At 46.5% G+C, this 537,785-nt stretch overlaps 9 protein-coding genes, 3 non-coding genes and 1 pseudogene across 46 annotated transcripts; 4 read left to right on the top strand and 9 right to left on the bottom strand.

Annotated features, from left to right (window-relative positions):
- Positions 1-24,178: 24,178 nt before the first annotated feature.
- Positions 24,179-24,424, top strand: LOC131744454 (heat shock factor-binding protein 1 pseudogene; annotated as a pseudogene).
- Positions 24,425-29,123: 4,699 nt separating this feature from the next.
- TRNAL-CAG (transfer RNA leucine (anticodon CAG)) lies at positions 29,124-29,206 on the top strand. Its single transcript has one exon. It is a non-coding gene; the product is annotated as a tRNA-Leu (tRNA).
- A 234-nt stretch (positions 29,207-29,440) lies between these two features.
- On the bottom strand, positions 29,441-29,523 carry TRNAL-CAG (transfer RNA leucine (anticodon CAG)). Its single transcript has one exon. It is a non-coding gene; the product is annotated as a tRNA-Leu (tRNA).
- Positions 29,524-45,078: 15,555 nt separating this feature from the next.
- Positions 45,079-66,755, top strand: PLLP (plasmolipin). Its single transcript, XM_059043910.2, has 4 exons — positions 45,079-45,404; positions 62,333-62,506; positions 64,539-64,661; positions 65,792-66,755. The coding sequence occupies exons 1-4, from the start codon at positions 45,270-45,272 to the stop codon at positions 65,906-65,908; spliced, it is 549 nt and encodes a 182-aa protein (XP_058899893.1). The 5' UTR covers positions 45,079-45,269; the 3' UTR covers positions 65,909-66,755.
- Positions 66,756-68,481: 1,726 nt separating this feature from the next.
- ARL2BP (ADP ribosylation factor like GTPase 2 binding protein) lies at positions 68,482-75,303 on the bottom strand. 2 transcript variants are annotated; one of them, XM_059043911.2, is made up of 6 exons: positions 74,871-75,303; positions 74,068-74,129; positions 72,240-72,346; positions 71,147-71,232; positions 70,833-70,929; positions 68,482-70,176 (listed from the first exon to the last, which is right to left on the bottom strand). In XM_059043911.2, exons 1-6 carry the CDS (start codon positions 74,906-74,908, stop codon positions 70,075-70,077), a joined length of 492 nt encoding a protein of 163 aa, XP_058899894.1. In that variant the 5' UTR covers positions 74,909-75,303; the 3' UTR covers positions 68,482-70,074. The 2 variants fall into 2 exon arrangements, with proteins under 2 accessions (XP_058899894.1, XP_058899895.1); XM_059043912.2 differs by having other exon boundaries at positions 74,443-75,252.
- A 2,187-nt stretch (positions 75,304-77,490) lies between these two features.
- RSPRY1 (ring finger and SPRY domain containing 1) lies at positions 77,491-122,552 on the bottom strand. The gene is made up of 15 exons (XM_059043906.2): positions 122,389-122,552; positions 107,522-108,026; positions 102,941-102,993; positions 102,138-102,250; positions 100,983-101,109; positions 100,123-100,181; positions 98,149-98,215; positions 97,079-97,210; positions 96,046-96,161; positions 94,956-95,099; positions 91,746-91,857; positions 87,207-87,309; positions 86,699-86,851; positions 83,060-83,164; positions 77,491-78,964 (listed from the first exon to the last, which is right to left on the bottom strand). The coding sequence occupies exons 2-15, from the start codon at positions 107,869-107,871 to the stop codon at positions 78,868-78,870; spliced, it is 1,731 nt and encodes a 576-aa protein (XP_058899889.1). The 5' UTR covers positions 107,872-108,026; positions 122,389-122,552; the 3' UTR covers positions 77,491-78,867.
- A 219-nt stretch (positions 122,553-122,771) lies between these two features.
- Positions 122,772-168,702, top strand: PSME3IP1 (proteasome activator subunit 3 interacting protein 1). 7 transcript variants are annotated; one of them, XM_067019250.1, is made up of 8 exons: positions 122,794-122,812; positions 122,917-122,993; positions 134,827-134,964; positions 135,464-135,562; positions 135,980-136,102; positions 140,968-141,100; positions 147,968-148,032; positions 168,322-168,702. In XM_067019250.1, exons 3-8 carry the CDS (start codon positions 134,838-134,840, stop codon positions 168,537-168,539), a joined length of 765 nt encoding a protein of 254 aa, XP_066875351.1. In that variant the 5' UTR covers positions 122,794-122,812; positions 122,917-122,993; positions 134,827-134,837; the 3' UTR covers positions 168,540-168,702. The 7 variants fall into 7 exon arrangements, with proteins under 7 accessions (XP_066875356.1, XP_066875354.1, XP_066875352.1 ...); XM_067019253.1 differs by having other exon boundaries at positions 122,774-122,961; XM_067019251.1 differs by having other exon boundaries at positions 122,774-122,989.
- TRNAG-CCC (transfer RNA glycine (anticodon CCC)) lies at positions 140,694-140,766 on the bottom strand. The gene has a single exon. It is a non-coding gene; the product is annotated as a tRNA-Gly (tRNA).
- Positions 168,703-169,768: 1,066 nt separating the features above from the next.
- CPNE2 (copine 2) lies at positions 169,769-227,156 on the bottom strand. Of its 6 annotated transcripts, none has more exons than XR_010837770.1 (17): positions 226,918-227,146; positions 205,009-205,223; positions 202,703-202,882; positions 200,829-200,903; positions 198,875-198,946; positions 197,695-197,778; positions 197,317-197,406; positions 196,227-196,325; positions 195,609-195,695; positions 194,082-194,141; positions 192,126-192,259; positions 189,929-189,983; positions 185,381-185,432; positions 183,808-183,941; positions 176,528-176,764; positions 176,344-176,410; positions 174,775-175,211 (listed from the first exon to the last, which is right to left on the bottom strand). XR_010837770.1 is itself a non-coding variant. In XM_067019247.1 (17 exons), the coding sequence occupies exons 2-16, from the start codon at positions 205,186-205,188 to the stop codon at positions 176,358-176,360; spliced, it is 1,608 nt and encodes a 535-aa protein (XP_066875348.1). In that variant the 5' UTR covers positions 205,189-205,223; positions 226,918-227,156; the 3' UTR covers positions 174,775-175,211; positions 176,344-176,357. The 6 variants fall into 6 exon arrangements, 5 of the variants coding, with proteins under 5 accessions (XP_066875349.1, XP_066875348.1, XP_058899900.1 ...); XM_067019247.1 differs by having other exon boundaries at positions 176,344-176,426; positions 226,918-227,156; XM_067019248.1 differs by lacking the exons at positions 174,775-175,211; positions 176,344-176,410 and adding an exon at positions 169,769-170,650.
- Positions 227,157-234,294: 7,138 nt separating this feature from the next.
- On the bottom strand, positions 234,295-351,191 carry NLRC5 (NLR family CARD domain containing 5). The gene is made up of 57 exons (XM_059044007.2): positions 350,879-351,191; positions 350,587-350,795; positions 349,111-349,309; positions 348,264-348,462; positions 345,643-348,122; positions 341,630-341,790; positions 341,333-341,389; positions 338,562-338,623; positions 326,542-326,777; positions 295,195-295,306; positions 292,201-292,508; positions 291,327-291,386; positions 287,037-287,105; positions 284,176-285,850; positions 282,936-283,019; positions 282,705-282,788; positions 281,248-281,331; positions 281,036-281,125; positions 280,348-280,407; positions 278,823-278,888; positions 278,242-278,325; positions 276,264-276,347; positions 274,997-275,086; positions 272,716-272,784; positions 271,859-271,927; positions 271,048-271,131; positions 270,415-270,498; positions 268,801-268,890; positions 266,628-266,672; positions 265,587-265,676; positions 264,613-264,696; positions 262,250-262,333; positions 259,050-259,139; positions 258,799-258,861; positions 256,568-256,654; positions 254,674-254,757; positions 253,788-253,877; positions 253,343-253,408; positions 251,588-251,671; positions 251,417-251,500; positions 248,986-249,072; positions 248,393-248,470; positions 247,517-247,600; positions 247,109-247,192; positions 245,266-245,349; positions 244,512-244,595; positions 241,966-242,049; positions 240,674-240,757; positions 240,193-240,276; positions 239,821-239,904; positions 239,609-239,686; positions 238,814-238,897; positions 238,648-238,719; positions 238,279-238,362; positions 237,010-237,093; positions 236,549-236,632; positions 234,295-235,383 (listed from the first exon to the last, which is right to left on the bottom strand). Exons 10-57 carry the CDS (start codon positions 295,209-295,211, stop codon positions 235,272-235,274), a joined length of 5,637 nt encoding a protein of 1,878 aa, XP_058899990.1. The 5' UTR covers positions 295,212-295,306; positions 326,542-326,777; positions 338,562-338,623; positions 341,333-341,389; positions 341,630-341,790; positions 345,643-348,122; positions 348,264-348,462; positions 349,111-349,309; positions 350,587-350,795; positions 350,879-351,191; the 3' UTR covers positions 234,295-235,271.
- A 1,299-nt stretch (positions 351,192-352,490) lies between these two features.
- Positions 352,491-364,325, bottom strand: HERPUD1 (homocysteine inducible ER protein with ubiquitin like domain 1). 3 transcript variants are annotated; one of them, XM_059043920.2, is made up of 8 exons: positions 363,664-364,325; positions 360,519-360,596; positions 360,358-360,432; positions 358,895-359,025; positions 356,613-356,735; positions 355,717-356,067; positions 354,279-354,384; positions 352,491-353,254 (listed from the first exon to the last, which is right to left on the bottom strand). In XM_059043920.2, the coding sequence occupies exons 1-8, from the start codon at positions 363,796-363,798 to the stop codon at positions 353,090-353,092; spliced, it is 1,164 nt and encodes a 387-aa protein (XP_058899903.1). In that variant the 5' UTR covers positions 363,799-364,325; the 3' UTR covers positions 352,491-353,089. The 3 variants fall into 3 exon arrangements, with proteins under 3 accessions (XP_058899903.1, XP_058899904.1, XP_066875347.1); XM_059043921.2 differs by lacking the exon at positions 354,279-354,384 and having other exon boundaries at positions 363,664-364,243; XM_067019246.1 differs by lacking the exon at positions 356,613-356,735 and having other exon boundaries at positions 363,664-363,894.
- Positions 364,326-367,859: 3,534 nt separating this feature from the next.
- Positions 367,860-417,937, bottom strand: SLC12A3 (solute carrier family 12 member 3). 8 transcript variants are annotated; one of them, XR_010837769.1, is made up of 27 exons: positions 417,262-417,937; positions 416,679-416,825; positions 415,106-415,181; positions 414,290-414,385; positions 413,837-413,976; positions 413,338-413,448; positions 412,191-412,302; positions 411,221-411,351; positions 406,570-406,654; positions 405,473-405,627; positions 405,082-405,189; positions 404,491-404,614; positions 402,746-402,847; positions 401,386-401,541; positions 400,614-400,713; positions 399,289-399,400; positions 398,804-398,944; positions 397,658-397,764; positions 396,113-396,195; positions 394,913-394,990; positions 394,122-394,223; positions 393,098-393,209; positions 390,640-390,726; positions 387,713-387,848; positions 386,151-386,218; positions 368,687-368,811; positions 367,860-368,043 (listed from the first exon to the last, which is right to left on the bottom strand). XR_010837769.1 is itself a non-coding variant. In XM_067019242.1 (26 exons), exons 1-26 carry the CDS (start codon positions 417,541-417,543, stop codon positions 377,288-377,290), a joined length of 2,976 nt encoding a protein of 991 aa, XP_066875343.1. In that variant the 5' UTR covers positions 417,544-417,937; the 3' UTR covers positions 377,163-377,287. The 8 variants fall into 8 exon arrangements, 7 of the variants coding, with proteins under 7 accessions (XP_066875343.1, XP_066875344.1, XP_058899843.1 ...); XM_067019242.1 differs by lacking the exons at positions 367,860-368,043; positions 368,687-368,811 and adding an exon at positions 377,163-377,312; XM_059043860.2 differs by lacking the exons at positions 367,860-368,043; positions 368,687-368,811 and adding an exon at positions 380,097-380,994.
- A 15,811-nt stretch (positions 417,938-433,748) lies between these two features.
- NUP93 (nucleoporin 93) lies at positions 433,749-536,138 on the bottom strand. Of its 14 annotated transcripts, XM_067019823.1 has the most exons (24): positions 536,024-536,056; positions 531,079-531,127; positions 529,943-530,030; positions 519,833-520,025; positions 510,297-510,414; positions 473,429-473,491; positions 467,418-467,546; positions 456,189-456,263; positions 453,430-453,519; positions 451,783-451,922; positions 447,601-447,733; positions 446,027-446,184; positions 444,791-444,956; positions 444,431-444,524; positions 443,428-443,619; positions 442,581-442,707; positions 442,396-442,468; positions 442,061-442,105; positions 440,393-440,509; positions 439,517-439,635; positions 438,640-438,757; positions 438,115-438,198; positions 436,536-436,664; positions 433,749-434,025 (listed from the first exon to the last, which is right to left on the bottom strand). In XM_067019823.1, exons 4-24 carry the CDS (start codon positions 520,009-520,011, stop codon positions 433,915-433,917), a joined length of 2,460 nt encoding a protein of 819 aa, XP_066875924.1. In that variant the 5' UTR covers positions 520,012-520,025; positions 529,943-530,030; positions 531,079-531,127; positions 536,024-536,056; the 3' UTR covers positions 433,749-433,914. The 14 variants fall into 14 exon arrangements, with proteins under 14 accessions (XP_066875924.1, XP_066875923.1, XP_066875920.1 ...); XM_067019822.1 differs by lacking the exon at positions 529,943-530,030 and having other exon boundaries at positions 536,024-536,128; XM_067019819.1 differs by lacking the exon at positions 529,943-530,030 and having other exon boundaries at positions 436,405-436,664; positions 536,024-536,106.
- Positions 536,139-537,785: the final 1,647 nt, after the last annotated feature.

Below are 537,785 nucleotides of genomic sequence, written 5' to 3'. Positions count from 1 at the left end.
TAACTTTTTGAGTACCTGCCAGACTATTTCCAAGGAGGATCTACCATTTTATGTTCCCATCAACAATGTATGAGGGTTCCCAGTTTTCTTTTTTCTTTTTTTTTTTGCGGTACGCAGGCCTCTCACTGTTGCAGCCTCTCCCGTTGCGGAGCACAGGCTCCGGACGCACAGGCTCAGCGGCCATGGCTCATGGGCCCAGCCGCTCCGCGGCACGTGGGATCTTCCCGGACCGGGGCACGAACCCGCGTCCCCTGCATCGGCAGGCGGACTCCCAACCACTGCGCCACCAGGGAAGCCCGAGGGTTCCCATTTTTCAATTTTCTTGCTAACTTTTGTTATTTTCTGCCTTTTTGATTATAGCCATCCTGGTGGGTATGAAGTGGGATGTCATTGTGGTTTTGATTCACATTTTCCTAATGACTAATGATGTTGAGCATCTTATATGCATATTGACCATTTGTATATCTTCTTCAGAAAAATGTCTATTCATATCCTTTGCCCATTTTTAAATTGGGTTGCTTATGTTTTTGTTGTAGCAGTTTTTTATGTATCCTGATATTAGATCCTTATTTTCTCCCATTCTTTGGCCTGTCTTTTTTTTTTAAATTAATTAATTTTTATTTTTGGCGGTTTCGGGTCTTTGTTGCCGCGTTCAGGCTTTCTCTAGTTGTGGCGCGTGGGGGCTACTCTTTGTTTATGTACGCAGGCTTCTCACTGCGATGGCTTCTCTTGTTGCGGAGAATGGGTTCTAGGTGCACAGTAGTTGTGGCACGCAGGCTCAATAGTTGTGGCCCGCTGGCTCTAGAGCTCAGGCTCAGTAGTTGTGGTGCATGGTCTTAGTTGCTCCGCGGCATGTGGGGTTTTCCCAGACCAGGGCTTGAACCCGTGTCCCCTGCATTGGCAGGCGGATTCTTAACCACTGTATCACCAGGGAAGTCCCTGGCTTGTCTTTTTACTTTATTGATAGTGTTCTTTGGAGCACAAAAGTTTTAAATTTTGATGACATCAATTTATTTTTTCTTTGGTTACTTGTGCCCTAGGTGTCATATATAAGAAACCATTGCCTAAGCCAAGGGCATGAAGATTTATCCTTATGTTTTCTTCTAAGAGTTTTATAGTTTTAGCTCTTACATTTCCATTTTTGATTCAATTGGGGGTAATTTTTGTATCTTATGTGAGGTAGGGGTCCAACTTCATTCTTTTGCATGTTGCTATCCAGTCCCAGTATCATTTGCTGAAAAGACCCTTCTTTCTCCATTGAATTGTCTTGGCACCCTTGTTGAAAATCAATTGCCCCTAAATGTATGATGCCATTTCTGGACTCTCAGTTCTAATCCACTGATCTGTTTGTCCATCCTTGTGCCAGTACTACACTGTTTTGATTACCATACTTTATAATAATACACTCAGGTTCTTTTTTTTTTCAAGTGAAATCTTTCAAACATACAGAAAATTAAAATAAATCTGAGAACCCACAACCTAGATTTAACAGCAGTTGATATTTTGCTGTGTTTTGGTTCAGCTTTTTTTTTTCCATTAAGAGGTAAAATAGTTTAGATACAACCAAAGCTATCTTACTCCTACCCTCACCCATTTCCCTTCCCTCTGTCTCCATGGGTAACCACGAAACCATCACTCTGAAGCTGCTGGGGGTCCTTCCTTGGATACCATTATCCTATTATAGCCTTATAATATATTATAGCATTGTTTTGTAGGTCTTAATATTTTATGTAAGTAGCATCGTACTGAATGTAACCTTTTACAATTTGCTTATTTCATTCAAGTTTATGTTCATAAGATTTTTTTTCCATGTTGATCCATGTGGATCTAGTACATTAATTTTCACTGTTGTGAAAATGAACTAGTTCTATTTTGAACTAATCTGTTGTTTATTTATCCATTCCCCTGGCAGCGGACATTTAGGTTGTTTCCAGATGTTGACTATTACTGAGAGTTCTGTAATGAATGGACATCCTTGCCTGTGTTTTCCTGTTCTCTTCATCTTTTTGCTCACTTTTTTGCTCTAAGCTGGGTTCTCCCCTGAGGATTCTGCTTCCCCTGTAGATTCTGGTACCCTTGTAGCTTTCTTAGCAGTCTCTGTTCTCTCCCTGAGGACCGTCATACCACAAGACTGGGATAGGATAGGCATCCTCTTTGCCATTCATAGCTACTTCCAAGCCAGCCATTCTTCCTCTCTTCTCCCTAAAACCCCCAGATTCTTTGACATGCATGTCACCAGACTCTCCATCCATTACCTACCCCTTGTTGCAGCCATGTACACCCCCAATCACTCCCTCTCCTTCACTGATAATTTTAGCTCCCAGCCCATAGTCAGTCCCTCTAGCATGATTCTGTCATAGTCACGGTGATTTCAATAACCAGCCTCTCAGTTCTATGACCATCTGTCCTCCAATAAGCTTATCCTCCACCTACCTCAGCCCCTAACTTCCAAGGTCACATCTTGACCATATCACTACCAGTTACTGCAGTTGCACAATCTCAGTTTCACACATCCCACCCTCTAACTACCATCATCTCTCAGCCCAGCTCATCATTTTGAGTATCCAATTTCAACTATCCTTCCACCGTACCCAAACTGATCCTATCTCTTTTCCCCACTCAGGTCCTTGCTTCTCTCCTAATTCAACTCAACTTCCCTGGTCTTTCATTACAAGCACAATTTACCTATACCCTCAACTCTCTTGCCCAAATAACTTCAACTCCCATTCTTGCTACCTCCTGACAAATCCAAGACCAGGTGGAAACCCAACTCTTCACCCACTGCGCCTGCACCAATGCAGCTGAACACGGCTGGAGAGAAGTAACCAGTCATGCTAACTGAAAAGTCAAGATCACTAATCTCTTGAGGTCCTTCCATACTGCCCCAAAGTCCTGTTACATTTTCCTGGCTTGTTTGCTTTCCCATTCTCCTACACTATTTCATTCTTTCTTCTCTCCACTCAAACCTTTGACCCCTTTTCCTTGATCCTCACTCTCAACTGATGACCCTGATTCCTATTTCCCTGCGAAAAGAGAGGTTACCAGAAGAGCACACCTGCCTGCAACTACTGCATCTACCCATGGACATGCATCTTCCTTGCTCCTGACTAGTCCCCTCTCCTACTCAAGGACATTACTCCTCAGTTCTCCCATTCTTACCTGCATCATCAAGTTCCCCCTCTCAACTGTATCATTCTCATCTTTGTGCAACATACCCTTATTTTTCCCATCTTAAGAAAACAGTGCCTTGACCACACATCCACCTCCAGATACTGCACTTTTATAGTAAAACTCAAAAGAATAGTCTATACCTGCTGTCTCCAATTCCCCTCGTCCTAGGCTCTCCATTCCCATTCTGATTCCAAAGATTCCTTTGGAATTCCCTGTGATGGCAGATTCATGAGAGGAAGATCCACTTCAGAGAGGGGAGGGGGAGATGAAGCTCTGGAGCACACTGTATTTTGAAGGTATTGACAGAGACATAAGAAAATATTTTTGGTTTATGTGGGATGGAGAAATTGTTAAATATGTGAAGGATATAAAATGCCTTTTGTGGTTAAAAAAAACTGTTGGAATTAGGTAAACTAACACGTATTAGATGATGGAACACTAGATGCTGTAACAAACAAACCCCAAATTACATAATGGCTCAGACATGATAAAAGTTGACTTCCCACCACACAGAGTCCAAAATGGGTATTCCTGATTAATGGGGCAGCTCTTCCCTTAGTGATGATTCAGGGACCGAGGCTCCTTCCATCTGTGTCTCTACTATTGTTAACTGGTTACTGTGCTCATCTGCAGGAAGCCAAGGAAGGGAAAATAGAACAGGGCATGAAGCATGGGAGGATTTTATGCTCCAGGCCTGGATGTTGGGGGGCATCAGCTCTGCTAACATTCCATTGACCTGAATTCAGACACATGGCCTCACTTAACCACAGGGAAGGCTGAGAAACTGTCTAGCTGACTGCCCAAGAAGAAAAGGAAACAGGCTTGATGAAGTGTCAGCTAGTCTTTGCAAATAATGGAAGTCTCCAAGGGCTTCCAGTGAGCAGGCAAGAAAAAGATGATTTATCTTCCAGCACCTTATCCTGAATGAATAGCTTGCTCTGGCCTGGATTCAGAGAGGAAGTCCCATTGTAAAACCACATATGCTTTTTTCTAGGAAGAAATCCCTTAGAAAAGCAAACAATTCTAACATTCCATTTATCTCTTCTGCCATTTGATATGTTTTGTGGGTTTCCAGTTTGGGTTTTCAGTGTTCCATAAAAACGAGAGGTACCTTAAAGCCTGTAGGGTGTGACTAGCATGGCTATACCCTAAGACTGGGACTCTGGCATGGCTCCACTTCCAAACTGGCAGCAAGAGTTTGGCTACTAAGCCTCATGCTCCTGGGGCTCAGGATCCAATTCTGTGAAACAGGGATTAGTAACCCTTGCCACCGCCGTGTTGTTAGGGAGTCAAAGATCTGCTCGTTCTCTGCTCCAAATGATCCTCACACAGCCCTTTGGAGTTGAAAGGGCATGAATGGCCATTGCTCATTTCACAGATGGGGAAAGTCTGAGCTGGAGAGGTGACATGACTGGCCCAGGAAAACCCCAACTCACATTCCCTAGACAAGAGGTGGTGGCTTGTGATTTGTTTTCCCTGATGCCTGGTGATCTATTCAAAGAGGGGGGACTACAGAGAAGTAGAGGGGGAACTAAGGGCATCTGGAATCCCCAGAAGCCTTCAGGTAGGAGGATGACCTAAATGAGTATTGATTTCCTGGTCAATAGCTGCCTGTTTGAGGAAAGGATCCTCCAGGAGGAACCATGAAGGAAAGAGACCCTCCTTTTGCATTCTTTTATTCTGAGCTCCAGGTAGTTACTGCCCCAGGTATGCTGTATTTACTGCATGGGTCTGTCCCCCTTATCTGAAAAGGGAGAATGATTTTAAAAAATAAGTGACAAAATGTTAACCATGAATCAGGGTGATGGGAATACAGGAATTCTTCATACTATTTTTGCAAGATTGCTGTAAGTTTGAAATTACTTCAAAACAAAAAGTAAAAAATAAATCAGAAGATTGTAAGTACCTAGAAGCCCCCTCATGACCTCTTCCAATCACTACCTCCTCAAGGGAAGCCACAATTCTGACTCCTAATATCTAGACCAGTTTTTCTATTTGAATCATGTAGAAATCATTCTTTTGTGTCTGACCTCTTTCATTCAAAATTGTGTTTATGGGCTTCCCTTGTGGTGCAGTGGTTGAGAGTCTGCCTGCCGATGCAGGGGACACGGGTTCGTGCCCCGGTCCGCGAGGACCCCACATGCCGCGGAGCGGCTGGGCCCGTGAGCCGTGGCCGCTGAGCCTGCGCGTCCGGAGCCTGTGCTTCGCAACGGGAGAGGCCACAACGGTGGGAGGCCCGCGTACCGCAAAACAAAACAAAACAAACAAACAAAAAACAAAACTTAGGGGATACAGCTAAGACAGTGCATAGAGGGAAATTTACAGCTGTAAATGCCTATATTTAAAAAGGAGAACAATCTCAAATAACCTAAACTTCCATCATGAGAAACTAATTTTAAAAAAGATCAGACTAAATCCAAAGCCGGCTGCAGGGATGAAATAGTACAGATTAAAGTGGAAATAAATAGAAAAACAACAGAGAAAATCAATGAAACCAAATGTTGTTTCTTTGAAAATATTAACAAAACTGACAAACCTTTAGTTAGACTGACGAAGGAGAAAAGAAGACACAAATTAACAAAATCAGGAATGAAACAGGAGATATTACTACCTAGAAAATATTATGAGCAACTGTATGACAACAAATTAGATAAACTACATGAAATGGACAAATTCCTAGAAAGACAAAAACTACCAAAACTGACTAAGAAAGAAATAGAAAGTCTGAACAGATATATAACAAGACAAAAGATTGGATTAGTAATCAAAATTTTCCCACAAAGAAGAGGCCAAGCCCAGATAGCTTCATTAGTGAATTCTGACAAAAGTTTAAGGAAGAATTAACACAAATCCTTCTCAAACTCTTCCAAAAATAGGAGGGAATACTTCCCAACTTATCCTATTGAGATAGGCTGGGACTTGGGCCCCGGCACCTGGGACCCTTCACTGGAGTGCTTGCACCTGGATAAATATCTACTCGAGAATACAAAGAAACTATAAGGGACTAAAAATAACTGCATGCATGAGCGGGTAGGGCAAATTATGAATAAGATACAAAGAGGCCAAAACCAGCTGCCATATCTGAGGTGCCAAGAGCAAAAGCAGGGTACTCTGTGTGATCCCTGCACACAGCACCACCAAGGGGGTGGACAGCCCACCTAAGCCATCCCTCCAGCCCAACCCACCAATCCACCCCTTACACTCCCCCCATTTAAGGAATCAGCCTGCTCTCCTCAGAGAGCAAGCAAGGGCACCTGTTTCTTGTTTTCACTCCCTCCTGCTGCAGCCAGAGCCCAATAAAGCCTTGCCTGAATTTCTCATCTGGCCTCTAATCAATTTCTATTGATTGAAGAGTCCAAGTACCAGGGTCAGTAACACTGGGAGGCCAATATTACTCTGATACCAAAACCAGAAAAAGAGATCACAAAAAAGAAAACTAAGGAAAACAAAAACAAACAAAATTAGGAAAACCAACATCCCTTATGAATCTAAATGCAAAAATTCTATTAAATAAAAAACGAGCAAACCAAAATCCAGCAAAATATAAAAAGGATTCACTATGATCAAGTGGAATTTATCTCCGGAATACATGGTTAGTTTAACATACAAAAAATAATCAATGCAATACCCCATATTCATAGAATAAAGGACAAAAACCACATGATCATCTCAATAGACCCAGAAAAAGAATTTGACAAAATCCCATCCATTTAATGATAAAAAATACTCAACTAACTAAAAGTGGAAAGGAACTTCCTCAATCTGATAAAGGGCATCTATGAAAAACCCACAGCCATACTTAATGGTGAAAAACCAAATGCTTTCCCCCTGAGATCTGGAGCAAGACAAGGATTTCTGCTCTAGTCACTTTAAGTCAATATTTTATTGGAGCAACAAAGAGAAATAAGAGGCATCGAAAGGGAAGAAGTAAACTATCCCTATTTGCACATGTCATGATCCTATGTATAGAAAATTCTCAGGGGATTACAAAAACAAAAACAAATAAACAGAACCACAAAACCCTAGTAGAAAGAACAGTAGTACAGTTGATCGCAGAGTAGAAGATCAATATACAAAAACCACCTGTATTTCTGTACACTATGAACAATCCAAAAATGAACAGTTCCATTCACAACAGTATCAACAGAATAAAATACTTGGGAATAAATTTAACAAATGTGGGGCAAGATTTGAAAAGTGAAAATTATGTCTTTGCCAAGAGTAATAGAAATCTAAATAGAGAGACATTCCGTGTCTATGGATTGGAAGACTCATTATCTACAGGAAATTCTCTTCTATTTGATCAACAGATCCAACTCGATCCTTATCAAAATCCAAGCAAGTGGTGGGGGATGAACTGGGAGACTGGGATTGACATATATACACTAATATGTATAAAATAGATAACTAATGAGAACCTGCTGTATAGCACAGGGAACTCTACTTCACTTTGCTGTACAGTAGAAGCTAACACAACGTTGTAAAACAACTATACCCCAATTTAAAAAAAAATCCAAGCAAGTCTTTTTCTTTTCCACAGAGATTGACTAGTTGTGTCTAAAATTTATATTAAAAGGCAAAGGGCCTAGAATAACAAAAACAATCTTGAAAAAGAATAACAAAGTTAGAGGACGTAACTTCCCAATTTCAAAACTTACTATAAACTACAGTAATAAAGAGAATGTGGGACTGAATAAGGATAGACGTATAGATCAACAACACAGAAATAAACCCTTACATTTACGGTTAATTGATTTGCAACCAAGGAGCCAAGAGACAACAAGATACCTACACACAAAAGAATGAAGTTGGACCCCCTACATCACACCATTCACAAAATTTAACTCAAAATGGATCAGAGACCTAAATGTAGAGTTAAACTATACAATTCTTAGGACGAAAGCTTTGTGACCTTGGGTTAGGCAAAGCTTTTGTCGCCGGCAAAGCCCACTGGGGTCCAGGGAAAAATAAGATTGAATCTAGGTGATAAGGTCTAATTTCTTCTGTGCTTAGTCTATTTTCCCTTGCCTGTAGGGGACCAGGTACAGAAGCCTTGCACCTAATACCACGGATTAGAGTTTCCATCGCAGAACCACTAAGCCCAGCACCCCAACTAGGCAGGGCGGACGCTGCACCCGGCACTGCAATCTGGAGGGTAAGCAACATGCCTGCGCCAGACCTGCAAGAACCTGGCCCCCTCTCCACTTGACAAGAGCCCTGTAGAGCGGCCCCGCCCACGGTCTTGCTGGAGGCGGGTACTCTTAGAGCCAGAGCTTGTACCTGTCCATTCTTTGATTTGACCAAAGAATAAAACTTCCCTTTGCTTTAAAACCAAACTTGGTCTCGTTCTATTGGTGCAAGCAACATGAGGCAGGAGGACTCTTGTTGAGGCTCGACTCGAAAGGGTCGGCAGCAGTTTCTTAGATACAACAGCAAAAGCGTGATCCACAAAATTTTAAATTAATAAATTCAATTTCATCAAAATGTAAAACTGTATGAATCACCATGAAGAAAATCTCATCACTACAAGAAAATATTTGCAAATTACCTATCTGCTTAAAGATGTGTACCCAAAATACAAAGAACCTTTTATAGAACACGACTAAGAACACGACAAGTAATCCAATATAAAAATAGGCAAAGGAACTGAATAGACATTTCACCAAAGAAGCTATATGAATATCCAATAAGCATATGATAAGATGTTCAACACTGTTAGTCATTAGAGAAATGTAAACCACAATAAGATACCATTTCATACCACAAGAATGACTAGAATAAAAAAAAAAGATAATAACACGTGTTAGCAAGGATGAAACTAGAGCCCTCAATAAATCAGTGGAAATGTAAAATGGTACATTTAGTTTAGAGAACAGTTTGGCAGTTTCTTAAGAAGTATAAATTTTATATATGACCCAGCAATTCACTCCTAGGAACACATTTCCCCAAGAGAAAGGAAAACATATGTCCGCACAAAGACTTAAATATGAGTATTCAGACCAGCATTATTCATTATAGCCCCAAAGTGGAAACAACCCAAATCTTCATTGATGGATGAATGAACAAAATGTATTATACATATACAACAGAATACTACTCAGCCATAAAAAGGAATGAAGTACTGATACATGTTAAAACATGGATGAATCTCAGAAACACTGTGCTAAGTGAGAGCAGCCAGACATAAAGGGCCACGTATTGGATGATTCCCTTTAGGTGAAATGTCCAGAAAAGGCTTATCTATAGAGAAAGAGTAATTAGATTTAGTAGTTGACTGGGGCTAGGGATGGGGAAAGGGGAGTGACTGTAAATAAGCGTGAGGTATCTTTTGGAGTAATGGAATGTTCTAAAATTTAATTGTGGTGATGGTTGCACAAATTTGTACTTTTACTAAAAATTATTGAATTGTACACTGAAAAGTAAAATGTACGAAAACAAAAACAACAAAAAGAATATATAATTTATTTATTCATCCTACTGTTAATAAACATTTGGGTAACTTCAGTTTGGAGCTATTATAAATACTGCCACTATGGACATTCTTGTATATGTCATTTGGTGGATATAAGTAAACATTTCTCTTAGGTCATATCTAAGAGTAGAATTTCTGGATCATAAGGTATGCATATATTCTGCTTTAGTAAATACTGCCACAGAATTTTCCCAGGTCTTATACCAATTTACATCTCCATCAGCAGTGATGAAATTTCTGGCTACGTTACATCCTTGCTGACACTTGGCACTATCTCTAATTTTTTTTTAGCCATTCTGATGAGTATGTAGTAGTAACTCATAATGGTTTTAATTTGCAGCCCCTGATGATTCATGAAATTGAACACCAGTTCAAGTTTGCTTTGTTTTGTTTCTTTGGCCATTTGGAAATTCTCTTTGTGAAATGCTGGTTCAAGTATTTTTGCCCCTTTTTCCCCCTAAGTATTCTGTTGTTTTCTTATTGATTTTTGTGGGAGTTCCTTATATATTCTGGATAAGAGAGGTTTTTTAATACCACTCTCTGACTTGACCTTTCACTTTCTCAACAGTGTCTTTTGACAAACACAAATTTTTGCTTTAATGTAGTCTAATTTAACAATTTTTTTTCTTTCTTTCTTTTTTTTTTTTGTGGTACGCGGGCCTCTCACTGTTGTGGTCTCTCCCGCTGCGGAGCACAGGCTTCGGATGCGCAGGCTCAGCGGCCATGGCTCACGGGCCCAGCCGCTCCGCGGCATGTGGGATCTTCCCGGACCGGGGCACGAACCCATGTCTCCTGCATCGGCAGGCGGACTCTCAACCACTGCGCCACCAGGGAAGCCCTACAGTTTTTTTTCTTATGGTTAACATTTTTTGATATCCCCGGGTGAGATCTCCTACATCTAGGTAATGAAGATATTTTCTTGCTTTCTTCTAAAGTATTTATTGTTTTACCTCTCATATTTAGATCAACAATCAACCTGAAATTGATTTTATATACGTAGCTTGAGATACGGGGTCAATATTCCTTTTTTTTTCCCATTTGGATAATTGATTGATACGACATGTTTGGGTTTTTTGCTTGTTTGTTTGTTTTGTTTTTTAAGCACAGCAGCTTTATAGTAAGTCTTGAATCTGATGGGCTAGTTGTTCAACTTTGCTTTCCTTCCTCAAGATTACTTTGGCCATTCTTAGCCTTCTGCCTCTCCAAAGAAATTTTAGAATCTGCATGTAATAAAAACTATCCTGGGAACAAACAATCCTAAAATTTGTATGGGACTACAAAAGACCTCAAATAGCCAAAACAATCTTGAGAAAGAAGAGCAAAGCTGAAGGCATTATGATCCTTGATTTCAAACCACATTACAGGGACTTCCCTGGTGGTCCAGTGCTTGAGACTCCATGCTCCCACTGCAGGGGGCACGGTTCAATCCCTGGTCAGGGAACTAAGGCCCCACATGCTGCATGGCCAAAAAAAAAACAAAAACAAAAAAAACACATTACGAAGAATGAAGTCTTGCCTTGAGGGCCTCATGCTAATTGAAATAAGTCAGACAGAGAAAGACAAATACTGTTAAATGTCACTTACATGTGGAATTAAAAATAAAAACAAGTTTATGAATACAGGGAACTTGGCAATACAGGTTGCCAGAAGTGGCAGGTAGGGGTGGGCAAAATGAGTAAAGGGGGTCAAAAGGTACAAACTTCCAGTTATAAAATCAAAAGTCATGGGGATCCAACGTACAGCATGACTATAGTTAATAACACTGTATTGCATATTTGAAAGCTGCTAAGAGAGTCAATCAATCTTAAAAGTTCTCATCACACACACCAAAAAATTGTAACTATGCATGGTGACAGAAGATGTTAACTAGATTTATTGTGGTGATCATTTCACAATATATACAAATATTGAATCATTACGTTCTACACCTGAAATATAATGCTGTATGTCAATTATACCTCAATAAATTTTTTTAATTTAAAAAAATTAGTTTATTATTAAACGTTTAGAGAAGACAATGTCTCAAATGATTATGGAAAAACATTATTACAATAACATTAAAAAAGAAAAAACAAAAAAATAATAATTTGCAAGTAAATTGTAGACATCATGACACTCTATTCTTTTTTTTTTAATACTCAGTAAGTCATGCATGCGATGATTGTATAACAAACCTGTAGCACTATTGTTTCCAAGGCTACCTTGAAGCTGCAAAAAGCCTAGCTTTCAAACAGGAAGAGGAGGTATCTTCCTTTCTGTGTCCTTGTGAAGACTCTTCCCACATTAGATTTATATAGATGTTTCTCACAAGCTACATGAAAGAAATTTTAGGCACAGCGTTCTTTCAGTGAAAGGAAGCTATACTCATTGGGTCATGCATGCAGTGAATTGTATAACAGACCTGTAGCACTAGTGTTTTTAAAGCTGCTTTGAAGGTGGGAAAAGCCTAGCTTTCAAACAGGGACAGGATGTATCTTCCTTTCCATCTGCATGTAAAGGTTTCTTCCTGCATTAGATACATAGATGTATGTTACACGCTATATGAAAGAAATGTTGGGTAGAGTATTCTTTCAGTGAGAGGAAGTTATACTCAGTGATGACACTATATTCTTAAATATTTCAAACATGTGTATTTCTTTCAAGAATAAAGACATTCTACATATATGGAAGAAAAACTAGGATTTTTTTCTACTGGAATTGCCTTAAGTCTATAGATCAATTTGAAGAAATGAGAAGTAGACTCTTTATAATCCTGAGTCTTTCAATCTATGGTCATGGTATACTCCTCCATTCATTTACCTTTTCTGTAAATTTTTTTCAAAAATAGTTTGCGGTTCTCAATGTAGAGGTCTTGTACAACTTTTATTAGATTTCTTTCTAGGTTTCAAATTATTTATGGTACTGTATAACATTTAAATTTTCCCGTTAAAAATTTTGAATCATCTCATCTTTAAATTTAAGTATCTATTTGTATGTTGCTTGTTTATCGAAATATAATTAACCTTTGAATTAACCTTGGATGCAGAAACCATGCTAAATTTCCTTATCAATTCCGAGAGCTAGTGTGTAGATTCCTTTGGAAAGTTCTCTGTACTCAATCATGTCATGAGTAATGATAGCTTTTTTTTTTCCTTTCTAATTCTTATGCCTTTTATTTCTTGACTTATTGCACTGGCTACCACTCTAGTACAATGTTAAAGAGAAGTAGTGAGAGTGATCTAAATCACTTGTCCAGTATACTATCCTAATTGTAATAAAAAGGGGAACTGGGGCTATATGTACATATATGCTTAAAATCTTTGGATCTGTCTGGAAAGATATACTAAAAACCGGGAACCTATCACTAAGGCAGCAAGTGTTGGGACCAGGGGTTAAATCTAGAGCCAATGGTAGCCACCCCAGACCTGCCCCAGGCATGTTCTGGAATGGAGGAATAACCTGTCTCATCAGATTTTAAAGCCCACAGAGCAGAATCACAGTCAAATTCTCACACCAGGAAGGGAGGCCCAAATGGGATGCAGGAATGGGAGCTTTCACCAGAGAAAAGACTCTTCCCTCTAACTATGTTTTCGGGGCATTTCATGGTCCTGCTTTCCTACTGCTTTCTCTTGGGACTTTTCATCAGCATCACAGAAACTCTCAAATCACCAATCAACACTGAAGTTATTGTTGAAGAAACAGGCAAGAGTAGTTACCTCTGGGAAAAGTAACTGGGGGTCAGGGGACAGGGAGAGAGGTTTGTTCTTTACTGTTATACCATGTGCGTGTGTTATGAACTGAATGTTTGTGTCCCCCCAAAATTCATATGCTAAAATCTAATCCTCAGTGTGATGCTGGAGGCAGGGCCTCAGGGAGATACTTAGGTCCTGAGGGTGGAGCCCTCAGGAATAGAATGAGCATCCTTATAAGAGGCCTGACAGCTACTTCACTCCCTTTTTCCACATGGGAGGATACAGTGAGAAGTCAGCAGTCTACAGCCCGGAAGAGGGTCCTCACCAGAATGGACCAGGCTGGCGCCGTGATCTTGCACTTTCCGCCTCTAAAACTGTAAGAAATCAACTTCTGTTGTTGGTAAGCCACCCGGTTCACATTATTTTGTAACAGCAGCCCAGCTGACTAAGATAACATGTCACGCTGATTCAAAAACAAATTTAGTATTTATTTACCTTATAATAAATAACTCAATTAGATGTTAAATCACTCAGTTGAAAAGCCGCATTTGGGGAAAACACCCCTCTTGGAGAGTGTGGGGCTCTCAGCCCCTCTCCCCAAACCCCACTGTGCTTTTGACATGGAGAAGAGAGGGGCACAGAAGCCAAGACCTCCTTGGCTTCTGCGAGACAGCAGTGAGCAGGGACCACAGCAGTGAGGGATGTGAGGACAGGGTGCCACGGCTGACCTAGGGCGACTGAGCAGCCACAGAAAAAGACACAGAGACCCAGAGAGACGCTGAACCACAAAGATGACAGAGTGCCTGGCATAGGAAACAGGAGTTCCTCTTCCTGAGTGGGGAGGACCCCCAAGGCATCCTTAGAGACACTCCCATCTCCTCAAGTCCTGTTTCCTGTGTGTCCCTATGACATACCCCACCCGAGAAGTCATGAGCATGTCCTGTTCCTCCAAGACACTGGCTCAGGTGGGGCTCTTCCACTGACCCTTGAGTCGTCTTGGGAAGGCGGCTGCCTCTTCTGGCACCATACCCCCCGCCGGCTGCTCAAGGTGGGCTGGTGACTCCGGAGGCCTCCTGCCTGCCCCAGGCCAGAGGAGGGGGCTGAACTGCTCGAGGCAGCCCCAGTGCTTCTCTGCCCTCCCCCACCCTTCCCCAACCCAGTTGTTCCTGGACATTCCATGTCCCTGCCTGGGAGGCCCAGGCAAATTCTTTCTGTGTTTACGAATGGCCGTAAATCTGTGACCTCCCTCTGCAGCTGACCAGTCCCGTAAGAGTTTTCTGGAGCCCTTAGGCAAGAGGGCCCCTGAGTGGGGTGGGGGGGTGTCTCTCTGCTCCATCTGGAGCAGCGCCCCTTCCTATACTCCCACCTTCCCAGAGGATCCCCTCCTCTCTCATGTCCTAAGCCCTGTGGTTGGATCCCAATCGACAGCTGGGACTTTCCAAAAGCTCCACTGGGCCTATTCCCAGAATCTCCCCCTCTCCAGGCCACCCATCAGGGATCTTGAATACTGGGTGAGGTGAGGAGAAGGTCTCCTGGGGCCCCAAGATCAGAGGAAAGAGCACTGGACCGCCACACTGGAATTCCCCCTGAGCCCAATTACAGAACTGTTAATAGAAGCTGAGAATATGTGCCTCGCTCTCTTTTATGTGGATTAATTTATTTAATCCTCACAAAAACGCTTTGAGGTGGGTGGTACTACTGTTTTCCCCATTTTACAGAGAAGGAAACAGGCACCAGGAGTTTAGAATGCTTGCCAAGGTCCACAGCTGTAAGTGATAGAGCCGGGATTCAAACCTAAGTAGTTTGAGTCCAGAATCTCAGCCTTCAACTCCTACATTCTACTGCCTCTCACAGTACCTGGGCACGATCCCACCTCTGAGCTTTTGGTCATGCTGTTCCCTCCTTCTGGAATGCTTCCTCCCCTCTCCACCTGGCAAAACGTACCCTTCCGTGCCCACACAAGTGCTTTCCCTGATAATGTTCCCTCTCCTTCTCTCTCCCCCACTAGACAGAATTGCCCTGCATCCTCCTCTGGGCCCCACCAGGCTGCCATTTCCTTCCACCATGGGGTGGACATGCCACAAGGTCTTTGCCCAGTCATGACGTCACTCCCCACTGAGCCATGAACATTTCCAGGGAGGGCGTGGGCCTTGTGCATCTTGATGTCGCCAGCTTCACACATAACAGTCCTTTCCAAGAGTTGTTCAATGTTCCAGATAGGGCTGGCCTCTGCCTCCGACTTTCTGTGGGATTTTGGATAAATCACTGCCTTTCTCTGGTCTCTCTCAGGAGTGAGATTTTTCTCTGTTCCTCAGCTGCTGAGAGCCCCATCTCTTCCTGCCAGAGAAATCACCTGGGGACCTTTTCTCCACCCTCTACGGGAGAGAGACCGGGAGCTGCTAGTTGGGTCAGCCCGAGGTTCTGGGATCTCAGGCTGGACTTGTCCCAGAGGAAAGTCTGAGTCACCTTCCTGACTACAGATGGTGCCTGGCTGCTTTCTCTTGGGTGATGAAGGGCCAGGAAATGTCCAGACCCCTCCATCCAAACCCCCACTCCTCTTGTCCAGGCCCAGGGAGAAGAGTCATCCAGTTACAGCAGCCCACTGATAATAATAACTGTTACAAGGTATCCTAAAACACCGCCCCCCATTCATTCTCAGTGCTGTGCATTCCCAAGCCTGGGAGGCAGAGCACTGGGATGGTTAGGAGAGCAGGCTGGGGTCGGGCCAGAACTCCAGCTCCAGGGCTTTCACACCTTCTGAGCCTCAGTTCCCCCATCTGTAAAATGGGTCAAGTGCCTTTCCTCAGTGGGTCATTGCTGTGAGGAAAATGTGTGTGAGCCGCACAGTGCCTGACACGTAGCTACGGCTCAACGTCTGGCTTAGATCACTGTATGCATCAGAAGATCTGTGAGCAACCTGGGGTCAAACTGTAGGTGTTCCATTCACCTCCCTGCCCCCGGCACCCTGTACATGATAAATATCCAAAAGACCGAAGGAAATGTTCCCTTTTCTGCTCTGCCCTGGTGGCTGTGTGTCTCTGGGCAATCTGCTTTTCCTCTCTGGGCCCAGCCTCTTTGGGGGTTGATGTAAAGCTGTCTAGGCTTACATTTGACTATCAACACCCAAAGGAGTGGTAGGTCACATTAGGGACTGTGCGGTCGGCAGAGCCAGCCTGGTACGATTTCTGTCTCCAATGCTAACTAGCTGTATGACACAGGGTACTTCCTTGACCTCCCTAAGCCTTGGTTTCCTTATGTGTAAAATGCATAAAATGTGTCCAGTTTCTCCCTTCCCCTCTGTGTTGTTTTGAAACTTCAGTGCATGAAGACTGCTTGGCACAGACCCGGAACAGTGTAAATGCTCAATTAATTAAAGATTATTTGAGTGAAAGGAGGAAGTGGTGGGGACCGGGGAAGGATGGTTATAAATCACGAGTTGTGGGAACCTAGAAAGGCAGCAACAAATTCCAGCTGGTGAGGCGTAGAGAGGAGCTCCTTGGAGAAGATGAACCCGGAAGCCCAGAGAGGGAAGGTGACCTACCCAATGCTACAAGCTGTTGTGGCAGTACTGGAAGGAGGCTCAGTAGATTTGGTCCCAGTTTGGACTGGGAGGCAGTGATCTGTGACAGGGGCAGGCACTGTCTTGCAGATGACCCCCGGGGAAGGCGGGTGCTGTTTTCTAGTGTGTACTTGGGAAGCTGTGATTTCCTCTCTTCCTTCTGAGAACCAAGGGCTCTTAAACAAATCTTGGTCTAAGCTCTATTTCACTCAGTGAATTTGTTTAAAATAACATCTCTGAGTGGAAACAGTTCATCCCTGATGATTTCACTCTCCAACTTGAGGAACGCTCCCCAGACTGTGAGGCAAGACGGGGTTCTAGAGCTCTCTGGGCCTCAGTTTCCCCTTCTGTAAAATGACCAGATTCTATAGGCATTCGTGTACTCTTGCAAACAACCACCAAGATATATTGTTAAATGGTGGGGTCGGGGGAGGAACGGAGCAGAGTGTATAGGAAACTACAGCATCAGGAGGAAGGAGATGAAATACGTCTAGTCTACATATCTGCTTGTGCGTGCAAAGATGTCCTGGAGGGCTGCATGAGGAACTGGGAACAGGGGTCGCCTCTGGGGAAGGAAACTCTGGGGTCAGGGATGAGAGGAAAGTGTTTCACTGATTATTCTTTTGTACCTTTTGAAAGTCAAATTACGTAAATGTAATGCCTGTTAAAAAATTTTTAAAATATGTAATGTGAAAAAAAATTTAAGTTTTGGAAACCAGCATTTAGGGATTTAAAAAAATTATATGACAGTGACTGCAGTTTTTATTTCCTTTTCATGCACTGAGGTTCAAAGAAGAAAATCCCCAGTGGCAGGCTCTCTGGCCAGAGACTTCCTGATACCAGCGAGAGGAGGAAGCAGGAGCACAAAGAGGAAAAGGATATGGTTCCAAAATGCAAACCTTACTTTGCAAGGTACAAAATGAAAAGTGAAATCCTTCCCTTTCCCTCCCCAGACATAACCTCTGATAATAGCTTTTTGTGATTCATTGTGCGGAGGAGGGGGACCTAAAAAAATAGAAATAAAAGGAGGGAAAAGAAAACAGACGTTGTGAAAGGCAAGTTTCCATTTAATTTAACCCTTAAGTCTGTTTCTGCAGGTGATTTTGTCCTGGTTCTCCGGGCACCGGGCTGGGCCCGATTCTTCTTGGCCAAGAACACAAGTTGGGAGGCTTTCGAGAAGCAGCATTCCTGTCTTCTCCAAGTTAGGCAGTGACATCCCTAGCTGGCTCCTGGGGAGAGGGAGGCCACCCAGAGCCTGCCTGGTCTGAGGATCTGACCCTGGCAAATAACCTCACACCCAGCCGTGTCCACCATGGTCATCTGTCAGCAGAACCACAAGCATCACCCCAGCCAGACTGAGAAAGATGGTAAAGGTTTCCAGAGCACAGATGCCTTTTCCTAACATCTCCACCATAAAAATCATACATGCTCTTGGTAAGAAATTCCAGGAGCACAGAGAATGGAAACTCTTTTCTCATTTCCTCTCCCCAGAGGGAGCTGAGTTACCTTGGCATCTGCCCAGAGTGGTCTGTAGGTCAGCCCTGGGAGGCAGTGAGGGTAATGATGCCCATTCTACAGATGAGGAAACTGAGGCTTGGAAAGAAGCAGAGACTATTGAGGACACAGCTGAAACATGGCAAAGTTGGGATTTGAACTTGGCTCTCCTGCCCTCAAGTCTTCAAATGTCCACAAGTTTCCAATGGTGTAAGCTCTAAATGGTTCCATCCCGAGTTTATAGTGCTTCTTTGCCCCCATCCCTTGTCACACGTACACACAAAACACATTCACACACAGCACACACACATGACTAACTCAGCCACACAAAAATGCCCCACATACATATACACACACTGGCCCGGTGGGGTGCCCACACTCCCTCAGACACACAGCCATCTCTAAACCAGCATACACACTCACACATTTAATCACACATGTGCACACATCAGACACACACACGTCCTCACTCCCAGAGACACACGCTTCTACACACCCACAGACACAGACACTGGGACCTGCCCTGTCTCCACCCAACTCCCCTCATACCCTCTGTCAGAGCCTGCCCCTCAGAGAGGCCGCAGTCCCCCTCTCAGCTGAGCTGTCCACAGAAGTTCTGCCCTCTCTGCCCAAGTGAATTCCAGCTGCTGTCTTCTAGACCACATTTTGTGCCAGCAGATGCCACCTGTCCCCACCCACAGCTGGGCCCCCCACCTCCCCACCCTTCCCCTCCTGGCCAAGATTCTAAGGCAGCAGAATTCTAAGGCTCCTGTTCTCCCCTTGCAGCCCCGGTGCCTTGTGGAATTTTGGTGAAGAACCTCGCGGTTCACCACTCCCACCTCCTGAGGTTTACATGCACAGATATCTCGAAGGGGACCTTGGCTGGGAGATAAAAACCCCAACCCTACGTGGAAGCCCAGCCCTAACCCTCACTCCAACCGCGGTGACCTTCGTCTTCATCAGTTGCCCCATTTGTAGAATGTTTCCAAATCCCTTGCCTCAGTTTCCCCCAATAGTCCTCATGCAATAAGGAAGAACCTTTGTATTCGAAGTTAATCACCAAAGGAATGTTGCCTATAAGCTTAAAGTATACATAATGGCCCACCTCTGGGAACCCTGTCTCCCAGAAAATGAGTGGTCAGCTCAAGTACCTTTGTTTAGCTTGCAGGAACCATCCTGACCAGGCCCACCTGTGAATGGCTGCAGGGAGGGAGAAATTAACACCACCCCTCCAGAGTCTGGCTGGAACCAGGACTTTACCCCTTCCCCTTTTGGTTTAAAAGAAGCCTGAGTTCTAACTTGAGGAAGATGGTTCTTTGGGACACTAGTCCACCAACTTCTCCATCTGCTGGCTTTCCAAATAAAGTCATTATCCCTTCCCCCAACAGCTCATCTCTTAATTTATTGGCCTGTCCTGTGGTGAGCAGTATGATGAGCTCAGACTCAGTAACACTCAAGAGGATGGAAACCTATACATTCAGTCTGACTCGAAGCTCTCCCATAAATGTGGCTTCTTAATGCACCAGAGACATGGGATGAACCTCAGGAAAACGCCCTCCTGCTCCCACACCTACTTGGGGTCCTCTGGGCTGGGGCAGAGTGGGCACTCAACCAGGAGGCTGAGTAGGAAGGTGGAAGAGAGGAAGGTTCCTCTCTTCCATAGCCTGACATTAACTAGGAGAGACTTGCTTCCCCGGAAATGTAATCTTGAAGATTAGAGCACAAGGACTGAGGTCCTTATTTGGGGTGCTGTAAATATCTGGGGGGGGTGGTTAAACTCTGAATTTAGGATTCATTCATTCATTTGCTCAATTAACAAATATTTCCAGGGTGCCTACCTACAAGATGCCAGGTGCTGGGGATCAGTGGTGAATGAATCAGTGGCCTGAGAATCACACACACACACACACACACACACACACACACACACACACACACACACACTCATGTGTGGTATGCTGAGGGCTGAGGGCTCTGGTGCAGACAGGGGAGCTGACCCAGGCTGGAGGCCAGCTTCCCCAGGAAGGGATTGTCCAATGGACAGCTAAGGCCTGTAAAGACGCTGAGGCCCTTCAGCAACACAAACTTTTTGTGACCACCTGACCTAGAAAAATATTGCATCAGACTCTGTCTCATTTTTGTGGGGAGTTTGATAAACCAAGATACTTGCTCTATATGTCTGTGGAAACCTTTGGAGAACAAACGAGACGTCAGTAATGCTCTTTTTTTTTCAGAATGAAAAGTAATTTTCATGGCTTTTTTTCTTTTGTATTGCAAAAGGTGAATTGGGGGGACATGGTTCCCCCAGGATGTCTCTGGCTGGGGGACAGAGCACTCTGATTTCGTACTACTCAGTGATGCCCTACTGGGACTCAGTGAGTCCACCTGTTACCTTCCCAGGCCCCTGCTGGCATGTCCTCTGTTGAGGTCCAAGGACATGAGTATGTTTTCTAGGAGCTGGATGCCAGCAGACACAGAAAGGGACTGCAGGAAACAGGCCTAGAGAAAACAGAAAGCATTAGGCATAATCTAAAGATCAGAGGGAAACTGGGAGTTATTTGAGGCTGAGAGAATTTCCAAAGGAAATGTTTAAACTCTGAGTGGCTCCGTGCTGGTGGGAAAGGCCTGCAGATTCTGGCTCCTGTCTCTCCCCAGAATTAGGGCCCTTCTCTCCCTCCTTGGAAGCCCCACTTTGATGGGTGAAATCGACGGCCCATCTTTTATTTTTTTAAATCTTTCGGTCACGCTGCGCGGCATGTGGGATCTTAGTTCCCTGACCAGAGATTGAACCCGCACCCCCTGCATTGGCAGTGGGGAGTCCTAACCACTGGACCACCAGGAAATTCCCTTGACAGCCCATCTTAACCCTCAAGGCTCCCTTATCCCACCTTCGTTTCTCCTCAGACCCCTCTCCTTTTAGTCCCACGCTCAGACCTTTGCTCATGCTGTGCCCTGACCTGGAATGCCTTCCCCTTCCTCTCAACCCTTGCAAAGCAGACCTAATCTTTTGTGCCCACCTTCTTCAGGAAGCCTTCTCCTCCTTGGCATCTTTAGAGTGCTTTTCTGGTGGGGATGCATCAGTATTTGGGTAGGCTCTGATCTCTTGCTTCCTGATATTTTACAGGTGGGTCATCAAGGCCAGAACGGTCCAACAGAAGCATAACACAAGCCACATACACAAGTGAAATATTCTACTAGCAACATTGAAAAACTAAATAGAAACAGATGACATCCATTTTAATAATATGTTTTAACACAACATAGCCAAAGTATTATCACTTTAACATATCAATATTAAAAATTAATAAGAAAATAGAGTTGACCCTTGAACGACATGGAGGTTAGGGGTGCTGACCTTCCCCACGGTCAAAAATTCATGTATAACTTAGTCTGCCCTCTGCACCTGAGGTTCCTCCATATCCGTGGTTCCTCCCTACCTGTGGTGCAGCATCCATGGATGGATTCAGCCAACTGCAGACTGTGTAGTACTGTAGTATTTACTGCTGAAAAAATCCACACGTAAGGGACCCACACCGTTCGAACCCTTATTGTTTAAGGGTCAATCGTAGTTTACATCTTTATTTTCATACTTTCTTTGAAATCTAGTTTGTATGCGACACGTGATCTGTCTCAATTCAGTGTAGCCACATTTCAAATGCTCACTAGTCAGCTCCTGACTACCGTGTAAGCCAGCACAGATCTAGGCCATATTAGTCTTTGGGTTACAGGTGACAGAAGTTCACATTAAACTGGCTTAAGTGCAAAAGGGCATTGGCTCATAAAACTGAAAAGACCAGGGGCGAATGGTTTCAGGCACAACTAAATCCAAGTGTTCGAATAATATCGATGTCAAGAGTTCTGACTTTCTGTATTTTCCAGTTCTTCTCAAGCAGGCTTTGGATGGCATAGCCGTGACAGCCACCACCAGCCTCAGACTTTACCGGCTCAGTCACCTGAGCCCCACACCCACTTTCTCTTCTCCAAGAGTCCCCTCTCACCAGACTCCCATTGGACCAACTGGAATCATGTGTTCATTTCTGAACCAATCACTGTGTAGCTAGGTGAATGGAACTGACTGATTGGTCAGACCTGAGTCACAAGCCCATTTCCCCACAACATGGTAGGAGAATAGATCCGCTTCACGTGACCTGCCTGCACAGAGAGTGGGGGAGGGGTTGTTTCCAATGGAAAATCAGGGGGCTGGTACCAGAAGCCCGGGGTGGGGAGCGGGAGAGGGAGGGGTGAGTGGTGGGAGAGGGAGGGGTGAGTGGTGGGAGTGGGAGGTGGCCAGAGCAGGGGTGGGATTGAATCCGAAGGGGCTCCCAAAGAGTAGTGGAGTATCATGTCAAAGAGGAAAGCCATAATGTGGTCCTGCCGAAATGTTTAATATCTTTTTTTTTTCTTTTTTTTTTTGCAGTACGTGGGCCTCTCACTGTTGTGGCCTCTCCCGTTGCGGAGCACAGGCTCCGGACGCGCAGGTTCAGCGGCCATGGCTCACGGGCCCAGCCGCTCCGTGGCACGTGGGATCCTCCTGGACCGGGGCACGAACCCGTGTTCCCTGCATCTGCAGGCGAACTCTCAACCACTGCGCCACCAGGGAAGCCCTGTTTAATATTTTTAATGACTTGCATCGCACCTGCCCATGACGACGGACGACAGCCTTTGTGCTGGATTCAGCCAGGAGGTTGGTGGACTGCAGGAATCGGGAGTGGGGAGGGACCGGGGTGGCGGTGGGAACTCAGGGCAGCCCTGTTTAGCAATTGGTACAGCAGTACTTTACTCCGTCGACAGGGCTGTGGTGACAGGAAGGGAAACAGGGTAATAACGAGTCCCTAGACCTCAGACACCACGTCCCCCTTTACCCCTGCACTGGGTACACAAAGCCCACCCTGAGAGAAAGCCCTGGGCTGGTGGAGCTCGAAGCAGAACACCAAAACGTTTTAGCCAAAAGATGCAGAGCAGGTGGGGCCTGCGAGAGGTCTGGAGGTCCCTGGGCCCCAGATGGGCCAAAGGAACTGATGTGTCAATGCAGAGAGCTGGGCATGTGAGTCTGAGCTGAAGCCTCACGGGAAGGCAAGAGGTCATAAATGGCCTCACCTGAGGAGACTTCCTGAGCTCCACCTGAGATGGACAGAAAACTGACTTGAAGAGCCCAGGGAATTGACCCGCCCATCCGTCCATCCATCCATTTGTCCGTTCATCCCCTCATGCAGTACTTATGTATCAAGTTCCTGCTACGTGACAGGTACTGTACTATCTGCTGGGAATACCTGGTGAACAAGATGGCCACGGTTCCTGACTTCACAAGAGCACAGAGGCTAGTGGGAGAGAAACGTGATCATCAATTGCCAGTGAATAAGCACAGTAGCTTTGCATCTGTCAGAAGGAGGCCAGATTGAAAGTGAGTGGGAGGTGGGGTGAGGGACCATTTTCACCCGGGGGCTGACCTGGGGATGATGAAAGGAGCCAGCCCTGCATGAGCTGGGGGAAGATGGCTCTGCATGGAGGAAACAGAAAGCGCAAAGACCCCGAAGAGGAATGTGTTTTGTGGACTGAAGGAACAGAAAGATGCAGGCAGGGAGCTGGAAGTGGGAGATGAGGCTGGAGAGGGGAGCAAGGCTGGCTCAAAGGGGGGCAATCAGGATACTACGGTTGTTGGGATGGCCCTATAGACACTACTTCTGCAAAGTCAGTTTGACAGGTGGGAACTTGCTCCACAATAGTCAGCAGGTGCAAGAAATGGTACATTGGGGACAAACAGCAATGTAGGTGATGGTCTGAGACAGCACCGCCAAGCTGGGAACTGGGGAGATGCCCGAGACTGACCCCAAGGCCGTGCAGGATCTCACCTCGGTGGTGCAGACACCCCTGCAACAGATGCAAGATAAATTTCAGACCATGTCCGACCAGATCATTGGAAGAATTAATGACATGAGCAGTCACATTGATGACCTGGAGAAAAATATCACAGACCTCATGACACAGGCTGGGGTGGAAGAGCTGGATGGTGAAAACAGGATCCCTGCCACACAGAAGAGTTGAAGGTTGCTCATCTGCACTGGAATCTGGAACAACCTTTTTACAAGCCAAGAGAAGACGATGATTTTTTGCAACTACTATGTGTAGACAGGTTTTATATTATAAAGTGTGCATTCTTCTTACCATATACTATAGAGTTAAATTATAGAGTGATTTCTCTCCCATGCCCCCATGTTTCCTGAACACGGTAATTTCATATCTTGGACCTTGGTCAGTTGTGCTATTAAACACTAATACTTTAGCAGTTCCTGGGGTGGGGGGGGGAAGAAATGGTACATTGCTTTATTTTTCTAGGCTAACATTTAAAGCATTTATTCCATTCCAGGAACTCTAAATGTTGAGCATGTATTCACTCTTCAATCTATACAACCATTTGAGGCAGATACTATTCCTAAATTCATTTTACAGATTGGGAAACTGAGGAACAGAGGGACAGAGAGGCTAAATAACTCCTGATGGTCACAGACCTAGCAGAAGCAAGATTTAAACCAGGTGGTTCCAGAATCCACACGCTGAGATGCTCAGCCATGCTGCCTCAAGTCAAAATTGGCTTTATACCTCTTGCTTATCAGAGTGGCATGCTACAGAGTCTCCCCCATTCCTGGGGTTCTCTTTCTAGGGTGATCAAAGGCCTTGGGGGCACAATAAGCAGTCTACAGAACTTGGAAGTGAGCTTCTGGCCTTTCGTCCTTTCTGGTCACCACTGTCCACATGATCCATTCAAAATCGGGGAACTGGGTTGCCCAACTCTCCACACCAAGGGGGGGACCTGGGGTCTTTGGCTCTGGCTCCAGAGGGACCAAGCAGTTCCTATCCCACCCCATCAGAGACCTACACCTGCTTCATCCACTTCACCCCTGAGGTCCCCCCTCAATGGACCAAGATGCCCAAACCAGGCCTTGGCAGGGATTCATTACTGGCGCCTGATGGCTTCTGTCCCTGAACCTTAGCCAAGGAGATCAGAGCCTGAGGCACAAAAACTTGGCCTTGCCACTTGGACTGGCTTGCTGGGAAAAGCCTACCCTTTCTTTTAAGTCTCCTCCAATAATGAAAACAGAACTAAAATTAACGTCTCCAAATCCAGCCTGCCACCTTAGTTGGCAAGCCCTCATGGCTTTTGCTTTTAAAAAGAAACAATGTAAATAAAGTACCTATCACAGTTCTAGGCTCAGAATAGTTCTCAAGAAAGAGTATTAAAAAAAAAGAGTATTAAGCCAGAAAAATCAGGTTCCACTTATCTGTGTGACTCTGGGTAAGTTACTTTGGCCTCTCTGAGCCTCATTTTCCTCATCTGTAAATGGAGGTAATGCTATTCGGTGTTGTGGTGATTTATAAACATTAAGTGAAATAATGGATGTAAAGGAGACATTCACTAAAACTCAGCTTCCTGCCACTCTTTTCCCAAGCAGAGGTGGGTATGTGTGCCAGGGTCACAGGGATGCTAGGATTCCCCCTTTCAGGCCCCTGGGCTGGCTGAACACCAGGTCCCCATGGGGACTGCCTCCATCTGTCCCTATTAGGGCTGAGCAGGGCCGTGCCGGGACTTCCCCAGTTGCTGGTAGACTTTCCAGGCTGAGCTCAGGGGACTTTCCTCTCCCAACCTGGACAAATGCCCAGAGTGGAAAATGAGTGAGGTCTGTCCCTCGAGGATCCATTTTTGGTGTCTAGGCTGCTATCTGATAAGGGGGAAAAGGAACAAACAGGAATAGTGGCCCTTTCCCATTTTGGGTCTTGGGGGTCTGAAGCTGGAATGGGATCCTGAAATGGCTTCCTCCATGCCACAAATCTGGCACCTGAAAGGTGTCAGGGGAGGACAGCTGACCATCCACCCAAACGCAGGAGGTAGGGCTGAGTGGGGCCTCAGCACCTCCATCCAATGAGCACTTTCTCCCAGCCAGGCCAGGAGGGGAGCAGGCAGAGAGAGGGTCTGGCTTGGGCTCCAGCTCTGGGCTTGCCACTGTTGTCTTACCTCTAAAACGATGCACCCATAGAAAGGTTGGTGGTATAAGGCATGAGGGGAGGGTTCCAGAGGTGGAGAGCACAGGGCTTCTGCCCCAAAGAGGATGTTGGCAAATCACTCAGCCTGTGTGAGCCTGAGCTCCCTGGAGTAGGAGGAGGGAGCAGCTCCCTACTCCTGCCCAAGGGAGCTGTTAGCAGCTCCTGCCCACAGCACTGATCTCAAAGGGAAGTTGTAAGCTTCGTTATACCTCCAAAACACATCTTGAATCTTGAACTTGACCACCTTTTGCTTCTCCACTTCCCTGGTCCAACCACCATCATCTGTCATCCTCCTTTCCATGGCCTTCTCCCTGGACTCTTGATTTTTCTCTTGCCTCTCATGTCCTTTCTCCTACAGCAGCCAAAGGGATCATTTTGAAAGGCCAACTGAATCATGTCACTTGCCTGCTTTTAAACACTCCAGTGACTCCAACACACACAGAAGAAAAGCCAAACCCCTCTTCCTGGCATCCCAGCCATCTGTGATATGGACTTCAGCCTCCTGCCACCCATACCCTTGCCCCATTGGCCTTGCTGCCCCTCCAACAGACCACAGCCCCTCCCTGCCTCAGGACCTTTGCACTGGCTATGCCTCCCACCTAGAACACTACTGCTCCTGGCTTTGACTGTGCTTGTCTCTCCCTTTGGAACTCATTGTCACCTCCTCTGAGAGTGGCCCTCCCTGACCACCCTTCTTATGAGAGCCGCTAGTCACTCTTTTTTTTTTCTTTTCATACTTCTTTATTGGAGTATAATTGCTTTACAATGTTGTGTTAGTTTCTGCTGTACAACAAAGTGAATCAGCTATAAGATATATCCCCATAACCCCATCTCCCTTCCCTATCCCACCCCTCTAGGTCATCACAAAGCACCGAGCTGTAGCTATCTGTTTTACATTTGGTAGTGTATATATGTCAGTGCTACTCTCTCACTTCGTCCCAGCTTCCCCTTCCCCCACTGTGTCCTCAAGTCCGTTCTCTGCGTCTGTATCTTTATTCTTGCCCTACCACTAGGTCCATCAGTACCATTTTTTATTGTGGGAGCCCCTAGTCGCTTTTTTTTTTTTTTTTGGTGGGGAGGCTGCGTTGGGTCTTCGTTGCTGCACAGGCTTTCTCTAGTTGTGGTGAGCCAGGAGCTACTCTTCGTTGGGGTGTGCGGGCTTCTCATTTCAGTGGCGCCTCTAATTGGGGACCACAGGCTCTAGGCACGCAGGCTTCAGCAGTTGCAGCACGTGGGCCCTAGAGCGCTTGGGCTTCAATAGTAGCATCATGGGAGCTCAGTCGTTGTGGCTCACGGGCTCCACCACGGATCTTCCTCAACCAGTGATCGAACCCACGTTCCCTGAATTGGCAGGCAGATTTTAACCACTGCGCCACCAGGGAAGTCCCCCTAGTCACCCTTGATCACTATTAAAAGAGACTTTTTTTAAGGTAAAATCGTGATTCTCACATAATTATAAAATGAACACAAGTCAAAGATTTCATCTAACTCAGTAATTTGTGGGGAAACCAGTAAGATGTTACAACCGACTCAAAGGACACACATATATTGGCAATCACAAATGATAAAATGGATTTATAATACAGATGTAAAAATGGTCAATATCCACAGGGCAATAATTAATTGCATTCCACTCCAACAAAATCCACTTGCATTTCCGTGAATAAGAATCATTTGTATGTAGAAGTAATGAAAGGTGCAGGCCCTTGAGAATCAGCCAGCCAGGACTGGCGCCCCAGAAAGGACACCCAGTTATCTTTCTTGGTCTATTTCAAAGTCTCTTGCAAGTTTCCTGACTTCCTCTTTCTTGCACTTAGCAGCACCTTTAACCTTTTCTTTCTTTTTTTCTTTTTTTTCCATTTTACCTCTCACATATTTCTTATCTTTCTCCCTTCGCCCCAGGCTTGAATGTGTCTTAAGGCCGGAAACTCTGTTTTGTATACAAGCCTCCCCGAAATCCCGTGGAGAAAGGTACCCTCGAGACCTGAGGTCTTCTGGTTCCTGGGCAGAGCCAGTGCGTGGGTAAGTGTGGGGTTAGGGAGGAGACGTGAATCACGAAATGACGCAATGCGGGAAGGAGGAGGCGAGGGACGGAGTAATCCACGGACATTCCCTGCACGCCTACTGTGTGCCAAGCAAGGTTTGCGAACTAGGAACACAGGAAAAAGGGTGGATCCGGCTGTGCCGCTGCAGGACTCGGTGTAACCCGGAGTCTGAGTAAATGAGTTAAACACACATACAAATGTGAAGTTGCAGTTTTGACGCCCATCCGGGCTTCACGTGGTTCGGGCGCCAGCAGGGATCTATAAGCCTGTGCGAGTGTGCGGACTTGACTGTTTCTCGTGGAATAGGCAAGAGGGCATGTATGCAGAAATGCAAGGGTACTTACAGATGTGCAAGAATCAAAGCTGATGTGAATAGTAAATGCATGAATGCAGAATGAATGCCTGTCGGCGGCACGAACGCACACGAGTCTAAGTAATAGTCCTCGGTCTCTATGCCGTTCTGAGTGTCCAGCACACCGCGCGCGCCCTCTGCTGCTGCCCAGGCGCCTAGTTCTTCACCTTCTCATTCCGTCTCGCTCCTCCCCTTCGAGCCAACGCCAGTATCTAGCTCCTCCCAACGTAGAGAGGAAAACAAAACAGTTGCCGCGGTTCACTACGCATGCGCACATAAGAGCCATTTTGGAGGGCATTGCTGGCAGTGAAGTATGTGGGTAGTCAGGATGGCCGAGCGGTCTAAGGCGCTGCGTTCAGGTCGCAGTCTCCCCTGGAGGCGTGGGTTCGAATCCCACTTCTGACAAACCTTCGGTTAATTTTTCTTTTGCCTTTCACGTAAGGTGGCGCATCAAATATGTAATACTATTAATCTTTCTACGAAACAAGTATTTCCTTCTTAAAAAGTGTTTTTTTTTCTTAATGATATGTATTCGACTTTTGGAATGTAAAAGAGAAAGATCCGATCTGAAACCGCAAAGACTCTCCTTAGACCTTGGAGGGAGAAAAAAAAAAACAAAGACAAAAGAAACGAGAAGGTTGTCAGAAGTGGGATTCGAACCCACGCCTCCAGGGGAGACTGCGACCTGAACGCAGCGCCTTAGACCGCTCGGCCATCCTGACTCTCGAGTTAATGTTTGTGGCATCTTTTTTAGTGCACTGTACGGTGCGACGCGGCTTGGGAATTATCCAGATAACTTTGAGATCCCTGGTAGCTTCAGATCCAACCACACAGCCCCTCGTCATCCGCAATCAATAACCACCCGCGTTGCCAAGATTTACCGTTATCCTTAAACTGGTTCAGTCTTTTTACTACTTATATGTTTTAAATGGAAACTCTAGCCTGAACAGAAAATGAAAATTAGTTTCTCTTGCCATCAATAGAAAATAACTATAAAAATAAATACAATGGAAATGAAACTATATTATTAAATTCTAGTCACTTGCCAACGCTCGGAACCTGAAGTTTTGACATTAGTTTTAATGACAAATACAATCGAAAGGGTTGAGACTATTGTTGAGACCCTGGGGGAAGTGAGGAGGGGGTCTACATGATTCTTTTTGGAAGGGGGTGTGCTCGGTTATGGACTTTGCCATGGGCTCCTCCATGGATGGGAAGACACGTGCAATGGAATCCCATTCCACAAGTATTTAGCTGAAGCCTCATCGAGAGAAAGTTGGCTTTGATACCTTTTTGTAAACTGGCCAAGGGCAAAGCTGGAAGATGTTAAACGTCGAGAAGAGATAATTTATGTCTATAAAAGCCTCATGTGTACAGGGGATTTAGATTGTGTCTGTTGATCCTTGCCCCGAGAACTGGGGCTTGAGGTGGGCATGCAATGTGTGGGAGGTTACCACGGAGGAAGGTTTCCATAGAAGAAAGAGCTTGCTGGAAAGAAAACAGGGTGCCCATAGAGATAGTGATATCCCCATCATTGGAGGCATTCAAGACGAGTCTGGACATTCACTGGCAGAAAAACTGGTAAAGGGATTTGACAGCTCCTGTCTCTTATTGCTGCTGTAACAAATTACTACTGACTTACAGACTTAAAACCACACCATTTATTATCTTAGAGTTCTGGAGGTCAACACTGTGTTCCTCCTGGAGTCTCTAGGGGATATCAATTTCCTTTCCTTTTCCAGCTTCTAAAGACCACCACATTCCTTGGCTCATATCCCCACATCACTCCACCTTCTGCTTCTGTCTTCATGATGCCTTCTCTGACTCTGACCCTCCTGTCTAACCTCGTATTCTCACCTAACACAAGTTTGTGTGCCCAAAGCACAGTGAGGCCAAACATACCTGAACATCAGAGTTTGGAGCAGAGAAAGATTTATTGCCAGGGCCATGCAAGGAGAACGGGTGGCTTGTGCTCAAAAGGCCAGAATTCCCCCATGGGTTTCAGGGAAGGTTTTATACGGAGATTTGGTGGGGGAGGGCTGCAGGGTGTGTAACCTTCCTCTAGTTGGTGGTGAGGTAACAGGGTGGTGTTCTAAGAATCTCAATCATCAGCCTTCCAGTTCCAACCAGTCTGGGGTCCCAGTGCTTGTTCTGAGCCTGAAGTTACCATCCTGTACCTGGGCAGGGGCCTTAGTTCCTATAGAAGAACTCAGAGATGTATGTCAGGTCTTCCTTACATACCCCCAGGAGGAACCAGGAGCAGGCCCCATGGCTGCACTATGGTTTCTTTCTGTATTCCCTCACTCTAATTACTAATTGAATCTGCCCTTTGGAACTCAGAGAAGGTCTTGGAGGTGGAAACCTTTTTCACACAAACAAGAGATGGGGAGTACAGAAAGACCTTTGTACTTGGGAAGGCCCCACAAGGTCCTGTACAATTTCAATTCCTCCTTTTCTTTGATACTCCTCAGTCTTCAGGGGAACAGGTGTTGAACAGAGAGGTCAATCATAAACTTGATAGAGGAACTTGGTTTTAGGGGAACTTGGTTTCATTATAAAGATGCTTGTATTTACACTGGGTCCATCCTGATAATCCAGAGTAATTTCCCCTGTCTCAAAATATTTAATTTAGCCATATCTGCAAAGTCCCTTTAATCATGTAAGGTAATATATTCACAGGCTCCAGAAATTGGAGGTAATTAACTTTGGTGAGGCAGCCTATGTGTGTGTGTTTGAGGGGGGAAGAGACAGGGTGAGAGGGAGACTTGTATATTTAAATTTTTGTATCATGTGCATATATTCTCTAGTCAAAAATAAATATGGGGCTTCCCTAGTGGTGCAGTGGTTGAGAGACCGCCTGCCGATGCAGGGGACATGGGTTCGTGCCCCAGTCCAGGAAGATCCCACATGCCGCGGAGCGGCTGGGCCCGTGAGCCATGGCTGCTGAGCCTGCATGTCCAGAGCCTGTGCTTCGCAACGGAAGAGGCCACAACAGTGAGCGGCCCGCATAACGCAAAAATAATAATAATAATAATAAATAAATAAATAAATATGATTTCACCAGGTGATCAAGGTCAACATCAATAGTGATAAGTCAGATTGATAGTTTGTCAGATTGATTTGATGTGCCCTTAAATGGCACTTGGCCCCTGTAGACTTCCTCCCCAAAACACAATTACTCTGAGTCTAATCATGAGAAACATCAGACAAATCCCAGTTTAAGAGCATTCTACAGTAGTGCTTCTCAAAACTAGCAAGGTCATGAAACACAAGGAAAGTTTAAGAAACTGTCATAGCTAAGCCTAAGAAAAGACATCACTAGTAAATATAATCTGGTATCCTGGATAGGATCCTGGAACAGTAAACGGATATTAGGGAAAAACTGAAAAAATTTGAATGAGGTATGGACTTTAATAATAATGTATCAGTGTTGGCTCATTAATTCTGATAAATATACCATACTATAACTGAGCAGGACTCTAAGGGGCCTTCCCAGGACAGACCCCTCCCCCATATCCTCTGCTTTAGCTCCTCTCTGAAGTACATAGATAATAGTATCTGGTACACATTTCCTGAGTTGTTTTGCTGATACTAAAACCACCACCAAATGGAAGAAATTAACTACTTGATGATCATGAGCATGTAGCCCCCAGACCTACTGGCACCTAAGGATTGATAATGTTAACCCCTGTGACACCACCCTGTTACCTCACCATCAACCAATCAGAGAATTGTGCACAAGCTGATTGCATAACCTGGGACACCCCATCCTCATTTTGCCTTTAAAACTGCCTCACTGAAACCCATTGGGGAAGTTCAGGCTTTCTGAGCATTAGTTGCTCTGGACTCCTTGCTTGGCGCCCTGCAATAAACGCTGCACTTTCCTTCACCACAGCCCAGGGTCAGTAGATTGGCTTTACTGCACACAGGTGAGCAGACACAAGTTTGGTTCAGTAACACTACTAATGCAAGATATTAATAACAGAGGAAACTGCGTGTGGGGTATAAGTGAACTCTCTGTACTCTTTGCAGTAATTCTGTAAATCTGAAACTATTCTGAAAAGTTTAAAACTCTTAAAAATAATACAATTTCATAGATTATATATTAACAAAACATATAAACTGTAAAATATATAGCTACACTGTTTATACATTTATATTGTATATAAAATTATTTATTTAAAAAATATATATAACAAAATGTGTCTATTAAAGTCTCAGAGGCCATAAAAAATCTGGATCTGTGATTATCTCTGGATGGTGGCATTTATTGTGATTTTTTTCTCATCAGTTACCTGCATTTGATATTTGTATAATGAACATAGATTACTTGGGTAATTCTTTTTTAATTAAAAAACTGTCAGGAAAAATTGGAGAAGGCTTTGGAAAAGGTAAAAATATTCCTGGATGTTCTTTCAAAGGAATATTATGTGTTGTCTACAGCTGTGCTGTCTAATACAGAAGCCACTAATCACATGTAGCTACCGAGCACTTGAGATGTTTTGCAATCTTGGTATGAAAAAAAGAATGCAAAATATCTCAATAATAATGTTTATATTGATTACATGGTAAATGATAATATTTTGAATACATTGGGTTAAATATATTATTTTAACTTGTTTAAAATTCAGTTCATAAGTATGCAAGCAAATCTTGTCTGGTAAAATGGAATTGATTCCATCCTTGGTAGAGGCCAGTTTTGCATTTGTTAGCAAATTCCTTTCAGTATTCCTGATTGTGAGAGATATGTACAAACATATATATGCATATATGTGTGTGTACTACACAGTTCACTGGTATTAACTACACATATTGTTGTACAAACATCACCACCATCCATCTCCAGTACTCTTTTCATCTTGCAAAATTGAGACTCTATACCCATTAAACAATAACTCTCCATTCCCTCCTCTCCCAACCCCTGGCAACCACCATTCTACTTTCTGTCTTTTTTTTTTTTTTTGGCCACACCACGCAGCTTGCAGGATCTTAGTTAGTTCCCCAACCAAGGATTGAACCTGTGCAGCCCGGCAGTGAAATCATGGAGTGCTAACCACTGGACCTCCAGGGAATTCCCTATCTTTATTCATTTGATTACTCTAGGTACCTCATATAAGTGGAATCATATAATACTTGTCCTTTTGTGACTGACCTATTTCATTTAGGACGTCTTCAAGGTTTATCCATGTTGTAGCATGTGTCAGAATTTCCTTCCTTTTTAAGGCTGAATAATATTCCATTGTACATATATACTACATTTTGCTATCCATTCACCCATCAGTAAACACTTGGGTTGCTTCCATGTTTTAACTATTGTGAATAATGCTGCTACGAGCATGGCTGTATAAATATCTCTTCAAGATCCTGCTTTCAATTCTCTTCCATATAGTATACCCAAAAGTGGAATCTCTGGATCATATGGCAATTCTATTTTTATTTCTTTGAGGAACTGCCATACTGTTTCCACTGCACAATTTTTTTTTGCATTTTACTTTAAAAATGTATCCTTTAACAAATCGTTCTCAATATCCAGGAGGAGAATAGAAGGATGGCCCATCTACAAATGGGTACTTAGCTACAGCATCTATAGAACATCGTATATAATTAGGATATGCCAATTTCCTGTTGGGCAAAGGAGGAGAAAAAGGAAAATCGGGGGCTTCCCTGGTGGCGCAGTGGTTGAGAGTCCGCCTGCCGATGCAGGGGACGCGGGTTCGTGCCCCGATCTGGGAGGATCCCACGTGCCGCGGAGCGGCTGGGCCCGTGAGCCGTGGCCGCTGAGCCTGCGCGTCCGGAGCCTGTGCTCCGCAACGGGAGAGGCCACAACAGTGAGAGGCCCGCGTACCAAAAAAAAAAAAAAAAAAAAAAAAAAAGGAAAATCGGGGCAGTGGTGGGGGTGATGGAGATGGTGAAGCTTGGTGTCCTGGAGAAGAGGTTTCAGGAAGGGTCCTGGAATTGTGGGCATGGGTGGGAAGGGCCAAGGGAGGATGGAAGATGGAGGCAGCTCCCAGAAGCAGGGCCCTGGGCCAGAGTGGGGAGAGGGACAGTGTTGATGCCCCTATGGCTATAGCTGGATCTTGCACCGTTGGAAAGGAGGCTGAAGAAATTGACAGTGTTCCTTCTTCTTGTGGTTGCTTCTCATATGTCACCTCCTCCAGGAAGCCTTCCCTGATGCTTCTTTCCTTTGACTAGGTATTTTGGCTTCCTCTGTGCTCCCAGGATGACCCCTCAAAGCACTGGTATTGGAATGGCCTCACTAGGTGTCTTCCAGCCTCTGAGGCTGAGCTCTTCAAAAAGGCAGAGATTGCAAGTCTCATTTGCCCATGAATTCCCAGGGCCTAGGACACAAAAATGTGGAGAAGGAGCTAACTGAGTACAGGTTGAATAATGAATGAATGATACAACAGGATGGGGAGGGCCAGGGGGCAGGAAGTCCTGGAAATGCCACTCCAGACCTCCTCATGCATCTGGCACCTGGACAGGATGGAGTCAGTCCACCCAAGCCCTGGCCTGACCATGTCTCTCACGAAAATGAGTTGTGGATCCCTGAACAAATAGTTAATCTTGATGTCCTCTCTCTGGAGCTCTGACCTCCCATCCCAAACAAGCTCTGTCCCAATCCTCATGGGCTGAAGGGGCCAGGCAGGGAAAATGACCAAACCGTATGTCCAACCTATGCCTCATTCTGGGCAAATCAGTAACTGGCCCAGAGGTTGGCAAGCTCATGCCAGCATCTCACCCACTCTGTCCATACCTCGGCTGCATCTCTCAACACAGAGACTTGCTCACAAAAGCCATCAGCCCACACCACTCTGCATGCCCACCCTTCGCTCTTGTACATCCACCTAGAACACCTCCTTCTCAAATGGCTCTTTTCAAGGCTCTGTTCAAATGGCACCTCCACCCTGAAGGCCTCACGTCTTCTCCTACCCCAGGAGGTTCAGGCCTGGCGGCATTGCATAGACTGGCGTTCGCCTAGAAGTAATAGAGACCCCTCTCCCAAAAGCTGTTGCTCTGTGATCTTCATGCACACCCAATTGCAGCCTGCTCCTTGGATGCACCCCCAGGGGGATGCGCAGTGAGCGACAAGAGGAGCCACCTGGTCCCTGGTCACATTGCTCACGTACATCTTGAGCTAACTCTTGTCCGTCTCTGAGATGGACAGACGTTCCAGCGGTGCCAGGAGGGCATTGGACAAGATCACTCTTCCCCAAACTTCAGGCATTTATTACCCTATTTTCCCCTATCTACATATCACTGTGCACCTAAATAATTTTTTAATTAGTTATTATTATTATTATTTTGGCTGTGCAACATGTGGGATCTTAGTTCCCTGACCGGAGATCGCATCTGGGCCCTCAGCAGTCCTAACCACTGGCCCACCAAGGAATTCCCTGTACACTTAAAAATTTTTTTTCTTTAATTGTGATAAGATACATATAACAAAATTTACCATTTGTAAGTGTACGGTTCTATGGCATTCACTGTTATGCAACCATCACCACATTCCATCTCCAGAATTTTTTCGTCTTCTCCAACTGAAACTCTGTCCCATCTAACCATAACTCCCCACTCCTCTCTTCCTGAAGTCCCTGGCAATCAACATTCCATTTTCTCTTTCTATGGGTTTGACTACATTTTTTTTTTTTTAATTTATTTGGCTTGGTAGGGTCTTAGTTGCAGCGCACAGGCTTCTCTCTAGCTGTGGCACACGGGTTAGTTCCCCGACCAGGGATCGAACCCACTTCCCCTGCATTGGGAGGTGGATTCTTAAGCACTGGACCACCAAGGAAGTCCCTGTTCTGTTTTTTGTTTGTTTGTTCGTTTTTGTTTTTTGTTTTTTGGTGGTACGCGGGCCTCTCACTGTTGTGGCCTCTCCCGCTGCGGAGCACAGGCTCTGGACGCGCAGGCTCAGCGGCCACGGCTCACGGGCCCAGCCGCTCCGGGGCATGTGGGATCTTCCCGGACCGGGGCAGGAACCTATGTCCCCTGCATCGGCAGGCAGATTCTCAACCACTGCGCCACCAGGGAAGCCCCCTGTTTTGTTTTTTGATAGCAGCCATCCTAATAAATGTGGGGTGATATCTCACTGTGGTTTTGATTTGCATTTCCTTAATGATTAGTGGTGTTGAGCATCTTTTCGTATGCTTGCTGGCCATTTGTATATCTTCTCTGGAGAAATGTCTATTCATGTCCTTTGGCCATTTTTAAAATCAGTTTTGTTTTTATTGTTATTGAGTTGTAGGGGTTCTTTATATGTTCTGGAAGTTAGCCTCTTTTTAGATTTAGATATATGATTGGTAAATATTTTCTCCCTTAAGTTGCCTTTTCACTCTATTTAACTGTGTCCTTTGATGTAGAAAGTTTTTGTTCTGATGTTTTGTTTCTTGTGTTTTTGATGTCAAATCCTAGAAATCATTGCCAAACCCAACATCATGAAACTTTTTTTTTTTTTTTTTTTTTTTTTTTTTTGCGGTACGTGGGCCTCTCACTGTCGTGGCCTCTCCCGTTGCGGAGCACAGGCTCCGGACGCGCAGGCTCAGCGGTCATGGCTCACGGGCTCAGCTGCTCCACGGCATGTGGGATCTTCCCGGACCGGTGCACGAACCCGTGTCCCCTGCATCTGCAGGTGGATTCTCAACCACTGCGCCACCAAGGAAGCCCTGAAACTTTTTTTTTTGGCTACTTTGGGTCTTCGTTGCTGCGGGTGGGCTTTATCTAGTTGCATCAAGCGGGGGCTACTATTCGTTGTGGTGCACGGGCTTCTCATCGCGGTGGCTTCTCTTGTTGCAGAGCACGGGCTCTAGGGCGCAGGCTTCAGTAGTTGTGGTGCACGGGCTTATTGTTCCTCAGCATGTGGGATCTTCCCAGACCAGGGCTCGAACTTGTGTCCGCTGCATTGGCAGGCAGATTCTTAACCACTGCGCCACCAGGGAAGCCCATGAAGCTTTTCCCCCTATGTTTCCTTCTATGAGTTTTATAGTTCTAGGTCTTATGTTTAAGTCTTTGATCCATTTTGAGTTAATTTTCATATATAGTATAAAGCAAGGGTCCAATTTCATTTCCTGTATGTGGATATCCAGTTTTCCCAACACCATTTGTTAAAAGACTGTCCTTTCCCCAGTGAATGGTCTTGACACCTTTGTCAAAAATCATTTGACTGTGTAAGGGGTTTTACACACTTTTTGAAAATTAAATATTTTCTTTAAGTGGACTCATTTTAACTGTAATAAATGTGTTTCTTAAAGAAACTTAGGAAGACTTCCCTGGCAGTCCAGTCATTAAGACCTTGCACTTCCACTGCAGGGGACATGGGTTCGATCCCTGGTCGGGGAATTAAGATCCCACAAGCTGCGCAGGGCGGCCAAAAAAAAAAAAAAGGAGATTAACAAAATTAGATGTTAAAAACATATTAGCACCAAAAAAGTCTTTCTCCTTGGCATAATCAGATTGAAAGTGAAGTTAAAAACCAAGTACTCCTAATGAAGCATTTGAAGTATTTGATGACTACCCCTGGGCCATCAAAAATCATCTCACATCCCACACAAAGGTCTTTTCCAGGGGGATGCACTGCCCTCAGATCTTAAAGGGGATTCTTGTCAATGATTCCTATTCCGCAAGCCTTTCCCACCTCTGTTTGGTACATTCTGGGCTGTGGTGGAGATGGCAATAGATTGAAAGCTGCTCTGGCCTCCACCTCCTGCTGGGGCTGGATGACAGAAGAGAGGGTAAGAAGGGGCAGAAGCAGATGGGGAGGCTGGAAATGGGAGGAGGATACTCAGGCAGGACTGCCTCTCTCAGGATCACTGCTGGGGATGAGAAGATGTAGATGCTAGTTCTGCTGTTGCCTCTAATTCAGTAGGTGACCCTGGGTAAGTCACTGCCCTTTACACATGAGTAAAACCAGTTGGTGAACAGCCTCTTTGGAAAAATGGTGCAGCCACTTTCGAAAACAGTTTTGCAACGTCCTATAAAGTTAATGATACACATACCACATGATCCAGAAATTCTACTCCTAGGTACATACCCAAGAGAAATAACATATGTTCACACAAAAAACCTGCATGTGAATGTTCATAGCAGTTTTATTCATAGCTGTCCAAACTGGAAAGAACCCAAATGTTCATCAACCAGTGAAAGGACAAAGAAATTGTGGTATATCAATACAATGGGATACATTCCTTAATAAAAGGAAACAATCTACCTGTATGCTCATCAACATGGATGTGTCAATGAAAAATTAATTAATAGTCAATCTAAGAAAGAAATAGAAACTTTCATCCAAGTCAATCTGAGGATATAACCAGGCAGATAGCCTTTCCAAAAGCTCTGAGGACTGACTGTTCCACCTGTTAGAGGTCAAAGCAGAGTTATATACATTTTTGAGACAAAGGGTTATGCATCACATGACAGTTTACAGTATTGACAGTTTACACAATCCAGATCTGCAGGTACAAAGCAAGTAGTGGGTCATTGTGACCCCTTACAAGATTAAGAAGGAATGTTATTTCCTATACAGGTCTGGTTAATGCAGACACACAATACACACTAAAAGGGAGGGAGGAGAAACATACGAAAAAACATTTTATGTTTAAATCTTGTCTTGTCTTGCCATGAAATATGAATTTTATTTCATCAGATGAATTTCAAAAGCTTTATGTTACATAAAAGAGCTTTTCACTGAAGACTACTGTATAAGTTTCCTCTTGCTGCTGTGACAGATTATCACAAATTCAGTGGTCTAAAACAACACATTTATTCTATTGTAGATCTGGAGTCTAAAATGAGCCTTAAGGGGCTAAATCAAAGTGTCAGCAAGGCTGGTTGCTTCCGGAGGCTCTAGGGAGAATTTGTTCCTGGCCTCTTCCACTTCTAAAAGCTACCGACATTCCTCGGCTCCTGACTGCATCCTGTCAATCTCTATTTCTGTGCTCACATTACTGTCATCAAATCTCCCTCTGCCTCCCTCTTATAAGGACACCTGTAGTTACATTTAGGGCCCACTCAGATAATCCGGGATAATCTCCTCATCTCGAAGTCTTTAATCACATCTGCAAAATCCCTATTTCCATAACAGGTAACGTTCACAGGTTCTAGGGATTAGGATGGAACATCTTGGCCTGCCACAACTATATCATGTAAGATTCTATATGACATTCTGGAAAAGGGAAAACAACAATGACAGAAAACAGGTCAGCGGTTGCCTGGGGCCAGGGTGGAGGTCACAAAGGAACTTTTTTGGGGTGATCAAAATGTTCTATATTTTAATTTCGGTTGTGGTTACATGACTGTCACATTTATCAAAATGCCACAGAGTGGGAGAAAGAAAGTAGGAGAAAACAATAGCAACATACAAAAGTGACAATGGGGAGAGGGGATCCAAAATATAAAAGGAGCTCCAAAAATTAAAAAAAAAAAAAAAAACCCACAAACTGGGCTGCAACATTGGAGGGAGTACAGTACTCCACAAGACCGCTGTCACTTCTGATGCAACTGCAGGGTTCGGAGGGTTCCCAAAACCACCCTCAGGTTCAATAATTCATTAGCTAGAAGGCCTCACAGAATGTGCTGCAAGCTGTTATACTCACAGTTACAGTATATTACAGATGAAGAACACAGATTAAAATCAGACATGCGGTGAGGGAAATGTTCTGGAATTAGACGATGGTGATGATTCATTACAGTGAATACACTAAAACCACTGAATTGTATACTTTTTTAAAGGGTGACTTTTAAGTTCCAAAAGTGGAATGTCCGTTGTCCTCTCCCCCAGGGAGTCACGGACTCCATGCATTACTTACCCAGCGCTGATGTGTGACAGTACACATGGAGTACTGCCAACCAGGTAAACTCACCAGCTGCCTTGGTGGCCAGAGCCCTTCTTGGGATTTCATCACCTGGCCGCGATTGATCTCAGTGTCCAACTCCTCCAGGTGGAGCTACCTGAGCTGATGGCCAGTGCCTCCACCCTAAACAAAGACGTTTCCATCATGCATGATGGTGCAAAGGTTTAGAGATTACCTCTCAGAAACCGAGGAAAAATGGCCAGACCACCCCTTGGGCAAATTTAATTCTTCACTACACAAAGGCAAATGATTCAAACCTTTCATATTTCCTTTTCTGTGAGGAGATTCACAGAAAAGGAAATATGAAAGGCCAATATTCAGCCACACTAGCTAAGTATTAGGAAATACAAATGGAAACAATGAGACTTTTTTTTTACTTAAGCTCACTACATATAACCATAGGGGCAGGCAAATAGTTAAGCTCACTTACTCTTTTTTTAAAAAATATTTATTTTTTTATTATTTTTGGTTGACTTGGGTCTTAGTTGTTGTGCACAGGCTTAGTTACCTAACGGCATGTGGGAATCTTAGTTCCCAGACTAGGGTTCAAACCCACATCCCCTGCATTGGAAGGCATCCGGATTCCTAACCACTGGACCACGAGGGAAGTCCCATAAACTCACTTACTCTTAATGGGGATGTCAACAAATATAGTCTTTTGGAGCAATCTGGAAGTATCTATTAAAAAAGAAAAGCATGCAAATACCCTCAATCCAGTGGTTCTGCTATGAAGACTGGATTCATGTGTGTGCAGAGACGCATAAATAAGAAGACTTATATAATATTGAAACCGCATAACTCAGATGGGATTCGAACCCAGCCAAAACTCAGATTAGGACTTGAACCCATGGGCTGGGACTTGAACCTACTGTCTTTTGAGATCACACACCTGGTTTCAGGACTTAACGAAACTCAGGTTCTTTATGTCTCAGCGCAGAAGGAATTCAGGGAAAGGTAAAGTGATAGGTAAGAAGTGTATTTAGTTAGAGAGATACACATTCCATAGACAGAATGCGGTCTGTCTCAAAAGGCAAGAGCAGCTCCAAAATATGGAGTGGTTAGTTTTCACGGGCTGAGTAATTTCATAGGCCAGCAAGTGGGAGGATTATTCCAACTATTTTGGAGAAGGGGCGGGGATTTCCAGGATTTGGGCCACCTCCCACTTATTGTCCTTTTATGGTTAGCCTCGGAATTGTTCTGGCTCCTGTGGGTGTGTCATTTAGCATATGCTAATAATTATAATGAGTGTATAATGAGGGTCAGGGTCTACTGGAAGTCAAATCTTCTGCCATCTTGGGACTAATCAGTTCTAACCAGTTTTTGTCATATCCTCAATGGCTATGTCTTTCTTTTAAAGGTTGTGCCCTGACCCCTTCCCTCCTGTTTCAGTATTACTTGTAATGAGGAACTGTTGGAAACCACTTACCTTTTTACCAATAAGGGAAGGGATAATGTAAAGGCCATACTATGAAATATTATACAACATATAAAAAGAATTAGGTCATTCTTTAGGTGCTGTCATGGAGAAATTTCCAAGATATGTTAAGTGAAAAAATCAAGTTTCAATGTATATAGTATAATCCCATTTTTTTGTAAAAATGTTTAAACATTACAAACAAAGCAAGTCTCTATATTTCCATATATTGTATGGTAGTGAAAAAAAAAGAAGAAAGAAAAGATCTGATGGGATACTCCAAACTCTTCTCAGTGATTAGCTAGAGGTGAGGGTGCAGGTTTGGAGATGTGTGTGTGATGTGCAATGAAATAAACTAATGAGTTAACTGGACAATTAAAAATAAAGAAGCCAAAACTAACCAACCCCACAGCACCAAGCATAGGGCCAGCTGGAAAAGTGTTCAATCAATATTTGCTGATTATAATCAGCAACCTCCCAAAGCTGGCTTCTGGAAATTGTTGGATGATCTCCAGAGGAATCTTTCTGTGAATTTTTTAAAATTGGAAATCAAACAATGTAACTGCCCTCTAATGGTCTATTTTTTAATAATAAAATCCAAGAACTCTCTGGCAGTCCAGTGGTTAGGACTGTATGCGTCCATTGCCGGGGGCAAGGGTTCAATCTCTGGTAGGGCAACTAAGATCCTGCATGCCATAAGATGTGGCCACAACACTTTCTTACCAAGGGTATGAGACCCAGGTGACCTGGCCCCTGGCTTCCTCCTGAACTTCATCTCTCCCCAGTCCCTTCAGTTTATAACTTTATGTCCCTCCTCAAAGACTCCAAAGTCTTTCCTGCCTCAGGGCCTTTGCACGTATGGTAGTTTTCTCAGCCTGGAATGCTCTTTTCCTGTCTGATTCTTAGGCATCCTTCAAGTCTCTGCTTAAATGTTTATACTTTCCCTGACCCAGCTATCTAAATAACACCCACAAATCTCAATTATTCTTTTCCATGGCATCTTGCTTTTTCTTGTAGTAATATCATTACTATCTGTAATTATCTATTTATCTGTGCGAGTGCACACTAAACATCTGCTCAGTGCCAGAACCCCACAGCCTTGCCAGTATGCTCCATCCCCACCCCAATGGACAGCAGGCCCAATACACAGTAGGGGCTTGGCCAGAGTAGGGAGCCTTCGTAGAATTAAGGAGAGGTGAGACAGGACAGGTGCTACAGGTGATCTGTGTGGAGATGGCCTGCACAGACCCGAGGAGGGGGGGACTAGCTCTGGGAACGGACAGACCCTCTCCTCCTCATCCCCAGCTGGCTCTGTCCACACCCCCATCCCAAGAACCCAGGATGACAGTGGGAGCTCTGGGTGGGCATCAGGTTCCAGCCTGGGGACAGGTTCCTTCCTACTTTTTCTGACTGGGGGTGAGTGAAGTTGATTTGGAAGAAAAGGTCGAAGGAAAAAACAATACAGTGACTGAGTCTTGCTCGCTGCCATTTGAAAGGAATGAAAGTGGGATTAACCAAAAACACAAAATCCAAACCAAAACCAAAACGCCCTACTGTTTTAGAATCTGCCTCCGAAACAATCATCGTACTGTTTTCCGTGTCACTGTAAAATTAAGGGTTTACCCAACAGCTTTGTTCTGCACTTGGGCTCACACAGTCTGCAGAGAGGCTGGGCTCTGGGTAATGATTTTGCAGCTACCAAGAAGCACTCCTCATTCCCTGAGTATCTGCTGTATGTGTGGGGTGAAGAAGAGGGTCTCAGGTGCATTGGGGGTGGGGAGTGGGCGTTGAACCTCCAGTTGAGTAAATATCAAAGGTCACCTTCTCTAAGAGGTCATCTTTGACCACTCTGTGTAAAAGTTGCCTCCTGGTCATCTCTGTCACACTCCTCTGTTTTATTTATTTATGTTTTGGCCACACCATGTGGCATCTTATTTCCGTGACCAAGGATCGAACCCGCCCCCAGCAGTGAAAGCGCTGAGTCCTAACCACTGGACCGCCAGGGAATTCCCTGTTTTATTTTAGTTACAGGATTTGTCACAACCTGAACTTATTTTTTCTCTCCAGTTTATTGCTTGTTACCCCAGTAGTAAGTGGGATCCAAGAAGGCCTTGGGTGGTTTTTTGCTTGCTATATTCACATGGCCTGGGATAGGGTCTGACATATAGTAAGGTCTCAGCAATCATTGGTTGATGAATAAATGAATCAATTATCTGTGCAGGTCGATATGGTCTGCATATCATATGGGATGTGAGTGTGTGTGTGTGTGTGTGTGTGTGTGTGTGTGTGTGTGCGCGTTTCAGGGTGCAAGTGGAGCAACGAAACCGTAAGTCCAACATCATCTCCCACCTTCTGACACCTTCACCCCACCCCCCACCCCTGGCGTGGCAGGAGCTTTCCGTGCAGTATTTCATTTATTTTGCACAGCGGCTCTGTGGAGTGAGGTCCATTTATATCCCTGTATTGCAGACGAGGAAACTGAGGCTCAGAGATCTTCTAAGTTATAGCTCAATCAGTTCAGAAGAGAAAACCACATCAACTGAATCACAAAAGGGCCTCCCCCTTCCACGCACACGCACAATTTATCCAGACCCTCCCCTCCAGGATGCTCGGTCACCCGGGACTCCTTGGGAGTCTCTGCACAGGGATGCCGGTCCCGCTTTACGGGGAGACTTCAGAGAGGGGCAAGGGCTCGCCCAAGGGCACACAGCGCCAGAGAGGCATTCGGCAGGGAGCCGGTAGTTGCCCGCTCTGCTAGCGGCCGCCGGTTTATCCCGAGGCTCGGAAGCTAAGGGTGAAGAGGGAGCGAAGGAGCGGTCAAAGCTGCCGCGAATGCGAGGGATATTGTCAGCAGGCGGCTTTCCCGGGGAGAGAAACGGGCGGCTATCTAGGCTGGTTCTGGTGGGGCCAATCTCATTGACCACGGCCTCAGTTTTCGCGTCAAAGAGATGGCGACTTGGTGTGGCTCCGGGATGGACCGGCGGGCGGTGTGCGAAGGGTTAAAGGGGAGGGTTTCGTGGCGAGGGCGGGGCTCGGATTCCGGCCGCACCTGGCGGCTCCCGACTCCTCGCCCAGACGCCGCGCGTAACCTTGGGAGCCGTATCGCGAGCGCGAGTCTCCTCGGAGGAGCCGCGCGGAAGCCGGCACCCGCCGCGGGGAGGGGCGGCGACGGCGCCGGGAGCAACCTGTGGAGGCGAGTGGAGCCGCCATGGCTGAATTCCCGTCTAAAGTGAGCACGCGGACCAGCAGCCCGGCGCAGGGAGGCGGCGCCGCCGTTTCGGCGCTGCGCCCAGACCTGGGCTTCGTGCGCTCCAGCCTCGGGGCGCTCATGCTGCTGCAGTTGGTGAGCGCGCGCTTGGGGCCTGGGGTCCGGGGTCCGGGGCCGGTGGGTGGCGTGGTGTCCCCCGGAGCCAGGAGGGGTCGGGGGCTCTAGAGCTGCCCTTTTCCCTTGCTTCTCGCACACCCCCAATCCAGGTTCACATGCGCCCCGATGCGCCGTGCCGTCCTCGGGGGCGCCTCTAGGACGGACGCCCCCGAGATCACCCTGGAACCCTCTCACCCCGAGACGTCCTAGTTGACGTCTCTTCGAGCACACACAAGGTGCACCAATGTCAGAGTGGCCACCTCAACGCCCCAACACTCCCTCCCAAGTGCTCACCGAGAGGTCACCCACAGAAGCTCTCACAAAAGCCACAATCACCGCGCGCCACTCTCTCTCTCTGTTTCCCCGTCTCCGGCTCCCTCTGCCAGGACTAAGTCCTCAGCCCAACAGCACCCAGCCTGAGGCAAAGTTCACTCTCATCTGACTCTCTGCCAAGCTCCCAGCGGCTCCCCGTGGCTGCACCCCACAACACTCGTCTAACTGAGTGGGCACATCCGGTCCAGCACAGACCCTTCGGCAGGGCCCTATGGGCTCCCGCGAGGGAGCCCGGCCCTTCTGGCTTCCACTGGGTAACCTGCCGGTTTCCGGCCGGTTTGACGGGCTCCTTGGGGCCGAGATACCGCGCCCAACGCTGGGGGAGGGATTTGTGGGAAGCCAGAGGCAGGACACCTCTATATCCAATACCCTTTGTAGACCCCAGCCGAGGCCGATCGATGGGAACACCCCTGTCCCCACACACCAATTTCAGCCTTGAGGATGTTAGCTTTCTCCCCATGGGGGAGAAAGCTGGGGGGCTGCCCTGTAGGAGGGGCTTGGTGCGTTTTCAGAGGACTAGGGGGGAATTGGAAGTGGGCCAAGATCCATTTTGCATTAGGGCATCTCCTGCTGTCCCACTGCTGGGTCCTAGCAAGGCTGCCAGGTTTAGGACTGAAGGCAGGGTCCGAGACCAAACCTCCCTCCTTAACCGCAGGTGAGCACTCTTCCTCCTGGGCCAGTGCCGTCTCTTTCAGAATTCCTCAAAGTGGGGCCCCTCCCCCCCACCTCAGCCTCAGACTGTCTCGGAGGTTTAAAATGTAGATCTTGGTCCCCACCCCCGGGAAAAATGTGGAATTGGAATCTCAGTCACTACAGCCCAGAAATCTACATTTTTAACTTCTCCCTGAGCAGTGTGGCAGATTCTTTGTGAAGGGGAGGGGCGGGGCGGGGCGGGGCGGGGCGGGGCGAGGGAGAGGTCCCGACTGGGGACTAATTTAAATCTGCTGGTAGGAAAAGCCCGTCCGGAGCACTGCTGAGCGCTAGGCTCCCGGGTGGTTGTGAAGGGTACAGCAGCCAAGCAGGAAGGGAGTCCCAGTCCCAGGGGTGAGAAAGGGCAGAGGAGAGGAATGATCAATTCTGAGTCCAGGGAGGCTCATGGAGGACAGGTGGCTTTTGAGCAGGGACTTCACTGAAATCTGAGGTAGAGGTAGGGAAAGGGCGTTCAAAGGGCCGGCCACTGTGCGGGGCAAGCCTTGGGGCTGGGGAAGTGGAAGGGAAGTGGGGAGAGTAGCCAGCAGGTTGGTTTAGCCAGTGTAGGGGAGGAAGAAATTTTCCTCTGCTCATCTAGTTCTGGCTGGTCTAAGAGTTAAACTGACGTGAGACAGATTAACAGGAGAAAATCAAAGTTTAAGCACACGTACACATGGGAAAGACCCAGAAAAACTGAGAAACTCGCAAAATGGCCAAATCCCTCCCCTTAAATACCATCTTCAGCTAAAGACACAAGAGGATGTTGAGGATGGGGAGCCAGTTATGGGAGGCGAGCAGGAAAAGCACAGTAAACAATAGTGATTCAGATTTAAGTTGTTACTTTTTCCAATGATAAGTTTCTAGAGATTTGGTCAACCTCTTGGTACTGTGAGGGAGACACCTTTACAGATGGAGATTTCCCTTACACATGTAAATGTTTCTTACAAAAGGGTAAGAAACCTTGGTTTTCCGTTTTTCCCATATCTGCTGCTGTTTCTTAGATCAGCAGCTTAAAATTATTATGCCAAGAGATGAATTTTGGGGTGGCAAGTTTTGCTCCCCTACACTGGAGCTGAAGCACTTGTTTCTGGGTGGCCAGAAGCGGAAGGCTTGAATACCTTGCGAGAAGTGACCATGTTCTGTTCGCAGCCTTAGCGGGTTTGGAACAGCGGAGGGATCCCTGCTGGGCAGAGCAGGATGAGGCTGCCTGGTGGGTCCCCACGGTTAGCTCCCGGTAGATGGGACCTGAGCATCAGCCCCTTTTGCATTTGAACAATGAAACTTGGAATAAGGGGAACTAGAGGAAGGCCCTGCTGTGCCTGCAAGGACTAGGGTAGTAGCTTCCTGTGGCAGAGGCTTGTGTCTCTGAATTGGGGGTCCCCGTGGGCTGAGCATCTGGGTCCCATCGTGCAAATGTAGACACTGAGGTGTCCATGGAATGCAGGACTGGCCTGGAGAGCTGTGGTGGAGCTTGGCACTTAGACTCCCAGGGACTGAGTATGAGTGGGATGGCCTTCTGCCCTCCCTGCAGTGCTTTTGGGGCCCGGGGGAAGTGGAGGGGGGGCAAGGGTCTCCCATCAGAGTTCTGAAGACCTGCACCTTTTAGTGCCTTCACCAATTGGCTTGTGGGAGAAGCTGCTTCCTGAACTGTTTCTCTGGCAACGCACAGTTCCACTGGGTCTGAGACAAGGAGGGTTCCACTCAACAGGCACCACGTCTTCTGGGAAGCCATCATAGCTCCCATCACTCAGGTGCAAACTAAGCTCCAGGCCTTCTGCCAAGAGCTTCATATTCTCTTATTCTCCTCCACTTTACAGGTGAGGAAACTGAGGCTCAAGGGTCAGTTCTTTGCCCAAGAGCTCACAGAGTGATAGAGCTGGGATCTAAGCCCTGTATGGCCTGACTTTTCTGATCCGTGCTCTATTATCACACTCATCTGGGCTCCTACTGGGCACTGGGTGTGGGGCTGTTGTGGGAGTGACGGAGACCCCAGGCCCAGGGCATGCTGTCCAGAAGCTCTTTGTGAGCTCAAAGGATGAGCTACCTGTGGAGGGATCAGGGAATGCTGCCTGGAGGAGGCAGTACATGGGAAGGTGAAAGCTAACTCTCCATCAGACCCTTTTGTTTCCCAGGACCTGGTGAAGAGTTCCAGATGTGGGAGGAGGGCGGTGGGAAGGGGAGGTAGAAAGGCCCCAGCTTCTTGAGAAGGAGATGTGTTCTTTATTTTAGTATTAAATGTGTCCTGAAGAACCAACCTCAATGTTCGCTGATTTATCACTCCCCCCACCCCATCTAGCTCCAGAAAGAACATGAGATGGAATATGATATCAAGTCACATATGATGGAAGAGTTAACGTAATATATTTTTAAAAGTTGGTGGTGTATGTGTGGGTTGGGTAAGGATTGACTTAAAGAGAGCTAAAAGGAGATCTGGAATCTGTCGCAAGTTTAAGGCTGTCGATTCTTTGTTGAGTTTCCTAGCAGCCTAGGCAAAAAGGGAAACCTGAATTTATGCAGATAGCATCTAAAAATGGAAGCAGGCAAGTTTGATCTAGAGACAGCTCTTGGTCATTAAAAACCTGGAAGCTTTTTTTTTTTTTTTTTTAATACAGCAGGTTCTTATTAGTTATCTATTTTATACATATTAGTGTATATATGTCAATCCCAATCTCCCAATTCATCACATGTGGGAGGTAGGGTGCTTTGGATGGGAAGAAGAGGAAATTCAGGAAGGGGAACTCATCAGGGGCCAGGGCCACTAGGGAAGGCTTCCTGATGGAAGTGGGCCCTGAAGAGTTTAGTTATGTAGAAGGGGTAGTAAGGAGGTGCAGAGCAGATGAACCTTGGAATACCTCATATAAAGGCCCAGCAGTCAGAAGGCATCCTTGAGGCTCAGGACATAGAAACCATATGAATGGCCTGCGTCGGTAGGGCGGTTGTGTTTGGCACCTTTTATCCTTCCTACTTGCCCTGTCTCCTGGGATTGGGGGTGGTCACATGATTCCCAGTTGGCAGGTGAATAAACAGATCAGAAGCCTCACCTGCCACTTGATCACAGTGATCCATGGGTGGTGGTGAGAGTATTGGTGGAAGCAGAGAGCCTTGGGTTCAAATCCTGACTCTGTCATCTTGGGCAAGTTCCCTAATATCCCTGAGCCTCAGTTTCCTTGTCTGTGAAATGGTGATGGTGGGATTGTGAGGAATGTGGAAGCTGATGCCTGCAAAGGGCTTAGCGCTGTATATGTTAGAACAAAGGGCAGTTAGGATTCACAGGGTCATAGAATCCTAGGGCTCTTACACTTGCTCCCAAAGGCCCCTCGGTGTGTCCTTAACATGAGCTTGCATTCTTCCAGGGACAGGGAGCTCAGTCCCTCTAAAGGCTACCTGCTCCATCCTTGTGCACCTGGGAGTGTGAGAAAGTTCTTCCTTGTGGTAATCCCGACTCTCTCTCCAGCCCCACAGGCATGGCAGCCCCTTTCCAGTTTGGGGGCAGGGCAGAGGCTGAAAGTCAACTCTTCAGGTTGGCTAGACAAGGTTGTTGGGATCTGCAAGGTGTGAGTAGAGGTTGGCCATATTGGGATCACAGTGCTGGGGACTCACAGGGTTTTCCATAGCACTGAGTTTCGTGGGTTCAGCCTCCTTAGGGCAGCGTTGCCCGCCCTGCATGCTCCCCCACCTTCCTTCCTACGCCACTGTACCCAGCAAAACAATGCCTGTATTGTTAGCCCCGCCTACCCGCCCCACTTCGTGGCTAGGAGAGTATGGAGTGTTTGGAATCAATTTATAATTATGTAACAATATATGGACACATTATCCTTAAAAAGCAAAAACCTATTACAGGTAAGGCTAAAGTTATTCTTGGATCCCCTACCCCTCTCCCCAAGGGAACTGCTGTGTTGGGGTGTTTCTAGTTCTTTTTCCTGTGCATTTTAAAAAACATTGATGGTTTTATTCTGTATCCTTTGTTGGGTTGCTTTTCTCACACCCAGGGCACCTGCATCTCTTCATGTTATGCAGAGCTGTCTGCCTCCTTCCTGTTTCGGGCTATCCCAGGATGTCACGGTAGGGCCCTAGCTCATTTAGCCATTTCTCTATTGATGGGCCTGTTTTTATTCTTTGAAAAAACTGTACAGACATACGGCAAAAATGTTCCAGCAGTCCAAAGCATTATCAATGAAAATGTAATCGCTCATCCCAGTCGGGTCACTCCTCCCACCCCCATCCCCCGCCCTTGCCCGAGGCATCATGGGTGTGGCATTCCAGGGTGAGTCAGTGCGGTATTTCTACACAGAACCCCTATCAAAACACAGGTAGGCGCACTCCGCCTGTGCCCTGCCATGCTTTTCCCCCCTTGGCAATACACCTAGGGATGTTCTATATCATTGCACATAGAGCTACACGTATCTTTCTCTTTTTAATCTTTTATTTCCTTAATTTCTTTAATAGGTAATGTATGTACAACAGTCTAGAATAAGATCGAGTGGGAAAGAACACAGTGAAAAATCTCTGTCCTATCTGGTTAGAGTTGACCTCCCTCACGCCCATTCTTCTCCGTTTCCTGTAGCATTTTAGGCTTTCTTTAAGGAGATCTGCAAATGTGGCTATAGATCCCCACCTCTCCCCACCTTACTGCAGGGCTATAGTCTATCCACATCCTTCTGCACTTTTCCTTTTTCACTTAGAAGTGTGTCATGGAGGTCTTTTCGTCTCAGTACCTGAAGCGTGATCACTTCTCCTGCGGCTTCTGTAGCAGCCCATCGCGCAGCTGTGGTGTGAGCTGTGTGGCCCGTCCCTCTGTTGACAGACACTTGGGTTTCCACTCTTGCTGTTCCACATTCTGTCACGGTGAATGATCTCGCCCAAGCCACTGAGCGCATCTGTATGGTACATTTCCGAAGGGGGACCGCTGGCTCAGGTAATGTGTGTTAGTGATTTTGTTAGAGATTGTCAGATGCCCTCCATAGGGGTCACATTTGTGCCCCTCGGTGAGCCTTCTCATAGAGTGCCTGTTCCTCACAGCTCCCATCTATGGCAGGTCGGGAGCATTGTTTTGCATTTCTCTTATGAGTGAGGTTAAAGAACCTCACTTTTAAAAATATGTTTAAGAGCCATTTGCATTTCCTTGTGTGTTTGCTTCTTTCCACATTCTGTTGTTGGTCTTTGTCCTATCAGTTGCTAGGACTGCTAGGTGATTTGCAAATATTTTTTTCCTGGTTTGTTTTTTGAAGTTGCTCAGGGTATTTTGTTTGTTTGTTTTTTTATGGTGTTTTTTTGTTTTTTGTTTGCTTGTTTGTTTTGTTTTGTTTTTGGTCAGAAAGACTTATTTTTATGTTGCTGAATTTCTTGTTTTCTTTCCTTTTCCTTTTTTCTTTCTGGCTTCTGGAAACTGTGTCAGTTAGGAATTTCCCACCTAGAGGTAATAAAGAAATTCTCCCATGTAGGGCTTGGAAAGTGTTACGTCATCCACAGTCAATCACAGTCCTGGAAGATTGCTGCAGGAGACGGCCTCATTTGGGTGCTAAAGTGTCTTTAGTGCCTTCCCAACACTTTTTTTTTTTTTTAAACATCTTTATTGGAGTATAATTGCTTTACAATGGTGTGTTAGTTTCTGCTTTACAACGAAGTGAATCAGCTATACATATACTTATGTTCCCATATCTCTTCCCTCTTGTGTCTCCCTCCCTCCCACCCTCCCTATCCCACCCCTCTAGGTGGTCACAAACCACCCAGCTGATCTCCCTGTGCTATGCGGCTGCTTCCCACTAGCTATCCACCCTACATTTGGTAGTGAATATATGTCCATGCCACTCTCTCACTTCGTCACAGCTTACCCTTCCCAGTCCCCATATCCTCAAGTCCATGCTCTAGTAGGTCTGTGTTTTATTCCCGTCCTACCTCTAGTCTCTTCATGACATTTTTTTCCCCTTAGATTCCATATATATGTGTTAGCATACGGTATTTGTTTTTCTCCTTCTGACTTACTTCACTCTGTATGACAGACTCCAGGTCCATCCACCTCACTGCAAATAACTCAGTTTCATTTCTTTTTATGGCTGAGTAATATTCCATTGTATATCTGTGCCACATCTCCTTTATCCATCCATCTGTCTTCCCAACACTTTTTAAATTTAAATCTGGAGCTCTGGATCCTGGGAAGACAACTGTATCTATCTGGGATGTATTAATATTGTTAATTTTTGTTGTATTTAATTTTATAGTTAGCTTCTATTGTGGTAGATAATGCAGGTTTTCTACTTTTTAGTGATTTAAAAGTTTCTTTTAAAAATTCTTATTTGTGTGATAAATCCACATTCATCAAGGAGGACTAGTTAAATAAATTATGATACATTTATGCAGTGGCATATGATACAGTTAGTAAAAAGATAACTTCTTACCCCTCAACGAAAACAATAAGGCAGCTCTGTATGTATGTAATGATGGACAATCTCCAGGCTGTATGGTTAAGTGGAAAATGCAAGGTGAAAACCTGTGTGTGTAGAATACTGTCATTTGTCTGGGAGAAATACACACAGGCTATATAAATATACACACTCGCCTATCTGAAGTGTATGTGTGTGCATGCCTAGGTAGTCTTTGGCAAGACACTTGAGAAATCACTCTTGGTTGCCCCCAGAGAAGAAATTGAGTATCAGGGGAAGAGGGAGACCTGCTAAAAACACCATTTTGTTACCTATCATGTCATATATATTATGCATTTTAAAAATAAAATAACTTATCAAAAAAATCTTTCAAATAATTGAAAATAGTGGGTAAAAAAAAAATAGGACAGGTCATTTATGGGTAGAGCAAAAGCTATGAAGATGGCACTTGAAGGCTCCCTCAGGACCAAAGAGGGGAAGGAACTTTCCCAGGATCACAGAGCAGCAAGCAATGGCTTTGAGTTCAGTGTTACTGGCTGGGTGACCTTTTCTTAACCATCTGTAAGTGAAAAGAGGTAAAGGCTGCGGAGCTGTCCACGTGTGGTGAATGCTCTCAGTTTCTGTTGGTGTATCAGGGCCAGATGTTGGTTACTCCTTATCAGCTGGTGAGTTGTTTGTGGTGGAATTCAGTGAGGATTATGGCCGGCTTCCTGCTCTTAGATGGTCTGAGACAGCTGCAGGGGGTCCTGCCCTGGTCCCCATGGCGATTTGGAACCTGAATGTTGGGGGAGAGGCTGCTTTCCTTAGCAATCCAGTGAGCCCAGCCCTGGCTGGATATAAACTGGTCCTTTGCTGTTGGGCTGAGTTGGCCCCTCCTGTTTGCCCAAGGGGTGGGAGGACAGGGTGGTACCACAGGATCTCATGGAGAGGTGAGAGCAGGAAGTCCAGGGCTGAAGGTCAGGCAGGGCCCAGCTGCTAGGGAACAGACCTGGGGCTGTTCTGGGATGTTTGAGCTTCATTCAGTTAGGAGCGGAGAGGTCAGATACCAGATGATCTGCCAGCCTGTTTGAGATTTAGCCAGATGGGGTCACTTGTCTGTCCTCGAAGTTTAGATGGGGTGGGGCTTGCTCAGTGTCACCCCAAACATTAGTGACAGAGTCAGGACTAGAGCCAGTGTCTGAGGAAGGAAGTCCAGGGAATAAGGAAGACCCTCACTTTAGGCTGCCCCTCCCCCCAGCCATGTTCCCCAGCAGGTAGAGAGGCCAGGCCTCATGGGGCTCATGAAGTTCATACGCTCCCAGCAGCCAGCTCTCTCTGGAGGGCCGATGGCAGGACGGGGACCCACCTGGGGTGCTGAGAACATAAGATGCTGTCATCCCTCTCCACCCAGGGTTCAAGGACTGCCCCTGCCCCTTCTCTGCTCCCGCCTCCAGGGCAGAGATGCTCCCTCCTAACAAATTAGTCTCCAGGGAGTGTCCCTACCTCCTGGAATTTGGAGTTCTGTCCTCTTCTGGGCGTCTCTATCTACTGGGTCACAGAACTGTCCCCACCCTTACCGTGCATGACCTTGGGCCACGTCCATCTCTTCCGAGAGCTTTGGTTTCCTCATCTGTGAAATGGGCCAAGTGCTTTACTTGAGAGAGTTGGGCTTCCTGGGAGTGAAGCACTCGGGGGTGGGGGGGGCTGAATTTGGACTTGACCTGGGCTTTCAAGGGGACTAAGGCCTTCCTGGGAAAGCTCTGTGTCGCTGTAAGGGTCTTAGTGCTGGGGAGGCATAGGTTGACTTTCTGGGGAGGACCAGGAGACCCCCAAGGGAGGAAAGGGAGGAAGGTAAGCAGGTCTTAATTTCTGGAACCTCACCCAGGGGGTGCATTGCTGCCGGCTCTGGGAGCCAGGGAAGGAAGGCCTTGCGGATGCCTCTCTGTAGAGGGGACCTCCTTCGTCTCTGGCCCCAGAGTGCAGAATGAGAACCAGCAAGGGGGTAGGCAGGAGGCAGCCTGAGCTTCATGTTGGGAAGATTTTTCTAGAACCCTGAGAGAGACCCCAAAGGAAGAGTGGTGGCAGCGGGCTCCTTGACATGCAGGCTGCACACAGGGGCCACAGGTCCTCATGAGGGGCTCTGGGGGCGGCGGGGCCATGGGGGCAGAAGTCTCTTTCATCTCTTGTTCTGAGACTCTGGGGACTCAGGAATAACAAGCAGTGTGATAAAGGCTGCATTTGGAAAGCCCTGGAGGTGACCCAGGCCCTGAGCCAGTGCTCCCATCCTCCTCCTCCTCCCTGACGGCCCAGGCTGGGAGCTGGGTGCTCGTGGGTGGGGACCCTGGTTGCCTGGCTCCCCGCTGCACTTCCGGGGCCTATAACAGCGCCTGGCAGAGAGCGGGCCCTCGGGAGAGTTTGTTCAATGACTCGATTTGGTAACTCACGTGCCTGCTTTTCTAACAGAAGGGAGGCTTGGCTGAGTTAAATACCACCCCAGACCGGGTCACTTGGCTCGGGCTGGGTTCTGAATCTGCCCTCGCACCTCCTGTAGAGCTGGGGTGTGATGGCCTAGGATTCTCGAAGGCTTACAGTGTACAGAGCAGGAATTCCAAGGAGCCTTTCCCTAGAGCCCGGCCCCTCTGCACAGGGAGGAAGGAGGTGGTGTGTGGAGTTGTTGTGGCCACCCAGGCACCCGGAGCCTCTGTCCCCTGCGCCTTTGTCTCCTGGGACACAATGAGTGGCATTTTGTCCCCATAAAGTCCCTTTCACTGTAGGGAGAAGGGCCAGGGTGGGGGTGGAGTATGGGCCTGGTCAGGCCAAGTTCTGAGTGTCCTCAGCTGCTCAGATGTGTCCCTGTGAGGGGGAACCCCGGGAAGGGTTCACGCGGTCCCCTGGGCCTCAGTTTTCTGGATGGTGCAGTGGGGAGAAGGGAGTCCTGGGGGCTGTTGGATGGGCCCTGCCCTCAGATTGTTTCTAAAACATTTGGTTTCGTTGCTGATGTTTAAAAAGCTGAAGATTTCACGTAGAAATTCGGATTTCGAACGTCTCCTGAAAAATCAGAAGTTCTTGGGACTGCCCTGGTGGTCCGGTGGTTAAGACTCTTGAGCTTCCAGTGCAGGGGGCACGTGTTCAGTCCCTGGTTGGGGAACTAAGATCCGGCATGCTGCATGGCGCGGCAGGAAAAAATTAAAAAATCAGAAGTTCTGGCTGAACTTCTGGCCTGTGTTCCCCCAGACACCAGCAGGCTGCTCTCAGCTCCACAGACCTCCCCCGGCCCACCTTAGTCACTTCTGTGACCTGCGTGCCTTGGCGGCGGCTGAGTTTGAAACCCTAATGTCAGCCTCCAGGCACTGAGGTTTTGTCTCCCGCGTGGACGCTGCGGTCTGGGGTTTACTCCCGCTAAGCTGTCTAACAGCCCTCCTAGCCACTCACAACTTCTACAACTTTTCACTTTTTCCTTTACAGTATTTTACTTGCATGACACACCTATGATGTGACCAGGAGAGGTGTACTTGTCCAACCCTCTCATGTGTCAGATGAAGAAACAAACCAGAAAGGTTAGGTGCCTCTTCTAAGACCACACGGCAAATCTACAAGGGTCTAACTCAGCCCAGGAGGTGGAGAGGATTAAAAGGAGAGTTGGCGTGGCCATCTTTGGGCGGGAGAGGAGTTAGCCAGGTGCTCATGGGATTGGTGGAGTCCCTCCAGTAAGTACGAGGGAGGGAAGGCTGTGGTCCCCCCTGGAGGAGCCCTGTGTTGAGGAGTGTCAGGCCTCAGACTTAGGGGATCCTTGGAGAACACTGAGCAGACCTCCCTGCTCCCATTGTACAGGGGGGAAGACTGAGGTCTAAAGGGGGTGAAGGGTTCTGCCCAGGGACCCTTAGCTTGTGAGGAGTGGAGGGAGTGTAGCTGCAGGAGGTGTCCTCGGGTGGGGCTGGACTGCGTTCTGCTCCCTACCACCTGCGCACCTCCCTTTCTTTGGATAAGCCCAGCTGCCTTATCTGAAAGGTGGGCAGGGGCCCCACTGGCTGAGGGCCCTTATCTGCCAGGAACTGTGCCTGGTGCTTATTAGATGCATTATCTCTCCAAGGCCTCACACCCCTAGGAACTGCACACACTATTACTACTGCAGGAAACCAGCCACAGAGAATGGATTGGGAAACCCATGTTCTAACCTCTCAGGGTGATAACATTAGAGCACGGAGAGTGTTGAGCCTATGTTGGGCATTGGCCTAAGTACCTTACATATATTACTTCATTTACATCTACCCTGTGAGGTAGGCACTTTTTTTTTTTTTTTGCGGTACGTGGGCCTCTCACTGTTGTGGCCTCTCCCGTTGCGGAGCACAGGCTCCGGACGCACAGGCTCGGCGGCCATGGCTCACGGGCCCAGCCGCTCCGCGGCATGTGGGATCTTCCCAGACCGGGGCACGAACCTGCGTCCCTTGCATCGGCAGGCGGACTCTCAACCACTGCACCACCAGGGAAGCCCAAGGTAGGCACATTTTGAATATAAGGACACTGAGGCACAGAGGGGTTCAGCAACTTGCCCGAGGTCACACAGCTAGTAAGTTGGCAGGGCCAGCGCTTGAACCCAGGGAGTTAATAGACCATCTTTCCATTAGAGTTAACGCCAACATCCCCCAGTTAAATCAGATCATAACAGCCATTCGTAGACTCAAAGAGTACCTAAGAAAGATGTTTTCGTTTCCTACAGCTGCCATAACAAAATGCCACAAACTAGGTCACTTAAAAAACATAACAAAATGCCACAGACTAGGTCGCTTAAAAAACAACAGAGGGACTTCCCTGGCAGTCCAGTGGTTAAGACTCCATGCTTCCACTGCAGTGGGGCATGGGTTTGATCCCTAGTCAGGGAACTAAGATCCCACATGCCACGTGGTATGGCCAAAAATAAAAAAATAAAACAAAAATTTATTGTCTCACAGTATTAGAAGTCCAAAATCAAGGTGCTGGCAAGGTTGGTTCCTCTGGAGGCTCTGAAGGAGAGTCTGTTCCTGCCTCTCTCCTAGCTTCTGGTGGTTGCCAGCAATCCTTTGTGTTCCTTGGCTTGGAGACACATCACTCTAATCTCTGCCTCCATCTTCACATGGTGTTCTCCCTCTGTGTGTCTCTTTGTCCAGTTTCCCTCTTATAAGAACTCCAGTCACTGAATTGGGGCCCACCCTAACTGAGGAATGCCTCTTGGTCAGGCATTTGTGACTAATCCCTCTCCTCTCTGGCCCTGCAGGTGCTTTTAACAAAAATATCTCTGTTATCCAGTCGTTGAGAATTTTTTGTTTGGAGGTGCAAAGGTCCTGGGGCATGTGTGAATGTGACCTTTTTGACAGCCATCATTTAAAGAGAAAATCCCTAATCAGAAATCTTTAGGTTTTCAGCAAGACAGGGTTTGTTTGTTTGTTTGTTTGTTTCCTTCAACATTTCCAGACCCTTCTCTTTGTTAGTCTGCAGTGCATGCCTGAGGAGGTGTTGCTGGGGCCTCAGAGAGTTTGGAAGGACCAAGGGGATGAGGTTTGGTTCTGTGTATGTATGTGTATGTATGTGTGTCTGTCTTTAAGAGTAAGACACACAGATATATGTGTAGACCCCCATGGAGAAACATGGGGACGGATGAACACGTAGGCAAGAGACAAGGACCCCCAGAGGTAAAGGCACAGAGTTCTGCTTTTCGTCACACGGCTCCCTCCCTTCACCTCTCGCATGCTCACATGTCCCAGTGAGATCTTTCTTGGCCTTCATATCCTTCTCAGCTGTATTTTTCCCCACAGCACATATCCTGTGTTTCCCTCATGTATTGGGTTTTTATCTGCTACCTGCCCCACTGACCCCTGCCAGGAGCGCAGGGCTTTTCATATCTTGGCTCACACACACACACACACAGTGGTAGGTGCTCAACAGATATTTGTTGAATGAGTGAACCCAGAGGGATGGAGGCACATGGCAAGGCCTGTGGTCAGAGAGGGTGTCAGAATTGCAAGAGGGCCTGGGTGAAGCCCTGCGTGCAGGTGGCAGAGTTGGGGCCTCCTGCCTTGCTCTCCACCCTTGTCATCCTACTGCTCTCCCCCTGCACAGTGGGGTTTACTGTTCTGTACTGGACTATAAGACAAGTCCTCTGGCCTCTTCCAGCTAGACTGTGAGTCCACAGCAGGAGGGAGGGGTCCAGCAGCTCCTGCAGCTTCTGGAGATGAGGCCTGGGCCCAGCTCCCCATGCAGGGCCACCCAGGCCAGCAGAGGGTCAACACATGTAGGGGTGCCCTGTCCTGGGCTGGGGCACTTCCTGCAGATTCTTGGGGCTGGGGGTGAGGGGACGGGAAAAACCAGTCTGTCTGGTTGAGATGGGGGAGGGCAGAAACCAAGGCAGCTCTCTGGGCACAGGGCCAGGGCAGCAAGGCCAGAAGCAACACCAGAAATTCCCACTGCTTATCCAGCAGCTTTGTCTCCCAGAGGCTGGGCTTGCTGATCCGGAAATCAGGGCGGGGCAGGAGGGTCCGGAGGGCGAGGCAGAGACGACAGAGCCTGGATGCCTGTGGGGCCTCACCCATCAGAGCCAGCAAAGTGTCCTCATTTTTTATACATCACTAAGTAACTCTCAGTAGCCCAGGTTCCAGAGAACTGACAGATCTGGGTTCAAATCCTGCCCTGCCCTTTACCCACGGGTGACCGTAGATGACTCATTTTCCTCTGAGCTCCTGTTTGGAAAATGGGGATAATACATAATACTGACTAATGAGAGGGTTATGGGGAAGTCAATGAAATAAAAGGGAAGGTGCTAACCTGAGGCCTGGCACACAGCTGGAGGGCATTATGTGGTTATTGTGACCAAGCCCATGATTTAATATATCAACAATTGATAAGTGTACATTAGTGTAAACCCAGATCGATCCTTTATTGATTTTTCAGTTCACCGCATTTTCTAACTTCCTTTCAGATAGTTGGAACCAGGTAACACGATGGCATGGAGGCCTGTAAGGACCCTGCTTTAAGTGAGGAGATAATTGTCTGCCCCTGACATGCTCAGGCCTCCCCTGGGAGGGTCCTGCGTCCTGCTGGTCCTGCTGCTTCGGGAGTGTCTGTTCTCCTTTGTAACAGTGACCTTCCCCAGCCCTGAGGGCTCTTGGCCCCGCTGATGTGTCTGTTTCAGGCAGGGTGTCCTAAGGATGGGTGGTTAAAGGTTGGGGGCTGTGCTGAGACACCCGCACTCTGGGTCCTCGTGGGTAAGGGCTCTGCCCCCAGCGCTGTGACTGCCCTCAAGGCCCTGCTACCTGTCCCACCTTCCTCGCCTGCAAACTGGGCCCCATGGGCCACCCAGCCTGTTGGTGGTGGCTAGAGGAGAGCACTAGAGGCTAGAGGTAGGGCAGGGGAGGCTGGCAGGGTGCAGTGTGGGGTGGGCGTCCCTGGGGTCTCACCCCCCCACCCCGGAACGGGAGGAGGAGCAGGTGCAAAAATCTGGAGAGAAAGGGGAGCGGGTGCTTTCCCGAGTCTCCCACTCCTACCCCTGGGTGGAGGGAGGCAGGGCTGGGAGCACATTCACCGATTCACCCCTGCGTCCTCTTGTGAAACACAGCACCTGTGGGGGACGGGATTTTGACCTCTGTTTCCTGGATGAGGAAACTGAGGCCAGTTACCTCCTGAGCATGTGTTTATTGAGCAGGTCTATGCACCAGGCACTGCTGGGCACTGGAGACACAGCGATGACCAAAGGAGGATTCCTCGGGGGCCTGCATTCTAGCAGGTGGACTAGAGTTGCCCTGGTGAGCCGCACAGAGCAGGAAGGCACTTGCCTGGCATCCCATAGCCCAGGCAGGATGAAAGCCCAACTCCTGACTCCCAAGCCCAGGGCTCCACGTCTCACTTCCAGGTGGTGGGGAGAAAGGAAAGTCGTCACAGGGGCTGCGGGACTCCCGGCCTCAGCTAGGCTCATTCCTGCCCTGACCCCACAGGTGTAGGGGGATCGATACAGAAACTTCCCTTTTGGTCCTTGGCAGGGGTGCTTTGGCGGGGTGTCTGGCAGGCACCCATTCTGGCTGCTCTGGGGTGAGGGACAGCTCTCCCGTGTCTGTCTAGGAGCTTGCGGTGGGGGGACTTTCTGTCCCCCAAACCAGCAGCAGAGGTGGGTTTTGCTCCTGAGCCACTTCCCTGTGATCTGACGGTTGGCTCATCCTCGAGACGGTGGCAAGGTCACTGGGAGCCTTGGTGTCACACACTGTCCACGGGAAGAAGAGTGACAGCTTTCTCTGTGTCTTTATCAGCAAAGCAGCCTTTCTCCACAGCCCCCCAGTAGATCCTCCCTCCCTCAGTGGCCGGTTCCGAGGCCTGCTGCCGGCCAGGGATTCTGGAGAATGAATGCCCTTGTGGTGAAGGAGGATGTCCTGGCCTATGGGGTCTCAGCCAGCAGGGAAGGGGCCAGGAGAGGCTCTGGGGAGGCTAGGATGGCCACAAGTGAGGTACCACCTTGCCAAGTTCCCCACGAGGCCACTGAGGGGGGTTCAGTCAACCTACCCGTGTAGAATTCCCTGCAGCACAGCATCCCCAGCTGGAATTGTTCATTTATGTATACAAACCCCCGTGGGTCCTAAACCTATGAGGTAGGTATGCTCTTTATACTCATGTGATAGGCGATGTGTCCAGAGCACAGAGTGGTTGTGAGCTTACCCAGTGTCACACAGCTGGTAAGGGGAGTGTGTTTTAAGTCAGGTAGTCGGCTCTGGAGGCCATGCTGTTGGCCACTACACACACCACAGGGATGTTGGGGCCCACCCTGCCACATAGGAATGGCGTGATAGGTCCTTTTGCTTTTCTGAGGCCCAATTTCACCTGTAAGGCGGGGATGGTAACACCTGTATTGAGGGGCAATTAGGAGAGTCGGAGAAGCTGGGGGTGGAAGGGGCTTGGTAGGGCACCAGGCAGAGGTCACCGTACCTCTGGGACTCTGTGATTGTGTGTCCCTCCCTCAGGGATGTGCTGGTGACTTCATCTTTCTTTCAGATGCTTTTACTAAGCCCCTGACCAAGCTTGGTCCCTGTACTGGGTGCTGAGATGCACCTATGAATGGGACAGTCATTGTCTTGCCTGTGGGGAACTGGGCAAGCCTGGGACACCACCCCTCCGGGGCTGCAGGGGTCTCACCCTGGAGGCAGCAGGGTGGAAGGCACTGTTGCCGTGGCTTCCAGTCTGGGGAGGGAAACAGAATTACAGTCTTGGGTGGTGGGTTCCTGGGGGGCCATGTGAGCACAGGAGAGAGTTCTGGAACCCAGACTGGAGGAGCAGGGAAGGTGCCCTGGAGCACGTAACATTTCAGCTGAGATCTGCAAGGAGTACGTTACCAGGCAAGGGCTTGGTATGTATTGGTATGCAGTAGGAGCCAAATACATTTTTCTTGGGCAAATGAGAAATGTGTCCTGCAGAGGGCGCCCCACGGCAAAGGCCTGGAAGCCTCTGGTCTGTGGCCTCCATCCTGAGTGCTGGGGGCTCTGGGAGACGCTGGCCCTGTCTCACTCCCTCCAGGTGCTGGGGCTGCTGGTGTGGGCCCTGATTGCCGACACCCCGTACCACCTGTACCCGGCCTATGGCTGGGTGATGTTTGTCGCTGTCTTCCTCTGGCTGGTGACAATCGTCTTCTTCATCCTCTACCTGTTTCAGCTGCACATGAAGCTATACATGGTGCCTTGGCCGCTGGTGGTGAGTTTGGGTAGGAACCCTGGGGGTGGGTGCAGGCTGACCCTTCTGCCTCTGGGTGTAGCTGTGACAATGCAGCCTTCCCTAAATGAGAAGTGGCAGGTGGGGGTTGGCTGAAGTCCTCGCTGGCCTGTAGCTCTCTGGGTGGGGGAGGGAGGATTGGTGGTTCAGGTATCCAGTTTTTCTGAGCACTGAGAGCCATGAATCCAGGAGGACTTAGGCTTGACTTTCTCCCACGAAGAGAGAAGTGAGGGGCTGTTGAATGGAGAGACCGGAGGCTATTTGGGATCTTGAAAGTATTTTTCCTTTTGGGGGGTAGTTGAGATTTGAATCTGTGGATTCTGACTGGCAGCCCTGGGCCTGGAGGTTGGGCTGAGCTGGCAGGAATCAGGGAGGCTGGGGCCGGTGTGTGCAGGATGGGCTGGGCTCAACGTGCCATCTCACCCCCCGCACCCCGCTGGCTGCAGGGTGAGGCCCCTGCAGCCTGGCAGATGGTGTCCCGGGTTGCCCGGGTCAATCTCCTTAGGACACAGAGCTGTGAGTGTCCATAGGAAGTACCCTGGCCAGACACAGAGAAAGCTGCTAGGGCTTTTTTCTCTGACCCGGAAAACCCCTGCAGCTGGGGTCTGAGGCTTTCAGTGAGCAGAGAGGCAAGAGAGGCACATGATTGTAAGACAAGCAAAGCTGGGACTAGGCAGCATTGTTTGCAATTCAATGACTTTTGAAGCTGAGGAAACGTGAGTCATCCTCAAGACAGACCGGGTTTGTTAGATCTTGACATCACTGGCAGGAGCCAGGTGGTGTTTGCGGTGGGCACTGGGCTTGGAGGGAAGATCCTGGCATGAGGAGGGGGCGGCCTGACTTCCTGGCTAGGGTCCAGCCCCTGCCTCGTGTCCTAGGAGCCTTGAAGAAAGACATCCCCGGAGATGGAGGGGCCTTGGTGTCTCTTAGCACAGAGCTGGGGCCCAGCCACAGCTGCTGATGGAAGGAGGCTCCTTTCCCAGGCCATGATGGCAAGGCAGTGTCTCACCCTCCTAGAGGAGGCTGAATTATGATTGCCAAGTTGGGCTTTTCTGGGATAGGGGCTACAAGCCCCCTTCCGGGCGCAGGTAAGAGGCGTGAGTGAAATAGGTCAGGAGGGGTTCTGGAGAACCTGCACCCATCCGTCCATAGGAAGCCGCCTCTACTCAGCTCTAACTGTTGTTAGTGGGAATGCAGGTGCCAAATCTTGATATTTTAAGATTGAAAGTTTTCCATGAAATCTTAAAGTTTTCGTATGAAATCAAATTTTAGATGTTCGTAGCATTTTTCAAAAATCTATGGGATGAGCCAAACATGCCTGAGGGCCACCAGTTTGCGATCTCTGCAAAGAGTGTCGACTGGCTCCGGGGGCCAAGCACTGGGGGAATGGGACCTGGGCCTGGTTGTCAGCCCAGGACCCTTCCTTGCCAGCCTGGCTTAGGGGTCCTCACCCTGGCATTTGACATGTGGCCTAGAGCCTAGGCTGTGGCTGAAAGGCAGACATAGGTTCTTCCCACTGAGGGCAGAGAGGGACGTGAGGCACTACGGCCCATGCCCCCGCCCCATGGGCTAGCCTCAGAGCCAAGTCCTCAGGGGCAACAGGGAGGGCCGGGCCTGGCTGGGAGCCAACACGAGCAGGCCCCGGGTTCTTCAGCTGGTGCACTCCGAGACAGGCTTGGTTTGGTCTCTTGCCATCAGGAATGGGTTTTGCCTTGTGGAACTGTTGCTGTCCTGACCAGGTCACTTTAGCGGCCCCTCCACACACACCCCATCTCTCAGCCTTCAGTATGTTTATGTTCCCTGCTCATATGGCCTCCAGGCTGACCCTGTGTAGACTGCTGTCTGTCTCTTGAGGCCTTTTTAGTGGGAAAGACCCACGTGTCTCCATCCCCATCCTTTAGCCCCAGCCCCTGTTTTGGCTACTAAATGGATGTGCTCATAGGGACCAGGAGGTTCCACAGTTACCAGAAGTGTCTCATGTCTTAAGACTGTTCTCTCCCCCACCTACCCCCAGTTAATGATATTTAATGTGGGTGCCACCGTTCTCTACATCACGGCCTTCATCACCTGCTCTGCTTCGGTTGAACTGACGTCCCTGAAGGGCACCAGGCAGTACAACCAGCGTGCAGCTGCCTCTGTGAGTATGGTTCCCTGGGGCACCCTCGGCAGTTACAGGGGAGATGGGCCAAAGCAAGGTCTGGGCCCCTGGACTCTCACTGCTCCCTGGTCCCAGGCCAGGCACCTGCCACATGCTGAATTATCCTCCTCTCAGTGGGCTCACAGTTTTCCATAATTAACAGCAAAACCCTGAGGAACCAGAATGCTTGGGAAATACTTGGGTGGCACAAATGAAATCTTGGGTTAACTTTACTGTAAATCAGTCATGCTACAATGATTTAGGATCATATGTCCCCTTGGAGAATGTTAAAAGAGCTCTATCCTCCCCCCTCGAGAAAGGCACACACAAAAACCTTTCGGTTTAAACCATTTGGGAGATCCTCAGGCTCTCCCACGCAGCTCAAACTCGGGCTCCACGTCGAGTATAGCCAGTGAAGTATCAGAATCCCCTCCATACCCGGCACGCCTCACCCACAAGCCCCTGCAGGCACTTCCTCAGTGTCCTTCCACTCCCTCAGCGGGGAGGGGGACAGGGACTGCCAGTCCTTTTGACAAACCAGGAAACTGAGGCTAAGAGAGGTGAAGGGACACGCCTAAACTGAGTCCTGGGTAGGGTGGGAGTTAGACCAGGACTTGGGTTTCCTCATTCTTTCTGGTGAGGATGGTTTTGAAATCTGTGAACTCAGTCACCAGGATAGAGACATGGAAATTCTGAAAGTGGCCTTAGGTGCTAGTGTAGGGATACCTATGAATTGATTCCAGAAAACTCCTAGGGTAGCTGAACATTGCCTTTTAAAAACTAAATCCCTGAAATGTGTCTATGAAGTAGCTCCTACCCCTTGGTGACTCTTAGCACATTGTCCAGTTATCCAGTCTAAGACACACCTTGCTTGTGTGGTTAATGGTTCCCCACTAGAATATAAAGTTGGCACCCCAGAACCTGGTACCCATCAGCCCCCACAGTGGTTAAATGGGTGTATGGTTAAGTAGGAGGTGGTGTGGCTCCAGAGCAGCTCATTCTGGTTAATCTTGAGGGGCCCTGGGTTTCACTGTCTGCGTCTACCTTCCTGGTGCTTGTATCAATGTCATAGCCCCCAGCCCCGTGTGCCGTGCTGCAGACAGACTCACCTTTGCTGTCTTCTCTTTCAGTTCTTTTCGTGTTTAGTGATGATTGCCTATGGAGTGAGCGCTTTCTTCAGCTTCCAGGCCTGGCGAGGAGTAGGCAGCAATGCAGCCACCAGTCAGATGGCTGGCGGCTATGCCTAAAACCACGGGGCCATGGGCCACCCTGGGCCTGAAGGCTGTAGCCTGGTCCCTGTGCAGGTGGCCCCGCAAGCCCGAAGCCTGAGCCCTGCATGGAGTGAGCCCGGAAGGGACTACACTTGCTCTTCTCTGCTCATCAGACTCCTTGGGCTCACCCCACACTCCCAAGGAATCAGGATCCTTCCTCTGGCAGGCGCGTGGGCTGGAGAGAGGCCAACATTCAAGATCTCTCTACCCTCCATATTCAGCAGAAGGTGATGGGGGATACAGGACTCTCTCTGCTTTGTCTTTAGGACTTCAGTGTCCAAGGCTGGGACCCAGCCTTCTCATTGGCACTAAATACATTAACAATGACTCCAGACTTGCAGCCCACCATAGAATACGCCTAACAAGCAGCAATTATTTATCTGTTTTTGTTCTGGGAAGCTGAGCAAATTCATGAAACTGTTCTGATTCCTTAAAACATAATCCTGGCCTGACTCTCCCCCAAGCCAGCATGTCACTTGTAGGGAAACATGTCGAAAGAGGGTTATGATGCTGACAGCATGGTCTTCCTTTCCTACATTTCAGACATACCAGTTGTTTTAAACAAATCAGTTTTAAGTGACTTCTCAATGACAAAAAGCTTATCCAGGTTTCCCTCACTTTCCCAAGCCTTGTTTGTAGTTTTCCCTTTGGGAAAAGCTAACATCAATGCCAACTGCCTCCTTGACGCTCGCTGTTAAATCAGGCACCTGGGACATGGAGGGAGGGAGGGAAGGAAAGCAAGCCCTTGCTAGTGAGTTGTCCTGTGCTTGGTGGCAACCTTGTTGTTTTTGTTTTTTTACAAAAATAAAGATGAAAGAACTTATTTGGAAAAGGTGTTGGGGAATCACGGTTATAGATGCTTATAAACTCCAGGAAGCTGCAGCATAAGTCAGTACAGTCAGCCCTCCATATCCGTGGGTTTCACATCTGAGGATTCAACCAATCAGTTGATATGCAGGGTCAGCTGTATTCAAAATACTTGCCATTTTACATAAGGGACTTGAGCATCTGTGGGTTTTGGTATCCCCAGCTGTCCTGGAACCAGTGCCCCATGGATACCAAGGGACAACCGTACAAAGGTTTCAAATGCCTATTTAAAGGCAGTTCCAGTCCTGGAGTCACTCAGCACCACCAGCCACTTCTTTGACCTGAGGTAGGATGACCAACTTCCTGCCTGCTTTGCTGGGACAGTCCTGTTTATGCCGCTTGTCATGGCATAAATTTAACAGCACCCCTTTTAATTCTGAAAAGGGTCTCAGTTTAACAGTAAATCATTTAGTCATCTTGATGAACTTAAGACTGACATAATGTCACCTACCTTGACAGTTTGTGAACAGTGAATCATTTAGTCATCTTGATGAACTTAAGACTGGCATAATGTCGCCTACCTTGACAGTTTGTGAAGTTCAGAGATCAGATAATCCAAGTGCTTGATGCGCAGATCTGCTACAGACAATAGAGAGAGTGGGGAGCAGCAAAGAGGGGGAGTCCTTCTGAACTTATTTTCCCACCACAGTGCAACATGCTCTGAATAATAAGCCACAGGCATTTCTGAGCACCCCTTGGTCCTGTCTTACAAAACTGGGAACAATTAAAATGTAACTAGATTCAAACAGTTGCGGATGAGCTACTCCATTGCGAAGGGTGGTGGGGGAGGACTAAGTCATACCCATGTCCTAGTTGGGTCCCAGGCCTAGTTTGTGCCTGTTGTCCTGGTGTGACAATTAACAGCATCCCTTTTTACTCTCCAGTGTCTCAGAGTTCGAATAACAAATTATAGTCATTCTAGAACTAAGCCATAAGAGGGTAGTTTTAAGGAAGACCAACCAATTTTCTTTTGAGGCTTAAGAGAAACCAAAATCCTTGGCAAGTCTTACCAGGTTTCTGACACCCTAAAACACAGCCTATTTTGGTGGAGATGTTAACACACTTTGTCAAACAACTACCTGTTGGTTCAGGCCAATGCATCCCCCTGTCCTTAGCCCCTCTCCTGCAGTTTGGGTGAACAGTGCTTCCCATGGCTGAGGAGGCCTAAGCAATAGGAGGAGGCAAATGTCTTCTGAGGCTGGGCCTGCAACGTGGGGCCTTCTCATCCCGACCATCCCTGAGCCCCTCTGAAGGTGGCACACGATGACCTGAACAGATGGAGAGAGTTCTAGTTTGTTTTTGAAAAAAGCAGAAAGCTGTTTTCTAATGTGAAGCTACAATGGACTTACCTGCTTTTTTTCTGAGTGGAAAAGGATGAAAAAGAACCATTTGCCTTTTTTGTTCACTTTTCATAATTTCATCTTTGGATTTGTCCACCTGCCTTTTCTCAGCCAGACTGAACAGAGGGATTCTTCATCAAGTGCTTCCAACATGCCTGGCCTGCAATGGGCAGTCCCGTTTATAAAAAGAGCAAGAAGGGTAGACCAGGCCAGGAGAGGAAGTGTTTTAAAAAGCCTTCGTCTTGAAAGACCAAAGTACTGATAACCTGATGGCAGCAGCAATAGTAAAGAAGGGATGGCTCATTTAGAATGATGGTTTTTGTTTTTTCAAAACACCTGAAATTTTACTCATGGTACAAAAGTATTTAATAAGCGCCACGTCGGTAAAGAAAAACGCACAGCCTACAGCTAGCTCATCCTTTAAAACCAGAACAGCCAAGTGAAAAATCAGTAGAGATTCGTATTTTTACTTTAAAAATAAAAACAACAACAACAACAAAACAACTAAGGTACACATTGGGAATTGAACTACTATAGTTTTTCTTTCTAGAGAGGTGACATCCATGTTTTCTGGTCAGTAATGTTCTATCAAACATTGTACTAAACCAGTATACTAAATCCAAGCATACAGATGACCAGTAAAGCTGTTTGCTATCTCCTACTGAGCTAGACCAGTGGAACACTATCTTGGTAGGATTATTTTGACAGCAAGAAGGAAGTGCAGAGCCCCTACCCGAACAGAAAACCTAAGGAGCTGTTTTACATAGAAAGGGTTTTAAGCAAACCTGCACAAACACTAACATGCTCTAAGAAAAGGAAACCTTTTAGACTACTTCCAGCATACATTCATTGGTGCCCAGTAAAATAGGAACAAACACCAACATAGAAAGCATTTTTGCTTTCATAGCACTAACAGCTAAAAAGCACACAGCAATATAATACTTTGATCTTGAAGTGGGTAATCATGGAATTTCCAAGATTATATCCACTAGGTTAGCCTGAGTAATCATCTATAAAAATATGTTTTCAAAAACACATAAATGAGAGTTATAGAAACAATGGGACTGGGACTTCCCTGGTGGCACAGTGGTTGAGCATCCGCCTGCTGATGCAGGGGACGCGGGTTTGTGCCCCAGTCTGGGAGGATCCCACATGCCGCAGAGCGGCTGCCGCTGAGCCTGCACATCCGAAGCCTGTGCTCCACAACGGGAGAGGCCACAGCAGTAAGAGGCCCGCGTACCGCAAAAAAAAGAAAAAAAAAAAAAAAAAAAAAGAAACAATGGGACTACATCAGGACCAGGAGAAGACAACGAAGTGATACAAGGACTGTACATGTTAAGACTAGGAACTGATTTTCACAAATACCTTTTTAGGTAAAGGACAACTCTCTTAAGTCGATTCCTACAGCCAAGACTGTGATAGTAGGAGTTTCAGAAATCTTGAGATGGGCTCCTAGCTTGAGTTAAACCCTAGATAAATACTCCCAGTCAAAAAGCCCACTGAGGCTGCAGGACTGAAACTCTGACCCATATAAAAAGCTGTGAGTGCACAAAATGCCTGGTGGGACATGCAAGTCCTGCCAGGCCAAGAGAGTTAGTGATGGTGGGTTCTTCCAACATGGACACACCAACACGTATGCTGGGGAAGTGCCCCCCAGGTGGAATGCTGGACTTGGGCTGGGTGCAGGGGCCAGACTCAGAAGCTCCTGAAAGAAGTGTCCACTGAGGGAGGAGTACTAGGGTTACTGAAGACAAGAACATGTCCCAGGAAGGTCAGGTCATTTTCTTCTGACCCATCAATACTTAACATTAATGAAGAGTTGCAGAACAGAGTCAGTCATTCCAAGATGTATTCTTCTGACATCATTAGCCAAAGCCTCTCTCAGTCTATTGGGCTGGTGATGTCTAGAAAGATCCCATTACCTGGAGGTGGGACCTAGGGCCGCAGATTGTTCTGGTTAGCTGTCATAGAAGATGATTTGCACAATGAAGTCACCACTAAACCGCTGCTTAAGTCCAGTCCCCGGCCTTCTTTTTCCTACATGAGAAGAGAGCAACTTGAAGAGGGAAGAGACAGAAAAAAGTCCTTTCTAGCTCATAACTAGCTCATAAGGGAAGGAGGTGTTCAGGGTGGGCCACCATGGAGCACACAGGAAGAGGGAGTATGTGATTTTGCATTTTTATTCAGAGCTGGTCACTCTTTAAAAATGCACCTCTTGGGGACTTCTCTGGCAGTCCAGTGGTTAAGACTCCACGCTTCCACTACACGGGGTGCAGGTTCAAACCCTGGTTGGGGAACTAAGATCCCACATGCACCCACGAGGTGCAGCCAAAAAAAAACAAAAAAAAGACCTCTCTTCACCGAAAAACATTTCTTTTTCCTATTAAGAACCTGCATTCCAAGAAAAGCAAGGCAATTAGACCTGCTTTTTGGCTTTGTCCTTTTGATTATTTAGGAACCCTATAAGGTGCCTGGGACCTGTTTCACCAAAACCATGAGAATGTAATTCCTTGTAAGGGTCCCAGGCCCCGGCCAGCAGAGGACAGCAGCTCGCTCTGCTGACATGTCACTCACTGCTGGGCTGATACTGGCCAGTCTTACGGAGAGGAGCACAGGGGGTGGTTTGTGCTCGACAGGTCTACTTGGAACTTTCTAAGCAGTTCACTGTGACTAAACAGACAAGAGGAACTTACTGCTCTATAGTCCAGAAACATTTCTTTAAAAGCCAGAAAATCCGTAAACGTGAGCAGCATGTCGAAAATGTCACCGGCCACTTCATCTTTATGGTGCCTGCAAAAGAAAAGGGTGGCTCCTTCATGAATGAATGATGATACAGACTGTCTCTTCGAGATTTCCCTCAAAGGTCTGGAGGGCCTCCCACCCAGGACCTAACCAAGTGCTCTAAAGCTTGATATTCAAGCACTGAGGAAAACAAGGGGGAGGGTCTTCTTTCAGAGTTGAGGAGGAGGGTAAAAAGATGAAAAAAGCAGAGTCAAGCTCAACTCACTGTAAAGTTGTAGTGAAAGCCGCCATGTTAAATCCAGGAATCCGCTCCAACAGCTGTTCTTCTATATACTTTTCTACCAAAGAAATCTGTAACAGTGGAAAGGATCTTGGTCAGACTGTGCTTTAAGAAAACAAAGCTTCTCTTCAGAAAGCCTGTCCTCCAGCCCTTTGAAAACATTTCCTAAGAGCCTATTCTGTGTGCCTGGCTCCCTGCCGAGTGCTGGGGGCACCAAAGAGAACCCAAACCCAGCTCCTGTCCTCAGTGAGCACACCCCCTGTGCCCTGGCCCACCCATGGGAGAGGCATTTGCAGGTAATTACGATGTAACAAGAGGAATGCTCAAGGTGGGTAGGGACAGGGAGCAGAAGGGCTCCCGCTCCCCACAGCAGTAAGTGAGGAGTGAAATAATTGGGGGCTTTTCTGCCTGGGTAGACGGAATCTGTGTGGAAAGAACACAAAAAAGCATATAGTTGGAGGTAATCGCAGGTTCCTTAAAAGCTGAGGCTTGGCTTAAGAAACCTTCATCGACTCTGCCACACTTCTGTGTTAAGGGAAGAAAGTCCTGGAAGCTCAAACCTCTTCTCGGACAGATGAGATCATAACAGGAGGCTGTACAAGGCCTTGGCATAGTGCAAAGACCCGAGGGGTCAGGAGTCGAGGTTCCTGGGTTCTAGTCTTGGTTTTGCCACCAACTAGTTAGTGATCTTGGTCTTGGTTTTCACTTTTATCTAACAGTCATGCATACCTGACTGGATTGTGTAGTAGGAAAAAACAGTGTGTGAAAGCCAAAAGGTCAAAAGTATGTAAGTGCAAGGTATGGTGAATCCACATACTGTAACTGAAAGCAGGATTATGATAAAGCCAAACATGTTTTAAAACAGAAGACGAAGTCATTAAATATTTGGAAAACAGCCCCAAGAACTGTGCAGAGGAAAACAACAGGAGATGAAGACTAAATCAAATTCTAATTAGGCTTCCCGGCAGGGTGCTGATGGCAGATTTTAAAAGTTGAGCAGATTTCAACATCATTTGATCCTAAATTCATAATTTAAAGAAATCCTAATCTCCAGTAAGAGAAACAGGAATCCACTTACATATTCATTAAAAATAGGTGTGTAGGTGAGCTTATTCTCTTCTGTGTCTTCAAACTCCTGGTAGTACTTGTCCATGAAATTCCTCTGTAATAACTGGAACTCATCATCTGAACCGCAATAGGAAAAATGTACTCTTTTTAATGGAGACTAAAAACCATTCTGATTTCTAAACAGGCAGGAAGAAATGTCAGCAGAACTGCTTTATGGATGGCCAGTCTCTTGGAGGGGAAAGCTGAAGGTGTTAAGCGTACAGTTTCACAGCATGAAGAGCCTTCATGCTGCTGTGCAACCACCACTATCCTCTAGTCCATTTTAACCAGGGTGGCTTGGGAACTCCACAAAGGGTTCTCTTAATATAATTTCAGCAGCAGTGGTGTAAACAGTGAAGTGATTAAATGGATGGGCTCTGATAGAGGCTAGACTACCTGGGTTCAAATCCCACCTCAGCCACTTACAACTGTGTGACCTTCGGCCTGTTACTTAATTTCTCTTAGCCCCAGTTTCTTCATCAGAAATATGAGGATGATCAGAGTACCTATCCTGTAAGATTTGCTAGGTGGCATTTAGATGAGAATTCATGTATAGAGATTGATTCATAGCAAACATTAAGGTTTATGGTATTTAGGGTATTTTAACAACCAAATAGAATATAACTTCTAAAAATAAAAGAAAAGCTTCATAAATGACCTAGACTTTGGAATAAATACCCTGGGCCTTCCCACAGCACACAGGTTACTCACAGAGGCCAAAACAAAGTATTCCTCAGCATTCCCCAGAAATCCTTAGATCCACATGGGATCTTAAGAGTGAAACATTTGCATTTAGGAGTTAAAGGTATGAACCTTTACAGGACCCGAAGGTATAAAAACTTGGTCAGTGATTTTTCACTAAACATATAGCTAGTAACACCAAACATCAGTGTTCTTTTCCTAATTCTCAGAAAACTTAAAGTCAACAGACAAGATTTTCTCAAATTTTTCTCTCCCACATATTTGTCTTAAATGGTTGGTGCCTATTACTGCTTATTACTTAGCAGGACTTATGGATGCCAAAATGAATCCACAAATTCGAACTCAGAACCCAGATGAAGTATCACATCTTGTTCCTCATGGACATGTGTGCTATGGCTATGGTATTTTTAAATTAATTAATTAAATAATTTTTGGCTGCGTTGGGTCTTCGCTGCTGTGTGCAGGCTTTCTCTGGTTGTGGCGAGCTGGGGCCTACTCTTCCTTGCGGTGTGCGGGCTTCTCATCACGGTGGCTTCTCTTGTTGCGGAGCACGGGCTCTAGGGCACAGGCTTCAGTAGTTGTGGCTCGCGGGTTCAGCAGTTGTGACACACGGGCTTAGTTGCTCTGTGGCATGTGGGATCTTCCTGGACCAGGGCTTGAACCCGTGTTCCATGCACTGGTAGACAAACTCTTAACCACTGCGCCACCAGGGAAGTCCCAGTGGCCATGGTATTACACTGTGCTTTATGTCACAAAATATTAAAACTCAAGACTAAAAATTGATTTTACTCTCTGAAATAAACTAGGCTAATATTTTCTGAAGTTTTGCCAAGAGCCCCATAAATTCAAGGTGCCCCATTACCTGAATAAGTCCCTTCAGGGGACTGAATCTATGGTTACTAGTTACTTAAAGGAGTAGGGGCTGTAGCCTGTAAAGCAAAGCACAGTAAGGCTTACTTTGTATTACAGTACGTTACATTAAACATTACATGCAGCTTCATGTTTTCTCTCTTTTTAAAAATTAACTCTCCAAATGGATTTCAACGCCCTTAAAAGCAAGGGCCTAAAACCTAAAAAGCACAGGCAAGGAAGCTTACCCATGATAATGTCTTCTAAATATCCAACCACAGCATCAAATTCTGCATCAGAGGCGGAAGAGCTGAAAAATACGCCTGGATTAGGAGCTGTTTCAGATAATTCTTTTTTTTTTTTCCAAAATGTATCATGGACATTTTCAAATGAACTTCCCATCAACTAGCTTCAACAATTAATGATTACTGTCTAATTCAGCAATGCCACACAAAAGAAAACACATTTGACACATCTGTGACATCAAAGTTGAATGCAATGGCTCCACTTTCAGAAAACATGATACGACCCAAGGACTTACAAAAGGGACAAATAAAAGGAGCAAAGGCTCAGAGCGGACATCTTAAGGCTCCTCGCATTTATTTCCTTGGGGTTCTACTCACCGCATCTTCGCTATCACCCCACACCAATCTGCTTATGGGCGGGCGTAAACTTGGTGCGGTTAAGACACTGGCCGGGGGAGGGGGGCAATTAGAGTCCCTGGGGGTAGTGGTGGTGGAGGGTCTTCTGACCCGTGGTCGGGCCTCTGCAGCTCAAACTCGCCAGGTTTTGCTGACGACCAAGGGCTGGAGGCGGGGGGCATCGTGACCGAGGCGTGTATCATTGCATGACACCGCACTGCACTCCTGTCCTCCAGGCCTGAACCCCGCGGTCGCCGCGGCGGCAGAATCGACCGCAGGAACTGGGGCGGAGTCTTGTTGGTCTCCCACCCACACCGGAGACACTGGTTTCGCAGGGCGGAGGCCGAGGCCGAGGCCAAGCGCCGGCAGCCCCGGCCTTCAGCCTCCCGGGCTCGGGCGGCGTCACTCACAAGGACAGCGCGAAGCTCTCTTCCTCTAGGGCGTCCATCGCCGCCGCCGCCGCATCCACCGCGCGCGGGGCAGCGGGCCCGCCGGGCTTCTACCCCGCCTGAGGCCCGGGCGCAGCCTCCGCTCTGCTCCGCAGAGCCCCAACTGGCATCGGGAAGGCCTCGCAGCCGAGGCCTCGGCCGGTTCACGGCCCAACCGAGTAGCGCCTGCGCACGACGCCCCGGCCTCAGGCTTCCTGGCTGCTGCCACGCGCCGGCCGGGCCTCCAAGCCCTGCCAGGCCTCACTAAACTCGCCGCTGCCACCTCCGTGTCCCGGGGTCCGTTACCGCGCCCCCGCTCCCGTCACCATGGCCTCCGCGACCCTTCCACCGCCTCGGGGTTCCCAGCAGCCAATCACAGGCGTGCGTTGCCAAACGCCAGGGGCGGGGCAAAGATAGGGAGAGGAAGTGAGGGAAAGGGATGGAGGGTCGCGAAAGGAAGTTGGACCTCCTTGAGCAGGTCAGGGGCTCTCTGACATATACTCACTCTGTGGGGCGATTAAATCTGACGTCGTCCCCATTTTGAAGAGGAAGGAATCCAAGCCCAGAGGGAGCCTCGATTTCCTCACTTGCAACTTGTAATGAATTACAAGATTTAAGATGAAGCTTAAGTCGTTTAAAGCGGGTTTTAAGAGCACTGTAAATAGAAAATCTCTTGAGAGCCAGTCCCTTAGCTTTTGAGCCAGATAATGAAGACCTTTGATTTGCGAGACAGTTACTCCCTCTCGTGGAAGGATCGCCCCACCGCAAGAAGTGGGGGTCTTGTAATTTACATCATAAATATAATATTCACATCAAAAAGATTATTCGGCACTAACTTGTTTCTTGGGTAATTAGGCAAGATAAATCAAGTTATGTATGGTCCCAATCTCCGAGTTGTCAAATAATATTCCTGGAAATCAGAACATGATGTTTTTCTGCTGAAAACAGAATGGCGGACTTTTTGTAGAAAGATAGAAAATTCACTTGTTTATACGAAATATTTTCCATTAATAATAATTTCTTCATTTTGGGTTGGCGTTAAGAATTGTTTTATGTGACTAGACAGCAAGAAAATGGACAGTCTTGGAGACTGCTGATCTTAGTTTTCTTGGTTACATAATCAAGATGGTTGAAATTCATGCAAAAGTCATTTTCTGCTAATGAAATTGTTTTGGTTTCTGTGACTGAATCATCATTCCCTGGCATTCTGCAAATGGCACCATGACTTTATCCTGCTCTCTCAATATCATTCAAAAAACACAGCAATTCTTAAAATCTTTTTGGCTGGAACCCCGGGGGCATTTCCCCAATGACTCATTGTTGAAATTACTACAAATTACCTATTTTTCCATCTACTTTTTTCTCTTTCCACTGAATTTACAGACCACTTGTACCTCTCTGCTGGACTACTTCAGTCTCCCTACTGGTCATATTATTTCAATTTTTTGCTTGTTCTCTATACTGTGGCGCCCTGCCCCCCTTCCAACCCCACTCCAATTCCATTCTCCAAATAGAAGCCAGAGCTATCTTTTAAACTTATTTATCAAGGCATATTTCCATGCTTAAACTCCTTTGCTTTCTATCGCACTTAGGATAAAATACAAAACCTGAACATGGCCTTCACGAGCAGTTCCCTGACCTCTCCAACCTTGGAGCATGCTTTTCTACCCACTCAGTTCCTACCTTACTAATTCAGGGGACTTCCATCTGATCCTGGGGCCTACTGAGCTCCTTTCCTCCTTTGCCTATAATATGTTCACCTAGCTACCCAGTCCTAGAAGTCTGTCCTCAGTCTCTCTGCCATCCCTAGGTCCTACTTCCTCCTTTAAGTTTTTTTTTTAAAATGGATTTATGATTTATTTATTTATTTTTAATTTATTTATTTTTGGCTGCGTTGGGTCTTCATTGCTGCACGCAGGCTTTCTCTAGTTGCAGCGAGTGGGGGCTACTCTTCGTTGTGGTGTGCGGGCTTCTCATTGCGGTGACCTCTCTTGTGGAGCACTGGCTCTAGGAGCGCAGGCTTCAGTAGTTGTGGCACACGGGCTTAGTTGCTCCGTGGTATGTGGACTTTTCCTGGACCAGGGCTCGAACCGTGTCCCCTGCACTGGCAAGCAGATTCTTAACCACTGTGACACCAGGGAAGTCCCCCCTCTAAGTTTTTACTAATATTACTCCTTTAGTGAGTTTTCTCCCTTTCCCCTCATCTAAATTAGGTTCCCCTTGTTCTTTCTCAAAGGCACCCTATTTTCTTTCAGGGCACCAAAAATTTATTACAATAAGGAAAAATATAGTTTTCTCCCCACTACCAGACGTCGGCTCCACAAACAAATCTGTTTTGTATACCATATAGGTGCAGTGCCCAGAACATATTAGGTGTCCAATAAAGGTTTGCGGGATGAATAAGTGATTAACCTTGTTTCTTAATTCTAATACTTGATTCTGTCCTACCCCGGAAAGTATAAACCTGAGAGTATAATATCTTGGAACCTTAGCAGCAGGCACCAATGAAAGTTGTGAAATCTTAGTCAAAAAAGGCAACAAATGTTTTATTTCTTCAATGAAAATTACTGTATTCACCACAAGCTAAAGAAGAGAACATATATATATATAATTTTTATCTTTATTTTATTTTTTTTTTAATTTACGGAAGACTAAAGACATGGAAAAAATCCAGCACCCCAACAAGTACGGCCAGGAAGGAAATCAGCTCTGTAATAGGACAATTTAGTGAACTACAAACAAGAAAGGGTGGGAAAGGAAGAAAAAAATGTGCATTGAATTTAAGACACTGTAAAACTCAGAAGACATATTTACTATTCAAGTATAAACTCAGTAAGGACTTGGCATAAATTGAAAGGCAGCTGCTGAGGTACACCATTATAAAATAAGTTCTATGAATTTACAATTCTACCTTCCAATTTTCTGGGAGAAAAAACCAAACTCTTGAAGGTCTTTACCAGAGACCCTGAGAGGGAATAACACTTTGGATGAAGACATAGTCAACAATCCATGATTGAATTTACTATTCAAAAACATGTATTTATTTTAAACAATAGGAATATGTGCTCTCAGACTGTCCTCTAAGAGTTTTTGAGACTACTGGTTCAAGAGTTGCAAAGTATATTACTTCCAAAAACAATACTGATTAAAAAAAATTTTCTTAAACAAAAAACAGAGAGACCTCATTTGATGGTAGCTTAAAAATACCCTAGATACCAAATTTTCTCCAGTCTAACACTGCGATTAATTTAAGAATTCCTCCTGCATTGTTAAAACATTTTTTCCTCACAAAATGTGGGTACTGAAATTGGATAGAAACACCATGAATGTGAAAATACCACCAATTTTCTGCAGTTAAAAAAAACTAGAATGCTCTTTGGAATCACTGAAATATCAAAAATTTGGGTTTTTTCCTACAGTCTGTGCACCTTCTTTCAGGCCCTCCATGTTGCTTGTAGTATTGACCTGTGTGATTCTAGTTTCATAGCTTCAAGTCTTGCAGTATCCATGCTTAACACACCTGTGGCTCTCTGACCAATAGGAAGTTATGCTTAACCCAGAAACGCTGTCATTTACTCCTCCACAATGACTTTTGCCCAAAATAAAAACTTTAGAATATGAGACAAAACATCCTGTGTTAAACAATCAAATGAACCCAACCTGGAGAAATCCGGTGTGGTTTCAGCACTCAGGAGGGCATCGTCTCCTATTGTTTCTCATGGAAGTACCGCAGGCCTAGCTGTTAGCTAGCATTCAGCCTTCCTTGGCCTTAAAAGGAATTTCTCAGGGCTGGCAAGTTGGGTTAGATTCTAGGAGAATTTTGTCTTTGACAAACTATCGTTTTTTAGCATAAAATCTGGCCATGGCTATAAGTTTCAATGTGCGTACAACTGATTAGAGAATTTTTTTTACTTTGTTTTTCTTTTCAACATTGGCTGGAATTGAGTAGAAGTAAGTCCATGATGCCTCTTCACGTGTGTCATGAAATATGAGAAATCTGTCTGACTCTAGACACTATTTCTTTACGACACAATGGACAGGTCTCCAGTTGCAAGGCACAATCCATGCACAGGTCACTGAGGAGAAAGACATAAATGCCAGTTAGGTCAGTGCTTCAAAAGGTCTGCTGACTCCACCTAAAATGTTAACAAGCATGTTAACTGAAAGGGTAATAATCGCACATGGCTAAAACAAAAAGTAAATATATAAACAGCAAGTCTCTCTTCCATTTCTGATTCTCAATCTTCCTCTTCTGAGGAATAAGTTAAAAGTTCATGTGCATTCTTCCAGAAAGTCTATATGTACATAGCCTATACATACAGATGTGTGTATGTAGGTAGAGATACAATGCTATTTTTTCCCAGACAGCTAGCCATCTATCCCAATATCATTTGCCGAATAGTCCTTCTCTCACCACAGATTTGACATGACGCCTTTATCATATGTTAAATTTTTCTTTGTAATCAGTTCTGTTTCTGTTCCATTGTTGTGTCATTCTTTTCATATACTGGGACAAAACTATTAACCTTTCTTTAAGTATAGTTGATTTACATTATTGTGTTAGTTTCAGGCGTATAACATAGTGATTAAAATTTTAAATAAATTATACTCCAATTAAAGCTAGGGACTTCCCTGGTGGTCCAGTAGTTAAGAATCTGCCTTCCAGTGCAAGGGACGCAGGTTTGATCCCTGGTCAGGGAACTAAGATCCCACATGCCGCCCACATCCCATATCTCAACTAAGCCCTAGTGCCACAACTACTGAGCCCGCACCCCACAACTAGAGAGCCCCTGTGCACTGCAACCACTGAGCCCTCTTACTCTGGAGCCCACATGCCACAACTAGAGAGAAGTCTGCACGCCACAACGAAAGATCCCTCGTGCCTCAATTAAGACCAGACGCAGCCAAAAATAAATAAATAAATACATTAATAAAAAAAGATATTGGCTATAGTCCCGGTGCTGGACAATATATCCTCGTAGCTTATTTATTTTATACATAGTAGTTCGTACCTCTTAATCCCCTGCCCCTATCTAGCCCCCCGCCCTCTCCCCACTGGTAACTGCTAGTTTGTTCTCTATATCTGTAAGTCTGTTTCTGTTTTGTTATATTCACTTGTTTGTTTTATTTTAGATTCCACATATAAGTGATAACATATAGTATTTGTCTTTCTTTGTCTGACTTACTTCACTAAGCATAATACCTTCCAGGTCCATCCACGCTGTTGCAAATTTAACATTTATTTTAATATATTTTAAGATGTGGTAGGTAGGGTTGGTCCTCTCCATAACTCTTCTTTTTCAGAATTTTCTTGCCTTAGTATCATAAACTTTTAAGTTAGCATTTCTATTTCCAGAAAAAAAAAACAAAAAAACCCCAAAACCAATGTTGTCCTTTTTAATATGGACCAAATTAAACTTAGAGTTTAGGGAAAACTGTCACCTTTACGACACTGAGAGGTCTTCCTATCCAAGACCAGATAAAGTTACTCAAGTCTTCTTTACATTCCTTGGTAGTTTAAAAGTTTTCTTCAGATAGGCACCGTATATTTCTTGGAATGTATTCTTTTTTTTTTTTTTTTGCGGTACGCGGGCCTCTCACTGCTGTGGCCTCGCCCGTTGTGGAGCACAGGCTCCGGACGCACAGGCTCAGCGGCCATGGCTCACGGGCCCAGCCGCTCCGCGGCATGTGGGATCTTCCCGGACCGGGGCATGAACCCGTGTCCCCTGCATCGGCAGGCGGACTCTCAACCACTGCGCCACCAGGGAAGCCCCTTGGAATGTATTCTTAAGCTTTTTTTGGGGCTATTGTAAAAGGGACCTTCAAATATTTGTTCTAATAAGTTGTTATTTATATATAGAAAGCTATTGTTTTAAGTTATTTTTTGTAACCAGCTAGCTTATTCAATTGTCACAATGACTCTAATAGGCTTTTAGTCAATTCTCCTGATATCTACCTATGTAATCTATTATCTCCAAATGATGATTTTGCTCCTTTTTCCAGTTTTAATCCCTTTTCTCTTTCTTCTCTGTTTTAGCTTATACCATGCAAGTCACAGTGCTGACAGCAGGCATCCTTGTCTTGTCCCCAGCATCTCTTGCAATGCTTCCAGTGTGACACCATTAAAAAGATGCTAGTGTTCCGCTGAGATATATACATCTTTTATATTGCTAAGGAAGTATCCATCCATTCTTATTTTATACTATTTTATTCCCTACATCCATTTCTGTTTTGCAGTATTCCATTCATTTGGGATGGATACTGAATTTTAACAAATACCTTTTCAGCATTTTTTGAGAAAGCGTTAATTCTCTGCTCCACTGTCCCTTGGCCCATTTGGGAAATTATATGAATTGATTTCCTATATTGTACTAACCTTGCATTCCTGAAATAAGCCCCCCTTGGTTGTGTTCCTGGGTCCTATTTGGTAATAACTTATTTAGGATTTTTAGGTTTATATTCATAAGTTTTCTTTCCTTTCTTTTTTTTAAAGATTTTTTTTTTATGTGGACCATTTTTAAAGTCTTTATTGGATCTGTTACAATATTGCTTCTGTCTTATGTTTTGGTTTTTTGGCCGTGAGGCATGTGGGATCTTAGCTTCCGGACCAGGGATCTAACCCACACCCCCTACATTGGAAGGCGAAGTCTTAACCACTGGACCACAAGGGAAGTCCCACATAAGTTTTCTTTTTTTGTGTGTTTTGTCAGATTTTCATATGATTATGATGCAGGCTTTGTAAAAAGAATATTGTAGTTTTCCTATTATCTCTGTGGTCTGGAGAAGTTTAAATAGAATCTATCTATTCCCTGAAAGTTTAAAAGAATTCACCTGTGAAACCATCTGGGCTTAGTGCTTTTAGCAGCAGAGGCAAAGGTAGCTTTGATAATCATCTCAATTTCTTCTATGGTAACAGGAATGCTTAGATTTTCAGTCTCTTCTAGGGGTTGGCTCATGTCATTCCGTTTAGCCAGATTTCTCTTCTTAACCTCTACCCTTCTAAAATTGTTGTTGTTGCTGAAAGTGGAGCTAAATTTCCTTATAATTCTTTTATTTCCTCTTCCAACTCTGTTTTGGATATATCTAGTAAGGAGGCTGTGGTCATACTTAAGATACGTGGTTCTAAGTTTTTAGATTTCAGCCCTCTTTCATGAGCCCTTATTGTGCACAAAACCACCAAGAAGGGCCAGAAAGCTCAGAGATGAATAAGCCCAGATCCTGAGGCGTTCTGGGCTAGAGAGTTGATACAGAGGAATAATCACAGCTTGAGTCACTGTGCCTTTCTTTCAGAAGAGAGACTGGTATAGCTAGTGGTAAAATGAGATAAACACACTGCATGTATGTCCCTTACCAGACGATTAGATAACAACCCATTTCATAAGATGGCAAATGTACAGAGGCAGAGTCAGGAGCTCAGGCTGAGTCAGACCTGGGGGAGACAAACTGGGGTCCATCACTCCAGGCTCTGGACCCGTAAGCGACCTGCTAGCTAAAGCTATGTCAAGAATAAGAGCAAGGCAGGGTATGGGATGTGATGAATTACAGGGAGCTGGCCTGGAACATCAGCATACGTATTGCTCATATACAATCAGCACACATGCCTGCGCTAGGCCAAGGCCAGCACATTGCCCAGCTCCTCTTCTCCTTTCTAACCTTAGTTGGGATGGCCTTTTTAGGGACTGTCTTACTTGCTGCTCTTGCTGATGTTTTAGACATTCTATTCTATAGGATCCAGGCTGCCCTTATCTCATACAACCCAAATGTGGTTAGATGGCAGGGAGGTGCTGCCGTCTCAATGCTTAGGAGGGTGAATAATAAGTAAATGAGAAGGCTCTAAAACTAAAAGGGATTTCCCAAGAGGCTCATAATTAGCATTAAACCTTTTACATTTTGTGAATAAAAACTGTGTTTAAACTATAGTGTTGAGTAAATTAAGTAAAACAAAAACAGCCCTTCCATATCAAGCAGATTCTTCTATTTCAGGTACTTTCTGGAAGACAGCCATGTACTACTTGGCAAACTCTAATTCCTCATTCAGCCCACTTTGGATATTATAAACCTTGATGAACAGCTATGGAACTGGTAACACTGTAAAAAGCAATTCAGGAACAGGATGAAACTTTGTCTAATGTAATGTACAAAAAAAGAAATGACCAAACAAATCCTCTTACCTGTGTCCACATGGCTTCAATTGTGTGTCTGCTACCTCATCGCAACATAGGGAGCAGCAGTTTTCCCGGATACTAACTTGCTTCAACAGAGCAAGACGCCTGTGCCTGAGTAGAAAACACAGTTTGAAACTCATTTTGTCAACAAATAAATGGGGCCTGTTAGCAGTGATGCATACGAAGTGCCTTGAAAATGCTCTGTACATGTGAGTCTACCATGTATTCCCTAAGCTTTGTTCAGTAAAGTTTTCACACAAGACGTCTCATTTCAATCTTTCAATGATTTTCTAAAATAGAGAATGAAGGAGGCATGGTCATTCCTATTGTACAAAGAAAAGGGCAGGAAATGATTTGCATAAGGTCACAGACAAGGAAATGATTTGTATAGGTCAGACACAGTAAACAGATTCAGGAATCAAATTTAAGTCTTTTGGTTCTAAGTCCAGTGCTCTTTTTATTTTACCAGCAAATTAAAAAAATTTTTGTTTATCTATCTGTCTATCTATCTATCATCTATCTATCTATCTTATCTCGGCTGTGCCAGGTCTTAGTTTCGGCATTCAGACTTCTTGGTTACAGCATGCATGCAGGATCTAGTTCCCTGACCAGGGATCGAACCTGGGCACCCTGCATTGGGAGTGCGAAGTCTTACCCACTGGGCCACCAGGGAAGTCCCTACAAGCAAATTTTAACGTTTTAAGTCACACATCTCTAAGAGTTTGAGGAAATGCATAGAGCATTTCCCAAGAAAAATGCACACACACAATTTTCAAGGTGTTTATGATAGCTCATCATAGTCACCCTGGAAGTCCAGACACCTCGGGTTAGAACCCTCACATTATACTTCCACTCAGCTTGGAATGGAAAAGCAGACATGCAAAACTGCTCTGCTGAAGGTACAGCCTGATGGATGGCCAAGAGAAACAGGAAACATTTGTTCAATTCACATAAGGCCTTATTATGTGCCAGGCACTGTTCCAAGCTTTGCAGATTCAGCAGTGAAGAGAGGACTAAAAAAATATCCCTGCCTTCAGAGAGTTTACACTCCAGTGGGGGGAAAACTGACAATAAATCAGATTAAAAAGTAAGATATGCAGAATTTTAAATGCTAATGAGTAGTGTGAAGAAAAATAAAGCAGGGAGAAGAATAAGGAGTGTGTATGTGAGAGGCAGGGAGTTATAATTTTAAATACGGCAGCTAGGGAAGGTCTCACTAAGATGACATTTAAGTGAAGACATGAAGGGAGTGAGAGTGAGCCTGGCGGGCATCTTGGAGAGAAACTGTGACTTATGATAAAAAATATATTTTGTTTACATCTGCATTCCTGGCACAGATTCCTAAAACCCTCGATGATTCATAAGTTAAGAGAGCTAGAAAGGCCTTCTGTTCTGTTAATGAGGAGGCTTTAAAAAAGCCCTCTAGGTACCTAAGGATGGGGCTGGGAACCAACCAGGTGATTAGAAGGTTGGAACTTTTCAGTTCCCTCCTCTCTCCTCTGTCCCACCTCCTGGGATGGGAAGTGGGCTGGAGACTGAGTTTGATCATCAAAGGCCATGATTTAATGAATCAGCCCTGTGTAATGAAGCCTCCCTACCAACCCAAAAGGACAAGGTTCAAAGAGTTTCAGGGCTGGTGAACAAGTGAGAGGCAGGGAGATTGGCATGCACAGATAGCCTGTTCCTGAGTTATATACTATTATAATAAACCGGTAACCTAGTAAGAAGTAAACTGCTTTCCTGAGTTCTGTGGTGGTAGCTCTAGCAAATTAATCAAACCCAAGGAGGAGGTCATGGGAGCCTCCAATTTACAGGCAGTTGGTCATAACCTGGACTTGTGACTGGCATCTAAAGTGGAAGAAAAGGGCAGTCTTTGCAGGATTGAGCCCTTCACCAGTGGGATCTGATGCTATCTCCAGGTAGACAGTGTCAGAATCGAGTTAACTGCTCAGTGGTACTGGAAAACACACATCAGAACATTCCAGTAGCAGGAAGCATTGTTGACAGCAGAACATTCTAGTGCAAAGGCCCTGGGGCTACAACAGTAGACCTGGTATGTTTCAGGAGCAGCAAGGAGGCTAGGATGGCTGAAAGAGCAGGAGCATATGGGAGGTCAGAGAAGTAATGGAGGAGAGGAGGGGACAAATCATATAGAGTCTGCTAGGATTTAAGCTTTTACCTTAAGTGAAAGAGGAAGCCACTAGAGTCTTTTCAGCACAGAAGCACATGATCTGATTTACGTTGTAACAAAATCATTCTGGAGGCTGTGCTGAATAGACCAAAGGGGGTTAAGGCAGGAACAGGGAGACTACAGTTTAAGGGCAGGGCAAGAACAATCCAGGTGGAAAATGATGGAGGCTTCAACCATGGTGGTAGCAGGGAGAGGGACAAGAAGTAGTTGGATTTGGGATATATTCTGAAGGCACAGCCCACAGGATTTGCTGAGGCATCTGTCGTGGAAATGGCAGAAAGTCATACCCTGCCTTGACAAGGATACTCTAGGATTACAGCCAGGGAAACTGGAATGACAATGGAGCTATTAACAGAGATGAGGGAAAACCCTAAGAGAAGCAGGTGGTCGTGAGTGGATGACTTCTGTAGCTGAGAGGTGGGTACATGCTGCTTTATTGCACTATTCTTTTTTTCTTTTGTGTGTATCTGAAGTTTTCCATAATAAAAAGTTTAAGAAGAAAAAAAAAGAATGAATAGAAGAAGAGATAGAAACAGAGAGGATTTACAATATAGAACAATTTATAAAATGCCAGATAGAAACAGGACCATGATCTCCTACCCTGAAGTCAGAAAAGAATACTATTCCTATGAGTAAAAAAGGACCCCTTGGCATTAAGGAGGCCACTCAGTCTCCAACAACTCCTGTCTTGGTGTCACTGTCACAAAAAACAAAGTCTAGTGTATTATAGGACTGCCCTAGCTTGTAACTCTGTTGTTCTTATTCAAGGCAGGCTGTACTTTGGGCACCAAAGTGATGTGGTACCAAGTGAAGCTGCCCATAAAAGAAGACTTTCAGACAGTTGGCCCCAATTGTCATCTGACTTTTGGAAAGCTTAATTCTGCAGGGGTGGTTAACTAAATGCTGAAGCAGTTTTAACCAAGGCCAGCCTCCAGGGGAACTCTTAGATGGGTCGATTGTACCTTTCAGGGCGTATGTGAGAAGGCAGACTTGTTTATGGGCCACATCCAAGAAGACAGGCTACATTAAAAAAAATGATGGGGTATGACAGATGAGAAAGGTGTTACTTCACACTTTCACTAAGAGGAATCTGAAGTTCAGAATCCCTGTCAGGCACCGAGACAAGGTGAAGGGAAGTTCTAAGAATGAACCTCTGAGCTGGGATACAAGTGGCCCTCTGTTCCTGGGATATTATGGAGGCTCTGCTGCTGCAGGCAGGGCTGTCATCACTGTGTGAAATTTTCCAGTTCATCTGAAAACTGCTGACTGAGCCCCTCTCAAGCCTTGGGACACTGAGTCCAAGGTGAAGTACAGTGCAGAAGGGCTCGTTACAAACCTGAGCCAGAACAGGAGCTAGGATTACAACATTACGTTATAGATACTTTTAAGACCACAAAGGCCCAACACTGGCTATGCCATGGCCAGTGTGGGCTCCTTGACTGCAGATTCCTTACCTAGGCAAAATGATTTTCTCTTCAGCTGTTAGGAAGGCGTAGTCATTAAAAGTGCTAAATTTCATAGATGGTGGATATTTGAATGGTTTTGCTCCAAAATTGAACTCACATTGTTGATATGACATGAAACTAGCTGCAGCAAAAAATCCAGATCTACAAATAAAAATGAACAGAGGTCAAGAGAAGTCATAAAAACAAAATAAAGCTCATACACAAAGCGGTGTTCAGAAAAGTGGAAATAAGTCATACCCAAGCAGAAAGAAGGGTGACATTCTGTTTATTAACCTAGACAGGACTGTGAACCAGAGAACATCCTGCTCTTACCTTCCTATATAAAACTCTGGGAGGGTTTTACGTAAGATCAAATGGGTCTCCAATTACTTGAAATACAGTGATTTCTCATCACAACTGACTACATAAATGGACAAAGTTTTTTTGTTTATTTTTTTCTGGAGAAAAGTACATTCCATGCATCTGCTCAAATTTTTGACTGAGAGAAGGTACTTACACAGTAGATGAAAAGACTTGCTTCTCAGGAGGCAGCTGGTTGCCATTTAAAAAGAAAATCATTTGCTTTTCATTCAAGTCTAACAGAAATCCTACTGTGTCTCCTAGAGGATAAAATGAAACACTGTTAGGATATGGAGATTCTGCTGTCTCAGGGTTTTAATGTCACTGTAGTAAGTCTGTTTTTATAGCCCTGTACTCAACATATTCCTCGTTTTTGCTTCTTCTGCAACTGATCTGACCCGCTTACATCAATATTTGGATGTACCATTAAGAGGAAAATGCTGCCAATTAATCTATGAAAAGTCATCAATTGTAAGATGCATCCCAATTTCAAAGATATGAAAATGTGGGGAAAATGTGCATTTTGGGATCAGTAAAATAAGGTAAGATCAAAATCATGAACTTTTTTGCCTCTCTGGTGAGAGTTAAAAACTCTCTGAGAGGGAATTCCCCAGCAGTCCTGTGGTTAGGACTCCATGCTTTCAATGCCGAGGGCAAGGGTTCAATCCCTGGTCTGGGAACTAAGATCCTGCAAGCTGTGAGGCACAGCCAAAAAAACAAAACAAAACTATCTGACGTAACAACTGCCTCCAAACATGTATTTTTTTAAAGCATTCATATTCACTCATAAAGTTTTTGCTTTTTAAAATGTCAAAGGGACTTCCCTGGTGGTGCAGTGGTTAAGAATCTGTCTGCCAATGCAGGGGACACGGGTTCGATCCCTGGTTTGGGAAGAGCCCACGTGCCACAACTACTGAAACCTGCGTGCCTAGAGCCCTTGCTCCTCAACAGGAGAAGCCATCACAATGAGAAGTGCACACACCACAATGAACAGTAGCCCCCACTCACCGCAACTAGAGAAAGACTGACCGCAGCAAAAAAGACCCAATGCAGCCAAAAATAAATAAATAAATAATAAATGTATAAAAATAAATAAATAAATAAATTGTCAAAGATAAATACATGAAATTATAAAGTGATAACAAGAAAAACTGACACTCAGTGGTTCTGGAGGAAAATCTGGCAATATATGGCAATAGCCTTGAAATTCTGTATACCCTTTGCCAGAGAAGATTCACTTCTAAGGGTTTATCCTGAGAAAATCCAGAATGGTTTACAATTGTTTTATAATAATTTTAAAAGGCAAAAATGTAACTGTCCAACCTTGAGGCATTGATTAATATAGTACTACTATATAATGGAATATTGAATAGCCATTAAAAACAATGTTATTTAATAACCTGGAAAGCTGTTCAAGGCATAGTAAGTGTAACAACAAAAAATATACACCATACACAAAAATAAACTCAAAATGGATTAAAGACCTAAATGTAATGCCGGATACTATAAAACTCTAAGGGGAAAACATAGGCAGAACACTTTATCACATAAATTGCAGCAAGATCTTTTTTGATCCACCTCCTAGAGTAATGAAAATAAAAACAAACAAATGGGACCTAATTAAACTTAAAAGCTCTTGCACAGCAAAGGAAACCATAAACAAAATGAAAAGACAACTCTCAGAATGGGAGAAAATATTTGCAAACAAAGCAACCAACAAGGGATTAATCTCCGAAATATATAAACAGCTCATGCAGCTCAATATCAAAAAAACAAACAACCCAATTAAAAAATGGGTGGAAGATCTAAATAGACATTTCTCCAAAGAAGACATACATATGGCTAAAAAGCACATGAAAAGATGCTCAACATCACTAATTATCAGAGAAATTCAAATCAAAACTACAATGAAGTATCAACTCACACCAGTTAGAATGGCCATCATCAAAAAATATACAAACGATAAATGTTGGAGAGGGTGGGGAGAAAAGGGAATCTTCCTACACTTTTGGTGGGAATGTAAATTGGTACAGGCACTATGAAGAACAGTATGGAGGTTCCTTAAAAAACTAAAAGTAGAGCTACCATATGATCCAGCAATCCCACTCCTGGGCATATATCAGGAGAAAACCATAATTTGAGAAGATACATGCATCCCAATGTTCATTGCAGCTCTATTTACAACAGTCAGGACATGGAAGCAACCTAAACGTCCATCAACAGAGGAATGGATAAAAAAGATGTGGTGCATATATACAATGCAATATTACTCAGCTATAAAAAAGAATGAAATAATGCCATTTGCAGCAACATGGATGGACCTAGAGATGATCACTGAGATCACATCACTGAGTGATGTAAGTCAGACAGAGAAAGACAAATATCACATGATATCACTTATATGTGGAGTCTAAAGTAAGGGTACAAATGAACTTATCTACAAAACAGAAATAGTTATAGATGTAGAAAACAAACTTATGGTTACCAGGGGGTAAGGAGGGGGCGAGGGACAAATTGGGAGATTGGGATTGACACATACACACTACTATATATAAAATAGATAACTAATAAGGACCTACTATATAGCACAGGGAACTCTACTCAGTATTCTCTAATGGCCTATATGGGAAAAGAATCTAAAAAAGAGTGGATATATGTATAACTGATTTGCTTTGCTGTACATCTGAAACTAATACAACATTGTAAATCAACTATATACTCCAATAAAAATTTAAAAAAATTTTTAAAGGTAAATTAATAAAAAAAATACATATCTATATATACATACCAGATTGTGTTTTAAAGAAATCTCTGGATGGAGGAATTACATGAGATTTTGGTTTCATTTTGCTTTTTACCCCTATTTTCCAAATAAACTTAAGAAATCTTTAAAAAAATCATTTAAAAAACAAACAAGACAGTCTTTGCAGACAGTACCTCTATCTTATGCTTTGTTAAATGAAGAAGCGTTGGGAATTCCCTGGTGGCGCAGTGGTTAAGAATATGCCTACCAATGCAGGGGACACGGGTTCAATCACTGGTCAGGGAAGATGCCACAAGCCGCAGAGCAACTAAACCAGTGTGCCACTACTACTGAGTCTGCGGTCTAGAGCCTGCAAGCCACGACTACTGAGCCCACGTGCCACAACTACTGAAGCCCATGTGCTTAGAGCCCGAGCTCCGCAACAAGAGGAGCCACCACAATGAGAAGGCTGCGCACCACTACGAAGAGTAGCCCCCGCTCACCGCAACTAGAGAAAGTCCGTGAGCAGCAATGAAGACCCAATGCAGACAAAAATAAATAAATAAATTTATAACGACAACAAAAAAATATCAGAAAAGTATTTTTTTAAAAAAATGAAGAAGTGTTATGTTCCTTTAACCTGCAAACCCTTAAAATGAGGGCTACGTGGGTTTTGCAGGTTTTTTCCTTTCCACACTATTAGTAAATTAAGAGCAGCTGTCCCCTCACAGCAAGGGTCAAATTCCTGCTCTCTTAGCATGCCTGAAAATTCAGTTTACATCTATAATGCTGATTGTGGTAGGAAACAGAGAGAGGGCAGCTTGGAGAAGAAGGTGGGCTATATCCCCCATCTAGCTCCAACGTTGGGAATAAAATTTTTCTGGAGGTTCTATCCCCTACCATATGACTCTATATCTTCAGAACAAGGCAGTGCACCAGGAGGCCCCTTGAGAATACTACCCTACGGTGCAGTGGTGCTGAAGCAGGGAAGCCCTGTTTTCACTGTATTTAGTTGGGGGTAAAAACACTCATCTTAAATTTTTTGGTATAAGTGTTTAACAAATCAACTGTGGCTCCAACTATGCTGTTTGAATCTTTCATTAATAAATGTTTTCATGGGTCTAGGGCATTGGATATTGCAAAGCAGTTGGAAAAAAAACTGAATGGGGCAAAAAAGATCATGCTGTTGATAAGAAATATTCTTGCTAAAATCCTAGAGCCTTGATTGAGAGTCCTGGCCCTGCAGCATCCTGAGCCCAATGTCTGGAGAAATGAGGCTGGGCAGAAGTGTTTGAGACTAACAGTACTCAAGTCATCCTTAAAAGCTGCCCTAGGGCTTCCCTGGTGGCGCAGTGCTTGAGAGTCCGCCTGCCGATGCAGGGGACACAGGTTCGCACCCTGGTCCGGGAAGATCCCACATGCCGCGGAGCGGCTGGGCCCGTGAGCCATGGCCCCTGAGCCTGCATGTCCGGAGCTTGTGCTCCGCAACAGGAGAGGCCACAACAGTGAGAGGCCCGTGTACCGAGGAAAAAAAAAAAAAAAGCTGCCCTATAGAGTCCTGGAATGTGTCCACTGAATAGTGCCAATTCTCTGAAAATAACCTTATTTTATTGGCATTACAATTTCAGTGTTCTCAATATCTCCACGGCTGCTTTGATTTAAGACATATACCCGGAGAGGAAACTAGAATTCATATTAATCTCAAGATGATCTTTTTCCCACTAAATTAAGAATTTTATAGTCTGAAATGTTTTGCTAACGGAAGGGCTCCATCAGAGGTGAATATCAGGAGGGTATGGTTCACATATATGGTAGGGGATACAAAAGCTAATATCCCTTTCCACATTTATTCTTTTTCCATTAAAAGACTTTAAAGCCTAACATAATAAATGTCTCATCATAACCAGATGTCTTAACCTAATTAATAAATTCATGATGGAGAGGAATGAATACCTTCTTTCCAGCAGGGGTGTTGGTGAGGCTTACTTCTGGCGTTGTACCAAATCAGCTGTCGGCAGCCATCGTATGCACAGGAGTATTCGTCGTCCCCAATGCCGTAGCCTTCCTGGAGGGAGAGAGGGCCCAGAAGATTAGCAAGGCTCTGCCTGCTGTGTTCTGAGAAAACAGAGTGTATCTTTTTTTTTTCTTTCTTTCTTTTTTTTTGCAGTATGCGGGCCTCGCACTGTTGTGGCCTCTCCTGTTGAGGAGCACAGGCTCCGGACGCGCACGCTCAGCGGCCATGGCTCACGGGCCCAGCCGCTCCGCGGCATGTGGGATCTTCCCGGACCGGGGCACGAACCCGTGTCCCCTGCATCGGCAGGCGGATTCTCAACCACTGCGCCACCAGGGAAGCCCAGAGTGTATCTTTTATAACCATTAACCTGGTGGCTAGAATTCTAAGCTTTTTGGATGAAGGGAGAAAGCCTACAGTTCTTGGAAGATACCAAAATTCTGACATAGAGTCAGAATAGAGTGTGACTTTACCAACAAATTTTTCCCAAGTTTCACGTCTGTTAGTTCATTTAATTCTCATGAACCACCTTGAGGCTGGTGGTATTATATTCCATCTTAAGAGGAAATAAGGCTCAGAGAAGTCAACCAGCTTGCCCAAGGACATGTTACTAAAAAAGTCAAGTTTGGGGCTTCCCTGGTGGGGAAGATATACAAGATAACTATTCTCTAAGTGACCTGAACAAGAACTATCCTTTAGCTTCTCAGATTAATGATCTATGTTCAAGCCCAACACTTTGATCATCTTTTCAAAACCAAAGCCCAAGCAGTAGGAGTTAAAATAAGTCTATGAACAGACTTCAAATTTTTAGAAACTGCGTGTATTCTAGGAATGACTTATTCCATAAAACCACAAGCTATCTGTACAGGCAAAAAGATTCAGAATCACCAGAACAATGTCCATGTGAAGCAAAGTTGTAAGTATGGCAACATCATTAAAATCCTACATTTGGGGAAAGATACATCAGACTTCACCAATTTCTAACCAACCAGTACTTGAATCAGGGAAAATGTTTCATTTTTGTTTTTGAAAGAGAGAAATTAAGTCTAACAAGCAATCTGGAGGGTAGGAAGATAGTATGTTAAGCCTCTTAACTTGAGAAGCCGAAGTTTTTGCAACTATATGGCAGTAATTAGTTTCATCCATCAGATAAAATGATCCAGCTTCATTGGCCAGTTAAAAAAAACAATCTGCAGCATTCAGTCTCAAATATACTACACTCAGACCTGTAGTGTGCTGCCAAATTAGGAGAGGCACATTTTATATCGAAGCTCTCTCCCGAGAGGAATCCACATTTCTTCTAGTTCCCAAACAAATCTTTACTTCCAAATGAGACTAGCTACTTCTCTGAGACTCTCTCCATTTTCAAATGTAAAGAACACAACTATTGTAGAATAGGAAGCGGACTGAATTCTAGACCTAGTTTCTTTTTGTCCCAGTCTTGGTCTCAGTTTTTTCATCTGTGAAATGGAAACTGTGACAGTAAAAACTGTTGTGGGAATCGGATGATAGGCTCTAAAATGAAGGTGATCCGGAAATTAAGATTTTTTTTTTAAGTCCTAAAAAATCATCTTGAGGACATCATTTGGGGCAGGCTGTCAGTGTAACTGATACTGTCTTCTTTAAATTAGTGCCCAAGTTGGGCACTAAAAGACTAACTGGCATTGTTCTCCAGATCCACTTACTTCTGACTACATGGTGCCACAAAAAAGCCCCATTCTTCCAGGTTTTAATTAAGGCCTAGTGGACTAGGAGGCACTGCATCAGGGAAGGTTCCCAACAAAGCAATGGCAGACTGAGGTCCAGTTTTCCATCCTGGACAAAAATCCAGACCTGACCTCTCCCTGGGCCCTCTTCCTCCAATTTGTCTCTTTCCAGCAAGGAGTTTAGTAGAATGCCATGAACAATTCCAGGATGCTGTACAGCCTGTCGAAAGGGCACTTTAGAAACTAGCTTTATGGGAGGCAAGTTTACTTTGATTTTGTTGGATCACTTCTAAAACCCATCTCAGGACCTTACATATGGGATGGAAGGCTATTATTTAGATTAACATAAAAAAAAAATCTAAGGGACTTTTCCCAGCTCAAAGGGTAAAAGTCATATGTCTACAAAATATTCCTGATCAAAACTGGATTAATTCCAAACAGCTTATAATATGACTATGAGAAGAAAGCTGATTGGGTTGGGCATTAAAAGGGTATAAAGTGGCAAGAAATTAACATTTGTAGGAAAGCAAAGAACCCCAACCTCTCACACCCAGGTAGAGGCAGCCCAATTCTGCTTCCTCTAGTGGATTTAATTTTCCCTTATAAATTACAGCTTTGTATAGAAAAAGATAAATACTGAATATTGAAAACAAATGTGCCTACTAATTACAAGGTAAAAGTAAAGTAAGAGGAGTCAAGACAACATTTAGTATTTTATGAAAGGAATAGAATTCCTACAAAGTTCCTAAAGCTTAAATGCAAGGTAAAAACCATCACTGGACCCAATATAAAGACTGAGCCAAAGATGTGGCTGGGGCTGGAGCAGAGCCTAAAAAGAAAAAGAGGGGCTTCCGTGGTGGCGCAGCGGTCAAGAATCTGCCTGCCAGTGCAGGGGACATGGGTTCGAGCCCTGGTCCGGGAAGATCCCACACGCCGCGGAGCAACTAAGCCTGTGTGCCACAGCTACTGAGCCTGCACTCTAGAGCTTGTGAGCCACAACTATTGAAGCCCGTAAGCCACAACTACTGAAGTCCGCACGCCTAGAGCCCGTGCTCCACAGCAAGAGGACCCACCCCAACAATGAGCAGCACCCCCCCGGCTGCAACTAGAGAAAAGCCCAGGCGCAGCAACAAAGACCCAATGCAGCCAAAAACAAAATAAATTAATTAATTTTTTTTAAAAAAGGAAAAAGAGCATGTCTAAACTCTGGGTGGAAGATTAACATGAACTTAAAACTTGAGGGGAAAAAAACAGCTGAGCAGTAATTTCACCTGTGTTTTCCTATTTCTAAATCAGTTTAGAAAACCACTGTTAGGGATTTGGCACCATGTGATTCACCCTAAGGAACGATTATTGTGCAAAACTATCTGAAAAATGAGTATCCGCCACCCGCTCGCCAAAAAAACTGCTGCTGCTCTCATCCGCACTGGTCTCCAAGGTACTCACATGATTAAGAAATTTGCTGTCTCGTGTGGCCCAGCCGATCTGCATGACACCAGAAGTGACCACTGTTACTTCGTAGTACCACACCCCAGCATCCACACAAAAGGTGCAGCGCACACTTTCAAAAGAAGAGGCATCACAGCGAGCCTGGCAAAATCAAAGAGCATGGCAGTCCACCATCAATGCCTGAAGACCACCAGAGACAACCGACTGCTTAGAAGGTAGAATCTATTCTTCCTCATTAAAGCTCCTGGTGGACTACTGTCTTCTTCCCTGTGCATTCTCAGTGGCAAAAAGTACAAAACTGAAGGAAGGACACTCTCTTTTATAGTTTAATTTCAAGGGAGTTCCAGATTGAAAGGATTGGAAGACCTCAAAGTAAGAATTAGTGAAGGCTACTGGCATCATTTTTAAGTACTTACAGAGCTTTGCTCTTATAGTACAATCTTTTCCAAATGCATAAACATTGCCTTAACCTGTACTTGTTAGGGAGGGAGATGAGGGAGAGAAGGATATTGAAGTGTATAAAATAGAGTAACTAAAAATAATCTAAAGCAGAAAACTACGTAAAGCATTTGGCAAGATGTAAGATCAAAGAACCTATTTGCGGCCATTCTTCAAACAGCTCTTTAATCTTGACATGTCTAGTGCCTAATGGTACCTTCCTGTATATAGTGGCTCTTTCATTAACCTTCACCCCCAAATCAGCAACATTTTCAACATACAGGGAGAAGGTGAAGCTCTAGACTGAATACAATTGGTTATGCAGGGATTTAAAAAAGGAAGGAAGGGCCTCTTTTAGAAACATTAGTCTTTGTACCTTTGACTGCATAAAAAGGCAGAGATGAAAATCAGACATATTTAAACCAGTCAATAAACATTATAGCATGTACTATATGTATAGGACTATGTTAGATATGAAAGAGTAAATAATATCCCAAACATGCTCTCCCCCCCACTTCTACCTCTAAACACTATTTGAGTATGGAGAAAACTTCCATCTACTTTGCAAGGACTGCTTTTGTTCAGAACCAGGGCATGAAAATGAGGACAAGATTTTCTCCCCAGAATGGTCCATCTATGGAAGCTTTACCTCCAAGCCATGAGGCGAGATCTTCAGGTACTCGCTGACATCGTTGCTATTTAGCATGGCCTTAATGCTATTCAAGTCCACTTTCTCATAGGTCAGCTGCCTACCTTCTTTTAAAACTGCAAAAGAAAAAGTGGGCACATTTCTAAGGCAGGCTGTTGTGGAGAAAAAAGCTACTGTCATCGCTAGTTGCCATTCTAGTTAAGAAGTGGAGGTGCTCACAAATGGCAGAATTGGTAGACTTATAACCTTAGCTTTGCTGCTACACTGCCATATGAAGATTAATTAAGCAAATGCTAGTAAAGGCAGCACTACTAGGTTTATATTTCTGTTCCCTATAGTCATTATTTTGCATGCAGCAAAATCCAAATGGTACTTTTTCAGAATTATTCTTTAACTGGCACTACACAGGCTTAAATTATTCTTTAAATGGCACTGAGCTACTCCCCATAATGCTGCAGTAGGAGCAGAGGGGTCAGATGTCCAACTGTGCTTTAGCACAGTGCTACCTGGGGGAGGGGGAGTGAGGACAGAACAGTAATATAGTTTTAGTTCTTGCAGCTCTTGGAGGAGAAAAAGAAAAGTTGGGAGCAACTCTCACGGTATAGGTAAGACATGACTTGAGTTTTGAAGAGCAAAGTTGGGACAGAGAGAAGAGTAAAGAGGGAATTCCAAGTGAGGGGAACATGCCTAGGGGTAGGAATGATTGGGAACTGCTTGTAGGACAGTGAGAAGAGTTTGTGTTGGAAAGAGTTGATTAGAAAGTAGCATCTGATTAATGGCCTGGATGCAGGAGGAAAACAGGGGACCACTAAAAGTTTTTGAACAGGAGACTGCTGCAATTAGAAGCATTCCATCTAATAGTCTGAAGAGTCCCTAGGATACTTTACTGCTAGAATATAGCCAACCCACCTGTAGAGGACCTTATATGGAAAAACTCACACTCACTGTCACAAAATAAAGACCTGTGATCCTATTTAAGAAGTGGATTTGGAAATGAAAACAGGAATTTTAATAAAGGACAACTCCTACTTACAGAGATTGTCTAAGCTCCACTGGGCACAGAAACCAACTTGACGTTTCAGATAATCAGGATCATCAGCCCAGGACTCTAATGTCACAAGCCGGTCACTAATACTGGATTCAGATATAGTCAATTTATTTTCACCTGTTGGGAAGACATAAACCTTAAATTAACCATGAAAGAGTAGGATGATTTGCTGGGTAGATTAATGGAGAGAAAGAGTAAGGAGAGACAATTAGAGAATCTGGAAACTATAATAATGACCAAGCCCAAGAGCTCTATTTTCTAGAAAGAAGCAATATGATCACTAAATTTTTAGCTATAAAAAGTGGGTAATCACGGTCACCAAGTTTTGATTCTTTATATATATATACACACACACATATATATATATTTTAACTTCTTTATTGGAGTATAACTGCTTTACAATGGTGTGTTAGTTTCTGCTGTATAACGAAGTGAATCAGCTATACATATACATATATCCCCATATCTCCTCCCTCTTGTGTCTCCCTCCCACCCTCCCTATCCCACTCCTCTAGGTGGTCACAAAGCACCAAGCTGATCTCCCTGTGCTTTGTGGCTGCTTCCCACTAGCTATCTGTTTTACCTTTGGTAGTGTATATATGTCCATGCGACACTCTCACTTCATCCCAGGTTACCCTTCCCCCTCCCCGTGTCCTCAAGTCCATTCTCTACATCTGCGTCTTTATTCCTGTCCTGCCCCTAGGTTCTTAAAAAACATTAAGTTTTGATTCTTTAGGTGAGAAAACTCTTGCCTTTGTCACTGTTACATTTTACTGGCTTTGAGATGTTTACCCAGACAAATCAGAATGTATGCATGCTTCTCATTTATTTGGCTGTGCCACACGGCTTGAGGGATCTTAGTTCCCCAAGCGGGGATTGAACCTGGGGTCATGGCAGTGAAAGCCCAAAATCCTAACCACCAGGCCACCAGGGAATTCCCCAGAATGTATGCATGTCTGATGGGGTTTAAAAGCATCAGCTCATCCAGTAACTATGAAAAATAAGATTTTTAACAAGCGATATAGATCATTAATGTAAGAAGTCACTATACCTACTTGTCTGTGCAAACTTTTCCAGTGCGATAAGTGCAAAAAGCATGACTGTGGGGTGGGACTGTAATTTCTGAAAGACAACAAAAGGTAAAAAAAAAAAAAAGAAAAAAGAAATCATTGCCCTGCAGAGGCGGCAAGTTATCAATTTCCTCTTCTTACCCAATGTGAGCTAGATTTTTTTTTGGAGCAGTAGGAAAAGTTTTACTCATTCAAGTCCATGATTATCCATTGGCTAATATTGTTAGTAATAAACCAAGACAGAGTCTCTTAAAATCTTATATTATTTTCTTGAAGTTACTGTGTTCGTTTATAGATATGGAAATTTCAAAAGTATCTTATTAAATGTACTATGTTATTTTACTTAGTAACATTTATATATTAAAGCTTTGTTAAATAAAATCATGCTGATTCTTATATTCCTTTAAGCAAGCCAAACAGAAGCCCAGAAATATAGCTAAAAATGGCTTTTTATTCAGAACCCTAAAAGGAGCCATTCATCACTACCAAGTTCCAAAATTATAAATAATGAAATTAACAACTCATGGCTTCATTTTCAATCTGTTCTCTGAAAGGAATTCTACAAATGCTGATGGTAGGTGGGAAAGAGCAACAAGTGAGCTCTTTCTGTTACATTTAAGTTCATGTCACATGTGTTCACATTTGAAGGAAGGTCTATCTGCTTAACGTTGTATCTTCTCACAGCCATCCTTCCCCACAGCTATGCTAGGTGCCTGCAAAAGAGCTCTAGAACAACAGATGATTTCCACTCACTTTTCTGGTGCCCAACTGGGTTCTGCAGAGCTCATGTAACCATTGCCCTTCTTTGCTGGAAAGCCTGTTTAGCACCCTGCTTCTTGCCACATCCATCCTCAATCCCTCTGTCTGTTTTTTCAGGCCCTGAGCCCTCCCCACCTGGCTACTAAGTCTATGTCCTCCTGTCTCTGAACACTGTCTTCTGATCAGATAATTCTCCGTAATAAGCTGGGAACATGGCCATTTCTGGCTCTGGGCTTCTGCCGGTGATGTGACCTTAGCCAAGAAACCCATTTCTTCCTCCCGTGTGCACAAACAAATCCTAGCCCTGTAGTGTAACCCAGCTGAGGTCCCACCTTCATCAGGAAGTCTGCCTCCCATGACTCCCAGCCGCCTCTACCCGTTTTTCCCACCTCCCAACCACCTTCTCAGAACCCTTGGCACTTGGTCTGAAGGAAGCTATTTTGCCCTTGATCATATCCTGTCATAAAATGGAGGCTAATTATCTTGTCTGAATAGTTTTGTTCCCCTAACCAGGAAACTGCTTGAGGGCAAAGGACTGTTAGACTACTTCTGTATCCCTACAGTGCTTACTTAGCATAGTGTTAAGTGTTTTAAGTATGTATCATATAGGTCCTGAAAAATAGGGTCTTTAAGATTTTGAAAAAAGGCCAATGCACAGTAGGCCTGCAAAAATAACTTTAAAAAACACAGACCAGTCAAGACTGCAGTCAAGCAGTGTGAGAGATCCGATAGCACAGCCTTGGCAAACCACAAGCTTCACAGACGATATATCAAATACTCAACAATAGTTTTAAGAGCAGTAGTGGTGGGAGGGATGGAGGAACAGAGATTTATATACACTGGGAATCTGACCTCACAGTTTCCTGGCTTGGAATGCCATGTAATTTTGTTTCCACTGTGGAGGTTCCTACTACCATTTGGCAGACTCTAAGGACGCACACAAAAAAAGCCAATCATAGCACCTATCTTATGACTAAATTTAAAACCAGACCAACTCAGCTGTTTTTGCTTGCAATAAATTCCTATCCTGCCCTTACTTTTTTTTTAAACACAGGAAGGAATAGATAAACACTCAGGAAAACACCTGCAAATAAAATTTATAGCTGATTCCATTCTCTGTGCCAGTGGCTAAGTGGGCAATTTTAGAAAAATGCACAATTCTAGATGACTAAGAATAACTAGCTTTGATGTCTCACTTACCAGACACTGTAGCAAATATTCCAGTATTCCTGGGCTAAGTAAACCTATACTTGCAGGACCTAGATGAATACAACAAACACTGGATATAATTAAATATGTTACATTATTTTGAATTTGTAACTAATACCAGTAAAATTGTAGAGCTCTTTTACAAAGTACTCTCATGTGCATTATCTTATTCAAGTCTCCTGCTTAAGGTAGGGAATAGTACTATCCCCATTTCACGGCTGAGCAACTGAGCCCACTCCTGAGACACACTCCTGAAGTGACTTACTCCAGGGCACTTGGGGAACACATGGCAGAGGCTGAACCAATACCCATGTTTTGATTTCTAATCCATCGTTTCTTCCACCATAAATGATACAACTAGCTGGGTTATTCACCTATACTTTGATGTTAACTTTCCTAAAATGGGTAACATTCACAGACAAGTAAAAAATCTGCTTATCTTCTCAGGAATTGCTCCAATTTAAAGTTCCTTTTCTTCTTCCCCTACCGAATATGTCTCTATTGCCTAGCTAAACTTTATAAAGTGTGTGTATATGTATATTACATATTACATACAATCTTTATCTATCATATGAGCTTAGCCTTTTCTCTTATTTTTAATTTTAAAGCAAATAAGGAAAACTTTTTCTTTTAAATTTCCCTTTGAAAGTCCTCAAAGCTAAATTAGTTTGCATTTACCTCTGTGGCCTTGAGTAATTTTTTTCCAGTTAGACCCTGTTGCTCAATTTTATTTTATTTTTTTAGAGACACTTCTTTCTGGTAAAGCAGGTTTGATCAAAGACCTGCAGTGCCATCTTCCCCTTGATGTTAAACAACTTAAGATCTTCCTTGGTGGAGCTTCCCAGAGTTACCTGCTAGCTTCTCAGCCAAGCAGCCTAGGACTGCAGATGTGTTCCTGTGTTTGGCAGGATGACCTGAGTCCTGGCAAGCTACTTCTCCATTTAAGTTAAGAATTTCAGTCAATTTCTGGAGTGCATCCTAAAAACAAAAATGTACAAATGGATTTGATAAATATATTACTTAGGTTTTTTTCCTCAAGGTAATTCTTTGACACAAAAGCAATAGCCACGTGTTAAATTAACTCAGAATGACCATACAAAAATGATATAATATAGCCACAGGATACCAATATTGATGGGAAATATTATTTGATCAACCTGAAAGTTTTCTTAAATGAATTGCTAGATTCCATTTCATTCAAAATGTACCAGTTGTATCAAATATATGCTATATACTTGAGTCGTTAAACAGACTAAATCCACCCAAATGCCATTATGATTGATAACAATAGGGCCTAGTGATACTGACGTAAAAAGTTTCTTACAAAATTTTTTTAATCAATCAAGAACAAATATCACCCGAATTTTAAAGGCAAAGACTTTAAAAGACTAGGCAAAGGTCAATTCACCAGTGACAAGGCCAAAGACTTTTCCCTCTGTCCATGTTTTCCATGTTAGGCTCAAATGTCTGAGGCTTAAACAAATGAAAGATGCCAGAATCCAAAATTTTTAAAAAAGGATTCCATAGACCATATGGAATAAGGCAATGAAAGTTAGATACTTCCGTTCTACATAAGGGATAATCAAAGTTATGCCAATATTTAACATGTTTAAGACTCAAAAGTGTTTTTGGTATAAGTGTTTTCTCTTAATAGAATATGTTTAAAAAACTTTTGTTATGAGGAAATTGTTTGGAGAGAGATAAGAAAATCAGCTCAGCAACTGAACATTCTTTTCTAGATTCAAAGATTGCCATTTCAGATATAAATGCTTCCATTTTTAACATTTTTAAAATTTTAAACTAAAGTTTTAGAGTAAGCTATTGACAGAAAGAAGATGTAGCAATTTATTAGTAATAAAAAACAAGTTTACATAATGAAATTAATATTAAATAAAACAGATCCAAAATATATAAAAAGAAATGCATTATATCAAATGTTCTTTGTGGCCATTCATCCTGTGTTTAATCATAGAGGTCAGTTTTATAAAAGATAAGTATTAACTTACTTTAGTGGGCAATGGACATTCATCTAGTAATAATGTTATAACTGCTGGTCCCAGTGGATCTTCCAATGGAATAACTCTAATTAAAGACTGGACAACGTCCAACCATCCTTCATCTAGGACCAAATCAAGAAGATTATACGATGGAGCCATATTTTTAAAATGTGAAAATATATAACTTACAACACAAGATGACTTCACATTAAAATAGAAACACTCTTGGAAAATAGAAACATCCTGTGGCTTTTAAGCAGCTAGTATTTGGCATGGACATGGTCATCAATTGCTAGTCATCACAGTAGAGACAAAGAATCCTAACTTACAGGAGTCTGGTGATTTGGGGGTATCTTTATTTGAAGAAAATTTAAGCTATGGTTCTGGGTTCTCAAATTATGATTAAATAGTTTCCAGCATCTTATTTATGACATAGGAGTTAACTGAGAAGATTAAGTATCTGAAACAGTTGGCTCTATTTTCAGAATGACATTTAGGAAATTGAGGGACAAAAAAATTATCCTTCCCATTCTAGAAGAGTTATAGTTGAAGATCTGTCAATGCCAAAAATAATTTTATTTTAATAATTTTAGTGAGCTAAAACCATTACTGAAATATGCAGCATATACTCAGGATACAATACAGTGCTTATTAATTATTGTCCTAATACAAGAAAATTTCCATAGACTAAGGGGTTTTTTCTTCATCATGTGTGTTAAGTATTTTTGAAGTCTTTTAGTAAAAAAAGAAAAAGTGGCTACACTTCTTCATGATCATTAATTAGGAAGTATTTTAAAAAACTTAAAAAATACCTGTTTCTGCCATTTCGTGCAATGTAATCATTGAATAGGGAGGTTCCTGATCACTGAAAAACAAACATTCAAGACATCAAACTTGAAGAAATAAGAAATGACAATTTCAAATAAAAGTTCAAACTGGAAGTGTGGGGGTAGGAAGAGAAAGAAATGTACATGAGTGAGCGTAGAGAAAGAGATGGAGGAGACAACGAGAGCTATAATCTATAAGGACAAACGCACACCACGTGTGCTCATTTCCAAGGTTACTGTCTATGATGGCCCACAAATAAAATGGGCACAAGGGCACATGAAAGGACCACCAGGTAGCCTGAAGTCAAAGCATGGGACTAATACTGGAGCCCAGAGCCCACTTTCAGCTTTACCTCTAGTGGCCCAATGCCAACAGAGACAAGCCAGGGAGGCCAACATCATCTTCCTCATATGTACCTCAAAGAATCAACAGGAAGGGAAATGACAATCCCAAATGAGGACTTACAGAAGCAAGGGCCTATGTAACATCTTCATTTTTAAGTGTTCTTCTGGTAAATATCACTATGTGCTTAAATTTCACAAAATGGTGTTAGAAGAAAAAGAAACCAAACTTAACTAAGGAGCTACTTAATCTTCTAGTCACTGCTCTAAAATGGCATTTCCCCTTAATTCAGTGGATTTTCAAACTGTGATCTCAGGAATCCAAAGAGGTGCTTTAGGGGAACTTTTAATAATGAATGAAATATTTCCCATCAATGATAATCTAATTATTTAAGGAGTATATTCACTGCTTATTTGTTTACATATTGTGGCTGTTTCACTGTGAAAAAAACAAAAACAAACTATTGTCTTCAATCTTTTAATCCTCAGAATAACCCTGCAATATGAGAATTACTAAATTCATTTCAGGTACTCATTAGGTGCCGGTGTTTGACACATCCCGTGCCTTTTCATAATAAGGGAAAATTCTTATTTAAAAGAATTGTCTTAAATGATATAACTAACTGATACAAACGCTGCTCTGGGACAATCTGGCAATAATGAAATTAAGTATGCATATATTCAACAATGCTAGAGAAATTATTACACAGGTTCATATGAGGTTATTTGCTGCAATCCTATTTGTAGGAACAAAAAATTTAGAAGTTGTAACCTAAGTGACTATCACCAGATTATATGATAATAAAATATAGTACTTTTGAGCATACAAAGGAATACTCTGTAGCAGTAAGAAGCAGTTATAGCTTTATATACAGCAACATAGGTCTCAAATATAATGTTGAGAGAAGTTAAAACCAAAGAGACTTCTCTGTTATATAAAATTTTAAAATCATACACAAAACAATATTTATAAACTTCCTATACAGACATAAACAAACATATGCCAGGCATATTGGAAGAACATACCTTAAATTCAGTAGAATGACTACCTACTGATATTTGGAGGTGGGTGGTAAAAAGGACAATGGGATTAGGGAAGAAGGGCAAACTAATAAAAATATGACACGGTCAGTGACCAATAAGGAATATGAGGACCTGAACTCTATACAGACACACTTAAAGGACGTACACATCCCTACACTCAAAATAACAAGATAAAATTCTTTGTGGAACAGAAATAGAGCAGAAACTTGTGGTGGGAGGCAAAAGCTAAAGTCATAAGACTACTGGGCTCTGGGTCAAGAACTAGACAGAGGTCACCAGGAGCTTTATGCCTGCAAGGCAGGTAACAGGGACCAAAACCCCACCTGTGCAAGTGATAGAGCAGACTCACCAAATAAAGTGGGAACAGGGTACCGCTCTCAGTGAAAAGAGTTGCAAAGCTCTGAATGATAATCTGAGCTGCAACCGGTATAAACCTGCAAGTCTCTGGTGACAGAAAAAGGCAGAGAAAGCCATGTAGCAGGACCTGGGCTTCTTACAGTGGGATGGGAACTCAGAACCACCACTTTTAGGTTCAGCTGTGGACTGAAGGTCCCTGAGACCCAGATGGAGACAACAAAAGTGACAGAGAGAAAGGGAGAAAAAGACAGGGAACACACACACACACACACACACACACACACACACACACACACACACACACACACACACAGAGTGAGGAAAAAAACTTCCATCAGGAGGAGCCTGCAAATTAAAATTCCAAAGTCATGAGAATAACATTAATACCATTAGCAATCTGAGGGTAAAGTTACTACCAAAAAAAAAAGCAAATAATCAAACTTCAAAATGATTTTAAAATAAGTGTATTTCAAGTGTATTTCCTATAGCAGGTCTCTCACTATGCCATTAAGAACTGTACTGTCCTCTCAAATCAAGGTCATCCTCTCCTAAGTAACAAGGAGAGAGGAGAACAATAAATATAGGTCATTTTATAATTGTGATATCTGCATACACCCTTTTACATATATTCTTACTAAGCCCATCTGTCCTGTCTTTTATGTTTAGTTTTAATAGCCTTATAAACTTCGCAGGTTAAGAAATTCTTTTCTTTAGCAGTTTAAAAAAAATAAGCTGTGTAACTATGTTTACAAACTGTCTGAACCCCGTTTTGCCATTATATTCTCCAACATGTCCCTTCATATGTGCTCTGCATCTGCCTAGCTTTTCCATTCTCAGAAGAGTTTTTTTTTTTTTTAAGCAGAGGTCTTCTTAGAAGCCCATATGATTTAAATTTATTTATTTATTTATGGTTGTGTTGGGTCTTCGTTTCTGTGTGAGGGCTTTCTCTAGTTGTGGCAAGCGGGGGCCACTCTTCATCATGGTGTGCAGGCCTCTCACCATCGCAGCCTCTCTTGCTGCAGAGCACAGGCTCCAGACGCGCAGGCTCAGTAATTGTGGCTCACGGGCCCAGTTGCTCTGCGGCATGTGGGATCTTCCCAGACCAGGGCTCGAACCCGTGTCCCCTGCATTGGCAGGCAGATTCTCAACCCCTGTGCCACCAGGGAAGCCTGAGTTTTAACTATAATTCAGTACAAACAGGTTTAAGGTAAAAGTTAGGCTGTTATTCAAGTGTACACTACTTGCCTCACATAAGTGGATTATGTGCTTTAGCAACAAGTTCTCTTATAATTTGTAATATTTTCCTGAAGCTTGGAAATAAAGCTTTTCCTGTTTGGCCCCCCCCCCACTCTCTTAATCACCCTTTTAAAAAATACAGCAAAGTCTATTCTGTACCTGTTTTTCCAATGAGCTTAAATAACACTGCTGTGGTTTACTTCCTTATTTGGTAAGGACAACTTTTCATTACAATTTCACAGCACGTTTTAAATGTCACTGTGAAGAAACTTTACATAACAGCTTCTAGACTCTTGCTTGAATTTAGAGGATGTAATTCGCACAGATTTATATTCAACAGATATTTCCCACAAACATATAAAGAATACATTAAATTAATTCAGGTACCAGAACTACATCAAAGGCAGGTTTTAGTAAACTTAGGAAGGCCTTTCTGAATTGGTTATGGTGAATATTTGTAAGAACTACCTTCCCCCAGCATGCTCTATGGCAGATAGAAAAATATGCAAAATAAATTTATTTCTATGAGGAAAAAAAATACCTCAGAATAATATGCACAGGTATACCTTGCTTTATGATATACTTTCTTAGGAATAAACAAAACTGTGTTTTTATAAATGTGATTATCAAATATTTAGATACTTAAATATATAATACTAGCTGACTCTGAAGCAAAAAGAACCCAGATAGAACTTAAAAAAAAATACTGTCTTCTATTGAGCAATTGTTACATGCAAGGCACCATACTAGATGCTTTATATATATTTTATCATGATAAACCTTGTAAGAAAGGTATTATTCTCCTTTTATAGATGAGGAATCTGAGGCTTAAAAGAAGTAATTTACTCAGTGTCACGTAGCTAGTTAAGGGGCTGGGCTAGGATTTGAACCTTTGTCCACCATGGTTCTAAAACTTACTCATAACTATTGTGCTATAGGGTTAAGTTAAAATATTTTTTTCAACTTGAACAATGCCCTTTAATTTCAGTGTTATTTAATCTGGGATTTCGTACTTAGACAAAGCAGAGGGGAAAACAAAACAGGTACAGGTGTGTCCTGCAGTTTCTTTTAATTTACAAGCTTCCCAAATGGATCTAACAGGGCCAATTAAAGGGTAAAAAAGAGGGAGAAGGATGGAAACTCTCCTTGACTTAAGTCCTTCCATTGCCAACGGAAGTTGCATGCAGCTATGCTCTTGGTAAAACAACTCATCTTGAATCTCTGGTCAGTGGAGTAGATAGTCAAACAAGCTAAGAGTGATTCTTTGTGAAACTATTACCTCTTGTAACTTCAACACAAACTCACTGCATACTGACTACGTTCCCTAATAAAGATCATAGCTTTAAATAGTGTTTTCTGCTACAGAAATGTTTACACATTTCCCGACCGGTGTAGATGTTAGCAAGTAAAAACATCAAACCTTATAATTTACTCTGCCATCAGAGGAGAAACAAAATATTCTCCCCTTGCCCTATGAGCAACAAGGCTTGGCGAATATATCCTAATGAACCGAACGAGTCCAAAAGTTATGGTTCCTGGCAGAAGGCTTTTCATTAGATAGGAGGTGACCGTGAGCCAGATACTTACTTATCTACAAGAGTCCGTATGACTGCCAGTGTGTCCAGCACTAGCCCGTCTACATTTTGTTTCTTTCTCCTTGGCTCGTGAGGTCCTCGGCCCCTCCTTGGTGGCCGAACAGGGTCCCGGGGTTGGCTCCTCATGTCAGCAGTGGGTACTGCACTGTTATCAGCCTGCTGCTGCTGGGTGTCAACGCTGTCTTCTGCTCCACTGTCGTCTCGGCAGATACAGGAATTACCCATGGTAGCAGTGGCACCTCTAGTCCCCAGGAAGCGGGCTATGTGCTCCTCAAGAGTCAACAGCAGACCCTGGCCAAGGCTTCTGCTTGCTAAGAACACAGCCCAACCAAAGATAATCATTTAGATAGTTTTCAGTTTTCCAAGTACTGTTGTCATAATCTGGATTTGAGGAACCTGCATCCTATTTGTTTTTAACAACTGAATGCTGAACAAAGTTGCAGAGTTGATCTCCAACATTATCAATTACAAGGAATCCTGGTCATCCAGTGGCAGTTCTAAAAGAAAAAATGAAAAGGAAAATGAATAAAAGATTCTTGCCTACTCAATTACTCAAACTCTCCTAGTTTGATATTATATATATTAGGATTACAATGAAGAATCATCTTTGGTTATTTTTATAGGTTTCTGATGCAAAGAGGTGTCTTTATATAAGAATTAACAACCAGTGATTCCTTTCTATCATTATAGTATAAAGTTGATTGCCAAACTATATCCTTGTAAACCACAGAAGTTACCATATATTAAAAAAAAAATCTCTATCGATACAGAAATACATGAGAAGAATGTGTGCAACTGTTTTAAGGGCTCCTTTTGTGGATTAAAAAAAATTGTCTCCTTTCTTAATTTAAGTGTATGAGAAATTTTAATATGTTTCAAATAAAACTATCTAATTACAGATGTTTGTCTACATGGGGAAGGATGGCTACATGTATATGTACGGCTGAGTCGCTTTGCTGTACACCTGAAACCGTAACAATGCTGTTGATCTGCTATACTCCAATATAAAATAAAAAGTTTAAAAAAAGAACAGAAAAAAAAGGTTATGATACCAATGTGATAGCACCCACTTTATAACAAGAATAATAAAAGGATAGAGTGTTCTGTTTAAATTACCCAAACTGCATAGATTTCCCATTTGGAGGCACTCCTGAGAATTTACAGAAATCATATAAGTAGTTACAGAGTTTTTCTGTTATGTAAGCAAGACTGTTTTGGGGAAGGTAAATATATATCACAAGGTTACATTTTCACAATGATAAGTCTGTTGCACACAACTGCTGCAAAGATAAGAGCAGGGATGCACCAATGATCTTCGTCTGAGCACCTCATATCAGGCACCAGGCTGGCACTGGGAGAATAAAGATGAACAAGATACAGTCCCCACCCTCCAGGAATTTGTGGATGGCCATTCTCATCCCACACAGCATGTTTATCATAAAAAAAAAAAAAAAAAGCCTAATGATAGAGCCACCTCTTCATTAAGCTGAGGAAATCTGGTTATGTGTAAAAAGAAATAAAGATTTGGAAGCAGGAGACTAATGTGGGGCTGGTAGCAAAAAGTAAAAATTCATGTTGAGACCTGAAGACTAGGACCCTTAAGGACACAAACAGACACGTAAGGATTAGAGACTGGTACATAAGGATTAGAGGCTGGTAGTCTCTACTCAACATTTGGCTATTTACAATTACATCCTCATATCTTGAGCACTGGCTCAGAATTAGATATAAATAAAATAATTTAGTAGGATCAGAAGCAAGAGAAAACTTATTTCTGTTACTTTGGACAGATTTGTAGTAAATTCTCTTAAATATCTGCCCAGTCTAAATTACTGCTCATAGGGGAAAAATGTAAGGGAAAAAAGTATATATATAATATTTAATCTAATCTAATATATAGAGAGGGGGAGGGACAGGGTAAGGGAGGGAGGGAAGGAGAGGAGAGAGGAGAGGCAATGGATAGACATTATCTCCCTCCAGACTACCAAGAAAGCAATGGCTGAGCCAAGCAATACCACAGATGTTCCTGGTTCTCCCAAAATAGTCAGGCTGTCTTCCAAAATTAGGGAGGTTGTACTTTAAAGGATGTAACTGAAGTATAGGTAGGAATATGATGCAAGGATTCAGCTGAAAATAACCTTTTAAAAGAGAACACAGTGGGAATTCCCTGGTGGTCTAGTGGTTAGGATTCGGTGCTTTCACTGCTGTGGCCCGGGTTCAATCCCTGGTCTGGGTTCAATCCCTGGTTGGGAGACTGAGATCCTGCAAGCCGTGTGGCACAGCCAAAAATAAATTAAAAATAAATAAATAAAAGAGAACACATTATAAAACAGCAAAGAGTGGAAGTAATACCATACCATTCTCATCACTGCAGGGACCAGGGTATATATACCCTCTGGAGGGTAGATAACCAAGAGATTTCAATGCTTAAAAGGAGAAAGAAATCAGAAATAACTCTTTTAAAGGGTCCTTGGTATAAATTTCTGTTGATCTTATAAATTATGCTGGTTTCTGAGAAAGACCAAAATGCAACATTTAAGAAGTGATGCTTTGGAATTTCCCTGGTGGTACGGTGGATAAGACTCCGTGCTCCCAATGCAAGGGGCTCGGGTTCAATCCCTGGTCAGGGAACTAGATCTCACATGCATGCCGCATCTAAAGAGTTCGCATGCCACAACTAAGGAGCCTGAGAGCTCCAACTAAGACCCGGCACAACCAAATAAAATTAAAAAAAAAATAGAAGTGGTAAAATCTCAAAGACAGCAAACATTAGGTTAAAAAAAAAAAGTGATGCTTTGGCCCTTCTCACAAGAAAGTTCACAGAGAAGGCACTGCTGGAACAATTTGGATGACAGCAGGTAAGAATCCAAGGTTTCTGGCAGGTCTGCCACTGGGCAGTAGCCTAGCTAATGTCACTTCCTCGAAATCTTAAATTATTAGATTAAAATTTTTTCATCCATTGATTTTTTAAAATTAATTTTTATTGGAGTATAGTTGCTTTACAACGTCCATTGATTTTTTTAAACATCTTTATTGGAGTATAATTGCTTTACAATGGTGTGTTAGTTTCTGCTTTATAACAAAGTGAATCAGCTATACATATACATATATCCCCCTATCTCCTCCCTCTTGCGTCTCCCTCCCACCCTCCCTATCCCACCTCTAGGTGGTCACAAAGCACTGAGCTGATCTCTCTCCCTGTGCTATGCGGCTGCTTCCCACTAGCTATCTATTTTACATTTGGTGATTTTTTAAAAATAAAAAGTGAGAGGGAATTCACTGGTCGTCCAGTGGCTAAGACTCTGTGCTTCCACTGCAGGGGGCACAGGTTCAATCCCTGGTCAGGGAACTAAGATCCCACATGCCGAAATGCGGCCCAAACAAACAAGCAAACAAAACCAAAAAACATAAAAAGTGAATACATGTTCGTTTTAAGACCTAAATGCTGCAAAGGTCTTTTGCTCTTTTCTGAAAGGCTTTCTTTATAGCCCATTCCCTTCCCGGAGGTAACCCCTGCTAAAAGCTTCATGAATCTGTTTCCACACCTATTATTATGTACTTACAAATTAGCTTTAAAAAAATTAATTAGAACATCACCATATTTTCTATGATTTGCTTCCCCCCCCTTAACATCTTTCTATACCAGTATATATAAAACGACCTCATTCCGTTTAAGGCTGTACAGAATTCCATACTCTGTATTAACATAGTTTCTTAACCAATAGTCTATAAACGTCTGTGGCTAAGCCAGCTAATACTCTGCGGATGGCAGAATGTAGTGGTCCAAGATTTGATACAAGGGAACTCTACTTGGGAATGAATGCGCTATCTCCTGGGGAGGTGCTCTCAATGTTATCAGAGCAGGAGGGAATTCCACTGGCTTCTCTAAAGCTCCAGAGCCTTTCCATGCAATCAGTATGGAAGTTGGGATGGACATGACATGCAAACAGTAGATTCAATCCAACATAATACATTAAATTGGAGAAGGCATACCTGAGGAAGGGAGACAAATCAGGTACTAAAAATATCGGCAATGATTTGAGGATGTCAAGGTGAGATTAAGTCTCAGAAAACAAAGCCTTGAAGGGGAGAGAACAAGGGATCCTATAAAGCTACCGTTTAATGCTAACACTTGTAGAGCTATTTATTTATTTATTTATTTATTTATTTTTGTGGTACGCGGGCCTCTCACTGTTGTGGCCTCTCCCGTTGCGGAGCACAGGCTCCGGACGCACAGGCTCCGGACGCACAGGCTCCGGACGCACAGGCTCAGCGGCCATGGCTCACGGGCCCAGCTGCTCCGCGGCATGTGGGATCTTCCCGGACCGGGGCACGAACGCGTGTCCCCTGCATCGGCAGGCGGATTCTCAACCACTGCGCCACCAGGGAAGCCCTGTAGAGCTATTTAGAATAACTAACAAGAAACAATGTTGGGAGTGATTGTGAGGAAAGCAGTGGGTTAAAAATAAGTTTGTAGACATTGAAAAACCAGTGGAAAAGTGTGAGTCATGATATATACATGATCTGTTAGGATATAACTAACTATCCACGTAAGTGGAATGAGATTCCTATCACAAGCCATATTTAAAAATTCCAAATGGATGAAATTTTTAAATTTAAAAATAAACACATAAGAAAGAAAGAAAGAAAAAGAAAGAAGGAAGGAAGGAAGGACGTTTGTTGGATCTCATTCTCTTTTTTTTTAAACATCTTTATTGGAGTATAATTGCTTTACAATGGTTAGTTTCTGCTTTATAACAAAGTGAATCAGCTATATGTGTACATATATCCCCATATCTCCTCCCTCTTGCGTCTCCCTCCCACCCTCCCTATCCCATCCCTCTAGGTGGTCACAAAGCACCCAGCTGATCTCCCTGTGCTATGCAGCTGCTTCCCACTAGCTATCTATTTTACACTTGGTAGTGTATATATGTCCATGCCACTCTCTCACTTCGTCCCAGCTTACCCTTCCCCCTCCCCGTGTCCTCATCAAATTCTTAAACTTTATTCTATCCAAATTATTTTTGCTAAGGCTTATTTAAACTGAATGTAGAATAATTAAATCCATGCAGATTTCCATTTAGTACATTTCAAAGCAAATGGAAGATATCCAATAATACAGGTATTTCTAAAAATCTGACTAATTTGGAGGTGAGGAGAATTAAATGTAGTGGGTTTTTTGTTTGTTTGTTTGTTTTCTATTTCCAAATTGAACTCAAGTATAGTTCAGGTCAATTTTTTCCAAAAGAGTCATTTTCCTTAAATGACCTAGAAAATGATGTCAACTACAAAATTTGTCAGAGAAGGAAATGGAGTAAAAAAATACAAGTATTTTCAATATTTTAAAACCAAAGACTTTTTTAGGGACTATGTGTAAAGACCAGGTATAAATAAGTTAATTAGGGGGGAGAAGCCAGGAGGCATTTCAAAGCAAAGACTATGAAACATACAAGGAAAAAAGAAGAGCTGTTACCTTTAATTTTTTTCTGAAATGAGCATACAGAGTATTCTTGAGGGTTACAGACAAAAGCAGGACAAGTAAGTGACCAAAGTGTATGATCTTTCAGATTTATTCAGCACTAAAAAATGTATAGCTTTTCATCTGGAAATGGCTGTCACTTACGACACTTCTCAGAGACTAAATTGTGAATACTTTAGGCAAAAGACTGGGTGGTGAAGCTAAACAATTACACTTTAGACAGCTTCATTTTATCTCATTCCAAGGCCCACTTTCCAAGGATCGTTGTTTTAAGACAGTAACATTCAGTGTACAGATCTTGTACGGGATGCCAGAGGCCACCTACAGTACAAGGGCACTGGCTTTGCAGTTACACAGTTTGGGCACAGGTCCCAGACTTGCAATATTTCCAGCTACGCATTCTAATTATCCTGACTGACACACTTTAAAACATGGAGGGCTTCCCTGGTGATGCAGTGGTTAAGAATCTGCCTGCCAATGCAGGGGACACGGGTTCGAGCCCTGGTCCACGAAGATCCCAAATGCCGCAGAGCAACTAAGCCCATGTGCCACAACTACTAAAGCCTGTGCACCTAGAGCCCGTGTTCTGCAACAAGCACTGCAATGCGAAGCCCATGCACCACAATGAAGAGCAGTCCCCTCTCACCATAACTAGAGAAAGCCCGCATGCAGCAACGAAGACCCAGCACAGCCAAAAATAAATAAATAAATAAATTTAAAAAAAACAAAACACATGGAGATAGTAATACTTCTTACACCTCATAGTAGTTCTATGAGGATTAAATGAAATAGTACTTGTAAAACACATGCCACAGTGCCCAACATGTAAAATGGATCCCAAAATGCAAGATGTCATTATAAAATGAGCAGGTAGCTAATCAGAAGTAACCAGATAATCTGGGAGGTGGGGGCTCTGGAATCAGATCTGTCTTAATTAAGAGCACTAAGATAACTAACAAACTCATCTTTTATAGAACTCATCTACCCTGTACTGAAATAATTTTTACTTATCTATACTTTTAGACAAAGAACCTTGTAAAAGATTGTAGCTTAATAATCCCAAAGGTGATGGGCATTAGAGTCACTTAGGTACTTCTTAAAATCCAAATTCTTGGTTCTACTCCAAATAGTCAGCATCTGAATTTCTAGGATGTGGCCCAAGCAAGTGTTTTCTTTCTTTCTTTCTTTCTTTTTTAAATAATTGGGTTTTATTTTATTTACTTGAACCCTGCTACTCTGCGGCATGTGGGATCTTCCCGGACCGGGATATGAACCCATGTCCCCTGCATCAGCAGGCGGACTCCCAACCACTGCACCACCAGGGAAGCCCACAAGTGTTTTCTTAAAAGCTCCCCAGGTGATTCTGATGGTGGCCAGGTCTGGAAATCACTGTGCTATAGAACCCAACACAGAAACTGGCACGGTAGGCAGGACTTCCTGACTGAATGAAGGAACAAATTGAAACACTGAAGGGTGATTCTTCTAGGGTCTAAAAAGTTAATCTCCTTTTCCAGAAAAATGAACTGAGACTATCTTTGAACATACTCTTTTGGAGAGGTTAGCCAAAATAACCATTAGAAAACAGTTACATCCATTAGTGATTATGTACAGTACATACTAACACAATGAAACAGCTCCCTGTATTTCCCACCACATCCATCCTATGAAGCATCATACTGGACCTAGACGGTACCCTGCTTATGGGTAATGTTATCCAAGGGGTGACAGACTGAATGGAATGGAAAATGAGGAAGACTAGAGATTATGTAAAGGCAACACATTTGTAATACGTATATACTTCACCTTAAGTTTGAAGACTACTTAGCATTAGATGGTCAAGTCAGTTTTGAAACCAAAAAAAAAAGCTAGTCACATAATTTAAATATATACAACTATCAGATTTGCAACTGTGGCAATCATCAACTGATTTCATGACAATGATACCACTGGATGTCATTGCTTAGTAGAAATACTTTTCTTGGGCTTTCCTGGTGGCACAGTGGTTAAGAATCCACTTGCCAATGCAGGGGACAAGGGTTCGAGCCCTGGTCCACGAAGATCCCACATGCTGCAGAGTAACTAAGCTCGTGCGCCACAACTACTGAGCCTGCGTTCTAAAGCCTGCGAGCCACAACTTCTGAAGCCCGGAGCCGAAAGCCTGTGCTCCTCAAGAAGCCGCGCCCCGCAACGAAGAGTAGCCCCCGCTTGCCACAACTAGAGAAAGCCTATGGGCAGCAACGAAGACCCAACACAGCCAAAAATAATAAATAAATAAATTTATTTAAAAATAGAAATACTTTTCTTACCATCTAAATGGTAATGTTTTTTAAATCATTACACTGTTCATGACTATTGTGCTAAAAGGGCATAATTACAAATATTTCCTTTGCAAATCTACTTCTCTGAAGTGTAGTATTATTTATTTTTATCTTCCCCCTTTGAAAAAAGTAAGTAAAGACTATTCTTTCCATTTCTATATCATTTATGATTTATTAATTTTACATTTTATATGTTTTAAAGCTGCTCTTGGGGGGGGAAACAAACTTGGGCTTTCAGTAAGTTTAGTGTTAAAGGAGTGAGAACAAAACACAGACCTCTCAAAACACAGATCTCTACCATCATAAACAGCTCACCACAGAGACATCTGCCAAATGGCCTAACCCTCTCTAACAAATGGTCCAGGAATCAGTGATTCATCTCTTCAAATATTTGCTTGCATTCAATCATAATACAGCTCAGTGACTTTAAGAATACTTTCTTCTCTCTGAAAATAAGACTTCAGGATTGTGCTGCCAAGACAGGAGAGGCTGGTTAAATGAATGACCATAGGAAGAAAAACCAAACTTTGGGCATAAAATTACTATTGCTGTCATCTTTTTTTTTTTTTGGTGGTACGCAGGCCTCTCACTGTTGTGGCCTCTCCCATTGCAGAGCACAGGCTCCGGACGCACAGGCTCAGCGGCCATGGCTCACGGGCCCAGCCACTCCGCGGCATGTGGGATCTTCCCGGACCGGGGCACGAACCCGCGTCCCCTGCATCGGCAGGTGGATTCTCAACCACTGTGCCACCAGGGAAGCCCTATTGCTGTCATCTTTACCTCACTGTTCCAAAACAGTGGATACAGCACTTTTTTCCAATCCACCACCCAAAAGCTAAATTGTATAGCATGAACAATAACAATATACAATACACTGGAAATATTAATGATTTTCTCTCCTTAGAAAATGTTTTGGATTTTTCTCCTAAGACAGTGAATGCATTACAAGTGATAGCTTCTAGTGTAGTGTTCACTATGCCCCTCTGACATATTATGAAAAATTTCAAACATATAGCAAAGGTTAATTTGACAGTGAACACCTATATACCCAGCACCTAGATTCTACCATTTACATTTTACTATACTTGCTTTATCACATCTCTACATATCTCTATCCATCATCAATCCACCTATTTTTTTTGATGCATTTCAAAGGCATCAGTATACTTCCCCTTAAAAAATTCAGTATGCATATCACTAACTGGACTTCAATGTGTTTTGAGGTTACATTTATATGTAGTAAAATGTACAGGTCTTAAGCATGTATGTGCTGAACTTTGTCTAGTGTGTATACCTGTATAACTCAAACCCTATCAAGATATGGAAACTTACCCAGAAATATATTTGCTTTTAAAATATCCTGCAGGACGTCCCAATGATGACAATTTTCTTGTATTTAAATGGGGAAAACTTGGAGGGCAAGAAGATTCTTTGGTAGCAAAGTAGATAAGAAAGGTGTACTGTATATCAAGAGTACACTTGCCAGTTGAAACAGAAACCACCTAAAGACATTTTAACAAGAGCATTTTTTGTCTCTAGACTCTAAGGTATCTGATATTCAGGGGAAAGGGAAGTGAAAGATTGTGAAATATTTGGTTGGAACTTCACTTTTCCCCCAAAAGGAAAGGCAGCTCTGATAAGATATTTTTACATGTCATCCAGGTGTCCAAAACTGTCTGCAGTGGCACTGGGCATTTGAGGTTTAAGTCACATAGAGTATTCTTATCCCCTGGATTGTAACCTTCAAGTTGTCTGGGAAAAGCACTGAATGATTCTGATATTTCTCTTATGCTCTGCGGTTGGTTTAAGAAAGTACATCTTTGAGGGAAAAGTAGATAATTTTTCTGGTTGAACTGTTAGAGAAGGAGTATTTATGGCTAGGACAGAGTAAGGGATTTCCAGAAGCAAATAACAGTAAAAAAGAGAGGGAGAAAAAAAAGGAGAAATCAATAATCCCTGTCTGGTCTCAAAGGTTGAAAAATTTGCCTTGGACCCAAAAAGGAAATGCTAAGGAAGAACTGAGGTAAGTGCTAATGATGGCTACCATACAGAGGAGAAAAACAAATGTAATACTCCATGCTGTTTGGGATTTTCACCTCCAGGAGACCAAATAACAGGAAATAATATGGATGTGTCATTTAAACACATACATGATTAACAAATCTGAAGGGAAAGTATTTTTCTGTTATAGGAAACTCTTTGCTATTAAGAAAAGCAAACGAAATGTGTAAACAGTATGAATAACAACACTTTCCTTAATGAGATCCACTTAAAGTGGTGTCTGAAAACACTCAATTGCACTCTTGGCTGTATACCTACCAGAACCTAACAGGTATTCAATAAGCATTTTAAGTGAGTTTATTCTAAAATCTGTAAAGGGGATATATGTGTATGTATACCTGATTCACTCTGTTACAAAGCAGAAACTAACACACCATTGTAAAGCAATTATACTCCAATAAAAATGTTAAAAAATCTGTAAAAAAATATTTATCTCTTTGAGAAGCTGAGACAACATCACTCAATAAATATGAATCTAATGCTTATATGCCAGGCACAGAGCAAAGATAAAAAAAGGTCCCTCGTGCTCTTCTAAAAGGGATGAAGGACAGACAACACGGAGTGCCCAACCCATAATATAGCACCTGCCACAGAAGCCCATGCATATAGTGTCAGGTTCACTAGGAGGAGGCCTCTCGCTCAACCATTCTTCCAGTGGAAAAGGAACTTAGTAACATTCAAGTATCTCCATAGGAGCAAGTTTTTAGGTGACTGTATAAATCAGCATTAGCAAAAGAGGAATGAAGGATTTATATTTGCACTGCAACAACACATTCATGTCTTAAATAAGCCAAAATATTGTTGGTACAAATATCTCTGACCACACAGTGAAAGGTTAACTGAAAGTCCATAAATTAAATTGATAAAGATGAAGCTAATAGTAACTCTAATGAAAAATAAAGAGGAAACACGATGAAAAACCAAGATCAATTTGAGACAATACTGATGATGCATACCAAATAAGCATCATCCCTTCCTGAATATCGTAGGAATCCCCATTCTGCATATGACATGTAAGAAGCTTTGCATTGGTGCCAAGTTTCCCATGACAGTACTTCCTGGGAGAAAAAGGTATTAGAGATAACAGTAAACTCTAATGTTGTGCTAGTTTTGGTTTATGAATATTATGTTTTAGTAATCATTAATAATTTACTTGGCAGGTTATTAATAAGTAGCCTTTAGGCATAGGTAGGTATGAACTATGAAGCAATAAGAATTGAAAAAAAGGAGAGGGGCCAGGTAGGAGCCATACTTTGAGAATCACTGCATTAAAGGAGCACAGAAGAGGAAACTTAATTCTTCAGGAGGTAGAAGGGGTAAGAAAAAAAAAACTAACACTGAAACATTAAACTGAGGTAATAATAAACCTGCCAAGTAAGGTATTTCAAAACCTTCTACCTGATGTATATATGACCCATAAAATTATGCTTCGAAACTATAATTTCAAGCAATAAGAAAGCTACATACAGGGTTCATTCCTTAACAAACTTAAGGAGTGCATCAATCCTTTGCTGTCTCAAATGGATTCTTAGTTTTCAAAAGCTTAGAGAGGGAGAAAGGGGAATATTTTCTAAGAGCTTATCACTATTTATTAGATAACTTTATCTCATTTAGCCTTGTATATATCATAGCTATCTACAGTTAAACATGCTTTTACATACTGAACCAGCAAGCATTCCCTTTTGCAATGAACACTGAGAGTAAAATATAACAAATATGTACTTTTTTTCTAATCATAAAGGTTGGCAAGAAAACGACATAAAAAGCCAAGCTATTGGACAGATAAACCAAAGGGAACATATTCACTTTTTTGCATTCCTAAAAGTTGTGAAAGTCTCCTCCTAAGGTTGTGGCCCAAGTTATGACATACTACTTCATAATTGTTCTGTTCTTCAATTTTCTAACCTGCATACCAGGAAAAAACTATCCAAATTCAATGGTAAATGCCTTGAAAAATGCCCAAATATTTGAAGAGAAGCTAAATAGATACTTTACTATCCACCCTTCCCCGGCCATAACTCCTTTGAAATAGATTACTGTGGTTCTACTGTGGTTCCTGTCTGTGATGCCTAATGACTTTTCACTTACTTTTGCAACCCTGTGACGGTCACATCCTACTTTACAAGAATCCCACCACAAAACAGAAAATTTCCAATTTAAAGTTGCATAATTGTGGGACTTCCGTGGTGGTGCAGTGGTTAAGAATCCGCCTGCGGATGCAGGGGACACAGGTCTGATCCCTGGTCCAGGAAGATCCCACATGCCGTGGAGCAACTAAGCCTGCGTGCCACAACTATTGAGCCTGTGCTCTAGAGCCCGCATGCCACAACTACTGAAGCCTGCGTGCCTAGAGCCTGTGCTCCACAGCAAGAGAAGCCACCTCAATGAGAAGCCCACACCCTGCAACGAAGAGTAGCCCCCGCTCGCCGCAACTGAGAAAAGACTGCGTGCAGCAACGAAGACCTAACAGAGCCAAAAAAAATTAATTAATTTAAAAAAAAGTAGCGTGATAGTGATTACCATCTCAAGAATTCCTAATATTTTTTCAAACTATATGGGTACTAGATTGTCCAAGAGAGTTGTATTTTAAAGAATGCAAAATGACTTCTCATTTCATTATAACAAATTACTTCATTATTAGGAAAAGCATAGGCAATTCTTGATAGACTGAATTAAGCTCATGAGTTGAAACAGCCTGTAATAAATTCACTTTAGGAACACACAATGATTTTTTTTTGATTATACTCTTGCCAAAACATACTTCTAAGTTGTTGTTTTCCCCTATTCACTACAGAATAACATACTACTACATAAAATGCTAAGTTTTTATTTTCTCTTGATTCTTGGCCAATTTACTAACTGGAAAGTTATTTTGCTGACAAAGCAGAAAAAGTCCACATAGAGTATGCTGGAACACTTCCTATAGTCAATAACGTAAAAATAATCATGGAGTACAGAAATAATGAAAACAGCAAAAGCAGGACACAGATTTGAAGCAGTGGGTCTGGACGACATGTACACTGGGAACCAGAAAGCTCACAAAATCACCACAGTGATTTTTTCAAAAAAGACTCATGGAACATAAGATTGGAAAAACAGGAAGTTCAAGTCGGCTTTTTGCTTAAAAAAAAAAAAAAAACTTCAAAAATCACAAATTACTAAATATTTGTTAAACCAGCTCTAACAAATGCAACTAACCAAAAATTAGGAAAATGTCACACATGGGCACAGTACGTATAACCTCAGAGAGGGAGCTACAAGGCAAGATGTCACCCCAGGAAATGCAAACTATATATGGTGAAAAGTAGAAAAAAACCACTGTGGAAAAGAAATATAAAAGCAATTGCTAATGTGTCTCATAATCTATAGTTTGGGGCTACTACAGGAAGGTATAGTATTCATGGAAAAAAGAGGTCTCATTTATAAAATCACAATTGAGGGAGGAAACATGATATTCACTACCTGTAGACATCCAAAGGCCACACATACATATATATGGGAAAAGGGGAGGTAGTTTACAATATTGAGATCAAATTACCTACAGGAAAATTTCAGCTGTCAGAAAAAAAAATTCCCAAAGGAAAAGATTATATCATAGGGCGATCTTCTGCCAGTACCATCAGAAGTTCAAAGTAAATTAAAACTCTGGGAGCAAAACTGGAAATCCCTCTACCCCCATCTAAGCAGGGGTTGAAATCATGGGTTTAAGATTATATGACCTACAAAGCTGTAAACCTTGAAGCTTTCAGTACAATATGACTCCCAGCACTCCATAGGTGATCAACAAGTGTATTAATGCTAATCCCTTACATCTACATACTGCTTTAGTTTAGAAAGTGCCTTCACTTTCATTTCTCAACAGAAACCCCTTTGATGGTAGAATCACAATACTTTACTTTCACACAGCTTGTAGTCTGTAAAGTACTTTCACACACTGTGTTATTTTACAGAAGAGACCCAAGGAGGTTAAGGAGGAGATGGTAGGTAAGGGGCCTGGACAACCAAGGGACTCTATTCAGTCAGTTAAATAGACACTTCTAACCTTTAGAAGTTCAAAGTACAACACTCCAGGGGGAGCAACCTCATTCAGACAGCTATACAGGATAGAACGCCAGAGTCTCAGTGGGCCATTTCTGCCTCTACCTCCGCCCCCAAAGACAGGGAAACTGAGGTAGCAGGTAGAACAAAAGCCTGATCTAGAGTCACGCAGGGCGTGCTGGGGGGACGGACTTCTCCCACTCCACCTGCACTATGCCCAGAAGCGGCTGAATACTGTGTTTGAGAGGAAAACGCTTGCCATTCCCGCTTCCCTCTCACTATTCCCCACCCAGGCTTTCCTATGGATGGGGGTCTTTTCTTCCCGGAACCGCGCGGCAAATCCCCTCTCTCCAGGCCCTTACCCATTTGTCACACGGGGCCTCCGAGACAGAACCCGCTAGCTCTGGCTCCCAACTCCTAGCCTCTCTCTCTGAGGCGTCTCTTGACCCTAAGGCACGTCTAAGCTTCCCCGACTATGATCTACCTCCCACTCGTGCCACCTAAACCTCAAACTCCACAAAAGGAAACCCTCCCCAAGCGTCCACCCACCTACCTCCTCCACCCTGGGCACCCCTGAGGAGCACTCCTAAATATCAGCAGCCTCCCAGGAGCTACCTGCTTCTCACCTGGGCCCCTTTAGCCGCGGCCTCCTCAGAAGGACGACCCCCAACAACCTCCTCAGTCAAGAACCCCCTAAAGGGAGAACACCCTCTTCCAGAAACCTCTCCGGGCGCCTTCAGCACGGGCCTCGCTGGAGGACCTCCGGGCTGTTTCCTGAGCTCTGCCCAACGCCACCCCCTCCCAGGCCCCTTCTCGGAACCTCCCCCGGCCCCTCTCCGGTCTCTCCGCCGCAGACTCGGGCGGCTGTTCCCCTCCCTCACGGACGTCCCCAGCCCTGGGATTCCCCCCGCTCCGCGTCCCCAGGGGCTTCCCGGAGCAGCGTGACTGGGCTGCGGCACTGACTTTCTCCAGCTCCCGGGCCCACCCGAGGGAGGAGGCGGCGGTGGCAGCGGCGCAACTCCTTTGTGACAGGTCCGAGAGAGCGGTAAAGATGGACGCGAGGCCACAGCGCTGCCATTACGTGCTGGGCCCACCCCCGCTTCGTACCGCCCAGGCCCTCCCTCAGTCCCCTAGGAAACGCCCCTTCCTTGGTGGCAATCCCTCTTCCTGAGAGCCAATCATCTTTCAGAGACCATGTCACGTGACATAGCCACTCGGCCCGCCCCCCTGGAGGGAGCTGGCCAATCCACTTGCTGAAGTGTGAATGGCCCAATCAAGTCTCTTCCGCTAGCTTTTCAGGGACCGGATTTCCATCTGTCTCCTGGGGAGGAAGAGAGGTGCGGATTGGGTTACGCTGCCGGAAGGGGGGCGGATCTCTATTGTGGCGGTGAGGAAAAGGAAGCTCAGAAGGGTCGAAAGAAATATAAAAGCAAAGGCTATTTTCCTGCTTTCTTTTTGTTTTTACTTTCTTTCTGTTTCTTTTTCCTTAAGAGCGAGCGGCCCTTGCGGTGGCGGTTTGGGTTGGGCGCCGCTGAGGTGAGGGGGTCTCGCCTCCCGCACGCTGGTAGGTGAGTGCGGCCTGGGCCCTGGCCAGGCAGCGAGACCTGGGCTCCGGCTTCCTCGCTCCGGAGGTGAGGGGCTGCGTTTGATGCGAGGTTTAGGGCCAGGTCTGCCCTCAGTCCGCTCTCTCGCCCAGTGTTCTGAGTCACCGGGGACAGGGGCTTACGGGGTCCAGCCTGAGGGAAGCCGAGGGAGCCCGCGGGAATGCCTTCAGGTCCTGTGGAGGAGGATGCCGACCCTTTCAAGCGGTCCTGGGACTTTGGGCCTCTAGTCGGCTCCCCTCTACCTTTTCTGTCAGGTGGGGCTACCCAGCCTCCAGGTGAGGAGCGGGCTGTATCCCAGAGGTCTTGGAACGGCTCCAGGCTACTCGGGAGATGTGTGGGGTGCCTGGTTGGAAATGATTGAGTCACAGAATTAGCGCAGGAGGAGAAACATTTATTATGTACCATGTACCAGTAGATGTGCTCAGTGCATTTTCTTCTAATAGAAAACAAACCAGTGTGCTCGTTTTGCAGAAAACTTAGGAAACTAAGACCGCGCGGGTTGAAGCGTCTTGTTAGAGTTGCTGACCCAGGTTAATGTCAGTGCGTATGGCGGGAAAGGGGGAGACCTATTCGTTCAGATCACTGGTTCTTAAACTAGTAGAAAACAAAAGTTTCTGCGGCCCTTTAAAAATGCATATTCTCGGACCCCACCCCAGATAGTCGGACTAGGGTGTTGGGTGGGACCCAAGAAGCCAAGTGCGGGTCTGGTGGTCAGAATTCTCAGTGACTTCTTCTGTACCAGCTGTTGGGTAAGATTTGTTGATAATTTATAAAGCTCTTTGCCTTATTGCTGTGTTAACAAGGACCCTGTAAAATGGTTTGGAAGGCGCTGCTTTTGAAACCCTTGAGAGGAATTAGTGTGTAGGCCCCTTTTTGATAACAAGCAGTTGAGCTGAGGTAAAGGCAGCTGGTACAGTCTTTGAAATAGAGCTTGAGGTTAACAATTTGTAAGGGTCTGAAAACAGAGGCTGCCCAATTATCTTTCTCACCTGAGGTCTTGGTTCCTCAGGTGAGAAATTCGTGGTTGTGAGAAAGGAAGAATTATGTTAATAACATTTACCTGGTTAACAGTGTTTAGCTTCTAAGAATCTTGCTGTTTTGGTTAGAATCAAGCTGCTGCTTCAGAAATTGAAAACCACATATCTGGTAAATGAAGTAATTTAACTGCATGGTTCAGCCATAGACTCAGTTGTGTGTAATTATGTCTTCGTGGCAGCTAAATTAAACAATTTCAGTGTGCTCACTGTTGATCACCTTTTGTACCTGCTTTGTCTTAATTCTCAAATATCAACTGTGTCACTTTTTACTATAGGATGTGTTTTACAGATTACTTTGTCCTTGTCTTTGGTTTTCTGCATTTTCTTTGGTGTCTTTCATTAGTTCTGTAAAATTCTCAGCCATTTTATATTCATGTATTGCTTCTTCCCCGTCGTTTATCTTCCTTCTTTATTGATTTAACATAGACCTTTTCACTCTCTTCTTTATGCCTCTTACTCTTTTTATTTTTCTATACTATATTCTGGATAATTTCTTCTTTATTAATTCTCTCATAGGTTATTTCTAACCTGTTACTAAACTGATCTGTTGCAATCTTAAATTCAGTTATTGCATGTATTAGTTACTGAAGTTCTATTTTTTTTTTCTTTTCAAATGTGCCATGCCACTGTCTTACTGTTTCTTATTCTCTGCTATTAATTTTGAGGCTTGGTTTTTATTTCTTTAAACATGGTAAGCATAGTTGTTTTGTAATCTATATGTGTTAATTCCTTTGGGAGTGTGAATTTCCTTTGGGTCTGTTTCTGTTACCCATTATTCCTGCTTTTTTTCTTACTAGTTCACCTTTACCTTGATGGTGTAGTTCTTTGGGGTACCAGATTAAGATGGAGAAAGAGGTGGTTATCAAACTCCGCACACCCTGTGTGGGCTCCCTACTTTTGAGTTTTGCTTCGCAAGGGCACCAAAACAGCAGCTTTCAAGATCAGAGAAATCCTTGGGATGAAAACCAGTTTGAATATTGGACTTAATCTGGTTTTCACCTTGTCTTGGGTTTTTGGCGAAATTCTTTACCGTCTTGTTAGCTTTTCTATTTGTTTAAAAATTATTTTAAAAAATTCTTCAAGGGCTTCCCTGGTGGCGCAGTGCTTGAGAGTCCGCCTGCCAAGGCAGGGGACGCGGGTTCGTGCCCCCGTCTGGGAGGATCCCATGTACCGCGGAGCGGCTGGCTGGGCCCGTGAGCCATGGCCGCTGAGCCTGCGCGTCCGGACCCTGCGCTCCGCAACGGGAGAGCCCACAGCAGTGAGAGGCCCGCATACCGAGAAAAAAAAAAAAAAAATTCTGTCAGTTTTACTTATCATAGAGGTAGGGGATTGGTCTCAATTACCTAGTCCACTATTTCTGGAAATAAAGGCCCCCTTTGATTTTGATTTTAGAGTGTGAAATATGTCATTTCAGGCAAACTTGAGTTAAAGATTATTCTTAATATATCTAAAACTTCCACCACTTTTCACTGTGCAGTGTCATAGCTGCAAAATTAAGCTTCCCCTGTGCTTTTTTTCTAGTCTTCCTTATCTAACTTTTATTCTCTTAGAGCATTTAACCTCATTCTACATTTCCTTAAATTGCTCATATACCAACCTTATCTCTTTTATTGAATGCAAGTTCCTCACTTGCTAAAAAGTAGTGCCAGTTTACTACCTAGCACTGTCCCTTGCGCATGATAGGTTCCCTGTAAAGATTTACTTCAAAAATACAGCTGAATGAGTTAGTGGGCCTTGTATGATTGGTGTAATGTAAAACTTTTTTTTTCTTTTTAAAATTTGGCCTTAAGAGAGGAAATACATAAAGCCTGGAGGGTGGGGGTGGGAAGGAGTGATTCAGTGTGGATTAGGTTCCAAAGTTAGCTCAGATGGTAAAATAATGTGTAATCAAAGCTATCCTCGAAAAACTTTTAGGGAGGCACCATGTTGGATGTAGGTATACCAGTGCAGCAAAATTCCAGCATGGCCAGATTTTCCTCCAGCTTTGAAACAGATGCTGTTTTTCTTCCTTTGAGTCCCAGATGAAGTAGTTGGTTTGCATTTAGGAATCACAACGTGTAAAAAAATATAACTAATATTAGAATCACACATAGTGAGGGAAGTATTTATACTCTGAGAGGCACACATGAATTGGGGAGCTGAGAATCAGCTAAGGGAACCAATATTTAAGTTCTCTCTTTTTTTCTTCCAGTGGATATAGATAAATTCAGGGTAAATGCACATATGATGAGATTTTGTTTTTGTGCTATGGAAAGATAAATGTATATTTAGGTTTTTTTTTTTAACTTTTAACTTCATGTGTTTTTTAGATGCCTAGACAACCAGAAGTTTACATCAAATTGCTCTTTATAGTAAACATTCTAAATATGAATTACATTGCTTTTATGGTGTACCTTTATTTTGAGATTCTTTAGTCTTTGGTAGTGGAGTAGGTTAAATAAGCCTCAGTGTTAGAAGAGTGACTAAGGATTACTTTGTCTAGTAATAAGTGCTGACAAAGTGTTCTCTGTTAGTAGTTGTCATTCTCCAAAGTTTTATTTATTTATTTATTTATTTATTTATGGCTGCGTTGGGTCTTCGTTGCTGCCCGTGGGCTTTCTCTAGTTGGCGTGAGTGGGGGCTACTCTTGGTTGCGGTGCGTGGGCTTCTCATTGCTGTGGCTTCTCTGGTTGCAGAGCATGGGCTCTAGGCACGCGGGCTTCAGTAGTTGTGGCGCATGGGCTTAGTTGCTCCGTGGCATGTGGGATCTTCCCAGACCAGGGGTAGAACCCGTGTCCCCTGCCTTGGCAGGCAGATTCTTAACCACTGCGCCACCAGGAAAGTCCCTGAAGTTTTATAATACAGGGAAAGTTGGCTTGATCTAAACTGCTGTAGCTTGGTAGAAGTGCCTTCTGGGCAGAAAGCAGTCTTTATTTGGAATATTTTTGAGTTTGGCAGATGGCAAATTCCTCTTAGTTGCTGTCCTGCATTTTGAAATCCCATGTGACCTGAACATCAGCGTAAAAATGTTGGAAGAGCAGTACTTAAGTATATTTACTGACAGAAAGAAAGTGGATTGGCCTATTGTTTTTGCTCCCCAAAGGGAAGCCTTAGAACACTGTAACACAGAGATCTGATCTTCCCTGGTGTATTTTTACACGTACGGTGTATCTAATGTTAGAAATTAGGAGGGTATGGTGGCTAGTGATGTAAACACTTACGTAGTCTGCCATCACAAAATTCAGTTCCATAGGAAACCAGATCTCATTAATTTGTATCATGGCACAAGCTAAATGGAATAATTTTCAGGTCAGCAATGGCAATTATTTTGGGAGCAGCAATGTAAGTTTTGTTTTTTAAAACTTGTATAGCATGGTATGTATGAGTCCATTCTGTCCCACCAACCTGGAAATTAAATACTACAGCCTCCAGTACAAATACAGTAGTTCAGTGTTTAACATTTACTTCAGCTTGAAAGATAAGAACTTTGTTTCTTTGGCTGTCAAGCAAATTTGAAAACTCTTTGCATCAGTTTGAAACTTTTAAGTTGGGACAGAGTGATTTTGGCATGGTTTTGGTTTTCCATGAATTCCCTATTTGAAGAACTTAAATAATCCTTTAAAAAATAATGTAATATTTAATTTGATAATTAAACTTGAGTCACCATGCAAAAAAGCTATGTGAGTAAAGGAAAGTTGGCAGCATTTATTTTTTCTAAAATTAAACACAGTAAGGACAAAATAAGCATTCTCAATGTAAATCCTCTTCATCCCTAAATGAATTTTATAATAAATCCCCAGACCCTTGGGCTTTCGTTTGTTTGTGTTTTGTTTTAAATTATTCTGGCAAACAAAAGAGGAAAATAAGAGGCTTGTGAAAATTTAGATAGGCTGTAGGAATTTGAAATAGACACTTTAACTTCTGGTTTCTCTGTCTACTTCCAGAAGAAGGTAAGTTGTGGATACTCATCACCTTTCTAATGCAGAATAAACAGTCAGTGAATGTTGGACTCTTCAGAGAAAAATGCTTTGTGTGGGAAATATTTATTGCCTAGTGTGAGAGCATTTTTTTAGTCAGTTGAAATTACAGGAAAGTAGCAAGAGATTTTTTAGTAAAATAAATTATTTATTTATTTTTGGTTGTGTTGGGTGTTCATCGCTGTGCACGGGCTTTCTGTAGTTGCAGCCAGCGGGGGCTACTCTTCGTTGTGGTGTGCGGGCTTCTCATTGCGGTGGCTTCTCTTGTTGGCGGAGCACAGGCTCTTATGCATGTGGGCTTCAGAAGTTGTGGCACGCGGGCTCTAGAATGCAGGCTCAGTAGTTGTGGTGTATGGGCTTAGTTGCTCTGTGGCATGTGGGATCTTCCCAGACCGGGGCTTGAACCCGTGTCCCCTGCATCGGCAGGTGGATTCTTTTTTTTTTTTTTTTTTTTCTTTTTTAAAATATTTATTTAGGCTGTGCAGGATCTTTAGTTGTGACATGCAGACTTCTTAGTTGCAGCATGCAGATCTTAGTTGCAGCATGTGGGATCTAGTTCCCTGACCAGGGAACGAACCTGGGCCCCCTGCACTGGGAGCGTGGAGTCCTACCCACTGGACCACCAGGGAAGTCCCGGCAGGTAGATTCTTAACCAGTGCACCACCAGGGAAGTCCCACAAGAGTTATTCTTGAAGAAGACGTCAGTTATCTAATATAGTAATGTGATGTAATCTTTGGTCTTGTGTTTCCTATTGCACAAGTTGTATAGTGTTTGAGTAGAATTCCCTATGGGACAAAGACGCTTTGGTGAATATTTGTTTAATAACTACCATTTTCTATAATTTACATTGGACAGTAACTAAGAATATTCATGTGAGAGCATTCCTCCCTGCTGAAATTCTTCAAATTCTCTCCATGGTTGGTTTATTCAATAAGTATGTCTTTATATTTAACGTATGGCAGACACTGTGCTAATAAGCACTGTGAATAAAAAGAGCTGTTGGAATAGTCATAAATGATAAAACACAATGGGTAAGTGCTATAGTAGAGTAATAAATAGCTGGAATGGGGGCCAGAGGAGAAACAGGGAGACTAATGGAATGCTCTTGGAGTAGTTTATGCAAGATGAGGCCCTGAAAAGAAGAGATTAGAAAGGAAAGGACTCTTGAAGGAGAGGATGAATTAGAAAGAGATCATTATGAGGTAGAAATAAGAGAATTTGGAGACTGTTGGCATGTAAGGGAAAAAGGAGTCTAGATATATGCCCAGGTTTTCAGCCTGGGAAACTTGATTGATCCATATTTGTGCCTTTCATTACTGCCTCTTACCTGTACTGTTCACTTTGGTAATTCATTACATACACTATTATCTGGTATTAACTAGTGCAAGAGTACTAACTCTTAAAGTTTATTTTCTTTATCTCCCCATAGAATTTGGCACAGTACTGGACACAGTTCAGTATTCAGCACAATGTTGAGTTTATTTAAATTGAATTAATAATAAAACAGTAAAAGAGAGAACCACAGTAAAGGGGAAATATAGAATTACCAAATATGTATACATGTACGTTTTTCCTAATCTCTTTTGTGATCCCTTTCCCACTTCACATATCATGGTTGTTTATGTCACTGATTTATTTCTCCTGCACTCCTTGAGTACAGACAGTATTTCTCTCACTCCCATAACTAGAGCTTAGCATAGCACTTTGTAGTAAAGGCAAACCTTTCAAAGCATTTTTAAGCAGGTGTCAAACACTGTGCTAAGTGCTTTACGTGAATTCTCTTGTTATCCTCACAAAAGCTTTATGTTGTGCAGTACTATTTTAATCCCCATTGGTGAGTGCAATCTGTGGATTGGGAAACTAAGGCTCAGAGGAGTTAAGTGACTTGTCCAGGATCATACAACTTATAATTGGCATAACCGAGGTCTCTTGATCTCAGGGTCTATAGTCTTCATCATTACCTGTATCATTACCTCTTGTAAGGAGACTGCAACAGAAGGTATTTGTTATATATTGGTTGAATTAGATTAGGTTGTAGTGAAAGGTGTCTGAAGTTAAGCTGACTTCTTGGCAATATTTATTGACAGTGAAGTTTTGAATCCTGAAAAGACCTGAATATTTCTGGAGAAGAAATATTCTGAGTATTTTCCAGAATACTCAGGAGTATGACCACTTGTTCATGAAAATTTTCTGTACTTTAACCTCTCCTAATATAAAAATTAATTAGTCAGAGAGCCACTGGTGGCATTGAAGGCAAGAAGGGAACAACAGTAGTTGAAGTGCCAGGGAATGAGAACCTACAGAAGATGTGCAAATTGAAGAAAGAGATGGATAAAACAGTCTATGGTTTAGTCTTGGCCCTTTTAAACTCACAGAAATTTGTTATAATTAGGTGTGGCCATCTAGTTTTATTTTGGGAATGAGGGAATGTCAGGATTATATTAGCTTTAAAGAAGAGAGTTTTGGACTTCCCTGGTGGTGCAGTGGTTAAGAACCTGCCTGCCAATGCAGGGGACACGGATTCGAGCCCTGGTCTGGGAGGATCCCACATGCCACGGAGCAACTAAGCCTGTATGCCACACCTATTGAACCTGTGCTCTGGAGCCCACAAACTACTAAATAAATAAATATATTTATTTTTAAAATAAATTAAAGTAAAGAACAGATTTTTTACAAGTGTTCATTAGTTTTTACTATGTGAGTGTTTTCTCAGGAAATCAACCCTTTGAGAGAAGTAGAGTTTCTCTGTCAAATTCTAAATCCATTGTCTTTAAATTTCCTTTTTTTAATGTGTTTCTGCCTTGTTTTCATTTTCATTAGCCATTGGTGATCCTTGATTTTGTCCTTATTTGTGAAAGATGGGGAAATAGCATAGGCTAAACTCTTTGGGTAGAAGCTGGATTCTAACACTCTTTAAAAAAAAACTATTTATTTATTTATTGGCTGCGTTGGGTCTTTGTTGCTGCGTGCGGGCTTTCTCTAGTTGTGGTGAGCGGGGGCTACTCTTCGTTGGGGTGCTTGGGCTTCTCATTGTGGTGGCTTCTCTTGTTGCAGGGCACAAGAGGCTCTAGGCGTGCGGGCTTCAATAGTTGTGGCATTTGGACTCAGTAGTTGTGGCACATGGACTTAGTTGCTCCACGGCATGTGGGATCTTCCTGGACCAGGGATCAGACCCGTGTCCCCTGCCTTGGCAGGCAGATTCTTAACCACTGCGCCGCCAGGGAAGTCCCGAATTCTAACACTTTTGAGAAAAAGATTGATGAAAAGGAGAGTAAGAATGTCTTGGAATCCCATAAATTTGTCTTTTCCCAAAAGTAAGTGATAAATGTTGGGAAGATTCTTGTTTTTCTAGAGTTTCTGTTTCAAATTCAAACCCTTGTTTACTTACATGTATCCTAGAGGCTCTGTCCCTTGAGTTTCAGGGATCTTTGTTAAAGTTAAATGAAGGTAGGTTCTTCTTTTTCCAAAAACTCAACAGGCTATGAAAATTAAATAAATGGTTTTACTTCCTTAATTTTACATTATAAGAATAATCTTAAGAGTCTCTGAATTCTTATTTAGATTGAAGCATGTAAGATTCTAGGTTTTTATTTTGGCCTTGTGGAAGAGTTCTTTCAGTATTAATATTTTCATTTTTTAAGTGTAACGGGAGTGAAGAGATGCATTTAATGGCATACCAGTTGCATTACCATATGCTAAAATTTATTTCCCAGGTTTAAATCATATGCAATTTGTTAAGTTCACTGCTTTGAAACACTTCTTTCTCTATTTTATAAGATTAGAGGAACTAGAAATGTTTGACCTAGAAAAGCGACAAATTAGGAGGAAAATGGGAGTTGTCTTCAAACAACTGCAGCATTGTCATGTTGAAAAAGCGATATGGCTCCTTTTGTGTAGTCCCAGTGCATTGAACCTGTGTGTGGAATTTATAGGGAGACAGATTTCAGTTCAGTTTAAGGAAGAACTATCCTGCCAGTCAGATCTGCTCAGAGAGTCAGCTGCCTGGAAGGGAGTACAGTTTTAAAGTATGGGTTGGATGAAAATCTCCTGGGTATGGATGGTGGGTTCTGTTGCCAGATGGAGAATTGTTTGAGGTGGACTATAAGGACCCGTTGCACTCTGAATTATTTACCAGGAAATAAGAGTGAGAGGACAGCCAATTTAGGGTGAGAAAGGAGAGCTACAGCTAAGAAAGGGGACATTGAGGGCCCAATATGTCTCTCCCATCCATTAGAATTCTACATAGTTGATGTTTTCTCTGCCAGAGAGATTTAAGAAAATGTTGGCTCTTGTTCCATAAGAGGTCATTATGCAGAACTTGAGGAATTTTTGGCATGGTCACAGAGACAGAACAGTTCTGTTTCTGTATTAGTCCTCTGGCTGGAGACATCAAGTAATGCTAAATCAAAAGTGTCCAGGTTGTGGGCTTTAGGTGGGAGCAACAGCTTCTGTCAATTGATTTGGCTTTCTTTCTAGTAAATTTAAAAATTTTCTCATTGTTGTTTCCTTGAACTAAACTTCAACAGTAGGATTTAGGCGGAGACTATTCTTTTGTTCTGCATGTTTGGATTTATTTTCTCAGTTTCCATTTTTGTCTTTACTAGAGAAAAATGTTTCATGAACATTCTCAGCACTGGAATTTTTTTTTAACATCTTTATTGGAGTATAATTGCTTTACAATGGTGTGTTAGTTTCTGCTTTACAACAAAGTGCATCAGTTATACATATGTCCCCATATCTCTTCCCTCTTGCGTCTCCCTCCCTCCCACCCAACTTCCCTATCCCACCCCTCTAGGTGGTCACAAAGCACCGAGCTGATCTCCCTGTGCTATGCGGCTGCTTCCCACTAGCTATCTGTTTTACATTTGGTAGTGTATATATGTCCATGCCACTCTCTCACTTCATCACAGCTTACCCTTCCCCCTCCCCATATCCTCAAGTCCATGCTCTAGTAGGTCTGTGTTTTATTCCCATCCTACCCCTAGTCTCTTCATGACATTTTTTCTTAGATTGCATATATATGTGTTAGCATATGGTATTTGTTTTTCTCCTTCTGACTTACTTCACTCTGTATGACAGATTCCAGGTCTATCCACCTCATTACAAATAACTCAGTTTCATTTCTTTTTATGGCTGAGTAGTATTCCATTGTATATATGTGCCACATCTTCTTTATCCATTCATCTGTTGATGGACACTTAGGTTGCTTCCATGTCCTGGCTATTGTAAATAGAGCTGCAATGAACATTTTGGTACATGACTCTTTTTGAATTATGGTTTTCTCAGGGTATATGCCCAGTAGTGGGATTGCAGGGTTGTATGGTAGTTCTATTTGTAGTTTTTTAAGGAACCTCCATACTGTTCTCCATAGTGGCTGTATCAATTTACATTCCCACCAGCAGTGCAAAAGTGTTCCCTTTTCTCCACACCCTTTTTTTGTTATTGAGCTGCATGAGTTGCTTATAAATTTTGGATATTAATCCTTTGTCAGTTGCTTCATTTGCAAATATTTTCTCCTATTCTGAGGGTTGTCTTTTGGTCTTGTTTATGGTATCCTTTGCTGTGCAAAAGCTTTTAAGTTTCATTAAGTCCCATTTGTTTATTTTTGTTTTTATTTCCATTTCTCTAGGAGGTGGGTCAAAAAGGATCTTGCTGTGATTTATGTCATAGAGTGTTGTGCCTATGTTTTCCTCTAAGAGTTTGATAGTGTCTGGCCTTACATGTAGATTTTTAACCCATTTTGAGTTTATTTTTGTGTATGGTGTTAGAGAGTGTTCTAATTTCATACTTGTACATGTACCTGTCCAGTTTTCCCAGCACCACTTATTGAAGAGGCTGTCTTTTCTCCACTGTATGTTCTTCCCTCCTTTATCAAAGGTAAGGTGACCATATGTCAGCACTGGAATTTGATATAGGAAGAAAGCTGAAATTGACATGTCCTTCTTCTCAAGGAGTATCCCTGGTTTCTGGGAAGGGATATGGTGAAGTGGGTAAGAGTATGAATTTTTGCTCTCAGGCCTGGATTTGATTCTCAGCTCCACCATTCACCACCTTTATCACCTTAGATAAGTGACCTAACTTCTCTGGGCCTAAAGTGCATAAAGTGGTTGAGGTCATTGTGGGAATGAGAAAAAAGAAGGATGGAGGATAGAATCTTAAGTGGGGCAGATTTGGAGTTTACAGGGAGGAAGGTTAGGAAGAGATGAAAGAGGAGTCATTTTAGTAGAGTACAGAGGACATGGAACCTGAAGTGGGGAGATCTGGGTTCTTCTAGTCTTACTTTCTCCACTTGTGGTCTGTGTGCCTCCAGGCATATCACTTCCCTGCTGAATGGACTAGTCTCACCTCTAAGGCTCCTTGAACATCTGAGTTTCTCCTTTTGGAATCTACTTGGAAATAAAAACAAGTGGATCAAGGTGGTGTAATATCCCTGAAACAGGAATTTCGAGAAGGAACAATGTCAGGGTGTCCAGGAGGCCAATATGTGTATATTAGAGGGACAGAGAAAAATCTGGAATGTAAGATTTACTGTGGCATATCATGAGAATTATTCCAGGTCCTCTCGCTTGAGTTTGTAGATAACATAGATGTTGATAAAACTACTTGATACGTTAGGAAAATGTAATCATGTGCTTTCATCAATGACCTGTACATTAAACTGCTTGAGGATTTCTCAATTCAATGTTGAAAGGAGTTTTGAGGTAGTCTATTGCTGGGAGAGACAGAGCTCAATCTTCTTGTTTCTCTTTAGAATTTTAATTGCAGTTCTCACTTGAAATGGTTTGTTTGTTTGTTTGTTTTAGACTGATCCATTATGGATGGAGGGAATGATGGTAACCTTGTTATCAAAAAGAGGTTTGTGTCTGAGGCAGAATTAGATGAACGGCGCAAAAGGAGGCAAGAAGAATGGGAGAAAGTTCGAAAACCTGAAGATCCAGAAGGTATAGAGGCTTGTAGACCTTTAATCCTTACAACCCTGCAAAGTGGGTATTAATGTCTTCGCTTTAGAGTAGAGAAACTGAGGCTCAAGGGACCTATGTAAGGCCTCCATAGCTGGGAGCAGAACCAGGGTCCTCACATCTTTGCCCTTTCCACTCTGCCACACTGTCTTCCAGGAGATTCCGCTAGTCTATTCCATCTATTCAGGTGGATCCAGGATCTGAACAGCTGAGAATGCTGCTACCATGCAGGGTTTGGGTGGACCCCTCATCCAGTTAACTGTCTCAGGCCATGGGCCCTATTAACATTGATAGTTGGCTTTGAGAACTGCTGGCCCCTCTCTGAGGTCCAAAGGGAAGCTGTGTACTTTGTACTATTTTTGTGTTATCTTTGCCCTCAGATCATGCAGAGACTTGACTTTATCTTTAAAATCCTTTGTGATTCCAAAATAATATGAAAGGATTCTAAAGTATGTATTCCCCCCCCCTCCCTTTCTTTCAGAATGCCCAGAGGAGGTTTATGACCCTCGGTCTCTATATGAAAGGCTACAGGAACAGAAAGATAGGAAGCAGCAGGAGTATGAAGAACAGTTCAAATTCAGTAAGCTTCAGAAAACACAGTGTCCAAGGGACTCTGCAGGGCCTTTTTGGTGCACTTTTGCCCTGTGCAACACTTTTACTAACCAGCCATGAAATTGTTTTGATTATCTTCAGATAAAATTGTCTTTAGATGCTCATTTGGTGGAAAAGAGACAACTTTCTACCATCTAGACCACATTGAACATTTTTGTTTAGAACTCAAGATACCCATTTTAATTTTATGATAATATCTAGTAATGGGAGAGATGCCTTGATTTTATGTCGTGTTATCTATCCAAAAGCTTTGGTGTTTACAAATTCTTTCTTCTAATCCCCTGAAGTATCTGCTATTTATTAAAATATAGGACAAGGAAAATTCTTATTTGACTATATTTTTCTTTTAGCCTGTTAAGTGTTCCTTGTTTAACTATTTCCTCAGAAAACATGGTAAGAGGCTTAGATGAAGATGAGACCAACTTCCTTGATGAGGTTTCTCGGCAGCAGGAACTAATAGAAAAGCAGCGAAGAGAAGAAGAACTGAAAGAACTGAAGGAATACAGAATATCCTTTGTAGTTTGTGAGGAATGTATAAGGTGTCAGTTTCTCATCAACATCTATGCATTATAGTTTCTTCATAAGTAGAATTGAGGGTCTTCTGCCTGGTGATCTCTAGTTCCCTTTCAACACTGATGTTCCTATGACTCTGAATAACTGGCAGTGATATGTAGAGTTATGTTGCGTGCAGGAATCTGTTGCAATCAAAAGTCCAGATCCTTTAGGATTAACTAAAGGCCTAAATCCTAATAGTCAGTACCAGGGTATCCCTGCCTTGTGGAATTAGACTCTGAAACAGGTGGGCGATGCAGTGAACCTCATCCAGGGGAGAAACTGGCTTCTATGCTTTAAAAGGAAATGTTTAGCAGCCCTCCTGTGTCCTTAGTAATACCTTCCCTACAGATACAGCCTGGTTTGTCCCCATAGTTGTGTAGAGAAAGCATCCAAGAGAACTTTGTTTTGGTTCACTATTGCCTTTTTGGCATCCACTTGAATGTCTTAATAGACATCCCAAATGTAACGTGGCTGAATCAAAATTCTCGATTCCTTGCCTCGTTACCCCGACCCTCATCACACCACCTCCTCCCGCCACTCCCAATCTCTTCTTTTTCTGGTCTTCCCAATCTCAGTAATGGTACTCCTATACTCCCAGGTGCCTGGGCCAAAACCTACCTCCAAAATGTACTCCAAATTTTGCAGTTCTTGCTTCCTCTGCTGCCACTGCAGTCGTCGTAGACCTTCTCTGGACTACTGTGACCATCTAATTGTCTCTGCTTCTGCTCTCCTCCCCCACTATCCATTCTCTAGACAATAGTCTGGGGAACTTTTGAAAACATACATGGGATCATATCACTTTCCTGTTTGAAACACTAGTGACTTCCTGTTGCATTTAGTCTTAAGTCTGCATTCCTTACCAGGTCCTACAAGGCTCTGCATGATTTTGGCCAGCCCACCACCCTGTTGTATCTTGAACTACTCTTTCTCCTGTTTACTATACTCCAGCCTACTGGCCTTCTTTATGTTCCTCTCATACTGAGCTGTGTGAGGCATTTGCTATTTCCTCAGCCTGGAATGCTCTGCCCTCAGAGTTTACAAGGCTGGCATTTCATGTCACTTGGGTCTCAGCTCTGTTCCTCATAGAGCACCCCATCTAAAATTGTACGCACCCCCACCATTGACTATAATGTCATTTTTTTAATGGTCTCTGTCACTACCTGAAAATCTTAATTTATATGCTTACTGGTTTGTGTGCTTCTTTATTGCTGGAATATAAAGTAAGCTCCATAAGAACAAGGACTTGATCACCACTGATTTCTCCAGTGCTTGGCATATAGTAAGTTCTCAGTATATATGTGTATATATTAATGAATGACTCATAGGAGAGGTTAAAAGGGCCACCTTAGCTTTTTCCTTCTGTGAGGAAGCTAATTTGAGTATTTCATGCTTGTATGTTGAATAACCTCACTAGTGTGACTGAACAGGCTTTACCTCTAAGATTGATGATATGACTGTGTGTATGTGCTAGTTAGTATTTTTTGCAGAGGGTGTGCAGTAGGTTCCATTAAAGAGTTATGTAGGAAAAAATGTGGACAGACTCCCAGGGATTTGGTTTAAGACAAGGTGACTGACGGTGATCAAGATAAGGTGGCAGCACTGTGCCGCAAGACCTGCTCTGAACTGGTAGCGAAAGACCTGGCTTCAAGTCCCAGTTTTTCTAGTGGAATTCTGGTATAACACTAAGATAGGAATTGATGGAAAGTCACACCTCCATCCCAACTGTAGGATTGAGCTTGATTTTTCTGAAGCTTCCCTTCCGAACTCTGTTCCGTGGCGACCCCAGGATAATATTATGCACTGATATATCTGAGATGGGCAGATATATGTATTGCATTGTTTCAGGCACCTGGCTTTTTCCTCTAAAGAAAAATATATTAATTACACTCATTTGAATTATGTCTTGTTTCATGTGCTTAATTTGGTAGGCAAGCAAATAAGATAGTGTTTCCCAAAGTAGCATTTTGGAGAGTATTGTTGGTGTGGTATGAGTGTGAGAGGCCTTTCGGTTTTCAATTCAAAGGGAAGAATGAACAGGGCAGCCATGAGGCAAAAGATACTTTTCTGTCCTGGTAACATTGCAGCACAATATTGAAGAGGCTTCAGGGGTATTAGCTTTATATATATATATATTTATATTTATTTATTTTGTTTATATTTATCTTTGGCTGCGTTGGGTCTTCGTTGCTGTGCGTGGGCTTTCTCTAGTTGCAGAGAGTGGGGGCTTCTCATTGCAGTGGTGTCTCTTGTTGCGGAGCATGGGCTCTAGGTGCGCAGGCTCAGTAGTTGTGGTGCATGGGCTTAGTTGCTTCGCGGCATGTGGGGTCTTCCCGGACCAGGGCTCGAACCCATGTCCCCTGCATTGTCAGGTGGATTCTTAACCACTGAGCCACCAGGGAAGCCCAGGGTATTAGTTTTTATTGGAAACTTGGAACGTTCTGACTGTCAAGAAAAACTGAAGCAAAACAAGCCTTCCAACCCACTGATGTGCTAATCCCAAGCATGCATGTAGCCAGAGTCGTGTTGAAATAGGAATTGAAGGATTAGACATTTGTTTATTGAAGCTCTAAATCAGGAGCTGGTTCTTGGCTTTGCTTGGTTGCTATAAAATGATACATTTTGTAATGTGATACTTGTGAATACAAATAAGCTATGGTTTGTGCCAGTATAAACAACAGAACTCTTGTTTCTTTCAGGTTAGAGCAGTATTTATTAATATTATGTATGTTTTAAAACAATGATCTTTTTTTTAAAAAAAAAATTTATTTATTTATTTATTTAGGGCTGTGTTGGGTCTTCGTTTCTGTGCGTGGGCTTTTCTCTAGTTGCGGCGAGTGGGGGCCACTCTTCATCACGGTGCACAGGCCTCTCACTGTTGTGGCTTCTCTTGTTGTGGAGCACAATCTCCAGACGCACAGGCTCAGTAGTTGTGGCTCACGGGCCTAGTGGCGCTGCGGCATGTGGGATCCTCCCAGACTAGGGCTCGAACCTGTGACCCCTGCATTGGCAGGCAGATTCTCAACCACTGTGCCACCAGGGAAGCCCAAAACAATGTGATTTTTAAAAAAATGCTCATCTAATGCATTCCATAAGGTTTTTGAGATGTGTTTGTATATTTAAAGCATTTTAGGGGGAGCGGGACTTAGGGGAAAAAAGGGCTTATGCTTTGGATGTGGATCAAAAATATAACTACCACTTCCCTTCCTGCCCACCAAAAAAGAGGTTGAGGGCTTTTGTTCACTTCAAAAGAATAGAAAGTTAAGTGTTGGTTTCTGTCTTTGTCTTGTTATTATAAATGTGTGGTTTTGTTATATTTTTTCCATTTTTGTTTTATTTTTCAATATTTAATATTAAGAATTTTCTTTGAGAGTTTCTATCCTTTAGTGATGGAGTTGTAGGTAAAAATCACAGCATGCTCATTGTTTTTGTTATTCTGTACTAGAAAGATGAAATTTCTGTTTCCTTCATTTTTATTCTAAAAAAATGAACATTTAGTATTAACATATCCGTTTCCATGATGACCTTAAAAACATTAAATTGTTGAAACTCAAAATAGTACTGAGCATTATGCATAATCCGTATTGAATATTACAAATGTTTAAGATAACTGGTACCCATAAGAATCGAGTTAGTGTCTGAAGAGTGATCAGAATTAGAATTTTGTAATTTCTGGTACCCAATTTCTCCATTATTCAAAGATACAGGAATAGCTTAGACCATATACCCCTATCCCCGCCCCTTTGGGCTGATAATACATACTTCTTAGATATCTTGGGCACTAGATGTCACTATTGTTCCAGCAAGGCATTACTGCATCTTAAGTAAGATATTCCAATACATGTTTCAGTGCTTATCTGTTGATTGATATGTTGTGGGAGAGCATGAAAGGGAAGGAGGGGAGGGGGTTGGTGGAGAGAACAAAAGAAACTGGCAAGGCTTGAGGGCCAGAGATTGACATCAAGCATGAAAAAAGTATGTTACGAGTGAACTGGTTGTTTTATGCTTTTAAAACAACCAGTGTTGTGTTGCATATACACAGAGGTTTCTCATTAAATCACCTTGAGAGTGTTTAAAACAGGTTCCTGGGCCTCTGGAGGTCCTTATTCAGTAGGTTTGGGACAGGGGAGGGACTCTGTCTTTTAATGAGCCTTAAGGTGATTCTGATGTTGTCTTGCACAAGCAGAGTAGGAGTTAGTTTTCATGATGTCTAAAATTGAATGCCACTGGTAGTCATAGGACACTCCACAAAATTTGATTTTACCCTTGGGAGAAAAAGCAAATATTTTTATGTTTTCAGGGAAGCTACATTTTTTCTGTTGCATTCTTCAAGATCTTTGTTTTCTCCAGCAAGCATGATATTGGCCATGTCTGGTAATAGGTTTTCTGGCCGTACTCAGATTTTCATTGAGAATCAAAGGGAAAAAGTTTGCTTCTCTGTATTATTTTGGGCTTGATTTGCTGTTTTCCTCCTATTTATTTATTTACTTAAAAATATATTTATTTTTTGGCTGTGCTGGGTCTTAGTTGCAGCATGCAGGATCTAGTTCCCTGACCAGGGATCGAACCCAGGCCCCCTGCATTGGGAGTGCAGAGTCTTAACCACTGGACCACCAGGGAAGTCCCTTCATTTCTTTTTAAATCAGCTGGATTTGACTGGCAGAATAAGGAGGGGAGGGCATTTTAAAAATAAGTAGGTTGAACATTCCATGGCAGAGCTCAAGTCCTCACGGGTTATACCTGCCTTCCATCTCTTGATTTATCATTGTCCTGCTGTAGCTCTTCTTTTTGCTTAGTTTGACCCTTAACCTGTAACTCACAGTAATCTCAGCAAGGTTGGAATTTCTCAAGAAAACAAGAAGGAAGTGGAGAAGAAAGTGGCTGTGAAGCCCACAGAAACCAAGACCAAGTTCTCCCAGGCAAAGCTGTTGGCAGGAGCTGTGAAGCATAAGAGGTCAGCCTGAATTCACACAACTTTAATCTCCTTCTGACTGTGTGCTTTAAAATGCCAGATTAATGGTAGCCAGAACAAAAGGTTACCTAAGCATAGGTCTTGGTGAAGTTCCTTTGGTGGTCTTAACTCTCTCTCCCCTACCAGATTTGGTGTTTTCTATAGCCTTTGACCCTTGTCTCTCTGTTCATTCAACATAATAGCTACTCTTCATTGGATGCCTGCCATGTGCCACACATTGTGTTAAGTACTTTATATGCATGATTTCTTTTATTCCTCTCAACAAGTCTGTGAAGTACAGGTTGTTATTATCAGATGAAGAGACAGAATCTCAGAGGTTGAGAACCTTTGTCCAAGGTCACAAAGTAGCAGGAGAGGTGGAGTTCAGTACTTGAGCATCTGTTTCTAGGCAAACAAGGTAGCAAGTTCTATGGAAGGATTTATATAGGGTGTAATGAGATCAAGGAGGAGGAATAACTCTGCCTGGAGGTGGATATATGTGCTCATGTTGGGGAAGTTAAGGCATTAGAAAGAAGAGATTGATTAGGTAAGACGACTAGGGCTTTGACAGGCAGACGGGGAGAGCAGAACATCTCAGGAAGGGAGAAGAGCTGGGGCAAGGGCACTATGATCTGTAAGAACATAGCAGCTGTGACAGGGTTACACACCTGTCTGGGCCTCTGCTTGTTTGTTGTGGGTTAGCAGCACTGCCTTGTTTGTTCCTCTCTTTTCAAGTCTTGAAATGGCACCAAAGTGATTAAATCTGGTCATTTCAATTTGACTAACCCTACCACAGGCAAAAGGATGTTAAGCTTAAGTGCAGACTATTAGGAAAATCAATATGGTATATTGGCGACCAGCCACATGTTTTGAAGAAAGTGTGCTGATGCAGTTTTGTGGTTTGGCACACCTTCTGTCTGATGATGTTCCCAGGAACATTGCTAGGAACGTTGCTTACATGTAAAAATGTTGTCATGGTATAGCAGCCAAGGGAAGGAATATCAGTACCCTGAAAAGGGCCAGTTACCCCAGCCATGAATTATTCCTTTCAAGTTTTCATATAAGCTTTCTTGCTGGCCTAGTGTCTTTGAGGATTTGGATTTGGGTCAGTTATACTGGGCTATACCAAGAAAGGGCTTTCTAGGTGGTCAGTTAGTTACTTCTCAGCAGTGTCTTGCTTCTAGCAGAATGTGTGTTGTGAGTAGCTTTCCTAGTCCTTAGATCAACCTTTATTAGATCATCCTTTGTTTTGTGTAGCAAGGTGATAAATTAGTCTCCTGGGGCAGGAGTTCCTAATCTACCCAGCCTTGGGTTTATTAGAGTCACCTGGGAGTTTGTTAATACTGTAGATCGCCTCACACTAATTCTGTCTGGCTCAGTAAGTTTGGAGTGAGGTCTGGAAGTCTAATTTTTAAAGTTCCATGGATAATTCCAATGCTTGGTGAAAGTCTGATGCCTGATGTATGTTATGAAGCATAGTAATAAAACAAGCCCTGCTGAACCCATCACCCAACTTAAGACCTAGAGCATTATCAACAATATGAGTCTGCCTCTGTGCTCCTCCCCATTCTGTCTCTGTGCCTTGCCATCCCCACGCCACTTTCCTATATCTAGTTTACCATTCTTTTGCCTTTCTTTTTTTAAAGAAGATGTTGGGGGTAGGAGTTTATTTATTTATTTATTTTTGCTGTGTTGGGTCTTCGTTTCTGTGCGAGGGCTTTCTCTAGTTGTGGCAAGCAGGGGTCACTCTTCGGGGCCACTCTTCATCGCGGTGCGCGGGCCTCTCACTATCGCGACCTCTCTTGTTGAGCACAGGCTCCAGACGCACAGGCTCAGTAGTTGTAGCTCACGGGTCTAGTTGCTCCGCGGCATGTAGGATCTTCCCAGACCAGGGCTCGAACCCGTGTCCCCTGCATTGGCAGGCAGACTCTCAACAACTGCGCCACCAGGGAAACCCCACACTAGTCACATTTTAAGTGCTAAATAGCTACATGTGGCTTGTTGCTGCCCTACTGGACAGCACAAATACAGCAATAAAGTGATTTATAAAATAATATCTCCTTATGGTGTTAATTTGCATTCCCCTATTAACAAATGTAGTTGACATATCATATTGTTGATTTGCCATTCATGTGTCCTGTTGTGTGGAAGGTCTGTTCATTTATATTGCCATTTTTCTACTGGGTTATTTGTATTCTTATTGATTCATAGGTTTAGTTTGTTTGTTTTTAAACATAGTCCTGATATTTTTTTTCTCCAGTTTATAGCTTTTCTTTTTACTTTAAAGTGGTCAAATATATTTAATTTTAAGGTGGTCAGTTTTTGAAAATTGAGATATAATTGACATATAACACATTAATTTCAAGTGTACAACATAATGATTTGATAATAATGTGAGATATATATACATATATATATATAGTGAAATGATCCCCATAGTAAGTCTGGTTGACATCCATCACCACACATAGTTACACATTTTTTTCTTGTGATGAGAACTTCTAAGATCTGTTCTCTTAGCAACTTTCAAATATACAATATAACATCATTAACTATAGTCGCCATGATGTGTACATTATATCCTCGGTACTTATTTATTTTATAACTGGAAGTTTGTACCATTTGAAGGTGGTCCATTTTAAGGTGGTCATATCCATCAGTATTTTCTTTTTATGGTTAGAGCCTTTCATATTTTGTTCAAGAAATTCTTTCTACCTTGAGGTTGTAATATACTTTTTCTTGTAAAAGTTTTAGAATTTTTGTCTTTCATATGTTAGACTTTAATCTCTCTGGAATTGATGTTTGTGAAGGGTATGAGGTAGGGATCACACTGCAATTTTTTCTTCAAATGAAAAGCCAATTTTCTAGCAATTTACTAATACTTCTGCCTTTCCTCAGTGATCTTCAGTGTTACCTCTGTCTTATAACAAGTTTCCATACCTATACGGGTTTGTCTGTGGGTTCTTTTTTCTGTTCCTAGGATCTGTTGGACCAGTATCACTCTGTGTAATTACTGTAGCTTTGTACAGATCTTGATATCTGGTAGAGCAAGTCCCCTTACATTCTTCTCAGGGATGTCTTATCTATTCTTGGCCACTTCATTCTTCCATATAAATTTTAGTTTTAGTTTAAATTCTTTAATAATCCCTATTGGGATTTTTATTGGAATGTTATTAAATTGCTTGATAAATTTATGGAGAGAACGGATCTTTATGGATCTGAGTCTTTCTCTATCCATGGCATATATCTACATTTATGTTTCCTTTAATTAAAGTCATCCAATAAAGTCATAGAGTTTTATTGTTTTTTTTCTCCCAAAAAGTTGTACATGTCTTTTGTTAGATTTATTCCTAGGTATTTTATATTTTTTTGGTTGCTGGTATATAAAAGTGCAATTGATTTTGGGATATTTACATCCAGCCACGCAATTCTTATTAACTTTAATAATAACTCTTATTAACTTTAATAATTTATCAGTAGATTCTTTGAAATTTCTATGTAGAGAGTCACCATTTGTGAATAATGACAATTTTATTCTCTTCCTTAATACCTTTTAGTTCCTTTTTCTTATCTTATTGTGCTGGCTGGGACCACCAGTACAATGATAGAAAGAAACAATTACTGTGCACATCCTTGTTTTATTTCTAATTTTAAACAGAATGTTTAACTTTTTCACCACTAAGAATAATATTTATTGTTTTTGTTTTTTCAGATATCCTTTAAGGTTAAGGAAGTTCTGTTCCTAGTTTCATAAGAGGTTTTTTGGTAGCCATGAGTTGTTAAATTTTGTCAATTTTTTTCTGCCTTTGAATTGATAAAATAAATTTTTCTTTTTTACTGTTACAGTGAAGAAATAAAGATTTTTCTAATGTTGCGTTCCTGGTGATAAACCCAACTTGTAGTGATGTATTTTCTTTTCTTTCTTTTTTTTTTTTTTAAACTCTGCTGGATTTGGTTTGCTAATGTTTTGTATAGGTTGTTGCATCTGGAATCATGATGGAGACTGGCCTGTATTTTTTTTCCCCCAGTTTATCTGATTTTGATGTGTCGATTAAACCTAGCTTCACAGAATGATTTAGGGAGTGTTCCTTCTTTTTCTGTTTTCTGGAGGAATTTGTATAGGATAGTAGTGTTCATTTGTGGCAGTTTGGTAGAACTCTGTAAAATCACTTTGGTCCCTGTTCTTTTAACTTGTGATTATAGGACTATCTACGTTTTCCATGTCTTTTTGAGTCAGTTTTATTTAGTTATATTTTCTGGGAATTTGCTCATTTTGTCTTTTTTTCAAGTGTGTTAGCTAAATTGTCAGTATTCCTTATTTTTCTAATTGCTGTTCTGTCTGTAATTGTCCTTTTTTCATCCCAAATATTGATGAATTATACTTTTATTCTTATTTTCACTCTTTTCATGAGAGGGTAATCTCAGTTTTATTAGTCTTTTCAAAGATCTTTTGGGTTTACTTCTTATTTTTTCTATTTTATTAACTTTTGCTCTTTAATATCTTCTACCTTCTTCGGAATATTCTTTACTTTCTTCAAACTTATACTTTTATTATTTCTGGTATAAACAACTGTCAGATACCAAGCTAATTAATTTTCAGCTCTTTTCAATTATAAGCATCTAAAGCTATAATTTTTCCTCAGCTTTCATTGTATACAATTTTGTATTTCCAACTAAGTACTTTTATTTTATTTTATTTTAAAATTAATTAATTTATTTATTTATTCATTTATTTTTGGCTGTGTTGGGTCTTCGCTGCTGCGTGCAGGCTTAGTTGCTCCATGGCATGTGGGATCTTCCCAGACCAGGGCTTGAACCCGTGTCCCCTGCATTGGCAGGTGGATTCTTAACCACTGCGCCACCAGGGAAGCCCTACAACTAAGTACTTTTAAATATCCATTATGATTTCTTTGTTGACTCATGAATTAGAAACATTTTTTTAAATTTCCAACATATTGAGGTAACTTAACCATATATCACTGGTTCTAAGATGAACCTGTTTCTCCCTCACATTTTAATACCTTATAATCAGTAGTGTCTTAGAGTCTATGAAATATAATCTTTATCTTTTGTTATCAATTTCTACCTTAATTGCATTATGGTTTATATGTGCTGATTCTTTTGAAATTGCTTTAGACTAGCTTTGTGACCTATTCCTGAGATTAATTTTTGTGAATGTTCCAAGTTGAGGAGAATCTGTTTTGTAATTGTTTGTTCTGGGTTCTATGTAGGGACAACAAAACAAACTAATTGATTATATTGTTCAAATCATCTGGTTCTTTACATATTTGTCTGCTTGTTCTATCAGTACTTGAGGGGAGTTTTTGAAATCTCCCACTATAGTAATGATTTCTTGATTTTTCTTCAGTCTGTTGAACATAGTATATTTTTAAGCTCTTTTAGAAGCATAGATGTTCAGGATTGTTATTTCTTCATAGTGAATTAAACTTTGTTTCATTATAAACTAACCTCCTTTATCCCTTATAATACTTTTGGTCTTAAAGTCTATTTCCTTAATATTAATATAGGTACCCCAGTCTTCTTTGGGTTAGTGTTTGCCATGGTTAACTCTTTTTCCATTCCTTTACTTTCAGTCTTTCTGGGTCTTAAGTTGTTTTGCTTCTAAATTTTTAGGTGTGTCTCATAAATAGCTGATTTAAAATTTAGTCTCTTAAACTCTCTTTATAGGTAGGCTTGGACTTATTAGGGTTTTTAATACAATTTCTACTATCTTTTTAAAAAGTTAATTAATTAATTTTTTGGCCATGCCACATTGGCTTGTGGGATCTCAGTTCCCCAACCAAGGATTGAACCTGGGCTGTGGCAGTGAAAGCCTAGAATCCTAACCATTAGGTCACTAGGGAACTCCCCAGCTTCTACTATCTTAATGTTATTTGTCTTTTTAGTTAAACATTTTTTTCCATGTATTCTTTTTATAAAAATTGATTACAATTTTAAAATCTTTTATTCATTTCTTTTCTTTGTACTTGTTTGGATTTTTGTATTCTATTTCTTTTCATTTGGTGGCTTACCTTGCAATTTATCAAGAATACTTAGTAAAACCTGAAGTAAATAGCTGTCTTACTTCCCTGCAAAATTATCCATGGACCTTAGAACTTTTAGCTACAGTCACCTTCTTCCTTCCTTACATGCTGTCCAGGACTTTAGAATGGTCCTGTTTAGCACCACAAATTAAGATGCTGTTTTTTTATATAGACTGTTTTGTATTTACAAGTTTCTTTGTTCACCATCCCTTCCTTCTGGGATTAAGGCCTTCCTCCTGGGACCATTTCCTTCCTCTTTGGAGTGCATTCTTTTTTTTTTTTTTTTTTGACTGTCCTAAATTTTTTATTAGGTAAGAATTTACAAACATTACTTAATATTAGTGGTAACAGTGGAGCTGGAGAGCATTGTGCCTTCTAGCTGCATGGTGAGAGAAGTACATTCTCTAGATATTCTTTTAGCGAAGGTCTTTTGGGTGACTTTCAGAATCTCTACCAGTCACTAAAAATATTTCCTTCAATCTTTAATAACTAAATTTTTGTCATATATAAACATGTCCAGATATTCTTGAAATCCATCTGTGGTTCTAACCAAGATGAATGATGACAACAAAGAATCTGATGTTTTGGTGATGCTTGAAGATGTAATGCTTCACCCCTTGAATTGGTCAGAGGTTTAAATTATCTTTATAACAGTAATATAACTGGAAGGAGATTAAGAACCTGAAATGAAGACTTTTCATTTCAGATCATCTCAGCTCCTTGAGGCTGCCTAAGACCCATATAAATAGTTATTGGAGCTCCTGATTCCCAAAGTTTGATCCCCAAGATTGGACCTAGCTCAAATCACCATATTTTTTTGTTACAGCTCAGAGAGTGGCAACAGTGTGAAAAGACTGAAATCGGACCCTGACCCAGATGACAAGAATCAAGGTGGGTGGCAGCTTTCATTTCGTTCTTTACTCATCACATATGTGAACCATGGTAAAAGGCTGGAATGCATTGTATCTGTGGAGGAATGTGTGCATCTCTAAGCAAACCTACCTAAACTTAACTTACCAAACCGTTTTAGACCATGCAGGATTTAAACCTAGCAATTTGTCAGCTGCCTTGCAAAGTAATATGTTAGAAACCAGTGGAACTGATAAATTACACTTGTGTTCTCCCAGGAGTGCTTACAAAGCCAAAGCCCTGGTCATATCACCTCTACTCACAAAGAGTTTTTCTCTGTCTCCCTAAAATGTCAAGTTTCTTCATTTCACCTGGCTGGCTACCAGTGAGAGGTAGAATGCCTGGCTCCTGCTGTTGGTTGGATTGGATTGAACCGAGAGGCTACTAAAATACAGTTTCCAGGAGTACACTTTCTTTGGTGTTTCCTTTTATGTGATCAAATCTGCTACTGTATTAAGTGGCACAAAGTTATAAGTGAAAGTGAGTGTTACTCAGGACTGAATCAAGGATAAGAAATTCAAGAGTGTTTTCAGTTCTTCTACTCCTGGCTCCCTGTGGAATTGAGACTGAGCTGAGCTCAAAGGGTCATCGATAAAACAGGGCTTACATTTATTTCTCTGTCACACACAAAAAATGCATATTTTAAAATATATTTTTTTCTTTCAAAAAAATAATGATTATTTTTTAAAGTATATCCACTGAACTCCAGTAATGGTGAGCTGTTGCTGATATCTTTTTACTCTAGAATTTACTTTTGAAAAAGATACTAAGCGAAGAGCCTCCCTTCTACCTGTATGTCCTCTTCCATCCAATTCTCCTTCCCAGTGGGAGATAGTATTATATATTTTTAATGTATATATGTATATATCCAGAGCTATTCTATGTATATATAAGAAATTACACTTATTCTCTTTTTTTAAAGTGTTGTATTATAGATAACTTAAAACATATTCAGATATTGAGATGATAGTATAATGAACCCCATCATGTACCTTCAACAGTTTTTTGTTTTTTAAAAAAAATTTATTTATTTATTTACGGCTGCATTGGGTCTTCGTTGCTGCGCGCGGGCTTTCTCTAGTTGTGGTGAGCGGGGGCTACTCTTCATTGTGGTGCCTGGGCTTCTCATTTTGGTGGCTTCGCTTGTTGCAGAGCACGGGCTCTAGGCACGCGGGCTTCAGTAGTTGTGGCACGCGGGCTCTGTAGTTGTGGCTCGTGGGGTCTAGAGCGCAGGCTCAGTAGTTGTGCTGCACGGACTTAGTTGCTCCTCAGCATGTGGGATCTTCCTGGACCAGGGCTCAAACTCGTGTCCCCTGCATTGACAGGCAGATTCTTAACCACTGCGCCACCAGGGAAGCCCCCAGCAGTTTTTTAAAAATTAATTACTTTATTTATTTTTGGCTGCATTGGGTCTTCGTTGCTATGCACGGGCTTTCTCTAGTTGTGGTGAGCAGGGGCTACTCTTTGTTGCAGTGCGCAGGCTTCTCATTGCGGTGGCTTCTCTTGCTGTGGAGCATGGGCTGTAGGCACACAAGCTTCCGTAACTGTGGCACGCGGGCTCAGTAGTTATGGTTCATAGGCTTAGTTGCTCCGTGGCATGTGGGATCTTCCTGAACCAGGGCTCGAACCCTTGTCCCCTGCATTGGCAGGTGGATTCTTAACCACTACGCCAGCAGGGAAGTCCCAACAATTTTTAACACATGTCCAATCTTCTTTTTTTTAAAGAAAGTTTTATTTATTATTATTATTTTTTGGCTGCGCTGCACAGCTTGCGGGATCTTAGTTCCCCCGACCAGGGATTGAACCCAGGCCACAGCAGTGAAAGTGCGGAGTCCTAACCACTGGACCGCCAAGGAATTCCCCATCCATTCCTATTTCATTTAAATCTCACAACTGTAGTATTTTGAGGCAAATCTCAGATATCAGATTATTTCATCTATAATTCTTCTGTATGTATCCCTAAAAAAATAAGGATTCTTTGTTTTTTTAACATAATTGCAATACTATCATCACACCTGAAATAATTACAATAATTCCTAAATGTTATCAAGTATCAGATTAGTATTCATTTTCCTCAGTTTTCCCATACATTTTTTTCCTTAACAGTTGATTTTTGTTAAGATTCAAATGCAACACTGTGATCACTTGTTTTTTTAAATTGTATTGAAGTATAGTTGATTTATAATATTGTGTTAATTTCTTCTGTATAGCAAAGTGACTCAGTTATACATATATATTTTTCATATTCTTTTCCATTATGGTTGGTCACAGGATATTGAATATAGTTCCCTGTACTATATAATAGGACCTTGTTGTTTATCCATGCTATATATTAATAGTTTGCCTCTGCTAATCCCACACTCCCAGTCCTTCTCTCCCCTATCCCGCCTTACCCTTGGCAACCACAAATCTGTTCTGTATATCTGTGAGTCTGTTGTTGTTTCATAGTTATACTGATGTGTGCCATATCTTAGATTCCAGATATAAGTAATATCATGTGGTATTTGTCTTTCCCTTTCTGACTTACTTCACTTAGTACAGTAATCTCTAGGTTCACCCATGTTGCTGCAAATGGCTTTATTTCATTCTTTTTTATGGCTGAGTAATATTCCATTGCACGTGTGTGTGTGTGTGTGTGTGTGCGCGCGCGCACGCACAGGCACACACACACACACACACACACACACACACACACAACATCTTTATCCATTCCTCTATCGATGGACATTTAGGTTGTTTCCATGTCTTGGCTATTGTAAATAGTGCTGCTATGAATATAGGGGTGCATGTGGCTTTTTGAATTAGTTTTGTCTGGGTATATGCCCAGGAGTGGGATTGCTGGATAATATGGCAACTCAATTTTTAGTTTTTTTGAGGAACCACCATACTGTTTTCCATAGTGGCTGCACCAATTTATATTCCCACCAACAGCGTAGGAAGATTCCCTCTTCTCCACACCCTCGCCAGCATTTGTTATTTGTAGACTTTTTAATGATGGCTACTCTGACCAGTGTGAGGTGATACCTCATTGTAGGTTTGATTTGTATTTCTCTAATAATTAGTGCTGTTGACCATCTTTTCATGTCTGTATGTCTTCTATGGAGAAATGTCTGTTTAGGTCTTCTGCCCATTTTTGGATTGGGTTGTTTGGTTTTTTTGTTGTTTGGTTGTATGAGCTGTTTGTATATTTTGGTAATTAAGCCCTTGTCCGTCGCATCATTTGCAAATATTTTCTTGCAGTCCATAGGTTGTCTTTTCGTTTTATTTATGGGTTTTCTTTGCTGTGCAAAAGCTTGTAAGTTTGATTAGGTCCCATTTTTAAATTTTTGCTTTTATTTCTATTGCCTTGGGAGACTGACCTAAGAAAACATTGGTACGATTTATGTCAGAGAGTGTTTTGCCTGTGTTTTCTTCTAAGAGCTTTATGGTGTCTTGTCTTATATTTAATTCTTTAAGCCATTTTGAGTTTATTTTTGTGTATGGTGTGAGGGTGTGTTCTAACTTCATTGGCTCTAGGGATGTGGGCTTCAGTAGTTGTGGCGCACAGGCTCAGTAGTTGTGGCACGTGTGGCACTCCGCAGCATGTGGGATCTTTCCAGACCAGGGCTCGAACCTGTGTCCCCTGCATTGGCAGGCGGATTCTCAACCACTGCACCACCAGGGAAGTCCCACATACTGATTTGAGTGTGTTGAACCATCCTTGTGACCCTGGGATGAATCCAGCTTGGTCGTGGTGTATGACCTTTTTTATGTGTTTTTGGATTTGGTTTGCTAATATTTTGTTGAGAATTTTTGCGTCTATATTCATCAAAGATATTCGCCTGTAATTTTCTTCTTTTGTAGTGTCTTTGTCTGGTTTTGGTATCAGGGTGATGATGGCTTCATAGAATGTCACCCCATTGGGAGTGTTCTTCCTCTTCAGTTTTTTGGAATAGTTTGAGAAGGATCGCTATAAGTTCTTCTTTGTATGTTTGGTAGAATTCCCCAGTGAAGCCATCTGGTCCTGGACTTCTGTTTGTAGGGATTTTTTAAAATTACAGATTCTATTTCATTTCCAGTGACCGGTCTGCTTCTTCTTGATTCAGTTTTGGTGGCCTGTATTTTTTAGGAAAGTTGAACATTTCTTCAAGGTTGTCAAATTTGTTGGCACATAATTGTTCACAGTATTCTCTTATGGTTTGTTGCACTTCTGTGATATCTGTTGTGATTTCTCTGCTTTCATTTCTTATTTTGTTTATTTGGGTCTTCTCTCGTTTCTTCTTGTCGAGCCTGACCAGAGGTTTGTCAATTTTGTTTACCCGTTCAAAGAACCAGCTCTTGGTTTTATTGATTTTTTTCCTATTTTTAAAAAAATTTCTATTTTAGGGCTTCCCTGGTGGCGCAGTGGTTGAGAATCCGCCTGCCGATGCAGGGGACGCAGGTTCATGCCCCAGTCCGAGAAGATCCCACATGCGGTGGAGCAGCTGGGCCCGTGAGCCATGGCCACTGGGCCTGTGTGTCCGGAGCCTGTGCTCCGCAATGGGAGAGGCCACAGCAGTGAGAGGCCTGCGTACCAAAAAAAATATATATATATATATTTTATTTATTTCCTCTCTGAACTTTCTTTTCTCCTTCCTCCTGCTGACTGTAGGTTTTGTTTCTTCTTCTTTTGTTTTCTGATTCTTTTAGATGGTGGATTATGGTGTTTATATGAGATTTTTCTTTTTTCTTAAAGAAGGTGCCTTTATTGCTATGAACTTCCTTCTGAGAACTGCTTTTGCTGCATCCCATGGATTTTGTATGGTTGTGTTTTCATTGTCATTTGCCTTAAGATATTGTTAAATTTCTTCTTTGGTTTCATTGCTGATCCATTGGGTTTTTTAGTAGCATGTTGTTTAGTCTCCATGTAACTGTTTTTTTGTTTTGTTTTGTTTTTGTTTCTTTTTCAGTGGTTGATTTTTGGTTTCATGCTTTTGTGGTAAGAAAAGATGCTTGAAATAATTTCTGTACTCTTAAATTTGTTTAGGCTTGTTTTGTGCCCAAGTCAACCCTAGAGAATATTCCATGTGCACTTGAAAAGAATGTGTATTCTGCTCTTTTTGGAGGTAATGTCCTGAATATATCAATTAAGTCTAACTGTTCTTTTCTATCATTTAGGATCTCTGTTGTTTTATTGATTTTTTTGCCTCAAAGATCTGTCCATTGATATGAGTCGGGTGTTAAAGTCTCCTACTATTGTTGTATTCCTGTCAGGTTCTCCCTTTATGTCTGTTAGTATATGTTTTAGGTATTTTGGTGCTCCTATGTTGGGTGCATATATGTTGACAAGTATAATATCCTCTCCTTTTATTGATCCTTTTATCATTATATAGTATCCTTCTTTATCTTTGTTTTTTTTGTTGTTGTTGCTGTTTTTTAAAAGAAGATGTTGGGGAAAGGAGTTTGTTAATTTATTTATATTTGCTGTGTTGGGTCTTCATTTCTGTGTGAGGGCTTTCTCTAGTTGTGGCAAGGGGGAGCCACTCTTCACTGCAGTGCACGGGCCTCTCACTATCGTGGCTTCTCTTGTTGCGGAGCACAGGCTCCAAACGCGCAGGCTCAGCAGTTGTGGCTCACGGGCCCAGTTGCTCCGCGGCATGTGGGATCCTCCCAGACCAGGGCTCGAACCCGTATCCCCTGCATTAGCAGGCAGATTCTCAACCACTGTGCCACCAGGGAAGCCCTATCTTTGTTTTAAAGTCTATTTTGTCTGATATGAGTATCGTGACCCCACTTTCTCATCATTTCTGTTTGCATGAAAGATGTTTTTCCATGCCCTCACTTTTAATCTATGTGTGTCCTTTGCCCTAAAGTGTGTCCCTTGTAAGCAGCATATTGTAGGCTCTTGTTTTTTTATCCAATCTGCCACTCTGTGTCTTTTTAAAAAAATTTTATTTTATTTTTTTACACAGCAGGTTCTTAGTCATCAATTTTATACACATCAGTGTATACATGTCAATCCCAATCGCCCAATTCATCACACCACCATTCCCACCCCCCTGCGGCTTTCCCCCCTTGGTGTCCATACGTTTGTTCTCTGCAGCTGTGTCTCAACTTCTGCCCTGCAAACCGGTTCATCTGTACCATTTCTATAGGTTCCATATACATGCGTCAGTATACGATATTTGTTTTTCTCTTTCTGACTTACTTCACTCTGTATGACAGTCTCTAGATACATCCACGTCTCAACAAATGACCCAATTTCGTTCCTTTTTATGGCTGAGTAATATTCCATTGTATATATGTGCCACATCTTTATCGATGGGCATTTAGGTTGCTTCCATGACCTGGCTATTGTAAATAGTGCTGCAGTGAACCCTGGGGTGCATGTGTCTTTTTGAATTATGGTTTTCTCTGGGGATATGCCCAGTAGTGGGATTGCTGGGTCATATTGTAATTCTATTTTTAGTTTTCTAAGGAACCTCCATACTGTCCTCCATAGTGGCTGTATCAACTTACATTCCCACAAACAGTGCAAGAGGGTTCCCTTTTCTCCACACCCTCTCCAGCATTTATTGCTTGTAGATTTTCTGATGATGCCCATTCTAACTAGTGTGAGGTGATACCTCATTGTAGTTTTGATTTGCATTTCTCTAATAATTAGTGATGTTGAGCAGCTTTTCATGTGCTTCTTGGCCATCTGTATGTCTTCTTTGGAGAAATGTCTATTTAGGTCTTCTGCCCATTTTTGGATTGGGTTGTTTGTTTCTTTAATATTGAGCTGCATGAGCTGTTTATATATTTTGGAGATTAACCCTTTGTCTGTTGATTCGTTTGAAAATATTTTCTCCCATTCTGAGGGTTGTCTTTTCATCTTGTTTATGGTTTCCTTTGCTGTGCAAAAGCTTTGAAGTTTCATTAGATCCCATCTGTTTATTTTTGTTTTTATTTCCATTACTCTTGGAGGTGGATCAAAAAAGATCTTGCTGTGATTTATGTCAAAGAGTGTTCTTCCTATGTTTTCCTCTAAGAGTTTTATAGTGTCTGGTCTTACATTTAGGTCTCTAATCCATTTTGAGTTTATTTTTGTGTATGGTGTTAGGGAGTGTTCTAATTTCATTCTTTTACATGTAGCTGTCCAGTTTTCCTAGCACCACTTATTGAAGAGACTGTCTTTTCTCCATTGTATATCCTTGCCTCCTTTGTCATAGATTAGTTGACCATAGGTGCATGGGTTTACCTCTGGGCTTTTTATCTTGTTCCTTTGATCTGTGTTTCTGTTTTTGTGCCAGTACCATATTGTCTTCATTACTGTAGCTTTGTAGTATAATCTGAAGTCAGGGAGTCTGATTCCTCCCACTCTGTTTTCTCCCTCAAGACTGCTTTGGCTATTCAGGGTCTTTTGTGTCTCCATACAAATTTTAAGATTTTTTGTTCTAGTTCTGTAAAAGCCATTGACAGTTTGATAGGGATTGCATTGAATCTGTAGATTGCTTTGGGTAGTATAGTCATTTTCACAATATTGATTCTTCCAATTCAAGAACATGGTATATCTGTCCATCTGTTGGTATCATCTTTAATTTCTTTCATCAGTGTCTTATAGTTTTCTGCATACAGGTCTTTTGTCTCCCTAAGTAGGTTTATTCATAGGTATTTTATTATTTTTGTTGCAATGGTAAATGGGAGTGTTTCCTTAATTTCTCCTTCAGATACTTCATCATTAGTGTATAGGAATGCAAGAGATTTCTGTGCATTAATTTTGTATCCTGCAACTTTACCAAATTCATTGATTAGTTCTAGTAGTTTTCTGGTGGCATCTTTGGGATTCTCTATGTATAGTATCATGTCATCTGCACACAGTGACAGTTTTACTTCTTCTTTTCCAATTTTTATTCCTTTTATTTCTTTTTCTTCTCTGATTGCTGTGGCTAGAACTTCCAAAACTATGTTGAATAATAGTGGTGAGAGTGGATATCCTCGTCTTGTTCCTGATCTTAGAGGAAATGCTTTCAGTTTTTCACCATTGAGAATGATGTTTGCTGTGGGTTTGTCATATATGGCCTTTATTATGTTGAGGTAGGTTCCCCCCGTGCCCATTTTCTGGAGAGTTTTTTATCATAAATGGGTGTTGAATTTTGTTAGAAGCTTTTTCTGCATCTTTTGAGATGATCATATGGTTTTTATGCTTCAGTTTGTTAATATGGTGTATCACATTGATTGATTTGCATAGATTGAAGAATCCTTGCAGCCCTGGGATATATCCCCCTTGATCATGGTGTATGATCCTGTTAATGTGTTGTTGGATTCTGTTTGCTAGTTGAGGATTTTTGCAAGTGTATTCATCAGTGATATTGGTCTGTAATTTTCTTTCTTTGTCATATCTTTGTCTGGTTTTGGTATCAGGTGATGGTGGCCTCATAGAATGAGTTTGGGAGTTTTCCTTCCTCTGCAGTTTTTTGGAAGAGTTTGAGAAGGATGGGTGTTAGCTCTTCTCTATCAAATGTTTGATAGAATTCACCTGTGAAGCCATATATGGTCCTGGAGTTTTGTTTGTTGGAAGATTTTTAATCACAATTTCAATTTCATTACTTGTGATTGGTCTGTTCATATTTTCTATTTCTTCCTGGTTCAGTTTTGGAAGGTTATACCTTTCTAAGAATTTGTCCATTTCTTCCAGGTTATCCATTTTATTGGCATAGAGTTGCTTGTAGTCTCTTAGGATGCTTTGTATTTCTGCAGTGTCCGTTGTAACTTCTCCTTTTTCATTTCTAATTTTATTGATTTGAGTCCTCTCCCTCTTTTTCTTGATGAGTCTGGCTAATGGTTATCAATTTTGTTTATCTTCTCAAAGAACCAGCTTTTAGTTTTATTGATGTTTGCTATTGTTTTCTTTATTTCTATTGCATTTATTTCTGCTGTGATCTTTATGATTTCTTTCCTTCTGCTAACTTTGGGGTTTTGTTAGTTCTTCTTTCTCTAGTTCTTTTAGGTGTAAGGTTAGATTGTTTGAGATTTTTCTTGTTTCTTGAGGTAGGCTTGTATAGCTATAAACTTCCCTCTTAGAACTGCTTTTACTGCATCCCATAGGTTTTGGATCGTCGTGTTTTCTTTGTCATTTGTCTCTAGGTATTTTTTGATTTCTTCTTTGATTTTTCAGTGATCTCTTGGTTATTTAGTATTGTTTAGCCTCCATGTGTTTGTGTTTTTTACGTTTTTTTCCCTGTAATTCATTTCTAATCTCACAGTATTGTGGTCAGAAAAGATGGTTGATAGGATTTCAATTTTCTTAAATTTACTGAGGCTTGATTTGTGACCCAAGACGTGATCTATCCTGGAGAATGTTCTGTGCGCACTTGAGAAGAAAGTGTAATCTGCTGGTTTTGGATGGAATGTCCTATAAATATCAAGTAAATCTATCTGGTCTATTGTGTCATTTAAAGCTTCTGTTTCCTTATTTATTTTCATTTTGGATGATCTGTCCATTGGTGTAAGTGAGGTGTTAAAGTCCCCCACTGTTATTGTGTTACTGTTGATTTCCTCTTTTACAGCTGTTAGCAGTTGCCTTATATATTGAGGTGCTCCTATGTGGGGTGCACATATATTTATAATCGTTATATCTTCTTGGATTGATCCCATGATCATTATGTAATGTCCTTCCTTGTCTCTTGTAACATTCTTTATTTTAAAGTCTATTTTATCCAACATGAGTATTGCTACTCCAGCTTTCTTTTGATTTCCATTTGCATGGAATATCTTTTTCCATCCCCTCACTTTCAGTCTGTATGTGTCCCTAGGTCTGAAGTGGGTCTCTTGTAGACAGCATATATATATGGGTCTTGTTTTTGTATCCATTTAGCAAACCTGTTGTCTTTTGGTTGGAGCATTTAATCCTTTCACGTTTAAGGTAATTATTGTTATGTATGTTCCTATGACCGTTTTCTTAATTGTTTTGGGTTTGTTTTTGTAGGTCCATTTCTTCTCTTGTGTTTCCCACTTAGAGAAGTTCTTTAGCATTTGTTGTAGAGCTGGTTTGGTGGTGCTGAATTCTCTTAACTTTTGCTTGTCTGTAAAGCTTTTGATTTCTCCATCGAATCTGAATGAGGTCCTTGCCAGGTAGAGTAATCTTGGTTGTAGGTTCTTACCTTTCATCACTTTAAGTATATCATGCCACTCCCTTCTGGCTTGTAGAGTTTCTGCTGAGAAATCAGCTGTTAACCTATGGGAGTTCCCTTGTATGTTATTTGACATTTTTCCCTTGCTGCTTTCAATGATTTTTCTTTGTCTTTAATTTTTGCCAATTTGATTACTATGTATGTGTCTCAGCGTGTTTCTCCTTGGGTTTATCCTGTATGGGACTCTCTGCACTTCCTGGACTTGGGTGGCTTTTTCCTTTCCCTTGTTAGGGAAGTTTTTGACTATAATCTCTTCAGATATTTTCTCGGGTCCTTTCTGTCTCTCTTCTCCTTCTGGGACCCCTATAATGTGAATGTTGTTGCGATTAATGTTGTCCCAGAGGTCTCTTAGGCTGTTTTCATTTCTTTTCATTCTCTTTACTTTTTTCTGTTCCACAGCAGTGAATTCCACCCATCTGTCTTCCAGGTCACTTATCCGTTCTTCTGCCTCAGTTATTCTGCTATTGATTCCTTCTAGTGTATTTTTTCATTTCAGTTATTGTATTGTTCATCTCTGTTTGTTTGTTCTTTAATTCTTCTAGGTCTTTGTTAAACATTTTTTGCATCTTCTTGATCTTTGCCTCCATTGTTTTTCTGAGGTCGTGGATCATCATCACTATCATTATTCTGAATTCTTTTTCTGGAAGGTTGCCTATCTCTACTTCATTTAGTTGTTTTTCTGGGGTTTTATCTTGTTCCTTCATCGGGTACATAGCCCTCTGCCTTTTCATCTTGTCTATCTTTCTGTGAATGTGGTTTTTGTTCCACAGGCTGCAGGATTGTAGTTCTTCTTGTTTCTGCTGTCTGCCCTCTGGTGGATGAGGCTATCTGAGAGGCTTGTGCAGGTTTCCTGATGGGAGGGACTGGTGGTGGGTAGAGCTGGGTGTTGCTCTGGTGGGTAAAACTTTAATCTGTTTGACTTCTGATGGGTGGGGCTGGGTTCCCTCCCTGTTAGTTGTTTGGCCTGAGGCAACCCAACACTGGAGCCTACCTGGGCTCTTTGGTAGGGCTAATGGCCAACTCTGGGAGGGCTCATGCCAAGGAGTACTTCCCAGAACTCGTGCTGCCAGTGTTGTTGTCCCCACGGTGAGCCACAGCCACCCCCACCCCCCGCCTCTGCAGGAGACCCTCCAACACTAGCAGGTAGATCTGGTTCAGTCTCCCCTGGGTTCACTGCTCCTTCCCCTGGGTCCCGATGCACACACTACTTTGTGTGTGCCCTCCAAGAGTGGAGTCTCTGTTTTCCCCAGTCCTGTCGAAGTCCTGCAGTCAAATTCCACTGGCCTTCAAAGTCTGATTCTCTAGGAATTCCTCCTCCTGTTGCCAGCACCCCAGGTTGGGAAGTCTGACATGGGGCTCAGAACCTTCACTCCAGTTGGTGGACTTCTGTGGTATAAGTGTTCTCCAGTCTGTGAGTCACCCACCCAGCAGTTATGGGATTTGATTTTGCTGTGATTGCGCCCCTCCTACCATCTCATTGTGGCTTCTCCTTTGTCTTTGGATGTGGGGTATCTTTTTTGGTGAGTTCCAGTTTCTTCCTTTCGATGATTGTCCAGCAGCTAGTTGTGATTCTGGTGTTCTCACAAGAGGGAGTGAGAGCGCGTCCTTCTACTCCACCATCTTGGTTCAGGCTCCCTTATTTATTTTCAATTTGGATGATCACTCTGTGTCTTTTGATTGGAGAATTTGGTCCATTAACCTTTAAGATAATTAGTGATAGATATGTATTCATTGCCATTTTAAACCTTGTCTTCCTGTTGATTTATATTTGTTCTTTGTATCTTTTTGTTTTTCCTTTTGTGGTTTGATGATTTTCTTTCATATTATGCTTATGTTCTTTTTGGTTTTTGTGAATCTGTTGTATGTTTTTGATTTGTGGTTTCCCTGTTTTTCAAGTCTGTTAACCCCTTTCTATGTCTACTTGCTTTAGACTGGTAGTCATATAGGTCCAAACACATTCTAGAAAAAAAAAGTCTACATTTTCTTACTCTCCTCCCCCACATATTATGATTTTACTGTCCCCTTTTGCATCTTCATGTTCATCCTTTTGCTGTTCATTGTGGTTATCATCACTTTCACAGAAATTTTTTGATTTTTTTTTAATCTGTGTACTGTCTTATTTATGTGACTTACTTTCCTTGTGATTTTCTCTTTCCTATAGATTCTTACTACTTTCTATTTAGAGAAGACCTTTCAATATTTCCTTTAGGATAGGTTCAGTATTGCTGTATTCTTTTAGTTTTTACTTGTCTGAGAAATTCTTTATCTCTCCCTCTGTTCTAAATGATAATCTTGCTGAGTAGAGAGTATCCTAGGTTGCAGATTTTCCCCTTTCAGGACTTTGAATATATCTTGCCATTCCCTTCTGGCCTGTAATGTTTCTGTCGAGAAATCAGCTGGTACCCTTATGGGTGTACCCTTGTGATTCTTTGTTTTTCTCTTGCTGCCTTTATAATCATCACCTTAACTTTTGCCATTTTTATTGTAATACCTCTTGGTGTAGGTCTGTTTGGGTTTCCCTTATTCAGGATCCTCTATACTTTCTGTATCTGGATATCTGTTTCCTTCTTTAGGTTTGGGAATTTTTCAGCTGTAATTTCTTCATTTTCAATCTCCTTTTCTGTTTCTTCTTATGGGATCCCTATTATGCATAGATTGGCATGCTTTATATTATCCCATAGGTCTCATATTGCTTTCATTTTATTTTTTATTTGGGTTTTTGTCTGCTGCTCTAATTAGGTGATTTCCATTATTCTGTCTTCTAGATCACTTGTTCTTCTGCATTATTCATTCTACTATTCATAGCCTTTCAGCTTTCATCTCTTCAAGTGAATTCTCTAATTTTTCTTGGCTCCTCCTTATAGTTTCTAGTTCCTTTTTACAGTGATCTACATTTCTATTGATAGCCTTTCTTAATTCCTTCAGTATTTTCATTATCTCCTTTTTGAACTTGGTGTCTGTTAGACTGAAGATGTCTGTTTCATTGTTTATTCTTTCATGGGAATTCTCTTGATCTTTTAATTGGGAGTAGTTCCCCTGCTTCTTCATTTTACTTATATTTCTTTTGCTCTGTGAGTAGGAGAAACAATTATCTACTGTGGTCTTAGAGGGCTACTTTTAAGTGGGAACGTCCCTGTGTAGCCTCTGTGGGTTTAATATTTTTTGGTGTGAGGGCTACTTTTAGCATGGATGCTTGCCACCTCTCTTCTCAGTGTATGCAGGCCATTATCCCCTTGCTAGGAGGTGTGACTGATGCTGTGGTAATTAGAGCCTTCACTGGCTATTGAGTGGGGCCTCCTCTTTGCTCTGTGGTTGTCACTGCCCTGTCCAGGGCAGGGTCTGCTCCCTAGTTGTTGGAGTAGAAGCCTCCAGCTCCATTTCTGAGCTGTGTTTCTGATCTGTGGTGCGAGGTAGGTAGGATTGGAGTGCTCCCACTGGGAGAGGAGCCACTGAATATTCCTCCACTGGAGCCATTCACCTGTGAGTGTGCTCTGTTTTGTCACCTGTCATCTGTTGTGTGGGCTCACAAAGTACACTGTTGTTGGCACTGCCCTAGGCCCCACCTCAGTTGTGGTATGCCAGCAGTTGGCCCTGGTGCCTCTCAGACTTTGTTTTCACAAGGTCACCAGCGCAGATCCACTGAAGTCGTGTCCCAGGACTGCAGTAGTTGCACACCTGGACCTGCTATGGGAGCTATGGAGGCAGCTCAGACCCTGGCCTGGCCCAACCCCTGTGTGTACGTGCCCTCAAAGCCCATAGCTGCTAAGGCCAGACCTGTCCCAGCTACGGGAGCACCAGTTGTCCGTTCAGATGTTACGCAGGCACTGAATTCACAAAGCCGGCAATGTAGGTGTAAATCTGTGGTTTGCACAACCGTGGGGAGAGATTTCAGCTCTGCTTCCTAAGTTGTATGACCCCTGGGGCTCAGCTGTGATTTCAGCCCCACCTCTGCGTGTGAGCAACCCACTGGCGTCTGTTCCCAAGACCGCTGAGGCAGCATCCAGAGCATGTGAGCCTGCTCTGGCGGGAGGGGGCTGGAGCAGCTTGGATGCATGAGCTGGCCTGGGCTGGGACCCCGCATGGAGCCCAGGGAAGCAGGAGACGGCAGGTGGGGAAAGAGGCTGCAACGTTGGCCCCACCGCACAGCCAACAGCAGTCTTCTCCCCAGGACTGTCTTCTAAATCCTGTGTTCCAGCACCCAGCCCCTGCCCATACCAGTGGGCATGCCTCTCAGGCTGAGGTGTGCAGAGTGGTGACACAGACTGTCTGTGTAGGTCTCACTCTGTCCTGCCTGCCACTAACTAGTTGTTGCGCTCTCCCTCTGAGCCTCTGAAGCTTCTTTTTTGTCCCAGCTGATCTCCCCGCCCATGAGGGGACTTCCCAGTGTGTAGGAACCTCTCCTCTCCTTCAGCTCCCTCCCAGGGGTGCCAGACCCATCCTACTTTCTCTCTTTTTTTTTTTTCCCTTTTGTCCTACCTGGTTACATGGAAATCTTTTTTGTCCTTTCAGGTGTTTGAGGTCTTCTGCTAGTGTTCAATGAGAATTGTTCCATTTGTAGATGTATTCTTGATATATTTGTGGGAAGAGGTGAGTTCCACATCCTGCTACTCCACAATTTTTATTCCAATCCGACAATTGGGTTTTTTTAAAAAATTAGTATCCAAGGAAGGATTAGACATTGTATTTGGCTTATATGGCTTAAAAAATGATTGAGATATAATTCACATACCATAAAATTCACCCTTTTAAAGGATACAGTTCAGTGGTTTTTAATATGTTCAGAAGAATGTGTATTTATCACCACTATCCAATTCCAGAACATTTTCATCACCGCAAAAAGAAGCTCTGTGTCCATTAGCAGTTATTCCCCATTCTTCCCTCTCCACAGCCACTAGCAACCACCAGTCAACTTCTGTCTCTATGGATTTGCCTTTTCTGGACATTTTTTATAAATGAAATCATGCAATATAGGACCTTTTGTGTCTGACTTCTTTTCATGTAACATAATGTTTTCATAGTTCATGTTGTGGCATGCATCAGTACTTTTTACAGCTGAATAATGTCCCATTTTATGGTATGCCACCTTTTTGTCCACTCATCAGTTGTTGAACATTTGGGTTTCCACGTTTGGGCTGTTACAAACCATGCTGCTATGAACATTCATGTCCAAGTTTTTGTGTGAAAAACTTTTCATTTCTCTTGGGTATATACCTAAGAGTGGAATTGCTGGGTCATACAGTAAATCTATGTTTAACTTTTTGAGGAACTGCCACACTGTTTTCCAATGTAGCTGCACCATTTTTATATTCTACCAGCAGTATATGAGGGTTTCATTTTCTTTACATCTTTATCAACAATTGTTATTGTGTTTCTTATATCCATCCATTGGGTGTGAAGTGATACTTTATTGTGGTTCTGATTGGGGTTTCCCTAATGACTAATGATGTTGGCATTGTGTACTTAATGGCCATTTGTTTATCTTCTTTAGAGAAGTATCTACTCATATCCTGAGCCTATGTTAAAATTGGGTTATTTGTCTTTTTACTTTTGAATTGTAAGTGTTCTTTGTATGTTCTGGATGCTAGACACTTGTCAGATAGATGATTTATAAATATTGTCTCTCTGTGGGGTTGTACTTTCACTTTCTTGATAGTGTTCTTTGGAGCACAAAAGTTTTACATTTTGATGACATCAATTTATTTTTTCTTTGGTTGCTTGTACTTTAAGTGTCATATCTAAGAAAGAATTGCCTAATTCATCGTCATGAAGATTTACGGTTACATTTTTTTCAAAGAGTTTTATAGTTTTAGCTCTTACATTTTGATCGTTGACCCATTTTGTGTTAATTTTTTGACTCAATAATTTGTTGAAAGGACTGTTTTTTCTCCCACTGAATTGTCATGACACTTTGTTGAAAATCAGTTGAACAGCATGTTTGGGTTTATTTCTGGACTCACTTTTCTCTTCCATTGATTTGTATGTCTGTCTGTCCTTATGCCATCACCACACAGTTTTGTTTTTGTTTTGTTTTATTTTTTGGCCATGCTGCACGGCTTGTGGGATCTTAGTTCCCCGACCAGAGATTGAACCCAGGCCCTTGGCAGTGAGAGCACGGAGTCCTAACCATGGGACTTCCAGGGAATTCCCTACCACAGAGTTTTGATCATTCTAGCTTTGTAGTAAGTTTTGAAAACAGGAAGTTTCAGTCCTCCAAGTTTGTTCTTTTTCAATATTGTTTTGCTATTTGAGGTCCCTTGCATTTCCAGATGAATTTTGGGATCAACTTGTCAATTCAGGAAGCTGGGATTTTGATAGGGATTGCTTGAATCTGTAGATCAGTTTGGGAATATTGCCATTTTATGGCATCTTAACAGTAGGCTAATCTGTCTTTTAAGTCTCATCTAACCTATGGGTTCTTCCTCTTTCTTAATTTATTTTTTTGTTTCCTTTATATTTGTGAAGAAACTGGGCCTCTCTGCCCTGTGGAGTTTCCTGCACTTTAGATTTTGCTAATTGCATCCCCATGGGATTCCTTTATAGTCTGTGTTTCCTATAAAATGGTAATTAGGCCTAGAGCTTGGTTAATTCAGGTTGATTTTTTGGCAAGATTTACTTCATATGTTGTTTTGTATTTCCTATCATCATCATCATTATTTTAATTAACATACTCTTCTGTTCATTGCTTACTTACCTTGGGAATCATAGCATACCTGTGCATAAAGAGCTTCTTCATTCCTTTTTAAGGCTGTGTAGTAATCCATTGTATGGTTGTACCATAGTATATTTATTTCTTTTTTTATTGATGAACATTTAGATTGTTTCCATTCTTTCTCTATTATGATGTTTCATTAAATAACCCTGTACATGCATCATTTTTCACATTTGCAATATGTCAGGTTAAATACTTAGAAGTAGAATTATTGAGTTAGATATACATTTGTAACTTAGAAAAATATTGCCAAATTTGCCTCCTACACTGGAAGGCAAAGTCTTAACCACTGGACTGCCAGGGAAGTCCCAGTTAACTGCTTTTGGAATGAAATTTGTTAGAGTTGAAATCTCTTTTCTTTCTTGAAACTTCCTAGGTAATTGGGAGATTTGGTCCTTTTGCTTAAACTCTGCTATTGCCCCTGTGGTCCAGATTCCTTTGGTTACATTTCTGTGGCTGGTTTCCATCCTTCCCTTAGGCCAGCTCTAGTCCTCCACAGATACTCTGAACTTGATCTTTCTTTTCTAAGATAGACCCTAAAATTCCATTCACCCTTGAAATACATCATCAAAAAATCTAGAAACAATAAATGCTGGAGAGGGTGTGGAGAAAAGGGAACCCTCTTGCACTGTCGGTGGGAATGTAAATTGATACAGCCACTATGGAGAACAGTATGGAGGTTCCTTAAAAAACTACAAATAGAACTACCATACGACCCAGCAATCCCACTACTGGGCATATACCCTGAGAAAACCATAATTCAAAAAGAGTCATGTACCAAAATGTTCATTGCGGCTCTATTTACAATAGCCAGGACATGGAAGCAACCTAAGTGTCCATCAACAGATGAATGGATAAAGAAGATGTGGCACATATATACAATGGAATACTACTCAGCCATAAAAAGAAATGAAACTGAGTTATTTGTAATGAGGTGGATAGACCTGGAATCTGTCATACAGAGTGAAGTAAGTCAGAAGGAGAAAAACAAATACCGTATGCTAACACATATATATGGAATCTAAGAAAAAAAAATGTCATGAAGAGCCTAGGGGGGTTGGATGGGAATAAAGACACAGACCTACTAGAGCATGGACTTGAGGATATGGGGAGGGGGAAGGATAAGCTGTGACGAAGTGAGAGAGTGGCATGGACATATATACACTACCAAAAGTAGGGTGGATAGCTAGTGGGAAGCAGCCGCATGGCATAGGGAGATCAGCTAGGTGGTTTGTGACCACCTAGAGGGGTGGGATAGGGAGGGTGGGAGGGAGGGAGACACAAGAGGGAAGAGATATGGGGACATATGTATATGTATAACTGATGCACTTTGTTGTAAAGCAGAAACTAACACACCATTGTAAAGCAATTATACTCCAATAAAGATGTTAAAAAAATACTTAATAAAAGGACACATTTCACTGAATAACTTCACATAAATTACTTTTCCAAGTAACTGATTCATACCTTTATATCAGGGTTTTGTTTTTAAAAAAAAAAAAAAATTTTCTCACAGACTACTGAAAGTATCCTTGTATGTGTGAAAATAGTAATACAATGAATGTTCAGGTAATGAATGGTTTATAATTTGATTTTATGTCCCAAATTTTCACATTCCCCCCACCCCCGCTCCCACCCCCAAAATTTAGCCATTTGCAGTGAAACTCTGTTATGCATTTTCCTGCATTCTCACACATTGTGAATGTTGGCCTGCTCTATGCCAGGCACTCTGCTCTATGCCCAGGGGATGGGATAGAGAAGAAGGAGCCCTTGCCCTCCTTGCCCTCAGACTTACAGTCTGAGGAGAATATGGATGAGGAGAATATGGATAAGGAGAACATAGCCATTAGGACTGTCAGTCTTCTACAGCCTTCCTGGCTATAATACAGGGATTACAGAGGTAAGAGGGGCTGTTCCTTCTGAATTAAATGGCCTAGGATACTCTTTGAATTGTGGCATTTGGCTTTCTTAAAAATTGTCTAAATAGGTAGTTATATGCACCTAATAGTAAATTGAAAAGGGACATAAGAGTGTGGAATAAAATGTTAAGTTTCCCCTGGTCCTCAGCCACTCAAGTGCTCTCCCTAGAGCAGCCACTGTTACCAGTGTTTGATGTATTTTTTCATACATTATCATGCATATTTAATGTCCCCTACCCCCCCAGATTATAACTTGTACTCACCCTTGCCTCTTTCAATTAACACATGGTATCTTAGAGATCATTCAATACCATTACACACAGAGATGCTTTATTCTTCTTTATGGCTGAATACTAGTTCATTACACTGGTTCTCTGTTAATGAACCTTTTGTTTTCTACTGTCAACAGTGCTGCATGAACATCATTTAAGTGTGAAGGACTTAGCCGAATTATCCTACCTTCTCTCAGCGACATATATAGATGCCTATTCCTCCGTATATATTGTTTATTCTCCTATGTTTAAAAGTCATTTGTTTCTTTTTCTGTGAACTATTCGTGTCTTCTGTCTACTTTTCTCTTCAGTTGTTGGTTTGTTGTTGGTTTTGGAAGAACTCTTTATATTGTAAAGAAATTAGCTTTTGTGATACTTATTGTAAATATTTGCCTCTTTTCTTATAGCCTTGTTACCTCTTGTAGCCTGTGCAATCATTGTGAGCTCTCACTTTTCTACATCTTCACTTTTTCACATTACTTATCTTTAGCAGCTTCCTTCCCTTATTAGTACTTCCTGTATAAGCAAATGAACTATGTATACTGGCTCTTGGAGATCTCTCTTTGCTTCTCAGTGATATTTTTTACTTACTCCTGATTTCATATACTTGGAACCATGTATCCTTGTCACATTTACATGATGTGTTAAGGGTTTGTTAAGGCAAAACTCTAGAAAGTAATATGCTTGTCAGCCTGATACAGTGTTTGAACTCCAACCCTTACTCTGCAGTGAGCTCTGGGATCATTTTAGTACATTATCTTTTGATTCAAATTTAGTTTGTTTTCTACTCTAAGTGGCCTTTAACCTTAGCTGGGTTTTGGAACTCCCTCATCAGCAAAATGGGGGATCTCTATATACCAGGTTGTTGTAGTGATTAAATGAGGCTGGAAATAGGGAAGAAGAAGGGGTGGAGGAGAGTTCTTAACTTTTCCTCTAACCTTCAAGTTCTGTGTTTTCTAGGTTGAGGCTTTCTGTCATGGAGGTGCTGCTGTGACTCTGGGTTTCCTGGGGCAAAAAGAGTCCCAGCTACTTGGTGATATTCTGCATGGTCTTAAAATGTTCTCCGCTGCGGCTTCAGTTTTCTCAGTTGTAAGCGAGGAACATTAAGATGAGGATGGCGATAGTGTCGACTGCATAGGGTTGTTTTGAGGCTTCCAACATAAAGCCCTCTGCACATGGAAAGCACACGGTCACCTTTGGAAAAGGGTGATGAAGTAACAGTCCTGCCTCCTTTTTTGCAGAAGCCCCTTCCTGTGTGTCTCTTGGAAGCACATCTCTGAGTGGTCCCTCCATCCACTGCCCCTCTGCTGCCGTCTGTATCGGCATCCTCCCAGGTTTGGGCGCCTACTCTGGGAGCAGCGACTCTGAGTCCAGCTCAGACAGCGAAGGCACCATCAACGCCACCGGCAAGATCGTCTCCTCCATCTTCCGAACCAACACCTTCCTCGAGGCCCCCTAGTTCCTCTGTTCTTACCGCAGGGAGCTCCTCCCCAAGAGTAGAGGAGTTTATTCTGGACAGTTTATTCTGCCTACAGGCATTACCTCCCACAGAAAAGTCCTTTGCCTGCTCCCTGTGCACACCATGACATTTTTAACCTCATCTAAAAATGTGCCAGAATCCACTTGTGGCCCGACTTGTGTTTGTTTTCCTTTTCTACTCTAGTACAGATGCCCAAACCTGTCCCATGGCCTCTGTCCTCACTGATGTAGTAGGACAGAGGTCAGGGTCCAGCAGAAATTCCACTAAGAATGCCCTGGGAAAATAGGTACCAAGCAGCTTGCAAAGGGTTTGGGTTCTGTTGCTATCTTGTTTTTTTTTGTTTCTTTTTTTTTCTTTTCCCAACACCAAGAAGCAAGGACAGTTATTGAACAGGTATCATTTAAACATTCTATTCTAGACGAAGGCGCCGTTTCACTATACTGCGTTGTAGAGTGTGCACGGGAGACAGACAGTCCCAGGTGATGGAATGGCACACTGCCCTGGAACTAACCTATTCTTGGATGTTGTGTGACTAAGTAAAGGTTCTAAACTACATCTGCAGGGAGTGTCACTTAACACTCATTGTTCATTGTGAAGTTTTCCCTTACCCTTGGCTATTCCTTCTCCCTCCACCTAATCCCATTTAAGACTCTAAACCTTAGAGAAACAAACATAGGCCTTATTTTGTTGTAGCCAGAAATCAGAAGTGCTGGTAGGTGTGTGGACAAGGTGACTTATTTCTAGCAGCTCCTGGAATTCTAATATTGTAAGCCAGTGGGACCCACCTGCATATTCTAGCTATAACCTGTTGAGGCCCCTCTCTGTTGGCTACATTTCTAGTTGTGGCTTCTAACTGTGGAAGCTGTTTCTAGACTAAAGGTGCTACGCTTGTCCTTTCCTCTGCTTTGACCTGCTGCCCTTCCTGCTCTTCCTCTCCTGTACAGAGCAGCCAAGACCCAGAGGTGCTGCTCCACCTCCATCCCCTAAAGGGAGGCGGGGGCGGACAGGGGGAGACAAGGTGTGGAGGCTCTGAGGACAGAGGTAGGCCATGAGCTTCTAACAACAGCAGCAACAAGCTGTAGGCTCCCGTGCTTCAGAAGAGTGAGCCTGTGTGGTTCTTTCTTTCGCTGGGTTCCTATGTCAATTGTTTCTACTTCCTTGGGTGTGAGACGGAGAGAGACACACACAGAATGTGTTGACACTGTGATGCTGGCAGGCAGAGAAGCTACTCAGTTTTAATGTGGGCAGAGAGGCCCCTGGATCTCCTCCAAACCCACTCCGTTTCCCTCCCAAAGCAGTGACACTCTGGTGCCCGCTGGCAGATGGTGACTTCCCTTCACCCATAACCGATGCCTTGTGAATTCTTTTTCCTTTTCAGAGCTTCTCTGTGCTCATTGTTCCTGACTGTCAGTACAGGCACATCAGCTCCATCCTTACAAACAAGACGTTGAGGTAAAACTGTGTAGGCACCTTCTGCTCCTCTGCTTCGTTGTTCTGCAATTGTGCTGTTGCTATTACAGCCCGTGCCCAGAGCAACGTCAGATCATTTCAGGAGGCAGACCGCGGAACCAAAGTCACCATCTTTATCTGGTTTGACTTTTGTGGGTTTTTTTGGCCGCACCACACAGCATGCGGGATCTTAGTTCCCCGACCCCAGGGATCAAACTCATGCCCCTTGCAGTGGGAGCACAGAGTCTTAACAACTGGGCTGCCAGGGAAGTCCCTGGTTTGACTTTTAAGAGGCCATTACTATACATCATTGCCTCTGTTGATGTTGGGAGAAGTTGATTTTCCTGTACTGTATCTCGTGCTCCCACCTCCATCCCCATCTACTGTAACAGCTAGATTGTGTCAAGGAGGTTGAGACTCATCAGACTGAGGTTTCTACTCTTGGTATCTCAGAAGTTGAGAATCACTGGTGATCATTTCATCTTTCGCCGTACCTGTTAGTGGAGAGCCCTGGAGCTGAGGCACGGGTTCTGTAGAAACCATGAACAGCAAAGCAGGGTCTGGTCTCCCAATGGAGGAAGTCACCTTGGAAAACATCTAGTGTAGACTGTGGTTTCAAACCCAGAGAAGAATAGGAAAACCTGGGATGGAAGGAAACACTGCTTTAAATCACAAGATGCAGCTCTCCTGCTTTAATGGATAATTGGGATTTTATAACTAGGCAATAAGGGATAAAAACAAGGTTTGGGGTGGTTTCTTAAAACCTGCTTGCATTGTCCTGAGTGGTAGTCTTCTTACAACTTTGAACCATGTGAGGGAGAAAGCTTGTCACTGAGGAATCCTATTGCCAGCTCTATCTGGATTGTCTAGCTTGTGTTATACCATGGCCTCTCTCTCAAGCACTTCCTGCTAGCATCTACCTTTGGCCCTGTCACCCACCTAGGTGGGGAGGAAGGGAGCATGAAATCCAAAGCATCTGTTTTTCCATCTATAAAAAGCAGGGAGGGCAATGTGACTGGACCCACAGAGCTGGCTGTTGACCTGTTTATGTTTGCCTTCCCTGGGCCCAGACCCAGGAGGAGAGAAAGCTGGCTTCTCAAACACAGAGTTGGGAGGGCATTCTAGACTTTTTCAGGAGCATTCTAGACTGAAAGTCCCTAACTAGGAGTGGCTTAGGCTAGTCTCTTGCATCGTCATTTCTTTCCCTCTGCACCTTGTGGGTTCTTCCCTTCTGGCTACCTCTCAGGAATCTCAACTCGGTTCCTCCTTCTGTGGCTACACCACAGTGGTTATGAGCTTGGAGCCAGACATTTACTAGCTGGATCACTTGGGCAAAGTCCTTAACCTCTCCAGGCCTCTGTTTCCTCCTCAGTAGATAGGAATCAGGACACCAACTTCCCAGTGAGTGTGAAAGTGTGAGAGATACTTGATGTGGTATCTGGTGCTCAGAAAATGGTAGCCATCCTCATTAGTACTGTTATCCTCGGCCTCCCCCATTTCTGGGTAGATCGTCTAGAGCTTCTGTTAGTGGTGGTTTATGGCAGGTTTATCCATCCTACTGGCATTTCTCAGTTGCAGGTAGAACACTGACGTGATGACAGGTCAGATCTGGTCATCAGAGCTCCAACCACCTGCTTCTGCTCTGTGCTTCCCTCTTAGCTAAATGTTAATTGCTCAGGCACACCCAGTTCCTTGTCTCGGGTGTCCTAATCATGGCATAGTATGTGGCTCAGCTATTGTCTTAAGCCCCTCCAGAAAAACAAGGAAAGAGAGCTCAGCGGCAGTGCACCATCACTCGGACTTGGATCTTTCTTGATTTCTTGGCGTGCCCAGCCCACTTACACGTAACAGTATGGAATGCAAGTTCTGCTTGGTGGGAGGCTAGATCTTGGCAACACTTCCATAGTGTTGAACACAAGAAGCCAGTCGCACATTTATGTCTTAGTGATGCTGGCAAGGGCTGGTATTTTGCTCCCTTACCTGCTGGAGCAATGGTTTAGGGAAAGAGGGAGCATCATAGCACTAATAGGCAGAAGGTGGCCCGGCATCAGTTTCACAGAGCCATGGGCAGCACAACCCAGAGACAACCTCCACTGTGAGCTTTAGCCATCGGCTGGGCATCTCCCTCACTGTTGTAGACATGGTCATGCACATCATTATCCCTTATGTCGGTTTGTTTATCCGTGAGCATTTACTGAGGGCCCGCTACGGACGAGCCCGGCACTGTTTGAGATGTTTGCAGACTGTAGTGTCTTTCATCCTGAAAAAAAATGTCCTGTGAAACAGCCCTTCTCTACATTTTATAGAGGAAACCGAAATTCACAGTGATTCAGTGGCTGGCCCAAGGTCACACAGGTAAGTATCAGAACCAGAATTTTAATTTGAGCCTTTAATTCTAAGTCTGGTTTTCTGTGGTTTCAGTGAAACTTTAAAATAAATGCCAGTGCCCAGGCCTCAGTGAAGGTGATTCAAGGGTAAAGGAGCCTTTTAGTCAGATTTCCAAGTTCATGTTTCATCCTAATATCCATGTGCAAGAACCAAATAGCAGCACCAAGGCTTGGTTTGTTTTTATTGAAATACAGTTGACATATAACATTAGTTTCAGGTGTACAATGTAATTATTCAGTAATTGTATGTATTGTGAAATGATCCATCACCACACATAGTTATCAAAACATATTTTTCTTGTGATGAAAGTTTTTGAGATCTACTCTCTCAGCAACTTTCAAATATACAATCTGCTGTTATTAACTATAGTCACCATGCTGCACATTACATCCCCAGGACTGACTTATCTTGGTTTGTTTTTTAAGTGGTGATTTGCCTGGTCAGGAGTTCAGGACATTCCTTTCCCTGGTGAACTCAAACCAGCTGGGAGTAGAAGTCTTGTTTGACTGATCCACCCATCCTCAGGCAGAGAAGGGGGAAGAAGGATGGCTGGGTCTGCTCCCTCGTGCAGCTGCGAAGTGGGGGCCACCGGCACCACACTGAGGTAGGTGGTCCATAGGAGTTGGAACATTTATGATGGGCCCTGATGCAAGGCAGGGAGTCTACCTTAACCCGGCCCAGTAGATGTCAATCTCCATAGCTTCACCAATCTGGTAAATTATTCCCATGGGGAGGTGTAAGGGAGATGTCTGCATCAGGTGTCGCCCCAATACACCCATCCCCTGAGGGCTAAGGAGGGGATGTGGGGCTGGGAGGAGAAGGCTCTTCCACTATAGAGGCCTCTGGTCGATCAGAACTTGACAGATTCTCCCAGGCTGAGTTGGATACAAACTTCCCTGGATCGGATCTGACATCCAGCTAGACACTTCCGCTACCAAACAGGAGGGTAAAGGAAGCAGTCACGTGGTGTTATTTCAACCATCACGCAGTCTTGCAGCTGTCTTGAGCAAGGGCTGGGTGTGAACCAGAGGAGACAGATGCGCTGGTCCTGGGTTTCTATCCATAGTGCCAAGCTCGCCTCTGGGCTGCTGTGCTGTGATTTCCCAAAGGTCCCTGAGGAAATCATGGCTCCCTGCAGTTCTGCAGCCCTCTCAGGAGAAGTGAAGGTGTCCCTCGAGGATATTTCAGCTGGCTTTTGGTGTCCACGGAATCAGAAGAGGCATTGGAAGCCTAGGATACGGGTGCACCGGCCAGGTCTAGCCGGCCACTGGTAAGAATTGCTGACCTGGGAGAGTAGGTCGAGATGTCTGACTGCCCAGTGTCATTGGAGGGGAAGGACAAATTCAGCAGCAGGTTGAGCAGAAGACTGCCTTGTAGTCACGGGAAGACATTCAGTGCAGTGGAACAATTGTGGGCTCTGTGGAGTTGGCCAGACCTGGAGCTAAGTTCTGGCTCTGCCTCTAATAGATTTGATTAGCCTCTCTGCTTGTTTCCTCATCTCTGAAATGGTCACAGGCAGGGGCTGGTGGAAAGGTTCAAGATTATGCCTGTAATGTGCTTAATATGAATGTTAGTTGTTGGTTGCATATGAGCCTGTGGCAAAGGGGCTGACTGGAGCTCTAAGGAGGAGGTAGACAAAAGAGAACGATGTGTTCTTTGGAGTAGAGAAGCGAATAGGCCAGACGGCTGGGGTTTCAGAGATGTGTTGCCTAGCTGGTTTTGTGAGGTTGGGCCCAAGCCCAGGGTGGGGTATGCGATAGAAACCAATGGCTGCTGTGGCAGGGACAGAAGCAGCCCTGTTTAGCATCCTGAAGCCAGAGAGGCTTTCACATGCTACAGACCACAGGGTGTACTCCAGTGCCTGGGAGACCTGCAGGAGGAGCAAATGGGTGGCAGTGAGTGCCACTGCTGTGGTGGAGTGGGGTACATAAGACAACTTGGACCACGAGGAAGAAGGGTGGGGCACCATGTTGGCTGGGCCAGCATGGGCTCTGCTGGGGTGGGACCGTGCATTTCATTGCCCCACAGATATTTATTGAGCATGTACGATGTGCCAAGTTCTGTGCCAGTTTAACAGCTGCATTACTATTTGTGTGAAATGCATGTCACCAGGTAGAAGTGATTATACCAATTTCACAGGCTTGCTGGGGGGAAGGGGTTTTCATGTTTCCTTTCCCAGATTAGTGAGCCCATCAGGTCCCAGCTGAGGAAGCGGCTGACACAGGGACATCTGTAACTCCGTTATTACCCTGAGTATAACAAGTAGAACACGGTCACAGTATTAAAAACAGAGCAGGAATTAGGTGCAGGCTACCACACAGTACATACTGGGAACACATTCCTTTGAGTCTGCAGCTAGTTACTTGGAAAAAGCCAGTTATGATTGTAAAAATTTTATTCTCTTTAATAACAATTCCACTAAAATTATACAAAGTACATTCAATACTTAAGAGTGGCAAGGGTGGGGAGAGGAGGAGAGGAAACCAGTTTGGCCTGGAAGTATCATCAGTCGACTCCAATAAAGGAAGCCCAGCTGGGCTGGAGGAAGTTGGGGGTGGAGGTCTGGTTGTAGAAAATAAAAATGTGGATCAGTTTAAAAGGAAAAAAAAAAAAAAGGCCACCCACAAGGAAGCAGGGTGAGCGTGCATGTTGCTGGGGAGGGCGGGAGGCCCAGCTGGCATGCTGCTGCTGGGTGAGGGCTGGCACTCAGGCGGGCTCTGAGTTGGTGGGGGGCAGGTTTTTATGCTTGAAATACTGAACAACTTGTTGGGGCAGCTCTGCCAGCACAGCTTTCGCCAAGGTCTCTTTTGCTGCCTGCAGGGTAGGGTAGAGAGAGGAGTGGTTAGGGGCACCGTGCCCAGGGAGCTGGTACAGAAGGTGTCCCTGGAGGACAAAACCAGAGCAGAGGACCAGAGCTGTCTAAAACTAGCGTTCCTCAGCCTAGCCCAGGCCTGAAATCCCACCCTTAGCGTGCTTTTCCTTCACATTAAGTGTAACTCTTACCTGAGCACTCGAGGTGCCTAGGAGTAACGTTTCAGGATGAATTTGTCTATGGGAGGCTTTTGGGGGAAAGAGATGGTGGAGGTGAGCTGCACAGCCTACTCATCTGGCAAACATTTCCTGAGCACCTTCTTGGCTGGTATTAAGGGGTTGTGACTGATTCACTGCTTGGCACCCAGTCACAGCCTGGGCACACCAGGAGCTCGTTCAGTGTCCATGCAGTGCCTGGGTGTCCAACACCCAGCATTTGTCCTCAGGAAGCTCACACTCCAGAGAAAGGAACTGAACCAGCTCAGGCAAACCCAGAGGGTACTGGGCAGAGATGTGAGCACCAGTGGTTACAAATCGAAGTGGCCAGTTCTTGCTGGGACTGGCTCCCAGGACGTGAGCCACAGCACCCCGAGGCTTACAGCTGAGGCAGCTGAGGCCAGGAGGAAAGGTCAGGGATTTGCCCAAGGCTATACAGTGTGCCTCTGGTCAAATGAAAGCTAGGCCTCAGGCTGGCATCTGACAGACTGCTCCCTCTGGGGCTGCCTGCGGGCCCAGCTGCAAGGGCAGCAACCAGGAAGCTAATGCCAGCCTCCTTGTAAGCAGACCTGGGTCGCCTGCAGATAGGACCAGAGCCACCTCCAGGAGCAAGGGAGGCCACCAGTTCCTCCTAGAGCGGCCCTCAGGGAGAGGAGGCCATCCTAAGATGTGCCCTGTTTTCCACCGGAAGCGAGGCGGTTGGCGAGGTTTGATTTCCAGGAAAGACCCTCACGCCTCTCATCTCTTTCTCCTGGAATGCTTTCCCCCTGCATGGATAACGCCGACTGCTGATTCAGGCTTAGAGGGCGGGTCCTCTGGAAACCCCAGTCCTGGAGCCCCAGTCTGGACTGGGCACTACTCCCTTGAGTTCCGTCAGCTTGCTGAAGCAAGTGCTCACACAACTGTCATATGGCCTCACCTGGGGGCAGGGCCTCACATGGCGCCGGGCGGGTAGTAGGCTCTCAGGAGGTACGTAGTCAACAGAGCTGAGGGTAGAAGAGCCTAGGATTGGGCAGACAATCCCAGCGCCTTCATTCTGGATTATTAACTATGGTTGCTGGGGTCCTGTAACCACCTCCTCCCCAGCCTGGGCCCACACTCACATTGCGGAATTCTCGAAAGGGCACGAACTGCACGATATCGCGGGCTGCCTCCTCCCCTGTGTGGGAGCGCAGCGTGCGGCTGTCCCCGTCCAGGAACTCCATGGCAGCGAAGTCGGCGTTACCCACGCCCACGATGATGATGGACATGGGCAGCTTGGAGGCCTGCACCACGGCGTGCCGTGTCTCCTCCATGTCGCTGATGACACCGTCCGTGATGATAAGCAAGATGAAGTATTGCTGCAGAGGGGGTCAACAGGCACTAAGCGCAGCCCTCGGCCCCTGGCCTCCCTTCCCCTCTGTCCTTTCCCAATCTCCCCGAACCCTCTGACCCCTGGGAGGAAGGTGGCTCGTCTCCCCAAGCTGTTGCTGAACCCCAGCCACCTCCCAGCGCTTGGGCCCTGTAGGCCTCTCCGTCACAGCTGGAAGCACAAACTGGTCTCTTCCTCCTGCCCTGTGCAATGTCAGACTCCCCAGCTTGGGAGTTTGAGAGCCTCGAACTCCCAGGCCTGGCTCTGACAGTGGCTACACCGTGGTACTCTCGGCAACTGACTCAATTCGCCGTGCCTCAGTTTCTTCGTCTGCAAAGTGGGAATTCCTGCACCTCTCAAAGAGACCATGCCGGCCGTGTGGCAGCAGCAGTAATCGACAGCTGCATCTGTGGCAGAGTGAGGCCCATGGCTGTTGAGGAATATGCATTCTGGCTTGTGGACTCCCCTCCTCTACTCCACCTTCACGTGAACACCTGTGATGCTGCTCGTTCCCCATTAGCACAGCCGGCCTCAGAGACCTCTCGCGGGAGCTAAGCAGATCATCTAGGTCAGTGCTTCTGGGATTGTGGGACCCTGGGGGCACACCCCAGACACAGCATCAGTCACAGTGGGAAGGGTATTGGTTTTGCAGTGGTCTTTGAATTCTACAAACTGCACCCAGGAGGAAGTCTCAGTTTGGTGCTCGTGTGTCCCACTTGCTAACCTTCCTTATTAAAAAAGAGAGAAAAGGCATGAAGCTCAGAGCTCCAGGGACAGCCGTCTCTAGGTAGACTTTGATACCACTGTGCAGCCTGGTGTATTTATTGTTACTCTCTATGGCTAGTGGTAAGTAACTTTTCCCTTACAGTGGGTTATAGTTTCTTTATAAAATTATTTAAATGAAAAAAATACTGAATAATTAGTGTAGGTGACAGGTGGCCATAGCATAGACTGTGGAGGTGGGGAGTGAGTGAATGAAGTTCAGGAAATCTCACTGGATGATCTGTGGGCAGAAGCCCCAGCATTCCTAGCTGACTAAGACCTCATTTTCAACTTCGCTCTGTGCTTAGCACCCTCTGGCCCCTTTCGGAGAACTCAGTTTTCCCCATACATAAGATGAACAGAAAAGCCCTGTGGCCCTAATGTTCTCTGTTTGGGGCTTCTGCCTTCTCTTCTGACCCTTCTGATTCTCAGGAGAGGAAATGGGGACCCAGACTAGTCAAGGTCATGGAGCTAAAAAGGGCAGAACCAAGCCAGCCCCCAAGTCAGCATTTGGCCGCCTTCTCACCCAGCAAAGCCGTTTGCTCCCTGGGAAACATACAGAGACCACAAGTTCAGCCATCTAGGATGCCTTGCTCTCCTGCCTGTCCCCCAAGCACAACCTGAAAGGAATGAACCGTGTGGAGGTACGAATGCCATCATCCTAACCCCCAACCCTCGACAGCAGTAGTCCAACTCCTCCTGAACTGTGCCTTTAAGAGACCGAAAGCTTGGCTGGGGATGGATACCTGTTGCTATGGAGATGGCAGCCCGAATTCCTGTAGTGGAGGGCTGCTGCTGCCAGTCCCCATTCCTGGGGTTGAGGGGCACCTCATAAGCTCATCCAGACCCTTGTCCCCTCATAGCCCACCATCATCCTAGCCAGCACCCCTTCCCTAAGTGGCCCTCTAACCCCACTTCCATCCCACCAAAAATAGTCCATGGCAGTATTTCTGGGGCACTTAGGCTGGCAGGAGGGAAGGCATTGAGAGGCCTAGCAATGAGGACGGAAAAGAATACTTGGCCTTGGGTGACAGGCCTCACCACTCGGGGTGGGACTGGTCTCCAAGCCCCCTCCAGCTCAGATGGCTGTCTCCCACCCTCCTCCCCACATGGCCCTCTTGGCTCTCCCTTTCCACCAGCCACGTGTCTATATTAGGAGACTTGGAGCACGCAGGCCGAGGCCTCCCTCACAGCCTTGGAGCCTTCTTCCTCATGGCCTGGGTTCCTGCAGAACAGTAGGCACCAACTGAAAAGGTGAGTCACGGTGATGGTGACCACACATGCTCCATGTCATCCTCACGCTGGGATTCTCCTTTTGGAGGTTGGGGAGACAGGCTGAGAGAGGTTCAGTGACTTGCTCAAGGACTCACGGCCAGGAATGGCACAGCTGAGATTCAAGCCCAAGCCTTAACTCCAAAGATAGGGCTCTTTCCACAATGGCAGCAGTGGCCAGTAACTGTCTCTCCAATAGTGGGGCCTGGCAGGGAGAAGCGAAGTGCCGCTGACAAGTCCCAGGCAAAAATGAGGTTGTCCAGGAGCCTCTAAGGTCTACTGCAACCCCAGGGGTCCACAATCCCATCCCCAAGACAGATCAGAGGGGAGGTGGGGGGGGGTGCTGTGGAAGGGGAGAAAGAAGGGTGGAATCATGCAGGAGGAGATGGGACGGGCCTCTGCTGTCCCCATGGATAGTCCTCGTCTACCCTACCCCCATGCTTTCCCACCTCCATGCCTTTCCTGGTTTACTTCCTTCTGCCTGGCGTGCCCTCCCCAGCCACTGCTCCAAGACCTCTCTGAGCATCTACTCCTCCATCCCGAGTGGATGTGAAGGTTCCCCCAAGCCCTGAGCTCTGCTTTCGCTGCCAGCGATTACCCCCTTGGGGCGGGCTTCTCTGGATACTCCTCTCCCCCAATGCCCTAAGAGCTCCTCAGGGCAGCCCCTCCTCTCACACCTCTACATCTCACAGGCCTGGCACCCTGTGCAGGCTCCATAAACACAGCCAACTGCTGCCAGGTCAAATCCAAACCCCAAATTTCAACACATTTCAAGGACAGAGTATCTCTAGCATTTACCCAAGAGGTTCTTCAGGCTTCTAGGGCTGTAAATAGCCACTTCCCCTAATGCATTTAACGTGTGATTTGATTTATAACAAACTGACTTGACCACAACAGTTCAGGCAGAGTCCAGGGAAGCTGCACTCATCCCTAGCTTATTTCTGAGAAGTTAGCTGCTGAGGGCCCTGGGGAGTGGAGGGGAAATATCCAGGGTGCTGGCTGCTTCCCAGTTCCCCCTCCACTATGGAACCAGTTGCCTAGGTAGCCAAGCAGCAATGGGCCATGGATGGGAAAGCCCAAGTAAGTCATATGGGTCAGAGCAGAGGGAAGGATGAGGCCCCACAGTAGGAGTCCCTGGTACCACCCAAACCTCTTAATACCTTTCATTGACTCCCCACTGCCCTTAAGAGAAAATCCAGATTCCTTACTGGCTTCAAAGGCATCTGTGGGAGCTGGCCTGCCTTCTCAACCTTATCCACCCCCACCCACCCCTCTTATATCATACTCCTTCCCTTAGTTACGCCACATACCATGCCTCCAAGCCTTTGCCTGTGCTGTTCCCTCTGCCCAGGACACTCCACACATGCACACGTACACACATACACACCCTTTATGAGACTAACTCTTAAGCATCCTCCAAGTCTCAGCTTGGACATCACTTTTCCAGGAAGCCTGCCCTGAGCCCTCTGGGTTAGGTGCCACCTTTATAATCCTATAATTCTGGCATCACAGTTTTAATTGGCTGGCATCACAGCTGCATTCCTGGCCTGGCTCCCCACAAGACCACAGGCCCTGGAAGGACAGAGGCCATGGCTTGCACATCATGGTCTCTCCAGTGCCGCAGAGAAACATACACGGTAGAGATGAGCTGCGTGAATGAATGGGAGAACACAGGCCTGCCTAGAGAGAGGCTTCCACCATCTGCTCCTGCTTTCCTGTGCGTGGGTGTGCATGCATGTTTGTGTGTGGGGGACTGGGAGGATGAAGCCACACCAAGTGTTTCCCCAAAAGCAGCTGTACAAAAGCATCAGGTAATGCACAAATTATTTCCTTTTGCCTTAGGCCTACATGGGCTCAGCATCACCAAATGCCGGCCCAAGGGGTGTCCTAAGAAGATTCATCCGCTCACGTTTATTAGGTGCTATTGTGTGCCAGGCGCTGTGCTGAGCAATTTGGATGCCGAGCTGGTTGAATCCTTGCAGTGCTTCTATTAGGCAGGTACTGTTCCATCATCCTCATTGTACAGGTGAGAACACTGAAGTTCAGAGAGCTTAATAAGCAACCTGCTCTGGGTCACACAGGAAGTGTGGGAGCTCGGGTTTGAACCAGGTCGATGGGCCTCCAAACCTTGAGGCATCCCCACCTTCATTGCACGGTGAGATGGACAGAGTAAAGGCAGGAGGTAGAGAATTATCTGTATCTTCTTGGACATCAGAGTAGGAGAGGCCAGTAGAGACTCCTGGCTCGCCTCCTGCAGCCCAGAGATGCTGGCCCAAAGTCACACAGCTGGGGTGGGTGACAGCGTTTCCCCTGGGTGAGGGAGTCAGGGAAGGAAGGCTGCCTCCTCAGGTTGGGAGGACCTGGTCATGACGAAAGCGGCTGGGGTACTGTGACGGTTAGGACTGGTGAGGATTAGGACTTGTTCACAGAAAGGGCCCAGTTTTTCGCTCTGGAGGGCCCTCAGCAGTTGTTCCCCAGAATGCAAAGACACCTTCCTGGTGGTCCCCAGGGCCCAGGCCCCAAGCCCCTCCAGACGACACAGGCCCCTTCTCCCCAGGACCTCATCTCCTGCCCAGTCCTGCCCCTGCCTGGCAGGTGAAAGAGCCCAAGAGGAACACTGGGCTTCATTCCTGCTCCACCCCATTTCTTTCCCTTAAACAAGGATGCAGGCCTTTCTCCCATCCCTCTGAAAGCTGGTTCAGGCAGATAAAAGTCTGGGCGGGACAATGGCCTGGCTGGCAGCAGGCATCCAAACAGAGTGCAAGCTGAGGGGCTTGCTCACTCTGCCCTCTCCAATTCTAGCCCAGCACCCCAGGAATTAAAAAAAGCCACTCCCAGGTTCTCCCCAGTTATTGTCCCATTCAGATGGGCTTACTTGTCCCATTTCATAAAGGAAATAGGCTCAGAGCAGGAAGGGACTTGTCTCAGGCCCTCAGCTGCCACCACCAAGGCCAGGACTAGAGCAAGTCATGCTCCCTGAAGCAGAAATGACCAGGACCATCTTCCTTCAATCCGACATTGTGCACTGACCTCCATTCTGTCCATCCCTGACATCTGCCATTCCCTCTGCCTGGGGGGCTCTTCCCAGAACTCTCTGCCACCTGTCCTTCCTCATCCTCGGGTCTCTGGGTGCCAGCTGTTGTGTTATCACATTTAATCCTAACACCACCTCCTTAAGGTAGGTCCTATTAGTATTCCTATGGTACAAATGAGGCTCAGAGAGGGTTTTACCCAGGTCACCCAGTGAGGGATGGGCTAGATTCAAACCCTGGCAGGCTGACTGCAGGACCCCTTTCCCACAGACCCTCTGCTGCCTCCCAGACAATCAGACCACATACTGCTGTCCTGCCCTCCCCAGGCTGGCCCTGGTGTCGTCTTCTCTTTCTCATAACCTCCCCTTCTTTTATCTTTGTCTCCATCTTCGGGAAGGCAACCTCTACCTCCTCAGTGACCGAGCAGGTGCCTCCCTCCTCTGGGCAATCCCAATGGGACCAGGTCCCTTTCCTTCTGAGAGAGGCCCTGGCTGAGTCACCTCCTCCCAGCTCCTCGCACAGTGCACAGCACACAACAGGGGCAAACTTAAATCCATCCATTCCCAGAACACGAGCATCTGCCACAGCATAGGCCACCAAGTAGATGATGGACAACACAAAGACACAGCCTGGCCCTGTGGGGCTGAGAGACCAACCAGCGAGAGACACAGTACACAGAAACGTGGAGTATGTGAAGGAGATGTTGCCACCGTCATCAGGGTCCAGACGGGAATAAACCGAGAAGGCAGGAGATAGACTTCAGGTGGGTGGGCAAGGAAGGCTGCAGGGAAGTGGCGTTTGAGGGACACAGAGGAATGGGACAGAGCAAGCCAGGGAGAGAGGAGAAGAACCTCCAAGCAGAAGAGACGGCAGAACAAAGGATCTGTTGGGAGACAAGCTTGGTGTCTTTGAGGGATAGGAACAAGGTCAGTGGTGGAATGCTCACAAATAAAGGAAGGGGTGTGGGGTTGCGGGGAGGAGAGGCCATGAGGGGGTAGGATCTGAGTGCGCAGTTAAAGGACCCTCTAGCAGGAGCATGGATAGGAGGGGCAAGAGGGGTGAGGGGTGGCCGTGGTGTCCAGTGAGAGATGACAGTGGCTGTGGCAATGGGGAAGCGGGCGAGTTGAGGATAGTATTTTGGAGGCAGAGTGAAAAGGACAGTTCGGAAAGGACTTCACCACTTGTGCAGCAACCCTTTCCTTCCAGGGGAGGAGGAAGCCTGGACAGGGGCAGAGGCTGTGGCGGTGGCTCGGGGGCCTGGTCAGGTGGGCGTTGGACCCACGTCCCAGCCCAGGCTCCACCACGCTAGGGCCGGGTGCCGGGTTCCCAGACTTGGCTCACCTCCTCGCGGCAGTAGCCCTGGGGCAGGGGCTGGTGGATGGCAAGCAAGGTGGGCAAGGTGACCCTTGGTGACTCTAGCACTGGACCTGGGATGCAGCTGCCCGGGATGGCCATTTGCCATATATTCCAGATGCCACACAGCACCCCTGGAAGCCTCAGCCTTGAACCTCATCACTGAGTGCCGGACCCGGGCCAGATGGTTCCAAACCCTTCAGCGTGAGGTGGCAGCTGCTCTGATGGGAACTAGGTGGCCCAGAGGGTCAGCCTGAGGGCTGCAGGGACTACAGTTTCCCTCTGCCTGGAGGCACTTCCCATTAATCAGAGCCCCTATTTCCTACTAAGCACTGAACGAACAGAATTGCTGTCTGTCCTGGAGTCTGTGCTCCAGGAATCCAGAACCAGTCAAGTTGAGCTGCTTCCAACCCCCTTCCCATCCCTGCTGGTAAACTAAGGTGGAGAGGCTGGGGCTCACCTAGGATTTTAGAACAAGGGGAGGCAGAACATCCAGCTCGCCAGCCAGCCCCAGGGGTGGGTAGGGTAGGAAGGACAGACCTCCATCTGGCAGGGAAGGCCCAGCCTGTGCCAGCCCTATCCTGCATATCCACAACAGTGATCACCTACTCACCGTGGCTGTCTGCTGCTGCGTGGCTTGGGCCGCAAACCGGGCCACATGGTTGACGATAGGAGAGAAATTGGTGGGACCGTAGAAGCGGATGTGGGGCAGGCAAGCCGAATATGCCTGGGCGATGCCGTCCACGCCTGCCTCGGGAAGAAGACTCTGGATCAGCCAGGTCCTCCCTGACCCTGCACCCACTCTCATCCCAATTGCTGCCCACCCCAAATGCCCCTGCCGTGGCCAGTCTGGGCCCTGTGGTACTGGAAACTCCAGAGGGCAGGGCCAAAGTGGTGTAGAGAGCCCTGAACGTGGAGTCTGACCCGAGTTCCAATTCCTGCCTTTACCAGTTCTTAGCTGTGGGACCTGGGGGAAGTTATTTAAGCCTGTTTCCTTGTCTGTCACGGAGACTAGTAATCTATACCCTTGGGAAGCTGGCAGGAGGGTGTCCAGCAGGCTCCTCCCAGAGAAGGGGCAGGCAGAATCTGCGGTGACACTTTGGGGTCACAGGGAGCCACCTGGAGGTCCATTCTGGACACGCTATGGCTTCTCAGGGTTGCTGGGGGAACTGAGATGCTTGCACAGCTCTGCAGACAATAGGTGCTCTGTAAACAGCCACCGTTAAAAGGCTAAGAATACCCCCCTGCTCTGCTGTCCTGTCCAGAAGGCCTCTGGCCGGAGATGAGGTTGACCAATCTGAACTTGGGATAAAACATCTCTGCAGACCTGCTCCAAACCAGACAGGCCCCAGCAGGAGGACAGGGCCACGCTTTCAGCCAACCAGAGGCCCATGGCTTCTGAGTCACAGCATCATCCCCATCGTGGTGACTTGATGCATTTCCCTTCCAAGTACAAACCTGACCCAGCTTCAGGGATTCCCAGGGAAGGTAGATGCTACACCCAAGGCAAGTCCTAGGCAGAAAGCTCTCATGGTGTCAGGAGCCACCCTCTTCCAATACCCACCTGGGAGCCCCTTCTCTTTCACTGTTTCTTAACTGACTCTGGGAGGCTCAGAAATTCTCTTAGGCCTGGGACAGCGAGAACACAGACACCACTTCCGCTGCCTGCTCCTCCCTCTTGCCCAGCACCCCTGCCTAGGCCATGCTCAATCCTTAGGTGCCAAGGCTCCCTGTGGAAGGTGGGGAGAACAGGGTGGGGCAGGACAAGAATGGGCCCTCCCAGTGAGGGCAGAAGGGAGGTGAGAGGCAGGTATGTAATTTGCTGCTCTCACCTCCTCCTGGTCTACACAGGGCTTTCTGTCAATGCTTCCCTTAATTCTCACCTGACCACCCAGTGAGGTGAGCTACCCTGGTATCACACCTCCTTGAGGCAGGTGAGGAGGCAGAGGCCCAGTGGGGTGCAGTGATCTCTCCGAGGTCACACAGCCAGGAAAGGGGAGCAGCTGGCCTTGAATCCAGGGCCACCTGACTCCAAATTCCAGCTTCTCCCCATCTGCCACCCTGAGCAAGTGCGAGGGGAGGGGAGAGAAAAGAACAGAAACCCGTACTCCTCCCCCGCATCTGCCCAGGGAGATGGCCAGGCCTGGCGTAAACCCAGGGCAGATGCAGGTGGGCTTGACACTCACCTGAGCAGAAGGGGTTGGTGGGGTTAAAGTTGATGGCAAACTCATGGGAGACCTGAAATGCAGAGAAAATGATGAGCTGAAAGCCTCCTGGCCTAAACCTGGACCCAGGCCCACCTGCTGCCAGGCAAGGCTCCCTCTGAGGGAACCTGGCTCTTTGCCGCCCTGACCCCAGGTCAAGGCTACTGATATCCCTGCATCTGCTTTCACCTCCACTGCTGGGTCTGACCCACAGAGAGGCCCAACCACCCTGACTTCGTAACAGAAGAAACAGAACCTTCCACCCCACCCCAATCTCTTCCAGGGAGTCAGGACTGTCTATGCCTCCTCGCCCCACTATGAGAGTCCCTAGGGACATCTCTGGTGGCGCGGTGGTTGAGAATCCGCCTGCCAATGCAGGGGACTTGGGTTCAAGCCCTGGTCCGGGAAGATCCCACATGCTGCGAAGCAACTAAGCCCCTGAGCCACAACTACTGAAGCCCGCGTGCCTAGAGCTCGACAAGAGAAGCCACTGCAATGAGAAGCATGCACACTGCAACATAGTAGTCCCCGCTCACTGCAACTAGAGAAAGCCCACAGGCAGCAACGAAGACCCAAAGGGGGGGGCGCGGGGCGAGTCGCTGAGTAGGGCGGAGGTGCATCTGAGGGTGGCGGGTTCAAGGAGCAGTTGGGAGTGCACCTTCGTCATCTGCTTTCACTGTGGTGGGGCTAGAACTAGAGTTCCACTTCTTCGGGCCTTGAGTGCTTTCCCCCATCCTACTAATAAGCACGAGTGCTTGGAAGGGAGCCCACCTTATGCCAGCGAGCCAAACTGGGGCTTAGCTGACAACCCACTTAGAGCTGGACTGGGGGATAAGGAAGCATAATGGGGCCAGAAGGGCAGGGAATAGAGAGCCCTGTCCCAGTTCCTGCAGACCCAGCCCCTAGCTCCAGGGCATATCAGAGGCTGACCCTGCACACTCCCAGATGCTGCTGGCCCACAGAGGGACTGATAACTAGACCCCATTCAGGACTGTGGGTCAGACTTCGGTGGCTGCAGAACCCAAGGCCTCAGGAGAGGCCAGAGCTCAGATGGGAGGACCCCCCTCCCACCCTCCCTCCCCTGCTGCCTCCGTCAAAACCCCTACTTGGCCCCTTCCCTGTGAACCGTGTGCCACAGTCCACGTTCAGGGCTTTGCTAGCATCCCCTCACTCCTTCCTTGCAACAATCCAACGGAGGAAGGCCTGGTATTACTCCCTTTTTCTGATGTAAAATGGAGACAGAGAATGGACCAGAATGTTCCCACATTTACTGAAGGGGAGAGTTGGGACTAGAACTGAAATCAGGCTGCCTCCTGAGCTCACAATCCGTAAACCCACTAACCCAAGAAGGTGTTCCTCTCTTGAGTTTAAATGGGAGGGTGAAGAGATGCCCAGGGGGAAGGGACCCCCACCCTCAGAGGCTGGAGGAGCACTCCAGTACAGGCACCAACGATCCCAGGCAGATGCTTTAGCTCTGAGACACTGCAGGGGGTTGCTGGGAGGCAACTGCATTTTACAAGTAAACTGACTGAGGCCCAGAGAGGGGAAGCCAGGTGCTGAGGCCACACAGAAGAACAGACCTGAGGCCCAGACCCCTCAAGCCTGGTAAAGGGGTTGGGCCGCTGACCTTGGGGAGCCCTCCTGGGCCAAGACAGGAAGGAGTCAGCAGAGGAATTCACCCCAGCACTGCCCTGTGCCTGGCAGCCTGAGAAGACCTCTACCTCTACCATTCCCTCTATTCAGGGGAATGGGCTTTTCTGTTCTTTGCTCCCTCAGCCCTAAGTGCTTGACATGGAGCCATTCCCCTGATGCCCCTCTTGGGCCCTGTTCCTGCCCAGGGGCCCTCTTCACCCTGTCCCCAGCCCGGGCTCCAGGTGTGGGGGCTGGAGGTCCTTGTTGCCATGGAAACTTCATGGAGCCTCTATAGTGACTAAGAGGGGGGGGGGCTGAGAGAGGAAAAGGGTTGCCAGGGAAACAGGCCTCCCTTGGGCCAACGACTTCCTGCAAAATCAGATTTTAGGAGATTTTAGAGACCAGGGGGGAAAAGCCCCCTCCTGATAGGGATGGATTAATATTGTTTTCTCGGCCACCCAAATTCTTCCTTCTCCATTTTTTTCCTCTATTAAGGGGAGAGTGGGGCCTGGTGGTCCAGTGGGTGGGGCTGTGGGAGGTTACTCATCTACCCTGGAGGCCTCCCAAGTCATCTACTCCACCCAGCAGCTCCATTTCACAGGTGGAAAAACTGAGGTTCAGAGGGGGCCAAGGAATGCCCAGGTCACACGAGTGAGCCACAGCAGAGCCAGGACCAGATCTGGGGGACAAGAGTTCATGTTGTCTGTAGCAGCCCAGCCCCCTCCCATACTTGCTGCCCTGGTTTGCCCAAGAAATGCCAGCAAACACGACAAGCTTCCTGGAGGCCACCCCAAGCCGATTAGGGGCCCCTGGGGACTGGCCAGCCACAGGTCTTTGCCCTGCGACTCCTTGCTGCCTTCTGACGATCAGTGGTCCCGTTCACCCCACCTGGCCAGGCCCAGCCCATGGTCTTAAGTTACTTAAAAGGCTGTTCCCTCTGGTCTTGGTAGGGCAGTGGATGGTGGCATGGAGGGAGTCAAAGGGATCTCAGAGTGACCATCCTCTCTGAGCCTCAGTTTTCCCATCTATAAAGTGGGGAGAGTCATAAATAAACTGTGCTCCTCTCCACCCCAAACCTTATGCAGGCCTGTCCTTCAGCCTGATGCCTCTTTTTGAAAGGCCAATGTCTCCTGAGTCCCTCAGCCACTACCCAGGTCAGGGGTCCTCTTGGGGCTCACCTGGACCAGGCCCAGGGAGGGACTGAGGTCCTGAGGGCAGGCAGCCGAGTGGCCCGCTCCTTCTAGCTCCTTCCAACTTCCCACACTCAGAGAACCAACACCTGTCTGCTCAGGCCACTGGGCCCCTAATTTACGAGGAAGACCACATGCAAAGACCCTGAGGTAGGAACGAACAGAAGGTGGTTCATGTGGCACACACAGCAAGGTGAGTTAGAATGAGAGGGAAGGTAAGAGGCCAGGAGGGGCCAGGTCTGGCCAGCTCCAGCAGCAGGGGGAGGTGGGATAGAGCATCTGCCCTTTCCAAGCCTTATTCCAGCATCCCTCCTGGCACCACCGGGCACTCCAGCCTGGCCAAGCCCCAGCCTCCCCAGACTTGCCCTGACATTTCCAAGGAGGCTTTTGCGCAAGAAAACATCTCATTCAGCCAGAGTTCTTTGAAAGCTGGCTGGTGTCCTAGCAACGAGATCATGCTGGGCCTGGCTGCACCAGCCCGCCCTGCCCCCAGTGGCATCACCGTGTCTGCCCAGAGGCCCAGCTGTGGTCCCACAGGGTCCTGCCCCCTACCATACAATGGCCAGCAGGCCACAGAGCCACTCCCTGAAATTCTAGCTGAAAACTGCCCTCCCCAGAGAGGATGTGAGGGGAACGCTCACTCTGGAAACAGCATGTGGTACAGCAGGGCAGACCAGAGGGGCCACTGGCTGAGACATACATGTAGATTTAGGAGTCCTCTATGCCCACAGCCCCAGGCTTCTCATCAGAAGGGTAGCACACTCTGAGAAAAGACATGAGAGTCCACCTGCCCAGTTGGAATTCAGGCTCCCTGTTTTGAACATAACCTTGGACAAGTCATTGAGCCTCTGTTTTTTCACCTGTAATGGACATTGCCCCTTCTCTCCATCCCTTCATCTTGCCCACCATCACCCCAGCCAGTCCCCACTCAGCAGCCAGAGTGAGCCTTCAAAAATGCCAATAACACCCCATGTAGACCCACCCATTGCTTGCTGCACGGCTGGGTCCCCACCTCTCCAGCCACATCTCTCCCCATCCTGCCCATCTTTAATGGAGAGTTCATCACACCCACCTTCTTTCAGTTCCTCCAAGCACCCTGCTCCCTCTGCCTCCCAGACTTTGCAAAGGCTACTCTCTCTGCCCTGAACACTCTACGGGCCACGTCACCACCTCAAGTCACCCTGCAAACTCCTACTCTCCTTTCCCCTCTTGGCTTAGTTAGACCTGACCTCCTCCAGGAAGCCTTCCTGATACCTGCAGGCCAGGTTGGGGCCCTCCTCTAGGGACTGCTGCCTCGTTCAGCACTGATGACACTGCCTGTCTTTAGGGCTGCCAGACAATACAGGATGCCCAGTTAAATTTGAATTTCAGATAAATAATGGATAATTTTTTAGTATAAGTATGTCCCAGGCAATATTTAGGACATACTTAAACAACTTGTTTAACTGGGTATCCTATATTTTTATTTGCTAAATCTAGCATCTTCCCCACCTGACTAGGTTACCAGGGGACAGATATCATAACTTATTCCTTGTTCTAGCCCCACTGCCTGCATGAGGTTCAGGCTGAGAAATGCATGTGGGTTTGGGGTAAACGCAGAGAAGGCAGGGCAGCTGGGCGATAGCCCAGTCTTTCCAAAGCAGATCCCAGAGAGGCCATACATGCAAATCCCATCTCAGCCAAAAGGAAACAGTCTGGCTTCACTTACCTTCCAGTCTGGGGGTAACTGCGCCCCAAAGCCCAGAGCTGGAAACATCTTATCACTAATCAGAGAAAGGAGAAAAAAATACTGTGAGACAATCAGACAGGGGCCTCATCTACCCACACTCACCCTCCCAACCCCCCACCCAGGGCTGGGCCCACTCTGCCTTGCACACCTCCATGGACAAAAAGAAAAAGCTCACCACCTCTAGAAAAAGCTCTGTTTGAAAGATCTATTGAGCCCAAACCCACTTCTGGCTATCTGGTGAATAAGAGGCTTGACCCCCATCTACATCTATGGCAGACATTGCTAATCAACCACAACACTCCTAACCATGGGCCTGAGTACAGCTAGATCCTTCTCAAACGGGGACCTTGGCAATCACTAAACCACAGTCATGATGCAAGGGAAATGTACTGGCTGTTTCTTGACGTCCCTTTTATGGCTGGGAAAAATTCTAAAATGAGAACACTGGCTTGGCGTTCAAGACCCTTCATTATCTAGCCCTAGAGCCTAGTCTCATCTTCTACCTGCCCTCCCTCATTCCCCACTCCCCCAGCCCTGGCCACTGGCTACTCACTGTTCCCCAAACACACAGGGCATCTTCACGCTCCAACTTCAATCCTACTGCACCCCTTCTTGAACTACCTCTCCCCAATCTGTTCCCTGTGGCAAACTCCTACTCATCCTCTAAGGCCCAATTCAAATGGCCCATTCTCTGTGGGTTTCCCTGAGACCCCAGGATGCCTCTCTCTTTGGTGCTCCCATAGCTCCTGTCTCACATGTAAACTGGTCTCTTGGAACTGCAGTGATTTCTTCCCTATCTTCCTCCTCAAATGGGATCTCCCTGAGGGCAGGGACTGTATCTCATTTGTTCATTCATTCAACATGTATTTATTGAAGAATCCTCTGGCTGCTGTGTGGAGGACAAACTGTCAGGGACTAGGGCAGAAGCAGGAAGACCAGTGAGAAGGTTACTGAATCGCTCTGGGCAGGAGGTGACGGTGGCTCAAACAGGCTGGAAGCAGTGGGGGTGGGAGAATAGGCTGGATTCAAGCATATTTTGAAAGGATTTCCTGAAGGAACGATGGGGGAGATGAAGGAAAGAAAGGAAGTGAAGGGTTTTCAGTGAGTGGTAGTACCTCTGCCTGAGATGGGGAAGAGGGTAAGAGGGGTAGGGGTGGAGCAATTGTCCAGTAACGCATGAATGCCCATGAGAAGTCTCAGCAAAGAGGCTGAGTGGGTAGCTGGATACAAGGGTCTCTGAAGCAGCAACGGCAGGCTCCTCCACCCGACCATGCAAGGTGTGGACTTCCACCTCCCATGCTCTGCATGCCGTACCTCTCTTAATGTGGCCTGGGGTCACAGCCACCCCTTAGGCCCTGAGCCCCCTGGGAGTCAGAAGCTGGACCTTAGGCTGCCTCTCTCAAGGAGGCCGAAGTGCACACAGGATTCCTGAGCCTGCTCTTGTTCCTACCAAATTTGTGGGACCTGCTCCTTTCTCCCCTGCTCCCCATGTGTCCTCCTGGTCATTCCACACTCTGACCTGGAGGTCTAAACAAACACCATCTGTGACAATGACACCACAACCCTCAAGTGACTTCTGGATCCTCCAAGGCCCTCTTGACTTTGCATCTGGCCCATCCTGTTGGTGGCCACACCCTCTACACAGATTTCCCTGACTCTCCACTGTCCCCACCCCACCCAAAGATCTCCAGGAAGCGTGGTCATGGGAAGAGGACCCACACATGCTGGCTGCTCCTCTGAAGTTCCCAACAGGAGTGAGACTGTTAGGCCATTAGGTGGTGGGTACAGGAATCAACATGTCTGGGTTCCAGTTCCTTGATCTGGGTGACTTTGGATAAATTCTCTATCTACATCCTAGGCCTGTTTTCCCCCAGCTCTAACAGTGGAGGTTGCAGCAATAGCAAACAAATTTCATTTTCTATCCTGGCTCATTTTCTTACTCTGTGTACCGTGTGGAGAAGGATCTCAGTACGGATCTGGGTTCAGTAAGTCAGAGATCAGCAGCTGATTAGCAATGTCTGCCACAGATGTAAGAAGGGACAGTAACTGTATACATGTCCTATGCTACTCATTCCTAGGTTTGTTGATCTCTGGGTCCCTTCTAGCTTTGAAAAGCTGAGCTTCCCAGGATGGATGGAGCCCAAGCTGACTGGTCAGAGTCCCTCCCCAAGCTTACCTGTCATAGTCCTGAATGATCTGCCCAACAGCCCAGATGGCTGACAAATATTCATTGGTGCCCATGGGGTTGATATAGTGCAAAGAGGAAGGGTCGAGGGGATTTCCATTGGAGGCTGTGAAGTCAATCCCAACCTGCAGAGTGGGGAAAAAGACCACCCAGTGTGGCCAGAGACTCCAGCTCCCTATCTCACCTCCAGGGAACAGACAGGCTGATGGTACACAGGAAGCCCACTTCATCTCCCAGCCCTGACCCACCCTTCCAAAAGATGGTCCAAAACCTGGAAACTGTCTGACTGTATTACTCCTCTGGCTCTAATACCATCTGTGGCTCCCTATTGCCCAAGCATAAAGTCTATTGCCCAGATGTGATACAAAGCCAACTTACAGCCCCAAATTCCTTTCCCCCCCTCACTGTCGCAACCCACACACTCATCTCCCATTTCCAGGCCTTTTTTCATGAGTTTTCCTCTACCTGAAGAGCCAGGCCACCTCATCTCCGTATCTAATTCTCCTCCAATTTGCAGGCCCAATTCAGATGCCACTGCCCCACTGAAGCCTTCCCAGACACCTCGCCCCTGCACCAAGCCATCTCCCCATCACCCCTCAGACCACCAAGGGGCACCAGGACCTGGGGCTGCCTGGTAGGGAAGTGCCCGCCTTCCCAGTCAGACTGGATGATCACTGCAGGTAAGACACATGGCCCTGGAGCCAGGCCCAGGGCTGGGCACAGAGCACCAGGTGGGTGCCCCACAGGGAGCTGGAGCTGGCGGGTGGGCAGGGTACTGGGCTCCACCTGCTCTCTCAGCCCCGAGGGAATTCCAGCACAGAGGGGCGGGCAAGACTGCCCAGCTGGGGAGGATTAGGAGAGGGACCCAGGGCCTGAGATGGCCACCTGAGAGCTCAGTTAGGATCAGTCAGGGACCCCTGCAGGGGCACGGCCTGGAGTCTGGCACACAGGAAGTGCTTGGTATCATTTGCTGAGTGAACACATGCACGCAGGAGGAATAATAGGGCCCGGCCTCTCTGCAGGGGAGGGGGGCTGTGGTGACCAGTGGGGTTACAGGTCAACAAGGCCAATCCCCTGCGCCTCCTTATAGTCCTGCAGATGACTTCCAGCCCCTGTGGGATCAGAAGCAGTGATAGAGAGCAGGGAGGCTAGGTGGGAAGTGGGCAGAGTATGGGACCCTGGCAGGTTCTCCTCTGGGCTCGAGGCCTCCCTTCGGGTGAGGAACGGGAGAAGTCTATGGGGCATACACTCCAGGCCACCGGCAGAGTGACAATTCATTCTTCCAGTGAGCATATACTGAGCAGGTGCTATGTGCCAGGCACTGAGTGGTATACCTAGGGTGGAGGGGAAAAAAAACAAAACAGTAGCCCCGCACTCAGGACACTCACAGTCACTAGTCGCTAGTGGGACAGGGACAAGTGAAAAATACTTAAGAAAATTCAGAGTGGCAAGTGCCCTGAAGATAATAAAACAGGAGAAGTGACGAGGAACAGGAGGCATTGGGGGGCGGTGACCTCTGTGTCACAGCCTGCAGGATGGCAGGGCAGCAGCCAAGAGAAAATTCTGGGGAAGAGCATTCCAGGCAGTGGGAACAGCAAATGCAAAGCCCTGAGATGGAGCAGAGCTTAGCGTGTTAGGGGAGGACCAGTGTGGATGGAGCTGAGTGAGCAAGGATGAGGGCACAGCAGATGAGGCAGGAAGGGAAGTGGGGAGGAATTTGGCTTTTTTTCCTTCTGAGGACGTGTAACCAGTGACATTCTGAGGGCTGGGCAGCCAGGCCCTGACTCAGGCCCATCCACCAATACCCTCTCCTTTGGGCCAGACACACCCCTTGCCGTGGGGAGGATCCTTCCTGAAGTTTATCCCAAGTCCCTCCTGCTGCAATCATGGCCCAAGCCCTTAGGGAGGATCCCCACTGGGGTGGGTTGGGATAGGGGAGAGCCTTACAGTGAACATGAGCTGGCAGCCTCCCAGGATGTAGTCCAGGAAGGAGTAGTCCCGGTTTATCTGGAAGGAATCAGAGGGTTGAGTGGGCCCCTGCCCTGTACCTGAGGGCTTGCCTTCACTTGGCCACACTCCACAGATGACCTTTGGGGAGTTGTTGCTCTGTGCCCTGACAGGGGTCAAGGAGGCAGAAAAAGGCAGATGGACCTGATCTGATTACAACAAAACCCAAATCCCTCTATAACAAAGAACTCAGAGCAATGGTTACCAATAGGTGGGAGACACAGACACACACACACACACAGACACACACACACAGACAGACACACACACACACACGCATGATGAGTCCAGGCAGTGTCCCAGGGCCCAGTGTCAATAATACCTACCAATTACATGACAGAGAAAGTCTCAATTTGTTGCCATTTGGTCCTTAAGCCTCTCTAGCCCTTACCAACCTTGACTTTTTTCTCTCTGTTCACAGAGAGAGGCCAGGCCTCTGGCTCAAGGCCTTCTGCTGTAAATTAATAATTAAATAAAGCTGCTAAAACATTGTTTGTTTGGATGGTCTTTGCCACCTTTTGGCAAAGGATACTGGCCTTCCAATTTTGGTGGCGTTAGAAAGGTTCCTTTCAAAATAAATGTATTTAAGTAAAAAAAGACACCAAAATGGGGGGAAGAGGGGCTGAATACAAAACATAATAAGGCAGGTGGAAAAAATCATGAAGGGGGATGTGAATGACCCAAGTTTCAGAAACAAGGACCCGAAATCATGATGCTGCAACCTGCCAGCTTAACTTCTACAGGGCACTGCTACATTGTGACCTCATTGAATGCTCACATAAATCCTAGTCTCCAGACAAGGAAACTGAGGCCTGGGGTCAGCCAGCTGGTAGAGAGAGTGCCAGGACTTGGAACCTTCAGGCCCAGCATCCAGGTTTCTTGCTGCTCTGGCCTGGGCTGCCTTCCTTAATGTCCTACCCGATTCCAGCAGATACGTGGCCACCAGATATCCAAGGGGGGCCTGGCCCCTGACCTCAGCCTGGCCACTGTCAGTGCAAACTTCATTGTCTTTGTGGACTTCAGTGGCCCCAGTTACACCACGGGCCAGTAACCTCAGCCCTCACTAATGTCACTGCTAGAGGACAGGGCACCCTGGCCTGATATCCTCTCCCCCTCTGATGCTGAACATGCAATGGGCAAGCCTGGGAATCAGTAACTCCCTATAGTTACCCTCCAACAGGGAGACCCTGGAAGGTCATCTCATGCCCTCCTTGACTTCCACAAAGGAATGTGATATGAGACTAACACTTTACATGCTTCACCTTGTTAACCTTCCCATTCTATAGATGAGGAGACTGAGGCCCACAGAGGTTAAGCTCAGGTCACAGAGCCAGGACATGGCAGAACCAGGATTTGAACCCAGGCCTTGATGGCTCCAAACCCAATGCTCTGTCTCTTCTGCAGCGATATTATCTCTGTGTGACTCCAAACCGGGACTGTGCCCCATGCCCACCCATGCTGGCTCACCTTACAGGAACGCAAGATAATGATGCCCGAGTTTTTATAGTTCTTCTTCTTCTTCTGCTTCTTGGGGTTGATACACTCAAATTCCCGCTGGGCAACATAGGAGAAAGAGGAGCTCAGCTTGGGCCTTCTGTGGGGACTGACCCTCCCCTGGGCCCCAGAATCTATCTACTCCACAGCATTGACCAAGGGCAGCATGCCTCATCCAGGAAGCCCCCCCAGAAATGGTTCCTGCCACCTTGGGCTCATGCCAAGCTATATCTGCCCAAGGTCAGAAGATGTGCATCTGTCCTCCATCCCCAGACAACTCATCCACGTCATGTCCACTCATGCACCCAGAACTATCGCCCAGAGCCGGGCTTCTCAGAGTTAAATAGACAGCTCCCAAGTACTCACTATGCACTAGGTACTTTACCTGTTTAATCTCATTTAATTCCCACTCTACTCTTCTGCCTCCACTTGACAGATGGGGAAACTGAGGCTCAGAGAGATTAAATGTCTTGCTCAAGGTCATAAGGCAGAGAGGTGGGATTTGAGTCCCAGTCTTCCTGATTCAAAAACCTGTGCCCCTTCCCCATCCCCTGCTGAGGTCCTGGGGTCATGCACATGTGCACATCTTACCGGGATGCCGTCACGAGCCTCACACATCTGTGACACCGAGGTCTGGAACTCACCGATGAAGTCATGGCCCCCGTCGTTGTCATAGTCATAGCACATAACCTGGAATGGGTCCAGCGAGGTCACCCCAAAGCTGACCCACAGGAGGCACTCACCAGCTCCTCTCAGCTCCCTGAGCAAATCCCATGCCTTTTTTGGGGGGTGGTACCTCCCTCTCCCCACCAGATCTGACTAGCTGGCTTGGGATGATGCCGGTAGCTCCTGAACTGCCTCCTGCAGGAAGCCTTCCATGATTGCCAGGAAAAGGAGAAAGGGTGCTCGCTCTAGTAATGGAGGCCATTTCCTCTGGAGCAGGAAGCTGCACACCTCACACACCTGACACTGGGCTGCTAATCTATCTTGGGTTGTGGCCCACCTGGCCTCATGGGCCATGGTCTGGAGTCCTCCCTAGACTGGTATTTTTTTTTCCTGAGATGGGCACAAAAAGTCCCAGCTTGATATGCTCTCTAACTTAGCTGCCATAACACTCCTAGAAGGAAGGCAGGAATTGTTGTACCCATTGTACTGATGGGTAAACTGAGGCCATGAGTGGGAAGCACTTGCCCAAAGTCTCACAGTGGCAGTAGTAGACCCAGAACTAGAACCCAAGTTTCCTGGTGCCCTGCCTGGGGATCCCTACATGGTCTCGGGGCCTCACCCCACCTCATCTGCTCTCAGACATGGCCCCTGAGGACTTAGGGCTTTTAGAGACTAGTAATCGTCACCTTCATCACAGCACAACACTTGGTTGTTTCCAAGGTGATTCTGCATTCATTATCCTAGCTAGCAGCACACAGCCCTCCGGGAAAAAAAGAGCAGTCACTCTGTTCCCATTTTAGACAAGGGAATCACAGAGATGAGGGCCCTGCCCAGATCACCCAGAGGGTCAGGCAGACCTGGGACAAGGACTCAGGTCTCTTGCCCCTCCCCCCACAAGGGTTCTTTTTCCATCTTAATAAGAAAGAGCTTTGCCAAGGCACCCCCAGGAAGCTTCAGGTAACCAGGAGGCCGGAGCTCGTAGGGTGGGCAGCAGGGTTCCCATAGCCCCCCTCACCTGAATGGGCTTCTCCATGTCCCCATCACACAGGGACACCAATGGCACAGTGAATGGCTTCCACACGGGGTCCAGCGTGTACTTGATCACCTGCAGGACAGTGAGGGGCAAGTGTGAACTCAGGCCCAGGGCCAGTACAGCTCTGGGGTTGGGCCAGCCCAATGGGACAGGGAGTGGCAAGGTGGAAAGACCCACAGCCATGCCTCTGGGGATGGAAGTGAGCATCCCTGTGATGGGGAGGGAACAAGTCCTTTAGGGGCCAGTTTGGGTTTTCCTGTGTACCACAGGACTGAGCTGTCTAGCCCCGTCCTGAGCTGTCGGGTGTGGCCGGACTACAGACCCACTGGCTCAGAGACCCCTGGAGCCCCACACACCCACCTCAGTCCTGTGGACCAGCATCCACTTGCCATCACCTCCTGGTTTATAAAACTCGAGAAATGGGTCTGACTTCCCAAAGAGGTCCTGGAGGAAGTGGGAGGATGTGGGTGAGGAAGGCATAATAACTCCACCGGATTCAGATGGTGTGGGGGTATGGCCCCGCTGCCTCCCACACCGGGCGTCAGGAGTGAGGGCTGTGGGCAGAGCCAGCCTGGCCCCTCTCCCCTCAGCCTCTGCAGGGCTCAGCAGATGCCCAGAGCAGTTGCAGCCCCCTGGGACCAAGCAGCAGCCCCAGGAGAAACTGCCCCATCTTGGGGTTACTGGAGCTTGGGCTCAGAGACCCTAAGACCTGGAGCCTGTGGAAGTTACAATTCCAGCATCTTCAGTGAGGCAGGACAACAAGAGGGAGACTGTTCCCAGGGCCGAGGGAGGCACCCAGCAGGATGGGATTTTAATTTATTTTAGTGGGATTCTGAAAAACTGAAACTATCCTAGCAGAAGAGTCCTTTAAAACTCCATTTATTTAAGAAAACATGGACTCTAAAGAGGCTATATTCAAGAGGGGGAGACATAAAATAAATGAGTAAGTAATATACATGAGGCAGCAATTAGTGTTAAGGAGACAAATAAAGGAGGAGGGGGCGGGAAATCAGGGACCACTGCAATTTCAGGGAAGGCCTCACTAGGAGGTGAGAGAGGGGCCTGTCATGAGAATATTCAGGGTAAAGAACATCCCAGGCAGAAAAGACAGCAAGTGCAAGGGTCCTGAGGCAGGACGGTGCCTGGTTTAATCCTAGGACAATGAAGAGGCTGATCTGGCTAAAACAGAATGAAAGTAGGGAATGCGGAAGGGGTGAGGTCAAGGAGTCGGGGGGAGCTGAGGACACATCAGGTGGGGTCCTGTAGGTTACTGTAAGGACCCTAGCATTTACACTACATGGGATGGGGAGCCCCAATGAGTGGGTTTCCAGCCATGTCTTGAATACCTCTAAGTGATAGGAAACTCACTACCTCAGTGGTGAAGCAGTCCTAATTTGGGGTGGCAGTATGGCCGTGTGCTATGGACTTGTCCCTGGAGGGGCAATGAAGGTGGTGGCCAGAAGTCCCAGTTCACACAACCCCAGGGCTGGGGGAGGGTTGCTGCTCCCTGATGGAGAGCCCCCTCCCTTGCCTGCCTCACCTTCTTGTCCAGCTTCCTGCCCACCAGGCTCAGCGTGATGACCCGGTTGTCTGAAAGCTCCTGGGCAGCAATCTGTAAGGCCAGAGGAACGTCAGGGGTCAGGGTCTGTCCTGAGACTCCCTCTGGCCTCCGTCCAGGCAAGGTGGACACAGGATGCCCCAGGAGTCAATTCTCCAGGGCTAGGAGGGGGGTGGTGGGGAAGAGTAGTGCCAGGTGACCTGGGACAAGTCTCTCGTCTTCCTCAAACCTCAGTTTGAGAAGATGTGGGTAATAACTCTTCTGGATATGAGGAATCAGAAAGCAACCACAATGTGGCTCAAGAGATGGACCATGAGATGGTGTGGGGGAGATGAAGCAGGGACCCAACATGGAGGGTGGTCTTGAGCCCTAGGGAGAGGCTCTGGGCCAGCGAGCAGCCTGACAGACCCTCTTATGTCCCCACTGCAGATCCAGGGAGCACACACAACCACCTCAAAACACCAAGGTGTCGGAAGTTCTAACAACTTCACTGTGTAGCCAGGGAAACTGAGGCCCAGGGCAGGCAAGGGACCACCCGAGCTCCCTCTGCTGTCTCGTCAGCTCACACCACTCATCTGTCCTCCATGTCCTCCCCATCAGCCATGGCCCTCTGCCCCAGGCCAGCCAATGATGCACCACCTGGGTGACCTCGAGGCTGCCATCTGCCCTCTCTGGGCCTCTCCCTCTCCCCCTCCCCAGAGTGGCAGGGAAGGCCCTCTGGCCAACAGCAACACAAGTGGGCTGGACCCTCCCATGGCTAGGAATTCCTCTGCTCCCACACCTCTGGGATGGCCTCACCTAACGAGCTATTTGACCCTGAGAACCACAGACAGAGGCCAGGCTAGAGGCCCCTTCTCCCCTTCCTCCCCTCCAGCTGAGACTTGCTCAACAACCCCATAGGGTAGGCCCTATTACTGCCCCCATTTCACAAGAGGACGGAACCCAGGTCTGGAGGCGAACTGCTGGAAATGCTGGAGGATGGCATACCCGCTGGGTGGGGTCCTTCTGGGCTGGCTTCCATGTGGAGGGCAGCTGGCTTGTGGAGCCATTTAGATGGGGAGGTTTTAAACCCCAAGAGGTGGGGGAGGCTGGGAGGGGACATTCCAGGTGGCAGGAACAGTGGATGAGGGCCTGGGGTAAGTGCAGGAAATGCTAAGAATTCAGTTTGCCTTGAACCCAGGCCATGGACAGGAATGGGGTAAAAAATAGCTGAGACTGCTGGGTCCGTCCCAGCCTGGAATGCATGGCTCCACAGGCAGTGGGGAGCCAGGAAGGCTCCAGGGCAGGGGAGTAACGCCGTGTGAACACACACAGGTACAGCCCTCCTCCCTCCAGAACCCCTGGCGTCCCACAGGCTCTGAAGAGGGACAATCCAGGAGCGAACCTCACTAGCTGAACCGCCCAAAGGCACTTCCCCTCTGGGTTTCAGTTCCCTCATCTGTAAAACCAGGTTTCCCTGCCTTCCGGGAGTCTAATGACCGAAGAGCTCAACTGCTCAAAGGGCCTGCGCATCGCAAGAATCACTGTGCTCCGTAGGGATCACCGTGCATCAGAGGAATCATTGCGCACTGCAGCCGCAAGCAGAGTTCCGATGGGCAAGGCGCTCCTGAAACGCCTGAAAGACGCCCGAGGGCCAGTGCCGGGAGTGGATGCAGGGAGGGCTCTGGAGGCCTCCAGGGAGGAGTAGTAGCGCCCCTGCCTGGGGAGCCACCGTGGGGACCCCTGGCAGTGCCCCCCACTCCCCAGTTTGGCAGCCCCAACACATCATATGTGGAGCCAGAAGCCCGTTGCTAAGAGACCTGTTGCTAAGTTGTAAGCTGGGCCTTTTTACTCCAAACAAAGCTGGTGATTATCTGCCAGGGAAATGGCCCATTGATGGGGGAGGGCAGTGGGCAGTGTGGGGGGGCCTGCAGAGAGCGGGGAGGGGGGCTGGTACCGTAATCAAGCCCTTCCCCGCAGGCTTGTCATTCATCAGCAGCAGAGGCTGAGTGATCTTCTTGCTGGAGACGATCTGGAGGGAGAGAAAAGAGGCGCTCACTCTGAGGGCTGGGGAGCAGACCCAGGGAGGAAAAATCCTCAACAGGCACTGCTCACAGCACGATGCTCCATGCCAGGCGCTGGCTAAACCTCCCCCTGCGTGATCCCTGCCATGGAAGGCAGACAGCAACCACTGCTAACCCCACCGGGCAGCTGAGGAGACTGAGGCCCGGAGAGGTTAAGACACTTGCCCGAGGTCCCACAGCTGGGATAGAATCCCAGCAGTCAGATTCTGCTGACCTGGATGCCCCAGGAAAAGGCGCACTTCCTGGAGACTGCTGAAGGGAGGTTAGCCACGTAACTGCCTCCCCCAGAGTCATCCAGAGACCCCCACCCTCCCTCAGGGTGTGATCCCTGATGGAGAGGATCAAACCCTGACTCCTCCCATGTATTTTCATTGCTTTGAATAGTGAATACATTCACACAGCGTTCAAGGATCAATACAATATAGAAAGGACAAGTGGAACACATTGGAAAGTCTCCCTCCCACCTGTCTCTGTACACCCCATTCCCACACCCTCCCTGTGCCACCACGGTTCCGTTTCTTGGGGAAAAGGCCAGTGTTTCTTTGTGCCAATGTGAGCTTGTTCCTAGTCTCCCTGTGCTAGTTTTTCTCCCTAGGTCCACTCTCTGCCCTTCTCCACCTTCTCTATGCCACTGTGGACTGCATCACCTGGCCCCCCTGTCCTACAGCTTGTTGCGGTTCAGCCAACAGGGGTGCCAGCAGGAGCTAGGAGAGCAGGAGGGGAGAAGGGCTGGGCTGAGCCTTGGCGGAAGCTTTGTTGCTCATCATCGGCCTCGGCTCCAGTCCAGAGGCCTCCCGGTGGTGGCCACAGCTCTCCCCAGGACCTGGCAACACCACTTCCTGCCCCGCCCCTCCCTCCAGGCTAGGGGTGGCCGTGCTTCTGGCAGGTGTCAGCCCTGTAAAGGTTTCCTCACCCCTTGTTGCTTCCTGCCCCTGCCCACTGGTCCTAAAGCTCTCTCCTCCGTTACCCTTTGAGGGTGTAGACACATGGCGGGGACCCTGAGAGACACACCCCACTTCTTACGTAACTGCTGGGCCCTTGCTTTTTTCATTGAACATCATCTCCTGGAAGGCCCAGGGCATTTCAGTCTCCACTAGAACCTCTCGAAGCATTTTCCATTTTATTTACCCACCATCCCTGTAGATTGGGCAGAGAGGTCATCACTATCCCCAAGTAAAATATGGGGAAAGTGAGGCTCAGAGGGTGTGGGGCTTGCCCTAGGGCACACAGCCATTAACAATGATCAGAACTTGTATCAGGAGCTCTTAGCCCTGCAACCTACATAAGCTCACCAAGGAGTGAGCTGGAGGGGGAAATGTGGCCCAGAGAGGGAAAGGAAGATGCCCAAGGTCACACAGTGAGCCAGCCATCAAGTGGGACTATCATGGGTGTCCTGGTTGCTGATCAGATGTTCCCATCCCAGGAAGTCAAGACCGCACTTGCTTACTTCTACCACTGAGAAGCTCTGGCCACAGGGCACCCCACTCCTGTGTGGCACTGTGCTCAGTATCTTCCGAGGGGAACACTTCAGCCTGGCCCCAACCCCACCTACCTACTTCCCCCTTTCTGTGCCTGCTGGCCCCCAAGGCTGTCTGCATTTGTGATGCCACCTCAGGAGCCAGGCGGCAAAATGGGACCAGGGAAAGCAGCAGCAGCAGACTCTCCAGGGAGCTGCCCCATCCGTGGGAGCCAGGTGACTTATGGCGGCACTGCACTGACCCCGCCCTCCTGGAGGAGCCCGGCTCACCGTGCCCAGGCTGCAGGAGAACTGGCCCAGGAAATCATGCTCCTCGAGCTGTATGCTGGACTTGTCCTGGTCGAACAGGGCAAACTTGAGCTTCTGCACCTCCTCAAAGTGGTAGTCAAGGACGAACTTCTTGGAGAAAGCGGGGTTGAGGTTGTTGACTGCAGTTTCTGTCCTGTCATACTGGCCGGGGGCAGGGAAACAGGTGTCAGAGTCAAGTAGCTGGTTCAATCCTTCTTGGGCTACAGGGAATCATGGTGCTTACTTGCTGAACACCCAATTCTGTGCCAGGCACTCATGGCCAGTTACCCAGGTGGCTGAAACAATCATTACTCCCAGCTCACAGATAAGGACACTGAAGCACAGAGAGGTTAAGCGACTCACCCAAGGTTGAACAGCTAGAGGGCAGGGCCAAGATTTGAGCCCACTCCTGACTCTACCATTCACACTTTTAACACACTGGTCCTGACTCCATTCCCAAGTTCCAAGGTAAGAGGTTGGACCCTGTCCCTGCCTAGGTTAAGTGACAGAGGGAGTCCCTTTTCCCATCTGGACCTCAGTTTCCCCTTCTGTAAAGTGAAAGGATTTGACATCTGTGGCTTTCATCCTTTTTATTCGGGGAGAACCCTTTTCTCAAACCACATTTTACATGGAAGCTAAGAAAACAGAGAAAAGGAGGGGTACTTAGCGGGGAGGTGAGGTCAGGGGCTCCCCATCTCCCCAGAGGCAGGTGTCTGTACCTTCCTCAAACCCTGGAATGTCAAAACCAGGAACCAAGCGGCCCCCACCTCCCACCTACTGTGGAGACCAAGGCCTGGGGAAGGGCAGGGCCTTGCACTGTGGGTCTCTGGTGGGGCTGGGACAGGAACCCCGCCTCCCGGCCTCTCTGCACTGAGGCCCCAAACCGCAGAGTCTGGGTGACAGTCTATTTTGGGGCCTGGGCTGTGCTGATTTTTCCTCCCACCCATCCCATTTCCAAGGGCCAGAGAGCAGCAGGGACAGAAGAGGTCTTGGCCCTGAGCTATTTTTAGCCAGGGTGTCTGGCCTGGCGGGGAGAGAGACTGTCAGGGAGGGTGGGGGGCATGCCACAAGTGGGGGTGGGTGCAGTGGGGGAGTGCATCACTCCCCGAGGGGCGGGGCGGGGGGCGGAGTAGTTCCAGAGACCTGTCAGAGGGGACTCTGGACATGCTGGCCTCAGGCCTGGAGCTTCCCCCAGCAATCCTCGGCTGACCTCATGCCCTACCTCCCACTTCTGGCTGTACCACCAACGTGCTGGGTGAGACAGGTAAGTCCCTCCCCGCTCTGGGCCCCAGTTCTCCTCTGTAAAATGTGTCAACAATCCCAGCCCATTTCCTTGGCATCATAAGAAGGAGCCAACATCTGTGGAAACTCTTTGTAAACAACAGTATGTTCTGTAGGACGCCCACTGAGGCCTCATTAAATAACTATGAAAAATAGAAACATATTTTGGAAAATTTATATGCATGTAAAACTATCTGGAAGGCTGGATACCAAACCAATAACAGCTGGTTCTCCCTGACAGGCGGGTTCCCAACCATTTTGATTTTCTTCTCTAGGTCTACCTGGATTTTCTAAATTTACTGCAATGAATATAGACCCCTTTCGGAATAGGAAACAAAGCCATTTTTAAACGTTGAAAGTCTTAACCGTTTGGATTTCTCAGTATCCTTCCTTAAGCTGCAACTTTCCCCAGCCCTCAGGCCAAAGTCTTCCAGCTCAGAAGTCCTTGGCTGTGGCACCATCAACATCCCCAGCTCTGGGACCCTCCAAGGTAGGCAGGGAAAAAAATCCTCATTTCACAGATGAGGAGACAGGCTCAGAGAGGGATAGCCACCTGCCCAAGGCCACACAGCAGGGAGTGACAGAGCTGGGTCTTGATCCAGCTCTGGGACCAAAGCCTGAGTTCCCTATTTCTCTGTTTGCTCCTCACTGACTGTGCTCATTTAGGAATAAGAGGGGAAAGTTATTTTAAAAATGAAAACAAGCATTTTGCAAAACTCTAAGGTTTTAACTATATATTATAGTAACTTAAAATATTATAAAACACTAAATATAAAATTATATAAATCTATGAATTATAATAAACACAAATATAACTATTTTAAGTACTGTTATAAACATTTTAAATAAAATTTGATTTTCAGAATAACAATATTCTAAGTAACCCCCGGCCCACACTGCAAGTACTTCCAAGGGCCTGACCCCAGGTCCCTGGGATCCAGTGAGAGCCCCTCCCCAGCGACCGAGCCACCCTCCACCCACCGCAGCTGCACACAGAGGGGCCTCACCTCGCTCCACCTGCCATCATTCTCTGTGAAGAGGACACAGAAGGGGTCGGACTTAGAGGTGACGTCCCGGTCCAGCAGGTTCTGGCCACTCACTGACAGCTCCACCTTGCACACGCAGTACTGGGAGCCCACGGGGGCCACCCCCGGCGCTGGGGCCCCTCCACCCGGCATGTAGGCCATGGGGGTCGGCAACGGCGGCAGCAGCTCCTCGCAGTCTGAGGGGACAGCACTGGAGGTCAGAGAGGGGACAGACATCTGCTACCCCACTCCACCCTGGGGAGGCGTCACCACCTGACCCTCAAGATGTGGTGGGTAAAGATGGAAGAAAAGGAGTGTGTGTGCGGCGGGGTGGCAGCAGGGATGACATGGGCAAAAGCTTGGAGAAAGAAGGCAGGAAATGCGTGACAAAGGAGTCTGCAGTAGGTGTGTTTAGTGTGTCTTTGAAGTCATTCTCTGCTTTGGTCTGTCTTTACCTGTGAGATACACACAGGTCCAAGCTGCCCCCGCCAGATCCGCAACAAATCACAGTGGACACAGGCATCCCATTCATTTTGCCAGGAAAACCTGGGCTTCTCCTGAGCAACTGACATATCGGCATCTTGCGGCTACAATGGAGCTTGTAATTGCTCAGGTTTCCCTCACTGCTTTGGCCACTAGGAAGCTACCTTCTGGTCACTTATTCAAAACTTGACTTTGTTCATTATCTGTCTTGTTCATCCTGTATCACCAGCTTAACCACAGTGACTGGTCCATAGGAGGCACTCAGTTTACATTTGTTGGATAAAAAAAAAAGGTAAGTGTATAAATCAACGAATGGACAAACGCTCCATATCGCTCAGATCTTGCCTGAGTTGGTCCTTATCCTCAGCTCTCTGTGCCTCAGTTTCCTCACGGGCTAACGACACATCATGACACAGTCCTACAAGGTGTGGTCAGATCTTATTTCCACTGGCACATCTGAAGTTCACCCAGGCCCGCCTTCCAGTGTCAGCCACCCGGCAAGATGTCCGTTTTGGACACCCCTACTCCCCGTTCCCCTCGCCGGGTCACGGATTTGCTCATCCATCCTTGACCTGGCATGGCCACCCTGGCATGGCCACACGCAGCTCTCCAGCCCCTCCGATGGAAACTAGTTTTTACACGACAAGAATAAATACTGCAGGCAAACTGCAGTGCTGTGCTGATGCTCTGGGCTCGTGTGACTATAATGAGGTTCTGTTCTAGGGACAGACGGTGGGAGGGAGGAGGCTGAGCACTGGCTTTGTCACTGTCCAGATCCTCTCCCTGCCAGGTATGCCCAGGGCGCTGTGTCTGGAGCAGAAGAGGGGACCACACTCTGCCTCCTGCAGACCGGGGCTTTGTGTGCCCAGCGAGGGGCTGGCACTCAGGAAGCAGGCTGGGGTCAGAGGGGGAGGGAGCGGGCCCAGCACTGCCACTGTGGCTCGGTCCTTCCCGCTTGGATGATAGCCACCTCCTCGCCAGCCTCCCTGCTGCCTCTCCTTAGTCTAACCACCCCTTGTCCCCACAGGGGCTGGAGTGAGCTTTTAAAAACACAAATTGGACCATGTCACCTCTCTGCTTAAAACCCTCCAAGACTTCCATCACTCTCCGAATAAAGCCCCAGCTCCCTCTGGGAGCCTGCAGCCCGCAGGACCTGGCTGCCCTCCGCAGCTCTCAGCCAGACTGGAACATGAGGTCCTAGAGGGCTGGAGCTGGGTAGTCTTCTTACTGCAGAATCCCAGCTCTGGCACAGTTCTTGGGGCTTGGTACACAGTAAACACTCTAGAGTGAATGAATGAGCCTCAGTGTCCCCCTCTGGAGGGTGAGGCGATTTTAGGACCTGCCCCGCCAGAGTGAATAAGGATCAGAGACATCATGCGGGTGACATGCTCAGCTTGTAGTCAGTGCTGGTCAGCATGGTCAGGTGGGTTCGTGCTCTCAGAAGGAATGGCCTCCTCTCACCTCCCTCCTCTGGGGCAGTGCAGGGCCAGTTACCTACTCGACAGTCAGGGGATAAGATACTAGTCAAAGAGTTGGAACCTGGCCTTTGTGGGTAAGTGTTTGGGGGCTGGACTCATCCACACGGAGGCTGAGAGAACACCTGTTTATGCTTACAACTACCTGGGGTGGGGGTGGGGCACAAGAGTCACCCCCATTTTGCAGATAAGGAAACTGAGGCTCAGAGCAGACATCACCTGTACAATGTCACAGAGTCAGGAAACAGAGGCAGGCTGTGAACCAATTTTCCAGACTCCCAGGCCAACGTACGGCCTTCTGGCCAGGGCCAGGGGACTGCTGGGCATGGTGCGGACCTAGAACCAGCTGGGGGCATCTGGGGAGTCAGCCAGGCCAAAGGGAGCCTGAGGCTAAGAAGACCCCGGTGCCCCCAATGTCACCAGTTCCCCTGAGGTTACCCTGCCTGCACCCCTGTCTCTCCCATCATCACTAATGGGGTGGATTCCAGCTCACCCACCCCTCTCCACCTCACAGGCCCCCTTCATGACATGCTAGATGCCATTTGGGCCACCATCCCCCCTGCTGCCAAGTCAGAGACCTCTGTTTTCATCCCGTACCTGAGGGGTATCAGGTACACACACCCAGGTTCACACATTTCCTTGTGCACGTCACACGGATACACACGCACACACATGCCCGCAGGCTAACAGATGCAAAGGCAAGCGCCTGTATGGACACTCTGGGGCCACTTCTCCCCCGCCTTCCCCCTGGTCTGAGCTACCATCATCCCTCGCCTAGGTTACTGCACTGTCCTCCTACCCCTCACTGGCTCCAGCCCGGCTGAGGGTGTGGCCAGGAGGGCCAGGGCCAGGGGATGGTCGGGCTGGGCGCGGCTCCTCAGAGCCCACTGTGGCCCCACCTGGATCAGCTTGCAGGCCCCAGAGAGAGTGAGTGTTGAGTAGGCAGGGAAGGGGCACTCCTCCCCCAGCTAGGGGCAGGTCCCCCATCCCCAACTCACCCTCTGCTTGGAACCTTCTGGATCCCCGAAAGGGGGAGCACATGATGTCTGGAGTTGGGGCAGGCGGGAGTCAGAGTGGGCCCCTCTGTGCCAGCTGGCAGCGGGTGGGCAGGCCAGACCCTGAGGCCTGACGCAATGGAAAAAGAAACCACGGCTTAGGCTGGGCCGGGCCCCCTCCCCTCTTACTCCAGCAGGAGGGCAGGCAGGCAAGGTGTCATTAAGGGAGGGTTGGGCCTGCCATGCGCATCTGGGCAAGATGGAAACTGCTCCCTGGTGCAGCACCGCAGCACAGGTAATTTGAGGTTTCAGGCTAGGGAGGGGGCCTGGGGAGCTGGGGCCTGCTCGTGGATGGTCCTGACTCCTGGCCCAGATTGTCACAGGCCCTCTGGGGTGACCAGAGCCCCGGAGAAGGAATTGGAAGGCGGGTATACAAAACTAGCAGTCCCTTTTACAGATGGGTTAACTGAGGCAAAGAGCGGGCAGGGCTTGGGAACTCCCATTCATTCATTCAGCAAACATTCCTTGAGCACTCTTGGGCTTCAAAAATGAACAAGACTGAGGCTTAAGTTCCCACGGGGTCCCCTGGCCTGGGCTCCTAAGACATCTTACCCTTTAGGCAGAAGAACAGGATTTGGAGACCCTGGTGCTGAGTCACAGGCCTAGAACATTCCAGTTTTAGCCAGAAACCTAGCAACCCATCCTCCTTGACCTCTCTCTTTCCTTCACCCCCCATATCCTACTGCTGCTGTCGGTTCCACCGCCAAGATGCGTCGTCCCCATCTCCCCGCTTCCACTTCCCTGGCCCATGTCAGGTCTCCCTGAGCAACCCCAGCCCCCAGACTCTCTCTTTTCCACGCCCACCCAAGCCAGAGGGAGTCTTTAAACACGCAAATCAGATGCTACCACAGCTCTTCCTGAAAATCTCCCAGTGGCTGCCCTTCCATGTCACACAATCCAAATCCTCCCCAGGCCAACAGGGCCTGACCTGACCCCACCTTATGCCACACTCTCCCTCGCTTCCTGTGCCCCAGCTGCACTGGCCTCCTTCTGCTCTGCAAATATGCTAACCTCTCTCCTGCCTCAGGGCCTTTACACTCGCTCTTTCCCCTGCCAGAAATGCTTTTCTTCACATGGCAGGTCTTTTTTTTTTTTTTTTAATTGATTTATTTGGCTGCATCAGGTCTTAGTTGCAGCATGCAGGATCTTTCGTCGCGGCACGCGGTCTTCTCTCAAGTTGCGGCACGCGGACTTAGTTTCCCCACGTCATGTGGGATCTTAGCTCCCCGACCAGGGACCGAACCTGTGTCCCCTGCACTGGAAGGCGGATTCTTAACCACTGAACCACCAGGGAAGTCCCATCACATGGCAGGTCTTAGTTGTCAGCTTCATGTCACCTCCTCAGAAGCCTTCCTTGGTCACCCAAGCTAATGCAATCTCAGCCCCACACTGGTTCCTTCACAGATCAATGCAATCTACAACCATTCTTACTAATTTGTCTATTTGCCTTGTGCACTATCTGGAATGTAAGTTCCACAAGGGAGGGATCACTGGTTTCCACAACACCTAGAGCAGCACCTACACTGTGGCAAATGAATGAGGAAGGGAGCCCCTCAGTCAGGCTCTTTAATCTGCAGCCCCAGAGGAATCACAACCACCTCCCCGCTACACGCAGCACTTGAGAGATTACAAAGCCCCTTCTCAGTCCCGGGACCATCATAACTGCTCCAAGAGGCCTGAACTAGAGGGGTTCATGTCCCATTTCACAGAAGTGGAAACCAAGGCCCAAGAAGGGAGCAGTGGTGCTTCTAAGCCAGGGAAGAATGGTGCTGAGGCTAAGAGCTAGGGCTGCCCTACTCCAACTTCCCCGCCCATCACTGGCCCCAGCAGCTCAGGACCCAGGAGCACAGCTGTGCACCCCACCCACTGTGGGGAAGAGACGCCGAGGTGGCCTGCATGGGCCCCAGTTCAGAGACGGGCAGTGACGGGAGACACCAAGAGAGGCAGGTGCAGGGAGAGAGCCGGTAGGGGGCGGGGGAGGCAGCGGCTGAGGTGGAGACTGGGGACCCAGATGGGGAAGAGGGAGACGGGAGGGGCAGGGCCGAGGTGCCCCCCACTGCAGGGGCAAGTGCAACAGCGGGATGGCCTGTCAGAACTGGGGGGCATCGTGTGCCCTCTGAAAAAGCATGCTGATATCTGAAAAATGAAATTCTGTTTTCAGTGCCAACTGCAGCAAGTAATGCTCTATGGTCTTTTTTTTTTTTTTTTTTAATTTTAATGAAATCCAAATTTTTTTTTTTTTTTTTTTTTGGTACGCGGGCCTCTCACTGTTGTGGCCTCTCCCATTGCAGAGCACAGGCTCCGGACGCACAGGCTCAGCGGCCATGGCTCACGGGCCCAGCCACTCCGCGGCATCCTTCCGGACCGGGGCACGAACCCACATCCCCTGCATCGGCAGGCGGACTCTCTACCACTGCGCCACCAGGGAAGCCCCTGCTCTACAGTCTTGTTGGCAGCAGTTACGAGCACAGGGGTGCGGTCCTCTGGTCGGTACTGTGCTGAGGGTAAGAGCACTGACTCTGGGACTCAGACTGCTGGGCTTGAATCCCTGGTTCTGTCATTTACCTGCTATGTGATCTCAGGCAAGTTACTTAACCTCTCTGGTCTTTGTTCCCCTTCTATAAAAACAGGAACAACAAAAGTACTTTCATCAGGTACTGATGTCGAGGATTAAATGAGGTAAAGCATTTAGAATGACACTATGCAGCTTGTGCTATTATCAGCGATTCTTGATGGCTGGGTGCAGGGGGAGAGGTGTGTGAAGTTTATGGTGTATGTAAAGGGGATCAGGAGTGAAAACTCGTTGAGGATATGGTTCTAGGCTCCCTTTCTCAGCTGGAAGACACAGCTCAGAGATGCCAAGGGAGACCAAGGTGGTAGATAGGGGGCCAGGGAGGGAATAACAGACTCAGACCCCACACCCACACGCCCTTCAAGGTGCTACTCTCCCGGGCTGAGGGCTCCTGGGTCTTCATCATGCAGCAAATCCTGCTCAGTGGGGTCTAATCGGTGACAACAGAGGATCCTGAGGTGGCCTCAGGCTCTCTCCGCTCCAAGGGTGGTTCCCGGATGGGCCTCCTCAGCATCTCCTGGGAGCTTGTTAGAAAGGCAGGTTCCCTGGGCCCCAAACAGACAGACCTGCTCAGAGTCCCCAGAATGGCATTTGTGCTTTAACAAGCCCTCCTCATAACACACAGATCCCAGAGGGGTGAGTAGGTGGGGCAGATTCTGATGCAGCAGGTCTGGGGAAGGACCTGAGAGTGTGCATTTCTAACAAGCTTCCCGGCGCTGCTGAGGCGGCCCAGCTGAGACCACACTTTGAATACCAAGCTCCTAGGCGGGAGGCTGCTACACGGCCCACCAGTGGCTGACCATACACCAGGGATGGCTCTGGTTTAGCCCGCTCTTGGCCTAATTAGGCAGATGTCATACTTGGTCCCCATACAAGCCCTGCCAACTTCACACACTGAGTTCCCACGAGGTCTTGGCACATGTCTGAGTTTGCAGCCTCTGGTCTAGATGGTGACACTGGTAACTGGAACCCTCGGCTAACCAGGTGCCTGGTCCCCACTGGCCCTGATGGCTGCATTTACTGAACTTACAGGGTCAGAACGTGCCTTGAATGCATCCAGATCTAAGTGGCCTCCTTCACCCCATCTCCCAGATGAGAAAGATCCAGGAAGACAAATGGCAACTGTATTAGGGTTCTCCAGAGAAAACAGAACCAATAGGATATCTACATATACAGAGAGAGATTTCTTTTAAGGAACTGACTCATGAGCTTGTTGGGGAAGACAAGTCTGATATCTGCGGGGCAAAACTGAAGGCTGGAAATTCAGGTTAGAGTTGATATTGCAGTCTTCAGTCCCAAATCCACAGGACGAGACAAGCAGGTTGGAAACTAGGCAAGGTTTCTATGTTGCAGTCTTGGGGCTGAATTCCTTCTTCTGGGAGAAACCTTAGTCTTTGCTTTTAAGGCCTTTGATTGATTAGATGTGGCCCACCCATTAATGGAGGATAATCTGCTTTAATAAAAGTCCACTAATTTAAATGTTAATCACATCTAAAAAATACCTACACAGCAACATCAGACTAGTGTTTAACTGAACAACCGGTCACGATAGGCTAGCCAAGGTGATACATAAGATTAACCATCACAGCAACCTTCAGGTCCTAGAAGACCTGCCGTGGGGCAGGAAAATAGGGTGCTGAGGCTGGAGTTCTCTGCCAGCCCTTCCTAACTGTGGGAGCTAGGAGAGTCCACTCCCACCCTGTCAGCTGGCAGGGAAGAGGGGGTGGTATGGCTGTGGGGATGGAGACAGGATATAAAATGAGAGTAATAATAACGCCTGCCCCAGGCCCTGTGCCCAGTGTGTTATGGACTTTAACTTCTATAGCTTCACAACATCCTTGAGCGAGGTGTTATCACCACTCCCATTCTCCAGAAGAGCAAACTGAGGCTTGGAAGGATGTGCATTCCAGAGCCTCTGCTAATATGACTCAGGACAAGTCATTTGGTCTTTCTGAGTCTCAGTTTAGTTTTCTTATCCATCAAATGTAAATTACAAAATGCCTGACACACTGCAGGTACTCACTCAAATGAGAAAATTCTCTCTGGGACTCCCTACTGTTCTCAGGACAATGTCCAAACACCCTGATAGCCGCTGCCCCCCCCTCCAACTGCCTCAACACATTTCTGGCTCTAGCTATGCTGTTTACTACACAGAGTTCCAACAGTACTTTATCATGCCTCCGTATTTTTGCACATGCTGTTCCATCTGCCTGGAATGCCCTTCCCTCTTCTTCACTTAGCACTGTCATTCTTCAAACTCAGCTCAGCAAAACCAAAAGAAATCAACGTCGCTATGCCTCCCTGCCCCCATCCCCAGGATAAAATTTAAAAAGCTGGCAATACGGGTTTCCCTGGTGGCACAGTGGTTGAGAGTCCGCCTGCCGATGCAGGGGACACGGGTTCGTGCCCCGGTCTGGGAAGATCCCACATGCCGCGGAGCGGCTGGGCCCGTGAGCCATGGCCGCTGAACCTGGCGTTCAGAGCCTGTGCTCTGCAACGGGAGAGGCCACAACAGTGAGAGGCCCACGTACATACAAAAAAAAAAAAAAGCTGGCAATACCAAGTGTTGACAAGGATGTGGAGCAACTGGAACTCTCCCATGTCACCAACAGGAGTGTAGATTGTTACAACCGCTTTGGAGAAATGTTTGGCAGTGACTACAAAGCTAAATAAATGCATCCCTTATGATGACCCAGCAACGCCCAGCAGAAACACGCAATATGTTCACCAAAAGACACACGGGAGAACTTTCAGAGCAGCACTATTTGTAATAGCCCCAGGCTGGGAGTCCCCTAAATGCCTGTCATCTGGAAAAGGGATAAATAAATGGTGAACGTGCACACAGTGGACTACACTGCCACGAGCATGAAGGAAGCACAAGGATGGCAACAATATGAGTAGGTCTTATGAACATACTGAATGCAGGAAGCCAGACGCAAAGGACCATGTCATCCTGTATAATCTCATTACATGAAGTTAAACCCAGGCAAAACAAGTCTATGCTGCTCGACGGGCGTTGCAAGATAGTGGGGGAGGGTGTGAGTAACCGGAGGGGCTACCGGGGGGTTTCAGTGAAGGTCACGTTTGTTTTGCAGTCTAGGGGCTGCTAACAGGGATGTTTTGGGTTTGTGAACAGTCATTGAGCAGGAAGTCTGCTCTATTTTGTGTGTGTGTGTGTGTGTATATATATATATATATATATATATATATATATATATATATATATTTTTTTTTTTTTTTTTTTTTTTTTTTTTTTTTTTTTTCTGTATGCGGGCCTCTCACTGTTCTGGGCTCTCCCGTTGCGGAGCACAGGCTCCGACGCGCAGGCTCAGCGGCCATGGCTCATGGGCCCAGCTGCGCCGCGGCACGTGGGATCTTCCCGGACCGGGGCACGAACCCGTGTCCCCTGCATCGGCAGGCGGACTCTCAACCACTGCGCCACCAGGGAAGCCCTATTTTGCATATTATACTTCAAGAAAACGTTTTTTAAAAAACACACACACACACACAAAAAAAACAAAAAACCACAACTTGGGGACTGCTCTACAAAGTGCCCCCTGAGCCCCTGGCCCTGGAGAGGGAAGCACTTACATTGTTACCATATTGCAACCACTGGCTTAGGAAGTGTCACCCTCACTTGAGCTTCAAGATGGGACAAGATCTTATTTTCATCTCTATTGTTTCCAGTGCAGAGAGGCATAGAACGGGAACTCAACAAACGTTTGCTGAAAGTTGAAGGAAGAGTGAAGGGGAAGGGAAGAGGATCCGTGGCATCTTGCAATTGCAGAAGCCTACAGATTCACAGATTCACAGAATCCCAGAGTTTGGGAATTCTAGGATTTTGGAAATCAGGAGTTCTCTGAATCTCTGAGCTGAAAGGCTTTACAGTTTATCTGGTACCACCTTCTGGCCGCAGCCCTACCACCCCAATGTCCCACAGCCCTGGTTCTCTGAAGTGGTGGGTCCATCGCCAAGCTGCTCACACCCCCTGGGGCCCTCCCTGCACACCCACTGCTGCACTGGCTCTGGCCAGGTGGTGCACAGCCCCTCAGAGAGCAGACTGGTGCTCCCATCAAGGTGGGGGGCGGGCAGCATCTTGACACAAATCACTTCCCTACCTTAGCTAAAGCTGCTGAGCTCTGAAGACGCTGCACTCCCAACAGGCGGCCAGGCGGACACGGGGATAAATATAGACACAGCCCTGACGCCCCCCCCCCAGCTCCCCTGAGGCCCCCAGCTGCAGCCAGACCACACCCAGAGGGAGGCTATTCTCTGTAGCCACCACCAAATCACTAAGCTCTGGACTCTGGGGAAGGGGGCCTCCTCCGAATCCCCAGAACCCTGGTTCAGCTGAGCCTTGTTCTGAAGGGCTGGATCCCGGGGTATCTCCAGCCTGTTGCCCCAGGGGCTGGCCCAGCAGGCTGAGAGGCAGCCTCCACACTACCGCCCAAGGGGTTCAGGCACTGGGTTCTGCCCGCTTCTGCTACCCCTTCCCTCTAAGTCTCAGCTCCTTCATCCGCAAAGTGGGGCTGGCGACGCCCTGCCCTCTCGCCTCCCAGCAAGTGCTACAGCGGACGGGCGTGGATGGACTCTGGGATGCAGGAAGTACTTCGGGGAGCTCGGGGTGAATCTGGCCAGGCTCAGAGAGGGGGGACCGAGCTAATGGAGGGAGGAGGGCATGGTGACAATGACCACCAGCCGAAGTCATTCCAAAGTAGCTTCATTTGAAGGGGACTGCGGGGCAGCCTCAGGGACTGGGACCCAGCCCTGGGGCCCTACCCCCTGGCGTCCACACCCACCCAGGGGCCTACCATGGGGAGACTAGGAGACAGGGGCTCCCAACTCTCTATGTGAACTCCCCACAAGTCCCTTCCTCTCTCTGCCTCAGTTTCCCTGCCTGTCAGGGTTCAGGCCCCTTCCGGCTTTGGGGTGTCTATATATGCCCCTCAGTCTTTGCTGGGCTGCTCTGGGATTCTAGCCCCAAGCTCCTGCCCAGGAACTCCAGGCTGACTGGGCCTGAAAGGTCATCTGGGCTTACTCAGTACCCGAAGCCCCTCGTGGGCGCCTACAGTGGCTGGGCACCCCCTGCTCACGTTCCTCTGCAGACTGAGCTCCCCACCTTCTGTTAATGGCTTTCACCCCGCCCCACTGAAGAGGCGCCCACCTGCCCCTTCTCATCCAGACAGCGGGGAGCGGCCTCTCTGAGCCTCCACATCCCAGGCAAGAGGCCCACAGTCCAGCCCCAGGCCCTCCTCAGTAAGTCCTCCTGGCCAAGGACACGGCCAGCTGCTCCTCAGCTCCTGGTCCCAGGTCCCAGGAAACCTTCACTGAGAAGATGGAGATAACAGCATTGACTGAGTGCTTCCTGTGTGCCTGGCCCTGTCCAGAGGTTCCCACCATTCTGTGTAGGCCATCCTGCAACCCCAGCAGATGAGCCCTATTAGTACCACCCCATTTCATAGAGCAGAGAACTGAGGCACAAAGAGGTTACATAACCTGCCTATTAGAGGTTGAACTGTGTCCCCCAGAAGAGGTGTTGAAATCCTAACCCCTAAGATCAGCATGTGATCTTATTTGGAAACAGGGTAGCTGCAGACGTAAAGAGTTAAGATGAGGACATGCTGGAGTACGGTGGGCCCTTATCCCCACATGACTGATGTCCTTAAGGGAGGACAGTGTTAAGACACAGAGGGAGGACAGCCATGGGAAGGAGGCAGAGACTGGAGTGACGTCACCACAAGGCAAGGGGTGCCTGCAGCTACCCGGAGCTGGACGAGGCAAGAAGGCACCCTCCCCTAGAAACCATAGAGGGAGCAGGGCCCTGCCCACACCGTGAGTTTGGACTTCTAGCAACCAGAACTGTGAGAGAATACATTTCTGTAGGTTGAAGGCACCCAGTTTGTGGTGGCTTCACAGCAGCCCTTGGAAACTAACACACTGCCCAAGGTCACTTAGCTAGTCAGTGGCAAACCAGAGTTTGAAATGAGATGGGGTCCACTGTGCTCTTGCCCAGCACAGCCCTCAGGGGGCCCACAGGGATGTGACTTAGACTCGGAAAGATTGTTGGGGGCCCCAAGGAGGGAGAGGTTGGATAGCGTCATCTGCTGGGAGCTGGGCATGCACTCTCCTGTGTCATGGGGCAGGGACAGCCAGAGCACAAAAGGCAGGCCAGATGCCCCTAGCTCCCGACGAGACACAAGAGCCACCAAAGGAGACAGAGAGCTGCGTGGTGGAGAGAAAGGGCTCTTGGAATACACTGAGCATGTTCCCACCTCAGGGTCTTTGTGTGTGCTCCTTTCTCTGCTTTGGGCACTCCTCCCTCCTTCATTCATTCAAAAATATCCATGGAGCATATCCAGGAAGTATCCTAGTTCCTGCTGGGAACTAGGTAAGCTGGGATACAGCCAAGAATGTCATGCCATAGATTAACAACATCTCAGCTTAAATGTCACACCTCCTCCTCCAGAAGTCTCCCTGATGTCCCCACCCCCCACCCCGCCAATCTCAATCACTTCACCCTGCTTCATTCTTTTTATGGCATTTTCCACCATCTTAAGTTTTCCTGTCTCTTTGTCATTTGCTTGCCTCACTCTATCCCCCCAACTCCATTCAGAGCTCTGCAGCTGTACCTCAACTTTGGCACAGTCCATAGAGGAGCTGTTCAAACAACATTTGCTGAGGAGCCTGCCCAGACAACATGGTGGAGTAGAAGGACCTGAGCTCACCTTCTCTCATGAAAACACCAAAATCACAACCAGCTGCTGAACAACCACTGACAAAAAAGGACTGGAACCTACCAAAAGATATTCTACTTCCAAAGACAAAGAAGAAGCTACAACGAGATGGGGGCAGACACCAGAAGCAAGAGGAACTATAATCCTGCAGCCTGTGGGACTGCAAACACAGCAAGTTAGACAAAATGAGATGGCAGAGGAATATGTTCCAGATGAAGAAACAAGATAGAAGCCCAGAACAACTACTCTGTGAAGTGGAGATAGGCAATCTACATGAAAAATAATTCAGAGTAATGACAAGGAAGATATCCAGGATCGTGGAAAAAGAATGGAGGCACAGACCAAGAAGATATAAGAAATGTTTAACAAAGAGCTAGAAAATTTAAAGAACAAATGAACAGAGATGAACAATACAATAACTGAAACTAAAAATACACTAGCAGGGAGCTTCCCTGGTGGCACAGTGGTTAAGAATCTGCCTGCCAATGCAGGGGACACGGGTTCGAGCCCTGGTCCGGGAAGATCCCACATGCCATGGAGCAACTAAGCCTGTGTGCCACAGCTACTGAGCCTGCGCCCTAGAGCCCATGCTCCACAACAAGAGAAGCTACTGCAATGAGAAGCCCACGCACCACAACAAAGAGTAGCCCCCACTCACCGCAACTAGAGAAAGCCCGCACGCAGCAATGAAGACCCAATGCAGCCAAAAATAAATAAATAGATTAAAAAACAACAACAACACTAGCAGGAATCAATAGCAGAATAAATAAGGCAGAAGAATGGATAAGTGAGCTAGAAGACAGAATGGTGGAAATCACTTCTGTGGAACAGAAGAAAAAAGAACGAAAAGAAATGAGGACAGTTTAAGAGACCTCTGGGACAACATTAAACGCACCAACATTCACATTATAGGGGTCCCAGAAGGAAAAGAGAGAGAGAAACAGCTTGAGAAAATATTTGAAGAGGTAATAGCTGAAAACGTCCCTCACATGGGCAAGGAAACAGTCACCCAGGTCTGGGATGTGCAGAGAGTCCCATACCGGATAAACCCAAGGAGGAACATGCTGAGACACACATTAATCAAACTGACAAAAATGAAAGACAAAGAGAAAATATTAAAAGCAACAAGGGAAAAGCAACAAATACCATACAAGGGAATACCCATAAGGTTATTGGCTGATTTTTCTCTGTAGTCCAGAACAGAGTGGCATGATATATTTAAAGTGATGAAAGGGAAAAACCTACAACCAAGCAAGGCTCTACCCAACAAGTCTCTCATTCAGATTTGATGGAGAAATCAAAAGCTTTATAGACAAGCAAAAGCTAAGAGAATTGAGCACCACCAAACCAGCTTTACAACAATTCTAGGCAGAAAAGAAAAGCCCACAACTAGAAACAAGAAAATTATGAATGGGAAAGCTCACTGGTAAAGGTAAACATACGGTAAAGGTAGGAAATCATCCACACACAAATATGATATCAAAACCAGCAATCATGAGAAGAGGAGAATACAAATGCAGGATACTGGAAATGCATTTGAAATTAAGAGACCAGCAACTTAAAATAATCTTGTATATATACAGACAGCTGTATCAAAAACCTCATGGTAAAACAAAACAAACAAACAAAAAAAATTCATGGTAACCACAAACCAAAAATCTACAGTAGATATACATACAAAAAAGAAAAAGAAATCCAAACACAACACTAAAGAGAGTCATCAAATCACAAGAGAACAAAAGAGGAAGGGAAGAAAAAAGACCTACAAAAACAATCCCAGGGGCTTCCCTGGTGGCTCGGTGGTTAAGAATCCGCCTGCCAACGCAGGGGACACAGGTTTGAGCCCTGGTCCGGGAAGATCCCACATGCCGTGGAGCAACTAAGCCTGTGCACCACAACAACTGAGCCTGCGCTCTAGAGCCCGCGAGCCACAACTACTGAAGCCCGCACACCTAGAGCCCATGCTCCACAACAAGAGAAGCCACTGCAGTGAGAAGCCCGCGCATGACAACAAAGAGTAGCCCCCACTCAGCAACAAAGACCCAACGCAGCCAAAAATAAAATAAATAAATAAATGTATTTTTTAAAAAATCAATTATAAGAAAAATACTGTAAAAAACACAGACACGTGGAGGCTAAACAATATGCTACTAAACAACCAATGGATCACTGAAGAAATCAGAGGAAATAAAAAAAATAGCTAGAGACAAATGAAAACAAAAACACAATGATACAAAACCTATGGGACTCAGCAAAAGCAGTTCTAAGAGGGAATTTTATAGCAATACAATCTTATCTCAGGAAACAAGAAAAATTCCAAATAACCAACCTAAACTTACACCTAAAGCAGCTAGAGAAAGAAGAACAAGCAAAACCCAAAGTTAGTGGAAGGAAAGAAATCACAAAGATCAGAGCAGAAATAAATGAAATAGAGATGAAGAAAACAACAGAAAAGATCAGTGAAACTAAAAGCCAGTTCTTTGAAAAGATAAACAAAATTCAAGAACCTTTAGCTAGATTCATTAAGAAAAAAAAAAGGGACAGGGCTCAAATCAATAAAATTAGAAATGAAAAAGGAGAAGTTACAACAGATGCCAAAGAAATACAAAGGATCGTAAGAGACTACTACAAGCAACTATATGCCAATAAAATGGACAGTCTAGAAGAACTGGACAAATTCTTAGAAAGGTACAATTTCCCAAAGCTGAATCAGGAAGAAATAGAAATTATGAACAGACCAATCACAGGTACTTAAATTGAAACTGTGATTTTAAAACTCCCAACAAACAAAAGTCCAGGGCCAGATGGCTTCACAGGCAAATTCAATCAAACATTTAGCGAAGAGTTAACACCTATCCTTCTGAAACTATTTCAAAAAATTGCAGAGGAAGGAACACTCACAAACTCATTCTATGAGGCCGCTACAACCCTAATACCAAAATCCGACAAATATACCACAAAAAAAGAAAACTACAGGCCAATATCACTGATAAAGATAGACACAAAAATCCTCAACAAAATACTAGCAAACCAAATCCAACAATACATTAAAAGGGCCATACACCATGATCAAGTGGGATTTATCTCAGGGATGCATGGATTTTTAAATATCTGCAAATCGATCAGTGTGATACACCACATTAACAAACTGAAGAATAAAAATCATATGATCATCTCAATAGATGCACAAAAAGCTTTTGACAAAATTCAACACCCGTTTATGATAAAAAATTAAAACTCTCCAGAAAGTGGGCATAGAGAACATACTTCAACATAATAAAGGCCATATATGACAAATTCACAGCTAACATCATACTCAACGATGAAAAGCTGAAAGCATTTCTTCTAAGATCAGGAACAGGACAAGGATTCCACTCTCGCCACTTTTACTGAACATAGTTTTGGAAGTCCTAGTCACGGTAATCAGAGAAGAAAAAGAAAGAAAAGGAATCCAAATTGGAAAAGAAGAAGTAAAACTGTCACTGTTTGCAGATGACATGATACTATACATAGAGAATCCTAAAGAAGCTACCAGAAAACTACTAGAGCTCATCAATGAATTCAGTAAAGTTGCAGGGTACAAAATTAATACACAGAAATCTGTTGCATTTCTATACACTAACAATGAAAGATCAGAAAGAGAAATTAAGGAAACAATCCCATTTACCATTGCATCAAAGAATAAAATACCTAGTAATAAACCTACCTAAGGAGGCAAAAGACCTGTACTCCAAAAACCATACGATGCTGATGAAAAAAAATAAAAGATGACACAAACAGATGGAAAGATATACCATGTTCTTGGATTGGAAGAATCAATATTATCAAAATGACTATACTGCCCAAGGTAATCTACAGATTCAATATAATCCCTATCAAATTACCACTGGCATTTTTTGCAGATCTAGAACAAAAAATCTTAAATTTTCTATGGAAACATGAAAGACCCTGAATAGCCAAAGAAATCTTAAGAAAAATGGTGCTGGAGCAACCAGGCTCCCTGACTTCAGACTCTACCATAAAGCTACAGTAAGCAAAACAGTATATTACTGGGACTTCCCCGGTGGTCCAGTGGCTAAGACTCCATGCTCCCAGTGCAGGGGGCCTGGGTTCAATCCCTGGTCAGGGAACTAGATCCCACATGCTGCAAGTAAGAGTTCACATGCCACAACTAAAAGATCCCCCATGCCGCATCTAAAAAGATCCCGCATGCCGCAACTAAAGATCCCGCGTGCCACAACGAAAAGATCCCACATGACACAACTAAGACCCAGTGCAGTCAAATAAATAAATAAATATAAAAAAACCCCAAACAAACAGTATGTTACTGGCACAAAGACAAACTTATAGGTCAATGGAACACATGGAAAGCCCAGAAATAAACCCATGCAGCTACAGTCAATTAATCTACAACAAAGGAGGCAAGAATACATAATTGGGAAAAGACAGTCTCTTCAGTAAGTGGTGCTGGGCTTCCCTGGTGGCACAGTGGTTTAGAATCCTCCTGCCAATGCAGGAGACAGGGGTTCAAGCCCTGGTCCAGGGCTCCACATGCCGTGGAGCAACTAAGCCGCCCATGTGCCACAACTACTGAGCTTGCGATCTAGAGCCCATATGATCCAGCAATCCAGCAATCCCACTCCTGGGTATATAACCAGAGAAAACCATACTTTGAAAAGTTACATGCACCCCAGTGTTAATTGCAGCACTATTTACAACAGCCAAGACATGGAAGCAACCTAAATGTCCATCAACAGAGGAATGGATTAAGATGTGGTACATATATACAATGGAATATTACTGAGCCATAAAAAAGAATGAAATAATGCCATTTGCAGCAACATGGATGGACCTAGAGATTATCATACTAAATGAAGTAAGTCAGACAGAGAAAGACAAGTATTATATGATATCACTTATATGTGGAATATAAAAAAAAGATACAAATGAACTTATTTACAAAACAGAAACAGACTCACTTATTTACAAAACAGAAACAGACTCACTTATTTACAAAACAGAAACAGACTTTGAAATCAAACTTATGGTTACCAAACTTATGGTTATACATACACTACTATATATAAAACAGATAATCAACAAGGACCTACTGTATAGCACAGGGAACTCAATATTCTGTAATAATCTATATGAGAAAAGAATGTGAGAAAGAATGGATACATGGGACTTCCCTGGTGGAGCAGTGATTAAGGATCCACCTGCCAATGCAGGGGACACAGGTTCGAGCCCTGGTCCGGGAAGATCCCACATGCCGTGGAGCAACTAAGCCCATGTGCATGCCACAACTACTGAGCCTGTGCTCTAGAGCCTGTGAGCCACAACTACTGAGCCCACGTGCCACAACTACTGAAGCCCGCGTGCCTGGAGCCCGCACTCCGCAACATGAGAAGCCACCGCAATGAGAAGGACGCGCACCGCAACAGAGCAGCCCCCGCTCACCGCAACTAGAGAAAGCCCACGCACAGCAACAAAGACCCAACACAGCCAAAAATAAATAAATAAGATAAATAAATTTATTTTTAAAAATAGAATGGATATTTGTATAACTGAATCATTTTGCTGTACACCTGAAACTAACACAAACTGTAAATCAACTCTAATATAAAATAAAAAATTTTAAAGTCTATGAATAAACAAATCTGTGGCTTTACCTAAAACAGTAAATAAACCCTTGATATATTATGCTATTAAAACAAAACACAACACATTTCTCGAGTGACGAATAGATGGCTGCATGTGAGGGAAGCCTTTCTGGAAGGCAGGGACAGGAAGCCACAGGTGGAAGGTGGAAGAGGAATCGCCAACTGGGTAAAGCCCTCTTTGGTTTACAACCTCTTTCACAGCTGCCTTAACAACCACGTGAAAGGGGCTTCCCTGGTGGCACAGTGGTTAAGAATCCACCTTCCACTGCAGGGGACACGGGTTCGAGCCCTGGTCTGGGAAGTTCCCACATGCCACGGAGCAACTAAGCCCGTGCGCCACAACTACTGAGCCTGCGCTCTAGAGCCTGTGAGCCACAACTACTGAGTCCATGTACCACAACTACTGAAGCCCGTGTGCCTAGAGCCCGTGCTCCGCAACAAGAGAAGCCACGGTAATGAGAAGCCCGCACACCGCAACGAAGAGTATCCACTGCTCACCGCAACTAGAGAAAGACAGCGTGCAGCAACGAAGACCCAACTCACCCAAAAATAAATAAATAAAAATAAATAAATTTTTTTAAAAAAAGAACCACATGAAGAAAGCAAGGGAACAGCTAGCTCCTGGTCTAAAGCTCCCCATTTTCTAGATGAATAAACCGAGGTCCGAGAGGTTAAGAGACTTGGCCCAGGTCACCTGGAGGATGGGTAACTCTCCCCAGCACACCCCAGACCTCTGGTTCTGCAGGCAACGGCAGCAGGTGACACACCACCCAGGTCAGCAGCCGCCATGACCACCTCCCCCAGACCTTCAGTGCCGGGAGAATCCCACCTTCTCCCATTCTCCCAGACTCACGACTTTCCCTTCCCCCAGGCCAGCACTTGCCCCTCCTCCATCGTTGCCCTCTCACAGTGCCCCAGCACTCAGTGTGGTGAGACAGAGATTCCTCCAGAAACCCCAAAGGGTGAGCTCATGATTCTTCTAGGCTCCATCACCCAACATCACAGACCCATTCAACAGGAGGCTACAAGGAGGGGCGGTAAGTGCAGGGAAAGAGCGCTGAACAAGATGGACACAGGATGCCCTTGCCATTCCTGGAGCTGACCCCCTGGGGAGGAGGGCAGAGAACTGACACACACTTGAATGAATCAGATGACTGGAGAGAGCGGCTAATGCCTCCAGAAAAATTAAGCAAGGTGATGGGATAGCGAGTGAGGGATCAGCGTCTAGTTTAGTTTCATCTCAGGCTCTGGAGGCACGTGTGGACAGGGCTAGTGGAGAAACACTCCAGGACATGGGCCTGCACAGCCCTCTTGATGCCACCACAGAGCAGAGGTCGGGTGGCCCAAGGAAGGGAAAGGACACCTGGCTGGGAGCCAGGAGGTGCCTCGGACCCCCGCTCATTCCTCAGGCCCTGTAGGACCTCAGGAAGCCATGAATCCCCGTGGGACTCCATACCCTCTTTCTGGACAGCATGGGTGGGACATGATCATCTTCTCCAGTTGCTGCCTGCCAAGACCCTAGGGTGACCTGGCCTCCTGGCTTCCAAAGAGCCCACCCTGTGTTCTGGAGGAGACCCGGCAGGAGGGGAGGAATCCTGCCCCCTCTCTGAGGCCATATTCTCCCAGCTGGAGGGAGATGGATTCCTGAAGTGACTGCCTTGACTCAGCAGCCCCTGCAAGGGTTAGAGGAGAGGAGGGCATCAGGCAGATGGGACCCTGGTTCTGGCTGAGGGCTTCACAGTAGGGGACCTTGCCTGGCAACCTTACTCCTGAGGGAATTCCTAGAGAATGCTCTTCTGTTTTCCATCACCCCTTAGAGCCCTGTGAGGCCAGCCCAAGGTGGGGGAAACAGGACCACCCCACTCCACTGGATCTACCATCCCCCATGGTGTTCTCTTCAGCCTAGTGGCACCTTCCTGTTCAGGACCCTGCCTGCCCCTGGAACAGCCCAGAAGTCCAACATTTGGATTCTGAGGCTCCTCTCTCCAGGAAGGAAGTGGGAGAGAGAGGAGTGAGCTGGCCTGAGGAAATCCCAGAAGGAATCCTAAATCAGAAACCCACATCAGGCTTACTAATATTCCCATGAATAATGATAACGATGGTTAACATTAACTGAGCGCTTATCGGGCACCAGTCACGGCGCTGGTGCACAAGCCCTTTGTTGTCTAATTTAATCCTCACAACTACCTATAAAGAACTACACAACTACCCTAAAAGATTATAAAGATGTACAGAGTACTGCTCTCACTACTTTACAGGTACAGAAACTGAGGCTCTAGCTCCACCCTCTTCTTACGTCCCTGGATTTTTAATTCTCGTGGCCTCTGGGAGGGAGGTCCCATGATCACCAGTGCACCCAACTTTGCAGAACACCTGCCCCCTGGCCCAGGTTCTAGTCTCCCAGCAGCCCTGTAAACTGGATTGTGTCATATTTTGCTTCATTTTACCAATGGAAACGCCCTTAAGCCCTAGGAGTGACAAGGTACCCAAACAGGACACGGCAGAGGGCCAGGAGAACTCAAGTGTCCACGTTCTTAGCCCATAGTTCTTTCCATGGAGAAAACTGCCTGGGTGACCCCTCCCACTCCGGCCAGCTATGTCACATGCCTGGGACAGTCCCAGCACTCACTGGGCTCCATACCAGAGGAACTGCAATAAAACCACTTTTTATGTTTGCACCCAGCCTCCATATGCACAGGCCCTGGAAGATTAGCCCATTTTACAGATGAGGACCTGGTGGCTCGGAGGGGAGGAAGGTCTAGGCCAGGGGCCCACTGCTGGGTACGCGTTCAGGCCCAGGTCTCCCAAGCTCTCCATTAGGGCTGTGCAGCTGCCGAAGGTTACAGCTTGGCTCCTCTCCCCAATTACTGAAGCTGTGGGTGCTCCAAGAAACAGAAAAAGCCCCCCATCCCTCAGTGACAGCCCACACCCCTAGGGGAGCAAAAACTAAGGGCAGACAAACAAAGGGTCACTCAGCTAATTCTCCTAGATCCTTTGCCCGTATCACTTCACCCAGTACATAACGGGGCTGGGGGAGTCCCAGACAGTAAGAAGAACTTCCACCTGGCTAACAGGGCCCTGGGTTCCAGTGCCACCTGTCACCGTGGGCAAATCACAGCCCATTCCCCAAAGGGGCTTGTCCAACAAGGCTGGGGGATGAAATGGGAAGAGGAAAGTAAGAACCCTCTATTTTTCAGAGAAGCAGCGCTGCGGGGGAACGAGGAACAGGAAGGAAAAAAGGGCCTTGCTCTCTCTTTCGCCATGCTCCCCCCTCCCCGCCCCCACCCCAAACACACAGGTGCCAGACAGCGTTTGAGAAAAAACTAGTTTGCAAACACACTCCTGACTTCTGGGAAGCTGCCCAGTTCCACTCCCTTTCTTTGCTCCCCCCTTCGCCCGCAGGGAGCTGACTCTCTAGCAGTTCTCTGGGGCCGGGGACGGAGGGGGGTTGGGGGGCTGGGAGTAGGGCACGGGGGGGGGGCGAGGAAAGGGCCCCGCGCCTGCCCAGAGTCAGCCCTTAACTCAGCACTTCCGCAGCTGCGATGGTGGCGGGACTCCACCTTCCTGACGCCCCCAGACGCCTCCGGGGAGGTAGGAGGGTCCCTAAACCGCTGGGCTCGAACCCCGGGCGGAGCCACCGTCCTCTCGGCACCCTGCCCTCTGTTCCCCCGCGTTCGGGGCGAAGCCGGAGCGCCCCCGCGTGGCCGGGTCGGAGCTCAGTCACCCAAACGCCGGAGTCTGGGTGAGCGCGGGTGGAGGGAGGGGGCTTGGGGTTCTGCAGTCCCCCGAAGCGGAACCCAGCTTCCTTCCAAGCCACCACTGGCACCAGAAGCCGAGCCCCAAAGCCGAACTTGAGCCCTCGCCCCAGGGCGCCCCGCCCGCCCCTTTCCCCGCCGGGGCCCCACTCACCCCGGGTCCCGCTACCCTCACTGCGCGGCTGCCGCTCCGCTCACTCCGGGCCACCGGGGCATCCCCGGGAGCTCCCCTGCTCGGCTGGGCCCGCGGGCGCGGGACAGTCTCAGGGCGCTGCCCCCGCGGCCATGGCCAGCTCGCGTGCGCTCGCAGCTGCTCGAGGTCCGGTCCTCCTCCGCTGCCGGGCGGGCGGTGGCGGCGGCGGCGGCGGCGTCGGCAGCTGCTCGGGCTCCTCCCTCGGCCGAGGGCGGGGGCGGGCGTGGGGCGGGCGTGGGGCGGGAAGTGGGAGGCGAGGCGGGCGCTTCCTGGAGGGGCGAGCGCTCCCACGGGCGGAGCGGGGACGATATCCTGCCCGCCCGCCGCCCGCGGCTGGCGCGCCCAGGCACTCCGGGTTGTCAGTGCCTCGGGGCCCCGAATGTTCGAGGCCGGGATTCGAGGGTCCGAACGTTCGAGGCCCGGATCCGAGGGTCTTAACGTTCCAGGCTAGGACTCAGCGGTTCGCACCCGCCCCAGGCTGGCCTCGCCCGAGCCGCTGGCACCTCCGAGTTGCCTGCACTATGCTCTCAGGGTTGCCGACGCGGGATCCGAGGGGTGGGGTCGGCCCGGGCCTGCCAGGCCCTAGGGCGCCGCCTGCAGCCTCGACCCCAAGGGCTGTTCGTCTCAACGCTGCGCCCTCGGGGGATACACCACGGGGTTTGGTTCTGGGCTGTATTGGGCAGCACTAGGATCGCTGTTTTCTTCCTTTTTTTTTTTTTTTTTTCCAATAGTAAAAGAGCTCGGCGTTTTCTTGTTACCGCCAGGGACTGGGAAGATGACACAAGCGTCACTTCTCTGACAGAGACGATAAGATAAACACAGTTCGAACAGTGCCTGGGGCTAGTCAGCGGGAGGTCGTCTAGCGGGTCCTTGAGACCTTAGCGCCGAGTCCGCCCTTCGGCGGTGGCCTTCTTTTCCCTAGAAGAGGCACCAATTCTTAAGAAATTCGTCTGTCGCTGGGCGCTCGTGCTGCAGGCCACTCGGTAGAATTTATGTGCTCGCTCCCCCCGCCCCTCTCCCCTATCCAGTGCCTCAGACAGAGGAGCCTCATTTAACCAGATTGTGGGAGACAGAGCTGGCTCGGGGATCTCAAGACCACGTCCACAGCCCTTGGCCCCGGGGCTCACGGACTGGGCATCTGGGAGTTAACGCAGAACACTTGGGTTGTGGGTTTTCCATTCTAGGCAGGTGAGGGTTAACTGGGAGACTCACGCTGCCGCCTGTGAACCTCCCTCCACGTCTGAGTCACAGGCACTTTGCAGCCTTAGAGGGCGGCTGCTAAACAGCCCCAGGGCTCTGGGCTTTGTTCTCTGCCTGCCTCTCCCCCACCCCGCCCCGCCCCACCCCACCCCACCCCACCCCACCCCACCCCACCACCTCCATCCATCCTTCTTTTCTCCAAACTCTCATCTTTCTTCCAACTAAAGTCCTCAAAGCCCTCAGCCCAGCTGTGGGGCAAACCAATCTAGAGGTGTTCTTAGACCCAGCTGCAGCCCCTCTTCCTCCAGGAAGCCTTTTCTGATTGATCTGGCCCCCAGAATCCCTCTCCTCTCCTGGCTCCAGAGCAGGAGAGCCAGGCACTGGGATGGATAGTGGTGAACCCAAGCAGAGAGTGCCTCCCCTCAAGATGCTTACCTCTCAGGGGCAAGACCATGGCCCAGGCAATCGTATTACTGTATGAAAAGTGCAAAGGTTTGAGGCAGGGTTGTTCAAAAGACCCAACTCAGCCAGAGGAGTCAGCGAGGCTTCCTCTCGGAGACCTGAAGGATGAGGTAGTTGGGCCCGCTGAGGGGGAAAAAGATACCTGATCCCTGGCCAAGGGGACGGAGTACAAAGGCCACAGGTCACAGCAATTCCACTCCTAGGAAAGGGAAATGAAAACATACATCCATACAAAAACTTGTACATGAATGTTCATTGCAACATGATTCAGAATAGCCAAAAAGTGGAAACAACCCAAAGGTCCATCAACTGATGAATGATAAACAAAATGTGGTCTCTCCATACAACAGAATATTATTCAGCCACAGAAGGGTATGACGTATATACAATATGGATGAACTTTGAGAACATTGTGTTAAGTGAAAGAAGCCAGTCACAAAAGACCACATATTGTATGGTTCCATTTATATGACACGTCCAGACTAGGCAGAGCCATAGAGAAAGAAAGCAATGATTTTAAATGTTTTAAAATTATAGTGATAGTTACACAACTGTAGATAAAACCATTGATTGTATACTTTAAAGAGGTGAATGCTGTAGTATGTGAATTATATCTCAATAAAGCTTTTTAAAAAAATGTCAGGGATCAGGAGAGCCCAGAGGTCAGTTGTTTAAGGCCAAGTGTCCATCATGGGTTGATTCTGCAGTCTGTCTTTAATCCACGCACAATACAGGGCTGTTACTACAAAATGTTGAAGTCTTTCCTTGCCCTGATAGAGACTTCTCTGTGCACAATTGGGAGGCTTCAATTTCCCTAAATAGGCTGATATAAGGTCCATATGCATGCACATATGACTTGTGAATTAAAGTGACTTGAAATAGCACCACCTGCGTAGCAGGCCCTGGCTGGACTCAGGTGTATGTGAGTGGGGAGAGGATGGAGGGTGTCCCAGTTATCTATGCTACATCTCAAATCACCCCAAGCATTATCATCTTTCATGGCTCCGGGGGGCCTCTGGGCTCAGCTAGGGCAGTTCTTGTTCAGGATTTCTCAAACAGTTGCAGCCAGACCATGACAGGGCCTGGAGTTACCTAGAAGGTTTTCGCACACATTTGTCTGAAAATTGATACTGGCTGTCAGCTGGGACCTCAGTTGGAACACCTACCTGGGTTCCAAGAGTGAGTAGCCCAAGGGAACCAGGTGGAAGCCTTATTATCTTTTATTGGACTCGGCTTTGGAATTCATATAATGTCACTTCTGCTGTAGTCACTGGCTCTCTCCATAGACCCCACCCCTAGGTGAGAGGAGTGTCATTGTCATTTGTAGGAAGAGCATGTGGGCCGGGAGAGATTACAGTGGCCATCTTTGGAAAATACCACCTGCCCACAAAGGGGGTTGATGTGGAGACACATCATCGATGGAGACATCCCCTCAGGGATCTCACGGAGAGAGGCGGCTGTGGTTTACTGCACTCCTACATCTCAGGCGCAGAGTCACGGCCCCGGCTTTGTACCTCAGCCTGTCCAGTTACTGCCTGGGTGACATCACTCAATGCTCTGGGCCTCAGTTTCCTCCTGTGTAAAATGTAAGGATGGATTTAGTATCTGGTGTCTAGCCTGGTACCAGGAATGCCTAGACCCCAGGGCTAGCATGTTGCTATTGCTACTTTTAAGATCCAAGGTTTTTGTCACTCTAATGCAGGGATATCCCCTCCCAGGGTCAGGATGCACATGCCTCCCTCCACCTCCCCAGGCCCTCCAGTCAGCCCCAGACATCTCCATCAGCCCCAGTCTTGCACTATACTATGCATGTGTGTGCAGGGGCGGGGCCTATGGGCCCAGCTTGGGAGACTGATACTTCTGGCTTAGGGGACTCAACCTGGGGACCCCAGTTGGCCTCTGTTCTCTTGCGAAAGTTCCTCTTCTGTCACCCCCTCCTCAGGGCAAAGGTTGATTTCTGGGCAGCCAGGGCAGGGCTGGGGCTTGTGTGGGATGAGCAATAAGGTGTGGCTTCCAAGGGCCGAAGGGGAGGGAGGACTCCAGCTCTGGGGGGCTTCGAGACACACTGGGGTGGTGGGGTGCTGTACCGGCGTGGCTGGGGGTTGGAAGACCAGCTGTCCCTGGGCCCAATCCTGGGAGGATCTGTACCAAAGCAGCCACTGCAAGGTCTTGTCTAGGAAGCTCCGGATGTGTCCAGAGGGCATACACAGCTCTGGCTGGGGCCACCGCCCTCAGGCCTGGCCTTGGCCAGGCAAGGGAGGGGCTGGGGCCAGAAGCAAGGTCAGGAAGGTCATATGGCCCTCTCACCTTCCCGGGGACCCTTCTCTTTGAACATACAGACCCACAGACCAGTTAAGTCCCCAGCCAGCATCACCCCAACGTCCTCCCTCCCTTTAGTGTTCCTGAGTTGGAATCTGAGCTCCACTGAATGCTTGCTGTGGGGTCTTGGGCAAATCTTGTTCCTCTCTGGGCCTTATTCGTAAAATGGAGGACATTGTTATTGAGGTTGTGGCTGTGGGTCTAGAGGAGGTCCCAGACGGTGAAGCCCTACAGAACTGTAACCAGTGAGGCAGGAGACAAGAGGATTCAGATCCCACCTGAGGGAGTGTAGAGATGAAGCGTAAGGTTATCTTTGCAGCTGGAGAAAGTAGGTCCTTGCGCGCTGACTCATTCTGTTTGGGCCTCACTATACAGATGAGGAAACTGGGGCAGCACCTGTGGGATTAAGAGTCACAAAATTTGAAAGTTGTTGAGAGAGTAGATCCTAAGAGTCCTCATCTCAAGGAAAAACCTTTTTTTTTCCTTTTATTTGTATCTTATAGGAGATGATAGATGTTAATAAACTTATGGTGATCATTTCACAATATATGTAAATCAAGTCATTATATCACACACCTTAAACTTATACAGTGTTGTATGTCAATTATATCTCAATAAAACTGGAAAGAAAAAAAAAGTTAAAAAAAAAAAAGGTTGTGAAGACCCAGGTTCAATTCCCGGTGCTACCACTGACTAGCTTTCACTTACTATACTTACTAGCTTACCTTTGGGCAAGTTAGGAAAAATCTCTGGGTCTCGGTGTTCTCATCTGGGAAAGGAGGGTCACCAGGATCTACCAGGACAAAAAATAAGGTAGGTGCAAAGGCTTACCTTGCCTCTCTGAGGGGCAGCATACTCCGGACCAGTGTGTCTCCAACGTTGGCTGTACATCAGAACCACCTGCAGAGCTTTCTAAATACCACTCTAGTCTTAGAAAGGCAGCTTAAAAAGCTCCCCAGGTGATTCTAATGTACAGTCAGGATTGAGATCTACTCAGTGGTCTGCAGTTTCACTAAGTGTGGGCCAGCAGTATCACTTGGGGGCTTCTTAGAAATGCAGAATCCCAGGCTCCGCCCCAGACCCACTGAATCAGAATTTGCAAATTAACGAGATCCACAGATGATTCAATGCACACTGCAGTGTCTGTAACTATGATTTTTCAGTTCGAGAGGTACTGGCCTGGACAGTGGATTTCAGACACGTGTATCTTTAGGGGAAGGACAGAGGGGGCAATTTGGGAGGATTTGAGACCGGAGGGGGTGGGAAGGAAGATTCTGTGACTCCCATCAGAAAGGTGGATATTCAACCTGTAAAACCATAGGATGGAGGCCAAGTGACAAAGCAGCAAAATGAGCTGATCCCAGCCTGGCAGTTAGACATGGGAACTTACCAGCCTGATTACCTTCTTAGTGGGAACACTCACGCGTAGAAACCGGGAGCACCATTTTGATTACACTGCTTACTGGCCCAGAGCCTTACATTTCTTTGAATTGTATCTGTTTTCATAGATCTGTTTAAACTGAGCTTACCTTGGGGAGGAAAGGGGCAGGGAGACCTCATCAGCATGGAGTAGAAAAATAGTCCAGGCCTCCAAACAAGTAGGTGGCCGGAGAGGAAGTTTCTTAATGAAATGAGCATGGTGACCGCACCTGATTTGGGCCCAGGCAGCTCTGCAGTGCTGACAGTACTGTGGTGTATTTCAGGGCAGCTGCTGCAAGTTTCTTGGAGTTTAGAACTTGGGCAGAGCTAAAGGGGAAAGAAGAAGGGAAAAGGAAAACAAATAAGCAGCAAATGAAGTGTCTCTGAGCTCCGGGCTGTGCTTGGTGTGCGGTTCACCTGGGCTGGAGCTTCTGGTCGGTGCTCTGTTCCTTCCTCATCTGTGACCTCCCCGGTCAAAGGCTCCTCAGGCTTTGTGGAGTTCATACTCCAGTCTTAGGCAAGGGGAGGAAGCAGTACAACCCCCCTCGGCGTGAAGGTGCACCCTGATGGCCTCGGCATCATTTCCTGGAAGGGAAAGACAACTGGGGCTCAAGGTTTCCAGGTAAACTTCTTGGATCCTCTACCTGCCCATCCCCTCCCCCAGGACCAGGCTGATGGCCTCACTTGATGCCAGGTGTGCCCTGATCCTGGCCCGATAAGAGTGTCCCTGTGTGGGGTGTGGGTACTTGGCACTTGGCTGGAGGACTTTCTCCTCATGCTTGGCGGGGGACCGAGGACAACATGGAGGGTGGCAAAGGTCAGGGCCAAGCCATCCAGGTGAACCACAAGCCGGCTGGGACATTCCAGGTTCCCGAGCCAGGTGGGAACAGCCTCTCGCATCACTTCCTAACTTCATTCTGGGTGCAGTGGTGAAGTTATCTCAGGACTCGCCAGTGGGCCAGCCTGCCCTCCAGTGGTGCTCAGTAGTAACTGCACCCTCTCTGCTCCACTTTTCACAGTGGAGTGCAGCTCTGGAGGAAGGCTCCCCAGATATGGACTTGTTCAACCCACAGGTAGGTGATGGAGAGGAGGTGCTGTTCTCCTGCCATTTCAAACACCTCTTCACTTCATACGACATTCAGCCCTAAAAGGGAAGAGAACGAGCATGTAACCAGTACCTACTTCTTCATACTAGGGACTTTGCACACTTTGCTTCCCTGACCCCTCTGAAAGTCCTGGGGGCTAGAGGTGTTACTAACATGTACAGAAACAGTTCCTGACCTTGAAGACAGGCATCAAGGGGTCAAGTCACATTCCATTCCGTGCCCATCTGACTTCCAAAGCCATGTTCTTGATGTACCACCTGCCTGTGGAAATCCTTTAGCCAGGAGTTCCCAGGCTCTCACAAAGACCAGGCAAGCAGCAATAGTGAGAGGGGATACACTGGGGAGTAGTGGGGACTGCGGCAAACTGAGGGATGTGCACCACATCTAAAGGACACAGTCATACGTCCCCAGCAGATTACTCTTGAGTGGGAATGCTGGACTAGCACCTACGAGAAGCTGAAAATCTGAATTTTGGGTCAAAGTTCCCAATTTAAAATACTGACAGTTAAATCAGAAAATATAATGTAAATATAATATACATATAGTGTAAATATAATGCAAGCCAAACAAAGACTGTTTCTAACACTATGAGCTTCTACAATACCCTCATGGTGCAGGTGAGCTCTGGAGAGAGGTCGTCACTTGCCTACGATCACATGACCACATATAGAGACAGAGTCTGGACTTGACCCCATGCCTCCTGACTCCCAGGCCAGTGCTCCTCTCAGCATCTCTCTCTGTAGTCTGCCCTGCTCTCCAGTCTGCAGGGCAGGGGGTGAACCACTTCTGACTTTGGTAAGGTGGTGGGACACATCAGACTCAGGCCAGAGGCTGGAAGATCACCCACATTTATTGGTCAAACTTGGCTTACAGTTTAGCAGGGCCACCCTTTGGCCCTCTTGGAAGTAATGAGAACAATGTGTAACACATGCAGCCCCTGGGAATTCACTCAGATTCTGCTGAGGTAGTGGCTTGATCCAGTGGCCTTACCTGAATATTTTGGCAGTCCCCACCCCCTGCACCCTTAGACCTAGCTTCATTCCTTACACAGCACGGACTGGGCTTGTCCAAGGTCAGGCTGGCTCTACCTGGACCTGGGCCTAAAGTCCTTGGAAACTAAGGGAGAGTGGGTGATCCAGTTCACAGATGGGAAAACTGAGGCTTGAGGCAGGAGGATACTCATCTGGAAGCCTCATGGCTAAATCCCCGGCTTGACCCACGGCCTTGGCCCTCGGGCCACTGGGCTGGTCAGTGCTTGGATGCTCTCCCCATCCCATTCTGGGCGGAAGACATTTTCTGGCTGAGCTGCTCTGGAAATGCAATTTATAAATACACACTTGGTTTAAAAAAGCAATAAATTAGATCTTGGACCTGCCTGAGGGCATCTGGCCAGCCACATGGCACATGACACGGACATATGTCATGTCTTATATACGGACCACCAATCACATGTAGTGCTAAGACCCACGACATTAACCCACAGGCCACACTGCAGGTTTCATGCAATGTCACATGGAATGCTGTCACGTGTGACCTTCCGTGTCACGCATCACACCATGACATGCTCATTGTGTTACACGTTTCTGACTGGTCATGCATGTCCCGTGGGATGTAGGGTAGTCTGTTGGCTATACTAGGCTCTTTGTTGCCAAAACAGTCTTCCCCAATGACTGTTGCAGGAAAAACGTGTCTCTCCCTCGTGGGGCAGGGTACAGGGACAGCCAGCTGAGGCTATTTTCCTGAGTCCTCTATCCTGGTGGGTGGAAGTTGGCATCACTCGGCTGGATTCGAAAGGTCTCGAGGGAGCCGTCAAGTGCCCTGAGAGACCTGTGGCTGGTTGTCGAAGAAAGCAAAGTCCAGCCTGGGCTCCTGGCTCTGCAGACGCTGGACCATGTCCGGGGGGATGGGGTTATTCCAGAGTCTGTGGGGCACAGAGACAGACACTCAGCACCGGGAGCCGCTCTCTTGTCTTGTCTCTGCCCTCTGTCCTACCTACGGATGGGGAAGCCAAGGCCCCAAAGGGTAAGAGCTGTTTCCAGAGTTACCTGGCAGGCAGCAGCAGGTATCAGGCCAGCGTGGCTACCTTGGATGGTATATCCCCCATGCCCACCCGGACTTCTTCCACTCAATCTTTTTTTTTTTTTTTGGCTGTGACGCACGGCATGCGGGATCTTAGTTCCCTGACCGGGTATCGAACCCATGCCCCCTGCAGAGGAAGCGTGGAGTCTTAACCACTGGATCACCAGGGAAGTCCCCTCCACTCAATCTTCTTCCCCGGGAGCTAGCTTCTTCCCCAGGCCATGCTCATATGACACATTGGGCAAATAAGGAAAAAGCTCCCCTTCTTTTTTTTTTTTTTTTTTTTTTTGTGGTACGCAGGCCTCTCACTGTTGTGGCCTCTCCCGTTGCGGAGCACAGGCTCCGCAGCCATGGCTCACGGGCCCAGCCGCTCCGCGGCATGTGGGATCTTCCCGGACCGGGGCACGAACCCGTATCCCCTGCATCGGCAGGCGGATTCTCAACCACTGCACCCCCAGGGAAACCCTCCCCTTCTTTAAGACACTTTACTTCCATCGTCTGAAATTGTCATAATATATTGTTTTATAGAGCGAGGCACTTCACTACTACTAGAAACCTAACACGTCTACTATGTGAGTGGTGTCCCTTAGATGCAATACCCTGAAGTTCAGTGCACCACCTGTACAACTGTATGTGGTGGCCCTGATGATAGCTACCATTTTAAGTGCTTACTATGTGCCCGGCATTGCACTCAGTGCTCTATATAATCATTTACTCTGCAGAGCACCTCTCTGAGGTAGATACTATCACTACCTCCATTTTACAAAGGAGGAAACTGAGGTTCAGAGAGGTTGAGTTACCGATGCAAAGTTACGCGATCGGCAACTGGCAGAGCTGGGGTTTGATCCAGGTCTGCTTGCCGCCAAATCCCTGATGCTGCGGTCCAAGTCTCCTTTGATAATTGCCGACCCAGGTCCTGCCTTCTCCTACAGGAGGTGCCTTTACATTGTAGAGCTTGGTGTGCTCACCCCAGCCCCAACCATCCCCGCCCCTGCAGGTCCTGTTACCGAATGACTTGGATGCCAGACCCCTGCGCCAGCCCTTCAGCCAGGAGCCAGGCTCCATAAGCTGTGATCCGATTCTTCTCCAGGCTTCCCGATGGATGGCAGAGGAAGGGGAAAGAGACTGACGTGAGATGGTGAGATGGGGAGGAGGCGGCCGGAGGGGTGCTTCCCTGTGTCCCTTCCCTGTGCCAAGTTGGGGGCGGGGGAGAACAAAGGCTCCCCACACATGTGCTTAGAGAACTCAGCATTCACCAGTGCAGCGGGAAGGCCGAAGGCTGGGACCCAGGGAGAGCTAAGCTTGACAGGGGCTTGGAGTGGACAGGAGTGAGAAAGTCCAGGAGGGCTTCCTGGGAGTCAGGGGCCTGACCCAGTGGCCTCCTGGCTTTCCCCAGGACACAGGTCCCGCTTTGGCCCTCCCCACCCTCCACATCCACATCCGGCTTCCCCGGATGTGCCCCTCATACTCCACTCTCTTCAGCCGGCCCATCCGCGGCAGGACCCGGGCCAGTTCAGCAGCTGCCTCATCCCCGAGCAGATTCCAGGACAGCCTGCGGGGTAGGGGTGCCAATGTCAGTGGCAGGAGAGCAGTGAGGGTAGAGACAGGGGGCAGGTGGGGAGGGCTGGGGGCCACGGGGAAGGGGGCGTGCCACGGGGTCCTGCGTGCCCTCTCTGAAGACTTTACAAGGCACAGGAGGCTCCTTCCTACCTCCCATATCCGAGCTGCTCATCCCTCAGAACACAGACAGCTTAGAAGCTGGCTGTCCTGAGAGTTCAGAACACGAGGTCTGTGGAAACATCATGATCCAAACTTCCACCGTGCGTGTGCCTCCATCCTGACTTTGCTACATCCGTGTACCGCCTATATTATTTGTTTCATATTTTTCTTTAAATCAGTCTTCCGTCCCCTCTTTTTTTTTTCACTTTAAGAAACTGATCTTCGGAAACATTTATCACTACTATCAATGAAAGACTTGTGTTAAGGACCCTAAGTAGAAGGTAGTTACAAGGTTAAATACAGTGCAAACAATGGTATTAACCTTCTAGCTGGATCCTGCGTCCTTCCTAAGGCGCTAACCCTGTGGTCTGCCCCCTGCTGGCTAAAAAGGGATAATCACCAGGGTTTGGTGAGTTAGCCCTGATCTGAGACTTTCTCTTTGGTGTAAAGTAATGAGAAGAATTGAAATCTTTAGGATGCAAACCTAAAATCTTGTAATCCCTTGTGTCCTGTACTTAAGGAAATCCCATTTTCTTGCACCATGCTCAGGGTCCCAGGCTAGTTCGTCCTGGCAATCTAGTTTATCCCCGAGGCAGTACTGCCAGGCCCCAAGGTCCAAGCACCTCTGATGGCCAAGAGGGAGGTGGGCATGGCCAGTGGGCAGGTCGGGGGGCCTGCTGTTTTCAGCCACTCCTCACTACCAACAGGTGGCTCGTAAATCAAGGCTCCATAAACCCGGTGAGGTAGTCTATCCAGACGCTTCCCAAAGGGACAATTGGGAAATGATCCTAAGCATCTCCATCTGGTCCACTGCCCCTCTCACCCTCCACAGGTGGGGAAACAGGCAGGAAAGGCTGAATGGCTTAGACAAACAACACTCGCAGCTCAAGTGTTAAAACTTCCTCGAGAGGAGCAAGAATGACCTTCCCTGTACAAGATGGGAAAACCTCCAGGGAGGAAGGAACCAGGCCCCCAGGTGCCCGCCTTGCCCAGCTCAGGGCTACTCCCAAGCACTCACATGATTTCTTCCAGGGCCGGGCAGAGCACGAAGCTGGCAGTGAGGGGCTTGGCAGTCTGGTTGTCAATCTCACACGACACCAGGCTGGAGACGGAGAAGGGGACGGGATGGAGGTATCTGAGTCAGGGGTACCCTCAGCCTAGTGCCCCTCTCCCCGCCCTGCAATCACAGCAGGAGGGAGCAGAGGGGCCAGCATCTGGGGCAGGCTGGGAGTCTTAGGAAAGTGCCCCCTTGTTTTTTAGTTCCAGGCTCCCCCCGTACCTGAGGCCTCTGTCACTTCAAAAGCCTTCCTGGCTATCAGGCTCAGCCAGAGAAGGACTGCCCCCTACTGCACCCCAGCTCCCCGGGTAGTCAGAGGAGGCTACTTACTCGATCTGCCGGAGCAGTGGGAGCCCCAGATGGAAATGTGGGGCCCCTCTGGCCAGGTTGTTCTCTGCCAAGCTGCAGGGCAGGGGAGACACCCGTGAGAGGAAGCCCCAGACCACCCCCCGCCCCCGGCCTGGCCCCCTGCCCAGGCTCCGAGGCCCCTACTCACCTGATCTCTTCTATGTGTGGGCATCCATCCAGGGCCTGGCCCAGGCTCAGCGCCCCCTCTGGGCCAAGATGGCTGGATGGCAGGCTGAGGAAGGGGAAGGGGTGAGGGGAGCCTGGGGGACCAGGTATGGGAACTGGGGAGGGCTAGATGCCCCCACCCTGAGCCTTGTCTCAGGCTGCACTGCCAGACCTTAGACAGTCTCTGGGTAGCTGCCACCCTAACCCCTCTCCCCACCCACACAGGACCTGGGTGGGTATCAAGGGCCCTGGCTTTGGGGTCTAAGATCCCAAGTTCAAGGCCTGGTTCCTTGATGTGTTAATAGGGTAAGCTTTCCACACCTCTCCGGGCTTTAGTTCCCTTGCCTGGAAAATGGAGCAAATAGAAATCCCGGCCTCACAGGGCTCAGATGAGACCATGGACAGAAACTGTAAAGTGGCAGGGAGCTTTTCTCCGGCATATCCCTATGCTGACACTTCCTCACTCACCCTCGGAGACTGGCTCACAGGGTACGCTGAGCTATGAGGAAACTGAGACTCAGAAGGGGCAGGGGCTTGGCCAAGGGCCCCCACAAGGGGCTGGTGGCAGAGCCAGGACGAGGCTGGGTCTCCTGATTTCCCTGCCCCGGGCTCCAGAGGCTGGGGAGAAGCAGGCGGGGGAGGGGCAGCCAGCCCCAGCACAGGCCACAGTTTCCCCTAAGGCAGGGCAGCTCAGCCGATGGGGGCCTTGGTCCCCTAGTGCTCCTGGGGGAACCCCTCCCACTAACCCTGCACACATCGCGGGCAGGGGGCCACTCACTGCAGGATCCTCAGGTGCCGGGGCAGCCCCCTGGCCAGCCCCAGGGCTGTGGGGTCTCCCAGGGCGTTGCAGCCGAGCCTGGAAGAGGAGAGGGGATGAAATTGAGCACCAGGCTGGCCTGCTCCAGACCCCTGCCCTGTGCCCACTGGGGGACCCAAGGGCCAGGTGGCCTGCGGGGACACAGAGGGCAGCCCGCCCGGGCAGACACTCACATCAGCTCCTCTAGGTGCCTACAAAGCGGGAGACACTCCGCCAACTGCGCTCCTCCTGCTGGGCCGATGCCATTCGCCGAGAGGCTGAGGAGGGGCAGACGTCAGACCCTTGACTCCCCCGTCCCCCGCCAACCCCACCACATCTGCTAGGGCCCTAAGAGACAGCACTCGCGCCACATGCTGTCCCAGCCTGATGGGACAGAGAGGACCGGGGAGGAGCAGGGGCTGGGCTGGCTCAAGGTCCCCAGATCAACAGTTCCAGGAGGTAACCAGCCCCAGGGCCTGGACACTGAGGTTAGTGGGGGAAGCCAGAGCCTCCCCGGACCATGGTGTGGCTGCTGAGGACCCCTGTCAGGAGGGCTGGCTACTCACTCTATCTTCCTGAGCTCAGGCAGTCCCGGCAGGACAGCAGCTAAGTTCTGGGCACCGGTGTCTCCAATCTGGTTGTGGCTCAAGCTTGGGGAGAGAACAGCAGGGGAATTGCAACCATCAGCCTGCCACCCATCTAATCCTGTCCGTGTCCGTGTCCCTGTCCCAGAAGAGGAGGCCAATGTCTAGAGAAAGGCCTCAGCCACAGTGATAAAAGTCCCCTCACCCTATGTTGGGTGAGGACTCCAAACTCTTGTCTTCTGTTTAGGATGTTCTCCCTGTTGTCTGACCTAAATCCTTCTCGCTGCAATCAACACTCTCATATCCTATCTTTGGGTTTCCCAAGGTTCTGGGTCTGGGGTGATGGTATATAAGTGGGTGAAGGTGACGAGACGAGGAAGTGAAGAGAGTCCTCAAGGAGCCCCTTGTTTCTGTCATCTTCCCCTGCCAAAGTTGTGGTCTGGGGGAGGGACAGGCAACTCACCCTAGCTCCTCCAAGCTGGTGGCAGCTCTGAGAGCCTTCGAAAGGTGGCAGCAGCCGACGGCACCGATATCACTCCTGCTCAGACTGGAGAAGCAGGGCCAAGAAGCCTTAGTCAGGAGTAAAGGCATTTGCAAGTGCAGTGCTCAGAACTCTACAGTTTGCAAAGCCTTTACACATCCAGAGACTCATATGTCAGTCACAAAACTTCCGAGGAAGGGGGACGGGCAAGGTGGGCAGACTGTACCCAGTATCCAGAGGAGAATTCGGAGGCCCAGGGAGGAGATGTGATGGGCCAAAGACTCCCAGGGCCTCACAGGCAAGGTGGAAATGAAAGGCCAGAGCCATTGGCCTGGAGCAGTGGCCACATTGTTTTGGTTTGGCCTGGCTTTGCCTCTGCCCCTGTGTCAGGGATCTTCAGGCCAGCCCCGCTGAATGTCAGTTTCACGTGTCTCTCATGACTCATCCTGTTCTAATCTATAAAAATAGTGGGCTTTTCCTTAAACCCAGTCTATTTATAGTCTTTTCTGCACTTGACCACACCCTGCCTCTGTGAATGGGGGGAAGAAACAAAACAGCTGATGCAGAGGTATTAGTCTGAGGGTTGTTTGCTTAGTTGTCTTTTGTTTTGCAAATTAGTTTTTAGGGAACTGCCTTTCGGTAAATTAATTTGGGGTGAAATGACCTGGTCCCCCAAACTCTCTGAGCTCATCCCCTACACACTCTACCCTGCCAGAGTTGGGGGCGGGGACTTGGATAAAAACAAAACAATGCTTTGTGTTATTGCTTGGGTTTGTTTAGAGTCACAGTATTTCATATTTTGAAAAATCACATGAAAAGAACATGTGCTATTTGTTTCTCAAAGTGGCCAGGGTCACAAGGGGAGAATATCAAGGTCATCAGCTCTGAGGCTAGACCATCGCTACTCAAAGTGTGGTCTGTGGCCCCCAGAGCTGGCATCACCTGGGAGCTTGAAATGCAGAATCTAGGCAACCCACATCCGTGAATCAGAAACATGAACAAGAACAGAGGATGAACTTATTTGTGCACATGAAGGGTTGTGCTAGGACTTGGGCTCAGCTCCTTCAGGTCACCTGTGTAGCACAGAGGAAGCTGGTGGCAGTAAAAGGCAAGAGCTGTTGACACCGACCTGGGAGGGTTATAGGAATGTGCCGAGGACAGGAGCCACAGAGGTTCTCAGGGAGGTGCCCCAGTGTTTCCCTAGATGGGTGGTCCCAGCAGAACTTGGAAGTACCTCCTCCTACTTATTCCCATGGGGTCACTTGGTCACTCACCGGAGGCTCTGCAGGAGGGTCATGTGGCTTAGTCCTTGAGTGAGTGCAGCCAGGGTAGAGCCGCCCAGTGGGAGGTAGCTGAGGCTGGAGGAGAGGAGGCCACAGGAGGACTTGGCATGCTGGGCTTGGGTCCCTGACGCAGACCTTGAGTGCTCAGCAATGCCCAGTGATCTCCAAGACAGCCACTTACATCCACACAGTGTAAAAAAAAAAACAAAAAACCCCAAACTGTACAAACAAAATTGCACTGAGAAATCCAAATGCTGTTTTCTCTGTAAGAATTATTACAGTCATCCAGGCAGCAGTTCTAATATTCTGAATCACACTAGACCCAGACTACTGATCAGTAATCATAGCGACCACATACCAAGCACATACTAAGGGCCATTTAGAGATGATATGATATACAGTTATCCCCATTTCACAGATGAGGCACACTGAGGCACACACAGAAAGTGGCAGCATCAGGATCAGAACCCAAGGCTGTAGGATTCCCATTCCTGGGCCCATCCATGTGTTACCCATGGATCATGCTCCTTATGGCCCCACCTTGGGCAGGAGAGAGGAATAATAATAATAACAGTAATAATAATAATGATAATAATAATAGCAGCCAATACTTGTAGCATGTGAATTCTGTGCCAGGCTCTGTTCTAAGTGCTTCATGTGTGTGATCTCATTTAATCCTCACAGTCACTGAGGGGGTAGGTCCAGCTATTATCCCCAGAGTTAAGATGAGGAAGAAAACAGAGAGAGGTTAAGTACCTTGCCTAAGTTCACACACTGAGGTAGAACCAAGAGGTGACAACCATCCTGGTTTACCCAGAACTGAGGAGTTTTCCAGGATGAGGGACTTTCAGTCCCGGCTAAACTGGGACAGTTGGTCACTGTGCCAGGAGTTGAACCCAGGTGGTGTGGATGTTAACTAGCACCTACACCCCTAACCATCTCACCCAGAGGGACAGGTGGGAAAAGTTGGCTGGATCTGAGGGGAGCTGCTTGTTGGAGAGGAGACACTCAGAAATGACAGATCTGAAACTGGAAGAGCCCTCCGGGGAGTGAAGATCTATCCCTTTCCTTCAGACAGAAAGGAATCATTGGGACTTCCCTGGCGGTCCAGTGGTTAAGACTGGACTCCGCACTCCCAGTGCAGGGGGCATGGGTTCGATCCCTGGTCAGGGAACTAAGATCCCGCATGTCCTGTTCTCTGAAGCAGTTCCAGCTCCTGGCTCTGGCACGGGTGCCCAGGCGAACACACATATATGTTAAACGCATGAATAAGCCAATGAATGACCTCATTGGGCCTCCAGCTCCACCCCAAATAAAAGCTTCCAGAAGAAAGAGAGGCTGAGCAGAGGTGCAGGCACATGGGGGGAAGCCAAAGAAACATCTCAGTGGCAAGACAGTTGGACCCTCTGGTCAAAGGTCTCTCTAATACCACCCCCCTGACCCCTGCCAGGATATGCAAAGAGGGACAAAGTGGAAGAATTTCATTCATTGTTAAGGGGCAAAAAGTCAGAGAGCTGCTTTTAAACTGTATTCAAAAATGTGTCCCAAAAAATCTGGAGGAAAACTCACAAACTGCTCATTTACAGAAGTTTTCCCAGGGGGTGTCATTGCCAGGGATTTCATGATAGTTGTCACATATTTCTATGATGAAGGAAATTTTTATAATTCGTGTGTATTTTTGGTCAACGGATAAACTTAGAGATTAAAAGCAGAAGATGCCTTGTCAAGTGTTCTGTCTCAATACTGTCACGTCTGTGCAGGATGGGGACCTGTCCTTTAGACTGAGGCTGTTTCCAGCGTTTCTAAGAATTTGGTGACTCCAAATTATAGGTGAGAGTAAAAGTTGCCAGTTACTAAGGAAACGATTGTAGGCAAATGGCAGTGGTCATCTATGGGTTTGTTTCCCTGTCTTGCGTTAATAGTCCCCTGAAATACCACCCCTGACTCAGTCCAGATAATTGGATGGGCATGTGACCCAGATCTGGCCAATCAGATTGTCGTGTGCTTAGAGCCACAGTGATTGGTTTAGGGGTGGGCATGTGACCTGGGCTAGTCCAGTGAGACTCATTCTAGGGACTTGTGTTGTAGGTACAGGGAAAAAGGTGCTCCCTTTCCACTTGGCTGGTAGAAAGTGAACCTGCAGCTGCAGAGACAGCCTGCCTGAGGATGAAGTCAAGAGATGGGGGGTGGGGAGGAGAGAGGGATGGGAAGGGACAGAGAGAGGGAGGGAGGGAGGGAGGAAGGAGGGGGAACAAATAGAGAACCTGGATCCAACCAAGCCTGAAATCAGTTGCCTCGTTATTTTCTGTGACATGAGTTAATACATTTCTGGGTTGGGTTGCTTTGACTGAGTATTCTGTTTCTTATGATCAAGCATTTTGATAACACCCAGAGCCAGGTAAGGAAGGAAAAGGGAGGGCATTCAGCTCACCTGGGTCCATCCAGGAGATTGACAGTGGTGTTCACTAGAGATGCAAATGTTCTTAGACATGCTCCCAACTCCCCTGCTCTCACCCCCATTAACCACCACCACTTACTCAAGCCTCTTCAGCCAGCATTTGCCCTCAAGGGCCCCCATCAGCACTTTGGTGCCCTCCTCGCCAAGTTGATTGTTAGACAAGCTAGAGGGGACAAAGCATGAGGTGAGAGTTAGACAAGCCTGCCCAGCCCCTGGAGATGAGCTGTCAAATCAGCCCCCCTTACCACCTCAGTCCCCCCCAGGAGGCTGGCTCTGGGTCCACAGATCCCAGACCACCCTTCCTATTTGAGCTCCACAGGGACATTCCTGGCCCCAAGGGTCAGGCTCTGGGGTCCCCGAGGAGGAGGGCACTGCAGTCACAGCTCTCCCAGCTGAGAAGGGATGCCCTGGATGAGGGCTGCACCAGAGGAAGCCAGGGACAAGTCACACACACACACACACACACACACACACACACACACACACACACACGTGCAATGCTCCCTTCTGCCCCTTAGCTCTCTACCCAACACCCAGAGCCACTCTAGGCAGAGAAGGATGATGAGCCCCATTTTACAGATAAGGCTGTCCAAGTCTAGAGAGGCACAGTTATTCGCCCAAGGTCACTCTGAGTGAGTGATAAAGTCGGGACAAAGAACCCAGTGCTCAGCCTTCCCCAAGCCACACCCAGAGTTGCCAGGCTTCATCAGGGTGAAAAACGATAGATAGGCTGAAGTCCCACCACCCACTTTAACCAAAGGCACAACTGTCCTCCCCACCCCTTGCCTTTAGCTGGGCCATCCCTTCCCAGACCCTTCCACCCCACTACTCACTCCAGCTCCTCCAGGTGGTGACAGTGGCTTAGACCAGATGTCAAGTGGGCTAGCCCATTGGAGCTCACACAGCTGGAGGTCAGCCTGGTGGGGGTCCAAGGGAGGCAGGTCAGGTAGGAGCTCTGGGTCTCGGGAGCTCTGGGTGCTGGTGGCAGAGGGCAAGGAGGTGGGGTGGGGAATGGTTCCTGGGGGGCAGTGGAAGGGACCTTCCTTCCCTTCGTAAATCTCTCCCATCAGGGAATCTTTAAGTCAAGATATATCTTGGAGGCAGGAACATGGACTAGTTGAATACTTCTTTAAACCACAGTCATTCGGGTAGCAACTTCACAATGTATGCCATAATCAGGTATCACTGTAAAGTCTAGCTAGTTACTGTCGTTTACCATGAGCTCTGCATCTTTATTTAAACAAAAAATGTAGCAAGTATTGGAGAGGGTGTTAAAGATATATTGGTACCAAAAGGAGACCTTCTCCCTGATGTGATCACTTGAATTAAAAGAGAACTGAGGGGCTTCCCTGGTGGCGCAGTGGTTGGGAGTCCGCCTGCCGATGCAGGGGATACGGGTTCGTGCCTCGGTCCGGGAAGATCCCGCGTGCCGCGGAGCGGCTGGGCCCGTGAGCCATGGCTGCTGAGCCTGTGCGTCCGGAGCCTGTGCTCCGCAACGGGAGAGGCCGCAACAGTGAGAGGCCCGCGTACCGCAAAAAAAAAAAAAAAAAAAAGAGAACTGAGAGTTACAAAAGCTCCACTTTGCAACCATCATCCTTGATATTTGATTCAGGCAAGAATTATCAATGGATGCTAAAATTCGTGGGTGAAAGTTTGAGGAAGACCAGGATATTTACATCTTCTTAAAGTATCTTACAAAGGGAAAAACAGTAGCTTTGCAAGTGAAGAAACCTGGCAGACACCACCTTAACCAGGTGATCACAGTTAACATCACCAGTAAGGGGACAAATAGGCATCATGTGCCTCCCGATGTGACACACTGAGAAGAACACAGCAGCACCTCTGTGATATTCCTGCCCCAAATGCAGAACCTAAATCTAAGCATGAGGAAACAGCAGAGAAACCCAAGCAGAAGGGCATTCTACAAAATAACTGGCATGTAAATGTCATGACAGTATGAAACACAAAGAAGGGCTGAGGACACATTCCAAATTGAAGGAGACTAAAGAGAGATGACAGCTAAACACAATGTGTGATCCTGGATGGAATCCAGGACTGAAAAAAAATGCAATAAACGTTATTGGGACAATTGGCAAAATTGGAATATAAACTGTAGTTTAGGTAATAGTAGGATATCAATGTTAAATTGCCTGAATTTCATACTTTTACTGGATTAGGGGAGAGAATGTTCTTGTTCTTAGGAAATTCACTGAAATATTAAGGGGCGAAGGGGCATAATTATGCAACTTACTTTCAAATGGTTCAGAACAAGAAAGGGGGAGGTGGAGAAGAGAGGGGAGGGGTGAGGAAGGAGGAAGGGAAGGAAAGAGCAAATGTGAAAAAATAATGACAAAGGGTTAATCTGGGAAAATGGCATATGGAGGTTCTTCTCAGTCTTCTCGCAACTTTTCTATTAGTTTGCAATTATTTCCAAATAATCAAGTAAAGAAAAAGAAAGAGCATTCAAAAGAGAATCACCTTCGCACCACATGGTCATATAGATGACCATGAACCCTGGCATCATCTCCAGGGTCACGTGTGGTCCCAGCCCATGGGATGGGGACACAGAGCTCCTTTGAGCGCAGGGCTGGGGAGAACAGGAAGTGTGGGGGCGGGGCTGAGCTGCAGGGGGCGGGGCAGCGGGGGAGGCCCTGAGTGAAAGTCTTGTCTGCATACCGGAAGTTCTTCAGCTCAGAGAGGGACAGCAGGAGGCTTTGTAGCAGCAGAGCACTGGCTTCGCAGAGGTTCACCTGGGACAAGCTGAAAAGGCCCAAGCATATTCCAGAGGATTTCAGGCTGGACACACCTCAGGGATCAAACATCACACAAAGATGGGGAGGCCAAGAGAGGGGAAAGTCCCACCCAAGAGTTCCCAGTGGGGCAGGGCTCCCCTCTGCCACCCTGGGGCTCTCCCCTACTGGCCAGGTGTGATTCTCTCCTGCAGAGGGAAGCAAGAGTGCTAGCACAGCCCCACGCTCTGCTCATCTCCATCCTGCACTGGCCAGCCTCTCACCTATGGCCTGGAGCGGGCACTGGGGTCAATCAGAGAACTCAGGGCCCCAGACAGCGTTTCGGGGGGCTGACCTGAGCTGCCGCAGCTGCGTGCAGGTCTCCATCAGCTGCCTGGCAAGAAGGCTGTGGTGGGTCCCAAGGTCACAGTGAGCCAGCCTGGAGGTGAAGAGGGAGGCAGCAGCTTCTAAACACCTGGCTCTGTACTGGGAACTCAGTCCCTACCTGCAAGGAGCGTTTCTTACGGTGGTAAATAAATGCTAATCAAATAAGGTCCCCCAATTTACTAATCAATCATGGGAAGTACTATGAAGGAGAGGTCAGGATGGGGCACCTGGTATGGCTGTGCAGGTTGTTCACGGCACAAGGAGACCCAGCCAAGGAAGTGAGTTGGGGCTGAGATCCAGGTATGGTCTAGTCCTCAAAATGCACACTTGCAGGGCTGCATTCCCTCTAAGAGGTGACATTTAAATTTCCAAAAACGTGCTATATGGATTAGAGGAGCTGTGAACCCAGGCATCTGTAAGAATGGATGATGGGAGGACTTGACTAAGTCTGGGTGGGTTGGAGGGGCCTCCCTGAGATGGTGGCATTTAAACTGAGACCTGAAGGATGAGGTCGAGTTAGCCAGGTGAAGAAGGATGAAGAAGGAAAGGGAGGAGAGAATATTCTGGGCAGGAAACAGCCTGTGCAAAAGCCCTGAGGTCAAAGAGAGCAAGGTGGTATTTAAGGTACTGGAAGCTTAGCCAGAGCCTGGACTGGGGTTTGGGGTAGGGATAGATAGCATGAAGAGGTAGGTTGGGCCAGATCTCACAGGCCATGTAGAGACTTTGGGCATCAAAGGACTCTGAGCAGGGGCATGAGAATTATTGGTCAGAAGCAGCAGTACCTCCCTCTCCCCCTCCCTCCATCACCAGCCTCTCTCTTGGGGCCCCAGGTACTGGGTCTCACCTGAGGGCCACGGCTTCTGGGTTCTCCTGATGGGGAAATTCGAGCTGGATACAGAGCTGCTGCTGGGTCTCGGAGATGCTGAGGAGGGAAGGGGTAGCCGGCGTGAGGCCCACAGCAGCTTTCCCGTATAGGCTGTGCTGGGACTGGAGCTGCTTAGCTGACTGAGCTCCCAGACCCAGTGGGGATCTGGACATAGGTCAATGAGACACCAGCGCCTTTGCTCTTAGCTAGTGCATGGGATTCTGGCACCTCTGGTCACAGAGCCATGGTGTGTGTTACTGTCACCAGGAGCCCCTTCCAGACAACCAGCATGGACTTCCAGCAGTGTCTGTCTGGGATCTAACAGCCCTTTGTCTTGAACTTGGGGCTGCCTTCCTCTCTCTGGTCCTGCGGCTTGCCTACTGCACAAGTCCCAACAAGTATGTGTAGCCCCTCACATATGCCCCAGGAGCTCCTGCCATCTTGGGGACTTAGAGAACTCACTAGGGATGCAGCTATTACCCCACAGGACAAGAGACCAATGTCTAGATGACGGATGGTCCCAATGGTCATGAAAAGATGAAGAACTTGAGGGGCCTCCTCCCTGGACTTACCTTATTTCAGTGACGTTGCCTGAGGCTTGGGCACAGACTTCTAGCAGCGTGAGCGCCCCGGCTTTGCCCACCCATGGCTCCTCCACCCTGTCACAGAGGTGGACACAGACAAAGGTCGCCTAGGGTTAGTGGGGGTGGGGAGGAAAGTGCCAAGGGGGCTGCCTAGAGGCTTTTTGGGTTTTGCTGATTTTTAAAACAATAAAATTTAAAATTAGGCATAAGCATAAAACAGAAAATTAACATCATCCTTGTTCTAACAGTTATGCAACCATCCAAAGGGAAAATGTTATTTTTTTAAACAATATTTTTAGGTTTACGAAAAGGTCTACATAACGTCATGTTGCAAAGATAAGGAAATAAAACTGTATATGAAATATGATCCCAATTTTGTATTTAAAAAAGGAAAAATATATATGGAAAGGGAAAACACATATGGTGAGGAACAGGGAGACAGAGCTATGAGAAAAATATATTAAATGTTAATGGTGATTGTTTCAATTGTAGAATTCTCTTGAAATGTTTTTATTTCTTCTTTAGTTTTCAGTATTTTCTGAACTTTCTACAATGTGTATGCATTAATTTAAAGATTTCTTTTGGATGTGAACCATTATTTTAAAGTCTTTATTGAATTTGTTCCAATATTGCTTCTGTTTATGTTTTGGTTTTTTGGCCACAAGGCATGTGGGATCTTAGCTCCCCGACCAGGGATGGAACCCACACCCCATGCATTGGAAGGTGAAGTCTTAACCACTGGACTACCAGGGAAGTCCCTGTATGCATTAATTTAGAAGCAGGAAAAAAGAGAGCTGTTTAAAACATTGCTGCTTCTAAAGTTATGTTGAATTTTTTTTTCAAAGTACTATTTTCTTCTTACGTTCTTCTGGGTTTTCCACAAATTTCTACGAGGAGTACACATTATTTTTAGAGTAAGACAAGTTTTATTTTAAAATGCTATTTGGGGTGATCTAACGATTCTACACCAAAGAAGTGAAAGCAGAGATATAGAGATATTTGTACACCTATGTTCATAGCAGCATTATTCACAATAGCCAAAAGGTGGAAGCAACCCAAATGTCCACTGATGGATGAATGGCTAAAGAAAATGTGGTGTGTACACACAGTGGAATATCATTCAGCCTTAAGTAGGAAGGGAAATTCTATAATATGGTACAACAAGGATGAACCCTGAGAATATTATGCTGAGTGAAATAAGCCCATCACAAAAAGACAAATACTGTATGATTCCACTTGTATGATGCACCTAGAGGAGTGAGATCCACAGAAACAGAGTAGAAAGGTGAGTAGAAAGCCAGGGGCTGGGGGGAGGGGAAAATGGGGGGTGGTTAATGGATACTGAGTTTCAGTTTTGCATGAAAAGTTTCGGTTACACAGCAATGTGAATGTACTTAACACTACCGAACTGTGCGCTTAAAAATGGTTAAGATGGTAAATCTTATGTTATGTGTACCCTACCACAATTTTTTAAAATGTCATGTTGGGGAACAGCCAGACTCTATATGCCTCATCATGGGCTGAGTTGAGAAGTGCACAGCATTGGCCATGAAGTAGGTATTTTTAGACACAAATCCCATGGAGCCTTTCCAGTTCCAGGAAGGTCAGGGGTTAGAGGAACAAACTCAATGACATCACAAGGAAGCACCAGACAGAGCCAGAAAGTGGGACGGTCTACAGCACAGGGGACCGGTTTTGTCAACGGTTCACTCATTAAGAGTCCGAACAGCCATCACCACTCCATGTAAATGTGGACCTTGACTGGATCCTGGATCCAAAGAGCCAGCCGTCCCATCTGGGGAGAGTGGGAAGTTTTAGATTGGACTGGGTAATACCTGACACTAAGGAATTGTTACTGATTTTTGTAGGTGTCCTAATTCAACTGTGATTATGTAGAAAATGTCCTTATTTTTTAAAGACTTGTGGTGAAATATTTTGGAGTGATATTTTATGAGATCTATAACTTACTTTAAGACACTTCAGCTAAAAAGTAAAAATACGAGGCAAATATGGAAAAACACGAACAACTGTCAAGACTGGGTGATGAGAATATGAGTTTTCAAAATTGTTTTTCTACTTTTGGGAAACTTCTCTGTTTTTTTGAAAGTTTTCAAATGATCGCAGTTGCACATACAAACATGATATTTGTTACATGTTATTTCTGACCTCAGCTCGGTGTCCTTTTCAGTTTTCTCTTCTTCTGAAGTCCCCAGATATAGGCCCCACCTTGGGGAGGGCAGCTTCTTTGCACCTGAGGGGGTTTCTGGGACTAACGGGCAGGGTGGTTCTACATGCAGGTGCCAGGGCTCTGGATGCAGGAAACGGCTAAGACCATGACCTCGGGGGGACCCATACTTCAGAGCCCACCTCTGCCCCCATTCCCACCACGGCCCCCTCCCAGGGTCCCGGGCAGGCATACCTGAGAGTGAGTAGCCCTGCCGGCCACTTTAGCAACCCCAGGAGGATGGTTAGCTGCTCCAGGCCCAGGAAGCACTGGGTCAGCCTGCAGACAGAGGTCAGTTACCAGAGAGGTTCTGGCAGGGACTCTCCACCCCTCAGCTGCCCCCACGGGCTGGGCCTGGTCACTCACGTGAGCTCCGTCAGCCACAGGGCCTGGCTCAGGCCAGTGGCCAGTCTGGGCACGTGCTGTGGCCTGAAGCTGCACTCGCTCAGCCTGAGGGCAGAGGGCAAGGGACAGAGCTTGGGCGAGGCCTGTTGGGACTGCCATCCTGCTGCCAGGACCCATGGGGGAGCCTCCACTGAGGGCGAAGGCCCCGACCAGAGGCCTGAGAAAAGGCCAAAGACACAACCCCTGCTCTGGGAGCTTCTCTTCTCTTTGGAGAGACCACGTCCCAAGAAAGTGCGAGGAGTCAGTCATTTACTGAGCCCTGACTATAAGGCAGATCCTGTGCCAGCCTCTGGGTGCACCATGTGAGCACGCAGGAGTCCCCGCCTTACGTGTAGGATCTCACTGAACCCCAAGAGCATCACCTACAGACGGAGAAAGTGGCCAACCCAAGGAGACACAGCTGGTAAGAAGCAGGGACAGATTCGGGTTTCAATCCAAGTCAGCCTGATTCCACACCCCAAACCCATGACCGCTTCCCTAGTCTCCAGTACCACCCTAGTCCAGGCTCCCTCGGGGGCAGGGGGGACTGGGATTCTTGCTGTGGCCCTGCCCTCCCACTTACCCGTGTGGCCAGCAGACGGGCCTCAGAACACGGTCTGAGAAGAGGGCCCAGCCCAGTACCCTGGGGCCGCTCCTTCTCATAGGACAGGGGCCACCAGAGGTGTCCAGGAGGGGCTGATATTTGAGCTGGGTCTTAAAGGATTAGGAGAATTTGATCTCGGAAAAGGCAGGGAAGAGAATGTCAGGCTGAGTACGCAGAAGCAGGGAAGCTTCATCAGGCAGTGCGTGTTTGGTGAACAAAGATCCCTTGTGGTTGAATTTGTACGCACATGTGCTGTGTGTGTGTGTGGGGTGGTATGTGGTGTGTATATACTTGGTGTGAGGGTGGTGTGTGTGTGGACCAGCGGCTGGGGGGCATGTGAGGAAGAACACGGTGGGAGGTGACAGCCAGATCAGACTCTGAGGGAGAAGACCAGGCCAAGGAATTTGAACTTTATCGGGAGGGCAACTGGGAGCCACCGAAGGGCTTAGAGCAACGGAGCACCACAGTCAGATGTGTGTGTTGGGGATATCCCTCCAGGTGCTGTGGGATGATTGGAGGAGGCCTAGCCAGAGGCAGTGGACCGATTCAGAGGCCACGACCAAGGGTGAAGTAAGACATGTAGAGGAACTAACCCAAGGCTGAGAGAGAGAGAGAGAGCTCAAGGCTACGGGGGGGAATAATAATAACAGTACTAATAAACAACTGATACAACACTCAAATAAGCCAGGGCCTTTCCAAGCACTTTATATATATTAAGTCATTTAATCCTCACAATAACCCTAAAGGGTAGGTCTCACTATTATTCCCATTTTACAGATGAGGAATTGAAACACAGAGGTTAAGTCACTTGTCCAAGGTCACACAGCTGGTAAGTGGTAGAACTAAGATTTATCCCAAGTGGCTCCAGAGTCTGATCTCTTAACTCAGAAGCCTCCAGACTTATAGTTAGGACGTGGCTAAGGGGCACAAATGCCACACAAAGGCCCAGCCCAGGGGCTGGAGGTATCGGGAGACTGGGGACAGATGTGGGGGAGAGGCAAACCCAGGCAGTAGCTTGAAGCAGGGTGTGTGAAGGAGGAGAGGAGCCAGAGAGGAAGGAGGCATGGAGGCCACCACAGGGTCAACCTCCTCTCCCCCGTCCCCCCTTCCCATCCCCCCAGACCAGAAATTACCTCAGTGTCTTCCTAGCCTCCTCCTGTCGGGAGAAGTGAATCCAGAAGCTCTGCTTGGAGCCCAGGCTGCAGGGAGAGGGGTGTATGGAAGCCGAGGGCCCAGCTTCGCCGGCATCCTTGGGACCCAGGCTCCAGGGGGTGCGGGAGGGAAGGGGGCTGGGTCTGCAGGGGCAAGGGAGGGTGGAAGCCACGGGAGAGACCCTTGCCGACCAGAGGAGACTCCCACCTCCTTCTTCAAGGACCCCAAACCTGGTGTTCCCTAACCCGTCGCCTCCCTAGGCCCTGTGGCACATGGGCCTCAGAGGATGGAAACTATGATCCCACGTTCAGTGAACCCTGAGACTCAGAGAGGGGCAGAGGTTGCCCAAGTCACACAGATGGAGGGCCACCGAGCGTGCGAGTCTTGCTTCCCCACCATCAGCAAGTGGCACCAACGTCTCCTTACTTCACTGAGGCCTCCCGGACATGTGGGCAGGAGGGGAGAGTCTCCAGCAGGCACAGGACACTTTCCTGAGAGATACCGTTGTGACTTAGACTAGAGGAGAAAAGAGGTTCAGGATGGGGGGGTGGGGGGACGCACCTCAGTGGAGCCCTGCCCAGCCCCCCTCGTCTCTTCCCTTCCAGCTGTCATCTCCCAGAGGAGCGTCCTCAATGTCCGAGTGTCCGTTCTCCAGGTGGAGACACTGAGGTCCAGAGAGAGGCCAGAGGGGTGCTATCCCCACACAGGGCAGGTCAGGCACCAGACTATGAGTCTTTGAGATGCCCCTGTGGTCTGAGACCGGGTGATCGTGAGGCCAGGCTGGCAACTCCAGCCCCACAGGGGTCAGGGATGCCCAGAGCACAAAGCCCAGTTGCCTAGCAATGGGTTGTATCCTGGCTCTGGCCATCAGTCTCCCAGGTCACTGGGGAGACTGAGTGAGTGAGGATGACTTCCTAGGGACCCCGCCTGCTGTGGAGACATCCCCAAATCCGTGTCCCATAGGTTTGGTCAGAGGAGCTTCAGGGATGGGATGGACCAAGAGCCAGGACAACTGAGATCCAGCAGCTGATAAGGGATGAACTGTTGCTCCCTACCCGGAGTCAACTTGGGTCACCAAGCTTTAGTCACAGCCTCTCCCGGGTGTCTGGTGGGAGCTCTGCCCATAGTGGGCGATGAGGGAAGGAAGAAAGGACCCCAAGGTAGGCAGGGGTCAAGGTAAGAATCAGCCCTTTCCCCTCCCCAGCCCTTGTCCTCTGCAGTTCTCTAGGGATGCCTCAAAAGAAGCCCACTAATGTCCTTGGCCCTGGGGACTCTTCCTCCTTGCTAGCCTTGGGGCTGGCTCATCACTTACTCAAGTGAACCGGAGATGGGCACCTGAGGGAGACATTCCAGGAGGCACCTGAGCCCGGCATCACCCAGCAGGTTCGCTGAGAGGCTGCAAGAGGTACGAGGAGGTTGTTGGTGCTCAGACGTGCCTTCTCTTCAATTACCATCACTGCTACTCTAACCCACCCGGCACTGCCGTTATCCCCTCCACCACTCTGCACTACTTCTGTTCCAACGGCGCCGTCATCACCACCAGCACCATCCCATCACTGCTACTGGGCACCCCCCCCCCCCATCACCACTAGAATTATCACCACCATCCCCCTCACCAGCACCACAGTTAACCAGGCCTAATGATCACCGGAGAGATAATTCCCCTTCGGAATCTGGTGACCACCCCCAGGACGCATGTGCCTCCAGCAGGCTTTCAGGGGTTAGAGAAAAACCAATTAGCTTTTACTATGCACTTGGCCTGCATCCGTTGGGAGCCATACTTTTTGAACAAGAGTAAGTTCAGGAAAAAGAAAGATATTTGGAGGATGCATTTATCCATCAGATTTCTTCTTTTCATTTGAGAATGCAATATCTGAAATTGCACTGGAAGACTTTCTTATTTCCCTTCATTGTAGCAGTCTATGGTTTTACCTACGGTTTCAGAAACAATATAATCAGCATGCCCGGGAATATCTGATTTTTGTCCTGCATCTTTGAACTCATTTTGCCCCTGATTATGACACTTTTTTTTTTTTTTTTTTTTTTTTTTGTGGTATGCGGGCCTCACTGTTGTGGCCTCTCCCTTGCGGAGCACAGGCTCCGGACGCGCAGGCTCAGCGGCCATGGCTCACGGGCCCAGCCGCTCCGCGGCATGTGGGATCTTCCCAGACCGGGGCACGAACCCGTGTCCCCTGCATCGGCAGGCGGATTCTCAACCACTGCGCCACCAGGGAAGCCCGACACTTTTAAGCCTTGTTTATTTTGTCTTTTCCTGAGAAATTTTAAAAATGAAAAACTAGTTTGTCTCAGGAAGCCACTTAATAAAGTAATCTTTAAAATAAGCAAAAGTTCCCTCTATAATGAAAAAACAGAAAAACTTAAAGACATCTTGCTTATTCATCTTTCTTTAAAATACATGATTTTCATCGGCCACATTTCTCTCCTTGGCCACATCACAACAGGAACTTAAATTGTGGTTTTTCGGGTAGACAGCTCTCTTTACATCCTGCTTGTCCTAAGCTGGACTCCTAGCAGTTTTGAGCGAAGACTGCATCGTACTAGTTGTGTGACTTAGGGCAGCTTCTTAAACTCTCTGTACCTCAGTTCTCTCATCTATAAAATGGGGACAATAGTACTTAGGGTTGTTGGAAGGATAAAAAGAATATGTAAAGCGCCTAGGACAGTGGAGAAACTACTCAATAGGTATTAGCTTTTTTTCACCTACCCATGCGGGCTGCACTATTTGGGCACCCAAGACAGGTCACACAGATACCACTTCTCATCAATACGAGAGCCCACAAATCCCCACCCTCTAGGGCCCTCCGCAGGCGGAGGCATTTGTTGCTCTTAACCACCTGCCAGGCAAACCAACGGATCCCTTCTTTCAGGCCCCACCAGCCAGCAGAGCTCTGGTGCCCTGAGCAACATGAGGCCAAGTGGCTCCTGTGGCCCTTTGTGAAGGGCTCCCCAAATTAGATCAAGGGCATACCCTGACTTAGCTCCACCCTGGCGGCAGTGGGGAATGGTAGGGATAAAATGGGGACAGAGAAACCACGTGGATATGACGGAGTCCCAGGCGTCCCCTGCCCTGTTAGCTGGTCCTGAGAGGTGCTAAGTGCACACACACACGCACATGCACACACACCCCTTCGATGCCACCGAGGCACATGCTCCCAGGCTCCTCTCCCTCCTCCTGCCCGACTTACTCCAGCTGGCTGAGGTCTTCACATTTGCTCAGCAACCAGCAGAGCGGCTGCACGTGCTCCTGGCTGAGGCCGCAGCCTGTGAATCTGCTGCAGGAAGGGGTACAAACCGGGGATGGGGCCACTCAGACCCTCTGCCCTGGCTAGTCCTGGGTGTGGCCTCTGAGTTTCAGCAGGGCCTCACCCAAGCTTGGATTCTCTGGAAACATCCAGCATCCACCACTCCCACCTCCCTCCACAGCAGATCCCACCGACATTCTCCCTCTGGGGAGGTGGTTCTCAAAGTGTGGTCCCCGACCAGCCCCACCAGCATCCCTTGGGAACTTGGTGAGAGGCATTTTCTGGGAACGCAACCCAAACGCGCTGAATTTAAAGCTCTAGGAACAAGGCTCTCCAGACTGATTCTGATTCAAGGTGAACTACAGCTCTTGGGGGTCACTTTAATGGACAGACATGAGGGTGGAGTGGAGGAGACTAAGGGTGATGTCTGCTCCTGCAGACGGTTATTGATGCTGGAATCAAAAGTAATAGTAAGTGTCTTTGAGAGGCCTACACCGAGACTACACAATAAGGTAAATGAAGAGCTTATGGCCAGCCAGCAACTTAAAAAAAAAAAATCTTAAAATGAGAAAGTACCTAAAACCAGTATCTAAAATTTTTATCATTGTTACTCTCCTTCATGATTTTTTCCATAGTCCTAAATTCCCTATTACCCTACTGTTTACTCCATATTTTTAAATCAGCTCATTCTTTTTATTTAATGCATTTATTGGAAAAGGAAACCCTGTATCACTCACTCCAATGGAAAACTGGCTTTGCCTGCCCCAAACAGACCATAAGCATAAGGATACAGGAAATAGGAGCAAAATATCATCATTAAATTCAAGCCAGACATTGGCACCTGCTGAGAGCTCTCTCTTTATTTAAAAGGGAGCTTAGCAAATGTTAAGAGGTGTTGTAGACACGCTAACACCTAACTGAGGCTTCCTCTTGGCCTTAATCAGAGAATTGAAAAGGGAGGAATTCAATGAAGCTGAAGTACTCTACTATCGGCCCAACCTCCTAAAAATCATCCCATCCTGGTCTTTGTCCTACATTTTGGAAATCACAGTCTTGGAAACTATGAAGGTATTCTAGGAGTCACGATAGTGTTGCGTTAAGACAGGAATTGGAAAGTCTACAGCCCAAGACCGCCTGCTTTATAAGACCTGCACACTAAGAATAGTCTTTCCATTTTCAAACAGTTGAGAAAAAAATCAAAAGGAGAGTAACATTTCATGACACATAAACATTACATGAAATTCAAGTCTCAGTGTCCATACATCCAGTTTTAGTGGCACACAGACACACGCCTTCGTTTACATATTGTCTGTGTTGCTTTCAAGCTAAAACAGCAGGGTTGAATAGCTGTGATAGAGACCCTATGGAAAACCTGGAAAACCCCAAATATTTACAATCTAACCCTTTACAGAAGAAGTTTGCCTGCCCCTGGGCCAGGAGCGCTATAAGACTCCCTGGATTCAAGTCCCAGCTGTACCCCTTCCTGCTGCATGACCACAGCTGTGGGTGTGGTCACAGGACCACACTTATGGGACGTAATCTGCATGAGGCTCTTAGAATGGTGCCCTACAGATGCTCAGCAAACATCAGCTCTTTATTTATTGTTATTTCGCAGCTGAGGAGGCTGAGACGCAGAGAGAAGGGTCTGGTCCAAGGTCACTCGGTGAGCCAGTGGCATCAAATAGCTACCAGAAATGTCATCTCTGTACTTAGAGGTTATTCCCTGGCCCCATTATCCTGTGCAATGCTGGCTCCCCTCTCACCAAGGCAACCACAGAGCACTGGTCCAAGAGTCAGCGGTGTAGCACAGGGGGACACTCATAACCGTGAGGGCCTCTCGTGCTTTACACGTTGCCTCATTTCCTCTTTGCAAACGGCCTGCAATATAGTGTCTCCCTTCTCCAGCTGTGGAAGCTGAGGATCGGAGAGGTTAAGGAACTTGCCCAAGGTGCCAGGCCCTTGTGGTGTTGGGATTTAAAGCTTGGGGGGCAGGTTGTGGAGTCCTTTTCCTCAGACCAGGCCCCTGAGCTCTAATCCTATCTGCTGTGGACTCCTTGTTTGCCCGTGATGGAGCCCAGCCCTCTCGGTCTGTCCTCTGCTCTGGACATCCAGGAGGCAAGTCTGCTCGTCCTCAATCCCCACTGGCTGCTCGCACACGGTTCCGGGGGACTTACCCACAGCACCCGCCTTCCTGCTCCTCGCTAGACCTGAAGTGCAGGGTCGCGTGATGCAGGGACCTGGAGCAGACAGCACCTGGGTCAGCCACCCTTGACCACAGCCTCAGCACGCCCCCAGGGGGCAGGCCCCCCTCCTCCAGCAGCTGAGTCTCTGACTTTGGTCCCACTATCTCCATCCTAGCCCCTCACATCCAACAGACTCCAGGCACCACCCTCCTAGGTTCCGGTTGTCCCAGGGCAATGCTCACCTGAGATCCACCTTCTGAACCCGCGGGCACAGGCTGAAGATGTCAGCCAGCAGGAGGGGGCTCCTTGGGGACAGTTCCATCTCGATCAGCCTGAGAAGGAAAGGGGTGGGGCCCTATGTGAGCAAGTTGGAACGAAGCAAGATCAGTGGGCAAGAAACCTGGACAGGCTGGAGGCGAATGAAAAGGATTGGGGGGCTGGTGGGTCAGCCAGGCATTAAGGAAGGAGACAGGAACTCAAGAGGGAGAAATAGGAGCTTGAGGTCAAGTGGACTGAGGTTTGAGTCCTAGTTCTGCTTACTGGCTGTGTGTCCTTGGATAAGTGACTTAACCTCTCTGAACCTCAGTTTCCTTATCTGAAAAACAGAACTACTTACACACCTTCCTCTAGGGTGTCGTGCGGACTGAATCATATCAAGCTTGTGCACTACCTAGCACGATACCCATGCTTATTGTTATTATTATATTGTTTTTATCCCAAGCACTCATAGGTGAGTCCTTGCTGACAAGGAGCGGGAAGCTTCAGGTCCTTAAAATTTCTCAAACTCAGCATTACAGAGATAATTCTTTGGATTTGGGGGCTGTCCTTTAGGAAGTTTAACAGCATTCCAGACCTCTACTCACTAGATGCCAGCAGTAGCATGACCTCCCACCCCCTCTGCCATTATGACAACAAAAATGTCTCCATTGCCGAATATCTCCTGAAGGGCAAAATCACCCTCCAGCTGTGAACCACTGCCTTAGAGAAAGTGAGATGCTTCCATCTTGCCCTTGGAGGCATCCTTGGTGTCTCCATTTCCCTGGCTCCATAAACCCTCCATCAGCTTGTCTTGTTAGTTACACCCCCAAGATCCACCCTGAATCTACCTACTCCCCTCTCTCCCCACCAATTCCCAGCCCCCAGCATCTCTTACCCTGGCTGTACAATCCCCTCCCTGCTCTTTTTTTTTTTTGCAGTATGCGGGCCTCTCACTGTTGTGGCCTCTCCCATTGCGGAGCACAGGCTGCGGATGCTCAGGCTCAGCGGCCATGGCCCACGGGCCCAGCCGCTCCGCGGCATGTGGGATCTTCCCGGACCGGGGCACGAACCCGTGTCTCCTGCATCGGCAGGCAGATTCTCAACCACTGCGCCACCAGGGAAGCCCCCCCTCCCTGCTCTTGCTTCCACGCTTGTCCCGGGTCCCTTCTCTACCCAGCAGCCAGACTAAGCTTTTGAAAACACAAATCGTTCCTCTGCCTTGGGCAAAATCCCAAACTCCTCCCCACAGCTACCAGGCCCCGTGTGACCTGGCCCGGGTTCATTTCTCTACCTTCTCTCCTACAACTCTGCTGGCCACTGTGCTCTGGCCACACTGGCCTTCTGCCTGTTCCTCGAGCCCATTGAGTTCAATCCTGCTTCAGGGCCTCATGCATGCTGTTCCATCTCCTTGGAATGCTGTTCCCTGCTTTTCAAAAGGCTGGCTCCCTCTCTTCCTTCAGGTAGCACCCCAGCAGCCCTCCTCAGAGGCGTTCCCTGACCACCGCTGCCGTTGTCTAAATCACTGCCACAATCCCTCTTTACCACATTCTCTAGAAAAATACTTTATCACTCTCTGAATTCATCTTATTTGCTTTCACTTTGCTTGTTGATCAGCTCCCTCTACTACAAGGTAAGCTCCAAGAAGCTAGGGACCTCATCTTCTTTTTTTTCTCTCTCAACTGTGTCTCCAACACCCCAAGTAGTGCCTGGTCCACAGCAGTGCACAAACAGTATGGACTGAATAATACTGGGTTGGCCAAAAAGTTTGTCTGGGTTTTTCCGTAAGATACTATAGAAAAACCCGAGTGAATTTTTTGGCCAACCCAATACAAACCTTAAGCACTGGTGAGGATCGAGCTGGTTACCTCATTCCAAAGACAGATGAGGAGTTGGGGGCTGATGCTGTGTGACTTGGGCATAGAGAAGTCCCTCTCCAGTCTGAGGTTTCCTATCTATCTATTCATGTTAGCCCACAACTTGTGTGTCCAAAGGAACCCTTCCTGATCCACCCTTTCCTGTCAGGGTGGGACCATAGTGGATTCTGTAGTTTGACATGGGCTCTGCCACATTTGCCCACCTCTGGGAAGTCACACATCTCCTCCCTCCCCTCCCAAAAGGACTCAGGGATAAGTGAGGTCCTGGATGTGATGTCAGCTGTCTCAGGTGTCCCAGAGATCCTTAGCAGGAGTACTTATATTGATGTTTTTAATGGGATGATTTAATTTTCTGTTGTATTTTTCCATATCAGCTATAGCTGCTCTTGCCCCCTGTTGGAAAAATATTTAAAGTAAATCCTTTTAAAATTCTAACCAGTCTGAGCTGAAATTAGAAAATAGAGTTTTAAATACTTTGGGGATGCTGCTTAAATTCCCCTTTTACAGAATTAGATGGTGACCTTTAAAAACTGGAGTGTGGACGCTTCCCTGGTGGCGCAGTGGCTAAGAATCTGCCCGCCGATGCAGGGGACACAGGTTCGAGCCCTGGTCTGGGAAGATCCCACATGCCGTGGAGCAACTAATCACGTGCGCCACAACTACTGAGCCTGTGCTCTAGAGCCTGCGAGCCACAACTACTGAGCCCACGTGCCACAACTACTGAAGCCCGCGTGCCTAGAGCCCGTGCTCCGCAACGAGAGAAGCCACCGCAGTGAGAAGCCCGTGCACTCCAATGAAGAGCAGTCCCCGTTCACCGCAACTAGAGAAAGCTCGTGCTCAGCAACGAAGACCCAATGCAGCCAAAAATAAATTTTAAAAAATACGTAAATTAAAAAAAAAAAACCAACTGGTGTGTGATATATACATGACATACAGCTATAAAGTCTCTTTATAGGAGTAGGTGACCTTTCTGTGGGTGGAGAGAAGAATGATGGCCCATTTGTCACAGGCCTTCCATTCTTCAAGGTGCTTTTAGAGCAACTCTCTTGTTTGAATCCCAACCTTGGGGGAAGGGTTGAAGAATATTAGTCCCATTTGTCAGATGAGGAAACTGAGGCTTAGAGGGGTCAAATAACTCCACCCTGAGGTTGATAAGGTATTAGGGAAGAGCTGGAAGCAGACTTGAGCTCCCAGCTGTGCCAGGTAAAATGATGAAACAGCCCAAGAGAAGTGGGGAGGGGTCAGAAGGGGATGGCTTTGCAATGCAAGAGCCTCAGTCCTGCACAGTGAAATGGGGAAACCAGTCTTACTGCAGCAGGCTTAGCTCAGGGAGCCGGGGTAGGTGGTGCAGCAGGGTCTCCAGGCTCTGGTCACTCAGGACCTTGCAGAACAATCTGTGAAACAAAGCATCTGATTGAGGTGGGGAAATCTTGGGAAAAGCTAAATGGGTCCTAAAGCCAGGATTGCCCAAAACACCCCCTCTGAACACTGGGGTCCTTGAGTTATCATTGAGGCTGGAGGAAAAGGAAGGTCATATATGCTTGGAAAATGCTGGGTTAAGCCCCATTAGTTTTCTTTGCTGCAGGACTTCTCAGAGCCTTTAATCTGCCCTTGTGCATTGTGAATTTCCCCCCAAAAGGCATGGACTAGTAGGATTATCATTTTGAGGGCCATGAAGACTGGTACCCTGCAGAACACACCTGTTAAGAAGAGAATGCCACCTTAACCCAAAGTAGAGAACATATGGTGGCAATTCAGGCACGTGACAGGTCAGCAAAGGAGAGATGCAGGGTAGCTCGGGTCCCCGACTGCCCACCAAAACCAGACCAACCAGCTGATCACTTGTCTCGATAATTCATCAGAAGCCAGTCCACTTAGGAGAAACTCCTGATACCCATCCTCTGGTCTCTGCTCTGGCTGGAGGACTGGGTCAACCAGAGTCTCTAAGCACCTTGGGGTTTACATACAGCCCTCCCTGGGAGTCTAGAGCCACTTCCTGACCCCCAGAGGCGTTTGGACTGTATTTTCCTTCTGCCTTTCTCCCCTTTTGCTGCCCCTTCTCTCTGTCCCTGTTTCTTTGTCCCCTGCAGGCTGCGCTTTCCCCTCACTGGGGCTGCCAGGAGGCTGGCCCATCTCCATCGCATTACTGTGTGGCTGAAGGGGGACCCAGCTTCACCTTGGGGGGAACAGTAAAAGGGGCCACCTATGGTTCTGGAACTGGAAGCAACGAGCCTCTGCCAGGGCCCAGGCTGTAGGCTCAGCTCTACCCGCTCTGTCCCGGGATTGGGCCTGGGGCTCTGGGCACAGGCAGGGCAGAGGCGTTCACTGAGGGGTGGTCTGACCACAAACACCAGTGGCTTTCCACTGGACCCCAAATACACACAGTGCTACGGCCTCTGCTTGGGGTCAATGTGGGGTTTACACACTGTTTGTTTTCTGTTTTTTTTTTTTTTTAAGCAACAGAACCTTTACCTTTATTTTGGCATTTGGAATGCCAAAATGTACACATCATGTACCATGGTGATGAGTGATATTAACCACCAGGGGCAAGTGTGGGGGGAACTCTCTGCATTAGTTTTGCAACTTTTCTGTAAAGCAAGCCTTAAACTCTTCTAAAATAAATGGTTTATTTGAAAATTCATTGGTTCCACACATCCTGATATTCTAGGAAAGCCACAGTGTTCTCTTATGAGACAAAAGTTCACCGCAAATCTTGTTAAGATCCTGTATCTGTTAACATCACAACCGCCTTCCTCCATAGCCATAAGCGTTTGAACGTGGAGAGAGGTACGGAAGGACACACCCCAGGTGTCAACGTGGATAATGAGCTTGTTGTAAGGACCAGAGGGCATTTGAGACTGGAGCCAGAAAGCAAGGAAAAAAAAACTGTGCCAAAACGGAAGAACACATACGGGGCCATGTAAAGTGAAACTGCAGAATGCAGCTGGCCTGTGATTTCGAACAGGAAAAAACTTGTATATGCAAATGGAGAAGGTCACCAGGACAAATGACAACACTGAGTTGATGAGGGATGGGGTTATTTAGATGAGGGAGGGTTGTCTTGGGTTTCTTTATTTTAAGGTAATTATTGTAATAAAGTTACAACGATGATGAGGGAAGGAAAGTCTGACCGACCACTTTGCAGATGACAAAGCTGAGGCCTGAGGGGTTAAAGCCGTTTGCCCAAAGTTACCCAGCTTGTTGGTGGCTGAGCCAGGACTCCTGATTCTAAGCCCAGCCTCTGGTCACAGACGCAGGTGTTCTGGGGTGAGCTGATAACCCAGGCTGGGGGATGCCCTGAGGAGGGGCCTTCAGAATGACAGGCTCCAGCCACAGAGGCAGGCCCAGCTGGGCGCCAGGGTGGGGCTCCAGGGGTGGAGGGGGGGTGGGCAGACTGGGGCTCCCAGGTGCCCTGAGTTGAGCCGATGGGGAGATGAAGCCCTGGGCCCGGCAGGGCCTCTCTCAGTGGGAGGGACGAGGTGCCTGAAGCTGGGGCCACTGGGAGGCAAAGAGCCTTCCACCAAAGGGTTAGGGGACTCCCATGGCATAGGACTACGGGGTCTGGCAGGAAGAGACCAGGAGGGACTCACCTGGTCTCTAACCAGGACACCCCACCCCAGGTCACTGGGCAGGCGCCCACGTTGTGCCCCTGAGGCTGTGTCCTCCTACTTACTTGACTTCCAGAGGCCCCGGGCACTTCTCCAGAGTCTCACAGAGGCGGGAGAGGCTCCAGGGCTCCAGCTGACATTCCCTGAGGCTGAAAAGGGGCAGCGGGCAGGTCGAGGGGGTCAGGGAGGGCTCAGGGCCCCTGTCCAGCCCCAAGGGCTCTCCGCTTCTCCCAGCAAGTGTCCTCCCCAACCTGCAGGCCGCCAGCCCCTGCACTGCCAACAGGGCACACTCTCCACCCCTTACAGCCCCCAGTCCCCCCAACTCCGACAGAAACAGTCAAGGCCCCCTGGGCACCCAGCTGCCCTTGTCCAGTCCCAAGTCCTCCCCACGGCCCCTGCCTACATCCAGGCCATCGTTGTCACTCGCCTGGGCCACTTGAACACCCCCTGGGTTCCCCCTCTTGCCTCCCTGCAATCCTCCACCCTGCCAGCGTCTTATCTTTAACAAATACAGATCTGGCCAGCCTCTCCTGTGCTGAAAACCCTCTGTGGCTCCCCATTATCCTCAGGCTAAAAGCAAAACGACTTTCCCATGTCTTCACTCGCCTCCACTCTCCCTGTGTACTAAGCTCTAGCCACACAGCAATGCTTCCCCAGAGCCAAGGCTTCACTGCCCTGGGCCTCTGCACGAGCTGTCCCGCCTGCCTGGGGTCCTGCCCACCCCGTCCCCGGAGAACGCTGTTCAGGCCCCAGCTCACGTGTCTCTCTTCTTAGGTGAGGAAATCAAGCCCCAGAGAGGGGAGGAGCCCAGCCAGGGTCTCACAGCCCCTCATGGCAGAGCTGGGAAGTCTTCAGAGAAAACAATGCAGAATCTTCTCTCCAGGGAATGCCGGAGCCAGCAGCCCCGTCACCAGCCCTCACACTTCTTCCCGCTTCTCTCAAACTCTCTTTCCCCTGCCTCCCAAGCTCCAGGCTCTCCACTCCCTCACCCCTTACCCCTTTGTGGTTACCCCTAAGCAAGAAGTGGTTAAGATGGTACCAGAAGCTCCTGGAGATGCGGCGCTGACCGAACCCCAAGAACTGGGCTCCAGCTTGGAACTCTGGCAAAGATCCAGCAGCCAACAGATCCCTAGGAGTGGGGAAATCAATTTGAAAGGAAAGGTCAAAGCATCCACATTGGAAGACTAGACTCATTAGTCGGGGCTGGGAGGGGCCCTCGGGACAGTCAAGCCCCTCCCTGTACGGATGGGGCAACTGAGGCCCAGGGAAGGGAAGCCAGAGTGAGGATGCCAGCAGCTTATACCTGTCCAGGTGGGCAGCACCTGAGCAGGTCGAGGGAAGCTAGGACAGAGCCCTCCTCTTTCTGACCACTGCTGTAGGTATCATCCACCTATCTGTGCCTCAATTCTCTTGGCTTCAAGAACCCAGAGAGTTCCCAGAAATGGAGACCCTAGCTCGGCAAGCAATACCACCCAGGCTTCAGGCAGCCCACCTGCTACGGCAGTGTTTTTCTCTAACACATTAGCTGGAAATGCACTCTGCCCAGCTGGCCCCGCTTGAGAAGCCCTGTGCTTTTGCCCAGATGAGACGAGGGTGCCGGGCTCCACTAGGGGGCAGCCGGGAACACCTGAGGAGAACTAACTTGTTTACCGCAAAGCTGTGGAAACTTTTTCAGAGCACCAACGGTTCTTGGCTTCTCTAATATGATACTCAGAGTGTGAAAGGGCGGGGATTCATATGAAGTCAGGACGCTGCAAAGTGCTGCAAACGTCCTCAGTGGCAGAAACACAGCAGCTCCCCTCTACCCTCCCACACATCCGCTCTCCTAACGCCTGCTCTGCTGCAGCATCACCCGTCAGCCCCTCCCTCCCATGTGCACTCCTTCTTAGAAAAGATTGAAAGCAGCTAATTACTGCAAATTTATATGGGGGAGGGGGTTACAGAAGTGATTAATTCCAGCCTGCCAGACCTGGGCTAACAGTCAGCATGGGTCTGGGGGTCGGGTTGGGGTCACCTATAAGAAATGGAGATCAGAGAGAGAGAGGGGAGGGCCCCCAACCTCAGAGCTTTCCCTCCTTACCTGTCTCTTCCATCACCTCTCAGGATGACGCGTTGGCTCTCAGAGCTGCAGGCAGAGAGGAGGCAGTAGCCTGAGAAAGGGACAAGGGCCCCCTTCCCAGGCAGAAGCAAGAGACCAGACAGGATGGGTCAAGGAAGACCTGGATGGTGGCCTGTTTTCTCAGCAAATAGGACAATAAATATACATACAAAGCACACCACCGATATGATTTCCTTTGATTCTCACAATAAAATTGTGAGGTAAGGAAGAGTTGTGTTTTTTTTTAACATCTTTATTGGAGTATAATTGCTTTACAATGGTGTGTTAGTTCCTGCTGTATAACAAAGTGAATCAGTTATATGTATACATATATCCCCATATCTCCTCCCTCTTGCGTCTCCCTCCCACCCTTCCTATCTTACCCCTCTAGGTAGACACAAAGTACCAAGCTGATCTCCCTGTGCTATGCGGCTGCTTCCCACTAGCTATGTTTTACATTTGGTAGTGTATATATGTCCATGCCACTCTCTCACTTCGTCTCAGCTTACCCTTCCCCGTTCCCGTGTCCTCAAGTCCATTCTCTACATCTGCGTCTTTATTCCTGTTTTGCCCCTAAGTTCTTCAGAACCTTTTTTTTTTTTTTAGATTCCATATATATATGTTAGCATACAGTATTTGTTTTTCTCTTTCTGACTTAACTTCACTCTGTGTAACAGTCTCTAGGTCCATCCACCTCACTACAAATAACTCAATTTCGTTTCTTTTTATGGCTGAGTAATATTCCATTGTATATATGTGCCACATCTTCTTTATCCATTCATCTGTTGATGGACACTTAGGTTGCTTCCATGTCCTGTCTACTGTAAATAGAGCTGCAATGAACATTGTGGTACATGACTCTTTTTGAATTATGGTTTTCTCAGGGTATATGCCCAGTAGTGGGATTGCTGGGTTGTATGGTAGTTCTATTTGTAGTTTTTATTTTTATTTATTTATTTATTTATATTTTCCGGTACGCGGGCCTCTCACTGTTGTGGCCTCTCCCGCTGCGGAGCACAGGCTCCGGACGTGCCGGCCCAGCGGTCATGGCTCACGGGCCCAGCCGCTCCGCGGCATGTGGGATCTTCCCAGACCAGGGCATGAACCCGCGTCCCCTGCATCGGCAGGCGGACTCTCAACCACTGCACCACCAGGGAAGCCCCATATTTTTAGTTTTTTAAGGAACCTCTATACTGTTCTCCATAGTGGCTGTATCAATTTACATTCCCACCGACAGTGCAAGAGGGTTCCCTTTTCTCCACACCATCTCCAGCATTTATTGTTTGTAGACTTTTTGATGATGGCTGTTCTGACCAGTGTGAGGTGATACCTCATTGTAGTTTTGATTTGCATTTCTCTAATGATTAATGATGTTGAGCATCCTTTCATGTGTTTGTTGGAGATCTGTATATCTTCTTTGGAGAAATGTCTATTTAGGTCTTCTGCCCATTTTTGGACTGCGTTGCTTGTTTTTTTGATATTGAGCTGCATGAGCTGCTTGTAAATTTTGGAGATTAATCTTTTGTCAGTTGCTTAGTTTGCAAATGTTTTCTCCCATTCTGAGGGTTGTCTTTTCATCTTGTTTATGGTTTTAAGGAAGTGTTCTTACCCCTCCTTCACAGATGAGGAAACTGAGGTATCAAGAGATATAGTGACCTGCTCAAAGCGGCACAGCAGGTAAGTAGTAAGCCTGTATTTGAACCTGGTCTGTCTGCTACTGTAAAACCCATTCTTGGAATGGGGGGAGGGGAGGAATAGGTGGACTTCACCTGAAACCATGGATGATCTGCTTTGCCTTGGCCGGGGCCGCTTGGCTAGGTGCCTTCCCTTCTACACTCTCATCAGCTCCAGAGACCCCACAATTCAGATGGGTCCCTGAGAACTCAAGCTCCCACCAGGGAGCTCCCAGTTTCCTTAAAAGTCTCCCAGGACAACCCAGAGAGTAAGTACAGGAGAGTCGATGGATTGTGCCCCGTGGTGAATTTGGAGAAATTTGAGTGTCCCTGGAGCTGTAATTCACTCATTCATCTATTCATGCATTTCACAGACACTCACTGCATGTTCACTGGACCTGGTATCATACCAGGGCCCTGAGGATGCTATATCGTGGATGGGACAGAGGAGGGGCAGAGTGGGGTCCCAGGGACACTCTCACCTGAAGTCCAAGTGCAAAAGCCACGGCAGAGTAGAGAAGCACTGGGTCAAACTGAACACAGCATCCAGGGACAAACCGTTCTCACTGAGGCTGGAGAATCAGAGGGATGATGCCGACAGAGGTCACTCAGGACTCAAAAACACCCTCTCGTGGTCAGAGCACAGGGCAGGGGAGCGCTGTCCCTCCCTGTCCCAGACGATGGAACACACTGAACCCCGGATGGCCAAAGCACCTCTGCCAACTCCCCATTGCACAGATGGGGAAACTGAGGTCCAGAGAGCAGCAAGGTCTTGCCCAAGATTATGAGACATGTTGGGGACACAGCTGAGATTGGAACTCAGTGGTTCCCTCCATCTATGATGAATCTTTGAGCCAGACTTGTGCCTCAGTTTCCCCACCTGATCAAGGAGGGGCAGTGCCCAGTGCAAAGTGAAAATGTGGGGCCTCTTGTTCAAGGAGCAGGAACAGAGCTTTCCCCTTCTTTCGTGGTCAGTCTGTCCTGGTGGTTTATATTTGCCACTTAACGCTGCACTCCTCGGGCACTGAGAGACTGGCAGGCAAGTGCTGACCTCACAGCCCGGGATCACACCAGGCATTCTCAGTATTGAGAAGGTCCCCAGGGGATTTGCATGAAAGCTCCAATTTGCATAAAATTTGCCTGCAATGGCGGGGAGGCCTTCCCGCCCGCCCCCCTCCCCCTGCAGGCCCTGAACGGGAACAGAGGCAACCTCCTCTGGTCCCAGCTTCCCAACGAAAGGCGGCCTGAGCAGGCAGTGCCCACAGGCCACAGCACTGGTTACAGCGAAAACCATAGCCACTGCCTCCAGAGTTTATGTGTTAACTGACTGGGAACCAGGGGCTCAGAGAAGGTGATGTAATTTGTCCAGGGACGCTGGGAACCTGGGGTCTGTGACCAGGTTCCTGCGACCAGGAAGACTCTCCCTTGGGCCCAGAAGAGCCAGGGAGGAGGAGGAGGGGGCATGTGAGCCAGGAACACAGGGACCTTTAAGGGCCTAGAAACTCTGGCTGGCTGCAGGCAAAGTCTGGGAGTTGACGGCCTCCTTCCAGGGCCTCCCTCCCGTAGCAAACATCTCCCCCCTCTCTGCCAGGTGTTCAGGTGTCTTCTCTCGTCCAAACCCTCCCTGCCTACCTGGCCAGGGCGCCTCCTCACCGCCCCCCCCGCCCCGCCCCCATCAAACGGCCCCTCCCCACCCCCCAGGGCCAGAATGGCTGCCAGCTGTTATATTAATCAGGTAATGCTTCCCAGCCCTGCCTGCCTGGGCCTCCCAGAGAGCCTGCGCAGAGACAGGGAGACAGGTTTGAGAAACGAAGGCTTAACTCAGCAGCTGGATCGTTGAGTCACGGAGACCAGTGTCTATTTTAGTGAGAAACGCAGTAGTAACTACCCTGTCCTGGGCACTGGCCACGTGTCAGGGACTGGCCCCGGTGGTTGGCATGCATTGTCTGATGTAACCTTTATGATAACCCCAGGAGGGAGTGAGGTGGGACACAGAATATCCCCCCACCCCGTCATCTCCATCCCCCGCGGCCCACACACATGCTCTCATCCCGAGGAGATCAAACCTCAGAGGCTTTGCCCAGAGGGCTACTCACTTCAAGGACTGCAGAGCGCCCAGCCCTGGAAGCAGCTGAGCCAGCAGGGCAGCACCTTTGTCCCCGAGAGCATTGCCTGATAAGCTGGAAGGGGCAAGGGGGGGAGAACAGGTCAGGGGACGGCGGGGGGTGGGTTGGGGTGGGGTGGCGTGGGGTGGGGGGGTGGAGACAGCAGGAGCTCGCCTCTCCACCCGTCACTCAGCTTCTCCTGAAACTGAGATACAGTCCTGGGCTGCCAGGCCGGATCTCAGCACATGGCAGTGGGTCAGCTGGGGTCTCCCAGCATGTGGATGTGAGATCTTAGTTCCCCGATCAGGGATCCAACCTGCACCCGCTGCATTGGAAGCGTGGAGTCTTAACCACTGGACCTCCAGGGAAGCCCCTCCCCTCGGTTTCTCATCCTCAGGTTTGTGACCCCTGAGGGGTTAGGCTTGGGCTTCAGAGAGTGTCAAATATGGGGGAACCTGTATTTTAGGGGGAAGAGTCACAACTTTCACCAGGATCTCTAAGGGGTTCCCGATTGCAGCGGGGAAAGAATAGATGACCCTAGATCTTAAAACACAGAACAAAATGCAACACACTAACACCTACCCACTAATGGGGCCCACCACCCGCCTTCCAGCAACCACTCACTCCAGGTGACAGAGGCAGCAACTTCCTCCCAGTGCTTTGCAGAGGTGCTCTAGGTGCTGGGCTTGCAGGGTACAGTGTGTCAGCCTAGGGAGGGTAGGACCACAGCCCTGCAGCTCCTGCCCAGCTCAACAGAGGTGAGCGAGCCACCCCCCCCCCCAAGATACACAGGCAGAGAGGCTTGTGGAAAGGGGACTGGGATTCATCGGGCACCCGGACAGGCAAAGAGGGACCGACATACAGCCCACGTGAGATGTCACATGGGCAGAGAAGAGCCAGAGAGAGTCAGAGGCACAGAGAGAGGCAGACCAAGATGGAGAGACACCGAGATAAGAGAGGGAGGGATGGAGACAGATGCAGAGAGAGATTGAGAGAAATTGAGTGCCAGAGGAGGACAGACAGACAGGGAGGGGCATTCAGATGGACACAGAATCAGAGAGGAGGCTGGAAGAGTTGTGATGGGAGCCCTGTGGAGGCCGAGCTGAGTCCCCAGGCCTAGGCCCCAGGACCAGGAACGAAGGGGCCGCATGCTCCCCATTTTCTCCGTCCAGAGTTCCCACAACCCCTCAGCTACTGGAGGTCGGGGGAGCTAAGGGGGGTGGGAATCGTGGGCAGGGAAGGTGACTGGGGGTCTGCTGCGTGAGCCCCTTCTGGGGTGGGCTGGGCAGGGGAGACGGGAGGCAGGAAAACCAGGACATGACAGCAGGTTGTGTCTTCGGGGCAGCAGCTGGCACTGGGGACCCGGGACAGGCTCTGTGCCCAGGAAGGGGGGGAGGCAGGAACCATTCTTGGGACCTGCAGGCCATCACGGTACCTGATCCTTGGGGCGCACAGGTGCGGATCAGAGGGCATCTGGAACGTAAGGCTCTCAGGAAACGCAGCCCTGGAGGGACACACACCAAGCCATGCTGAGCAGACACCTCATCCACTGCCTCAGACTCCAGCCTTAGCCTCACTTCCCACCATTCAATCCCTATATGAGGCCCGGGGACAGTCAGACCTTGGTTCCAATTGGGCTTCTCGGCTTCCTGGCTGTGTGACCTGGGACAAATCACTTAGCCTGGTACTGGGGGAACATAGGTGAATTGTCTTAGTTTGCTGCTGGGTGCATAGTAAGTGCTCAGTTAACCTTGGCTCTTAGGGTCATCAATCTCATCACCAGCAGTGCCTTCAAAGATGTCAGCCTCAGCTGCAAGCAAGCCTTCTAAAGCTCAGACCCTACAGAAGAGGCTGTAGGTGCACACTGAGGAGCAAAGAGCTGAGTCTCTGCTCAGGTGCTGGCCTGGGGCAATCCAGGAAGGAACTCTGGTGGAGGCAAACACCCTCTAAAGGGTTCTTGTGCCAAAGGGAACCAGAAGTTCTGACCAGAATCAGAGCTACACACCAGGCAATCCTCTGGGTTTAGGCTGAAGGGCCTCCGTCTCCCACGTGTAGCTCTCTGGCTACCCCACCCCTGCCCCAGTCTGCAGTCTGCATCTGGCATCCCAGGGCTCTCTTCAGGTACCACTTGGGAAATGGGGAGGCAGTTTGTCCTCTGAGCCTCCCCTTAGGGCTTCATCCCCAGCCAAGCCTGCTGGCTTCTTGTGCCTTCGTAAATTTGTCAAGGTCCCCCGGCTGTTGAGTCACACTGTCCAGCTGTGGCAGTCAAGGAGGGGACGGTCCTGGCCCTACCTTTTCTGGGTCACCTCCTGCTCCTCCGGCTCTGGGGCAAACTTGAGGACCACAGTTTTGTGCAGCAGGCTGCAGAGAGGAGGGGAGAGAGGAGGCAGCTGCTGGGGGGCCCAGCTGCTGCTGCGTCTTATTTTTAGCCTGGCCTTCAGGGACTGCTAAGGTGCCATCCCCCTGCCTCTAGCTGCGGCACTTCCTCTGACTTTTCCCTGATGTCTTCTCTCGCCTGAGTGGTACTCACCCCGTGCGGTGAGGCCACTGCCAGGTGGGGACAGGCACTGAGAGTCCAGACCATCCCTAACCTCGTCTTTCCAAGTGAATGTGATATATATATTTCCCATGACAAAAGGTATTCTTCTTCCCTCTGGAGAACTTAGAAAATATAGTAAAATAAGAAGAAAATAAAGAAAAATCACCCACAATCTCTTCCACGTATCAATTATCACTGATGATAACACGTGGAGTGGGTCCTTCAAGTCTCCTGTCTTCTTAATGCAGTTAATATTCTTTCTTTTTCTTTCTTAAAAGATGGGATTGAATTTACAGATTCCCTTTTAAAAATTAATATTTCAAAGGACAGATGAAGCAAGGGTTACATGATGTTGATAGTTATTGGTGGGAGCTGGGGAGTTCATTATACCATTCTCTCTAGCTTTCAGTCTGATTGAAAAGCTTTACTATAAAAATGAGGAATTAAAAAAAATGTTTAAGTCTTTGGTTTTGTTTTTTTTTTTAGCCACACCGCGTGGCTTGTGGGATCTGACTGAACCTGGGCCTCGGCAGTGAAAGCACCAGGTCCTAACCACTGGACCACCAGGGAATTCCCTGATGAATTAAAATTTTTATGTTTACTTAATATGCCAGAGTCATCCCTCCACACTAAAGCTGCAGCTATATCATGGTTCCATCAGTTCTTCTCTCTGGAGGCAACTTAGTTTACTTAACTAGTATCACTAATATCTCACTGTTAAAGATTTAAGTTATTTTCATTTTTTTCCTATTATAATCAATACTGAGGTGAACATCCCTGCAGGTCAAAGTGTTTGCACAGTCGCAGTGATTTCTTCATTATAAATTCCTAGAAGTGAATGGGGTGTCATTTGGAATGCCCTAGGGGCCTTTACTGAATCATTATATACAGTGAACCAAGGCCCCTAGTACCACCTCGTGGGTGAATCTGGTTTCTCTTTCCTCCTTTAAGGGGTGTTTAAAGCAGGAGAGCCCCTATGGGTGGGGTCTGTGTTGACATTAATTAGCATCTGTCCTCAGCTGCCCAGACTGAATGCGGAGACTTACAGAAATAAGGTTGGGTCCCGTCTGAGGTCGGGTTCCCTTAGAAGCAGAGTCACTTGGTCACTGCGTACATGATGTACTGAGGGTCTGATCTCAGGAGAAACCAGTAAGGGACCAAGGGAGGCAGAACAGGGCAGGTCCTCAGCCTGATCCCACTGGGAGCATGAATGCAACACAGAAGAGCCAAATCTGACTACCTGTTGGATCTGTTTCTTTTACTTTAACCTTTGCTTCCCGTTGCTTTTGTTCACTAAAAGGATACTGTCTGTACATAATGGCCTGCCTTGGAGAACCCTGCCCCTCTGCCTGAATGTTAAACCAAAGTGCCTTTGTTCAGGGAAGCATCCTGACCCCGCCCACCTGTGGCTGGCTGCAGGAAAGAAGAAATGAACACATCCCCTCCGCGAGGCTGGCCATTCCAGGGGATATCTGCAAAACTTATGGCCCTTTTACTTCCTCATCTCCTCCCCCTCTCTGTTCTATAAAAGAAACTGGCATCTAAACCCAGAAAAGATGGTTTCTCGGAGACACGAGTCTGCCATCTTCTTGGTCTGCCTCAACCCCTCATCTCCGATTCATTGGCCTGTCGTGCGGCGAGCAGAGTAGGCTTGGATGGTAACATCAATAGCACTAAAAGTTTGTCCCACCGGAGGTAAGGGGGCTGGAGGGTTATACCTCTGCCTCTGTCATTGGCCGCTCCTGGCTGGGAGGATAAGGGGGTGTGTAACCTCCCAGGCATCACTGGCTCTTATCGGCCCAGGGCATTTCTCTGGAGGAGGTATAAGCTGTGCGCAGCCGACACCCACAGCGGCTGGGAACGGGCGCCCAGCTGTAAAGGGGGTGTGGGCGGGGCAAGAGCAGCATCTTCTACAGGTCTCAAAGGCCTGGGACCAGAAAGAATTCCGAAGACTTAGAGAGAATGACAGGAGAGCCCAAGAGCTCCGCGCTAGAGGTGAGAGTGGGGCGATGGTGGTCCCCTGCGAGTCCCTACCTGACGTGTAACTCTGCCAGGGTCCGGCACGTACTCACTGCTCTCAGCACACGGCACACCCCGGCTAGAGAAAGCCCATTGCTGCTGAGGCTGCGGAGAGGAGGGGGCAGACGGCCATTAGCAGGCGGCTGGGGCCCCCGGCCCCGCACAGCTCCAGCCGCCTCCTCCTGGCTCAGCAGCTGGCTGGCTGTCACTCGTGGGATGTCCTGGGTCCTTAGCCAGGGCGTCTTAAAGGGTGAGCCATGAAGCATATGACCTCTCGCCCCACGCAGAGAATAAAGTTCTCCAGCTGGAGCAGTAAAAGCTGGCTCACTGTTTTTGCTTCTCTGACCCTCAGTTTTCTGGTCTGAAAAATAACCACCATTTTAATCCCATTTTACCAATGGGGAACCTGAGGCCAAGAGATATGAAGTTACCTACCCAGGGTCACAAAGCTACTGAGTGCCAGAGCCAGGGTCTAAACGCAAAGCCAAGACTCCAAACCACTGATACCCTAACCTCAACACTCCCCCACTCCCACTCCCACTTGACGCTAAGACCCCAACACATCCCCCCCCCCCAAATGGCACCCCTAGCCCACACCGTGCAACACCACAGCACGCCCAATAGCCTACTACCCTTTCTTCTCATTCCACCACCACACCGACCCACCCCTTCACCCCAAAACCATATCCCACCGTACCACTTCCCACTCCAACAGCCCAGCACCCATCCACCCAATACCCTAGTGCTGGCCCGGTGCAACTCCGCATCCCACCCCACCCCGGGGCTGTTGTCAGGACAAACTGGAATACAAGCTACTGATGGACAGTGAACACGTTCTACATGTTCAAGGGATTTTTTTTTTTTTTTTTTTTGGTATGCGGGCCTCTCACTGTTGTGGCCTCTCCCGTTGCGGAGCACAGGCTCCGGACGCGCAGGCCCAGCGGCCATGGCTCACGGGCTCAGCCTCTCCGCGGCATGTGGGATCCTCCCGGACCAGGGCACGAACCCGTGTCTCCTGCATCGGCAGGCGGATTCTCAACCACTGCGCCACCAGGAAAGCCCAAGGGATTTTTATAACTGGAACAGAGGGGCTCATGCCAGAGGCAAAGGCAAGGCATGGCTGAACCACTCCTACTACACTGGAGGTGGAAGAAAAAGGAGAGCTGGTCGGTGGAGCAGCACTCTTTCTGGTGACTGTGGGCACGGGGTCCAGGGGTGGCGGGGACCAGCTGGGGCTCTCCTGGGCCCTCCCTGGTAGTCGACAGTGGGGTGGGCGACTCACTCCAGCTTCCTGGCGATGTGCAGCTGGGCTGAAGCCTCCGCCATCAGTTGACAGCCTTCATCTTCCAGCTGGTTCCCTGAGAGGCTGAGACAGAGGGGTCTGATGCCCTGTGCTACCCCTCGACCCTCAGCATTCACACGGTCAAAGCATCCCTCCAACAAATGAGACTCAATTATAATGAACATTGAAAGACTGTGTACCACATGCCTGGCACTGTCCTAGATGCTTTTACAATTATCGGATATTTAATCCTCATCACAACCCTACGAAGCAGGCACTATAATTCTCCTCATTTTACTGATGAGTTAACCCATGGTTAAAACACTTGCTCAAAGTTGGGCCTGGGATTTGAACTCCAGCAGCCTGACTTCAAGGTCCCATCGGCAACTGTTTCTTTATGCTGCAACCTACATAATTACTTCTTGTGATGAGCTCCACGCTTATAGGGAAATCTGATCTAGTCTGGGGACCAGCAGCTTGCCTGATGTTTGAGCTACTTGCTAGAAAAACTAGGAGTTCAATAGGTAAGGGGTGGGAGAGAGATGGGGGAAGGGTGTTCCTGGCAGTAGGAACAGCACAGTCAAAGATCCCATGGCATAGCACATTAGAGGACTTGAAAAAGAGCCGCTATGTCTGCATTAAAGATGGAGTGGGAGGGTGGGGTCAGATGGGGCTTGTGCGGTTGGGGACACGGTTCTGGATCACACAGGCTTTTAGGATTTGGGCTTATCCTGAGCACTGGGAAGGGGGCAGGCAGTAAAAGGCAGTTCAATGCCAGGTGGAGGTGGCCAGGACGGAAGCCTAGTGAGGAGGTATCCACATGAAAGATGAGAGTGGTCTGGACTAGGGAGGTGGATGAAGAGGATGGAGAAAAGAGAACTTTTTTTTTTTTTTTTTCAGTGCTGCATGGCAGGTAGGATCTTAGTCCCAGACCAGGCGGGGTCTTAGTTCCCTGACCACGGATTGAACCCATGCCCCCTCCAGTGGAAGCACAGAGTCTTAACCACTGGACTGCCAGGGAAGTCCCCAAGAGAATGGTTTTGAGAACTATATAGGGGGTAGGTCGACTCAGGATGCACTGGCTATAGGAGGAGGGCAAGGGAGCTGAGAGGTGTCTGGTCTGTGTAACCAGGTGGGTGATGGGACACACGTGCAGGTGAGAAAACTGGGGGAGGGACAGGCTTGGTGGTGGCGAGGTGGGTGGAAGTATGTGAGTTGGGTAAAAACCACCTTCTAATCCTGTCTTGGTTCTCCCAATGGGACAAGGTCAAGGCTCAAGCTTTGGTCATCAAGGCAGCCCTCACCCCATCCATCTTGCCCTAAGGTGGGGCCACTCTAAATACATGATGGCATTCCATCACCCCACCTTCATGCCCATTTGATTTCCTGGCATGATCGTGGCAGGGGTCCCTTCCCGGTGACATGACAGGACCTCCACCAATCCCCAAACCCCACTCTCAAAGGCTCTGCTCAGGAGCTGGGCATCATGGGAATTTCTCCAGCCCAAAAAGAGAAGGTCATCTCATGCTACTCTGGGAGGAAGACAGGGTGAGGGGACCCTGAGGGCTGTGGTCTGAAAGACAAGACTACATGTGATGAGGTTTCTGCTTTGCAGATCTCAGTGAGGATGAGGCCAGGAGCCAGACTGTCTGAGCCTGAACTCTAGCCTAGACTCTTCCTAGCCTTGTGACCTTGAGCAAATTTGCCTTTCCGTGGCTAATTTCCTCCACTATAAAGTGCACATAGTAACAGTACTTACATCATAGAGATATAAGGATTAAATGAGAGGATGTATGTAAAAGCACCTGGGACAGGACGGGTGCTAAATAACGGTAGCTGTTAGGATGATCTGATTCCCCCAAATTCTTAATGAAGCAGCATGCCCTTCCCCACACCATCCACCCAAAGCTGAGGCCTTGCCTACGCTGCCCTGCCCTCCCTTTCTGTCTCCTGTCCCAGCGTTCCCCATGATACTCACTCCACTTCATCCAGGTGTGGACCTTCCCGGAGCTGGGCTATGAGTACTTCCACATCATGGACCCCGAGCTGACACTTCTGGAGCCTGCAGCGGGGGTAGGGCCGAGAGACTCAAGGTAAGAAGCTACGCTATGCCTCCTGTAGCTCTGAGTGAGGCTACCCGGAAGGGGCTGGAGCAGCCAGGAGGCCAGCAGACCCGGGTCTAATCTTGGCGTTGTTTTTCAGTAGCTGGGTGACCTGGGATAAGGCACCTAACCTATCTGAGACTCAGTTTTCTCCTCTATCAAATGGGACTAATAATGTGTACTTTGCAGGGTTTTCAAAAGAATCACAATGAGGTAATGCATATAAAATACTACAGTGCCAAGCACAAAGCAAGGGTCCATTAAATTACAGCTATTATTGTTGTTATGACAAGTGCTCCATGTTCAGGCCGGGATGGGTTACTCATGTCCTTTCCCCGCTCCACATATGCTTTTTCCTTTATCCTCCCTGCCCCTGCCATGCCTCCTCTGGGAAGGGACCCTCCCTTCATATCATATCCCTCCCCTCAAAGCAATGGATCCCACCCCACTGAGGTACCTGAGTGCCAGGCTTCTCCTCTGAGCCTCTTTCCTCTGGTTGGCATTTCCCCGTAGGTCTGGGTCTCTGGCAAGAACAAATCCAACACTGGCCTGGGCTCAGGAGTCCAGGGCCTGAGGGACCAAACCTCTTCCCTTGGTTTCTAGGAACTGAAGACCCTATAGCATGACCCACAGTGAATGAATAACAAAGATGGCTGCCTGCAGGTACTAAAGGTGCTATTCAGCAAAGCAGCAGGGAAAAAGGTTTAAGGTCAATTGGGACCTTTATTCAAATTCTGGCTCTGCCATATATAGCTGTATGGCCTTGGGTAAGTCCCTTCACCCATCTGAGCCCCAGTTTTCTCTTTTCTAAAGTGGGATGACAACATCCAACACATAGAGTGATCGAAGGACTGAATGAGACGATGTATGGTAAAGTGCCCAGCATAGGCAAGCTTAGCAAAGTGCAAGCTTAGTGAAAAGAAGCTGCTATTGTCTAAGATGCCATAGTCTCCATTTGTAGATGTACCATCTGTGATTCAGAAGGCCAGGAGCATGGACTGCATGTGGGTGCAGGCTGCGGGAAGCCAAGGCACCGTCAAGTGTTCTCTCCGACTGGGCCAGGGGAGGACTGGGGTCTGCAGGGATGCTGGAACATCATGGATTTTCACAGACTTCTAGATCAGTGCTGTCCAAAAGAACTCTCTGCGATGATGGAAGTGTTTTCTATTTGTTCCATCCACTATGGAAGCCACTAGCCACCTGTGGCCATTGAGAACTTGAAATGTGGCTCAAGTGGCTGATGAACTGAAATGTTCATTTTATTTAATTTTAATTAATATAAAATTAAATAGCCACATGGGCTAGTAGCTACCGCATTGGACACCATAGCTCTATGCAGTCAGAGGGTAAAAAGACATTGGTCCTCCCAGATCCCTGTATGGGTGAGGAAACTGAGGCTCAGAGCAGGGAAAGGACTTGCATGAGGACATACAACTTCATGTGTCTCTGAGTCTCACAGGGAGGGGTGTGTGGGAAACACAGAAAGTTCTTTATTTCTGCCCAGTAAGGACTGGCCAAGCTGGAATCGATGCACAGCTGGAACAGCTAGCGCTTGTATGGCAAATGGATGCCAGCAGTGCTCTAGGCACTTTAAATGTGTTAATTCGTTTAATTCTCAGAACAAGTCTAAGATGTTGGTACCATAATTGCCTTCCTCCTTTTCTAATTGGAAGAGTTTTCCCTGCATAGTATCTCCAGTCTCACCATATCTTCATGTCCTCCATATATAAGGGTCTGATTCACTCTGAGACTTCTGATGATACCCGCTCATCACAGGAGCTGGATGTGGTCCAGAGACACTAGAGGAAGCTAAGTCCTTGGCCAACTCTGAGAAGTAAGTCATCTCCCAGGGGAGAAGTAGCAAGGAAAATCCCCGCATTCCAGCTCTTCCTAAGCTCTTTTTGCCACCTTCCCCCACAACTACCTAAGCCCAGATTGCTTCTCAGAATGAGCCCAAACCCACCCCATCCCTAGCTTCTTACCCGTGTAGCTCTGTAGCCGTCTCTGTGGGTGGGGAGAGAAGGAAGATGAGGTCCGCCTTCCTGCAGGGTCAGACGTTGAGCCGTGAAACCAGTACACCAGCCCTACCTGTGCACCCTGTGCTTCCCCAAACATCCAGAGAAAGCTGATTTTGTAATCGACAGAGAAACTACAGAACTGGCAAAAGTGCTCAATAGCAAACACATAAAATTGTGACTATGTCGCTGCTAGACGAATCATGAGTGTTTTAAAAAGTCAGGAAAACAATTTTTGCTAGAAAAATGATAAAAGTTACGAATGCGGAGAGCTTTTATAGGAGCCACAGTATTGGGATTAAGAGACATTGACACTTCATCTACCCCGTGACCCAAACTGGCTAGTTCAGCACCACGGAGAGCGACACGGGATTCCGGATCCCTTCCACTCTGCCTGTTGTTCCTAGATTTGTTGATTCATTCCCTCAACCACCCATCTATCCGTCTATCCATTTATCTTTCCACTCACTCACTACTTATTGAGTACGAGGTGCCAGGCCTGAGCTAGGCTCTGGAGATACTGATGTGAGTAAAACAGACTCACGCATGCACACGTAGGTCTTACAGACCAGTGGCCTCCTCCTTTTCCCATCCCCACTTTCTCCTCCCCTTTTCTCAAGACCCTGAAGGCCAGGATCCCACCCCTCCTGCTCACCTGACCTGCAGCATCCTGACGGTGGGGCACGTGACCGCCACGTTCGTCAAGGAGAGGAGGGTTGACACGGAGACGTTGCTGAGGCTCAGGCTGCATGATTGTGGCAAAGGTGTCAGGAGTGAATCCCCCATCCCATCCAGCCCAGACTCTCTTTGCTCTCCAAGGGAGGAGGGGGAGGTCACTCAGGCAGGGGTGGTGGAAAGACAGCTTACTCAAGCTTCCGGAGCCGCGGCAGGCAAGTCAGTACCTCCACGATGTTCAGCACCTCCCAGTCCTTGAGTTGGTTGTCCCGAAAACTATAGGGAGACAGAGGCCCAGTCCCTCAGCCCTGGGGTTGGGAGACTTGGGAGCCCCAGGTGGCAGGTGACAGGCCTGGCCATCTTCATGCAGGAGACACAAGATAGGGGCCTACGAGAAGTTCGTGGTATCCGGCAGGCCCAGCTAGGAGGAAAGGCCCTCTGATGGCCTCACTTCCATCCCAGTTCAGTCCCTCTGGGAGAGTTTCTGCCTGGTGGCCCAAGGGATCCAGATGATGGACTGTGAAGGCCTCATGAGGTGGGATGAGGGGACACAGCGTCCTGCTCTCTAGGCTCTGTCTGGGATGTGCCTGAGGCCTGAGTTCAGCAGGGCCTCTTGGTTCCCGGGTGATGAGCTGACTGGGATACAGGAGAAGCTGCTTGCAGCCTCGTCTCTGGCCCTGATTCACCCAAAGCCCTAGGCCAAGCACTTTCCTTTCTGACCTCACATTCCCCACCTGTCAAATGGGGTCCACAAACAGCCCTGCCTGGGTTCCTAGCGAGAGGGACAAAACAGCTGAAGAGTATAAGGGTGCCTCTGTGTGTAATCACTTGGTCAGGACAAAGGATCAGAAATGGTGAGCTTGTTGACATTTACTTTTCTTTCTTAATTATTGAGAGTGACCTTAATCTTTTCCCCCATCACCCAGAGTGATCATGAACAAAGACACCCAGCAGAGGGGACAGAGCAGAGCTCTGGCGCAGCTAATGGTCCACTCAACAAGCAGTGCACCCTACTGCTGGGCTGCATCTGCCTGGATGGAGCGTCTTTTCTAAATCTCATAAAGGTGCCATATTAGGTAGCAGTGGTCCTGCCGGAGAGCTGCTGAGGAGGATCCCTGGTCCCACCCTTCTCAGGCTACTCATACAGACACGGGGCAGGAGTATATTCATACATACGTGCTTAGATGTGTATGTGGATCTAAGTGTGCAGGCATGTGCGTGCTGCACACGTGCATGTATGTGTGGCATAGACTTAAGTGAGCAGGCATGTGCAAGTGCGTGTGCACATATGTGCATGGATGTGGATGTATGTGTGTGTTCCATGCCTTTACGTGTACCCACGCAGCACCTGCCTACACAACGCCATCCCTTCTCTCAGGGTCACAGAAAGAAGGGAGGGACCCTCAAAACTCAAGCTCCTTCAAGATGTCCCAAAATATTAGCACTTCTCTGCGGTCTTTGGGAGCCTTGTGTTTGGATCCAGTCCCACCCAGTTCTGGACTGATGCCTCTCCTCTCTGGGTCTCACTGAAAAAGTAGTGGCCAGACCCTAATGGAATATACAGGACCCAGTCCAGGCTCAAGGGGGGCCCTGGGACCTGGACAGTGCATCCTCCCCTCAGCCAGAGAGCCCTCCTGGAGATCACTCACCTGATCTCTTCCAGCTGTGGACACAGGGGCAAAGCCTGCACCAGGTGGCTGATGCCTTGAGCAGTGATCTTACTTCCTGCTAACCTACAGGGTAAGTAAAGATAGTGTGAAGAATGGGGATGGGAAAAGGGGGAGAGACCAGGAATCTGCCCTGTGTAGGGCTGAGGGGCGGGGGGAGAGTTCCAAGCATTGCCGGTTGAGGATCCATCTCGGTTCCAAGCCCTGACTCACCCCAGCTTCTTCAGGCTCCTCATTGTCGGCAAGCTCCTGGAGAGGGCTTCAGCAAAGGCGTCCCCACACTTCCTGCTCTTAAAGCTGCCAGAGGAAGAGGTGAAGTGGCAGAAGATCAATGGTGGGCAGGGCTTAGAGCTCATCATCCATTCCCTCCTCTGAGAGATGGAATTTAATCCAGTAATGGCAATAGTAGTAGTTATTGCTGTAATTGTTGTAGTAGTAACAAATACATATTATGGCAGACGCTGCTAATCGTCTACCCAAACCCATTCTCCGCTGTAGCTATAACTGGGAACATGGTTTCCCGGCCAGAGGTGGTGTTTCCCAGCCTCCCCTGCAGCTCAGCGTGACCATACGACCCCGACTATGTTGTCAGCCCTGGCATGTGAGTGGAAAGGATGTGCTCTATTTCCAGGACTGAGCTTTAACCCATCGGGCATATCTAATCCGTGTTCTTGCTTTACTTTCCCCCAAGCTAGAGCACGGATGTGTCTGTGACCCAGCTTTGACCGTGCAGATCAAGATGCCCAAGGAGATGATGCTGCATCCACGGAAGGGACCTGGGTCTCTTCATGGCCATGTGGAGCTGAGCCATCCCGCTGACCTGCACCACTTACCTCTGAGTCTTCCGTAAGAGTGAAAAAAAAAAACCAAACCCCAAAACAACTACATGATTTAATCCACTGTACATGTGGGGGAGGGATTCTTTGTTATTGTAGCCTAAACGTTTCTCTAGCTACTACACATATCGAGCCTTTACTCTGTGCCAGGAACTGTGCCACGAAGTGTTTTTCACGCATTATTTCATCTCATTCTCCCAACAACCCTATGAAGTAGGTATTATTACTGATTCATTTTAGGGATAAAGAAACTCAGGCTGAGAGGTTAAATACCCTGTCCAAAGGAAAGAGGCTCTAAAAGCACAGCCTGGATCAGATGCTCCAGCCCATGACTGAGAGAAAAAGAGGGAAAGACTGAATCCAGAAACCATAACTAGATGAGATCTAACTGGATCCCAGAGTTCCTGGAGAGGCAAGGAGCTTCCTCACTGTGTCACAGGCTACGGGGCAGTAAGGAAGGACCTGTCTGTTCTGCTATTCAAGATTCTTCCTCAGTTTTCCTCGGCAGGGTTCTGCCGAGACTGGCTGGCCTCCGCTCTCCCGCAAGTCCAGTTCTCTCCCAGGGATGATCCCAGGTCCCCCACCCCCCACCCCCGAGCTCCCGTCTTTACTCTCACCTGAGATTCTCTACCTGCCCACAGCCTGCCAGGGCTTCAGGGCAGCGGGGCTCCATGGGGCAGCCCTCAAAATCCAGGTGGACGGGGGCATCCCTGTGCCCTAGGACGTTCATCAGGGCAGCCAGGTCGGCATAGGTCAGCGGGAAGTTGTGGAAGGGCATTTGATGGGGGAGGCTCTGGGCTGTGAAGCCAGCCAGCTCGGCCGCCTGTGTCTCACCCACACAGTGACACAGCTCTACAACCTTTGGTCCCGTGAGCCTGCGGGTGGCCAACTTCCTCAGCGCTTGCACCACTGCCGCCTGCTTGGTACCCACCCAGGCCTCATCCCGCTGCGCCAGGAGGCTGAGGAAGGGGCGGCAGGCACAGGATGCCAGGCCCGCCAGAAAGGTGGGAAGGTGGTCTAAGAGGGCCAGTCTAGCCTTGGTTCGCTGCACCCAGCGAGAAGTGAGGGTGACATGTTGGGACAGTGTATCTTTGTCCACCTGGGGGCTGGCCATCAGGTGCAGGGCAGCAAAAAACTCCTGCAGGCTGAGGTGGGTGAAGGCATAGCCTGTCTCCTGGTGCCCGGGCCCCGTGCGCACACAGGAGGAGGTCATCAGGCCGAGGGCATCCCCAAAGGCCATCACGGGTGGAGGGATGTCACCTGCAGAGAAGATGACCTTCCCTGTCTCCAGGCCCCGCAGGGCCACCTCCCCGAGACCCAGCAGGGACTCGGCAGGCAGAAACCCTCGGGGGCTGAGGGTTAGCACCATCTGCACGTAGCTCTGGGTCATGGTGGGCAGGAGGGCCGCAGACTGGCCTGGAGAGCTGCCGGGGAGCAGATGGTAGAGGCAGAGGCAGGCGACTCGGCACAGAGCGGGCACGGCACACATGCTCCAGAGACGTCTGTTTGCCCGCAGCTCTGCTAGGGCTGCCTCCCGGGATGGCTGGTTGCCGAAGAAGAGGCCCACGTACTCCTCCACCCGCGGCCCGTCAAAGCCCCACATGTGGACCGTGGCCGCCTCGGTGGGCAGGCAGGCGGGCAGCTTCCCCGGACGGGAGGTGGCCATTACCCAGCAGCCAGGCAGGAGGGTCCCACGGCAGAGGCGGGAGAAGAGGGTGAGGGCTGATGCTGGGTCCTCAGGGCCTGCAGTCTCCTTGCTGGAGCAGGGGTGGAAGATCTCGTCCAGCCCATCAAAGATCAGCAGGATTCCGTTAGCATTCTCCTTCAGGTACTGGAAGACAGCCTCGGGGCCAGCCTCAGGCCTCAGGTACAGATCAAAAAGGAGCTGGGGTAGGGTCAAGAAACCTGTGATCACATTGAGCTGGCGGAATTCGAAAAGGAACAGGGCCTGGAAGCGGTCCAGCTGACCATCGGCCCACTTCTGGCAGAGCCGGTGGGCCAGCGTGGTCTTGCCCATGCCCGCCTGCCCCAGAAGCACCGTCACTCTTGGGCCCCTGTTGGCCTTGGTGTTGAAGAGGTCCCGAATGTTCACGTCGGTGCCATCTTCTGCCTTGGGGTCTCCTGTAATGGCCCCCTCCTGAGTGTCAAAGGGTGCTGAGGCCCGGCTCCATTGCAAGATTGGAGGGATGTAGGCTTGGGGGAAGGCAAGCGGCTGCCCTGGCCTGGGGGTCCTGTCAGCATAGCGCTGCCGGGCAGAAGTCTTAAGCAGCTGCAGGTACCTCTTGGCCGGCTCTGCAGGGGACAGAGAGATTGCATGAGAGCGGGGGGCCTCCCCGCGCCGCTCACCACAGTATCAGGTTGTTGGGGAGCCTGTAGCCTTGGCCATGTACGTATGGGGGTGGGGGGTGGGGTGGCAAGTGCACACAGGTGCTCTTGTGTTCCCCAAATTCCTAGAATTAATTGGTTCTGCAGAAGCACAGGCTCTGGCAGCCATTTACACAGGGAAGTAGGAATGGGGAAGTGTGGACCACGGCTCTATTTGTTTTGCAACAATGTAAGTGGTGTAAAGTTTTCAATGAGATGGTAGAGGGGAAAGGGGGCCCTTCCTCTGCAATATCTTATTGGAACAAGCTTCTACTGTGATATCGAAGTAAGCTGCCTGCGGCCCCCGTCCCCACAGTACTTCGGTTGGGCGATGCCCACGATGAGCGCTAACACCCTGCAGGGCCAGGCACTGAACCGTCAGAACCGCGGAAGCTGGTCCATAGTCAATACCTACATGGCCGGGTGTTGACTTTAATTGCTGGGTCATTTGGGAGATCTTGGGTGGCCCATGGGAGGGCCCGGAGCCACTGTTGGGGGACACTGGATACCCCTGCTGGGGGGCGCCTGACATAGTGTTCTATTTTATACAGATATGAATCCTCTGACCAGCTGTGAATCCTCTGGCTATGCCCCATGGGGCTCGGTTTCCCAGCTGCTGGGGCAGCTGGTGGAGAATGACAGAAGTTTCTGTCCCGGCCTGACTGGTCCACAGCAGCCCCCATGTCTTCCCAGCGGCCCCCAAGGCTTCTGCCTTGCTATCCAGCTCAGCCCTAGACCGGCCAATGGGAGCCCAGTTCTGAGGTCATGCTGGTCACATCCCTGGAGCTCCCTCAACCCTGAGGACATGGGAGTATCCCCGGAGAAGCCTGGATGGTGAAGCTGTGACCTGCTGGGTTGCTTTGAGCTCCTTCAGCTGAGCCATCTCTGGAGAAGCCCCGCTGTGGCCCACTGGGCAAGGTGCTTCCTTGCCAGACCTAGCTCTCTCCTCTGCCCACCCAGGACCTCCTCTTCTTCCCTCCTGGGATCTTGGAAGACAAGAGTCAGGGGGCCCGTGACTGGAAGCCTGTTATCAGGGGACAGAGTCCAGGATCTGTGTCCTTACCCCAAGGCAATCTAATCCAGTGTTTGGGTCCCTCCCCACCTTGGTACCCACCTTGCTGCTGCTTCTTGCACTGCTTTGGGCAAGGTGAGGACCCACAGCTCTGATGAGGCCGCTTGAGGCCTGGAAAGAATGAAGGAAGGAGTAAGGGGTGAGGTTTGGGGGCCTGGGCTGAGGGGGTAGCCAGCACCTTCAGGGAGCTCCATTCCATAGACAGGCAGCAGCCAGACAAGTATATCCACACTCAGGGACTGAGTGAAGGCAGGCGGCAGGCAAAGGCTGCATCAGCATCAGTTCCTGTTTGCAGAGGGGTCCCAGGCCCAAGTGAGAGGGCCGGAGGCTCTGGGCCTGGGGATCTCCCAGCCCAGAATGCAGGAAGCAGGACCCACAGCCAACAGCCTCAAGCACTAAATGGCTTGGAAAGCACCCAGCTCTGTCGAGGGCACTGCTGGTTGGAAAAGTGGAGCTTCCAGGAGGCTTGGTGCCCTCCCTCCTGTACCAGTGTGTTTTATCCCCCTTATTTCACATCTTCCAAATTTCCTCACTTCTCTTACTAGTTTCATGAGTTCTTGTCTGGTTGCATGGATTTTCAAGAGTCGCTTTAATACCTTTCTGAAGAGGTTGGGAAAGGAAGAAAAAGAACAAGGAGGAAGGGGAGACAGAAAGGAGGGGAGGAAGGAAGAAAGAGGGCTATGGAAGAATTTTAAGAAGTAAAGCAGGACACTCCTACAGACGGGCACTGGTGATCAATCAGAACGGCTGCTGGAGCAGGCCCCTTGCCCTGCCAGGTGTTAAATTTTTAGATGCTGGTCTGCAGGGAAACCCAGGGGTCCCGAAGAGGGGTTGGAATTAGTGTAAGATATATTTGGCTGCTCTGAGCGGCTTGCAGGATCTTAGTTCCCCGACCAGGGATTGGATCTGGGCCCTTGGCAGTGACAGCACTGAGTCCTAACCACTGGAACACCAAGGAGTTCCCTTCTATTTCAATATTTTAATGAGTCTTTTACTAATAAGGACTCACTAGCTAAATATCAACCAGGCCTGGTCACAGCCAGGTGACAAGTATTTCAGCTCAGCGATAAGGGACAGAGGGGCCAGGTAGCAAACAGTTTTGATTTATTGGGGAGCTAGGATTATGGGATGGATGTTTTCTGTTATAGCCATGCACAGCTATAAGTAAAAAGTCAATATTTCTATGGAAATAAAGGTTCTGAAACCACAGCAAACATCATACTTAATGGTCAAAGACTGAAAGCTTTTCCTCTAAGATCAGGAACAAGGCAAGGATGCCTGCATTCACCACTTCAACTCAACATAGAACTGGCAGTTCTAGCCAGAGCAATTATACCAGAAAAAGAAATAAAAGGCATCCAAATTGGAAAAAAGAAGTACACTTATTTCTGTTTGCAGATGATCAGATCTTATATGCAGAAAACCCCAAAGACAACCACAAAAAAGCTGTTAGAACTAATAAATGAATTCAACAAAGTAGCAGGATATTAAGTCAACACACAAAAGTCAGTTACATTTCTATACATGAACAACGAACAATCTGAAAGAAAATGACCAAAATAATTCCATATACAGTAGTATCAAAAAGAACAAAATACTTAGGAATTAACTTAACCAAGGACGTGAAAGATTTGTACGATGAAAACTACAGAATGTTGCTGAAAGAAATTAAAGAAGACATAAATAAATGAAACACATGTTCGTGGATTGGAAGACTTACTAATGTTGAAAATTTCAACATTACCCAAAGTGATCTATAGATTCAATGCAATCTCTATTACAATCCCAAGCCATTTTTTGCAGAAATAAAGCAGCCCATTCTAAAATTCATGTGGGGGGCTTCCCTGGTGGCGCAGTGGTTGAGAGTCCGCCTGCCAATGCAGGGAACACGGGTTCGTGCCCCAGTCCGGGAAGATCCCACATGCCGCGGAGCGACTGGGCCCGTGAGCCACGGCCGCTGAGCCTGCGCGTCCGGAGCCTGTGCTCCACAACGGGAGAGGCCACAACAGTGAGAGGCCCGCGTACCACAAAAAAAAAAAAAAAAAAAGTAAAAGTAAAATTCATGTGGAATCTCAAGGGACCCCAAATGGTCAAAACAATCCCAAAAAAGAACAAAACTGAAGGATTCACACTTCCTGATTTCAAAACTTACTACAAAGCTACAGTAATTAAAAACAGTGTGGTATCGGCATAAAGACAGACATAAAGACCAATGGAATAGAATAGACAGCCCAGAAATAAACCCTCACATATATGGTCAAGTGATTTTTGACAAGGGTGCCAAGACCATTCAATGGGGGAAAGGACAGTCTTTTAAACAAATGGTGCTGGGAAAACTGGATATCCACATGCAGAGGAATAAAGTTGGACTCTTACCTAACACCATATACAAAACCTAACTCCAAGTGAATCAAGGGCCTAAATGTAAGACCTAAAACAATAAAACTCTTAGAAGCAAACATAAGATGAAAGCGTACGACACCAGGACTGGCAATGATTTCTTGGAGATGATACCGAAGGCACGGACATCAAAAGAATAAACAGAAAAATTGGACTTCATAAAAATTTTTTAAATCATACATCAAAAGACCCTACCCACAGAGTAAAAAGGCAACCCACAGAATAGGAGAAAATATTTGTAAAACATATATCTGATAAGCGATTAATATCCATAATACAGACAGAACTCCTAAAACTCAACAACAAAAAACCAAAGAAGCCAATTGAAAATGGGCAAAGGACTTGAATAGACATTTCTCCAAAAAAGATATATGAATGGCCAATAAGCACATGAAAAGGCGCTCAACATCACTAATCATTGGGACTTCCCTGGTGGGCCTGTGGGTAAGACTCCGTACACCCAATGCAGGGGGCCCGGGTTCGATCCCTGGTCGGGGAACTATGTCCCGCATGCCACAACTAAGAGTCCTCACACCACAACTAAAGACTCCGCACGCTGCAACTAAAGATCCCGCATACCGCAACTAAGACCCAGTGCAACATAAATAAATAAACAAATAATTTTTTTAAATCGCTAATCATTAGGGAAATGCTAATCAAAACTACAATGAGATACCACGTCACACCCATTAGGATGGCAACTATCAAAAAAACAGAAAACAAAAAGTATTGGTGAGGATGTGGAGAAACTGGAACCCTTGTGCACTGTTGGTAGGAATGTAAAATGGTGAAGCCTCTGTGGAAAACACTGTGGAGGTGTCTCAAAAAAATTAAAAATAGAGTTGCCATATGACCCTGGATCCTGGATATAAGAATTGAAGCAGGGTTTTGAGGGGATATTTGTTTACCCATATTCATAGCAGCATTATTCACAATAGCTAAAATATGGAAACAACCCAAGACTCCACTGAAGGATGAATGGATAAGCAAAATGTGATTTACACATACAGTGGAATATTAACCTTAAAAAGGAAGGAAATTCTGACACCTGCTACAACATGGATGAACCTTGAGGACATTATGCTAAGCGAAATAAGCCCGTCAAAAAGGACAAATATTGTACAATTCCACTTATACAACGTACTTAGAGTAGTTAAAGTCAGAGAGAGAGAAAGTAAATGGTGGTTACCAGGGGCTGGGGGAGGGATGAATGGAGAGTTATTGTTTAATGGGTAGAGTTTGCTTTACAAGATGAAAAGAATTATGGAGATGGATGGTGGTGGTGGCACGATGATGTGAGTGTATTTAATACACTGAACTGTACACTCAAAAGTAGTTACGATGGTAAATTTGATTCCATGTAATTTACCACATAAAAAAAAAAAAAACGAAAGAAAGATTCTGAATAGAGTGTGGCCTATGAATCAGTGAGGAGGACCGTCTGATCGCTGACCTTGCTGCTCTCCATCAGAAAATCAGTCAGAGGCTTCCTGGGTGTGGACGGCAGTCTGTGGGTTAGTGTCAGGCCTGCGAGTGTCTGAATGGTGAGGGGCCTGAGTCTGTGGGGCTGGAGCACGAGGCCCTGAGGCTCGGGGACAGGGAAGTGAGAACGGGTTTTCCCTAGTGAAACCAGACAGGGGGATTCTGGCAGTGGTCCAGGGCTGACAACTTCAGATTCTCTCAGGAGGCTCCAGGCTAGACCCCTGGGAACATGTATCAGGACAGGCCAAAGCCTTGAGGGGCAGAGAGGGGGTGCAGGTGAGTCTGGGAGTCATGGTGAGGGACCTGGGAAGTGTGCAGATGGGTCCAAGGATGAGGAGGCTGGTTTATGGGAAATGGCTGTGACCAGCCACCACCACCAGCCTGCTCTAGGTTTGAGGTGAGGACTTAGCATGCTCACCCCCACTCCCACTCCCCAACCCCAGGGCTTACCAGGGTGGAGCTGAGAGTCTGGTCGGCTTTCCTCGCCAACTTCCAGCTGCCTGGGGAAGCCTGGAAGAGGGAAGGAGATAATATGCTATGGGCATGTGCTAGGATGCCCTGGGACCAGCTCTGGCCCCATGTCTGGCTGGGGGCTCATCCCTCAGGGTGGGTTCCCAGCAAGGGAAAGATCTATACTCAGCTATCTGTGGAGGGCACAGCTGGTGGTGAGCCTTGAAGGCACCTGGGGGCAGACACGTGTGCATATCTAAAGGTTTGTGCAAACACAGGTATGCGTGTGCATATGTGCATACACGTACGTGTGTATCCACGCGTGTGTACACTGTTCCTCCCCGCCTGCCCTGCACTCTGCCTTGTAGAGTTCTTGAGTCAGTTCTCACTTTCTCTCCAAGAACACCGTCACCCCTCAATGTTCTGTGCTTCCCCACGGTGCTGTGTAAATAGAAAGAGCCCAAGAAATGTTCGCTGGACAGAACAGAGCTCAATCAGCCTGCACAGAAGCAGCAGCCAGAGGGCTCTCCCTGTGACTGTCTCTGACTCTGCATTGCGAAAAGAAGCCTCTTGCACGTTACAGGCTATTTGGAATTTCCTGGCAGGAAGAAGTCACCTGGTCCTTTCTCTCTGTGCATCCTGCCTTTCTGGGCAACGGGGGTGGTACAAGGTGGAAGGAGGAGACCTCCAGGTCCCCAGAGGATTTGGTGGTGTTGGGGCATTTGCTCCAGGGGGTGCAGAGAAACATGGCATTTTGTTCCTGGTTTGGCCATGCTGTCTCTGAGCCAGACAGGTCCCGGCCTCGCCTGGGCCTCTCTGGCTCCCCACGTCCCGGGCTAGCTGGTGGCGTTGCACTTCTCACGGCCACTCTTACCGTCTCCGTGGCCCCAAGTGCTCAGCAACGGCACCTCCAGGTCCAGCGGTACGTCCAGCTCCATGCACACGCAGTGGATGAACTCCTGCCAGGTGCTCTGACCCTGGGTGTGCAGTTTGCTGAGTTGTTGGATGACCCTCTGTGTGGGGTCTGGGGACTGGTCCCCGGAGTCCAGGTCCATGTTGGGGAGGAAGAACTTCACCTTGGCGCTCAGCCATTCTGGGTCTTTGCTGAGCAGCCTCACGAGACATCTGTACAGGTTCTCGGTGCCCAGCTGGAGGCTAATGGGGTCCATGAGCAGCCCGGCCCTACAGGGACCAGGTAGGCAGGTGAGCTGGGAGGCAGGCGAGCTGGGGGAAAACTCGGCTGGGGGAAGCCAAGAGGGGCAGTCAAAAACCACTCCCTACATCTGAGAGGAAGAGAAGAGACAGACACAGAAGACAAAGAAGTGGCCTCTCCATGGAGTCTCAATGCCATTGCCCAGAGCTTGGTCCCATAAATTAATCTCCTTCTTCTGCATCCTTTGCAAAATTAATCTGTACCTATGTATTGGCTCTGGAATGGTCTAGTTCATCCCCCATGGATAATGCCCTGACGATGCTTTTTACTCATTCTTGTTTCCATGGACCCATTTGTGCTGCTCTCTGTGTGAGCTAAGCTCATGGCAGACAACTAGTTGTCCCCCCAGATCTCTTCTTCCCTTCTTCCTTAGTACTAGAACCCCTGTATATTCCCTGGTCATCTGGAATAGACTATATTTCTCAGCCTCCCTTGCAGTTAGATGTATCCATGTAATTAAATTTTGGCCAATGGGATGTAGGCGGAAATGTTGTATATCATTCTTTGCTTCTTCCTGTTGGCTGGAATGCCGATGTGATGGGTGAGACTTGGGCAGCCATGTTGGATTATGAGGTAGAAGCCAGTACTGAGGAAGATGGAGGGTAAAGCTTTCCTGCCCTGGACTCTCTGACTTTGAATTTCTATTACATGACAAGGAAATACATTTCTATTCTGTGTAAACCCCTGTTGCCTGGGCCTTTCTGCTATTCACAGTGAAATATAATCCTAGCTAATACAGACTGTCTCCTCTCTCTCTCTAAGCAAATTCTCCCCTTCTAAACTGGAACTCTCAAACAACGTGCTGGTAAGAGTGCTAAAATAAGGCAAGGGACACATGTAGTGAAAGCCTAAAAAGTCTGTAGGCCCTTTGATTCAGCAATTCCATTTCTAACATTCTAGCCTTAGGAAACAATCATGGAGGTATACAGAATTTTTAGTTACAAAGCTGTGCACTGCAAGATTATTTTTAATAGTTAAAAATTGGAAGCAACCTAAATATCCAACAGTGGGAGATTAACTGGTTATCCATAATACACTGGAATATACTATAACATTTCCAAATGTACTTTCTGGTACTATTTCCTTAATAATAGAGGCAAACACTCAGAAAGCACTTACTATGTGTTAGGCACTGTTTTACATGCTTTACGTGTCTCATCTAATTATCACAACTCCAGAGACTCCACTTCTAACTCTGAAAAAGGTAGGAGGCCTGCCCAGGGGCCAGCCATACTAATTTCCAGAGGCTGGGGCAAAGACCCTGTGTCCTGGGGTTCAGACGCCAGCTTCTCTCGGCAGAGGCCTACTGGGCACATGTCCCCAGCTCTCTCTGGTCACCCTTCCCCAACTCAACTAATAACAACAACTCCTTGCTCAGGCACAGGGCTTTAGAATTCATGAGACATGCTCACATCTACGGCATGGGCAGGGATCACCATCCCCACTGAAGAGATGGAAAGACTAAGCCAAGGAAGGGTAAAGGACACGCCCGCCCAAGGTCATCATACAAGTCCATGGCAGAGCCAGGCTCAGAACTGAGATTTCTTACCTCTCAGGCCAGTAAATTTCCAAGGCTTGGGATCCCTAGGTGGCACCAGACAAGGGCTAATCCCTGCCCTTTGTGTGATCTTGGAACGAGGATGTGACCATGGCCTAGGGCACAGCTTCTTTTCTGGGCTATAATGTCCAAAATCACGTGGCCCATAAAGAAATCATCCAGGGCAGCAAGGTGCCAGGCGGAAGTGAGGAGTGCCTGGATGGTATAATTTCTGGGAAAGTCCTTCATATTCAAACTTCCCCTCTGGCCAGTCTAACATGACGCTGTTGTTTCCATCATGAGTGCTCTATCCCCTGGGGGTAAGACCTTAAGCTCTTTAAAAACAACCATCCCGGGAAGAAAAAGCACATCATATTATTATTGGCCATTGTGAAAGTCTGTGGGAAATTGCCTTGCAGACAGAGGTTTATAGTAGAAAGAGCCTCAGCCCCAGAGTTCGGAGACGGGTGCGCCTGTCCCAGCTCTGTAACTACTTCTCTGTTCACAGATACTCTCTTTCTAGGCCTTTGGTTGGATCGCATCTCCCTGCCCCTTTGAAATTGGGTACGGCCACGAAACTTGCTTTGGCAATGAAATATGCTAAAGAATGACCCATGTCATGTCTGTGCAGAAGTTCACCTTGTTCTCTCTTTTCCTCTAACACAGTGGCCAGCAGTATTCCAGATCTTGGCTGTTCCTTTAGCCTGGGTCTGGGAAAGAGGATAGTGTGGACTAGAGGCCCCAGTCGATTCATATTAGACAAGAACGGAGACCAGGAAATAACTTTTGTTGTCATAAGCCACGGGGACTTCGCAGGTTGTTTGTTACTGCAGCATACACTAGCCTATCTTAACTGATACACTCTTAATATGAGCAAGTCTCTTCTCTGTCAGGGCCTTGGTCACACCATCCGTGAAAAGGGTAGATACTGATGCAGGCCCTTGTTGATGTTCTCTGTCTGATAATTCTCATTCTCATGCTGAAGGGTGACTAAGGGTAACTTTGCTACATTGGGGGCAGTCCAGGGAGCCATAGGGAGCAGTCCTGGCAGTAGGAGGTGGGGGATGAAGGAGTGGATGGGAGGGAAAGAGAGGAGGCAAAGGGGAATGATCACCTACCTGGCTTCCTGGTTCATCACAGATGTTCTAGGATGTCCACAGAGAGGGTCTCATGGGTTCCTGGGCCAAGTCCCTGAGCTGGATTTTCATGTTCTTTCCATAGGACAGGCTCCTAAGAGAGAGAAGACAGTGCACTCTCCCCATCATTATTCCAAGTTCCAAGAGGAATCCTGTAAAGAAGACACTGACCCCTACCCCTGACACCGCTGAGGACATCGACCCAGAAACAGTCTCCTCGTCTTCAGGTACAGATCTTCTTCTTCCCCAACCAAGATTCTTTTTGTCCCCGGACTGTTCACAGCCCAGCCCTCCCTGGTGTCACCTCCCACCGTATCTGGCCCAGAGGATGCCCCTCTTCCTCTTCCAACTTGAACATTCCCCTTACAGTGACTTGTGACGTCACTGCAGGCCCCTCAAATTCAGCAGACTTATTACAGCTAATTTATTGGATGAAAATGGAATAATCCTTACCACAGATGTCAGCTTCCTTTCCTAATAAAACTCCAAAGAGGTTAGAATGTGCAGTCTTTTCTCTTAATACATCATGAAGAAGTTTTTAAATAATCAAGAGCAAACATTCTTCTTAGTGAGAAAACCCAGAGGCATCGATCACTATCTCACCAAGAGGACAATAAAATGATGCTCTGATATTTTATAATAACTATAAATGGAGTATAACCTTTAAAAATTGTGAATCATTATGTTGTATACATGTAACTTACATAATATTGTACATCAACTATATCTCAATAAAAAATAAAATAAAATGATGCTCTGGCACAAATGCCTACGTAATACAGCTTTAGAGATCTTGTCTAACAATAAGGAATAGAGAAGAAAAAAGATGGCTAAAAAGTACGTGGAAGAACGGAAGAAAGGCAAAAGATCAGAGTAGTGTGCATTGATTATCTCCAACGTATGAGGAATGTAACAACAAAGTTCCAGACTTTAGATCAATCCACATCAGGGGGGCACATTCTATAAAGAGCCCAGAAATAAACCCACACACCTATGGTAAATTAATCTTAGGCAAAGGAGGCAAGAATATACAATGGAGAAAAGACAGTCTCTTCAGCAAGTGGTGCTGGGAAAGTTGGACAGCTGCATGTAAATCAATGAAGTTAGAACACACCCTCACACCATACACACAATAAACTCAATGGCTTAAAGACTTAAATATAAGACATGACACCATAAAACTCTTAGAAGAAAACATAGGCGAAACATTCTCTGACATAAATCGTACCAATGTTCTTAGGTCAGTCTCCCAAAGCAATAGAAATAAAAGCAAAAATAAACAAATGGGACCTAATCAAACTTACAAGCTTTTGTACTGCAAAGGAAACCATAAACAAAATGAAAAGACAACCTACGGACTGGGAGAAAATATTTGCAAATAATGTGACGGACAAGGGCTTAATTTCCAAAATATACAAATAACTCATACAACTCAATAACAAAAAAACAAAAAACCTAATCAAAAAATGGGCAGAAGACCTAAATAGACATTTCTCCAAATAAGATACACAGATGGCCAATAGGCACATGAAAAGATGCTCAACATTGTTAATTATTAGAGAAATGCAGATCAAAACTACAATGAGGTACCACCTCACATCAGTCAGCATGGCCAGCATTAAAAAGTCTATGAATGCTGGAGAGGGTGTGGAGAAAAGGGAACTCGCCTACACTGTTGTAGACTGGTGCAGCCACTATGGAGAACAATATGGAGGTTCCTCAAAAAACTAAAAATAGAGTTGCCATATGATCTGGCAATCCCACTCCTAGGCATATACCCAGATAAAACTATAATTCAAAAAGATACATGCACCCCTATGTTCATAGCAGCACTATTCACAATAGCTAAGACATGGACGCAAACTAAATGTCCATCAACAGATGAATGGATAAAGAAGAAGTGGTGTGTGTGTGTATATATATATATATATACACACATACACACACACATATATACGTGTATATATATGTATATATACACACACACAATGGAATACTACGCAGCCATAAAAGAGAATGAAAGGGTGCCATTTGCAGCAACATGAATGGAACTAGAGATTATCATACTAAGTGAAGTAGGTCAGAAAGAGGAAGACAAATACCATATGATATCACTTATATGTAGAATCTAAAATATGACTCAAATGAACTTATCTACAAAACAGACTCACAGAGAACAGACTTGTGGTTGCCAAGGGGGAGGGGTGGTGGGGGAGGGATGGACTGGGAGTTTGGGATTAGCAGATGCAAACTATTACGTATAGAGTGGATAAACAACAAGGTCCTACTGTATAGCACAGGGAACTATATTCAATATCCTATAATAAGCCATAATGGAAAAGTATAGGAAAAAGACTATATATATATACATATATATAAATGTATATATATGTATATATATATGTATATATATATAACTGAATCACTTTGCCATATAGCAGAAATTAACACAACATTGTAAATCAACTACACTTCATAAAATAAATTTTTAAAAAGGAGAACATATTCTAATATAACAGAGATAAGTACTGTAGTTAGAAACAAGGAGAAAAAAACACAGCCTGTTAAAGAGCTACTGAGGTAATAATGGTTTTTTTAAAAAGAAAACTTTCAAATTCTAACAGAAGAAATGGAGAGAAGCATGAGCAAATTGAAATAAAGCCTTGCTATGGACTGAATGTTTATGTTCCCCCCAGACTGATATGACGAAGCTTAAACCTGCAGTGTGACGGTATTTGGAGAAGGAGCCTTTGGGAGGTAATTAGGTCATGAGGATGCAGCCCTCATGATGGGTTTAGTGCCCTTATAAGAAAAGGCAGGAGAGAGGTGCTTCCTCTCTCTGCTCACTGCCACGTGAGGAGGATAAAGGGAGGAGGCAGCCATCTGCAAATCAGGAAGAGGGTCCTCACTGGGCACCACATCTGCTGGCACCTTGATCTTGGACTTCCCAGCCTCCAGAACTGTGAGAAATACATGTGTGTTGTGTAAGCCACCCAGTCTATGGTATTCTGTTATGACGGCCAGAACCACTATAACAGACTAAGACAAGCCTGCCTGTGACTGCAGAAAGTGAAAGGAAAAAACCCTCTAAGTTAACAGACATATTTAAGGCAATGCCTTAAATATATTACAGTAGGATACTTCTGAGAACTTGGTAAAATTATAATAATGGTCTTTTAGACAAAAAATGGCAGATATGAGAAGTGTTTGTATGTCTTAACTATTTCATAATAAACGTTTTGAATTAGAATTAGATAAAAAGAAAAAAAACGAAGGCAATTATATCAAAGACTATTCATTGGGAGAGGCAGGAAATAACGAAGAGGCTTCCAAACAAAGGCATTTTATAAAGTAACTGTCATTAAAATTTTATGGTACCAGGCACTTCCCTGGTGGCGCAGTGGTTAAGAATCCACCTACCAATGCAGGGGACACGGGTTTGAGCTCTGGTCTGGGTAAATCCCACATGCCGCAGAGCAACTAAGCCCGTGCATCACAACTACTGAGCCTGCACTCTAGAGCCCACGAGCCACAACTACTGAGCCCTCATGCCACAACCACTGACGCTGGCGCCTAGAACCCATGCTCTGCAACAAGAGAAGCCACCGCAATGAGAAGCCCGTGCACCACAACAAAGAGTAGCCCCTGCTCGCCGCAACTAGAGAAAGCCTGCAGGCAGCAACGAAGGCAAAACACAGCTAAAAATACTAAATAAATAAAAATAAATTTATTTAAAAATACTATACAAAAAAAAAAAAAAGGATCCACCTGCCAACGCAGGGGACACGGGTTCAAGCCCTGGTCTGGGAAGATCCCACATGCTGTGGAGCAACTAAGCCCATGCGCCACAACTACTGAGCCCGTGTGCCCTAGAGCCCACACACCACAACTACTGAGCTCACGCGCTGCAACTACTGAAGCCCGTGTGCCTACAGTCTGTGCTCCACAACGAGAAGTCACCACAATAAAAAGTCCGCTCACCACAATGAAGAGTAGCCCCCACTCGCCACAACTAGAGAAAGCCCGCACGCAGTAGTGAAGATCTAATGTAGCCAAAAACAAACAAAACACAGCACATATATAACCTATAATGGTATAATGGAAGAGATTATTAAAAAAAGAATATATATATGTATATATATGTATGTGTAACTGAATCACTTTGCTGTACACCTGAAACTAACACAACATTGTATGTAAATCAACTATATAAAAAACACATAGTAATACAATTGTTTTAAATGGAAAGAATTATTATTATTATTATTGTTATTGGCCACGTTGCACCCCTTGTGGGATCTTAGTTCCCTGACCAGGGATTAAACCTGGGCCCTCGGCAGTGAGAGCGCGGAGTCCTAACCACTGGACAGCCAGGGGATTTCCTTTTTTTCTTAAGAATTATTTTTTAGTTACATAATTAAATTAAAGTTTTCTGTATGGGCAAATTAAAACCACAACCAGATACCATTTCACACCCCCATCGAATGTCTGTAATGAAAGAGAAGATAATACAAGTGCTGATGAGGATGTGGAGAAACAGGAACTCATATACTGCTGGTGGGAATGCAAAATGGTGCAGCCACTTTGAAAAAGTTTGGCAATTCCTTAAAATGTTAAACAGAGAGTTATAATCCAGCAATTTTCTACTCCTAGGTTTATATCCAAGAGAAATAAAAATATACATCTACACGAAAACATGTACACAAATGTTTATCATCCTTAATAGCTAAAAAGTGAAAACAGTCCAAATGTTCAAAAACTCACAAATGAATGAGCAAAATATGGTATATCTATACAATAGAATATTATTTAGCAATAAAAAGGAACAAAGTAACAATACATACTGCAACATGGATGAACAGCAAAAACATGCTAAGTGAAAAAAGCTCCAAAGTTTACTAGTAAGTGAATTCAACTTTTAAAAGCTATGGCACATGTATGTTTTAAATGTGCTGTGTGCATTTGCATACATAGAGACCAAGTCTAGGGTTACACAAGTAACTGGTGACAGGATTGTGTCTGGGGAGGGAACCTGGGGGACCCAGGCAAAGGAGAGCCCTTTACACTGTACAGTTCGCTCTCTGTATCTGTGGGTTCTGCATCTGTGGATTTGAATCCTCAAATGTGGAACTCGCGGATACGGAGGGCCAACTGTACTACGCCATTTTATATAAGGGACTTGAGCAACCGAGGATGGGGATACGGAAGGATGACCATTCTCTTCTGGACCACTTTGTCCCATTAAAACTTTTCAACGGGTGCATTTCAATTTTTTTTTCAAAGCCATAAAACGTTCACATTAAAAACAAGAATAGACATTTCCCCAATGTGTAAGGAAGAGAAATTCACAATGCTGAGTAAGCACAAGAAACCAGCAGTGCTGCTCACATGAATGGAAGTTCCCTACAGAATGTGAAACACTAAAACAAAAACAATTAGGAAGGCAATAAGTGAGGATAAGTATCTGCATTTAAGTATGACAGATAGAGACTGAAAATTCAAATTAAAAAGTAATTCATACACACCGAGGAAATACTTTATTCTGCTTTTTGTTTAATGTTTCTGTGTGTGTTATAGGGACAAAACTACATTTTCACTGGGAAAGTGTTGAAAAAGTTGAACAGATAATGTAATGAATATTTGCTAAATGCCAGGCAAGTGCCTTTAGGCTTTATCTATTTTAATTCTCACAGCTACTCCTCTTGGATGCCTCCTATGCATTTAAAAATTTCCGCGGACTTTCCTGGCCATCCAGTGGTTAAGACTCCATGCTTCAACTGCAGGGGGCACAGGTTCGATCCCTGGTTGGGGAGCTAAGAGCCTGCACGCCATGCTGTGGGGTGTGGCCAAAAAAAAAAAAAAAAATTTCCCGGTCCAAAGCCGAGCTCCTGATCTCCCCTCCCAAACTGTCCCTCCCACCCACCCCCTTCCCCATTCCAGTGAAGGGTGGCCTCAATCTTCCTCAAGCTCAGGCCAAAGGTGGCTTAAGTTCTCCAAGCATATCACAGAATCTTACTTCCTCCACTGCTACCTAGACCTGGCACCATCATTTCTCACCTGGATTCCTGAGCCAGGAGGCCTACCCCCCACATCCTTCACTGAGAGCCAGAAGGTCAAGTCAAAATGTGGCCCACACCACATACATTTGCCCCTCCCTATCGCACCCTGAGGAAAAGCCAAAGTTCTTCTCAACACCATCAAGTGGTTTGAACAGTTAAAAGAAAAATCAAAGGTGATAACTTTAACATTCCTCTTACTGTGTTGGTTGTTTTCCACTTATTTTTAAATTAACTTTTGGCAATTTATGGATTTTTTCTGAGAAATTTGCTTAGTTCGTCAAGAATGTTCAAACTTAGTATGCAGCACACAGTTGTGTATAATATTTTTTTTGTACCTTTTTTTTTTGGTTGAACCACGCAGCTTGCAGGATCTCAGTTCCCCGACCAGGGACTGAACCCAGCCATCAGCAGCGAAAGTGTGGAGCCCTAACCGCTGGACCAACAGGGAATTCCCTCTTGTACTTTTACACTTCACATTTTTGTACTTAATTTAATTTCTCTTACTTTGTCTTTCTTTCCTTATTAAATTTGCCAGCAGTTGGTATCTTATGTTTAAAAACAAACTTTTGTTTTCTTTTATCAATTCTGTAGAATTTTCCCTTCTCTAGTTTTATAATTTTTGTTTTTATTTTCTTATTTCTCTCCCCTGATTTACTGAGACTGTTATTCTTTAAACTTCTGAACTTTACACCTTAGGCCATTTTGAGTTTTTTCCTTTTAAAAGAACTTTTGGCCAAGTTCCATAAATTTATATTGTTTATAGCAAATTTATATTACATTACTAGTAGATTATAATTTTGAACTGAGTCATTTAATAGAGGGGTGAGTTCTTTTAAAAATCTTTGTCATTAATTTTTTGCTTTACTATACTGTACAAAGAGTAAATCCTATATAATTTCTGCTTTTGGGAATATGTTGAGAGTTCCCTTTTTGGCTTGGTATATGAGAAATTTAAAAATATTCCTTGAACATTTAAAAGATACTCTTTTTCAATAAAGATGGATTTCTGTCTCACAAATTATACCAAAATAAAGTCTAGATGGAGTCAAAATTTAAATGTAAAAAGTTAAACCATGAAAGTACTAGAAGAACAGATAAACAACAAGGTCCTGGGAATTCCTTGGGGTCCAGTGGTTAGGACTCCACTCTTTCACTGCTGAGGGCACAGGTTCAATCCCTGGTCAGGGAACTAAGATCCCACAGGCCAAGCCGCCAAAAAAAAAAAAAAGAAAGAAAACTTATGGCACATCCACGCAATGAAATCCTATGCAGCCATTAAAAAGAAAGAGGCAGGGGCTTCCCTGGTGGCGCAGTGGTTGAGAGTCCGCCTGCCGATGCAGGGGACACGGGTTCGTGCCCCGGTCCGGGAGGATCCCACATGCCGCGGAGCGGCTGGGCCCGTGAGCCATGGCCGCTGAGCCTGCGCGTCCGGAGCCTGTGCTCCGAAACGGGAGAGACCACAACAGTGAGAGGCCCGCGTACTGCAAAAAAAAAAAAAAAGAAAGAAAGAGGCAGAACTATGTGGAATGATATGGAACAAGATGTATCACATTTTAAAAATGGTCAAGGGCAGAATAAGGTACCTATGTCGCATTCGTGTAAAGAAAAATAAGATGTGTATGTTTCTAAATACATGAATATTTCTGGAAGAAACTCATAATAGTAATTGTCCCCAGGGAGGGGAACTTTTAGAATTTTATGTTGTATGCATATATTACCTAAACAAGATTAATTTTTAAAAAATCAAATATATCTATTACCTCACCTATACTGGTTGTCCTTCAAATCTCCTACATTGGTATCTATGTGGTTTGGGGTAGCCATCAAAGAATGAGAGACACATTCTTAGTCACTGTGCTTCTACCGATTTCTCCATGCATGGCTAGCAGTTTTAAAATTTAAATATGAATTAAAATAACAATTTTTAAATGATGTTAAGTTTATGGGTTCATGTTACCCAAATGCATAAAATTTTATTACTGTTCTACAGAAAGCAAGATAGCAGAGCGTTGCTAATAGAACAAAGAAGATAAACCTCAATAAACTCTCAAGCCTTCATATTTGCATTTTAGCACCGGGATCACCGGCTAAAAAAAAGTGTTACTCCTAAGAATCACCAATGCATCCCTGGGATAGGGCGATCAAACATGGGGCTCAGAGAGAGGCAGTGAAACGCCCAGCATCACACAATCAGAAACAGTCAGCAGCCAAGGGAATCCAGGCATGTGGGTTTGCAGTCCGGTGCCACTCCAGGTCCAGAAAGCAAGAGGGAAAAGGGCAGGGGACCTTGCTGGGGTGCTAGTCTCACTGAGGGGGGGGGGCATGGAAGGATCTCTCCATCCTGGCTTCAGTTTTAAGCAGACAGCCCCTTCCGTTGCCCTCATCGCTGTGCTCTTGGGGAATCTCTCCTGCCACCCAGGGAACGCCACTGCTGTGGAGGTTAGGGGCCGGAGTGAAGAAATCACAGCCAGTTCCTTTGCCCCAGTCCCAGGGCTTTTGCCCTCGCTGCTCCCTGCGCCTGGAGACACCCCCCCACCTCCAGTCCACATGCATGCAGACGTGCACGCACGCCAGCACACACGCCTCTGGCCAGAGTTGTCTCCAAAACTCAGCTCTGGTCTGGCCTCATTTCTGTCTAAACTTCTTGTGGTTTCCCACCACCTGCAAGATGAAGTGGCACCACGTTAGCATGACTTCCACAAAGCAGGTCCACATCAGGTGCCAAAGAAAGGCTCAAAGAATGAATAAACAAATGGTCCTTCACCGTCTGGGTCCTGGCCATGTCCAGGCCCCCTCACACCACCCGTGCTGCCCTGCCATGTGACCATGCTTCCATGGGCACGATCTTCCCATATGCCCACCCCGCCATCCTCTTTCACAACTCCCTGCCTTGCACACATGCCCTGCTCTGCCTTGAATGCCCTGCTGTTTTTTTCCATCTTGCAGACTCTTCCTTCTCCTTCTGGACCCACAGCTCCAATCGGCTTTTGCTCCCTTCTCAGCTGCCTTCCCAGACCGCGTGGCACCCCCAGTATTGGGCTTCCCTCCCTAGCAGTCTCGCCTTTCTCCTCCACAGCAGGGCTGGACACTCTGCATCATCATTTCCTCTTGGCCCACCCTTCCTTCAGCAGCTGGGTACACCTCCAGGGCAGGGACACTGCCTGATTCTGGATAAGGGCAAATACCTTGGCACCAGGGCCCTGGGTTTGAGTCTCTACTGCACAGTTACCAGCTGTGTGGCTATGGTCTGGTTACTCCATGGCTTGGTACCTCAGCGTCCTCATCTGTAAAATGGGGATGTTCTAGGTCAGGCTGCTAAAAGCAGATCCCAAGACAGGGGTGTCTGTCAAAGTTATTTATTAAGGTGGGAAGGGAAGCAGGATGGGGTCGGGGAAGAAGTTAAGCACAGATGTGGTTTCAGGAGCAGTCTAGCTTTAGCCTGACCACAGGGAACTCTGGGATGTGAGCAACATTCCAGAGTTTGTCCGGCCAAGAAGCAAGGGGGCTGCGCTGTTCCGCCGCCCATATCCGCCACGTCTGCCACGCCTACGGGGGGAGGAGGGGCATTCCTATCAGCCAAGGGCAATCCTTCAGGGCGGGGTGCAGGTGTTAGTGGGCCTACACCCACAATGGATGGGGGAAGGGGGACTGGCCTATGAGGGGGTCCAGTAGACTGGTGAGAGGAAGCACCAGCCAGGTCAGCCTTGGGGGTAATAATAGCTACCTGGCAAGGTCGCTGGGAGATGAAGCAGGCAAAACCCCTGACAAGGCATCTGGCCAGTTAGCTATTATTACCAGGGTTGTTGTTCTTGTTGTTTCCTATGTAGCCCCAGCCCCTAGCACAGGGTAGAAGGAAGGAAGGGAGAGAGGAGAGGATATGGTTTGAGTTGCATACTTCTGGCTGCTGTTCTTTTGCTTCTTCCCTCTTCCTGCTTGGAGGGAGAGGAAGCCCGCTTGAGGCTGGGGCTCAGGAGTAACAGGTGCTGGCAGCACCCCTCCCACTTGCTGGGATCTGTTTCCTCATCTCTACAAGGGGGACACCACCTGCTGTCCTGTTGGAAGCCAACCTGGAGCCTCTGTGCCATGACAGGGTCACGGAACAACGAGCCAAGACAGCGCTGCAGGGCAGTGCTGCACCCAGGAAGCTGACTATATCTCTTCTGAGCTGTTTTGTAATTTTGTGTTTCCACCTTGAAAAAGTACATGGGGGGTTTGCCCCCCGTCCCAAGCTTAACTGTGTAAAACATCTTCTTCCCCCTCCCAAACCAAAACCTACGAATTGGAACTTGTTAACAACAGCCCCTGGCTGGTGGGAGAAAAAACAAACAACCTGGAAATGTAGGGTTGTTTCTAAGGAAAACACCAATAATAAAAAAACAATGGCCCTACATGGGAGTAATAAGTGATTATGGGTATTGCTGGTTCTGGTATAAGGATAAATTAATCATACAGAGTCGACTGCCAACATTGGAATCGTTGACTAATCCATTCAGACAAGGCTTCTTGCCCAGAAGAACACAGTGATAGATTAAATTGTGAAATATATTGTAGATGATTTAGGGGTACATTGTTAAGACTTGTCCATGCGGACCTCTGGGACACATAGGAAAGGTCAGGAAACGTCCTCCTCCATAGTTTCTTTTAATGGCTTGTTACATATTAGCTTGGCTTTGTTATTAGTACGGATTGAACCTACTCTAAGAAAAAACAATGATGTTTTGAGAACCTTTAGAATTATTTTTAAAAGTACATACAGAAATATTAGGTACAATCTATTATAAATATCTTCTGAGGTTTTAGCTAAGCACCTGATGATGTAATCACTTAGGGTATATAAATCTGACTGTGAGAAAATAAAAGATGAGACCATGCTTGCACATACACAGTGTTATTGATTTATTTAACCTCCCCTCGCTGACGCTGTCCATCCCCCGGGTATCCCTGGACCTGCAGGAGCTGGACTCCCGCACTGTCCCTGTTCCCGGGGCTGTCTGGGAGGGTCAGGCCGAGGATCAGGGTCTGTGGGAGGCTGGAAGCCCTGTCCCCCCCGGGCACTGGCAGACTCCAGGGCTCTGCCCCAGCCCCTGGGCCCAGGTGGGAGAAAAGAGGACAGAAGGGGGCGACTGAGGCCAGGCAGCTGGAAGAGAGGGACAGAAATAAGAAGGCTGCCAATGCTAACGTCAGGATCAGGAAGGATGCGGTTGGTGGGGTCAGTATCCCCGGCCATGACATCCACTCAAGACATTTGGACCAAAATATCACTGAAATTGAGAAAAGAAAGTGCTACTGAAGTCGCTTTCTCAGGACTGAGTGAACAGGTCAGGCCTGGGGACCCCAGGGTGGACCAGAGTCCACAGAGGCCCCCAAGCCCTCTGGGCAACCTCCACGCCAAGCCCTACAGGGCTGACGACTGGGAACCCAGGGCCTCTGCTTCCCGCAGGGTGGCTGATCATAGTCCGAGGCTTCAGAGGATGCCTGAGCCCAGATGCAAAGGGGAAGAGAGCTGGAAGAATCCTGGCAGTGGGGTCCATGCCAGGCCCATTTCATAGATTGGGAAACAGAGGTCCCGAGAAAGGAAGGCTTTGCTGACACTCACAGCAAATAAGAAGCAGAAGTAGGACCAGACTGACCCAGTGGGCTCTTTCTGGGGGACCAATGCAGCCCCACCCCAGGAATCACCCTCTTCTCATGAGGCCCCACGGGAGTTACATTCAAGGGGACATCAGTGGCCATCTCCTCCCGCAACCACAAAAGCTGGCATAGCAGGCAAGACGGGTCCTCGGCACGGCACATTTCCATGGGGGGATGATGACATAGGAGAATACTGTTCCTTTTTTTTGCGGTATGCGGGCCTCTCACTGCCGTGGCCTCTCCCATTGCGGAGCACAGGCTCCGGACGCGCAGGCTCAGTGGCCATGGCTCACGGGCCCAGCCGCTCCGCGGCATGTGGGATCCTCCCGGACCGGGGCACGAACCCGCGTCCCCTGCATCGGCAGGCGGACTCTCAACCACGGCGCCACCAGGGAAGCCCCCAATGTTCCTTTGAAAACAATCCTCTTTATTATCCCTCACAATGACAGGGTCCTGCAGGACTTAAAATGCAGTCACATGCTTTACCAAAGCACAAACCGAGGCTCCCAGCAGTGAGGGGACCTCCCCAAGGCACTAGCTAGACAGTCGCAGAGTGGAAGTTGAACAACCATCTTCTTGCCTCAAAGCCCTTGTGGAGGTGGCACCAGCCTGTACTCTGGGCCTCAGGCCTGGGCCTGGGTGGTCACTGTTCCAAATCCGACAAGGCTTCTCTCTCCTTGTCACTGGAAACCAGGAAGCTGGGCCCCAGCCCGCATCACTAGAATTGAAACTGTCTCCTTTACCCCAGCTACCTTCCTGCTCGGAAGGCTCAGACTCTCCACCAAAAGATCCCCTAGGGTTTCTGGATGTACCCGCCCCCACCCCGAAACTGGAGTGTCCACAGGCAGCCCTGGCCTGGCTCAGACAGCAGGTGGCCAGGTAGTGGCCTTGCCTCTCCAGCTCAGCCCTGGCAGTTTGGGCCCAGAACCTACAGGAAGTGGCTGGTGAGGCCTCTGTGAGAAGGGTCCTGCCCAGCGCAGTCCTGGGCAGTGGGTCCCAAACTTGTCTGCATGTTGGAATCATCCAGGGTTTTGAAACTTCCAATGGGTCACACTCCTGATCAATCACAGCACAACCTCTGAGGGCAGAACACAGGCCTCAGCACTTTTGGAAGCAGCCCAGGTGAGCTTGGGGACGACTGTTGCAGGCCACGCTGTCACCCAGCTCTCCGCTCCCAGCGGGGACAGTGGCTCCTTGCTCCCTTGTACCCGGTGTCTTGCTTCCCCAGCAAACCAGAGCCGAATGATTCTTGCCTTCTAAGAGGCTGGGGATGGGAAGGCCACCGAGGTGGCCATATTTAGATGAGACCCTAAGGGTGTCGACCGACAACTAACACTCCTCCTGCACTTTGCATCAGGCCCCCGCTCAGTGGCTCTGCCACCTCCTCTCATGCCCACACCAAACTGAAAACGGAGCCGAGGTCTGGGAATCCCCCTTCATCTCCAGCCATGCGGTCAGTGAGGATCCCGGAGGAATCTTGTGCTGGTTTTGGAATTTAGGGGATGAAGAAGGCTTGGGGTGTAAAGGAGAGAAGTTAGATCCTGAGGTTCGAATTCACAGTCTGGAAATTGGCCTGCCCGCTTTCAAAGGCAAATTGGCAATGATTTCTAAAACTTAAAATGTGTCCGGCCTTTGGGCTTCCCTGGTGGTGCAGTGGTTACGAAATCTGCCTGCCGATGCAGGGGACACGGGTTTGAGCCCTGGTCTGGGAAGATCCCACGTGCCACGGAGCAACTAAGCCCGTTGCAACAACTACTGAGCCTGCGTTCTAGAGCCTGAGAGCCACAACTACTGAAGCCTGTGCGCCACAACTACTCAGCCTGTGAGCCACAACTACTGAAGCCTGCACGCCTCAAGCCTGTGTTCCACAAAAAGAGAAGCCACCCAATGAGAAGCCCGCACACCGCAACGAAGAGTAGCCCCCACTCGCCACAACTAGAGAAAGCCCGTGTGCAGCAACGAAGACCCAACGCAGCCAAAAAAAAAAAAAAAAAAAAAAAACCACAAAAAACATGTGTCCGCCCTTTGACTCCATAACCAAACTGCTTGGCAGAAATCTACAGGGAGAGCCACAAGGCCCGCAAGGCACAGAGTGCACTACATAAGAAAATCCTGCAGCTGCATTTGAACGACTCATGTGGCTGGATCCTCCATATGTATTACTGACTAGACAAGACACATGTATAATGATATGCATAATATGACATCATTTGTCTGAAGAATACATATAAAACAAAACACCAATACTCCAGTTCTATAATAACATGTTTTTTTTTTTAACTTAGAGGGTAAGAGCATGAATTTTGGAGCCAGGCTGTCTAGATTTGGGACTAAACTTCTCACTATTTTCAGGCTGTGAGCCTTCAGGCAGGTTGCATAGCCTCTCTGAGCCTCAATGTTCTCATCTATAAAACAAGGGTAATAACAGTACCTTCCTTACAGGGGTGTGAATGAGTTAATACAAGAAAAGCACTTAAAACAGGGCCTCGCAGTGAGTGAGCCCAATTTAAGTGTTTTGGGGTTTTTTTTGTTGTTGTTGTTGTTTTGTTTTGTTTTAGGTTTTTTTTTTTTCTGGCCACGCAGCACAGCTTGTGGGATCTTAGTTCCCCGATGGCAGTGAGAGTGCAGAGTCCTAACCACTGGACTGCCAGGGAATTCCCTTGTTTTTTTAATGCGAAGGCTTAGATAAAGTTCTGGAAGGCAACACGCCCAACTGGTTACCTCAAACTGGGAGAGGACAGACCTGGGGCGGGAAGCAGTGAGTAATGGAGATTTCAGCCTGACGTAGAAGGTGCTTAGCTTTCTGCAAAGAGAATTTAGTCATGCATTACCTGTATGGTTTAAACTGAATACATTTTTTTGAAAGTGAAAGAAGACCGAAGATCAGTGACCAGAAAGCTGGACTCTTTGAAGTTACAAGAGGATCTCTGCTTCCAGGATGGATCACCTGACCGATGTTCTCCCATGCCAGCCGACAGTGCCCAGACACACAAAACACGGGTAGAAGAAAGGCTCGGGGCTGAGACTGGGGGTTAGGGGATTGATTGGTTGGAGCCTCCGTTCTGAGCCCCACTGCCCCAAACAGACTTGTTAGGTGACACCAGGCAAGTCCCTGCCTTCTCTGGACCATGGTTCGTTTGTATGTCAAGCAGGGTTAATATCAGCCCATCTCACAGGGATCTGTGGAGCTGATAAAAGAGCCTTTGGGGTCAGGAGGCTTGGGTGCAAATCCTGATTTCAACATGTTGTGCTGCCCAACCTAGGGCAAGTTTCCTAACCTCCCTGTACCACGTGTTCCTCATCTGCAAATGCGGTGATGATTTTGCATCTACTTCACAGGGTCATTCTGAGAATGGAGGACAATGATGCATATAAAGATTACAACACAATGAGGGGACTGCCCATCTGCAGCTGATGCTAGTTGATGCTAATCTCATATATTGGGTTCTCAGCACAGGTTGGGCATCAGGCTACAGTACTCCACCTGCATTTCCGCAGTGGATCCTCAATCAACATTTCAAGGCAGATATTGCCTTCATTTTACAGATGGAGAAGTGGACTCTGGGAAGTCAAGAAGCAAAGAGTGGATTTAAAACCTCTGCTGAGGGCTTCCCTGGTGGCGCAGTGGTTGAGAGTCCGCCTGCTGATGCAGAGGACACGGGTTCGTGCCCCGGTCCAGGAAGATCCCACATGCCGCGGAGCGGCTGGGCCCGTGAGCCATGGCCGCTGAGCCTGCGCGTCCGGAGCCTGTGCTCCGCAACGGGAGAGGCCACAACAGTGAGAGGCCCGCATACTACAAAAAAAAAATAAAAAATAAAACCTCTGCTGAACCCAGAGGTGCTTTCCTAACTGAAGCACCATACTGCCTTCAACCAATGATCTTCTTTCCAAACGACATGATCATTCCCATAGCTCTTGATTATTTTTCTGCTATAAAATATAATCTGCACTCATTTGAAAAGTTCTAAACATTGCGGAAATATATAACATGAACTTTCCCACAATCTTACCCTTTAGGGACAGAAATACAATTTCCAAGACTTTTTTACCCATGTTGGAGGACTTTTTGCCTTATCTGAGAATCAGAGTAGTGTTTCCTTAAAAATTTTCTAGAAATCATTTCACTTTGAACTTGGTTTTCTAAAGTATCATTTGCCCTGCATGGAAGGTAACCCCTAAAAGAGAAACTCAAGGGAAACAAAACCAAAATGATGCCCGTTGAACGGGACCTGGGCGTTGCTGCCTATGGCCTGAGGCCTGGCCTCGCATCGTGGAAAGGGTGATCAGGAGTGTAAGAGGCCTTACAGACATCAGCAGCCAACTGAGACTTTCTCCTTGACGAAACAGGAAGGATTAAAGAGAAGTGAAAAGAGGACAGCTGCTCCCACTTTATGATTCAGCCAACGCTTCATCCATGCACCTCCTAAACATCATCCTGCTGACTCTACCATGTAAGTCTCTAACGAGGCAAACATTTACCTGCCCATTTCAAGAAGAGAATTCTGAGGCTGAGAAATGCACAGGACACCTTCAAGAACTTAGGGAAAAGACCACTGTGAGACCAATAAAACGGCAAGCTATTTCTCTCTTCAAACAAGATGCAGTGACAAGATCTGAATACCTCAGAGTACCAGCTCACCATGATTTGAATCCTCCCTCCATTTGGCATGAAGGGGAAGAAGGAACCACCCAGGCAAGGGGTTGATGGGGGCTTGGGGTTTTGTGATGGTAGAGGCTCCATCCCTCCCCATAGGAGATGGGGCGTTGAGGCATCAGGCAGTTTTCCAGCTGCCTGCAACCTCTATATCCACACAGTCTTCTAGGAGAGGAATTTAGCAACACGGTCTCAAACATGTTGAAAATAATGGTTCCAGTGAGGATTCGGGGAAGATGGCCGAGTAGGAAGCACCAGGAATCTGTCTCCTCACTTAGACAAAAATTGTATGAGCAGAATCTGGTATAACTGTTTTGGAACTCTGGAGTCTGTTGAAAGTTTCCAGCTTCCAGGGTTAATCTGGACTCTTAAATTTTGGTTAATTTTAAATTGGGAGATTAGGTTTGACATAAATACAATACCATGTGTAAAACAGACAGCTAGTGTATAGCACATGGAGCTCAGCTCGGTGCTCTGTGACAACCTAGATGGGTTGGATGGGAGGGAGGGAGGTCCAAGAGGGAGGGGATATAGGTACACATACAGCTGATTCACTTCATTGTACAGCAGAAACTAACACAACATTGTAAAGCAATTTTACTCCAATAAAGAAAAGTTTTTTGGTTCATTTTGGTCAATTTCAGCTCTTAGCACAGTAGTAGGTAGCCACCCCCCCACCCCTCGGTCTTGTGGCAGCCAGCTGTGCACATGTTCCTGGAGCAGCTTGCACGCAGTTTGCAGGAGCGAGGGTGGGTAAAAAGGACCCTGTCCTCCAGATACCGAGATTTGTACCGTAATTGTTGACTGCTGTTTCTGATCTCAGAGGTGCAGACAGAGCAGGCAGCCATTGTTGTCACTCCACCACCCCCTCCGTGGTGGCAAGCCCCTCCCCCTCCAGCTGAACTGACCTCTGGGAGATTTAAAGGGCCTGTGCCTTTTGTTCCCTCCTTCAATTTTGCTTTTCCCCTTTTGGAAGCCATACATTAAAGACTAGGACATTCAGAAACAACTGCACATATGGGGAACATTACAAAGTGACTGCACATGCCCAAGGAAAGGCTCAGCAAAGACATAAGAAGGCATTAAGTTAACACCTCAGGTTGATCTTGGGCACAGAGACAGTTCACAACGATACAAAAAACGAAAAACGATAAACAAAAAACAAAAACCAAAAAACAGCAACCCTGGCAAGGGGGAGAATCTGATTTCCAGAGTTACCACATTATTAGATTCAAATGTCCAGTGTTCAGCAACAACAACAGAAAAATCACAAAGCATACAAAAGAAACAATGGCCCACTGAAAGGAAAAAATCAATTCAGAAGACTCTGTCTCTGAAAAAAATGTAATGACAGATATATTAGACAAAGACTTTGAAACAACTGTCTTAAAGATGCCTAAAGAACTAAGAGAGTCAAAAACATGATGTGTTAACAAAATGTCAATATCAATAAAGAGATAGAAAACCTAAAAGGAAACCAAAAAGAGATTCTGGAGCTGAAAAAATGCAGTATCTAAAATGAAAAATTCATAGAGGGATTCAAAGGCAGATTTAAGCAGGCAGAAGAAAGAAACAGTGAACTTCAGGATAGGACAAAGGAAATTATCGAGGCTGAGAAACAGAAAGAAAAGGAATGAAGAAAAGTGAACAGAGCTTAAGGGATGTGTGAGACATGATTAAGTGGACCACCATACACATTATGGGAGCCCCAGAAGAAGAGAGAGAAAAGGACAGAGAGAAAAATGGAAGAAATAATGGCTAAAAACGTCCCAAATTTGATGAAAATGTTGAATATAAACATTCAAGAAGCTCAATAAATTCCAAGTAAAATTAACTCAAGAGACCCACACCAAGACACATTATAAGCAGATTTTCAAAAACCAAAGACAATTAACTCAAAGAGACCCACACCAAGACACATTATAAGCAGACTTTCAAAAACCAAAGACAATGGGTGAGTCTTGAAAGCAGCAAGAGAGAAGTGAATCATCAAATACAAGGGTTCCTCAATAAGACTATCTGCAAATTTCTCCTCAGAAACTTTGGAGGCCTGAGGACAGTAGGCCCATACATTCAAAGTGCAAAAAGAAAATAACTGTCAACTAAGAATGCTATATCCGGCAAAACTGTCCTTCAAAAGTAAGGGAGAGGGAATTCCCTGGTGGTCCAGTGGTAAAGAATCCACCTTACAATGCAGGGGACATGGGTTTGATCCCTGGTCAGGGAAACTAAGATCCCACACACCGTGGGGCAACTAAGCCCACATGCCACAACTACTGAGCTCGTGTGCCTCAACTAGAGCCCGTGTGCTGCAAACTACAGAGCCCACCCACTCTTGAACCTGCGCGCCAAAACTACAGAGTCCACACACGCTGGAGCCTGTGTGCCACAACCAGAGAGGAGAAAAAAAACAAACCTGCACACCACAACTAGAGAGAAGCCCACATGCTGCAATGAAGAGCCTGCTCACCACAACAAAAGATGCCGTGTGCCTCAACAAAGATCCCGTGTGCCGCGACTAAGTCCTGATGTAGCCGAAAAAAACCAATAAAACAAAAAGGTAAGGGAGAAATCAAGTCATTCCCGGATAGACAAAAGATGAGGGAATTCATGACCACTAGATGTGCCCAGCAAGAAATGCTCAAGGGAGTCCTGCAGGGTGAAATAAAAGGACACTAGACAGTACCTCAAAGTCATAAGGAAAAATAACGATATCAATAACGGTAAGTACATGGATAATTATAAAAGCTAGTATTATTGTAGCAATAGTTTGCAACTGTACTTTTGTGGGGTTTTCTGCAGTATGCGGGCCTCTCACTGTTGTGGGCTCTCCCGTTGTGGAGCACAGGCTCTGGACACGCAGGCCCAGCGGCCATGGCTCACGGGCCCAGCCGCTCCGCAGCATGTGGGATCCTCCCGGACTGGGGCACGAACCCATGTCCCCCGCATCGACAGGAGGACTCTCAACCATTGAGCCACCAGGGAAGCCCTGTAACTGTACTTTTGGTTTTCTACAGGATTTAAGAGACTATTACATGTAAAGAAAAACAATTATTAGTGTAAAGGCTACTATACAATACTGTAACTTTGGTTTGTAATTCCAAATCTTGCTTTCTACATAAACTGGGAGACTAATGTGTTTTTAAACCATTATTATTTTATATTTGGGGCACATAATGTATAAAGATGTAATTTTGTAACATCAACAACAGAAAGCAGTGGGGATGGAGCTGTAAAGTAGCAGAGTTTTTGTATGTTATTTAAGTTAAGCCACTATATTCAAATCAGAGTGTTATAACTTTAAGATGTTAAATGTAATCCCCATGTTAGCCACAAAGAAAATAGCTATAGAATATACACAAAATTAAGAGAGAATTTAAACATTTCACTACAAAAATTAACTAAACACAAAAAGAGAGAGGAATGAAAAAAATAAGGCACAAAAAAAGCTATAGGGCATATAAAAAACAAACAGCAAAATGACAGAAATAAGTCTCTCCTTATCAGTAATAACCTAAATGTAAATGGATTAAACTCTCCAATCAAAAGACAGAGATTGGCTGGATAAAAACACACAATCTAACTACATGCTGTCTACAAGAGACTCACTTGAGATTCAAGGACAAAAACAGATTGAAAGTAAGGGGATGGAAAAAGATATTCCATGAAAACAGTAACCCAAGGAGAGCAGGAGTGGTTGTACTAATATATGATAAAGTAGGCTTTAAATCAAAAAAATGTTACAAGAGACAAAGAAGGACTTTATATGTTAATAAAAAGTTAAATTCAGCAAGAAGATATACCAATTATAAACATTTACATACCTAATGACAGACCACCAAAACATACAAGGCAAAAACTGACAGAACTGAAGGGAGAAATAGGCAGTTTTACAATAATAGTTGGAGACTTTAATACCCACTCACAATAATGGATAGAATAATCAAGCAGAAGTTAAGTGAGGAAATAGAGGACTTAAACAATACAATAAATCAATAAGATCTGACAGATATATTCAGAATACTCCACCCAACAACAGAATAAACATTCTTGATTGCACATGGGATATTTCCCAGGATAGACCATATGTAGGGCACAAATTAAGTCTCAATAGATTTTAAAAAATAGATATCATACAAAGTATAGTCTCTGACCACAATGGTGTTAGAAATCAATAACATAAAGAAAACTGGAAAATTCACAAAATTGTGGAAACAAAACATCCCACATTTAAACAACCAATGGATCAAAGAAGAAATCACAACAGAAATTAGAAAATGCTTAGAGACAGAGATGAATGAAAACAAAAACAAAACATACCAAACCTTATGGGACACAGCAAAAGTAGTGCTAAGGGGAAATATTATAGCTATAAATGTTACATTAAAAAACAAGAGAGGGTTTCCCTGGTGGAGCAGTGGTTGAGAGTCCACCTGCCAATGCAGGGGACATGGGTTCATCCCCTGGTCTGGGAAGATCCCACATGCCGCGGAGCGGCTAGGCCTGTGAGCCATGGCTGCTGGGCCTGTGTGTCCAGAGCCTGTGCTCCACAATGGGAGAGTCCACAACAGTGAGAGGCTCACGTACCGCAAAAAAAAAAAAAAAAAAAGAGAGAGATCTCAAATTGACAACCTAACTTTACAACCTAAGGAACTAGAAAAGAAAAGCAAATTAAACTCAAAGCTAACAGAAGAAAGGAAATAATAACAATTAGAGTGTAGATAAAGGAACAGTAGAACTGAAAAATAATAGACAATATCAATAAAACCAAAAGTTGGTTCTTCAAAAACTTCAACGAAATTGACAAGCCTTTTGGACTAAGGAAAAAAGAAGACTCAAATTACTAAAATCAGAAAGTGGGGACATCACTACCAATTCTAAAGAAATAAAGAGAATTGTAAGAGAATACTACAAACAATTGTATGTCAACAAACTGGCTAACCTAGATGAAATGGACAAATTCCTAGGAACACAAAACCTTCCAACATTAAATCACAAAGAAGTAGAAAATCTGAATACACCTATAACTAGTAAGGAGATATATCAGCAATAAAAAGAATCTCCCAACAAAGAAAAGTCTTGGAGCTGATGGCTTCACTGGTGAATTCTACCAGAAAGTTAGAAAAGAACTAATACAAATCCTTCTCAAACTTTTCCCAAAAGTTTTCCCAAAAACTGAAGAGGAAGAACACTTCCTAACTCATTCTAGGAGGCCAGCACTGCCCTGATACCAAAGCCAGACAAAGACACTACAAGAAAACTAGAGACTAATATCCCTTATGAACAATGATGTAAATATCCCCAACAAAATACTAGCAAACCAAATTCAGCACATCAAATTAAAAAGATTATACACCATGACCAAGTGAGATTTATTCCTGGAATGCAAGGATGGTTCAACATATGAAAATTGATCAGTGTAATTAGCCACATCAACAAAATGAAGGGAAAAAAACCACACAATCATTTCAATTGATGCAGAAAAAAATTTGACAAAATTATACACCCTTTTACAATAAAAGAATTCAACAAACCAGGAATAGAAGGAAACTACTCCACATAATAAAAGTCATATATGAAAAACCCATAGCAAACATCATACTCAATGGTGAAAGACTGAAAGCTTTTGCTTTAAGATCAGGAAAAGGCAAGGATGTCTGCTTTCACCACTTCTATTCAACACAGAACTGGCAGTTCTAGCCAGATCGATTAGGCAAGAAAAAGAAATAAAAGACATCCAAATTGCAAAGGAAGAAGTAAAATAATCGGTTTGCAGATGACAGGATCTTCTATGTAGAAAATCCTAAAGACTCCACAAAAAACCTGTTAGAACTAATAAATGAATTCAGCAAGGCAGCAGGATGCAAAGTCAACACAAACAAATCAGTTGTGTTTCCAAATAGGAAAGATAACAATCTGGAAAGGAAATTACCAAAACAATTGCATTTATAATAGCATCAAAAAGAATAAAATACTTAGAAGTTAACTTAACCAAGGAGGTGAAAGATCTGTACAATGTAACTACAAAATGTTGCTGAAAGAAATTAAATAAGACATAAATAAATGGAAACACATCCCATGTTTATGGATTGGAAGACTCACCATTGTTAAAATGTCAATATTGGGACTTCCCTGGTGGTGCAGTGGTTAAGACTCCATGCTCCCAATGCAGGGGGCCCAGGTTCAATCCTTGGTGAGGGAACTAGATCCCACATGCATGCTACAACTGAGAGTTTGTATGCCACAACTAAGGAGTCCGCATACTGCAACTAAGGAGCTGGCGAGATGCAACTAAGGAGCTGGTGAGCGGCAACTAAATAGCCCATGTGCTGCAACTAAGGAGCCGGCGAACTGCAACTAAGGAGCCCGCCTGCCACAACTAAGGAGCCCATGTGCCACAACTAAGGAGCTGGCAAGCTGCAACTGAGACCCGGAGCAACCAAATAAATAAGTAAATATTAAAAAACTAAAAATAAAAAAAAGTATTTTCCTTAAAAAAATAGTCAATATTACCCAAAGTGATCTACAGATTCAATGCAATTCCTATCAAAATCCCAATGACTTCTTTTTTGCAGAGATTAAAGAACACATCCTAAAATTCATATGGAATCTCAAGGGACTCCAAATAGTCAAAACAATCCTGAAAAAAAAAACAAACAAAACTGGAGGACTCACATTTCCTGATTTCAAAACTTGCTACAGTAATCAAAACAGTGTGGTATTGGCATAAAGGCAGACATACAGAACAATGGAACAGAATAGGGAGCCCAGAAATAAACCCTCACATATATAGTCAAATGATTTTTGACAAGAATGCCAAGACCATTCAATGGGGAAAGGACAGTCTTTTCAACAAATAGTACTGGGAAAACTGGATATCCACATGCAAAGGAATGAAGTTGGACCCTTACCTAACACCATATATAAAAACTAAATCAAAATGGATCAAGGGGGACTTCCCTGGTGGCACAGTGGTTAAGAATCCGCCTGCCAATGCAGGGGACATGGGTTCAATCCCTGGTCTGGGAAGATCCCACATGTTGCGGAGCAACTAAGTCCATGCACCACAACTACTGAGCCTGTGTTCTAGAGCCCACGAGCCACAAGTACTGAGACCAAGTGCCACAACTACTGAAGCCCACACGCCTAGAGAAGGCGGGCTCCACAACAAGAGAAGCCACCACAATGAGAAGCCCGCTCACTGCAACTAGAGAAAGCCCACGTGCAGCAATGAAGACCCAATGCTGCCAAAAATAAATAAATAAACAAAAATTTAATAAAACAAACAAACAAAAAACCCCAAAATGGATCAAGGCCCTAAACATAAGACTTAAAATAATACAACTATTAGAAGTAAACATAGGATGAAAGCTGTGACACTGGGTTTGGCAGTGATTTCTTGGAGATGACACCGAAGGCACAGACATCAAAAGAATAAACAGAAAAATTGGACTTCATGAAAATTTAAAAAATCATACATCAAAAGACTCTACCCACAGAGTAAAAAGGCAACCCATAGAATGGGAAAAATATTTGCAAAACACATATCTGATAAGAATTAATATCCAGAATATAGAGAGAACTCCTAAAACTCAACAACAACAAAACAATCTAATTCAAAAATGGGAAAAGGACATGAACAGACATTTCTCCAAAGATATACAAATGGCCAATAAGCACATGAAAAGATGCTCAACATCACTAATCATTAAATGCTAATCAAAACTACGAGATATCACCTCACACCCATTAGGATGGCAACTATCAAAAAAACAGAAAACAAAAAGTGTTGGTGAGGATGTGGAGAAACTGGAACCCTTGTGCACTGTTGGTAGGAATGTAAAATGGTGTCGCTTCTGTGGAAAACAGTATGGAGGTGCTTCAAAAAATTCAAAATAGAATTACCCTATGACCCTGGATCCTGGATATATATTCAAGAGAATTAAAAGCAGGGTCTTGAAGAGATATTTGTACACCCATGTTCATAGCAGCATTGATCATAATAGGTAAAACATGGAAGCAACCCAGTGTCCATTGATGGGTGAATGAATAAGCAAAATGTGATTATACACACAATGGAATATTATTCAGCCTTTCAAAGGAAGGAAATTCTGCAGTATAGATGAACCCTGAGGACATCTCAGCTAAGTGAAATAAACCAGTCCTCAAAAGACAAATAATGTATGATTCCACCTATAGGAGATACTTAGAGTAGTCAAATCCATAGAGATAGGTGGTAGAATGATGGTTGCTAGGGGCTGGGGGAAGGGAAGAATGGGGAGTTACTGGGTAATGGGCACAGGATTTCAGTTTTACAACATGATAAGAGTCATGGGGATGGACGGTGGTGATGGATTCACAACAACATGAATGTCCTTTAAAGCACTGAACTGGGGCTTCCCTGGTGGCGCAGTGGTTGAGAGTCCGCCTGCCGATGCAAGGGACGTGGGTTCGTGCCCCGGTCTGGGAGGATCCCACATGCTGCGGGGCGGCCGGGTCCGTGAGCCATGGCCGCTGAGCCTAGGCGTCCGGAGCCTGTGCTCCGCAACAGGAGAGGCCACAACAGTGAGAGGCCCGCGTACCGCAAAAAAAAAAAAAAAAGCACTGAACTGTAGTACACTTAAACATGGTTAAGATGGGAAATTTTATGTGTATTTTATTTTTTATTTTTTTTTTTAGTGGTACACGGGCCTCTCACTGTTGTGGCCTCTCCCATTGCGGAGCACAGGCTCCGGATGCACAAGCTCCAGACGCACAGGCTTACGGGCCCAGCCGCTCCGCGGCATGTGGGATCTTCCCGGACCGGGGCATGAACCCGTGTCCCCTGCATCGGCAGGCAGATTCTCAACCACTGCGCCACCAGGGAAGCCCTTTATGTGTATTTTAACACAATAAAAAAAATAAAAATAAAGTCCATATATCGCTTTAGAAGTCCACATTGGGAGCGGAGCTGAAGGAAACCATCCAGATTGTGAGCAGAGCTCTGGTCACCAGGAGGTTCACCGCAAGGCTGGATGTCAACCTGGGCAGCCCCATGTTTCCTGCTACAGATGAACTGGCTCAGACAGCCACCTGAAATACCATGGCCTGGGGAAGCTTACAGCCTCCCCACAGGCAGAGCTCCTCAGACAGAGGGCTCCTGCTCTAGGTCCAGCCCTTTGTTAAATTACAGGTAAAAAATTCACTCATAAGAGGCTTAAACAACTGTGAGTTTAACAACTCCTCCTTCCCTTCCTCCTCCTCTCCCTCCCTTCCCTCCTCCCCTCCCTTCTCCACTCCAGGCACCATCATGGTTCATGACTCCTTGCCTCACTCTGCTCAATTGTCCCAAGAGCCCCTTATGAGAAGGTCACGCCTGGCCCCTCTGCTCCAAACACAACCCTCCCTCTGCCCCCAGCATGCCGGCCCCTTCGCTTGCCTTGTCTTCCTGCACCACAGTCACCACTACCTGATGTCTACCGCACATCTTTGTGAACTTGTGCACTGTCTGTTTCTACTGGTACATCAGCTCCCCGGGGCAGGGACTCTGTCGTACTCCTAGCTGTAGCCCAGTACCTAGTGCAGGGCCTGGCACGTAGAAACTCAGCAAATGTGTGCTGAGCGGGTTAATGATTGCAGAGTGGAGCCCGTGCTGGAGTCTGTGCTGTCAGTTAACCACCTCGCAGGAAGTAGGGGCATCACCCTAGCGAAAATGACCTTTGGCTATCCTACCCCCAAGAAGTTTCTGGGGGTCTTCTTCCTGTGTGGCCTACCTTTTCTCCACCTTCTCCTCTCCTCTCTCCTTCTTCCTTCTTTTCAGGAGCAAATATTGCACTCCCAGCCCATACACATGCTCCATGCCATGAGTCTGCCCTGCCCCTCCATGTCCTGGTTCCTGCTGACCTCTTTGCACACAGGCCCCACCCACCCCAATCCTATCAAGGTATTTTTCCAGAAATACTTCCTTCCCTGAGAGGAATTCTGGGAAGGGCTATGGAAAGAATTAAAATGTCACCTCTTGTTTTTTTTTATATATATAAAACAGAGGAAACAGTCCATATGTAGTAGGAGAAAACAAGATCCAATTTAATGTTTAACAAAGATTATGGTTCAGCCATTCTTTGGACAACTATGCAGCCACTTAAGATGACAGTATACTCATACTACAAAGAGCTAATTTCCTTAATATGTAAAATGCTTTTACAGCTCAATAGGAAAAAGACCAACAACTCAATGGAAAAGTACGAAAAGGATATGAACAGTTTATGGAAAAGGAACTATAAATGAGCCTTAAATATTTGAAAGGATGCCCCAAATCATTCATAATAAGAGAAATGAAAAAAAAAATAGGACACCATTACTTGTCTACCAGACCTGCAAATATGGAGAAGTTTGATAACACATGTTGGGGAATGGGGGGGAAGCTGGTCTCCTCATACATGTTGGAGTGAAAATTAGTACAACACTTAAGGAGGGTAATTTGCCAGATTTATCAAAGTTCAAACTGCATATTTTCCCCTTGACCTTGCGAACACACTCCTGGATGTTTTCCGTAAAGATTTATTCTCATGTAGGCAAAAACGATGCTTGAACAAGGATATTTGTTACAGCACTGATTGAAATAACAAGAGATGAGAAACAACCTAAATGCCCAACAACAGTTATATCAATTATGGAACAACCATGCACTGAAATACTATGTAGCTGTTAAAAAGAAAAAGAAAAAAGGCAGATTTGTTTTGTTTTGATGTGGAAAGATTTCCAAATTACATTAAATTTAAAAAAACAAGATAAAAAACACTATATACAGTATACTACCATTTGTGAGAAGGGGATATATGTATATATATGTGTGTGTGTGTGTGTGTGTATACACACACACACATACACACACACACACACACACACACACACACACACATATATATATCTCCATGTGCCCACCTGGACTGTCTTTGGAAGGAGACATAAGAACCTGATAACATTGGTTGTTTTCAGGAAGGGTTATCAGGCGGCCAGGAGACTGGGGAGGGAGGGAGACTTACTTTTCATTACATACCTTTATACCTTTTTATTTGTTTTATATTATTGTACTATGCGAATGAACTAGCTACTAAAAACTAAACAATTAAAAAAAGGATATCATAGCATTTAATCTTCCTTTAATACATAATTCCATGCTATTTTGTTTAAAAAGTGTAATTCCATTTTGGTTTTTATGTTATGAGTCCATTAAAAAAGATAGGAATATGCACACATAGAAAAAAGTCTGGAAGGAAGAAAACCAAACTGAGAATAGAGGTCATCTGAGTGTGAACTCAACATTCCCTCAAGTTTATTGAGGTTCTCCTTTGCCAAATGTCAGAGGCATCCCAGCTGGAAGGGCTGCTAAAAACCTTTCTGGGAAAGACTCCTGTGTCTGGGAATTTATCAGAAGACTTTGGAGTGACTCACAGGATGTAGCAGGAGTCCCATCACAGAGAATCAGGGTTGAAACAGGCAGGGTAAACAAGTGAACTCACGTTTCCCCAGGTCTCCCATCGTTTCACCCCAGGAAACCTACTGGTTTCATGCCCTGCTCTACTAGTGAGAGAGGATGACTGCACAGCAGAAGAGTCTGGGGTCAGAGGTGGCCAGAAGAACTATGCTGACATTCATCTCCACCTTCCAGATCCACAGAGATCTTGAGAATACCTAGGGGCTCCCAAAGGAGCATAATGGGGGTTCATGACAATTTCACCCAGCTCTCAAGGATCTAGAAAACCCCAGGTGGCATACAGGTTACATAAGCATGCTTATTTTATGGGTAACAAGTCCCACATATAACCAAGTGCTTGCCTGCCTCATTGCTTCCTCCTGGTTTTAAGGGCAGTGGATGGCAGAGATATGATCTTCAGGGTGGTCTGAGTAACCAAAAGCCTTCCCTCCTCCAGACAGCCTGCACTAACCATCAGACTGATCATTTTTTCAGACTTTTTGTTTGTTTGTTTCCTTCTCAAATCATTTGGGTGTTTGCCTTGAAGACTGAGTTTCATCCAAGACAGACTTTGGGCTACCAGCAACACTCAAAAAATAGATCTGGTAAAGAAAACCCGTAGTTTACATCCTTAGAAGGCCTCCAAAAAGTTTTTACAAAGTATTTGCACCTGTATTTAATTTGCTTAATCCTTAATGGGACTCTGTGTGGAAAGCAGAGGAGAGATTCTGGGATGGCAAATTAGTTTCCCAGCTTTGCTACAAAGAACCACAAACTGGGTGGATTAAAATGTAAGAAATTTATACTCTCACAGTTCTGGAGGCCAGAAGCCTGAAACCAAGGTGTGGGCAGGGCCATGCTCCCTCTGAAGCCTCTAGGGGTGGGCCCTGCTATGCCTCTTTTGGCTTCTGGTGGTTTCTGGGCAGTTCTTGGACCTCCTTAATTTGTAGAAACCTCATTCCAACCTCTGTCTGTATCACATGGGTGTCTTCTCCCCGTGTCTCGATTTTCCTATGCTGGCCTCCTCTCTTACAAGGACACCATTCATATTGAATTAAGGACCCACCTACTGTAGTATGAACTCATCTTAATTAATTACATCTGCTACGACCTTTTTTCGAAATAAAGCCACATTCTGAGGTAGAGGGGTTAGGACTTCAACGTATCTTTTTCAGGGACACAATTCAATCCATAACAGACAGGGGAAGACATACTAAGTAATTTGGCTGAATTTTTCTCAGAGGGGAGGTGGGTATATGTGTTCGGTGTAAGGAGACTGACTTGGCCCTACAAACATCCAGGCACCTCTGTATCTGGTGGAGGAATAAGGCTAAGCATATTGGGAAACTCTTCCAAGGAACTTTCCCTTCCGCTTGTCTGCTTTCATCAAGGACCCATCACTCCTCATGCTGGTGCGGTACCTTGAGGCTGACCATGCACAGGGCATGCCTCATTTCATCCAACCCATGAAACACACTTTGAAGGACGTGTTATCATCCCCATTTTACAGATGAGAAACCGAGGTTCTGAGAGATAAACTAGTCCATGGTCACCAAGCAAATTCAAGGTGCTGAGAGCCCTGGTCCTTCTGCCTCCCATGCCAGGCTCCAATCTAGCTGGTGCTGTGCTTTGTTTTTTTGTTTTTGTTTCTGTTTTTGGCTGCATTGGGTCTTCGTTGCTGCACAGGCTTTCTCTAGTTGCGGACAGCGGGGGCTACTCTTCACTGGGGTGCGTGGACTTCTCACTGTGGTGGCTTCTCTTGTTGCGGAGCACGGGCTCTAGAGCTCAGGCTCAGTAGCTGTGGCACACGGGCTTAGTTGCTCCGCGGCATGTGGGATCTTCCCGGACCAGGGCTCGAACCCGTGTCCCCTGCATTGGCAGGTGGATTCTTAACCACTGCACCACCAGGGAAGTCCTGGTGCTGTGCTTTGGAGGGGAGGCAGGTGGGCATAATCAATGACCAGTCGGTGCTATTGGTAAGTTTTGAGGAAAGCACGCTGGATGAGGGGCCTGCATGCACCATGAAATCATCAGGTTTACCCCGCCCCGCTCTGTTCTCTGGTAAGAGACCAAGCCTAGTGTTTTCTGAGCTTACTGCTTCTTAGAAAGAAAAGCAATTTGAAGGGATGAGGCTCCATGTACTGGCCCTGGGTACACCCTACCTCCTGCCATCCCCAGGTTTGGGAGGCTGGGAAGTACTGGTTTTCAAACTGCTTTTGAAGCCTGCAGAACCTCCAACCTCTTAAAAAGGAAACATAAGAACCCCAACGTATAAAATGGATGCAAACGGTGCTGAAGGTGGGGGAACCTCCCTGCACCTCCCCAAATGGCCATCCCAGCAAACTCCAGGTCCTGGCCCCCCGGGGGAGAAAATGGCAGAAAACGACTTGGAAACGCAAAAAGCAAGTAGCAAAACGACACCCATGTAAACAAAAGGGCACCCACGTATTCACCTATTACTTATGAGGTTAAAACGTTCATCAGGAATAGTCTGTGGAGATTTGACATTAAGGAATTGCTGTTAAAATGTTTAAAGTTATGTTGATGGTATTGTGGTTATGTCTTTTTAAAAACTCCTTATTTTAGTACCTTGTGGGAAAGTTCGTTTGAGATGCTGTTATGTCTGTTTGCCATTTGTTTCAAAATGAAGTGTGGTAGGGACGAAACTGGGCTGGTCTGGGGTGATGACTGTTGAAGCCTAAGTGGCGGTTACGTGGGGCTTGGTTATATCAAAACTGACATATTTGTACAGCTCAACCTAATTCTATTCCTTCTACTTTTATTTATTATTTTAATTAATTTATTTTGGCTGCGTTTGTTGCTGCATGTGGGCTTTCTCTAGTTGCAGCGAGTGGGGGCTACTCTTCTTGCGGTGCGTGGGCTTCTCATCGCGGTGACTTCTCTTGTTGCGGAGCACCGGCTCTAGAGCTCAGGCTCAGTAGCTGTGGCTCACGGGCTTAGTTGCTCCACCGCTTGTGGGATCCTCCCCGACCAGGGCTCGAACCCGTGTGCCCTGCATTGGCAGGCGGATTCTTAACCACTGCGCCTCCAGGGAGCCCCTATTCCTTCTACTTTTGCACACGTTTGGAATTGTCCATCATAAAAAGCTCTTTTAGGCTACGAAGTCCCACGCAATGAGCAGCGCGGACTTCTGAATTCTTTAAAAGACAATTAGCGGTTGAAGCTCCAGGAGGTGACAGGAGCGGCGCGAAGGTGGGGAGGAATGGGAGGGAGCAGGAACGCAGCAGCGTCCCGAAACCCAACCCGGGTGACCCAGACTTGCTTTTCTCTGCGGCTCGAAACTCATCCCCCAAACTCTGCAGGGTGGCAGGCTGAGCGCTCCCCCGCCACCAGCTCCCCATCTGCCCACCTGTTCATCAGTCCAGCCATCCGTCGGCCCGACCATCCATCAGGTCAGCTACCTGGCCATGGGTACGCCCAGCTCCAGAGTCCTCTGGCATCCCCTGCTCCCCGCCCCGCGCGGCGTCTGCACCCCGGTCCCGCCGCCCCGCGAAGTGGTGGGCACTCACCGGCTGCGCTCCCGGCGGCGCTCCCGGCGGCGCTCCCAGCTTCGCCGCGCTGAGCACGAAACTGAAAGTAGGTGCGCAGAGCAGCCTGGCGGCGGCGGGCGCTGAGAGCCGGCTGCCTCTGCCGGGAAATCACGTGGGTTCTCGGTGCCCCGGCGCGGGCGCGAGCGCGGGATGGGCGGGGGCTGCACACGCGCTCCTGCAGGGCCCCCGTCCCGCGCCTCTTGGAGCTCAGCCACCTGTGCGGAGGACACCCAGAGATGGCACCAAGGGACGCGGCGAGCGCTCGCCCCTTTCGTGGGTGCGATACTGAGGCGAAGGGATGGGGGTTGGCACACCCGGGTCGCGCCAGTAGACTCCAGGCTGAGTTCGGCTCTCCCTGCCTCCCTGGAGACTAAGAAGGAATGGGACAGGATAGGAAGGAGAAGACTTAGAACCCAGGGGGTCCAGCCTCCTTTTCTTCAGTGTTCGCCAGGATGGAGGGAGGGGAGAAAAGAAAAACGACCATAATTGCCCTTACTGAGCCCTTGGCCCTTTGGATGGTGTTAAACGCTATGAATTTAGGAGAGAGGTGAAGGAACTTGTCCAAGTCACACAAGGGACACAGGCAGAGATGAGGAAGAAATGGGACAGAGAGGACAGGAGGAGCAGAAAGAAGGTGAGAAGCCTCCCCCAGGCGGGGGTCAGCAGCAGTCCTGAGTGGCCACTAGTCCACCACCCCTTCAGAGCTGACTATGACCTCCCTGGCTTTTTGCATTCCTCCGGGGACAGGAGCTCCTGTCCTGCAGAGGATATATCCATCCCTGTGGACGGGTCTGCCCTCCAGGAAGATCATCTGCCCACCTTCCCGTGACATCCCCACAGCGCAGCGGCTTTCACTCCCAGATCTTCTATCCCCCCTGCCTCTCAAGCCAGCCGGGTGTGTGTGAGTGTGGGTGAGGACACTGCATGGTAACGGTCACAGGCACAACCATCAGTGTCAGGCACCCCTGGCTTCAATCCTCCTCTTCAACTTACTGGCCAAATGCCTTTACTTCGCTGAGCCTGAAGTTTGCCATCTGTAGGATGATAAGAACCCCTCCACGCAGAGGTCACGAGAATCTGATGACCAGAAGTTCAGGCTAATGTAGCCTGTGCCTGAAGCCAGTAGGTGTCCTTGTATTTTTGTCTCCTGCCGGTCCCACATCCCTGTGAGAAGGGAACCTACTCCCCTTCCAGCACCAACTCTGATATCCAGAAATCACGTGACAGCACGGATTTTGCAGTCAAGTGCTTGTGGGTGATTCCCAGCTCCACCACTTCAGGCGAATGCCCTGACTCCCCCAGGCCTCAGTTTCCTCATCTGCTAGATGGGATATTCCAAGCTTCCCCAGGCCACTGCGGGGCATGGTGGGGAATGGATGAGAATGCGAATGTGGCTGTGACTGGGTGCACGGGAGGGATTATGCCCCGAGATCAGGATGTGCACTGCAGTTCAGCTCATGTTCACTGAACATCTGCTCCCTATCCAGGCTGGGAAGAGCAGATGGACACGTGGACAAATAACCACAATCCTGAGAGACAAATGCAGACCATTTTCAGATGCATTTAATTTGGGACAGCCCCCTTGAGGATGGCAGAAGACAAGTTATCCCATTAGGCAGATGAGGAAGCTGAGATTCAGACAGGTCAAGTGAGTTGCTGAAAGTCAGACAGCAGTCAGGAGCAGAGCTGGGTCTTAAACCCAATACTCTTTCCAGCCTGGAGATACCTGGCCTGCTGAGGAGGTTATCACTGAAGGACTCTGGGAGAGCTACCTTCCCAAATGCTCTCTATCCCCAGCCTGGCCTGTGGCCTGGAGTCCACCATCAGCACATTGCTCCTTTGGCTGAAGGTGTGCATATGCTCCTCTGGTATAAATTAAATGGCCGTCCATCATTTACACTTGAGTGTGAACAAGCTAATAAGATTTTATTGGTGGGAAATCAAAGGGAATCTTGGGTGTTTGGATTTGGGGGTAGGAAACACAAGATGTGAGAGTCAGGGCGACCAGAGGATGGAGCCCACATTTACTGGGCACCTCTGTGTGCCAAGTACCAACTCTGTGGAGTATAACCAATAGGTGGCATTTGTGAGCACTTAGGACATACCAGACAGTGTTCTGGGTACATGGGCTTGCTCCTTTAATCCGCATGGCAGCCCTTTTATCTCCATTTTTACAGGTGAAACAGAGACAGAAAGGGTAACATGCCGAGATTACACAGCTAGCAGCACAGGATCTGGGATTTGGACCCAGGCAAGGCAGCTCCAGAACCCCTGCTCTTGGTCACCATGTGACACTCCCTCTAGGCGAACCCAGTCCTTACCAGAACCCTATGTGGAAGGTATTATTATCAGCCCATTTAACAGATGAGGAAACTGAGGCACAGAGGAACCCAAAGTTAGTATTTCAGGATACTGGGATTTGGACCCAGATTTGAAGGCCAAGCCTTCCCTCTGCGTTCCCCATTGCCCAAGGCTGGTCCCGAATACCAGGGGCCTATCCTGTCCTGGGTCAGCAGCCCAGGTAGCAGAATGTGCTTCCACAGTACCTGGCCTTGGGCAGCCCTTGTTTCCTCCCTGGAGGAAGCAGCAAATGCCCGCACCCATGCTGGGGGACTTCCCGGTCTTTTGTTGTAGGCCTAGGTCTGAGTTTCTGGGCTTGGATGGAAGGGCCAGGACTGGGAGGGGTCAAGCAGGTTGGTGCTGTCCTGGCAAGCTCTGGGGTTCCACGTCTGTAAGTCCTCCTGCGCAGACCTGGCTGAGATGCTCTCCTGCGCCTGGGGTGCCAAGGAAGCTGAGGGGCTGTACCTTTCTGGAGCAGACATGAGCCCCAGGGCTTTTTAGGGTCCCAGCTGGGCTGGGGTCCACAAGGGGCAAGACTCCAAGCAAGCTGTCTGCCCCTTGTGATGGTGAAAGTTTTCATTTTGTGGAAGGAGCTGCCCAGGGCTGCCAGGTCATCCTGATACTGTCCTTGGGGCATCAAGTTGGGGGCCTGGGCTTCCCAACCCCCTTGGGGGTGCTGTCTTGGGTAAAGTGAGTCTCCCAACTGGTGTCACTATCCTGAAGGCTTACATCCCAAGGCCTGGAAGTTCCATGTTGGACTCAGGACTTGGGGACTGGTGAAACCACTCTGACTCTTTGTGCCAGGGGCCCTGCCTTCCAGCCCCCAGGAGCACTCCTGGTCAGCTTAGTGGGTCAGACCCTTGCTTTGGACCCTGAGGGGGGAAGAGAAACAGGCCCAAGAGAGCATTTAGAGGGGACCAAGGAGCAAGGAACCAGGCTCAGAAGATGGTGCCTTCCCCTCAAGTCTTCCCAAACCTGAAGAGGTGTCCCTCTGCGAAGCTCCACCCCAGATCTTGCCTCCTGGCCGTCTCTCCTGCCCATCAAAATAAAGGCCAGGCCCCCTCTGCCCCTTCATGATGTGGGCCGTGACCTCCTCTCTCTCCCTCTCCTCTTTGCTCTCCGTGCTACTCCGGCCTCCTTTAAGTTTCTTGACTCTCACATGGTTCCTCCTAGGGACTTTGCACATGCCAGTGTCTTCCTATGCTTTTCCCCCTTCCATTTGGCCAATGTGGCAGCAAGGGATTTTCTTCACACACCCTCCCTGGAGCCTGGTACCTCCCAAGACTGAGAAGGCAGAAAGAAACCTTTTGTATTCTAGCCTGAGTGAGAAGAAGACACGCTTTGAGCATCATAAGGTGGTCTGGCTGGTGCTCATAAGAGGTTTACTTTTCCATGTTAAAGTCTGATTTGCTTTTTAGAGGCTCCATCCTCCTCCTCTTCTACCAGAAACCAGACCTCTGTGAGGGCTCCCTACCCTCCCTGCCATCCTCTGGATCTGAAGCCCCTATGGTCCCATATTTCCTATCCAGCACTGGAACCACGTGGAACACAGAATGAGTGACACCTCATACAGAAAGCTGGTCAGAACAGGAGATGGGACCTCGGGTGGGTGGGTGGGGAAGAGGGCCCAGTGCTGTGGGGGAGGGAAGAGAGATGGTCTGAGAGATGCTTTCTGCTGACCGATGGGGAGGCTAAGAAACCCAGCCAGGGCTTCCCTGGTGGTGCAGTGGTTAAGAATCTGCCTGCCAACGCAGGGGACACGGGTTCGAGCCCTGGTCCGGGAAGATCCCACATGCTGCGGAGCAACTAAGCCCATGCACCACAACTACTGAGCCTGTGTGCTACAACTACTGAAGCCCGTGCGCCTAGAGATCGTGCTCTGCAACAAGAGAAGCCACCGCAATGAGAAGGCCACACACTGCAATGAAGAGTAGCCCCCGCTCGCCGCAACCAGAGAAAGCCTGCGCACAGCAACGAAGACCCAATGCAGCCATAAATAAATAAATAAGTAAATAAATAGATAGATAAATAGATAAATAAATATTAAAAACCTCTCCTTAAAAAAAAAAGAAATCCAGCCAGCTCCCGCTCCCCTTCTCTCTACCAAAGCCACACGCACAGGCAGATATTCAAAAAGACAGCAGGGTCAGCTCAACGTATCCTGTGGGGAAACAGAAAGCCCTGGGCAGGGCCTTCTCCAAAATACCCCCTGCACGCACCAGTAATGGAGCCTGAGATTCCACCATTAGGGTCATCTCATGTGGACAAATATCCTACAAGGTCAGCATGGAAAGGGAATTTGGGGATCATCAAGTCTAACTCTCTCATTTCATAGGAAGGGAAACTGAGGCTCGGGGCTGGGCGTGAATGAGCCTCCCAGCCCAGGGCTCTTCCTGCCACATCACGTGCCATTAGGAGACGCATGCCCTTAAGGGGGGTTGAGCTATCCATGGGGTGGCAGAGACATTATTCTCCAGTGAAGCAGGAACAGGGATCCACGCTCTGGCCAAGTCATGGGTGTGCATTGCCACCCACAGGAGGAGGCCCCTTGAGGGAAGGGGACCCAGGACTGCTAAGCTTCGAGGACCGGAGAATCGGGCACTTGCAGCTCTGCCTGGGAAGGGCCTAGAATATGAATGAGAGCCTCCCTGTCAGGCATGTGTCCCCAAAGCCTCCTCCAGCCCAGACTTTCAAGACATGACCTCAGGGGTGCCCACTGTGGTGATCCTTGTCCACAGGAGGCTCTGGGTAGACTCAACACTGCTCCCCAGATGACAAGCCCGCTGTGAGCGCTCCCTGGGGCACAGAGGTGGCCCACGGGGCAGACGGCCCCACAGCCTGCAGGGCATTCATCCATATGCCCATGAAAAATGACATCTCAACACACCCTCTCTTCCTGTCCCCACCCCCCAATGGGACCTCTCCCAAGTGGTCCCTCCTAGGCCCTGGGGAGGGCTGTGACTGCATCCCATCCAAGGAACCAAGGCCCGGGGAGCGGCCAGCTGGCCAGTGCTCTCCTGCCCTCCCCACCCCCTAATCCACACCACCAGGGTTCCATTTCTGCAACCTCAGCGTCGTCCCAACAGACACACAGGCAGAAGGGTCACAAGATAAGGGAGGGATCATCTGGTCCCGTTGCCTGATTTCCTTTAGAACTCTGTGTCCGCTTTCTTTAAGACATGAGGTACATGGGGCTTTTTTTTTGGCCACACCTCAAGGAATGAGAGAGCTTATTTCCCCGAGAACCCTTGCCGCCTACAGTGGAAGCGCGGAGGCTTGACCACCGGCCCGCCTGCGAAGTCCCGCTGTGGCGCTTATTTCTCCAGGTGCACCCAAGACCACCTACCCTGGTCAACGTGGAAAAAGTCAGTTTAATCCTGAAGTCAAAAAGATGAGAATTTGGCCCTCCATTGTGCTCCCAATCCCCCAGAAAAGAAACTCTAGGAATTATTCCAAGTGCTTCCGTCTATATTTAGGGCCCTCCATTGAGAGAGCCCTTTTGAGCTCTCTCATGAGATTTGCCATTCCAGCCACCAGGCCTTTGCTCGGGCAGGGCCCTCCTCTGGCTATGCCCTCCCTCCATCCTTCATGGTGCTTCTTCCTCTGAATTAAGACTCTAGGTAGGAGTCTTCTCCCCCCAGAAGTCAGGTCCTAAGTCCTGGAGGGAAGGAGCCATATTTCCCCACCAATATCCTGTGCCTGATATCAGAGGGACCAGGGAGGGATTTGCTGAGTCAACCACTCACCCCCTCTCTGCAGACATACTGGGAATCCAAGAGGCTTAAGATCTCCTTCCTGGAGTAGGAGGCCTGGATGGTAGTGATGGAGTGTGGTCAGGCCACTTGAGAAATTCTCTTGTTCTTTGTCCATCCCGTGCTCGACCAGTCCCAGCTTCACCTCCACCCCACTCACTTTAACAGCGTTTGCCCCCTGCCCGGCTAGTGCTTGTTTTAATCCTTAGGCCAGAGTGGCTCCACCTGCTAGTTTATTAAAGGGAAACAACTGCCCTCCTGATGGTTGTTAACCTGAGGGTCCGTGAGGGACACGCCCCCGCTGCTGGTTTCCCTGGTAACTGATGACCCCACCTGATGTCAATTACCCTATGAATAGTAGCCTCCTTCTCCCCGCCCCACCCCCGCCCTGTCTGGCCATAACCTCGGTTGCTTTTGCTTAAGATCCCCTGTCCAAGATCCACCCCCGATGGTCTTGAGGCTGGGCAACTACAAGGCTCACAGGCCTGCAGACTGCAGCCCAACAGGTGGTATCCTGGGGAGAGAAACTAGGTTCACTGTGAGCAGGGGCCCTTCTCAGAGCAGAGAGCAACCCCCAAGCCCAGGACCCTCAACTCTCTATGCTGAGCGATGGGAGAGGTGTGGGGAGAGGTGGACCCTGGGGACTCTTGGGGTCAGCCTAGCATTGATATTCTACAAACAAAAGGGAGTTCCCCAGGGCCTGCCGCCTGGGGATTATGTGGCAAGTCCTCTCCTGGATTCTCACTCATCCACATTCCCAACAGCTTCTTCCTGGTTTGAACCAGCACCAGGACTTTCCCTCATGGCTCACTTCCTCCACCTCCAAAATGAAACCATCAGCAAAACAAGGTGACACTTCCCTGCTGGCAGTTGGATTTAGCTGCATTTTTACACTCCACAGACCAAGTATGGGTCCTCAACCAGGAGCATTACCTTTACCACCTGGGAGAGAACTTGTTAGAAATGCAGACTCTCAGGCTCTACCCCAGGCTCACCAAACCAGAAACTCTGAGAATGAGCCCAGGAATCTGTGTTTTAACAACCCCTGCAGGTGATTCTGATACAGGCCAAAGTTTGAGACCCATAGCACTAGATAACTTTCAGATAGCCTCTTGATTTGCGGCTGTGAGTTGTATAAGCACCCAACCACCCACCCCTTTTTTCTTCATAGCTCTGGGCACAATTAGTGGTTATATAGTCTTTTGTTTGGCTAGTTATTAACTATCTCTGCCTATGTCCCCTAGACTATAAGCTTCACAAAGTCATGAACCATATGGGCCTGGCTCAGAGTAAGAACTCAACAGATATTGTTGAAAATACATCCATCCATACATAAAAATGCTGGGGCCACAGAAACTGTTGACTCTGATATGAATGTGACATGTGACCTTGAACAAATGTCCTTCTAGTTCTCAGCCTCTGGAACTCCCTTTGTACAGTGAAGTCGTGGGTCCAGCTGACCCTCGAGGGCCATGCTGCTCTCTACCATTTTAGCAGAGGCTCAGTTGGATGCCTTCCCAATCCAGCCATCCCGCACCAGCACCAACCAAGGCATCTCCTTCCACACCCCACCCCGAAGCCTTCTGGAGCTTCTACTGCTTCTTTCTGGCCTTTAAGTCTCCTTGACATGATCTCAACCTAACTCCTGGCCTGATCTGCAACTCCTTTACCCCAAACAACCCTTCCCTTAGCCACGCTGGGAGTCCTTCCTCCCTCTGGCCCGTCACTGTTCCTCCCCAGCCAAGACACCTGCGCTTGGCTCTCCCGCTGCCCCTTAAGAGCCAGTTCAAACTGCCTTCTGGAAGCACTCCAGCACATAGAAGTCTTGGTTAACAGATTCCTAAAAAGCATGTATGTCCACAGTCAGACTCAAAAGCAAGAAGCGAAGTCCTCAGCAGCCAGAAACAAGAGGGGACTCTGAGAAAAGTCAGGGGAGGGGAAATGAAATGGGATATTCTGGGAGGTGGAGTTTACAGCTGGGTGTTAAGAGTACTCTAAACTTTTCAGATTCCTAGATTTTTAAAAAGGTAAATAATACAAAATTTTAAAAGATAAAAAAAAAACCAACCTAAATGCAATGTGCTGACCTGGATTGGATCCTGGGACAGAGTATATCAGTGGAAAAACTGGTGAAATTCAAACAAAGTCTGGAGTTGGGTTAATAGCAATATACCAACATTAATCTCTTAAGTTATGACAAATGTGCCATGGTTGTGAATGACCGTGGTGGTTTTTTTTCTTTATACTTTTCTCTGTTTTCCACTATGTGCCTACATAACTTTTGTCTGTCGTTTTCATGTATGAAGAAATATTGAAGACATGCAGAGGGGCATTAGAAGTAGTACTGATCATCAATTCCTTACCTACAATGACAAAATCAAACACGCTCTGAAGACTACAAGTTTTTTTCTTAAGTTTGTCAGCAAACCTGGCCATTTGGATGGAAGGCTGTTTATAGCACTTATCTTGCTTTATGTGAAAATTCATATGCAGAGAAATATCAATGGACTTGATTGTGGGGTACCACCCCAGATCCCATGCGGGTGTCCTGCAATATATCCAGTGTGCATGTACCTGTACGACCTTCTAAAATACACAAAATTCTGGATTTGGAAAGTCATGTGGCCCTAATGGAGATGGACAGTGGTTTGGGGACCTATGTTAAAAACACCCACATCCCACCACCCAGGTTAAGAAATAAGATACTACTAAAACTGTCAAAACTCCCATGTGTACCCCATTCATAAATTGTATCGTGTGATTTTGATGATCAGGAGGACAGACATGTTTTAGAAACAACCAATCACAGCAGAAGCAGTGAGAAGAACTTGGAGGTTTCAGAGGTCCATCTGTGGAGGGGTTGCCAACTACCGGCCTCCCCATCTCCCTGCCTTCCTCTGTCTGGACCCACTTCACCTCTTTAAGTGTAAGCCTCAGGGACTTCCCTGGTGGTCCAGTGCTTAAGAATCCGTGCTTCCAATGCAGGGGGCGTGGGTTGGATCCTGGGTCGGGGAACTAAGATCCCACATGCTGCTGGTGCAGCCAAAAAAAAAAAGTGTAAGCCACAAAAAGTTGCCTGCCTGGGCGTAGGGAGGGAAATTACACCATCACTGAAGAACCATGATACCCTTGTTCTGACAGAAGAGCTTGGACATCTTGAGTCTTTAGACAGTTACCTGGGCCTGGTTGGCGGGGAAGCTATGGGAAAGCAGTGGGAGAGACAGAGGGGGACCCATGGCTAGGATGGGGGACCATCAGAACAGCTGTGGCCACTGCCTCTGGAGACACAAGGGACAAAGCTGACTCAGGGTTCCCAGGGCTGAGAAAAAAAGGAAGCAGCTACAGCAGTGGCTGGGGCCCAGGCCACCCCATCACTAATTTGCCAGTGACCTGGGCATCACTCTTGCCCTCTCTGGCCCTTGGTTTTCTCACCTGTGTGATAGTGAAGTAATCCCTTGCCCTGCCCATCTCTTCGTGTGTGGAAAGGCCTTCTGTGCCTCACTTTCTTCATCTGTAAAATGGGGATAATAATAGTACCTAACTCTGAGGGTTGTTGCAAGGATTAAATGAGAGAATCAACATAAAGAACTTGCAGAAGGACCTGCACATGGTCACCCTCCAAAAGAAGCTGCCATTGCTTTTGTGTAACAACATTCATGAAATGCTGACTATACTTCAGCCGTGGGTGAGGATATGGGGGACAGTGCAGAGCTCAATAGACCTGGGTCTCTACCTTCAGGAGGCTCAACGTCTATCACATAATCCCAGAACTAAATGTAAAATGGCACCTGAGGAGCGTCTTCAAGGATGGATGCACCGGGCTGTGGTTTGAGAGCCCTGGAAAGCAAATCTCACCTAGTTAGGGAATGGGGAGGCCCTCCCTGAGGATAAGGAGTAATCAGATGGGGCAAGGAAGAGGGGACGCCTCTGGGCAGGGGGGCACAGCATGTGCAAAAGCCCTGTGGTGGCTGGGGAACATGGTCAATGCACAGAATGCACAGGCAGCCAGGGGCTGGGAAGTACGGTCCGAGGTGGCCTGGGCAGGTGGGTAGGACCTCCGATTTGCAGACTGTTGGGCTGGGCTCAGGGAGACCTCTCCCCATCAAAAAACTGAACCAATAGGTACCTTGCAACAAAAATTTTTATTTAATACACAGCTGAGCTCAAACAAAAGAAAGGGACAATCCCAGATACTAAAGATGAAGAGGGAAATGAGAGCTAAAACCGTAAGTAAGGTGGCCCAGAGAGACAAGCACTGGATGTGGGTTCAGACCACACTAGCGTGGGGTTTTAACACTGTCAGAAGGAGAGAAGTGAGATGAGGAGGGGGGATGGAAATACCTCCTCTCAGTAAAAAGGAGACCAAATGACTTCACCCACCAAAGGAAGCCACAAGAAATGTCAAGGTGGGTCTGGGAGGGTATAACTGGAGAACCCAAGCCTGCAGCTCAGGTTCAGCATAATTCAGATGTGCAGCTCTGAATTATCTATGTATTTATACTGCCAGCATGGTATAGGACTTCCTGAACTGAGGAATTGACCTACAAAGCCAGGAAGGAAGGAATGATATAACCTTTGGGGTCCCTGGCAGTAATAAGTGCAAAATTACTCTGTAAGGAAATGCGGGTGATTCAGGGAGCAGAGTCTGTCCACAGAAAAACCAAATTCCACTAAAGGCGAGCTTCTAAGAAAATAAATATTACAAGCCACACAGGAAACCATGAGAGAGAGCTAGCAAACACAACCAACAAGAGGATAAGCACCCCAAGGCTCTGACATAATAGAACATGGAAGAAACTACAAAGGAACTAATTTTTTAATGATTAAAGAAATACAGCTATAATGAAAGCATAGGACTCCAGAGGGAAAAGACAAAAGATAGATTTGAAAAGGAAAACTTGAAAATAAACTGGAGAAGATGTGGAGAAAAGAGAACCCTGTGCACTGTTGGTGGGACTGCGTATTGATGCAGCCACTATGGAAGACAGTATGGAGGTTCCTCAAAAATTAAAAATAGGGCTTCCCTGGTGGCGCAGTGGTTGAGAGTCCGCCTGCCGATGCAGGGGACGCGGGTTCGTGCCCCGGTCTGGGAAGATCCCACGTGCCGCGGAGCGGCTGGGTCCGTGAGCCATGGCCGCTGAGCCTGCGCGTCCGGAGCCTGTGCACCGCAACGGGAGAGGCCACAACAGTGAGAGGCCCGCGTACCGCAAAAAAAAAAAAAAAAAAAAAAAAAAAAGACAAACAAAAAACTCAGTTCAAAAAGGGAGACAGCTTTGTGGGTTTTCCCTCGCTGGAATTTGGTACCAGGGTACTTAATGCTGCATCTGTGTACCGCGCAGCATCATCTTGCCGGTCCCCAGGGGTACGTGCCTCACACTTCGGTATCCTGGTTAAGAGATCATTGCCCTTAGCCTCCCTTATTGAACTGTGCAAGAGGCTGAGGCCCAGAGACAGGAAGCGAGCTGCTTGAGGCCACACAGCAGTCAGTGAGAGGGCCTCCCCACCTTGGGCTCTTTCTTTGCCCCCACTGACCTGCTGTCTCCCCAGAGCTTTTGCCCTCCTTGGAGCTTCCCAAACATCCTCCATCACCGACAGCCTGTCTCTGGGGCAGAATGAGGCCAGGGGCTATCTTGGAGTACAACCCCTGCCCCATGCTGGCACCCTTCAAGTTCTCTTTGCGATTACAGTAGCCTGGAATCAGAATTTGGGGAGTGTCAGGACCACTCCTGCCAGCTGGGTTCCCAGGTCCTTGGCTTCCAGAGGATTGAGAGGTAGGAAGGGAACAACTCTGAGTGAACGCCTTCCACACCCAGGCCCGAGCAGCGCACTCACCGTCAGTGTCCCCCTCCCGCACCGCCGGGAGCTCTACCAACAGGCGAACACACGGAGGGAGGTGCTGGCACTCACCTGGCACCTCACAGTTGCAGCTCTGGAGGTCTGGGAAGCCTAGATCCAGCGGGGCAGGAGGCCTGGGGACACACCGAGAGAATAGCGTTCTGCCACACTGAACTTAACCCCACGTCCTAAGATGGTAATAGGAGCCATGCTGACCATGATCATGGCTCCTAGTGCCACGGTCTCAGTCTCTGTGGCCACCCTCTATAGGACGCCTTCCTGGAGTACGTACCTCGTCCTTGCCATCCCCTCCCATTCTGAATTCTCTTCAGTACCAGTCACAGGACACATAGCATTGTTCACAATGGATGAGCTCTTGTGCCATTCCATTTTTAAATATTAATCAATTAAGTTTTAAAATATAACACTGGTATCTGCATAGTCAAAAGTCACAGAGAAAAGGAAATCAAGTCACTTGTCAGTCCTCCCGTCCTGGAGCAATCTGTGTGTGTGTCCATGCATGCGTGTGTGTGTTTGTGTGGCAGGGGAGTGAGGGGCTTTCCTCCACAAAGGTTTTTGCCTCTGTACATTCATTCCACAAATATTTACTGAGCACCTATTCAACGAATGTGACCCCAGTCAGGGACACAGAGGGTGAGGAACAAGATGCCAGCCCCTCCTCTCATGGTCCCACATTCTAGACTTGGGTGGAGACTCAGGTATGGTGGTCTCACCTCCACTTCCCAGAACCAGGAGGCAAGATGACTATTTGCTGAATAATAACATCCACTGTTCATTGAGCTCTTATTGTGAGCCTGCCAGGCTGTGAGCTCCCTGAGCCAGGAGCATGGCTGCACTGTATCCTCGCATAGTAGGTGCTCAGCACATAGTAGGCCCGCAAAAAGCTTGTTGAATGGCGTAGAAAAGCCAGGTGCTGTGCTGAGCTCTTTACATGCTTTATCTTATTTGGTTCTTATGATAAACTCATAAGGAGCTATCAATTATTATCTTCATTTTATAGGCGAGGGATCCGAGTTCAGAGAGGTGCACTAACATATTCTAGATGATGAAGCTGATGGACATTAGAAGGAGGACCTAAACTATAAGGTCTGTATTCTGTGCAGAGGGCTCTCACAAGTCCTCTCTTTCACAAGAGCCCCGAGTGGGGATGGGGTAGGAGCACACACTGGGAGTCAGGGATCGGGTCTAGTTAGCCCCAGACTCACTCACTGCATCACCGTGGATTGGTCACTGGCTCTCTCTGAACCTCAGTTGCCTCATCTGTAAAATGGGAAAATGTTGACTGTTGCCCTTTGCATCCAAGGAGATAAAGGCAGTGGACCCAATATGTATACATATAGCTGATTCACTTCGTTGTACAGCAGAAGCTAACACAACATTGTAAAGCAATTATACTCCAACTAAAAAAAAAAAGAGTCCTATATATATAGGCTTTTGCTTGATCAGCACAAAGTATCTCTGGGTGGGTACACAAGATGCTGAAAACATGGGCTGCCTCTGGGAGGAACTGTGTGTCTGGGAGAAAGGGGTGGGGGAATTCCATACCTTTTGAATTTTGGGTCACATGAATGTATTATTTTTCAAAAACTATAACATAAAGTGTTTCACTCACAGATGGGGCCAAGAATTCCCCTTAGCAACTGAGACCAAACAGCCGATTTCTCCTTCTCAAGAGTCCTCAGGCAGGGAGCCAGGGCCGCAAGGATGTGACTGGGTGCTATCCACAAAGGGAGGGCTTGCCCAGCCTGCTCTCGGGCAGATCCCTCCCTAGGCCCACATGATACACCCACTCACAGAGCTGGGTGAGCCTCACTGATTCCCAAGGCCCAGCTAGGGGGGTCCTATTTCCCCTGGGCACCCAGCCCCCGGGGGGTACATACCCACAGTCATCGCGAGGGTATGATGAGCAGGCATGAACCCATTGGCCTCACCAGGGTGGGGGCTGGAGGACAGAGATTCCGCCCAGGAATCCCCAACACCCCCATCCACGGGCTGGGGCTCAGGAGCCTCGTTAATGGGCTCCATTTCCCAGAAACGGGAAGACTCCCTGGCAGGCTACTGTCCTCCTGGCTGCTGTTTATGTTTCACTCCTGGGGTCGTGGAGGGCAGTGACTGAGGGCGCCCTGGCCAGGGTTCTGGCGGTCGTGGCTGTACCCACAGCAGAGAGGGAGGCATGCCCATCCTTTAGTGCAGCTGGCTGCTGGGGGGTCTGGCATGGGAGTGTGAGAGGCTCAGGGGGTAATGGATTAAAAAGCAAAATAAGGGCTTCGCTGGTGGCGCAGCGGTTAAGAATCCACCTGCCAATGCAGGGGACATGGCTTGAGCCCTGGTCTGGGAAGATCCTACATGCCGCAGAGCAACTAAGCCCATGAGCCACAACTACTGAGCCTGCGCTCTAGAGCCCGCGAGCCACAACTACTGAGCCCACGAGCCACAACTACTGAGCCCGTGGGCCACAACTACTGAAGTCCACGCACCACAACTACTTAAGCCCGCGTGCCTAGAGCCTGTGCTCCGCAACAAAGAGAAGCCACGATAATGAGAGGCCTGCGCATCGCAACGAAGAGCAGCCCTGCTCACCGCAACTAGAGAAAGCACGCATGCAGCAACGAAGACCCAATGCAGCCAAAAATAAATAAATAAAATATATTAATTTTTTTAAAAAAGGTTTAAAAAGCAAAATAAAACAAATAGAACCAACCAAGCAACCAACCAAAACCAAAACAAAAAAATCTATCCCTGGCTGAGAGGGATAAGTTAAGAGGTTGGGATTAATGGGTACACATTACTATATATAAAACAGATAAACAACAAGGACCTACTGTATAGCACAGGAGACTATACTCAATATTTTGTAATAACCTGTATGGGAAAATAATCTGAAAAAGAATATATATATATAAATCAATCACTTTGCTGTACACCAGAAACTAATACAACATTGTAAATCAACTATATTTCAATTTAAAAAATCTATCCCTTCAAACTTAGAATCCTGCAACTTAAATTTTTAAAACTTAATAATCATCATAATATCAGCTATATTTTTGAGCTATATGCTGTTTACATTCTCATTTAATCCTTTTTTATTTACTTTTATCATGGTAAAATACACATACCTTAAAATTTACCATTTTAGGGCTTCCCTGGTGGCGCAGTGGTTGAGAGTCCGCCTGCCGATGCAGGGGACACGGGTTCGTGCCCTGGTCCGGGAGGATCCCACATGCCGCGGAGCGGCTGGGCCCGTGAGCCACGGCCGCTGGGCCTGCGCGTCCGGAGCCTGTGCTTCGCAACGGGAGGGGCCACAGCAGTGAGAGGCCCGCGTACCGCAAAAAAAAAAAAAAAAAAAAAAAAAATTACCATTTTAAAAGGTACAGTTCAGTGACATTTAATACATTCACGGGGTTGTGTGCAAGCGTCAAATTCCAGAACATCTTCTTCACCCTAAAGGGAAACTCCATACCCAATCAGCAGTCACTGCTCCCAACCCCCCAGCCCCTGGCAACTACAAATCTGCTCTGGACCTTTTGTATAAATGGAATCCTACATCATGATGATTGTAAACGTGCAAAATGTCAGCTAAGGATTAGGGCTGGGATATCTTTTTAGTGGGGGGAGGGGGGAGGGGGGCATTATTCAGTTTACCACAGTTTCACTGAGGGAGAAAAATGTCTCTAAAGCAGATAATGATGACAGCCCCAGACCCTGATTATGTATATGTAGGTCCATATCGGATTATTCGGAAGGACGCACACTAGATTGTTAACTTGGTCACCTGGGGTGGGGGTGAGGGCAAGGATGGGGGAGATAAAGTCACCCTTGAGTCCCCGGGGGACTGACTTGCTCCTTCATATTCAGTCACATCAAAGAGTAGGCCGCTGTGTCTACGCCGTGTCCAGGGGTCTCTAAAGAAAGAGAACTTCTGAATGTGAGCAGGCTACATGTGGCTCGCAGCGTGGGCCACTCACCGGCTGTGCGACTTGGGTAAGCCACTTAACCTCTCAGAGCCTCTGTTTCTTCAAGCATAAAATGGGCGCATTCTACGCCATCTCCTAGGGTTGGTGGGAGAATTGAAGGAGGTATTGCTTGCCTGGCCCACAGTCGGCTGTCTTATCATCATGGCTCATCCTCTTCTCCAGGCTGGGAGGAAAGCTGCTGGGTGTTAATACACTCTGCTCTAGCGAGGCCTTGGTCCTCAAGGCTGGCAGAGAAGAAGTCACCCATCACTAGAAGGTGAGTTTCTGCAGCAGTGCCCGGAACACAGTGGGACCTCATTACGTATTTGTGGATGGAAAGACTGTGGGAGCTCCCAGGATTTTGGTTAGTTACTGCCGCCACTGGGCTGACCTGAGGGTGCTCTTCCCTGTTAGTGTGGGTGGTGGCCCTGGATGCGGGGACAGAGCCGAAGGGCTCTAGGATCCAGTTGCCCCTGTGATGCCAACCTGGGAGGCTTGGAGCGGCCTACTCCCCACAAGCCAGGGCTGAGCCCAAGGGTTCAGCTGTATTCTGAACAGGCTTGGGGCTGAGAGTAGGGGAGACAGCTACAGAGCACCCCTGAGAAGAGACCCAGAGCCCAGCCTGCAGAAAAGTCAGAAGTGGCCAGCCAGCTGTACACACCCCCAGAATTCCAGATGCTAGCACCTCAGGGACCCGGGTCCCTTCCCCCCATGACCCCAAGAGTCCCAAACCACCTACGACCACAGGTCCACTTTTTGAGTCCTAGGTCTTCCAGCAAGCCTCAGCCAGGGGCCACTGGCTAATCTGGCAGAGACCTGGGGCGATCAGGGGAAGTGGGGACAGGACAGAGGGAGACTTCAGAGGGCCTCGTGTGCCAAACTCAGAGGAGACCCGTCCTGAAGAAGGCCCTGCTCGGCCTCTGCTGCCCCCTGGTGGCTGGAGACAAGTTGGCCCCAGGCTTCCGGCCCAGCCCAGTGCCACTGGGTAGAGCTGAGGGCTGGGAGGGGAGGCGGCTGTAACTCAAGATGCTCGCATACCTGGTGTACCTGTACCCACACACCTGCCCAGATAAAGCAATGCACATGCACATGCAAATAACCTTGTGTGCACGGATGTGCACATCCCATGTACACACGTGGGCCCCCAACACACAGGCCGATACACACCAACCCCAGCTACATCTGCCTATGAGGCGCACACGCCCACACGTGTGCACATGCACCCACGAGAGCCACCCAACACAAACGATTGCGATGAGATTCGTGTCTTTTTTTAAAAACATTTTCATGAGCTGTATGTTCACAAAGCTTTCAGTGTTTCCTGACCTCCATCACTCAAAAACTACGGTCATGATTTCTGCCTTCTCTGCACATGCTTTAGACTGTTACTTACTTAACTTTTTAAACTGACTCGCTTTTTTAACTTAAATGTATTTTAAAAGGGAACTTCGTATCTCCACTTTAAGTAGAAAAATATGCTTACCTAATACATTGAAAAGTAACACGGTTATTAAAATAAGGGACAGACCCTCTAGATTTGGTTCTGCACACCCACCCCAGGGCACGTTTGCTGCCTTTGGAGAACACTGCGTTATTTTGAGCCTCATGGCCCCTGTAGCAGTTTTTTATGTCCTAGGGGCCTATGTTTTGGATTAGGGAGCAGGGGCTCAGCCTGGAGAGGCCCCAGGGCTCAAACCAGCTCTCCTGCCCTTGCCCTCTCTGCCCTGCCCTAGGGACAACCTCGCTGGCCTCATCCCGCCAACGCCTCCCTGTCTCCAGCACCACCTAGATGCGGGTTTCCCAGTCAGCCCACACCAGGACTCTTACCCTCTGCAGCTCCCCGCAGACCTCAGCCAACCCACCCCCTGGTCCTCCCTGACCCCAAATCTTCCCACCTGCCTCCTGTCATCACTGGCACTCTCCTCCATGTCCTCAGCTCCTTGCTCTGACCCTGGATTTGAGGCCTTCCCCGCAGGTTCTCAGTGAACAGTCCTCCCCCCTATACCCCTTGCGTGTAAATCATTTCTCCTCCCTCTCCCCCCACCCCGGGAAAACTCCAGCTCCTTGAACTATAATCCATCAGACCATACTGCTCCCTCCCTTATAACTCCTCCAATGGATCCCATCTCACTTTGACTAGAACCCACATTCCTTATGATGGCCTAGAAGACCCTATAGCATCTGTCCCCCCACTTCTGGATCCCTTCCCCCCCCCACCCCCTTCACTCAACTTCAGCCGCCTGCCACCTGCTAAGGCATTGGCTATGCTGACCTTGTTCCTACCTCAGGACCTTTGCACTCTCCTCTCTTTCTACTTGGAAGACTTTTCCCCAAATCTTTGCTTGGTTTGCTCCAGCTCATCATTCAGGTGTCACCTCCTCAGAGGCCTTCCCTGACCACTGTCTAACCACTTGTCCTCCCCCAAACCCACCGCTATCTAGAGTGTCCTCCATCCCATTAATCTCTTTTCTATGTTTTTTCCCCAGTACTTGTCATTTTTTGTCCACTTGTTTCCTTCTTTAGTCTCTGTCATCCTGCCAGGATGTAAGCTCCATGAGGGCAGGAACACCTGGCACCAGGAAGGCCCTGAGCGCATAACTGGGAGTGTTGACCCCATGACATGTGCCTGCCTGCGTGCTCTTTGTTCAGCCAGCTGTGTGGCAGGGAACGCAACCTCCTGCACACTCAGGCTTGCCTGAGTACCACAGGCATCAGACCGTCCGAATCGGCTGCTGCCGGGCCACTGGGTACCCACAGTGGGCAAAGCCACTCTTGGATGTGTCACGTCGGAGACAGCTAGCCCCACCTCACTTCGCGCTCCCTGCACCGTTATATCCCACCCCTTCCACCCTAAGGACGTGCTTCCAGCGGAGGCTGCCTCTTCCCACTTCCGGAACAGGAAACCTTCTTTGTGAGGCACACAGCAAAGCCTTATACCTTCTCTGGAGCCGCCCCCATATGCCTTTGGTCTCAAGCAGAACCGGGGGGCACCTGATTCTGAACAAGGGACACAGCCTGCCTGGCAGCAACCCCGCTGGTCAGTATGGTGCATCAGGCTGAGGAGCGGGACTCCTAACCTCCAGAGCTGGGACCCTTTATCAGTCAGGATTCTAGCAGAGAAACAGAACCCATAGGAGATTATTTGCTTGTTCCTGTCTTTCAAGAAATGGGCTTACATGATTGTAGAGGCTGGCTAGGTGAGTCTGACATTGCAGGGCAGACCGGCAGGCTGGAAACTCTTGAGAAGAAGCTGATACTGCTGCCTGAGGCCTTAACGGCTTCATCCTCTGGAAACGGCAATTTGCCTCTTCAGATCTTTCAGCTAGTTGGATGAGGCCAACTCAGATGCAGAGGATAATCTCCTTTAAAGTCTATCAATTGTAGATTTTAATCACACCTGCAAAATAACCTCCCAGCAACACCTAGATTAGTGTTTGATTGAATGACTAGGCCTAGCCCAGTTCACCTTTTATCAGCTTGCTACCCGCGCACACGTCCTTAAACCACACTTAATCTCCAGATAAAGAAAATAACAGAGACTTGCTTCCATTGAATGTGATGCAACTCTCCTGCCTATAACCCAAAATACACGGATCCTTTCCCCAGGAGAGGATGCCAAGTCCGTGGGTGACAGTTACTCTTCTCTATGAGATCCTGTAACTTAAATCCTGTGATGTAGGGACTTCCCTGGTGGTCCAGTGGTTAAGACTCTGTGCTTCCACTGCAGGCGGCACGGATTTGATCTCTGGTCGGGGAAATAAGATCCCGCAGACTGCGTGGCCAAAGAAGAAAGATCCTGTTATGTAAAGTTAACTATTATTAATTCATGTTATGTTACATGATAAGGAGATAAGAAGACAAAAAGATTTACTTTATACTTACTATATATCTATACAATTTGTGTATGAAGATACAAATAGCACAAGATGATGAATTACATGAAAATTACAAGATAATTCATGATAATTTCAGGCCTCATTTCTGCAACTGGTCACATAGATGCAGTTGGTCTTTACAACTACTTTCTTCCACTACCCATTCCACACCCTCAGCAAGCACCTCAGATGGTCATGGTTGCTGGGGTGACCCAAACCTTCATTCCTAAAGAGTCAGGGCCATTAGTAGTCCTGCCTTAATTGCATTTTCCATCAACTTTAAGGCAGGGTAGCCCTTAGGGATCTCCTGTATTCTACACATCTTCTTTCTTAATTGTATAGTAGCAGCCCAATTTCCTCTTGGTAATCAGGGTCAGTCACCCTAGCCAATATGATAACTCCGTTTCTCTGCCTGATGACTTGGAGGCTTGAGGAGCTGTCTGAACTTCCAGTTCAATGACATCAGTGTTGTGTCTCCAGAAAGCATTCTCCCTGTTGTGGGGTGAATTGTGTCCCCCCAGGTTCACGTCCATCCAGAACCCTGGGATGTGACCTTATTTGGAAATAGAGTCTTTGCAGATGTAAATCCAATGGCTCAGTAGTTACTCGAAAGTAAAGGGATTATCTGCAGAGGATGGCAGGACTTTGCCCCCAAATCCTAAGGGCCTCCACTGTGATTCACCAGTAGGGGCCTGCTGCAAACTCCAGACAGCATCCCTGGCATGCCCCCGCCTCTTCAAGTACCAGGAGATCTGCTGGATCCTGTGGCCCAAGTGGCAGAGCAGTGCACACAGCAGCCTGGACCTGGTGCAAATCTTTCTCTTGTTCTGGGCTCCACTCAAAATGGGCAGCTTTTCAGGTCACTTGGTAAATGGGCCAGAGTGACACACCCAGAGAGGTCCAATATCCAGAGAGGCCAACTAGGTGTTGTGCCTGGTTTTTTGGCTGTAGGAGGAGCCAGATGCAATAACTTATCCTTCACTGAAAAAACAGATATCTTGACACGCACCCAACCAATGCATCGCTAGAACTTTCACTGAGGTGGAAGGCCCCTGACTTTTGGTGAAATTTATTTCCCACCATTGACAATGCAAATGTCTTACCAGTATATCTATAGTTACTACTTCTTGTTTTCTAGATGGAATCCACATACATCATCGATGTTAAACCTGTGAGATATTTTGTGGAAGGGAAAGGTGATCAAGATACCTGCAGACCAAATTATAATGACATCAAGCTGGAGAGTTGATCTACCCGAGGCAGGACAGTGAAGGTGTATTGCTGGTCTGGCCAGCTGAAAGCAAACTGCTTTTTGTGGTCTTAACTAACAGGTATTGAGAAAAGAGCACTTGCCAGATCAGTAGCTGCAAACCAGGAACCAGGGGATGTGTTAATTTGCTCAAGTAATGAAACCACATCTGGAAGAGCAGCTGCAATTGGAGCCACCACCTGCAGTCATCAGTTTTTGATCATCCGCTGTCATCTTCCACGATCCATCTGTCTTCTGCCCGGACAGAATGGGGGTTGAATGGAGATGTGGGAGTCACCACCCCTGCATTTCTCAAGTCCCTCATGGTGGCACTGATCTCCGCAGTCCCTCCAGGGATGCAGTATTGTTTTTCATTTACCATTTTCCTAGGTAGAGGCAGTTCTCATGACTTCCACTTGGTTTTCCTACCATAATAGGCCTCACTCCACACGTGAGTGAACCAATGTGGGGATTCTGCCTGTTGCTAAGTACAGGCACACCTCGGAGATACCGCGGGTTCTGTTCCAGGCCACTACAATAAAGCGAATATCGCAATAAAGTGAGTCATATGAACTTTTTTTGGTCTCCCAGTGCCTGTAAAAGTTATGTTTACACTATACCGTAGTCTATTAAGTGTGGAATAACATTATGTCCAATAAAACAATGTACGTACCTTAATTTAAAAATGCTGTATTGCTAAAGAAAGCTAATCATCATCTGAGCCTTCAGCGAGTCATCATCTTTTTGCTGGTGGAGGATTTGAAATATTGAGAGAATCACCAAAATCTGACAGAGACACAAAGTGAGCAAATGGTGCTGGAAGAATGGTCCTGATAGACTTGCTCAGCGCAGGGTTGCCACAAACCTTCAATCTGCAAAGAAAACCCAGTTATCTGCGAAGCACAATAAAGTGAAGCACAGTAAAACAAGATGTGCCTGTGTGTCTATTTCAACCATACATTCTGGAACTGGGGACATAACCACAAGATGGGTTCAGGGACCCACTGTACCTACTGTGAGATGGACCCGACCTCCATAAGTTTCTACTGTATTTTTTTTTTAATTGAGCATTTTAAAACAATTTATTTTTGGCTGCCTTGGGTCTTTGTTACTGAGCGCGGGCTTTCTCTAGTTGCGGCGAGCGGGGGCTACTCTTCGTTGAGGTGCGCGGGCTTTTCACTGCAGTGGCTTCTCTTGTTGCGGAGCATGGGATCTAGGTGGGAGGGCTTCAGTAGTTGTGGCTCGCGGACTCTAGAGGGCAGGCTCAGTAGTTGTGGCGCACGGGGTTAGTTGCTCCGTGGCATGTGGGATCCTCCTGGACCAGGGCTCAAACCCACGTCCCCTACATTGGCAGGCAGATTCTCAACCACTGCGCCACCAGGGAAGCCCCATAAGTTTCTACTCTTGACTGGCGGACCACAGTCACGTTTTGGGTCTCCTTGAATTCGTTTTAGTTTAGAGGCTGTGTCCAGCCATCCCCCCAAAGTCTGATTATTTCCTTTTCCCCAATGCACACTCACCTTGATAAAAAGCTTCGGGTTCCTTTAGGTGAAGGCTAGGTGAAACAGTGTAAATGTTTTCAGTGTTGCAGGGTCCTTCCTCAAGGAGACTTGCCCCCCTTCATTCAAGGGTTTCTGGGTCTGGAAACTGTCTCAAGTCCAGGAATTGATGGAGAAGCTAATTCTGTTCGGGTGATTCAACTGAGACTTCTGTTCACTTCTGCTTACACAGATCAAGAATTCAGTTAGCCTGCCCATTCCTTTCTTTCCAAGGGATACCATGATCAACTGGCCAATGCCCTAGGTCTCTGCAAGTCCAACAATTCTATTTCTTTTTAGACTCTGCTGGTACCATAATGGTATCCACAGCCACCTTATCTCTGGTGATTTAAGTTCTATCACTTGGCCCCTGACACCCTGGAATCCGATTATCCCTATTGCATTTAAGGATCCTAGTTCAGTAACTGTGGTTCCCACTGTAATTTCTGACCTACAGAGAAGAATGACCACAGAGCTCTGCAATGACGCTGGGCTCCCCTCACAAATTTATTTCTCACGGTCGTGGTGAAAGGTGTGTCCTCTGGACCCTCTCAGGGTGGGTGAGCAGGTCTGACATGATAAATCCACTCCGATGGACTTCCTTGGTGGTCCAGTGGGTAAGACGCCATGCTACCAGTGCACGGGGCCCGGGTTCGATCCCCGGTGGGGGAACTAGATCTCGCAGCCATGCCACAAGTGAGAATCCTCATGCTGCAACTAAAAGATCGCACATGTTGCAATGAAGATCCCGCATGCCACAACTAAGAACCGGCGCAGCCAAAATAAATAAATAAATATTTTTTTAAAAATCCACTCTAACATTCCAATCTCCCTAAGATTCAGAATACCTTCTGCTACAGTTCCCTAAAGTGATCCTGGCACTTCAACTTCATTGAGTGAAGGCCAACTGCTAGACTATGTTTCAGCCAACTAAACTATTAGAGTCCTTCGTCACTCTTCATGCTAAAACAGTAAATGCAGAATCTCTGCTTAGTGTGTCCATGTTAATAAATTCAGCCTGATCCAACTCAATATTGCTTCCACCACTAACCCACACCCATTAATATCCATTCCCACGCACCCCCCAAGATCTATATAAGTTGGAAAAATCATGCAGCTCTTTCAGTGTGTAGCAAAAAGCTGTTCACTCCTTGAGGCCTGCTGGGACTTGAGTCTGGTTATAGGTCTAAGTGCCAAGAGAGGTGGGGTGGGCATAGGTCCCGAGAAGAATCAGCAGCGTCTCTCAAGGTAACTACCTCAGGGAGGCCACTACAGTTTCTTCTGACAAAGGGTTAACTTCCTTAGAAATGGGTAAAGGAGCTACTTCTGACAAAGATGACCTGTAACCTCTCCCTCTCAGTTAGACCAAAGATCCGCATGGCTTCTGATCCCCTCCCTGGCCATATAAAGAATATTTATCTCCATTGTTCATTATGGATGTATGCCATCACTTCTCACCATGCATCTGTTTGCTGCTTAGAATGCCAAACAAGATGTTGATTAATAGTAACAACTGCAGGGCTTCCCTGGTGGCGCAGTGGTTGCGAGTCCGCCTGCCGATGCAGGGGCCACGGGTTTGTGCCCCGGTCCGGGAAGATCCTACATGCTGTGGAGTGGCTGGGCCCGTGAGCCATGGCCGCTGAGCCTGTGCGTCCGGAGCCTGTGCTCTGCAACGGGAGAGGCCACAACAGTGAGAGGCCCGCGTACCGCAAAAAAAAAAAAAAAAAAGTAACAACTGCATTTCCCCAACCTTGGCACTCCGTTCAGTCATGGGCAGGTTCACAGAACAGAGGGGCCGAAGACCACACACCCTCCTTCAAAAGTACATCAGCATATTAAAGGCCCCGGGAATCCTGCAGTGAAGAAATCCACCAACTGGAATCAACCTGGTTTCCAAATTTACTTGATCATGGGCTCATTTTCTGGAGTGTTTCTTCTACAGAAGTAGGATTCAAGAAAACACACCTTGGGAAACGCAAACTTAAAAAGCCACTGTGGCTTGAGCTAACATTTGGAAATTTTTCGGTTTGTGCTTTTAGCTTTTTAACTGCTACTTAACAACAAAACCCAAACCAATAATTTCCTAAGTATTAACAGTGGTATGTAGTACATCCTTATGCTATATTTAGTAACAGTTGTGGAAGCACTGTTATTTCTGCCATGTCTCCCACCCAACAGTGCTCTTAAGCCTTGGCTCTTGTCTGAAGGTTCTTCTCTTGTATTAGTAGGGCTTGGGACAATCTGAATCCTTGTCAGCTGTCCTCAGGAGCACCATCTTGGAACTATTTTGGGCTGGTGGAATCTGGAGTTTAATCAATGCAACCCGACACCACAGGGAGAGAGGCCTCACTCCTTCAGAAACGGGAGCTGGGCACCGCCAGCTGCCTGGGGCTCCAGGCCCCTCTTCCAAACGATGATGCCCCTTGCTCTGAAAAACGATAGGATTTTCCACCCAACAGTTTTAAAAGGCCTTCCTATCAACTCTTAATGACCACTTTCATCAATCCAGCTTCATGGCAGGAGGGAAGTCTCATCTCTGCACTCTTGCTTCTGCTGTGACCCTTCTCTCCAGCTCCTCAGGCTTTTTCTGTCCCCTACTTCCTCACTTGTAAAACTATAAAACCTCCAGTCTCAAGTCACTTCCTCCTTCAAGCAAACATTGCCTTCATAACTCATCAAAAATCACTGCCTCCTGACTGACCATTCCTCTGTCCTGGAGGTCTGGTGTTATCTGAAACTCTATGCCATTTCACTCCTTACATAATTAACTTAGTTGGCTTTTTAAAGCACGACCATACATAAAACAGCTTTGTATCTACCCAGCATCTGGCTATGAATTGCTCAGTGAATGTTTATTTGATGTCAATGTGTCCAGTCACAATTCATTTAAATGATCATGACCATGACACAAGAAGCTGATTATACATTGCCCGAAACAACACTCCCAGGCCTTTAGCATTCTACTTACAGCACCACTCATGTTAAAAAGTACACAGCACTTTGCTTTTCAGATTAGTCTCAAAAATAATACTTAAAAGAAGGATTAAAGTCCAAAAGTAAGCTCAGCATGACATGTGAGCAGGTGAAAGGTACTTAATGCCACTAACTTTAAATCGTGGGAATTTAACTCTGATGGGTTACAACATAAGCCAGTATTGTTTAAATCAGGAAATGGGGGGCAAACACAAGCATAATCTTAGTAAATTAAAACTTTCGTGGCCTTACTTAATCTTCTTCATCAGTACAAACAGTCCTTTAATAAAAAGAAGCACAATATTCAGGTTACTCAAAAATCAGCAACTCAGCTGTTGACCAGAAATGATGGACACGGAGTAAACTGCTAAGATGACAGGAGTCTCTGCCAGGGTCACTCATAGTAAAACTTTATTGAACAGAAAACCCAGCAAAGGTTTTCACCTCTGCAAAGCTCCTCTTGGTTTAAAGTAAAGCACGCATTTTAAAAAGCAATTATACGTAAGTCTTTCCTAGAAAAGTCCTGCTAAAACATGTCTAGCAATTTCATTGATTATATAAAGTAGTACACTTAGTGTAATTTAAACATTCCAACAGGAATCAAATCGTACCAGCAGAACCATTTCTGCATCTATGACATCTATGTACAAACACACATGCAGACACACACATCTGGAAAAGTTCCTCAGGCATAAACATGCGACACTAATGCCTTCTACTTACAATGTCTATTAAACTACAACAATATATATTAAAGCTCTTCAGAATAAAGACATGAGAAGCCTTAGGCATTTTTTGTTCATCAATTTGTATCATGGCTTCACGCTTTACTTTCTGCTTTTGCAGAATCACAAAAGCATATCATCCTCTTTGTTGATTCTTTTACTAATTCTGTGCCATCGCCACGTCCAGGCAAGGAAATCTAGCCGGAACCAGATGATCCAGTCCATGCCCGCCAAAGCCTCTAGCAGCCAGAGAGCAAACCCCATCAGTTTGCTATGGCTGGGGGGCCTTCTGGAAGAAGAGAGGCAAAGAAAGTCTTGAAGACGAGCCAGGCTGTGCTCATAAAAGAAGGGCTGGTCTGCTCGTCATCTACTACGTCTCTGTCTGGAGGGAGGCGGTTGGGGTCTGCAATTTCAGGATCAGGGTCTTCCTACAGGTAATAAAACACAAGGAGAAAAGAGGACCGTGACAAGCACCCAATGTCAGGAAAGGGCAGAGTGGCTCCCTGGCCCCTTTCCCCATAAGCCAAGCCAGGCAGGCAGGACCCCGGGGACAACATCCCCGGCTGGACAGAGCTCCTTCTCCAGCCTCCATAGCACAACTGTGCTGGAACACTCTCAGAGTTTTCAATATTCCCGGCAGCAAGTATCCAATCAAATGAAGTACTATAACTAGATTTTCAACTACTATTAAACTAGTAATTAAGTTAGCCACTTCATTAAATGTGGATATTTTTCTAATTTTGGCAGTGTCCCGACTTAAAAGAAAACTAAAACTGGAAACACAGGATTCTAAAAACAGATTCGAGGGTGACACTTTATATTAAAAAGAATATCCTTCAGGATTATACATTAAACTGCTTTATAAAAATTCTATTTCTTTTTTAAAATATTTATTTATTTGGCAGTGATGGGTGTTAGTTGCAGCATGCGGTATCTTCGATCTTCGTTGCTGCGTGTGGGATATTTTAGTTGCGGCATGTGGGATCTAGTTCTCTGACCGAGGATCGAACCCAGGCCCCCTGTACTGGGAGCACAGAGTCTTAGCCACCGGACCACCAGGGAAGTCCCTAAAAATTCTATTTCTATATGTTATTTTCCAGGAAATCTATTCTGTGAGACAGGCTTATGTTCCTAATCCTTAATTAGAATAACTCTCCATTAGCAGTTTCCATGGTATAACATATCATTACTGAGAATGAACACTAAAAATAGTGAGTTTTAAAAAAACATTACTTATATATGCCAAAATGCAAATTGCCACATGACAAAAATACCTGATGGATTTTATGACACAATGTTTTAAAAATAGCTAATGCTATAAGAATAAATTTGAAAAAAATCTTGAAATATTGAGCCTAATAAAATGGTACACCACAAAGTATCTAAAGATTAAGGACTCGAGAGCCCGGTGTTTCACACCAAGATCGCTGGGCTCCAGTAGAAGCTCCATACCTGGAAGTTATTGTTGGGGTCCTGATTTGCAGCTTCCTGAGGAGGACCATCATTCGGGAAGTTCTGAACTGGCCTCTGTCGAAATGGAAACCACCCGACATGATGCCTTCAAAGGAAGCATATAAAGTCCATCTTAGTGAACATCAGAGTGACATGTACTCAAGAATTTAAGGGTCCTCTCAGTGAGATGAGGTCCCCCTCAGAGCAGAACCTGATTAGAAGCTCGCAGCCAGGCCCATCTGCAGAGACATTCCACCACACCGGCTCCTAGACTTTCTCACTGGTCGGTCTGGTTCTTGACAGGCACTATGGAAACTAGGCTTTATTCATTATCATGTGCCCAGCAACATAAACAGCACCTGACACATGGAATGTGCTCAATAAATACTCTTCATCTGACCTAAACCTTACAAATGAAAACCTGAACAGAGGGGGAAGGGGAAATACATACACAGCTGTGACTATAATATGTAATAACATAGTAATAAGATCTAGATTTGGTCACCTACATATATGATTCTAGAGACTATAGAATTTAAAGAATTAACTAAAAGTTGCATCTGAAAAATCCAATTAAACCCAAGTCTTGAAGCAGATATGACAAAATATAACAATGATTAATACTGGATATGAGTACTTAATGCATTATTCTAAATATTTCTTTTTTAAGATTTTTAAAAATTAAAATAAAAATCCATTTTTCCTATAGAGGAAAAATTTCTTCTGTCAGTTTTCACCACATACAAGGACATATCACTCTAGGCCAGGGTTTCTGAACTTTGGTACTGCTGACATACCAGGCTGGATATTTACTGTGGGCCTGTCCTGGGCACCAGAGGATGTTTAACAGCTACCAACCAGATGCCAGCAGGACCACCCCCCTCACCGTGACAGTCAAAAATGTCTCCAAACACCGCGAAACGTCTTGGGGGCGGGGGTAGAGGCAGATGCAAAACTACCCTGGTTGAGAACCACTGCTCTAAGCCATGGATAAAGCCAAATGCCAGGTTTGTGATGGATCTCTGGCCCTTCAGGATTATGCCACAGTCATTGCTGATAAAGGTCAGGACCTTTATCCTAGAAGGCAGCAGTAGCCTGATAAAAGATAAATATGTTCTTATTCAACACAAATACAATTTTCCTTTCCATGCCTCAATATAGCTGTTTTATTGTGGTTTATGAGCCTGGCAGGTAACTTAACTAGAGGAAAAGAAGAGAATGTTGTTCCTGTATTAACACAGGAATTGTTTTTGGCAATGTGCAACTAAGCCATCAATTCTTTGCACTGAAAATCCTAGAATGACGTACCATTTAAATACACCTCCTTAAATATTGACTGAGACTGCTCAAAAAAGAGGAAAACCTGTACTTGGTTTGAGTCACCACATAGTGTAATCTGTAGTAAAGGAAAAAAGGGAAAGCGAAATCATCTGCTTACAGGTACAGAACAACGGTGGCCCCCATGACCATGAGGAATCTGCTCAGGGAAGAGTAGAAGTAGAGGATACTGAGAAAAACGGAAAACGTAGCTGCTGAATAGGTCCAATCCAACCAATCTCGATTTATCTCATCATCTTCTTCCACAATAGGGCCACCCTGTGCATTCATCCTCAAATTCTGATTGGCCCCAGGATTAACCACCACTTGAGGAGCAGCATTCTGATTGGCAGGCTGGTTTTCAGCTGGAAACTGGTTGTGGATAGGCGCTGGAGCAGGCGCAGAGACCACAGGTATCTCTTGTGCACTTGGCGAGGGAACAAAAGCCCCTGATGCAGCAGTGGCTGCTAAGCTAAAATAAAAATGACAGAGGCAAATACTGTTGAGAGCAAGGCACCATGAAGACTTATTCTCATAAGCTCATTACACAGGGATCTTTTACTATTAAGTAGGCATATACAAACTTGATTTTTCTTTAACTTAGTGAAGAACTTCTTTACTAATAGTCATATCTATAAATGCCTTTTCTACTCCTAAGAGAAGCTGCTTGGTAAATTTCATCTGGAATTAAACTCCAAGGTCACCATGAAAACTGGTGCAGTAGCAAATTAAGATTTTCATAAAATGTTAAAGATATCACAAATTGAAAAGAAAAAGAGAGGAAAAAACATATTCTAAATAAAGTCATCGAACTATGGATCAGTCAGCAAACTATGCATCAATACACAAATCAGTAGTTATCATTTATACTCTATTCCACCCACAGAACAGGACTCTGCAGATAAGTGATGAAAACACACTCATCCCGCCCTTCCTAACTTTATGGGTAACATGGATGGGAGTTCCCTCAATTTCTGGGAGCCCTGGTCACACCCAGCATCGTGAGGAAAGACTCACTACTGCATGTAGTACTGCCGTGCGTATATCTGCTGGAACCAGGAGAGCTGCAGCCACCCATAGGTTGTGTAGCCTGAGAAACCAGGCCCCAGGCCTTGGAACGCCGGCTGGGCAGCTTCAGGCCTAATGAAAGATTTCAAAAAATGCTCTTTTTGAGTTGGTTTAGTATGAATAAATGAAAATTAAGTTTAAATTACAATCAGGAATTCAAAACAAAGAGACAGAAGATTGAGCTTTAAGATAGTTACATGTAGATTTCTGGGTGACGCACCTGTGTAATACAATCACAGAAAGTACTGACAAAGCCCCCCTCCCATGGTCTGGATCCCATGGGAAAACAAGAGCCCTCTGCCCAACACTGGGGGTCTCATGATGTCATCACCATCAGGTACAAACAAGCTGGACCTTTTCAGTCTAAGTGGATCCCCACCCATATTTTAGACTTGCTGAGTCTCACTGAAGGTCTAAACCCCACTACTCATTCTTTAGGGAGCAGCTCTAAAAAGTCACACCTCTCCGAAAGTCTTTTCTGCAGGAAATACTCCCTTCCTCCCAACACCCATTTCTCCCTCACCCCTAGATCTGAACTATACGGGGAGCAGAGTTACGTGTGGCACCACCCATGCATGCTTACTGACCACTTGTGCCCTGTAAGGACGCCGGGCTGTTATCTCACGGGATCCCCAACAGCCTTGTGGGGAGGGAGCTCTCCACCCCGCCATTTTACAGAGGGGAGCCCGAGTGCAGCTCAGGGAAGACAAAGGATCTGCATGAGGTCACTGAACCTGTAAGTAGTAGGGCTGGATTTGAGACCTGTTTGACACCAAACTCATGCTTCTATCATCCAGCGCAGCCTGGGGCAGGTGTGTGAGAGTCACCTCTGGTTTTGTGAGCCCTACACAGGGAACTCCTTCGGCATCACTTCACAAAATTCAAACTAACAGAACTGCAGAAAGATCAGGAGTTGTTATGTGGTCGTCTCTGCTGGTCAACTCCTATCCTTGAACAAAGTTATATGCACCGGCTGTCCAATAAATATTTGTTGGATGAAATCAAGTTTTATTATGGTAAAATTCATAGTCAGATATGAGCCTCAATTCTCAAATCACATAGCCAGAAAAAGGGAAGCAGTTTTAAGTGTTTCTATCCAATAATGAATTCAATTATCCACTTTATATGCTAGGTATGGAACTTAACCAAATTCCATACCCAGAGTATTTCTAAATTTGTATTCTAATACAAATTTAACCTTAATTTTAACCTTAACCTTTGGTTAAGGTCTTGGTACGATACTGTTTTTGATCATTTAAAAAAGATACAGTACATGGAAATGAGAAAATAACAATGTGCTTTTGTTAGCTCTGATGATGATGACACTGCAGATACGTAAAATAACTAAAAGGTTTTTAGAGTTATATCCTGAAGTATGTAGAAGTGAACTGACATAATGTCTGGGAATTATTTTTAAATACTTCAGGAAAAAATGGGAAGCAGGAATAGATAAAAGCAAGTATGGCAAAACTTTGATCATTATATAGAGATTCATTATACAGTTCCCTCTACTTTCCTGTATATTTGAAAACCTCTATTAAGAAAAAAACCAACTCTTCATTCCTCAAACACCTGACTTTATCAATAATCAGATATTAAAAACTACTAGGAAACGGTGGGCAGGGGACTCAGCGAGTAACAGAGTGTCAACTTGTAGTTAATAAACTGTTTTTTTCCCATAGGATCTTTCATAGTAAGGTGTTCTAAGAGCTGTGAAATCCGAACATCACAGCATTTAGTCGCATCTGGCTTTTGCACTAAAGAAAAGCTCTAATTGCTCCTTTTCTCCTAGCACCACCGACATGGTACTTGGCAGAGCATTTCTCAAACGATCCCGTCACCGATCCCGTCACCTTTTGTCACCCGCTGTTATGACAGACAAAGCACAAAGCCACTCGGCAAAGCAGCTGCACAGTGCTCACAACAGCTGCTTTTCTGCACCAGCACTAATTCCCCACCATGAGGTCAGCACAGTGTGAAGCACACCCACGTAGGAGGAGAAATGCCCAGATTTTCAGGACATGCATCTCCACTTTTTAGATGTTCCTAAAAGGCTATGTATTAAGGAAAGTTAAATACAGAAGAGATCTTTAAAGTGAAGCCCTTATAAAGCAAAATTTTGTCCATTTAAAAATTCTGTGACTATATAGTATAAACACAGCTTATTCTTAAGTTGGTGCAAATAATGCATATTCATGTTGTACAACCTGCTTCTTTATTACAACACTCACCTCGAGATATTCTCCCATCCAGAGGGAGAAGGGTTCCGAACAACCTCCCTTTGCCTTAAACCGTCACTTGAGGAATCCCCAGGAGACTGTCCCTGATTAAGACCAGCGGGCTGCCCTATGGATTCAGCAACCTAGATAAGTGTAACATGAACATGAGAACAAAAGGCCTGATGCAACTGTGTGAAATCAAGCTTCAAGGATTCTTTCTCTGTGAATGGCTTATGTCCCCAACCCTGACCCCTGAACTTGACAAAATCAAACAGATGTAGTGTTACGTGAATATTCTAAAATTTGTTCAACACAGTATCAATACAGATACTAAAAAAAAAATCCATATTTTTTCCTAGAGTAGCTATGCTGTAGTTTCACTAAAATCTCCCAATGAAGTTATCATTGGTGAGAAAGTTTCCTGTTAATGCTCTCTCTATATTTTTTTTTCTATACATCTTATGGTGTTAAATTTACTAAGAAATTAAATTTGACCAATAAGATTTATAAACACAACCCAGCCAGCAACCTAAAGAATTTCTTACACTATATTCAGATGTTTCAGGATGTACAGGTGTAATGCAAATTTAGAGTATCACCACATTAGATATTAATACTGTATATATGCATTTTAAATAAATTTATTTATTTATTTTTATGTTTGGCTGCATTGGGTCTTTGTTGCTGCGTGCCGGCTTTCTCTAGCTGAGGAAAGCAGGGGCTACTCTTTGTTGCGGTATGCGGGCTTTTCATTGTTGTGGCTACTCTTGTTGCAGAGAACGGGCTCTAGATGGGAGGGCTTCAGTAGTTGTGGCACATGGGCTCAATAGCTGTGGCTCCTGGGTTCTAGAGCGCAGGCTCAGTAGCTCCGCGGCATGTGGGATCTTCCCGGACCAGGGATTGAAACCATGTCCCCTGCATTGGCAGGTGGATTCTTAACCACTGTGCCACCAGGGAAGTTATCTTAATACCGTATATTTGAACTAACACTGTGAAATGAAAAATGAGGGATTTTGACCATCTAACATAAGCAAGTCTTAAGAGATCACTTGATAAAGACTGCAGCCTTTTCCTATCCAAACAATCACAATGAAAATTTCCAAAGGAAATATAGTCATTTTTTACTCTTTATAAAAATCAATGGTTCCTTAGAAGAAATTGATGATGTGCTAAATTCATGATTGCCTTGCTAGTTCGGTGATCTAGATACACAGCCACTATAGATCAAATCAAATTCCAGAAAAGAGTGTACTGCAGAACTCCACTTTTCCACTACAACACTAATGGAATAGTCTACTACTATTATAGTAAACTCTCACTTGTATTGATAACAGTTTCTTATTCCTGATTCTCACTGGGGAAGAGACAAAATATTATATGATAAAAAGACTTAAGAGTTTTATCCAACTTCCTTTATTTTGACCTTGAGAGTCTGAATGACACGAACTGCTATCATCATGAAAAAGCAGACATACCTTTGCGCTGGCTTCTGGCATTTTGGAAGGACTCTTCACACTGCACACCAGATGCAAAACATGCCGGTTTTCCTGCTGAAAGTAATAACGAGGTACTTCAGGACATGAATTCAACCTTGTTAGTGCTCAAAAACATTCAAAAGTTATATATTTAGTGATACCTTTGGAAGCAAGTCCCTGAGACACTGGTGATCCAACAACAGCTTCCCAGAATAAATTAACCTCTGGTCTTCTGGACGCTTATGGAAAGAAAGAGCAGCACAGATCAGCATTTAGCCCCCTCAAGTTCCCAACATAGAAGAAACTGTTTTATACAAATAATTTAAATGTGTGTGTTTTTCCCAGTATCATAGGAAAACATTTTTCCGAAGGCCCCATATACAAAACTTTTACTTAGGAAGTACTTAACTTTAAACTGATCTCTAACATGCAAACAAATTTAGGATGGCAAACTACCTCCAGTCCACAAAACCTATGGCAAGCTACCTGACTTCTTAACTCCCAGGGAAATTGCTTTCTGCCACAAAAAGCACAAATCTGGGGCTCCTACAGCAACGAACTTCAAAACTCAAAGTTTGGTCTCAGAGAAAACTCAAAGTCAGCCTTCCCTAAAACCACCTAAGATTGTCCCAAGATAACATGAAGCAATTCTAAATTAAGCCCTCAAAGAGACTTTTCCCAACATACAAATGCAGCTAAAGAGGAGAGACGGTGTGTGGTAACATTCCACACCACAACCCTATGAGATATTTAGCATGCCTATTTTAAGGCGGAAAGTCTAAAATTCACTTGTCTAAGGTCCCCTGCTGCTGAAGAGTCAAGATTCTGAACCCTCTACTCCATTCCAGTGATTTTAAAACCACAGTCGGGCCACACACTTTTATACAAATCTCATTTTGAAAATCCATTTTTAATTCCCTTAAAAACTGGACTTAAGGTTCTTCCCTGGTGGCACAGTGGTTCAGAATCCGCCTGCCAATGCAGGGGACAAGGGTTCAAGCCCTGGTCCGGGAAGATCCCACAAGCCGCGGAGCAACTAAGCCCGTGCACTACAACTACTGAGCCTGCTCTCTAGAGCCTGCGAGCCACAACTACTGAGCCCACGTGCCACAACTACTTAAGCCCGCGCGCCTAGAGCCCGTGTTCGGCAACAAGAGAAGCCACAGCAATGAGAAGCCCACGCACCGCAACGAAGAGTAGCCCCCGCTCGCCACAACTAGAGAAAGCCTGCGCACAGCAACAAAGCCCCAACGCAGCCAAACATAAACAAATAAAATTTAAAACTGGACTTAAATAATGGCTTCAAGTGATATATACCAAAGTCAGTACACCGGAGCTCACCAGCAACTTCTCAATCTACTCTTGCCAAAATAACCAATTATGCAAAATTTGGAATAAAGCTGCTCCTGCCAAGTAGCCCAAGATTATAAAGCAAGCTGTTTAAAACAAACAAAAAAATAACTGTACCTATTTATCTGCATAAATCAGGATTTTTTTGGGGGGGACACTGGGCAACTATAACAAACTGCAGAAATATATTGGATGCTGTGTTCATCATTGTTCTCACTGACTGAACTTCATATGTAAATGCTATAAACCTGGACTTGTAAATATTATTGTATAGGTGGGGTCCTGCATTGTATTAAAGAGTTTCACACTAGAAAAGGTCTGAAAACCACAGGTGCCCGTGATTTGAGGCTTGTTAAAGGCCTGAACCGACACTCTGCATCTTTATCCAGAAGGCTGATTTTAAAAAAAATATATTAAGCAAACAACTATTATAAAGTAAGGCTTCTCACATTAGAAAGCAAATGACGAATGTGCTCCAGCCAAAATTTTTAAACACAAATATACAGACCTGAGAGACCTTTCATTTACAACTTTGGATCCTCGGACTTAATAGGAATTATGTTCCTCACCCAAGGAAGCCCTCCTCCAAAACACCACCTTTTACCAAATGACGCAACTAGAGGCTACACCTGCTTTGCCAATTTGTGTACTTAATAGCCATCCTTGCAGCAGCACTGCCACCTGTTTCTTGGGAGCAGCTATGGTGAAATTGCAAATAGTGCCAAGGCGAATGCTAGAGGAATGAGAGCTTATTAACTAAATAAGCATATTTCAAAAGAACAACTCGGAAGGGAAACTCACTTCCACGTTCTTGACTATATGGAACAAAAACAACCTGACCCATAAACTACAACCTGACACGTTGCAACACTTCAGATAAGAAAGAACAATTTCACAATCTTGTCCTGCCCTGATGCCCTCTCCTGTTTGATGGAGAATTACAGTTGTGGGCAGTAAAGAACACTGTTGACACTTACATAATATTAGAGTAGAAAGTAAATACAGGAAGGTCCACCTCATAGCCTCCATCACGTGGTGGGGAGGGAGGGGGGCCCTAAGCGTGATGTTGACAGATGTGTCAACCAAAACAAAGCGAGGAAGTCTCTGCAATTGAGGGACCAGAGTCTTAAAACCCAGACTCCAGGAGATTACTTTCACCTATTTTCCTTCTAAATCACTTTTTACTGCAAAGTGCACCGGGCTCCTCCCTGGGAGTAAGCAAAGGCTGTGGAGTCCAGCTCACAGGGAGGGGACCAGGGCAGAAGGCGGACTGGGAGGGGAAGCGCCACGTCCTGTTCCTGGGTGTGGGGCCTTAAGGACACGCTGCCCGGGCGCTCACCATGTTTCTCTAGCCACTGGCCGGGCCTTGGCCCCTGCCCTCACCTTTCTGCAATGAGAGGCTACATTCAGAAAACTCATTTCGCAGCACTTATGTGTCCTTATTCCTACCCATCGGATGCATTCCTAACGAGGTACACCCAGTCACTCGGACGTTTTGGGGAAATTGAGGCTTGGAGGGTGAAATGACTCACTCAAGGTCAAACTGCTGTTTCAGCGGCTTGGCTAAGGCTGGAAGCCAGATCTAGGGGACTGGGAAGGGGTCTGAAGAGGTACGGCGGGAGTGTGACAGCCGTTAGAGTTTGGGGACCTAGGACGCGAGGTGACAGGGGAAGGCGGCCCGTCAGGAAGGCGGGACGATGGCGGCCTAGAACGAGGAAGTGACAGCCTCTGGGCCACGTCAGAGGGCGCCTACGGCGGCGGGGCAGAAAGCGGGAGACCACAGGCCTGGGAAAGGGGACCTGGGGAGCACCAGCCGTCGGGGGAAGGCCGGCGAAGCAAGAAGTTACAGGGAAAGGGGAGGAGGACGTGGCATCCCAGGGGGACGCGAGGAGGGCTGCGAGGATGACCGCCGGGGTTGGGGGAGTGCTGGCAGCTGGAGCCGGGGGCTCCTCTCACCGGGCGCTCGGGGTAGACGCGGCTCAGATGGGCCTTGAGGCGGCTCACGCTCCAGCTGCGGTCGCCGCTCAGCTCCAAGTCGCGGTGGCGCTGGTTGGGGCTCTTCACCAGGAGCGTGACGGGCTCGGGCTCCATGTCGACGGTGCTGTGGGCTCGACGGCGCTCCCAGACGCCAGGCAGCAAGTGTCTCCGCCGCCACAACCTCCACAAAAACGGTTCGCGTCTCTCGAGCGCGCGCGCCCGTCTCGGGGACCTTTTATAGGTACCCCGCGCCCGGACTCTGCGGTCAGAACCCTCTGTGGCTGCCACCCATTGGCTGGGGCGGAGAGCACTGCCCCAACGTGGCCCAATCGGTGCCCGGCTCCGTGGGCGGAAGGGCGGGCGGAGCACGTGGGCGCAGGCTGATGCAACCCGCCGCCGTGGCGTCACCCACAGTCGCGGCTGCGGCCCGGGAGCCTGGGTTCGGCGTCTGTGCTGGGGTGCGCGCGGCCCACGCGCCCCCCACACCCCGAGACACTGGCTTGCTCCCCGGCTCGGGTTGCTCACGGCGCTTTAGGGAGGGCCGACCCTGCCGACTCTCCGGTTTGGCAGCCTCTGCAAATTGTTTCCTCACAAAAAAGCAGCTCCGCCCTTTTGACACCAGTCCCATTTCCCTTTTCTTTCCCCGGGTGGCCCGGGACGTCAGGCCCCACAGGGGAGGCCTCCCCACCCCCATCCTGGCCTCGGCTCAAAGAACTGCTGGGGAAGCCCCGTTTGCGAGCCCACATGAAAGGGTGCCCCCGACGCGCCTTAAAAGGGCCAGGAAGAAGGGAGATTCTTCCTGGGGTTCAGGATGCAGGAATCCGAGCCAATGTTGCCACTTCATCTGTGACCTCAGACTTGAACGTTGTACCCCTAACTGTGGGACGTCATCCTAATGAGTGGCATGCAGGCCACATTCCAGCTTAGGCTGGGAGACGCTCGAAAAAGGCCTCACTTTATAGGATACTAACACATACTTCCTTGAAATTGGGGCTGAGACACGGAAGGCAGTTTTCTCAGTTTTCCTAAAATGTGACCACAGAGGCCTGGCTGACGTAGACACTCCCTCCCTCTGTAGGAAAAAAGGTCTTGAAAAACAAAACTGACATTGTGCTGGCCCATCCTTGTTCTAATCCTGTTGGGACATCTGTTTTGCCAGGTGTGTCAGGACCTTGGCAATTGTACATACAATGTAAACACTATGTAAATAGTTTCCAGAGTGGGGCAAATTTAAGGAGGGTAACAGGAGGAACCTGGTGTGGTTGGTGGGTGTAGTACCACAGACTGGGTGGCTTAAAGGACAGAAATGTATTGTCTCACAGCTCTAGAGGCTAGAAGTCTGAGATTGGTGCCAAAATATTGGCTCCCTGTACACCGATGCCAAAATGAGATACAGAGACAGAGTTTTGGAGGAGAAAGAAAGGGTGGCTTTATTCTTTGTCAGGCAAAGAGGGAACACAGCAGGCCAGCACCTCAAGAACTGTGCCCCCCTCCCTGGGGAATAGGGAGAGGTCTCATATTCGGGGCTTGTGGTCAGGGGTATTCAATAAGGATCTAGGCGGTAATAGTCTCACGTTCTTTCTTCTGCGGAGTTTCTAAAGGGTGGGGTTGCTGACAAGATTAGGGTGTGTGCAGGGTCTCCTAATCTTTTTCTTTTTTTCTTTTTTTTTTTTTTTTTTTTTGCGGTACGCGGGCCTCTCACAGTTGTGGCCTCTCCCGTTGCGGAGCACAGGCTCCAGACGCGCAGGCCCAGTGGCCATGGCTCACAGGCCCAGCTGCTCCTTGGCACGCGGGATCCTCCCGGACCGGGGCATGAACCTGCGTCCCCACAGGGAAGCCCTGAAAATTCTTAATAAATTTTGAACAAGAAGTCTTGCATTTTCATTTTTCACCAGGTCTCACAAATTATGTAGCTGGTCCTGTTTTTCATACATCAGGATGGAAGAAATGACTGATTACAATCTGGTAGTCTTCCAACTAGCTAGAAACTAACCAGTGGAGCCAGGCCAGATAAAACAAGCAGAAGCCTTAGAGCAGGCAGCCAGGCAAGAGATAACAGCTACACTGGGTAATTAAGGAGGCCACATAACATGGTTTCCTGTAGCCTGCTGTGACAAGCGTCAGGTCCCCTTAAAACAGCACATCCATTTTCGCTCAGTAGTAAGAAAGTAAAGGGGTGTGTTTTTCCTTAGGGAAAAGGCAATCCAATTTCTGTGATTCCCTCTTGAGTTATCTCTCAACAAGACAGCTCCTTGTAAAGGACTTTTGTGATTCTGCCTATAGTACAGAATTGTTCCTCGTATACATGGGGGATTGGGTCCAGGACTCCCCCCGCCCCGCCACTCCCTCCCCCATAGAAAAAATCCTTGGATGCTCAATTCCCTTCTATAAAATGGCGTAATATTTGCATATAACCAATGCAACATCCTCCCGTATACTTTTTTTTTTTTTTTTTTTTTTTTTTTTTGCGGTAAACGGGCCTCTCACTGTTGTGGCCTCTCCCGTTGCGGAACATAGGCTCCGGACGCACAGGCTCAGCGGCCATGGCTCACGGGCCCAGCCGCTCCACGGCATGTGGGATCTTCCCGGACCGGGGCACGAACCCGTGTGCCCTGCATCGGCAGGCGGATTCTCAACCACTGCGCCACCAGGGAAGCCCTCTTTCTTTTTTTTTTTTTTTTTTTTCCGTATACTTTTTTTTTTTTTTTTTTTTTTTAACTTTTTGGCCGCGCTGCATGGCATGTGCGATCCTAGTTCCCTGACCAGGGACTGAACCTGTACCCCCTGCCTTGGAAGTGTGGAGTCTTTCTTAACCACTGGACAGCCAGGGAAGTCCCATTCTCCCATCTACTTTAAATCATCTCTAGATTACTTATATTACTAAATACAATGTAAATGTTGTGTAAATAATTGTAAATACAATGTAAACACTATGTAAAGTTTCCAGAGTGGGGCAAATTTAAGTTTTGTTTTTTGGAACTTTCTGGAATTTTTTTCTTCAGAATATTTTCCATTGTGGTTGGTTGAATACGTGGATGTGGAACCCGTGGATATAGAGGGCCAACCATATTTATAAAAACATTAAATTCAGGTCAACATGCCAGGAATAGAGAGATAAACATGGAGTGACCCTGTTCTCAGTGATCTTACAAATACAGCGAGCATGATAAGACAGTCAAAAACAGAAATAAAAGACCACCCAAAAGTCTCATACTTTTCTGAAGGACTTATGATTACATTGAGGAATTACACAGAGGCAGGAGGAGAGGGGGAGACAGAGAAAACTGGATGGAAGAGGTGGAATTTGAGCTGAACTTTGAAAGATGAGTAGGATTTGAATGAAAATAATAATGGCAGCAATTATTGATAAGCCCAACAGGGGACCTGTATAAACAATTTGTATGGGCAAGTATAGTTCAGTGGTTCAACTGATGGGCCCAGAGCCAGAATGCCTGTTTCTAAGCCGACTTGTGTCACTTACGAGCGTGACCTTAGGCAAGTTACTCAAACTCTCTGTACCTAATTGTCCTCATCTGTAAAACAGGAAGAATAATCGTGTCTATTTCACGGGGTTGTTGTGATATTTAAATGATATAGCATTGTTAAAGGTCTTGGGGAAGAGCCAGACACTTAGCAAGTGCTCAATTAATATTAGCCATTCATATTTAGGAAAACTGCAAGGAGTCCAGTCCACAGGTTCCCAAGCCTGGCTGTGAAACAGAATCACCTGAGGAACTTTTTTTTTTTTTTTAAGTGAAGTCTTACAACACCAAATATTGACAAAGATATGGAGCAATCAGTACTCGCATAGTTGGCTGGTAGGCGTATAAAATTGTACAGCCACTGTGGAAATCAGTCTGGCAGTTTTCATAAAGTTAAACATACACCTAACTTACAACCCAGCTATTACACTCACAGGGATTTACCCAAAAGAAATTAAAGACTTGCACAAGAGTGTTGATGGCAGCTTTATTCATAGCATCAAACACTGGGAACAGTCGAGGTGTCCATCACCAGGAGACCAGATAAACATTACTGTATATCCATACAATGGGATACTACTCAGTAATAAAAGGAAACGAACTACCATACATGTAGCAACATGGATGAATCTCCAAACCGTGCTGAGTGAAAGAAACAGACAACAGGAATACATATTAAATGCTTCCATTCGTATGAAACTCTAGAATAAGCAAAATGAATCTATGGTGATGGAGAACAGCTGCATGGTTGCCTGGGGATGGGGTGGCAGAGACGGACTTGGAAGGGGCTGTGCTGAAGTCGGCTGGTGCTGGTTTTCAAGAACCGAATGTGAGCTTGTCTTCCTGACTCTGCTTTCAGTGTCATCACACTGACAACCTGAAATTGGCCATGGTAGGAATATTCACACCACAGAGATCAGGAAACGCAATAAAGCAGAGTCTTTTTGCCCCGGGGAAGCAGTTGTTCACCTCTGCTAATACACCACTGGGCATGAAGGAACTTTCTAAGGTGGTGAAAAGTTCTGTCTTGGTAGGGTGTGGGGTAGGCAGGCACAGATGTTTTTCAAAATGGATCTAGCTGTATACTTAAGATATATGCATTTCACTGCATGGACACTATGCCCGCATGTAAACATGTAAAAACAATAGGATGGGTGTCTGGTCCCATGTCAGGCCTACCCAATGGGGCCTGAGGCATCTAAGTCGGTACTGATTCAAGAGCCAGCTTTGGAAACCACTGGTCAAGTGTGGCAGTAAGGACAGAGTTTATTTTAAAATACTAATAATGATGATGTCTGTACTTCTCTGGCAGTCCAGTGGTTAGGACTCCAAGCTCCCAGTGCAGGGGACGTGGGTTTGATCCCTGGTCGGGGAACTAAGATCCAGCATGCCATGCCAAGCAGCCAAAAATAAATAAATAAAATAAAGTAAAATTAAAAAGAAAATAATGATGATGTCAGCAAGAGGTAAGACTGGAAAGAATTCTTGGGACCAGTTCAGGGAAGACTTTGCATGCTCACCCTTGAGAGTTGGCTTTATTTTGTGGGCCATAAGGTTTTCAGTAGTAGGACGTGATCAGAATCTGTATGGATCTTCATCATTACGAAGGCTGGGTTCGAGGGGGAGAGACTTGGGGCCACGAGACCTGAGTGGTTCGTTCAAGAGAAAATGTAGATCAGTGCTAGTGTCGAGCAAAAAAGGAAATGTGAAAAAAAAATTGGAAAAAGAAAAAGACATCGCAGAAATAAAGCAGGAGGGAAAGAGGCCCGGGAACAAAGATGGGTTCAGGAACGGAGCTAATGGCTAACACGGGGGAGTGCTTACCAGGTGCCAGACGCACAACTTCAATCCTCACAGCAACCTTTGAAGTAGAATGCTTTTATTATTGCCATCTCACAGCTGGGGAAACTGAGGCACGGGGAGTTTAAGTAACTTGGCTACAGAGCTAGTAACTCTATGAAATTTTTATTGTTTAATTAACTGGTAGTGAGGTATAATTTACATATAGTGAAATACATGGATCTTAAATGTACAGTTCAAAGAGTTTTGGCAGGTGTATTCACCTGTGTGAATTCCTATCATTCCAGATACATTCCTATCATTCTAGAGAGTTCCCCAGTGCCCCCTCCCAGCCAACCTGCTCACCCCCCCACCAATCCTGGTCCCAGACATTACTGGTCTGCTTTCTGTCACTCCAGTTTGGTCGGGCCTGTTCTAGAAGTTCATATAAATGAAATCATACAACATATATTCCTTTGTGCCTCTCAAGAATAGAAAGTCAAGAGGCTCAGGGAAAGAAAGATAGTGAGTTCAAGGAAAATCCATACTCTTTTTTTTTTTTTTGGCCGCGCCATACAACATGTAGGATCTATAGTTCCCACACTGGGGATAGAACCCATGCCCCCTGCAGTGGAAGTGCAGAGTCTTAATCCCTGGACAGCCAGGGAAGTCTTGGAAAATCCATATTCTTAAGTGAGATTTCTGGAAATGTGGAAATGTAAGACTATGGAAATTTTAAAACTTGATGGTTAGAAGCACCTCTGTGGTGCTATGTCTCTGCTGTGACCTAATTCATCTTTAAATTCTGAGGGGGGAGAGGAAAGGAGCCGAGACCTGTTTTATTTTGTACTCAGGCTGTGAGGGTCTAGAAGCGTTTGCGGAACCTGAGCAGGCAAAAGGTCACTGACAGCGCATGTGCTTTATTTCAAACAATCTGGTGTCTTAGGCCCTGCTGAACTTCTGTACTTTTTTCTTGGAATTCTTGTCTTTACTTGGTTTGTAGAGATTCTCCCAAATAATTCAAGCTCCAACCAGAAACCTTGACTTTTATGGCCATTTCTGAAATCCTAATTTGGCCACACACACGAGCCATCTTCTTTAGCCAGGAAATGGACGTCCTGTTCTGTACTCATGAAATCCATCCCATGGTGACCCATGCCCATGCTAAGCCGGAAGCAGCTTTCTTTCCTCACCAGAAGTAGCGCCCACAGTAAATCCTCCCAAACAATGTGGTCAGTGATCAGGAAGTGTTTTTGTTTGATAAAGGAAGGCGGTATCTCGGACTGGGAGGCCCAAACTTCGAGTGTGACACCCACTTCCCTGTTACTTTCTGATATCTGTTTCTTAAAAGTGCATGTCGAGCTTCCCTGGTGGCACAGTGGTTGAGAGTCCGCCTGCCGATGCAGGGGATGCGGGTTCGTGCCCTGGTCCGGGAAGATCCCACGTGCCGCGGAGCGGCTGGGCCCGTGAGCCATGGCCGCTGAGCCTGTGCTCTGCAACAGGAGAGGCCACGACAGTGAAAGGCCCGCATAACGCAAAAAAAATAGAAATAAAAAAAAATTTTTTTAAGTGCATGTTACATACACTTTTATAATCAAAGAGAATGAAAACTGATTTGGCTTTGAGAACCCCAAGTATCTCTTGAATGGGAGACACTGAGGGGTCTGGCCAGTCAAGACTGACCACTGGGGGCAACAGTGGGCCTGGTAGTTAAATGCACGGTGCACTTCTTTTTTAAAAAATAATTTTTTTTTTTTTTTTTTGCGGTATGCGGGCCTCTCACTGTTGTGGCCTCTCCCGTTGCGGAGCACAGGCTCCGGAGGCACAGGCCTAGTGGCCATGGCTCACGGGCTTAGCCGCTCCGTGGCATGTGGGATCCTCCCAGACCGGGGCACGAGCCCGTGTCCCCTGCATCGGCAGGCGGACTCTCAACCACTGCGCCACCAGGGAAGCCCTAAAAAATAATTTTTAAAAATAGATTTATTTATTTTTATTTATTTTTGGCTGTGTCGGGTCTGTTGCTGCTTGCGGGCTTTCTCTTGTTGAGACGAGTGGGGGCTACTCTTCATTGCGCGGTGCATGTGCTTCTCATTGCGGTGGCTTCTCTTTTTGCGGAGCACGGGCTCTAGGCACACGGGCTTCAGTAGTTGTGGCTCACGGGCTCTAGAGCACAGGCTCAGTAGTTGTGGCGTACGGGCTTAGTTGCTCTGTGGCATGTGGGATCTTCCCGGACCAAGGATCAAACCCGTGTCCCCTGCGTTGGCAGGCGAATTCTTAACCACTGCACCACCAGGGAAGTCCATGCATGGTGCACTTCTAAACTCAGCCCTTATAAGGTTTAAAAATGTACCTGGGGTTTATTTACTTAATAAGCTAAACAGAATTATCATATGACCCAGCAATTCCACTCCTAGGGTTATATCTAAAGGAATTGAAATCAGGAATTTAAACAAAAACTTGTCTATGACAGTGGCAACATGGCAACATTCACAATAGGCAAAAGGTAGAAATAACTGAAATGTCCAAGAACCGATGAATGGATAAACAAAATGCGGTCTATCCATGCAATGGAATATTATTCAGCCATGGAATAATATTGGAATTAGTGGTTGCCAGGGGTTAATGGAGGGTGATTGCTTAATGGGTCCATGATTTCCTTTCAGGATGATGGAAATTTTTTGGACCTAGATACTGGTGATAGTCGCACAACATTGTGAATGTGCTAAATGTCACTGAATTACACACCTTAAAATAGTTAACATGGTGAATTTTATATATATATATATACACACACACACACACACACACACACACACACACACACACACACACATACACACATATATTTGGAGTAGACATTAATTCCTTTTATGCTTTAATTGAAGTATAGTTGATTTACAAGGTATATATACCTTGATTTACAAGGTATATAGCAAAATGATTCAGTTATACCTACTATGTAAATGTACATCTATATGTGTATATATATATATTTTTTATCATTTAGTATGATAATCTCTAGGTCCATCAATGTTACTGCATGTAGCATTATTTCATTCTATTTTATGGCTAAGTAATATTCCATTGTATAGGTTTCTTTTTTTTTTAGCCACACCGCACAGCTTGTGGGATCTTAGTTCCTCAACCAGGGATTAAACCCGGGTCCTCAGCAGTGAGAGCGGAGTCCTAACCACTGGACCACCAGGGAATTCCCCCATTGTATATGTTTGCCACCTCTTCTTTACCCATTCATCTGTTGACGGACATTTAGGTTGCTTCCATGTCTTGGCTATTGTAAATAGTGCTATTGATACTATGAGGTGAATTTTATTTTATACAATTGAAAAAACCAAAAGTCCTACTTGGTTCCCTCTTTCCTGTTGAATGCTATTTCACAGCCTTTCCTTCAATGGAGGGAAGAACCCAAATAAAATAACCACCACCAGACAACAAAAATCCTTCCGATTATCGCAAAAAGGATGGGGTAGATGAATGGGTGGTGTCTGCTTGCTTCAATAATCTCTCTCACAGAGCACATGCTTGGCTCTTCTCTAGACTGCAGGTGCAGGCAGCTCCAGGTTTATGACTCTCCTGGCTGCTTGGGTTTGGTTCCAGGATAAACACCACTCAGGTGGGCCCTGCCCTCCAGGCCTGCATCCTGGGCAAGATCATGGCTGAACTCTGAGGCCCAGGAAACCTCAAAAGCCCTCACTTCCCCATCACAGGTGCCAGTCCAGCCCTCTTCTAAATATTCTGACTGTAGTCCAGCAATTTACTTTAAAAAGAAAAGAAAAAGCCCATATTTATTCATCTTAAGTTTTGTAGTTCCTTTTCATAAGTACAGAATCTTTCCTGTACTCTAAGTAAAATTCTGACTGTGTGCTAGTTTCTTTCTTTTTTCTCTAGCAAAACCCCCAGCTTCCCCAAGCTGGTTTCAGACTAGACCTAGCACTTAGGCAAAGATGCATAAGACTACAGAGAGCTATAGCAATATAGCAATATTCTTGTTAAAATGATGGGACTTGTTACTTTCCTCCATAAATTCCCTTGCTCAGCCCTCCCATTCAACTCTGGACTTTTCCTTTCCCAGCCCATGACAAATATCTCCACTCATTCCCCTCTTATCTCTGCCCTGGTTCCATCAGCTTTCCCTGCCCCAGGCCTACATCAATCACTCAGGTCAGCAAGATTTCACCTGCGGGTCTGGTTGTTTGTAAACAAGCTCTGGCCCCCTCCCCCTGCACCTTGCCCTAATTCCCCGAACCTCCTTATGTTAACCAACCCTACCTTTCTCCAAGACGGGACCCTTGAACATCTCCCGTTGCAGGCAGCCCTGTCTCCTCCTCCTCCTCCCCACTGTTGCTTCTAGGCTGGTGTGCATCTTAGCAGCCACTTCTCACCGGAAGGCTTACCTGACTGCAAGTATAATCTCTTGACCTCTAGGGCTCTCTTCCAAGATCACAAGCTTCCCTCCCATCCCTTCCCCATCTTAATAATCCCAGCTCCCAGATCATACTCCCTTTCATTCAGTTCTACTTACATTTATCTCTGCTCTGCTCCCACCGCTCATTGGCATAATCCATTCCTTTGCCATTCATTCATTCATTCAACAAACATTTATTGAGTGCCTACTCTGTGCTAAGCCCTGTGATGGGTGCTGGGGTGCAAAGATGAGTCGATGTGGTAACAGGGCTGATATGCACTCACTCAGCCATTTCAGCAGTTAAGATATTGAAATACCACCATGCCAGCTGGTAAACATGCCGTGAATACCCTCCAGCTGCGCCGGCCCTGAGACCTCCAGGTCTTCCTACCATCCAGTAACTAAAAGTTTCATCCCACTGCCACCTACACAGAGCTCACAGTCAAATGATAGACATCCTAGATTTTGCTCAAAAATGTTTACCTCCTGGGACTTCCCTGGTGGTGCAGTGGTTAAGAATCCGCCTGCCAATGCAGGGGACACGGGTTGGAGCCCTGGTCTGGGAAGATTCCACATGCCACGGAGCAACTAAGCCCATGCGCCACAACTACTGAGCCTGCGCTGTAGAGCTTGCAGGCCACAACTACTGAACCCACGCGGCAACTACTGAAGCCTGCATGCCTAGAGCCCACGCTCTGCAAGAAGAGAAGCCACCACAATAAGTCCATGCACTGCAACGAAGAATAGCCCCCGCTCACCACAACTAGAGAAAGCCTGTGCACAGCAACAGACCCGATGCAGCCCAAAATAAAAAAATATATAAAAAAGTAAAAATGTTTACCTCCTGCAGAATCTAAAACTTTGAGATGCACACATACTGGCCACAAACTACCCTGTATTCTTCTGTCTCCCTCTCTCCCATTCTCACTGAGCATCCTTTTTGTCTTCCTGCTACCAGCCCCTCAAGTCTTCTCAACTCTTGCAGCTCAATTCTGGTGTCTCCATCCATCTTGGAGCTCGTGGTCAGCCATTTTCATGCACTTTGGTCATTCTCCTTGAATTCCTCGTGCCTTGGCCTTCCATCCTTCTTGCTTGGACAGTCCCATCACTGGGGAACGTGTCCCCTGCATTCTGCACATTTGCTTTCTGACCTGGTGCTCGGGAGACCTGCCAGAGAAAGGCACCAGGGCAGGCGTCCTGAGAATTTTGCACCCTTGGACTAGCAGAGATCAGCTATGCCTTCCCTGCTGCTTGGCAAAGTTTCCACCACATTTTATTGATTCACCATTACTACATCTTCATCAATTATTCTCTTCATTGCATCTTAAATCTTTCCCGTCAGACCTATAAATACACCCAGATCTCTCTTTATCACTCCCACCTGTAACAGAGACATTGATTGCTCGATGAATACTCACGTTACCCCCAGTTTTCCAGACTCTTGCAGGGAGGTGGTGCCATGTGACTTACTTGGCTAATAGACTTTGAGTGGAAGTAACAGGTCACTTCTGAGCTGAAGCATTTGAAAGCCAGGGCATGACCCTCCTACTCTCTTTTCCCTTCCTCAGTGAGTTAGAAGCTACTGGCTGAGGTGATATCCTCCCAAGATGGGAATAGTTTGGATCACTGAGTCTTGAGGTGGAGAAAAGGGCTTACCCAGAGTAAGAATATTTGTAGGAGAGAAATCAATCTTTGTCATGTAAGCCACTAACATTTAGTGGGTAATTTATTACTGCAGCAGAGCCTACCATGATCCTGACGGACACACCCCCTAAGATAACAACAATCAAAATGCTTTCCCTGGAGTCTCCTTTCTCTTGGAGTCTCCTCCAAGTTTCCACCTTATTTTTTCTCCCCTTATTTTCCTCTCCATTGCTGGGTTACTGAAGCACAGGTCAATGTGCATGTCTGCTGCTTTCCTTTCCCCTCCACCGATTATTCCTCAGTCTCTGGTACCTGAACCACCACCTTACCAAATTATTCTCTGTAAGGCTCCCAGTGATTCCCAGAACTGCAATTCAGCAGCGGCTTCGCTTCTGCAGTCGGCTGCCATGAGGGTCGACGAGTCTATGCTTTTTCGATCTCTTCTCTGGTACCTTCTAAGGCCCTTGGTTACCTGGGTTTTTCTCCCGCCTCACCAATGATCTTTTCTAGGCTGCCTTGCTGGCTGCTTATTCTTCCTCCTACCCCTAAATGTAGCCCTTCCCAAGGTCCAGCCTCCAGCCCTCTCCACTCTTTTTACTTTCTTTCTTGGTGATCTCACCCAAGGTATGACTTCGATTTCCTGTCTTTTAGTGTTGACTCCCAAATCTACGGATGGTCTCTGTTCTTACACTGTCAGGCTAACAGTGGACACCCTGAGTTCTTCCTGAGCTCCGGGACCACAGTTCTGACCACTGGGATGTCTTCATACTAAAGTGTCCAAAACCAAACCCACCTACTTGCTCATTTTCTCCAGCAGAAAGCCTATTACCTCACCCTCCTTATCACATGGTTTGTTCATTCTTACAGCTGCCCAGGCTCAACTCCTGGGGCCCTGTTCCTTCCACACATACATCCAGGCAATTCCCTGTTCTGGAAGATACTATTCTTCCTCATCTTTTCCCTGCTCTTCACCACTCTTAGAGTGTTGAGACTTGCTGACTTGCCTTTGCAATTCTGCACAGCCTCCTCTCTGGGTGCCCTGCCGTTTCTCCTCCAGCCTCCTTCATCTCCTGTCTGGCCAAGCTTCCTCAGGCTCCCATCACCCCTTCACCTGCAGTGGCCCTCCAGTGCCCCTGAGTCAGTCCTGAGCTCCTCAGCCTCTCAGTGGGGGCCTTGAACATTACAACCTTCTCAGTCTTATTTTCCCCGGGTACGCATCCCTCATACACCAGGAAGACTGGTTTATTTCTTGTTCCCCAAACACACCCAGTAAGCTGTTCTTACTCTGGTCCTTGCTCAAGGCATCCTGCCACTTGGGTTACCTTCTCCCAATCCCAGATTTCATTTCTGTCTATAGAATCCTATCAACTGCTCAAACCTATTTTAAATACCATTTTCTCTAGAGAGAGTTTCTTAATTCCCTTGACCTTAGTGTTTGCTCCCTCTTTTGCATCCTTGGAGTGTTTTATTTTGTAACTCTCCTATGAGAAAATGAAAACCACTTGTCCTTTCTTGCCACCATCTTTCGTCCGTATGACGCTCTGCTCTTCGGCCTCCCAGCCAGGTGGTTCTTCTCAATGCTCTACCACGTGGTATTTTTAGAAACTGAGTTTGTTGTGGCCCCCTTTCAGGAAGGTGCGCTCATGTCATGCTTGTGTTTTTAGTCATAAGGTTGACCCTCACTTCAAGTGGGCAATTAACAATGAAGCCGGTGGCTGGGCTTTCCTGGGCCCCATTTCTGTAAACACTTTTGAAGTGGGCAGTATGTATTTTCTGATATCCTGAGCTATACACATCTACAAGTGAAACCTGGCTGTTTTGCATGTGCTTGGGGGCCTCCCAGCCAGGTGGTTCTTCTGGAATGTTTCCAGCTATTCCCTTCCCTGTGAAACCCACCTCTCCCTCCTAGCCACACGAGAGGCCAGGCAGGTGTGTAAAAGGGAACTCAGTCCAAATGGGGCTCTCCATGCTCTAATGAGACCTGAGGCTCTCTGCCTGGGAGGCGGAGCTCAGAGAGCCTATCTGGTGGAAAACAGGTGCTGCTGTACTTACGTCAAAGCCACAACAAGTCTGGGCAGGAACTGAAAGCAGATGTGAAATCTGGAGGCTGAAATGCCAAGGGGAAAATCAGGAGCTACCTGAGCAGTGGATCCTGTGGGAGATAAATGAGGAGTCCCTTCTGCAGTGGCCGTTGTGGCTGCTGGCGCGGGCTGGGTCCCAGCTCTGATGACCCAGCTCTCTGTGGCTTTCCATGCACAGTGCAAGGGTGGACTACTCACTGATGTGGAGTATCTACTCGTCTAAAAGCAGAGAAAGACACACACACACACACTGTAGACCACAATCTCGTACCCTCTCAGGGCCCAATATGCCCAGCAATGACTTGGAGGGCCTTCAGAGCGTCTGAGCACACAGTAGGGCAGCAGGAAGTGGTGGGCCAAGTGGGGGAGGACTGAAGAATGTGTCCTCCCCCAGACCCCTCCCCTCACTTCCACAACTTTGATCAACCACGCGTGGGCCAAACCACAGTCAGCAGCAGGCCAGCTGGCTGGTGACACCTGCTTTGGTCCAATGCTCTCATTTCACAGACCGAAGCTCAGAGAGGTTAAGGGGGCATAGCTGAGGTCACAAGCCAGTTTTGGGGGGAGATAGAAACTCAAGTCCAGGTTCCTTGGTGGCCACGCTGTGGCTCTTTCCACTCAATCTCTCTGCCCCTCGGTTTGAGGCAAGATTGAAAATTCTGGGAGACTTTTAAAAAGACTAAAGGGATTTCCCTGGTGGTCCAGTGATTAAGACTCTGTGCTCCCACTGCAGGGGTCACGGGTTCGATCCCTGGCTGGGGAACTAAGATCCTGTATGCCGTGTGGCACAGCCACCAAAAAAAAGAAAACAGGTTCCTTGTGTGTCTGCAAACACATGTAAGAGAAGCAAAGGGAAAATAAGTGGCTCCTGTAAATGTCCACGTGGAAATTTGACAATATGACCTACAGAACCAGTGGAAGCTCAGCACAGAGTTCAATCCAGGTTTGAAAAAACAACACAGTTTTTTCATAACACTCAGCATAGTTGAAACACAGTGTGTTCCAAAACAAATTCTGTTGGCTGAATAAATGTATTTTTATTCATTTCATTGTTTTTCACCTTACTGTTATCTCAAGGCTTAAAAAAATTTTTTTTAAATTAATTAATTAATTAAATTTATTTTTGGCTGCGTTGGGTCTTCATTGCTGTGCACAGGTTTTCTCTAGTTGTGGCGAGCGGGGGCTGCTCTTCGTTGTGGTGCATGGGGTTCTCATTGCAGTGACTTCTCTTCTTGTGGTGCGCGGGCTTTAGGCGTGTGGGCTTCAGTAGTTGTGGCACGTGGGCTTCAGTAGTCGTGGCTCGTGGGCTCTAGAGCACTGGCTTGGTAGTTATGGCACACAGGCTTAATTGGTCTGCGACATGTAGGATCTTCCTGGACCAGGGCTCGAACCCGTGTCCCCTGAATTGGCAGGCGGATTCTTAACCACTGCACCACCAGGGAAGTCCAAGGCTTTAAAAAAATAATTTATTTATTTATTTTTGGCTGCATTGGGTCTTCATTGCTGCGTGTGTGCTTTTCTCTAATTGTGGAGAGTGGGGGGCTACTCTTCACTGTGGTGCACGGGCTTCTCATTGCAGTGGTTTCTCTTGTTGCGGAGCACGGGCTCTAGGCGCATGGGCTTCGGTAGCTGTGGCACGCAGGCTCAGTAGTTGTAGCTCACAGGCTTAGTTGCTCTGCGGCACGTGGGATCTTCCTGGACCAGGCATCGAACCCGTGTCCCCTGCATGGACAGGCCGATTCTTAACCACGGCGCCACCAGGGAAGCCCCCAAAGTCGTTTTTTTTTTAAACAAAGCTATTATCATTGTTCAAAATTTGGTTTCCATCATGGTGAATTTTTTTTTTTTAATTCCCAAAGACAAAGCATTCTCTGTTCTTGGATCAGTGTCTCCCTGAGGTCAGAAGAGAGAGCACCTGTTTGCCAGGAAATGGTTTTCCATGTGGCTCTAGAAAGGCAAGCATTCCCTGATGGAGCCTTTGCCTTATCTGGAGTTGGAGTTGGTCCAGGTCCACTGAACGGCTCAGAGGCAGCCCCCTCTCCGCCCGTCAGGAGCTCAGCCAGGCGCTCAGGCTCCCTCAGCAAAGGTCTGATGTAGTAAGAGGACAGCCTGGGAACCCAGGGCCTTGGTCTCTGCAGTGGGTCGAACACTAAAGTCCTTTGAGTCCCAACCCCAAGAAAGAGACTTTCGCCTTCATGACTAAGTGAGTGCTTCAGTGCACGTGGAGGGGGTCAACCACAGCCCAAGATGCCTGGTTCCTTGCCCCCCCCCCCACCCCCCCCAGTGCTACTGGAAGAAGGCTCAGCCAGTGGAATCCGCCAACAGCTTACCTTTATGCTGCTTGGGTACGTCTGAGCTGACATGCCCTTTCAGAGAGCCTCACCCACCAGCATTGGACATATCTTAACGTACATTCTGCTCCTGCAACCCAGGTGGTGGTGCAAACACTCCGGGGGGGGGGGGGTTCCATCCACAGTAACCTGAACACACTTACCTGAGCAAGGTTCATCTCCCCCAGGTTCTCTCTCTTCTCTGAGCCCCATCTTACATTCCCCTCACTGCCGCCCCCTCTGCTACTTACTCTGTTTCCATCTCTCACTGGTGGTTCCTCCTCCCTGTCCTTCCACCCAGCCTTGGGCTGGGTTTGGACCTTTCTGATTCTTTGCCCAACGTTGCCATCTTTACACCCACCTCTCTGCTTCCCCATTCCTGACCCACCAAACCTGCACCCCCCAACCAAACCTGAAATTTAACACTCCTCCATGAGACTCCCTAAACCATGCCCCTCCTCTGAAGCTCTTTCCTGACACACCCACCATCCATACCCCTCCTCCTGGTGTTTTCGTTGGTTCCCTTTCCTTCCCTGTGGGATGAGCTGGGGAAACGGCAGTGATGCCCACCTTGGCCTTTCTCCAACTAGATGAGCTCCCTGTTGTATAGAAAAACACAGGGCACAGAGGAAAGTCTAAGCTGTATTTTTCAAATCATGAGTCAGCACCCATTAGGGGATCCCAAACTCATTTTAATGGATTGCAACCAACATTAAAAGGAGAACAAGAAATAGAAAGCGTAGAAAATACCAAAGTGCATCACTCATAGTAAGGATAAGGATTGTTTTGTGACACTTCAGTTTCACTGTGTTTGTTCCAAACCTCAATGTAAAATAGATTTCTTACTGTGGGTTGCAGTCTGAAAAAGTTTGAAAGTCCCGGTCTACCAAAGAACCAACCAAAACACTGAAGACATGCTATTGAAAGCAAAGGAAGTGAGAGGTGGTTAAATAAATTTGCATTGTTATGGAGGCTCAACGAGCCAGCCCCCTATTCCCCCTGTAAGGGCTGTAGGTGGGGTGCCCACTCTCCTGATATTGGAGGGGGGAGGTGTGTTTATGGGGTGCTCCCAGGAAAGGTCTGTAGAAACTGCCACAACTCAGCACTCTGACTCAAATTTGTATACAAATCAAAGATTGAGATCTTAATTTGTTGTAATCAAGAGCAAAAGAAAACTTAAAAGGAATATGAATCCACCAGAGAGTTTTCCAGACAGCTCCACCTGCCACTTCTCCAGCCCAGAAAGACAAAGCCCAGAGGTCTTGCCTGATGGGAGTGGGGTCCAGCTGAAATTTGGAAATCTACCAGCTTCTTCCATCAGATCATCAGATGCTACCACTTAAAGTGCGATGGGGCATGTGTCCTGTCCCCGTGGACAGGCGGGCACACCCTGCACCCTGGCTTTGGGCAGGCGCAGCCAAGCCCAGAGTTACTGGCAGTAAAAGGTGAGCACGTTTTCCTGGTTTCCTCGGATCAGGATGACCGGAGGTCTGAGGTCCTGGGACAGCGTCTCCAGCCAGGCCATGTAGAGCGAGCTCGGGCACTTCCCCTTCCTCCCTATGGGCAAGGTGCTGTGGGGCAGGAAGAAGCAGCAGATGGGGAATTACCAAGAGGTCTTCCCCACATGACCCAATTCCTGGTTTGCTTTCTGAACAGCGTCTCCGCTTATCAGCCCCTCCAGAGCTCTTTCTTCCCTAAGAATGACCTGCTGCTCTCCTTGAAAGCATGACCTGAAATGTACCTTCAGCCGCAAAGCATTTCTTTTGTTTTGGCCGCGCCCCGCAGCTTGTAGGATCTTAGTTCCACAACCAGATATCGAACCTGAGCCCTGGCAGTGAAAGCGCTGAGTCCAACCACTGGACCGCCAGGAAACTCCCACAATGCATTTCTAAACAAAGCAACGGCCTGTAAGGTCCCCATGATCTGGTCCCCACCAGCCTCCACAACCTCACCTCCCACCACCCACAGCCTCGCTCACACCCCTACAGTCACAGAAGCTTCCTTTCCACTCCTGAAAAAAATGGCAAGCTTGCTCCTGCCCCAGGGCCTTGGCATGTGACGTTCTTTCCACTCAGAAGGCAGTGTCCCCAGCTCTTCCTGGGTTGGCTCCTTCAATTCCTTCAGGTCTTGGCTCAAGGGCACCTCCTTCTCTGATCACCCTCTTCGATCCCATCTTCCCATCCTTCTTTATCATGTCACCCTGTTTCATTATCTTCATAGCACTCCACACTCTCAAATCCTATTTTTATTTATTTGTGTGTCGTCTGTCTGCCCCCACTTGTATGTATGTTCGCTCACGAGCAGGCTGGGTCTGTCTTATCCGCCTGTGCCTAGAACACAGTCTGACACAGTGAGGCTGTATGCCACTCATCCGGCCACTCAGGTCATGCCAGCCTCGCCTCTCCAGCTACACACCTGCCTGTCGCCACAACAAAGTGATATGTTCACGTGTTTCAGCTGAGTGGCCTGGTCCTGCTCCCTGCCCCGTAGGTAAGGCCCTGGGAGCAGGACTCTGTCGTCGCCTGGGGAGGGCCCCTTGTCCGAACTGCAATGCTGTGCAAATAACAACATGCCCTGGGAATGCTCTTCAGCCACATTTTCATGGCTACGTTGGGAAGTGACTTTTCTACCACACTGAGATTCCAAAGACGCGTGGTGATGCCTGCGGCCGTCCTGCTCGTGGCTCTTGGAGGTGGCAGCATCACAGCTGCCAGCTGGCAGCAGCACCTTACGTGGGACTGCACTTTGTTTACCCAAAGTACATCCGCAGGTACTATTTCATCTGAACCTCAGAACCACCGTGGGGAAGTGGGCAGAAAGGAGTGTGCTGTACGACACTGGGCTTCAGAGCCTGGCTCTGGGGTCAGAGAAGCTGTAGGAGTCATGGCTTTGCCACTTCTTCAGCCACGTGGCCTTGACAAATGGCTCACTGGCCCTGAGCCTCGGTTTTCTCTTCCCCGAAGTGAGAACACACACGCCTCCTTCATGGACGCTTGTAAGCTCTAACGAAAACCCAACTCAGGAAGGGTGCTGCACAATAATGCTCACGCAGAGTAAGCACTTCACGGTGTCACCACGTATTACTATTTACCAGCTCGAGCTGACCAGCCAGTGAGTGGCACAGCTAGGACCTGACCCGGGGTTCTGGGATCTTTCCATCCCAGCGGTCCCTGCGCACTGCAACTCCCACCTCCACTGAGAAGGTGAATTGAGGTCCCTAAACAGCTGTCCCTTATTTAAAATTCCATCTTCAAAGCTTCACTTGCCACAAACACTATCCTCCCTTGAAAAGCAGGGTCCCCAGGATTGGGGAACCCGGTGGGAACAAGGACATTCCATTAAGCCAGTGTCACTTTAGTTAGTAGACTGTGTTTGTGTTTGTCTGGTGCCTTTCCAGGGAAAAGGGAAGTGGTAATACGGAAAGCAAACTTTCCTGATTTAACAGTTACGCTAAAGGCTGGAAATGCCCTCCGGGAACTTCTACATCATTTTCCGGGACTGAATTCAGAAACTTCAAAGACCACGAGGGGACTGGTGGCTGCGTTATCCAGGGCAGGGGACTCCCATAGCTCCTGCTGTGGCCTTTCCCTCCCCGAGCGGACCCTGTGCACCTGTCCATGCTACTGATTCCCTCGGCAATTTCCCCCGGTGCCAGCCGATGACACGCTCTGTTTATGTTCACAGGATGTGTGTGCTGTAAGCTACTAATCTTAAGAAATAAAGCTGCTCCAGAACAAAGGAGCTTTTTGTTTAGAACTGCATCTCTTAGCCACAAAGAAAGGCAGCCTTGGATCAAACCTAGATGCGGAAAGATAACCGTGCTTCAGAATCAGCATCTCAAGGCTTCAAAACCCAGTTGCCACTTGACAGCTGTGAGATCCCGGCAGGTGCTGAATTTCTCTGAGACTCACTTTCCTCATCTCCTAAGTGTGTGCGCTGCGGAGGGGATGGGGGTAAAATAGAACCACTTCAGAGTTTTGAAAATTAATGAGGCCCAGTGGGTTGGGATTTTGGGATTAGCAGTTACAAACTATTATATGTAGAATGGATAAACAACAAGGTCCTACTGTATATAGCACAGGGAACTATAGTCAATATCCTGTGATAGGAACTTCCCTGGCGGTCCAGTGGTTAAGGCTTCGCCTTCCAGTGCAGGGGGTGTGGGTTCGATCTCTGGTCAGGGAGCTAAGATCCCACACGTCTCATGGCCAAAAAGCAAAACATAAAACAGAAGCAATACTGTAACAAATTCAATAAAGACTTTAAAAATGGTCCACATCAGAAACAAACAAAAAAAATAGCCTATGATAAACCATAATGGAAAAGAATATGAAAAAGAATGTATATGTATATATATATATATATATATATATATATATATATGTATGTATGTATAATCACTTTGCTGTAGAGCAGAAATTAACACAACATTGTAAATCAACTATACTTCAAAATAATTGTTTAAAAATAAAAAAATAAAATGAATAAGGCCCAATGCCTTGAGTGTCATAGAGGCTCAATTGATAAAATGCAATGCTGATTACTATTATTTTGACTACTACTATTTGGCTTTGAGGAGGGAGCTTTTATAGAAGAAAGAGGGGTCTAGACCCAAAAGTTATGCCAGAAGTAGGTTGTTAGTGTGGTCAAAGGTTGTTGGGCTGGTTACAAGGCTCCCTTATCAGCAGCCCGGGTTAGCTGAGCTCAAATGTGGGCCATTAATCAGATAAACCGCTGATTAGCAGACGGCCAGTTAGGCCTCAAAGCTGCTCTAGAAAAGAGTCCAAGTGCGCTCTCTGACACGCTGGAAAATGTGATTTTTGTCATTTCATGGAGGCTTGGGAGGGTTTTTTCATCCTTAGAATTTCTGGGAAATGCAGGCTCCTGGGCCCCACCCCAGGCCCTGATCTGGAAGGAACTGAGGAATTTACCATTTCCCATGGTCTCCCAGTGGTTCTGATGAAGGTGACCCTCGGAGTGAACTTTTTACGGCACGTCTCCGGGTTGGAGACTGAGCAGCGCAGCTGTTGCGCCCTCTCAGCGGAGCTGGCTTGACAGCCAGGGCCCCTTTGGGCAACAGCTGCGGCTGCCGCCATGGGTGGGACTCTGTGTGCAGGCCTCTCCTCTAAGGTGACTGGACTCCTGATTATTTGTATCAGCCAGTCTCACAAAGACTGGTGGGTGGGGGATTGGTTTTCCCTATGAGATCCAGGGGGTGGAGGAGTGGGAAGGGAGAGGTGCCAGCAGGTAGTCACCTCCCGGGATGAAATTCCCCATCTTACTGCTTGAGAGACGGACTCATTTTAGTGGCGAATAAGCTTAGAGTCATAGCATGTTAGTGTGAAAAAGAATCTTGGGAATAATTTAGTTTAACTCTTCTCTATAATCAGGGAAACTGAGTCTCAGAGAAGGAGGGTTACCTGCCTAAGGCCACACAGTGGGCTGGCCAATGGCAGAGACAAAATGCAAATCTGTTTCTGAGATGGCACTCAGGACGAGGTAGTTTGGCACACCCACACCCCCTGGCTGGCACACAACAGGTACCACACCCAGGGAAATTCGGGGAGCAATCCCAGGATGAAGCCACTGCCACCATCTTGCCGTCTGACCCAGTCAACAGCCGGGCTAACCTGACCCGAGAAACATTTTCTGCAAGATGTTAGCCAGAGGCTTGGAGATAAACCCACTTTCCTTATACCACAGTCCCCACATCAAAGGCAACATGAAGCACTTTCTTTGTACAAAAAATGATCTTCCTAAAAGCTCCAGGAAGCATGGCTTCATAGAGCCATCTTCGTGGGCAGCCACCTGCGCATTCACAAAGCCCCCCACTGAGAAGGGTACCAGGCTGGGCTTCATGCTCTGCTGTCACTATCTTGACATTCTTAATCACTTTTGCACAAGGAGCCCCACCTTTTCATTGTGTGCGGGGCCCTGGAAATCGTGTGCTCCATCTTGATTTCCCGGTATGAACAAACAGATTCCGCAGGCTTCCCAGCTGTCCTGCGGAATCTGGAATCTGCAGGTGGCTCACCCCAGGAAATGTCAGGTACTCCGCTTGGTAAATGCCCACATTGCCTCTTGAGCTGGGCCTTTCCCAGCCACGTTCTGCCACCCTGAGACTCCCTGTGCCACTGTTACCTTCCCCTCATCTTCCACTCAGCCTCAGCCAATACCTGCCCTAGCGAGGCAGCTCCTAACCAGACGCTAGCAGCAGCAATGGAGGAGCTGACAGGCACGGAGCCTGGGACAGCCAGGGCTGGGGCCGGGCTCTACTTCCACTGCCTGGACCTGGCACCAACATCAATTGGGGGTGGCCGGTGGTCAAGGAGGGCTGGGTGGTTCCCAAACAACTAGGAATAGATTTTCTTCTGGAATGAGCTGGGTCCCCTTTGCCAAGCCAAGTTTGGCAGGAAAAAGCGGTGGATAAGGGAAAAGCGGTGGATAAGGGAAAAGCGGTGGATAAGGGAAAAGCGGTGGTGAGGGAAGTCGGTGAGACCCAGGACACTGGGGCCCAAGACCTCTGCCAGCTGGCACTCAGGAGAGGGGCATGGGGCAGATGTAGGCCCGGCCACGAGCCGAGAAGCCACCCAGGCTGTGTTTACAGGAGCTTGAGGCCCTGCATCCTCACAGGAGAAGGCTTGGGTCCTCAGCCAGTGGTCACCCCTGCAGAGCTGACACCTTTGGGCTCGGCGACAGGCTTCTCCTTCTGCAGGGTGCTACTTACATGATGACCAGAGCGGCATCCCTGGAGTAATCCAGCAGAATCTCGTTCAGCCTCACCTGCCGAAGGGACTGGGCGAGGAAAAGCCACGTGGTCACTTCCCATGTCCGATGAGGGGTCCCGGCCAGGCCCAGGGACCTCTTTGAACATCTCAAACCAGGTGTGTGAATTGTTGCCCCTAAATTATTATAGACTCTCCCACCCCCGAGAAGGTATGTGAATGTCAAGCTCACCTCCTGGAGAAGCCCCCTGGGTGTTTCCTTCCTGACTTTAGTACCATGACCAGCGGGATCATGGCACGGAAGAGCGCCTCACGTGGCTGGGAAAGCTGGGTTCAAATCTCAGCCCTGAGAGTTCCTGGCCGAGAGCCTGAGCAGGTAACTCACCTCCCTGAGCGTCACTGTCCACAGCTGTGCAATGGGTACAACAGTGCCCTCTCCCAGGGAAGCTGGGGAGGCCTGAGGGAGATAATCTAGGCAAAAGCTCCAGGCCGAGGGGAAGCACTTGATAAGGCGGACTTGGAGCAGGGGTGGAGCTGCTCCACCTCTGCCGTAACAGAGTAGGCAAGAGCCTTCTGTGGACACGCCGCTTTACTCAGCGTTTTCCGAGGAGCTGGGCAGCTGTGGGAGGGTCTGGGGCCTCAGGGATGCTGGGTCAGGGAATTCCCCAAAGCTTGGGGGGGGGGCGCTGGGTTGTGTGGGGCTCCCTCCCACCCCAAGGCCTGTCTCTAAATTGTTCAGAAATGACTGACACTCAGGGTCTCATAGTGGACGGACACCCCATGTGAGAGAATGGAAATCCGAGGGGAAGTGAGTTCACCTAAATGTCACACGGTCGGCATTTTGGGTGGAATCATTCTTCATTGTGGACCTGTCCGGTGGGTTGGAGGATGTTTAGCAGCATCCAGGCCTCTACTCGCTAAATGACAGTAGCAATCCCGCCCCACCCCTCCCGGAGGTGACAGCCAGAAATGTCTCCAGAAGTCACCAAATGTCACACTGTCCCTCAGGACCACTGACCCAGAGCACATGGGGAGCAGAACGGTGGTCCCCAGGCCCCCAACTGCTCACCCCACCTAAAAATGGCCTTGGCAGCCAACACTCTCCTTTAGGCCCTGTCAGCATCCTGAAGGTGCTGCCTGGGAAGCGAGGCGGGGTCTACAGCTAAGGGGAGAAGATCAGCCAGCTTTGTTGGCCCACAGGACAAATTTTGCCTTGACCTTCATCACCTGCCTTATGCATCCCTTCCTGCACACGTGGAGGAACAGGGGAGGGGAGGGAGAAGGACTCTGGGCAGTCCATTGCCACGGCCGGGGTGGGGGGGACTCAAACTGGGCAGGGAGACCAGGCTCCCACGCCAAGGAGGCTCCAAGATCAACCACTGGGTCACCCGTCAGCCCGAGCATGTATAGCTTGAGGACACCTCAGAGGCTTGGGGCAGGGAGAGTAGAATCGAGGGTCGGGGAGGGGGTTAAGGAAGCCCAGGACAGATGGGGCACAGGTGCTGACCCCGGGGAGCCCCTGGACCCCCACCCCACCCCAGCAAGGCCCTTCTCTCTCCTGCACCTTGATTCTATTCTTGTTAATCTCCTCATCTGAGATCTTCCAGGGGCAGTCCCGCCTCATCTCGGTGACCGTGGCCTCGTCTTTGAAACCATCATTCAGGCGGAAGGGCGCAATCATGTCCTCAAACCGCTTGGTGCTGGGGACAGAGAGAGCAAGTGAGACCGGGTGAGATGCCCATTTCCAGGGGAACCAGGTCCTCAGAGGGAGATGGAAGTGGGTGCCACGGGGACATACATTTCAGGCTGAAACCCATTCTGACGCTGCCTTTTACATCAAAGCAGCCTCTGTGTTGAATTCAGCGCTGACGGGTGGGTCAGAACTTCCCGTCATCAGAACTTCCACAAGTCGTCCACGAAGACCAACCTGTGATCCACCTCCATCCCCCAGGTATTCACTGAGCACTATGCTGTGCCAGGCTCTGTGCTACACAATAGAGAACACATCAGACAACATAGCCCATCCTCACAGAGCTCACGGTGTGCTGGGCAACAAATAAGCAAATAAATACAGATTGGAAGAAGTATTATGAAGGCACAAACTGAGTACCGGGATGGGGACTAATTGGGCAGGAAGACCTCCCTGGACCCAAGGATGCCTGTCCTTCTGAAGCCAGCTATGCACAGGGCAGGGGGTCCTGGAGCAAACAGAACTGAAGGTGCAAAGGCCCTGAGGCAGAAGCATGTTTGGGCTGTTTGAGGAGCAGCGAAGGAGCCCATGTGTCCGGAGCAAGGTGAGTGCGGGGGAGAATGGGATGCCAACCAGTGTAAGTCAGGTAAAGGAGAAAGAGCCAGCAAAGGATACTGAGAGGAGGACCACAGAGGTAGGTGGCAACCAGGAGAGGGTGGCGTCTTAGAAGCCAAAAGAAGGACAGTTTCAAGAAGGATCACTGTGTCAAATGCCACTGAGAGGCAGAGAAAGATGAGGATAGCAGTGGGCTCTGCGGATCTGGTGGTGCGGAGGTCACGGCCGAGGCTGGAGAGAGTGATTTCAGTGGAGCAGTGGGAGGGCAGCCAGACTGGAGTGAGCTGGAGAATGAGGGATGGGGAGGAAGCGGCCACAAAGAGTGTAGCATCACTTTGGAGAAGGTTGGCTGTGCAAGGGAGGAGAGAAATGGTCTAGGAGGTGGAGGCAGATGCAGGGGCAAAGGGGGCTTAAAGATAATATGTGCTGGATGGGGTCTGCACGCTGGCTTGCGCTATCCTCTCCGCTGAGGAAGGTCTTCCCCCATCTCTGTTCACGGCCTTTCTCAAGGCTCTGCTCCTTCACTAGCAGAGATGACCCTATCCTCCTGTGCATTCTGGTCCCTGTCTGCAGCATTCCGATGGCTCTTGATGTCCTCCCTATGCCTAAGCCGGGGTAAATACTGCAGGGCAGGGCTGCAATTTACTCATCTCTGCCCCTGCAGCTCAAGCACAGCCCTGAGAGAATGGGAGAGTCAGTATATCCATCACTATTAAATAGTTCCTTTCTTCTCTTCTTGATTTCCTTCCCTCTCCAGGTAAACAAGGGCTAAAGAGGTCAGGACAGACCTTACTTTATTGAGAAGATAGAGTTCTGGAAAACCTCACGTAGACAGATTGACATAAAGCAATCCTATTGTAAATGTCTTCTTTTAAGAATATAATATTGAATCATTAGGAGAGTAAATCATCCCTTCTGGCCCCACAATTGAGCCCTGATACAAATTCACACAGGAGTTTGCTTAAAGTCCGCCCACTTGCCATTGCATGGGCAGGCAGGGGGAGTGGTCCCTCAGACCATTCGACATCTTCCCCCCTCCAAGTGCCAGTGGGTTAATATAACTTCAGGAGCTGCAGCTGCCATGTTTCTGCCTCAGGGCCTTTGCACCTTCCGTTCTGTTTGCTCCAGCACCCCTCAGCCCCGTGGGGGGGATGTGCCTCTGCCATGGCCCCTGCAGAAGGAGCTACCCTCTAGCTGTGTATTTCGGGGCATACGATTCTGCCATTCCTGGCCACAGCCAATTGGACCAAAGGTAGCCAAGAAATAGGCCTTCCAGTGGCCTTTACCTTAGCTTGGCAGGAAGGGATGAGCTGGGCCTGTCACAGTCACTTTTTCAGGCACTTAAACTAAGCAATGCCCAGAGAAGGAAGGAGGCAGCTTGTAGTGGATTGGGACTGCAGGGAAAGGTCAAGATGCAGAAAGAGCTCGGAAGCTACAAGCAGGCAGAAGCCACAAATCCAGCATTGACTGATCATCGACTCTGGGCTGGGCGCCGAGTTAGGCATGTTACATGGATTGTCTAAGACAGGGGTTTTCAAAGTGAGGTGCCTGTGCCAGCACCGGACAGCTTGTTACAACTGCACACTCTCAGGCCTCACCCCAGACTTACTAACTCAGAATCTTCGGGGTAGGACCCCCAAGCTGTGTTTTCACAAACCCTCCAGGTGATGCTGATGTTTGAGAACCACTGCTTTATGAAAATAATCCAGGGGTTGGAGAAAACTGAAGAAAACCAGTGTAGGTAAAATCAGCCTTTTGTGAATAGCAAGCAGCCTGGGCTCCTGAAGTGTGAAGCTGGAGACTCCCCCAGCTCCCAGGACTGTGGGGTAGGGGGGGGGGGTCCCTGGCAGATGAAACACCGGCTTCTGCTTAAGGAGCAGAATAGCCATGATCTGCACCAGTAAGAGCTTTAAAAACACTTGGTGTGTGAAAAGCATAAATGCGAACATTCTTCAGCCTCCCGCCCAGGTGTGTTTCTGGCAAAGACCACAGCGCTGATATGCAAAGGACCAGCAGGCAGGGGGAAGAAACACGAACAGAAATTAACGGCTGCACACTCGACCCTTCCTCTTTCTTTCCATGAGCCCAGTCTAGGTGGGGGCAGGAAGGACCATGTCCTTGCCCTTGGCTCACCAGAGAGAAAGGGCTGACCCTTCTGCCTAGAACCCCCAACACAGAAAACTCACTGCTCAGCCCGCGGCTTCTGGTTGATGTCAGGAAGGATGTGAACTTCGTGGAATCCCAGCCGGAACTTGCTCAGCAGAGAAATGATCCTGGGAGATGGAGATTTTTTTCTTTTTTTTAATGTATTCATTCATTCAATGAGTTTTTATGAGCTCCTGTGGAGGATATAGCAGCAAGCAAAACAAACCCTGCGCTCGGGGAGTTTACATTCTAACCTGGGAGGAGGGCAGACAATAAATGAATATTGATAAAGTAGGTCAGGTGATGACGAGTGACGTGGGAAATGAATTGTCCTAAGTACCTGGTGGCCACCTCTGGACTAGGGCGCCTCACATTTTAATGTCTGAGCACCTGCTGGGGATTGTGTTACAGTGCAGATTCTGATCCAGCTGGTCTGGGCTGGGACCTGGGATTCTGCATTTCTCACCAGCTCCCAGGTTATGTGAGGCCTGCTGGTTCACTGGCCACACTTTGAGAAGGAAGGGTCTAAGGGACGGGAGGCGAACTGCAGGAAACTCCTCAGGTGGCTGAGGAAACAGATAACACACATGAACTAAGTACAGAACCAGGAGCAGCAAGCCAGATGGCCCTGACTTTGCATCCACAGGGAGGAGACGCCAACTGTGGTTTGCGGCAGTCAGGGAAGGCTTCACAGAGGAGTTGGTGATCTGGCTGGATGGTGGATGGTGGGTAAGATTGTTATAGGCCAAAGAGGGTGTCCACACTGGAATCACCCAAGGAGCCTTCTAAACAGTACACGTGCCTCGGCCCTAGCCCGCCCGTGCCCATTGCATCAGAATCCCGGGGCAGGACACAGCATTGGTGATGCCCCAGGACTAGTTGGTGGGGAGTGAGCACCCCAGGAGGCGAGTCCAAATGACCAAAGACACAGGGGTGCAGGGGATGGAGTGGGAGCAGTGAGGGGCTGCCTGGGATGGTGTGGAGCACGCCAGGGGACAAAAAGGAGATCAGCCCGAAGGAGCAGGCTGGGGCCCAGCTGTCAAGCCACTGCTGGTCCCTGAACTTGGGAGTGCACTTAGGAAAGCAGAGCTGTGGGCAAACACCTTGGTGTGCAGTGCTGGTTGGCAGGCCTGGGCAGGGCCTGGGTGGAGGCAGTCACGAGGAAGGCAGAGGACGTGGCCTGGTCAAGAGTCAGCTGGGAGGCAGAGGAGATTTCACACCCTTTGCTTGAGAGACATCCTGTGACCCCACAGTGCTGCAGCCTTGAACTAAACTAAACCTGCTGAACCCAGCTTTCAGTTGGAGCTGGAACAGGAAGCCGAGAGGGCAAAGCAGACTTCGAGGTGTGTTTACCTTTTGGAGAACACAGGGAAGCGGATGCTGCGTCTCCCAGGCAATGCTCTCCTCTGCATTGCTGAGAAGGGCCCTCCGGTAGAGAAGTTCTCGGTGGGGGGTGAGGACAACGAGATGGGATTGCTGATCGCCCTTAACTCACGCAGTGGGTGATTCAGAAGGGGTCCTGTGGATGTGGTCCTGGCAAAGGACTAAAGTGGCACAAGCCACGGGGTACTGACCCTGGGGCGTCATGGCGGGCACTAAAGGCTGGGCAGGGTTTTCTCTCTGGTTAATTAACTGCATGATTTGAGGCAAGCCACCCACCCCATCCTTCCCAGCCCGGCTGCACCCTCCAGCAGTCCTCCATCCTACGACCTTAGACCTCACTTGACCTTGCTCTAAAGAAGCAGGTGCCCAAATCTAGGCACATATGTGCCATCTGCCCAATTCCTGCCACCTCCACACCTGTGTACCTGCCTACTATTTACTTCCTTCTCAGCTTAAGTCAACTCACATTCTTACTTCGATACATCTTGAAAGGAAATTGTCATCACAATTTAAACAGAAAACCAGCATCTCTTGCCAGAAAGATGTGACCAATAAAGCCAGTAAACCAACGTCACTAAATTCTGGCGGATGCCATTTCCTGCCAAGCACTCCAGCCAGGCCTGCTTCCTGTTGTTTAGACAGAGAATCAGCCACAGAAATGGAGAATTAAGTCACTTCTCACCAAGAGATTCTTCAGGATTTGCTGCCCCTTATCATAGCCACTGAAGTCACCTCTGGTCTCACCACGGGCAGCAACCCAAGCTTGGGGGGACGTTGCCCTGAAAGATTCTAAGCTCCGCCTCATTTCTGAGGAGGAGGGGCCTTCTCCATCCTTCATTTCACACAAATCTCCTTGAGGTTTGTGGGTTTAAAATTTAACAGCTCTCCCTGTCATGGCCGGGACTAGGGTATGTGCATCTTATTAAAGGGGGACAGGACACCAAAACCACCTCTGAAATGGAGAGAAACCTGCTCCTGCCCAGAGCTTCCTCACCACGGCTCTGACCTGAGAGGGGCAAGCCCCCGGGGGCAGTGGAGGAGGGCGGGGGCAGGATGGGGTAGTGCTGGGGTGATACCTACAGGTCCCGTGAGACCCACACAGTGCCCCCCACTTACGCCTTTCTCTCCTGGTCCAGCCTGTTGATCTGGCCCCCCACGAACACGCGGGTCCTGCATTTATTCCATCTCTTCTTGCGGCCGAGGAGATAGGGGATGAGGAGGGTGAGGCCTGGCAAGGAGGGTCTCATGAGTCAAGAGGAAAATGCTCTCAGGATCCAGCCCTCTCTGAGTTCCCGCCCTGCTCTGCCACCAGCAAACCCCTTCCCCTTTCTGGACCTCAGTGTACCCACCTCTGTAATGAGTGTGCCAGACTAAACCAGGGGTGAAACACGGGGCTCTGTGGGCTAGGGTTTATTTGGCCTGCACGATGCTTTTAAATAAGTGAGCTGGCATTTAATAATTGGGATATTTCACATGTAAATCTAGATTGCTGTCACTTATCACTGTGTAATCCACAAATGACCTCACTACTCTGTGCCTCAGTTTCCTTATTTGTAAAGGGGGTTAATAATCGTTCCTACCTGGGGATTGCATTAGGTTAACCCATGCAAGCACTTAGTGTCAAGCATACAGTAAGTGCTCATTCAATACGATCTATCACATCCTATATATAATAGGATATATCTTACTGGAACAAAACATTTTCTCTGTATCTAGGACTCAATCAAGAGTGGGAACAATAAAGCTGAGAATGATATGCTTTAGGAAAAATGGGAGAGAGTGTTTTGCTTTGGGAAGTGAAGAACATCCCTACAGCTTTCCTGTGCACCAGGCCATCTCTCCCATTTATGTCATTTACCTGTGACCCCAAGGGCCTGTCCAGTCTGAAGGTTCCACCTCATGTTGCCCTCAGCTGCTCCCCCAAGTCTCCCATTTTATAGTTGAAAAGCATGGGGCCAAGAGAGGGGCCCAGCCAGGCTCCTGTGAGCCCAGTGGTGGGCCCAGGGGCCCCTATTTCCCTTTGCTGGGCTCCAAGGTCCCACCAGAAGCCTTGTCGAGAGTGACCAGGAGGGGCATGCTGAGAGAGTAAGTCATAGAGGGGAGACGGACAGGGTGGATCCAGCGTCCTCTGGGCACTGACCTCCATCGTCGAATAGCCAGTAGATGTCGATGGTCTTCTTTCCCTGCTCCGACTGGAAGATGGTGCTGGCCTGTTCCTCCTGCACCAGGGCCTCGGGGTCCACTGCAGGAGCAGAGGAGCAGGTCACATGGGAGCAGAACCCATCCAAATACCCAAGTGTGTCTGAGAACAGAGCGAGCTGCCCTGGGAGGTGGGCTTGCCGTCACTGGGGCTGTGCATGTGGTGGCCGGAAGCCCCTGCTGCAGGCATGCACTGGGGGACTGGCCCGGAGCACTGCCAATGGGCCCTCCTGATGTCGAGACTCCGGGAGCAGGGACCCGGGACGGGCAGGGCTGGGACGCGCCCCTCCCCTACTCCCAGCTTCTCTCTCCTGGGATTCTGGTTGGCACTGGGGGGTTGGGGTCATTCTCTTAAAAACTCCCCTGTGCCCCTCACAGATGTGCACAGGATGCCCCCAACTCCTGCACTGCAGGTTCCCCTGCCTGCCAGAGAATCGCTGCCCCTCCCGGTTGGAGCCTGGCCAGGGGGGCCTCGGAGGGGTTGGGACTTGGGCCCCAGAGCCCACTGGGTGGGTGTCCCACGATGTCTGGACACTGAATTCTCCAGCAGGGCTGGCAGTCTTTATCCTGCTGCCCCCCCAACCCCCCGACTCCCTGTTGCTTAATCCCAGGGGTCTCAGGCGCCACTGTCACGAGCGAAAACCTCTTGCCCTCGCCCAGGTTCCCCGGTGGCCCGTCGCTAGCTGCTCCCAGGGTGAGAGCGCCCTGAGCCTCTGAGTGGGTGGGACTGACCCGTGCCGGAGACAGACGGCCTGGCTCCACTGGCTCTGGCTTCCTTGCCATCCTCCACTGGATCAAACACGGGGTTAACTGCAAAAAAGGGGGGAGCTCTGTTCCCAGGCTCTCCTGCCTGGGGCTCCCCCTTACCCTGGGAAGAAGGTCCTGACTCTCAGCCCCCACAGATCTGGCCTCTGCCTCCTTCATGCTTCGGCCCCGCCCGGCTTCCTTCGGGCGCTCAGACAGGCTGTGCTCCTTCCCACCAGGCCTCAGTGGTGGGTGGCGTGGTGAGTGGGCCCCGGGCCGGGAGCCTTCTTTCTCCAGCCCTCCCCTTGTAGCCACAAGCCCCCTCCTCAGAGAGGCCCTCCTGCCCGCATGCCCTGTGTTGGCCTCCTCAGGACACCTCAGGATACTGTCGCTGCCTGAAGTGAGTCCTGGGTCCGTGCGTTTCCCGCCTGAATGTCAGCTCCTCGAGGGCAGACTTTGTTTTGCCCCCTGCTGCATGCCCAGCGCCTAGAGCAGCCTCGGTCAGGAGTGTGGCCACTGCTCCGTAAATTCTGGTTGTATAAATATTCAATGAACTACCGCTGGGTGCCAGGTATGCCCTTGGTGACCTGGATGAACAAGACCCAGGCCAGCCTGTGGCGTTCACACCTCTCGGTTCCCTCAGCACTGCCTCCCCATTTGTCTTCATATGTGTTCTTTCTTTCACACCTCTAAAAATTACTCGTTCAGATCTGCCTGTTTACCTGTGACTTTAAATGTAATACACATCCCTATTCAGTGCCCCAATCCTGGTTCTGGAGACCAAAACACCCAGTTTTCATGGCCTTTCTGGGTGTGTTTTCATAGTCTGTTGTCTTTACGTGACCCTCTCTCACCCCTCTTTTCCTTTTTCCTGGTTATTAGATCCTCTTTATCCCACCTGGTTACAAAAGTTCTCATCGTGATTCGGGGACCTCTGAGGTCCAGTTCTGGTTCTGGCCCCAGCTGGAAGCAAGACCTTGAGCTCATCACATCCCCTTTCTGGACCTTGGTTTCTCCATTTAGAAACCTGATGATCTCCATCAAAAGCTGACTTTCTAGGAGTCTGTGACCTTTTATTTACTAATTTCCCCGTCTTCCCTGTACCACTTTAAAAAAATGGGTTCTAGAACTTCCTGATATCCTGCTCTGATTTTGACAGGGTGTCAAGAAGGTGGGGTGTGTACTCACTGTGCGCCTGCATCACCTTCGAGATGTTGAGCCCCTCACGCATCCTCATGACACACACACTGTAGTTGAAATCAAAAGCGTCGCTGGAAAGAGAGGAGGTGGGGTCAGCATCCCCTTGGCCCCAGCCCCCAGCCCCCAGGAGGCCAGGTGTCTAGAGCTGACCCTGCCTCCCCCCATACCCTGCCTCCTCTCTGGGCCTCAGTCTCCCCATCTGTATAATGTGCAGGCAGGACTGGAAAGGCCCCCAGGACCTCTCTAGCTCTACCGTCTGCGGCACTATGGACCCTACAGACCCTGTACTTGGGGAAAACTAAGTCAGTCCAGTCTTAGGGCCAGGCCCTGTCCTCCTGATACATGCAGCTACTTCTCACAACTCTGCCAACAGAGGTGGGGATGGGAATTACTCTCTCCATTTGACAGATGCAAAACCTGAGTTTTAGGGAGTAACTTGCCCATGACACACACTAAGGAAGTGGCCAACTGGGATTAGAATTAAATAGCTGAGTCTGGAAACCCTGAGGACAGGTATGCACACAAGAATGGCCTCGCTCATGAAGATATCAATAGGTTGTCTATATAAATGTCTACAAGGCTCCTACCCCACAAGTATATTTACTGCCTGGTTGACACAGGGCCCAAGAGCCCACCACTAGGGCTAATCTAATAGGCTAAGCACTGCCCTCTCTGGACTCCTTTAATTACATATCACTGGGACAGGGGCCTTTCAGGCCCCAGCAATTTGGAGTTTCGGCATGTTGAAGCTGGGGGTTCCTGAAAAGCAGGTATACACCGCCTCCTGTTGTAATTTTGTTAGAGGCAGTGAGATGCACTGCTCAGAGTCATACAGCTGGTTCACAGCAGACCTGGAAGCAGGGCCCAGGTCCCCAACACTCAGCCTCGTGTTCTTTAAATGCTCCTGCACACTGCCTCTCTGTACCACGTCAATGCAGAAAACAACTCAGGTAGGCATTTTCTGGACCTTGCACAGCAAGAGCTGAAGGAGAAAGAGTTTGGAGTTAACCCTAAAATCCCTAGGGAGTTTATCCCTCGGTCCCATCTCCCAAGCTTGTCGCCTCCTCGGAGGCCTGGTTTCAGAGGTACCACCTCACAGCTCGAGAGCTGGCCATCTGCAGGTCTTCTGCAGCCCCCAGGTGGACACAAGATTTTCACCTAAAAACCCACATTTTCATCATCTCTGAAAAACTAGATCTAGCAACACCGGGCCCACATTTCTGCCTGGGCACGATTAGCTGAAGCCAAATAGCAGCTGTTCTCTCCAGTTTGCCACAATCCCCACTGCTCCCTAATGCCCAGTCTGGGCCCACTTCACTGTGTTACCTGCCTGTTTCTGCTGATCTTGGTGTCTATGACTCACAGGTCAGAGTGGGGAACCCTCAGACTGTCTTTTTCTTCCTCAGCTTCGAACCAGTGGACTCAGCTCCTTATAGTACCCACTGCTTCCCCCTCTATTTCCCAAGGCCCAGGAAACTCCAAAGGCCCAAATTGAGAGACCACAGGCTCTGCCTCCCTCATGCCCTCACTCACTGCAGGATGCCGATGTAGTCTTCCACTGTGGCCGGGTTAGCCGACTGCCAGTTCTTCTTGAACCCAACCACCAGAATGTTGGGCTTCATCCTCCCGAGACCTGCAGCCTGCCCGGGGTGGAGGGAGAGGAGGGAGGGCATGAGGTGAGGAACCAGGCCACAGGCCCCACAGGGCTCTGTTCTGTGACTAGGGTGGGGCTCTGTCTCAGCCCCAGCTGTCCTCTCTGCCATGTCATGGGGGCTTAGGAAACACATCTGCCTGTTCAGGGTCCTGTCTGCCTGGACACACCCATGAGAAAGGTGAAGCTACAGCCAGAGTTATTCCCCTGTGGCCTCTCCAAGCTGGGGCCAGCGGGTGGACTGTCCCATAAGTTCTGGACTATCGCAGCTCCAGCATCTCTAGTAAATTATTTCTTATAACAAGGGACTTGAATTTGGATGTCAAGCTTGGAGTATTCCTGGGTCATCTAATCCTTACATCTTTTATATTTCTCTTTTTTTTCATGTTAAAATTTTTTTTTACTTTTTGAGGTGAAACTTACATAACAGAAAATCAACCATTTAAAAGTATATAATTCAGTGGCGCTTAGTATACTTAAAATATTGTGCAATCATAACTTCTACCTACTCTCCAAATATTTTTATAATCCCAAAAGGAGACCTCGTATTCTCTTTGTTTTAATTTTGAGAAATATTGAAAAGGATTCCCCTATGTTGACTCAGAATTAACAACTGTTATTTTATTCATGCATCCCATTTTACAAATGAGAAAACTGAATAGTAAAATGAATTGCCCAGTGGAATGTTCTAGAACTTGATCTGACTGGTGGTTTCACAGCACTGAGTAGTGTCTGCAGATGTAAACATTTATCAAACTATACACTATTTCAGTTTGCTGTGTATACATTATATCTGAAAAAAACACAAAATCACAAAATGTGTCATCAGCTCCCACAGGCCTCCAAGGCAGTTTCCCCAGGCTCTGGGCACTTTGAGCAAGTGCCCTGAATCAGCACATCTGGAAAGGCAAGAAAGGCGGGACTCCTGTTGCAGCAAAAGGGGCTCCAACTAGCCCCTCACGGCATCCCGCCTTCCAGGTTGTCACACCAACTAATAAGTCCCGTGAGAAAGCCCCGGGCCCGCACACCTGCATGAGAATCTGGACACCACTGCGGAGGTCCTCAGCAATGACGTCAGAGTAGAAGGCCTTGATCTTCCTCTTGTTCAGCCACTTGGAGTGCCCGTTGGCGATGAGCCGGAGCTCAGGCATCCTCTGTTTGCGGGGTCCCTGTGGGTGACAGGGGCAGGTGACATCAGGGGTGGCCTTCACCCTCTGGCCTGAGACTCAGCCCCTCTCCTGCCCTGAAGGCTGTCCCCTGAACTCATTGCTGGTTCTCCTTTATGGAATTAGGGGAGGAAAAGCAGAGGAGGAGGGAGAGGGAAGGGTGGAAGGAAGATGAAGGGAGCAGGTGAGAGGCAGGACAAGGAGGGCAAGCCAGGGAGAGGGATGGGGGAGGGACAGAAACTGCCCTGGGCACCACAGCCCCTCCTGCTGCCCCCGGGGGTGGACCTGGTGCCCAGGGGCTCCTCCCGGAGTACAGCCCCCCCCCCCCCGCCGCAGGGGGCACTCACAATGAGCACGTGGCCGCAGATCATCAAGCTGAGATTCCGGGTGAAGGTGCCCACAAAGTCCACCAGGGCCGGGCGGAAATTGGGGGGCCCCGTGAGCACCAGGCACTGGGGGCTGAGGAGGGGAAGGGAAAAGGGTGTGAGCCGTCAGGACAGAGCTGGGCGTCTGGATGCCAAATACAGGTGCCCCTGGCGTTCCACCACCTCCCAGGATGCCCTTCCTAGGACAGGTGAACCACCCTGTGGTCTTCCCGTCTATGCTTCCTTTCCAGCTCTCTTGGTGGCCACCACACTGGGTGTCTTTTTGCTTCCTGCTCAGGCCACCGAATGCTGCATGTGGGCAAAGCACCCTCTTGCTGCTCCGTCTGGTGCTCCTGCCCTGCCCAGCCCAGCAGGGTGTGAAAAGAATAAAGACTGGGAGTGGGGAGGCCCATCACTTATGAGATCACTGTGACACTGGGTGGGTGAGTCAGCCTCTGGGTCAAGAGGCAGCCAAGGGCCATGGTCAAGGGCCACTACCAGACTCAGCTGGAGCCAGACAAAATTAGCCACTCTCCAGCTGTGTGACCTGGCACCAGTTATTTAACCTCTCTGGGCCTCAGTGTTCTCATCTGTGAATGTGGTTAGTAACTTCGTATACGTGAAGCTATGTAGGGCACTTTGAGCGGTAATGCAGCATAGATACATCCGATTATTAACATGGTGATCTGATGGGAAGGGGGTCCTGGGTGCACACTTTTCCTCACTAAAGAGGGGAATCAGCTTCGAAGAATACTCGGGAGAGGCTCTTCACAGTCAGTCTCATGATCACAACACCAGAGCACCTCACAAACACAGGTGGCCCTGTGTATCCGCATCCACAGATTCAACCAAGGGTGGTGGTTGAATCTGTGAATGTGGAACCACGGATACCGAGGGCCAACTATGCCAGGCTTTTTATATAAGGGACTTCAGCATCTGAGGATATTGGTATCTGGGGGGTGGGGGTGGGGGTGGGGAGGTGGGGCTGGAACCAATTCCCCGCAGATACCGAGGGACGATTGTATTGCCCTTTGCATTTGTATTGCCCAGAGCATATTCCGCTGTGGAAACTTAGGTACAGAGAAGTCACTAGACTTGCTTGGTCCCCATTGGGCAGTGTCAGCCCCGGCCTCCTGACTGCTGGGCAGTGCTCCTCCACCCTGTTTCCTCTCTGTGAGGGGACCGTGCCCACCATGAGTCTGCTGGTGACAGGGCCTTGGTGACAGGTGACAGGCCTTGGCCTGGAGCCTCCCGGAGCAGGGTCACGGCCAGCCCTGCATCCCAGGCGTCCCCAAGGCGGCACTCACCGATAGTTCTTGATGTGGTCCTCCACCTCGTTGAGACCCACCGAGTAGCTCAGAGCCAGGTTGTAGGAGCCAGCCTGTACCGAGGAGCCCCAGTTCACCTCTGAGGGGTGTGTGCAAGGTTAGAAGTCATGGGAGAAACCAGACATACATATGTTGACCTCCTTCAGGAACCGAGCACCATGGGAGCAGGTAGACAGCCTGTAGATCTGTTCCTAATGTTCGCGCATGCAATATGGCTATGCATTTAAAAGTTATGCATCAAGCTATTGACTCTACAAAATATTCTCCTCCCTTGACGAAAAGATCTTCACAATGGCCTGAAAGGCCAGGTTCTACTTCAGAGTGCTAGGCGTTCCTGGCATTCTGCATCCCACCCCCAGATTGCTGTCACCCTGGGATCCCTGCCTGCATGCATGTAGACATCCCTGCCCACACGTCCAGGCTTTGACTGGCTGCCCTTCAGTCAGGCAGCCCTCAGTCTGGTGTGCACACCAGTGGGCCGGCCACTCTCAGGAGGATGGACCTGGGCAGGCAATGTCAGGGCCTGCGTGTCTGGGGGGGTGGTCTAGTAGTAGAGGTGTGGGCTCTGAGTGGGCACACTCCCAGGGGCTCCTCAACCCGTGGGAAGGGATGAGGCTGGAGCACCAGAGGGGGCCCCTTGAGAGCACAGCGCCTGAGGCAGGCCCTCCGGCTGAGCTGACAGGCAGGACGGCTTGGCAGTCTCAGGGCGAGAAGGGACACCTGACCCCCTGGGCAGCCTGCGACCGCACACCTGGCTTCTTGTAGATCACATAGAGCAGGAGGAAGAGGACCACACCGATGGCGATGAGGGCCGCCCACCAGGTGAGAAGGAACATGATGACCACGGAGATGATCGCCCCAAACAGCGCCGCCCACTTGCTGTAGTATCGGAATGAGGGTCTCCACCCTGGGTGGGGGGCACAGGGCAGGACGTACGCTCAGCACTCCAGAGCCTCCTTCTGGGCCAGCATAGCTGGGCAGGGCCTGGGTGGCAATGCCCGTAGTGCCCAGGGCTGGGGGCTCAGTCTGTGCCTGCCCACCCACCCTGCTTCCTGGGGCGGGCTTGGAGGCTCTGGTAGGGCCACACACCTGCCTTGGCTGGCATCCTGCCGTGTGAAGAGGCTACACCAAGGGGGAGGTGTCCAGCTCCGGCCAAATACAGCCACAGGACATCCAATGTCACAGCAGTGCTGGTTTCCGGGGCTCGCACAGAGCCGAGGGGATAAGACGGAGGGGAAGGACATGATTCTGCCTAGCCCCACACCTGCAGGCCATGCCAGGGCCGCCACTAGTGACAGCCGCTCCACGGCACAACTCCAGGGCACCATGGTCCATGGTCTAGGGAAAAGGTGGCCCCCGGACCAGCCCATCGGCGATTTGGGGCTAACTAGAAAAAGCTTTCTTTGAGACTCTTTATTGCCATCTGCCAGAAAATTTTCGTAATAAACATACAAATCTATAACATCTATGAGTGGCGCTCCCTGGAGTCGGGCAACGTACAACCTGCAGCCACCCCGTCTGTGACTGATGATTCTGTTCCCTCTCTGGGGAGTCAGACTTCTGACTCCCTTAAAACTGGTGTAGGGGGGCTTCCCTGGTGGCGGAGTGGTTGAGAATCCACCTGCCAATGCAGGGGACACGGGTTCGAGCCCTGGTCTGGGAGGATCCCACATGCCACGGAGCAACTGGGCCCGTGAGCCATAACTACTGAGCCTGCGCGTCTGGAGCCTGTGCTCCGCAACAAGAGAGGCCGCGATAGTGAGAGGCCTGCACACCACGATGAGGAGTGGCCCCCGCTTGCCGCAACTAGAGAAAGCCCTCGCACAGAAACGAAGACCCAACCCAGCCAAAAATTTATAAAAAACTGGTGTAGGAAGGCACTAGAAAAGTCTCTGCATACTGTAAACAGTGCATGAATCCATGTATAGTGTACATTGTAAGTGCTTGATAAAGGATAGCTGCTATTATTGTTATTATATGAATGGTCCCTTTAACTGATTTCAGTTTGAGAGGTGACCTTGGTCTACCCACCTGCATCCATGCCTTCCACTCCCCGCTCCATACCCCAGCCCCAGGTGCCTCCTCCCATGAGGGGGGAGGGTCTTGCTTACCGGGTGAGTTGGTGATGGAGGCGTGGAAGCAGCTGAAGTTGATGAGGGCATAGGAGCACAGGAAGAAGTTGGAGATGATGGGGGCGATGGTGTTGAGCTCAGCTTCAGGGACCCAAGGAAGAGAGGAAACAGTCTGCTGGGCAACTCCACCAAGGAGTCCTTGGTACCCTCCCTCTCAGGATAAGGGGACCCCAGATGGGCCACTGAGGCTCGGTGAGTCTCAACTTTCTCATCTGTGAAATGGGTCCATCATTTTGTGAATATCAAAGTCCAGTGTTTTGTAAACTGCAAACTGCCAGTTCTAAAGAGGATGGAGAGCAGTGTGAGGGTAGATCCCATTAGGCTACAGGATGGCCAAGAACAGTAGCTATCACACTTCTTTGTGTGACCACAAATTATAGTAAGAAATACACTTTACAGTGTGACCCAAGACACACGTTCTCTATTTTCTGAAATCTTGAGACTGTGTCGCAGTTCCACCCACAATGGAAACCCACTCAAGAGCCGGCTCCTTCCCTTCCCTGTCTCACAAGCCCCTGCTCTGCTGTAACCCCTGGCATCCCTAGACACACTTTTGCATGTGAATCCTTGCCTCAGGGCCTGCTTCTGTGGATCCCAAAACAAGACAAACAACTCTTACGTGCCAGGCCTTCTGTACATGAGGCCATTGAATTAGCACAAGAGCCTTTTGCCCCAGAGCATTTGAGATTGTGATCCTCCATCTGAGGTACAGTCAGAACCGCCCAGATAAAATGACATCAAAGCCGAGGCAGGGGTGGACAGCAGGGTGAGCAGGAAACATCCAGGAACATCTGGGAATGCCAGGCCTGGCTAGGCGTTTCCACTCCCTGCTTGTGGCCCTGCTGCCTCTTCATCTGGTGCAGGATCCAGGAGTATCTAGTGTCCAGAAAGTTTCCCTTGAGTGGAAGCGGCTAGACCATTGGGTTATGTCTCATGGCTTGGTGATGCCAGCCTAAGTATTAGAGCAGGGATTCAGCTGTGGCAGGAAGGTGTCCCCCAGCCTGGGGAGGTTCACCAACAGCTGATCCTGACCCCATTCCTGCATAGGGAGCAGGGACCACGGGTCATCATGCCAAGGCACGGCAATTGCCCTTGCTTGGTAGGGCCACCTCTCTCCTAGCAAATTCTGCCTTGTTGGCTAAGTAAATCAGGAAGTACTGGGGAGTGTGCACACATGAGTGTGTGCGTATATGAATGCATGTGTGTGTGTGTGTGTGTGTGTGTGTGTGTGATTACACACATGATCTCTTTCTGCCCATCTGTGACACACCCTCTATGCATTATTATTCCCATTTTTCAGATGAGGAAACCGAGGCTCTAGGAGGTGAAATGATTTTTTTCAAGGTCACACGATTGGCATATGGCAAAGCCAGGATAGAAAGTCAATCTAATTAACTGATTAACTGGAATCTTTCTCCTAAGGCATCCCCTACCTTGGAGCCCAAGGGATCCAGCAGCTTAAGATCTGAGAAATGAGGTTGGTCTAGGTTCTACCCCTACAGAGAGAGTGATCCAGCTGTTTGTACCGGCTCCCGAGGAGGAATCAGTCAGCTTGTCCCGTGCTCCCAATGTGCTCCTGGGGGCTAGCTCAGACCTGGGGAGGGAGGTCCCAGCTGCCAGGACACAGGAATGCAGAGCCAGGAAAAGCACGTCGGGCCCTGTCCCCATGGCCCTCACGGCTGGCCGGGAGAGGTGGCAGCCCTGCGTACCCTGCGGCCACTCACCGATGATGATGAAGGCCACAGCAATGGCATAGGCCAGCAGGTAGCTGCGCACTGGCTCATTGTTCTTGCCATAGCCTTTGCCGAAGAAGCCAATCAGCGGGTACAGCTGGTCTAGGCACAGGCACTGTGGGCACAGGACGACGGGCTCACCCCCTGGCCGGGACCTGTCCCATCCCCTCCCCTGTGGCCACCTGGACCCCAAGCCCTGCTTGTTCTCTCCGTGACCTCAGCAGGGCACTTCCAGAACTGGGTCCTGGCTTCTGCCTCTTGAAAGGGGACTGATCTGTTGCCCTCCCCTCCTCACCACGAAGACTGAAAGGGCAAAAGGGGCTGATCACATCAGAGGGAAACTGGGAGGGGGGCTGCAGACGGGGTGCCAGGCTGCACAGAGGGAGTGAGGGGTGGGAAAGGCAGCTGCTCTTCAAAGCCCGGCACAGGAAGGGGCTGCTTCCTGCAAGCGTTTACTTTACTAGCTCCTTTTCCTTCAGTCTAGACACGGGGTCATATGACGCCTCCAGGCCTCTGTGGCAGTCACCTGGGGCCCCCTGCACCTGGCCTCCTAGACACTCCCGCCCCCTTCTGCAGCCTCACCTGGAAAACTTTGGCGGCAGAGACGAGACAGGCCAGGGATGAGGAGAGGGTGGCCCCAAAGATGCCGGCCGTGATCAGGGGTGCGAAGCTCGACACCATGCTCATGGTCTGCAGGGACATGGGGTTTGGGCCCCCCATGGTGAGGGGTGGGGCCCAGAGCCCCCACCCAGGGCACCCCAGTCCCCGCTGCAGGCAGGGGCTGAGTCTGGGAGCTGCCACCTGAGTCTGCAACCCTCACTGGGGACCCAGTGCCCACCAGGGCAGGAACTGGGCCCAGGCCCCTACCTGAAGCTCTTTTCCCAAGCCTGGGGCCAGCCCCCAAAACCCTGTCTACGACGGCCCAGTCCAGCCTCCACCCGGCCCTCCCTGCGTCTGGCAGGGCCGCGCGTACCTGGTAGTGGTTGATGAGGCCGAAGCGGCAGCTGTGCTGCTGGGAGCACTCGGTAAAGTTCCAGCCGTAGCCACAGGCCAGCCCCTCGCAGGCGCCTGAGCCGGGGGTCACCGTGTCATTCAGGATCCCGGAGGCATCTCGAACCACACAGGAACCTGAGGAGGAAGGAGGGCGTGGGGAGGCCTCCTTTCCCTCCTCTCCCCTCCCCTCCCACCCCCAAAACACCAGACACTTCTGCAGAGGGCGACATGCTGCTGATGGGCCAGCTCTTCCTTTACTTTATGACAATAATAATAATGATGATTATGATGATGACAATGATTTTAGCTACCATGCAGGAGCACCTCCGATGTGCCAGGCCCTGTGTTAAGGACTTTAAACACTCTGGGGAAACAGGTATTACTATTACTTTTATTGTCATTGCCATTCTACAGAGGCCCAGGGAGCTTAAGTGACCTAAGGTCACAGTGTCCTCCTTAAAGTGGAGAACTGAATCTCAGGCCCTAAGTGGCTATGACCTGGGCCATGTCCCTTGGCCATCTGTGAGCAGCTCACCTCACGGTGTGGTTACTGGGAGCAAGAGCATGTGTGAGGATCTCCGTGAGAGGCGAGTATCAACAGCCCAGGCCTGGGTCCAAAGCCCGCCTCCACCACCCAGGCTCTGTGACCTTTGGGCAGGTCACTTAACCTCTCTAAGCCCTTGTTTCCTCCTCCGTCAAGTGGCAGAAATGACAGTGCCCAGATTAAATGTAATAAGGCAGGTAAAGGGCTGGGCACGTGGTAATAAGTCAGTTGCTAGAGTCATCTTCCTCCCCCTCCTCCTCCTCCTCATTGTTTTGATCATTATTCCTGGAGTTGGAACATGATTCTTCCTATAGGATTTTCATACCATGGAATCTGTAACCTGAGGTTTGAAGGGACCAGAGGAGCCTGGGGTGATCCTCCATCTCCACCACAAACCACCCCCCAGGGTGCCCCCCAAAATAAAGTCCGAGGCTCCACTTCCTGGGGTTGCCATGTCCTCCCGGCCCAGCCATCCTTGTTAGAGAGCCAGATGGCACCCTGTGACCCATCCAGGGTCTGGGTCGGCAGCTTACCAACAGTGGCCGAGATGGCTAGGTAGGAAATGGTGGTCCAGAAAATGGCCATGAGTGTTCCCTTGGGGATGGCTACAGCAGGGTCCTGGAGGAGGGAGGGAGAGAGGGCATCAGGCAGACCCTGAGCCTCCTCCCAGGCCCTGTCCTTGTCAAGCTGAGGGTGGGGCAGCAAACACTGACCTTGGCCCCCTAGAACCTCCTTCCCCAGGGCGCTGAGAGGAAGGCACCTCGAGATTGAGGACCCACAGAGGGGGACAGGACAGAACTAAGGGGACGGCTGAGACCACATTCAGGGCCCTGGGAGCCCAAGGCAGAGAGAGGAACTCCAAGCAGCCCCAGGCCTAGTCCCCGAGCACATCTGGCTGACGTTTGCTCTGGGGGCTGTGAAGGGTGGGGTGAGGTGGAGGGCTCCCGAGTCAGCCTGCCTGGGGTCAAATCCAGGTGATCGCTGGGCAGTGTGCATGTCCTCCCACGCTTCAGCCCCTCCAGCCTCACAGGGATGCTGGTGAAACCAATTAATCCTTGTCAAGCTCCTAGACCAGGGCCCAGCTCACCAGCTGGGCTCACTGCGTGCAGTCACTATTATGCACCAGTTGATTTGTCTGGTTCTACAGCAATCAATATATAGACAAGCCCCAAACTCTCTCCTTCCTCTTTGAGAAAGAACTCTGCTGGTGCTTTCCTGGCAGCAGTAGCAGACCTTCACATCCACGTCATGTGTTTCATTCTTCCAGGCACTTTCTCAAACATAGCTTCTTGAGAAGTGGCTGGTGGCGAAACTGAGGCCAGGGAGCTGTGAGCAAGGCCCAGCTCACTGAGCCCCAGCGGCTCGGTCCTGACCGCGCCAAGGTCCACAGCCTCAGGGCCCCCCGGGGGTGCTGATCCTGGGTGGAGTAACGCAGGCTGGGATTTTTATGGCAAGTTTCCCGTCCAGGCACAGACCCTAGCTTGGAGGGGAAGGTCATGTCAGCCACAGGAAGTAAATTCGTAAACCTGCCAGCCTTTTCTGGGCCATTCTGCTCACCGCTCAGCTGGCAGGAAGAACCACAGGTGACAGAGCTTGGAGGGACCATGACACTGTTCAAATTCATTGGCAAGTCGAAGCAAAGCTGGCCATGGCCCAGCTCTCTACCTCAGACACTCGGAGGCCTGTGCTGGAACCCATGGTCAATCTGTGATGGCCAGGCCCTGAACCCGCCCTTGAGGAGCCCTGGCCCAAGTGGAGGAGGTACAGTTGGGATCCTGCCAACACAGGGCAGATGGTGCCCGCCACAGAGAGGATCACAGTGCACTGGGGAACAAGGTGGGGGAGACACTGCCAGGAACCCCGGAAGGCCTCAGGGTGGAGGGGACGATTTACGTGGCTCTGAAGGCACTGGGGTGGGAGGAAGGGCGCTGCAGGTCAGAGAGAAGTGGGAGCAGAGCTGGAGGGAAGCTGGAGGCTCTGGAGCACCCCGGGCTGCTGAGATCTCTGCTCTGGGGGCCCTGCCACCATGGGCCAGCCAGCCCTGCCCTGAGTCCCTGGTCCCAAGGCCAACAGACCAGGTCAACCTCCCAGCTCACCTATGGTAGGTGGAATAGTGTCTCCCCAAATTCACATTTATCCAGAACCTCAGAATATGACCTTATTTGGGAATAGCATCTTTGCAAATGTAATTAGTTAAGATGAGGTCATACTGGATTAGGTGGGCCCTAAATCCAATGACTGGTGTCCTTGGAGAGGAGAGGACACACAGAGACACACAGAGGAAAGAAGGCCACATGAAGACAGAGGTAGAGATTGGAGGGATGAAGCTACAAGCCAAGGAAAGCTCAGGATTGTTGGAAGCTACCAGAAGCTGGAAGAGGCAAGGAAGGATTCTTCCCTAGAGCCTCCAGAGGGAGCATGGCTCTACTGACACCTTTTTTTTGGACTTCTGGCTTCTAGAACTGTGTGAGAATAAATTTCCGTTGTCTTCAGCCACCAAGTTTGTGGTAACGTGTTATAGCAGCCACAAGGAATGAATACACCAGGCTTCCATCCTACCCTCATGTCTTGGCTTGAAATCTCAGAGCCCAACTCACAAATCAGGCATATCTGGGTCCACATCTTGCTTATCTCTTCCTGGCTGTGTGCCTTGGAACAAACCCTTTAACCTCTCTGAGCCTCAGTGTCTCTCCCCCGCTATCTGTGAAATAAGAAAGTAGCCTGGCATGTAGCAAGCGCCTGTAAATGTGAACAGTTAGGGGTGGGGACTGTATTGCGACACAACCCGGGACAACACCAGCCTGGCACAGATCCCACGGCCGTCACCAGGAAGTCCCTTGTCTCTGAGCTCCCATCCCCCCCCATCAGCAAATTGAGTTAATAATGCTTTTCTTGGCCTTAGCACGGGGTGGCTGTGAGGATTAAACCCACATGAGATCATGGTCATGAGACTGCTCTGTAAGCACTAAAGGGTTGGGGGACGTAAAGGATTAATAGTAACAATGACAACTTGGTCATCACCCCTTTAGGTCGCAGCTCACATGTCACCTTCTCAGGAGTCTCTGGTCACATTGTGTAAATTCACACCGTGCTTCTGCACCCCTGACCCAGGGATTGCCTCCCCACTTCTCTGCTTGATTTTTCTCCCCATCGCTCAACCACCGTCAGGCAAACTACAGATTTTACTTATTTATTTGTTGATTGTCTCTCTCACTAGCATGTCAGCTCCATGAGGGCAGGAATTTGTGTCTCTTTTGTTTACTGCTGCATCCACAAGACACTGGCCTCAAAGCAGGTGCTCAAACAAATATTGGGTGAATGATGGAGTTGTGGTGATAAAGTTGAGGTCTCTTTGTTTTAGAAACTTGCATTCCAGATCCTCTGACACCTGTGTGTGGGACCCTGGGCAAGCCCCTGACCCTCTCTGAGCTTGGGTTTGCTCCTCTGTAACATGGGGGTGATGATGGTAGAAGCTTACAGCTGTCCCACAGATATTATTTTTAAAGAAGGAGGCACCGTGCCGACCACATGGTAAAAATGACATTGACCTTGACAACCAGCCTTTAGCACTTCCTCTGGGCTGGGCACTGTTCTAAGCACTCTATGTAAATTAGCGCGTTGAATCCTTGCTCCCTGCCCTGGGAAGCCAGGGCTGTGTGAGTCCCAGTTTACAGCTGGGGAAGCTGAGGTCCAGAGAGGTTTTAAGGGACTTGCATAAAGTCCCCATGAATGGGAGCTGCTCTTCGCTGAGGACATATTGCCCCACCGTCTGGGCAAGGGGCCAGATCTAGGAGAAAAGTGTCCCTTTAGGGCTTGAGGGCATTTAAGACAGAAGATGCCTGCCCCTGCCCCCAGCTCCGAGACAGCTGCCTGGCCCTGATGCCTGCACACTGGGCCGGTTGGTAACCTAAGAAGCTTGATAAAGCATCTAGATAAATCCCCAGGCTATGATGATCTATAAAGGGGCTGGGAGGGGAACCAGGCCACCTGAGCACAAGCCCAAGCTCTGCAGAGAACTCGGGGCAGGCAGACCAGGCCCCTGCTGGCCGCTCCCCAGAGAAGGGAGAGGAGCCAGGCAAACACGGCCTCCCTCCGATTTCCAGGTCCTGCTAGAGCCACACTGCAATTCGAGATTGCCTCCAGTGCACAATTCTTATTTCATTTAAGAAAATGCATCAAGGAGCACCTTTCGAGCGGGACTGGAGATGGAGGGTGAAGGTCCCCAGCACAGAGCCACGCTTCTCACTGTTCATCCCCACTTGTGTACCAGCTCCTTTGATAACCTCCCTCTGGCAAAGATTCCTCTGGCTTTCTTGTCTCTCAGAGCCCAGCTCCAGCCCCACCTCCAGCCAGAAGTTTTGCTGGAGCCGCTGCCACCTCAGTCTGCACTTCTCCCCCACTTGTGCGCATTGTGCTTCCGCTCTAACACTTCCCATTGGCCACATCCCACCACTGTTCACTCAACACACAGGCCCCAAGCAGCTAGGACGTGTCAGACCCTGAGCTGGGAATAGGGACATAGAGGTAGTTCCCAGTTCTCCAGATGCGGCTGGGCAGAGACATAAGTGGCCTGACATCACTAAATTAGGGGAACCAAGACGCTGACAAAAGGGCTGGGAGAGGTGTAAGGGTGGAGGCTTTAATCTGCCGGAGGAACAGAACTTTGCAAGGTAAAGAAATGAGGATAGCGAGTCCCAGGTAGAGAGCACAGCAGAGGCAAAGGTGTGGAGGAGGGACAGGGCAACAGGGCCAAAGCAGTAGATCCTCAGGGCTGGGGCAGGGGTCATGGGAACAGCAACAGTTCCCGTGGGGCTGGGGCCTCACACACTGAGCCAAGGAGCCTGCCCGCGTCAAGACGATGGAGAGCCCTGGGAGGATGTGCCCGATCCCGTCTGAGTTTTGGAAGGTCAAGCTGGGTCAGTCTTCCCCTCAGGCTGGGAGTCCCAGGATCGAGGGAGGAGACTAGCCCATTTGCATGTGGCCCTCAAGGCCTAGAGTGCTGTGGTGCCAATCAACAACCTCAGAATGGAGTGAGATGAATGGGATGGATTTGGGTTGGCTTGGATTGAGTCGCACAGAAGTTTAGAAGCTCTGGCCTTGGGGTCTCAGGGCTCCGCTCAGTGCCCAGTGGGACATTCTGGTAGGACAGGGCCAGGAAGCAGGAGGGCTGGGAGTCTTGCTCACCTTGAGGTCCCCGGAGATGTTGGCTCCCGCCAGGATGCCAGTGGCCGAGGGGAAGAAGATGGAAAACATCCCGAAGAAGCTGCCGTCCACGCCCCGCCAGTCAGGCACCAAGTTCTGGGCAAAAATGTCCGCTGGAAAAACAAGGCCTGAGTCAGGGCCTCCTGGAAGGCCTGGGCCCCTTCTCTGGGCCCAGCCGGGCAGGCAGGAGGCTCCCATGGCAGCTCCTGGCTGTGGGAGTCGGGGGTGCCAGCGTCCCCATGTAACCAAGCAGGACCCTATGGGGCCTTCCCAGAATTGACCCCCACCCATGTCCTCTGCCTGCCTTTTGTCTGTAGATAAGCTTTAGTCAAAGAATACATTTAATCAGAGAAGTGAGAACATGCAGGAAGAAAACAGCCAAGCAAGACAAAATAATAGTAGCTTAGCCATTAAACAAAGTCAAGGACTTTTAGTTCTTCCTCAAGGGCTATAGATAATATTCTGAGCCAAATCCTTTGAGCTGTTTTGCAGCTACTGAAACCCCCATCAGGTGGGAGGAGTAAGCTGCGTGCTGCCCACAAGCACGTAGACCCCAGACCAGCTGGAACCAGAAGGCTGATGATGTTGACTCCCGATTACCTCACCACCAGCCAATCAGAAGAATGTCCACCAGCTGATCACACACCCCACACCCCCCCTCCCTCACTCTATCTTTATAAACCTTTCCCTGAAAGCTTTCAGGGAGTTTGGGTCTTTTAAGCACTCGCTGCCCTGAAATCCTTGCTTGACCCTGAAATAAACGCTGCACTTTCCTTCACCACAACCCAGTGTCAGTCGATTGGCTTTACTGCGCACGGGTAAGCGGACCCAAGTTTGGTTCGGTAACACCGGTGCCCATATAATAGGCAGATTGTCCCATATAATGGGCCAGATTGGTGGGCAGATGTCCCTGTCCCCAGAGCCACGGGTAGTGGCCCCAACCCGCACGTACCTCGGTAGCTGAAGAAGCCTTTGGAGGCCTTGTCCTCAGAAGGGGGAATCAGTGTCCCCACCAGGTAGTTGGCAAAAGAGACCATGATGATGAGGAAGAAGAGCACCTGGGCCTGGGAGAAAGGGAGGCTGGAGGTCAGACAGTCTGGCTCCGCTTGTTCAGGGAGCCCCAGCAGGGAAGAGCTTGCCCCAGGTCCCTTCCTCTCCCATTCATTCATTCAACACCCATTACTCCACAGGCTCTGTTCTAGGAGCTGGCGACATAGCAAGGCTCCTGTCTTGCTGATAAATAAGGAGGATGAATCTAGAGTAAGAACGGGGGTGTTCCGGGGACTGGGTTGAGGCTACTTTAGCAGGGTGGCCTGAGAAGGTGTCTTCAAGGGTCCTAAAGGAGGAGGATAAGGGAGCAGCAGAATGATGGGGGCGTAAGCTTGGTGCATTCAAGGAACAGCGGGGAGGTGGTGGAGCTGGACGTCAGAGCCAGGGGGCGAGAGGAGGGGCGGCCGGGGCCAGGGCTGTGCTGGTCAAGGCTGCCAGCTGCAGCCCAACATCTCCTCCCTTACTTCATGCTGAACCTCTGACTCGGGGCTTGGGATAGGTTCAGATGAAGACCACGTTCCCCAGCCCCCCTTACAGCGAGGTGTGGCCATGGACCGCGTTCCGGCCAACGGGAAGTGAACAGGAGGAATATGTACAACTTCCAGGCCGGGGCAGAAAAGGAAAGGGGAAGGGGGTTCCCTCCTTTCCACCCTCTTTCCCCTTCCTGATGACTGGGCTGTGGACATGGAGGTGGAGGCCGTCATGGGCCAGGTGGATGAGGGCCACACCCCAGGGGTAGAGAGGCCACAGGATGGAAGGCGCCCGAACACCTGGTCCCCAGGGGCCACACACACACACACACACACACACACACACACACACACACACACACACACACACACACACACACACAGAGCTGGACTGTTCCATGAGAGAGAAATGAATGATTCTGGCTTAAGGCCCCCTTCTTTAGGGTCTCTGTCACAGCAGCAGAACTTAAAGCTCATCTGACACACACAAGAGGCGGAACCAAGACCGGGACCAGGTCCCGCGATTCCCGCTTCCGCACTCGACCGTGCCCACATCCCTCCCCAACATCCTGTCCTCACCTTGGACTCCCACTCCATGCCAGCCAGGGAGACGGCCAGCAGCACAGTGACGGTGACCACGCCAATGATGCGGATGTCGTTGGTGGGGTCCACGATGGGTGAGCCGTACTCCTGGGGGAGGTGACAGGCCAGGCTGCGTGCTGCCCCTGAACAGCCCACCCCACCAGGCTCCTCCACCGTGATTTACCTCATTTATGTTTGCCCTCTCATAGGAAAACACAAACTCAAACCCCTCCCCTGCCCACAAGTCCTCCAAAGCAGCTACTGCATGGGTCTGGACAATTTGGCCCTAAAGGCGACGCGCACCCCTGAAGGAGACTTCTGGGGATGGTCTTTATTTGAAGAGATCATCAGAGTCACCCACAATGATGGGACTGTGGCTTTGGTCCCTAAAGGCCAAATTGGGTCGAGGGGCAGGGAGGCCTGGCCCAGAAGGTGTGGAGGAGAATGCAGCAGGCGGCCGGGGCTCCATCTGCCCGGGGTCCAGCCCCTACCTCACCTGGAGCAAGTCCTGCACGGTCTCTGCGAAGCCCACAGTGTGCATGGCCACACCCACAGCGTTGGCGAAGGCAAAGATGAGGCCGATGGAGCCCCCTAGCTCTGGGCCAAGACTCCGGGAGATGAGGAAGTAGGTGCCACCTATTGGGGACAGAGCCAGGAGCCATGAAACCAGAGGAGTCAGCTGGCTGGGGTGGACTTGGGGCAGGCAGAGCTGAGGCTGGGAGCGGGTGAGCATGGGGCCCAGGGGGTTCAGGGAGGAGACAACCAAGGCCATCCCATCCCATAGGTGTGGAGATCCTGCCCAAAGCCTATATCTGGAATCAACAGGGGCAGCCTGGGGTGTCCCCGTCTGGGTGGGGGTGGAGGTTAGGGAGTGGTTCAGAGACCCGTTCCCAGGGTGAAGACTCGGGGACCTACACGAGGAGGACCTTGGGGCTGGGGTGGGGCCCACCTGACTTGACCTTGCCGTTGGTGGAGATGGCCGAGATGGAGAGGCCCGTGATGGAGGTCACCGTGACCGAGAGCAGGATGATGATCCAGGTCAGGACTGTGGGGGTGGGTGGGGAGGTGATCGCCCCAAAACTCAGTCAGGGCATTCCTCAGAAGGAGCCATTTGAGGAAGCTGAACCAGCCAACTGATTCACCACATGACTTAAGTCACTTTCCTTCTCTGAGCCTCACTTTTCTCATATGAAAAATGGTCTCTGTCTACCTCCTGGTATATTCTAAATAGCCAGGGAGCTGATAAGCCAACATGTAAAGGATCATTACGTATGGAAGGGTAGGTTTCCTCTCTTAATAATAAAAAATAAAGTAATAGTTACCACTTGATGAGCACCTCTGGGTGCCAAACCCTGTGCTGTTTTATGTGCATCAGAGGAACCCCACAATAGATCTGTGAGGTGGGGACAGTTATTGTCCCCATTTAACTGATGAGGAAACCAAGGCTCAGAGAGGTTAAAAACTTGTCCAAGGTCACACAGCATGGTACAGAGCTAGCAGCTGGTCTGTCCACAGTGTGAGTTCCTAACCCAGATTCTCTGCAGAAGAAATTTGGCTCCGAGAGGTTAAGTGACTTATTGAGGGCAAACTGAGCCAGGGAGAGCCCCCAGGCCTGCTGACTCCATGTCCAGTGCTGCTTGGCCACACTGCCCTGACCTCTGTAACCCGTGGGCTCTGTAACCCAAGTTCAAGATTGCTCCCGTGGAGCCTGGGAGGACCAGGACCCGGGCGCACCTTCCCCCTGCCCCCCAGAGGCAGCACTCACCAATGCCTGCCTGGGCGGTAATCCAGGGGAGCCGCAGATAGAGGATCACACCCCATATATTGAGCATGCAACGGATCTGGGAGGAGAGGGGGGTCAGAGGCCACCTGGGGGGCGGCTGAGTACCCCAGGTCAAGCACATAAGTCCCTGTCCCCAGTCTTGGCATGGCATCGGGCACCTAGGGGACACCTGGGCTCTTTCTTTGCTTCACCCACTTTAGTGGGTGCCCACTTCAGTGCCTCTCTGGTTCTGTGGGGCAGGGAGGGGAGGGGTACCCAGAGACCCACCTGTCCCTCCCACCACTCTTCTACCCTCCTTCCATCGAGGCCTGAGGATGGGCAGCAAGCATTATCACCCCTCACCCTGCTCCAAGCCCAGGGTCCTGTGTCTGCCAGCCCCAGTCATGGCCCAGTGGCCAGCTGTTGGCCCAGAGCCTGGCATTCAGGGGAACTCAGCAAATGCCAACTGAGCCAATGCCCTACATACAAGCAGAAATCAGGGCTCAGGTGGCTGTGACTTCAGCTTCCGAATTTAAAGCAAAGCCAGATGCCACAACTGAGGCTGGAATCCCATGTGGGAGGGGCTGGTGTGGTCTTTGGCCCCAGCCACGTCTTGGGGTGGGGGACATGTGGCATTTACAAGCCCAGGGGGATTTCTTTTTTCTTTCTCTCTCTTTTTTTTAAGTCTTTAAAATTTTTTTGAATTTAATTTATTTAAAAAAATTGAGGTATAGTTGATTTACAATATTATATTAGCTTCAGGTGTATAACATAGTGATTCAAAATTTTAGGCCTGGGAAATTTCTAAGGCCCTCCATATGCTCTGAGGTACTGAATGGGCCTACACCAGGCTCTGGCCACCACAGTGAGGGAGGGAGACCCAGACTCCGGATTATGGGCCTCTGCAGCTAGAGGGGGGTTGACTGTTCAGATGGAGAAAGAGGCACAGCCAAGCAGGCAGTTGGCAGAGTTAAGGTCAGAACCCAGGCTTCCTGCCTCCCAGAGCGGGAAGCTTTCACCTAGATCTCATGCGATCCCCTCTGTAAAGTGCCAGAATGTCTTCCAAAGCCAAGTACATTAGATTGTTTGCTCTCTTGGGGCCTAAAACAGCAAACCTTCTCTTTCCCATCGTGGAGAATGAGAAAACAATGTTGTGGATTTGTGTTTAGTACTGCCCTCTGGTGGCTCTTTGGGGAAACACAGTTTCTCTCAATAACTCCAAGGTAGGCATTCATCCAAGCGCTTTACATCTATTAATTCATTGAATGCTCATCATTTCATAGACGAGGAAAGTGAGGCATAGACAGGTTAAGTAACTTGTCCAAGGTCACATGATGACTGAGCAGACAAACAGAGATCTTCCCCAGGGTTTTAGGTCTCAGTCTGGGGGGTAAACGGAGGTCAGGAAGTACAAAAGCAGAGAAAATTTGAGGTCACTAGGCAGATGGGGAAACTGAGGTCTGGGCTGAGTCTTGGGTCTGCCTTGTATACTAAGGCCCGAGAGTCCAAGCTGAGCCTGAATGGAGCTCTGTCTCCCTACCCCCATCCCTGGATATCCCATCCACACCCCACTCACCATCACCCCCTTGACCCAGCCAAAGCGCACAGGCTCCTCAGGGTTCTTCTCGTCGCTGGTACCTGCCTCATCCTCCACCAGCCCATCGGTCATCTCATGGCTGGGCCGGCTGTCAAAGGCCAGGGCATGCAGGTGGCTGCCTTCCTGCTGGGAGCGCAGAGACCACAGGTCAGGCAGGCAGGGGTCATGACAATCCAGCTCCCCCGCCTCCCCACCCTCCACCGTCCAGCCTCCCAAGTAGCAAACCAGCAAGCCCCATCTTTGCTGCAGACCTTTCTTACCCTCCTCTCCCCATCTGCTTGAAGTGAGTGTAAACTCTGTAAACTTCCACTGACTGGGAGCTCATTACCTCTCTGGGCAACCCTAGATTGCTTGATTGGGTCGCTAATGACTGGGCAATGAATATTACATGTGCCCAGAGCTGTACAGCTCCCATACCCACATTCCATGTGGGCCTCTCAACCCATGAGGAAGACACCTGTTTGTCCCCATGACACAGATGACAGAGCCAAGGCTCAGAGAGGTAAGGTAACTGGTCAAGGTCACACAGCAGGAAGGGCCACTCCTCTGGGACGGTGTTTACCTTGAGGAAGGAGTGCAGGTCGGCCAGCGTGGGCCGGACCTTTCGGGGCTCGCCAGGCAGGGTGCTGTTGGCATAGTGCTCGTAGGCAGGCACCACATCGATAGTGTTGTAGCCAAAGGTGCGCATGTAGAAGGTGTTGCCGTGGGTCAGGTGGCTGGGGTGGCTGCTGTCATAGGCAGCCGGTGGGGGGGGCTCATCTCCCCCCAGCAACGTGCTGATGGTGAAGCGCCCACTGCACAGAGCAGGGTCCCTGGGCGTCTCCGACACTGGCAGCTCTGCCATTGTAGCTCTGGGTGTCGGGGGAGGGGGCCAGGGTCGGCGGGGACACGCAGGGTGGCTTTATAGGCTGGGGCCACAGCAGGGAGGAGGAGGAGAGGTTGGCTCAAACCGCCCACAGCTGGCGAGCAAGGTCCCTGGACAGGGTGGGAGGCAGAGCACGTGACTGATGCTGTCCTGCCCACCATCTGATCTCGGAGATAGCAACATGGCCTTGGACTGGGAGCCGGAGCTGGGTCACCAGAGAAGGGAGGCATGCCCAGCCCCTGGGTCCTAGAGAGGCTCTTCTGAGTTTGGGGGCAGTGGATATCAGCAGCTGGACCCTAGGAAGGAGTACTCACCAAGAGGATCCTTAGGGACTCTATGAGGTCCCCAGAGACAGCCTGATGGTCTGAGGACCCACTCCACACAGGTTCAAAAACCTCTTGTTTCAGTATATGGTATTTAGTTTTATATTTTGTTTATTTAGTATGTTCGAATAGATGAATGGTATGACATTTAAAAAGATACACACACACACACATACATATATATATATATATAAGGTTAGTCTCTCTTACTATGAGAGAGTTAGTGTGGTGGCCACCTGATGTGCCACCAGAAAAGGACAACCCCCAGCTGCTGAGAGGGGTCTCAGTGGCAGCTCCTATGGCAATGGCCTTGCCTATGGCCAAGTTCCTCCATGGAGCTCTCTCTCATCCAATGATAGGTATGGGATGCAAAGGCCTGATGTCCTGCCCCCAGATCTGAGGAGCCACCCCACATCCAGAAGTCCCCAGGGTCAGCTGAGGCTTTGTCTACACAGTAGCCCACTCCTCCCTCTGTCCTGTCCTGCTTCCTTCTCTTCTCCCCAGAGGTACTGACCCCAAGAGCTCTACTAGTGAGTGCCCTGCAGGCTCACCTTTGTCTCAGAGTCTGCTTCCTGGGGGTGGGTGGCCTAAAGCTCACAGGAAAACCACTCATTTCTTTGTTATCCCTGCTGGGTTTTGCATCTTTCAGCCATTCAACTAACAAACCTCATTGACCATTGACCATGTCATGGGTGGAGACAGGAGGCAGGAACACAGACGGCAGGCACAGGCCTATGTTCACAGGGCTGCTGAGTTAGTGGGGGAAATAGACCTGGAAAGAGACCAGCCCCGCTGTGTGAAGAGGGCGGCGATGGGAGAGATGCATATGGAGGAGGGTCAGGGTGGGGACAACCAGGGACAGGACAGACCCCTGACTGGAGTCTTGGAGGACAAGCTGCTCTTCTGAAGGCAAGGGATGGATGGAGGCCTCAAGGCCACCACCAGCCACAGGCTTCTAAGCTTGGCTTATGCCCAGGCTCTGGCCCTCCTCGTGAGGGACACGCTTTCTCTACCTCCCTGCCCTGCCTCTCAGACCTGGGCTGGGCTCTCAAAGCTCACCTACATCCCCAGAGACCAGCTCTGAGATGTTCAGAGCCCCCCGGAACTCCATGACGTCCATCAGCAAGTCAGCACCAGTGGACTGAGAACTTGTGGGGGGCCTGGCTGGCTTCTGCTGCCCCCTCACTCCTGGTCCAGAGGGGCCCAGGACAGGAGGAAATGCTCAGACTGTGTTAGGGTAGCAAGCTGCATTAGGGAATCACCCCTCTAAGATGAGGGTGCCTCAACAGGGGTCCAGGAGCCCCACAAATTTGTAGACAAGTTTTCATACCTAAGTGCATTTTTCTGGAGAGGGGGGCATAAAGTTCATACAACTTGCTAGAAGACCAGCCCACGGGAGCAGGGATCTGGGCCCATCTTGTTCACTGACATTCCCAAGCAGTTAGAACAGCACAGAGCAGGTCCTCATTAAACGCTTGTTGAATGAGTAACGAAGGGAAGCCAGAAGCAAAGAGAGGCTGCCACAGAAACCCTTGGCTGAGAGAACCACCCCTGGGGTGGGGATGGGGACAAAGTGTAGGTCCTTGGGGTCCTCCCAGCTCAACCAGGCACAGAGGTGAGCTGAGGACGGCTGGTCCTCGATGACAAACCCAAAAGATTATGATCACTGTGCACCGTTTTGCAAAGTCGATATATTTACTATGTGTTCACTTCTTTAAAAGACTCTTCTCGGGGCTCCCCAGACCCCCAGACTTGCCTACTCCCTCTCCAGGACATCTGGCCCCTCCTCAGAGAGGCTTCTGCAGGAGGGTGTCCCCAACCCCCAAGCCAGCTGCCAGCAGGGGGAAAGGCTCCAAGGTGAGGAGGACTCCACGGCCAGGACCACAGCCGTGGTCAGTTTTCCACCTTCCCTGCAGCGACCCACCCCATCTGCCAATTACTTCTTCCCTCCCACGTGGCCTCCGGGTAGAGCTTACAGACCTTATCGCCCTCTCCATCTTTAACTGCCACTTGACTGGTGAAAATCACAGCTGACCAACATGCTCTTATGCTGTCCCTACACACCCTGTCCCCGGAGCAGCTGTGGAAAATTCGTGATTAAGATCTTAGGAGAGGAAGTGGCCAAAGGGACCGAGGCTGGTTTCCAGCAGCACTGGGGCCCCGGCAAAGTGAGGGCCCACAGTTTTGCTGGATGACCTTGAGCAAGCCACCTCCTCCCCCTCCACAATTCCCAGGCCTGGGTCAGCTCCAAGTTCCCTCCCAGCCCTGGAGGGGAGCATGTGCTTTTTCGAGAAGCCTTTCCTGCGCCCCCCCATACCTGTATGTCTCTGGGTGGGGGGATTTAAGCAGGACCCCTCAAAAGGCTTATCAATAGGACAGTTGAAGGGACTGTCGGAACTCCTTGTCCCAAAGCACAGAGGCCAAAGAAAGGGGCTTCCTGCCCTTGGACGGAAGTCCATCCTTTTGAGAAATGCTCACAGAAGCACTCTTCTTGATGGGGGCACCATGTGGGTCACACACGACTCCTGCCTTCCAGGGCTTCAGCTGCCAGGTTGCCCAGAGCCTGTCAGGTCTGAGACCAGGAGTGGAAGTTGGAGGAATCCTGAGTGAAGCCCTGGGATTTGGCCTCAGGGGCTGTCAGGCTCCCATCTCAGTTGTCAGTTTCTCCAGGGCTCTGAGCAAGTCGTTCCCTCAGCCCCCTCAGCCCCCACTTAGCAGCCAAATGGAAATGACACCTACATCAGTGCTGGCTCTCACTCCCTCAAGGGCCCCTGGCTGGGTGACTTAGGGCCCCTGGCCTCTCCTGGTTCTCAGAGGAGGAAGAATGGGGTGTTAAAGGAACAGAAGGACTCAGGAATTCCCTGGAAGGGAAAACCCCAGGCACAGGGGGCTGAAATGGTGAGGACAGAAGGGCCTGCTGTCTTTACGACCAGAGGCACCTAAGCCTTTATGCACTGGAACTCACAGCCTAGCCTGGCAGACTAACCAGCAAGGAGATCGCAGCAACTGGCTAGCAGAGGAGGGAGGCTGCCCTGGAGGAGGGGGAACCTCGAGGGGAGACGTAGGCAAGGATGGAGGGGCTTCTGGGACATGGGGCTTGGGAAGGCACGGTCAGTGGGAGGGACCAGGTGGTGGGACTGGAGCTCACTGGTGCCGTGGTGGGCGGGGGAGGGAAGAAATGGTGGGAGATGAGGCTGAAAGGGGTCCGATTGTTTCTTCAGTCACTCATATTTATTGAGTGCCTACTGCATACCACACCCTGTGCTAGGCAAGGAAGGCACCACAGGGAACAAGACAAAGGCCCTGCCCTCCTGGAGCTCACATTCTAGTGGAAGAGACAGACAAGCAGTAAACAAGCAATCATCATGGTACATTCAGTGATAAGTGCTATGAAGAAAACAAAGCTTTTTTTTTTTAAAGGAGGGGTATTTAGGCCTCTCTGAGAATGAGAAATTTGAGCTGAGATCCAACAATAAGGAGGAGACACCCATAAGTGAGCAGGTGTGAGCACAGGGGTTCCAGAAAGAGGAGAGAGCATGTGCAAAGGCTCTGGGGTATGAGTGTGGTCGGGGCTTCAAGATGGCAAGGAGGCCAGGATGGCAGGAGCCGAGGGACTGAGGAGATGGGTTTGAGACATGGAAGAGGGGACACCAGGCCTTATAAGCCAGGGTTAGAAGTTCCACGTTCTATTATGTGATGGTCAGATTTATAGTTTTCAAAGTTCACTTTGGTCATTGTGTGGAGATTGGATGGAGGGAGGCAAGGGCAAAGCAAGACTAGTGGGGCCACTGTGGGTGCATGAAGGTGGTGGCCGGGCCGGGGAGTAGATGTGGATGGCAGGGTCGTGAGAAGTGTTGGGAGTTGAGGTATATTCTGAAGGCAGAGCCGATAGAACCAGCACACGGATTCATGTAGGACAGGAGTTGGAGAGAAGAGGGGAACAGGGAGGACTCTGTGGGGGAAATGTGGTGTCATTTCTGAGTAGGGACACCTGGCAAGGAGGGCCTTGAATGCCAGGGTAGGAGACTGGCCTTTGTCCTGGGGAATCAGATCTCATCTGTTTCTGGAAAGCTGGTGGGGAGCATAGTGGGGTGGTGAGCAGTGCCAGGAAGAAAGAACAGGGCCAGGGAGGGCCGGGAGGGGCTCCGGTGACAGTCAGGCAGAAAAGACAACTGCACAGCTCTGAGCCCTCGGGCTCACTCCTGACCGCACACAACACTCAACCATCTCACTGGAGACTCTGACAAATGCTGACTCCCCCGCTGGGGATACTATGGGCCTGGGGCCGAAAAGGGGGTGAGGGGCCGGCATCAGTATTCTTAGAAATCTCCCCAGGTGGAACTGAGGGGCAGTCAGGCTGAGACCCAGTGGGCTAAAGAGAACAATCTTTCACACGCAGACTCGCCCACCCCCACACCACCCCCTGCCCCATCCCCACGTCCACATCTGCCCCGGTCCCACGAGGCTCGCCTGGAGAGGATGGGTATGATGCAACCCTGGTGTCGTGAAATAGCCGGGTAAGAGGATGCGCTGCTCGTCGGCCTGATTCACAACACCAGCTGCAGCAACGATACCAGAACTCGGCGAGCTTCCTCCTCTGGATGTGGCTCCGAGGGTTTGAGGCAGTGATGACAAGCCCGGGCAAACATCCTCCCCGACCGATGGCTGCCCTGGGCCAGCGCCATGCAGAGCCCCAGGGCTGCAAATGATGGAGGCTGGGTCCCTGCCCACAGGGGGGCGCACAGACTTGATGGTAGCGAGGAAGTGGGGAGCAGACACAAAACCCTGTATACAGTATAGGGGGAAGGGCAACAGTGGAGGTGTCTGGCACTGGAAAGGTCTGGGAAGCCAGAGGCTGACGGCAACCTCTGCAAGCAACCAGGACCAAGAAAACTGAGATTGCTCTTGAGCCTTGCAAACCACATAAGTGTGTCTATTGCAATCCTGGTCCTTCTATCCGGACAGTGTTAACAGCAGTTGAACACTGAAGTACCTTGAAGCTACTGGCAGCTAAAGCAAAAGGGAAACATATTTGATGATTAAGATATTTTCATTGTTAAAGGAACAACTCCTGGTTCCTTTTTCTTCACAGTGAGACTTGCTTTTTTAAAAAAAGTCTTTTTAGCCAACATTCATTCCACAAGTAATTGTAGGTATTAATAACGTATTAGACACAGCCTGGCTGTTTTGGAGGATACACAGAAGGACAGGGCACGATCACTGTCCTCAAGTAGCATATAGTTCCTCAGAGGAGGTAATGACCACAACAGCCACAACCCAAGGTCCAAAGGCAGAAATCCCTGGATAAAACGCTACATGGGTTCAGAGAAGGGATGACTTCCTATGGCTGGGGTAATGATGCAGAGGGATGTATGAAGTAGCACAGTTAGAATAAAGGCAAAAAGAGATAAACATTTAAGGCAGGAGAGTGCCATGTGTTAGCTTGGAGCTTCCTGGCAGCCAAGGCAAAAAGTAGAATTATAATCAGTAGTCACTATCTGATAAAAAGAGTGATATTTCACTTTTTTCCCCCTCTTCCTCGTCTCATAAAGAAAATAAATCTCCATCAACCCTTGATCTCTCCACCCAAGCTTGGAAAAGATTCCAAAACGAAGGTGGCTTGAGCTCATTCCTGCTGCATCAACACAAACTGAAGCAGTGATTCTAACAGAAATTCGGTCCTGTAGTCACAGGCATGACCATGTGCTCTTCACCCTGATGACTCAGCCTATGTGCTCTCCAAGAGACCAAGGAGCCAAACCCATTGTTTCTCCTACCCCAGCTTTTCACTTTTAAATACACCTTCAGTTTTTCTAACTTTCCTGTAAACCTTTTTGTTTTTCTTGAAAAAAATAGAGGAGAAACATGGCCATTCTGCTCGATTTTGAACTCCACAGTGCATTCCTAATCAGAATACTCTTTAATGGCATCTTTTGGAGCTCAGGAGCCTCTGACCTGATACTGGAGCTGGGACCAGGGGACCTAGAATCATGGAACTGCTTTAAAAGCTCAGCTTCCCCCACCCCATCCCCCAAACTGGGTCCAGCCCTAGACACATAGAGGGAGTGGGAAGGATAAGAGTCAAAGGAGGCCTGGACCTGGCTCTGCACCACCTACCTCATGACCTCAGGCCTGTGTGCCTTAGTTTCATCATCTGCCTAATGGATAATTCTTCTCAATGAATGTTTTGATGATTGAGAGAGGGAACTTGTGAAAGAAGCATTTCAGAGGACATTAATATTGCTCTGCAAATATATATGTGTGTGTGTGTGTGTGTGTGTGTGTGTGTGTGTGTGTGTGTGTGTGTGTATTCTGCCCCCCACCCTTCCCCCAGCTCTTTAGCTACCAGAAAAGAAAGGTGGAGGTGGGGGAAGAAACCAACTCATCCTTGACTATTTAAGGCAATGCTTTTTAGTGAGGGCAAGCACTAAAATTTATTAACTAACAAACAAAAAAGTTAGGGCATTAGGAGGAATTGCGGGGAAGGGTTGCTCGGGATCAGAAGGTGGAAACCCAAAGAGAGTTGGATTTGGTCATTTGCATTCATCACAACTCGGGCTTCCACAGGGCAAACGTCCAGAGTATCCCAGACGCCCAGAGAGAGGGTCTCCCCCATCATCTTGTTGCCCCTTTACCAGACACCTGAAATAAGCTACTGACCTCCTTAATATATATCTCAAAGGATCTTCTGCCGGTGTTCACCCAGGGTTCATCTGCAAGATGACACTTGCCATCCGGAATGCATTTGTGCTAAAGTGGGGAAGGGGCTGGATCCAAAGGGACTCTGCCCTCCAGACGCGGTCCCTCTGGCTGGGTGCGAGTCCTCAGGGTATGGAGCCCTACAGCAGGAAGTCCGAGGGGCTTCGCGTGGAGCGGGAATCAAGTCCTCACTCCAAGCAAGCTTTGTTAGCAGCAGCACTGAGTGCTGGAGAGGCTCGGGACAAGCCCGGCAAGGCCTGTACCTGCCAAAGGTGGACACGGGAAGGCTGGGGGCAGGTGGACACTAGGAAAGAACACCCCTGATGAGGGCCCAGGGATTCGGCCAGAGTTGTCACATGGTCATTCATTTGTGATTTCCAGGGAAATGGACACTGCCGTCCCTGCCACACCCCCACCCCACCCACAGTAATGCATTTCAACTGGTGCCATTTTTACTGATTAACCATCAACATCAAAAACCATCCTAGACAACTAGCTTTGACCTTGGTGGATACACAATAGGCAAGTTGACCCAATGGGCCCTAGGTATGGCACATATTTTTCCTAACTAGTTCGAATTTTCATCTTCCTATTTAGTGCATCTCTGGCAATCTATGATTTATTGAAAGTCTGTGTTGAGGAGGGTGGGGGGAGTCCACGTTTAGAGGGGCCTACTTCACTCCCTGCTTCCAGTCAGAACAATGGTCTTGACCCTGTTCTTGACTCAGCACATGAAAATCACCTGGGGAACTTTAAAAAACCAGTCAGCACCTAGGCCCCTCCCCAGACCAATTAAGTCAGAAACTCAGAGGGCAGGGGCTTGGAAGCCAGTATTTTTAAGAGCTCCCGAGGTGATCCTAATCAGTATCCAGGGTTGAGAATGGCAGAGCTGGGGCTATAAGCTTGAGAAAGATGTGTTGACTAAGGCTGTGCACAGTACAAACTCTAGCTTTTTTTTTTTTTTTTTTTTTTTGGCTTTTCTTGATAAAGGTAATGTCGATTTAGGGTTTCTTAAAAATAATCTTTCATGTTGTAAAAGGATTTTAAAGAGCTTTTTTATCCTGGGTAGACTCATGAATAAATATATAAGCAGGCGGCCTAAGGCCAACAGACAGCTTTACAGTTATTGATTTGTAAGACAAGTGTGTGTCCCCAAATGAGACCACCCCTCGTCACTCTGCCTGATGGACCACACACCCCAGGTGCAAACCCCACATACTCACCTCTTGGACAAGGTGGATGCCCCTCAATCAGGTTTCTGTTCAGCCAGGAAGGGCTGCACGTGAGGCCTGTGACCTCTGGCAGTTCTCCAGCTGGCTCCAGGGCCCCTCAACTCACCTGAGTCCTGCTGTTTCCCCAGCTTCAAGGTCATAGGAGAGATTAACAGCTGCATGAGATTGCTGGGGCCGAGTGGGGAGCTCGAGTGGAGCTCACTGTATCATTCTGGGACGTCTGGGTGGCCACACCCAAACCACGCCGGCCCCCCACCCCACCCACCCGTCTGCAGTCTGGATCCTGGTCAAGTGCAGATGGCTCCTGTACCCCCCAGCCACAGGAAATCTGATCTTCTCTATCTAGCCCTTTCTTGTGGCATTTCCTAAGGCTTCCTATTTTATTATAGTGTCTGTGCGCACGCACACACCTGCTTATCTCGTCTCCCCGCCGACCACACCACACCATGAGCTTACGAAAGCAGGAATTGCAACTCAGTCTCACCTAGGAAGAGGCCCTTTGCTGTTGGTCTCACCTCAGTAAAAGGTAAGCTTCTTGAAGGCAGGGATGTCAATTCATTTCACCACTGTGTCCTAGAACAATGCCTGGCACAGGATAGATGCTCAAACATTTGTTGAACTGCATTCTTCATTCAGCAGTCACTGAATCAACAGGAATCACAACTTGAACTTGACATGCCGAGGCTGGTCCCCTTGTAGCAAATTTTTGGCTTACTAATTTTAACCTAAATTTGTCTCTTGCAAAAAGCAAAAAGATTGCCATCCCTGGGGTGGGGGTAATTGAGTCCACCCTGCACCCATGTGAAAAACCTGTTGTGAAGTGCAGAAGCCAAATGGTAGAGGACATACCTATAGCCCTAGAGAACCATCTATACAACACTGGGAGTAGGGTGGCCAAAATTAACCTTTATTGAGGGCCCACAGTATGTCAGGCAATAGGTAGGTGATTTCTATAAATTAACTTCATATTCCCATTAGCCTGATGGAGTATGACTGGTATCCCTGCTTTATACCTGAGCAATCTAGTTCTAAGCAGTCAAACGACTTGCCCTCAGTCACATGATTACCAGATGGTGAAATGGGGATTTTAGCCCAACTTTCAGGCCAGCTCCAAGACTTGTGGTGTCTCTTGAAAATGCCAGGCCCTGAGGCCTGGTGGGCTTGTTCCATTCAGGGCTCTGTGCTTGGAGAGCCTTTAGTCTTGGGCTGGTCCCCCAATATTCATTTCCTATTCTTCCCCCCGACCCCCACTGTTGCTTAGCTCTTTCCTTTCAGAATTTAGTTTCCAAAGAAGTCTCGAAATCTTTCTTAGGCCTTTTGTGCTTTCTAAAGCTAATAATTGCTGCTGGCCACCAGAGGGCCACATCCCAAACATTCATATTTAGGGAATCAAAATGCCCTTTTGGGTTTGGTTTAATTTTCCTAAAAATACAAGCCAGCTGATGTGTGTGGCTGACCAGTATGAAAGCTCACCCAGGGACCCACTCTGAGTGCAGGAGGGTCAGCTCGGTGGTGAGGGTGATGCCTCTGGGCCAGCACCATTTGGGCGGAGGCATTTGCAGCACTGGGCAGAGGGGCTCTCCAGCCTACCTCCCCAAGGAAAACGTCTTACCCCAGCAACAGCACCGCCAGCATGCAGCTCTCCTGGGCTCTGGGGCCTCACTGCCCACCATCAGTCCTCATACTTCTCTGTGGCTGTGTGCTTCCCGGGGCTTCTATGGAAATCTGGCTGTTCCAAGGGAATGGCTAAAGCACCCCTCATTTGGGGTGACCAGTGGCCCTAACCTTGTCCTCTTTCCTCGTGGGTGGCATTTTAAAGGTTTTAACTAGGACTCCGCTGAAAAGCTTCTAGCTCTGAGATCTGGGTAAACGGGGCTACGCTTTACTGCAGCAGCCAGCTCTCCACCTGCCCCCAGCCCCTCGACAGCTTCCCCTCTCCAGCCACTGGCTCTTGCCAGCCCCTGCTCCAGGAGGTGCTGCAGAGCGTGGAAGAGACCACTAAGCCCTACACGGGGTAGGCCCTACATGGGCACTTGTCTGAGGTCCAGATTTCCAGGTGATACATCAGGAAGTGGCCTCGCATAGGTCGCAGGGGCCAAAACAAGCTGAGGGCCCCAGGCAAAGGGAATGGGCTGAAGCTCTTCCATGTAGCTCCTTCAAGGAGAGAGTACTCCTGCCACCAGGCAGCTGGAGCCTGTCTCTCCCGAGCTTCTCGTTAGGATCAGGTCTCCCAGGTGGAGAGAAATGAAGACCCCCTACCTCCTCAGCCATTTGCACATCCCCAGGCAGAAGCCCGAACCCCAGACCCTGAAAACCCTTCCTGGTCAGAAACACAGGCAGATACTGCCCAAGAGAGCAGGGGGCATCTGTCCTGTGACCAGGCCCAAGTCTCTCCCACCGTCAAAACAATCTTGCATCCCCTTCCCAAGGCCAATAACTGGCTATTGACCCCCATTTAAAATGCTTTCCACTGAGAGCCCAGTGTCAATGGTCACAGAGCTCTAACAGCTCCTAGCCCCAGAATGCATGCCACATGCTGGGTCATCATCAAAATGCTCTGGAACTATTGTCCCACCACACCTCCAGCCAGACCGACCTCCCTCAGATCCCTAGCCAGGGGACTGAACTCTGAGGCTGGTGAGGGGAGAGCAAGACTTCAGAGTTGGGATGGGAGTCCTGTACTTACAGAAACCTGTGGGGACTTCGAGGACCCAGGGGCCCAGCAGGCCTTAGCCTTCCTTGCAGGGAGTGGAGAAGGGGCCACGCCCAGTCACCCCTAGAGGCTGGGAAGAGGCACTTCCGCTGCCTTCCGAGGAGCCCCAGGCTGTGCCTCAGTTAAGGACATTCCCAGGAAAGGAGGCCTGAGAGAGGTTTCTGCTCCACTGAAGGACTGAACAAAGGGGGCACATGACACTTAAGGAGAACATTTTGGAAATTTACTGGCTACAGACAGGGGTGGTGGTGAAGGAACCATCCTAAACAGAGTAAATGCAGAAGTTACTGTACAGGAAGGAACGTGAGAACACATATACCGACTCTCTCCCACCCTGCCCCTTCTTCCCACAAATAGCACACAGAGTGACAACGTCAGCAAAGCAAAGGTGAAAGGAAAATAATCAGTCAACCAAACAAAGAATTCTCCCCCCTCTACATCTCTAATCAAAGTTACTGATCAAGTGAGAAAAGGCTGTACTTTGCTTCCTTGCTCTCTTTATAAAATACACATTTGAAATTCCTGATGGAAAAATACCCAGTAGAAGCTAGCAGCTGAGGTCAACGGGGGCCCACACTCATCCAACTCAGTCAGCCTGCCTGGCTCTTCAGAACTGAATTCCCCTTACTACCCTCTCTCCAGTGACTTCATATCTCACTGTCATTTCTGCTGCTCACAGAGGCACAAACAGTACAACAAATCAGGGTAATCCAATGTAGCTGGAGAGCTCCTGGCAGCCTGTACCAAGCCTGGAAGCCTCTATGCAGCAGATGCCAGAAGAGGCCAGCCTGAATAAGGCAGCCAGAAAAAACTGGGACAAACTTATACTAAGAACTTATTCACCGTTTATCTGAAACTCAAATTTAACCAGGTGTCCTGTATTTTTATTTGCTAAATCTGGGGCAGATGAAGGGGCCTTACCTGCAGGCCGTGCAGCCCTGGATGCCACCTGAGAGCCTGCCTAGGCCGGCTCTGCTGTGGCCAGCCGACAGGCTACAGTATGTCTGTTTCTCTGTTAGAAGTCCCCTCTGGGATCACGGGCTCCCCTCTTGCCTGTTCAAACAGAAGCCACTGTCTGAGGCAAACTCTTTTGCCCTCCCCATCCTAAGAAACAGACTCTCAAGGACCCCAAGGGCAAAGGCAACAGGGCATATAGAGTATGCCAATATGCAATGCTGGGTTTCTGCCAGCCCCTCAAGCTTTTAATTTTTTTAAAGATCTGGCCTTTATCATTGTTAACAGTAAATCAAATGTCCACCCCCTTCTTCTCAATGTTTCCCTGCAGACTGTGCAGCTCTGCAAGTTTTCTTCTTTGAAGGATCAGTCCTGTTTTATCTAACCCCAGGAGACACTCCCCTCTACCTTCTTTCAGACTGAATGCCCGTTAAAGGCCCCTAAGTCTGAATCCAGGCATGTGGAGCTGGTACAGAGGATGTGGGGAGGGGGCTGGCACAGGAGGCTGAAGCAAAGAATCTGCTCATTCAAACCATTGCTGAGTGAGCCATCGTGGGCTAGATACCTAGGAGAGGGCACACAGAAGCTATTTCAAAAATCAAGATCAGGGCAAAAAATTTTCCTCCCTTCCTGGGCTAGCCACTTAGAACCAACAGTATTTCCACTTAGATGATCCTGGCAAAAAAAGGAAAGAAAGAGCCCACTTAGACTTCTGAACAACTCTGGGATGGGGACTTGATGACCCTGGCTATCCCCAGCTACCTAGCACAGCCCAGCACATGCAGGACTGTAACTGCTGAACTGAACTTAGGCTGACACATCAACACACCAGGCCTGTTTAGGCAGGCCCTCCCTGAGCTATAGCCAGTCACAACAGTTATATGTATAACAAGGCAAGGAGAAGCACAGATCACTTGAAAATAATTTTGGAAACATTTTAGTTAGTGGTTTTGAGCTTTTTTCCACCAATCTTTTTAGTTAGAAACAAGTGGCAAGACATTTATTTCCCTCCTGTCCCTGTCCTGTGAGGGATACTAGTATACTATGAAGTTGTCAGAAGATGGGCCAGAGACAGGTGACTTCTGAATTCAACCTACAAAGAATGAAGAACGGGGGACCATCCAGGACCTCAAAACAGCCTCATTTTCCTGCAGGGAGCTACACAATTTCCGTCTAATGAGTTGCTGACTTCTTCCTGATATTCCTGAAATGCAGGCACAAAAGCCTTTTTTTTCTGATATAAAATGAGCATCTTGAACAATACCATAAAGTGCACATCTCCATTAGGAATTTTATAACGTTTTCTCCCAATTTGCTGGACACAGGGCTCAGTCAATCTCTATGACTGACTGAGGCTAAGTGAGAGTCCAGGCAGGCTGGGGCCTGCCAGCACTCTGGTGGGCCTGGGACAATGTCCCAGCTTGGGGTTTTATTCAGCGTTCGGCATGCCCGAGTCACTTCCTGAGTGGCATGATGGAAATGTGGCAGTGATGTGAACTATCTAATGAGCTAGACAAAGGTTCAGATGCCTAATGGAGAAACAATGATTGTGGGGATCAGAGTAAAGCGGTAGGACGTTGGCACATCTGCACGTTATGGTTAAACTGAGTATTAAAGCTTTGGCCGAAACAGTTCACTCAAACAAAGTGGGCAGGGGTGAGAATCCAAAGAGTAAATGCTCCTCAATTTTTTTCCCTCTGTATCAGCAAGTGCGGGATTCTGTGGGAAAGTCTATAGTACTCTTCTTCAAGTAACCTAAACCCTAGAATGTACATGATTCATCAAAAGAATAACAATACTGGCTGCTCTACTGCCATTACAAGTCCCTAAGTAGACTGTAAGTTCTTGGAGGGCAGGAGCAGGGCCTACATTCTGGCTTCAGTGTGCATGGGCATCTCCTGCTCTTTGATGAACGCGTCCAGCTCAGGAGTGATAAAACCAAAGGATTTGCTCTGAGAGCTCACTATTTCCACTTGTTTTCCCTTAGAAGTTAGGCGGCCACGGTTGTTTAAAAAAAAAAAAAAAAAAATCAAAGGAAAAGAGTCCATGCAATCAAATCCCTAGGCCTCTGAAAGGGACTCAGATCAAGTCAGTACATCCCTCTGAGTGTCTCAGTGAGTTTATTATGAGCCACTCGGAGGCAGGCACTGACCCTGTCAGCCTCCCAGTACCCTTGATTTTGTCAGGATTGGAATCTCATCCTGGGAAGATGAAAGACTCCCAGGGCCACTTTCTCTCAGTTTCTCTGGGTAAATGGTGAAATCATGGACGAGTATCAAGGGAAAGGATTTAGCTCCCTGACCAAATGAGCTAAGGATGACTTTTAACCTAATAACCTATCACAGGACCATGATTTCTAGGCACAAGCTGTAACCATGAGTACACGGGAACCTGTTGATGCTGTGGCCTTCTAAACTCGGCCTCATGTCTCCTGCATGTCTGCACCCAGCAGGCCTTGCTTTACCACAGAATCTGCTGACAGGACAAGCCCTGGGTTTGCTCCATGAGCCTGGCCCAGCCCCTCTGGTATGAACCAAGTTACCTTATTTCTCCTATAAATGTCTCTTGCTACGCAAGTTCTCAAATGCCAACCAGGGACTGCGTTCCTCTCAACTCCACCCAGCTCCCCCTTCAGGGCAGCTTTCCTCTCCCTCTGTCCAAGGGTAGAGGACCTCATCCCCCTATGCAGGGCTCACGTGCAGCTCTCCTATTCGGAGCTGGAAGAACTGCATGACGCAAGGAAAGGCAAATTTACAATTAATTCTCACAATGAGAATGATGAACAAGAGGTGAGCCAGGGAGCAAATTCATATTTAAACACCTTATGCCTTCTCTCCTTTATGGCACTGTTATATTTCTATCTACAAGATCTAGTATTAAAAAAAGAACCCTAAATCACACTTTATGAAAAGTCCTCAGAATACTCTTTTTAAGGCACTGTTGAAGCAAATTGTTTGCTTTGTTTAAAATATAATCAACACATATAAATTGGGCACAACTTGCTAAAGCAAGTCCCCTGCAGTGCTTGCCTTCTGCGACTTTCTTAGTAAAGCCCAATTGAAGGTGAATAGACGGGACTAGAGGAGGGAGACAGCCCTTTAGGCTACATCCTTGATCGATATAAGGGGATCCGACTGATGAACAGCAGATGGCCCCATTATCTATCTATTAGCTCTTTACTACAAGGCAAGGCAACAATTTGTATTTTTATAACCAGAGGATTGTGAGGGTAACCATGCCCTGTGACAAGACAGAGTTTCCTCCCTAGAAGCAAAAAGTACCTTTGGAGACTCTGGGGATCTTAACATCCTCCTGGGAGAGGAGAGCCCGCCTCAGGAGCAGTCCATAAAACCAGTAGAGCCGACCATACCCAGTTTCTCGTAGTCCCAGCCGGTCCATTCAGGTACAAACACTCGTCCTCACGTCCTCTCTAGTTTAGTCCAAGGCTTCGGGAGAAACAGGGCCAATGATGGAGGACAACCTCTGCTCAGGGACCACACACCCATGGTGCTGATGCCCAATGCAATGAGATCCATGAGCCGGCCCGGCCAACTGGCTTCATGAGTGGGAAACAGAAGGAGAGGGGAGGCTGTCCAAGCAGAAGAACCAAGCACCAGAGAAGGGAAAAGAGGGGCTTAGAAGTCCTCTTGAAGAGGAGAGTACACAAGGCCAAGCAGTTGCCTCGCAGTGCTGCAGCTACAGAGGGAGAAGGGGCCAGGTTTGCCCTCCCTCGAGCTCCAGCTGAGACCCCGACAAGGTTCATTTACTAGGCTATCGTTTCCTAGGCCTATGTTTTCTTCTCCAGTGGGATTTCAACAGAACAGCAAACCAATTAATCCTGGGATCAGAGCAAATAATTTGGAGGATGGTCTTGGACCCCTGGACACCAAGGCCCACCTTGGTGAGATAAGAGGGAAGAGGACATGGAGTGCTTGGTATTTCACACACAAATCTTAACTTACCAAGGTTGAGACTGGATTTCACATTCAAATAAAAATGTGAAAAGCAAACTGCGACCCTGCTACAGGGAATGTTATATCTAAATAAAAGCAACTCCCAAAGGCTTCATTTCCTTGCTCATTTTGGGTGAATTTTTAATCATTTAAGGTCAACTTTAACCAAATCACAGATGCCTATATAAGCCTATAATTTTCTGGCCCGAGCACTAGTGAAGACATTTCCTCCCACACAAATAAAAATTTGAACAAAATTTCAAAGGAAAAACAAAACAAAACAATGAAAATAAAAGAATGTGAAAAGAAATACAAATCAAAGAAATTTATTGGTGTTGACAAAAATACATAATACAAAAAAACAAAACAAAACTAACACAACAGAAACAAAACCAGAAACTACCCCCACCCTGGCAGGCCCACACGCCTGAGGTACTGACAGCGAGCAGCCCCAGGAGCCCCTTGGAGCATCGCACTTAATTCATGAGGACCTCCATCTGCACCAGCCTCGCGTTGGTGTCCCCAGATGTCCGGTAGGGTATCATCCCAGCAAAGGTAATCAGGGCTCGGGCTTGGCTGCGGAGTTGCTGAGAGAAAGGGGAAGAAGAGAAGAAATCCAGTTAATTTCCGGGTCAGGGCACTGTCTTGGGAACCACCACCCCGGCCTTCCATTTTCTACCTCTTAGGGTCAGGGCAGATTCCCGGTGGGCAGATGACAGTCTCACCCTCCACCATCATGTTCCTCCAACATGGTGCAGAGTTAGCAAAGCTCGGGTGCCGGGGCCTCAGTTCCAAAGCCCTTCTGCTTAGCAAAAGATGGATGGGTGTGCCGCTCAAGCTGCCTCGCCTGACATGTCTGACCAGCTGCTAACACGGCTCTGGGCTTCAGACTGCCTGCTCTACTTCTCTGAGCCTCTCTCTCTCTCCTGGCTGGTTTCTGTCCAACTGTTACCATGGGGTCCTGAGTTTTTTTCTAGGACCCTCATGAAGCACCTGCACTACCAGAGGCAACAGTCGTGCCTAAGTGAGGCCCATTCCAGCTCTTTCCTCCCCTGCGTCTCCCCCTTTCCTTCCTTTCACTCCTTACATTCCTTCCTTCCTGACAGAAATGCTGGGCCCTCTTTTCTCAGGCAACAATATTTATGAGATTCCTGGATTGCTCCAGGAAGGAAAAAGATTTAAACTCAGGTGTTTCCAACAACAAAAATAGGAACTTCACTCCAATTTCCAACTGATAAATTACTGAATAAAGAAACGTAAGAGAACAGCTTCAGGTTGCCCCACACTGAGGTGTGTTGGAAGCTTATATCAGCAGGAAAGGAAACCATATCTGGAATAGAAAGGGAGGGTCTAGACACATCTTTTGGACCAGTAATGAGAATTTTAAGAAAAATTCAAGGGTCACTTACTAGGCTTCTTAAGGACCATTCAAGAAGAAAACTGAAAGGTAAATGCCTTTTACCTGATATGTGAAGTAAATTGGCAAGTAAAGGTCCTAATTAATGTCCAAACCAAAAGAAATTTACTTTATGATGAGAGTATCCATCAGATTGTCTTTAAAAGTGCAAAACTGTGCACGGGCTCTCCTGCCTAACTTGCAGCAACTTTACATAAGCTCTAGGGGTATGCAGGCCAAGGGACCCATCCATTCCCCGGCAGCACTGCACCTTAAACCATGAGGCCACTGCTTGGGCAGGCAGCTTTTACACATTAAGTCTTTCCTCGACTCCACCCATCCCTTCCTTTCATTACAAAGGAGAGCGGTGGGTAAGAGGAAGACAGAAGAATGGCTTTATCCAGCATATGTAAAAACTAAGTGCCTAAAAAAGAGAGACTAAAACACACAGCGTGTGAGTCCAGCTGGTCTTCAATCAGTTCCCTTCAGATGTGGAAAATGGACCTGCCAGACCACCAGCTCTGCTCTCTGTGAGCAAGCCCTGCTCTGACCTGTAAGCAGTACAGAGAGTATCAGAAATGCCCACCACTTCAGTAGTTGTATTCACAACAGCACTGCTGCCAAGGTCCCAGCAGAGTGAGCCCACTGCTGGCACGCTCTTGCCTGTCCAAGGGCAGATGGCAGACCTGCAGCTGCCTCTCGTGCACACACGGATGGGCCTACCACGTCGGAAAACCGCTTCCAAGCACTGCTATGTATGCTGCTAAAGGTGAAAATTCCCACCATCACTCACGAGGCAGAGGTTCTGACAGTGACAATGCCTGTAGGGGTCATAGCGGAGAGAGCTCTCAGATATCCATGGAGGCGGGAGACAGATTTTCAAGGCTCTAGTTTCTTGATTGCCAAAATCAAGTATGGCTGTTGTACACCATACTGAGAGACTCACCAAACATTAAGTGCAAATGTTAAGGTAAAGGTAATTCTAAAACACTGCCTGTTTTAATGGTTTAATTGGGTCAAACACCATTCTTTCCCCTATTGTCAAATCAACTGTACACCATATGCTGTTGGAATCCCAGGGTTCTATCTACCTTGACTCTGCATGACCCAAGCAATGCCAGAGGCCCCACAGGCAGTGGAAAGGGCACTGGCCCTGGTGTCAGACAGACCCGGCTTCCAGACGTGGCTCCTTCACCTACCACCTGAGGGGCCCACAAAAGCAAGACGCCTCCTGACCCAGGCCTCAGATCCCTCAACTGTAAAATGGGGATAACAACTGTCCTAGGTACCTCTCTGGAGTCACTGTGAGATGACAGTAGAAACAGGGGTTTGCACCAAATTGTTGACCAAAAGTAAGTATGGTTTTCATGAAAGTGCTGAACTGAGACTCATAAAATGACCTTCTATTTAAAAATGGGCAGGAATTCTTGTGGAATCAGTATAAATTAGCATTTTGATTTTTTTAAAGGTGATATTCGCTGACTTGGCACATCTTTGTTTTTTAGCTTGAGAAGAGTAGCAACCCCATTAATGTTCGATTTCTTCCGGGAGCCCCCGACACAAACTTTACCCAGCTGCCAGGTAGTAAAGAAACGAGCAATTCAGGGTCATGAGCAGTGGTCTCATGAGGTGCAATGGACAGCAAACCAGAAAGGTGGCTCTCAGCGATGGTTCTGGCCAACCATCTGGCTGGGATCTTACAGAATCACGGTCCTCGATGACTCGCTGGGGCCTGGATGACGACGATGGACTTGTCCCCTTGAGCCTCTTAAACTGTGTGAACAAGATGTTCATGGTGGCGAGAAGCACTTCTGAGAGGTTGTGCCTGACCTGCACAGAGGGACACACATGAAGTAAGGAGAAAGAACCAAGCCCTGAGGCCGACCACAGGTTGGGGGAGGGGGGAGCAGTGCTCCAGGAAGGCCTGTTCACATCACATCTCCACAGCTGCCAGGTGGAGTGCCACACAGCCACCAAAAAGGAGCTGATGGCATTGAAATGTCAAGCGTGAAAGCAAAGCTCAGGCAATGCTACTCAGAAGGTCAGGTAGGTCACTCTCCTGCTCCCTTCTTTAGGCCAGTCCTCCTAGGCAGGGGCAGGAGCAAAAAGCATCCAACTACGTCTGGCCAGCAAGAGTGATTAGCAAAAGCCTGCATGTGAATGTCAGCAGGCAGGGACGCACACGCTGGTTCTCCACTCCCTACCACTCCCCGCTGTCTCAGACCCACCAGACTGTCTCCATGGGACCAGCACAGCCCGAGCAGAGTCCTTGGGAGTGTCTATGAGGACAGGCCCTGGTACAACACTTCAGTCCATGAAATACTGAATGATGTAAGCAGGGGAGGGCAAAAAACAACAGAAGAAGGAGTGGCTAGGGGTAGAACTGCAGCAGGTGTGAAGGGACGGTTGGCAAGAGGTAAGACCTCCTGAACTGTGTGTACCACAGCAGGCAGCTGCCTCACCACATGTGCAGAAGCCGGCCTTCCTTCTTCCTCTAGAACAGAAACATGCTTTCATATAAGGAATGAGCTTACTAATGGTTTTAAATTGAAACACTGTTAGGAACATCCTGGAATCAGGCAGCTGGCCCTCAGTGCCTGTGGTTCTGGAGAAGAGTCTTACCCTAGCTGCACATGGGAATAATCAGGAGCGTTCTGGGCTGCAGCTCAGATCAGGGAAACCAGAATTTCTGGGCCTGGGCACAAAGATTTTTTTTAAAGGTCTCCTAGCAATTCCAGTGTGCAGCCCAGTTGAGCACCCTTGGGCTAAGCAGTGGCAACATGCTAGGAACCCTGCAGAGAGACAGCAGCTCTGGGGCTCTTGGGCTGATAACTGAGTCCATGGTCACTGCACCTGCTTCTTGAGACAAAATGGTTCAGAGAAGGGAAAGAAGAACGTGAATCATGATGCATATTTCATGTAACCAAAGGAACTACTTAGACAAGATCAGAGTTAAGCACTGACACACCCTCTAGAACAAGTGCATAATAAAGAATCAAACCAGATCCCACAGGATCAACAAGAAACCTGTTTCTCCCAAGAACATGTCTGGTCTCTAACGCGAGTGTATTTTCTAAGTCAGGAATTCAGACAATAATCTGATGGGGATATGTGTACTCACAGAAAAACCAGCCCAGGATACCTGAAATTGGACTCAGAAAACTCAGTCTGGATGGTGACTGTAGTAGGACTGTTAAAGTTATTGGCTACGTTAAAACAAAAGCTTTCAGTAGAAGTGGGGGAGAAAAGAATTTTATAATTCAGGAAGAAAACGACTCACCTCATCACTGAAATTTCTGAAGGCAGCCACTCTCTCTTCCACACTTTCCTGATTCAGAGGCACCAGCTTCAAGCGATCAATTATCTATTTAAAACAAAACCCATCGGTCCCATATGATACAACCATCACAGTCATTTCATCTCCTCAAACACACAGTCAGCATCTAACACATTCATAGTGGGCTTCTTAATAGGAAATGCTAATCCCCTCATTCAAAGGCTTTGATTCTAACTTGCTGAGTGACTCAATTCCTATCCTCCTTTTCTGAGGCAGTTTTACAATTCAGAGATTTCAAATTACTCTGAGAAACCTCTCTGTTTTTAGACTGAAGAAGAAAGGAAGAGAAAAAAGGGAAAAAAGAGCAACACAGAAATCCCTTTTAGATTCACAGGATCATACTTGTCCTTTTTCACTTAACAGGCATACTGGTGACATTTCCTTTGTTTTAAATGAATCTCACGAAGTGTTTTGATTTTTCAAGGGCGTACATTAACCTCCACTTCAAACACCCCTCCTGAAACTTACATCAAAGGCTCTGTCAATATGCCCACTGTGATACTCGTCAAAAAAGGTGATCAAGTCCAACAGAAGATAGAACGTGGAGTCCACAAATTTATTTGCACTGATTCCCTGAGCCCTATATCTGAAGGACAAAAAAGAAGGAAGGGGGGTATATTAGGAATTTCTGTGCAATCTATAACTTGAGGATAGCATCTAAAAAATGTCAAAACCTCTTAAACTCTCTAGATGAAGTGAACTAAGGAGTGGAAAACAGTGTTTCTTTTGAAATGGCCAAGCATTTGATGGCGGGTTTGACAGAAATCCACCTATAAATGTTCTGTGTGAAGCACAGTTCTCTTGCCTCAGCCCCCATCTCAGCAAGCATCTCCAACCCAGTTTTCACTGGGTCACTTTATTAGGCATATCTGCAGAGGGCACAAAAAGTGACAACTATTGCCCCAGCCTGGGAGTTACACTGGTTAAAGTATGACAACTCTTCGAACTCATGGGGAAGAAGGTAGCTTCTGAAACACAGGCCACTACACCTCTAAGAATTTCCCCATCCATCCATCACTAGCTTTGTTCCAAAATGCCTTTGAGATGGCTGCTAATGACATATAGATGAGTATAATGCCTAGAATTAAATCTCACGTACAGGATTAAAATGTTGAGATACCCTTTCATACCCTTCCTTTTGGCAAGAATGTTTACCAAGTGTCAGTGCGAAGTGACAGTTTGATTATGACGTGGGGGAACAGGAACTCTCAAACTGTCAGTGCTGGTGGGAGGATGAGTGAGTAGAGCCACGCTGGGGAACTCTTTGATGCTACGGTAAAGCTGAAGATGCGTCTGGGTGGGCGCGGGGAACCCCGGGACCCGCCCGAGTCAGCCCCGGCCTTACCGCTCCGCGACGGAGAGCGCCATGTTCTTCAGCCTCTCCTTGTTGGACTGCGGGGCACTGATCTGGGGGACGACGGGGCTGAGCAGTTTGTTCATCAGCTCCAGCACCTTGTCAGCATTCTGTTCGGTTTTTTTTAATTAAGAAAGGAATCAATTAAAAATAATCAATAAGAGGAAAAAAACTAAATAACCGAAACCAAAGAGGGAACTTTTGTTCTGTGTCTTGATCTGCGTGGTGATGACACAGATACATACCTGTGGGAAACCCATCAAGCTGTTCACTGAATATGTGTACATTTTTCTACTTTTTAATTAGACCTCAATCAAAACACTTTTAAATGAAAAGAAAAATGAATTATAACCCTCTTTTGCCCACGTTGGTCAGTTGATAAAAGGAGAGAATGTACTCTTCGTCAGGCCCTAACAGTCATCAGTAATCCCCACATGTTCTCACGAAGAGCTACTTCCTCCAGTTCTCTCAGAACCCCTCAGCTGTGGTTTTGTTCCCTGACACACACTGGTCACAGCATGTGTGCGGCTGCCTGGACGGTGAGCACCAGGCATCTTCACCAGCAGCTTCACCACCCAAGCGTGATGGGTGCTTCCTCTGCTGCCAAGGGAGACTTTGCTCAGTGCCCGCGGGACAGCCTTTCAATATGTCACTCTTGTTTGGCCAGAAAGACCTTATGGGCAGAAATAATTCTGTAAAATGGGAATTTCACCTTGACTGGACTATTAACTGCCTAAGCACTAGGAGAAAATGCCTCAGCAGGGAGAGGGGTACAACAATGGCACCAGCGAAATGTTTGTGCATTTAATGCCAAAAGGCTGCCCACAGATCTATTAAGTGCAGAAGAAAGAAAAGAGCACATTTTACCTTGGCAAGGTCATAAAGCTTTGCTGCTTCTTCAAACAGTCCTTTATTTTCTGCCACGGAAGCAACTTTGTTGATAATAGGCTTTGTGTCACTAGTAAACTTATCTATGACTCCAGGCTGACAAGACAAATTATGGAGGGGAGGAAGAGAGAAATAGGGGGACAGAGCTGTTATTTTAAACAGAGAAGCAAGTGAGATCCCAAAACTACCTTAACTGAAAATACTTGCCCTGGGCAATGCACATATTTCATCAGCTAGACTCTGGCTTTCTTGAAGATATATGGTCCTATTAAACATATGAAAAGGACCAAGGAAACTACCCATGAAGAGGCAGACTCAAAGGCAGCACAGAGGAGTCACCAGTAAGACTGTGCTTTCTCATTTTCCAAAATGACCTAGAGAATCGGTGAAATCATCAATGATTTTAATTTTGCTGATGAGTAGGCACTAGGGGGAAAAAATCAGAAGGCTCAGAGAAAGTATCTGAAAGATTCTGAATTTGTTTTCTAAGACAGATGGCAAAAGAAATCCAGTCCTGAAAAAATATATGGCAAGTGGTGTCAGGATACTTAAAAAAAAAAAAAAAAAAATTTGCATCATCACTCAACAACAACCAAATGGTCAAGAAAGTATGAGAGAGGCCTGAGGTAACCGCAAAGAGAGAGGGCACTGTGTGACGTCTGACTGGCCATCTGATTCTCCATCAGCCCTGGACCAAGTCGGGTGACCTGCTCCGCCACCCTGGCAGCACAGGAGATCAGTGAAGAGCATGGGGTCTGGGGTCAAGAAGGACTGGGCTCAAATTCCAGTTCACTACCTTACTAGCTGTGTGATCTTGAGGGAAATAACCTCTCTTGTCTCCACTTCCTCCCTTAAAAAACAGATGATGGTTCCCACAGTGTTGGGTTCTTGTGATGATTAGGTGAGAAAATACATGTCAAGCATTCAGCACAGGGGCCTGGCAGTTGTCACTGCTCCGTAAGCATGGCCACTGTCACCAGCACTGCCACTGGTCTTCTTCTGGATGGTGTGAGCAGTGGGAGGTCATCTTGAGACTGCTGGCTCTAAACCACCCATTTTTACAAATGAGGAAAGTGAGTCCCTAAGAGAGGCATGTGGAGAGTGCCTGAGTGGGTCAGGAGGGGTCTCTGACACCAGGGCCTCTGCCCCTTCTACATTGCCCAATAGCCAGGATGGGTCTTAGGGAACTGCTAAGGCTCACGGGAGCAGCTGCATCTCTGGGGTCAGTGCAGAGTTCTAAGCCCTCAAAAACTATCTTGTGAGAGAGGTCAAGTGCATTTGTAACTTTCCCCTCTTGGGGAGAGTAGGTGCAGTAACCAATTCCTTTGTTGCATATTTTCTGAGCCAAGAATGGCAGAAATGTAGCCTTCTCAGCTGAAAATATGGCAGGTGTGAACAGATGAGTATTCTGAACATAACAAAAAAAACTAACCACAAATTTACATATTTTAAGGAGAAATGTAAATGTATGTAAAATCAAGGTCATCATTTGAGGCCTGTAATTTTCATTTTTTGTTTTTAAAACTAAGCAACTTCACTCAGATTTGCATCTTCAGTACCTTGAATCCTAAAATCTAACTGTATTATTTGGACAATTATAAATCCCCAACTGCAAACTAACACACCTCTGGCGTGCACTTAACTCACCTTTCTACTTCCATCGTTCTCTAGTTTCCCAAGAATCATATCGAACTGCAGAGACAAAAAAAGTTTACTCAGTTTATTGGACGAGGATATACACATAATCCACAATTCTTTAAAGACTAGAGGAGTAGGGGAGGTGGGAGAAGTCTTGCACAAACTAGAGAACAGTGAGACTGCATCAACATTTTCATTGTCAGAAACCAAAAAAAACTCTAACACCCCCCTGACCTCAGCCACATCCACCGAACTCATATTGAGGTGACCATCCAGTATCACATCAGCATGAGAACTTGTACACTGGAAATCATGGGGTTGTGGAGAAAAGTTAACAGACATACCTCTCGACTTTCTATCACCAGCTCGCTCACACAACGCAGAAACATGTTTTCTCCTTGACTGTCTTTCTCATCTCTAGAAGGGGACAAAATCAACCTGGTTTCTGGTGTGGCCCCAAGGTCTCTGTCATTCTCATGGTGGCAGAAATCAAAACCAGCTGAAGTAAATAGTCAAAAGCCAGTCTAACCTGAGGAAGTAGAAGTACTGGAGGGCCTCTCTCGGGTCTGTGGATTCAAACTTCCGGGTGTAGAGAATGAGTAGCCGCACGAAGTTCAGCCTCCGCATGCAGGGAGGGTCGCCAGGCTCGTGGCTGACTGCACCAGTGAGGACAGAACTGGTCACAACCACACTGCCCTTCTGACCCATGCAACCAAGAGCTAGGGGAACTGAGTCCAAAGACCCAGTGGTGGCACCTACTCCTGCAGCCCAGCCAATGTTTGCCAGTGTGAGCTTAGGCCAATTCCCTTCACCACCCGTCCTCAATTTCATCCCAAGTTCAGATTGGAGAAAGTGGCATTTCTTAGTAAATCTCTAGTATGCTGGTCTCTGAATGAAAAGATGGTGACAACTGTCCATTACGGCATGTGCTCTGGAGTGAGTCTGCTGTGCTACTAAGGAAGCTGCAGCCATTCATGCACAGGTATCTTCTCTCCCTCCCCGGACTCCACCCCATGCAGGTAGGCACACAAGATGGCTGGCTGCGCCTTCCAATGTCTCCAGTTAGAGCCCTAATGGGAACCAGTCTCACGACTCTAGGAACTGTTTCTCCTGCACCACCCTCCAGGCGACCTGACTCACTGGCCACAAAACTAGCACTTAGCACAGCATTTTATCTATTAAACACCTCAGGGAATACTAATGGAGGGGGGGAAAGGCAAGAACCCTCATATTAATCATCTCATAAGCCCAACCGTCTATAACACTCTAAAATGATTGGTACCACTTGCCCAAATCCCTGCTGGCTGCAGCTATGTGTCCACTGCCACCCGACAGGGGGACGTGTTATGGATGTACCACTGTCAACAAATACTCACGGAGCTGAGCGCTCTGTCCCGAGGATTTTAAAAGCAGCTTTAGCTCAAAGAGCACCAGCGCCACATGGACAGCATGGCAGCGCAGCCGCTCCATGCGGAAGAGAAAGGCAATGGCAGCTTCGAACTGCGCAGTCAGGAACAGCACTTGGAAGTAGAGGAAGGGCTGATGGTTCACCGTGAAGTGGGACTCGCCTGCCCGGGGAGAGGAGGTCAAAACTGACTCAGAAGGAGCCAGCCTCTGCTGGCAGCCCCGAGCCCAGAAGAAGCCCTGAGTGCTCAAAGGACTTGCTGGGCGGGACAAAAGCACCAGCCTGAGCCTGAATGGATGCAGAGGCTCTGGACACAGTGGACGCCACTCCAGCCGTGGCCTGTTTCCACAGTCTCCGGACCTCACAAAACAATTGGCGAGCAGGGGCTGTGTTGTAAAACCCAAACTGCTTGCATTAGTTGGGCAAGAAACAGAGCTCAGGACCTTAAAATGGAATACATAAGGGGCTGTTTCTCTCCTTTATCCTGGTAAGTCACTCAATAAGGACAGGAATGATTTCAAAGCTTCGGTTTACTCAGATTCACAGATATCTGCGTTCAATACTGCGGACCACTAGTTGGAATCTCCTTTTCTTCCCCAAATTTTTAAACAGTGAGAGAAAGAAAAGCTATTTCTCCCTTGTTTGTGCTCAGATATAGTCACTGCAAGGTCTCTGAGGAAGCAGTAGCCAAGTCCTCTTATGTCTCTCCCTGAGCCAGTGTCTGCTAGAGCAGTTCAAAGAACTAGTGGGAAGAGTTTACTGTCAACGACCATGTAAGTCACATACTCTGTTTACCGCCACGTGCGTGGCCTCTATCCAAATTTGAACTCATTGTTTTGTTGTGTTGTTTTGAAGATCCAGAGGGTTCTGAAGGAGAGACAGAGTTCAGAGATGAAGGATTTTCCCAGAAAAAAGCTAAGCAGTGACCTTAGGTGGACAAGAGAGGGAAGGTAGTTATGTTCAGGGTATCTTACCATAGTCTTCCAACAACTGTTTCTGGAACTGAGAGAGAGTGAGCCTGTCTTGTGGGGAGCTGGTGCCGTCGTCATCGAAACACACCTGGTTCAACTAAACCCCCAAGAGAAATACAGGCATTGGTACAAGCTAATTCCTGAGCCGGGTGCAGACTTGTAACTGGTTAGCTGCCATGCTCGAGGCTACGCTAATGTATTACTGGTTGCGAATATTACACAATAAAAAATGGGCCAGGAGACAGGAAATCCACTAGCCCAGTCACCTTATTGGCATCGTACATTAAGCAGTAACATCTGTGTGCAATGTGTGCGCAGGGGGAAGGGGAGAGTGCCCTACTGGGCAAGGGAAGCAGCGCCTGCCTTCAGCCACAGGTAGTCCTCAGTTTTGTCGGCCACCTCGCTCTGGTTGTCGGTGACGTCACATCTGCCAATGATACAGTACACAGCCCGTTTGTAGGGGTCTGTGTTGTTCCTCAGGGCCCTGCGGTAATGCAGTCGGAGCTTGTTCTCCGTAGCTGGGGACAATCTAGAGACACAAGGGAACACACAGACACATATGCTTAAGATCTTCATGGGCATCTGAAAGCACCCAGGTCCCAACCACACAGCAGAGTCACGAAGCCTTCCTTCACGGAGGGTAACACTGTCCCACCCATACCCACGGGCACCATCACTTTAACCAGACTTGCAGCTACCAGCAGCTGTGTCTCCGCCCACTGGCTTCCTCAAGTAGTGGCTGTCAGAGGCACCTGAGAAGGTATGGGGAATTAATCCTCCACGCACCTCCCCGGCAGCCCTCAAGCAGTGATGGGCAAGACTGAGTCAGTCCCTTAAGTGCCTTAGCCCCGCTCTGGCTTCTTCACTCCCTTATCCCTGTGAGATCACCTCCCAGATAAACTCTGTGCACTCAAACCCTTGCCTCAGGGTCTGCATCTGGGGGAACCCTAAACACTGTCCCTACTTTACACTCTCTAACATGAGCAAGACAGGGCTTATGGTTTAAGACAATCTCTGGACATGGCATTATTGACACTGCCGAAAAAGTAACCCTGGTTTTCCACATGTATAACGGGTAACCGCCATTATTTCTTCTACATACATGTATATATATTTAAACTGGGTTAGCATATGAACTTAAGTCCTATTACATTAACAAAAACCAGAGAAAAATGAATGCTTAGCAGTTCCTTAATGCAAGAGAACTAAAAAAAAAAATTACTGAATTAATCCAATGATTATGTCTCAAGTTTGCTAACTTCTAACTCTGGCCTTTGAGTATGAAGTGTATATTGTCATTTGGGTCAACCAGAAGAGCACTAAATGTGAACAAGTGAAGTGTAATACAACAAAGTTTCATTTAATAAAGCATCCTTGATGTGCCTGGGACTTTGTAAGTGTACACATGGTGTCAGAATGGGGCTCTTTTATGTTTTCAACTGTTATTCTACAGAGTTCTACTTGCTTTCTAAACTTCATTTTTCTCCCAAGCAGAAACTTATTTGGAGCCATGCACAAGGAAAAGAGAGCAACGCCAGTGGGGGCCACCCTGCTGATTCCACGTGGCTTCTTCTAGATGCACCATCTCATTCATCGTACCTTCTGTCCTTGCTGTTCATGTACTCCTGGAACCAAGTTTTAAACTCTCCCAGCTGGTGCTGGGCTCGGTTGACCACCTGTGAAGCGGCAAGCAGGTCTCCACAGCGCAGGCAGTAATAAATTAATGCCCACACAGGATGGCCTTCCACCTCTCCATCCTAAAAGAGGAAAGGTTTAACTGACGACTTTCGATGTGCTGGCCCTCAGCTAAGCCCTCTTGTATTAAGTCACTTAATCTCACAACTCCACTAGGCAGGGACCATGAATGGCCTCCTCCTCTCTGTTTTACAAACCAGGAACCTGAGGCATGGGGATGTTAAATGATTTTTCCAAGGTAAGCTGGTAAGCGGCAGTCTGGCTCGAGAGCCTTTCCTTTACAGCACTGTGTGCACAGGATTCAAAGACTGCCATGGGTTCTCCATGGAACCCCAGTACCCACAGCAATGAGGTGACATGTTCTTCTGTGATAATTTACAGACATGCACTCAGGCTAAGGACGTTCACTGACCAATAAGAGACTATCATCATACTTGAGTTTATAAAATGTTAACCATTAATGATTAGTTAAATGGATTCTGGCACTTCCATTCACCTGTTAGTTGTTCATTCACTTAGTGAGTATCTTTGTTTTGGACACCGTGCTACGTTATGCATTGGGGAATCTAAGAAAGCAGCTCTGTTCCCACTCTCCCAGCACTAGAGCTTCTCTCTTCTAAAAGTGGCTTTGTCACCACCTGCGCAGCAGCCCTGTGGTTACTCCTCTTTCTGCTTCTCCCCAATTCCTCCAGAAAAGTGGACCTCAGACTTCCTTTCTTGGCCCCTCCACCCTTCCCTCGGCAGCACTCTTTCTTAAGCCCAGATCTGATCGTGTCACTTCCTCACTTAAACCCCTTTGAGCAATTGACATCCTAAGTGCTGAGCCTGGTGCTCAAGGCCGTCACCAGCTGGCCCAGCCCTACCACACACCCGATACGCCAGATATTCTTTACCGCCTCCATGCATTTGTTCACGCTCCTCCCTCCTCCTGGAATACCCTTTTCCCAGACCCCTGGCTGGCAAGCCCCTACTCTTCAAGCACAAGTGTGGGCCTCACCTCCTGTATGAAGCCAGGAGCCTGCAGCCCACCACCCTTGGTACACAGCTCCGGTTCAGCACTTTGCACAGTGTCTATATCTGACTGTAACTAGACTGTGAGCTGAGAAGAAAGGCACGTTCTAGGACCCATATCTAACTCTGTTCTTTCAGCTGTTTGGGCCAACAATCTCAGAAGTCAGCCCTGACTCTGCCATATCCAAGTTCTTCAACAGTCCTATTGGGTCTACTTTCAAAACATGTCCAGAACCCAATGACATCATCCCCCTGCACCCTCCTCCACCCTAAGCTGAGCGACCACCATTATCACCTGGACTCCTGCACCACCAGTCTCCCAAGGTCTCCTAGCTTCTCTCCCCGGCCCCTCTGGTCTCTTCTCCATATAGCAGTTCCCACACATAACCTCATTTAAACTGAAAATGCCTATCAGAGAGAGACTGCTCTGGGGAAGTAACTGATCACATAGAGAAAGATGCCAATACCTGAAGTCCAGGCAAGGGAGCTGGAAGTTTAATGTTCAGGAAACTTCGAACCAACTGGTAAGTCCCAGGCACCCCGCCCAGCTGGGCCTGATGCAAGTTGCCAAAGACAGTCACAAGGGTGTAATTCTTATAACTGGAAAAAATTTAAAGGCAAAAAAAGGGAGGTTGAAAACACATATTACACGTATCTATGTCCACACCCACAACATTAGACTGTGAACTCCACAGGGAAGGGCCTGGATTTCAACCTAACATAGAAGAGGAAACAGTGCGTGCTTAATGAAGCAAACTACATTATTTATTCATTGGGCAGTGGACCACTGTGAAGATTTCTCATCACTGCAGATACTCAAAAGAATCCCTGGAGCAATATAATAGTGGACTTCAAATGCATTAAAGGCTAATGTGCAGAATAATAATTGCTTCAGCTCACAGCCTAATGCTCTAGTGGGATCTTTTCAAACTTTTCATTTTAAAAAATTTTAAACCTACAAAAAATGAATAGTCCAAAGAATGCTCATATATCCTTTACTTAGATTCTCTAATTGTTAATATTTGTATGCATGTTTTTTTCTCTATATGTACATGTAGATATACACACATATACAAACACACATACTTTTTTTCTGAACCATTTGAAAATGTTATAGGAATATAGAAATCAGGGGCTACCTCATCTGTAAATACTCCACCATGTATCTCCTAGTTAGGACATTCTCCTACCTAACCTCAATACTATCATGACACTAAGAAATTTAACATTAATATACTGTTATTATCTAAAATATAACACATATTCAAATTTCTTAATAACATCCTTTTTTTCTTTTAAATCCAGGATCCAGTCAAGGGAATGCATGAAATTTAGCTGTCATACCACTTCCATTTCCCTTAATCTAGGGTAATTCTAACACTTTTTATATAAAGACACTGACCTTTTAAAAAGAATCCAGGCTACTAGCTACCTGGTAAAATGTCCCACAAGCTGAATAGTTTCTCATGACTTGATTCAGGTTCAACTTTTTTTGCCAAGAACTCTACCTACACAGCTGATGCTGGTACTGCCACAATGAGGCAGGTAATACCATTTTGCCCTTCTTTGTAACATTTAATTTGATCACTTGGTTAAAGGTGTTGTCCACCAGATTTCACTGCTGTAAAAGCACCTCCTTTCCCCTTTGTAATTAATAAGTACACTATGGGGTAATACTTGGAGGTCATGTGAATAATCTGTTCACCAATAATCTTTCACCCAATAGTTTCCACTGGTGGTCCTTGCTGAACCCACTGTCACATTGGTGGTTGCAAATGATTTTCTATCATTTCCTGTTTATTTGCTAGCAGGCTTCTTAAAATCCTTTACAGTGTTTTAAAATTGCTTTTATATTAAGATTAAATGGGGCTTCCCTGGTGGTGCAGTGGTTGAGAATCTGCCTGCTAATGCAGGGGACATGGGTTCGAGCCCTGGTCTGGGAGGATCCCACATGCCGCGGAGCAACTAGGCCCGTGAGCCGCAACTACTGAGCTTCTGCGTCTGGAGCCTGTGCTCCGCAACAAGAGAGGCTGCGATAGTGAGAGGCCCCTGCACCGCGATGAAGAGTGGTCCCCACTTGCCACAACTAGAGAAAGCCCTCGCATAGAAATGAAGACCCAACACAGCAAAAATAAATAAATTAATTAATAAACTCCTACCCCCAACATCTAAAAAAAAAGATTAAATGGTTCAAGTTATAGATACCCAAACATGGGGTTAATACATTGAAGAACTTTCTAAATATGTTTCTTGTCCAAAACAAAACAGACTGCCTCAAAAAGTCAGGTGCTTCATATGTTCAACCACATAATAATATTAATATTATACCACATGAAGTATAATAACCAACTGAGAGAGACAGCATGAGAGTGAGAGAGAGATATGCAGAGAAAAACACCTGTCAATTATAGAAAACAGACTCAATGGAAATTGATATAGTCATAAAAAATGATACTGACAAAAAATTTTAAAAGCAAACTATATAAAACCATATATTGTACACATTTGGATCATAAGCTGTGTAAAAGATACATATCAAACAAAATATTCATATGTCCAAAAAGGCGGCAGGGGTGGTGTGGGGGTAAGGAAATACAACAAGATGCCAGGGGTCTCTGGGTGGGGGAGAGGAGACCGCTCCCTTTTTTCAGGTCCTCTTTTTGGCATCTTCCAAAATTTCTATAACAGTCATGTAGTATTTTCATAATGAAAAATGAACACAGTTCAATTTAGAAAATGTAACGAGTTCGCCATCACTGGAAGTATTTAAAAGCAAAGGTTGGAAAAGAGATTACAGAAGAGTCCTGTAGCAACCAGGACAGACAGATGCCCACTATGGTCTCTTCAAACCTGAATGAAGACAACTCACATGCTGGAAAGGGCCTCAGAGCCTAAATTCCTTGAGAGCTGAGAAATGTGTACCTTGCTTCAAATTTGGAATGTGGCAGGAAACAGACCAAGGCTATGTTTTCTCAACATTTTCAGCCTTACACCCCCAAAATAATTTGGGACCAGGTCTACTTTGCCACCTGATGTATTACATCACTTGAAATACTGTATGTATGTTACACCGTCAGTGGATTAGCATCAGAAAAAATATTTTTTTTAGTGAGTACAATTATCTGAAATATTCCCTTTATCAAAAGGGTCAACAAATCTTAAAAAGGATGCCATCAGAGAATGATGCTACTAGAGTGAAAAAGAAAATAAGCATATAATAGTTGTGCACAGGAAACTCCTAAATAGCTCCAAGTGCTGCTAAAGGAATTAATGGAACAAAGTAATTCCAAAAAAACTAAATGAAAAGAATAGTAAAAGAAATGGGATAGCTTACATATATAAAACCAGAAACTGCACCCTGGTACCACTGGTGAAGTCAAGCAACAACGTTAAGGATGAGGTTTACTGAAGAAAAAGCAGTCATGAGCAGTCATATATGTACACACATTAAAAAATAAAATTCTAATGTTTTTTATATACTGTAAGAACTTCTGACTCATATTTTGCTGACTTGTAGCAAATACCACTATATACATTAGGTTCTTTATGGCTGAAGACTTAGAAATTTACATTACAAAAATTTAGTGAAAGCCTGATATAATACTTTACGAACTCTTTGTGCCCTGTGCCAGAAGCAATAAAAAACCATTTGGAGTTCCAGATTTTTCTTAACAAAAGTATGGAGGCTAGTGAGTTTAATATGTCTGATGGTGTTCCATCTCATGTAGCTATTATATAATTAATTTAGTATTCGGTATAAAAACCTGTTCTCTCTCTGCTGTACCAGGTCTGAATTACCTTGACTTCCTAATGAAGTATTATTTTGTTGACAGAGGGTGACCACACTACAAGGCCATTGGCAGCTGCATGGGCTCAGCAGCAAAGAACTGCAATTGAACAAGTGTATTCAGCTTGGCTTTCTCTTCTCGAGCCAACAGAGAGAGGCCCAGCACCCTGTCTCTGAAATAAAGAGGGTCTGTTGCACGCTCATGACAACCCCTGCTGGCCAATTCAGAACAAGGAGTGTCCACAGGGAGTGGATGAATGGCACAGGCCCTACCAATGAGGGGGACAATAGTTAGGGCACAAGGGCACAGCCACAAACCCCTTGGTGACCAACTCCAATTAGTGAGGAGATGGCAAAAAAAACCCAGGCACAAATCAGAGGCATTAGCAGCAGGGAAGGATCTGGACTCACAAGGATTAACCAAGTAGAGCCAGAAGGAAAAGAAAGGATCAAGGGGCCTTCCTAAGGTTTGAAGGTGGTAATGTTGGGTGGGAAAATTAAAATGCCTAGAGAAAACAAAGAGCCTAAGCAGTAATGGCTGAACCACAGGAGGGACAAGGATCCTGACCCAAGGCATTGTGCCCTAATAATTGTGACTCTGTACTGAGGGACAGAGAGTGGACAAAGAGAAAAAAAAAAGCCTAACAGTGCTCAATGCTCCCACTCAAAATGATTTTATATCAGTACATAAATAGTTCTGGTAGAGAAGTGTTTCTGAAAACAGCCTAACACCTCTCAGACTTGCTCAACCTTGTTTAAATTACACCAGCTACAGAGCACTTAGCTTGAGGACTACTTGAAACGCAAGAACGGCTGCCTTTGGGGGATTTTAAAGCCAGCCTCTGTGCTGCCGTTGCCTTACCTCTGCTCGAGGTACCCCAAGGCCTGCCTGACGAACTCCATGCGCACTTCCACGCTGTTGCGGCTCTTCAGGGCATCAGTCGCCGGTGTCAACAACACGTCTGTCATTTGTTTTACCATGGTCCACATGTCAGAGATGTTCTGCACATAAATGAGACTGCATGTGACAATGCTGTGGGGCTGGGGAAATTGCCCGGTTCATCGCGGCAATCTGACTCAAAGGCAGGCGGGACATGGAGGGGGAAGAGGTTAACGTCCTGTCTGAGGCCCTCAGGCTCAAGCTCAGTACAGAAGACGCACCTCTTCCCAGCCAGCTGCCAGGCTCCTGTCTTCCCTGCAAGCAGCCCCTGTCCCGAGCTGGTTTTCAGATCCATTACTATTCCAGGTCTGACATAACCACCTACATAATTAAGACCACATAAAACTAACAAGAACACTGAATCTCAGTGGGTTATCCCTTAAGAGAGAGTGAATACATTTATAATCATCCAAAGCTCTAGGAGTTTAAACTCAAGTAACTGCATTTCAGTCCTTACAAGGTCACTGGTTTTTTAAGGCTTAAAATAAGAGTTTAACCTAAATAATACAGGCTCTGCCCTCCCAGAGGCTCTCTAGGGGCCACTGCTCTTACCCCACCCACCATGTGAGTGGCACAGCCTCCTTTTCTCCTGCCTATTCACTCCCTTCAAAAGACAGCTTCCTGTGGCCTCCCAGGAAAGGCACTGGTGATCTCTCCTGTATGTTACCACCACACAGCTGGACTCCCTCTTCCCAGAATCCTCCTGGCTGTAAACCTCTCCTAAAAATGTGTTCCCTGAACCCTCTGCAAAACATTGGAAGATGTTGTCCTTGGAAGACAGTAGCGATTAGAGAAAAAGCAGGTTTACACCTTTTCCAAAGGAAAAGAGAAAATCCTGTTTTCAGTGTTTCTCTCAAAACTTAAAAACTGTAGAAAATCCACCCTAAATGTGACCCTTTTTAGGTGGTGAGATGGTAGATAAATTCTTATTTTCTTTAGATTGGTTTGTATTGCCTTGTATTTACTATTAAAAAAAATAAAGCATTTTTGAAGGAAAAAAAAAAGTGTGTATGAGTGCTTGCTTCCATTATAGCCTTTCCTCCTTTCTCCCTTCCTCCTGCCCACCTACCAATCTATCCATCCCCTTTTTAATTTTTTTCCCCCAGCAGGAGAAAATTAGCCAAGGATAAGAACTGAGGGACAGGAATAAAGATGGGGAGTCAGAGAGGAACAGAACCAGTGGCTTTTAAAGACCCCACCTGAATCAAGTTCAAGGGGCTCACTGGTGTGAAAACTGCATCACCTTTACAATTCACATCTCGTGAAAGAGTCTGTTAGTCTGTCTAAGGAGGGAAACTGGCAGGGAGGAGCTGGAGCCTGACAGGACTTCAAAGCAAACACAGCTTCGTCGGGCCTTTTGGAGATGCATAAAGATACATATATTTATATATATAGGATCATCATCAGAAAACCACCCCAAAATTATTTAAAATAAAACTCTGAAGAACAGTTAACATCTTCTTCCATGGCATAGAGTTTCTCTTCAGCACATTTCTGCCAAGTCAGCAAGCTGCTAATCCCATTGGAACACCAGACCCCACGTCTCCTCGGGTCAGCTCTGGGTACTACCTTATCATCCAGCTCTGTGACGGAAGCACAGAGGTCCACAAGGTTAGGCTGCAGGTGTCCGTTGACAATCTTCTCATTATAGATATAAATCTGAAAGGAAAATCAAATAGCACAAATTCTATTTTCACCTTTTCTTTTTAGAACCCCTTGAAGCAGTTCTGAAACCAGCTTCTGACCAATGGTCAGAAGTTTTCCTTCCTCAGAGTGGCTGAGCTATCCACACTGCCTGGAGGGCAAGGCCTCCGGCCAGCTTCCCAGTTCTGTGCCTGAGCCTCAGACAGCAGCATCGACACCCACCAAAGCTAGCCGCTAGCCCAGGCTTCCTAACATCTGAGGAGTGGGAGCAGGTTGGTCTCGGGAGTTGCGGGGGAGTCCCATGGGCAGTTCTGCATTGCTCTGCCCAGCAGACCATCAGTCCCAGAGAGCAAGGACCAAAGTGGAAGGTCTCCTGCTGCTGCTTCCTAGGAACCCAGGGAAACATTTGGTAATCTTTCTGGCAAAAGGACTGAATGGCCCCAGGCCCAGGGCTTGTGGACTTAGTAAGGACTGTCAGGTCACAGCCCTCCACGTGTTTTAGAAGAGCAGTTGCTGCCCATCTGCAGTACTCATTTCTCTGGGAAAGAATCCCAGCTCCTTAGTAAAATTTTCTGAAGAAAAAGGAACTATGTGACGTTCAACGAATGGAAAAGTCAATATTACTTTGGATTTTATTTTTAAAAAACCAACATAATGATGGTAAAAACTAGTAAGTTCTACTCTTTGCATCTGAAGTCCTTGCTCTACCAAGGACTAAACAAGGTAGTGATGTTAGACAAGTCAGGACCCTGTGGAACCTTACCTCCCTCTACTCTAAATGGGGGACAGTATCATGCAGCCTCCAGGAGTGTTATAAAGATTAAATGAAACGGTTTTTAAACCAGAACGTGGTGTTTATTCACTCAATGAGCATTTATGAGGAGCCTTCCCTGGGGTACTGTGTTCAACATGGGATATAAAGATTCGCTCTCCACTGGAGGGGATAGCCATGTAAACAGATACATGACATTCCAGTGTCCTGAGTGCTAGTAAACCTTAGTTTTATGAAGTTTTAGTCTTCACAGACATGGAAGATACATGGTTTCTCTCCTCAAAAGCTTGTAATTTCATTAGGCCTGAATTCTGATGGTGCCTGTGGCAATGGAAGTCAGTCACATAATGAAAGTGAAATTTTAAAAAATGTAGATGTAGTGTGGGAGAAAGAGAGAGATCTAAAAACTGGAGAAAAAAATAAATGAAGGCCCAGTAGTAAAACATGAGGGAGTTGGAAGGAGGGGGACTTATGTGAGGGAAGCTGATGTGGCTGGTTTCAGATGCCTAGAGTTAGAACTGGCAGTGGTATGCTGAAGAAGAGAGGCTTAAAAAGAGCATTTAGAACATTCTTCTCAACAAGGGGTATAAGAAGGATCTCCGATAATACCATCAGCTCACCAAATAATTCAGTTAAGGCACCCCTCTGTCAAAGGCACAGGGTCTAGCAGTTTCTCCCCTCCCCCTGTTCACCTCTATAGCCACCATGTGTTTTTGTCTCCACCTTCCCCACCCCACCCCAGCCCAGGTTGGACGGAAGAAAGGAATTGAGTGAGTGATGCTGAGGGCCACAGTGGCACTGATCGCGGGAGGGCTTCCCTGGTGGCGCAGTGGTTAAGAATCCGCCTGCCAATGCAGGGGACATGGGTTTGATCCCTGGCCCGGGAAGATCCCACATTCCGTGGAGCAACTAAGCCCATGCGTCACAACTACTGAGCCTGCACTCTAGAGCCTGTGCTCTGCAACAAGAGACACCACCGCGATGAGAAGCCCACGCACCGCAAGGAGTGTAGCCCCTGCTTGCCTCAACTAGAGAAAGCCATGTGCAGCAATGAAGACCCAACACAGCCAAAATAGAAAAATAAAAAACAAATGAATAAATAAATTTATTTTTTAAAAAAAGAATCGCGGGAGTTGGTCATGACAGAAGAGATGTTCCTTGGTCACTGCTGGTGCAGGACAATTTAAAGGGGATGGAAGCCCACCACCCTCAATTCAAGAAACAAGACTATTTTCCCTTCTTGATACTTTGTGCAGCAAAGCGGCAAATTAGAATAAAATGCACACGTGGCCAGCACTACTTTATTCAAAAAGTCAATTCCAGGTATGTACTGTCCTAAGGGCAGTTTCAGTCAACAGAGTCCCTGAGCTTTACCACAAAGTGTCTCAATCCACACTCAAACTATCACATGGTCATGATATACCACAAGAACCACAACCCCCCAAATATCATAAGCTTCTCCAGGACAGTAATATCAGGTAATGGTGAGTACACTATGCTTACCAAGGCAGAAAAGCATTTAGAAAATTTCTCTCTATAGTGGGGTGAAAAAGCATTTCTGATAACACCATTTGCCGACCAGGTGATCAGTTAATACAGAACTCCATTTACACAGCAGTGCAGTTACTCAAAGCTTTACTGTACATGGGCTGTTGCCAAATGCAAAATGAGATGCCTTGGTCAGTGTGTGAGGCAGATTTCAATTTCCCTAAATCAAACCTGAGTCATTCCATTACCCAATTTGATAGATTTCTCCAGGGACCTAGATGGTAAAATATTAACACGTCCTCTGAACGAAAACCCAACTTGTTTTCAGGGTTGGACTTTCACATGAAGTCTGTGTTCTCTTTTACTTCCCAGTGGGCTCACAGAGGATTTTCCTGGATTCGATCTTCCTTGAGAACACACTCACCTGCCGGGCATAGGCCATCTCGATGCTGTCCAGAGAGCTTCGACCAGGGGGTCCCGCATCACTGATGTAACTTGGCTGTAGATAAATACACATTTAGAATTGGTTCAGAACAGCATTCAGTCATGTAAAGAAAAAAAAAAAAAACTACAAACATATGTTTGTCTTTAACAAAGCTATTTCTGTTTCCTACTCAGGATTCCTCAAAACGATGATTTTAGGGGCTTCAATAGAAGGCAACTCTCTTACCATGATCACATGAGAAGGGAGCAGGCATGGGACTCAACTCAAAAATAACAGGAGGCTGGAGAAGCTGTAAGGATATCTCAGTAACTGTTTCTGGAAAGGCACCTCTTTGTAACATTCGGTTTCAATCCCCCAGTCCACCTCATCTTCCCCCTCCATGTCTTTATACCAGTGAGGCTGTGGTGTATGTGGGTCTCCTATTTCCATCACTCGTATCAGACAGCTGAGGAAATGGAGTTTATAGGGTCACAATACCAGGATTCAGACATTTCCTATCTAGAGTCCACACTAAGACAACAGCTACTGATGAACTTTATGCATTTGAAGATATGAAGCCAGTCTAAGTTGGGCATTCATTCATTCAGCAAACATCTGCCAAGTGCCTGCCTGCCACATGCACAGTGTGTACACATCCATCCCCACAGGGATGACAAGACAGCCCACAGAGGCTGTTCCCAAAGAGCTTACCATCTGATGCGGAGAGTTAGACACCAATATATGGAAAAAATTATTAGTCTTTTTTAAGAAAGACTAAAGTTAATTTTTAGCTAAGTTTATTCCCTACTGTAAAAAAAATATGGATCAAAATCAGGTATGTTCCAATTAGGTATATTAGGCATATTCTTAAATTTCCAATATTAGTTTGTACTGTACTGTAGCAAAGATCAAATTCTTCAAGCTTCTCTCATTAAAAAAAAAAGAAAAGCAATGCTCTATTCTCTAAAATCTAAAACAAAGCAGTTTAAAGTAGGTTTCCTGGGAGACACATGGCAGATAGCAGCAAAACTTCCTAGCACCACCAAAGCTGGTAAAAGGGATACCAGCATAAGCATGCACTGGGGCAGGACAGAGAATAGGAAGAAACAGGAAGCAGAAAGGTGGGTTGTAAACCCTCAGGTTCTGGAATGAACACTGGACTGTCAGGACACCTGGGTTCCAGGAGGACTGTTCCACTCCCTTGCTTGGCATCTGGGCAAAGCATATATCCTTGGAGCCTCAGGTTCCCTTTGGTTGATGAAGGGGCTGTCCTAGACAATCTCGAGAGGCCCTCCCCAGCTCTGATTTTCTGCAATCATTGGTATTAAAAGAGCTTTAAACAGTTTACTCTTCAATATATCGAATTTGATCTCACTACAGTACAGTAAAAACCAATGTATTGGAAATTTAAGAATATAACTAATATACCTAGTAGAATACACCTAATTTTGATCCATACTTGTTTATAGTAGGGAATAAGCTTAGCTAAAGGTTAACTTTAGTCTTTCTAAAAAAACGGACTAACAAACTTTTCCATATGTTGGCATCTAACTCTCTCCCCATCAAATGGTAAGCTTGGAAGATGCTGCTGCTTGGCTGACCCAATGACCATTTCACATCCCTACCTCTCACTTCTACTTGCTGCCACTTCCCACTCTGGCATATGGAGTTAAATATATCCAATGGTGTGCTGGTAAATGTTTAACAACTGGCTTGGGAAAGGGGGCTTGATTTGTAGCATTTGCTGGTTTCTGGTGTAAATATTCCCACCATGGCAGAAATCAAGCTATCCCAAGTAGTACCAACTAGATGGCAAATTTCCTGAAACTCTAACAATACGTCCTCATGAGCTGACCCCTACACACTACCCTTTCCCAGCCTCTACTGCAGCTAGGAGTGGCCATGAACCCTGGTTCTAGCCAACCGGATGAAAGCACAAGCCTGGTAGTACATTCTGGCTTAGTGAAGCTTCCGCTTTTCCTGATAAAGGGAGAAAAAAGAGCCTGGCATGGCCTTTCAGCTTTCTCCCCTGAATGCAAACAGGCTGTCTAGAGCTGCAGCAATCAGCTTGTGAGTCCGAAGTAAGTGGCCGTGCTAAACATGGTGGCATACAGAGACAAGGAGGTGCCTCTGACGTCACTGCAGAGCTACTGAATTAAGGCCCTCACCTGCAGACTTGTTTAGGTGAGAAAAATAAATCGCTATTCAACCTACAGAAATTCAAGTTTTCTGGTACTCACAGCTGAAAGCATTCCTATCTGAAATGATTGAAAACCATCAGGTTATAGTAACAACAGCCACACTTACTGAGCAACTACTATATGCCAAGCACTGTCTTAATTTCTGTGTATTAACTCCACAACCCTAAGAAACATATTTTTATTATAACAATTTTACAGATGAAGACACCAAAGCGCATAGAAAGCACCTTGCCAGAGGTCACTCCAATAGGAAGTAGTGGAGCCGTGGTTTGTGCCCACAGCCTGGGGCCACACTGCCAGCCAGGGCAGCCCGGGGCAACTGTCCAAGGATGGCCATCGAAGAACAAGAGAGAGTAGCAGTTAGAAATCCTGGCTCCACTACTCACTAGCTACGTGATCTTGATTGAGTATATTGCTTCTTTTGAGCCTGGGTTTCTTTAGCTGTAACACAGGGGCAGCAATGGTATCTACCTCATAGATTTGTGAAATAATCTTAAATTAAATGGGAAGAAAACGGTACTTACTTCACAAGGAGTAAGTAGGAATAAGTAGAAAGAGCTCACTGTCCAACATTTGACCAGTAAACGCTAGCTGTTACCACTTTTTAAATAAAAAATAAACCATAATGAACACGGGACTAAATCAGATGTTGAACAGTGGATAGATATGGACACTACAGAAACATAACCTAAGATATTTTCTTTGTGCTGGCTGGAAATTCTCATCTCACTCCTCTACAATGAAAACACATTCCTTGTAGGAAAAGAATCTCCCACCAGCTCATTTTCTATTTCTGGACTAATTCTGAGTGTTCCCAGTAACACTGCATTTGAGGACTGTTCTATAATGTGGCCATCTTTCTGGAACAGAACTCTCTGAAAGTTGATGATCCCCGAGTCTTTTCAAAGAACAGAGCACTAAGCCTGTTAATTCCAGTAACCTAACTGGGGGGGATAAACGGGGAGGAGAGGGGGAATGGCACTAAACGCTTCTGCAAGGACACAGTTGTTTCAGCTACATATACATAAACAGCCTTGAGAAATATTTTCCAGTACTACTAAAAACCTAATTTTAAAAAGTAGTTGGTTTTTTGGCCTCCAAATTTCCATTTAAATTAATTTTGCCTAATGCCCTTGTTTTCAAACGTACCTTCCCTTCATTTGCCCTTGGCCAAGCCTCTATTTCACCACACACAAAGTCAGTTATCCATCAACAGGATGTGTACATGCACATTCCTGAGCAGAGGAACCAGCAAACATTCCATGTAATTTCAAAGCCAGGAGCTGCTAGAGGGCTGGTAAAGGAGACACCAGTATGCTGTGTGGGAATAACGTTCCAAACTCTTCAGGTTTTCTCTGTACTGGGGCCTGATCGGAGCACAGTGGGGATAACAGGAGCACAGAATCAGAGACCAGAAAGGCAGGGAAGATGGGTGGGCAGGGCCAGAGAGAACAAGGGGCTCACCCAGGACTCTGGAGATAATGTGGAGAAACAGCAGTCTCTGGGAGCACAGACATGAGAAGGGTCTTCTCAGTATACCTGGTGTTCCCCAAACAGCCATTTTCTAAGAGAACATTCCTGAACAGGCAGGATGTGGTTGGAGAGTGGCAGGAGGGAACTGCAAGCTTTCATTAAGCAACTACTTTTGTACATAACATATCCAGGGATGAATAAATCTCTTTTACCAAGGAGAGCACATTGTAGGTAGGGAAAAACGAATGTAGCACTCACTTCTAGCAAAACAAGTACAGAGTAAAAAGAAAATGTGATGATAATACAGAAGAAAGAGAGTTTTTAATTTCCAAGTGGAAATTTTGGCTTTATGTAAGCAAAACAGAACCAAAGTAATTAAAATACAATAGTTGGCTACAGTATCTGTACATAGAAGCCCAGTACTACCAGAAAAAACACCGACTGGGCACCAGAAGACCCAGGTTCTAAACGCAACCCAACTGTGTGACCTTGGGTAATGACATCTAACTTTTCTGGAGCATCATTCTCCATGCATAAAACGGGAAGAATACTTGGGTCATTTATACAATGAAATCTATTATGCCACTAAAAAATGACAGACACCTACATGTACTAACCTAGAAAAAGCTCCAAAATAAGTTTAAAAAAATCAAAACATAATGCTAAGTAGTAGCATTTATTATATAAAATGGTGCCATTCTGGGCATATACCCTGAGAAAACCATAATTCAAAAAGAGTCATGTACCAAAATGTTCATTGCAGCTCTATTTACGATAGCCAGGACATGGAAGCAACCTAAGTGTCCATCAACAGATGAATGGATAAAGAAGATGTGGCACATATATACAATGGAATATTACTCAGCCATAAAAAGAAATGAAACTGAGTTATTTATAATGAGGTGGATAGACCTGGAGTCTGTCATACAGAGTGAAGTAAGTCAGAAGGAGAAAAACAAATACCGTATGCTAACACATATATATGGAATCTAAGGAAAAAAAAAATGTCATGAAGAGATTAGTGGTAGGACGGGAATAAAACACAGACTTACTAGAGCATGGACTTCAGGATATGGGGAGGGGGAAGGGTAAGCTGTGACGAAGTGAGAGAGTGGCAGGGACATATATACACTATCAAATGTAAATTAGATAGCTAGTGGGAAGCTGCCGCATAGCACAGGGAGATCACCTCTGTGCTTTGTGACCACCTAGAGGGGTGGGATAGGGAGGGTGGGAGGGAGGTGATGCGAGAGGGAAGAGATATGGGAACATATGTATATGTATAACTGATTCACTTTGTTGTAAAGGAAAAACTAACACACTATTGTAAAACAGTTATACTCCAATAAAGATGTTTAAAAAAAATAAATAAAGAAGTAATGTGGTAAAAAAATTAAAAAAAATAAAATAAAATGGTGCCATTTATGGAGTAAATTGATAATAAACTGATCAGATGGACATATATGTATAAATGTGCACATAAATACCTGAGAGGGCATTGGAAGGATAGAATGTCAGAGGTTATGTTTGGGTTGGGGGTAGAGGAGAGCAGCTGAATTTTCACAATCTCTATCTCTATCTCTACCATTAGAACGCTGTGCAAGAAGAAGGTGTTCATGTGATATATCCTGATGTCAAAATGAAGGGCCCATTGAGTTGGGTTCTTTAAACTTCTTTTTGAAAGAGCAGCTGAGCACTTTCTATACTTGAAATCCTACTCAAATTCCAATACGTGAAACAAATTAGGAAACTACCAGGGAGCCATAAAATACTGCTTGGAATCATCTAGTCTGGGGTTTTCAAACTCATACTGTCAGTCTATATTTTTACTCTATTCCATCAAATCGAATACACCATCAACTGTAAGGCATCATGTTATTTATGTACCATTAGGAAAGAAAAGTGCTGACAAACTATGACACACCACTGAATTAAAGGTGTATCTTGATTTCAGAGATGTTAAAATATAGAAAAGATGTGTAACTGGGAATTGGTGAAATACGGTATTAAGTCAGTGATCAAAATTAGAGACTCATTCAACACACACTGTTCACACATCACATCATTATCTGTAATGATTAAGCTACAACTTAGCTTCTCTACTGAGTCTATTGCTTGCTAGGCTGAGCCATTTTCCAGACAGTACATTAAAGCACCATCCACCGACTATGTCTAATATCAATACAGCCACGACACATTGAGGCTAGATAAAAATTTACTTTTAAATGTTGCCTAAGATATATCAAGGATTCTCAACGATGCTCAAAGCCTGTAGTGTCATGCAAGGAGCGCAGGCTGGGGGGTGTTCTTCCCCACAGGCCAGACGCAAGGACTAGGGCATGGGAGTTCTTAGCCAGGAGTCTCTATCTTGCTTCAAAGCACATCATTTTTTTTGTTTGTTTTTTGCGCCTATTCTAGGTACCTCGTGTAAGTGGAATCTACAATATTTTTCCGTCTGTCTGGCTTATTTCACTAAACCTAGTGTTTTCAAGGAAAGCACATCATTTTTATTCAGACTACAACCTGTAAAGTTATTAACAATCTTTCGATTCCCACCTTTCTTTAAAAATTATACCTTTTTCTTCAATGATATCCTAAGGAAATTAACTTCCCAAATTGAATTTATGCTACTGAAGCATCATTTCCCTTATTAAAACTTGCCAGGAATAGATATTACTAATGTGTTGTTGCTCTTCTGTTATTGCAAGGCTTGGGGGAAAAATGTTTCAGGAACCACCATCTCCTAGTTCATTTTTGCTTAAAAATAAAAGCCTCAAGCCTCTCTTTATATTAAATTAACCAAAGTTGGACATTTTCCTTCAAATATAAGGTCAGTTCAAAATGACTGGAAACCTTTCCTAGCTAATGACTCTCTGGATTCCAACAACCTTATTCTTGACAATAAAGTGCCCAGGAAAGAATGGTTTAGATGGCAAGTCATACTTTAATTATTTCTTATACTTATGTCCTGAGATTTTTTTTCATTCCTAGTGACTTAATAGGTTAAGGGACACTTAAAAAGGGATAGATCCACATTAAAATGATAAAAATAAACTTAATAGTGTGTAGCTTACCAAATACCAGCCACCACCATAAACAGTGTTGCGATGTGCTGAGTGTGCACTCTATACCAGATCTGGGCCAGGCACCTTACACATGTTCTACATTCCTTCCAACAGTTCTTCAAGAGAGACCTTTTACAATGAGGATGAGAACAGGGAGGTTCCCGGGAACTTAGGCCTGCTGAATTCCAAAGCCTGTCTCAGGCCTTCACACTCTGCGGTTTCTTACAAAGAGGGTAGAGAAGGTGCCTGACCAAGTGGAGATAATACCACCTTTCCATCATTTTGAAGAAAATTACATGGAAAAAACCTGTAAAAACACATGGTTCTTCCACATATCCACCAGAATGATTTAATTGAAAAAGACAAAAAATACCAAGCGTGGCAAAGATATGGAACAAAGAGAATTCCCATAGTGCTGGTGGGAGGGTACATTAAGACACCGTTTTGGAACAGCGTTGAACATATGTGTACCCTCTGCCCCAGCACTGCCCGCCTTAGATGTGCCCAATGGATGTGCAAATGTATGTTCACCAAAAGACAGGTACAAGAATGCTCTCAACAGCACTCTTTATAAAAGCTAAGAACTGGTAACTATCCAAATGTCCATCAACATCAAAATGGATAAACAGACTGCAGTCATACTATTCGGCCATGAGAATGAATAGCCTTCAACTACATGTAACAATATACAGAATGTTAAGCAAAAGCCAGAAACAAGAGTACATACCATATGACTCCATTTACACAGTTTAAAAACAGGCAAAATTAATCTATGACATCAGAACCTGGGACAGTGTTTCTCTTGGTGGTGGTGGTGAGGGGTGGTGAATGAAAAGGCACAGAACGGGGGATGCTGGGGTGCCGACAGTGCTGTTTCTTCATCTGGGTGTGTTCCCTTTTGGTAATTCATTGAGCTGTATACTTAAAAAGTGCACAGTTTTCTGTATGTATGTTATACTTCAGGAAAAAAGTTCAAAACAGCAACAAACAACAAAACCTACAAGGTTCCAGAAATGGCAATTCCCTGGATTATCTGAAGAACCATCTGCATCATTTGCCAGCTTTTTCAGCAAAGCTATCCACTCTGCTAGGTGTCACAACACAGAACAGCAAAAGTATCAATAACTCCCTTCCAAAAGGGAGGACTCGAGGTCAAGGAAGCAGAGTCTACTAAATAGATTAGGCTATTTTTAAGACAAGAGCAATCAAGAAAGAATATCTCATTAGCAGCTTATAATTATTTCCAAATCCCAATACAGACTACAACCTATTAACACAATTTTTAAAAATGAAGTTTATAAAACCATGAGCTGTTCTACTTATCTGCCCAGACTCACGAGAAATTGAGAAAGAAACATTAGGCTGCCCAAGGATTTTATACATTAGCTCTTTTTTCCCAAAGACTCTACTCTTCTTTGAAATCTTTGAGTCTAAGAAATGTGGAACAGGGTCATTAATGAGTAATTTCCTAAGATAAATGACTTTAGCATCTATTTATTTTGGGGGCTAATTTAATAGAAAAACTGGGTTTTAAATCAGGAGCAAATTTGTAGATACAGGATGTGTGAAGTTACCCTGCAGGCATGACACACTGCCAAGCTGCCCACCTTTGACCCAGACTTCAACAGAACAATGGTCTAGAAGCCAACAGTCCTGGATCTCACCAGCACATTACACATCTCTCTGAGCCTTAGTTGCCCTATCTCCCATGAGAAAAGAATGCTAGCTAGTTAAGAAACAACTTCTGGGGAAACGATTTATCAGGAAGCACTGGCAATATTACTTGAAAAGTCTAATGCTATAATTTTTGTGACATTATAATTTTTAACCTGCATCTCCAAATTATCTGAAACTACTTACTTTAAAACAATAGTAAGGGACGCTCATTATGGGTCAGGTGCTTTATGTTATCACTAATCTTCCCAATAATCCCATTTCACCAATGGAGACATTAAATGTCTGCAGGGTTAAATAACTTGGATGAGGTCTCAGAACTAGTCAGTGGTGCAGCTAGGATCTGAACCCCAGGGCTGTTCTCTCCCCAACACCAGCGTGGTAAATGTGTGCTTAAGTCACAGCTCCCACTGGCACAAGGGTAGACATCACTAATCAAGCAAGACACTCCTTCCTGCTGATCCCAAGATGCAGCCTCAAGTCCCCCTCAGGAAAGATCTCCAGGATAAATAAGTGAAAAAAGCCTGATATAGAACAGAGCATATAGTAAAATAGCTTTTGTGTAAGAAGGAGGGAAGATAATATATTGCCTTGTATTCATATAAAGAGACTCTGGAAATATTACACAAGAAAATAATAAGAGTGATTACTTCCAGGGAGAGGCAAAGCGGGGAGGGAATGAGCTTCTGGGGACATGGTACTTTAGATCTTGAGTCATATTAATACAGTGTCTTTAAAAAAATTAGATTTTAAAGAGGAGAAACCCCTCAACTTACCACCACCAATCAATGAACACTGGCAATTAAAATAAACCATATTAAACATACCCACTCTAAAAGCACACTGTTTCAACATATCCCTAATACTCTGGTTAGCACAAAGTTAGCTAAGGCCAAATGATTTATTCAACAAATATTTCTAGAGCATCTAATATGTTCCAGGGACTCTTCTAGGTACTGGAGATATGAGTAAACACAACAAACAAAAATCCTTACCTTCATGGAGCTTACATTCTATTGTGAGAAACAGACAGTAAGCAATATAAAGACATAAAACATATACAATGGTTTAAAGTGAGGAAGTGCTAAAAAGAAAAATATAGCAAGAAAAGGGGATATAGAAAGTGCTGAATGGGGAAAGGTTGGCTTGGATTTCAGATATCAAGGCCCTGGAAGGCCTCACTGAGATGGCAGTGGGTAATATTTGAAGAAAGTGAGGGAGACAGCCATACAGTTATTTGGGGGAAGAGCCTTCTAGGCACAAGCAACAGGAAGCCCAGAGGACCTGAGGCAGGAGCAAGCCTACCTGGTTCGTTCAAGGAACCTGCGACGAGCTTGTCTGGCTGGAGCAGCAAGAGCAACAGGGAGAGCAGAACAACTTGAGCTGGGAGAGGCAACAAGACCAGGTCAGGTAGGGACTTAGAGGTTATGGTAAGACTCTGGCTTTCACTCCAAACGAGATGGGTGTCACCGTAGGATCCCGAACAGAGGAGTGACACGATCTAGCCTGTGTCTTAATAGCGTCACTCTGGCTATTGTGTTGAAAAGACTGTACAAGGGCAAAAGCAGGGAAACCAGTGTGGTCGACAACCTCTAAGATGGCTGGCTCCCAATAATCCCCACTTCCTGGGATCCGAGCCCTCGTTTAATCCTCTCTCCTTGAGCAGAGGCTGAATTTAGTGACTTACCTTGATCAAAGTAAAGCAACAGGATATTACTTTCAAGATTAAGTCATGGAAAGACTGTGGTTTCTGTCTTGGGGGCCCTTTAACTCTTCCTTGGATCCCTCACTCTTGCTCCAGGGGAAGCAAACTACCATGCTGTGAGCAACACAAGAGAGACCCACATGACAAGGAACTGATGTCCCTAGCCAAGAGCCAGAGAGAACCTGAGGCTTGCCAAGAGGCAAGTGAGTGAGCCTGGGAGTGGATCCTCCCCGAGTTTAGCCCTGCAATGAGTGTTGACCACAGCCTCAAGAGACCCTGAACTATTTCTGGTAAACTCAGCTAAGCTAAATGATTGTTTTCAGCCACTATGGTTTGGAGTGATTGGTTACATAGCGATAATGAAAATAACCAGTTAGGAGGTTAGTCCAATAATGTGAACAAGAGATGATGGTGACTTGGACCAGAGTGCTAACAGCAGAGGTGGTAAGAAGTGGCTGGATTCTGGGTATATTTTGAGAGTAGGGTTAAGTGGATTTGCCAACACATAAGAGAGTCTAGGTGAGAGAAAGGGAGGACAAAAATGAATCTGAGGTGTTTGATCTGAGCAAGTGAAAAACTGCAACTGCCCTTTATAAAAATGATAAACTCTGTGAGAAAAGAAGGTTGATGTCAGGAGGGAGTTGAGGGCAGTTGCTACCATGACTCAGTTCTAAACATGTTTAGCTTGATGGCTCTGAGACATCTGAGTATAGCCAAGAAGACCACTAGAAAAATGAGTCTGGGGGTGTTTGGGGCTGTGATGTAAATTTAAGTCTTCAATTACATAGATGGTATTTAATACCACAAGCCCAGATGAGATCAACAGGGCATGACTGAAGAAGAAACAAGAACAGGTCAAGGACTAAGCCCTGGGACACACAAACAACTAGGGGTCAAGGAATTTGAGGAAAGTTCAGCAAAAGAGGCTGAGCAGAAGCAGCCAGGCATGTTGGAGGAAATCCAGGCAAATGCGGGCACCTGGAAGGCAATGAAGAGAGGGCTTCAAGGGGGACACAGTGATCAACCGTGCCAGGACTGTCAGTAGTCAAGCAGACAAGCATTCTCTGACCTCACAGTTTTCATCATGGTTTACCTTCTGGACTCAACCTACCTCGCTTTCTTGAGTAAAGTCAAGGGCATCTTCTCCCGATGCCAGCAGGGTGTGGAGGATCCGCTGTTTCACTTGCTCCCACTCAACCAGCATTGACTCTCGATGGTACTCCTCAGCCATGCCAAAGGTCTGTTGGAGAGGAGCAGAGAGAGATGACCCAAATGAGAAGACAAAGAACACGGTTTCTCTTGAAGCGCAACAGAAATTCAAAGCCCTCCAGATCTGCCATCTTTCCATAAGTGGAGCAAAAGCAATCTATTTTAAATTATCCTTAAAGAATTTACTGACAACTGTTTGCAACATGCCCTATTTCATCAAGTCTAACACATTAAATTTTTTTAAAATGTGGCCAAATGCACTTAACTATAAAACTTACCATGTTAGCCCTTTTTAACTGTACAGTTCAGTGGTATTAAGTTCATTCACACAGCTGTGCAAACATACCACCATACATCTCCAGAACTCTTTTCATCATTCAAAAATGAAATTCTGCACCCATTAAACAATAACTTCATTCCCACCCTCCCCCAGTCACATCACAAGCAACCACCACTCTACTTCTGTCTCTACGATTTTGACCACTTCTAGGTACCTCATGGAAGTGCAATCATACAGTATTTGTCTTCTTATGTCTGGCTTATTTCACTTAGCAAAATGTCCTCAAGATTCATCCATGTTATAGCATATGCAGTCTCGTTCCCTTTTTTTTTTTTTTTTTTTGCAGTACGCGGGCCTCTCACTGTTGTGGTCTCTCGTTGCGGAGCACAGGCTCCGGATGCGCAGGCTCAGCGGCCATGGCTCACGGGCCCAGCTGCTCCGCGGCATGTGGGATCCTCCCGGACCGGGCCACGAACCCCTGTCCCCTGCATCGGCAGGCGGACTCTCAACCACTGTGCCACCAGGGTAGCCCCTGTTCCTTTTTAAGGCTGAATAATACTCCACTGTGTGTACACACCACATTTTGTTTTTCCATTCATCTATCCATGGACACTTGAGTTGCTTCCAATTTTTGGTAATTGTGAATCTTGCTACTGTGAACATGGGTGTACAAGTATCTCTTCAAATTCCTGCTTTCAATTCTTTGGGATACATATCCAGAAATGGAATTGCTGGATCAGATGGTCCTCCTATGTTTAATTTTTTGAGCGATTGCATAATGTTTCCAAAGAGGCTGTACCATTTTTCATTCTCATCAACAGTGCACAAAGGTTCCAATTTCTCTACATCCTCTCCAATACTCACTATTTTCTGGGTTATTTTGATTGTAGCCATGCTAATGGGTGTGAGGTGATAACTCATGGTTTTGATTTGCATTTCTCTAATGAGTAGTGATGTTGAACATCTTTTCATGTGCTTATTAAGATAAATATCTTCTTAAAACCTCTGAAATTAGGCTATATATTACAATTGATAGCATATCAAAAGCTTAAATTGAAGTACTTTTTCTTTGTAGTACATAAAATAATGACAGATTATAAAGTCAATGGTATCTTAAGATTTAACGAGCCTCTAAGATAAGACAAAAAGTAAGATTCTCCCAGTGTCTATTTTTTTAAGAAACAGTAATATTTTCATATGAGGAAGCAAATCAGTAAAAGATAAAACAGAGCCTTTTGCAATTAGGTCTCCTATCAGTTTTCTCAAAGTCACTACTGAAATGTCTGGCAAACCTCACTTCTATCTGCTGGTGAGACAGCAGGTTGCCAAAACAAAGGCACTCAGAAGGAAAAGAAAAAAGAGAAAGAAGGAAAACAAAGAAAAGAGGAAGGGGGGGCTTCCCTGGTGGCGCAGTGGTTAGGAATCTGCCTGCCAATGCAGGGGATATGCGTTCAAGCGTTGGTCCGGGAAGATCTCCCATGCCTAGGAGCAACTAAGCCTGTGCACAACTACTGAGCCTGTACTCTAGAACCCGTGATCCACAACTACTGAGCCTGCATGCCACGACTACTGAAGCCCATGTGCCTAGAGCCCATGCTCCACAACAAGAGAAGCCACCGCAATGAGAAGCCCGTGCACCGCAACGAAGAGTAGCCCTGCTCACCACAACTAGAGAAAGCCCCCCTTCGTTGCACGCAGCAATGAAGACCCAACACAGCCAAAAATAAATAAATAAAATAAAACTTAAAAAAAAAAATCTAGGAGAGTGGTTAAAAAAAAAAGAAAGAAAAGAGGAAGGGAAGAAGGGAGGGAGAAAACACACACACACACACACACACACACACACACACACACACACACACCAAAAAACAAGAAAAGAAAACCCCCCCAAAATGAAAGCAAAACCAAAACCCCTCTGAGGAGGAGATTAAAGCAACTTATAGAGACAAACTGAATCATAACCATTCTTAGCCTATTATTCTTCAACTGGCAGACCAGGTTTCCCATCAGCATAAGCCCACTTCTGAAAAAGCCATTTCATTTACAATCAGATTGGCATCTAATTAGGCAGCACCAAGGGAATGAGTATTAGTAATGCCTGCTTTACTTTGGCAATGCAGATAATTTATACTGATAATATTCATATATATGAGCTCTGGGAAGCTATCAGAAAAATCATATACTCTTTCTACAAATGGGATGTTTGAGTGTGGACCAATATTTATTAAAATGTGAAAAAGAGAGCAGACACCCACAAAAATGATTAGGAAGAGGGTTGGCACATCTTGCAAATTTGATTTGGTCTATCTATCAATGGATCTCTTTTCTAATATATATTGTGAAGACAAAAGAAGGAATGACTATTAAAAACTTTAAAAACAGTCTTTCATCTGGTTTTCTTCTCACTGAAGGTCAGGCAGAATGGACCACTTCAAGTAGCCTGGATTGAAAAAAATACCCGGAGAAAAATCATTTTCTCTTGCTACATTAGTGACCTTAAACACGAAAGCTATGCATTTTTAACAGAGAAAAGTAAGCTGCAAAAGAGAGGTGGGATAGAGGGGAGGGGAAGAGGTAGCTTCCCTAGAAGCTATCCAGAAATAGTGCACATGTTGAATCACATTTCTCTAAAACTCTTCCATTTAGTGGGCATCCACCTCCTTAACCTTGAACCTGTCCCTGAAAGGGAAAATAAGAGGGCAGGAGGACCAGGGAGGGTTGAAATAAGGAGGTGGAGGGCTGGCATACCATACAGCTTTCCAAACTTGCAATAGGAAGTGAGGCACTGACTAAGCACTGCCACTGACCCAAGACACCACAGTGTCACAAGAATTTGTCTTAAGGGTAAGTCCTCTGGCTGATGAAGACTGGCAGAGCACTAAAGGTAATTGAAGAAAACACAATCTGTCTCAGAGACACTGTTGATGAGGATGGCAGGGGCAGACTCCAGGCATCATGTAAGGGTCAGGGCGACAACGGTGGGAATTAACCATCCCCTGTTAATCAAGCTGCCCACCCGTGTGCCAAGAACTCCTGCTTCAAGAACACAGGAAATACTCTGAAAACTGGCAGCTTTCTGGGCTCAAATCCTCAGATGTATCTGAGAAATATGCCAGGCTACTCATTTAGAAACAGCTCCACAACCTGAACAAACAGCACTGTCGTTCCATTCATCATTAGTGTGATAAGGAGCTTCAAATAAAAATAAATGGCCCAACATTAAAATTCTCTTCCCTTCACCATGCCACCCCAAGCTTATCTTAATTACATTAGAGATAATGGAACATCCAATTTGTGGGCTAATCAGGGATGATCAGCCACCCATCTGCCCTCTTCCAGTCTATTCCCTTTAGACGCACATCTGAACCACCAGATTAGGTGCAAAGAAGAATGTCAACTAGAGGAGCTAATAAGAGAGAATCAACAGAGCTACTCAAAAGAGCTAAGAACTAAGACAAAAGGAGGACAGTGAGGGTCTGAGACAAGGTGAGAAACAGGAATAGCAGGGATAAGGAAAGACAAACCACAGAAAATGACAAAGCAGTGGAGAAGCTATTATAAATTAAATCCGGGGACTTCCCTGGTGGCACAGTGGTTAAGACTCTGTGCTCCCAATTCAGGGGACCCCAGTTCGATCCCTGGTCAGGCAACTAGATCTCACAGGTATGCTGCAACTAAGAGTTTGCATACCACAACTAAGACCCAGTGCAACCAAAAAAAAAAAAAAGATTGTCATTGTCAAGACAGGCAGACCTTAGATACATTAAAAAAAAAATTAAATCCGAATCTTTCAAGTTATGTGGGGAAATATATCTCTTTGAACAGAGTTAAGAAAGGAAGGCAGGGAAAGAACTGGGCAACTGAATTAAGAACAGGTGGGGAGCACTTGAACCCCATTTTCATAAAGGGAAGAGGGCAACCTGCTTTGACTTCACACCCACTTATTATTGAGCTGTTGCTGGCGTTTAGAAACTCTACATATGTTCTGATAATGTTGTTCTGTTTTTGCTGGGATGCACCAAATGCGAAAAGATAGTACACATTTGTGGTTTTGTAGCTTGTTTTCTTGGCATTTCAGCAGGATACTGGCAAGTTATTCAAACGTGAAATTACCACCAATAATGCCAAAAAGCTGCTCGCCTTTTTGTTTGAAAATGATTCTTGTTCAGCAGCAGCCTCTGGTATCCAGACAGGTGAAAGGTTCCCCCACCAGGGCCAGCTCCCAACACCGGAACATCTCCCTCACAAACACATATGCACACATTTTGCACTGTGGTATGTCACTTAAATGTTTTGGCTGGCTGCACATTTAGTCTCAATATGGCACAACGTTCAGAGACTGCCAATTTCAGAAACACATTCCGCAGGGTAAATGGATTAATAAGGCTCGGTGGCATTCGACAATCCTAATTTAATTTCATCGGTCCTTTACAGCAGGAGAATCAATGTTGGTGAGTAACTCACTCCAAGTGTGAACCAAAAAAAACCTTAAAAAAAATATTTTCAAATCTGGATCAAGTGAATTTCTCTATTTCTAGGAATAAGTACTATTGCCAAAAATATAATTAATTAAATTTTAGGGAATTTTACTCTGATAATTAAACATATCAGTCATTTAAATAATGTCTCTGAAACATATTCTTATAAATTAGAGCTGGCAAGCCCCCCTGCTGCCCTGTCTCACTCATATCAGCCCTACTCAGACACTTCCACCTATATGGAATATATTAATAAAGCACACTGAGATGCATTTTTTTTTTTACTTTCTTATTTTTTGAACCACATAAGTAATACACAAATACATTTCACTTGATCTAAAGCTTACATAAGTAAACAGCAAAACAAAGATTCCCTTCACCCCTACTTCCTTGCAGAGACAGCTACTCCTTCCAGACTAATGTGAACCTTCCAGCCTCCTTCCTGGGAAAAGCTGCATTTTTAGAACCAATTCCACATGATCGCTAACCTTCCTCCTCCCTCCCCAAAAGACCCCGGGGGCCTGAAAATCTTACTCCATAATGGAATGTATTGGTAAAGGTTTTGATCTTTTAATCCTTGTCAAACAAATGAAGATAACTCACGTTAGTAAATGATCTTTGACTATCTTGAGGGAATGCTTGTTGCGAAATATTGCTGCACATATAATGGCTGTTCTGGCTGACTTATTTACTATCCTCTCGAATATCAAGATGTTTTTTGTTTGTTTGTTTCAAAGAGCTTGGAGAAATTGTTAATTTAAAAGGTGGTGTAGAAAGTCAAATTGTGTGATAAAAGGAAAAGAAATTGAGGAAAATTATCAATATCATAATTGCTTTTCTGAACTGCTGATTCAGTTAGAAACCAAAATACCACTTATACTGTAACAATGAAACCAAAGAACTGTCTGGCCCTTCCATTTTATGATTAACTTAATAATTAACTGACCAGCCCAGTGTTTCAGATGCAGTCACTAAATACACATAGAGTTACCAGCGTGGTATTTTCCTCAAAAATGGTTCCTGTAGAACTCCCTCTGGTGAACTATCAAGAGAACTGGGCCTGGAACACAGAATCCAGCTTCTAGAACCTCCACGCCCCAGTATACACTGCTGCCCTCACAACAGTATACATATACATTTGGGTTCATTTCTTACCCTCTTCCGGGACTCTTCGATGGCAGACAGCAGGGCATTGTCCTTTTCATTCTTTAGGAAGCCCTAGGAAGGAGGAGAGAAATGACACAATTTAGGTTAAAATTAACAAAATTAACCTTCAAATAATCAAAAGCACACTGTGGGAAAAAGAAGAAAAACACCTGTAAGGATATCTGCTACTACCCTGCCTACCTTCACCCTCACAAAACTCTCTCAACTTGAATATGGCCCATATTATAGATACAGCTTTGGTATGTAGCCAGTCACAGTGCCTGTAACTGTTCCTCGGTCTATATTTCTCTGTTGTTTTCAGTTAATTCTTCAATTTCTTCCTAACATTGAGGAAGGCATCAACCATCCCTTTGTTTGGGTGTTTTTCACTTGTTTGTCAATGGCTGGGATACCTGAAAAATCATTTATTTATGCTTTTCTTCTGGTATTGTGCTATGTGCACTCCCTAGTTCAGGCCTGATGACACCTGCTGCTTATTTAATACAGGTGGGGTGAAGAGGAACTGGCCCACAAGGCTGGTTTAATACACACAGGGTTAAATGTCTGCAAAATGCAACTTCATGATAACACAACAGACCTAGTTTTACATCATGGTTCCCCCATTTACTACTTGCATGGGTGACGATTTTAGACAAGTCACCCAGATTCTCTCAACCTTCATTTATTCATATGTTAAAATGAATATTAAATGAGACAATGTAATCAAGTGCTTGGCCCAAGGCTCAATACATGTAGCTCTAGCATTAGGATTGATTAGATCTAGATCTGTTGGCGACATTAAAGATGCCCAGGGTGACTTCCTAGTTGCTACTTATTGTCCTCATTGCTCAACCTGAGATCCTGGGGAGGAGGGCAAAGGACAGATGCAGACAGAGTGGGCCTCCATGCCGATGCCTTGCCCTTCACACAGGGTTCTGAAGCTTTTCCCCCACAGCCTGGGATGTGGGGGCCAAGTAGGAACAAGGAAGATGATACATTAACTAATAAGTAGAGACCAAACTCTTGGTTGTAATATGAAAGATTCTGAGTCACCCTATACATTAGATCCACCTACACTATGGAATGCAAGGTACCTGTGGTCAAGCACACTATGGGTGTATTTATACATGTCCCAAATCATCTGTTTTTTCAGAATCATGTTTTTGCTCTTTTTGTTTTAGGAACTCTTTGGGGGAATATAATACAAAGTAGAATTAAGCTAAAGTTTTTAAAGTGACATGCTAAATTTTAAAACATCTGACAGTTTTCTTGAAAGCTTACTGTCATGGTTAATTGATTAATTTATTGATCACTTATTTATCTTTCAACAATTGTAACATTTTAGTATATTTTGTTCAAACAGTTGCAGATATAAGGCTGTGATTCTTAAAACAAAACAAAACAAAACAAAACAGGGGTAGGGGGCTGGATAAGAGTGGGGACATATATTTAAGTAAAATATTACTAATCTTCACAGGATTCTCCACATCTATTGTCACATCCCAACCTGGGCAGTGCACTGGAATGGACAGAGACAATGGCCAGCAGCTCGGGAACAGTTCCCTCATGGGCTCCTCCAGGGCAGTCCCTGAGGCAGCTCTCAGGACACGACACAGAGGCTGCTCCAAACACCTCTACTGATATTCGGTGGTGGGGGCACGGGGGTGGAGGGAAGCTTCGGCCACTTGCTTCTAACATAATGGCCTCAATAAACCAGAGCACATAAAGTTAGGACCCCATGTAATCCAATCAGAAGGGGGCAGCTTCTCACCATGTGTCTGTTTCTGGCCATTGCAAGGGAGCCAGACACGAAATCGTGGGAAGGATTTTAATGGACCTTGTTCATACCCTTCGCAGCAAATGATCACATCAAGTCAACAAATCTTTATTATGATTTCCCTTTGTCTGAGCAGGTCTTCAATGGCTAAAACTAAAGGCTTTAGTGTCACAGTTTATAAACAAAGCTATAGAACTATTATCTTCAACTGCTGTTCCTGAACAAAGGCCACAGATTGTGCTTTGTTGCACCTTTTCATGGCTGCTGCTGATGGTCAGAGTGGTGGCGATAACCACTGCCTGACAAGGCCTGGTGTCATTTTTTTCTTTTTCACTGGGGTGGCAGGGAGTGTGCCAAGTGCCCCACCCCCTCTCTGGGCTTCTCTGCTCATCCCAGTGACCAGCCCATCCCATTCTTTTAACTGCATCCGTGTCAGCGTATAACCCATATATACATACACGCAATTCAAACACAAATGCAAAGCAATAATCAGACACATTTGTTTAAAAGCAACATAATATTCTGTAAGAAACACAATTTCAAAATTTCTAAGAAATGAAATTTCAAGTAGTGGTTAAGAAAGAAAAAGAAGAAAAAAAGGCATTGCTTTGGGGGCAGACTACTCTCTTCTTTATAAACCTACCTTCCAAAAATCTCACTTAATAAATTAAATGAAGCATTTGTGCATGAGAATCAAATTACAGACATCACCTACATATGAACAAAGATCATGAGCCACTATGTTCCTCTACAACTGAGCTTTCTCTATAGCACAAACCAAGCCCACAAAATATATAGATTTTGAATTTTAATTTTTCATCCTTTATTCCTTATGTAACCTATGTAAAGTAGTCCCCTCCTATCATATTTTATTTTTAAAAACAACGTATTAGTGACCTATCTTTTGAAAAGAATCTTAAATAACATACAGTCAGAATAGTGCTGGGATCCGTGTGCCATCTAGTGGCAGTTAGTTTCTTGTAAAGAATATATACCTTAAGAAAGAATAACAAATTAAAGAACTAATAAGTTGGGCAAGAAAATACCTCCCTCAGCCCAAGTTTCCCACGGATCTCTTCTACTTCCCTTTTCCATGTGTGTGTTTCCTTTTCCTTCCAGCTCCTCCTGTGAGGCACCTCTCAGGCCCCTCATCTCAGAGATATATTTTTATAGTTTATCAGAAAATGGGTTTTCTATAGAGGTGAGCTGGGGTGTGAACAGTGTACTAGGAGGTGCCCTCACTCATTGGGTGGGGCTCCCTGCCACACTGAAGACTCCTGGTCAAAGCGAAGGCCCAACAGCTCACTTCCTATTTGGAGATGCCAGCCACCTAACTGACCCTAATAGAACCTCATCGTTAATATCTTCTCTTTTTGCCAACAAGTGCTCCCACCCAGCCTTTCTACTGCTGGCCTACTCAATAAAGAACATTCCATAAACATCTGCAGGCCTGCTAAGTAAGATAACTACCCCTGACTTACCATCTGTATACCGCTCCTCTCTGTCAGAGTCCTGGAAACAGACCCTCTTCTAACTGACTCCTTGAATGGGTTTTGGTTTTAAGCTTTCTGTAACATATAATAGCTCCCATTCAAGAAGCAATTAAGGGCCAGATATTGCTCCAAGCAATTTAAAGACATTATTGCTAATCTTTTAACAATATGAAAGAGTAGACATGATCACTCCATTCTCCTTCCTCCCCCGTCAATCCCATTTTACAGGTAAGAAACAGATTTTGGCATTCAACTAACATGACAAGGGTTTCCAACCAGGAAGAGGCAGAGGCAGAATTCAAACACAGCTCTAACTCTCAAAAGACCAACTGTTTCTGAAATACTTAGGGAATAGTAAACTTCTAAATTTAGAAAATAAAGATAAATTTCCTTTTATCTCTAAAAGGATGGGAGTCCAGGAGGGGAGCAAAATATACTTAAATTTGTTTTCTTCATCAGTTATTAGTTCCCCTTTACAGATGATGAGGTTGAAGGCTCAGAGAATACTAATTCTTATATCAGTACTAGTAAGAGCTAACACTTATATGGATATGGTGATTACTTTGTGCTAAGTGTGTTACACACATTTGGTTCATTGGTTTACTTTTAACCCAATGCTAAACTGTCTCTCAATAGTACTTAACTGGATGATCCTTTAAAGTATGTTCTTAAAGGGCTGTGTGAGATGGTTTCCAGAGCTTCTATCAACTCTAAAACACTGTGGTTTCATATTAAGATCACCTGGTTCGTAAGTATTCAAGTTCAGACTTAGAATCCAAATTTTCTGACCCCTTTTCTACCTTTTTCCACTCTACCATGCAAGTCAAGATGAGCTAGACAGCTATTTTACGCTTGCATATTTATTCCTTTCCTCCCCTACTTCACATAGTTAGGTGAGGAATGAAACAAGTTTGGGGCATTCCTTTAGAATGGTGTTTTTCAAAATGTGCACCAGAACCCATAATTGGGTTATGAAATCAACCAGCATTTTTTAAATGAAATAAAATGTAATAGAGATATGTGGTATGGGTAAATACTGTTTTGTGAAACTTTCTTTCAATTATATATACTTATTTGTATGTATGAAGTGGGTCATGGTGTTAAATGTACTTCTTACTATGGATCACAGACAAAAAAGCTGGAGAAATCACTGTTCTAGCCTGCCAACTCTATAGTGTTCCAAAATATTATTATTATTTATTGCTGTGGAACAATAAACACTGTACACCTGCACAAGCAATATCTCCAGCCACATGTTCCATCTTTAACAGAGGAAGTGGGCTGCCTTGCAGTGTATGCTGTCTGAGAACAACCCAGAATGTAACTGCAAGGTAAGCCAAGTCTCTTATCGAAACTGTAGTCACATCTCAGGGACCTGGCAGCCAAACTGGCTTTTAAATGGCTCGGGTTGAGAAAGACAAGTATGAAAAACTGCCTTATTTTAATCACCACGAAGACTCTGGGTTTCGGAATATAAATGACTATAGAAAAAGTGAGTGGGCAAATGATGTTTGTTTTTGTCAAATGGCCAAATTCTCTTCATTTATTTGCTTTCCAAAAGTGAAAGCTGTAAGAAAGAAGGGTCTCTGTGAGAAAAATTTTAGTATCCACTTTAGCTAGGAAAGTACGATGGCAAAAAAGAACCTGCATTGATTCTTTCCCAGTTCTTTGCTTTCCACCAACAACAAATAAGCGATTTATTGAACAGTTATGTAAACAGTTTGAATTGAAGCACACACAGATTTCCTAACCATTAAAAAATAAAACAAAAAAGATAAAATAATTAGTCTAAGTTGGCCCCACAAAACAAAAGCCTTAGTTTACATGGCCCTCAAAACACAAAAGACCGTTCTAGGTCTCTTCCCTTCAACAGACCAACTGGTGATCCACCCTGTCAAAATGTAAAGTGAGGCAGCCATAGCAGGCCTGACTTTCTATCAGAAGGTATCTGACATGAGACAAAAACACATGGTGAGTGCTATAAAAAATCTTGTCTCTTCTCTCATTTAATACATAAAATATATACAAATTTATAGGAAGTCAATAACCAACATTCCAAATCCAAATAATATTAACACAAGTAAGCAGTGACCGTAGTTAATGGTCATTGTGGTTGGAAAAATAATTGCCAAGACACAGGCAGGAGCTAGGAGGGTAATGAAAAATGAAAGGAAAAATAAGCAGGGCAAAAAATAAACTTAAAAAACAGAATAATCAAGAGGGTCTATTCCAAGATGAAACAAGAATTCCAATAAGCACTACAAGTATTCCTTAGAACTTTAGATAGTGAAATGGAGAAGTGTCCACTTTCTCTCAAGACAGGAATACGAGCTGTACCCATTATTTTGCTCGAGCTCATTCTGAATAAAATACCACTCCCTTAACCTCTCCCAAACCTTCTTCCCAATTTCTGAACGAATGACCTCTTCTGAAGTCTTCTCTTGGGTAAAATTTTTACAAAGGTAAAACTGCTACTAAAGGAGAAAGTGAGGAAGGACAAAGCAAGATACTGTTTTCAGATGAGCACAACAGAAATCCTGCCAGCACTCGAGCTGCTGGGCTTATCAGATGGTGTGGACATGCTTTTCATTAGCTCCCTTTGTGGTGCCTACAGAGAACCCTCAAGGAATTTTTCAGGTGCAAAGAGATATTCTTTACTGAAAGCCCAAAAGATGAACAGAGAAATTTAAAATTTGGGGCATTTTCAAAATTTGGGGAACATTCATATGGTTTTATAGCATGCCTGGTTATTTTATTAGATCAATATTTAATGCATTAAAATAAGAGTATATAAAATGTCAGCTTAAAAGGACCAAGAGAGACTGGATCTCCCTTTGTAAGAAGTACAGACAAAATAGCAAATCCAAGCTTTATTCTCCAACTCAGATATTCAGAATAAGTTCCACTGTTTGTTTTCTACCAAAATTTTTAATATTTTAAATTGTTTGTTCACAGATTACATTAAATAAAAGTTTTTCAGACTGCATTAAATTTAAAAGATATATATCTCTTTAAAATTTAATTATATATATATATATATATATATATATATCTTAAAAAAATACCCCTTCAGAAAGCAGTGCTAAGCTGGCAGATTGACATTGTCAATTGGAATACATTTTTAATGCTGTTGTATGATTTCTCACTGTGCATTTATGCAAAAGCCTAGCCACCCTCATTCAGCAGGTGGCAGCAGACCCTGCAAGAGTGGCTGTGGAGTCCGTCCCACCATTTGCCAGTTCAGCAGACCCATCGGCCTACCGGCAGCTCTGGAGTCACAGGTGGCAGACCTTGGTGCTGTGTGAACACCAGGCCATCTGTCGCTGTTAGGCTGCAGGGTCCCATTTCATACATGGTTTCTGCTACTGGCCTAAACAAAGGGTCACACAATTACATGATGGATTTGCGCCCATTAAGGCAAAGCAAATCACTTGCTCCCATATAATCCAAATTGGTTTACAAGATGGTCTACAAATTCTCACAGGCTGAAGAGAACTCAACGTGTGCAAAGAGATTCTAAACCCAAGAATACAGAACTCTGAGCAGTGCTTCCTCCTGGGCCCACCTAGGGCCTTACCGGCAGCATTCTAACTCAAGTGTACTGGCTTGCCTGATCTCTTGCAGCCATGCCAACACAACTGTGACACAATTCCGTCTCCCCTGTGCCTTCTGGAAAAGCCATAAGCCTTCGAGAGACCCACTCATGTAAGTCCATCTAATAGCCTTTGTGGATCCCTCCCTATTATCCTCTCCACCCCACAAAAGAACAAAAAGAAGCACAGGGTCGGGAGTGGAGAGGGAGAGAGACGGGGAAAGGGAGTTGAGAGAGGAAAAGGAGCAAGGACCTCAGGCCTACAGCTTCAAGAATTAGCCTTCCCATCTTAGGAGAGGGAGAGGGGGGAGATGGGGGAGGAGGGAAGATGGAGGAGCAGGAAGAGGAGGAAGGGGAGGAAGAGAAGGGGAGGTGGGGGAGGAAAGAAAGGGGAAGGGAAGGGGGAGGGAGGGGGAGGAGGAAATAACTGTCACATAACAAACACCCAAACTTCCAAGATTTTCATCACTGGGTAAAGAAAGAATATAAGAAGTAGGACTCAGTGTGATCCAGAAGGAGAAGGTCACCTTTGAGAATGGGGACATGTCATTTCTGTAGGGCACTGGTGAGGGGTGCAAGGATGTGTAGCACACCTCCCCTGCCAACACAATGTAGGCATATAACTACTGGATGCCTCTTCCTAGTTCTACACCAAGGCATCAAGCTGGGGCTGCTTAGCAGATCTGGTTGCTGCGCTTGGAGAATAAGGCCAAGGTTAAGGTCTGCAATCCTGTGAGGGCCATTTAAGTCTCTTGTACTGCAAAGCCAGTTCTGTCCCTTTTAGAGGGCCCAGGGCATCCCTGCTATCTATCTCTGGCCATCAAGGAAAGGAAAGCATCTGTCCAGCTCAGTTATTGGGAGACTCCATGGAGAGGGGGAGCAAGTAGTAAGGGCATAATATAAATGAGTAAAATAAAAAATAAGGGCCATTTAGTCAACTAGGGAGGGAAAATGCTTTTCAGCAGAAATGCCCCCTCCTCCCAAATCCAGCAGAGCCCTGCAATAACCTTTCGGGGTTGTGTAAGCAACTTTCCCTTGCTGGTCACAAGAGGTCTGGGGAGAGGATGTGACTTGCTCAGCACTGATACCTCACCACTTCCAGAAAACTAGCCAGAGCCTGCACCCTAGTGATGCAGCAGGATGTGCCATGCTGCAGTCGCTGGACCTCTGCTGGCCATCCTCTCTCTCCACTCCTGGGAAGGGGGCAGAGGAGCAAGAAAACTAGAAACCAAGAGAGGGAGGGAGAGAGGGAGGGAGAGCAGCCAGCCAACTGCTCTCAGAATGCTGAGGTGGCCCCACAGGAGAAAGCAAGGACAGCAACTCTGAGCATTTTATCTCCTCTCCCTGCCCCCCAAACCCGTACCCCTGCCCCACCCTGCCCCAAACTAGCATACTTGCTAGAGCCACCCTTTGGGGACACAAAAACAGGGAGGATTCTAAAGAGAAAACTTTTCAATCTAGCTTTGCAAATGGAATAAACAGTGTGCCAAAGTATGTGTGGCTTCAAAAATCAGCTGAAGGGGCTTCCCTGGTGGCACTGTGGTTGAGAATCCGCCCACCGATGCAGGGGACACGGGTTCGTGCCCCGGTCCGGGAAGATCCCACATGCCGCACAGCGGCTGGGCCCGTGAGCCATGGCCGCTGAGCCTGCGCATCCGGAGCCTGTGCTCCGCAATGGGAGAGGCCACAGCAGTGAGAGGCCCGCCTACCGGAAAAAAAAAAAAAAACCCACCAGCTGAAGAACCCTCTCCTTACCCAAAGGTATGAACAGATCTAAAAAATATTAATCCTACAGCCACTCTTAGGTGATGGAAAGATAAGATAAGGAGGCTACACCAAGGGATGATAAAAATGTTTTAATATGCCTTTGGGGAACTGATTTCCATCTTGGAGATGGATTAGTCCACGTTCAAAGAACTTTGAGTACTAAAACCGCACTGCAATATAAAATGGGAATGCATCAATCACGGTCTTTATCATGGCCAAAGTCCCCTCCCACTGCCCCCCAAAACCACTCTGAAAGAACTTATTAAAATAACCCTGTATTATTTTTTAAAAATACAGGTTGCCTGCTTTGTCAGATCTAGTGTCTTTTCCCTTTGGAAACAGGAGACAAAAGCAAGATTTGGGGGCCATGAGAAAGACAGACAGCAGAGGGTGTGTCTCTGAGGCAGTCAGGTGGGAGCTGAGTGGTTTTTGCCAGGCTGGTTTCCACAGCACTCAGGATTAAGCCTGAGTTCTACTTAGCAAGCATAAGGAACGCCGTTAGTCAAGACAATGTTTGGGAACCACGTGTCATATTAATTCCCTGCTGGTACATGGTGTCAGTCATTTACACTGCAGTCGAAAATCGCAGCTCCTCCCGCTATGCAGCACTGTTTATGCTGATGGGATTGGAGCACTGATCATCATGGCTGTCACAGAAAACGGAGCTTTGGTTTTGCTGCAGTTTCTTCTTATTCAGAAATTCTTTTTCAAAAATTCACTTGTCTAGAGACCACTAAAACAACAGACTTTCTCTTTCATAACTTCCCGTTGCCTTAAATGGAATCTGTCATGGTACCCCTTTGCTAACAGTACTTGGGATTTCACACTCTAATTAAGTTTGGAAGCGTTTTGACTTTGCCTTGTCAGAGCTGAGGGAATACTGCAGGATGCAATACCACTGTCACCATGGGTACAGAAAACATAAAACACTGCTTAGCTAAAATGGCAAATACAAGCAACAGGAAAAGAGAGGGCAAGACCACTTTTCAAATACAAATTGCCCCAAACTTACAGGGAGCTAAAACCTTTCACCCAGCTCATGCACACTAGGAGGAGAAGGGGCAACCCTGCACTGTGGGACCTAGAGATAAAGGAGTGATCTGCTGGGAGGACATGTCAGAATGCTTGTGCCCATCCCGGAAGACAAGCACTTCGCCCTTCATGTGGAGCAACACAGTGAACCTAAAACGCTTGACTTGCAGGATATATCTTGTTTTAATTGTTTGGTTATAAATGCATATCATCTACAACAAAGGACCAGGAGGACTCCAAGCACAGCTCAGTAAGCCATTTCCGGTAAGACTGCGAAGGAACATCTCTGTGAGTAGGTTGCTAGAGCAAAGACAGACTTTGCTGTAAGCTCAGTCCATAAGATCCATCACCAACCAGTAAGTCCACAAAGAGAAAGAGTCAAATGCAAGCAGAGGCACAGCACAGATTACGAGTCTGATGGCCTAGATTTAGGCAAAATTGACAGCTTTCCAGATGTATGACCTTGAGAAAGCTGTTTAATGACAGTAAACCTTGCTTTACCTGACTGTAAGATGAGCTGACTGCACTACATAAACTCTAAGGCCAGCTCCAGAAATTCCAACTCCATGAGAGGTGGGAACAGGTAAGAAATTAGCATTGTCATGACTATAGTTCACTTCTGAAATAATCCATACCTTAAAACCACACAAGAAATACAATAAACTTTGTTTTTGAAGGCAGCCAACATATATTTAATATTTAAAATAACCAAAGCCCACAGAGAGCTAGAACAAAAATCAGAATCAAAGACAAAGTATTTTCATAGGAATGATAGTTTCGTCTTGCCATAAAGGAGAAGCATACTGCCCTGTTTTCTGAAAATTCATCCTATATTGAAAGGAGTACATTTTCACCATTAAAAAAAGAAGAAAGCACAAAGCAAGGAAATTCAGAAGTATTAATAGAAAATAGCTATTTAAAATTTTATTTTATCCATATTTTTCACCAATTTCTTGAAAGCAACAATCAGAAGCTATCTAGATATAAGTGCTAATTAAGTCTTTAGTTCAGGAAAACCTCAAAATTTCTATCTTCTAACAGAATAAAAGGTAATTGTAAATTGGCAGGGCAGTGCTGCTAGAGGTATCTTCAAATCTGATTGAAGGAAAATGACCCGTGCGGTCCACCTCTTATCACAGTGTTCCTGGTGACGCCATTTTACTCCTTCCTCACTGCCATCTTAGTGCCACGAACATCTCCTAGCGGGCTGGCCAACAGGCTTTCTTATCTACATTTTGGCACTGCCAGAGCATCCAAAGGTTCGGTATGAGTATATTTTTTGCAGCAAAAAGAACTAACCCCTGGCTCTTTACTACCAGCCAGGCTAAAATTTCAGATTGAAGAGGTTTAGGAATCTCCTACAAGTACCAGAAAGGAGAGCCTCTTCCGAGCAGCCAAACTTGAGTAGACCATGATGGGGGTAAAGAAAATGGGAAGCAACTAGGTCTCTGCTATGTCCTCAGAGTACCTGGTACATAGCTTACAGAAAGCCAGAGAAAGAAAATAAGACCAGAACCTTCAACCAAGTTTTACTTTAAAAATTTCAAAGGAAGGCTCTGTGATACCCTTTATGTCATCCAACCAAACATTTATGCAAGCAAAGATGCAGTAAAATGGAGTTCTAATTTGCTGCCCTAAAAGTCTTATTTCAAAGTGCAAGCCTTGTAAAAACCAAAGGAAAAGAATCCCTTTGCATTCCATTATATAGTAAACAATTAATATATTACATGTCCTTCTCAGGATTAACAAAATTATATGGAGATCTAGGCTCTTATGCTACAAGCATAAGATTAATGCAAGATTTACGGAATCTTTGTGGGATTCTAAACAGGGCTTAGGAAAACTGAGCCTTCTTATTTCAATGAAAAGACTAATGTGAAAATCCTCCTCTCCCTTAGTTTCAAAGACATCTCCTAATTAGAGAAAACAGCATTCAGTGAGCAGGATGAACAACAGCTAGTGCAACAAGACTTGGAAGAACAGTTGGCTTTATCAATTTGATATCAAGTTAAAAGCTATCTAGTTCTGTGAAGATTCAACTCCTGAAACAGCTACTAAAGCATTTTGAGCAAATTCTTCATGGTACAGTTTACTGTAAAATACACTTACTATAAATTCCTCAGGGTTAAGTGCCTTTAAAAAGATAAACACACAAATCAAAGTTAAAATCCACTTGTTTCCTCTTAGTAACAGCATAAAGGAACAAAGGAATAAGCTGAGTCAAATCCAATTAATTTTAAGAATCAAGATTTCTAAGCTTACAATCACAAACAAGAGTTTTCCACAAGTAGCTTTGAAGTCACAACTATTAATTAAACAGAAGGCACTAAAAATTATCCCCATTAATGAGAGTGAAAGCCCTCAATCTACTGATCTTTTAAGATAAAATCTTCTTTTGTTAAAACATTTTTCTTATATATTTTAATCAGCTATTATAGATCATTAACATGGAAGCATTTTCTTAAAAAAACCCCAAAACAATAAAAACCCTAAAATCCAGCAATTTTCTTCATAAATGGAAAATAAACTATAAAAGACAGTGAAAAGCCTGGACTCTCTTAAATATACCATATTTAGATTTCTTTCTTCTCTCAAGTGTCATTTTCATCTTTGACTACTGATAATATTCATACCTCTCATTAACTTAAATTACCAATGAATATTTAATTAAAAGCATGTATTAAAACCACTCACAAAACCTATATTTCAAGTATATACACATATATATATATATGTACACACACACACACACACCAATATGTATCACACCTGGTTTCTAACACATACATTAAAAAATACATCTAACAATCTCTGTATTATACCTTTAATATTTGCAGCGTTCATTTTAAAGTCTATTTTGCCCATTCAACCAAAGACAAATTTTCAACCTCTCACCACTTTATGAGTATGAGAAATACTTACTGTAGACAAAAGGATTCCATTTTCTTTCTGGGAATGCTCTCCACCCTCCTACAGAACTCTTTTATGCAGTGTGCAATTTCATTTTCTGAGTTTTACAGTAACAAAGCTCTCGTGCCACAGAACCTAATGTAAATGAAATGGCCCTGCAGCTGCCTTCAGAACCCAGCTCACCTCAACCATGATACAGCTAATTGTTAAAAATGGTGGCTGAGACATTTTCCATACATTAAATTAAGGAGCTCTGATGAAGGCACTGGCATCCTCCCACTTCAGACAAAGGAAAATAATTTGCGACTGTACCAAGGCACGGATAACTGAGTCATCTCCCATACAGGGTCAGTGTTAGAGGTTTCCTCCATCTTTACAAAATGCAAACCACAGCTCATTGTCTCATCCCAGAAATCAATTCTCTGTAATGCTGCACTGGGTCAGAGTTTTAAAGGAATCTTAGTCATGAGTAAATCCAGACCTCCAACGCGGAGACAAGTCAAATTCTCACAGTTCCTCTCCCTTCCCTGAGCAGCTCTCTTCTATTCCCCACTTGACAGCTCCTCAAGTCTTCCTATTGTTAAGAGTACAGAAAGTCCCACACCTCTGAAGGGAGCTAAATCTCTCAACTAGGTGAGCAGTTTCCAAGTCCATGCTTCGGAAAGAAGTCCAGACCCTACAGGTCCCATGATACAAATACATTCCTTGGGGTAAAAAGCTACACATCACCGTCTTTTTTTTTTGGGGGGGGGGGGCTTGTTTTTAAGGGAAGACAACAATCAAGCTGCTTTTTAATGCTGAATTAAAAGTATTTTATCTCTGATATTAATCAAGGTATTAAAAGTGGTATAGGCAACATTTATAATTTTACCACCCTCCAGATAATGCTTACATGACTTGGGAAGTTTTTCATTTCACTTACACAAATCACATTCTCTGCACCAAAAACTGGAAGTATACTTAAAGCATTCATATCACACTCTTTTGAGGATGAATTTAGGATATGAAAAGTAACTATCTTAATTCAAATCACCTACATTTGATAATACTTAAGAATCCACATTTTAAAGCCTTATGCTAAAGCATTTCTTGTGAGATAATTCCAGATATATCAAATAGTACTTTTTCCCTAACATAATATAAATGACTGAATTCCTTGGTAAAGCATTCTACGCACATACACACACTCACCTACAATCCCAAAGAAGGATCTGATTTTAGCAAAGAAAAATTCTATTTTAATATTTTACCTCTTGTAAGAATTCTGCACTTTGTATGCATCTTTTCAAAAAAATCCTAAAGAAAGACCACACTACTTAGTACTTAAAGATGAAGCCTGAAAAAATCCTAAATAACCAAATATTTAAATCTTTAAGCAAATGCTTCTCTGCCCCACCCAACAGATTTTTTTAAAGAAAAATGTAAACTAACGGCACAAATCTGAATAATTCTCAGAAGAATCAAAGTACTTTTTCTATTGAATGAGTTAAATGCTTCTGAATTCATCTCAAAATTTTAAGCAAACCGAGACTTTGTCTTTCAGAGGTACTGCAACTACATGCTATCAATGTATTTACTAGGGCGCAATAATCTTAATTTCTTTACGAAACATAGGCAATCCTACCTGCAGCTCTCAAATTTAAGGAGTTACAGACCAGTCGACGCTGTTGGTCACGCAGCTCTTCCATACCTTCTGTGTGGGATGAGCTCTGCTGGAACCAGTGCTCAAGTTTTTCCCACTTCGAACAGCCAGAATTGAGAGGGGGGAGGAGGGGAGAGGAGAGAGAGGAAAGAGAGACAGAAGAGAGAGAAAGAAGAAAAAGGAAAAGAGCACACCCTGCAAATGCTGGTATGACTGAAGCACTAAAGAGTCTAATTAGACAATGAGATTGCAGGATCCCCTTAAAAAGGGTGCACACAGCCCCTGGGCGCAGCATCATTATTTGTGCTGCTCCAGACAAATTCAGAGAAGTCAGCCATCAGTTTGAAAGCACAAACTGATGGGAGTAACAGTTTATAGGTTACAGAAGGGTATTTTATTGTTAACGGACTGTACCAAGTTAAGATTTAAGAGGGGGAGAGACAACATGTAGGCAAGGAATGCTATGATACTTTTTTTTTTTTTGACCCAAGCCACTGCAATTACTCTGATGTGAATTTTTGATGACTTCCGACATCTTGCATGGTTAATAATCGCTTCAGCTGTCATGTTTGGTTAATGTGGAAAATGCATTTGCTGCATTGTGATGCAGTTCTGTGGCCACAGATTTTAACACCAGTTGTGAAGCTGGTCCCTTAACTGAGCAGCAGGAATTTGCACATGCCATGATGCTAAAATAAATGGTGGTTAAAAGATTTTATACAGCAGCAGGCAGATTCTGCCATTTTAGCCTACAGAATTTGTAGATCCAACATCCACAAGCATCTCAGATCACTGTACCCTCATCAAGTGCACTGTCCTTCAAACAGAACAGTAAATTCACCATCTTATATGTTTGGCCTCTCAGCAGTTAAAATATTTCGATACTGTTTAAATAACTCTTCAGATTAATTACAGCTTTTAACAGAACGAGGTTATTTGCATTTCAGGAATATACAGCCAATGAAACTGTCAGTGACACAGGAAAATGCAGACCTTTTATTAACATATGCTCAGCTCAACTGTCACTTCTCTGTATAACATTTAGGGAAAAATATATGATGTGTAAATAATGAATATTCCCATACTAACGTAATGGTTTTTTAAAATGTTCCTCAGAAAGGGATTTTTTTTTCCTCCGTGTTTTAATGTATAACCTGAAAATTAAAGACTACATCAAAACACTAACGTGTTTTTTATTGTCACTAAAAGAAATTCAATGCGGCAAACAACTGTGCAATTACAGGAAAGCTTGTGCAAAAGCAGAGATGAAACCGCACTGAGAACCAGGCATCAGATGATTAAAGTCAGGCCAGTAAGGTAGTGGACAGTCATTATGGTGCAGATTGCAAAAGAAAAATCGAGAAAAAGACCCTTCCATCTTCAAAAACAAAACCCACAAACCCTACAATGCAATGTGTTGGCTGCAAAACCAATACCTATACTGCGGAACCTGAAGGACACATGATTTGCCAATTTCACAACACATTTTTTATACAAATATTAACTTGGCTACTTAGTATCTAGAATTTGGCTACTTAAGGTTCTTATTCATCTATAACAATCATTCTGGTATTTAAAGAAGCAGAACCAGGTTACAGACTTTGCTGCTTTAAAAGATAAATAACTAATATTATCAACTTGTATTTCTTACATCGGAACTTTTGCCAATTAAATGTTCATAGTTGAGATGTTTCAGACGTTTCTGCACTGAAAAAAATAAAACTAAAGGGAAAAAGAATGAACATAAGAACACACCGGTGTCTGAACAGTGAACAACAATGAAAGAACTTATGTTACTAACATAAAAAATCAACCCATGATTTCCTTTGTTTCATTCATTGTGATAGCACCAAATGCATAATTTGGAGGTGCATGTGTTAACAAGAGCTGAAGAGCTTTCTAGTTTTGTTTCTTCTCCTAACTTAAAATTAACTGCACCAACAGTGCTATTTGGTGCCACAGCAGATGTCACAGTAGTTGTAGCTAACATTCAACAACTCAAGCTTTTTTGTTCCAGACCCAATACAAGATAGCACTAGCAGCTCAAAATCGCACAAGGAGGGAGAGGGATAGTGTTGGGGGTAGCTTTGAAATTAACCAGGCTCAGCTTATGCTCCAATTACTGAACAAAAGACAATCCTGGGGGACCTCTGTCTGAACCAGTGCAAGAAGCAAACTCTTTTGTTTCTGATCAAATAAATACAGCATTGGAACACAGCAGATATGCAGCAATAGGAGTCTCTGCCTGGGGATGGAAGGGGCAAGAAAAAAAAGAACTTAAAGACCCCAGCGTGCTTACAGTCAAACCACTTCAGTGACGGTTAAAACCTATTCCTGAGGGAGGCATCTGAAGTTCACTACACGGGACTGAGAAAACCCCCTTCAATTACTTAAAAAACCCACATCATGGAGCCACATTTTTCCATGCCACTATGGCCAAAGAAATACATTCAGAGGATATATCTTTATGCTAGAATAAACCATAAACCAGCTTAGCCTCAGTCTTCCCCAATCTATGAATACCCCAAGGAGACCAGATGAGCTGCAGAATATTCTGACTGCAAAGGACCTCGGAGCAGAGACTACTGAGAAGTGTTAACTAACCTGCCTCAGACTCCAAGTCCGAATAAGTATGTGGAGGTCATTAAAACGCTGGACAGAAGCCACCTTACAAAGGAGGTACTTTTCCAATTGATTTATCACTAGATGAATTAATCCATTCCTAAATGCCTATTTGGTAGTCCACTGTTTAATTCTGTATTTTGGCTTTATATAGCCCTAAGCACCAAAAACTAAAACAAAGAGAAAAGGACAGACAAGTAGTGGACTCAGCACTTATTAATATAAGGGACATAAATGCGCCTGCTTATACAAATGCAAAGATGATGTCTGCTTCTTTCTACCAAAGGGGATCGATACGATCTTTTCAAAATCCTCTGTACACTGCACCATTCTGAACTACAACGGCAGCTAATTTGTACATCAGATACACACATACTCTATGTAAAAAATGTAGACACCCAAGTGTAAAGACAGATGGATCTTACTACCACAATGACCAAAGTGTATTAGGTCTTTGTGTACTTGAAAGATCTCCAAATTTCAGGTGAGGGCTTGAATTTTTAAACAGTATTCCATATAAAATTCCAACAAAGTATGCCTTTAGTAGTTCCTTAGAATTCACTGTAATGAGAATCTTTAATAGAAGTTTCAAGTTTGTTGTTTTTATTTCCATCTCTCTACAGATTCTCCCAATTAGTCCATTAAAGAACTTCTTAGCAAAGTACAGGTATAGGACCAAGAAAGAAAGAAAAAATTTTCCGAAAATAGTAGGAACACTTCCTCCAACTTAAGATATCCAGGTTCCAAAGACTCTCAGAGTTTCTCCCTCATGTAGTTAACTAGTTTGAAACATCTGAGAAGGAAAAAAAAAAAAAAAAAAAAGGAAGGGGGAAAACAGTTCCAATTTCCTTAAGCCCATGCTTGAAACACACTGAGGATGAGGAGACATTTTTTAAGGGGTGGCATTAATACTCCTTAAAAAAAACCAAACAAACCTGTTACCATTAACAAATAAGATTATAGAATAGAAAAAGGAAGCCATTGAAATTCTATGGTTCAAGTAGAATTATAATAATCACTAGGTGGGGACTTCCGTGGCGGTCCAATGGTTAAGAATGCATGCTTCCACTGCAGGGAGCATGGGGTCAATCCCTGGTCGGGAAACTTAAGATCCCACATGCTGCGTGATGCGGCCAAAACTAACTAACTAACATAAAATAAAATAAAATAAAATAAAATAAAAATCACTAGGTGAAGTTCAAGTGCACAACTGTAAAGCTCTAAAGTACATTAACAATATGCTGGGCTCTACCCAGAAATCAAACTTTTACAGAACGCTGGTTAGCTGTGTTCTGCCTTCTGCCAGGCTCACTGGGTTGCTGGGAAGATCAAGTAATGTCACTGGTGGGTAAGTGCTTTTAAGAGTTAAAAATGAGAGGCCACATGAGGTTGGGCAGTCACTGTCCCCTACCTGCTAGTCTTCTGAGGCACAGCCGGCTCCCAGCTCCCTTCCCAGCCTCCATCACCAACCTCCTCCCGGCTCCTCTCTCCTTGCTGAGACCTTGGTCCCTTGCCCCATGCTACATGCTTCCTGTCCTGTACAGTCATTTGCACTGCCACAACTCTTACCTCTAAACCAGTGGCTCTGGAAAATTCTGTCTGGAGCTATTTTCTGAGCAGTGTTTCTTATCCTACCTTTAAAGTGTTTCAGGGGCATTTCCATGGTGATGTCTTGCCAGAACATCAAAAACTGAAACAAAATCTCAACTCTCAATCTAGTTAACCCTCCTAATTCCTCAGCTTCGACCAATAGTACCAATCCTTCTCTTGCGACAAACCTCGAGTTATTTCTGAACATCCTTCTTAAGCCCATCAGGCACCAAGTGCGGCAGATGTTTTATTCCAAATGTCTCTCACACATCTTTTCCTCTCCGTTTTCTCGGCCACCAACCTGGTCCTGGCCATCATCACTGTGCCTGGATTACTGCAATTGCCTCTGAACAACACCACAGCAGGTATCCTTCCACTGGCCACGCTAACTTCCATTAGTGTTTCCACACCCTCCCTCCTTCCGTGTTGACATTTACCTACTCCAAAACTTTTAACAGCATGTACTGCCTACACTCCACTGCTTGGCAGTCACTCCTTTCACATTTGATCCTCCCCTCACTGACAGACTTTATTTCTTAGCACATAACTTCTATTCTCACCTTGCTGACCTTGTTCAGGTTATTACTCTCATATCTTCTTTCACTTCCTGCAAGCTAAGCCCATTTAAGCTTTCAAGGTCTATTGGGATCCTGACTATTCCAGGGGATCTTCCCCAATCACCCTTGAAGTCATCCGTCATTACCCCTTCCTCTCCTCTGAACTCCGTATGGCATGTAGAGTCTCATGTCATTCCCATTCAGTTTTGCCAGTCACTTTACAGAGTCTTGGACAGTTTGACCCTATTATAGGAATGTTAGTCTGGGCTCTCCAGGTAGAAAACAATGAGCTTCTAGGGGGCAGTATCCAGAATTTATGTTTATTCTAATTGTTATCAGTGCCTACCATAGTGCTGTCCTTAATGGGCATGCAACAAAACCATTGATTTTCATTAGTGTTCACTAGGTCCCACCCAGGGAGATGGAAGCATCTACTTAAAGGGGAGCGAAATATTACTTTCGCTTATTGTTTGTTCTTTCAAATCTCTTCAGTTCCTTGAGATAATTGCAGCCTTAGGTAACTAAGGCAGATGCTGAGGTGGTTCCTGGCCAATGTGCAGAGGCACCAAATTCTTCTTTGTGACTAAGCAACATTACCAACAGTAATCAATTCCCAAAGTCGGCTTCCTTCTCAGTTGCATCTAGAGCCAAGGAGGTTCCGGGAAAATGAGATGGTCCTAGCCAAAGTCAGTGGTGTGGCATTCACAGCTGATCTGTCCTGACAAATCAGCTGAGAATGAAAAAGCAACCTGCTAATTTTATCAATGACATTTCGCCTTGAGTATTAAGTGAGGACCACTAGATTTATGCAGTCACTAAAGAGTCAGAGGATGTCTGCACATCTTTTTTAGCAGTAAAACAAATTAAGGTCCACTCTCTGTTGCTCACATACAGACTTGTCTGCTCAGGGGTCAAGAAACAACAGGGAAAAGAAAGCTCTCTGCCTGAGAAGCTGATGAGTTCCTGCTGCCCAGAACAGGGTTCTGCTTTGGTAAGCCTATAAGCCAAAAGGGGTGGGAACACAGTTTAGAAGTGGGCCAGAAACTTTAAGGCAGGTAGGTGAAGGTAATTAGAGAAGTAAGATTTCTACTTTAAACATGTTTTGAGGAAGTAGTTCTTCAGTTAGTGCAGTTACTAATGGGAATGGGCTAAAATGGGAGGAGGAAGCAGCTCTCCTCAAACATTCCTCCAGGACAATTCACTGCAGTCCCAAGGTTCAGAAATTCAGAATAAGAGCTCTCTGTCAGTCTAGTTCTGGGTCTGGGTCTCTGTCTCTGTCTGTCTGTCTCTCTCTCACACACACACACACACACACAAACACACACACACTCACAGCATCTAATCAAGCCTTAGTATTTAGATAAAGGGAACAAGAGACTTTGGCAAGAACTTGTAGACTATATGAAGAACTTCTACCTCAATAATAATAAATGAAATAATACAGTAAATATAGACTAATTTTTGTTGTAGCCATAAAATTTCAGGGGTGACTCATTTCCCTTGTGGCATAGATTAAGAAAATAAGGCACAGAGAAACTCAGATTCTCACAGGTCCGGGTCCTGGGTTCAGGGCCTGAGTTCTCTGCACAGCACTATGGGACACTGTACCAACAAAACCTGGCCGCGTGTGTGCTTGATGGACTCTATTTCATGGACTCTGAAGTTCTTACATGGAGGATGATGGTGGATAGAAAAGAACAGCTTCTGGCTTGCTAGTTTTGTTACCAATGTACTTTACACAACTGATGTATTTCTTACCAGGTTGATTGTAAATAGAACTCTTTAAAACAACTTCTATTTTAAATTCAGTAGAGAAGCTGTTATTTGAAGGAATACTAAAGCTAAATATTGCCCCATGATTTCTTTAATAAATGCAGATATTCAGAGTTTGGATTTGCTTCCTAAAGCAAGGTCTATCATATTATTACTATTGTTTTAGAAAAAAGACACTAAAACCTCAATTTTCATGCAATTTTTTTGCTGCATATTATTTACTATTTCTGTTATTAACTAGAAAATACTGATGAGGCCAGAAATTGATTTTTAAAAAAAGACTCCTCAATAGAAAAAGATTACTAAAATTACTCAATCCTTAATGTAATTTAAACAAGGGAAAACCTGTATATATTTCATTATCTGGTGAGAATTTCAAATTCACTGACATATAAAATATCAGTTCCTGAAATTTTTCTAAGAAAAATTGTATAAGAAAAAAAGAGAGTTAAAAATTATATGCAAAATAACAACAAAATGAATTTGCAACAGAAAACATGGTGACTGATGTCCCATGGGATGTTGGTCCTACATGATGGGGTGGGAGAGGTGAGAGGAGGCCCTGCCTTTCATCACCCACCACTTTTAGGTCAGGACAGACAACCAAGGCAAGTTGGACAGGTGGCCTGGTCTAGGTCCCAGGAGCTTATGCTTCCCTGTAAGAACCTCAGCTCAGGTTTCCATCTCAGTACTGCACCCTCCACATCTCTACAACAGGAACATGAGGATCTGCAATTCTAAAACAATTTTTTGAAAACTAGGCTGATTTTAAAATCTGCTCTTCCCATACCATTCTCTCCACCATCCTTCCAGCAGTGACACAGGTGAAAATCATTTAAAAAAATAATGGTCCAGTTTTACTAACATGCTTCTTACATACTAAGTCCTCCAGCAAACTACTGAGGTGATTAAAACATTTCCAGTTCTACTATTTTGCCATCTCACATCCTTAAGTCAATACTGGGACATTTCAAGTAGCTGAATCCCCTTCGGTAGACCTAAAACACTGAAGATCTAATAAAGATGGGGACTATATTATATCCACTTACAGTGCTTAACAAAGCATCATGCACAGGGTTAAGTGCTCAAATATATTTATTGATTAACCTATAAGTTGTTGAAGGTTATTATTCACATGCTCGAGAAATGTCTACAGAACTGCAGCTTGTCGTCAGCCTTCTCCAACTGTGGTGCTTCTGGGCAAACTCACATTTAGAATTTAACCTGAAGCGTTCCTGTGAAGCTACCTATATATTAGTCACACTTAATCTAATTAAGTTCTACTTAAGCCTTATGGGTGAAAAACCATGTAAAGCTACCTACATATGATTTCTAAAGGCAAGAGGTTATTAAACCTAGTGGAAAGCATGCTGATGTTGGGAGTCAAAAGAACTGGGTTCTAGGTAACCCTACACAAGTTACTCACACCATGCCTCAGTTTCCTCATCTGTAAAATGGGAAAATGCTACCACACCTATATGAAGAACACTATGTATATCTTCAACTGCCTATACAACAGGATTACTCTTCAAAGCAAAGAGAAGCCATTTCAAATGATTTCTAAGACACATAGGCTGTACATTTTAATACATTTTTTAAATATTCAGACTGATTTAGACATTTCCAAGGAAATACCTATTCTGCCTCTCTGCTTTCTCTCATGGCATCTGTTGTTACTAGCAGGTAAGGAAAAGTAAAATCTAATGTCATTAACAGTAGACCCAAGATCTTTAGTGCTCACTCAATGCAGGAGGGGGTTATAAAGAGAAGCAAATGAAAAGGTAAACAAAATGAGGATGAGAGGAGCTGAGGAGAAAGGTAGAGAAAATCAGGTTAATGAATAAAAACAACAAGTCCATCTTTCATCTCTCCTGGCTCCTAATGATGGCAGACGGTGTATTTAATCTGCTGAGAGACCAGATTTAAGGCCTTCTTTTGGCACAGTCCATCCATGAATTATTAACATTTGCAGAAGCAGTAGCACATCCGCTCACAGTGATCAGAGAGGAAAGTGATGATTAACTAAAATGGGATTATTAATCCCTCCACTTCCCTTTCCTCCATCCCCCTCTCTTCTTCATTCCCCACTGGGCTCTGACTGCTTTTTAGGCAGTGTATTTTAAGCTACAGCCTCGGTATCAGAGTCAATACCTCCATGGTAAAAAAAAAAATCAATGACTAATTATAAGTCATAGGTTTTTAATATATATAAGTTTTTAACATATTTTATTGACCACTGTGTCCTTCATGAGTGGTTACAAATTCTTTATGGACTCAAACACTTAGAAGATAAATACACTGCTTTGCAGGCTGAAAGTTCAGGGTTGGTCCACAGGTGGACTAAGTATAAAAGTTGGCAGAGATGGCTAGAAAAGGGTTTACTTATACTAACTAGACTTCTGTAATAACTTAACCCAGTGGACCTCATGCTGGAGGGTTTGTTCAAACACACATTCTGGGCCCCACCTCCAGAGATTTGGATTTTGTAGCTTTCGGGTAGGGCCTGAGAATTTGCATTTCTAACAAGCTCCCAGGTGATATTGATGTTGCTGATCTGTGCACCACACTTTAGGATCACTGATAAAGAGCTTTTTTCCTGTTGTCAAATGCATTCAGGGCATGAGAGGAATGGAGAAGGAAATTAAAACCAACCTGAAGTAGAAAGTTAATACAAAGACAAAGGTGAGATTTGTAGCTCCTTTCCCCTCCTAACCCCCAAAGAAAAACCTGGAGGCCTGAAGGGCTCTGCAATGTTTGCTGCTCCAAAACAAACCCTATTCCATAACACTCCCCCTTTCCCCAAAATATGAGCTAGTAGGATGAATAGTTAACAAACGGTGAAGAACATATATGAAGTTGAGAGCTAGATTAATTTATAACTTCATTCCTAAAACATGAAAAACAAAATCAAATGTGCCCTTTTCCTTGGTCATTTTCCTCCCCATCATCTTCTCTACTTAGGATTTGGCTTTAATGTATGATCAATCCTCAAAACACAAATAAGTTGAAACAGCCTCACCCAAAACAGCTATGTACTATAACGTAAAAGTCTTATACACCCTCAATATCAAGCTGAGTCAGGCACCAAAAAAGTAGAATATTAGCAGAGGCTTTTAGGCAAGGGCCAAAAATAAGGAAATGCACTTCAGGATACCCATTAAAAGAGCAAAGCATGAGCAGGTTAGCCAGATGGATAAACTAAATTCCACCTCTCTGGGGTATGCAAAAGCAGAAAACACAAGTAACAAGAGCATGTGAGGAAGAGGCCCACCTCTGGCAGCCAGCAAGGCCAGGCTCCTGTAGATCCAGCCTCTCCACCAGGCCCAGCCCAACCCCACACCTAGACTCACTCTACAGAGCAAGACAGTGCTGGTGGCTGCACGCTGCCAGGCTGCAGAAGCCATTCTAACAGCCATGATTTCACAGCTGCCACTTGATTGCAAAAAAGGAGGTACACTCCCATTTGCAATGGCTGCTCTGGATGCCAGCCAGTCTAAAAGGCTAGGGGGGGGGACGGGCAGGGGGGGAAAGAAAGAGGGATGCAAAAGACAGAAAGAAAGCAAGAATGAAAGGAAAAAAGGAGAAAAGACAAGAAGAACAGACGAAAAGAATGAACGAGGGGAGGATAGTCCAAAGGAAGGAAGGAATCAGGAAGGGTGAAACAGAAAGCAAAAAACAGGCAAAAACAAAAACAAAAAATCTCCCCCTTAACCTGCTCTTAACCCTGACAGCCTAGTCCACCTAAAGTTTCAAATATGATATTTGTTCTGGTTTGCCACTTTGCATTTGCTTGGCACCAGTGACCTACTCAGCACAAACAAGGCTGATAGGCTCTAGTGTGACAAATCTCAAGAAACCCTGGGCCCCTTCACATAAAGGGCATCTGTAAAATATATCAGCAGTACCAACACTTTTGTTCAGTATCACTTTTTGTTCCAAAGTATATCTCAGATGGAAAAAGTGAGGTTTGTCCCCATTCAGTCTATAGTATTACCCTTCTAAGTAGCATCTTCATACGTACAACTGATTCAGTTAACCAGCAAATCTTTCACATGGAAAGGAATAAATGGAAATGTCACTTCAAAGAAAACAAGTAATAAAAGGTCTAAGGGGAAAGACAGAACCAAAACATCAAGAAATTTGACCAGTGACAAAAGAACTAGCTTAGCATCTTTGTGGTGGTGGTGATGATGGTGATGAGGAGGAGGAGGAGGAGGAATTTATCCAACCAGTCCACCCCTTGATGCCTTCCTCAGCAAGGCATGATAATAAGGATACAGGGCAAGGTATTAAGAAGCATCTGGGTTCAAGTTCCACCTGTGATAATAACTAATCTATCTTGATCTCGGTTTCTTCTGCTTCTAAATAAAGACGATGCTAACACCCATTCACCTCACCTCAAACGCTGCAGTAAGGAACAAGACAGTGATGGACAAAGCCCACTGCAAAGTATCATACTAATGGAAAGATTATTATGGTGTGTCCCTCAAAGTTCACATAAAATTCTAAATTAGGACAAAGTCATAGAACTTCTCAATAACTATTTTTCCCAACAGTTTTTTTTATAATTTTTTAAAATTTTATTTTATTTATTTAACTTATTTTTTCTGACTGCGTTGGGTCTTTGTTGCCGCGCACATGCTTTCTCCAGTTGTGGTGAGGGGGACTACTTTTCATTGCAGTGCGAGGGCTTCTCATTGCGGTAGCTTTTCTTGTTGCAGAGCACGGGCTCTAGGCGTGTCAGCTTCAGTAGCTGAGGCGTGCGGGCTCAGTAGTTGTGGCTCGCGGGGTCTAGAGCACAGGCTCAGTAGTTGTGGCACACGGGCTTAGTTGCTCTGTGGCACGTGATGTGGGATCTTCCCGGACCAGGGATTAAACCCGTGTTCCCTGCGTTGGCAGGCGGATTCTTAACCACTGCACCACCAGGGAAGTCCTTTCCCAACAGTTTGACGGGGAGAGTGAAATGACATAATGGTTGCTCATGAAATCTGCACATCTCAGATCCCTTTTCACACATTAGGAAGTTTTTTCCATTACAGAATAAAGGAAAAGACTGTATATTACTTTATAGGAATTGACCAATTCTGAACTATGAGGGCCATTCGTATGGTCTATCTCTAACACATACTTCATGGACTAATTCCTCACTGCCCTGTTAAAATAAATCAATTTTCCTTGTCACTTCAAAGATGTTCTACAGCTTCAAGTACCTGGTCCAGACAATTCAACACTTCCAAAATGGTGGCAGTCAAGAAAGTACACTATGGAGCCATTTTCCAAGTTCTGTGAACTAAGGACATTGCTTTTGTAATTACAGGGAAAAGTGAATTTTCCCTTCTAATGCCATTTAGTTCTCATTCACACCCTTAAAATCCCAAATTTAATGTTTTCTTGTCATCTAACTCCCTCAGCCCTCACTCACCCTCAATTCCAGTCAAGAGGCATCCAGGTTGTGAAAAGGAGGGTAAAAGTCTTTCATAGGCAATGATTGCTTCCCTTCCAATCACTCTGAGCCCAGCTCCCTCCATAAGCAGGGCACTGTACCTGCACCTCAGCTAGATTCTAATTTCAACTTCACACTGGGAGAGCGGCACCAGGAGGCACACGCTGAGGACCACTTACATGGCAGTGCTTGCTTAGCTGGGACCTACTCTTTGCACACCACCACCCCTGCCCAGTTAGTTCCCTGCTGGTCTCCTCTTCAAGATTCTGTTATGTTAGTCTGCACTTATTTCTAAGAGTCAGTTAGTCCAAAGAGTACCAATTTGCATGACTTCAGGTATTAATGTTCTGCTGAATGTCAACTCCTCACTTTTGTGCTGTCTCCTAGAAGTGAGTAATTTTGCTGTGCAGAAATTCTTTCCTGTATTCTGGAGCACACACCAAGTTGAGGGCTCTGCCTGTGTCTTTAAAAGCCAAACACACATAATACCCATAGGCAGCCAAATCATATTATAAGATGCAAGATTTCAACATTCCGGCACACTGCCAGAGCTTAATGGCCAGTCAGATGCTAAGTAAGGAAATGGGTCTGCATTAAACCTACAAATAGGTCAACAATCAATAGTTCAGGATTACAGTAAAAATTTGATGTGCCCTTTAAATTGCTCCTAGCATCATCCTTCTAACTCCAGCTCAGCTTCAGAAGCAAAACAAAACAAAGATGATCAAGCAAGAAGCTGAACCCAACCTATTTTTATAAGCACAAAGCCTTGGCATTTCAAAACTAAAAGCTGCTCCAGGATTTCACAGAAATCCTTTACAGTGTACCTGTAGGGCAGCAAAACTGAGAAATAATAGGCTGGGCTTTAGACAGTAAATTAAACTGACAGCTCAGCAAGCAGAAAACTATGGCAAAAAAACCAGCACCTGGAGATAAACTGAGGAAGCACATTTGGCCTTCCTGCATAACTCATCTTCCCCCCAAACCAGCAGTGTTTGTATTAAAGTTTAGAAAGCACATTCCAGCTTCTCCCTCAATCAACATTATTTTACTACTAAGCTTATATAAATAAGAGCGATGCCCACCACATCCATTCTCTGTGGGCTTTATACTCTTTATTTTGCTCTAAATGAGTGATCAATTATACTTCTATTTCCTATTTCTACCATCTTTCTCCTTCAAATATAACCTGAAAGTTAAATGAAATTTAAAACCTAGGGGAATAAGGGCATAGTACTGAACTCAAACCCACAGAAGGGACTTCAAGTCTGGCATAATAGCCTTTTAGGCCTTAGGCTCCTCCTTGTTGAAATGGAGTTAACAATAGTAACTGCCTCAGAGGGTTACTGGAAGGACTGAATGAGGATACCCAGAAAGTGCTCAGTACAATGTCTGGACACAATAAATGTTAAGTAAACCTTAGCTTTGTCTTCCCTATTTTAGCAGGGGTAAAACAGAAAACCGGAATTCAAAATTGTCTTTGCCGCCATGTTTCACTTGTACCAACAAGTAAACTAAACAAAAGAAAGGAAGGAAGACAGGAAAGGAAGGGGAGACAGATGAGGAGGGAAAGTGGGGGGGAGGAGGGGAGGGAGGAGGAGGGGGGAAGGAGAAAGAAAACACAGCTACGCAAACTAGTACTACCCAAAGTACAGCTGAAAAAGCACCCGTCCACAAGTAGTTTGTTCCCAGTCTGCAGCAGGTAAGTACAAAATCTGAGAATCAGCATTTAGAAACTTGTATAGCAATCTGATAGAGTAATTTTATGTCCATTGAATTTAATTTAAAGAACTAAGGCTTACAGGAATTCCCTGGCCCTAGCAATCGTTAGGATCCATGCTTTCACTGCTGGGGCCCAGGATCAATCCCTGGTTGGGGAACTAAGATCCCACAAGCCTCATGGCATGGCCAAAAACAAACAAACAAACAAAAAACAAAACCTAAGGCTTATATTCTGCATGTCTTTTATTTCATTTTTTTCTAGTAATTCATATTTACTGTATTTTATAAAAGTATCTCTCAGTCTGAGATAAACTGGGAAAAAAGAAACTTGAGAAGCACGGAATATGTAAGCACCTTCTGAATACAACACCCATCACCATATTCCTTCAACATGAAGACATGTGGGGCAGTGTGGGGCCTCATCACAGAGCCAAGTGCTACTGTGAATGCCTTAAACCTTCAAGGATTCACCAGGCCCTGCTCATTTAGAGACTGCTTCTGCTGAGACAGACTCATATGCACTGTGGTTAACAGAGAACTGAGTAAGAAATGAGAAAGCACTCCCAGATAATATCATACAAGTATATTATGGTACCTTGAGCAAATCAAGCATATTATAACCTTCCATGGCTGTGTCTACCTGTCCCTAAGATAATAACAGCTTTTTTAATTAGACAATTTTAAAAAAATAGATAAAGGAGGAATGGAGAAAACTCTGCCCCACATCCTTGTGCTAGTGTCATTCAAAGAAATAAATCAAATCAGGTAGTAATAAAAATCAGCCAGTGAATCCACACTCCCACTTACGTTCTGCTGACCTAATCCTCCCGTTTGTGTGATGAACTAAACGAATAGCGTGGCTCTAGTTGTAAATGTGTTTTATAAGACAAAGGTTCTTTTTGTACAGTTTCTTGGAAGCTGTGTCATGCCCAGCCCTGCTCAGCAGATTCTGCTGCAGTGCTTCAAGTGCTGTGGTTTTCTGAAAAGCACAGGCGGGATTTTGCTGATGGCATCTCGGCCTCACAGCCACTCCATGGTGAGAAGCGGGGACTAGCCCTTCTGCCCTCCAGGATAACTGAAGCAGCACGTGCACCGCTGCTCATTGTTAGTGTTACAAACCAGGAGCTGCCTTCACCCTGAGCATGGGACTCACTCAACCGCTCCATATCTTAAGTACAAGATGGAAGCCAACCATTTGCGAGACAGGAAAATGCTCAAAAAGGAAGCAATACACACTGGTTCTGGGAGCTCTGCAGCAAAAGAAATTATAGTACTGGTCTTGTCGGTAGAGGATGTTGCCCATTCTACCTCCCAGCTTCTTTTCCTGGTCCCTGCCAAACAACAAACAGAAAAAAGCAAAACCAAGAGTATCTCCTGTCTGAGCCCCTCTCTCGGTTCCTTCACAGAATGTGGATTTTTAGTGGTGACAAGAAGAACCTGGGCCCCAAAGTTTTATAACTAGGGAGCCACACTTTGTAACCACCACCAGTGGAAGGAGCCGCATCAGGCTGCTGGCCTGGAAAGCCTTGGAATGAACACTCCGAAATGGAAATAAGAGATCACAAGGCGCTGTGGCAAGCAGATCAAAGTGGCGCACAGGGTCAAGGGCTGCCATCTGAGAATGACAGACTGGTCTACAGTAGTACATTCAATATTTGACAAGGTTTTAACCCCCATTTAAATCAAACAGTTTAGCCCATTTCTGATTCCTGAAACCAGGCAATTTAAAGATACCAGACTGAAGATAACAATATATGTTCCCCATCTCCAGAGTACCGGGGCATCAATAGATATCGGCAGGTTAAGAGAAGCTGGTAAAGAGGGAGGGGATGACTCAACTCCAGTCCAAAGGCACCAGGGCCTGGCCAATACTTGAAGTGCTCTATTAAATTGTTAGATAAATATTTTAGCCGTGGGCTTCTTCCAAAATACTCTTACAGAACCATTCCAACTTCTTTCTTAAGTTGGTAATTGATATTCCCCTGCTCACTACAGGATATAAGAAACCTCTGAGAAGACAAAAAAGCCTGTCATTTCCTGCCTGCACAGAATGCATTCAGCATCCATTTACTTGCTTGTTCTGAAAGCCCTGCATTCAGGAGTAAGTGTGAATGGTTAAGTAAAAAAGCTGAAATCTTATATCCTTGGCTCACATAAAAGCAGTTTTTCACATTTTCCACAGATGATGCCTTTAACAACCATTTTTATTCCAAAGTTACCATTTTTAATTCCATTCAGAGGACACTTTAATACAACTGCATACTTTGCCACCAGACCATAATGTCTACCTTTCCCCTTATCACAAACAGGCAGAAAAATTAAACCATTTCAGTACTGACCACAGCAGTCAGCATTAGACTACCTAATTATAAACACAAAATAGGATGGCACATTAACCTGCCTCTGTGAAGACACTATTTTTTCCTTTTTACATGTTTACTAGTTTTTACCAGCGTTGAGATTTACTCTGGGTCAGGGTTTAATGACAAGGAAGAGCAAATATACTCATTAAGTGGGGGTGATGTGGGCACCGCAGTGTTTACACAAGAGAAGAAGCCTAGCACAGCTACTGCCCTGAACAAGAACACAGGACACAGTGTGATGTGTGTCTTTTCCACACACACCTCAGCCACTACAACTGAATTCTGGCCTAAAACGTACCTGGTATTTGTTTTAGAAAAGGGTTTCTCTCTAACTAACGGGCTTTGGATCCAGTGGGAATTGGATTCATTTGCCAGTGAACCCAAGAGCATTACCTATAGGTTGTTTCAAGTCCAGGATATGCAGCTGTTATAAGCTGGGAAAGGGCAAGATTCAAATATCCATTAAAGTCCTCTAAAAATTCATAAGAAAGGTTACCATGAACGTCCCACTGACTCTCTTAGGAGCAAGAGGAATATAACAAAGGAGGTCAATAAATCAAATGCTTAACTAAAAATCTTCACACTGTTAGATTCCATGCAACAGTCTATTACATTTTTATATTATGTGAAAACATTTGAAGAGCAAAGTTTTATTCCTTCAGAGTCCATCAATTCAAAATTTCTAATCATCCAATTTGGGCTAGATCATTATTATTTGCAGAAAAGACGGCTCAAGCATATTAAGAGCAGAAACAATAAGGAAGATAAGTATGTTTTGCCTACTTAAACCATTTCTCAGAATTGCTATACAAATTATCAGTATGCAAATAGTGCAACTCTTATGAAAGAACCTCATCTCTTCCTTAATTTACTAAAGCAGCTTTGGTAAGACCTCTCCTTGGTACACACACTTAGCAGTTTCAGTTTCTAGGAACAGATGAAAATGACAACTACATTTCTTTAAAAATAATTCCAGAATTAAGATATTGTTCACCCATTCAGAATGCACCCTCCTTCAACTAATTCGATCTAGGGAAAGCTTACTGCACCTTTCCCTCAATATTAATACTTTGCCAGTACTAATCCTGAAGAACTGCTATTAGCATACTAATCATTCTAAGAAAGTCTGAACTTCTTTTCAATAAACTGCCACAGGATTTCTGGAACCAATTCCCTACCAACAACTCGCCAGTACTACAAACACACAAATAGCACTCAAGACAACTACTTTTCCTCTTAGCTGTAATACACAGCTGCATTTAATCAGCAGTACCTTAATTCTGAAGGTATAAAATTAAAAGATAAACCATGAAAATAACAATTTAGGTGATATGGGATTATACCACCAGTGATTCATTTTTATGCTTACCAAAGCCATTTAGCTTCTTCTGATTACTTAAAAGTTAAGCTACGAGTGGTTTGAGTATACTCTACATTTCCAAGGACAGAAAAAAGAAGGAAATAATGAATATTTTATTATAGATATAGTGTGGTAAGTAGAACAAGTTTTTAACAAGTCAATTATTATTGCACCATTTTCTTATAGTTATTTTATCCTCTTTTTAAGACTTCTTTTTCTCTTTATTCATACAGGACAGATTTCCATCTGGAAATTTAGCATATTATGAAGACATTTAGTTCCATATAGGGTTTTTTTGTGTGTAGAAGGGGCTACATTTTCATTTATCAAGATTTAAATTGGTTGCTAAGTCAATTCCAACAACATAATCTAAAGAGGTTTACTTTGTGGGGGAGCATTCAGAAAGTTTTGTTTTTTCCTAAGCAGTAAAGCCAACATGCTATATTTGGAGGCCATGGGAAGAGAGATCTGAGACTATGAAAGAGGTGGCATCTAGGAAAGCCTTAAGAGGGTCAGACTGAAATCATGGCTTAGACATTTTCAGAGGTGCTACTCCACGCTAAAGGAAGGGGGTGAGCAAAGGCCTAAAGTATAAAAGGAAAATGAAAGAGTTTGGTAACCTGGTTAGCTGAAGTGGAAATCTCTTTCTCACACGCTCGCCCCCCAGTTTAATACTACCTATACTTACCCTGTAAACTAGAGTACTTAAAAATACTTAAAAAAAAATCAGACTGTTTCTAGTTGGAAAATGTCTCTTGAGAAATCTCTTAAACACATTATAGAACATTAACCTGTTTGGAGAGAATGACTATGACTAAACTCTGGAATCAGACAAGGGTAGTCAGCCTCACTTTCCAAAGGCCTGAAAGAGTGCTGAGGATGAGATCAGATACTTGGTTGAGGTTTGCAGTCCCTGGAACAACTAGAAATAGATGTCTTATCCTGAAACTCCTCCATGAAACAGAGTTAGATTTGAAGATGTTTCATTTATTACAGTTAATTGACAGTTTTAAATTTTCTGCCACTGTAAGTATAGTGGGTTGAAGTGGGTACTGCCAAAAGATATGTCTAAGTCCTAACTCCTGGTACCAGTGAATGTGATCTAATTTGGAAATGGGGTCTCTGCAAATGTAATTAAGGTAAGCATCTCAAGATGAGACCACCTTGGAGTTAGGGTGGGCCCTAAATCCAATGGCTGGTGTCCTTATAAGAGAAGGGAGAAGTGGATTTGACACACCTGACAAAAAACCTGCGACGATGGAGGCAGACTGGATTTATGCTGCCACAGATCAAGGAATGTCAGGAGCCACCAGAAGCTAAAAGAGGATGGAGTCTCCTCTCGTGCCTTCGAAGGGCGCTGCCAACGCCCTGATTTCAAAGTTCTGAGCTCCAGACTGTGAGAGAATACATTTCTAATGTTTTAGGCTACTAAGTTTGTGGCAATTTGCTGTGGCAGCCATAGGAATCTAATACAGTAAGTTCAGCAATAATATTATTATATTTTGGTTTAATGCCATTTGGAAATATTACAGCCTAATGCCGAGAAACTGCAGCTCCCATTTTTTATGGCCAACCCAGGCTATTTCTGCAGAGCCTTCTTGAAAAATACATGTAATCTAGTGAAAAAGCCCAGAATATAACCGAACTGTGTAACTGTGCACTTTATTACTATATAATACACATCATCCATGGTATATCAGGTCTGTTCAGACCACAGTAAAAATGTGCAGCCTGCCCTCTATATTTTTTTCCAAAGACGGAAGTGAGCAAGTGGATCTCTGTGAGAGGAACTATACTTGCAAGCACCACAAAGTCACTCAGCATAGAGCAGTATAGTTGTTTTAGTACCATGTCCTCTTAACAGTTATGGCTCTTCAGCTCCATTACAAAAATGTGTAGGCCTTCTTTATGACCATTTCCAAAAATTAAATCAATAAACATTAAAAAAATTCCACTAGCATCAGCCATACATATATTTTAGTGGGTTTATTTAAATATGTCACCTTTGCTGGCCACAGCAGTCTTTTAAAAATGCATTATCAATGCATGCCAACATCACTGTTTATGACAAACAACAAAAAACCTGTATTAATTTCAAGCTCCATTAGAAAAAGAAGGGAATGCAATCAATGTTTACCAAACAGAAAAGGACAACCTATTCATGGGAAAATGCCTTTCCAAGCTTATAAGTAATGCAAACAATGGATGGTACAAAGTCTTGAACAGCACCTGTCAAAGATACTTCAGCATTTCCTTTTATGAATTTATAAGCTGACATAATAAATTCACTCTGACTGATACTCAGTATGTGGGATTAGGGTACATTCTCATCTCAAAAACTGCACTGGTTGGAAAACAAAAGCTCATACACAAAAATCAATCAGATTTATGGTATGTGAATTATACTTCAGTAAAGCTGGTAAAAATAAGTGAGAAAAAAACGTCCATCAAAAAGTATATCTGGCCTTTTTAAAAACGAAAAATTGAAAATGTCCAAATTAACTCTTCCTAGACAACCAACACATTAGGAGAAGAATTAAAAGGAGGACCACTCCATGCTAAGGGCGAAAGCTGGCTTGGCTCCTGTATCTGACTACTACACAGGAAGTCAGGGAAGGACATGATACTACTATGTGTACAGGAAGTTTAGGCATAGATCAGCTGAGCCACACAATACAACTTAAAACTCCAATCTCTATCAATCACTAGAGCTATCTCAGATTAGGCCAAAGACTCAGCCCTTTAGAAGTTAAATTTTCTCCTTTAAGCCTTTGCTGGCAAGAAGATGAAGTCAACAGAGGATTTTATTTTGAAATTAGTTAGTCTTAAATCTTTACTTCAGGTCTAGATGATCAATTCCCAATTAATCAAAACTTACCTTGGAGTGACCATTTCCCATTTTTTAAGCTATTCCAGAAAAGCTCAACTGAGAGGTTAAATTTTGAAATGGAGGTATCCTTCCTCTCAAAGTTCAAAGACTTCCCAGTGGTGCAGGACCAAAACTCTTAGCCGTGCTCATTCCAAATTAAGAAACTCTCTTTGATGTGACCAAGCATGCATTGCTAGGAAGCCACCTAATGGGGCTATTGAAGGACAGTGTTCATGCATAAAGTAGAAGGTTAGAATAAATAATCATTATGACTCAATACATTTATAAACCTATCATTAATATCTCAAAGCAAAAAATGTTGTACCACATCAGTTGGAATTCATGAAGTGCATCACTAAATGTTGCTGGGTATTCTAAATATGTATTACAAATATGCCAAAGAAAATCTAAAAAGCAGTTTTTAAAATAAACAACTTATTTGGCATTTTAAACATTAAAAACAACTCAAACAAACAAATAACCTTTCAGCAAGTGCCATTTCTTTCCACACTATTAGGAATACTTCCCCACATATATGGTGATTATTCAAATTATTTGAGCTATATCTCATTCACTCACCTGTTATGGGAGTAAGTATTTGTTTCTAGGGCATCAAGCAGTTGAAATAGAAGGTGGGGAGAGCAACAGCTAAAACTTAAAAAAAAAAAAAAAAGAGACAAGTATACATGCCATATAAGATTACATGGAAAGGGCTTCCCTGGTGGCACAGTGGTTAAGAATCATCCGCTTGCCAATGCAGGGGACACGGGTTCCAGCCCTGGTCTGGGAAGATCCCACGTGCCGCGGAGCAACTAAGCCTGTGCACCACAACTACTGAGCCTGCGCTCTAGAGCCCGTGAGCCACAACTACCGAGCCTGCGTGCTGCAACTACTGAAGCCTGTGCATCTAGAGTCTGTGCTCTGCAACAAGAGAAGCCACCACAATGAGAAGCCCACGCACTGCAACGACGAGTAGCTCCTGCTTGCGGCAACTAGAGAAAGCCCATGCATAGCAATGAAGACCCAACGCAGATAAAAATAAATTAATTTTTTTAAAAAAAGATTACATGGAAATAAGAAGGCATCTATAAGGTGACAGGCAAATATAATTTAGTATATAAAACTGAAAAAAACCTGGATTTTCATACTCTGGGAACATATCAATAACAGGGAAAATAATGAATATCTATAGTTACTGAACTCTCAACTCAAAGTTGAGGGTTTTAGGTTTCTCAAGTGGAATAAACACAATACAATATGGCCATTACTGTAGATGGTTTAAAACAGTTCTCGGAAGGGTAGTGGGATAAAGAGTATTAATTCAAATTGAGCCCAAATAATAAATAACAGATCCACTTGTATTAGGATTTGCCTTTGTAGGACCTGCATCCTTTCATCTCAAAGGTAAATCAATGATAAAAATGGTATCCCACTATCCCTTCACTCTAACACAAGTCAGTGTTCCAATTCCTCAAAACTAAATGGATCACGGGACTTCCCTGGTGGTCTAGCGGGTAAGACTCTGTGCTCCCAATGCAGGGGGCCTGGGTTCAATCCCTGGTTGGGGTACTAGATCCCACATGCATGCCGCAACTAAGAGTCCATGTGCCACAACTAAAGAATCCGCATGCCATAACTAAGACCCGGTGCAGCCTGAAGGAATGAATGAATGAATAAATGAATAAACAAATATTAAAAAAACCCAAACAACTAAATGGATCACAAGATTTTTCCTTAACAATTTTGAACACACACACACACACACACACACACACACACACACACACCAAAAAAAAAACCAGTTTCTGATTAGATTAAAATAGCAATCAATTGTGCCAGTGGCATGCTAGGTTAAATGAGACAGGAGTGCTCTATTAGACCATTTCCTGGTGCCACTAATGGAGCCAAATACTTCCTAGAAATCGATGAGTAGGTTTCAGTAAATAGTATTCTGTTTCCCCAGCTCTTTGCCAAGCCATACAAGCAAGATGTAGAAAAGAAACGTGGAAGACGAATAGTAAAATTATTTGAGATCAAGCAAAGAAAGCAAGAGAAACTTACAACTAATGTCTCCATGCCTTGGATTAAGCCCAAAGAAGGAAGAAAAATCTGTGCTCATAATTACAATAATTTAAAAAGTGCAGGTCGGAAATGCTTTCCTAAATTCAGCCTTACAGAGCACTCTGAAAATAATCCAACGTTCCTCCAAAGCTGAGCCTCCCATTCTCTTAATATCTGAGGAAGAGAATTAACAAAGAAATGTGGTATTCCTAAACCAGCTGGTGAACAAAAGGCCAGGGCCTTCAGCCTGGGTTGCATCCTCAGGGTTGCACCTGCACCAGTCCTGGTACCTGGCAGCCCTTACCTGAATGTCTGTGTCCTTCACAGGCTCAAGAGGCTCAAAGGTGGTGGCTGCACTCAGACTCTCCAGTCGCTGGGAGATGTGGGATATGTCAAGTCCCCGAGACCCGAGGAGAACTGACCTATATGAGGATATAGGGCAGGGAGAAAAAAGTAGAATTAGAACATCTAATATGCTTCCTAAAATACTAGAGAGTATTTTTAGTATGAAACTAAAACTTCTTATATACTGCCCAAACACCTTTGTATGGTTGTTTTATACCTTTCCAAAAAGATCTACCACCTGGGATAACAGACACAACGTTGCATTTGGTAGTAGGAGAGAGTTCTGATCATGCCTAAATTAGAGCGAGGGACCTGTCTAGGATAAATTGATAGCATATCAATAAAATACAGGCTAGACTGCTCCAAACACTTTATAGTAAAGAAAATCGTGAGGTAGATATTATTCTCAATCCCCATTTTACAGATGGGGGAACCAATGTGCAAAGAGGTTAACCAACTTATCAAAAGTCACAGAGCCAGGAAACAGCAGAGCCAGGTCACCAAGCTCCACAGCACAAACTCTTTACTACCATCCTGTATTTACAGCCTCTATAAAGGCAGATGTAGTAAACCACAAAATTTTAGAATCTTCAGGAGAACCTAGTCTAAACTGCATTCATTAATTAAGGAAACTGAAAGTCCAGGGCAATCAATAACTTGCAGAGGGCAGGGAAACCAGAATCCAAAGCCAGTTCTCCAAAGCTTCTTTTCAAAAGCCAAACACCATGCAGTACATCTTCAAATTCCCTCTCCGCTGCCCAGTCCAACAGTAGAGGAAGCTGTCACCTGACTAATAAATGCTTTTGAAGAGGGATGGGAACACTACAGCTGGCTTTATGTCTACTCATCTGGAGCAATGTAACAATGGGAGAGCAAAACAAAAATTATAGATTCTCACTAATATCTAGAACACTCTCTGGAAGAAAGAAACTTAGGGAAATTAATTGTTTAGACTGTTGCTTTTGGATTATGATTTAGTACCCCCAAATCCCATTGACAAAGTCTGTGCTCATTCTTAGTAACTTAGAAGAAGCTAGACCACCTGGTGGCACAAATAACCCTAACACCTATGGGTGTTACACTGAAGATGACCAATTCTGAACTAACAGACTTATTGGAAAAAAGAAAAGACTTCTCATGCTTATTTCCATTCTACTTAGTACCACAGGAATAGATAATGTGCACTCAGAAGGCTCCACACTGTAGATTTTTGTCTCTTCCGTGCAGACTGGTCAGCTATGATGCCATCCCTGAGGCTTCCCCTCCAGGCTATCATTTCAAATAGATAATCTTGCCTCTCTCTTCTAACAATCCTTGATGGCTAACTTTCTAGTACAGTGGTTCCCAGTCCTGGATGCACATTAGAATCATCTAGACAACTTTCCTCCCAATGATTCTGATCAGTGTTGGGTGAAGCCTGGAGCACGGGTATCAGTATTAGGCTCTCCTTCCCTTTTTTATAACAGCTTTACTGAGATATTATTCACATATCATACAATTCACCCATTTAAAGTGTAGAATTCCATGGGTTTTAGTATATTCACAGAGTTGTACAACGATCGCCACAATCTATTTTAGAATATTTTCATCACCCCTCCCTGCCAAAATTTCCCCCACTCCATCAGCAGTCATGGGAATGTATCAATAAAATGCTCATGTCTCCACAAATCTCCCCCTAACCACTAATTTATTTTCTGTCTCTATAAATTTGCCTACTCTGGACATTTTCTATAAATGGAATCATACAATATGTGGTCTTTCATGACTGGTTTCTTTCACTGAGCATAACGTTTTCAAGGTTCATCCATGTTGTAGCATGTATCAGTATTTCATTTCTTTTTATTATTGAATAGTACTCCATCATATGGATATGCTATATTTTATATTAATGAACATATCATCATTTGAAGGACATTTGGGTTGTTTCCACTTTTTGGTTATTATAAAAAATGCTGCCATGAACATTCAAGTGGCAAGTTTTTGTGTGAACATATGTTTTCATTTCTCTTGGGTATACACCTAGGAGTGGAACTGCTAGATTATATATTGACTCCCTGTTTAACCTTCTGAAGAACTGCCAGACTATTTTCCAAAGCAGCTACACTATTTCACATTCCCATGAACAATGTACAAGGGTTCTAATTTTTTCCACACTCTTGCCAATACCCGTTACTACCTTTTTGATTATAGCAATTTTAGCCTACTCCTTTTTAAACTATTACAGAAAGAAATCTTAATATAAAATTAAAATAATAAACCCTGTACCTATCACCCAGCTTCAAAAACTAGCAGGTCGTAGCAAACTCTATTTTCATCTACATCCTTACCTACTTTCCTCTCTCTACCACCCAGATTATTTCAAAGTAAATCTAAAATATTCTCTTAATTATTTCATAATTTAAAAATGTGTTTGTTTGAATGGAATACAAGTAAGTTCTCTACCTGCAAGTAATTGATATGCCTCCAAAAATCTTTTAATCTTTGAGTTGCCCCTCCATCTCATTTTTTTTTTTTCTTACAATTTCTTTGTTGGAGACTCTAGATTATTTGTTCCATAGAGCAAGGCTACTCAAACTTGAAATGTGCATGTGAATCACCTGGGAAACTTGTTAATATGCATATTCTGTTTCAGTAGGTCTGGGATAGGACCTGAGGGTCTCCATTTCTAAAAAGCTCACAGCTGATGCTTATGCTGTTGATCTATGGACCAGACTCAAAGTAGCAAGGATGCAGTTTCCCACATAACAGGTTTTACTGATTGCATCCCCATGATGTAATTTAACATGCTCCTCCGCCTCTCCTATCCAATTTCCTGTAAACTGAAAGTAAGTGCTAATGGTTTGATTAGTTTCAGGTGGCATCATTATTATTTTTTTGGTTCAATTACTTCAGACTTTTATCAAGAGGTATGTAATATCTGATTACCTCTTTTTGGAATGTTATCAGACACTGATGATCATTGTTTAGATGCATTAATTCCTTAGAGGTTGCAAAATGGTGGTACTCTGTCTCTATTAGTTGGAATATTTCCCCTCAGAGAGACTCTTCATCAACTATATGGTTATTCTGAATAATGAGTTGATTCTCTAGCATTCTCCAAAGGTGACTGATGAGTTTTGCTTTAGTATCATTATGAACTCATGAGTTTAAACATATTTGATGTATTTCAATCCACTGCAGTTATTATCCTTATCATGCTCAAAATCATCTCATCTTTGGCCAGTAGAAGCCTTTTCAAGTTGGTTTCTGAGTTCTTTTGACATGACTCAAGTTGACCTACATAACTTCCTTGCCATCTGGTATGACAAGACAAGTTCATCTTACACTGACTTGCCCCAGACCTGGAATCAGTAAACTCTCCAAAGATCCCCAGTTACTTTTTATTAAGAAATGGATTTTTAGAGACCACTATCTGGGCACTAAGATTGCTCACTGCTACAGTGTTTCTAAGCCTTTCCATAGGCAGAGCTAGAAATAGAGTTTTTACTTTTGTTTCAGTTTCCTTAAGATAAATTACATCAGAGTTCATACTGACACTTCCAATTCAAAATTAAAAACATAAAGTTTGGGGTTAACCTCATAGATTTTCTATCTGTATCTCCTTTCTCTCATACCCAAAGTCCCAGTTTTCAGCATCACCACCTTAACTACTTATTTGCTTTATCCTATATACACACAATAGTCTCAAAACAGCAGTATCAATCCCTCTACCAACAATATCATAATTGAAGACCGATTAAGATATTACTTGGAAATGTTCCTCTCTGAATGATTATGTCACCAACTGAATGAGCATTTATTTTCCTTCTTTAGGAATTCCCTTCTTGAAATTTAATTTTGTTTTATAATTACACAAAATATTTACACAATTCCAAAGTCAAATCTATAAAAAAGTCCATCTTCACCTTATTTTTTCCCTTTTCCTATAGGTAACCCTTTGTTTGTTTACACCATTTATATTAATCACACCTTTTTATTTCCTATATTTGTTGCTTTGACATCTGGGGTCTTGCTGGCACTGGAGCGATTGCCTCTCCCAGAGTTAGCTAATTCCTAGAGGCCTAAGAACATACGCATATATGTTATAGGCATATAAGAACATACACACACTAATCGATCCAGAGCCCATCATACCTCAACCACCTTCTTCACTGGGTCACTATCCCCTGTCCTAATCATCTCAGGGTGAGGTACCAGACAACTAGAGACAGCGCCTTTACGCTAGAGCCCACTGAGGCAATTCAAACTAGCCAATCCTAAGCCTGCTCACCCTGCCTTCCCAGAGAAACCACAGTAAAGGCTGTTGCCCACATTTTCCCCTTGCTTCCTCTGCCCCCTGACTGACCTCAGTGCTCCCTCAGTGGCCCTGCTTGGCACGCCCTGCCTCCTGTTTCCAGAGAAATGTGAGTAGAGGGCTTTCCTGGTGGCACAGTGGTTGAGAGTCCGCCTGCCGATGCAGGGGCACGGGTTCGTGCCCCGGTCTGGGAGGATCCCACATGCCGCGGAGCAACTAAGCCCGTGCACCACAACTACTGAGCCTGCGCTCTAGAGCCCGAGCTCCGCAACAAGAGTAGCCACTGCAATGAGAAGCACGTGCACAGCAATGAAGAGTAGCCCCCACTTGCATCAGCTAGAGGAAGCCCACACACAGCCATGAAGACCCAATGCAGCCAAATAAAGAAAAAAAAGAAATGTGAGTAGAAACTTCTTCCTTCATGACAGTCATGTCATACCCATGTTTGCATATCTTACCATACCTGATTATAGTAAATCTCAGGTACTTATTCGACATATATTATAATATGTAAATATTTTCTCCCCATTCTGTGGGTTGTTTTCTCTCCTGATAGTGTCCTTTAAAGCACAAAAATTTAATTTTGATGAAGTTCAGTTTATCTATTTTTAATTCTGTCACTTATGCTTTTGGTTTCACATCCAAGAAGGTCAGGAAGATTTACACCTAATAGTTTCTTTTAAGAGTTTTAAAGTTTTCAAGCTTTAAAGACAAATACCATATGATTTCACTTATATGTAGAATCTAAAAACCAAATCAAATGAACAAACATAACAAAACAGACTCATAGATTCAAAGAACAAACAGGTGGTTGCCAGAGGGGAGGGAGGTGGGGGGAATGAGTGAAATAGGTGAGGGAGATTAAGAGGTACAAACTTCTAATTATGAAATAAATGCGTCACTGGAATGAAATGCACAGCATGGGGAATACAGTCAATAATATTGTAATACCGTTGTACAGTGACAGATGGTAACTAGACTAATTGTGGTGATCATTTTGTAATGTACAGAAATATCGAGTCACTATGCTGTGCACCTGGAACTAACATAGTGTTGAAAGTCAATTATACTCAATTAAAAAAAAAAAGAATTGTTTTGGTCATTCTAGGTTCCTTGAATTTCCATATGAATTTTAGGATCAATTTACAAATTGCTACAAAAAAGCCAGCTGGGATTTTGATATGAATTGCATGTAATCTATAGATCAATTTGGGAAGTGTTACCATCTTAATAATATAAAGTCTTCCAATCCATGAATATGGACTTTCTTGCACCTGCTTTCTTAAATAAATGATAAAGTACTATACCCTTTCCTCCACCTTGCATGTTTATTTTACTTAACGATATGGCCTGGAGTCGCTCCATCCATGGCAGTGTATATTCTCATTCCTTTGTGCCACTGAAAAGTTATGCACATGTACCAATATTCAACCAGTCCCATATTGATGGATGTCAGAGTTGTTTCCAACTTTTGCTATTACAAATAATGCTGCAAAGAATAACCTTGTGCACACATCTTTTCGTACTTTTGCCAGTGTATCTTTAGGAGAGATTCCCTGGAAGCAGGATTGCTGGGTCAAAAGTAAATGCACTAGCTATTGCCAAATTCTGTACCGCAGGCACTCTATCTCCACCAGAGATACGTGAGAACGTATCCAGTGCCCGGTGATTTTAAGGCATACCAGGGTTGCCTCTAAAAATTAGCTATTAGAATTATGAGAAGAGAAAGGTCATCCAAGTGGCTGGTGCCTGGAGGAACTGTGCAGTACGTGGGCCTGTGCAGTGCATATGCAGAAGTCCTGATGGGGGAGGGGGAGGGAGGAACGATGAAGGAGGCAGGGAATCTAGGGTAGGGATGGTTTTACAAATAAAGGCTGTACCAGAAACTTTCAGCTTCTAAGGGTGGAAAAATCCGAAGGTTCCCTGCCCCCAACCTGCCCCAATTTTTGTAAGCCAGGCAGCTTCTCTTGAGCACAGAGCCAGAGAGGCTGGAGTCAAACAGTCCAGTCCCAGGAGAACAGGAGGACAAAAGCTGTTCTCAGTCAGTATACATGGGGAGCAGAAAAAAAGTCAAGAGGCTTGAGTTAGTCCCACCAGTCACTTACTGACTGAAAATCCTGGGTGTATCACTCTTCCGAGCTTCCTTTTTCTCCTGGTAACATGTGAAGGAAAACCCTGCCTCTCTCACCTCTCAGGCTTGTGAAGACCCGTCAAGAGAGCACCTATTATAAGCCTATGGGAACTGAAAGTGCCTTACAAACGTGAGGGATTCTCACTGCCCAAAAGCTGGATTTGAGTTCTGGTGTGACGACCACTTGCTATCTGACTCTCCTCAATTATGAAACAGAGACAGTAACACTTATTTCACAGGGTTATTTTAAGAGGAAAGTATATAATGCATGTAAAGTACTTGGCACAATGTCTGACAAACAGTTAAGTGCTTTAAAAGGTAGGTTAGTACGAGCATAGTAAAGTTATAATCTGCTGTTTAACTGTGGGCAAATAAATGTTTATACATGCTTTGCTTGAACATGAAGAAAAGTGTGAAAGAATAAGCAAATTAATAACACTGATTACCTTGGAGGGTAAAGTTAGGGAGAGAGAATGATTGCTGCCTTTTTCTTTGTACACCTCTAGGTTGTTTGGCTTCTGAGCTGAATGGAAAAATCCAATGAGGCATCTCCAATGAGAAAAAGGGGGGATGCAATTGACGATGTGTACCCAGGGAGGGCTTCACAGCTAGTGATAATATTCCATGTCTTAACTGTGCCATGTGCACAGGAGTATTCATTCATTTTCCTATTATTTATACCAGGAGTCAGCAAACTTATTCTGTAAAAGGCAGACAGTAAGTGCTTCAGGCTTTGCCGGCCATACAGTCTCTGTCATCACTACTCAACTCTGCTACCGTAGCACAAAAGCAGCATAGACAATACATAAACAAGTAAGTGTGCCTGTGTTCCAATAAACTTTAACAGGCAGCAGGTTGGATCTGGCTCCTGGGTCTTAGTCGGCCAACCCCTGATTTATACCTTTATATACGTTATGCATATTCTTCTTTATGTGTGAAGATATTTTACAATTTAAGAATATCACACATGCAAAAAAGCCAGCAAATCTGTTCCCTAAAACGAAAAATCCAACAAAGTCTATTTAAACAAATGAATTTCAACACAGAACAATTCACTCTTAGGCCTACAAGCTAATCTTAACTAAAATCTTGAAGACAGGAATTTCTTTCAAAATTTATTTTGTGTAAGAAAATTTTCCCTATTCACTTCTCTCCTCTGCCCTCATCCTGTACTGAAATATTCACATCACACTTTATGTCTCTGCCTCTCAAGGAGATGGAAAAATACAGTCATCAGCCCTTTGGTTTCTTTTTGAGCACCTGCCCCACCCTATACCCATTCTTTCAATGTTCCAACTTCCTCCTCCCTAAAATGATGAATTTAAGGTAGAAAGAGATGATGAAGAATGGAAATTTACCAGAAAGAGAGCATGGCTGATAATTGTTCCCAAGAAAACATTTTCCCTTTTTGCTCTTAATAGGCTGTAAAGCTAATGCAATTAAATTATAACTATAGCAACTCAGCTGGCATCACAGTCCTTTCGCTCCAGCAGCATCCTTTCACACAAGCAAAAGCCTGCACACTAAAGACCCGGGTAACTGCCGGCAACCAGCAGCAGCAGCAGGAGCCTGCAGGGAGGGAAAGTTAGCAGAAATGTCTAAAGGCTGGATGGGGTGCTGGGGAAAAGTGTAGTAGAGCAGTTGGCTACATTTAGCTACAAGGCTGGATAGTGAAAAATCCCTGACAGGGTTCCCCTGATTTGCCTTTACCAATACCAACAGAACAAAAACTAACTAGTATTTTAATAAATAAAATTCTGGGGAGGCCTACATAAGAATTTCTACAACATCCTTACTGACTCAGCAGAGCAGCCATAACATTCGGCTCTCAAGATTAGTTGGAAAAAAAAAATGTAGCCCTTACACTCACCCTCTGTGACATTTACTGTGTATCCAAAACAATGTCCCCACCTTAACACCAGCACTTAGGTCTTATCAAGTTTAAGGAATGAACACTGAGCAGATGACTGACAATTTCCCATATAGTATTTCCCACAGAGAATCTCAGCCACTTTCCAGACCCAGAAAGGTCACCAGTAACAACACCTCTGCATCCTCCCATGACCCTTCCATCAGGGCTGAAGAAGCATACACTCTGTAGTCAACCTCACTGGGTTTGAATGCTGACTCACTACTCACCAGCTGTGTGACCTGAGAGGGTTACTTGCCCTTTCTGAGCCTTAGCTGCTCATCGGTAATACAGGGACCACAGTCCTATTTGTTGTGAGGATTAAGCAAAATCTTACTGATGCATAGTAAGTAATCAGTAAATCATATTTCTTATGGAAAGAGGTGAGATTTTTTCCTGCCTCACCAAATAATAAGCTTCTTGAGGGCAAGGACCATGTCTAATTCATGGTTTTAGTCCCAGAGACAGCCCAGGCCTGGCACAGTGGGGATCCCAAACACATGTCTGTGGAATCAACAACCCAAAGCATGTTGTGAGGCAGCAGCAGCCACTGGCCAGTCAACCTGCACTTTTCTCCTGCCGCACTCTCTTGGGGCTCACCCACTTTCCTCTTCTACAATCACCTGGCAGGCACTGCATTTCCAAGGCCTTTTAGAAGCAGCCTCTGGGGTCTCTGATAGTAAGCAGACAGGATCACTCCTCACTTGGATGGCTTCTCATCACTAACTGCCGATCAGTTTCTTCCAAGTACTCTTAAAAACTCTGCTCATCACTGGGCCCTCTCTGGCTTGGAGAGTAACACTTATCTGTGTGACCCACATTTACCAATATACTATGTGAGCCATTTATGACCAACAGTCAGTGAACCCAAGCAGGAACGACTGGGACGGTTTCTATATGACAAAGCTCTTCGCCCTTTCTCACCCTGATCATCTCTGCCTGTGATACGGGCTCGCAGCTTGGTCAGGCAGACAGGCTGGAAAACCTAGGAGGCAGGGAGACAAAGCAAGGCTGCTGACCTGTTTATAAAACCTCTCTTAATTCCTGAGACTCTGGCTTGTATCTGTCTTTTACAGACTACATCCAAATTCAAGGCAGGAAAGAAGAAGATCCTGCCCCCCAGCCACCCAGCACCAGTGCTGCCTCCCCACCAGTACTCACGCCTTGACATCTGCTGTCTCCTGGGATGTGCGTGTGAGGGTACGGGAACGCAGGCGCTCGCCTGCCTGCTGGATCTCCTGTAGGTTCCGTTCCACATGGGGAAGCTCTGAGATGCCCTCGGTCTCAGCGGCAAGCTGTTCAGCTTGCTGAAGGAGCTCACCAAACCCCTCAGTATCCATTGGAGACGCAGATCCTAGGTGGGGGAGAAAAAGAAAGAGACCCAAATCAAGAGGAAAGATAGGCTTCAAACACTGCCTGAACCTGTCACAAGCTTAACGAAACACTAGGACTTTTTGTAAACAGACAAGGAGACGGCTCATCAACAAGCAGGATTTGTTCCTGAACATAGCCCAAGAACAACAGGCCTAACAGAGAAAATTAGTCAGACTGAGAAGAAATAGATCATTTCTGTCCATACTGATAGCCCCAAGATTGATTTCTGCCACCAGAACAAATGCAAAGATATTAAGGCACAGATCAGAATTCCTGCCTCACTTCAGACTCAAAGCTGACAAGGCAACAGAAGCCATGGTGGCAACCTCTGGGAGGCGTAAAGAACCCTCACTCAAACTTCCTCTCCCTCTACCTGTCTTAGACAGAAAAACACCTCCACCCGCAGATGGCTGGCAATTTATATGGCCCTCTCATCTCATATGATTCCCAAACAACTCCATGAGGATCCTGAGAAGACAGAGAAGCAACTCCAGTCCACAGAGCTCAGTTCTGTGCCTAGAATACTCTCTGCTGCAATGAGGCTGAACTGAAACCAGAAGAACACAGGTCTTCTGACTAATCCCGTTAGTCTCCTTCGCTAACATAAAAGACAGTCTTTTCAAATTCATGTCCAAGTCTCCATTCACTCATTCTTCAGCTTTATCTCTGAGAGCAGAGATCCATGTCTGCTTCTTATATATGACATTCAGAATATGACTTGTTAATATACCTACTACTTTTAGAGATACTGTTGCAACTAATAATTATACTAATTTAAGTAGCAGCTGGCTTCTAGACCATGAATATTATTAGCAAGATCACCTGTTTCCCCAACAACTGAGGAAAGCTCTGTGAACAATGTTGATATTTTTTTTGTGTGTGTGTGGTACGCGGGCCTCTCACTGTTGTGGCCTCTCCCGTGAGGAGCACAGGCTCTGGACGCAACAATGTTGATATTTAATGCATATTACACATTTATGAATATTCTATACACTGTACCATCCTTGTATAAGGTTCATAACTAAGAGAAGGAGTTTTTAACTCCTACCGCTATTTAAGTCAACACAAGATAAATAGTATCAACATCATTTTTAAAAAATTACATTGCTAAAAGGTTAACAAAATTATTATTTATTAAAAAAAAGAACAATATTCTTTAAATAGTAGCTCTTGATTATATTTTTCCCCTTTGTTTTAAACCCATGGCTTCTATTGTATTTTAGAAATCCCTGTGGTCTAGAATTGTAGTTACAATGTTAATGTAATATATAATTATATCTCAGCTATGAAGCTCAGGTTAATGTTAAAAGGGCATGGTTTCCACCATAAATCCACAGCAGCAGAATAAGGACTTTTAAAAATGAACATTAAAGGACATTAACTTTAAAGGCAAGGGCACAAGGTTAAAACAAAAATGGCTCAGCTGGAGTAAACATGAAGACATTTTGGTATTCTTTATGAAGTGCCAAGCTGACTTTAATCTTTAGACAAAAAGTCATATACACTATAACTCTTTACCTAAAGTTTCTAGATAATCACTTTTTTTTTACCTAATAGAATCAAGCTGTAACTGACCACCTCTACCTGTGAGAAAATGTGGATCACAGAATGAGAAGGGTATTCTCGGGGACAGAAGAAGAAAGAAGCAGAGAGTATAATTAAACGACGGCTCCTGCTTGATGGAGAAATGTTTTTCCTCAGAAACCTATAGGGTCAGTGATGTTCTATGAAATACCAGAAACATGGTCACTTACCAGAAAGAGGAAAAAAAAAAAGAAATATGCTGCCTCTTACCCCTACACTTTTTTTTACTCTAAGATAAAAATAATTTGTCTAACAGAGCCAAGGAGAAGGAAATACTTTTTTTCCTTCATAAGGAAAATTCTGGAACTCCCTGAATAAAACAAAACTTTTTTATGTTCAAAAAAAGAAGAAAAATAAAGGAAAAAAATATATCTAACATTTCACGTAACATTTCCATGTCAGACAAATTTAGACAAAAGGAAATGCTCAACTTCTCATATGACTTGCCCATACAAAGATTTAAAGTGATGGATTTGAGGGTAAGTAATAAATGCAAAATAAAAGTCATGATTTACTTTAATATGGTCCAATAAATTTTTAAAAGTTAACTAAATATAATTATTTTGACCATAGTAAAATAAAGGCTGAATCTCTAAACAACATCCTAAACTTAATATGCCCCAAACTGAGCTTTAACCTTTCATCCACAAAACCTGCTCCTTGGCCTGCTCCAGTCAGTTGCTTGGGCCAAAATCCTTAAGGGCCTCCCTGACTCACATCCCACATCCAAATAGGCCAACAAAGCCTTTCAAATCTACCATCAAAATGCACCCAGAATCTACCTCTTCCCACCACATTCCCCCATCCAAGTCACTCTCACCTCTTCCTGGCTTCCTGGCTTCAGCCCTTGTCTCCTACAGTGTCTTCTCAATACAGTGACCAGTGATCCTTTGAAAGTCTGATCACATCCATCCTCTGTTTAAACTTCTTGTACAGAGTGAAGCCCTACAGAAGCAAGCCATCTCTTCTTACGTCCTAGACTCACCTCCAGTCCTGTCCTCCTTCCTTTCCTGGGCTCCAGCCACCCTGGGGCCTCCCTGCTGGTCCCCCAGTGGGTCAAGCACATTCCTGCCCTAGAGGCTTTCTTTGTACTCCTTATTTCCTCAACCTGGAATGCATCTCTCCCAGATATGCTCATGGCGGATTCCCTATCTCTCTCAGCTAAACTGTCAGCTTGCCTCTGATGCCGACCTAGAACAAAACATTTAAGAGTGCAACCTGCAACCACCCTCAGCACTCCCCCCCATCCCCAGCTAGAATGTAAACTGCACAAGGATAGGTTTTTTTGCCTGTTTTGTTCACAGAGGTGCCCCAGGTTCTTAGAACAGTGCCTGGCACATAGTAGGTTCTCATATGTTGAATGAATGGGAGTTTTATTCTTCCGTTTGTGGAGACTCTGTTCTTCTTGAAGGCTTCCTATGCACTCTTGCCAAATCAGCACCCACTGGCAAGCAGAGACCAAAGCAAAAACATTCCCTTCCGACTACCAACTGATACTTAACATTTCTGAGGCTGCACAGCATAAGGCAGAGACAGTACAAATGGCATGAATTCAGATTACACTTGGTCCAGACTAGTGCTTTTTCCCTCTAAATACCCAGACAAAAACCCAGTGATATTTTACAAGAAACAGCCCAGTTTTCAGGTGAACAAATTCCAAACTAAAAGAACAAATATACATACAGGAAGAACTGTGCTATGTAAGTTTAGAGTAGAAAATAAGCTTGTTCGATGTCTGTCTGAAGGAAGAGAGAAATGTATATGATACCATATTTGGGAAAAACTGGATCTGTCCTGCATTATAACTCAACCAGTGGAAACTGATTTACAAAAAAGTTATTAAAGTTTCCAAATGTATACTTTGATATAGTCATCATCTCATTAAAATTTTTAAACGTATGGTTAATTTTACAAATTTAAAGACGATTTTTAACCCTTCTGCAAAATAAATATCAATTTAGCCACAAAATATAGGGGTTAAACCAACCGAGTATCAATTTTGACCCAAGATACTGAAAACTGATCATGAAAATAACCTCACTAGCTTTGTCCAATAGTCAGAACCAGAATGATTAGCGGGAAGGGAGGTGTGGGGGTGAAGTCCAAGCTCTGTGTTGGGAAAAAAATCTGGCCAAGACACACGCAGAGACTGGATGCCAGCTGCACCCCTGGGGAGCTATGGAGGAGGGAGCCAGGAAGAAACCACACTGCGAACCCACAGAAGTGGGATGTGGAACAGTAAATGCAGCAAAACTGGGGGGATGGGAAAAGGCCAGCAAGGCAGACAGCACTAAGGCTCCTCTGTCAGCATGACTCCGAGCCTGATTGTTGAGAGGCCTCTGGAAACACTGAAAGGTGCTTCAGAGAGCATGGCAGGGTACCAGGGCCCTGAGCAACAAACTGCTCTCCGTGCCTCTTGGCAGAAGTCCTACTGAGCCTCCACAGACCTCCTCAAACAACCGGGTAAGCCTTAAAATGAAGGGCAAACTTATCACTGCTGTTAGAAGGCGAGACTGGTTATCCTTTGGTGGCAGGGGGGTGGGGGTGGGGGCGGGGGGGACAGGAGGAGGCAGAAAGGAGGCTTCTGGGGGGCTGGTAACTTTGCTTTTTTATTCTGGGTGCTGCTTAATAGTGTGTTCATTTTGAGAACATTCATTGAGCTAGACTCATGATTTATGTACTTTTCTGATTGTGTACTGCACTTCAATAAAAAGTTCCCCATCAAAATGAAGGACAATGACCCACTGTTTTTCAGAGGTTGCAGACACCCTGCTATATTAGAAATGGTGGGACTTCCCTGGCGGTCCAGTGCTTAAGACTCTGTGCTTCCAATGCAGGGGGGTGCAGGTTCAATCCCTGGTCTGAGAACTAAGATCCCACATGCTCTGTGGTATAGCCAAAAAAATTTTTAAAATTAAAGATAAATAATAAATAAATAGAAATGGTGAATGCTCTTAGTGGAAAGTTCCCAAGATCCAGACCTCTTCACCACACCTAGAGGATGCTGAGAAATTAACTAGGGGAAAAAATTAAAGCCCACAGCTTTAGAGAGACAGCTCCCACCTAGAGCTAAAACCAAGGACTGGGCAGAGTCCATTTCCTCAAATTAGTCAGCACTCACCTGTCTTTCAGTGTCCAAAAAAATGTCCCTTCCAGGCACATAAACATTCTTAACAACAAGAAAAAAAAAAAATCTCCAAATGGCATATAGGATGAAATGAACTTAAAAAAAGGGCAGAGCAAAAATACATCAAATAATTTTGGTTCACTTGCTATTAACATGTGTCTTAATTATGAAAAATATGGTCATTTCCACATTCCCAATATAACCATGTTAAATATTTAATCAAGCCAAAAAAGAGTAGTGTAGTATAATAAGAAATATATTTGATCTTTGTCCCCAAGTTCCTGGCACACAGCTTCTAAAACCCTTGGAATGTCCTGAAGTTCTGAGTCTTTTGTAACTCACAAGGAACCCCTTTTAAGCACACCTGAATTTCTGCACATGAGGTAACTTGGGAAGGCTAAGCTAGGTGGCCTCAGGATGGGGCTGGTCACCAGAAAGACCAAGTGATTAGAGAGTTGGAACTTTCAGCCTCACCCACCAACCTCTGGGAAGGGGAAGCAAGGGCTGCAGATTAAGCTCTATAAAAACTCTTGAACAATGAGATTTGTTGAGTTTCTGAGTTGGTGAATGCATCCACACGCTGGGAGAATGGTGCACCCCGGTTCCACAAAGACAGAAGCTCCTGTGCTAAGGACTCTTCTGGACCCCACCCTATGTACCTCTTTACTTGGCCATTCATCCTTCATAATAAATCAGTTGATTTACCCCTGGGATAAAACCCAAATCTCCCCTCATAATTTCCTCATCTCTAAAGAGGAGAAGATAATGCTTACCTCCTTCAAGGGGTTGATGATACACAGAAAGTATTTTATGAACTCTCCTGATTTATGTCACTGTAAAATGCTATTTTAGCTTTTTCCCAAAGTTGCCTATTTGGCAACATTTTGTCAATTATAAACGTCTCTGCTTCAAAAAAATCTTCTAGCAAATATATGATACTAAATTATGACTTATTTAATCACACCTTCATATCATTCAGTAAGCACTTCTGGGAGACACCTGCAATTTTTAAATGTACAATTTTTACATTCCCCACTATCAACTATGGTTTTAATTATAAATTCAAATTTTCACAATGAAGGTGTGATTCAGAAGAAATTTAGCATTGAATTTCAAGTGGAAATCTTGCCCTCAAACTTATTATTAATTAGACTGTAACAGGATTAAAACACAAGAACAGTGTTCAATGTCCAACACCAAGATTAATGAGGAAAGCCTCACAGGAGGTGTCAAAAGCTGAAGACTGGTTCTGCTCTCCTCTCTTCTTCTGAATACATAAACTATGGTTAAATGACAGCATCATTCTACTTTGTACTATATCTGTCGGCTGTCAATTACAAGAACCAAAAGAAAATTACATCCTAACAGATACTATTGTTTCAGATGCTTCTAGAAGAGGAAAATGATGATTAACAACAACAACAAAAGTGCTGTTGGATAACTCTTTACAGTCCTATGAAACTAAGTAAAAGAGTTAGACTTAATCATTATTCAGAAGGTAGACTTCTGGAGAAAACAAAGAACTACTTTTGCAAATATGTTCCTATAAAAGGGTTTCATCTTCAAGGAATTCATGGAAAAGACTCTGACAAGTACAGGTTTCTGGTAACTGACTATACTGCTGAACTGAATGAATAAGCATTTTCAGAACTCTAATGGAAAACTGATGAATTTATAAAAGTGCTAACAAAAGATCAAGATGAAAAAAAATTAATTACATGGGACTGAGTGAACTGATGAGGATGATTATAATTTTTGTGACTTTCTGTTTGAATAATAATAAAAAAAAATCCCACAAGGACTCAGAGGCAAAAAATATACAAATCAATTTTCACTGCAAAGTAAAGGAGCTGTTACAGTGGAGGATTACTGGACTGAATGTCAATATTATGATATAGTATGAGTGTGTTTCATGTTTGGTAATTGCAATCATTATTGCTTTTGTTGTGGTCATCCATTTACAATGCTTGGTGTCAGTTTATTTATCTCCTGTAAAAATAAAATAGAGTGTGTGTGTGTGTGAAAAAAAAATTTTCTTAATAGCTGTTCTCTATTTTAAGTAATATAGATTTATTTGTAAACATGTTGTAAATAAATGCTGTTGGTTGAAAAAAAATTTTAATAAATAAAATAAAATAAATCTAAACAAAACAAAAAGACAAGGAACTAAAATAAATTACCCTAGACAGAAGAGATATTAAAGACCTGGGTGATTCAGTACAAGTATGGGCCTGGATGACTCAGTGTTTGCAGTAAGGAGTGTGTAGTATCAGCTTTCTTGATACATAAAATAACACTTGTATTATTTCATCTTCAATGAGCAAAGAGAAGCAATCTGGCATCACACAGAAACATAAAGTAACCACACAGCCTACCTCCTGACAAATTCTTGGAGTAGAAGGCCTGGGATAGAACTGTGCACCCCATCCTGGCTTTGCCCCGCATCAGCTCTCTGACCCTGGGACCAGACCTTCCTCATCTCTGGATCCCACTTTCACCACAGGTGAGACGAAGGGGTTGGCTCAGGTGATTTCTAAGGTCCTGCCCGCCATGAAGAATCTACAGACGTGGGACATTTTAATTCAGTCTTTAAACTCACTTAATGAATGTGTCCTTGGAAGGAGCAGCCCCATTTTAGCGGTGATGAAAAGTATCTGTATAAAGAACCTGAGGAATGATACTGGCCCCATATTACAGCCGGCATAAACAGGGGCAGATCACCAAGTCTACCTCCAAAAGGCTTTGGCTCTGGCTCGTCTCTCGAAACCAACAGTTCTCAGTTGGGGGCAGCTTTGCTCCCTGGGGAGCACTGGCAATATATAGAGGCATTTTTGGTTGTCACAACTGAGAGAGAGAGGTGATGTGCTACTGACATCTAGATGGCAGAGGCCAGGGATGCTGCTAAACATCCTATGATGCACAGCACAACCTGCACAACAAAGAATTATTCAGACTAAAACATCAATTGTGTCGAGGTTGAGAAACCCTGCTGTAAACTAAGGAAGGCTTCTTGTCCTGAGAGCCATGACATCAGCATCACAGGCACCAGGAACCCTGGGAAATATATGCATACATTTTTAAAAAAATATGAGAAGCACTATAGTTTTTATCAGATTCTAAAGTCTGAGTCCCCTGCACGCCCCTGACCCCAAATAATCTTAAAACACTGTATATACAGAATTATACCATTTGAGTTTTTAATGGTGGTAGTCATTCCCCGGTATACCACACAGCAATGGAAAAGATCAAACTAAAGCTACACGGAACAACAGGGATAAATTTCGCAGACATAAAAATGAACTAAAGCAGCCAGACACCAAAAAAAGATACTGCATGATTCCATTTATATGGATTTTAAGAAGAGAAAAAAACTGATCTGTGGTGCTAGCACTCAGAACATTGGTTATCCGGGGGGTTGGTGGGGATGGGGAATGACTGGGAGGAAGCACAACAGAACTTTTCTGGTACTACAGACTGAAATGTGTCCCCCCCAAATTCATATGTTGAAGTCCTAACCCCCAATGTGAAGGCATTTAGAGAAGGGACCTTTGGGAGGTAATTAGGTTTAGATGAGGTCATGAAGAGGGGGCCCTCATGATGGGATCAGTACCCTCCAAAGAAGAGACACCAGAAAGCTGCTTCCTCTATCTCCCACCCCTACTCCACACATACATTCACCCAGGAAAGTACATGTGAGCACACTTGAGATGGTGGCCACCTACGAGCCAGAAAGAGAGAGGGTCTTCACCAGAACCCAACCATGTGGCATCCTGGTCTCGGACTTCCTCCAGAACTGTGGAAAAACAAACTTCTGTTGTTTAAGCCACTCAGGCCATGGTGGTTTATATGGCAGCTGAAGGTAAGACACCAGGGTATTGGAAATATTCTATATCTCAATATGGGTGATGGCCACATGATTGAATAAATATATAAAAATTCATCAAGCTTTACACTCAGCATATATTAAGTGTATATATATATATGTTAAGGTTTGTTCACAGATAGAATTTAGAAGAAATAGCAAGAAACATAACATTAGCATAGCAAGAAACTTAGCTATCTCCAGAGAGAAAGCAAAGCTAAGATTTGGGAGATTTCTACTTTTCATTGTATAACCCTCTATCAATCTGAATCCTTTCCATTAAGTGTATGTGACCTTTTCTAATTTTTAATAACTTGTTCATTTTAAAACTGCTCTAAACTCCCTGCCTCAGAGTGTTTGTCTCACCACTGCCCCTGACTCCACGATGGCAATGAATGTCAAATCCACACTCCCATCCTGCTTCTTGAACTCACGCTCCAAACCAGGAGCTTCCAGGCACTGCCTGTGCATTTCCACTCAAACCCACAACTGCCACACCCAGTGCACCTCAAAATGCAGTCATCCACCCACCACCACCGCCGCCGCCACCAGACGCCCGCCCAAACCCCTTCACCTGTACCTGGGCTGCACTCTCTCAAGTTCCAACTCACCCTTCTCCTTGCATCTGTGCATGAACTTGGACTGTTTATTTATAGCTATTCTCCACTCTCCAGACTCAGAAACCAAAACAGATGCAAACACATTTCTGAGAGAAAGCAGGCAGGTATTCCTCATTATCCAAACTACTGCTCTCCCTGACAAAATCTCAGGAAACCAAATACTAGACTCAGATAACATGACATCCCTCACTCTCCAAATCTCTCATTACCTAAACAGATTTAGAGAGCAAGGGATACTTTATTTTTGCAGCATCTTGTTGCTTTTTTCCTTTTCCAGCTTTATTGAAATATAACTGACACACAATATTGTGTAATTTTAAGGCACACAACGTGGTTTTATAGACATAAATACTGTGAAATGATTACCACAATAAGGTTAGTCTAACTGTTGCTTCCATCTTCATCACCATCACACAAGGCCAGACTTCCCGCCCTTTAAGCCCAAGTTCCTGCTAGACACAAGTTCCAGTCCCTCCCACTGCACACCTGCTCACTGCGACCACGTTCCTCTTTCCACCATCACTTTCCCTATGTTACTCCTGAACAAAAGCCCTCAATACCTTCCATTCACGGGATCCAGAGGAGGCACTGTTTCTGGAGAAACCCTGGGTACCAGTAATGTGATTCACTCTGTCCCTGACCATCCCCGTGCATACACTGCTCTGTGCTCATGCCATTTTTCACAACCAGTAACATCTACTCACCTTCTATCACACCCCTGAGATCCAGCCAAGAACTGTACCCTCTAGCTGTGTGACCTTGGGCAAGTTAATTACTCCCTCTGGGCCTCACCTGTGAAGTGGAAAAATAGACGTACCTTCCTCACCTGCCACACAGTAACCACTCAAACATCAGCTATCGTTTTACTACGAATTCAAGTCCTACTTACCAAAATGGTTTTCCTCAATACCCATCCCACAGGAATCTCCCCTCATCTAGATTCCTCTCTACTCCATTTAATTATTTGCCTTACACGTTTCTATGTGGCCAGCCATCTGTTTTTGTGCTCCACAAGGTTTCTTTTTTCCTTTGTAAATTTTTATTTATTTATTTATTTTTGGCTGCATTGGCTCTTCGTTGCTGTGCATGGGCTTTCTCTAGTTGTGGCGAGCGGGGACTACTCTTCATTGCAGTGCGCAGGCTTCTCAGTGCAGTGGCTTCTCTTGCTGCGGAGCATGGGCTGTAGGTGCGCAAGCTACAGCAGTTGTGGCTCGTGGGCTCTAGAGCGCAGGCTCAGTAGTTGTGGTGCATGGGTTTAGCTGCTTTGCAGCATGTGGGATCTTCCCAGACCAGGGCTCAAACCTGTGTCCCCTAGCATTGGCCGGCGGATTCTTAACCACTGCGCCACCGGGGAAGTCCCTCCACAGGGTTTCTGCAGCCTCCTTATTTCACTCTGGAGCTCTCACAGAGCTATTTTCGTCAATATATAGTTGTTTATTTGCTGTTTTTGTTGTTTTTATAGGGGGACAAAGCGTGAGGACCTGTTAGTCCACCACCCTGCTGACATTCTCCTCATTTGCCTTATGTTATCATCTATTAATACCTAGATTCCTTCTCCCCCAAACAGCTTAAAATTTAAAGTATTTTGTAGCTTTACCTTTTTAAAAATACATATATATATATATAACTCCAACAGTGCCCTTAAACAGTAGCAAGATCCTCAATACAGTCACTAACTGTCAGAATAACCTTCAGCAAACCTTTCCCAAAATGCCTAATGACTCATTTTCCAAATTCCTGTGTTTGCCTTGTAAAGTTCACCAAAGTTAGAGCCCCATGTACACGTGAGCACACTTGAGATGGTAGCTACCAACAAGCCAGAAAGAGAGAGGGTCCTCACCAGAACTCAACCATGTGGCACCCTGGTCTTGGACTTCCAGCCTCCAGAACTGTAGAAAAACAAACTTCAGTTGTTTAAGCCACTCAGGCCATAGTGGTTTATATGGCAGCTTTCCTTCATTCATTTAACAAATACTTATTGAGCATCTACCACATTCTAGGTACTGTTTTTTCAAAGCAATGGGGATGGAGCTATGGAAAAACCAGACAAAGTTCCCCAGCCTCAGGGAGCTTATGTCTATTAGGAGACAGACAATAAAAATGCATAAACATATAGACACATGATGCCAAGTATTGATAAGTGCTATGAGGGAGGTAAAACACGGAAATGTGGCAGAGTGGATGGTGGGACTGCTTTAGCTGGGGTGTTCTGAGAAGCTTCTTTTAAAAGGAAACCTTTGAGCAGAGACCTGATTGAAGTAAGAGGGTGAGCTATGTAGATATTTGGGGGAAGAATGTTCTTGCCAAGGAAACAAGGCAGAAGTGTAGTTTGCATAGTTGAAGAGCAGGAGGCCACGTGGCTGAAGCACATAATCATGGGGAAGGGTGGTGGGAGAAGGCATTGGGACAGGGTCACATCATGTTGGCTTCCCAGCACCAAGGACTTTGGATTTCAGCCTACTTATGATGGGAGCCCGTGATGGGTTGAGCCTGCTTTAAGGCTCATTCCCACTGCTGTGTGGAGAACAGACAGGGGGCGTGAGGGGACAAAGTAAGAACAGGGAGACCAGTCAGGAGGCTACTCTATCACCCAGATGTGAAACCTGAGAGCCACGTGGACCAGGGTGATAGTGGTGGAAGAGACAAAAAGTGGGTCTGATTCATGGATACTATATTTTAAGAGTAGATTTAGTGTAGACATGAATTGCTGATGTAGAGTTTGAGAGGAGAAAAGAAGTCAAGGACAATGCCAAGGCTTTAAGCCTGAGTAACTCAGACCATGAAGGTGCCATTTACTGAAACGAGGGAGACAGGGAAGGGAGTAAGCCTGACATCACAGGGCTGCCGTGAGGATGGCATTAGATTATAGAAGTAAAGCCCATGGCAGAGACCTGCGCACAGCCAGAGCTCAGGAAGTGATGGTTGTCCTTTCCTTCCACTTTCATTGGTTCCTTCTCTTAGGATTTAGGTCTCTCCTTCCCTAAAATAATTCCTCATCAGTAGGGGAAACTGGGTGAGGGGTATAGAGAACTCCGTACTATCCTGCATGTGTTCTATAAATCTAAAACAAATCTAAAATAAGAAGTTTATTTTTAAAAAATTCCTTGACCCCATGTCTTCCTCTGGCTCCCACTCCCTTCATAAAGAGACGGCCATCCCCTGTCACACATCATTCATTCATCACCACTGCCATCTAACTTTTGCTTGCCTGCCTCCCATTTCCTGAATTCCCCAGCAGTCACCACTGACCCAACTGCCAAATCCAATGGACTCTTCAATCCTTCCTTTCTCACAGCCTCTGACACCCTGACCACTCCTTCCTTCCTGAAACTCTCTCTTCCCAAGATGTGGAGACTCCACCTTCTCCTGGTTCTCCTCCTCCTCCCCCCTCTCTCAGCCTCCTCTGCTGTGTCTCCTTCACCTACCCACCCCTCAAATGCCGAGCTTCTATCCTTGGACCTCCTCTTCTCACACTATATATTTCTCTGGATAACATCCACTTGAACTTCAACTACAATTCCTACCACAGCCATTAATCTCCCAGATGGCTACAGACCTCTCTGAATCCGTTCACATACACATGTGCATCCAAGAGAACCACACACACACTCTTGAGCAGGCAGTGCCAGGAGGCTCAATGCTGCCCTTCCCCAGAAAGTCCATCCATGGACCTCGGAGGTCTATCTGGGCCCTGGGCCCAGGCAAGGACACTGACCTATCAAAACAAAGGTGACTTCCATATCTCTATGTCCAGCCCAGCTCTCTCCCAGGGCTAATATTTCCAACTGTTCACCTGACATCTACAGCTGGCTGACCAGTGGATGCCTCAAACTACACATTATCCCAAACGCTTCACTACCCTCCCCTCTTAGCTGCCACCGCCACCACCACCAGCACCACTTCCTCCTCCTGCATTTCCAGTCTCTCTTGATAAAACGATTAGCACCAGTCAATTCAGCCAGAAACCACTTCAGGCTCCCTTTCCTCTCAGAATATCCAACCTCCAGGTCTATCTCCCAAACCTTTCGGAAAGTCGAACCCTCATCTCTTTTGCCCCCACTCTAACCTCACGCTTTTCTCCGGATTATCTCAACAAGTCTAAGCCTTCTTGTTCCTCTAACCTACACTCCCCTTGGCTAGGGAGGTCTTTCTGAAACGTTCCCCTGCCTTTATACCCTCAGGAACACCTACCATCTCCTATAGAGGGAAGTGCTCATGCTTTGACACAGCCAGTAGGGGCACCCTCCAAAGAATGGGCACTGCCACCCTTACCATCCTCATCTCTTACTGCCTCCCCACAAAGGTACTCTAGCAATTCTCTACTCCTTGGGATGCCTCATGCTGTTTCCTCCCTTCACACACTGGCACATACAGGTGTATACTCTGCTAGAACACAAACATACCCTGGCACATGGGAACTCCTGTGTACCTTGCAAAGTCAGCTAGGACAGTCCTACCTACCTCAAACCCCTCCCACACTATTCTCAACCATCTATTACTGTTCTTCCCTGGCCAGGTGGAAGAGTTGTGATGATTTTATTCCCAAGTCTGTTTCTCTCTCTACATGGAGAATTCCTGTAGAGTGAGGTCCACAGACTGCTCAGCTTTGAATCCTCAGCTGCTAAGTTTGGTACAAAAAAGTTACCGAATAAATGTCTGCTGAATTAAAGTGACCTGTTCCCTGAACATACCTCAGGTCCTCACCTCCAGGTCTTTGCTCTGACCCCTCCCTCTCCTTGGCACATCTATCTTTCTCTCTACCTTATTTTCTACTTCAGCCCATCAGGAAGCAGGTTTAGACACTCAAGTTCACCACATCTCCAATGTTCCCACCTCAGGATATTTGCACTTGCTGTTCCCCTTCCAGGAATGCTCTTGCCCGAGATACTCATACTCCCCTCTCTGATTTCAAACAGGTCTCTGTTCAGACATCCTTGTCCTCTTTTTAAAAAGGCCCTGCCACTACATGCTACCCCTGCAGGCTTATTGCTGGTGATGTGCTCCACAGAAACAGCAGCTCAGTGAGCGCAGGCCTATCTCAGTCACCGCTGGATACCCGAGCCTCTAACAGTGTCAGGAACATGGATTTATTTTCTATTTGTTGAGCACATACTGTGTGCCAGGTCTAGGTGCTGGGGATACATCAGGGAACAAAACAGATAACGTTCTAGAGGGGGAAAACAAACAATACACAGATAAATGAGTAAAATATAAAAACTAAAGCAATAAAGGAAGACAAGAAGTGGGGAATGTCTCACTAGGTGACCCTTGAATAAAAACCTGAAAGAAGTGAGGGAGCGAACCATATGAATATTGAATCACAAGCACAAAGGTCCTGAGGTCGAAGCATGTCTGCCATGTGGAAGCAGAGGGTAGCAGAAAATGAAAGTGGGAAAGTAACAGTGGGTCAGATTATGTAAAGCCATATAACTCACTGTAAGGAGTTCATCTTTAAATGAGATGGGGACCCACTGGAGGGTCCTTCTATCTAATGTGCTGAAAATAGGGTCCAGGGCAGAAGCCAGGAGACCAGATGGGAGACTATTTCAATAATCCAGGAGAGAGGTGATGGTGACCTGGCCCAGGATGCCAAGCATTGCACGTGAAGAAAGAAAGACAGCAGTTAAGGATGACTCAAAGGTTATCGGTCAGAGCCTTTTACATTACTGAGGAAAAAAAACCAGCAAGAAAAGCAGTCTGGGAAGAGAGGTGGAGGGAACCTTGCTAGCCCTATCTTGAAATGTTCAGGTTGAGTTCCCTACAAATCATCACAGTAGAGATATTAAAGTAGGCAGCTGGATATAGGTCAAGGGAGAGGCCCAGGCTGGAGATATTCATGTGGGATCTGTTAACCTAATAAACAGGTATTAAGAACAATGAGCCTCGAGTGAGATCACCACGAATAAAAATTGAAAATGTCCCAAACACAAATTCACAAAGAAGAATAACTGAAAGAAAGAAGAAAAGATACGATGCCCAAGGGCACCCTCTCACAGCCCCCAAACAGAACAGAAAGGTGACCCTTTTTGAAAGACATTTTGGTCTAAACAAATCATAACCTCTTCTCACACCCGACAAAGGGGCAAACCTGGACCAGCAGCTCTGTCAATGGGTCGTCCAAACTTGGAACAAAGACCCCTGCGGTCGGCCCCGTAATTTTTAAAAGAGACAGAGTAAATGCAGGCATTGCCTTTGCAGAGGATGGGGTGCTGTGGGCCCAGAGAAAGTGCGGGCCACCTCCAGGTTCTAATCACTAGCATCTCTCTGCACGGGAAGGAGCATTCCGCTGGATGCAGACAGAGGAGATAGGCCAAGGCTCACACGGTAGTCCCTTTCCCGGGACGGAAACGCCTCCCGATAGAGTATCCCCGAGGAACGAGCGAGGGAGCTGACAGGGCGCGGTCGGGAAGATAACAGGCGGAGTGTGGTGGTGGGGAGGGGCACCGATGCAGCCAAGGGTGGGCTCGCAGGGCAGGGGTGGGCGTGGGGGCGTGGCGCGCCGGCAGAGCGCTGTAGTGGGACAAGAGGGTCGCCAGGGGGCCTAGGCTCCGCATTCAGAAAGAGGGCAGATACAAAGCACTCCCGGAGCGCAGCCCGACGCTATAATGGGGGGCGGTACGACAGGGCGCTGTGTCGCTGGCGTCAGGCGTGCCAGCTGCCATGAGGCGAAGGGGAAGTGTGAGCAGCACGGCTCCGAGCACGTGGACCGGGCTCCGCCCAGCCTCTGGGCCTTGGGTTCAAGGACCAGCCCCGTGTCGAAAGGACGGGGCCACAAACAACCTTACCTAGCGTTGCAGCCGCGTCAGCCGCTCAGGTCCGGACTAGAGAACGCGGCAGCCGCGTCTCGCGCCGCTCGCCCGCGCTTCCTGATTGGCCGAGACCGGCCCTCCCAGAAGCCCCCGCGCGGCGCGCCGCCAAATGAACTTTATGGAGACCCGAGGAGGAGGACACGGACATGGGCGGGGCTTGGGCGGGGCCTTCGACTGAGCTGTCACTCCCCACACGCACCCAGCCACCGCCCTCTCTCCTCCCACGTGGTCAGAGTCGGCTCCTGCCGGAGAAAGCGATCCCACAATTGCCTGCGCGGATTTCTTACCCTTCATTGGACACCATCTGAGTGCCAGGCACTATTCTAGGTACTGGGGGCACAGTGGCAGCCACGGCAGACAAGATCCCTGCCCTAATGCAGTTCTCAAGCTGGTGGGGGAAACAAAATATAATAAATCACCTCCAGTTTGTAAGGAGGGCAATGACGAAAAAAGCAGTGTGATGGGAGAGAGAATGTGATCAGGTAGGGCCTCTCAGAGGAGGTGCTGGATGAGCTGAAACATGAATGATGAGAAAGGGTCAGCCTTGCAGAGTCTTGGCTGCAGAACATTCTAAGGAGAGGGAACAAATCTGAAGGCTCCATCGGGAAACAAGCCTGGTGTTTGAAGAATAAAAAGAAGGGGAGTATGACTGCTAGAGGATGATCCAGCTCAGGTGGGATAAGACTCACAGTTGGCTGGGGCCAGACTTTGCAGGTCCTTCAGGCCACAGCAAGAAAGTTGAAGTTATTCCTCATGCAAATGGAAGCCACCGGAGGATCTGAAGCCGAACTGTGACATAAGCTCACTTACCTTTATAGACGATCTCTCTAGCCCTCTGGGTAGAGAAGAGGGAAGCAGAGAGGAGCTGGGAGGCTATTTCTGTGTCCAAGACATAAGGAGAGTGGACCTTGGATTGTCACAGTGCCCACTCATGCAACATACATTGGTGCTCACAATATGCCCAAAATGAATGAGACCCAGTCCTTATGATCTGGTGAGGAAGCAGAGTGTATTTCAATGTAATGTGCTAAGTGCCTGACAGAGCTATATAAGGATGCTAAGGGTATTTAACCTGGTCTGGTGGGTTGAAAGTCAAGGAGGCCTTCCCAGGGGAAGTGACACCTTAACTGAGCCGTAAGGATGAATAGGGCTTAGAATGGCAAAGAGAGAGAATGGAGGTTTTTCCTGGCCTAGGGAATGGTGTAAGCAAAGGTAGAGAGGAGAGAAATAGTGCTATTCCCACCCTCACCACACCTTTCCTCTCACTTCTGACAGATTCTCTCCTTTACAGAACTCTAGCCAGGCTCCTCTGAGCCCTGTTCTCTTCTAGGGCCTCAACCTCAGCCTGTAAGGACTTGAGCAAAACACCAACATAGTTTCTAACAGCTCAGGGCCACATCCTTAGGTGACCCTAGCCCCTCTTAAAGTACCTGCCAGAGAAAACTCAAGGCTGCCAAAAGAATTTACCATTTTTTCCAGCCAACACCTGAAGATAGGGTCCCTGTCTCCTAGCCTCTGTGGGAGGGCAGGAGCCTAACTTCAGTGAGCACCAGTTAGCAAATCCAGATGAGTTTCACATGGACTGACACCTCCTTCCCACTTATGGTAATTCTTCCCTAACTCAGCAGAGCTTAACCCCCTCCCTATTCTCTGATTCTCCCTTTGAAATGCCCAGTCACCTCTGTACAAATCAAAGTTGAGTTCCATTCATGCTGGACTCTTTTCCTTACTGCAATAG

This window comes from Kogia breviceps, chromosome 18, assembly GCF_026419965.1.
Source record: "Kogia breviceps isolate mKogBre1 chromosome 18, mKogBre1 haplotype 1, whole genome shotgun sequence".
NCBI lineage: Eukaryota > Metazoa > Chordata > Mammalia > Artiodactyla > Physeteridae > Kogia > Kogia breviceps.
The sequence above is the reverse complement of the archived record's forward strand: the minus strand, read 5'-3'. Positions and strand labels throughout refer to the sequence as shown.

What these genes read in the sequence shown, in the direction of transcription:
- PLLP (XM_059043910.2), top strand. Translation starts at nt 45,270, where the DNA reads ATGGCTGAATTCCCGTCTAAAGTGAGCACGCGGACCAGCAGCCCGGCG. An exon ending in TGGTGCCTTGGCCGCTGGTG is followed by an intron (nt 62,507 to 64,538) that starts GTGAGTTTGGGT and finishes ACCTACCCCCAG; the next exon opens with TTAATGATATTTAATGTGGG. An exon ending in ACCAGCGTGCAGCTGCCTCT is followed by an intron (nt 64,662 to 65,791) that starts GTGAGTATGGTT and finishes CTTCTCTTTCAG; the next exon opens with TTCTTTTCGTGTTTAGTGAT.
- ARL2BP (XM_059043911.2), bottom strand. Translation starts at nt 74,908, where the DNA reads ATGGACGCCCTAGAGGAAGAGAGCTTCGCGCTGTCCTT. An exon ending in CACCTATTTTTAATGAATAT is followed by an intron (nt 71,233 to 72,239) that starts GTAAGTGGATTC and finishes CCACTGTTACAG; the next exon opens with ATTTCTTTGGTAGAAAAGTA. An exon ending in TGTTTCTGGACTATAGAGCA is followed by an intron (nt 70,177 to 70,832) that starts GTAAGTTCCTCT and finishes CTTCTCATGTAG; the next exon opens with GAAAAAGAAGGCCGGGGACT.
- RSPRY1 (XM_059043906.2), bottom strand. Translation starts at nt 107,871, where the DNA reads ATGATTATCTTTGGTTGGGCTGTGTTCTTAGCAAGCAGAAGCCTTGGC. An exon ending in ATACGGACTCTTGTAGATAA is followed by an intron (nt 102,994 to 107,521) that starts GTAAGTATCTGG and finishes TTTGTTTTTCAG; the next exon opens with TGATCAGGAACCTCCCTATT. An exon ending in AATGTCCATTGCCCACTAAA is followed by an intron (nt 101,110 to 102,137) that starts GTAAGTTAATAC and finishes TTTTGTTTTTAG; the next exon opens with GATGCACTCCAGAAATTGAC.
- PSME3IP1 (XM_067019253.1), top strand. Translation starts at nt 134,838, where the DNA reads ATGGATGGAGGGAATGATGGTAACCTTGTTATCAAAAAGAGGTTTGTG. An exon ending in TGAAGAACAGTTCAAATTCA is followed by an intron (nt 135,563 to 135,979) that starts GTAAGCTTCAGA and finishes CTATTTCCTCAG; the next exon opens with AAAACATGGTAAGAGGCTTA. An exon ending in CCCAGATGACAAGAATCAAG is followed by an intron (nt 148,033 to 168,321) that starts GTGGGTGGCAGC and finishes CCTTTTTTGCAG; the next exon opens with AAGCCCCTTCCTGTGTGTCT.
- CPNE2 (XM_059043917.2), bottom strand. Translation starts at nt 205,188, where the DNA reads ATGGCCTACATGCCGGGTGGAGGGGCCCCAGCGCCGGGGGTGGCCCCC. An exon ending in TCTCCTGCAGCCTGGGCACG is followed by an intron (nt 200,904 to 202,702) that starts GTGAGCCGGGCT and finishes CTCTCCCTCCAG; the next exon opens with ATCGTCTCCAGCAAGAAGAT. An exon ending in GCAGGAAGCTGGACAAGAAG is followed by an intron (nt 197,779 to 198,874) that starts GTGAGGCAGGCA and finishes CACTTCCTCCAG; the next exon opens with GACCTCTTTGGGAAGTCAGA.
- NLRC5 (XM_059044007.2), bottom strand. An exon ending in TGCTGCCTCTGTCACCTGGA is followed by an intron (nt 270,499 to 271,047) that starts GTGAGTGGTTGC and finishes TGCCCCTTCCAG; the next exon opens with CTTATCAGGCAATGCTCTCG. An exon ending in CTGTGGCTGACGGAGCTCAC is followed by an intron (nt 251,501 to 251,587) that starts GTGAGTGACCAG and finishes CTCTGTCTGCAG; the next exon opens with GCTGACCCAGTGCTTCCTGG.
- HERPUD1 (XM_059043920.2), bottom strand. Translation starts at nt 363,798, where the DNA reads ATGGAGCCCGAGCCCGTCACGCTCCTGGTGAAGAGCCCCAACCAGCGC. An exon ending in GCGTCTACCCCGAGCGCCCG is followed by an intron (nt 360,597 to 363,663) that starts GTGAGAGGAGCC and finishes TCTTTCCATAAG; the next exon opens with CGTCCAGAAGACCAGAGGTT. An exon ending in TGCCAGAAGCCAGCGCAAAG is followed by an intron (nt 359,026 to 360,357) that starts GTATGTCTGCTT and finishes ACACTTATCTAG; the next exon opens with GTTGCTGAATCCATAGGGCA.
- SLC12A3 (XM_059043860.2), bottom strand. Translation starts at nt 417,543, where the DNA reads ATGGCAGAGCTGCCAGTGTCGGAGACGCCCAGGGACCCTGCTCTGTGC. An exon ending in CTCCATCACCAACTCACCCG is followed by an intron (nt 401,542 to 402,745) that starts GTAAGCAAGACC and finishes CCCCCCACCCAG; the next exon opens with GGTGGAGACCCTCATTCCGA. An exon ending in TGTGATCTACAAGAAGCCAG is followed by an intron (nt 400,714 to 401,385) that starts GTGTGCGGTCGC and finishes CACACCCCTCAG; the next exon opens with AGGTGAACTGGGGCTCCTCG.
- NUP93 (XM_059045701.2), bottom strand. Translation starts at nt 520,011, where the DNA reads ATGGATACTGAGGGGTTTGGTGAGCTCCTTCAGCAAGCTGAACAGCTT. An exon ending in TTGGGGTACCTCGAGCAGAG is followed by an intron (nt 447,734 to 451,782) that starts GTAAGGCAACGG and finishes AATTTTTTCCAG; the next exon opens with TTATAAGAATTACACCCTTG. An exon ending in CAGTACTTCTACTTCCTCAG is followed by an intron (nt 442,469 to 442,580) that starts GTTAGACTGGCT and finishes GTCCCCTTCTAG; the next exon opens with AGATGAGAAAGACAGTCAAG.